This window comes from Hemicordylus capensis, chromosome 1 (genome assembly GCF_027244095.1).
Source record: "Hemicordylus capensis ecotype Gifberg chromosome 1, rHemCap1.1.pri, whole genome shotgun sequence".
Classification (NCBI taxonomy): Eukaryota; Metazoa; Chordata; class Lepidosauria; order Squamata; family Cordylidae; genus Hemicordylus; species Hemicordylus capensis.
In genome coordinates this window covers 240,689,397-241,189,731 of record NC_069657.1, presented here as the reverse complement: position 1 = coordinate 241,189,731, position 500,335 = coordinate 240,689,397, and the positions used below count along the sequence as shown (strand labels likewise).

Genomic DNA, 500,335 nt, shown 5'->3' with positions numbered 1-500,335 from the left:
ACTCCATTTAAGGGGTATAGCATCTCTGCTAACTTCAGTAAGGATCTTCCTAGATACTGTAATGCCAAGGAATCATCGCAACTCAGCTAAGAACATAAGAAGAGCCCTGCTGAATCAGGAACAAGGCCCATCTAGTCCAGCATCCTGTTTCACACAGTGCCCCACCAGATGCCTCTGGGAGCCCGCAAGCAAGAGGTACAGGTGAAACTCGGAAAATTAGAATATCGTGCAAAAGTCCATTAATTTCAGTAATGCAAATTAAAAGGTGAAACTGATATATGAGACAGACGCATTACATGCAAAGCGAGATAAGTCAAGCCTTAATTTGTTATAATTGTGATGATCATGGCGTACAGCTCATGAAAACCCCAAATCCACAATCCCAGAAAATTAGAATATTACATGGAACCAAGAAGACAAGGATTGTAGAATAGAACAATATCGGACCTCCAAAAAGTATACAGTGTACTGTGCTTGATTGGCCAGCAAACTCGCCTGACCTGACCCCATAAAGAATCTATGGGGCATTGCCAAGAGAAGGATGAGAGACATGAGACCAAACAATGCAGAAGAGCTGAAGGCCGCTAATGAAGCATCCTGGTCTTCCATAACACCTCATCAGTGCCACAGGCTGATAGCATCCATGCCACGCCGCATTGAGGCAGTAATTGCTGCAAAAGGGCCCCAAACCAAGTACTGAATACATATGCATGCTTATACTTTTCAGAGGTCCGCCATGATCATCACAATTATAACAAATTAAGGCTTGACTTATCTTGCTTTGCATGTAATGCGTCTGTCTCATATATCAGTTTCACCTTTTAATTTGCATTACTGAAATTAATGGACTTTTGCACGATATTCTAATTTTCCGAGTTTCACCTGTATGTGCATGCCCTCTCTCCTGCTGTTGCTCCCCTACCTCCAGCTACCTAGCTTGGAGGTTTAATCCCAGCAATGGCTTCCACTTTCTTGGCATCTGGGCTCACCCCAAGTTCATCCATATGGCATCCCTGATAGGTGAGCTCTGTCTGGCACAGAAGGCACTTGCTTTCATTCAACTTTAATCCAGTAGCTTTTATAGTCTCCAAGACTTTAGCAAGTCTCTCATCATGCTCGTCCTTGGTAACACCATAAACCATAATATCATCCATAAACACAGAAACCCCCTCCTGGTTTTCCAAAACCTTAGAACAGCTCTGGAGCACTAGAAATCCCCAAAGCTGTGATGAACATTGTTAGTTTGGCACAGGAAGGTTCCAACCGGATCTGCCAGAATCCCCTGGCTGCATCCAGCAATGAAAATACTCAGACACCTGCTAGGCGCGGAAGGGTCTCGTCCACTGTGGGGAGGATGTATTTTTCTCTTTTCACAGCTTTGTTCAGCTGTTTTAGGTCCACACATATACAGACTGTGCCATCTTCATTTGGTACCGGTACCTTTACTTGCACGCCAGTCACTACGTTCTCTGATTGATTGAATAACTCCACATCTAACCATTCTCTCTAATTCAGCTTTCACTTGTGAAGTAGTAGAACTGATATTGTTCTGGCTGTAGGGATGGCATAAGGAACTGCCCCGTCCTTGAGTCTTATCTGAATTGGTGCTGTCTTTAGGGTTCCTTCCTCATCATGAGGCTCTGTGGAAGGTTCTTCCAGGAGGCTTTCCAGGCCCATTGCAGTAGCTGTGTCCCAGCTCAGAAGACAGTTGGTTGGAGAGGAGAGCTGGTCTTGTGGTAGCAAGCATCGCTTGTCACCTTAGCTAAGCAAGGTCCACCCTGGTTGCATATGAATGGGAGACTTGATGTGTGAGCACTGTAAGATATTCCCCTTAGGGGATGGAGCTGCTCTGGGAAGAGCAGAAGGTTCCAAGATCCCTCCCTGGCATCTCCAAGATAGGGCTGAGGGAGATTCCTGCCTGCAACATTGGAGAAGCCGCTGCCAGTCTGTGAAGACAATGGACCTATGGTCTGACTCAGTATATGGCAGCTTCCTACGTCCCTATAAGAACAGAGCACATATATTTTGTATTCCTTGCCTCTGTATTGGGTAGTGGCTGTAAAATGCCCCATGTAATTTAGATTCTGCCCTCCAGGGCCAGTGAGGCATGTAGATGTCTGCTGGAGATGAGGTGGGTTGCAAAAACAAACAAACAAAAACAAAAAGACCGGATACAACTCCTGTTAGGCTCTATCCACTTTTTCTACACTATGCCTGATTTTATAGGCCTCTAACATGTCTACCCGCATTCATCCTTTTTCTAAACTAATAAGCCCCAGGGGTTGTAGCCTTGCCTCATAAGCAAAGTACACTAGGCCCTTGATCATCTGGGTTGCCCTCTTCTGCAACTTCTCGGATGCTGCTATCAAGGCATCTCATTGGGTTATCCTCATCACGTGCTCCTGGGCAGGACTATGTAAATTTCTAACAGAAAAGGTCCTATAGAGCCGGGCGGGGATAACCCCACCCCAGTTCTTATAGTCCTGCATTGCTCCTGGCAGGTTGTTGATCGTTGTCCCTCATGATAAGGTTTTTTTCCTAAATCTATTGTCTTAAGTGTCTTAAGTGTTGTGAGTTGTTTGTTTCCCTCGCGTTTCCTTCATCGTACTAAAAAACAACAACAAAGTTCCATTTGTTAGTGTGGGTCGGTGTTTCGTCTCCCCACCCACCCTAACTACCCTTGCCCCCTGTGTATGGAGCAAGCAGGAAGGGGTACTAAGTGTAGAAAAGGGTGCTTAAACGTGTTAGTTCCAGCGGGACGCGCTACAGCGCAGTTCCCCAGGACCGTTAGAATACCCGGTGCTCTGCCCCCAACTGCTGCTCGGCCCGCTGAGGGAAGCTCCCCGATCCTTCCTGTTTCTAGCTCGGCGGACTGGTCTCCATCCGAGGGGGCAGTGCGAGAGGCTGTTGCTGACTCGACGGACTGGTCTCCGTGTGAGCAGGCAGCGCGGGAGGCTCTCTGTTCGTTCGCGCCTCTGGGAGACGAGAACAAGAGCAAAACGGAGGGGAGTGAGTGCGCTGGCCGTCCGAAGCGCCTTACGCAGCGTTTCTAGCAGCAGAGGAGAAAGATCAAGCGCCCTTTAATTTGTTGACCACACGACTCAGATCAGGAACTCTGCGCCTGGTTCCAGACCTCCCCCCCATCGCAAGCAGAGATACGGGCGATTGCGGAGGGAAACAAAATGGAGGCCTGTTCGAGCGCAATGCAGTCCTCCCAAGATGGCGGCCGCGCAGAAGGAGCGGGAGAAAAGCCCGCCAAAACCCAGAACGCAACCCAGCAACCTTTGGTGAGGTCTGATCAGGGCATGGGGGTGCGGGGACTTCTAAGAGGGATACCCCTTCCTCCATCCCAAGACAGGTTCCCCCTGAGTGGCAGGCCTGGCTAAAGAATGCCATAGTGGATACCGTTTACCAACTAAAGCCGACTAAAAAATCTAGAAGATCCAAGAAGCGTAGGCGCCCTTCCTCCTCCTCTTCTGAAGAGTTCTCTGATTCTAGCTCCTCAGAGCAATTACCTAGAAAAGCAAAATCAAAAAGAAAGCATATAAAAAAATCCAAAAAACCTAGCAAAAAGCCTATTTCTATACATTCATCTGAACTCTCAGGGGAAGATTCGGGGGAACATACTGCTAAGGAGGTACGCCCTATAAAGCAGAGAAAAGTACCCAAACCATTGCCTCTTGAGGAAGAGGACGTAGCGGAGGCCCCAGTGGGGCTGGAAGGGGGCGGACAGGACCCGGATCAGGGCCCATGCCCTGATAGAGAGGAGGGGGAGTGGTCGGGAGCCGAGGAGTTCGAACACTCACAGAGGTCCCAACGCTTATTCTCCCCGGAGGACTTTAACCCCCTCATGACCAAGGTACTAAACACTATTGGTCTTCAACCTAAAAGTGCCATAGAACCTAGTCAGAATCCAAAAGGTGATATAGTTTTCCCCAGGGCCAGACCATGTGATATATTACTGCCTATGCCAGATTCTTTCATGGAGACCATTAAGGCGGAATGGGCAACGCCAGGCATTAATAAGAAGCCTCTTCCCTCCGCTACCCGCTTCTATTCATTCCAACAAGAACCGGCGGATATGCTGAAAACGCCCAGCACCGATGCCCCCATCTCACAGCTGGTCAGTGGCTCCCTGATACCCAGAGACGGTGAGGGATCGTTAAAGGACATGTCGGACAAAAAGGCGGAATCCGCTTCCAGGAGAGTTCACGATAATTCCTCCCTGGCCACGCAGTCCTCTGCCGCGGCTTCGATGGCCGCAAGAGCCAGTTTACTGTGGCTCAATGATCTGATAGATGACATTCCACCTGACCCCTCGCGCCTTAAGCAGCAGCTGGTTAAATTACAAAGAGCACAAGCCTTTGTGGCTGACACCACTCTGGATTCTATCCGTTATTCTTCAAGGGCCTCAGCGGCAGCCGTAGTGGGAAGGCGCCACTTGTGGCTAAAAGGCTGGCAAGCGGATCTTACTTCTAAAACAAACCTTTCCTTGCTACCATATGACGGCGATAAACTGTTCGGAGACTCGGCTCTCAAAGATGTACTAGTAGAATCAAAAGACAAGAAAAAGGCCATGCCAACTGCACCGAGAAAGGGAGACAAGCAATCTTTTAAGAGGCCTTTTCAGCCCTTTCGGACCTTTCGCTCCCCCTTTAGGGGGCGGGATAGAGATTTTAGGGGCTCCAGGGGTGCCTGGTCCCGCCAACGCTTCACTCCCAGGAGTTCCAATAACAGACAAGCTGCCAATCAGGGAAAGCAGCAAGGGAAGCAGCAATTCTGACTTGGGGGATCCCAACCTGGGGGGGGGGGCATCTGTTGAGATCCCTCCCCTTGTGGTCCCGGACAGTGAAGGACACCTGGGTCCTCAACCTGATCGAATCGGGTTACAGAATAGAATTGGACTCCCTTCCTCGACCATGATTCCTTCTTACTCCTCGCTCTCGCTGTTCTATCAAAGATGCAGAAGTTACAGCCGCCATCCAGCATCTTCTGGACATAGGGGCAATAGAGAGAGTCCCAGCGGGTCAGGAGGGGAGGGGAGTTTACTCTATTCTGTTCACCGTGCCCAAGAAGGACAGCTCCCGGAGGGCGGTGCTAGACTTAAAGCACCTAAACAAGTACGTGAGGGCACGGAAATTCCGGATGGAATCCCTTCGGTCAATCATGGAATCTCTCCAGCAAGGGGACCTGCTCTCTTCTATAGACTTAAAAGAAGTGTATCTACACATCCCAATCCATCCAGAGAGCAGGCGCTTCCTTCGCTTCAAGTACGCAGGAGCCGATTTTCAATACAAGGCCCTTCCATTCGGCCTGTCATCTGCCCCCAGAGTTTTCACCAAGGTACTGGCACCCGTCTTAGCCCACCTACACCTACGGGGGGTGCACATTTTCGGGTACCTGGATGACCTTCTTTTGAAATCCAACTCCCCAGAGTCTGCAAGGGCCGACCTGGAAGCGACCCTATCCACCCTGGAACATCACAGGTTTCTGATAAACAAATCCAAGAGCCAACTGACCCCCTCTCACAGGATTCAACACCTAGGGGTCGTCACCGCGGAATCATGGGAGCGTCATTTCCACAAACTCTACAGTCAAACTGATCCTACAGAAGCTAAGCTAGAATTAAATACCTCTGACCTTTCCTATTGGGGTCGTCATAGATACGCTGCAAGGTCGAATCTACCTTCCGAGGGACAGGATTCAAACCCTGATCTCAGAGACCCGACTGGCTTTTCTGTCATGGAAGTTTCCACTACTGTCTCTGGCGAGGCTATTGGGCCTGATGGTCTCTACCCTGGAAGTGGTCCCGTGGGCAAGGTTCCACCTCAGGGAGCTGCAGTGGTTCCTTCTATCCTTCCAGAAGTACATCTCGAGGAAGCGGAACATCATGGTCCACCTTCCATCCAAAGTCAGAATAGCGCTTCTGTGGTGGAGCTCCGCTCACAACTTGTCCCAAGGGAAGCGTTTCATCGAGTTTCCAAAATTGATAGTGACAACAGATGCCAGCAACAGGGGCTGGGGAGCCCACTGCCTCCAGTATTCAGTCCAAGGCAAATGGGACAAGGAGGAACAGACCCACTCAATAAATTGGCTGGAGCTCAGAGCCATAAGGCTCACGTTGCAACATCTTCATGCACTGGTCAGAGACAAAGACGTCCTGATAAAGACGGACAACACGACTGCAAAAGCCCACGTCAACTGGCAAGGGGGGACGCGTTCCAGGTCCCTATTCCAAGAATCGGTCATCCTGCTGTCGTGTGCGGAACGACACTTCAAATCGATTACTGCACACCACGTGAAGGGGGACCTGAATTCCATTGCAGACTGGCTGAGCAAGGAGGATCTGCTTCCGGGAGAATGGGCACTGAACAGCCAAGTGTTCGATCAGTTGGCACACAGGTGGGACCGCCCGGAGGTAGACCTGTTCGCGACCCCTCTCTATGCGAAACTGGAAAAATACATCACCAGGTTCCATTGCCGGACAGCGATGGGGACGGATGCTCTATCCCGCCAATGGCCCAGGGGCGTCCTGTATGCGTTTCCTCCAATACCTCTCCTAACACGAGTTCTGCGACAAATCAGGGTACAAAGGGCAGAGGTCATTTTGGTGGCTCCCTGTTGGCCAAGAAGACCATGGTTCGCAGAACTGATCTCCCTGGCCGTGGACCGCCCATGGCATCTACCAGTGACACCAGATCTGCTACTTCAGGGGCCAGTCCAGCATCCCAATCCGGCTTGGTTTCAACTAGCCACATGGAGACTGAGTGGCGACTGCTGACTGCACAAGGCATTCCGCAAAAGGTTACTGACACCATTCTGGCCTCTCGTCGTTCATCTACAAACCGGGCCTATCAGTATACATGGCGGATGTTTCTACGTTGGTCAAACAGACACCAAATCCCCAGGGGTCAAGCGACACTGAATCACCTTCTGCAATTCTTACAGGATGGACTTGATAAGGTCCTGAAGCCAAATATACTAAAGAGACAGGCAGCGTCTTTACTTCCAATGCTGTCAAAAGAAGGAGCTGCAGTTTCAACCCTCCAACCATTACTGAAAAGGTTTCTGCAGGGAGCAACGTTGCTGTCGCCACCTGTAGTTCATCGATTCCCTTCCTGGGATCTGAACCTTGTTCTGAGGGCATTACAACAGGCGCCCTTTGAACCTATCAGGTCGATCCCTCTGAGGCTGCTGTCTCTGAAGCTGGCCTTCCTGGTGGCGGTGACTTCAGCCAGACGGGTTTCCAAATTGAGGGAACTATCAGTGCACAAGTCATACTGTATAATCGCCCAAGATTCCATCCGACTCATCCCGGACCCGTTCATTCTCCCGAAGGTGCTTTCTGAGTTTCATATGGCACAGGACATTTTTCTTCCATCATTTTGCCCGCATCCTACTCACCCTCGTGAGAAGTTGTGGCATAAGCTGGACGTTCGACGGTGCTTGAAGCAATACATTAAAAGAACTGCGGAATTCCACAAGACGGACTCACTGTTTATATCATACCTGCCAACGTCCATGGGAGAGGTGGTGTCTTCCAGATCAATTGCCAGGTGGATCAGGGCGTGTATCTCACTAGCATACGAGACTCAAAAAGTGCGCCCACCGGATAACATCTGGGCCCACTCCACCAGGTCATCGGCTACATCAGCGGCCTTCGCCACCAATGCCCCCATTCAGGAAATATGTAAGGCAGCAGTGTGGAAGAGTCCCTCCACGTTTATAAAGCATTATAGGCTTGACCTGTATGCCTCCGCCCAGGTGGCATTTGGGAGGCGGGTTCTTCAGAGGGTACTTCCCCAGGAGTAGAGCAGCTGGTGGGTTCCCTCCCGGAGACATACTGCTTGGGTATGTCCCAATGAGATGCCTTGATAGCAGCAACCGAGAACGGAGCATTGGTCACTTACCGTGAAGGCTTCTTCTGGTTGCTGCTGTCAAGGCATCTCATCCCACCCTTCTAGTTTTTTACTGTCTATTCATAAATTGCTGCTGTTCTACTCCATGGGAATCATATTGTCTCATCTGTTTTTAATATGGGGACAGCTGGAATTGACAGGGGTATCATCCTTTCTGTTTTTTCCTGTACCATGTTTGGCGATTGTGTTGTTATTACTCTCTGTCTTCCGTAACTCGGCCTATAAGAACTGGGGTGGGGTTATCCCTGTCCGGCTCTATAGGACCTTTTCTGTTAGAAATTTACATAGTCCTGCCCAGGAGCACGTGACGAGGATAACCCAATGAGATGCCTTGACAGCAGCAACCAGAAGAAGCCTTCACGGTAAGTGACCAATGCTCCGTTTTCCAATTCTACAATGTCCTTTTTTAGATGTGGTGACCAGAATAGTACACAGTGCTCCAGGTGTGGCCGCACCATAGTTTTGTATAAGGGCATCCTCTATAATAAAACCCTTGAGTGTGATCCTGTGTCCTTTTCCGGCCTGTGTCTTTCTCGGCCGTTCTGGGCATGCGCAGAGCGCATGCCCAAAACGACCGAGAAAGATACGGCCGCAGGGACACGGCGGCCATGTTGGTTCACGGCAAGCGGCGAGGGGAAGCCGGCCGGGGAAGTGATGCCGGCTGGGAAAGCGATGGCGGTGCCGGGGAAGCGGTGCAGGGAAGCAGCAGGGAAGTGGTGCCGGGGAAGCGATGCTGGACGGGGAAGCGATGGCGGCGGCAAGTGGGGCCCAGGGCGGCGGCGGCCACAGTTGGTGGTTGCGGGGCCAGCCGTGGAGGTGAGTCAGCGGGCCTGGCCAGGCTGGGCCGCAAGGAGAAGGGAGCAGGCGAGAGCGGCTCAAAGGCAGACACCCGACTTAGCCCGGCAGCACTCAGTTTCCCAGCAGCAATACGGAGCAGGGAAGGCGGCCCGTTTCCCTCCTAGCGCCCGTTAATCTAACGGGCTGAAAATTCTTTAAGAAGAAGACTGGCCCCGCTGGCGGCGGCTGCGACGGGGACTGGGCCCGCTGGCAGCCCAAGGTGAGGCCAAAAGCAGCACCCCCCCCACTAGAGCCCGTTATTAAAACGGGCTTACAAATACTAGTTATAATAATATCAGTTTTATTTTTCAGTCCCCTTCCTAATAATCCCTAGCATGTAATTGGCCTTTTTCATAACTGCCACACATTGAGGACTCTTTCAATGAGCTGTCCACCATGATCCCAAGATCCCTCTCCTGGTCAGTCACCGGCAGCTCAGATCCCATCAACGTATACTTGAAGCTGAGGTTTTTCATCCCAATGTGCATCACTTTACACTTGCCAACACCGAACCACATTTGCCATTTTGTGGCCCACTCACCCAGTTTGGAGAGATCCTTTTGGAGTAGTTCCTCACAATCTGTTTTGGATTTCACTACCTGGAAGAGTTTGGTATCATCTGCAAATTTGGCCATCTCGCTGCTTCCCCCTGCTTCTAGATCATTTGTGAATAAATTAAAAAGCACCAGTCCCAGTACAGATCCCTGGGGACCCCACTTCTTATTTCCCTCCATTGTGAAAACTCTCCATTTATACCTACCCTCTGTTTCCTGTCCTTCAACCAGTTAGCAATCCACACATGTACTTGTCCCCTTATCCCATGACTGCTAGATTTCCTCAGGAATCTTTGATGAAGAACTTTGTCAAAAGCTTTTTGGAAGTCCAGGTATACTATGTCAGCTGGATCACCTTGATCCACACACTTGTTTACTCTCTCAAAGAACTCCAAAAAGTTCATGAGGGGAGATTAACCTTTGCGGAAGCCATGCTGGTTCAGCCCAGCAGGGCCTGTTCTTCTATGTGCTTTACAATTTTATCCTTGAGGATGCTTTCCATCAATTTGCCTGGAACAGATGTTAAGCTAAGCAGCCTGTAATTTCCAAGATCCACCATGGATCCCTTTTTGAAAACCAGTGTTACATTGGCTACTTTCTAGTCCTCCGGTACAGAGCCTGATTGCAGGGATGAGTTATATATTTTAGCAAGGAGGTTGGCAATTTTACATTTGAGTTCTTTGAGGACTCTTGGATGGATGCCATACAGTCTTGACGATTTGCTAGTTTTCAGTTTTTCCAGATAGTTTAGAACATCGTCACTTCCATCTGACTCAGTTCTTTAGCCTCCATCCCCCAAAAGCCTGGTTCAGGAACAAGTATATGCTCACTATCCTCTGCTGTGAAGATGGACACAAAGAACTTATTGAGCTTCTCTGCAAGCTCCATATCCTCCTTAATAATCCCTTTCACTCCCTCGTTGTCTAATGGTCCAACCGCCTCCCTGGCAGATTTCCTGCATTTGATGTATTTAAAGAAGTTTATGTTATTCCCCTTGATGCTTTTAGCTAAATATTCCTCAAACTTTCTTTTTGCCTCCCTTATTGACACCTTGCATTTCTTTTGCCTGAGTTTGTGTTTCTTTCTGTTCTCTTCATTTGGACAGACCTTACAATTTTGGAAGGAAGCCTTCTTCCCTTTTATGGCTTCCTTGACTTTGCCTGTTAGCCATGCTGGCATCTTCCTGTAGGGATGTGCATGGACCGGTTCGGAGGCCATTCTAAAGGCCTCCAGACCGGTCCGGACACGGGGTGGTTCGGTTCGGGAAGATAGGGTGGGGGGTTCCAATAAGGACGGGGAGGGCTTTACTTACCCCTCCCAACAACCGCGCCGTATTTTATTGAGCAATCGGGCGGCAGGATATCTCCCTGCCGCCCGCTTCATTCCCCGCTCGGCAGCTCCTCCTTTTGTATACAGAATCGGGCAGCAGGATATCTCCCTGCCGCCCCCTTCAAAACCCCGCTCGGCTGGCGGCCGCCCCCTTCAAACCCCTTGCCGCCCCCAAGACCCCTGCCGCCCCCTTCTTGCTAAATCCCTTCCCATTGCAAGAGGGCGGCAGGAGAACTCCCTGCTGTCCCCTTCCCCTTTGCTGGCTTGGCTGCAAATGGCTTCTTAGAAGCCATTTGCAGCCAAGCCGGCAAAGGGGATGGCAGGGAGTTCTCCTGCCGCCCGTTTTCTAAAAGGAACTGCTCCTTTTAGAAAATGGGTGGCAGGAGAACTCCCTGCCGCCCCCTTTTCCAGCTTGGCTGCAAATGGCTTCTAAGAAGCCCTTTGCGCGCACGCGCGCAAATGGCTTCTTAGAAGCCATTTGCAGCCAAGCCGGAAAAGGGGAAGGGGACGGCAGGGAGTTCTCCTGCCACCCTCTTGCAATGGGAAGGGATTTAGCAAGAGTAAAGGTTTTGAGTAAACTCCATGCATTCTGGAGCGAAGTGACTCTCCTGATTTTCCTTTTCAGCTTTCTTTTCACCATACTCCTCATTTTGGAGGAGTTTCCTCTTCTGAAATGCAAAGTCTCTGTGTTAGACTTCCTTGCTGATTTTCTCCATGCATGTATGCTGAATTTGATCGCACTATATCCTCTTTGATAGAGGAGAAACTTGAGTGGTGGATTCATCCCATGTGAGTGCCACAGCTTGGCTCACATTCCTGAGGAGAGTCAGTTTGACTGCTGGTCTTGAATACAAGATTCAGACTGCTTAGGATTTGCGAACAGGGGCCGGGGCTTGGCAAGCAGATAACAAGAGTTTAGTGGGATCCTCTGTGGGGAGGCACACAAGTAGTGTCCCTTCATCACAGGAGAGACATCTAGTGCAAGAATAAGGAGAGTACTACCCAACTTCTGTAATTTACTTGGAGGACAGCAGTAAAAACCATTAATTAGCTGTACCCATTACTTAGCTTCAAGCCACATGTACTCTAAATAGCCAATAAAACTAATTATGAAGATAGAATGCCAGCAGGGGAGGGGCTGCTTCCCAGTGTATTGCACAGAGTCATATATTATGAAGATCGCATGTATGACTATCTGCCTGAGGGGCAGAAGTCGTGGGTGTGTGCTCAGTGCAAAGAGCTCTTGGCTCTCAGGGAACACGTTTGTTCCCTTGAAGCCAAGGTGGCTGACCTGGGGAAACACAGGGAGGCAGAGAGGTGTGTGGATGAGACCCTCAGGGATGTGGTAGAGGCATCCCACTTCCAGGCTGATGGCACTTCTGCTGTCATGGAGGATGAGGGTCTCAGGGAAGGAGGACATCAGTCTGAGGAGGGAAACACTCTCTTAGCAGGGGCCCCTTCCTTGTGTGATGCGCCCATTTCCTCTCACACAGAGGATACTACTCCACCTGGTGGGGGACTCCTAGTAGTGGATGATTCAATCATTAGGGATATAGAGAGCTGGGTCTGTGACCCGCATGTAGACCACACTGCTACTTGCCTGCCTGGTGTTAAGGTTGAGGAGGTCATGCTGCATCTAGGTAGGCTGTTAGGCAGTGCTGGGGAGGAGTCAGCTGTTGTGGTGCACATTGGCACCAACCATGTTGGGAAATGCAGCCGGGAGTTCCTGGAAGCCAAATTTAGGCTACAAGGTAGCACACTGAAGTCCAGGACCCCCAGGGTAGTATTCTCTGAAGTGCTACCTGTTCCACACGCAGGGACAGAGAGACAGGCGGAGCTGAGGGGTCTCAATGAGTGGATGAGATGGTGGTTCTGGGAGGAGGGGTTTAGATTATTTAGGCACTGGGATACATTTGGGGGGAAGCAAAGCCTGTACAGAAGGGTTGAGCTCCACTTAAACCAAGATGGAACCAGACTGCTGGTGCTTAAAATCAAGAAGGTCAGAGAGCAGCTTTTAAAATAATGCCTGGGGGATTGCCGGGAGGGACTGGGTGGTATCTTCTTTGGCCAGGAAAATCCCCTAAAGTATGAGGGTGAACATGTTTCAGATAAATCTTCAACTGTCCACACATAGACTGGATAAGTTAATATTCAGTTAATGACAGAGAGGCCAAATTTCTAAATGTGCTAAATGACCGTGCCTTAGAACAGTTAGTTGTGGAACCAACCAGAGAGTTGGTGATTTTGGAGTGGTGCCCAGGACATGGTGCAAGATGTCAGAGTTGCAGAACCACTAGGTAGCCGTGACCATAGTGTGATCCAATTCAGCATATATGCAAGTGGAAAATTGTCAAGGAAGTCCAACACAGATGCATTGGATTTCAGAAGAGGAAACTTCTCAAAAATGAAGGGACTGGTAAGAAGGAAGGGAAAGTTGAAAGGGAAAGACAGGAGGGTCAAATCACTCCAGAAAGCATGGGACCTATTTAAAACCACAGTACTAGAAGCACAGTTGGAATGTATACCAAAAAGGAGGAAAGGTACCACCAAGTTCAGGAGGATGCCAGAGTGGCTAACAAGCAGAGTCAGGGAAGCTATAAAAGAGAATTCTTCCTTCAGAAAATGGAAGTCCTGCCCAAATGAAGATAACAGGAAGGAACATAAACTCTGGCAAAAGAAATGCAAGGACACAATAAGGGGTGTAAAGAGAGGTTTTTTGAGCATATACAGTAGCTAGAAGTGTCAAGGAGAATAACAAAAACGTATTTAAATAAATCAGAAGTAGAAAACCTGCCAGGGTGGTGGTTGGCCCCTTAGTTGATGAGGTGTGAAAGGGATTATTAAGGAGGATACAGAGATTGCAGAGAAGTTGAATGAGTTCTTTGCATCTGTCTTCACGGCAGAAGATACTGACTATATACCCTCTCTAGAATTGAGCTTTTCAGATTTAGTGGCTGAAGAACTGGGCCAATTTGAGGTAACAGAGGAAGATGTTCTAAACTTGAAAAGCTAAAAATTAACAAATTGCCAGGGCCAGATGGCATCCACCCAAGAGTTCTGAAGGAACTCAAATCTGAAATTGCCGATCTCCTAACAAAATATATAACTTGTCCCTAGAGTCAGGCTCGGTACCAGAGGACTGGAAAGTAGCCAATATAACTCCAATTTTCAAGAAGGGATCCGGGGGGAACTGGGAAATTACAGGCTGTTCAGCTTAACTTTGGTGACAGGTAAATTGATAGAAAGGATACTAGGACACAATTGTTAAACATATAGAAGAAAAGGCCTTGCTGAAAGAGAACCAGCATGGCTTCTGCAAGGGAAAGTCGTGCCTCACTAACGTTTTGGAGTTCTTTGAGAATGTCAACAGGCATGTGGATAAAAGTGATCCAGTTGACATAGTACACTTGGACTTCCAAAAAACCTTTGATAAAGTTCCCCAACAAAGGCTCTTGAGTAAACTTAGCAGTCATGGAATAAGAGGACAGGTTCATGTGTGGATTGGTAACTGGTTGAAGGACAGGAAACAGAGAGTAGGAATAAATGGAGAGTTTTCACAATGGAGGTAGGTAGGAAGTGGGGTCCCCCAGGGATAGGTACTGGGACCAGTGCTCTTTAACTTGTTCATAAACGATCTAGAAGTTGGGGTGACCAGCGAAGTGGCCAAATTTGCAGATGACACTAAAGAAATTAGGGTAGTGAAATCCACAATGGATTGTGAGGAACTCCAAAAAGATCTCTCCAAACTGGGTGAGTGGATGACAAAATCACAAATGCGGTTCAATGTAACCAAGTGTAAAGTGATGCATATTGGAGCAAAAAACACCAATTTCACATATACACTGATGGGATCTGAGCTGCCAGTGACTGACCAGGAGAGAGATCTTGAGGTCGTGGTGGATGGTTCATTGAAAGTGTCAACTCAGTGCGCAGGAGCTGTGAAAAAGGCTAATTCCATGCTAGGAATAATTAGGAAGGAGGTCGAAAATAAAAAATGCTAATATTATAATGCCCTTGTATAAATCTATGGTGTGGCCACATCTGAAGTATTGCGTGCAGCTTTGGTCATCGTATCTTAAGAAGGATATTGTAGAACTGGAAAAGGCGCAGAAGAAGGCAACCAAAATGATCAGGGTCCTGCAGCACCTTCCTTATGAGGCTAGGCTACAGCATCTGGGGCTCTTTACCTTGGAAAAGCGGAGACATGATTGAGGTTATAGAATTCTGCATGAAGTGGATAGAGATAATTTTTTCTCCCTCTCTCACAATGCTAGAACCAGGGGTCACCGCATGAAACTGAAGGTCGGGAAATTTAGGAGCGACAAGAGGAAGCACTTTTTCACGCAGCACACAATTAATCTGTGGGATTCTTTGCCATGGGATGTGGTGATGGCCACCAGCTTGGATAGCTTTAAAAGGGGCCTGGACAGATTCATGGTGGACAGGTCTATCAATGGCTACTAGGCTGGTGGCTATGGGCCATCTCCAACCTCAGAGGCACTATGCCTCTCAATACCAGTTTCAGGGGAGCAACAGCAGGAGAGAGGGCATGCACATACCTCTTGCTTGTGGGCTCCCAAGAAGCATCTGATGGGCCACTATGTGAAACATGATGCTAGACTAGATGGACCTTATGCCTGATCCAGCAGGGCTGTTCTTACTTTTTTAGGCAAGCAAAGGGTTAAAGGGAGCAAGAGGCAACTCCTTGAGCAGCTGGGAAGGCTGTGGAATAGCAATAGCAATTCCCACACACGTTCCCCCCCCGCCTCCCGACAGAGAGGAGACTTGGTTTTTCCGTCTTGCCTGCATCAGCGTTGCCAGGAGATCTGGTGAGTGTAAAGGGTATGCAGGGAGAGCAATGCAAGGGGGGTGTCGTGGGGCTAGGATGTGCCCAGGAGGTGAGCTCCGGAGTAGAGCGGAGTAGTGGAATAGCAGCTATTTGCCCCGCCCCCTTGCATCTGACATCCGACACAGGAGGCATGGATTGGGGCATGTGCGCTGGCCCAACGGGGGGGAAACCGGGGGGGGGGGGGCTGGCTGTACTATTCCTCCCAGCCACCTGTAAGCTCACTATGCCACTGCCTGGGCTGGCTGTTTCTTTTTCTTCCCCTCACAGGAGTGTTTTGACCTCCACAGCTGTTTAGCAATTTCCTGAAGCCCCAGTAAAGTTTCTTGACCCTGAATCTGGCCCATGACCAGTTCTAAATTCCTTATAATCTGCACTGCCCCTTCTAGGGTTAGGTTGCCTTCCATCTGCAGCTTCTGAGATAAGTCTTTATCCAAAATGCCCACAACTAATTTATCTGTAATAGATTTATTTATTTATTTATTTATTTATTTATTTATTTATATTTATATGTCGCCCTACTCCCAAAGGACTCAGGGCGGCTTACAACAATAACATATAACACAATTATATAAATACATCTTACATAATATCATAACCCCAATCCCATACAGTCAGGCCTGTAGCCTGAGCATGCGCAGAGTTGGGTGCCTAGAGTACTGGACTCCTGGGAGATTCCCGCAATACACTGTGTTCATCGCACGCTGCATTGTGGGATATCCAGAGGCAAGGATGAATTGTCCCAGTTTCTGGAGATCTGTGCTGCTCCAAGCAATGTGAATTGTGTGGGAGTACGATCAGCACTCCCACCACCAAGGATCATAGGCGGGGGGGGAGGGGAGGGGAGTACCACACAGCCTTCTCCCCCACCCACCCACATGATCGTGTGCATAGCCTTATTATCGTCTTCTTGCTCATGCCATCTGCATTTTGTTCGGTTTTGCCCATGACAAATCCTAGTTCGTGAGATGTCTCTTGTCCACACAAGTAGAAAATGACATTTTCCAGTCAGATTAGTCAGCCCACCATGAGAGGTTGTGGTGGCTTCATCCAGAATTAGAGATTCTCTTGAGGGTGGGCGTCATGGTTAGTGTGACCAGCTTTGTTGGCCAGAATATTGATCCCTCTCCCCCTCCATACATTAACTGAATGGATGGTTGGAATGTGAAAAGAGGTATTTCCTGTGGCTAAAAGCAGTCTCAGCTGGACCTGCAAGACCTAATTCTATGTTCTGCAGCTATCTAAGGTTTAGCACTGACAAAATGATTTATGCAGTCATGCTGCAGCATAGCCACTTGGAAATGCTTGTGATCACCACTTCAGTACTCCTGCAAGCAACAAATACCAAGCGATTCTTCCATTTTTAACATTCTTCTTTTAAATTACGATGTTAACATTGCATACTATTTGTAAATGTTGAAGAGTCACGGTAGAACTTTTGATTTTGAAAAATATTTAATAATTAATGCACCAGTTCAATAAGTATAATCTATTAACTGACATTGGTCATATGCTATTCTGCCCAATAGTTTTATGTTCTGATTGGTTGTTTGCTATTACATGAATGAGTTAATTTTAATCAAATCTAATTTAAAATTTGATCTCATCACGGGCAAATTTCTCATTTTTTTTAAAAAGGAAGCCTAGACAAGGAAAAAGTACAGTTTTGTTTTTAAAAGCATCTTATAGTTTAATGTGGAATTTAAGCTTTCCTTTCACATCACATCAGAAGGATGGCATTCCTTCTTCTTGACCTCTGCGTTAAAGGCACTATGTGCAAAGACATATATTTCTTAGGCTTTTAGTCATGGTATTTATGCCAAATTGGCATCATTGATGCCAAATTGGCATCATTTATACCAAATTGGCATCAAAAATGATGGGTGGAATGACAGAGAACATTTGGTTCTATGTGCTAGCCTTTCCCCTCTCTCTTTATGTTTGTTCCCTTCCATCCCATCTTCCCTCCTCTATCTCTTTCTTTGTACCTTGAGAAGTCCCCTCCTCCTCCTTCTCCACACTAGTTTTTTCTGGCCCTCTGCATCTTCGTTCTTCTTTCTTTCCTTCCATTCCATCTTTCCCAACACTTCTTCCTTCTCAGGATTCATTTTGGCTGTTGGTGACAAGTGTTGCTTTTGTGTGTCATGCTTGTTTTTGTTTTTCCCCATTGTGGGCAGCTGCATTTTCAACTGTGGTCTGGAGCAGGGATTCTCAATGTTGGGCCCCCAGATGTTCTTGGACGTCAACTCCCATAAACCCCAACCAAAGGCCACTGGGGCTGGGGATTATGGGAGCTGACGTCCAACAACATCTGGGGACCCAACTTGAGAACCCCTAGTCTGGAGTATTATGATGCAGTTTTCTAGATGGTCAGCAGATGTCATTGGTTCACATTAGCACTGGGAAAAGGAAAGGAGCTGGAAACTTGAAACACAAAATAGTAGAACTTTGCTGGCTATTTGCCTTTCCAGAGGCCTGGTTCTCCAATAAAAACAATGGCATTTTAATTCTGAAGTGACTGTTTTTCTTTAGGGTGAATGTAGCATATGCCAGGTCTGAATTTTCTAAACCTTTAAAAATCCTAGAAGTTGAAGGGAAGTATGAATTTTTGGAGTTTGAGCAACCAACCTACAACACACAATTGAAAATTATATACGTTAGATTAGTCCATTAAATTTTGCATGCACCAATTAACCAGTATATTCACCATTAAAAATTAATGCGCTGGGTTCCGTCCCACTGTTACTCTCTCCCTCCAGAAAGCTGGTTAGTGCTATTGCAATTATTTATTTTACATTTTTTTACATCTTATATCCCGCTCTTCCTCCAAGGAGCCCAGAGCGGTGTACTACATACTTGAGTTTCTCCTCACAACAATCCTGTGAAGTAGGTTAGGCTGAGAGAGAAGTGACTGGCCCAGAGTCGCCCAGCTAGTATCATGGCTAAATGGGAATTTGAACTCAGGTCTCCCCGGTCCTAGTCCAGCACTCTAGCCACTACACCATGCTGGCTCCCACTACATCATGCTGGCTCCAATTAGCCCCACACTGGGGCTGTGTGTGAGCAGTGTCAGCTGCTGCATGTGGGCACCAGTGTTCCCTCTAATGGGGATTCCCAGATGTTGTTGACTACAACTCCCATAATCCCCAAGCAAAGGCTATTGCAGCTGGGGATTCTGGGAGTTGTAGTCAACAACCTCTGGGAATCCCTGTTAGAGAGAACACTGGTGGGTACATTGTTACAATAAGGAAAGGAGTATGTGGTATCTTTTTACATATTTTTAAAGCTATTTAAGGATGGTAATTTCTCACCACAAATTATTGCAGCTCAAATAATATCCTGTCTGGAGGTGCATACAGAATGTTTATTTATATACTGAGATTGATATAGTTCTTTTTATCCCTAAAGCAGAGGGCAGTTAACAACACTCCTCAATCTCATTAATTTTCCTCAAGTCATGTTACTATTCTTCCTATGTTGCAGATGGGAACTCAGATGGGGAGCTACATATGCTCATGATCACCAAATGAGTCCAACCCTGACATGACATTTGAACCCAGGTCTCCCAGCCAGGACCATCCTAACTATGAAGAAACATGAAGCAACTGCTTGATGCAGCAAATTATAAAGCAGGTGTCATTGCCTCTCTTCAGTCTCTATCCTGTATATCATCTGAAATGGGGGGGGGGGGAGATCTCCATCATTTTGACTTTATTCTTCCAATGTGAAAAAGTCTCTTAAAAGAAGTACTAGTACTCTGAGCTTCAGTTGGCCATGGCTCCAGTGCTCTTTCCCTTTCATAACTGGCTTGCATCTAAAGCAATTCCATTAGCACTGGGAGCCTTTCACAGCCACTCTCCAGTTTCAGATAGATTTTCCCTGGCTTTATCTGGAGATGCCAGATAAAGAAGAATAGTAGAAAATAATGACCAACAATACTCTGACTCAATATAAGGTAGGGATGTGCGAACAGGTTCGATTTCGATATTGGACTGAAACACACACACACACGGCTTGGTTCAATATCGAGCCAAAACCCCACCCCCCGCCTGTTTTAGGGTAAAAACAGAAATATAAGTCACCGTGGCCGCTCCAGGGGGGCTTCTCCAAGGCCGGAGGGTGTCTCCAGAGGTTCCCCCGACAGCCTCTGTTAATGGCCAGATCACCTGGTTCGGGCAGTCTTCGGCCTGTTCCAGGCCTATCCTCCATTGCGGTGGCCATTTTGGAGGCTGCTGCACATGCCCAATGGCCTCTGCATGGCTAGGTCCATTTTAAAAATCACGAATTCCCCAAACCAAACCAATGGGGTTCGAGGTACACAAAACTGAACATGCCCGGTCCGGTTCGAGTCTGGTCCAGACTACAACCAAACTGGGCAACCCAGTTTTATGGACACCCCTATTATAAGGCAGCTTCAGGGGTTCAAATTTGGCCAGCTTCCAGCATTCCAAATTTGGAAATGGTGCTTGAGTGTGAGGTTTCTCACTTTATAAGGCAATTAATTTATATTTGTACACCACCCCAACCTTCTGTCTCTGGGCAGTTTATAGCAATATTAAACAAATAAGAGCTGAAAACAATTTAAACCCACAGGTCTAGTTAAAAAGCTTGGGTGAATAAATATGTCCTTAAATGCTTCTTTAAAAATTGTCAGAGATGGGGAGGCTCTTATTTCAGCAGGGAGCGCATTCCAGAGTTTGGGGGCAACAACAGAGAAGGCCTGTCCCTGTGTAGCCACCATTCGAGCTATTGGCATGCAACTGCAGACAAACGTCTCCAGATGATTTCAATGGGCGATGGGGCTCATAGTACTTTCACAACTAGTATAATGGTTAGAATGTATATGTCACTTTATTTTGTGTGTGTGTGTGTGTGTGTGTGTGTATTTGTATGTTTAAGTTTATGTTTATTGATTGATAGTATAAGTCACCACATTCATACATATATTTTGATAGGCCGATAGTTAAAACTGATTTGAGGAGAGAATCCTTGGCACTTGAGTGAGCATAAGTATAAATGCTTATCTTGGTGCAGAGCTTGGGCTACCGCTGTACATTCATAAAAATAGCTAACTATACATTTGAAATTACCTATAATTTCTGAGCCATTCACCCTACAAATTCAGAACACTTAACTGCTTAGGAGGATAGGATTGGAGGTGTGATAACCAAATACATGTCCAATAAGTAAGAAGAATGTTGCATGTTAGCTATTGTGCAGAGAAAGAATTGTAGTTCATGGCAGTGGCGGTAAAAAGGGATGCTGTTTAAGCATCATCAGGTTTTACGAGCAGTGCTTTCAGGGTCTCTGCATGCAATCTGACTTTTGCCTCTCATGATCAAACTAGTGATGAACGAATGTAGTACCACTAGGTGGCAGAATTGGCAAGTGAAATTCCAGAATATTAATTGTTTGGGGAACAAAGTAATAGGCAATTACAGGATAGTCCTAGTGTATTTTGAAGTTTATAAAAGAGAAAGTATCCATCTCTTTTTTAATAGGAATTTCCTTTCCCTTATTATGGGAAATGATCAGGCGGCTTCGGAAAAATGAAATTGAATGTAAAGAAACTAGAGCTGGGAATGTTGCTTGCCCTTTGACATCAGACTCCAGTTATGCTCATACAGCATAAGTCAGTAGTTCCCAACCTGGGAGCCACCAGATGTTGCTGAACTAGAACTCCCACCATTCCCAGCCACAATTGTACCTGTGGCTGATGGGAGTTGTAGTTCAGTGACATCTGGAGGCCTCCAGGTTGGGAACTACTGGCATAGGTAACATCAGGTGTGTGAAGATATAACAACTGGCCCAGTCTAGCAAATAACACATATGTAGTGTCTAATGGTAATTTTAACAAAGGTCAATAAAATACAGTTACTGTTGCTTCAAAATATTTCCTGCAGCACCTGTTGCTAATTCCGGTGGTATATTGAATGCAAAATTTGGTGAGGGCTTTTTTGTTTTTGTTTTGTGGTGTGTTTTGATGCTGATTCTCAATTTCCTTGGAAATTTGAATAGTTTATATAAGTGGGATAAAGGATCTTCTTGCATTATACATGCTTACTATAGACAGCTGGTTATTTAATTGTTTATTTACTGCAGTGCATTGCTATATTACCAAGTCAAGTTTACAACAAAATGAAACTAGATTAAACTGAACAATGTGGTGTAATTCCTCCCAAGCTCCATATGGAGGTGTTCAGGAGAAACTACATCCCCCAGGCACTCCTACGGTTCCCAGCCACTCTGCACAAGTACCCGGCTTTCCCTTTGTCACTCCCCGCCTACCCCCAGACACTAACAAGAATCACCACAGCTGCCCAGCTTTCCCTGTGCCAGGGCTGGGTAGCATTAAAGGGGCCCGTGATGGACTGCTTCCTTGTGGTGGGGGCCGGGAATTCTAGATGTGCATAGTCCTATCCTAGGCTACATCCTAATCTTTTCTGGGAATCAGAAAGAACCAGGGCTCTGATCATTCCACAAAACTGGCCATTGTTTTATTGTGAATATGATTACATGACAAATGCTCTTGCTCCTGCCTGCATTTAAATCTTGATGGAATGAGTTTGCACTAATGTGTTCAATATGAGAACATGGTGGCTGACATCCTGACTAACCAACCAAGGGCACAGCAAGAGCTGCATCCTCCCAGCAAAAGGCTGCATCCTCCCAGCAAAAATTCAGCCAAAGGCTTTTACCACTACCTCAGCATGTGCACCGGGGTGTGTGTGTATGTGTGTAGTGATTTCTCTTTGCTCTCTGCATTCAATAAATATGTCTTTAAGGGCTGTGCAACCCGCAGGGACATATTCTTAGATGTCATAGAGCACTTCCAGAAGTAGAAAAGATCAGCAAAAATTGCTCCCACACCCATTGAGGAAGTGGGAAAGCCTACAGCTGCATTAAGAGTAGCCTCTCACTACATCCTCGTTTGATTAGTCAGCTTAGAAGCTGGTAATTTGCAATTTATTTTGTTACTGGATGGATGAAAACTCCAACTGCCATAACCATTTTCTTTTTAAAAGGTGGCATATTTGCAAAGTGAAAATAACTCTTTCTGTTGTTGTTCTGCCCCTTTAGGCCTACCTATCGGGAATACTGCATTCACCCCTATGTCCGAAATAGTAGACTGGGAATGCAGATAGCATCTATATTTGAAATGCCAGCACCAGTGTAAACCTTTCCCATTTGATATGCCTTGGGTACTCTGCCCAGTCAAGAGACCTTGCAGTACTATCATATCTCTTGCTATACCAGCTGCCTCATGTTTTGATTTTGATTGATTAAGTGCCTTAAAGTCAAGCTGCCAGTGGTGTTGCAGTGGGTAGGGGTCACCATGAGTCACTCACCCTCCATGGTCAGCTCAGGGTAGCTGAACAGGTGGAGGTTGGCCTCGGTCTGAGGCTGAGAAGGTCCAGGAACAGGGAAATAGAATGACTTACTCTTGTCCTCCTCAAGTCTCAGACTGGGGGGGTGGGGGTGTCACACTTCCAAGGGGGTTTGAGGGGGATGGTGAGAATGATCTGGCTAGGCTAGTAGCAGCCGATGCAACCACTTCCTCCTCTCCTGCCACAAAAAGATCTTCTTCCCTAACAGGGCAGGACCTCCCCGCTAGTTCTACTTCAGTCATCACTAGCGGGTGCGCTGTGGGACAACCCTCCTCCCAAAAGGAGAGCCTGCATGCAATGGGGATGACTCAGGGTGTAGGTCCCTTTTGCCGTCACCCATGACCAGCATCACCACCACCACCCAATTGCCAATCTGCTCCTGGCTCTGTTTGCACTCTCCCGGACATCTTGGGTCTTTTTTTTAATTCAAGCCATAACTCTTGTTTTTGTGTGGGGCGGGGTGGTGGTAAAATAAGCACCTTTAAGGTGGATGTTTTATAAAGGGTATGAGGTGGCTATTTTAAAAAGGGTATGAGGCTACACACAGTGCTTTCTATAGTACTGTAGTGCAGACACAGAAGCTAGAAAAATTAAATCCCCCCAAATAAAGAAGCAGGCTTGGGGGGGGCTTTTTTTGGAGGGGAGTGAGCAACAATGGGGTAATTGGAAGAGAAAGGGGATTACTGTGGCCTCTCCTAGCTCACTCCTCCTTTCCTTCATTTGTAGGACCCCCTAGTACCTAAAATCTCTTCCTCAAAGTAGACCCTATTTAAATATGAACCCTAACCTGACCAGGGGAGGGGTGGGGTGGGAGGGGCTTGCCTTCTGCTGTCTTCTGCTGGAGACTGGCCAGGTGGGCTGAGAAGTCACCGGGACTCAACAGATGGGGGTAGAGTGGGCAGGCGGGCATCCACCCACCCAAATAAATAAATAAATAAACTTGGGGGGAAATACCCCCCCAAAATCAGCAGTGAAACAGGCATAGAAAGCCTGGGAGGCTGGGTACCAGAACACACCACCCTCCAAAGCAAAAAATAAAATTAAAAATTAAAAAGTGCAATTCAAGCACTGAACAGCAGCAAAGGTGCAGTTTGCAGCTGCAAAAGAAAAGTGGAGGAAACAGCACAAGACCCCAGTTATTAAAGCTACTGGAGACTGGCTACAAGCAAGAAGAAGAAGAAAATGCACAGAAGAAAACATTCAAAGCAGCACCCAGTTAAAGCCACTGGGCCAGGCAGGCACCACCACCAGGCTGCTCTCTGTGGCTGCTGCATTCTCTCTGACTGATCCTTCTTCCTCCTGGGCATTTTCTGGACTACGAGATTTTCAACAGTTAAAGCATTGCAAAGTATGACGGAATAGTTTAAAACTGAGAGTAAAGGGTTGTTCAATGCTTCATTGCAGGCTGGTGGCCATTCATATTTTCTGTACACTGCAACTGTTTTCAAAGTGTCCATATTATCCTTTAAATGCATTTAACTGTCCCTCCTCCTCCTCCATTTGGGCCAATGGAGTTGCGAGGAGGGTGTGACATAACAACATTTCTTTTTTAAAAAGAAATTCTCAGCTGCCTTGCACAAATCTGCCAGCAGGGGGAAGTGCTGTTCCAAAACAAAAATCAACTTTGTCTTGCATCATTCCAGCTTTGTGCAAGCAAAACCCAGGGGAAATTTTATTTCTTTAAAAAAGAGGGGGAGTGGGGTGCATGAGGAGATCCTGTGGAGTGACAAAACAAGGGAACTGCTTATTGGTGGGGAAGCGAAAGGGAATCCTGTGGTGAGCCAGGAAGGGAAACTGGAAGGGAAACTATTTTGCCTCCAGCAAAATAAATAAATAGGAGTGGGGAGGCAAGCGCTCCTCTAGTGAGGGCTGTGGGATTGCACAAAAGTAAACAATTCAGTCAAATGGACTTCCTCTTCAGTAAAAGTGCACAAGAAAGGGTTGGATTCAGAAATCTGCTCAGCTGCACTAGTATGAGTCTGGCCAAAGTAGCAAATTAAAAGGGGACTGCACAAAAGAACCCCGGTGGAAAAATAATAATAAAACACTCTGATCTCCTCTCTCCCCATCCATGTGGTTGGGCAGTAGCATAAGTGAAATTTGGAAGAACATCTCCCCAACACAAATCTCCTGGAGATAAGAGAGGACCCAGCGCCAGCCCTCTGAGAAGCCGATCATTTGGGAAGGGGAGAGCTGGGCAGAGGGCCGGGGAAGAGAGAGGGGCGAGCCAGGGCAAGCTTCTGCCTATGAGGGACTCCTTGCCAGAAAAGAAAAGTGGCTCCATAGAAAACAACAAATCGTCACACTGATTTTAAGCATCCAGACAAAACTACATTACAACGCACAAAGTACGGGTCAAGCCTCCTAAAATGGAAAAATACAGCTATTTTCCTGCAACACATTTGCAACATTATAGAGCTAAATTGCAGCAATAAAATCTGAAACAAGGCATCTGATATGTGAACGGCACCCTGCTGACAGCATAGGGACTGTGGTGTCACAACACAGGAAGTACAGAAGCACACTTCGCAGATAGGTTGTAGGGGTTAATTTGGAAAACGTTTCTTCTTCAAGAGAGGCACACTATAAGGCTCCAGTCCCAGTCCCCTTAAATACATTTTGAAACTCTCTCCTTTGGCCTCCTCCCTCCCTCCCCCCAGCCAATGGGGACACAGTTGCCCATGAATACATTTGATCTGTATAACAAGGCAACCAAAAAGCATGCAAGCCAATCAGAAGCCAGTGCCAGAAAACCAATCAGCAATGGAAAAACAGGCCTCCAAAATGGGAGTCGAAACCCTTGAAACATTGCAAGTCAAAACAAGGCTGTTTTGTTTCAAGCTTGAAACAGGCTCTATATTTGAAGGGTGTTTTGTTTCAGGTTCAAAACACTTGAAACGTTTTGCACATCCCTAATAAGATTTATTTGTGTGTATGAGGGAAGCAGCTATACAACAGGTTGCCAGTGGTGTGTATGGGGGGGGGAGAGATTTGCATAGGATGTCACCAATTGAGAGACTTCAAGGAAGTCCTTGAGGCTATTCACACGGTTTGCAAAAATCAGGCTAAGGGAACCTAGCCCAATTTTTACAGCCCATGAGAACCACCAGGCTCAGCTGCGAGCCCAGTGGTTCCTAAGCGGGTCACCCGCTTCTGTAGCTTGGTGCTTAAAGCGAGCACTTCGCAAACCCGGTTTTAGCAATTGTGAGTTGCCACGGCACCGCTCCGCAGCTACTCACAAGTAGACCTCCCAGAGCGTACTCGCACTGCGCATGCTGGAGCTTCCGGAGGCTGATCGGCCCCCGCTCCCCCCAGCACCCGCCAGCTCTGTGATGGAGCCAGCAGTTGTGTGAGCGGCTGCTTCGGCCGCCCAGAGCAGACTGTCTGCTCTTGTGCAGGGAGAGCAGGCTAAGCCCCCTCTCCCCGCTCACCCTCCCCAGGCGGGTCTCTGTGATCGTGAGACTCACCTCCTTGTCTCCCAACCTAGCCTACCTCATGTGGTTGCTGCATAAGGATAAAAGTGGGAGGCATCAAGTATGCTACCCTCAGCTGTTTGCAGGAAGGTAGGCTAAAAATTATATAAACACATATCATTCTGATGGCAGCCTGAACAGGGCAAATGAGAGAAGGGAGTAGTTTATGGGGGCCCCCAACCATTTAGGGCTTTACTAATTAGATTCTGCCACTTAGGGCAGAACCTTGAGATGTGTCCAGAAAAAGACTGGGCACCAGTATAGTCACTGGATAGAAGAGACTTCTGCAGGGGTGGGCAGTTCAGAAAGTGAGATGAAGCAGTCATCTCAAGTGGCATCTTTTACCAAGATGCCCACCCCCCCGATTGACCTGCCTCCTCTGCCACTCCCCATCCACCACCATTGGAGCAGCATTTTGCCAAGTGATGGCACCGTTACTGCTTTTATAAAATGAGAATATAGATTGTAGTTCCAGATTGTCAATATATTTATATTTTGGATTAATATTAATATAGATAAAGTCATAGAGTATATATCTGGGGTGTGAGGTTTTTTTTGGGGGGGGGGCTCTTTTTGTTCACTGGTTACTGCTCTGCAAACAGCTGCCCATAAACGGTGCTCTCTTGCTTCCTCCTGCTACTTAAAAGTATCCTCCTACTAAGGCCCTCACAAGGCTAGCACTGAAAAGAAGGAAGAGAAAGGAGAAATGATGTACAAAAGACATTCTACAGGGCATCCCCTGGAGGCTTTACAGACAGGGCTTCTACCCTGAATCTCCTTTGGGAGAAAGAGTGTGCATTCACACACCAACCAAACGTACCCCAAACTCCCAACGAGATCCTTGGACCCACTCCACACACAAGCCGGGCTTTGTCTTGCGAATTCTAGCTTATCTCGAGGTATTTCCGTTTTTTTTAAATGCTGGTTTTAAGCTAGTTTTTCTGAAAACTCCAAAGCAAATAGGGAGAGGCACTGACATAGAATCATTAGCATGATAAGAGGGATACTGTCTTTGAAATGCAGATGTAGCTCTTTAGTAATCTCTCCCCCATCCCAGTTGGCTAGAAGGAAAACACAGAGGCATGCCATGTGAACTTGTAAAAACAAAACCCGAGCAGAGGGGAGGGGCTGCTTCCCTCAATGCCGCAAGTGTGATTCAAGGTGGCTTCGCTCAACATTTACCCCGCAGCATGAAGCCACATACAAATAACTCCCTGGAGTTTTTCCAAATCATAATCGAATGCAGCTTTGCTATACTTAGGCCGTGGGTGGGGGCACATAGGAACATAGGAAGCTACCATATACTGAGTCAAACCATTAGTCCATCTAGCTCAGTATTGTCTATACAGACTGGCAGTGGCTTCTCCAAGGTTGCAGGCAGGAATCTCTCTCAGCCCTATCTTGGAGATGCCAGGAATGGAACATGGAACCTAGATGCTCATCCCAGAGTGGCTCCATCCCCTGAGGGGAATATCTTACGGTGCTCACACATGTAGTCTCTCTTTCTTATGCAACCAGGGTGGACCCTGCTTAGCAAAGGGGACAAGTCATGCTTGCTACTACAAGACCAGCTCTCCTCTCATATGCTGTTCATATGAGGGAACCATTTACAGTGACGTCAGGGTAGCAACAGAAGGTGTCATTCATAAAGCCAATGTCACTATTCTGCTTTGCTCCTGACAATTCACAGTTATTGTGCATTTTATTTATTTATTTATTTGACATATTTATATCGCACCCAAAACTTGCATCTCTGGGTGTCACGCCCTCGATCTCAGATAGCGAGGAGGAAGGGGAAGCTGACAGACTTTCAGCCAATGCAGGGGTGCCTGAGGGGCAGAGCCCAGCTGTCAGTTCCCAAGGGACGGCTGAGGAAGCTCCGGCTGATGTTTCAGAGCAGGCACAGCAGTCAGAGCAGGCACAGCAGTCTGAGGCAGCAGAGACAGCAACGGACAGACTAGAAGATGAGCTGTGCAGACAACCCCCACTGACTCCACAGCAACGGCGTGTCACAAGGCAGAGAGCACAGCTGGAAACTATCAGAAGGAGTAAATGCCTCTTGCAGAGGGCTGATAAGCCTTGAATCCCTGCCAGCTGAGAGTTATCAGCTTGGACTATAAAGCACATCAGCAGCTTTCTGTTAGCTGCTGGAAGACAACATTTGTCAACCCTTGTGTCGACAGCTTTCAGTCTGAGCCTGATATAAAGAACTATTCTGAACCACATTTCGTTTCTGCAGCCCAGTGTGTATTGTGGACTATCTTCCTGGACTTCCCTTCTGGGTGGCCAGATTGCTGACATTGGGTGGCTCACAATAAAATACAAACAACAACAAAATAAGGCTAAAACCACAATAATTCAAAATTTAAAACAATGTTAACTATCAAAACAGTATAAAATTAAAAGTCTGGGTGAACAAATGCATCCTTTAAAAGTTAGCACTTTGGTACAGTGTTCAAAACGGCTTAATGTAAGGCACTTCCTGTCGCAGTAAAACCATCCATCTGAGAAATTTCCTATACTCTGTGGAAAGGACAGCACAATCGGTTGATGCTCTGTAGAGCATCCTCTGTAGTCAACGGTGCTTTCATCATTTCCTCTTTCATTTCCTTCCCTTCATTCTAGCCTAGTGAGGAAGGTGAATACTGCGCTTGCAGGTGGAGGTGGGTGTTTTCACATCTCTAAATGCATTACTACTGAAGTGGTGGTGGCAACAAAAAGGAGGCACACAAGGGGCCAAGGCAGCATTTGATGCCTGGTCTCAGGTGTGTCAAGAATTTGGGCTACCACTGTGCCACACGACTGGCTATTTGTCATCTTTGTCATACCACTGCGCTTCTAGCAGTCCATTCCCATTAGGAGACGGTGGGTCATCCCCATTAGGAGGCAGTGGGTCATTTTATTCTGCACCAGCTAAAGCTTTGGAATTGGATAATGATTAGGTAAATTGATGTGTTATATTTCTTGGAATATAATATGGGTTTGAACATCTATGTCTTGTAAGGTGGGGATGGGGAACCTATCTTGGTCACTGCCATAATAGCTCATTTCTAAGCTAATTGTAGACAGACATTTTGCTACAAATGAGGTCCCCTAGTTCCACTGAACTCCAGAACCTAGTTCTACTGAACTCCAGAACCATGTTCCACCGCTACACACAAACACACATTAAACATGCTCGCTTTGTCATTGTTCATACAAAACAGCTGCAATGCAGACTGGCTACTGGCTGCTGTTAATGACTGTTTCAATTCCTGTTTCTTTTCTAACAGCTTCCTTTAGACGAACAAGTCTCAAAATGATCAAACAGAAGGAATTCTGTGGCTTGCCAAGTAGTGTTTCTGGCAGAAGGGACTGACTTCTTATAGTATAATTCAGCCTTGTAAAATGTATCTCACGTTACCCATACAAATTTTCCGTTGCCTGGCAGCAAAGCTTTGCAAAAGAAGCCCAGCAGACATTTGATTGGGCACCATGGGGTTTTGAAGAAAGCACCACAGTTATTTCTGCACTAGTATGAGAGTATTGGGTCTACGTTTGGACCAGTACTTCATTGTTTTTTGTTTGATTGTTTGATTTGTTTTCATTTGTTTTTATTCATGTGAACTACCTCTATAAAAACAAAATAAATAACCCATTAAAACAATTGTGTGTTTCAGTCTGCATTTGTCATTGATTCATTTCATTGCATAAATAAGTGGCTCTTCTTTCAGAAAACTGACTTAGGGGTGTAGCTGTAATTGAACGGGGGCTGTGGGATGTCCCTGGGCCCCTTGGGAGGGACCCCATCAGCTGGATGACAGCTTTCTTTTTGCTCTTCCCTTCCTGCTTCACCAAAGGAGGAGGAGGAGGGGGGAAGGAGCTAATTTTCACTTGTCCCAGGGCCCACTCCAACCTTGCTATACTCTGAACTGACAAGATGACTGGTACATTCAGCAGATTCAATGGTTACGTTTTTATGGGACTGTACCACTGGTGTGGGGGGGGGGGAACTAGGCAGAGTACTTCTGCTTGACATGCTTGTTTTTTCTGTGTGTAGAGAGTTATCTACATGAAAGAACATTCAGATGTGTGCTATTTCCTCAACTGTAAACTGCATTGGTATCATTCCAGAACATTCTAAGTCACTGGGTTCTAGTTCTGCATGTATAAATCCCTGCGAACTGGGTAGCGCGTCACCTTTCAAAGTGGTAATTCTCCTTATATTTAGCAGGGGGAGAGCAACTGGCCCTATTCAACCCCAGCAGTTTCCCTCCCTCCAGTGGCTGTTGCTGGGGATGTGCAAGATGGCTCTATTCGAACCATGGTTCAAATTGAACCGGCCTGGTTTGGCCAGTCTGAGTTTGAACTGGCTGCCAAGTCTGAACTGGCTGTCCGAACCAGTTTGGGGATATATTTGTAAAGGGACATTCCCTATGCTAAGGTGGGGGCAAGAGAAAGGGTACTTTGTAACTTATCCAAGGAGGCAGCAGGGGAGGTGGAGACATTGGTGGTGGCAGTGGCATAAAATATAAAGTCATGAACTGGCAAGTTTCCAGCCATTTTAAAAATAAGATGCTTTTAAACATTTCAGAATCGTTAAATTCAAATAATTTTAAATCCAATCCAATCAAGTCACCCCATTATAGCTAGCTAACCTTTTTTCTTGGTTCTCTCCCTGGTACTTTTTGTATAAAGGATCTCATATAGTAGGATTGGGCAAGACAGTAGGCTAGATTGACAGACAGCTTGCCTCAAAATAAGGCAGCTTCATAGAGGTTGGATTGGATGTTTGGATGTTCAAAGTTATGCAGCCAAGAGAAATGAGGTGCTAATGTCCAGTCTTAAGAACTCCAGTTGCAGGAAATAACAGAAGTAACTAAAGCTTAGAAGTGATGGAAAGGACTCTAATGGGCAGTTCAAGACACGTGCCAGCAAAGGAGTGACGAGCAGGTACTGTAGGTAAACTAGCTCAGAGATAAATACCTATCACCCCTCATTCTGTGGTGGAATGTGGCCTGGGCTACTGAAAAATGAATACCAAAAGTCATTAAGCACTGGTTAAATAATTACTGTACCACCACTAAATAAAACTTTGATGAGTGATCCGCAGATCCGTTCACTGTAAACTCAAGTAGAAACCTACTCATTGTATCTTTATTCCACCCACTGTACTTCACCTCCAGCTCAGTGACCCTCCAGTGACTGTTGCTGGTGTCTATCTTCTGTTTCTTTTGAGATTGTGAGCCCTTTGGGGACAGGGATCCATCTTATTAATTATAAATTATCTGTGTATACCACATTGGAAGCTTTCATTGAAAAGCAGTATATAAATATTTGTTGTTGTTGTTCATTACACAGTGAAGTTGTTGACCACACAGCGGCAGAATTCTGGACTGTACCACTTTAAACTACAGATGGGTGGAAGGGTCATATTTTTGAATGCTCCTCCACATAAAAGCTTCTTGAATATAGGGGAAGTTGCACATCAGGAAGTCGGGCCTTCCTTCCTCTTAATATGCTAGTTTATTCCATGAAAGACAATGTTTTGATTTGATTTGATATGAAATGAGAGAGCATTAAAAAATATTACCTACTTGCAATCTGAAGTGGTACAATCTATAATTCTACCACCTCTGTCAACCACCTCATTCTAAATGATGTGAAGATTAGCTCCTACTTCACTCATCAAATGATTTTTGAGGATTTTAAAGATACAGTATATGTAAGAGGTTGTTGATTTTTACCCACAATAGGTAAAACAGCAGAGCACTAAGGAATGAGCACACACTCCAGTTACAGAGTAGGTAGCAGAGGATGGTTTGGATATTGCAGCTATTTAGAGAAAACACATGGAGATCCTTGTATGACTAAACACTAAACATTTATTGGTTAAATACACTTAGATAGGAAAGACCTATATCTAATCTAAAGGACTACATCGTGGATAGGTAAGGAGAGAGAGAGAGAGAGATGTTTCCATCTGCTCTCTAGGAGGAAAGGAAGGATTGTGACTCAGCACAGGAAGTGCTGCAGAGTCAGTTCAGGGGTCATAGAGTAGGGACAGATAGGGAGACCCTGACTCACCGTCTCTACTCCCAATGCCCCTAGTGGTCATTAGGACAGTTGGTGCAAAAGGTCGATGCACTGGAAGTTCATCTCCAACAGTATAATCATTTCTACCTTACACCACGCAGGGCTGGATGGAGCTATGGGAGATGTCAACTGGACTCCTGTTCTCCCAGTAGCCTATTGCACATGCTGGGGAGAGAGGCCAAACAGAGCACTACTGAAGCCTTTGGGGATCATCAGCTCATGAGTGCTGTGCCCACATGGCTGTGGATTGTGTCCCCAAATGAATTAACAAGAAATTTCCTTATACTTTTAGCACAGATTGGCAGTATGCAAATAGATTGATTTCCTAATGGAGCCTGGGTAGCTAGGCTCAAATTATGTAACACGCCCTCAATATGAACTGCAAAATTACCCATGCACTTTCTGTATGCCTATATATTGATCTGTCTGTCTGCAACAATGGCACATTTCACCTTTCCTCAGCCAATTCACATGGCTGACACATTTTCTGTCTCTACATGCTGTTTATATATAATTCCATTTAAAGGAAATTGGTGCATCTGTTCTCTTTGGGGTAGTTTTGAGTTACTATTAGGAAAATATATATATTGTACCAAATATAGGAAACATGGATGTCTTGGGGTCAGTATGAGGTGGTATTATAGATGAACTGAGACTAACAACTGAAATATATATCTGCTCATTGGAAGGTTGGAACTGGCTGTGTTTCATTTGTGATACATCTGTTAAGTATGACCAAAGCACTAAGAAGAACTAAGAATCACCTGTTCACATCATCCTTGTGGTGCAGTAAGATGTGGGTTACATTATGTTGCTTGTGTTGCTCTTTGAATCTGCAAAGAAACAATATTTTACTGCCTTGTCATGAGCACAGCTCACAATAAAGCTCACAATCAGTGAATGTTTCTGCTCAGCAGGACTGTCCTTAGAGAGCCCTGGCAGGGTGTGAAAGCTCGGGCAAATCAGCTGGGGGGGGCGCCCTTCCAGTTGATTTTAATGGGGATTAAGAGAGCAGGGCCCAGGGTGGTCACCCTGTGTGCTGCCCTAAGGACAGCCCTGATGCTCATTTCACTACAATGGCGAAGCAATACTACTACTCCTATACTACTCCTATATGGATTCAAAGAATAACATGAGCATTGTAGGTGTAGCATATGTGATGAATGGGTTATGTGAATTGACCCAGTTCACAATAAAAGGTACACAATAATCTATATAAATTAAACTAGACTGCTTTCAGGGAGATAATGCCGCTACTCTGTAGATCAGCTTCTTGTGAAGATTTGGGGCATTTTCTAAAGCATACATGGACCATAAATCTTGCTGTGGAACCAATAATCCATTCCCCATGCTTTTTGTTGATCTGTCCCTAGACTTGGTATCTTCCATTAGTCCTGGAAATTGTGCAGCCTTCACCCCCACCCCCGCAATGGTTTGTTTGACTGAGTGTGCTTTAAACAAAACAGAACAAAACACTGAAGAGCAACTGCAGGAGATAGTCAAAATTGGGACTGCAGAGCACAGGAAGGGAAAATTTAACCCTTTGCAGGCAAGCTGTGGACCTGATGAAAATGCCCAATGAAGCTATATGTTCACAACTATTTGGCACCAATAGGAGCTTCTCTCAGAGATAAATAGCATCTTGAGGGGTATTGGTGTTGGGGGAGATTTCATCAGGACTGCAACATCAGGACTCTTCTTGCATACCATGGTCCCAATCAAAATTATCCCCCACCTTGCAGCTGCTATTTAGGTTATAAGAAAAACAGCTGCAAGACCAAACTATGAGCTGGGTCTCACAAACAGTGAGAACCGGTTTGGGGAGCTAAGCAGGGAGAGCGAGCTGGGGAGACTGAGGAGACCCCCAGAGCCGGGAGGCAGCTTTTCGCCTCCTCTCCAGGGGTCTACTCATGAGGAGCTGCACTGCAGTGACTCGCGATCAGAAAGCCCAGGTTAGCGGAGCGCTCGATCGGGAAGCCCAGGTTAGTGGAGCGCTCGCTCCGCTAACCCGGGCTTAGGGGAGGGCTACAAAAGCGGGTGACCCGCTTTGACTTAACAGGGCTTGGCTGCGAGCCTGGTGAATCTCACAATCGGTGGAAAGCTAAGCACCCTTACCTCACTTTCCACTGATCGTCAGAATAGCTCCATGAGTGCTCCCAGTTTGAGTGCTTCCAGTTATATCTAAATATTAAACAGCAGTTCAAGCTGCAGCTGGAATGCAATATAAATGATGATGCATCAACAGGTTTTCATGGGTTTAGTTGCTTTTGTTGCAACTGCCTCTAATAGTTGCCAGCTCCTGACCTGGTGAAAGCACCTGTCAGTTTGATACTCTAGCAAGAAACATTATGAAGGAGTCACAATTCCTGCCAATAATAATCACTGGACTCTTAATTGATCTACTTTGTTAATAGGTGACTATATAAACTTTTGTTTGAGGATAGGTTGGCGCTTTATTCATGTTCATTTGGACCTTATTAACCTTCCTGCTCCCTGCTTCTCTTTGGAAATGCATCTCCCTTGTAGAATCACAAACTTCAGCTATAGCCAGAATTCCAGGTGGCTGGATAGAAATGTTATTCAAATGAACCAAGAGGGGAGCCTGGGTCCATGTAATTTCCCCATCTGATTCAGGCAAAAATTAAATTTGGCAAGCTCTTAATATACCAAGAGGAGAGCCTCCTGGGCTGCATTATTATCTCAGAAATGCTAGTATACATCCAGTCAGTCCACTGACTTCAATGATATTACATCAATGCAGTTGATAATAGAACCTTCTCTGTTTGCTTTCAGTAATAATCCAACAGGAAGTAAAAATTGCTTAATGCAAAGCATGGAAAATTACATTTTTAAACAAGTCACATTATTTTTATTATGGAGAGGATATACTCTGGTTGGCAAGAAGAGTGACGATTTCTATAATAATTGTAATAAACAACAAGAACGACAAGCCTCATGGCACCCAAAGACTAACAAATTTATTTTGCAAAAAGAATTTGTGAACTACTGCCGACTTCATCAGATGGATTAAATGTTATTCTCATTTGTCAATTGGGTATTAGGCCAGGGGCAGGGGGAGGTAAACAGCGGGACCAAATGGCCCTGAAATGCAAGTAGTATAAGGCCCCCTCAGACATTATAAAATAACTCTAAATCAAGATGTGGAGGAGGGGATTGGAGCACACACCGGCTTAGACATCCTCCCAGCTGCTGATGTGGCCATGCCATCAACTCTTCTCACTTTTTGGAACTCTGGCTGGCCAGCATTCTAAGCCATGGGGAGGAACTTTCCCAAGTTCATCACTTGTCTGTGCAGAAAAGGCATGGAGGATTAGGGGGCAATACTAAGAAATGCACGCACACAGTAGGCAGGTGTTTTGCATCTGTTTCCCTCACAAACACAAAGTCACCTTATGTAGATTTAACTAAGAGTTTATTCAGAAACAACTCCTTTCCCCCCTTTTCCTCCCAGTTTCCTCCCAGTTTTAGGGCCAGATGCTCTCCCCAAGTCAAATAAAGAGAATCACCAATTTAAAAAGGTGCCTCTTTGTTCAGTTAGCAGGAGCCAGCGTGGTATAGTGGTTAGAGTGCTGGACTAGGACTGGGGAGACCTGAGTTCAAATCCCCATTCAGCCATGAGACTTGCTGGGTGACCCTGGGCCAGTCACTTCTCTCTCAGCCTAACCTACTTCACAGGGTTGTTGTGAGGAGAAACTTAAGTGTGTAGTAGTACACCACTCTGGGCTCCTTGGAGGAAGAACGGGACATAAAATGAAATAATAATAATAATAGTTATTATTATTATTATAAAGGTTGTCAATTCTTTATAATAATGATTGTTTGATCCCCCCCCCCGCACCCAATGCACAGCATTCATATAATAGGTGTCTTCAGTGGAATTCAGGCTTATCCCAGTCTGGCTGCTAATACAATATGAAGGTTTTGTATAGTTTCTCATGAAATGGCTAACCTGCAGGATTTGGATGTGGGACTGGTCAGCTACGAAACTGATTGGGTATCAGTGGGCAAGGAACAGTCTCCGGGGCCTCGTTCCTTGAATGACTGCCTGTGTTCCTCCTATTAAGGAGGGAATCATGTGCATATTATTATTCACATGTATAGCCTGCCCTTCATGGGCAGAACTACCATTAGGCAAGGGGGAGCCCCACTGCCTGGAGGGACTCCCCAGGGACACCTCACATGACTCCCCATTGCCCCCTACCCAGCCCCAAGGCCCCTCAGCCACTTGCCCGGTTTGTGCTCTCTCCTGCTTGTCCTCCTGGCCTGCAATGGAACTATGGAAGCAGCAGACAAGCTGCTAGGAGCTCCTTCTCCCGGCCTTGCAGCTGATTGGCGGGTGGGCGGAGCTTCCAGGGAGGCCTCCATGTAGGTCTTAGTGAAGCCTGAACTGGAGTAGGCCTGCAGGCCCCAAGCAAGCAAGCAAGGAAGGAAGCAAGCAAGGAAGGAGGCAGGCAGACAGACAGACAGACAGAGTGGCCCCTACAGTTCTCTGCAGCAGACTCTGCCACTCAGCCCAGCATTTGCCAGGTAGAATGTGAACTCCTTTTTGTGGTCCCCCTCGCCCCACATATAGGGATCTGCTTGCCATTGGGCTTTGATATGGAGTGGGGGAGACTGAGAAGTCTCTGAATATTTAATTTAAAACAGCTTGGAAAATTTGCTGGCTTTTAAAAAACCCATCCAAAAAGTCCTATAAGTGGCTTGTTTCATGGCAGAAAATTACAAAAACTTCTGGAACAAACAATATTATATTTATTTTATTCATTCATTTATAAATGCACTTATGTTCAAGTTGTTTTGCAACCCAGAAGGTCTGAGTGAGAACTGTGAAGCATGTGTTGTGCTTTTATTTTATTTTATTTTTCTTGTGTGTGAACTGCTCCCCAATAACTCACAGGACTTCAGGGTAAATCTGGCCAACATGTGAATGCAGCACCTCCATTCCAGAGGAGAAGTGTGTAAAAGGGCTTTAAAAGCCTCCTGTGAAAAACCTCCTGCAATCAAACTTGCCTGAATTTGTTCAGAATTCTGAGAAAACAGACATAGGCTCACACTGCATGGTTGAAAGTCTCCTTTGCTAATCTGCAGCGAGGGGCCCATTTTAATAATTAGCGTTGCTAGTGTGTTCTAGGCATTAAAAGTAGCACAAATATATAGTACTCAATGTGTATCACTATGTATTGTGAAGTGTGCGTGTGTGTATTCAGTGAAATGTATTTCCAGGCAGCATACTTATTTTGAAATATCAGACTTAAATCCTTGGGGGCCTGGGGTGTGCGGAGGCCCTGGAATTTGAGGGGGGCCCCATTTTAAAATCTCGTCTCTGGGCCCACTCCAAACTTGCTACGCCCCTGCTGCCCTTCCTCCAAGGGATATCCTCACAAGACTCCCGTACACAAGAGGCGGGAGTGTAGCTGTAATTGAGCAGATAGGTTCAAAGAACCCGGGGCCCCTAGCTCCTGAGGGCCACCCAGCTCCACCCTGCCCTATTTTATCTTCATTATCTCCCTCACTCCGAGGGGCCACCACCAGGGAGAGGGGCGAACATGGGTCCCCCTTCCCCTAGCTACACCCCTGCTGTGAGGGCAATGTACACAGGCTACTTCCTCTCATCCTCACAATCCAGGGAGGTAGGTTAGGCTGAGAGAGTGTGTGCCTGGCCCAAGACCACTCAGCTTCATGGCTGAGTAGAGATTTCAACTCAGGTCTCTCCAGTATCCTAGCCCAACATGCTAATCATCACACCACACTGGCTCTAAAAGGTGAGCTGCCACACTGGCTTCCTCAACTTTCTCAGCCTTAGGCCACAATTCTAAACACAATTCACTAGGGAGAAAGGCCCTTTGACTGCAGGGAGGCTGACTTCTGAGTAAACATGCCTAGGATTGCTCAGCAAGAGTCTTTATTCTAAGCGATGCAACACTTTTGGATAGGACCATCTTACCTTGATTTACTTTTTCATATTGCTCCTTAGTAGGTGGATTCTTCAGAAATCTTCCATGACTCATTTTGCTCCACTATCACCCAAAATAACAAGGTTCTTCTCCCCCCACACACGTTGAAATACAAAAAACAGAAAAGTCCATTGACTAATGGATGACTGGATGCTGACACCACTGTTTCCAAGGAAACCTGCCAGCTCGCGCAAGCTTCCAAAGACACGTTTTCAATCATAAGCATCAGATAGCACTTGGGAGCGTCTTCAGACATAACATATATGTCATATCAATTTGAAATGCATCTCTCTCTTATCTTGAGTTTCTTGCTCCATAACAACCTTTGAGAGAAGCTTCCAGCCAGGCCTTTGCCTTGCATGCATTTGACTTGGGAAAGGGGGAGAAAGGACTACAAGTCATGCTCTGGGTTACCCACTCTATGCTTACATGCTGGTTTTCCTGCTGGCTTCAAAACATTCCCAAGCAGTAAAGCACAAAACCACTTGTGGCAACAAGCACAGAAATATATCAGTTCTGCAAAAGGTATAGCCCTATTCAGACACTGAGGCTGTTCTCATGAGCAGCCAAGCCCAGGCTGGTCGTGAGAACCACTGGGATCCACGCTGATCCCGGCAGCACTGCAGTGGCAAACCTGCCTATGGAACCCACAGATTAGCTGTGGTTAAGGGCGTGAGCACACCCTTAACTTGAGCTAACAGCTCATGTGCAAATGCCAGCTACTCCCAGCCAGCACTGGCACAGCATCCCGGAAGCTGGGATGACGCACCCCAACCTCCACAGCTGCTGCCTGGAGCAGCAGAGGATCATCTAGGCACGTGATCCACATGCCCAGCAACGTCTTGGTAATCGTCTGTGGAGGAGGTAAGGTTATGCAGCCTTCCTCCCCTCCCACCCTCTCAAATGGTTGTGTGAGTGGGCCCATTAGGTTGCATGAGCATACAGGTGTCTGTACACAAGTACATATATTTGTGTGACTATATTCTGTATATGCTTTCATTTGAAAAGTGAACCTGGGTATGGTCCTCTTCAATTGCAGGGTACAGATCAGAAGTGTACTGCCGTATGTGCATTCAGCATAATGTGTAAATAGGGTTCATATATCTGTATGAATGCCTGGATATCTGGGAGTGCTGGTAGACATGTCAATGCAACCATTCATCTGCCTATTAGGATGAGAAGTAACTTTAAGCAGCAAATATCACACAGCTGGTGCTAATCTGGTCCTGCTGACAGAGTCTGACTTGGCAACTGGTGGCTAGGATTTGGGCCTGAAGGCGGTGAGTTTTGCGTGGATGCTCTTTGTGATGAGCTACCTGAGGCCGCAGAATGAAGGAATGGCAGTTTGTGTTGTTTTTCCCAGTTCCCGGCATAGTCTATCATCTTGGCAGTCTGTTGGTTCCTCCTAATCTGGCATGTTATAAAGATTTCAGGGTTAGACAGGGGGCATAGCAAGGTTGGAGCAGGCCCTGGGACAAATAATGAAGATGGACCCCCCCTTGTGCTGCCGACCCGCCTCCTTCTTCAGAGAGATTCAAGGGAGAGAGTAGAGAGTAAGTTTTCACCCAGCTGGCAGCCCCCCTCAGGGACACAAGGACATCTCTCCCCCCCCCCCCCCGCATTCAGTTGTAGTTACATCCCTGGAATTTGAGTTGGGTCACTGCTGGCAATTGTTTTGTTTTGGTTTAATTTTGGCTTTTTGGCATGTAGGAACATCCCATCCCTAGTGTACAGCCGCAGGCTTATCATCTCAGTAACAAGTGGGTCTTAGTTTGCCAGTGTAGAATCCAGAGGAAAGAGTTGTGGTATGCAAGGACAAGGCAGTGGAGTAGAATCAGGAATATTAATGGTTTATTGAAATAGCTATGGAAGCTCTTCATACACACGGGTAAAACCGGGGCTAAGGAAGCCCAGCCCAGTTTTGCATGCACGTGTATACTGCCGGGATCGGCACCATGGAGGCAAACCCACCTATGGAGCCACCCTCCAAAATGAGGTTAGGAGAGTGAGTGCTCTCCTCCTAACCCTGTTTCACTGATCGTCTGCCAGGGCTGTCAGGCTGAGGCAATCTTGGGGAGGGGAGGGGGGATCCCCATAATGCACCACACACTCACATGGTGCATTATTGGAGCTCCGTGGAACAGGGCAATGTGGGGTGATGCGTCCTGGCAGCCCGGCCCTCCAAGCTACCGGCAGTAGCTGGTAGTTATCTGGGCGGGCAATCCGCCCACCAAAGAGAAGCCTGATGCTCTTGTGCAGGGAGGTAAGATCTTTAGGGCTTTCTCCTCGCTAACCCTCTTGCCCTTTCTCAATGCTCATGAGAAAAGGCTCATTATTTACATACAGGAAAGTGCAGTCTGCTGTCAGTGCTCTTGCTGCTGGCTGTTTGTTAAGCCCTGCATCTACTCCAGGACTGGAATAAAAGTAACTGAAAGCCCATTCAAAAGCTGGCCTGGATCAAGGAATGGATTAAGCAAAAACACCACAGCCAGATTCTCTCAAGTGTTTTCATGTCCATCTGCCTGCCTCCATCCTCATTCTAGTCAGGCCCCACCCTCTTTGGGTCTGACTTTTTAGCTCAAACCCTGGCCTGCATCGAACACTGTCTTTGGTTTTACCCACATGCCCACCGGCCCCAGAGCTCTATTCAGCTCTGGCCCAAACCCGCCAAGACTCATACCAGCTCCCCTGTGTTCAGCTGCCTACAGCACTTGGAGCCCAAAGCTGAAAGTCTGTTCAGCCATAAACTTTCTGGGCATTCTTGGGCAAGCCATTGTTTTGACAGGAGTCCTCCCATCCCTAATGGGAGCCTTAGTGACCTACCTCACAGCATTGCTGCTCGCTGTGTGCAACAAGGATTGTGGAGTATCTGGATACACACTGTGCCATGGAAATGATTCATAAAACTGTAATATTACATTTCCCAGCTGAGCTCTCAAAGAGTACAATACCTGCGCCTGTGTTTTAAACATTGGCTGAAATAAACATCTGCTGAAACATTGTAATGTTCCGTGGGGGTGGGGGATGTGTTTGTATATGCAGACTAACTAACTGCCAGTTTGTGAAATCAAACAGCAGTTTTGCACATTTTCAGTACATACAATAGAAAATGCTTCAGTCTGTATTCCACTACAGGAGTGCCTTGCTTTAGCATGTGTCACTTAATACTCTCAGCATGGACCACTGCAATGACTGGTTTATTTTAAAATGCTAAGCATCTACAATCCTATACCTACTTGCCTGGCATTAAGCCCCATTGAACCCAGTGGAACCTGCCCTGCTAACTGGGCAAAGAGGCACCTTTTAAAAGTGGTGAGTCTCTTTATTTAGCAAGGGGAGAGCAACTGGCCCTATCCACCCCCAGCACAGTATCTCTCCACTGACCATTGCTGGTGTCTGTCTTCTGTTTCTTTTTTGATTGTGAGCCCTTTGAGGACAGGGATCTGTCTTATTTATTTACAATGTCTCTGTGTTAACTGATTTGGAAACTGTAGTAGTAGTTGTAGGCAATATTTATATGGTCAAAGATTTCTCAACACTTTCCCTAGCATTCATTAACCAAACAAGATTCTCAGATGCTTGAGCTATAAAACTTCTTCCAGAGATCCAACACAGGTGTCCTGTCTCAAATCTTCAGACAACAGGATAACTCCCACATATTCCACCCTGAGATTCTTGGAGGAAGGGCAAGATGCAAATATGATAAACAAACATACAATAAAAATAGCTGCTATTTAGGCACATTGTTGCAGTTCTGGTGATAGCACATTGTGCTCTGGATTGCATAGACCAATCTGCATGCATGTGGGTGTGTGCAGGTGGGGGCAACCTGTGAAGTGATCATCTCTTATGGGGTGAAGTAGCTTTCTGGTTCTCTCTGTGAATCATCCCTTGGGATGTTCCTTTCAAGGATCCTTCTGATTCATAAGTGTTTGTATACATTTTGCCTATTCACTCTCCCTTCACCAGCATATTTTTGGTGTTTTATGTTGCTATCCCATGCATAGGAGTAAATCCTATTGAACTCAGTGGGCCTAATGTCTAATTAAGGATTAACCATCATATACACTCATTCAGATGGTTGAGTGCCTACCTACCAGTTTGTATGCGAAATAGGATCACTCCAACATATGTTAGTTGCTACACACTTGTGGGACTTCCTCCTAACAAGCACACGATCACAAACAGGAGAGCCCACAGCTCCTGAACTTGGATACGACACTTCTCCTATACTGGTAGTGAGAACCAGCCTATAGAGCTGTACATGTGTGGGTTTTTTGTTTTAAATCTTCAAGTGGCCCCGGGAAATTCCAGGATCTTATGGAAGCTTGAGGGCACCAAGATATAAAAATGCTAGAATAACTCATTTCATTGACTAGAAAAGGCAAACTCTTATATTTGCTGCTACATTTTGGGAGGGGGTTTTTGGGGGGGGGCACTGCCACCATCCAATCATAGCTATAAAATTCTGGATCTCCCCATTGTTTTCTGTGGGTAACTCATTTCTGCCCTGGGGAAGAATACAGAAAATATCTAAAATGGTGGTTCCCTACCTGGGGGCCTCCAGATGTTGCTGAACTAATACTCCCATCATCCCCAGGTACAATTTATTGTATCAGGGGTTGATGGGAGTTATAGTTCAGCAACATCTGGAGGCCCCCAGGCTGGGAACCACTGATCTAAAAGAACTAGAAATCCAGCAGACTGTGTGAGTCTGTACATTAAGTCTGTGACTGAGAGCAAACGATACAAAGAATGTTGAAAGTTATATTTGGAAGGGAAACAAGTTGTTTGAGTAAGAACTAATATGCCTACTTTCCTTTCACTGTCCCTACAACTGGACTAAATTTGGTCCAGATTGGTTAGGCAGTTCACAAGTAGTCCACTTGCACCTCAAACATTCATGCGTCCACCATCTTGAATGGGATGACACTATCACAAACTGCATTTTTAATGTCCGTATGTGTCCCTACAAGCTGGCCCTATGTGTTCCTACACCTGTTGCAGATGTGGTTCAAATCGGTAGGCAGTTCACAAGTTAGCCCAATTGTGGCTCAGATATTCATGAAGCCACCTAATGGTGCAGCGGGGAAATGACTTGACTAGCAAGCCAGAGGTTGCCAGTTCGAATCCCCGTTGGTATGTTATATCGGGCAGCAGCAATATAGGAAGATGCTGAAAGGCATAATCTCATACTGTGCAGGAGGAGGCAATGATAAACCCCCTCCTGTATTCTACCAAAGATAACCACAGGGCTCTGTGGTCGCCAGAGTTGACACTGACTCGATGGCACACTTTACTTTACCATCTTGAATTGGAGGGGGGTGTAGACAACATCATCACAAATCACGCCATTGAGATGTCCCTTTGTGTCACTCAATAAAATTGTACCAAATTTGGTTCAAATTGGTTAGGTGGGCCACAAGATAGCCCTTTTGCACTTTAAACATTCATGCGTCTGCGATCTTGGATTGGGGTGGATGGCATCATTACAAACTATACCATTGAGGTGTCTCTATGTGTCACTAACTACAACTGTGCCAAATTTGGTTCAAATCAGCTAGACAGTCCACAGCCCACTTGCACCTCAAACAACCACTTGTCCGCCATCTTGAATCACAGTGGATGACATCATCACAAACTATGCCATTGAGATGTCCCTATGTGTCCCTACAACTTTACCCAATTTGGTTCATATTGGTCTAGCACTGCGAAGCTGATGAGGGTGGGGGACACACACACAAACACACAGACAGATGCATGCATAAAATGCTGGGTGATCTCATAAGCCTACCGGAAAGTAGGCTAAAAATGCAGGAAAATTGAGTCTAGGGGTAGGGAGAGGGCCTGCTCAAGATGAAATGAATAGTGGGCTTGTTCATACAATTGTTTGAATCTAGGCTTAATTGGGGGAGCGGAGGAAAGGTTGTGCTGTCAAGTCAGTGGTGCTATTCTTACGATCACAAAAATCGGGCTAGGAAAATTCTAGCCCGATTTTTGTGATCGTCAGAACCACCAGGCTCACAGCCGAGCCCGGTGGTTCTGGAGCGGCTAACCCGCTCCTGTAGCCCGCCCCTTAGCCCAGGTTTGCGGAGCGAGCACTCCACAAACCCGGGCTATCTGCTCGTGAGTAGCCACAGCGCGGCTCCATGCCGCAGCTACTCGTGAGTAGACCCCCGGCCGGGAGGCTTAAAAGCAGCCTCCCAGCTCGAGGGTCTCCCCAGTATACTGGGGCTTCCAGGGGCAGCGCGGCCCTCGAGCTCCCCAGCCCCCGCCGGCTCCGTCTCGGAGCCAGCCATCGTGTGGGCAGCTGATAAGGCCACCCAGGACTCCCTGCTCACTCGTGAGTGGGGAGAGCGGCCTTAACCCGCTCTTCCCGCTCACCCCTTAAAACCGGGTCTCCCTGATCGTGAGACCCGGTCCACTGCCAACTCTTGGCAACCACAAAGCCATGTGGTTTTCTTGGTAGAATACACAAGGGGTTTACCATTGCCTCCCCACTGCTTTATGAGATGATGCCTTTCAGCATCTTCCTATATCGCGATACAGGAGTTTCCTATAGTCTGGGAAACACACCAGCGGGGGGATTCAAACCAAAAGCCTCTTGCTCTCTAGGCAGGTTACTTCCCCACTGCGCCATTAGGTGGCTTAGGTTTAGTGTGGGTTACTGATATTAGTGTGATAGTGTGAACCCACGCCAAGGTAGTCTGTGACCCAAGATGAATCTGAGATTTCCAGCTTTGCATGGGTTCACACAACCTTGCGGATGTTCCCACATTATATATAGGTTCAAATTTTGTGATTCAGTTGATTTTGTGAACTGGACCAGTACATATCCTAGATACCATGTATCCTTGGTAGTAGGGTTGGGAAGATGCATGCCATGGAGGTTAAAGATCTCCCCTTCCTGTGCTATACAGGAATGTTTCAAACACCCTCTCACTGCTATATAGCAATAAAATGCTCAGGTTCAAAGCTGGCAACCAGCCAAGGGACTGGAGGAGACATAAGGTGCCCTTTTTCTCCTCCTCCTTCCTGAAACAACACCACCTCCATACACCCTGACCCTGGTCTGAACAGCACTACATGACTCCTATTCCAGGCTGCAAGTAGAACTGAACAGGCACATTCCTCTTAGAGGCTGAGGAAGTACTTGAATTATGGCAGTGGCGGGTGGAGGGTGGTCTTACTGAAATCTACAAGCCACACACACCTTTAGCTGCATATATATAGTTTGTTTGTTTGTTTGTTTCTATGCTGCCCTTCCAAAAATGGCTCAGGATAGTTTACACAGAGAAATAATAAATAAATAAGATGGCTCCCTGGCCCCAAAGGGCTCACAATCTAAAAAGAAACATCAGATAGACACCAGCAACAGTCACTGGAGTCCTGTGCTGGGGGTGGTCAGGGCCAGTTACTCTCCCCCTGCTAAATAAAGAGAATCACCACATTAAAAGGTGCCTCTTTGCCAAGTTAGCAGGGGTAACTTTGCCAAGTTAGCCCTTCTTCTAGTCCTCACAAGACACATATTCAGCTCTGTTCCTGTAGGGCACTGTACAAATTCACATATAGACACATTCTTGTATGTCTAATAACTGCTGGTCTATAACTGAAATAAATTCAATGCAATACATATAGAAATATTTGATTATGGGGAGGGGAGAAAAGGATACATTTAATGTGCTTGTAAGGCTCTAAGGGGGAGGAAGTGTGTTCCTGGCCTTTCTTGAACCCAGAATTACAGGATGGGAACAGACAAGGTCAGCGTCAGAGTAGGCCAGGGGAGGAGATTATTTCATCACCGCAGACCTCCTCCCAGCTTGCTGCATCCTCCAGGTTCTCTCTCCAGGGGAGCTTCCAACTTCCATGCTCAAGAGCAGCCCTCATCATCAGCTGCCTTGGCTTTAAATGCCCCAGTACGGAGCTGGCAGGGCTTGCAGCCTACTCTAAGCCCCACCCCTTCCTGGTCTCACTTCCTGCCATGCCCAACGTGGCTGCCCTACTGGAGCTGTTTCCTGTCTCGCCTGCTCAACCCCACCAGACCAGCATGGAACCATTTCACCCCTGCTCCCTTCAGGGGAAGACAGAAGCCCCAAAGGAGGGACACCATGCTCTCTGCTGGACTCCACAGGGCCATGCAGGCAACCAGGTAAGGCGGCATCCCGACAGTGCTAAAAGCAACCAGCTCCTACTCCTATTTAACTTAGGGGCTAGCAAACCTTTAGGCTGGTATTTGGAACCAAAGCAGTGGGCTGCTGGATTCAGCCCCTTCTCACTCAGATGAAATGCTGCCCTATTCCATTCCTCTGGACTGCTTTGGCAAATTTCACCAGCACTCCTCCTGATGTACTTCCTTCAGTTCCTCTACTTAGAGTGGCGGGAGGCAGAGCTGCATCAGTGTGGGATGTTTGAAAATTGCTGCTGGAAGAGGACTGAATTCTGCTTTTTGCCATCCAAGGAAAGGTGCAAGAACTTCTTGGAATCAAAGTCTTTTCTGGGGCTGCAGCCATTGCCACAACCTCCCAGATGACCCTGTGTTTTTTCAGGGAGAAAACACAAGCATTTCTTCCGGTATTGTGTTTTAAACAGACACTGTGTCACTGCATCTGTCTTCTCACTAGAAGTAAAGGACTAAGGAGGAGGGCTGGCAAAGTGGCTTGAAGCAGTTCAGTCTGAATCAAATCACTTTGCGAGTCCAAAGTTCTGAATTGAATCAGTGGCAGCCCTGAAGACTGAAGCAGTCCACAAATCTAATTGGAGCTGCTTCCCACAGCCCTAGTTGAACTGCTTCAAAAGAGCAGAACTAAATGTACATTTTCATGAGCTTTGCTTTTTGGTAATTATTACCCTCCTTTCCCCTCCAAAGAAACAAAAAATTATCCCCTGCAGCAATAGCCCTGTTGCTCTTTCTTTGGCTCCGTTTCTGAGAAGTGGAGTCCAGAAAGGGACATATTCTTCACTGCTTGGCTAATTCAACAGAGCATCACCCAGGGAAGGGATATCAGCTGAGATGACCCAGAATAGCAGTGGTGTATAGTGGATTTCTTTCACGACTCAAACTCTTATTAATAAGCGAAATGTCTGCACCATTTTGACTCCACACTGTGACAGGAATACCATTCACAGGGATTTGATCCTGTCTGTCCTCCTGCTCCTCCATTAATTCTATGTCAGAATTTTCAGGAATTTGGTCTTGGTTTTCCTGTCTTCTGTGGTGGGCTGGAATCCAGGATACGTGCCAAACTACCCTCAATTTTCTCTCCCCTTGAAATAATGCAGTTCAAGATTACATGGTCACTTTCTCCCCAGGCTCTCACCATTGTCACTTCATCAACCAATTATTCCTTGTTGGAAAGAATTAATTCTAGGATAATCTATCCGCTTGTTTATTCCTCCATGTGATGGAATTGTCAGATGAAATTGTCAGCAAGGCAGGTCAAGAATGTATTGGACCTCTTACTCTCAGCAGCTAGACTCTGAGCAGGTATCAGAATAGTTGAAGACCATTATTACCACTTTGGTTTACCACTTTGAATGTTTGGTAATCTCACTTAGGAGTGTTGTCGTCTGTGTTTTCTGCTTGGCCTGGTGGTCTCTAGTGCACTTTCACAGTGGCATCACTCTCCTTTGATTTCCACCCAGCCATTTTCGACTGGGCTTTCATGCTCAGATTCATGGGTTTCTGTGCAGGTGTTCTTTATGTATTATTTATGTGTTTGAAAATTCTTTACGTATCATGCAACTCAGGCGCCCTTTCTATTAGATCTGTTTCTTTTGAACAATTTTTACTCTATTACAATCATGAGTCTTTCCCCACCAAGTTTCAGTGGTGCCTATCAGTGTTGGAGATGCAAACACCAGAAGGCATTGAATCTCTACACCAGCAGTCCTATTAATCACTAGGGGATCCTCTCTGTCTACTCTCTGTCTCTGACCTGATTCCCCTTTGTTAGACTGATACTCTCAGGTTTCATCTCCCACCTGAGATGTCTGTCTTCTAGGGATGCACACAGAACCGATTTTGCCGGATTGGCTTGAATCCAGATCAGATTTGAGCTGGCCCAGTCCAAGTTTGGGCTCAGCCGAACTGGGTCTGGTCTAGTCCAGCCATCGAGCCAGCTCATGGGCCGTCTTGGGAATATTCTTGTACAGGGGAATCTGGTTAGGATCCACACAAAGATATAGTTTAAAGGTTAGCAAGGCTCCCACCAAGCATATTCTTTGTGGTCTGCATGAGATGCAACACATGTCTTGCCAGAAGTCCTTCATGTTAGTGTAGGGTGTGGTCCAGGAATCCCAACCTTTCCCAGTGACCTTTCCCTTTAGTAGCTAATTCTGAACACATTTATTTATTTATTTATACATACATACATACATACATACATTTTATATCCTACTCTTCCTCCAAGGAGCCCAGAGCAGTGTACTACATACGTAGGTTTCTCCTCACAACAACCCTGTGAAGTAGGTTAGACTGAGAGAGAAGTGACTGGCCCAGAGTCACCCAGCAAATATCATGGCTGAATGGGGATTTGAACTCGGGTCTCCCCGGTCCTAGTCCAGCACTCTAACCATTGCAGTAACCTAATCTGAATGTATGCAAAGCATGTGTAATAGTGGCCAGATCTTCATTCTCCAAGAAAGGGTGCAGCTGGACTAAAGTGTAGTGGCTAGAGTGCTGGATTAGAACTGGGGAGACACGAGTTCAAATCCCCATTCAGCCATGTTACTTGCTGGGTGACTCTGGGCCAGTCACTTCTCTCTCAGCCTAACCTACTTCACAGGGTTGTTGTGAGGAGAAACTTAAGTATGTAGTACACTGCTCTGGGCTCCTCGGAGGAAGAGCAGGATATAAAATGTAAAAAAAGAAAAAAGAACATGGGACTCAAGCAGCAATGTGAATCAAGGAGTACTCCCAAATGGCAAAACTGATTCTTTGAGGTGCAGGGAGGGTGCAACCCTGTCCCAAACAGCCTGTCTAAGCCCAGATCAGCCATTCCACCTGACCAATTGTACTTTTTGTCTTTTCTGTAAAAGACAAAACATTGTTCCTTTTTCCTGGAGCTAAGGGAATCTTGCTGTGCCAAAATTCCAGAATGCCTGTCAGCATTTAGATTCATTCGGAAAGAAATGTCCCTGAATATACAACTGCATTACGGCCACGGTGGCCAATACTTCTGGCAAGTATGTTACAAGCCAGTTAGAAAATTAGTTTTGTTGTATAAGGCTAATGGAGAGGAAAGGGGAGACTGCAGGAAGACGTGCTGTGGACTGAATTACCTCATACATTGGACTTGTGTCATGGCATACCCTTGCATTGGGGGAGCATTCTCACCAATAAGCAAGTGACTTTGACTTGAGCATAGAGCAGGGTCAGTGACTAGAGTCTGGCCTCCTCCTGAGTGTAAGCCTCCCCTGCCCCGCTCCATTGCTAACTAAGAGGAAAAGGAAGGTTGTTCTAGAAATGGAGTCCATCTATCTATATAATTCTCCTGGGTGTGCCTTGGAATGTGCGTCCCAGCGCCCAGCTGATTGGCTGGGCGGTGGATGGACCTGATCGGCTGAGGCACACCCAGGAGGATTGGTCGCCGTGGCAGCAGCAGGCCTGGCCACAGATGCAGTGGTGGGCCCAGCCCAGCCGCGGAGGCAAGGCCCAGGAGTGGGGGTGGGGGAGAAAGTAGGGGAGGCTGAAGTGGTGGGGCGGAGGAGAGGCGGCTGGGCCTGGAAGTGGAGACTGGGGCAGAAGGTGGGGTGGAAGAGGTAACTGCTGGCCCCGAAGAGCGCACAGATGCTCTGTGCAAGGCCGGCTAGTACTTTATTATTGTCTTTATTTTAAGCTGCCCAGAGCAGCAGTGCGCTGGAGGGGTGCAAATAAAATAATTATTTTAATTATTATAAATCAGTGATTCTCAAACTTGGGTCCTCAGGTGTTATTGGACTTCAACTCCCATAATCCCCAACCAAAGGCCACTGAGGCTGGGGATTATGGGAGTTGACGTCCAATAACACCTGAGGAACCAAGTTTGAGAATCCCTGCTATAAATGAATGACATAAGAAATGGTAATGGAAATTACTGGCATGCATCTTTGGAGGTGGTACCTTGCCTTGGCCCAACTGTCCCCTTCCCTTTTTAAAGTTGGCCCAGAAAAACTAGTTGCTGAACAAGGGCATAGTAAACACCTGATGCTACAGCAGATGAAAATAGCAGATGCCTCCTACTGGATACAGTTTAAGGCTGAAGTACTTCTAATACACAGCAAGATATCCAGGGGTGGACTTCAAGAAACAAAAGGCATTTCAAGATGTGGTGCACTGATGTACGTGACAACATATTGACATAAATGATTTTCCTTTTCTGTATTCTGATTCTGAAAATATCAAGCCTGTTGAAACTCTCTACCTGTGTTGGTCTACTGCCATCTCCATGGTGACTGCTTGTTGTATAGCAGTACCTTGAATGTTGATTCTCTTGCCATTTCTTCTTCTTCTGGTGCATTTTCTCTCTCTTAAAGACAAAGACATGAGATTGAATAACATACAGATGATAATCGATACCATGACTAAAAGGTTGCAGCCAAAGAATTGGCAAGTTAGTGTAACTCACTGTGTGAAATCCAGCTCCCCTCTTACCATTCTTTCTTGGACCTCCTTGCCCTGCTTCAGGCTGCTGGGTCATAATGATTCCTAAATGATTTCAACAAGTTTAAAGTTCATTGACATGCATCTCTAGTCACACGGGTATTGCTTTTCTGTCAAGTGACCCCCCAAAGACAGAGGGCTGCATCTAAACATAGTGACTACATGGGCAAGGAGGCTGATTGCATCAGTCTGATTTCCCCCAGGTTCAGCAGTCCCTTTCCTTCCTGGCCACAGCCCCCAGATATGTGGGACTGACTCACATGAGAAGAGCAATTCCCTTGCAGATAGAGGCAGGAGAGGGCATTGGGTAGTTTGTTAATAGGGGTGTGCATTTTGGAATTTTCTTGTTTCAATTTGTATCTGAATCGAAACACCCCTGTTTTGTTTTGTACCCAAATTTTCTGAATCCGAATCACCCCTGTTTTGTTTTGTAGCCGAATTTTCCGAATCCGAATCGATTTGGATTTTTAAAAAGGGTTCCAGAGCAAAAAGAGTGGGTGGTGGCTGTAGTGTCCAATGGGTTGAAGCTACCACCCAAATTTCAAAGGAATTGGGCAAAGGGCTGATTTTTTGTGATTTGTTGAAGTTGATGTGTCTTTACGATTTCTCCCATAGGGAATAATGGAGGTTTCCGCAGCCCCATAATTCCACTTGGGAGGGTACTGGGGTTGTTCGAGGGGTTGTGTCGTGCACATAGGGTACCAACCACGCCCATACCCACAAGCCCGTGGGGTACCGGGTTTTGTTGTTTTTGAGATGTTCAGTGTAGATTCTCTGGTAGCATATGGGATTTTCAGTGAAAAACAAGAATCCACTCTCATATGCTACCGGAGAATCTACACTCAGAACACCACAGAAACAACAGAACCCAGCACCCCATGGGTTAGCAACCCTTCCCCTGGCCAATGTAGGGTCAGTAAAGAGTGGCAAGAAGCAAAAGAGTCATGGGGAACAAGGAGGAAATTGTCAGCAGGTCAGCCCATGATCTAGGTCACCGATCAGAAGGCTGGAAGGGTGGGAAATTCAAAGAGATGTCAAACACAAAATGGAGACTCACTCAGAGATCACCACAAAATGGAGGTCCAAAACAACAAAACGTTTTGTAGCCGAGACATTTTGTTTTGTATACAAAACTTTTGAATTTGGAAAATGGGTGTTTTGTTTTGTCTACAAAACACCTGAAACAGGCTGTTTTGGGTACAAAACGTTTTGTATCCGAAACGTTTCGCACATCCCTATTTGTTAACTCCTAGGGTTTCCTGAAGTAGCTCTCCAGGCTTTCAGGCTTCCTTCTCCCTCCCTTTTCTTCCAGCCAGTACTTTCAGTCTGATTGGCTGACTGAGTGGGGGCATAGCCCTACCTTTTAAAATATCTCTCTGAGTGGTCAGGCTTTCTTTTAATTTCTCTCCAGTTTCTTCCCACACAGCAGCCTCTCTTGCAGCAAAATTCTCCTGGAATTCAGAGGATAAAACCCATTTTTTGGATGTGTATTTTTGTACAAGCTGCCTATTCTGTGACTGACTTAGTCTCCTCAAGTCACTATTTTATGCTGGTAGCTCTCAAGGTTCCAGCCAAAAAGAAAGTAGCTACCTTAAATTTGCCCATCCCTCCTCTAAAGTGCCCCCAAGATCAAATTCCAGCAGTGACAATTGTCTACTGATTGCCTTAAATTTACGATTGGGAAGGCCTAACTCAAGAAGGTGAGACAAGCCTGCACAGTGTAACTCACTGAGCTGGATGAGGCCCACCACTCATGCCTTACGACTTGTCAGGTGCTCTACAGCTCTGTATGCAGAGGCAGGCAGCCAAAGCAGGAGGTTTGTTGAATACACAGCAGATGGCTGCTGGATTATGCATTTGGCTTGGTGGGTCACAAGTTGTGAAAGTCTGAGTTAAGATCTGTGATTTCGGTTATGATGCTTGTGGCTGCATCAAAACCAACAAGTAGCCTTTGCAGGCCCAACTGTGAAGATGAGACAGAGAGAGATGTATCCTTCACTGTACCATAGTTATGGCCCTTTTTGTATGGCAGCCAGAATAACAGTTGCAAGAAAATTGAGGACGAAACACCAAAGCAAAAGTAAAAATCCTTCCAAGTCAACTATGAAGTCCAAGATATTATTGTTATTTAGATGCTGCTTTTCAACAAAAAGTTCTCAAACTGAACATAGCAAAAAGAATGAGTAGATGGTTGTCTCTCCCAAAGGGGTCATTCTAAAGAGAAAATATCATTATTTATTTATTATTTACATTTTATATCCCACTCTTCCTCCAAGAAGCCCAGAGCAGTGTACTACATAATTAAGTTTCTCCTCACAACAACCCTGTGAAGTAGGTTAGGCTGAGAGAGAAGTGACTGGCCCAGAGTCACCCAGCTAGTTTCATGGCTGAATGGCGATTTGAACTCAGGTCACCTTGGTCCTGGTCCAGCACTCTAACCACTACACCACGCTGGCTCTAAAGGAACTAAAGCAGCAAACTAAAGGAACTAAAGCAGCAGCAGTCACTGGAGAGTCACTGCTAATAGGGACAGATTATTTCCCCCCTACTAATGTAGAAAGCCGCTACTTTGGAAAGGTCCTTGGCCTAGCAACAATCCTATGCACACTTACCTAGGCAGTGCCATCCCTAGTGAGGTGTGGAGTTGGGGGTGAATCAGCATGTGTGGGGCCTCCTTAACATTTTATTTCTTTACAGAACCATACTGATTGATGACATACAGTGTAAATAGTGTGAGTGAGGTTTTTGGACATGTCCAACCAGCTTGGACATATAATGCATTTCTAAAGAAATAAAAATAAAAAGCACATGTGCTTCACAGTTCTCAGACCTTCTGGGTTGCAAATCAACTTGAACATAGTGCATTCATAAATAAATAATATATATTGTTTGCTCTAGAAGTTTTTGTAATTTTCTGCCATGAAAAAAACCCACTTATAGGACTTTTTGGAAGGGTTTTTAAAAAATACAGAAAATCAACAATTTGTCCAATCCACTTCTATTTAAATATACATATTCCCCCCACCCTGCCCTACATCTCTGCTCAAGGCCAAAGCCCTATGCCAAGTCATTCTAGGTGATCTAAAGGCTGGGGCTGAAAGCGGGGTGTTTTACCCTTTTTTATGAAGGTAAAGGGCAGATTCTTCCATATTGGAGTGGAATGATTGTCTAAGGCCAGGTAGTGGTGGTGATGGTGTGTTTGAGCTTCAGTTCCAGACATTTTTGTAATGTTCTGCCATGAAACAAGCCACTTGCAGGACTTTTTGAATGGGGTTTTTTAAATTAAAAAAAAATTAAAAACCAACTATTTGTCCACTCCACTTCAATTTAATGGTACATATTCCTCCCACACTGCCCTACATCTCTGCTCAATACCAAAGCCCCATGGCAAGCCAGTCCCTAAATATTCAAGGTGGGGGGATAACCACAAAAAGGAAATCACATCATATCTCCATTACTAAGGCAGGGCAGGGCAGGGCAGAGGGTCTGCAGAGAGCTCTGGTGCTGGACACTCTCTGCCTACCTGCCTGCCTGCTTCTTTCCTGAGCTTCAGGGAGGCCTGCATGGAGGCCTCTCTGGAAGCCCTGCCCACCCACCGAACAGCTGAGAGGTGGGGAGAGAGGGAACTCTAGCAGCTTGCCTGGGAGTCTTCCAAGCTGCACACAGACACAAAAGATCAGCTGCAGAGGGAGAGCTTAGTGGCTGGGACTGGGGGAGAGAGGAGGGCAGGCTGCACTGCAGTGTGCCAAGAGTGGGGCCTGTGCCAGCATGGGGCTTGCGGCAATTGCCCTGGTCGCCCCACCTTAAGGATGGCCCTGTACCTAGGAATAACCTTGCTTCTGAATGACAAAGTAAGTCACTACTGGAGATCTGTTTGTATTTTTGAGAATAATTAAAAGAGCCATAAATTTATTTTCTAAAAGTGTAACTCGCTTTTCATTTTAAAACCCCCAAAGTGGCTTACAAAAACAGATATGACAATACAAAAACCACAGATAAAAGTTGATGATACAAGTTTAGTATAAAGCATAGAGAAATAAGCGTCACAAACCCAGTTTTATACAGCATTAAAAGGATGCAACATGTTTTACTTGTGCATGTTTTATTTCTGTTATGTTTGATATTGTATTTCTCCAGAGTTTCTAGAAGTCAGAAAATACTTCTAATTCTTCAGTAGTTAGATCTGTCAGTGTTGGCACCCCTGGCCCAAGCGGCATCTTAGGTGTTCAGCAAATTTGAATGTACTGTTATAGCACTGCTTACTTGGTGATGCTCTTTCTAACACCTTTTTTGAAAATAAAAAGTGTGATGAAGCTGAGCTGTGCAGTGCAGTCTCTATGACACATTCAAATTAATCCTTGTGAACATTACTTAGAAACCTACTGGGGATTTCAGATTTCAGGTCCAGACTCTTGAGTGCTTGGTTTCTTGTATAAGGACCTACCTTGAAGATTAAATTGCTCTGACCCTCTGAAGCTACTCATGTGGTCACTCTTAATACAGAAGAGAGAGTGGATGCAAGGCATTTGTAATGCAAACTAGCATTTTGGCTGGGATGAGTTTTACATTTGCATTATAAAACCTAGTGAAGCAAGAGCAGCTAGGCAAAAAAGGGATAAACTTAGAGTTCCCAGTTCAAATCACTCCTCTGCCACAAACGTTCTGTAAGTCAAGGGTGAGCAACTCGAGGCTCAACTGTTAATTAACAGAGGCTCAACAGAGATGTAAGTTTGGGCGGGTCATAAATTTAATAAATAAATAAATAACTACAACTCCCATCATCTCCAGTAATGTCGCTTGGAATGATGGGAGTTGTAGTCCTTATTAAGTGCCGACATATCGGGCAGCAGCAATACAGGAAGATGCTGAAAGGCATCATCTCCTACTGCGCAGGAGGAGACAATGGTAAACTCCTCCTGTATTCTACCAAAGAAAAACCACAGGGCTCTGTGGTCGCCAGGAATCAACACCGACTTGATGGCACGCTTTACCTCTAGTCCTACAACAGCTAAACAGCCTTAGGTTGGCCACTCCTGATCAGCCACACTCTCTCAGCCGTCGCCCTCTACAATATAGTGATAACTAGCTGACCCTGCACAGGGCATCCAGTAGTGCACTTGCCTTTTGGTCTGTTGTGTGGCGTGCTGTAGTTTTGTCTTCTTTACTGCATTGTTGAGTTCTGTTTTCTCTGTAGTGGGTGCATGGCTCATTCATGGTTTTCTTGTCAGATAGATTGTGTTAGTGTCTATCCATTGACCGTGGTCCAGCGTCCACGGGTCTCTTATGTCATTCCTGTTTGCTGGTCGAAGTGAGTGTTGAAGGTGTTTTGCCCTTCCAGTGGCCAAAGTGAGTATTGGGGATATTTTTGTTTGTTTGTTTGTCTTGTCTTGATGGGGCTGGTTTTTTTTGGGGGGGGGTTGTTTTGTTTTGTTGATGTTGTTTGTCTGTGCTGCTCAGCCACCTAGTCTTGCAGTGTGTGCTCCAGGGTGTATATTTCTCTGTAGACGCAGTTCGTGCTCTCTTGCTTTGGTGATACCTCGGTGAGTGAGTACAATGACTGGACCCGAGATAGTCCTATGTATAGTCGTCCATGGCTGAAAACTGGTTCTTGTAGGCAGAGCCATATTTTATCAAAGGTTTGTCCTTGTGACTTGTTGGTCATGGCGAATGCAAGTCTGACTGGGAATTGTCTTCTCTTAAATTTGAAAGGCATATTTGTGTCCAGTGGTATAAGTGGGATACGTGGTATGAGCACTGTTTCTGTGTTTTCAGTGTCAATTATAACTTTTGCTTCTATTATGTTTTGTTGCAAGTGTGTTACCGTGAGACGTGTCCCATTGCACAGTCCGTTCATGGGTGCCAGATTTCTTAGTAGCATGATCACTGCTCCTGTTTTAATTGCAATTTGTGTGGTGGCATTCCTGTTGGGGTCAGGCTGTTGAGAAACTCTTCTGGATAAGCTAGGCGATCTTCTTCATGGTCGCTGACAATGCTATCTACACTGTCATAGCTTACTTCTTGGCCTGGTAGACACTCGAGTACTCGATTGTTGAGTTCCAGGGACATGTGGTTTGTGACTGTGAGAATGGCTCTCCCCTTGAGTTGCTGTGGTGTCACTGTTGTGAAGTCTGTGTCCCCATATAGTTGTTCCACGGGGTCCTGTATTGGTGGATAGCATTGTGCTGGTAGCATGATAGTTTCTCCGCTCTTACCTTCGCCCACATCCAGGAGCCATTGTGCAAACTCTTTCTCATTGTGTTGAATTTGCATGTTTTGGGTAAGCTGCAGTACCTGAATGTGTTTCCAAATGTGTTGTTTTTTTAGGCAGCTTGCTACAGTCAGAGATCTTGATCTTCTCATGATGACTGGCAGGATTTGCCGGAAATCTCCTCCCAGTAAGATGGTTTTTCGTCCAAATGCCTTGGAGGATTTTGTGAGGTCTTTGAGGAGCCGATCTACAGCCAGGAATGCGTGTGCATGTGTCATGGGTGCTTCATCCCATACTATTAATTTTGTGTTGGTGAGGTGTCTGGCTTCCATTGAATTTGGTTTTATATCGCAAGTGGAACTTGTGTTGAGGGTTAGTGGTATTTTGAACACGGAGTGTGCGGTTCTACCTCCAGGTAGTAAAGTTGCTGCTATTCCCGTTGAAGCAACAGCTGTAGCCTGGTGTCCTTTGGCTCAGATTGTGTGTAATAGTGTTGCATATAGAAATGTCTTTCCTGTTCCCGCTGGTCCATCTAGGACAGGGTTTCTCAACGTGTGGGTCTCCAGATGTTATTGGACTTCAACTCCCATAATCCCCAGCTCCAGTGGCCTTTGGCTGGGAATTATGGGAGTTGAAGTCCAATTACATCTGGGGACCCACACGTTGAGAATCCCTGATCTAAGAAGTAACATTTTGGAGTATCTGTTGATTGACCATATATCGCTTCAAGTATAGTTTTTGCAACTATTTGTTGTTCTCTGTTCAGTTTACTTGTATATCTTTCCGCTGCAGCTTGCTCTTCCAGAATATCAAAGGAATGCTGACTGTGAATCGCTGCTGGTAGATGGACATCTGGCAGATTTAGGCTCTTGAGGCTCAATCCGTAAGTCTTCAGAAGAGTTGCGATTTCTGAGAGTGCATATTGTGGGCCAGTGTCCTCTGAATATCTATGGACCAAATCTTCACATAGGGTCTGCTTGTGTTGTCTCCAAAGTTCAGGCACATCTGCCTCTCCAAAGGCACAGATTATTGCGAAGAGCATTCGTAGGGAGTGTGGCATTTGTGTCTGAGCCGCCTCAGTGAGTGTTTCATGCCAATTTCTATCCCCTTCCAGAAGTCCCAGGTCTCTGCATGTCTCTTGGAACCTTTCACAGAGTACCCTGTTGACAGTCCTAAGACTCTTGAATCCCATGGCACCCCTATTTCGGGTGAGTAGCATGCGCAGATAGAATCTTTCAGTATCCTTGATGCTCACTACCGGCATTCTTCAAATAACTCCTTCCCCTCCTCATTGCCGTCTTTTCCATTTTGTGTGGATCTTATCATAGACATAATGCTTTGGGATGTCTGTGTAAGTATAGTTGCATGCTTGTTTATCTTCCTGATTGCGTTGGAACCATGCAGTTAACATGGTGCGTCTTGTTGATACCATAGCAATAGCCTGCTCTTCTTGGCCTTTGTGATAGATCACTTGCTGTTGTTCTGGCAAATGAACTGGTAAGCGGATTATGGTGTGTGACTGTCATGGTGAACTCATTTATTGGCCATATGGCCTCTGGGGCACTAACATATCTTCCATCAAGAAATGTTGTGATTTCATCATGAGTAAGCACTCCTGTGTTTTTCTCCATTTCTAGTTTGACTGATGCGGCATCATGTCCTTTGTACACATATTTGTACAGGTACTTGATGCTCTTGACAGAGGCACACACTTCAACGTTGATATGTGCGTATTATACTTCTGTAAAGTCCAGTGATTATATGGCACAACTCAGAGATTATCCACGTCATATTTTCCGACTCTCTCCGGAAGTGTCGTCCGCCTTCCGTAGAGAGGGTATCCATTCACATTCTCCTCTGTGCTGTTCCTCAACTCCTTTGGATAGTGTTTGCAGCATGTACCTTCCTTCATGCAAGGTGCATGTGGATTTAGTGTGCCACAGGGTCCATGGATCATGCATTTGGTCACAATTTCATACAGTCTTGGGCTGGCATGCTTATCAGGTAGCTCTGCGCTTACATATTTGTCGATATCCTCTTTGGTGCATATTTTGGAAGCTGAATCTAACGTTAGCAGTATGTGAGCATGTGGCAAGCCTCGCTTTTGAAATTCAATGACATAGATGTATGCAATGACAGTCCCCAAAATGTGGCATTTTAAGATATCTTTCAGGAGTGCTGTTAATTTCATTTTAAAGACACGCACAATTACATCTGGTCTGTGTTCTGGTCTTTGATTGCCTTGCATAGCATTTCTTATCTCTGGCCAAGTTGGGTTGCAAGTGAAAGTCAGAAACAAATCTGGCCGTCCAAACCTTCTGACTATGGCCATGGCATCTTGATAATTTTGTTGCATGTACCTGGGGCTGCCTTGGAACGTAGATGGTAATATTATCATCTTGCCTGTTTTTAGGTTCTCTTGTTTGGCTCGAGTTTCCAGCGCATCTAAGAGTCCACGATATTGTTCCACTTGTAAGTCCTTCTGATTAAGTCGGAGGTAGTTTAAGCGAGCGCCTTCTGTTCTAACGTAAGCGTCAACCACATATTGTTGGAACAATTTTCCACTGCTGTGGAGGAGACTAAATCCTCTACACACTGAGAGCCGATATGCATAGTATTGCAGTCGTGTGACTTGCTCTCACTTTGCTGATCGTCTCCCTTCCACATGTTCTATTCCTCTATGCCAGGGTTTCTCAACGTGTGGGTCCCCAGATGTAATTGGACTTCAACTCCCATAATTCCCAACCAAAGGCCACTGGGGCTGCGGATTATGGGAGTTGAAGTCCAATAACATCTGGGGACCCACACGTTGAGAAACCCTGCTCTATGCCATCCACACTCACCATACGGAAAAAGTAAAGGGTACACCATTGGATCAGTGTTGCGGTTCATAGGAGAAATGGTCTGGCAATGGTTTCCAATTGGGTAAATGCATATATCTCGATTGCTCGGTGGTTCACCATCCTCACCTACGAATATTGCTGCCACTTCAGTTGTCAAAGTTGGTGCATTGTATCTTCTTAAGTCTAAGTCTGGCTCTTCCATGAAAACCATTCTCACCTTTGTTGTTGGTGCATTTTCAGTTAGCCTATGCATTTGTTCATAAGACTGAGCAAATGGGTTGATGTTTCTTAGCATGGCATCTAATCTCTCCATGACAGTTTTTAAGCAGCCTTCGTTGTTTTGCATGCATTGATTAGTTGCTTCTCCAGCATCGAATATATACAGTTGTCCATACCCTGCCTTGTTTTGTTCATTTGGGTGCAGTGGAGCAACCTTATGGTATATCTGTCCATGAATAGAGAAGCAGTAGGGTCCTTTGCCTGGAGGTGTATTGATTGCAGCTCCCATGGAAGCCAAAGCCAAAGCTGCATTGTATTCTCTGATATGCTCTTGATAATTTTTTTGCTTCTGGTGACTGTGTTAGTAGCAGTTCTTTGAGTAAGTCTGGGGCTTCCCTGAATTCTTTGAGTGTAACTTTGCTGTCATGACAGCATTTGGTGTATTTTCTTGCACAGTTGAGCTCATCCAACCAATAATAAAGTGCACCACAGTAATGGCAGCTTGCAGTCATAGTTCCGCAGTTATGTTCTTCCAGGGTATGTTGGAAGGTGGGGGCATCTGTGAGATGTTCTGTTAATCTGTGCTGTTCTTCAAGGGTGTCTTCATAATGGAAGTTGGTGGTGTCCATGGGATGTTCTGTTAATCTGTGTTGTTTAGCTTGCCTTTCTTTGCATAATCTTTGTTCTCTTGATCCCAAGTTCTCATTTTCCTTGTTTGGTTTCTGCGTTGTCTTTGTTGTGCAGTGTGTGAGTTTTCTTTATTCGCCTCTTGTGCATTCTCTGCTTGTTGATGTGTAGTTGTTCTTTGATTAGCCTGCTCCACAGCTATTTTTTCTAGTTTTCCTTCTCCCTGTGTTTTGTAATCAGCATTGTGTGTTGTTGTGGAAGGTAACTCTCCTTTATTCCATCTCTGGTTTTTCTTCTCTGCTCTCTTCTCTCTGTTACGTAGATTTCTTTCATTTTTTCTTCTCCTTGCTTCTTCAGCAGACTCATTTGCTCGTTTTGCTCTTCTACTGGTATTGTAGGCAATTTTTGAGGGTATGTTAGTCATCTCTTTAAAATGTTGCTGTGATGTGGTGCTTGAAGGCAGAAATGTTTCTCTTAACTTTGCTCTGCGAATTCTGTCACATTGATTTCTTTCTGTTTTTCTCTGTTTTGCTTCTTCTGCTGATTCATTCTTTCGCTTTTCTATGTGTTAGGCATTGAAAACAGCATTATATGTGCTTTGCGGCTGTTGCTGTTAGGGAGTAAAAGGTTATGTTTAGTCAAAAGGGCTGTGCCACCTCACTTCATTGCTCAGTAACATGCTGCATGGAGCTGCAATGCTGAGTCTCCCACCAGCCACTCATTCCTCTTGGATGCTTACAGAGCAGCAGGTGTGTTCATCCTTGAAACCTGTTGCACAGGCAACTTCTGTTTAGGACACCCACAGGCAACTGGCCTTTTCCCACAGCACCAATTGTGCCACAAATGTGCCAGAGTGAGAATGTGTGCAAGTTGACCATCTGCCCTTAAAGGCATGTGGCTTCTCCCCATCCTAAATGTTCAGCACATCTCTACTCTCCATATCCCTGGAAGGTTATTGCAAGCAAAGAAGCAGTGGAGTGATAGGTTGTCTTGGAACTTTGTGGAAGAAAATCAGGTTATATCTGGGATTAATTTCTGTGTCACTGCCCCTTGTGGCACTCACTGCAGCAGATTCAGAACAGTTTAGTGTATGATCCTGGTGATCATTACCTAGTGATGCCTAAGAACACCAGCCTGTAAAGGGTGGGGTAGGGTGTGTGTGTGGGGAGAGCAGACCTCCTACCAGGCATTTAGTGGTTCCAGTCTCCTGAGTGACACTCTGGCTATTCCGCAGCTTTTGACACTCTCCCTCAGTCTCCATCAACTCTAACTGTCCTTCAGTCTCCATTGCAAGCAAAGAAGCAGTGGAGTGATAGGTTGCCTTAGAACTCTGTGGAGAAAAATCAGGTTCTGTGTCCTTGTGGCACTCACTGCATCAGATCCAGAACAGTTTAGTGTATGATCCTGGTGATCATTACCTAGTGAGGCCTAATGGCAGGTGCTGTGTGACTTTTTGGGGGGGGGGTGTCCCAAGTCTAACCAAAAGAGGCAACAGAATGTGCAGAACTGACTGCTTTGAGTTAGACTTTGGGGATAAGCCCACTAACTTCCAAAGCCCCACACATTTGCTGCCTGTTCTCCTGTCTCCTCCCCACCACCCTGCACTGCTGCCAGCGGGTTCCCTACACTGCCAACCGCTCCTGGAGCGAGCTCCTCTATTGTGTGGTCAAACTGCTTCCCGCCCTTCCTTGCTTTCCCCTCTATAGCACATTAGCAGAAGAAGCCCCAGAACACCAGCCTTTAAAGTGGGTGGGGGAGATAGCAGACCTCCTACCAGGCATTTAGTGCTTCCAGTCTCCTGAGTGACACTCTGGCTATCCTGCAGCTTTGGGCACTCTCCCTCAGTCTCCATCAACACCTGTGTCGACCTGTCATCCTCCACCTGTCTTTCAGTCTCCATTTCAAGTGCTTCCCGCCCTTCCTTGCTTCCAGCCTGTAAAGGGTGGGGAGGAGGAGAGAGCAGACTCCTTGCCCCATTCTGAGGCGGCCAACCACCAGCCGCCCCCTTCTCTCGAACTCGCTGGCTCCCACCCGCACTCCCCTCCGGCTGCTGCCCTCAAACTCCCTCCTCTCAGCCAACCCCAGCCAGCACTCCCTCCCAATGGGTATAGCAGGCATGCGCCCTCCCGCACTCCTCTCCAGCTGCTGCCCTCAAACAGTCTCCTCTCAGCCGACCCCAGTCAGGACGGCTGCTTTCAAACTCTCTCCTCTCAGCTGACAAACTCCTTTCTGACGGTGGGGCTGCTGCCTTCAAACTCCCCCCTCAGCCAACCCCAGCCGGCAAACTCCTTCCCGATGGGCTGCTGCCTTCAAACTCCCTCCTCCCAGCTGACGGCAAACTCCTTCCCAATGGCAGGTGGGCACACTCCTCTCCAGCTGCTGCCTTCTCAGCCAATCACCTCCTTCCTACCACGTCCCTGCATGGCCCATCTACGAGAAATAAGTATAAGAGAAGATTCCCATCTATCTGACACGGCTATTGTAAGGAATGCAACGAGGCAGTGTCACTCTCAAAAAATGACAGATAGATGATGATTAAATCCAGCTAACCGCCTTAAAAAGGATCCTCTCGACTCTGATGATCTAACCCCAGGTTCGTCAGATAAGGCACACCCCAAGTGTGCCGCACAATCACAGAACGTGCTTTCCCTTTCCCTAAAAATCTTTTACGTAGGCGCGGACCAGGGAAAACTGGGGGTAGTGAAGGTCGGTGGGAGAAATGCCCACTTTTGTTGTCTAAGTCTTGAGCCTAACGCGGCAACAGCACCCACCACTGTTACAAGTCTACCCCGAAATGAAATCAACGTTCTGTCTTTGACCTGCGTCCCGGCGCCCAGCAACAATGCCCCCTGAAATGTTTTGTAGCTCCCTCCCCAACAAGCCCAGCCACACACACACACGCTCCTCGGCGTCTATGCGGCGGCCACTGAGCAGACTGGCGAGGCAGAGAGCGCAGCTCACCACAATGCAGTAGTGTCGGCGGTGCTGCGAAGGACTGGGCGGGGACTCAAGTGGGAAGGGGGCCGGGCTGGACCCGGCGCAGGGAAGAGGCGTGTCTGGGCCGCGGGCGGCGACGGTGCACAGGCAGGCAGCTGCTACCAGGCGACAGCGCAGGCGGTGGGTGAGCTCAGCGGCGGCAGGAGCGGCGGCAGCAGCAGCTTTTCTCTGCAGCTTCTCTTCTCTGCAGGTTGCTGGATCAGCAGCCGCAACATCAGGTAAGGGCTTCCTGTTCCTGACAGGTGCTCAGCAGTCGCACTAGCAGCAGCGCATCCTCAGGCAGGTGGCAGATCCCCGGCTCCTGGGAGCTGCCTGTCAGGCTCTCCGCCCTCGCCTGGCAAAAACCCAGACAAGGCTTTTTGCCTGCTTGTCTTTTCCCTCTGTAAAGATGCGTTTGGCCGCTTCATGTGCCCTGCCAGCTCGGGACAAATCTACTCCAAGCAGAGGTCTCTTCAGGTGAAGGCAGCCAGATGGTCGAATAAGATCTTTAGCAGACACTGTCTTTATGCATCTTACGGCTGTTACAGAAAGAAATGGTGTCGAACTTCTGTAGAGATACTTGCTCAGTGATCAGTGCCAGCTCCTTTGCTGGCACCCGAATGGAAAACTGACCCAGCGTTGGATAAAGCTATGAAGTGGGGAATCATAAAGAAAATACCTGTTAAGAACTGGTGGTAGACAAATGGCCGTACTAACAGCCAAAGTGTACCAGGCTAAACCAAGGGATTGGTTTCCTATTTAATTTTCAAACTGGAGGAAATTCCTTGTATTTTGGAGGGCACTTATCTGTGTCTGGCTGTAAAGGAAATAATAAAAGGTACCAATAGAACTGCTCCTGCTTTCTTACAGCTGCTCAATATATACAGTATATAGAATGGCAGCAGTTGGTTAGGTACCTCCTCTTCACCGAGATTATTTTTTGCTGGTGATTTGAACAGCAAGACGTGTTTCAAAAATATTTATTCCCCCTCCCCATTACCCCCGAAGAGGCACGATTCTGCGACACACCTTCTTCTTCCCATTCCACCTCGCCGCCTTCTTTTGTTTAAGGGTGGCAATTGCAAGAAAACGGGGAGGGGTGAAGGGAGGTAAGCAGATTTTCGACAAACCCCACGCCCCCCAACTGAGCGAGCCTCCTAAATGCTCAGCGAGGGCTTTGTCTACGATGAAGAATTTTGATCAGTTGAGAGGAAGGAACAGCTTTTGTCATACAAGTTTGATAACGTGGCCAGCATCTGTTTGTTCCCTATACTGAGAACCAAACATGCCTTGAAGGAGGCAGAATTCAAAGAGAACACGAGGGGCCCGGCGACCCCTTTTTGTCTCGAGAGAAGTGAAGCCTAGTTTTCCTTCCTTCATTCTAAGATATCAGGCAGCGTTTTTTAGTGTGGTGCAGGGACACAAAAGCCCTCAAGACTGTAACTCTACTCTTTAAGCTCCGGTAAAAGGATCTGGAAGACTGGAGCAGTAGCATTGTGCTAGGGGCAGGAATGAGGGCAACAGCCGAGTGAGGAGAGGACACTGAAGTAGGTATACACCCCACCCCAGTTTTTTGTTTTCTATTGAAGTAATCAGCCACGGGGAAAGGGCTGACAGCAAGCAAGGGGGCTTGAAACCAACCGCAGTGAGGCAGCGGAGAACAAAGCCTATTGATGTAAGCGAAACATTATGCAAAGTGATCCTTGCCTGAGCTGCCACAGGTAAATGGTACAAACAAAAACCTTTGCCAGTGCAGTCATCTGGCACAGCCTTTTTGTGCTTCAGCAGAAACAATCTTCGGAATGAAGGCTCACTGACTCACTTGCATACAGGTTTGGGACACTGATCACACCCTACCCTTTAATGAAGGCTGCTTTATGGGAGACAGGGTTTGGGGAGAGGAGGGTGTGTGTGCCTGTGTGGGTTGTAAGAGTCTTTTCCTCCATTCAGTTTCCTGGCAGAGCAGAGGTGCTCCTAGAATTCTCACAATCCCTTTTAAATAAAAGACCTCACACTTGCCCGCATATGGATGCCATTTACATGACCTGCTTTTTGCTCACGTTTTGTAAGGGCGATTTATTTCCGATCTGAGAAGCCTGCTTCGTCATTTATCTCACAATTTTTCTTCATGTAGATGATATTCTTTACTCCTTGCTGTATGTACATGCACCTCCCACTCCAAGTGTTGACACCCCAAGTGTTGGTGACGGAACATGCAAGAAAAATATCTGTCCTTTTGTTCCGTGGCTGTTAGTTATTCCACATAATAAGTCAATTTATTTCCCTTCCTCTATCCAGTTTCCTACATTCACTATTCCAAATGTATGAGCAGACCTGTTGTTTCCCCCCTGCACCTGTGCAGACTTGGGCTTCTGGTAGTGTCTAGACGACTATGGCGCGCTGTAATTCAGCGTATCCAGTGAGGGGGAGGGGCAGATCTCCATGGCAGGAGTGATTGGTTTTCTGTAGCTGCTCTCTGGTTTCTTTAACTGAAGACGTGATCCTAGCTTCTTGGCTCTTACTTGGGAAGCCATAGAGAATATGCTGAAAGAGCACTATCTGGGTGAAAGTGGTGCTGGCATTACTTCATAGGTCCCCATGAGACTGTTACTCTTCTTAAACAGTGGCGCTATGGGCGTCACCCTTCCCTGGTGTAAAATGGCAGCAGTGGGGCCCACATGTGGCATTGCTGAGCTCCTGTAGGGCTGAAGCGATGGCATTTCCCCCCTTCATTTGTGTTAGTTTCCAATGCTCTGACACAATTCCTTCTGGATTGTGTAAATGAACCCTTAAGTTTGCACCCAACTCACTATGGCGTAGATGCAAAGCCCACAGAAATAAGTAGAAAGATCTTCAGTGTGCTTTAGATCAAGATCTCAGGGAAATATGTTAAGCAGACTATTTGAATCTGTAATTGTTCTTGTTTCCATCACCTTTGAAGGAGGTTTCTGTGCAGTATGACCCATATGGATTGGGAGGAATAATGCATTGGCATGTAACTATCATGATATTGGGGGTGTGATATGACCTGGCAGCCATATAATGTACCCACCTACTCATGTAATCTATAGATTCTGTTAGAACCCCAATAATCTCTTCCGTCATTTTTGTATTATTGCAAAGGAAGTTTGTTACCTCCATGACTGCATGAAGATGGCTTCTAAGTAAATGTGGTTTATACTGTAGTCTGGCTCCATAAATTTTTCTCCACACTTGGGAATTAACTGTTCCAAAGTAAATATCTCAGACCCAGCACAAATTGATCATCAGTTATGCTTTGGCACCCATTGTGTTTATGCAGACTCTGTGAATCTGTTCAGGGTTGGCTCCAGAGGGGGAAGCAGGGGGAAGCATGCCCAAAAAAGTGGTTGCCCCTCCACCTGACCCCTATTCCTGTTTCAGACATCTAATATGTGTGACACAGCTTGCCCACCTAGAAATGCACATTGCCCCTTATGTGCCCCTCCTTCAGTCCCTCCCGTGCTACCACTGAATCTGTTTTATATAATTTATGCAATTAACTTACTTCTGCAGCCTTGGACATATGACATTTTATAACTGTGTTAATATATGCATAACTCCATGTTGAGCCAGCCATGGGATGCCTGCCTATGTCACTGAGCAATGAACGTTGGCCATAGTTTTTCATCATAGTGTGCATCCATCATGGTTCTCTGTGCCAAACAAGTTGCCGCATATGTTGTCCTTTTGCACACAGAAAGGACCCGCCCCCTCCAAGTTTCTAGCAGCAGTTATCTTTCCCTTTCTCCTCTCTTTCCTGCAACGACACTCATAGGCAGCAAACCTGTCATGTGTCAGATGAGAGTAACACACATAACACAGAGAGGCTAGATTTGCATCGGGCACAGCAGCCTGAATGGTTGGGATTGAATAGGGCTAGCTTCCCAAGCCATCTGCCTCAGCAGAGCAAAGGGCTTTTCTATAGAGGAGGAGAGGGTAGACTTAATCGCCAGCTGTGCTGCTTAAACTGAGGGGCAGTCTGTTAAAAGGAGATTTGACGTGACGTGTATAATTGCCTTTCAGATATCAGAAGAAAGAACTAATGTTTCTGCCACGCTGGTGTAGACTACCACCGCCCTGTGCCCCATGCCAGCCGATAAGCAGATTTGAAATTTTCCTTGACCCATTTTCCCCACCCCTGATTCATTGGACCGACAAACCAATAAGCTTTATGTTGTTGTTTTCTAGCTGCCTGTGATTTGCCCAGTGAGCTAGGGGCTTACAAATGGATGGCCAAAGATATCTGTCCCTGTTCCAGCAATGGATTTGCCCAATCAGCTTGGAGCTTACAAATGGCTAAGAACAGTGTACCAGCAACTCCAGTGTGATGGACTGAGAAGGTGCTGCCCCACCCTCCCTGGTCACACAAGCGTGTTTGCATTTGTATTAAGAGTCACCAGAGTCCAAGGAGACAGAATAGCACCTCCACATGTGACAGCTGACCGATAATCTTGTGTGTGTGTGTGTGTGTGTGTGTGTGAGAGAGAAAGTGTGTGTGTGTGTATGTGTGCGCGCGTGTGTGTATGAATATATAAATTTAGCTGTGGTGTTGATTTTGTTTTTGTTTTATTTTGTACATTTGCAAATTGTTGTAAATTTTTTTATTGTTGGCTGCTTTGCGCACCCTGTGACTGAAATGAAAAAGCAGGGTAGAAGTTTTGAAATAAATATAGCATTTGTTACATGCTAACAATGTTCTGCAGAGCACAGACTGTTGTGCCGGGGCCTACTTACTACAGGTGACTAGCTAGTTTTACATAGCCATTTGCCTAGTCACCTCTAAGAAGTAAGCATTTCCTCCAGATGAGGAGACTGGGAAATTTCACAAAAGTTGGCTTTTGTGCCCTAACCCCCATCCCTTTTAAACCACATAGGTACATGTGGGCAAGTAGACTAGTGAAAATTATTGTGGATTAGATGTTAATCTGAATGTATATGCAAGATTGCCATTGTGCTTGTAATCTAAGGCTACGTGATCCTTATTTCAAAGGAGGGTTCATAGCTCCTGGGATTTTGGTGCCCTTCACTGAATCCAAATAGATTTGCAAGCAGAGGTGGGGAAGGCACCAAAGAGCTAAAATAAAAAGCAAAACCTCAAACTCTTGACCAGAAATGATTTTTAAAAAATAACTTGATATACTCACTGAAGCTATTCTCACGATCAGCAAAAAGCGGGCTAAGGGAGCCTAGCCCGCTTTCTACTGATCATGGGAACCACCAGGCTTGCCTAATTCCCCCTCCCCTTAAATGAGGTTAACGAAGCGAGCGCTCCGTTAACCTCGGTTTTTTGCTCGTGTGCTACCACGGCATGCGGGGACACATGAGTAGTTCCGAGGCTGCAGCCAGCCTCCTGGCCTCGGGGGTCTCTCCAGAATGCCCCGTGTGCTCGCTCAGGGCATCCTGGAACTTCGGGGGGGCGGGCAGCCCCCGTTCCTGCAGCCCCCACCAGCTCTGTGATGGAGCTGGCAGTCATGTGGTTGGGCAATCCAGCCGCCCAGGGCTTGGAGGCTGCTTGTGTGCGGGGATTGTGGGGTAAGCCTGCTCTCCCTGCACAAACTCTCCTGGCACTTTGCACGTGTCGTGTGAAGCACCTCTCTGTGTTTCAAAAACAACCTTCAAGGCAAAAGAGCTTTGAGATATCTTACTCAGCAATCCCTAAGGATGATGCTAGACTATACTTCTAATCTATGGCATGACTGGCATTGTGGTAGCAAACATGACTTGTCCTCTTAGCTAAGCAGAGTCTGCCCTGATTGCCTTTGAATGGGAGACTACATGTGAGCACTGTAAGATATTCCCCTTAGGGGATGGAATCGCTCTGGGAAGAGCATCTAGGTTCCAAGTTCCCTCTCTGGCATCTCCAAGAGAGGGCTGAGAGAGAGATATTCCTGCCTGCAACCTTGGAGAAGTCACTGCCAGTCTGTGTACACAATACTGAGCTAGATAGACCAATGGTCTGACTCAGTATATGGCAGCTTCCTATGTTTCTGTGGTGATTAGGGATAGCATGCATGATTGTTCTGACACAAATAGCACATGGGGAGAGCACATGAACAATTTGTCATTTCTGAATACCAGTCAGATGTTTTGATTTTCCTCCTGCCCCTCCAAATTGACTTGGTCAGGAATGGAGTGTAATGTTCCTCCTCCCTGGCTTCCAAACTCCTCCTGACCCTGGCCCCTGAGTATTCTGCACCACTGGGTGGGTGAGGTCTAGAGATCTCAACCAATGACTGTATAATGGCAGCATGGATCCTTGGAGGCCCATAACAGGGTGCCGTTCCAGAGTAAGGACGCCCTGTACTGGCATTCCCACAGTGTGACCCCTTTCTCATGACTGAGTGAGAGGACTTAAGGATGGGTGGCAGGAAGGCAGCACCTTCCCTGCAGACAAGCAGCGTGAAGTTGCTGGGCATGCAAACTGCGCACCCAGACAGTCCGCAGCTGTCATGGGCGGCGCAGAGGTGTGGGGTCGGGAGGTCGGGGCACATTGTCCTGGCCCCTGGAAATCCCACAATGCACTGCATGAGTGTGTGGTGCATTGTGGGGATCCCTACAGCTTTGGGCAGGTGCCCATCAGTGTTTCAGCACTGACTGAAAGCAGCTGGTGCTGACACATGGTCAACTGAATGGAGTTAAGGGAGTGCTCACTCCCTTAACCTCCCTTATGAGCTTGGCTTCTTAGTTGGGTTTGCTGCCGAGGCGCCGCCAGGCTCCCGTTGGTCCCCACAGGCAACCCAGCCCGGGCTTAGCTGCCCCAGTCTGGTCTTGGATGCTCGTGAGAACAGCCTCTGTATGTCCTTTTCTTTGATTTGGGATGGAGGGAGAATATTTGCAACAGTAATGAGGTTTCCTGGCAATGGAGTTACAGTGCTTTTGTCTGCAAAGAACATACTGCTCTGTTTCTTTGTATGGGTCGGTGGCAAGAAAATATGTGGAATTTAAAATCTGTGGCATGCTGGTTGTGAAAAAGAGAATTGCCAGATTAAGGCTGCAAACCTGTACACATTTTCCTGGTGTGGGGGGAGGAGGCCCATTGAACACAGTGAGACGTGCATCTGAGTAAATATGCTTAGGGCTGCACTGTACATTTCTTTGGTTCTGTTGTAAATTTCAGGCTATTTGGATCTACTGAAGTCTATTAGTGTTTGCTTAAAATGTGTTCATTTTCCCCCTTTGTGCTGATACACCACGGTCTAACAGAGTCTAGTTTAGCTCTTTGTGACACTCTCTCTCTTTAAAAAAAAAAATGGCCACCTGAAGAGCACTAGAATTGTAGCTCAGGTAAATCCACTTCTGCTGTCAAAGGAGACCTGCTAATTACATCTGTCATCTGGTCCATTGATTTTATTATGGATTGATTTCCACTGATTTGCCCATAGTTGAACAACTGACATGTTTCAAGTCTCATTTACAACCTAAATAAAAATGTGAGCTGCTCTTCACTTCACTATGTCGTTCTGTCTATCGCCTGCTACTGTGTGATACATGCTTATCAAACTTACATGCTTGAGTCTTTCCTTCACGGCTCCATTTCAGACTGCAGATGGGGAATCACAGTTTTTGAAGCTCACCCATGAAGAGAGGGGGAAAAGCCCAAAGCCAAAACCTTCTTCAGATAGAGAACTAGCACAATGGAGGGAAGGTTCTAGCCTAGTCCTTTCCTTAATGTGCACAGTGAGTGTCCTATGTTCAGGAGAGAGTAATTTAAAAAGCAACAACAACAAAAGGGAATATTTAAAATTGTGGTCTCCCACTAGCAGTCTTAGCAGTGGTCCAGTCTTAACAGGATCCTAATATGTGACTTTGTTGAATGAGTAGAGATGCCTATAGTGTAGAAGGGACCAAAGGCCCTCTAATGCAACTCCTTGAGGCTGTTCTCATGTGCAATCAAGAGGCAGCCAAGCCTGGGCCTGGCTGCACATGAGAACTGCCAGCAGCTGTGCAGCTGCCTCTGGCGCCTTGGTAGCAAACCCATCCAAGAGGCCTGCCTGTTAGCCAAAGCTAAGGGCACGGTCAAGCCCTTAACCCAAGCTAAATGCTCGTGTGTCAGTGCTGCGTCGTGCTGATGCAGGAGCAGCCTCCTGGTCAGCACTGGGTAAATCAGCAAACTTCACCACTCGCTCACACGGTGAATTGTGGGATTTCCAAGGGCTGGGATGGCGCCTCCTGACCCCTGACCCTCTGTGCTTCCAGGGCAGCCATTGTTTGCCTGGGCACATGATAAAGACCAGTTGTCTGCAGGGGAGGTAAATTTCAGCAGCCTTCCTCCCCACACACCCGGTAGCCCTTCTCATTGATCATGAGAAAGGGCCCCTTGTCTAAAGGCAGGTCACAGCGCTTGAATTACAGGAGAGCTGGAGACAGCCTGGCCCTTCTAGCTTTTGTGAGGGACCTTACATACTGAGGCTGTTCACATGTGCATCAAAGACTTGGCTGTCTAAGCCCGATCTTTGCTGCAAAGGTGCCCTTAACCCAGACTATGAATCCCTATAACGCACTGCACACTCATGCAGTGCATTATGGGAGTCCTGAGTGCCTCCCAGCCCCCAAACCTCCATGCTGCCAGGAGTAGCAGTGGCAGGGAAATCATCTGCAGAGGAGGTAGGCATTTCAAGGCTTCTTCCACTTGCCCCTTTTGAGCCCCTTTCTCCCAATTGGGAGAAAGGGCTCACTGTGTTTTAGGAAAACACGGACCCACAATTGGTCTAAAATTAGGTGGAATCTGGGCGGGGGGCAGTTTCATGACGGGCCCTCTACCTCTTTCCCCATTATTTGAGTACTGAGACTCTATCTAACAGCCCTTCACCAACTGATCTCTGAAATCCTGGCCACAAGAACAACAAACACTGCTTGTTGTACCACAACAAGCAGAGAGCCAGCACACTGTTAGAGGTATCTTAAGAGCAAATGAGACCAAGCCACATGCTGCAGGGGGACACCACATGATAAAATGAAATCCCAGAAAAAGGAACAAGCCAAGGACCCCTGCACAGAGCTTCCGGAAGCATGTTGAAGCATGTTGAGCCATGGCCCCCTTCATCTGTGTCAATGTGTGAGGAGTAACAATCTGGGCACATGGTTTAGCATTCAGATGAATGCTTCACTAATGCAAATCAATGCAGTACAATGCAGGTCAATTCACATTGCATTGGTTATGAGAAGCAGCTTTGCAGTCCTAACATGGCACCTCCTCCCCAACTGGCAGAAGCTGGCAGATGGCTGAAGTGTGTTGTGGGGAAGGGGTCTGGCAGGTGCCTGTGCAGACTATTTAAAGCCCCTGCCTTATAGGCAGACTAGCCATGAATTGAGCTTCTGATGTCAGTCTTGCATGTTTTATTCACCAGTTCTATGGGTGGCCAAGGTAGTATGGAAGAAGATGAAAATGCTTGTTTCTGAACTCAGTTTGAGTCTGCACAGTTTCTGAGTGCACCTGTGCAACATTCACAAACTATCTTCTGTTGAAGTGTAGAGATGTTAAGAGGTCGCTTGTTCCTCGAAAGAAAGGCTCCTGGCCTTTTGCTGCATTGAAGATTTAAGGAGAACCTCATAGGATCAGCTCTACTGGCAATAATGCAATTAGTTCATAATAGTTTTCAACGTTAATTCCAAAAACATCCTCTCTCTAAGGGATTTATTTTATGTCCCTAAGAAGAAAACTGGAATGCTTGCCTTTCATCAGTCTGTGAAAATACCTAAAATTTCTGAGTAATATTATTCCAGCTGCTTACTAACCAAATTAATATGGGTAGCTTCTTGAAAAAAAATTGCAGATTTTTTTAATGTCACTATATTAAAAAAAGCCAAATGGCTTTTCTTTTTCTCCTAAAGAACCCTTCAGTTGTATAAGTGAACAATGTTTATAAATGAGCAACATTTGTTCATTTAAAGATATTATTGAAGCTATTGCTTTTTAAACCAATACTGATAAAAGTGAAGAACTGACATGTTTTTACGATACAGGGATCAGACTGGTGAATCTGTTCAAAGGAAGGAATCTGCAATGTAGCCTGCTCGCATGTAGGTTTTCTTGAAAGTAAGTCCTGCTGGCTGACAGGATGAGGGAAATTGTTTAAAGTAATCTCATTGAAATTAGACAATGCCTAACTTGTCCTCTTAATTTCGGTGGGACTACTTTGAGTACTTTCTCATTCTGTCAGTCACTGAGTTGTGTGGAAATTATTGCCTAGTGAATGTGCATTGTGTATTGCACATTCTCTTCAACATTGTTTATGAAACTGAGAAGCCACATTCTGGTTTTAGAATTACTTAGAGGGCCAAACCAGGGTTGATAAAAATAGATGGTGGTGTTGTTTTTAAAATAGATTTCTAAAATTTAAATTGGATTTTAAAAAAAAATTAAATTGATTTTTAAAAAATCATAAAGAACCTAGGCCAAAGATAGCATCATGAATATTAATCATAACTTCTAATTATAGTATATGAACATGTTAACAGTAGTATATGGGGATGAGAACAGACCTATTCTGCAGGTGTTGTACATGCAGCACACACACAGTTAAGCCCTTGCTCTCCCCCAAAGTGCAAAGACAAAGAAGGTCAATGAATGAAAAGAGGATTTGGGGGGAGGGAGCAGATTTGAGCAAGGAGGAGGAGTCTGGATATAAATGCAGAGGATGGGGAGGGGAATAGAAAGTGAAACCAAAATTGAATAGAATATATTCATGCAGTCCTGAGCAAATCTTTTCCCAGTGTATCCTCCATTGTAAGTGGGAAACACCTATCATGGCAGCAGGCCATAAGAGAGACCCCATTTGGGAATATTTTCATACCTGCCAACTTTTCAAAATGAAAAAAAGGTACAAAAAAGGGCAAAAAAAAATTAACACCCCCCCCGGGCAGACATTATCTCGGGGTGTGTGTGTGTGTGTGTATGTATGTGTATATATACATACATACACACACACACACACGCACGCATGCACATTGCCTGTCTGCACACACGCACGGACATTGCCTGTCTACACACACGCACGCACGAGCGGAAATCTGGCAAATTTCTTTTTTGAAGACCCACTGGGATATACACAGCACAATGAGACATTATGAAAGCACTTGACAATATAAACAAAGTGTAGCAAGAAGGGTCTCAGAGGACATTAGTTTCCTGCTTTTCCGCCAGCTATATAGTATTTAGAGTACCTGGCAATATAGATCGTTAAATAAGCAGCTAACAATAAAAATCAAATCAGTGGTGTAATGTAGTCATGCTAGCTGGGGATAAGCAATAACTTTTTATTCCCTTCTGTCTTTAGCCCCTTGGTATGCTGTTATCTGAACTTCATTGTGGCCTTGAAACTTTTATCATACTATTATATCATTGTTTGACACCATTATAGTATCAGTCCATGATAAATACAAGCTATGCTATACCACCATGGCAAAAAACATGATAAAACTGTGGGTTTTTTTAAAGTGGCAAATCAGAAAACCTGTTTCAAAAATTTCCAAAAACAAAGAAATATCTTTCTATCTGTATTTATATAGCCACTACAACAATAAAAGCAGCAATAAAATGGAATACCACAGTATTGGGGAGCTAAGTAAAAAAGCAAATCAGCATTTAGAAGACCTGGGGTAAGAAAAAGGTCTTTGCTTGGCAGTGAAAAGACATTTGGGTAGGCAACAGGCAAGCCATCCTGGGGAGAAAGTTCCATAATTGGGGCACCACAGTTGAAAAGGTCTGCTTTGGCACTCTGATCACTCACCTAACTGCAGCATAAAGTGCCATCAGTCAGATATATTATACTCCCATTACTCACAAGGGAATCCCTAGTATATGAAGCTATCCTCATGAGCAGCCTAACCCAGGCTTGGGCTGGCTGTAGCCTGAGTTAGGCTGCTCATGTGCAGAGTTGGGATCAGGCGCTATTCCTGCGCTGCCATGGTGCCCAACCCTACTTTAAAATCTGGCCATTAGCCAGGGTCAACCATATGAGTGCAGCCTTAGTCCCGTGGCCAAGATCGTGTGTTTGCTCAAGCTGCAGGCAGCCTGAGCAGACACAGAGACCGGCGTCCAGAGCACCTGTCTCACAGGGGCATCCCCCAGTGCACCATGATCATTGCACAGTGCACTGTGGGATATCTGGAGGCCAGGACACATCGTGCACTCCACACAGCTGCACTCCAAACAGCATATCCTTAAAATACCACACCTTTCCAACAGATTTTTTAAAATCTCTCTCTCTATTTAGCTAGTTATTCTCTCTCACACACAAGCACACATGCACACACACCACAACTGCAAAGAAAGGAATCTCAATTACACAAATAAAACAATAATAAATAAACAAGATACCTCTTTTGAAAGATACACTCTACTCTTATAAACGAAGTCAAATTTTGCAAAAAGGTATCCAACTGTCGCCTTTCTTCTTTGACCCTTATATACAGTAATTAGTTAATTCAACTGACACTCCATATTCACAGACTTAGGAACATAGGAAACTGCCATATACTGAGTCAGACCATTGGTCTATCTAGCTCAGTATTGCCTTCACAGACTGGCAGCAGCTTCTCCAAGGTTGCAGGCAGGAATCTCTCTCAGCCCTATCTTGGAGAAGCCAGGGAGGGAACTTGAAACCTTCTGCTCTTCCCAGAGCAGCTTCATCCCCTGAGGGGAATATCTTGCAGTGCTCACACATCATGTCTCCCATTCATATGCAACCAGGGCAGACCCTGCTTAGCTATGGGGACAAGTCATGCTTGCTACCACAAGACCAGCTCTCCTCTCCTTCATTCTTCATTCTGGCATTCATCCACAGGGGGGATATATTAAGGAAGGGAGCTGGTCTTGTGGTAGCAAACATGAATTGTGGTAAATTGTGGTAGCAAGCATGAATTGTGCCCTTTGCTAAGCAGGGTCTGCCCTGGTTTGCATTCGAATAGGAGATGACTTGTGTGAGCACATAAGACATTCCTCTTAGGGGATGAGGCCACTCTGAGCAAAACATCTGGAGGCAGAAGGTTCCAAGTTCCCTCTCTGGCATCTCCAAGAAAGGGCTGAGAGAGACTCCTGCCGGCAACCCTGGAGCAGCTGCTGCCAGCCTGTGTAGATAATACTGAGAGATAATACTGAGCTAGATGGACCAATGGCCTGATTTGGTATATAGCAGCTTCCTATGTTGCTATCTCTCAATCCAAGTTTTTGTGTGACTCCACGAGTAGATACTGACCTTCTCTAGGACAAGCCTCTGACCCGCTTGATAGTACACAGTTACTATAGGTCTATGGCTTCAACTTGGTAGTATTACACATTGAGAGAGATATGTACAAAGGATTGCATATACGGATCTCTCCCATGATCCTTTGTTGTCCTGTTCCAAAGAGTACTGTGACACATCACTAGATGTTACTGCATGGGGCCAGTGCTCTTTTAGCATGGAATCTTCATGCAACATCTGTTCTCATTATATGGTGCTCATGTCACATTGACTTAAAGTACTTACGCTGGCCAACTCTGGTCAAGTCTCCCTTTTGCCAGCTGTTCTGTATAAAGATGAAAGTTCAGTGCTTGTGTGGGAAGGTTCAGCTGGAGGATAGCCAATGACACACATGCTGTGTGGTAGCAACCCAAATAAAGGCATCTGTGTAATTTTACAGATAGGCTTTGGAATTATCTCAAAAATGGTAACCTATTGGTGCATAATTAAACATTCATATTTTTCTCCTTGTGGAGGATAGATATGAAGAGTGTCACTGTTTTGCATCAGGGAGAAGAAGATTGTTCCTATCTTACCATTTATATGTTTTCTATAAGTTATATTTATTTTATTTATTTATTCGATTTCTATACTGCCCTTCCAAAAATGGCTCAGGGCAGTTTACACAGAGAAATAACTAATAAATATGATGGATCCTTGTCCCCAAAGGGCTCACATTCTAAAAAGAAACATAAGATAGACACCAGCAACAGTCACTGGAAGTACTGTGCTGGGGGTGGAGAGGGCCAGTTACTCTCCCCCTGCTAAATAAAGAGAATCACCATGTTAAAAGATGCCTCTTTGCCAAGTTTGCAAGAGGTTACTAACTTTTAGGGGGTTATATAACTTTATATGTTTATATAAAACCTAAGTTATATGTTTTAGCTGCTTCCAATTTGTTTTTTGCATTTATTTCACAGTGCTGGTCTTATATTTTTAAGGCCCTAGTACAGCCTGGATCTGGGATGTCTTAGAGACTGGGTCCTTCCAATATAAGGCTACTTCGACACTCCATTCAACAACTGAAGCCCTGTTGGTTATTTCCCACTCCACTGTCCGAAGTTCAAGTGGCCGTGGTGGGGAAAGGGATGTGAGACGGAGCTTTTTCGTCTGCTGCACCTGGACTGTGGAATGTCATGGGAGGACCTTCGCTTTAGCAAGTGGTTAAAACGTAGCTTTTTAAAAAAGCTATAGATTTGAATCTCTTCGTTGCTCCTGACATTTCATTTTGGCTGTTTTAAAATTTTCTTGTTACTGTTTTTATATTATTAGCTACTTTTGAATTGAGCAGTTGACATGAGGAAAATTACTTAGAGTAGTCCCATTGGAACGAAAGGTCCTTTTTATTGGGACTACTTTGAGTAATTTTCCTCATGTCAGCCATTGTTTTTAAATTTTGTATTCTAAGCCACTTTGAGAACCTTTGGCAGAAAAGTGGGAAGTAAACCTTTTTAAAATAAATCAGTCTTCTGGTTGAATGGCCAACAGGCGTTCAGTCATAACCTCATAGACAATAACTTTGTGTGAGCACTGTAAGATATTCCCCTAAGGAGATGGAGCCACTCTGGGAAGAGCAGAAGGTTTCAGGTTCCCTCCATGGCATTTCCAAGATAGGGCTGAGAGAGATTCCTGCCTGCAGCCTTGGAGAAGCCGCTGCCAGTTTGTGAAGACAATACTGAGCTAGATAGAGCAATGATCTGACTCAGTATATGGCATCTTCCTATGTTCCTAACTTTGCCTTTTTAGCTTCTTAGCTAAGAATGCGCACTAAATTGGCCTCCAGTTGCACTAGCAGTTGCCAAACTAGTTCTCAGCAATTTTGTAATTTGCAGTTATTTTTCCTTTAAAAAATGCACATACACACATACATTATGTAAACATGTTTATGTATCTTTCATTAAGCTGCACTGAAAAATTGTGTTCCATGTTCTCTGACTTCAACATCAGTAGGCACATACTACAGTCAAAAGGCCTATGAAGTCATCTCGGGCCGAAGAGGCTGAAATGATGTGTGAGGCCTCTGCTGACCACATGTGCTGTCAAGGCTAGGGCTGTGGGATTGTTAGTACACAGACCATTTCCCTACATTATAATTTTACATGTTTTAAAAAATAAGTCTGTATCCCTTTCATTATATATGTAGATGTCACTTTTCTTTTTCAACAGAATAATTCAAGGTGGCTAACAAAAGAAATGCAAAATACAAATGGGTCAAAGCAGGACAGTGGAAGGAGCCTTGTTCTCCCTCCCTCTTTGGTTGTTCAGTGATGGAGTCTACAAGGGGAGTAATTCAGTGATGGAGTCTACAAGCGGAGGGACCAGGTGAAATGTGAGCCAGGCAGACCAATGGGACGATCCTCCTCCTCCTCCTCCTCCCTCTCTCTCTCTCTCTCTCTCTGAATTGAAGAGTAACTGGCTGCTGAGGAACCCTTACTTACAAAGATATATGGGGAAACATGCAGGGAGCATTGTGCCTAATGAGAGTAAAACTTGTTCTTATCTTCCAGTGTTTTGGCCCAATGAGTGTAAACATATTATTATTGACAAGCATTTGGCACTTTCTAATTTTTTTAAGGAGAGTTTAAGTTTAAAATGTTAAATTATTAAATTTAAGCAATATTAAACATAATAGACTACATATATTTAGGTTTTTTCCAGTTCACATTGTCCTACAATGGCCAGTTTTTGCCAGTTCACATTGTCCTACAATGGCCCACAGCGTACCCTTAGGCTCCCTAGCCACGAAATTTCTGGCTGCTGGCATGTGCACTGCCCTCCTTCCATCTGCCTGGGCCTCAGGACAGGGCTCCTAATAACTTCGTGCCTTTGAATAGATAACCAGTCTGTTCTCATTTTCTAGTTAGGTTTATAGCACATAGCAAGTGAAATTGGAAATTCAAAATTTTCACGGACACTCAGTTCTGATTTGTATGCTGCTGACTTTGGGACTCCTCTTCATGTGGTGAAAGATATGGCATTCCTCCCCGCACGCATGGGCATTCCTCTCCACAACACAGATATGGCATTCCTCCCCACAACCATGCAGGTGACCTCCAGCATGAAGCCAGCAATGGGACTCCATACTGCTAGCATAGGTAGGCAAGCAATTATATATTGCATAATCCACCGTGGTGCCCTGGTTAGAGTGCTGGACTAGGACCGGGGAGACCCGAGTTCAAATCCCCATTCAGCCATGAAACTAGCTGGGTGACTCTGGGCCAGTCCCTGCTCTCTCAGCCTAACCTACTTCACAGGGTTGTTGTGAGGAGAAACTCAAGTATGTAGTACACCGCTCTGGGCTCCTTGGAGGAAGAGCGGGACATAAAATGTAATATATATATTAGCCAGCTTGTTGAGCTAGGGTGGGGGTGCACAACTCAAATGCCCCAGTGGGCTGTAACCAACCATGACTTGAGCCCTATTCAGAAGTTAAACTAAAAGATGCTGTACTCATGTAGAGCATCTGAAACGGGGCTGGACGTCTTGCCTCATCACTCACCTCCGCAGTCAGCCACTCATGGTTAATGCAATGTTCATCTGAAGAGGTGAATGCCATATCCATGATGGCAGGTGCTTCCGTGATTGGGAGGCTGGCGCATCCCATTCTCCCAGTCAGGGAAGCACCCGCCATCATGGATACCATGTTAACATCTTCAGACAAACGCTGCAGTAGCCATGAGGAGCAGGCTGTGGGGGTGAGTGATGCGGCCAGACTGGGACACTTGACCCTGGTTTAGATGCTGCACACAAGGACAGCATTTTATTTGTTTAATAGCTGGATTTGGTGGGGGGGGGGCTAATGTTCAGTGCATTATTGAATTAAAAATATTAATGAAAGCAACCCTGACCCTGCAGAGCTCTCCCCGCCCAGTCAAGAAGCCCACAATTTTAGCTAAGGATACTGGCCGGAACATAGGCCCTATTGCTGTTCAATCACTGGAGCATCTGGAGTATGTTCTAGCCCCAAGCAAATGCCAAGTCCTCTCTCCTTAAACTGCTGTTGCTTTCAGGCTACAATCCTAGGCATGCTTACTTGGGAGTGAGCCTTACTGGGCACACTGTGGGATGTATTTCTGAGTAAACATGCATAGGGTGGTGCTGTAAGGCAGTGTCTGGAGAGGAGAGGGGCCCTCTGCCTTTCTGAGGCATTCTCTGCCTGTGCCCACCAGATGCTGCCACCACCACTGCTGTTCCAATTCGCTCCACTCCATCATTGCTGCTGCTGAACAAGCAGCAGCAACGGACTCGCTCACTCTTCAGTCCACCATCCCCACATGCATCTCAAGTGGTGATGGAGGGACAGGTGAGTAAGCAGCAGCAGTGGCAGGTGGACAGAGGGTGGGGAGGGGGGCAGAGGATTTGAATGGGGGGGGTTAAGACAAAGGGAAAGAGGGATGAGGGAAGGTGTCTGTGGACTCCAGCCCAGGTGAGGTGGTGGGTGGATAGGTGGGGGGAGGCAAAGCTGGACTCAAGTGGCCAACTGCATTGAGCTGCTGCTGCTTATCAGCAGGACAGGCCAAGAGCTCTTCATGGCTCTTGCTGTTGCTTCAGGATATTCCTTTCTACAGGCCAGCAAAAAAGCTGCTGCTAGTCAATGTAGACAGTACTGAACTAGATGGCCAATGGTTGACTCTATATAAGGCCACTTTCTATGTAAATGATTCTTGCCCCTTATGAGCATACGAAACTGTGTGACACTTAGTCCAATGAACTCTTTATTATCTACACAGTGACAGCAGCTCTCCAGGGTTTCAGACAGGGATCTTTTCTTACTTTACCTGGAGATATTGGGGATTGAACCTCGGACCTCTTGCATTCAGAATATGTGCTCTACTCCTGAGCTATCTAGCTCCATCCCCTTGAAAAAGAAGAGGAGGAAGATTGTGTTAATCAGACACTTTCATGTCTTGACATCAACATAGAACATATGCTTCATATGTGAGGTCATCTGAGGAGGGGAGAGTGGAGCCCACTCCTTCACCACATGAAGAGGAGCATTGGTGGTAGTAATACATGAACCGGGGAGCCGACTTTCATAGCCTAGTGGGGCTATGTGCACAGGATTGAGACTTCAGCAATATGGTTGATCAGGTATTAATATGTGAAAGTAAGATGTTTCCTCTATCAGGGTTCAAAATAGCCATCACAGGGTATGAGGATTTTCCCATTAGTTTTATTGTGGCTTCTGCTTTTTACTAAGGAGGATTTAATGGACGTTCAGAGCTATTTTAGGAAGAACGGAAACTACTGAGTGAGCACTGTGTAGATTATGGAAGAGCAAGAAAAGCAAAGTTGGATGAAATCCCACGGAGATGTGTGTGTGTGTGTGTGTGTGTGTGTGTATTCTTTTCTATATCATCTAGACTGAAAGCCAACCATATCCACTAGTGGCGAGATTTCTTCCATGAGAAGGGATGCCAGCTAGTAGAGAGATCTTCTAACTTTTAAACCATACAAGTTAGGGATCTTCTTAACAAGATATCAAAAGTACTATTTTTTCTTTCCAGAAACCATCTGTGACCTACTTATAAATGGCTCCATGTTGTATTTATGCAGATGATTTAATGCATGTTTGAGAGCAAAATTCTTCTGTTTCTTCCCCAGCTCACATTTCACACTGTCTGATTACAGCACCCCTTGATATTCTGCATTTATCAGTTCTTACACTTCTGTGGGATAGTCTATAGTCTTGATATTTCTCACCACCACCACCTGCCCCCCCCCCAACATATATGTTTCATTGCTAGAAGGCTTATTCCACTCCATTAATTTTGGAAACATAGGAAGCTGCCTTTATACCAAGTCAGCCCATTGGTCCATTTAGCTCAGTACAGTCTACACTGACTGACAGTGGCTCTCCAAAGTTTCATTTCCCAGCCCTACCTGGAGGGACTGAGCCTGGGGACCTCTGCATGCAAAGCAGATGGTCTATTTTTGCACATGTTTTTGTTAGTATTAGAAGACCTCATCAACAGGCTAGAGATAAATTTCCCATTGTTCTATGATCAGCACCATCCTACAATCTGTTTTGAACAATCCATTTTATAACTTTGTTTATACAAGTAGGCTATTACAATATTTGCTAATATCACCCACAACATATAAATTTGACACGTACTGATTCAGACCATTGCCCCTTCTGTCTACTCCAACTGGCAGCACCTCTTTTAAGTCTCAAGTAAAGATCTTTCCTAGCTGAGCTCTGAGAGCTACCTGAGATCTTTTTTGTTTTGTTTTAAGCTGGAGGTGCCAGGAATTGAACAATGGACCTTTGCTTGCAATGAAACATGTTCTGCCACTGAGCTATGGTAATAACCACTTTAATAGAATAGGTAGCACCCAGAGTGGTACTGATGCAATGTGTGCCGGTACAAGGTGGTTTCTCCACACCATCCTCTCTACTGAAGCTTCCTGAGCCCCATGGAAATCTGGCCCTGAGCATCAGGAATGATATGGGTTGTGGGGCAGGCTGGGCTGCAGCAGGAGGGGGAAGTTCTGGAAACTGCAAGGGGAACTACTGGAAGAGGCACTGCTCTGTTGGCAGTTTCCGAGATCCCCTTCCCTTGCAGCTCCTCACACTGCAACCCATGCTATTGCTGAAGGTCCCCCCACCAACCCACAACAATGGAATTTGTTGTTGTTGTTGTGGCTTAGGTATTGGAGATCCAGCTCCAGATGGCATTGACCTTTTGCATTCATGATAACCCTTATGACCACTAGAGGCATTGGGAGTAGAGATAGTCCATTAAGGTTTCTTTCTCTTTCCTGTTTATCTCTGCCTCTATGCCCCCGCAATTGATACAATGTACTCAGGAAATTTCTGGGAGTGACTTCCTCCTTCTTCCCAAAATGCTTCTATAAGTCTCTCTCTCTCTGACCACCATGTAGCTAGCAGCTAGGGTATAGGACTTTGCTATCATCATGTACTTCTAAATAAAGAAGATTAGTTTAACCTTAAATCACTTTCCATGCTTATCATTTGCTGTTGCCCCTGAGACCCTGTTAGCTCCTGCTTCAATGGGTTAGCTCCTGAAATACTCTGCTATATATATATATTAAAGGTAGAGTGTGCTGTCAAGTTGATTTCGATTCCTGGCACCCAGGGGCATAGCTATAATTGGGTGAACGGGTTCAAAGAACCCGAGCCGTGCCCAATCAGGAGCCACCATTTGCGGCCCTGACGCCCCCCGCATCTGATGTCAGACGTGGGGGTGGTTGTTTAGTTCCTGAGCGGGGGCCGTGAGGCCCCTTCGGGAGCTAAACAAAGGCTGGCGCTGCTTTCGCAGCGCCAGCCAGGAGCAGCTCTTCCCTGCAGGGAAGAGTTGCTCCTGGCTGGCACTGCGAATGCAGCGCCAGCCTAACTAGCTCCTGAAGGGGCCGCGCAGCCCCTTCAGGAGCTAAGACTGGTGCTGCGTTCGCAACGCAGCCCAGAAGCGGCTCTTCCCTGCAGGGAAGAGCCGCTCCTGGGCTGTGCTGCAAACGCAGCACCAGCCTTTGTCTAACTGCCATAGGGGCTGCGCGGCCCCTTCAGCAGTTAAGCTGCTTCTCCCGAACGGAGCCTCAAGGCTCCATTCGGGAGCCAGACCACGCCCCTGCGTCTGATGTCAGATGCAGGGGGCGGGGCTATCGGGGCACCCGCCGCGGCTGCACACGGGCCGCCGGCGGGCTAGCTACGCCCCTGCTGGCGCCCACAGAGCCCTGTGGTTTTCTTTTGGTAGAATACAGGAGGGGTTTACCATTGCCTCCTCCCATGCAGAATGAGATGATGCCTTTCAGCATCTTGCTATATTGCTGCTGCCCGATATAGGTGTTTCCCATAGTCTGGGAAACATACCAGCAGGGATTCAAACTGGCAACCTGCTGCTTGTTAGTCAAGCATTTCCCTCCTGTGCCACTTAAGGTAGCCTGCCCATAAACCTTTACAGGTTTGGGAGCCCCAGACTCAAACTTTAAATGTTACTTATCTCCAACATTAGGGAGCTTCAGTAGGGAGGAGGGGGTTGGCACGTTGCCTCAGTGGTGCACTCTGGATGCTACCCTTTGTATTTGGGCTCCATAATATCCTACTATCCCAAATGTTCAGGTTGCGGGGACATGTTTTAAAATAAATTAAAGACATTACTGGCTATATGTAGAAACCAGAAAAGATCTGGTACACGACTCTTTGTCATTGAATTGTGTCTATGGTTGGTAGGTCTATAAATGGTATTAAGTAGTTTTTTCACGTTTTCCAAATTCTATAGCTTGTGTTAAGCTCCACAGTGTATATGGTTTCATTCCCAATCCTATAACCAAAAGTGGGGGAAGTGCTTTAAATAATTTTACTTGCTTTTTTGGGCAATTCACGATGATCTTTATATGTCTTCTGTGTATATGTTTCTTCCCTTTATCTTGCCATTTGTATCTTAATTTTACTAAAACAATAAAAATTATTTTTAAAAAATAAAAATGTAAAAATGAAAATGAAAAAGTATAGCAGACTATTTTATTCCCCCCCCCCAGTTTTATATTTGATTTGATACTAGCAATGACAATTCTGATGATTGCTATTCACGTTTAAGTGTACAATGTGGATTTGAAGCTTTTTATTTCATAAATGGCATCTATTACAAATGGTTTAGGTTATATTTAAATACTGTCTCTTATCATCTACAGTGGCAGACAAGGGTAGGACCATAACTCAGGGGCAGAACACATGCTTTGTGTACAGAAGTTCCCAGGTGCCATCTCCATCCAAAAGGATCCCAGGTACTAGAGATGGGATGGAGCCTCATCCAGGACCTAGGAACATCCTTTGTATTCAATCCTTTGTACATATCACAATGTGTAGTACTACCAAGATGAAGTCATAGACCTATAGTAACTGTGTACTATCAAGCCTATCAGAGGCTTGCCCTAGAGAAGGTCAGCATCTGCTTGTGGAATCACACAAAAACTTGAAGACTGAGAGATAGGAACATAGGAAGTTGCCCTATACCAAGTCAGACCATAGGTCCATCTAGCTCAGTATTGTCTACACAGGCTGCAGCGACTTCTCCAAGGTTGCAGGCAGGAGTCTCTCTCAGCCCTCTCTTGGAGATGTCAAGGAGGGAACTTAGCAACTTCTGCATGCAGGTGATCTTTCCAGAGTGGCTCCATCCCCTAAGGGGAATAACTTAACAGTGCTTACACATGTTGTCTCCTATTCAAATGCAAACCAGGGCAGTCCCTCCTTAGCAAATGGCACAATTTGCTAACTCATGCACTGCCAGCACCCTAACCAGTGGTGCCTGACTCAGCCTCATGTGGAGAGGTTGCCACTGCTCCACTGGCCTCTGCACATGTGCAGTTGCTATTTGAGGGGTCAGCACAGCAAGTTTGCATGTGGTAATACATGAATGGGGTTACCGAGCAGTGCCAAAGTTTTGCCGTGCTGACCCTTCAAATGGCGTCCCACGAGTCCTATTCAGACGTTATGTTGTACCTGTGCTCGGATCATGTTTGTACATACATACAAGATTTTGTGTGAATGACTGTACCTGAGTTCATTTTTAAAGGAAACCTGGGTACATATCCCCTCAAATGAGGAATACAGACAGGAATACATACACTGCTGTCTACCTGTGTTTGAATAATTACACCTGTGTACAGATCTGTACGCATGCACACTGTACACAGCTTGTACAAGTGTTGAAGGTAATGCATGAATTGGGCTACTGAGCAGTACCAAAGATTTGTGTTGCTTATGGCTGCACGGAGATGTGCACGTGCAGAGGACTTTGGGAGAGAAATACTTTGGTGGCAAACACACATAATGACTGGTTATTGAAGTAAGCCAAAGTTTGTGGACTTCTGTCTGTGTGAAGCCCAATTCAGACCTGATGCTGTATGCGTGTACAGATGTCTGTACATCTGTTTGTGTGAAGACAGTGCCTGTGTTCATTTTTAAAGTGAACTGTGGTACCAGCCTGTCAAATGTGTGGTTCTAAAAAGTGTTCTGCTGTACCTGTGTTAGTGTAATGTTTGAATCTGTATCTGTGCACTTGATGTATGAGTGACATAATGTGTGAATAAGGTCTGAATTGCAGATCATTTGGGGAGATGATTCTTAGTTTAGGTTTCAAGTCTGTTAGGAATAGTGTTGTAAACTGAGTAAAGTTACTGTGAAGATTATTTTGATGTTGGACACCCACAGGGCATTTATGTTCTGGGGTGTCTTATGGGTCTTGATCCTATTATGTAGTCAGCCATCCATTACATATATTTATCTGCGATTCTGTTAAAAGTTGGATACTTGAATATAGGTTGGAGAGTTCCCACATTCTAAAGAGCCAAGCAGAATGGTGGCTGAGTCTATTCTGACAACAACCCCCTCCCCCATTTTCAATGTGTTCATAGACAAAGCAATCATGTGGAAAAGAAGGTCGAATAACCTATTTAAATAACTGTCCTTCACACAGTACAACCATAGTAGTAAAGAATTAAATGTATGAATTGTTTGTTAACAGATAGAATACAGATAACAGAAGTAATAAGAAATAATTTGAGGGAGCAGGAGCCAGTGCTGACACATGAGCAGTTCGATGCGGTTACGAGCGCAAGTTATGGGCACGTAATAAAATATGTTACAGGGGTTCTTCAACCAAAAATGGGGTTGAAAACCACTGATCTAGTGGAAGGAATCAACATGGGTCTGAACAAGAAGGGAAGGAAACAGCCGTCTTTCAGCCCTGGGCATGTTGGTGGTCAGCACACGTTCTAGGAAACCATAGAGGTGATGAGGAGGAGCAAGATAGCCTCTTGCTCTGACTGATGTGATATTTGACACTATCCACTCAACTGCAGTACTCACACACACTGCCTTAGACAAGGTGGGTGGCTTTCTTCATTGCTTGTTGCCTCAGAAATCAGATCTTTTCCCTCAGGGACTCCCTCAGAGAGACCACTAAATCCCTTGGCTTCGGTTTGCTACTTTTTGCTTTGAGTGAGCCTATTAATCCTTCAACCACTTTGCCTGTGTGGGCGCAGACAGTCTCAGCATGGTTACCCTTAAATATATATTTTTTCTTAGTAGGGCTGAAAGACCTACTGAACTAGATGGCATTACATACATTCTCAAAGCCAGTCATGTCACAGCATACAGAAACAACCTTCAGTTATTCAGGCAATTGTATGGGGTTTTTGTAATGCCACCTAGTGATCTAGCATATATCCATGGTAGTTACCATAAGGCAGAATTCTTACAGCCATGTTTTTCTGTTATGTGGAGCCTGAACTCAAGGGTCCACAAACGTCCCTCCTTTGGACAGATAGCCATCCCCCTTCTTAAGAACTCCACGAATACTTGTGTGAATCCAACATGACTCACTGACTGAAATGTATTCTAAACATGGAAGATGGTTGCCTAAATTGTTTGCCAGCTTTGGGAACTGTTGAAAAATCTGCTCATATTTCTGGTGACATTTATCACAGGGCAGTGGGGCATGTTTCTTAATACAAGGGAAGAGTGACTCAATGCAAAATCTGCTCTGCCTGAATATATAACACAGAAAGTGTTATTCCATTTATAAGTCATGTTTAAGGAGTGGGGGAAATTCAGAAGGGCCCCCAAATTGAACTGTAATTGATTTAGAGGAGGTGAGGGAATAAAGGAGTGAGAAACATCTGCTCCTTGATCTCCGGCAGGCACCATTCCCTGGGAATTTTGAAGATGCAAATTCTACTTCCACTGTTGAGTCAACACTGAAAATAAACACCAGTCGATGATCAAACAGGCATGCCAACAGCCAGTTTTTCAGATTTTTATTAAAAAAAACCTGTGTGTAAAGCTGCTTCCACTGCCTTTTAAGTAAATCCTGAGCCCATGTGTCCCCAAAGCTTTCCCATCCATTTCAGAATCAATGTATTATTTATTTGGATTTATAGATTCTGTTATTCCTAATGCTCAAAGTGACATCAATATTTCCATATCTCATTTAACCTCAAAGCAGGCCTGAGAGGTAGGAATCTTTCAACATTCCTGTTGTGCTGGAGCTGAGACATTTCTGTTTGAATCCCCATTCAGCCATGAAACTCACTGGGTGACTCTGGGCCAGTCGTGTATCTCTCAGCCTAACCTACCTCATAGGGTGGTTGTGAGGATAAAAATAACCATGGATAAAAATAACCTCTGAGCTCCTCGGAGGAAAAGCGGGATATAAATGTAAAAATAAATAAAATAAAATAAAAAATCTGCAGTGACTCTGGAATGTCTGTTCCAAAAAGACACCCAAGTTTGTAGTCAGGGGAACATGGAGTTGCAGCCATTCTTGAGTGTGGTGTAGAGGTTACAGTGCTGGACTAGGACTGGGGAGACCTGAGTTCAAATCCCCATTCAGCCATGAGACTTGCTGGGTGACTCTGGGCCAGTCACTTCTCTCTCAGCCTAACCTACTTCACAGGGTTGTTGTGAGGAGAAACTTAATTATGTAATACACCGCTCTGGGCTCCCTGGAGGAAGAGTGAGATATAAATGTGATAATAAATAAATAAATAAATAAATAAATAATGTGTTTCCAAATCTATATTTACCTCATTCACACATAACGTTTTTAGGATTCACCTAAAAAAATTCTGAAGTACACACCTAAACCCAAAGGGGCTCTCAATATATTTTAAAAGCATTACTCTTGGCGCTATAATTTATGTCTGCATCCTCTGTTATCTGCACTAAGAGCTGAAGCATTGAACAAGATGACCTCTACAAAAGGAAGAAGCTTCACCTACCAAACAGTTGTTCAGCTATATATTATTATTAAAATATTTATATACTGCTTTCAACCAAAAGTTATCCAAGCAATTTACATGCAAAAGGTATGAGAAAATGGTTCCTTGTCCCCAAAAGGGCTCACAGTCTGAAAGTCCAACAAACACAAGAAGAAAGCAGCAGGGGCCACTGGAGAGATCGTCTGCTGGGCTGAATTGGAACAGTTGCTATCTCCCTGTAAAATATGGGTGCCACCATTTTAAAAGGTGACTGTACCCAGTTAGTGGGAATAGATGCCTGAGGAATAAGATCACCCTCAGCAAGCTAGGACAAGGCAATCCTTGTTCTGTGACACAGCTGAAACTGACTGTTGTCTCTAAAACATATACTCCAGTAACTGAGCCATAGATAGGGATGTGCCCGAACCACAGTTCGAAGCACAATGCGAGCATTTATAGGGAAATTAAAAGGGGACTTTATGAAAAAGGAGAGCAGGTGCTTACCTGCTCTCTGCCACCCTGTGCAGCTTCCTGCTGGGGCAGTGTGCAAACCAAAAAGTCCAGCGCACTATCAGCACGCACATAGCATCTATACATGCGCGGACGCCATGTGCTTCATGACGCCACGAAGCTGGAAAGATAAACTCTTCTTTTTCTTAAAGTCCCCTTTTTAGCCTACTTTCCAGTAGGCTTATGAGATCACCCAGCTCTGTGTGTGTGTGTGTGTGTGTGTGTGTGTGTGTGTGTGTGTGTGTGTGTGTGCCGCATGTGTGCACCCACCCCATCAACTTAACAATGCCTGGACCAATATGAACCAAATCAGGTACAGTTGTAGGGACCCATAGGGACACCTCAGTGGCATGGTTCATGATGATGTCATGCACCCTAATTCAAGATGGCGGACACATAAACATTTGAGGCATAAGTGGGCTAACTTGTGAACCGCCTAACGAATTTGAACCAAATTTGCTACAGCTGTAGGGACACATAGGGATGCCTCAGTGGGGTAGTTTGTGATAATGTCATCCACCCCAAATCAAGACGGTGGACGTGTTAATGTTTGAGGTGCAAGTGGGGTAACCTGTGGGACATCTAACTGATATGAACCAGATCTGGTACATTTGTAGTGAGTGACACACACACGGACTCCTCAGTGGTGTAGTTTGTGATGATGTCATTCACCCTGATTCAAGATGGCAAAACATTTGAAGTGCAAGTGGGCTAATTTGTGAACTGCATAACCGATTTGAACCAACTTTGCTATAGCTATAGTGACGCACAGGGGCACCTCAATGGCATAGTTTGTAATGATGTCATCCACCCCAATCCAAGATGGTGGATGCATGAACGCTTGAGGTGCAAGTAGGCTAACGTGAACTGCATAACTGATTGGAACAAAATTTAGTCCAGTTGTAGTGATAGTGAAAGGAAGGTAGGCAGATTAATTCTTACTAGAACAACTTGTTAAAAACCCTAAGTGCTTGAACTGTGCTTCAAACTGCATTTTGGGTTCATCCGTAGCCATAGATACTATAATTTCTTCTTTAATCTAAAGAGCAGGAGTAGAATGCCTTTATTAGGACCAAGTGAAAGCCACCGAGTAGTAAGCTAGATTTTTGAGGTTCAAGAATTTTTCTGCAGCCTGGATGTTCCTCCCTTTTTTTTGTTTCAACATCCACATCCACCCTGAGGAGTTATTCTGTGTGTGAACCAGCTCACAGCTTTGTGACTTGCATTTAGTCCTAATCAGGGTTATGTTACTATGGCTGTCTAGAGATTTTTTTCTAACAGACCAATGTGTCTGCCTCTGAGTGTATGTGTGTGTAAGAATGTTATTCACCTAATTTAAGGTGGGGATCCACCATAAACATAGAAAAGCATGGGTGAGGCAGGGAAAAGATCTGAGTTGAAGATCTTCAGCGAAGCCTTGGATTTATATTAGTCAAATGTCTGCCCACTACAATTATACCTAGTAGTTACTATCTTATCACCTTTCAAAAATTACACTAATTTAATTTAATTAGAATTTAAAATTCTAATTTACTTTGTGATGTGTTATACGCTTGTGGTACAGCCCCCACCCCACCGCAAAACTTCACTCTGAATGAAAGTGGATCTGTTTTATGGTATAGTCAAAAAGTAATTAGGGACGCAATATCTTTCAAAGGCACATCCTCTTCATGTCAGATCAATCCTGAAATAGTGGCAGCAAAATATTGATTTCCTTCGCCTCTAACACAAGGCATGCCCGGCCCTTTCAAAGCAAGCCTGTTTATACTATGGAAATAGCTTCCTTCGAGTGGGTGAGTGCATTCACTTGGAGAGGCTAAGCCCCAAAGCACCTGGCAGACAGATGGCCAGCAGCATCTGACCCACACCTTTGTTCAGGATTTACTTTGACTGTCTCTGGATAATAGATTTAGAGGGTTGGGGTCACAAAGAATTAGAAAACTGTAGCTAGTTGCAATTAAACCAGAGTTATTTTTAGAGGACAAAGGAGTGACTGATAGGTCTGAGTTTGTACCACCTGAGCTTGAAACACTCTGGCTCAGAGATGATTACTGTGGTAGTAGGGCAGTACTGAGCAGAATATTCTGTGCACACAGTAACAATAGAGCCTCTAATGCTATACAGTGCAGATAAGCATAGCAGCAGGTGGGCAGAAGCCAATTGTCAGCTGCAGCTAGTAATAGTAAAGTGGAACTAGTGTTTCTCCTAGGGCAAATGAGATCATACACTTCCCTCTGAATATCTGTGTTCCAAAATCAGCCATTCTGTGTTGTTTATGTTATGCATTTTCATTTATCTCTGTACCACCTACTATCTCATATTGTATTTCCTCTTGAGATTTTCTGTAGTGTGTTTGTAGTCCTGTTGCCTGAGGAGGTGTTGCCACTGAATTGAACCAAGGTTTGTAGACAACTAAGAACCGCTTCACACTTTATACAGTCTGACAGGCACATGGTGGTATCTGCAGTGGCAAGCATGTAACATAGGAAGTAGAAACACATGATGAAAATCTAGTTTAATGTCTGCATCTGCATTAATAATAATATGAAGAATTTCTTTCGTCTGTATCCCTGCTAACTTGGAAAAGAGGCACCTTTTAACGTGGTGATTCTCTTTATTTAGCAGGGGGAGAGTAACTGGCCCTGACCACCCCCAGCACAGGACCTCCAGTGACTGTTGCTGGTGTCTATCTTATGTTTCTTTGTAGATTGTGAGTCCTTCGGGGACAAGGTTCCATCTTATTTGTTTGTTATTTCTCCGTGTAAACCACCCCGAGCCATTTTTGGAAGGGCGGTATAGAAATCGAATGAATGAATGAATGAATGAATTTGCTAAGAGCAACAACAGCCATTTTTTAATTCTTCAACCATTTTTTTTAAGCATGCAAAAATTGTAGGTAGCTAGATTGGTCCATTCAAGAAAATCTAGAAGCCACCATCAGATAATAAGGGTCTGCACACGAGCAGCCCTACCTGGGGTTCCCCAACTATGGAGTGCTGGGATCAGGCCTGATCCTGGCACTGTCCTGCTGGGTAGCCTGAGTTTTCTACCCAGGCTTATACTGAGGTAGAAGGGTGCAAGCACACTCTTCTATCCCAGTCCCTGTTCATATGAACGCTCAGGCTGCCTGCAGCGGGGAAATCCCCAGTGCATCGTGTTCCTTGTGCAATGCATTGTGGGATTTCTGGAGGCCCGGCTGCAGTGCAACTCGTGTGGGCACGTGAGCCGTGTGGCTGAAAAGGACAGCTGGATTGTCTGGGGGGAAGGTAGGTGCGATCCTGCCTTCTCCCCCGCCCCAGTCCCACACAATTAGGTTGTGTGAATGACTTTTCTATCTTTCATAGAACCAACCAAGATAATGTGGTTGTGAATAGCACATAAAGTTGTGAACAAAAGGTTTGCTGTTCACAACTTTCTTATTAATTGCTCCTTATGAAAGGTGTTGCCCAACGGCAGCTGTTGCATCCAGCCATTTTCCAACTCTTCATTTTTATCCTTTTGAAGTTTAACCTTCTTGCAACATAGAACTTTCTTTTAACATTTAGTACTTTGCCATATATATATATATATATATATATATATATATATATATATATACTTTCTCTTTATCCTCCTCATTTCTTCTTCTCTTGGGAAAAAAATGGTGAGCAACAAAAATGGAAAATGGCAAAAGTGCCACTGAAATAACCGCTTGCGTAACCCCTTATGACTGGGCATGGCCACCCACTAGCTCAGCAGTTTTCAGCCTTCGATCCCCAGATGATGTTGGACTACAACTCCCATCATCCCCAACGCAAGGTTGAGAACCCCTGCACTAGCTGAAGAACAACAGTGGAACTTCATTAGTCCTGTAAAGTGATGAGGGAAGGCCCTACAGTGCTAGAAGTAGAATCAAATTTAATTAGCACATATCTCTTTCTTCTTTTGTGTCAAGCCCCAATTTGGTGTTTTCATCTTGACTAAGTATTAATGGTTTAGGTTATGCTTATACAACCCACTCATTTACCTTAATGACTGAAACATCATCTTCAATGTTCAGGAAGGCTCCAGATCCATTTTGAAAGTGTTTCAAAAGCAATAATAAGTTATTGCCTTTAATAGGACCAACTAAAATTTCACAAAATAATGAGCGAGCTTTTCAGCTTTCCAAAGTTCTCCTTCATGCTGGATATTAAGAACATTAAAATAATTTTTAAAAAGAGGGTGGGAGTGGAGAGAGAAAAAGCTGGGCATGATAGAAAAGCCTCAGAGTTTGCAGTTTGCAGTGTCCTTAAGATGGAATGCTGGAGGTATTATGCAGACATAATTGGGTTAGACTATGATAAGTGCTAAACAGATTTCATGTTGTACCAAAGGCTGCTGGGACAAAGAAACAGCAGTGGCTGCCCACCTGCCCCCACTTTTTACAAGAGATGCCTTCATCTCTTACCTGTGGGCTTCCCAGAGGCATCTGGTGTGGGCCACTGTGGGAAACAGAATGCTGGACTAGATGGGCCTTGAGTCTGACCCAGCAGGGCTGTTCTTATGTACCACATAAACACCAGCAGGTATTTGGCTCTTCTCTCCAGCACTAAGTGGAACACCTAAGTCCCTTATAAGGAAGAGCAGAAGTAAAAAATATACATGGTAATCTATATAGCAAAAATGTATAACTTAAATTAATTAAAAGGTTAATTTTAGATGGTGTGCTAGGTAAAGAATCAGTATTGCATATCATCCCCATAAGCAAAGTGCCATCTTTAGGTGGTAAAATATTATCTTCTAGTTTTAGAATCCCTCTCTTGTATAACAGGGTGTATTTTTGTCATCAACCACTTGCCATGAGCATGTGAGATCACTTGGGCATGTCTGCACCCTCTAAAGTCTTCAGAGTCCAAGAGCATTGCCCTCTCTGTTCATGTGCAGAGTGGACTGTGGAATCCATTGCTGATTCTACAGTCCAGTGTATGAGTGGAACAGATCCATTCCTGTATCCACCAATATAGTTAGAAGTATAACCAATACAGTAAGGTTTGGCTTATTCTTACTCCCATAATGCACTATTGCAATATATGTGTACTATGACTCGCGTCCAGTCCCAGTTCCCTGAGAGTTGAGAAATTCTAGGGGCAGTGGTACTTGGGTTCCACATTCCCTTGGAGGAGAAACCACTGGGGGCTTATAGTCTCTGACATACAAAGAGAGTATGTCTTTATACAAAGTCTTTGTATAAAGACTTTGTATGTCAAATGTTTGATTTACTTACAAGTATATAAGTCACACATTGGATGGAGTTGAAAGTAGCAGAGCACTGTTAGAAACATGGCAAAACATTAGCCATTTTGGAAGGGCAGTATACAAATTAAATCAAGTCAATCAATCAATCAATCAATCAATAAAATTACATGGGTTTCCAGAGAATGCAATCCTTGCACCTCAAAGTGCTTCAACTCTCTGACCAGCTTCTGTACTCCATCTTCTTAAAATTCAGGCTGTATCTGTCCTTCACACCTGCTTGCCCGCACTTTTTTTTCATTGACAATAACACATGCCCTGGGACAGGGAAAGGAGATACCTTACCTTTTGCAATAACCTCTTCTGTCAGCTGTACAGGACAGCTTGCCAGACTTTCTTATCACTTCCCCTTCCAGGGTGAGAGCCATTAATGACAAGTGTCCTCCTGGGCTATCAGCCTAACAAAGAGATGATCAGCTAGCTTCATAACTGAATCTCGCGTCCATTGCTCTACATTTTGATGTGATAATTGAGTGTTGTGATGGTTCCCATGAAAAGAACACACTAGGGGTGTGCAATTCGGGATTTCGGGTGATTCGGCTCGGACCCGAACCGAATCACCCCTGTTCTGTTTTGTGCCCGAATCTGGGTCACCTGAATCACCCTTGATTCGGTTCGGATTCGGATTTAATCCGAATCTGAATCCGAATCGATTCGGGGGGGTAAAAAGGGGCCCAGGGGCAAAATTTTGGGGTGGGGTGGTAGTGCCCAATGGGTAGAGTCTACCACCCCAATTTCAGGGGGATTGGGCAAAATTCTGATTTTTGGTGAATTTTTAAAGTTTTAGCGACTTTGGGGCAGTTCAGGGGCATAGCATGGGATCTGGGCAAAAGGAGTGGGGTGGGGTGGTAGTGCCTAATGGGTGCAGGCTACCACCCCAATTTCAGGGGGATTGGGCAAAGGGCTGATTTTTGGTAAATTTCTGAAATTTTCATGGCTTTGGGGCAGATTGGGGCATATTGGGGCAGAAAGTGGAGCCTGGGGCAGAATAGTGGGGTGGGGTAGTAGTGCCTAATGGGTGGAGGCTACCACCCCAATTTCAGGGGGTTTGGACAAAGGGGTGATTTTTTGAGAATTTTTCAAGTTTTAGTGACTTTGGGGCAGTTTGGGGGCAGAAAGTGGATCTGCCCCAAAATAGTGGGGTGGGGTGGTAGCGCCTAATGGGTGGAGGCTACCACCCCAATTTCAGGGGGATTGGGCAGAGGGCTGATTTTTTGATAATTTTTGAAGTTTGGGTGTCTTTGGGGCAGATTGGGGGCAGAAAGTGGATCTGCCCCAAAGGAGTGGGGTGGGCTGGTAGATAGTGCCTAATGGGTGGAGGCTACCACCCATCCCCAATTTAAGAGTGATTGGGCAGAGGGGTGAATTTTGATGAATTTATTTGTATGAGGTTTGTCTTCATAAGGTGAAGTGTGCTAAATTGATTACTTCCTCATATTATTCATAGTAAAGGAAAGTGTGAAAAAGTGAAAGTGGGATCATGAGAGTTGTTTAATTGAAAAATAGCTCATTTGCTATGATAGAATGAGAATTCACACCTCAGAAAAAACTCCACCCATTAGGCACTACTACCCCACCCCACTATTCTGCCCCAGGCCCCACTTTCTGCCCCAATATGCCCCAATCTGCCCCAAAGCCATGAAAATTTCAGAAATTTACCAAAAATCAGCCCTTTGCCCAATCCCCCTGAAATTGGGGTGGTAGCCTGCACCCATTAGACACTACCACCCCACCCCACTCCTTTTGCCCAGATCCCATGCTATGCCCCCGAACTGCCCCAAAGTCACTAAAACATTAAAAATTCACCAAAAATCAACCGTGAACCAAATCACCCGAATTTTTCATGCCTGAAATTCGGGTGATTCGGCTCGTGCCCGAAAAATATCGGGGGACATCGGGGGTGATTCGGTTCGGCCCCGAATCACCCAAAATTGTTCATTTCGGGCACAGATCGTTCTGTGCCCGAAATTTTTTGCACATCCCTAGAACAAACATCCGTATTTGTGTGGAACACTTTTAGAATGGTTTTTAATTTTTTCAAAGAAAAAAAAGTACATGGAACTATGAGAAGGAACCCACGTACCTGTACATGTAGCCCTTTAAATGGAGCCAACTAACAGTGCAAGGCTACCTTTTCCTTTTCTGTCATTCATGAACTTAAAATAATTTCCATAAAGGTGAAATTGGCTAGACCAGGGGCTCTGGAGGTTGTGTCCCCAGATGGTGTTGGACTACAACTTGCATCACCCACAGGCACAATGACCAAACTATGTAGTGCAACATCTGGAGATGCACGTTTGAGCTATGTGATGGAAGATCACTTTAAGATCACTTTAAGCTATGTGATGGAATGGGCAGAAGGTAACTGTGTCTTGCCAGTTTCCAGTAGACTACGTGGCAACCACTGCTTGGTGGGATTCTTGCAAAGTTGCTGGGCTAGATGGACCTTGGTGGGATCTAGCAAAGCATTTGTTCTGCTCTCAGGCAAACACTGCATGCTCAAGCTCACTTAATATTGGTTACTTATGCATTATCTGCTAAGGAATACTGAATATGCATTAATAAATTTAAAACTATACTGAAATTTAAAACAAACTCTGGACCAGACAGGAATTCTACTTTAAAAAAGAAAAGAAGTAGACAATGCAACGCTGAAGCCATGGGACTTGTTGCATGGAACTAGAGAAAGTGGCTATAATTAAGAAAGGAAAAACTAACAGGCTCCCTGTCATGTCCCCACACCTGCCATTATATGTGTACAGTTATCAAGGTACTAATTCTAGAGGCCAATGCCTAAGTAACACTAAAGATGAACTAGGTCTTGCAGTTCTTCAGAAGTGCTCATCTGTACTCAGCCTTGTTATATCCCTTGAGAAATGTCTAGTTATGTGAGCCTCTTCTTGCACTGGAGAACTAGAACTTGGTTTGTTTTGTCTATACACTGACTTCTCTTAGGTCAAAAACTCATGGATGCTTGCTATTTTTGACTCTTCCTGAAAGAACTATTTATATTTCATTGGAGAGGTGGTGTGGAACTGGAGCTTGACTGTAAATTATTTTTTATAAAAAGGATTAAGACATTTCCTCTTAGATATGTGGGAATACTTTTGCTCTTGAGTGCGCATGTGTGTGTTGATATATTTTTAATGGCTGCAAAAGAGGAATAAATAGTGGTAGCCCCACCCCCAGATTCAAAGAGATTGAGCATGCATTATTGATTATATTAAAACAATAACAGGATCCTTTATGAACCAATGGAAATATTCTTGGATATTTAGATATTTATACAGTTCCTCACATTAGCTAAGACTTGATAGAACTCTTGTTAATTGCTGCCAGATTTCAAATAAGCAGATACTGCAAACACACAAAGCCCCCTTCAATTTGGAGCCCTGGATTTTTTTCAGTAATGGACACACACATCCTCTCTGTTTAAATCAACTGCAAACCCTTCTGGTACTGACAACTAAAAAAAAAAATTGCTTCTATTCTTAACATTCATCAGTTTCACAAACACATTCTGTATAACACCAGAGACTGATATCTAATTTTGTCTATTGATGGAAGGAAGAGATTTGCATTAATTTTATTGTAACAGTATTTGTATTGTTACTAAAACCTGGGGCACTTTAATCTTATAATATTGCAGTGTAATTAGGGTATAGTTGGAATCCTATACTTTGTTATTTAATTGAGTTGCATATCTCTTCCACGCCTTTCCCAGTATTTCATTTTTTCCCTTTTCTGTGTTGTTGCATTGTCCTATACTGTGATCAAGGGATCTCTCTTCCTCCCCCCCCCCCCCGCCCATGGCTGGTTGTCGCTAACAAGATTTAAGGTTTATTGTACAATCCCAAGATTTGTAGCTTTCCATTTAACTTTTTAAACGAGGCTTTTGCCTCTCATATGATTGCAAGTCTGAAAGCAGCACAGCGGTGCCTGCATCTTAAAACTGAAAGTTTGCTGACAGGGAAGGATCGTGAGCAAAATTGTAGCCTAGCATAATGGAAAAACACAATTGTATTGTTAAAGCCAATATTAATTAAAATTGTAGCTTTTATCCTGCCTTTCCACTCAGAGAGTGCCTTAGGCAGCTTACAACTAGAATAAAAATAAAATTAAACAAGAAAATTAACAAGAAAAACAGCAGGTTATTTAGTTGGCTCCTCCCCTGACTCCTGGCTGGTCACCCTAACCTCACCATAGCAGCAGTGGAAAAGTAGGGACAAGAAGACAAATACTTTCTCATGCTCCTGTCTCCCAGCTGCCATGAGCTTGTTATACTGCTTGCTAGTAACTTGCCTAGCAAGCAAGAAGTTGCCGGTTCAAATCCTCGCTGGTATGTTTCCCAGACTATGGGAAACACCTATATCGGGCTGCAACGTTATAGGAAGATGCTGAAAGGCATCATCTCATACTGCATGGGAGATGGCAATGGCAAACCCCTCCTGTATTCTACCAAAGACAACCACAGGGCTCTGTGGTTGCCAGGAGGTGACACCGACTCAATGGCGCAACTTTACTTTACTTTGGGGCAGGGTGGGTCAGGCCTGGTGTTTAGCCCTGGAAATGGCTGCTCTGCTCCATTATGAAGTAGGACACATGCGGCTTCCCCATGACTGACAGAGGAGGATCGTGGACAAAAAGAGGGTTGTATCAACCACACTGAAGACACTCAGAGGTAGAAATATTATTTTTAATAAAGCTGCTTCAAGCTAAATCTCTACACATTTTATACTGAAAAGAGGAAATTTCTCAGCAGCTAGATAAACACCAAAGCAGCATTCTAGTTTAGTTTACTACGTGTCCACAAATTATTGTCTTCAAATGTCAGCCAAGCTTGGAGACAGTAGATCTTGCATGAATAGTGAACAGCTCTGAATCAAGAGTGTGGGAAGCTGACTTGTGGGCGTACCCATAGGGCTTGGCAACTCAACTGAGTTTCTCATTCCTTTGTAAAGGCACGAGCTCACTCTCATGCGACACATCAATGTGCGAAGCTAGGTTTAAAAAAGTAATGTGATAATTAGAATACGTACATCTTCTCCTTCTTGGAAAAGATCTGTGAATTCAAGTAGGGCTTCTGGAGCCTTGCTATACATGGCTGTTTTGTCAAAAACAGACCTGAAAAATGAGAGAGCTGGTGTGGTGGTATTTGTTAGAGTGCTGGACTTACACTGGGAAAGCTCCCTGGCTGACCTTGAATCATACATAATCTCCGATTCTGTAACACTTCATAGGACTCTTGTGAACCCAAAACAGAAGTGTTTATATTTCTTATAAATACAATTTTAAAATAAATAGTAGTATTAGTTTATTTTCAGTGACCAGAAAAATACAGATACATAAAATTCATAAAGACATTAAAAAGAAAAAACCCTCAACTCAGATTATAATTATCTTCAGTAGATAGTAGTATTCGACCATTCAACTATATAACATGGTCTTATGAATTCTACTAGCAATTAGGCAGAACTTGGCAACTACATAAGAAATTTTGTCATCATGTTCCAATAAAAGATGGCATATAGAAATATCATCAGAACAGCCCAGAAGAGTTAATATGGGGTTATATACACACTGCAAATGTCCCTGTAAAAGCTACAATATAATAACACATGTGCTGTTGTTTTGATTGCTCCTGAGTCGCAGGGGCAGGATTTCTCTGCAAATGGAACTTTGTTAAATCTACCTTCGAGCACAGCAGTGTGCAAGATGTTGAACCGTGCCTGGGTAAAAACCCTGCGATACTTGGCTATCGTGATCTGGTTGAGGTATCTGGCAGGGCATGTACTCAAGATTTGGTTTCCTAACACTGCTTCTCCTGGGATAAGACCTTGATCAATCTTCTGTCCTACATCCAAGACTCTTTGACAGAGCACCAACCTGGCCTGGTCAAAGCTGATTGCTGTTAATGCTTGTGGTAACAGGCCATAAGTAAGCAACGTCTGCTTAAGTGAACGTTCCCATTTAGCAGTGAATTTGTCCACTAGCATCAGTGCTGGCAGCCCCAGGGGATAAAGATTTGACTTGAGCCAAGATGAAGTGCCAGATCTTAGATTCTACCCTGAGGAGCCCAGCCTCCAGCTGAAAGACTGCACTGGGGACTCCATTAGCTGTTTGGATTAACATCCTAAGGAATTTAGATTGTACTGCTTCTTATACTGGAACATTGGTATATGGGCTAAGTTGGGCACCATATAGCAGTTGGACCAGGGCTTTGGATTCAAACAGCCTTAATGCAGTGGGAATGAAACAGGCCCCTCTGGAGTAAAAAGGGAAAAAAAGAAAGCCAAAATGACTGATGTGGACTTCCGTGCATTTTGTAGCACATACTCAGTGGGCCTTACGACTTCCAGAGGACTGAAAGACTGTACCTAAATACTTGAAGCAACTGATTTGCTCAATCCTGCATCCATCGATAGACCGAGTCAGTGTTCTTGGGCACTTTGCAAATCTCATGATCTTGGTTTTGGTATAGTTGATCTGTAGGGCATGCTCCTTGCAGTAAAGAACAAGGGAGTTAAGTGCCCTTCTCAGACTGATTTGTGTTTGGGATAGAATTACAACATCATCTGCATAAAGGAGTATTGATACAGGTTTGGAGGCCAATTTTGGAGTGTGAAAATCAGAATTAGCTAAGAAGCCAACAAGATAATTTATATAAAAGTTATACAAGAGTGGTGCTAAATATAACCTTGTTTTATGCCTCTATTTAAAATAAATAAAATGGGGAAAACCCATCTGTTCTGCCCTGAGCTCCTTGGAGTTAGGACAGCAGACCCACATAATTAATACCAATCACCCATCTTTGGGATTCCCTCAGCAGAGTCATTCGATTGGCTCTCTTCCTTGGTTTCCTGTTGTCAATCAGATAAAAGAATTCTGTGTGCCTGAGGCTGCTGGAGACTGAGGGGGATACAGTCTTGGGGTAGTGTTGTTTTGGCTAAGATAGTAATCCGACTTTAATTTTAGTCATTTAAAAAATGTTATCTTGTTTTATATCATGGTCAACCCCATTATCTGCATTAGCAGAATGTAGAAAAGTGTGATATAAATGTTCTAAATCAATTAGTCTTATGAGGCAGAAGATTAAGTCTCAAAAGTACACCCAACAGGCTGGAAAACATCAATAAGAAAGGAGCAGTGCTTTAGTTCTTGTCATTTTCCAACACCATTCTGAGAGCATTTTCAGACAACAGGCTTTATCGTGGGTTTAGTGTGAGTTTGAATTCACCCCAAAAAAATTGATGCAAAAAGGGTTTTTTTAAAAACCCGGACATAAACTGGGCAATGTTCCAATGCCTAATGCAAAACCTGAATCGTGTATGGAGTGCTCCCCAATAGTTTGCAGGGACTTCAGGGTAAATCTGGCCAATATGTTAATGCACACCCACCATTCCAGAGGAGAAGTGAGCTAAAAGCTCCATCTGGAAATGCTCCTGATGTTTCACATCCAAAACAAATGACTTTTGCCTCTGGCAGTAGGGTGTTACAGTATTCACATTGCCTCTCATAAAATGAGACTTGAAGGAACTAGCATAGCTTTAGATACAAAACTGTGTCACTTGGAAATCGCACGGTGATCAGAAGTGAGAATTGTTCCTGTGTTGGACCTCAGCTAAAGAATATGGACAGCCTAGGCTTGTGTGTGCTTCCTCAGAAGTAAATCCAGTGGAATTGAATGAGGCTGACTGACAAGGAAGCCTGCATAAAACTGCAGCCTGAATGTGATAATTGCTTTCCTTGAGTTGAGTGGGCTCTTGCATCAAGCAGAGTGAACCTTAAAAACAGAAGGGCCAGGTACAAGTTCCCTCTCCCAACAGACATGTGGCTTCTAGTGAATCTATCTAAAAGTAATCCAAGCAAATGCTTGTCTGTCTAGCTCTGAAGAAACTCCAGTGATGAAGATTCTGCTATCTTTCTAGGAAGACCATTCAAGGGTCCCATCAATTTTACAATTAGAAAATTCTTTGCAGTCCATGTTAGAGTTGTGCATGAATGGCTCATGCATGGGTTGGCGGGGTGGGGAAGTGGTTTCCTTAAGGAGCTGGTAAGCAGGTCCTTAACTGCTCTGCTGCTGCCCTGCCACTTTTCTGCTGCTAGTGCTTGCCCTAGCAATAGCCACACTGGGCTGTGGTGCTGTTCCCTGCAGCCTCTGTGCGGTGTCGACACACACATGGCCAGCACACATGCATGCTGTCCATTTGCATGGTCAGCAAGGTTGCACAGCCGTTGCTAGGGCAAGCACCACTGGCGGGAAAGTAGCGGGGGTGGGGATGAGCAGGTAAGGAGCTCCTTACCTGCTTTTTGAGGGAACTGCTCCCCGCCCCACTGAGCTGGTTTGAACACCGGCGCCTGAGCCAGATTGGCAGTTCCTAGAGGAGGCGCTGAACTGGCTTGTGCACATCCCTAGTCCATGTTTAGGCTTCAGCTGGCAATCTGAACTTGTTATTTTTTGCCCATTTCTTCTCCAGACAAGGAGAACAGATGGATTCCTATCCTCCTTAGGGCAACCTTTTGTACATTTGAAGACTGATGAAAGGGTCCCCACCCATCAGTTCCCCTTCTTCAAATAAGGTAAATCTGTCTTATTTAGTCTTTCTTCATATAACATATTCTCAGTGATACCTTGAATTATCTCCCAGTGTGTTTCTGGGCCCAGTTCAAAGCACTGATTTAACCTTTAAAGTCCTAAATTGCTTGGGACCAAGTTACTTAGAAAGCAACTTGTCCCATGTGTCCTGCCACATGGGGTGAAGTGAGTGGCTACTAGGGAGAAGGTTTTTCTGGGTGGTGGCATCCCATCTATGGAATAGCCTCCCAAGTGAGGCTCACCTGGGTGCTTTCCAGACTGCAACCTTGAGCAAGCGAGGAAATGGTGTAAAATCCTACACTAACCAGTGTCCCCCTAACAGAAATTTCCAGACATTGTGGACTACAACTCCCATAATCCCCAGCCAAAGGCCATTGCAACTGGATGCTGCAACTGGATGCTGGATGCTGGGAGTTGCAACTGGATGCTGGGAGTTGTAGTGAACAACATCTGGGAATCCCTGTTAGAGGGAACACTGACACTAATCCTAACCAGCTTCAAAATGGGAATAAACCGATTGTGGCCATAGCTGTCTGAGTCTTTGAGGGGTGAGAGTGAGAGAAAGGAGGAGGAGAGGAAACAACCCCCACATGTGAAGCAAATTGGGGAGGGAGTTGTGGTGGGGGGAGAGGAGAAAAAACTCTATCTATCTATCTATCTATCTATCTATCTATCTATCTATCTATCTATCTATCTAAAGCTGAGAGGCAGAGACTTGGGGCGGGGGAGAGATGGCTCAAACTTGCAAAAAACCAACAACCCACAAACAAAACATCTAGTATTTTCTCACGCTCATACAATGCATTAAACTTGAAACACCAAGATAAGATACAATAACAGGCTGTGGCTGTGTGAACATTCCCATATGCAAGATGGTGTCAAAACCTAGATCGTACGAATGTACACCAAGCCTATATGTTGTGAAGCAATTTTAAGCTGCTATCTGGAAAGCACCCTGGTGTCTTTGTTCTTTTAGACACCATGCAATGCTGGATTTAGGAACAAGCTAAATAAACTACAACTTAGGGCCTCACATTATGAGGGACCTAGGAATACAGAAAACAACTAAATTTCAAGTTTTATATAATTGGTTGGAAAAATAAAGGAGAAAGGGGAAAACATAATTGAGAGTGTGTGCTTTATTACTGTGAAGGTGTTGAGGTAGTGTTGTTTTAAGAGATAACTACCTGGGCTGGGCACAGAGCATCTGCCCCTCCAGCTGGCCCACTAACCACCGCTATACCCCCCCACCACACTGGCATGCCCGGCTCTCTGGCAGGCCAACTGGCCACTCCCCCCACGCTTTCTGGCAGGCCAGCTGGCCGGCCCCTAACTCTCCCCCCCACCCCACACTTTCTGGCTTGCAGGCCAGCCAGAATAGCAGAAGCACCCAACCTACAGAGGAAAGGGCGGGAGAGCTGCACACCCGTCTCTGAGACAGCATGTGGGCATGCGCTAAGTGGAGAGCAAAGCCTTTGCAGTTGTTGCTGCTCCTCTCCATGCATGCCTTTGCCAGCAGGGCCAGGGAGACCTAGCAAGAGCCACGTGTGCCGCCTCCTCAGTCCCGGTGGGAAAGCAGCTTTGCCTCAGAGGTGACTGAGAGGGAGAGGCAGCACCTCAGCCATAGGCAGCACTGGCTGCAGGGCCCAGGGGGCATCCTTGTTACCCCCTCAGCTGCAAACAAGAGGAGCTAAAGCTAAAGGAGGATGGGGATGTGCCACAAGCACCAGGCATGTGTCGAGGTGTCCCTTGTGGGAGGCGGAGAGAATGGGAGGGAGTGTTGAAGTTAATACCTGAGAAATATTTGAGGTAACGTTGAAGCTGCAACAAGGAATCAATTGCTCCCAGGCACTGAACTCTTCTGGGCTGCCTCACTAGTCTCTATCTGCTGCTTGCCTCATGATTCTCACTCTCTCTTTGGGTGGGCACAGGACTCAGAGAGACAAAACACGTCACGTTGGTCATGTGCTCTGCACCATGGAATACGCAGGCACAGACATGGAAGCAGCTGCTGGGCAGAACAAGCAGCCGCGTATTCCATGACAGCTTAGTTTGCCCGGCCAGCGAGCAGCAGGCCGGGGACAAGAGGAGGGAGGACAACTCGGCCAGTGAGGTGCTGGAGAGGGCAAGGAAGGGGGACTGGCTGAGGGGCCTGGGGCCAATTGTCCTCCCTTGTCCAATGGACACTACACCCTTAAAAAGCGGAGATGGGGGCCCCTTAGCCCCTTGCCTTTTTCTTCTCTGCCCTCCCCCAACCTGCTGCAGAAGAACTAAAATAGACTTGTGGGCGGGTAGCATTCTTGGCAAGCCCTTTCTCTCAATCCTATGCAAATAATATCATACACTCTCCACACTTTGATCAGAAGCCAGCAGCTTGCCCCTGAGTCAGGGAAGGGAGAGGAGAGAGCAAAGAGCGAGCTATTTCCCAGCAAAGGCAGGGGCTCACAGGCCCAGGGATACCACTCCAATGGCTTTTTCAGTTTAGTAATGCTGAACTGTGTAATTCCTCTTGTGTTTTTGTACATTAGCGCCTCTGAAAATTTTAAAGAAATCATAATGTACTTTCAGTACAAAAGTATTTCTAATGCAAATAGGCTAATTGCAAGATTACTATTTTCTTAAATTATTTATTTATTTATTCAATTCGATTTGATTTGATTTGATTTATATACCACCCTTCCAAAATGGCTCAAGGCCAAAATTATTAGCTTTTCATTGCATCTTTGCCAAGTCTATATGAAAAAAGGAAACATTATGTCTAGTTTTTATTATTATTAATTTATCATATTTATATACCGCCATATCTATCTATCTATCTATCTATCTATCTATCTATCTATCTAGGCAGTGTAAACAATGTAAAACATAGCCAATATAAAACAGAATACACTTAAACTTTCACAGAATAAAAGCAGATAAAACAAATTCACAGAATAAAAGCAGTTAAAAAGTTTTAAATTAATTTCAAAAGCCTGAGAATACAAGTGTGTCTTGAAGGTTTTTTTAAAAAGCAACCAGAGAAGAAGATGCTCTTATTTTGACAGAGCATATTCCAAAGCCCTGGGGCAGCCACAGAGAAGACCGGGTTCTGAGTCGCCACCAAACAAACTGGTGGTAATTGCAACCAGACCTCAGCAGATGATCTTAATAGGTGTCACTGTTGGGGTTCATGACAAAGAAGACATGCTCTTAAGTACCCTGGACCCAAGCCATTGTGGGTTTGATAGGTAATAACCAGCACTTTGTATTTAGCTCAGAAAAATATAGGCAGCCAGTGCAGTTCTTTTAAAACTGGTGTTATATGGTCCCTTTGGGTTGTCCCAGAGACCAGTCTGGCTGCTGCATTCTTTACCAACTGTAGTTTCTGGACTTCATACAAAGGCAGCCCCATATAGAGTGCATTACAGTAGTCAAGCCTGGAGGTTACCAGCATATGTACCACTATGCTGTACATGGTCATTTACCTCCAGAAATGGACATAGCTGATTGTGAGGGCTTGGCCACAGCTGGGGGGGGGGGGGAGAGAGAGAGAGAGAGAGAGAGAGAGAGAACAGGAACAGGAACAGGAACAGGAACAGGAACAGGAACAGGAACAAATAATGAAAAGTTCAGTTAGTAAGAGTAGAAAATTCAAAATACAAAACAAGCTTGCTCTCTCTGCCAAGACCTAGCAGGTTCCAGTAGGACAAGCTCCCTCAATTGCTACCTTCCCTACCAGTTTCAGCTGCTGGTGTTTCAGCCTTCTGGCTCACACAACACTCAGCCTTCCTCCTCTTGGCCATTTAACTCTCCCTTTTTTCCAGTTCCAAAAGGATACCTTAACCAATCAGGGAGTTTCTTTCCTCAGGCAGTCAGAAACTTTTGTCTATGCCTGGAGACAACCAATCACAAACACTTTGTAACTTTCCCTCCAAAACTCTACAGCAGACTTGGCCGTTAGAGGATGCTACATTTTAACTCCTGCAGAGCTTGGAGGGAGCACAGAACAAACTGAAGAAAAACAAACCATAAAACATAATGAGAAGGAGTCATTCCTTTACACTGATGTATCAGCTGAAGGTGATAAAAAGTGCTCCTGGCCATTACCTCCGCCTGAGAAACCAGAGAGAGTTTGGGATCTAGGAGCACTCCCAAGATATGTATTTCTTTTTTTGTGGGGAGTGTAACCCCATCCAGTGCAGGCAGATATAAACCATCTCTCGGGTCCTGGCCCCCCAAAATCAGTACTTCCATCTTATTCGGATTCAATTTCAGTTTTTTATCCCTCTTCCAGCCCATTACTGCCTCCAGTCAGGCATTTAGAGACGTTATGCCATTTCAGGATGAAGTTGACATGGAGAAATAGATCAGGGTGTCATCTGCATATTGATAGCACCCTGCAGCAAACCTCCTGATGATCTCTCCCAACAGTTTCATGTAGATGTTAAAGAGCATTGGAGACAGTGTGGAGTCTTGTAGAACTCCATATAATAACACTTGCTTTGCAGAGCAACTGTCTCCAAGCAACATCATCTGGAATCTACCAGAGAGATAGGAACAGAACCATTGTAAAACAGTGCCACCCAATCCCACCTCCCTCAGGCACCCCAGAAGTATACCATGGTCAATTGTATTGAAAGCCACCAAGAGATCCAAAAGGATCAGCAGAGTCACACTCCTGTCAATATCTAGTTGGAGATATCCATCAGGCCAATCAAGGCAGTCTCAACCTATGCCCACTCAAAAGCCAGTTTGAAATGGGTCTAGATAATCTGTATCATCCAAAACTGCCTGGAGCTGAGAGGCAACCACCCACTGAATCACCTTGCCCAACCATGGAAGATTGGAAATGGGTCTGTAATTAGTTAATGGAGGGATCCAATGCAGGTTTTTAAAAGTAAGATTACAAAAGTACAATTACTAGATGAAATAAAACAAGTTGGGCAAGGGTCAAGAGAGCAGGTTGTAGGGTGCACAGTTCAAAGCAGTTTGTCCATATCCTACAGGAGTCACAAACTGAAAGTGATCCAATCTAATTCTATAAGAGGAGTTGCTGGACACCTTTGTAGTAGACCCTGAAATAACCATGGAATCTAGTTCAGCCTGAATACTTGAGATTTTATCCACAAAATCCTTTTTAATCCTTTTCGTTAGGTGCTTTTTTAAAAAAAAAAAATGCTATAGGGCCTCAAGCGTCACATAGCTTAGGGCCTCAGCATGTCTTAATCTGGCCCTGATGCCAGGTGAAGACCTTTCTGATCACTCAGGCTTTTAAAAACTGATTTTAAAAAGTTTTGTACTGTATTTTGTATTTCCTATTTTATATCATAATTTGTTCATTTTGTGTTATGTGTTTTAACTGGATGATTTTATTGTATTGTTGTGAGCCTCCCAGAGAATGATTGGTTATGGGATGACTAACAAATTAAGTTTGTTATTACTCCTCTTTGGGACTTTTTTGAAAATTGTGGAGACCGGAGGCCTATTCAAACATTACATTGTACATGTGTACAGGTGCCTGTACACATATACATATTTTAGTGTCAATTATATTCATGTGTTCACTTTAAAACTGAACTTGGGTACAGGCCCTCAAATGCAGGCTACAGATAGGAAGCATACTACCATACATGCTTGTTGAACATAACGTGAAGAACTATACGTGCGTACAGATCTGCACATGCATACACTGTACACAGATTGTTCATGTGTTGAACATAATATGTGAACAGGGTACACCAGCAGAGTGTGTACACCAGCAAAGTGTCACAATACACCAGCAAAAATCTGCTGTGAGAGTGGAGAGAGAGAAACTCTCTTAAGCCTGCTTCTTGCTTATACATTTTCTGATGAGGTTATAGTAGCAGTATTCTGAATGTCTATAAGAACTCATCCTACCTAAAAGTGTGCGGCTTGAGTTGCATTTGATTGCTTAGCAACCTTAGCATGTCTGCCAGCCTTCAGGTGGAGTGGGTTTGGAAGTAATTTGTGCTTCCTTATTCCAGTACAGACACCTGAACCTCTCTCAGCTTTAAATGACGGTCTTCATTCTCCCCTATTTCTAATGCTTGATTTTAAATAGAGATGAGAAAGACCAAAGCTCCTCAATTTTTAGCCCGGTGTTTACTCATTCTGTGCAATCCACGTCAGAATATGTCACAAGCAAAACACTGAAGTACGTTACTAACTATTAGTCCTGGAATGGAGGTCAGGAAGGAGTGGTAGAATCAGGAAGCTGAGAATTTTAACAGGCATTAGAGGGACGGAACCAGCTTGGATGGAGCAAATAGGCAGGGTGGCGGGCAGAGATCACAGGAGCAGGAACTGAGAGCATGGCAGTTAACTTCTTGCTCAGATAAATGGTAGAAGGTGGCCTGGAAGTATTTATAGAAAATACCTCTGTTTGATGGTCCTAAATTTCCCGGCAATCAATTTCATGGGATGACCCCTGGTTCTAGTGTTGTGTGAGAGGAAGAAGAATTTCTCTCTCTCCACTTTCTCCACACCATGCATGATTTTATAGACCTCTATCATGTCTTCCCGCAGTCGTCTTTTTTCTAAACTAAAAAGCCCCAGGTGTTGTAGCCTTGCCTCATAAGAAAGGTGCTCTAGACATTTAATCATCTTGGTTGCCCTCTTCTGCACCTTTTCCAGTTCTACAATGTCCTTTTTTAGATGTGGTGACCAGAATTGTATGCAGTACTCTAGGTGTGGCTGCACCATAGTTTTGTATAAGGGCATTATAATATTAGCCATTGTTTTTTTTAATCCCCTCCCTAATGCTCCCTAGCATGGAATTGGCCTTTTTCACAGCTGCTGCATATTGAGTCGACACTTTCAATGAGCTGTCCACCACGACCCAAGTTCGCTTTCCTGGTCAGTCACCGACAGCTCAGATCCCATCAGCATATACTTGAAGTTGGGGTTTTTTATCCCAATGTGCATCATTTTACACTTGCCAACATTGAACTGCATTTGCCATTTTGTTGCCCACTCACCCAGTTTGGAGATATCCTTTTGGAGTTCCTCAAAATCCGTTTTGGATTTCACTACCCAAAAGAGTTTGGTATCATCTGCAAATTTGGCCACCTCGCTGCTTACCCCTACTTCTAGATCATTTATGAATAAATTAAAAATCACCATTCCCAGTACAGATCCCTGCAGGACCTCACTTCTTACTTCCCTCCATTGTGAAAACTCTCCATATATCCCTACCCTCTGTTTCCTGTCTTTCAACCAGTTAGCAATCCACACGTGTACTTGTCCCCTTATCCCATGACTGCTAAGTTTTCTCAGGAGTCTTTGATGAGGAACTTTGTTGAAAGTTTTTTTGTATACTATGTAGGTATCCTATGTCAACTGGATCACCTTGATCCACACACATGTTGACACTCTCAAAGAACTCCAAAAGGTTCATAAAGGGAGATTTACCTTTGCGGAAGCCATGCTGGTTCTCTCCCAGCAGGGCCTGTTGTTCTGTGTGCTTTATAATTTTATCCTTGAGGATGCTTTCCATCAATTGGCCTGAAACTGACATTAAGTGAACTGGCCTGTAATTTCCCGGATCACCCCAGATCCCATTTTGATAATCGGTGTTACATTGGCTACTTTCCAGTCATAAGAACATAAGAACAGCCCTGCTGGATCAGGCCCAAGGCCCATCTAATCCAGCATCCTGTTTCGCACAGTGGCCCACCAGATGCCGCTGGAAGCCACGGGCAGGAGTTGAGGGCATGCCCTCTCTCCTACTGTTACTCCCCTGCAACTTCTATTCAGAAGTATCCTGCCTTTGAGGCTGGAGGTGGCCTATATCCCTCCGACTAGTAGCCGTTGATAGACCTCTCCTCCATGAAGTTATCCAAACCCCTTTGAAGCCATCCAGGTTGTTGGCTGTCACCACATCTCATGGCAGAGAATTCCACAAGTTGATTATGCGTTGTGTGAAAAAGCACTTCCGTTTGTTGGTCCTAGATTTCCCGGCAATCAATTTCATGGGATGACCCCTGGTTCTAGTGTTATGGGAGAGGAAGAAGAATTTCTCTCTATCCTCCAATACAGAGCCCGATTGCAGGGATAAGTTATATATTTTAGCAAGGAGGTTGGCAATTTCACATTTGAGTTCTTTGAGAACTCTTGGATGAATGCCATCTGGTCCAGGCAGTTTGCTAGTTTTCAGTTTTTCCAGATAGTTTAGAACATCATCTCTTGTCACTTCTATCTGACTCAGTTCTTTAACCTCCATCCCCAGAAATGAACAGGTATATGCTCAGTATCCTCTGCCGTCAGGGGCGTATCTAGGGTAGGGCAGGCAAGGCACATGCCCCGGGCGCCACTTGAAGGGGGGCGCAATTTTGTAAAATTAAAAAAAAATTAAAATGGCTACCGAAAACAAAATGGCCACTGTGCATGCTCAAATGGCCTCTGTGAGGCCCTAGGCCATGCCAGGCCTCACAGAGGCCATTTGAGCTTGCATGGCAGCCATTTTGTTTTCAGCGGAGATTATATATATATATAAATGGCCACCGCACATGCTCAAATGGTCCCTGTAAAGCCCTAGAGGCCAGCGAGGGGAGGAGGAACCTTTGCAGACCCACCCCACAGCCTTTAGGAAGCCCCCGAAGGGGCTATAGGTATTTTTAAAATTTTAATATAATATAAGTCACTGTACACATATTCAGTTTGGCACTATGTACAGAGAATCAGGGCTTGTGAATAATGAGCTGAAGCTTATGAGCTAGGATTGTATTCATTTGCTCTTACTTTGCATCTTGTGACAAGTGAGTTAAATGTGATGTCTTAATAATATGGCTATTAATGGTGAGTTTGTCTTTGATTCAGTGTGAAATCCATAATATTAAGGCCCACTGGGAGTTTCTTGCTCTCTTTCTCTCATTTTAACTGTCTTTCTGAAATATATTATAGATATATAAAATAGAATATATTCCAAGCTGTGACACAGTTTACTCTGCATATCCTTTAATTATTTTCAGAGTATCTGGGAAAAGCCAAATTCTCCATTTATTTTTAAAACTTATGTAATAGTGATGCTACAATGCATAGTAGAGAATTAGACAGGCACTTCTGTTTAGTTTTCCAAGTATACCTCCACATAGTATTTGGGTATTTCATGAGCCCCAGCATACTGAAATTTGTAGTTTTCCAGCACTTTTTGGTCTGGCTACACCCACAGCTAAATAGTTTTTGAAATATTAAAAGATTAACGAGCTTGACTTGTATTTTTGAGCTGATATTATGGTAAAGTTATCTGAAAGATGGGTGTCGGATGTTTGGACAGGGGGCGCAATTCCATTGCTTGCCCTAGGCGCTATTTTCCCTAGATACGCCTCTGTCTGCCGTGAAGACGGATGCAAAAAACTCATTGAGCTTTTCTGCAACCTCCATATCCTCCTTAATAATCCTTTTCACTCCCTCATTGTCTAATGGTCCAACAACCTCCCTGGCAAGTTTCCTGCATCTGATGTATTTAAAGAAGTTTTTGTTATTCCCCTTGATGCTTTTAGCTAAATGTTCTTCAAACTCTCTTTTCACCTCCCTTATTGTCACCTTGCACTTCTTTTGCCAGAAGTGCAAGGTGAAGTTTGTGTTCCTTTCTGTTCTCTTCATTTGGACAGGCCTTCCAATTTCAGAAGGAAGTCTTCTTCCCCATTATGGCTTCCTTGATGTTACTTGTTAGCCATGCTGGCATCCTCCTGGACTTAGTGGTCCCTTTGCTCCTTTTGGGTATACAATCTAACTGGGCTGCTAGTATTGCGGTAAACTCCATGCATTTTGGAGTGAAGTCACTCTCCTGATTTTCCTTTTCAGCCTTCTTTTCACCATACTCCTCGTTTTGGAGAAGTTTCCTCTTCTGAAATTCAAAGTGTCTGTGTTAGACTTCCTTGGTGATCCTCTTCCTGCGTGTATGCTGAATTTGATCGCACTATGGTCACTGTTCCCTAAAGCGTCGATGACACTGACATCACACACCAGGTCCTGAGTGAGTTCACGCAACAACTTTTTGTGTGAACACAATTCTCTTTTGTCTGTGGAAGGAGCTTCCAATAATGGAGTACCCCTTTGTTGAAAGTCTGGATGCTATTCAGTAGTATTCTGAATAACTATACGAACTCATCCTACCTAAAAGTCTGGATTGAGTTGTCATCTATTCACCATGTAGGTGACATTAGACACCATGCTAGTGCCATCAAGTCCAGCACAGCACATAGCTCTTGGTGATGGTCAGCCAAGCTGTGTGCTTCAGAGGGTGGTCAAAATATAAATGTTCTGCCATGTAAAATAAAGTAATATCTGTGGAATCGAGCTGAGACTGGGAGGCACATTTCCATTTGTTTTTATTAATCTGTATTTCTTACTCTGACAGATTTTAAATTAATATGAGCTTTTGAGCAGATGGCCATGCTTTAGAAATAGTCAAGTGTTGACAACTGATTAATGTTGTATGTATCTTGCATACCAGTCTGTTGTTCTCTAACAGCTGCCTGTTTTATGTTGACTAGAGATTAATTTAAGGGGAAATGTGTGGGAATTGCTGCGGGTCATATAGCCTTTGATTACTTCTGTGTCGTAGTTTGTTTTTTTAAAAAACTGAACAATGGCATCTTCACATGACTTCCGAATACAGAAGAGCCAGCAAAGACAATATCTTGGGATTTCATTTAATTTGGGTTTTGTGCTTCTGATTGTACTAGGCCAGCCAGCCAGCAAAAGGAATACCAGTTGTCAAATGAAAAAAATAAAGTACATCTCTATAAAATGTCAGCTGGTATATTGGAAAAGGTTTGGATATCCTAATCCTTGGCTTTTTCTTCTTCTCAGTAACCATCTTTCATTATTTTCCAGAGTCTCTTAGAAACATATAGAAGAGTTGAGCTTAATTCTCCTTGCTTGTGATCTCTGAGCTGTGACTCAGCACTTTCTCTTTGTTATGAGGCTGTGTGTGAAGGGGAACTAAAGATAATGCTCTTATGGAAAACACCAATAGCATTTCAAGGTGAATAATATTTTTCTTTGTTAAAGTTTTAAAGCTGCCTATCAAATAGATGTGGATTATCTCTCTCTGCTTCAGAACTATCTAGGCCTGGGTTTCTCAGAGTGGGTCTGCCTAAGGCGGCATGAGCTACTGAAAGAGGATCATGAACTTCTCCCGCCTGTTTCCACACCTATTTTGACAGTATTATTAGAGCTGGTCTATACAATATTTTTACCATGTGGTTCAGCATTTCTGTGGTGAAATGCTGAACATTTCACACGCCAGCCATACTGTGAACCGGAATTCAAGGCATTAGTTTGGGGCCATCATATAGAGACCTTCCCTGCTCCTGCTGGTTGTGACTACCTTTGGTGTGTGGGTTTAGGGTACAATTTTCTGTGACGGTCCCAGGTTTTGTGGTTAATTCTGGGAGGTAGGGCATTTGATGAGATGAAGATAAGATAACCATCCTTGTAAAAGTAACATGTAGACCAGTTCTGACTGAGCTAAGTGATAGAGTGCTATTTTGCTCTGTTTCCCCTCCATCCATTAATATTGTATGGCTAGATGCTGTGGCATGAATGTGATTTTGCTCCAACCATCTGTAGAGCTACATTGTGATGGGTCCAGTGGGGAACTGGTTTCCCTCGCTGAAGGTGCCTACTAAAATGAATAAATTTGGATTGTATTCATATGGGCATGGCTCAGGAAATCCACTAGTCTACTTGTCCTTGATGAGTAAAAATTGATGCCTGACAAGTGAAAAATGTCCTGACAAGTAATATACCAGCATAGCTTGAGGAAACATCTGACAAGTAAAATATTTTGTGTGGCTGGTGAACTGAGCCAACATTTTTTGACCCCCGTGTTATGAATGTAGATGAGCTGTCTATCAATTGTATACATACCATGTTTGTGTCAAATTACAGCAGGTTAACAGTTTGTGCAAATTAATGGGTTTGGATACTGCTACACACATTTGACTTTTTCTTGGAACTATTTAATTCAGTCAACTTAAAATTATGTGTTTTTAGTAAATAATAAATGTTGCTCAATAAATGTTGTTATAAATGAAATAATAAATGTTGCTCAATATTTACTTCCTTTACTTTATTTGAAAACCCACTTGTGAAATCTGGTAACACTAATCTAATAGTGAGCTCAAAAAGACCCATGTTGCCATCTCTCCCTGCCCTCTTTTATGTTTATTTTTTAATGGATTTGGCAGAGACCCTAGATTTAATGTAAAATATAAAATTATTTTAAGGATTATTATTGATAGTATGCCAGTTGAATAATATAGGGATGATGTCTGACACTGTAATGAGACCTGATAGCCTTCAAGCAATTATTCCTTCAAATAAAATATTCATACACTTCCCCCTTCAACTCAAATATCTCCTGAAGCTATGAATAAAAAGATAGGATGGTTAGCAGTTTAACACTCCCTTATATTAATTGCTGTATCAACATAAAGGAGCTATTATGAGACTTTTTACCATCTGGGGGTCATTTACTATGGACATACAATGATTTACTCACCCTATTTACATTCGTTGGGGTCTAATTTAAAACTACAGTTTTTCTGAAGGGTTATTTTAGACCCACATGAAAGGTTGCACAGTATGGAAAGGGTTACTAAGGTCTTTCACACAACAATTTGGGGTATTTTGCAGGAGGAAAGAACCCCAACCCTGATTCCCACCGATGATTAGAGCCTCCATTTGGTCACTTCACCACTCAGATGACTGCAGCAACTTCTTTGTCCATAAAGAGAAAAGGGGAACTAGGTCCTTCAAGTATCCCATGATGTACTGTGCTCCCAGTAAAGAGACAGGTCTTAGTACAGCATCAGCTATCCACGACTGGCCCCTCTAGCCACTGAACTCTGTGATAAACATGGCCTCCGGCAGCCGAGAACAATTTTAAACAGTGAATTCAACATAAAGTCAAACTCTAAGGTTATGCAGCTGCTGTTTTTGTCCTCTCTTAGTTAAAATCAAGGTTAAAAAGTTAGGCTGCTGCCTACATTTGAGTAGACTGAGTTGGAGGGCTTCGGCTTCCTGTGAGTTCTCAAGAGCAGCAAAAACTGGGTTTGCTGCCTTTTATCTTTATGTTGGTTGTGAGAATGAGCTCACGAATCAGTTGATCCAATTACTGTAGGAGAATACATAGAGTGTGGTGTTACAGTTTTGTAGGGGAGATGCAAAGATAGGAAGGGTTGAATGTACATAAATGCAGTTTTATCTCTTTAAAACAGTATTGGGAATGAGGATTAAGGGATGAGGCAAACGAAAACTCCCAGAAGCAGTAAAGTTTGAGGAAGGATTTGAAGGGAGACAGAGAGATGACAATACCTGTTCAGAGAAGGGGCAATAGGCTAGAATGGGTGGAGTCATGAGAAAGAGCACGAGACCTTTGGATGGTTGAGGAGCAGAGGTCATGAAGAAGGATATACAGTAGTCCCTCGACCTACGAACTACTCGACAACCAACGTTTTCGACTTACGAACGACAAAAAAGACCGGAAGTAGTTGGCGGTTTAGATTTGGCTTCCTCGACTTACGAATTTTTAGATGCGGTTTCCTCGACTTACGAATGTTTCCAGACCTCCGTGGGTGCGCTTTTCGACCTACGAAAATTTCGACTTACGAACGTCCGTTTGGAACGGATTAACTACGTAAGTCGAGGGACCACTGTAATGAGAAACAAGGGCCAAAATAGAGGGTGGTCTGAGACTATGGGGAACTTTAAAAGTAAGTTCAAGTAGATTGAGTTGGACACAGAAGGGGACGAGAAGCGATTTGAGGGGAGGTGTCACTGAGTAACAGGATTGGCAGCAATGTGTTTTTGGTTTTCCAGTTTACCTTACCTGTTTGTTTCTGCCAATTTTCTCCACTAAAGCTAGACAATAAAGAATTCGCTAAATCTGTACACATGAATGGGCACAAGTCTTTAGGCTATAAATAAAATAATCTACTTGTTACAAAATTCTCACAGAGTTTATCGGCCAATGGAAATTTTAGAGTGATTGAATGCCTTCTCTGGTATTCTGGTTGAATTGGGGCCGGCATTCATACAGCAGCTCTGTTCCCAATGTTTGCCCTCCAGCAACTGGTATTCAAGGAACACTGCATCTGAACTTTGAAGTTTCATGTTTCTCTCATGGTTCATATAATAATAATAATAATGGTTCATAACCATCGATAGACAATGAATTTGTCTAACTCTTTATTAAAAGTAGTGGCCTCAGCTAGTGGCCATCACTGCATCCTATGACTGAATTCCATATGTTATTACTTTTGTCTGTTCTGAATCTACTGCCAATACGTTTCATTGTGTGATCCCAAGTACTTGTTTTGGGAGAGAAGGATGAAAATTTCTCTTTGCCTGTGTCCTTAACCCTGTGCATAATGTTATAAGGCTCTGTCACCACCACCTCATTCCCTGTCCTAAAGTAAAGTTTCTCAAAGGTTTCAGCCTTTCCTCATCAGCAGGACTGTGCAACTTTGACCCTCCGGCTGTTTTTGGACTTCAGCTCCCATCATCTCCAGCCACAGTGGCCAATAGTCAAGGATTGTGGCAGTTGAAGTTCAACATCTGCAGGAGGACTGAAGTTGTGCAGCTTTGCTCACAGGGAAGGTATTCCAACCCCCTGATCACTTTGGTGGCCCTTTTCTATATCTCTTCCAGTTCTAGGATATCCTTTTTGAGATGGGGTGGCCACAATTGTACGCAGCATTAGAAATGCATTAGAAATGCAAGGGCACCATAGATATTTACAGAAAGGCATGATGATGCCAACCATTCTGTTTTCGGTCACTTTCCTAATTATTCCCAGTGTTGAGTTTGTCTCTTTCACTGCCTGCTTGCTGTCATGACACGCAATGCAATGTTGGCACTTACAACCTGCCAGGCCTGCTGTGCACATGAAAGGCATACTCAGCGGCAATTGCACAATAACTTCAAACAGTGCATAGGGACTTCTGCAGTGCTACTTCCATTAGTGTGATGCAAGTGCCTGCATACTGTTTCAAGTTGTTGCACAGCTACCTGCCTCCTTGGCACTGCTGGGGCTGCCTTTCATATGTGCAGCAGCCTTAATGAGTCGGAATCGCCAACTTTGCATCACATGTCATTTTGGCCACTGAGTTGAAGGAGCTAAACACAGAGGGCAGAATACAATTTGCAAGAGCTTTAGATCAAGCCATGGCAAGCTTTTGCTTCCATGTCACAGTGCATGGAATTCCAACATGTGGAATTCGGAATCAACTGTTTATTTTAGAATCAACTCTGAATCCCCTGCTATTCAGGTCAATATTTGTTTGTTAGGTAGAGACCATGAATTCATGGCCAAACCGGAGCTTGTCTCCTATAATATTATTGTTCTAATTCAGAGTAGCTTTAGAAAACAAACTCTGGAGATTCCAACATTCCATGTTATACGAGAACAAGTTGAATATCTAACTGATCATTAAGATGCATTCTACCTATGGAGAGTGAGGAAGGACTGCAAAATCAGACACAGGGGAAACAATCAAATGTTCTCATTGCAACATTTGTTGTATATTGTCCTGTAGTAAATATTATCTTTGTTCAGCTTAGAAGGCAAGGTAGTGGCAAGTGCAGTCAAATCTTAAGTAACATTCCTGGTGGTGATGTTGGGAGTTTGCTCCTGAATGAGCAAGTGTACCTTGAGCAGACTGGCCAGCTTGCATTCATGGTTTTCTCTGCCCAAAGGTTTCACAGTGGAGATGGTTGCATGTCTATTGATGAGCTGCTTACACTGTTGTTTAATGAAAGCAAAAAGCTACATCTGTAATTCTTTGTTGAATTAAGATGCTGGAGTTCTTAGTAGCAATTTTTAATTTGGACAGAAAATGAGACATATTCTCTTTTCAGTGACCTGCAGTTTACTGAAGTTTGTGTTGTGTGTACACACCAGGTTTCCTCTTTGTTTTCACTGGTACTTTATCCATCACTATTACAAGCCAGACTTGTGAGGAAAACAATGGGTGAAGGGTTGAGACTCACTGAGAAGCATTTTCTCTGAGACCAGTTCTCCCCTCCTCATGGTCTTTTTTATTTTTACTTTTAAAGAATATTTTATTATATGAAGTTACATTTTGAAGCTATTTCAAGTTATTACTATGAAGTTTTAAAGAATAAGTTACATGTTTTTATAATCAGCAACACTATAGCAACACTCACTATAGTCATTTAAACTAAAAAGGTCAATACTTGAAATTTAAAGATCCTGTTTGGAAGGGTGCAGAATTAAGCTCACATATCTCAGGGCACACGTTTTCTCACCCCAACTGAGATTTCAGGAAGATGTTTCAATTCTTTCCTCCTTACATATTTAGGGTGCCTTACAAATACTAACAGACCACTTTTCAACAAAAGTTCCCAAAGATAAGCAGCCAATCCCACCAATAGTCACAGATAAGCAGCCAATCCCACCAATAGTCACAGCCAATCCCACCAATAGTCAATAATTCCCAAAGTTCCCACATAGATAAAAATAAATAAATAAAATAAAATGGCTCCCTGTCCCCAAAGGGCTCACAATCCAAAGAAGAAACATAAGACAAACAGCCACTGAAGGGATGCTGTGCTGGGGCTGGATAGGGCCAGTTGCTCTCCCCCTGCTAAATAGAGATAATCACCTCTTTAAAAAGATGCCTCTTTGGTCAGTTAGCAGGGGATCATTAACCATTAGTGGATATCCCTACTCATACCATACACCGTACCATATCCCATTCCTCTCCTTCTCGGAAACCACCACATGAGGGACTCATGTTAGTAACAGAGGGAGTAGTTTATTATTTTTGTTGTTTACTCTTCTTACTTCTCTCTCTCTCTGAAATATATGTCCAATATGTATCCCATTGATTGTTCAGCACTCGTAGCCCTCTTGCACTGATTATCATCCCAATAACAAGATATGAGCATTACCTCAAATTCAGCTCAAGGCCTGTAGCCCAAACTTACCACAGGATGCAAAGTAAGAATACAATGCCAACCAATAGTGGCACCAGAAAAGAAAATTGAGGAGCAAAGTGCATGTATGAGTGTATGAGCTGTTTCCCACATATTATATTTCTGAAACAGATATGAGGTTGGGGTGGGGCAAGCCAGTTGTCGGGGTGTGTATGTGCTTCCCCCTATTGCCCCCCCTCAAGCCACCCTTGATGCCAGCTAGTTTTCATTGGTCTGAATAAGAGGAATCTTTTGTAAGCTCATATAGCACTTAAATCATTGTTCTATATTGCATTGCATTATCTCATTTTCAGTACACCTTTTCCTTTAAATATACAAAGCAACATGTTTCACACTGCATCTCTGTTAGTGCGTTAGAAAGGTTATCTAATGCAGCTAGGCAGTTTTTTGAACTGGGACTTCTCTTCCACTGATGTCATTTTCTGTCGGAGGAGAAGTTCCTTGGAGACACTACTCATTGTTTAGACTTTCTCAACGCCCCAAAGCTATTATGGTACAGGTTTTTCAACCCAGCCCTCACATAATGTGGAGAGAATCAATGCCTAAAGAATGTGGGTGGAGAAGACGGCGACAAGGGGGGTTCTTGAATCCTCTGCACAGTTGGCCAGTGTTTTCAAGAAGAATAAGGAAAAACACATACAGCACTGCTACTTATTAAATATGTTGTATTCAGTTTACACAGATTATTATGCATGTTGTTAATTCAAGTTAAGGAGAAATGGTCCTGGGGTTTCCTGCAACCTCAGCACACCTCAGTCAACCTATGTAAATTGATTTTTACTAGCAGTGTCAAGTGTACAAGAACCAGCTGGAGACATCATAAGCCATACTAGCATTTCCATTTAAGCAGCAAATTATAGCTCTTCCCCACTGAAGCTTGTCAGGGATTTGAAGCTGAAGCTCTTTGTTTCCAGAGATTTTAATTGCTCCAGTGCAAAGATTAAATTCTAAAATTAAGTCAGAGTTCTTTAGAGTCAGAGTTCTTTCTTTTTGAAAAACCACCACTACACAGGAAGTGATTCATAGGAATATTTATTTATTTATTTATTTATTTATTTCCCTTTTGAAAGTGAGGTGACTATTGGTGGGATTGGCTGCTGAATTTGTATCTCTGGTCTTGAACCTTTGAGACATCTCTCCAAGGCCTTGTTCCCTAGAAGTTCAATCAAGCTGGTTAAGATAATCAGAAGTGGGGGCGGGGGGTGGGTGGCGGCAGGGAACTGTGCCTTGATAGCTCCTCTTTTGATTATAGTAGTGTGAGGGTCAGCATTACTGCAGGTGCATGGCTACACATGGATGGAGACTGGGATCTGTAGGGGCTGACACAAATGAATTCTTTTCAGTACAAAACAACAACAACAAAAACCCACATGTGCAAATCTAAATGTTATGGTAAAATCTAACCTAGCTTTCCCCCGATAAGCTAGTTTTCCGTGTGCAGGATTTTTTTTTAATGGTGGCGCAATTCAAACATGTAAGATCCCACCTGCAGTCCTAAATGGTGCAGCCCAGACACAAGTTTACCATCTCAATGAGAAGTAGACCAGAGACAGCTATTTCTATGTCTTGTGGGGACTGTTTGGTAGGGATGTGTGTGAACCGGTTGGGTGCCATGGGGAGGGGGAGGGCGAGCAGGATCGTTAAGTAAAAGAGCAGGTCCTTACCTGCTCTCCACTGCCACATGTAGGTTTCTGCTGTGGTGGTGCCTGTCCCAAGTTCCCCCGCACGGCAGCACCAGCATGTACATGGTGTCTGCACATGCGTGGGTGCCATTTGCATTGTCAGCAACATAATGCTGACCATGGAAATGGCGCCCATGCATGCATGGATGCCATGTGTGTGCTGGCGCCGTGCAGGGCTACTTGGGACAGGCACCACCACAGCAGAAAGCTACATGTGGGGGCGGAGAGCATGTGCCCTCCTTTTTCTTAATGATCCCACTCGCCCTCCCCCTGCCCACGGCGCTGAACCGGTTCAAGGCTTGTCTGAACTGGTTCAGCACCAAACCAGTGCATGAACTTCAGTTCATGCACATCCCTACTGTTTGGTGTTGCTGTGCTTGCACACACAAAAATAAGGAAAATATCTTTACCATTGAAGAATACTGTGCTTAAATTTGGTTAATGATGAGTTTTCTTGGGAACTCATGTTTTGAAATAAATGCCCTTTTAATATTATAGGATCTTTGCACGATAGACATTTGTACAGCATTCACATCTGTCAATGTATTACCAAAAATGGTATCTGGGAAGAAGAGGCAACTTCTGTACTGTGGGTTCTTAATATGACAGATGATTGCATCTGCTTTGTCAATAATGCATTGTAAGATAATTAAATAAATAGTGCGAAGGAACTGGGGTGATAATACTAAATTGCGTAGCCTGCTGTCAGAAGCACTCTTATCCCCAGACTTCAGGGCCCAAGTCCAGGGCCTCCACACCCCCTGGGGCCCCCCAAACTGACTTTGCTTAAAAACTCCATCAGTCAAAGGAATCACTTTTCAAGTTGAGTTACAATGCACAATTTTCCTAGTTCAGATTGAAAGGATCACAACTCTTCCAGACATTCGCTAAACACAACTGTGCAATATGTCAATTGTTTAGACATCATATAATCCGCAGCCACTGATTTAGCAAGTTATTTTCTAATCAGTGTTTAGCACGTAATTCCATCTTTGCTTCCCCTAGGGGTGGTCCAACATTGTGCTACCTAAGGCAGAAGATAATATGATTACTCCCCCATCTGTGGATGGGTGCTCAGCATTCTCAGCTATGATGGCAAAGCATCAGTGACTGCATGGGAGCACATTCAGATTATGCCACCAAGCAAGGGTGGGGGCAGGGGGCATTTCTAGCTTGTTTCAGAGGGGAAAGAGGCACACCCCAGCAGGGCAAGGAGGGGGGAATGAGCAGCATTTCCCAGTGGGGTGAGGGAGGCTGGTGGCAGCAGGTGGCAGGGAGACCCATGGGGTGGTGCCAGTGGTCAAGTCAATGCATGCCACTTCCTGTGGTCTTCCTCTCATCCGCACTTCAGGCAAGTGCTTCGTGCAAGGATAACTCCTGGTTTCCCCATGGCTCGCTGCTCACTACTTCTTGTAGACCCTAACTCCTTTGGCTACTCTGTCATCTTGCCTAGAGCCACCTTGCCTTCTGGGTTCCATGGCATCCCTCCTTACCTCCTTAACTTGTTGGAAATTCTCTGTGGTGAGAGAATCTCTTTCTCATTATAGCAGAGGCACAGAGGCACAACACAGCAGAATTTGCTTAGGCATGCATGTATGCTGAGAGTAAAGTAACTTGGAGTAACTTGGAATAGTTTCAAATCGATATATAAGGCATTTATTAAGGAACTCCATTCTAGATAGGAAAGTGAGGAGTTAGGATCTCTAATCTATCTATCTAGCTGGATGCAGATGGATTCTGCATCTTCTCTGCACACATGGTGCAGGGAGAAGAGCTTGCCATGTTGCAAGGTAGAAGGGCAGGTAGGGAAGAGAGAGAGGAAGGAAGTTAATCCCTAAGAGTACCAATCTACATTTCAAAGGGATAGTGTCAGAGCAGTGGAGAAGGGGTGACCAATGTCTTGACCCTCTAGCCCTCTGACTCACTAGTCTACTGTCTGAGACAAGAGACAGTGCAAAGTCCTTTAACTTCCAACACTAACTCCTTTGGCTACTCTGTCACCTTGCCTAGAGCCACCTTGCCTTCTGGGTTCCATGGCATCCCTCCTTACCTCCTTAACTAACCGTCTCCCTGACCCCCTTCATGTTCTCTGGGGAATCTATACTGTAGACATAAAAACTGGTTGGTCATTCCCCTCTCTTAAGGAGCTGTAGTTTTGTGAAGGAATTAGAGATTTCTGCTAAACCCTGATAGCTGCTGGACAGAGACAAATAGTATTAAGTCAGTGGCACTTTCGTATTTAGCCGAGGGTGAATAGTTGCCCCTCTTCAACTCAGCACAACGTCCCTCCCAGTGGTTGTTGTGGGTGCCACTTTTGTGTTGTTTCTTAGAATGTGAGCCATTCTGAGATTGAGAACCATCTTTTCCTAATTTTTCTCATCCCTTCTGCTATGTAAGCCCCTATCTGAACTTGCTGAAGCGAAGTAGATTTAGGTTTTGTCTGTGCTTGGAGAACTCTATGCACAACACCATGCATGGTAGAAAGGTGGGGCACAAATGTAATAAAGCAATGTGTGTGGCAGGGAGGCAGTGTGATAAAGAGATGGGGCCCAGGAACAGCTCCCCTTACAGCCTGCCCTTCCCCTACTCTCTCAGTCTAACCCACCTCACAGGGTTGTTGGGAAGATAAGGGAATGACCTTATATGCTACCTTGAGCTCCTTGGAGGAAGGATGTAATAAAAAAAGTTATTAATTTTTCTCCTAACTTAGACTAGTTAGCTGCAGAGTTGGAATTGTAACTATTTTCTAGGTTTTTAAAAAGCTGCCTTGCAGTGGGACAAAGAGCATGAGTAGCCCAACCTGACTGCTATCAGCTCCTCAGGACCAAAGGCAGAGGGTCTTATGCAGTCTCTTTGCCAGAGATATTTAAAGTGCAATTACCAGGGATTTAATGTGGCATTATACACATGCAGTACCTATGCGCACCCCCTGAGCCCAGCTCAAGTGCTTCAGCTCTTTCAGAGCCCAGTGGAGGCATTGTCTGCTGAAATTTGCCAGACTCTTTCTTTGTTTTATAGGCACACAGGCTCTCACGAGTCCTTTCTTCTGAGGGCTGGGATTTTGTGCATGTAAGAATTTATTTATGTCTGAGAACTGACCTTGAAAAAGATATTCTACCTAAATTGTGTGTTAGAGCTTACTTTGAACACCCCCTTAAAGTTTCCCCTCAGTGTGATATCTTTTGGCAAAGAAGGGTGATCTAGCCAGAATCCTAGTGTTGAAAATGATTATACTTAATGGCTTGTTGCTATATCTAATTAAAGTGTTTGCTTACCAATTGGTAACAATCACGGAACATCAGCTACTGGCATTAGCTGGAATTGGAAATCCATTGTATAATGTATACATCTCAGCAAATGAAAGTCTGTAACTCAGAAGTTGTGGCTTTTTAAAAATCAGTGCTCTGTTGAGAGGCTCAGGCTGTAGCTCCCTCTGCCTAAGCATACAGATTATTATTATTATTATTATTATTATTATTATTATTATTAATTAATTAATTCAATTTCTATACTACCGTTCCAAAAATGGCTCAGGGTGCTACAGATGATCTCCTGATCTCTATATAATCATTACCTTCTTTCAATCCAGTTTGTGGTGGCACTGCTGGAAGGCCAGGCAAAATTTTCCCTCCCAGGGGTTGCCAACTGGCCAGGACAAAAAGAAGTGGGGGGCAGGGGAGCCTGGCTTGCTCCTGTCCCTTTAATAGAGGTATAGTCTTCAGAAATCAGCTGGTGAAGTTTTTCATGGCACGGTGCTAAACGGATCTGCTAATTGCTAGAGATCAAATTGCTGTTAAAGGCAGCTACAGGGTCTCCAACTCAAAAGCTGATAATCCTACCAAAGTCTGTTTAGTTTGTGACTAAGGTTTTTCAAGCCCAAAGCTGGCTGTAGGCCCAGGCAACATAGAAGTAGTGATGAGCCTGGACCGTTCAGGAGGCTATTCTACAGGCCTCCGGACCGGTCCAGACATGGGTGGTTCGGGTTTGGGTGATTCGGGGTGGGGGGTTCCTTTAAGAGCGGGGGGAGGGTTTACTTACCCCTCCCACCACTTTCCCCCTCCGGCGCCTGTAGTTCTGTTAGTAATTGTGGCAGCAGGATACCTCCCTGCCGCCCCTTCTCCTGTTTGGCTGGCAAAGGCTTCAATAAGCCTTTTGCGTGCGCGTTGCATGCATGCATCACGTCTCCGTGACATGCATGTGCGTGTGCGGCCTCCCAGAAGCTGCGGGCGAAGAGGGGGGAGGTGAACGCTTGCAGCCCAGCCAGCGGTGGCTGCTACTGCCACTGCTTCGTGCATGTGGTAACTCTTTTGCTGGTGTCCCAGTTCGCCACCATCCAGCCGGCTGGAACCTTGCCTTGTGCCCTCCCACCAGACTCCTCTCTTGCAACGAGAGCAGCCGAGTTTGAGCTGCCAACTAAAAATAAAGCAGCAGCGAGAAGAAGGCTGAATGTGGCTTCAGAGACGTGAAGCGTGCGTGCGCGTGCAAAAGGCTTATTGAAGCCTTTGCCAGCCAAACGGGAGAAGGGGCGGTAGGGAGGTATCCTGCCGCCCCAATTATTAACAGAACTACGGGCGCCGGAGGGGGAAAGCAGCGGGAGGGGTAAGTAAACCCTCTCCCCGCTCTTAAAGGAACCCCCCACCCCAGTGCCGGTTCCGTGCACACCCCTACATAGAAGGTGGTTACTATGTCAGTCCAGGGGTCTCTCTGTCCCTGCTGCCCCATCTAGCACATCAGTGCTGATACACGTACAGCACTGTGACAGTACAGTCATCCCTCGCCAATGGCTAGGGTTCCGTTCTAGCAAAACCTTGCCATTGGGAAATTCACAATTGCTGAGGCATTAAAGTCTATGGGAAACGGTGGGTTAGAGGAACTGCAACTTCAAAAAGACCTGAAAATAAAGGAAAAATGCCCCCCAAAATCACAAAAAAATCACAAAAAATCCGGTAATATTGCCAAGAGCCACTAAGAAGAATGAGCAGTCGAACCTCTCGAAATTTTTGAACCCCAAACAATCACTCAAAGGCATTTTAAATTGGCAAGGGAAAGCAAGGTCAGCAAGAGTCAACAAGAGGAATGAGGAGATCAAACCTCTGAACCCCTCCCAAATCACAGAACCCTCCCCAAAATCACTAAAAAACCTCACCAACCGTGGATACTTGGGTCGCAGTTGGCAAGACATGTCACAATTTCCCATGGTGACAGTGCGGTGTAGTGGTTAGAGTGCTGGACTAGGACTGGGAAGACCCGAGTTCAAATCCCCATTCAGCCATGAGACTTGCTGGGTGACTCTGGGCCAGTCACTTCTCTCTCAGCCTAACCTACTTCACAGGGTTGTTGTGAGGAGAAACTTAAATATGTAGTACACCATTCTGGGCTCCTTGGAGGAAGAGCGGGATATAAAATGTTAAAAAAAACACAAAAAACCAAAAAAAATCACATATACTCAAAACCGTGGTTGGTGATACCGTGGTTGGTGAAGGGTATCACGGGAAGACGGGGTAGTTGTGACTCCTGCTAACCGAACAGAGACGCACTTTTTAAAAGTGGCAATTCTCTTTATTTAAGAGGGGGAGAACAACTGGCTCTATCCATTCCCAGCATGGCATCTGTCCAGTAGCTGTTGCTGCTGTCTGTCTTATGGTTCTTTTTTTAGATTGTGAGCTCTTTGGGGACAGGGAGCCATTTTATTTATTTATATCTATGTAAACTGCTTTGGAAACTTTTGTTGAAAAGTGGTATATAGATATTCGCTGTGGTTATGAGAGCCGCTGTATGGATTCTGCTCGGCATAATGCCCCTCCAGTGACTGTTGCCAGTGCCTTCTCTGTGTGTTTTAGATGATGAGCCTTCTGCGGATAGAGAACCAGTTTCTTGTACCTTTTGCTATGTAAACTTCTGATAACTCTTTAAATTTAAAAATTATATTTTAAATAATTTAATCAAAAGAAGTACAACATCCCCAGCAATGTTCCCTCTAATAGGGATTGCAAAGTCCCATTTGTTTCAATGACTTGCAGCCTCATGCAGCTAGAACCTGGGCTCTGTGGTGACTGAGAGTGCAGATAGAATCCAGATTTTCAACATGTCGGTCCAATTCCTCAGCTGCACAGCAAACAATGCTGTCACAGAATACTTCCCAACAGCTGCTAGATCTTTCTGCAGAGTAAACTGTGTAGGGTTGCCAGCTTTTGTCTGTCCCTATATGCCTTTAAAAGCTGGGGACTTGAAGGTATTAAGTAGGTAAAGTGTCTCTCTTTCACTTTCTTCTGCTGATAGGAAAACTTCCCGTTTCTTCTTTATATTAAACTGCTTTTAAAGGCATAAGAAATGGGTCAGAAAAAAAATTGTTATGACCTCGAGAATATGCTTCCCACCTATCCCTATAAATGGAATCTTATTAATCATTCTGACCAAATTAAAAGAGGAGAGGAGTGGTATATATGAATATTTGTAAGAGGAGGAGGAGGAGGAGGAGGAGGAGAGGAGCAATGGACATATGACGATGAAGAGAGATTGAGGTTTGTGGCACAGAAAAAGGTTGAAAGAAAAACAAGTGTATAGAATTGCCAGGCTTCAACCTGGGGATCAGAGTTCCCTCTAACAGGAATATCCCATCCGTGCACATTTTGAAGATTTATTTTCACTTTAGGTTCTGTGCACTATGATCCTGAACATGTTTACTCAGAAGTAAATTCCACTGAGTTCAGTGAAATACACTCTCAAATAATATGTGTGTTTAGAATCTGTTTTCATATACAGTTAATAGTACAATCCTATCCCTGTGTTTACTTATAACTAATTCTGCTGAAGTAACTCCTACTTCCAAAATAAGTGTGAATAGGCTGAAGAGGTTCTAGCTGACAGGGCTGCTCTAATCTCAGCCACAGGCTTGTTGAGCAGCAGAGTGCAAGAGGAGTGGGCAGCAATTTTTGTTGCTCTCCTGTCCCTCCAAAAGTGCTTTTTGGCTTCTAGAATATGGCCCTGAGGGCTGCCCACGGGGCCATATTCTAGAGGCCAAAGAGCACTTTTGGATGGAAAGGACAGCAACAAAAATCACTCTCCCCTTGCTCTGTGCATGCACTCTGCTGCTTGACAAGCATTCAGCTGAACTAGGCACAGCCCTTGCTGCAAGGAGACAGCTCCTGTTCTGCTCTTCTAAACACTGCACTAGATAGCAGTCACAGAGAGCAGGTTTGGTTTTAAATAACTAGTCAGGATACCACCTGCATGTTCTTGCTTGTATTTTAGGGACTGTAAGGGCTAGACATATTTGTTTTTAAAATGGAAACCTGGCATTGGAGTGCACTAATGCTGCAAATGAGCACTGGGGACATGCCTGCAATCTGTGCAGTGCCCTGCTATCCAATATGGCAACCATAATGCAATGGCAAACACGAATCATACTGCCTTCATCTGCACACTGCCTTCCATTCTTCTGTGGAGGAAATGAGTCATGTTTGCCAAATTTTGAATTCTGGCTGGATTTGTTACATTTTACTTGCTAATTGTCTTTCCTCTTTGGATGCTGAAGGTGAGGCAGACGGAATGGTAACACCTTCTATTTTTCCTTCCACAGCCTAACCAGAGATGAAACATGTTAATCAGTCTGCATTTCCCTAAGGATAAATTGCAGATGTGGGCACAGTGCCCAGAGTAATAAAAACAGAACCAGTATTTTTTGTTATCATCTAAAGTCTGGGGAAACAACACTAAAAGCTTAAACAAAAAAATTGTGTCAATATGATTAAACCTCCCTTTTCTTCTCAACTCCAGAGCTCATACAAACACCATAATTATACTAGTTGTTCTCCCTTAACCAGTTATCTGGATGTTATCATTAAATACAATTTGCCTTGGAAGTAGCTCATTAAACATTCTGGCTCCTCCCTCTGCGGTGGTGAAATATGCATTTGGTGATTAGTTATTAAAATATTGGGTTGCTATTAATGTGTTCAGGTTTGAGGTTGAGTAAAGGAAGTTTGCAGTCACTGAATAAAAGGATTCGCCTTTAGAAAGGCCAAGTGTTTAGAGGGATGAGAATGTCCTAGTGGTTAAGAAACTAATTTAGCAAATAAGCGTGGGGTTAAAAAAGAAGAAGAAACAATTTCCCCCTCCTTCAGTGCCAGTTATCAGGCTTTGAAGACCGTGGCAAGCTGCTTCAGGGCTGAATGCAAGAAGCTTAACTTTGGAATAAGCCAGCAGCACAACTTAAGGTTCAGCCTAGAACAGGGGTTCCCAGTCTGTGGCGCTCCAGATGCTGCTGACCGACAACTCCCATAACCCCCAGGTACAATTTATTGGGTCTGGGGGTGATTGGAGCCGTAGCTCAGCAACATCTGGAGTACCACAGGTTGGGAACTCCCTGGTCTAGAACCCACTCTAGGGAAGGGTGGATTAGGTTAATATGTGGAGTAGGAGCACTGCAGGAAAGCAGCAGATAGAACCAGCAGCAGAGCAGGAGGGGCTGGTAAGGCAGGGATATCCTGAGCTTGCAACAGAGCAAGTGGCCAAGAAAGTACAGGACGGACTCTTGCTCTGGCAAGGAGCTAGAGGTGCCCCGGAGCCAATATAGCCAAATGCAGTTATATGTTTTAGGAACAAAGGAAGCTGCCATATACTGAGTCTGACCCTTGGTCAATCTAGCTCAGTATTGTCTACCCAGACTGGCAGCGGCTTCTCCAGGGTTGCAGGCAGGAATCTCTCTCAGCCCTATCTTGGAGATGCTGCAAGGGAGGAAACTTGGAACCTTCTGCTCTTCCCAGAGCAGTGGCTCCATCCCCTGAGGGGAATATCTTGCAGTGCTCACACATCAAGTCTCCCATTCATATGCAAACCAGGGCAGACCCTGCTTAGCTAAGGGGCATGTCATGCTTGCTACCACAAGACCAGCTCTCCTCTGTCTCAGTTGCAGAGCTGGGGCAAAGTTGGGTGTTGGTCTTAGAGTGCGTTTGTAGTTTTGCTCCAGCATTGTGAGGGCTGCTGCAGTGCTCTTCCTTCCTTTGCTGCTGGAGTAATGTGCTGTGTCGCATGGGAGGAGCCATTGTAGCTGCTCCTCATGCCAATGTTTCCTTCCTTTTTAGGAAGTGGATGCTGGCGTGGAGAGGAGCTCTCCCTTGGGCTCCTCTCACACACAGCCTCACTTCCCTCAGTTTATCCCAGTGAGGTGGGATTTAGTGCTTCTGCAGCTGCTTCTACCACAGTGTTTATTGCAACTTGCCCTTCCATACTTTATTGTACATCGTAGACAGGGGCAGCGCCACTTCCATGCTCTGTACAGGGCTTAGCACATCATTAACAATAAGTACATGTTTATTTGTAGTAGTAACACTTTGACTGGCATCCTAACACGGCACGCTAGCGCAAGGCTGTTGTGCTGAGGGTGAAGCTTGCATCCAAGACTAGGGTTGTGCTAGCGCCCATCTTTGCATTTGGGCAACAAGGCATGCAGTTTGCAATGCAACTCGTGTGTTTTGCAAGGAAAAGGACAACTTTGAAAATCCGTGAGATTTACACTGGCACAACTTTGTTGCGAAAGCACAGCATTGGGATGTCCACCTTTGTTTCCCCCAAGAAATTCACGCCATACTTCTCTGCAGAATATGAGGGTATGTGACACCTTGGAGATATATTAGTTATTTTCTTATTTAATAAGGAAGAATAATTAGGAAACATTTGATCTTTTTTCAGCAAGTAACAAAAAGTCTAAGAGTGACATACTTTAAATAGTTTGCTTCATTTAACGTTTTTTTGTGTGTGGTACACAGCATGTCTTTGAGCAGAGAGCTGGTCTTGTGGTAGCAAGCATGACTTGTCCCCTTAGCTAAGCAGGGTCCACACTGGTTGCATTTGAATGGGAGACTTGATGTGTGAGCACTATGAGATATTCCCCATAGGGGATGGAGCCACTCTGGGAAGAGCATGTAGATTCCAAGTTTCCTCCCTGGCAGCATCTCCAAGATAGGTCTGAGAGAGATTCCTGCCTGCAACCTTGGAGAAGCCGCAGCCAGTCTGTGAAGACAATACTGAGCTAGATAGACCAATGGTCTGACTCAGTATATGGCAGCTTCCTATGTTCTAATGAGCTTGAAATTTAATTCTGATAGAGCCAGTCTGCCCAGGTGATGTCATGCCTACATCCAAAGATGGGCTTCCAGGTCATGAAGTTTCTATTGCTGTTTGTGTGACATTTTACCTTTCACATACTGCTTATGAGACTGTCTCAGGTATGTAGTGCTTTGTCAACCTTCCATTGAACTCTGTATAGAATATTGGACTGATTTAGAAATGGTTTGCTATCTCACAGAATTGTCACAATAATAATGAAAAAAGGTGCTTGGTGCGTTGTAAGTCATTTAAGTATTTTTATTTATTTATTATTACATTTATATCCCACTCTCCCTCCAAGGAGTCCAGAGCTGAGTACATAGTTATTTTTATTCTCACAACAACCCTGTGAGGTAAGTTAGTACAGTAAAGTGTGCCATCAGTTGTCTTTGGTAGAGTACAGGATGGGTTTGCCATTGCCTCCTCCTGCGCAGTGTGAGATGATGGCTTTCAGCACCTTTTCTATACCACTGCTGCCTGATATAGGTGTTTCCCATAGTCTGGAAAGCATACTAGCGAGGATACGAACCGGCAGCCTCTGGCTTGCTGGTCAAGTCATTTCCCCACTGTGCCATTAGGTGGCTAATGAGGTAAGTTAAACTGAGACTGAGAGTTAAGTGACTAGCCCAGAGTCACTCAGTAAGTTCCATGGTTGAATGGGGTTTGAACTTGTCCTAGTCCAGCTTTCTAACGACTATACTACACTGGTTTGGGGGATGCTTGAAAGTTGTAGCTAGTGGCACAACTATTGTTGTTGTCTGGAAAATGAAAAGACAGAGGTTAGTCATCACTGATTGGAATTCTTCGACTTTTCTTACAACACTCACTTTCAAGTGCATTTAGGGAGGGAAAGCTTGGCATTACTTTTTCTTAGTTCATGGTTTTAATAATCTTCGCCCACATGAATAGCCAAAATTAGAGCAGGAAATGCAACTCGATGTGTACTCTCTTTGCCTCTAGCAATTTGGCTCTCCTTCCATTCAGCTTTCTCTCTGGTCCATGGCATTCACTCATTCTTTGGGTGTGTGTCTGGGTTGGATCAGCTTTTATACATGCTTGGGAGGTGAAGTGTGACAAAATACAGCACCCCTTGCCACATTAATTTAAAGATCAGTCTCATTTATCTACTGTATGTGTAAATGTTCTGGGACTGACTGGGATGAGATTAGTGGAACAAATTTACCCAGCAGTTGCAGAGGTGTCATTCAGACTCAACAGGCATTCACATCAGCTTTATCTAAATAATACTAATAACAATTTAGGGAGTTGTTGCTGGCCTTGCTCATGTAATAGGTATGGGAATATCCTTTATTGAACAAATGTGGAGCTATGTTGTGTGAGTGTGTTCAAAGTCAAACATTTTTGAAAAGGCCAGAGTGTATGCCATCTCATTCTTAAGGTGCCACATTTCTTTGAGGATTGGGCTGCAAATCGCCCTTGATCACGCTGTAATGTAATCCCATCAATTTCATTCTATTATATTTATTCAAACAGAATCTGGCTAATATGAGCTGCAAGCAAAGTTTTTGTAATATGTCCAGAATTGTTTTGCTGTCAGAGATAATAAAAGTTTTCCTGTGTATATAATAAAATATGCAAGATTTATGCATCTTGCTGGCCTCAATAAAAAGGCTGATTTAAAAAAGAATCTATAAAATTGCAGAGTATTAAAAGCATATGCGAATAGCTGAAAGTAGTGATGCATGCACAGATAACCAAGAACTTTAGACACCTGAAAACAAATTCCATATACAACTGTACAAAGTAACCTGGAATTTTTGATATCAAGTCCTGCCATAGGAGTCTCAGTGACAGTAGAGGGGAGGACTTTAAACCTTGCCACAGCAAATGCAAAATGATATTTTTGGACTGCTTCAAGATTTTAAATAGCTAACTGCCTCCAGGGGCAACTGAACCCTTTTGCTGCCTGTAGGCGGCCAAGGATTTTCCTTCCCCACTGCCAGCGAGGAGGGTAGGGGTGGCGAGGATGAAGCCCCCCTTTACTTCTAAACATAAAATTTTATATATAAGTTCTATCAGTTATCTGTGCATGGAGTTAAATTCCTGCTGCCATTTTGTGAACGGAGCCATTTTGTAGCTCATTTACTTGAAAAAACGCATGGAAATTTGTGGGCAAAAGCTTAGAAACGGATGGTTTCTGACTTCAGAGGGGGGGGCATTGTTGGATCACTGGAGGCCTGCAGAGCACAGTAGGACACTTCTATTTTGCCCTTTCAGCCCTTTGCTTTTGCATTTTTTGGACAATTTCCAGGCCTTCAGGAACCCTACCCCCACAATCATATTGCCCAAATGACTCAGTATTTGTGGTTTCCCTATCTGCTGTAATTGCAGAGAACAGAACCCTTGCAAATACTGAGGTTCTCCTGTACTTGCAATAATTTAGATTTTATGATATATTTATATACATTTCCAGAAAATGATATATATTAACTAGTTGGCAGAGTGTTGGGAAGATTCCTAGCACCCTTTTAAAAACTAAAGTTTATTGCTGCATAAACCTTTACAAGAAAGAGGGTTTTTTTTAGGGGAAATGATGTGCTGTGCTATGGAGAGTGATCGAAGTGGCTATGATCTATCAAGCCCGTTATGTGCATGCAAAAGCCAATGAGAGAGCAGCTGATGGAATAAAAGCTTATGCCATGATGAATTCAACAATCTTTAAGGTGCAAAAGTTTCTTTCTTGTTAATGGAACATAGGAACATAGGAAACTGCCATATACTGAGTCAGACCATTGGTCTATCTCACTCAGTATTGTCTTCACAGACTGGCAGCGGCTTCTCCAAGGTTACAGGCAGGAATCTCTCTCAGCCCTATCTTGGAGATGCCAGGGAGGGAACTTGGAACCTTGATGTTCTTCCCAGAGCGGCAGCTCCATCCCCTAAGGGGAATATCTTACAGTGCTCACACATCAAGTCTCCCATTCATATGCAACCAGGGTGGACCCTGTTTAGCTAAGGGGACAAGTCATGCTTGCTACCTCCAGATCAGCTCTCCTCTCCATAGGGAGGAGATAGATACACACACACACACACACACACACACACACACACAATGCATACATACATATACATAGAGATGCACACATGCATGTGCATTCTTATACTAGTACCTGAGACCTGTCATTGTTTCATAAAGTTAAGGCATAATATATTTACAGTAATATAGAATTAGACTGTGGACCTGTTTGGGCTTCTACCCAGGCTCAGTTAGAGAATGGGTTTTTGGTTTGTGCATTTGCACAGTCCTTTCCGTTTTCATTCACCTTATTGCAGGAAGAAGGTGACAAGTACACTGGGAGATCCCATGCTAGTCTGAGCATAGGACATCCAAAATCAGTCTCCTTCTATGAGAATAAGTTTGGGGGAAGAAGCATGCCACCTGGTTGCCTATTCTCCGTCCCAGGTAGGGTAGAATATTGAACCCATATAAATGGGATCACTCAGTAGGTCCCATGATTAGCTAAGCTGGACTTGTCCTGCAAGTTCACTGGATACACCCAGTATCCTCTTATGAATATCGATTGTCTCAGTGGTCAGATGGAATATCGTTTTCCTCCAGTAATGAACAGGAACAAACTATTCCCCCCAAATTACTCTGAAATAATAAAAAGAATTCTGCTAATTTCCCTGAAAGTGAGGGCCAGTTCATATAGCCGGTGGCCTCCTCACAGGATCACCACATGGTAAGGATTGTCAGCTCTGACCAAAGCTCTTCCTGGAGATTTTCTGCCAAGACTTTTTCCATGCTATCAAGCCTTTAAGAAATCAGAGATTGTTTTAGGAGTCACCCAGAGATAAATGCCAATATCTGGAGACTCCAGGACAATCCTGGAGGGTTGGCCACCCTACCGCACAGGAGAGTGTGCAACTGCTGGCAAACTCATGAAGACCCAACCTGCAAAATATGGATCTGCTGTGCTGGTCTGTGATCGTAATAAAGGAATTGAACGGAATGGTGTGGAGCTGCTGATAGTGTGAATTAGTGTTGATAGTCCCCCAAGCAGGTGTTGACAAGTGGCGGCTATGACTTGCACAGTCGCCCTGACTCTCTTTCAAGCTGCTAAACTATATAAATAAGATGTGGCTTCCATGTTGAGGTGCTAGTTCATACAGTCATTGCCTCCGTACAGCCCTAGCTGGGTCGTGAGCCTGTTGACAAGCTCCAGAAGACTATTTGAGGGCTCCCCCAGTTATGTGAACCAGCCCGTATATATCCTCCTTTTAAAATCAGCATTTGCCTGTCTTAGCTTCAGGACATATATTGAATTGGTAAAAATCAAGACATTCTGCCTGTATTATTTTAAGTGTGTTTAGCTATGGCACATCTGTGTCTGACCCACAAAAATGGAATGCCCCATGGTAAAAATAGCTGAATCCTCTTTAGCTAGCTATAGTTTTCTAGAGATGTTTATCCAAAGGGGGCATATTCTCTAGCTGTTATTGCCCCCCTCCTGATTTGAAGATCAGCAGAGTGACAGTGGCATAAACTAAATGGCAACTGGAACATTCTGCCTGGATGGGAAAGTATAACACCACCAGGAGTGCCAGACAGAGGGAAGATTTAGGCTGCGAGCAACTGCAGTCCTCATCACCAGGCACTCTGATTGTCCTCCTGACTCTCCTTCCGGTAATAGGAGCTGAAGGCACTGGATAATTATCCTCTGCACATCCAGCCTGAATGCATTTTGGGGACATGCTAACAATAGGAAGAATCAGTGGAATAGCACTGCCGCAGCCTCATGTAAGCATTAATTTGAGCAAAATATCACATCACTTTTGATTTAGAGAAACAGCTTTATGTCCCTTTCTGCTGAGTATTCAGAATTAAGTCCTACTTAGGAAGAGAGAGATACTTCCACATAGGTTATCTCTTGTGAGAGTTTCTGTAATCACCATGAAATGCACATTGATGTTTGTTCTGTGAAAGAGTGGGTTTTGTTGCTGATGCTGCTGTCCTTGAAGTGAGGAGACAAGCTGTGTCATGAACATCATTGATGACCTCTGAGAAATGTTGAATCCACTCTGTTAGGTTTCTTTCCTGTACATTGAGAGGAATTGCACTAGAACAAATATTTTATTTTATTTTATTTTATTTATTTAAAATATTTCTATACTGCCTAAAACTTGCATCTCTGGGCGGCTTACAATTAAACATTGAAAACATCAAATCAATTAACAATTAAAATCATTAAAAACATTAAAAACCCAGTATTAAAAAATTTAAAACTATAAATCTAATTAAAAGCCTGGGTGAATAAATAAGTCTTCAGTGCCTTTTTAAAAGTTTCCAGAGATGGGGAGGCTCTTATTTTAACAAGGAGCGCATTCCAAAGTCCAGGGGCAGCAATGGAGAAGGCCCGTTCCTGAGTAGCCACCAAATGAGTTGGCGGCAACCACAGACGAACCTCTCCCGATGATTTTAACAAGTGGTGGGGCTCATGGCGAAACAGATATCTGACTGTCACATTGGGATTTTATTGGGTGAAATTACAGTGCACTCGGGGCTGAAGCAGATGTTCACACACAAATGCATGTAACAAGCCTCTGAGGGGCCTTCTTCCTACCCCTGAAATAACAAGATCAGGAAGGGCATATGTGAAACAGAAAAATGGGGAGGGGAAGCTAAATCCTTCCCCTGCCTTCAGCGTCTCTGCTTTAAATGATCTCCCCAGTCACTTTCCCACTTCTGTTGTTGTCCATTTTTAAATATTCTGTTAAAACAAAAAACCCGAAGGCAGCTTACAAAATGGTAAAACAAATTGCATCATAAAATACAAATAAAAAACAATACAGACTAAAATGGCAGCACTAAAAAGAAGTATTTCAAAAATCCCTTACTGCTATAGTTCTTTCCAGAACATGTGATGTGTGAATTATGCACATTATGGAATTCACACTACAAGATTTGGCGATCACTACTATCTTAGATTACTTTAAAAAGGGATTAGATTAATTCACGCAGAATATGTGTATTAGTGACTATTGGCCATAATACTTAAATACCATAATACCTAATACCATAATACCTAAATGGAACTGCCATTATTAGGTGCAGTATATCCTTTAAAATCATGTGCTGGTCTCATCTTTGTGCCCTGTTTGTGAGCTTTCCAGTGCTATCTAGCTGGCCACTGATCAAAACAGAACAAAAATGAACTAGATTTTTATATTTGTAGGCATTTTGATACAGACTTTGACAAATTTCTTTGGATCTAGTAGCCAGCACAAAAATTCAGGAGCCAAGCAATGGACAATTGACAATATTACTGGACTCAGTGATGGACATAGTGTAGGAGGAAGGCAAATGGGATTCTCTCTATCCCCTTTGGACAGGGCCGTCCCTAGGGGGTGCGGGGCTGGGGGCAAATCAGCATGTGTGGGGCCTCCTTAACATTCCATATCATTACAGAATCATACTGATTGATGACATACAGTGTAAATAGTGTGAGTGAGGTTTTTGGACATGTCCAACCTGCTTGGACATATAATGCATTTCTAAAGAAATAATAAAAAGCACAAACACATGCTTCACTACTCTAGCATAGTGCATAAATGAATGAATGGATGGATGAATGAATGAATAAATAAATAAATAAATAAATGTTGTTTGTTTGTTCCAGAAGGTTTTGTAATTTTTTGCCATGAAACAAGCAACTTATAGGAGTTTTTGGATGGGTTTTTAAAAAATATAAAAACCCCAACGATTTTTCCAATCCACTTCCATTTAAATATACATATTACTCCCACTCTGCCCTACATCTCTGCTCAATACCAAAGCCCTATGCTAAGTCATTCTAGGGCAGGTGATCTAAAGGCTAGGGCAGAAGGGGGGGCATTTTACTCTTTTTTTATGAAGGCAAAGGGCAGATTCTTCCCCATGGGGGTGGAATGATGGTCTAAGTGGGGGCTTCAGTTCCAGATATTTTTGTAATTTTCTGCCATGAAGCAAGCCACTTATAGGACTTTTGGGATGGGGTTTTTTAGATTAAAAAACAACAACCAAAAATTTGTCCAATCCACTTCAATTTAAATATACATATTCCTCCCACCCTCCCCTATATCTCTGCTCAATACCAAAGCCCTATGGCAAGCAAATCACTAAATATTCCATGTGTGGGGGGGAGATAAGCAGGAAATCACATCATACCTCCATTAAAAAGCCTGGGCTTGGCTGGGCAGAGGGTCTGCAGAGAGCTCTGGTGCTCGACATTCTCTGCCTGCCTGCTTACTTCTTTCCTGAGCTTCAGGCTTCAGGGAGGCCTGCCTCTCTGGAAGCCCCGCCCACCCACTGAACAGCTGAGAGGCGGGGAGAGAAGAGCTCTAGCAGTTTGCCAGGGAGCCTTTCAAGCTGCGCATAGACACAAAAGATCGGCTCTGGCTGGGCTGTTGGAAAAGATAAGTGGCTGGGACTGGGGGGTGGGGGAGAAGAGGGCAGGCTGCACTGTAGTGTGTCCAGAGCTGGGCCTGTGCCAGCATGGAGCTTGGGGCAATTGCCCCAGTCGCCCCACCCTACGGATGGCCCTGCCTTTGGAAGTAACATACCTAGAACAGAAACAGCTAACTGAGCAAGGAGGATTATTTTTATTTAGCAGGGAGAGAGCATCTGGCCCTATCCATCCCCAGCACAGCATCCCTCCAGTGGTTGTTGCTGATGACTATCTTATGTTTTTCTTTTAGAGCCCTTTGGGGACAGGGAGCCATTTTATTTATCTATTTATATCTATGTCAACCGCTTTGGGAACTTTTGTTGAAAAGCGATATATGAATATTCAGTGTATTGATATTCATATAACAGGGCTGCCTGGGAGAAATAAATGTTTTATTACATAATTTTGAATATCTTCATCTAGGCAACATGGCCCTCTGTCGTCTGGGATTCATCAAGCCCTGTGATACAGTGTTAAAAAGACGGCAGGATTGTTTTGAGAGCATTTCCAGCAAATGTAATGGTGTAAAGTATCTAGAATTGAAGTGGCTGCATTACGGGTTTTAGTCTGAGCCCACTGAGTGCATGAGGCTCCCATTATTGGCCATGGCAGATGAACTTCTCTCTTCCCATATGGAACTTTCTCTTGCCTTTATTACTGAGAGTAATGTGTTTATGCAGGGCTACTAGGGTTGCCAGTTCTTGAAATAAAAAAATCCAGGCACTTGAGAATGGAGCCCAGCGGTTTGTAACTGGCTCAAGGACAGAGGTCTTTGCAAAAACTTTTCATTGGTCTGAGATATACAACTGAAGTAAGGTGTACTGGAGGGTGGAACCACCTTCCCCATTTTTCTGAAAAGGGGGAAGAAAAACAGAAAAACAGAATAAAAATCACCCTCAAACTGGCCAGGTCAATTTTTTTTAATTAGTTAGCAGCCCTAAGGTTTTCATGCGTGGACTTGCACAAGTCCAGCATCAGTCAGGATGCTGGCCACTGTTTCCTACTCTTGCCTCCTCACACCCATGGGGAAAATGCACTCAAAATGGATTTTGCAAGGATCATAGTAGCATCCTGCCTTTTGTAGGTCCCACCTCCATTTGAGGCACCTTTAGTGAGTATGTGCAAAAGAGCGTTTTCCCCCATTGTGGTACCTGGATGTCAAACTAAGTCACTGCCCTGAGAGATCCATTTGGCACCATCCCTAATCTTATTGTGTGGTCTCTTGAAAACATTTTTGTTGCTGCAGGCATTCAACATGACTGGAAAGTGATTGCCTTTTCTGCCTATATGTGATTGTTTTAATTTATTAGAACATTTTACTCCAACACTTCAGTGAAAGTGGGCATGTCTTCCTTAGGCTCTCTCACTGATCAAATCACAACTAATAGAGGAGTGAAACAAGGATGTGTATTGTCCACTTTACTTCCCAATTTTTTTCATTAATGATATAGTTCAATTCATGGGATCTGAGAAATATTTCTTTCTGGCAGTCAGAGTGAAAGAAGAAGAAGAATTTCCATCTTATTAAATGCAGATATAATGGTCCTCCTTTCCTATACCGAAATAGGACTTTGAAGTTTATTGGCCAATTTGGAATTAAACTGCCAAAATTATGAAGCAACAATTAATTATGAAAAGATTAAGGTGATAACTTTTGGAAGTAGCTCCAAAAATCATAAATGGCAGAAAGAACAGATTTTGATGTACATTATCTGCACATACTGTTCGCTCCCTCTGGATCTTGGCAACCTCATAAACCCTATTACACTCAAGGCAGGTCAAAGAGTGAGAGGAGTTCTTAAATTCTGGAACACTGCTGCAGGAAGACAAGTCCATCCTATTTTGAATCTAATAAAAGCAAAGATTCATCCCCAGTTATTTAATGGATCAGAGTAGAGATGTGCACAAATCAATTTTTTTGATTCAGTTTTTGCCCAGATTGAATCACCCCGATTTGTTTTGTTTCTAAATCTGTCCCCCCCACTGAATCACTCCAGATTCAATTTGGATTTGATTTGATTTGGATTGATTCAGATCATTTATAAAGGTCCTAGGGGCACCAGATTTGTGTGGTGGGTAGGTCCCCATGGGTGCCACCTACCACCCAAATTTCAAGTCTGTGGGGCACATGGTTGATTTTTAATGTACAGTTGTTTGTGAAAGGTTTGTTTGTTTTATAATTTGATTCCCATATAATCAATTGTTAATTTTATCCTTACTGTATACACATTGTGGTGACTTATAAAGCACTAAAACAGCTGATGCAGGTGAACCCCATTTTCCATGGGGGTTCCATTTTGCACTACAACCGCAGATAATGGAACCACGGATAATGGGACTTTGTAGCAATGGGAATGTTTTTTTGTTTTTGTTCCTGGAGGCTGGAAAATGGGCATAAAAGAGAGGCCAAAAATGTGAAAAATTGTGAAATAAAGTGACCTACCATGCTCTGTGGATCTCAAGTAGGGATGTGCATGAACTGGCAGATGGCCAGTTCAGTGTGGGGGGGTACCTTTTAAGGGGCAGGGAGGGTGCTCTTATACGCACTCCCCACGTTTCCTCTGCTGGTGCTGTGTCCAAAATTCCTGGTGCAGCATGCCCTCTTGCCACCCCAGTCAGTGTTTGCTTGTATGTTTGACATGCACACACGCACTGGCCACTTCCAGTCTGACGCTGACCAGGACGGCAAGAGGGCACACTGCTGCCCTGCGCCAGCAATTTTGGACACAGTGCCAGTGGGGGGAACGTGGTGTGGTGTGGTGTAAGAGCACCCTCCCTGCTCCTTAAAGGGAACCTCTCTGCCACCAAACCAACCAGACCACTGGTCTGGTTCGGAGATCTAGAAAAGGACCTCCAAAGAGGTTTGTGCACATCCCTAGTCTCCAGGTGTCCAGGAATGCCCCACCCCCAAATCAGTCCCCCATTTTTTGACAGAAAATTGCAGATTCCCCCCCCATAAATGAGCCGCAAAATGGCTCATTTTTTCAAAATGATGACACCATGGATACTGAAATTAACCCTTTAAACCCCCCCCATATGCAGAGGTCGGGTGCAGTGTTCCCTCTAACACAGATTCCCAGATGTTGTATTTCAACTCCCATAATCCCCAAGCACATCATGGGGATTATGGGATTTGCAGTTACAACATCTAGGAATCCCTGTTAGAGGGAACACTGGTTGGGTGTCAATTACCCAACCATGGATAAGTCGGATCTGTGGATAGCGAGATTTGCCTGTACTGGATTTTTAAATCTGCCAATCTGTTCATTTGCTCTAGTAGTTCTTGTTGTTAAAATTGTTGACAGATTTTAAATCTAATTTGTTAGCTTCCTTGAGTGCTTCTGTTGAATGAGAAAGATGGGATAAAAATCTACTTACAAATAAAAGCAAATACAATTATAAACTGTTGTGCAAAGTACAAGCACGGGGCTTCTTTTTTCCACTATGAACTCATTGGCATTTTGCCATAAACTATAACATGTGCATATTCTGTCACTGGACTGTAGACACCATACAAAAGACATTATTTGCTGTTGAAAATGTAAATTAGTGGTTTGAAGCACATAGAGCCGGGTCTCACGATCAGTGGAGCTGCGGGGAGAGTTAAGCCCACTCTCCCTGCAGACGATCAGGGCAGGAGCCCTGGGCGGCCGGATCGGCCGCCCACACAATTGCCGGCTTCGTGACGGAGCCATCGGGGGCTGGGGAGCGAGCGGGGCATACTGGGGAGACCCCCAGAGCTGGGAGGTGACTTTTGCCTTCCCTCCGGATGTCTACTCAGGAGTAACCGTGGTGCGGAGCCGTGCCGCAGCTACTCACGATCTGTAAAACCAGGTTTGCGGAGTGCTCGCTCCGCAAACCTGGTTTTAGGGTAGGGGTAGTTAGGTGGATTACCCACCTAGGAACCACTGGGCTCACAGCTGAGCCTGGTGGTTCACACAATGAGGCGAAATCGGGCTAGCAGAGGCTAGCCCGATTTCATCCCATGGTGCGAATAGCCTCGTATGCTATTATATCCCCCAAATCTTCACTTACTCATTTCTTTCATTTGTCCCCTTAACCCCATGAGGTAGGCCACTGTTCTATTTTATAACAGTAGGCTGAGAGATGGTGATATGTTCAAGGCAGACTGAGGAGTGCTTGTCTGCTACAATCAGACCAAAATCTATAATTATCCAAGATAGTGGTTTACAAACTTTGATGGGTAGTGTACCCCTTCCAAGATCTCAGAGAACTGCAAGTACCTTCAACTTAAATAAATAAATAAATAAATAAATAAATAAATAAAAATATGAAAGAGTCCTGCTGCAAAAACTTTTTAAAATCTTGCATTTTACGTAGAACAGAGAGGCTGGGCTACAGGGAACTATAGGGTACTCCAGTGAAAGCCCTCAGGTGCCTGGGATACACAAACCGCTGTTGGGAAATAGCCACATTGGTTTTATGGCAGTTTCCTAATCACATGTACAGGCAAACCTCATTATACGTGGCACCGGCATTTGCTGTTCTGCGTATGTATGGGCAGGCAATTGACACCCGAACTCTGTGTCCATGGTTAAAATATGGTTAATTTCCACATATGTCGTGGTGGCTGGAAATTACTTCCAAAGTGATTTCCATTTTGATGAAAGGAACCATGTTGTGGCTGATTTTTTGCCAACAAATTGAAGAATTGGGAGGGGGTGGGCATTGCTGGACATCTGAAGACCCAAAGAGCATGGTATGGTGCTTGGTTTCTCTTCTTTCTCATAGCTGTTTTTAGCCTTTTTTTAAGCCTCCAGGAACCTGACCCCTCATTCCCATTGCCTCAATGCCACAATCCATGGTTTTGTTATCCGCAGTTGTAGCTGGGAACAGAAACCCCACAGATAATGTGGTTCACCTGTATGTTGTGTATTTGGGTTCATGCACAAGAAAAATTGTGCATTTCTAGATATCCTGGATATTTTGCATGAATAGGAATGCTAGGCAAGCCAATAATCATAATCCACTTTATCTGTTATACTATTATTTTTAATTAGAAGGCTCTTCTTGCTATGCAAGATAATTGAACAGTTTATTCATATTAAAATTTATTTTTCTTATTAAATCCAGTAATTAAAAATTAAGCCTTCAGTATTAATACAGTATGAAAAGCCAAAAGTCACTTAACCTTTTGTTTAGACTTTAGATCTGTTACAAAAAATACTATGAATAAACAGCACAAATAATGGGGACATACACATGAATATGGTAAGCATTACTGTACATGGATGTTTATTACTTCCACTTTACTTCTGTAAGGCCTATATGATATGCTTCCCTGGGTCAAAAGTAGAATTTTATTTCAGGATACTTAGTGATGTAAAAGAATCATTTATTAAGCAAAACAGTGAGGCTGTTCACACGCACATGCAAAACTGGGCTAAGGGACCCCAGCCTGGTTATGCACGCCCATGTGCACCACTGGGATCGGGGCTGGTCCGGGTGGTACCATGGTGGTAAACTCGCCAATGAAGTCTCCCTTTTAAATGAGGTTAAGGGAGCAAGCGTTTCTTTAACCTCGTTTTCACAATCATCTGTCAGCCGCGGCTGCAAACAGCTACAGCTAGCAGACTCTGGGAGGGGAGGGGGGATCCCCATGATGTACTATTGATGTGCACAGACCGGTCCGGAGGCCATTCTACAGGCCTCCGGACCAGTCCGTTCTTGGGGCGGTTTGAGTTTTGCACGCTGCCGTGGGGGTTCCTTTAAGGGTGGGGAGAGGGTGTACTTACCCCTCCCACCACTTTTCCCCCACGGGCGTGCGTTTTTTAGGAAGCATTTGGAGCAGCAGGATACCTCCCTGCCGCCCCTTCCCCCTCTTGGCTGCAAAAGGCTTCAGAAAGCCTTTTGAGCATGCGCACGTTGCAGTTCAGAGCTGCCGGCAGTAGCCAGTGCCTGTCAGGGTGGGCAGTCCACCTGCCCAGGGAAAGAGGAATAGTCGTCTGCGGGGAGGTAAGCTCTTTAGGGCTTCCTCCCTGCAAACCCTGTAGCCCTTTCTCACTGCTTGTGAGAAAGGGCTCAGCATATTGAGCCTAGCATTTTAGAAGTTAAAAACTGATAGAATTGTATTTATTAGCATTGCCATTTTATTATTATTGAGCGGCTGGAATCCAAAGAACAACACAGCTAAGAGGTCTTTGTCTTTGTATTTCTCAAAGAAGTGACTGCTTACTAACCTTCTTTGAAATTGGGTGGCTGATGTCTTGACTAAGGAAGCACCAGTGCAACAGGAGAAGAACTGGTGCTTCTGAAGAGTTCCAGTCTAATATTGCACGTGTGTGTGTGTGTGCGCATGAGAGAGACAGACAGACAGAGGATGAATTTCAACAACCTCCTCTTCTCCTGGAAGCCCTCTGGGTCACCCAAAAATATGTGACTGTAAGCTGAGCAACGCTCAGAGACATATATATTTTGGGCTGGCACAGAGCACTGCCTGAGGAAGGGAAGGTTGCCAGAATTTGCCCCCACCACTGAGTCTGCAGTGGCGCTGGGTTAGTTGAACTTTTCAGAAACACCGCTGCTTCTCTTGTTGCTTTGTTAGGATATCAAGACAGTGAACTTTCAAAAGCAGTTTGTGATGTGGCAAGGCAGTCTGATGCTCAAAGGAAAAAAAAATTCCACTGTGCCTACTGTAACTAAAATTGCTGTTTGGATACCAGCCAGGATTTCTTGAAATGCCTGCAGTAACTGCACATGGTATGACAATCAAAATAGACCTATAAACCTGGGCTCAAGTTTACAGTCGTAGAAGGGGACTAGGGATAGAGGTAGCCACTGTACTCTAAGCAAGTCTGCTCCTGTACACGATGTTTCCTGCTCTGTATTAAGGCTAAGCAAAGCATTTACTGTCTGTAGGAGATGATGATAATGTCACATTCTGCCTTTAAAGAGGGGTGTTAATCATTAACAGCAAAAACGGTGTTTTCTGCTACCTTAAAAACAAACACATGTATTGTAACATAAGACCACAAAAATATCAGATACAATAAATTTGTTAGACTTCATGTTCAAGCTCCCACAACACTCTGTTGCGTACATATTCCATATTATGCGAGTTGGTAGCCACTGGGTTCAGTTTGACCAATAGGGTAACCAAAGGGAAAAACTGCTAACCACGAGCTTCCGAGGCTAAAGATGGGTATTGCTCTGAAGGAATTCCAGTGTTGCTTCAACATCTGTGGCAAATGCCCCAATTCCCCCACATCTTCCCCACCTTTTTGTGTCACATTCTCAGGGTCTGTTGTTGGTCCCCTGCTTCAATATATTTTGAGAGTTTTACATCTTAGCCATTTGCTTCTCAGCTCGATTTCCTTGGCTTGAATTCTTTATTGTGATTTCATTTTGGATTGCCAGTGAATTGCCTTTTTTTGGATTGCCTTTTTCCATTTTCCTCATGTGGGGGGGAAAACAACCACCCTTAAATTTCTCCCCTCTTGCCTTTCATGACATTTTTTGGCTCTGCTGCCGAACCACAATTACATCCTTTTGGGCTTGCTTCTGCCTTTTCTAATCTGTGGTATACATTTTTTTATTATCCTCTATTATAGCTTTTAAAATATTCTCCAAGCTTCTTGAAGGGATTTGACCCTCATAACTGTGCCCTTCAGCTGCCTTTTAACTAATCCTTTCATGTTTGAGAAATTCTCCCTTTTGAAATTAAATATGGTTGGATTTTCAGGGCAATTATCCATTCTCAAATATATATAATATATAAAAATAATCTCTCTTCCCATAACCAACAACAAGGAAACCCCTCTGTGTTCACAGATGGATTATCTCCTCTGTGCTTTAAGAGAATACCTGCTAAAAGTGATACTTTCCAAGAACAGTTTTTACAGCTTTCTTTAAGGCTAATGTGTATTGGATCAGCTCCTCTGATTCATTTAGTAAATGGTTATGACCAGAGAGAATTCACGAATTAATAGCTATATCAAGAAACATAGATTATATGGGTAAAACCTTATATTGGTGATTCTCTCTCTCTCTCTCTCTCTCTCTCTCTCTCTCTCTCTCTCTCTCTCTCATTCAAACTCCTTAAAACGGTGGTCAATATCTAGAATTAATATCTAGGATTAATTAATATCTAGAAGCATGCAGGTAGCAATGCTGCATGTGTGCTGGTGAGTAGTGTATGCACATTTGTGTCCATTTCGTCTTCCCTCTGAAGATGCTTTGACTTACAAAAATACATCCCTGAGGGCTGTGCTGCCCACAGGAACATATTTTCAGGAGTCACAGTTGGCTTCAAAGGGAAGAGAGATTGCAGAAAATGGCTTGTTTTCTGTAGTTCATGCTACATTACTTGCACACACACTTTGTTAGTCTGAATATCGGCCAGTGTCATTTGACTGCTTGATCATTGTCCCCCTTTTTTTTTTTTTTTTGGTCCATCTAAGATATTTCAGGAAAGTAAGTAATCCTTCAGTTGGGATTTGGCCTACAGCTATCAAGATGCCTTCCTTAAAGACATATTACACATGACATTAGTCATGTCATTGGTGTGTGTGTGTGTGTGTGTGTGTGTGTGTGTGTGTGTGTGTGTGTGTGGTCCCCCACCCCCAAGTGGAAATAGCCAATCCAGATCTGGCTGCAGAAAAGGGGGATTTTTGTTTAATGCCATGCTTTTTAAATGCCACTCGAGATGGCATCCACACATGCTCAGATGCCATTTCTGTGCTGACGCTGCCTGCGAGCTGCTGGGAGGAGCCCTGCAGCCGCATGCAGGCCATTTAATCCAACAGTGCCGTGCTGGGGCGGTGGAGGGTAGCACAGGGGGCATGGAGGGGCAGGTAAGATCTGCCTCCCTCCTTTTAAAGCACCCGCTTGCCCCCACCGAAATAATTCTGTGGGGGCAGCTCAAAGCATTTCGGCGCCTCGACATAGAGACGTCGAAATGCTTTGTGCACGTGTCCGTAGTATATATGTACAATGTAAGGTCTGAATAGGGCTGGAGGCAGTTAAATAATCAGTTGCTGAGACTGGAGAGTGACCAGTGCAATTCAAGCCCTTGGACAGGGTTCACGGAACTGCCTGCATTTTGCAGTTAATTAAACCAGCAAAAGGCTCTTAGGAGCTAATTTGATCACAGAGAAATTGAACTGGAAGAGCTGTAAAACTTCACATTGAGTGCTTTTACTCATGTTAGATTTGTGGCCTAATAAAACATTTATTTGTACTATCTCCACATGTAAAGAGGCATATGTTGTGGCTATGGACTTTCTTCATACCGATTCTTCAGAACACGGAAACCTAAGAAAACCACTTTTAAGGAAAATAAAATCTTATCTATGAATAGTGTTTAGGTAAACTACATTGCAAACTGCCTCTGTTGGATGTATCAAAGTCTGAAATAATTGTAACCATAAAATAAATGTTATACAAGTACTCACTATTGCATCTGATTCTAATTTTAAGTATGCAACTCTGAAATAAAAGTCAATCCTTTTTTAATTTATTTATTTTACATTTTATGTCCCGATCTTCCTCCAAGGAGCCAAGAGCAGTCTACTACATACTTAAGTTTCTCCTCACAACAACCCTGTGAAGTAGGTTAGGAGGAGAGAGAAGTGACTGGCCCAGAGTCACCCAGCACGTCTCATGGCTGAATGGAGATTTGAACTTGGGTCTCCCTGGTCCTAGTCCAGCACTCTAACCACTACACCATGCTGGCTCTCTCTAGTCCTTCTAAACAGCAGGACTAAAATGCAATATTCTATATAAATAAAATCAAATTTTAGTTTAGAGTGTTAGTTGAGGTGAGAGATTTTACTAGCATGGAACCAATGATAAATGTTCCTTTAACATTATATATCAGGGACCAAGATTTCCAGTTCTACAAGGCTGCATTTTCAAGAAAGGTAGAGCTCCAGCACTTCTTTTACAAAGTACTGGCCAACTCTTCCGTAGCTGTGCATACCACGGAATCAGTGTCTCACCGCGTAAGGAGAGTGACTCACCAGGGCTTGGAAAAGGCCCTTAGGAAATATCCTCCACTCATAAATTTTGTTGTTGCAACAAACCATTTTGTGATTCTCATCTGTATACACAGCAAGAAGCAAGCAGACTTGGGCTGCTTTTTGCTATTTATATTAAAAAGTACTGCACTGAGGATTATCTTTCTTTGATAGCCTCAGCCAAGTGGTCACATAATCTCCTTCGCTCTGATAAATTAAAAATTAGAAACGTAGCTGCCTTTGCATCTTCTTCTCCCCTCCAAATTCACATATAACTCATAATGTTAATGACTGATGTTTTGTGTAGGCAAGAAGATAAATGCAAGAAAGTAATATGGCAGGGTGTGTCTTTCAAAAACACCTGCCATTCAATTAGTACATTTGTTTTTTGTTTTTTTTAAGCCAACATACTTTAATTGTTTTGTAGTGAATCAGAAACACTGGCATTGACAGTATTTATTACAGCAAGACTCTTCTCAGTTTTGCAGTGGGTGTCGGCTTCAGGCTGACTGAGTCAATGTTGTGATTCTTAATAATTGCTGGAGCCTCTGAGATCACTGAAAAAACCAAAATTGATTATGTGACTAAATGGTGTATTTTCCTACTCTGTATTTTGCTTTTGAACCCAGAACCACATTATCTGGATTGTGCCAAATTCAAAGGGTTTTTTTTTAAACAATAAAGTTTCCATTCTTGAGAATATGAGTGAAAATATAGCAGTAGCATTGTGCAGCGACTCTGTTCTTGTGTTGGGGAAAGACCATAGTTTAGAGGTAGAGCCCATAATTGGAAAGAAGGAGGTCCAGATTCAGGAGTTTTGAACGTCATATTAATATTATGCTAACTGCAAAATTTGAGGTTTTCCTTCACAATTCCATTTTTGTTAAATAGTGAACTAGAACCTGACCAGAGAATTTGCATGAAATGATACCCTCTTGTTGGTAAAGTAGCACTGCAGACGAAGATTGGGGTCTTCGTGTTTGTTAGTTACAACATTCAGCTAGATGAAAATAGCATGAAAAGTTGGCACGTTGATACGAAGCATCTGTAGTGCCAGCATAAGGTTGGGATGTTCTTTTAGTATAGCTATATTTTCCCTTAATCGCTTATGTGCTGTCTCAGCAAAACTGAAAAGTGAATTGTATGAGCATTTTTAGTTTCTAACCTAAGATTTGCCTTCTTCTTCTTTTTTAGACTGTAAAAATCTGAGCTGAGGTATCCACTGGCAGACGGATCTACCAAAAGGTATACTTTTTTTGTTTTCTGGGTCTGAGCCCCACTCCTGCGCAATATAAATTACAGTTGAGGGGCCTAATTGATGGAAATGATCTCTCTGGCACATTTCCACATGATTCCCCCCCCCCCAATACATTCAGTTCTACATTCAGAAATGAGGATGTGGATATTGTTTAGTATTCCAGCATCTTGCTAAAATACATCCTTCCTGTATCTGGATGAGAAAGAAATACTGTGGTAAAGCCATTCCCTCATAACAAAAACATGTAAGTTCTCACAGAAGAGTAGTGTATTAGAATTTAGAGTAGAGATGAATTTGGAGAATTTTGCATTAATCTGTAGAAATAGAATGAATAATAGGCCATAACATAGGGTTATGGTAACGATGAATGAGAGAAGGTATAATGGTTTTCCACACTGACTCTTATGAATGGGGAGCATTCTCAAGCTAAATGCATAGGATAGATATTTTAGATTCCTATTTAACTTGTAACTAATCATCTGTCTGTTTCATATTACTAAGAGATGACTTATATTAAAAAAACCAAAAAATCTTGGGACATTCCTGCTTTACAGCAATAAAGTAAGGGATATCCAAAGCTTTCACACAACTTCAATGTGCATTTTTACTCCCCATAAGAATGCTGCTTCAGGCTTCCACACTGCTTCCTAATGTGATCTTAGCTTCTTCTGCACACACGCCAAGCAGGAACCTTGCACGATTTTCACAGTGCTGCCTGCCAGCCAGCTCCTGCATTCCAAGAAGAACACACACCCCTTTGCCAGTTGCCACAAAAGCAGTAGAGTAATGGAAAGGGACAAGTTTTTCTCAGAATGCAAGAGCTGATTCGCAGTCAGCGCTGTGAAAATCATGTGAGATCCATTCCTTGGTGTGTGTACAGAGTATAAGAACATGCTAGGAATTAGTGCAGAAGCCTGCTTGGTGTAAGTATGGGGAGTAAGATTGTTTTTAGAACTTTCATGAAAGCTTGTTATCCCTCCATTTATTGCTTTATTGAAGTGACATAGGAATGTGCCATTTCATGATGCATAGATAAATATGTTTTTAAATGTCTGCTCACGTAAAAAGAAGGTTTGGCCTAACTCTCTCCCCACGTTGCAAGGTTTGTTTTTGTGTGTGCATGTGGGGGAACAAAGATCTAGTTTCTCCTACCTGTATTTTGAAGTGACAATTTCAGGAGGTTGATACCATGAGCTTCTGAATTTGCACAAAACCAGAAAGAAAATGATGGCTAATGTGGGAGCGCCTTACTGAGAGTTGCATGTGTATTTAAATTAAATACTAAGCATGTTGTTGACTCAGCCTAATAGTGGGTGGGTGGTGGAATGGGTCAGAAACTTTAAAGAAAACAAAACTCTCACAATGATTTTGCTGATTTTTTTTTTAAACAGAAAGCTTTTGCTTTCAGAAAGACCTTATTTTACTGACAGCCTCAATTAAACACATGAAAAGGCTTGGCATGCTGAGCAAAATGCTGTAGCTGGTGCCCAAAACATAGCATGTCACTGTTACCATTTATCAAATTTTGGCATAGTCGCTGCCAAGAACATTTTCCACAAAAAGGAGCTGGCAGACATGTCTGTTAACTGCAAGAGGGGATTGATTTGCTCAGGGTCCTGACCTTTATTTGTCCAACTTTCTACTGAAGTTTATTTGAGAATATACTCCTAAGAATCAGAAGCACTACTAGCAAAGCAAATTTGTTGATCTCCGTTGAGTGTTTTGGCACAAACTCACTTTAACTCTAGTTATTTGAGTCATATTAAGGGAACTTTCAGGCATAGCTTTGAGGAGGGAGCTCTCACTTCCTTGGAATGAACTTGATTCCATTGTCACTAAAGAAGATGGTTGAGTGAAGCACTAACATGCTCTGTAAACAACTGCCCTGCACTCATTGCACCAGCTAGAAAGTTGGGGTGGCTTGAGTTTGGTTGAAATATTGAAGTACTTTGAAAAGTATGCTAATTTTCAGCTGACATGTTACAAGATTATAATTCTCCCATGGTCTCCTAAGGTCATAGTTTTCTCGTTGCTTTGAACCTGGCTTTCTTTTTTTACTGTAGTACTGGCTTTTAAAATGCTTCTGTAAAACATGGGTATGGGTTATGGATAAACATGATGATGGAGCAGACTCTCAGCTTTTACTTTTTTTTTTTTTTTTTGGCAGCTCAGTACCTATATGTCCTTCACTGGAGGAATTTTCTTCCATCCGTGGTACAGTGTCTAGTCCTATACAGTATGCCGTACACTTCTTAAAAAACAAACATTTACGGAAATTGAGAGTTAGTATTACATTCTTTTTTTTACAACCTCGTTATTCGCAGAACCGTTATCTGTGGTTCCAGATATCCGTGGGTGTCTAATTGACACCTGTTTTCATTATATGTGGATACTAAAGGGTTAAAACCCACATATACATAGTTTCTAGAGGGCTGGAAGTAATCGTGGAGGTAACCTCTTGTCACCATTTTGTGAGGAGGAGCCATTTTGTGGCTCATTTCTTTAAAAAGAAAAACCCACCCCCTTTTTGAGAGCATTCCTAAGCACATGGGAGCACAGTGCAGTAAACAGTTTACATTATTTTTTGCTTTTTGGGGGGGAGCTGTTTTTAACGGTTTCTTGTTTCCATTCTGGAACCTAACCCCCCTTTTCTCACAGGCATAATGCCTTGTTACTCACGGTAGTAGGCAAGGAATGGAACCCCCACAAGTAAGGAGCTTTGCCTATATTGTACAAATCTCTAATATAACAAAAGAGAGAAACCAAGCATGTTGTAGCTTGAGAAAGATAGTACCAATAGTTGGGTGTCACCTAGATTAGCCTAGCAAATCATTCCAAAGGGGCTGATAAGAACTTGTTAATATGAGTTAATGTAAGTAATAAATGGGTACCAGGTGAAGTAAAACTTTTCTGGTTTTTTTCCATCCCTTAGAAATTCTGAGTTGGTGCATAAGCTTTTCTGACAAAACAATAAGCCACAATCCTTGAGTTTATAGACCAGGCCAGTATAGACTTCTAGTGAAGGATGATCTCAGGTCTGGCAGTCACAATAAAGAAAGTGATAAAGTCCTTATGCAATAAATTCAGTGAAGAGCCCAGAAAAAAATTGCCAAGGGGGTATTGAGCACTTCTAAATGCCAATTTCAAACACGTTCAGCACTGATTTCAACGGAGGAAGTTGCTGTTTGAATACATCACACACGTTGAAATCCAAGCTTTTCTGGCACAAATGGCTTCCCAATCCACTATAAGTAGATAAAAACAAACAAACATCTGGTTTTCCTGTACTGAATGCATAACTCCACTTATGGCCTCTCAGCCACTGCTGCCATGGTTGCCTCAAGTGCTGTCTCTGTTCCTCCCTCCCTTCCCCTTGCTGAGATCAGTGTGATTACCTTCTCTGGGTGTGCGTGGGAGAGGTTGCTCTCTCTCATCCACCCCTGCCCACTTCTAGCCCTTTTCTGTCCCCCTCCTTCCCCTTCTCCTGCTGAGGCTGCCGCTGTAGGTGGTTTCCACATTCACGCACACGGCGCACGTGTATACAGCTCATGCTTCCTCTGGATTAAATAAAGTGCATGAGCTGATCAATCCTGCCACAACAAACCCTCTTGTTTAGAAAAGCTTGCCTTTGGGTCTGGCAGAAGAGGATGCTTCATAACTTTAGATATTGCCCTATACACTTTTGGTCTCACGTAGTGACTCGCATTCACTTCCCATTACAAATGGAAGAAAGAGCCTCTAATTTGACATCCCCTTCAGATTGCCTAACTTGTTTACACATAGAATGTGATTGTGGGAGGGGGATTCCACTGTGCATGCTGTGACTACTGCTATTTGGATACCAGCCAGGATTTATCCGGAACGGTATGACACTCTAAATAAACCCATAAACCTGTGCTCAGGCTTACAGTTATAGAAGTAGACTAGGGATAGTGGCAGACAGTGTACTCTAAGCAAGTCTGCTTTCTGCTTCATATTAATTCTGAGCACACCATTTTCTTCTGTAGGAGATGATAATATCATATTATACATTTAAAGAGGGATGTTAATTATTAGCAGCAAAAAACAAGTGTCTTGTGGCACCTTAAAAATGAACACATTTATTGTTCACAAAAAACATCACCTACAATAAATGGGTTAGACTTCATGTTCAAGCTGTCACAAGACTCTGTTGCATCCACATTCTAGAAGCCCTCTGTGTCCCCCATAAATATGTCCCTGGGACCTCAGGAGACAAAGAGGGCTTCCAGGAGAAGGGGAGGTCATCAAAATTTGCCGACTTCCTTAAGCCCCAGTGCTAGGTTAACCTGGAACTTGTCTGCAGCACCAGCACATTTCATGGAAAACCATTAGGTAGGATGTCGGCCAGTTTCACATTGATATTGAAGGAGTTACAGAAGTTTGTACCTGCACATAAAATACCATTTAGATTTTGAAATATCCTTTAGTTTAATATGCAAACTGCCTAAAGCATCTAATAATAAAGAATAAAAATATTTTTCACTTTGCAATCAGTTATATACTCTGAATACTGTAAACGTATCTTCAGATGCCAGCCTTGATTTTAAAACACACACACACACACACACACACACCCTTTCTGGCTGCACTTGTAAATATTCATGCATTAGTCCAGGTGTTCTTAGCCTTGGTTCCCCAGATGCTGTAAAAAGCAATTCCCATCATCCCCAGCCACAATGGCAGGATAATGGGATTTGTAGTCCAACAACTGGGGACCCAGGTTTGAGAACTTCTGAATTAGGAATTCTGTCTTTATAATGTGTATACAGAGCAATTTTGTTCAGCCTAATCCCTAATGCAACACCATTTTTAGTTTTTTATATTTTCAAAGGGAAAGCCAAGACTGGATTAAGAAACTGTTTCTAATGAGCTGGAGATGCTTTGGAGGCAAAAAGAATTAATGTGATGTTTAATTCATCTCCCAGATTCAGGGACTGTAATAGCCACACATTCCCATTGAACAGCCTCCTGCTATAGGGTGCTTGCTTCTTTGTAATATATATTAAAACCTCATAAATTGTTATTAACTTGACTTGGAAGCATCTCTTCTGCTCTGCTGAGGATATAAATAAATAAGCAGGAGCAATATAGCTGCTTGTTATCCTTGTTTTTAATATTCCTGTAGCATCTTCAGGCCTTGGAATGCGATTTGGCTCTTGCAATTCCTTAGGGGCACCTCAGATCAGACAAAAATCCCAAAAGAAAAAAGAAAACAGCCTCTGTTCTGTCTGCAGAGACAGAACGGAGGCAATGATATATTATATAATAGCATCTATGCACATGGTTCTTTACAAAGAATGAGAGGACAAGTCCCTGCCCTGAGAGTCTTACAATTTAGATATCGATATGCGAGAGAACAGAGAAAGGAGAGGGGGCATAATCAATGCCATGCTGCATAGTTTGTAATGATGTCATCCACCCTGATTCAAGATGGCAGACACATAAATGCTTGAGGCACAAGTAGGCTAACTTGGGGATGCCTAACCGATTTGAACCAAATTTGGTGCAGTTGTGAGTGACAGATAGAGGCGAGTCTCATGATCAGTGAGACCCGCCTTAAGGAGGTTTGCAGGGAGAGTGGGCTTAGCCCTCTCTCCCCGCAGACAATCCCCAGACAGCCCTGGGCGGCTGGATTGGCTGCCCACACAACCGCTGGCTCCATCACTGAGTCTGCAGGGGCTGCGGGGATCGGGTGCCGTGCGGCCCCCAGAAGTTCCAGGATGCCCCACACAAGCGTGGGGGGCATCCTGGAGAGACCCCCAGGGTGGGGAGGCTTGTTACAGCCTCCCAGCAGGGGTCTCCTCATGTGTTGCCATGGCACAAAGCCGTGCTGCGGCAATACACAATCAAATAGACGGGGTTAGCGGAGCGCTCGCTTCGCTAACCTCGTCTAAGGGGAGGGGGGATGAGGAGGGTTTGCTGCCGGGAGCCGCACGGCTCCCGTGGTAGCACACGATCCTCCAAAAGCAGGCAAGGCTCCCTTAGCCCACTTTTGGTGGATTGTGAGAATCTCCTCAGAGACCTCAATGATGTCGTTTGTGATGATGTCATCCACGCCAATTCAAGTTGGCAGACATGTGAGGCTGAAGTGGGCTAACTTTTGAGGATGGTAATTTTCAATTAAGATTAGTGCAAGGAAAGTAGATAGATTAGTCCTTAGCAGGACAGCTTGTTTTTTTAGTGCTCTTAAAGGTTTCTAGCAGAATTTCATCACAAAAACTACTCATGTAGAGCACTGATCAGCTCCAGATCGCTTTCACTGAGTTGGTACATTTCAAAATTCTTGATCGTATAGCAATTTAAGGAAGTCAACAGGGTGCATTTTGTCTGCAATCAATCACTAGCCTAAGAAAGGTCAGAAGTGTAAAAGCCATTGTGCTTTCTATTTTTCTTTATCACAACAATCTAAATGTGTTCTACAAGAGGGAGATCAGAGTTATGTAGATTAAGGAACACTCTTTTGAATTCTGGTTTATTCTGATGAGTGTTTCCTAAAAGTAAAATGGAACTACTTGCAACCAAGAAGTCTGAAATAAGGAGCAAATGATTCTGTAAGGCAGAACAGCCTCATTTTAACTTCTTTTAAAATCACATTTCTATCTTACTCTTCGTCCAAAAATGTAAGTGGCATAAATTGGGTTTTCCCAGTTTATCTTCACAACATTTCTGTGAAGTAGGTTCTATTGAGACACATTGGTTGACTCAAAGGCAGGGCTGCCTAGTGAATTTCATGACACCCTCTGCAGACTTGTATGTTTGGTGAGGAGGTCAAGATCATATCTGCTGGCCCTACCCAGACTTCTATGCATTCAGTGTTCTGTTTGCTTATGAGACCTATCTCTATCCATAATTTGGGATGGGGTATAGATTATTCATTTGGAGCCAGTATACCAAAGGGGTATATACATGTATGCTTCTGGGCAGCTGAAGCCTCAAACCTGTAGAGACCAAGCATGGTGAGAGGATGGGATCAACAGCACGAGTCCAACGTCCTCACCACCTGTGCAGGTCTATATGGTGTATCCGGTGTCCAACATTTTGTCCATTACCCCACATTGAGTTCCACAATGTGCATCAGTTGGTGGAATGACCTCTACACTTTGAATGTATTGTGTTAAAAGAATGACATCACTCTGGTAATAAAGCAACAAGAAATTCTTTAATTAGGGTTGCCAACCCTTCACGATTGGCCCAATGTCTCCAGGTCACTATTGAAAGAAATCCTGTAGAATTTAATGCTTCAGTATTGTGAAAAAAAAATTTGTGTGTGGTGGGGGGACTCTTCAGGAATAGTTTCTATCAGAGCTGGCAACCTTAGTCTTATATGCTTAAGTTTAGGCTTATTAAGACTGCAGGCTTTGATCAATTTAATCAATTAATCAGTCAATACAAGCTTTAACTGAGTTATTGGTGGGGATGGCTACTGAGACTGAGAATTATGGGTTTGCTTGTTTATTTTATGAACATTTTGATTTCTTGACAACCCTAATTTTTATCATGAAAAACATCAGGATTGGTAATGCAACAAGCATGTAGAATATTCTGTTTTCTTTTCAGTGGGATTCCATTGGGGCAGATAAAGGTCTAAAACACGTGTGCCAATTTAAAGTCACACTATGGATGCTGGTAAGAGATTCTTTTCAAGCATCAAGTCGTGAATAAAAGATAATTGATTTGCTGTACTTTTGGAACTGAAGTATCTATTGTAGCTGGAATCATTTTCCATAGAAAAGTACATTTTCTTTGCATCTTAATTTTTTTTATTTAAGATCTGAATATATGTAATACGCAACATTTTTTTAAAAGTATTGTACCAGAATATAGATTTTTAAATTAGCACTAATCATGTAAAGTGGAATCTGTAGTGTTAGCAGGAGAACAAATGACATTTTGTAGAAGCAGCCTGTTAGTTGGTTTCAGTGGCAACAACACCTTATTTGTTGTTACATTTGTACCCCAAGGAGCCCAGAGCAGCGTACATGGCTATATCAATCAATCAATCAATCAATCAATCAATCAATCAATCAATCGCTTTATTACAGTCACTGACCAGTACAGAAAAAGAAATACATGTCTATGTATGTCTATCCTCACAACAACTCTGTGAGTAGGTGAGGCTGAGAGATAAATGATTGGCCCAGGATCATCCAGTGAGTTTCATGGTTGAACAGGGATTTGAACTCAGATCTTCCCGGTCCTAGTGCAGCACTACACCATGCTAACTCCATCATGGCTCATATATCATGGCTGTTTCTGCCACCACAACTGAAGTGCCATACAATCCTTCTGTAAACATGCATATACCAGGGCCCTAAAGGCACCCCACAAAACTCGGGCGGCCGGGACACGATCATCTTGGATGCTGCTGTTGGACTGAAAGCTGCAGGGTCCCACTGCAAGGTTCAGCAGCAGCAAGGTTCTCAGCAGGATGTATCCTCTGCTGTATTATTGGTGAGAGAGGTTTACAGAAGGGAGGGTTTGGCAAGATGCAGATGCCAGCTGATGCTTATAAAAGGCATTACTTAGCCTTGCTTATAAAGTATTCAAGCTCTCTCCTTTTCTAGCTTCAGAACTTGAGGGCAAGGTGATTGCTCCAGCCCTTTTCCTAAACTGCAATGCCTTCCCAGGGATTGGGAAGCTACAAGATTCCAAATGTTGCTGAGACTTCTTGGTTTGCTGAGGTTTTGCCTCTCCTATTTCTTTGGATGCTGCTTTTGCTGAGCCAGTGTCCTGGTATGTTGGCAAAGCCTTCACATGGCCAGCTGTGCTCACTCACGGTTTACTCTGTGTGTGTGCCAGCAAAGTCATGCTGCTGAGGCTGCTGGGGGTAGGTCACAGGCCAGGGCTGAATGAAGGCTTGAGTAGGACTGCCCCTGCTAACTGAGCAAAGAGGCATCATTTTAGTGGTGATTCTCTTTATTGAGCAAGGGGAGAGTAACTGGCCCCAGTGGTGCACCTAGGTAATTTTGGAGCCTGGACCTGAAGGGCTTCGGGGGCCCCCCTTAAAAATTTTTTTTAACAAAAAAAGAAAAACGTGCATTTGTGGGGCCTCCAAATGTCCTGCCCCACTGCACCGATCTAAGCCGTTTTTGCCCCCATGTGTTCATCCAGGTGGTGGTGGTGAGCCGAGCAGGCCACCCCCATGGTGGTGGTGGTTGGTGGGCCTGTCCAGGCCTTACTGAGCACAGGTGAGATGCTCCAGCATTCCTGCATAGGGTGGGAATCCAGCATCGCAAGCCTGTGATGTCACAGGCTTGCAACATTCGATACTCACACCGTGCAGGGGTCTCAGTAAGGCCTAGATGGACAGACCCACCAGCCGATGCACCCACTGTCACCACCACAGGGGATGCCTGCTTGGCTCCCTCCCACCGCCCCCCCCCGGTTAGCAATTTTATTTGTTTACCTTATTTTTGTGTAAACCACTTTGGGAAATTTTGTTGAAAAGCAATATAAACATATTTGTTGTATTGTATTGGGCGGTGGCAGCAGGATCTGGAGCTGGTAGTCAGTGGAGTCAGGAGCGAGGTTGCAGGTGATGACCGGGAGCATGTGCTGGGGCATGAAGGTCTCTGCTGCTGGCTGAATCCAAATGCACAGGAGCTGGAGACAAAATCAGCAAGAGCTGCTGTTCCAGCAGTGAGCAGGCTAAACTGAGAGGCTTATAAAGTTGAGACTTGTAGAGCGGGTGATGAACCATTTGTTGCAGCTGGAGCTGCCTGATTGCTGTCTTCTGAGTAGGACTCTTCTTCACAAGGAGACCCTTTCCCTTGCTCATGAGTAGCTCTTGGTCTGAGTTCTTTCCTGGAAGCTATGCAAGCACTCCACCTGCATTCTCAGAGAGATTTGCAGGCCTTCTTCCATCATTGTTCAGGCTGATGGGAGGGCTTTTCCTGATTTGAGTCCTGTAAGGGCTTCGAGGGGACCCCTTCCCCACACCCATGATGGTCCAGATGTGGGAGTCTCTGACTCACAGGGAACAGGGATGCTCTCTGTTACAGCATCCCCTGGTTCCAAGGGCTTTAGGAGGGTCCCCGCTCCCTGCCCCATTGGTCTCCATGCTAACTAGGGATTTATTGGGCATGTCGAGGACGCTGGCTCGTCAATTCTAGCCCCCTTCTGACTGTGTTCAGACTTGCTGCTGAGGCACTCATCAAGAGCCGGATCCAGGGCTTCTTTGTTCAGACTTCTTTGTGTCCGACTCTGGTGATCCAGGGCCATTCCTGACAGCCAGAGAGCAAAGGAGGCGTCCCTATTTTCTAGTCCTGTGGTGCTTTCCCCACAAAGTTGAAGGTTTTATCTATCAGTGAGAAGAGGTACATCCCCTCTCACTGCTGGCACTGCCCATCCTGCTGACCCAAAGCCCAGCAGTGAGGTCACTTCAGGGAGGGCTAGCTGCTGGGCTGAGACAGCTGCTCTTGTCTGAACTAGATAATCTACTGCTGTGAGCCAGGTAAAGGGCACTGGTGGTAGTGGTGGTGGTGAGTTCCTTGGCCAGAGCCTGTGGCTGGCAGGCTACGTCCTCTACTACTACCACCACCACCACCACCTCCTCCTCCTCCTCCTGCAGCTGCTGCAAATAGTTTCCCTCCCCGGTTTGGGCCAGTGCAGTTTGCCTTAGCCTCTGTGCTTTTAATAGGCCTAGTTGCCTCCCTGATCCTGCCAGAGCCCAAACATACAAGCCCTTGGAGAGATAATTGTGTTTAGTGTGGCCACCAGATTGAGCCTTAAGCATAATGACAGGGTGAATTTGGAGGTTCATACTTGAGTTAAAAATCTAAGGTACTTAGAGGGAAGCAAGATGAAACTGGCTAATTTTTTGAAGTTGTACATGTCTGTACCTGTGTATGGTCTACTAAACAAGGCCCAACGGCTGCTGCAGTACCACTGCTGGGGTCTCAGTTGGATCTAGCACTGAATTGTCCCTCTGCTGATGCTAGGACCCTCACACCCAAATCTTGAGGTGGCCTCAGTACTACAGTTTATTGGATAACACAGGAGTTATAAAGTCAAAAACGAACGATAACCTTTCCCCTCCCCCACCCAAAATGCACCTTGATCCTCCATTGAGGGGATCTTTTAAAAGGAGAGGGTAGGCGATAAATTTTTTACAGTCCAACGTCCAATTTTGTGCTAATCTTAAATATGTCCACAATTCCCTGAAGAGGATTAAAATGTCACCTCTTAGCTCTTTGTTAGCCTACTTTCCTTAAGGAAAGTAACCTTATGAGATCACCTGGCTCTGTGTGTGTGTGTGTGTGTATGTCCTGCACTACCAACTTCGCAATGCCTGGACCAATATGAACCAAATTGGGTACAGTTATAGAGGCACCTCAGTGGCATAGTTTGTGATGATGTCATCTGCCCCAATTCAAGATGACGGACATGTGAACGTTTAAGGCTGAAGTGGGCTAACTTGTGAAGAGGGTAATTATCAATTAAAATTGTAGTGAAAGGAAGTAGGCAGATTAGTTCTTGCCAGAACAACTTCTTTTAAATACTGTAATGTATTTGCGGTGGTCGGCGGAAAGGGATAATAAAAACAATTGTGTTTTTTTCAGTCCACGTATCTAAATATCCTCACTTAAGATTCTAAACTACAGGCAACAGATTAATTTTTCTCCATAAGACCTCTAATTATACACTAGTACCCTTTGTGACACATCGTATATAATTAAAGGATGAGCTCCAGCCCTTAGAAATTTGCCATCTAAGATCCCTGCAAGTTTAAAAGTCCAGACATCAATAAGCAGACTGTTTCTTGAGCAGGGTGTAGCTGTGCATGTAGTATTTTACTTTATACCTATTTTATAATCATGGGGGGACACCCATGACTTTTTGGGACCATTTGGGACTTTGGGGGGGGGCATTGCTGGACGCCAGGAGACCCACAGAGCACAGCAGGGCACTTCATTTGCCCCATTTTTTTTAATTTGGGGGAGATATTATAGTGTTCAAAGCAGGAATGGAAACCCCATCCCAGCACATCACTCACCCTCCTACCTATGTTTTTCATAGTTACAGGTGTTCCGGAAGAGGCGAATGCCATAAACGTGATCACACCTGTTTCTGTGAACAGCAGGTTGGGGCACCCCAGCTTGCTGATCATGAAAACAGGTGCAATCTTGCTTACGGTGTTTACCTCTTCAGATAAATGCCAGTAACTGTGAAGAGCATGAGCGGGAGGGTGAATGACGCCTGGGGAACAGGACTTCAATTCCTGCTTTGCATGCTGTAATCATGTACAGTGCCCCTGGTGGCGCAGTGGTAAAACTGCTGCCCTGTAACCAGAAGGTTACAAGTTCGATCCTGACTAGGGGCTCAAGGCTGACTCAGCCTTCCATCCTTCCGAGGTCGGTAAAATGAGTACCCAGAATGTTGGGGGCAATATGCTAAATCATTGTAAACCGCTTAGAGAGCTTCCAGCTATAGAGCGGTATACAAATGTAAGTGCTATTGCTATTGCTATTGCTACAGTGTCTCCCCAGCAGTCTTAACAGGGCTTGTGTGTGCACATGCACACAATACATACAATGATTAACAGATTCAGCCCACAACTTCCCCCTTCATTCTTCAGGAGAGTTCACACAAATTCAGTTTAAATGTGTCAGACTCCTTCCCTCTCAGAAACACATAGCAATATCTGGTGAGAAACTAAAGAGTTTTGGAGTTTCCCTCAGAAGCAGAATGAGTTGTGACTGTCTTGAGGAAGTATTCTTCAAGCTGAGAAATTTCCCACTCTTTTTATTCAAGCCCCCTCCCCCCGCTGAGTTCCATTAGCTCTGCCTACCTGTTAACTGCCCTCTGAGATTGAGAACATTACACTCCATTTAATTACATGGGGTGAGATTGTTGGAGGGTCGGTTTTTTGTTTTTGTTTTGCCCCTTTAGGGTTTTGTTTGCTTCAGATATTTGTGAAATTGATGTATTTGCGGGTTACCTCAAATTTGCCAGTACAGTACTTCCCTCTTGCCTGTGGGTGCTCCTATCTATCTATCTATCTATCTATCTATCTATCTATCTATCTATCTATCTATAGTGCCCTTCCAAAAATGGCTCAGGGCGGTTTACATTAAAATAAAACTAAAATCAATTTACTGTTAAAATCGAAAACTGTAAAAATAACATAAAACCATTATTAAAACAAAACAGTTTTAAAAACCCTGGAAAACCAGGCCAAACTTTTACAGTTTTAAAACCCTGAAACCCTGAAAGTGATATGTCCATGAGGATCATAACATTTCCTGTTCTTTTGGAAATAGATATAAGATTAACTGGAAATGCCAGGGATTGAACCTGAGAGCTTCTACATGCAAAGCATATGTTCTGCCACTGAGCTTGAATATTCATCGCTTGAATATTGGGAGCTCTGCTACTGTAGGATTTAATTCTGTTTGTTACCCAGGGACCTATTCATGCTTTTAAATTGGAGGTAGTAAAGACCTCTGGCAGTTTCATGTGTGGAGATGTTGCCACATAAGGGGGTGGGTGGAAATGGTGCACAAATGAGCCCTAAGATAAAAGAATAGTAAGTTTCATAACTTTAACAATTAAAACTTTAGTCAAAAAACAGTTTGAGAAGGGCTTATATCAACCACTTGCCCTGTGTTTTTGCTTCCCCTCTGCAGGATAACTTCATTGATTTCAGTTTAAAAACAAAATGGTAGAGCTGGGAGCTCACTGAATCAGTTGTGTCTTGCAGCTGTGTAAAGTTGATAAGAGCCAATAGATGGTGCTGCAGATAATAGAATATATTGGGGGTGGGATGTGGGGTGTAGTGACTGGTTTACAGCACAATCACTGCAACAAGAGTATTATGAAATAACATAGCAGTTTCCATCGTACTAGACTTTCATATTTCCCTTAAGGAAAAACCCAGTACGATCTGAAACACATTGAGGTTACTGTGTTATATAATGCAATCATTTGCACCCTTTGATTTTAATTATCTCTGCTTTCCTTTGGCGTTCCTTTTGAAAGTATGAAAACCTTTTGGAACTAGCTCCACATTCAGTGTTATGTTTTGTGGTTTAACCCTTTGGAAAAAGGCATGGCACCTATTCAACATGGCTGTGTGTGTCCATTGAGGTCTTTTGTCATTCCATATGACTGAGATGGTTTTTCTCATATCCATCAGAATATCAGGGTCAGCACTTGCTGTGAATGTGGGTGTTTCCATTGTGCTGAAAAACCAAGGTCGCATGGAAGTATTCCTGTGTGTGAATCTGTCCATTCATGCCTAAACTCATGGCTCATTTCCAGTAAAAATACAGTATGGATTCCATTTGTAAATCCATGAGTAAATCTATGGGCCATCCCATAAAATGGATTACCAGGAAATTTTGGACCAACAAAAGGAAGTACTTTTTCACACATTGCATAATTAATCTATGGAATTCTCTGCCACGGGTTGTAGTGATGGCCACTAGCTTGAATGGCTTTAAGTGAAGTTTAGACAAATTCATGGAGGATAGGTCTATTAATGGCTACAGGTTGCCTCCAGGCACAGGTCGGATGAATACCAGTTGCGGGGGAGCAGCAGCAGGAGAGAGGGCATGCCTTCATCATCTCCTACTTGTGGGCTTCCTGGAGGCATCTGGCAGGACACTGTGAGAAATAGAATGCTGGACAGATGGGCCTTGGGCCTAATCCAGCAGAGCCTCTCTTATGTTCTTAGGGCTATGTACATAGACAGACCCTTTGTACACAGGGTCTGTCTAACCCAGCATCCTGTTTTCAGCAGTGGACAACCAGATGCAAACAGTGCATAAGTAGGATATTAAGGTAACATGTGTCTCCATTGATAAACCCCTCCTCCATGAACTTGTCTTGCCAGTGGTGTAGGGAGGGCATAGGCAGTCCGTGTTTGGGCCGCCTGCCCCATCCCCCCCCCCACCTAGCGGCAGCCTCCTGCACATGGTGCCAGTTCTCCCCCTCCCTGCACGCAGCGGTCTCCCTCTCTAAGCAGCCTGGGGTAGACTTCCCTTGCCACTTAGCTGGCTGCATGCATGACAGCCTTTTGAGTGGTCTGGCAAGGTAGCCGGATGCCGTGCCAGCCACTTAAGTGGCCATCACGCTTGCACAGCGAAAGCAGGGCAGCTTACCTTGGGCTGCTTGGTGAGCAGGGAGGCTGCAGCCATTGCATGGGGAGGGTGTCACCAGGTGCCCATGGCAGGGAGAGAGGGGTGTGGGAACGGGGGGGGGGGGGGCACCGGGTGCCCATCACAAACCCAGAAAGAGCTCCCAGAACAATGATAGTTCTGACCCTCTGACTTGTTCCTTTTTAAAAGCCACCTATGTCACTGACCATCACACTGTGTAACAGTGAATTCCATAATTATGCACTGTGTGAAAAAATAATGTATTTTGGCTGTCATAACCCTATTGCCAATTAATTTCATATAGTGCCCCCCCGAGTTTTCATGATTGTAAGAGAAGAAGAATTAATCCCTATCCATGTTCTCTACACCATGCACAATGTTATAAAATCATGTTTGCCCTTAGTCATTGTTTTTGGTGGGTTGTCTTTTTTTTAACAAAAGAACCCCAAACTCTTAGCCTTTCGGTATGGGGAAGGTGCTCCAGCCCATGAATCGTTGGATTGTCTTTCTAATTCCCGTTTGGGCTCTTTTATTTATTTATTTATTTATTTAACATATTTTTATGCCGCTCAAAACTTACTTCTCTGGGCGGTTTACAACAGAATAAAAAAAGAAAGTAAAACATTAGTTAGAACAAAAACGAAAACCTTTTTTGAAATGGCGTGACCAGAATTGTATGCAGTATTTCAAATGCAGCGTTTTCCCTCTCATGTGTTGGTCCTGCAAAGGTGCATAACATATGGAGGAGGCTAGTTTAACATTTTTAACCCCCTACATGTTGTGCCTTTGAACTTGCTTACACTGAAAACTGATTTGAAAACCTTTTTTGTTGAAAAGCAGTATGTAAATAGTAATGATAAATAATACTGTGTCTTCAGAAGTAAAAATGTATATGTGAAGGACAACAAATAAAGCAGGAGATTTACGCCAGAATGGGTCCTCCGTGCAGCACTGTTTTATAGTCTGTCTCACGTTTTTATATAATGTCCTCCTTCAGCACTGTTTTATAGTCTGTCTCACGTTTTTATATAATGCCTCGGAGCCTGCCGCAAAAGATATCAGAAGAGCTCCAATCTTATGCTTGTTACTGATTTTACTTTTATTGTTGAAAACAAGAGGCAAGCTTCCCTGTTAAACAATGAGGATTTTCACTGCATTTCTTTAAAAAGAAAAAAGGTTTAGTCCCATTATTGTTCTGAATATGAGAAACCACAATAAATAATGTGAGAACCAGTTTGACATATAGCAAATGGTACTATATCAGATTATTAAATTGAAATGCTTCTTCCTGGGTTTTCCCAGTGCTGACATTTTATTTCTTGAAGGGCAGAGGAATCAGTGCTAATGCAGTAACTATAGGCTCTAATTACACAGCATGCCCACCTCATGGGCTGCTTCTCCGTCTTGGGATTTATTAGCTGTCTTCACCTGCATCGAGAACAAGATGTAAAATACCTAGCAGTGTTAGCAGTGGCAGCATGTGTCAGAGGAGGCAATTCCACAGTTAAAATAATGGAGTGAGAGGTTCTTGTTTCATGTGTCCCCCCCCAATATTGTACAGCATGTCTAATCAATAGAAAGTCTCTCAATGGGATTGCTGTTACCATTTAAAACAAAGCAAAACAAACCTCTACTACACAAACTGGAGTAAGGTATACAAAGAAAGATGAAAATGAAATTATATAATAATAATAATAATAAATAATAATAATAATTAATAATATTACACCAGATATAACTGTAGTCGAGAAGAAAGAAAAACAAGTGAAAATAATCGACATAGCAATACCAGGGGATAGCAGAATAGAAGAAAAAGAAATAGAAACAATCACCAAATACAAAGATCTACAAATTGAAATTGAAAGGCTGTGGCAGAAGAAGACCAAAATAATCCCAGTGGTAATTGGCACCCTGGGTGCAGTCCCAAAAGACCTTGAAGAGCACCTCAACACCATAGGGGTCACAGAAATCACCATCAGCCAATTACAAAAAGCAGCTTTACTGGGAACAGCCTATATTCTGTGATGATATCTATAACAATTGACAATAAAATTCTGGCATCCCAGGTCCTTGGGAAGGACTCGATGTCTGGATAAAACAAACCAGTCAATAACACCTGTCTGACTGTGTAAACAAGAAATAATAATATAACTTTTACATTTATAGCCCGCTCTTCCTCCAAGGAGCCCAGAGCGGTACTACATACTTGAGTTCCTCCTCACAACAACCCTGTGAAGTAGGTTAGGCTGAGAGAGAAGTGACTGGCCCAGAGTCACCCAGCAAGTCTTATGGCTGAATGGGGATTTGAACTCGGGTCTCCCCGGTCCTAGTCCCGCACTCTAACCACTACACCACGCTGACTCCCTGTGTTAATAGAAATATGTGGGGTGCACAAGCATGCTAGAGGCATCCCCCTACAAGTGGTAAGTGATGTAAGGGCAGCTCATGCTGTGTATGTGTGCTGTGTATGTGAGAAGCTGTCCATACAAGAAGCTCAGTTGCAGCTGTGCTGATACACACCTTTTCTACCCTGTCATTACACAGAGAAAGCTTGTATGATATCTCTGTAGAGGGCCAACAGACTTTGTACATTCAAAGCTCTTGTTTATGCATGGTATAAATTGGCCCCTCCGCTTTTTCTTGCTTGCAGCCTAGGCCTAGTTCTTACATATGCCTGTCTGCCTGGTCTCTACCACTTCAAACAACAGGTGGGGCTCATGTGGCTGAATGCTTCTCCATACACAAAGTTCCACACACAAAGAAGTAGCAAGTTAGGGAGAAGGCTTGGCTAGAACTGTTCTGCCTTACACACTAGTTTTGTATATGCATCTTGGTTTCTTCTTCTTCTTTCTTTTAGTATGCAGGAGCATTGAGTCAGAATTCCCATCTGCAGCATGGAGTGGCACAGTTCAGGGTCAGGTTTATCATCTCAGTAAGAACTGGGCTTCACTGATAGCCTGTAACATACTGCACTGCTGGGCAGATTGCCTGGAGTGCCATTTCTGGTATCAGTTACTTGGGACGGGGAGTAGAGATTTTGCTGGGACAAACATTCAAAATTCTGCTCCTTGACATATTCAAGATGAAACTGCCAAAAAATAATAATAATGGCAGTGTATTTTAAGAACGCTTTGAAGCTGCTTTTTATGCCTCCCAATAATCAGCTGCTGCTGAGCCATATCACAGATCGCTTGAAACATGGTATGAGGAATGGGTGAGGAAACATGGTATGAGGAAACGCTTTTTCCCTAGTGCCCCTACAAACCTGACCTTCAAAAGCAGGGGTCCCATCCCTCCCGCATAGTGAGAACAGTTTATTACGTTAGAAGTTTTGAAGAAATTCTCCCTTTTATTCCATGGAGAATTAAACTGCCATTTTGAGCATTTTCATGTTTGTTTTACAGCTTGGATTAAAAAACAAACAATGCTTAATTTTCTTTAATGAGTTTTCTGTGTATGGAAGTGGAATCATAGGAACATAGGAAGCTGCCTTATTCCAAGTCAGACTCTTGGTCCATCTAGCTCAGTATTGTCTACACCGACTGGTAAGCAGTGGGCTGGTTAAGACGTAATGGAAAACAGTTGTTTCTTGCTTGAAGATGTAGCAAAAGAAAACAAAGCCCTATTTGGATTCAACAATATATCCAAACACCAACAGGGGAGTCCTGTTTAATATATCCAAACATCATTTATTTTGCATACATTTTATTGAAAAATGCAGATATATTTTTTGATTCAGCATCATTGCAATGTATGCAATTGTACAATCTTTTAAGTATATAGATTTATGATGATTGTATTAAAATATCAGTATATAATACTTGGATTCCCTGTTGATGTTTGAAGATGTAGTAGGCAGAAGCCTTGGACACATTCATGCACAGTTTAAAGCTTTGAGTTGTTGATAAACCACAGGTTGCTGCTACATTCCAACTCAGGTAGCTGGTTTATTCAAACCACAGTTAGGTAAAAAGATGAAACTGTAGTTTCAGATCCTTCTGGTTTATTGCCTGTGTTTTGAACAAACCACAGTTGCCCGAGCTCATGGAAAATTCTGGTTTACTAAAACCCAAACATGGAAGCTTTCAGCTGCATATGGAGGAGGAAACGGGAAGTGGAGCACATGACCCCAAGCCTTGCACCTGCTTGTCCTCATAACAGGAGACCATAGTTTCTTGTTGTATCTTAACTGAGCCAATGACTGGAAAATTCCGTATAGGTAAGCCAGCACTCTAGCCACATACTTGTAGTGCAATGCTTTAACTTCTTACGAAGTTTTGAACAGAATTTGTTTTTACCTTTTCCAAACTTGCTTTTCTCCTGGTCTTCAATTATGATTACCTTGGCAGCTAGTGCTTTCCTGTTTTTGAGGCAGTTCCCACAATCAGTGGGAGCTGCCCAAATGAGCTGCAGATAAGCAGTCAGTCTGCTCCGGGCGGCCGCAGTGGCCACCCACACAACTGCTGGCTCCGTCACGGAGCTCTCCTAGCCCGATTTTTGCTGGTCGTGAGAATAACCTCATTGTTTCCTTCACCCACAGAAGCAGGCTTTTCAAAAGCATCAATATTGTGTAAGATTCTTACGTGCCTGCTTGTGTGTCTTAAATATCTCCTAAGTCAGCATCTACTGAAGGGGGAAAATTATACTTGACCGTCCTTAGTGCATTTATACTATTCACCCCCACCCCCTTTCAGTTAGGAACTTTGGGTGTTTTTCAGATGCTAATATAAAGCCATCTGCTTCTTTAGCTGAGGCAAGCAACTAAGCCACGTGACCTCGGTTATTTCCATTGCCCTCTTTCTGAGAACTCAGCTTAAACCCTGAACAATTTATCAGCTGATTAAGATACATATTTTTTAACATTTTTCAAAATCCCACTTCAACCTACTTTCTCATATCTTGCATTACAGGATACACACCATTTATAAAAAGGAAACTAAACTTATTGGAGAATTTCTATTTTATTGTGTTAGATGTTGTTACATTTCTTAATAGATTTCTTCCTTACACAGATAAAAGTGCAGTTTCTCTTATGCAGATGAAGAAACTTAACCCTGCCTTTTTGAACGTACTATTAACAATTGTTGATAAGCTTGAATCTTTATCCGTATAGGGCCACTTCATACATAGCTTTTAGTTACTGGATGAAGTGTATGGATGGGGAGGGGGTCACATACATCTGTGCACGTAGACAGGTATGATGATCATACATATGTCTTTTACCTTGTGTATTAGTATTGGGATCCCCTAGAAAAATTTAGCCTTCTCAGCTTATGTACACATAGTAATATAAAGATGTATGTGAATATTTGTATATGATTACTATATGTACAGTTCCCCCCGCACCTATGTACATCTTTGTAGACAAAATATTGTGTGTAAAGTGGTGCTTATAGGATTACACGTGATGGCAAATTTGAATTGCAACTGCAGTTCATTTTATGGGATTAGAGTCTTGTGGAGGTTTAGGTCAAGCAAAACAAAGAGAAAAGAACCCACCCGTGACTAAGACGGAGATATATAAAAGTCATATATTACAAAAGACAATTAGAAATATGTATTAATAAGTAGAAAAATAGTAAGATAATTTCTTATTTCTTACAACTGTAAGAAAATTAATAATTGAACCAAACATGACAATTCAAATTGAAACATAAACAATAACATATATAATAATAATGGTGGTCAAGACATCTGGAGGAGATATTCCTGAAACAAGGCAAAAGGGGCTTGCTCAAGACCTAAATAAAGTAGGTAGGACTCTCAGCTGGCACAGGAAGATGATGTCTGAAACACGGCTGCCAAAAGAAATCGTAGATGATATGGTCTCAATTCAGTCCGTGCAGAAGTTGAAAGGTTTCATTCTACTGAGGCTACGCTGAGGCTACACTCGGCTGGACTTATTTTTGGAATCTGAAACCTTTCAACTTCAATATGAATTGTCATGTTTGGTTCAATTATTAATTTTCTTACAATTGTAAGAAATAAGAAATTATCTTACTATTTTTCTACTGATTATTAATACATATTTCTAATTGTCTTTTGCAATATATGACTTTTCTATATCTCTGTCTTAGTCACGGGTAGGTTCTTTCCTTTTTGTTTTGCTTGGTTGTATTCCTGTGATTGCCCTTGCTTTCGTTGAGGTTTAGGTCAGGCATATTGCTCTGGAACTATTATTCAAAGAAAGTACTTCCCATCTGCTATGAGAAAGAGATTTTGTACTACAAATGGCATGATTTCTTGGAATTAATACAAAATTAAATGATTTCTAGATTTTGAATTTTAGTCGCAGAAATTATTTAAGCAGCAATATCTGACCTATGTTAGAACTTGGTCTCCACTTCACTTTGCAGTTCACAGGGAATGGTCAGCTACACATATCTTCAAACCAGTTTCTCAGGTACCACCTTGGAGTTGGGAAGAGTTGGTGCATTCACTAGGGATCTATGGATGTGCACGAACCAGTTCAGAGGCCCTTTTACGGGCCTCCTAACCAGTTTGAAGGTCCAGCTGTTTGGATGGTTTGAAGGTGGGGGGTTCCCTTTAAGGAGCAAGGAGGGTGCTCTTCCCCACCCCATATTTCCCCCACTGGTAGTGTGTTGAAAAACGGCCCTGTGGGGCAGCAGCATACCTCCTTGCCGCCCCAGTGTGCGTTGAACCGGGAGTGCCCACTGCATGTGCACATATCGCGGGCATACACACTGAGCACTTTTGGTCCAGTGCTCACTGGGGCAGCAAGGAGGTATGCTGCCACCCCGCGGGACCATTTTTCAACACAGCGCCAGCGAGGGAAACACGGGGGGTGGGTAAGAGCACCCTCCCTGCTCCTTAAAGGTAACCCCCCACCGACTTCGAATCAGCCATTGCCAGTTCAGTGCACATCCCTAACATTCACTACAGGGCAAGCACCCTGTGCCGTTAATAGTTATGTGTATGGAAGGGAGAATGTTGGTGGACTTAGCAGTGTGATGGAAGCTGTTGTACTCGTCTAAATTATCTCTGCTCTGTATAGTTCCTAAAGGTATTAAAGGAGCCTGGTTCTGTATTGTATCTGGCACTGCTGAAACACGTGAATCTCAAACTTTGGGAATGTCATTTCACTCAGTGTTCACACTTCAAATTCTGGTTAGAATATTCCAAACATCACAATTTTCCCCAAGCAAGCTTATGTTAACAGAACTCTAATGCTCACTTTCACATATGATTGTTTTACATTAGATAATCCAGGGCATTTCTTCTCACTGAGTATTATAAATAAAAATATTATCTGAACTAAAAACAGAAAAGAGTTAGGAAAATGAAATAAATATTACCTATGTTGATGAGTTAGAATTTTGCTTTTTAATGTAACTCTTTTCTAGAATTACCTAGGAAAACAGTTTCTTAGCCTTTAGTTAAACAGCTTAAAAATACTTATTTTCCTTGGATAATTTTTAGACTGATAATTATACATTCCCTAGAAAGAGATTCAAGGAGAAGTAGCAGTATCCTTTAAAATTCACATTGTTCCTGTTTTTAGGTATATATTAAGAGCTGGGCTTTGCATTGTCAACTAATCCAGAGGACAGTGTGCTTGAACACTACAACCAGGTCAGTGTGTTTGAGTTTCTGTTGTAAGGATAAAAGACGATTAACATATAATTATTTTTAACACGTTGCGATACAGAAATCCTCAACTGTTGATAGGATTAGTGGCATGTAGTTGCTGGCCAGAAACAGACTTAAGGGTGGCTTTTTCTTTTCTTTCTTTCTTTTTTGCAAAATTGGATAATGGGAAAATGCAAACATTTCTAAGAGCTGTGCATGTGCTTTAGTGTTTAAAAAATGACAGCTGGGATTAGAGGACTCACCATGAGCAGCAAGGCTGATGGAATGAACTAAATCACATTGAAGTTATATGGCCAGACTTTTGGGGAAAGATGTATTGTGCTTGGGGGAGGGACTTAATCTTTTACTTTTTGTGTATTGGCATATATGTGCTTATAATTTAATTTAAAAGAGGAGTTGCTTTGTACATCATGCTTTTTTCAACTTGACTGTTGAAATAAAAAATGTTTTTGACTGATCTTGCAACTGCATCCCTTTTGGGAGGCTATTGAATTGGCTTTTGTGCGTGTTCTGAGAAATTCTTGACTGAACTACTGTAACCTTCTATATATGGGTCTCCCCTTGAAGTCACTTGGGAAAGGTCAGCTGTTCAGAATGAAGTAGCTCAGCTTTTTTCTGGAGCTAGAATCCCCTTTGGTATGTTTCCCAGACTATGGGAAACACTCATATCCGGCAGCAGCGATATAGGAAGATTCTGAAAGGCATCATCTCATACTAGGAGATGGCAAGGATTAACCCCTCCTGTATTCTACCAAAAACAACCACAGTGCTCTGTGGTCACCAGGAGTCGACACTGACTCAACAGCACACTTTACTTAGCTGCTAAGCATGCAGAATGTTTGTTCACAATTATTCCTGGTTGTTGCTTTACTTTCGAACTTAATTAAAAATCCTGGTTTGACTTTTAAATCCCTAAGCAGCATGGCTCTGGGATGAATAAGGGAATTCTACTAGTGAGAATAAAATTGCCATCTGCAGTATTAGGAACACAGCCTTTTCAGTGGTGACACTGGAGTTATGCACTTTTCCTCCTAGTGAGAGCTAATCCTATTGATCTGGTAGTTTTGAAAACCTTTATTTTTCACAAAGCCCTTTGTGACTAGGAAGTCTCTTGATTTTAATTTGCTGGCACTGCTTTTAAGTGTATTTGTTTTTATCAACCATATTGTTTTAAATGTGTGCTCATTTTGATGTGTTTGTTGTAAACTACTTTGAGTGTTTAGCTGAAAAGTGGGGTATGGTTAAGTAATAATAATAATAAAATAATCTTTAGGTGTATACATAAAAATGTACACTGTAAATGTGAGAAACAAATGTTTGAAAACACATACATCCTGCGGGTATTAAGGGAGTTGTGATTTGCGGCAACTCCTTGTTGAGTTTATTATGCTTTATAGCTGACCTGGGTCATGTGTGAAATGTTTTCCAAATAGCAAGTTATAGAGTTCCTCTTGCTTCATTATTTTTAATTATTTACTTTTTATTTAAAATATATCTATACCGCCCAAAACTTGCTTCTCTGTGTGGTTTACAATTAAAATCATTTAAAACATTAAAAACATTTACAATCTAGTTTTAAAACCCGAGTTTTAATTATTTAAAACTTATTAAGATCTTTGATCCATGGGAAATTTTCTTAAGCATTTTATCTATTTACTTATTTATATGCAAACTGCTTGAGAAACTTCTGTTGAAACGAGGTATATAAATATTAGTCGTTTTTGTATTAAAAGCATTATACATTAGAGCTAGTACATGAACAATATACCTTTTTGTAGTTTCTAGCCAATTCTATTTTATACATTCTGTAGATGATCTCTTTCTTAAGAGAGGACTGTTTCTCCTAATATTCTAAATAGTGTTACCTTCACAGAGATTTGGTTTTGAAAACTCATGTATTATTATTATTATTATTATTATTATTATTATTATTATTATTACATTTATATCCCGCTCTTCCTCCAAGGAGCCCAGAGCGGTGTACTACATACTTGAGTTTCTCTTTCACAACAACCCTGTGAAGTAGGTTAGGCTGAGAGAGAAGTGACTGGCCCAGAGTCACCCAGCTAATTTCATGGCTGAATGGGGATTTGAACTCAGGTCTCCCCGGACCTAGTCCAGCACTCTAACCACTAGAGATGTGCGAGCTGGCTCGACCGCAAGCCAGTTTGACATCGAACTGTTCCGGCTCGAGGGCTTGCCCTCAAGCCAACCCGGTCCTGGTTTGGCTCAACCTTGAGCCAAACCTCCCCTACCACTGGCTCTGGGCCAGTTCGGGGGTTCTAATGTAAAAATATTTTTTGTTAAGACTCACCGGATGCAGGGGGTGTCCTCTGGCAATTTTCCTACCCCAGCTGGTATCCCCCAGTCTCAAAACGGCCCAGTTTGGGTGGTTTTTGGCCTGTTCTGGGCCTCTGTGTACTGGCAGTGGCCATTTTTGAGGCTGCCGCACATGTGCAATGGCCATCTGTGTGACTGAGGCTGCGGCAGCGCACCCCAGAGGCGGTGAGTCCTTTTATATAACATTAGAACCCCCAAACCGGCTCAAATTCTATCTGAGCCAGGGGGTGTTTTAGGGGTGCACAAAACTGAACATGCCTGGTTCTGTTTGGGTCTGGTTTGGACTCAAACCAGGCTAACCAGTTTTGTGCACACCCCTAGTATGAAAGGAAATGACAAGTACCCTAATGAGATATCCTGACCTAAACTCAAAGGAAATAAACATAAGCCCTCTGCAGACTGTTCAACAGTATGCAATGAAGATGGAGGAGGACAGGGAAAATGAACTGTGACTACTGGCTCTGCCTCCAGCCTCCAAGCATTGGTGGGAACTTGGTGCAGAGGCTCTAATGCATAATGTGAAGGCTCTCAAATCATAATGTACCATCAGTTTTTGCAGGGATACAGACCACAGGTTCAGTACACCTGTATAGTTCCATCTTGCATGGGGCCATGTATGTGAAGTACAGTGTTGTCCATTTTCAAGATGATGGCACCCCAACATATCTGTGCAATGTGTTCTTGCTTCATTATTTGGTAGAAATCAATAATGTTACTTTTGAAAGTTCAGGGAGATTTGCTGGAGAATGGCCAACAGTGCAAGCATACATTTGTATTCTGTGAAAGCTCAGCCCATTCTAAGTCCTAAATCTGGGAATAATCTTGCTAGAATAAAGCACTTAAGCCCCATTCGGTTTAGTGGGAGACTTAAATTAATTACTTAATTGTGGACTCCGCCATTTGTTACCAATGTATGTAAATCTCTCTTCTTTTATCTTTGATTTCGACACATTACTTAAGCATGCTCAGCAGTTAAAGGCAGCAAGAAGTCACTTGCTCACAACTGACTTGTGTCCAAAGTATATTTTATTTATTTATTTATTTATTTATTTATTTAATCATATTTTTACACCGCCCAAAACTCACGTCTCTGGGAAGTTTACAACAAGATTAAAAAGTAAAACATTAATTAAAAACAAAAACGAAACAAAACAAAAATTTAAAAGCAAGAAATGTAAAACACAATTTAAAATTTTTAAAAACAATATTCTAAAAACAACAATCAAAACAATATCAGTTAAAAGCCTGGGTGAAGAAATGCATCTTTAAGGACTTTTTAAAGGATGTCAGAGATGGGGAGGCTCTTATTGCACTAGGAAGCGCATTCCAAAGCCTCGGGGCAGCAACGGAGAAGGCCCGTCCCTGAGTAGCCACCAGACAAGCCGGTGGCAAATGCAGACGGACCTCTCCAGCAGATCTCAGTGGGCGGTGGGGTTCATTACGAAGAAGCCATTCTCTTAAAAACCCAGGGCCCAAGCTGTTTAGGGCTTTATAGGTTATGACCAACACCTTGTATTTTGCCCGGAAACATATTGGCAACCAGTGTAATTCCTTCAATACGGGAGTAATATGGTCTCTCCTAGATGACCCAGAGACCAGCCTGGCTGCCTCATTCTGGACCAACTGTAGTTTCCAGACTACATACAAGGGCAGCCCCACATATAGCGCATTGCTGTAATCCAGTCTGGAGGTTACCAGCAGATATACCACTGTTTTGAGGTCGTCTAACTTAAGAAACGGACGCAGCTGGCGTATCAGCCGCAGCTGATAGAAGGCACTTCTGGCCACTGTCTCAACCTGGGACACCAAGGAGAGACTTGGATCCAGAAGCACCCCTAAACTGCCTACCTGTTCCTTCTTGAGAAGTGTGACCCCATCCAGAACAGGCAGATCAAACCCGTCTCTCGAGTTCCAACTCCGCACAATGAGTACCTCCGTCTTATCTGGATTCAGTCTCAGTTTGTTATCCCTCATCCAGCCCATTACTGCCTCCAGGCAGGCATTTAGGGAGGTTATGCCCTCTCCCGATGATGCTGACATGGAGAAATAGATTTGGATGTCATCAGCATACTGATAGCACCCTGCACCAAATCTCCTGATGATCTCTCCCAGCGGTTTCATGTAGATGTTAAACAACATCGGAGACAATACGGAGCCCTGAGGGACACCATACAAAAGTTCAGATTTTGAAGAACAGCAGTCTCCAAGGGACACCATCTGGAACCTGCCTGAGACGTAGGAGCGGAACCACTGCAAAGCAGTGCCTCCCACCCCCAACCCCCTCAGACGCTCCAGAAGGATACTATGGTCGATAGTATCGAAAGCCGCCGAGAGGTCCAGAAGGACCAACAGAGTCACACTTCCTCTGTCAATTCCCAGTTGGAGATCATCCATCAGGCCGACCAAGGCAGTCTCCACCCCATAGCCAGCTTATTATATTAGGCTTTAGATTACTAAAATTGCTGTATCTATACCACCTGGAATTTTGAAGAAGGTGGCATTTGTTGTTGTTATGCAGTAACATTTTTATGGTTCTTGCCTGGACTACAGCAGCAGAGTCAACATCTTTGGGAACAGAACTGAACAGAGCTCATTAAGTTTTTGTGGATGTTTGTTTAGTCAATAAAAATGATATCTTGGCATTTTCCCTTTAAAAACCCCACTTTGTTTCTTAGAAAATGATTAAAATGATGTTGCTGTGAATCATCCACTAGTGACATAAAATATTTGATATGACATTTTGCTTTTTTTAAAAAAAAGTTCTCTCCATTTCTCATATCCTGTTTATTTAGCACATTACTCCTTAGACATTTTTTTACTACTTATGTGCACATTATGGGCTGTTCACAAGTGCTGAACTTTTGTTGAACCTTTAAATACCTAAAGGGCAGAACTGGGAAAATCCCAGACATCTGGATTGTGAATACCTAAAAACTTAATATTAGCATCTGGAAATTCAAAATACTACTTGAACATATGAAGCTGACCCCAGAAATGACCCCCTGATGCCCAAAATTACCCCACACCCCCCCAGTTTTTTAAAAAAACCATCAAACCGCAGATACTTGGGTCATGGTTGGTGAGGGCGCTCACTATTTCCCAGTCTCAGATACTCAAATCCATGATTGGGAAAACCACAATAGGTGAGGGACGACTTTTATTCTGTAATGGCCACGCACTAGCCAGGCCATAAGCAGGCTAGCCCTTTATAGGGCTGTTGCCTATGCAATTGGGAGAAGCCACTCAACATTTGATGCTGTCCTCCAAGTATTGAAACATTTTCCAGTCTTTTGGAATGGTGTTAGAAATGGCTTTTGATTTCATTTTTTGCAGTTAGTCAAATGGTATGAAAATGGTAAGCTTGTCAAAAATTTGATAAATGAATGAAGAATAGCACATCTTTAAAAAAAATAAAAATCAGTACAGTAAGGGATAATTACCTACGGTATGGTTAAGTTACAATCATGTATTAATCATTTCTTCAACACTCTTATATCTGTTATTTGATGAATGCATGCTTTGTATTGAGGAGCTCTTTCTACATGCGACTCTTCAGGAGAGTGAAGAACTGAAAGTGCTAACTTTTCATTGTTGAGTGAATCAGAAAAACAAAGCATAGAACAGGAATATATTCACTGCAGTGTTTTCAGGAGCACAAGGAACATTAAGACGGATCAGGGAGCACCTTTTTTCAGGGACTTGTGTGGGTGGGAGTGTGACTGAATAAAAGACATGTTCCCGTATTGATGCTATCAGTCAGTTATCACTCATTCAATTGAAAGGCACAAATGGGCTATGAATGCGTACATGATGTGAAATAAGGTTTCTTTGAAGGAAGCCAGCTATTAGAAGAAACCATAGCTATAAGAAATAAGCTCAGATCCTCCCACCCATGTCTAAATTGAAGGATAGTCCTATATCACAGGGCTGGTTTGTGGTTTTTTAACCTCAGATTTCCCACCCCCTCCAAATTTTCATTTTGTAACATGAAGAAATCATGAGATAAGGAAAAACCCCAGCTTCCTTTTCTCCTCACACTTCTACTTTTTATTGAGGAAAGTCAGAAAGGGGAATGCTCATGTTTTGTGAGCATGTGACAGGCTCCAGGGGTTTATGTAAACCATAAAACATTGTAATGTGTGAATAAGAATTTCAAAAGATCTGCTTCTGGTTCTGCCATTGACACTTCTGCACAGCACTTTGAGTGTTAAGTTGCTCGCATTCGCCAGGAGTTAGACTCTGCAGCTGATGCAATGTCATTGGGAGGGGTGTCCAGAGTACTTTGTCCAGTTTTGCTGAAAGAGGTTCAATTATTGGTGTCCGAGAATGTGGACAAGGCATTTAGTCGAGTTTGGCCTACCACATGAATACTTGACCCTTGCCCTTCATGGCTTATTAAATCTAGTAGGGAGGGAATTTTTATCTGTGCCCAGCAGGTTCTAAATGCCTCATTGAGAGAGAGAGTGGTCCCAGCTTTGTTGAAGAAACCTATTTGACCACTCCTAAAGAAACCCAGTCTGGACCCAGAGGATGTAAACATATATAGACCTGTGGCCAATATTCCCTTCCTGGGCAAGATGCTTGAGCATGTAGTGGCTGACCAGTTCTAGACACTCTTGGAGGAAACGGATTATGTAGATCCATTTCAGTCAAGTTTCAGACCTGGCTTTGGAACAGAAACTGCTTTTGTCGCCCAGTGAGATGGCCTGTGTAGAGAGAGAGACAGGGGGAATGCAACCGTGTTAATTCTCTAAAACCTCTCACTGGCTTTCAATACCATTGACCATGGTATCCTTTTTGGGTGTGGGAGGCACTGCTTGGAGGTGGTTCTGCTCCTACCAGAAGAGCCAGCATAGCATAGTGGTTAGAGTGTTGGACTAGGACTGTGAAAACCCAAGTTTGAATCCCCATTCAACCATGAAACTCACTGGGTGACTCTGGGCCAGTCATATATCTCTTAGCCTAACCTATCTCACAAGATTGTTGTGAGGATAAAAATAGCCATGTACACTGCTCTGAGCTCCTCAGAGGAAGAGTGGGATATAAATATAATAAAATCAATCAATCAATCAATATCTCAAGGCCCATTTTCAACCCCTTGGCAATTATGCTTTGGGGTTCCACAGCGTTCCATTCTTTCCCCTCTGTTGTTTAACATCTACATGAAACCGCTGGGAGAAGTCATCTGGAGATGTGGACTGAGGTGATATTCAGTTATATCACTCTTTTTCATCAGATGCAAGTGAAGCGGTGACTGTCCTGAATCAGTGCTTGGATGCAGTATTGGACTGGACGGGGGTGAACAAGTTGAGACTCAATCCAGACAAGACTGAAGTACTGTTTTGTCTAGATGGTGACCATAATTGGTGCGCATTGATCCAGCTTTTTCACTAGAGGCTCAAGTGGCCTCTGTGGAAGCCTTTTATCAGCTTCGGCTGATACGCCAACCACAGCCTCCCCCATGAGGTTTGCCTGGCACCATCACTTTGTTCTTTTAGATGCCTGGTGAAGACCTTTTTCTTCACTCAGGCTTTTAAAAATTGATTTAAAAAACACACACCACTTTTTAAAATTGTTTTGTATCGTCATCATCATCATCATCATCATCATCTTGTGTGTGTTGTGTTCTGATGCTTTTTGTGTGTGTTTATTGGATGTTTGAATGTTATGTTGTGAGCCACCCAGAGAACAATTTGTTATGGGGCAGCTAACAAAGAAAATTAATTAATTAATTAATATATTGTTATTATTTTGTTCTGACTTCAGATGAATGGGATGATTTAAATGAAATTGCAGTATCTGTGAAGTAGTTTTCAGCAGAATTCAGGTTGAGATATTTAAGATAACATCATCTTCACCATGAGCCCCATTGCCCTTTGAGATCACCTCTGGAGAGGTCCATCTGCAGTTGCCACCACCTCATTTAGTGACCGCTCAGGGATGGGCCTTCTCTGTTGCCACCATGAGACTTTGGAATATGCTCCCTGCTGAAATAAGGGCCTCCCCCATCTCGGACAGCTTTTAAAAGGTCTTTAAAGACAAACTTATTCACCCAAGATTTTTAACTAGAATTCTGGTTTTAAATTGTTTTGATGTTTTTTGTTTTTAATTTGTTTTATGTTGCTGTAAAGTGCCCAGAGACTCAGGTTTCGGGCAGTGTACAAATATAAATAAATACTGATAAAGGAGGGCCAGAGGAAAGAAAGTTGCAGTAGTCAAGGCAGAAGATGACCAGAGAATGAGTGAGAGTTTTAGTTGAGGGGATAAAGAGGAAGAGGTGGGGTTTTGCAATGTGGTACAGACTTGGGAATAGATTGGATGTGGGGAACAAAAGAGATGGAGGAATCTAAGACAGAATGAAGGCTCTATGCCTGGGCAACAGAGAGAATGGTGATGGAAGGCAATTGAGGAGAGGAAGGATAAGCAGGCCAAGCTTTATTATGGCATAGTCTAATTAACAGCAGAGATTAAAATATCCCATATTGAAATTACGGAAGCTTATCTGGCATGGATGGACATAACTAAAGGGGGGGGGGGTCTCTAACTGCTGTAATGCTAATTCTTTAACACTGTATCATTCCCCCTCTCTCTCATTGTGCCAGGGATGCATTACATCCCACAGGGTTGTTTTCTTCTTCTTCTCATGTTAAGGCCCTCCCTCCAGTAACCCTGTCCATCACAATGATGGACATTTTGCTAATATGAAATAAAGCCTAGGAAGGACAGAGAGACATTCTGAGGACAGAGAGAAAGAGATGTATTACTTATTTGGCAATGTAATCTCAAAACGAAGGGTGAATTAATGCCTAGTCAATTTTTTAGCCTACTTTCCAGTAGGCTTATGAGATCACCTGGCATTCCGTGTGTGTCTGTCCATGTGTGTGTCCCACCCTATCAATTTCACAGTGCCTGGATCAATATGAACCAAATCGGGCACAGTTGTAGGGACACCACAAAGTCGCAATTTGTGATGCCATCCACCCTGATTCAAGATGGTGGACACGTGAATGTTTGAGGCGCAAGTGGGCTAACTTATAAACCAGCTAACCAATCTGAACTAAATTTGCTACACATGTAGTGAGTGACACATAGGGACACCTCAATGGTGTAGTTTGTAATAATGTCATCCACCCAGATTCAAGATGGCAGACACGTGAACATCAGAGGTGCAAGTGGGAACTGATTAGGGCAAAATTTGGTACAGTTGTAGGGACACCTCAAAAGCATAGTTTGTGATGATTTCATCCACCCCAATTCAAGATGGTGGACACATGGACATTTGAGGTGCAAGTGGGCTAATGTGTGAACTGCCTAACCGATTTGGACCAAATTTAGTCCATATAGGATTAGTGAAAGGAAAGTAGGCAGATTAGTTCTTACTAGAACAACTTGTACAAGAGCATTAGGACCCAGCATTGGTTCTGACTGTTTGGATGCAGTGCTAATACTGTTTGTAGTGTTAGCACTATTTCTATTAATATTTATTTGGTACCCAAAATATTCACTGTTAATGCTGTTACACAGTATAGTAACTTCCTGCTGTGAGTAATGAGCTCCTCCGCAGGTTCTTTGTTCACTGCTGATCTCCAAGTTTTAGGCATGTTTTTTTCAGTCAGTGAGAACTACAGAGGAATATTTCCCTTTAACTGATTCATTGGCTCCAAGAAAACTACCAGCATGTCCCTATTCAGTTCATTCAAGCTATTAAATAAATCTATTTCTGTCAATTTATGCTGCTTGCCTAACTCACCATTTGCTGTTTCTTTATATAAAATGATACTCTGATTGATACTGCATTCTGTAATAAAGTCAGCTTCAAATAGAAGGTTCCTAAAAGAAACACACACACACACACACCACACCACACACCCCGTACGGTATGAATGCCATAAGCAGCAGAAGCAGCAATTGTGTGTAGAATCCCTGGACTCGAAGGAAGACAAGAAAGATCTAGGACAAGGGTGCCCAAACTTGGCCCTCCAGCTGTTGTTGAACTACAAATACCATCATTCGCAGCCACCCTGATGCCCACCCCTGATCTAGGAAATGCTGCGCTTGTGGCTATGCATGTTGCTGGCCCAGCTTTAGCTCTGTCATTTCTGTAGTATCTCCCAAGCAGTCTCTTTTATAGTCCAAGAAGCCAGTCAAGCTTTAATCCAGGGCTGTACAACTTTGGCCCTCCAGCTGCTGTTGGACTGTAACTCCCACCTGACGATTGGCCACTGTGGCTGAGGATGATGGGAGTTGTAGTCCTATAACAACTGGAGGGCCAGAGTAGTACATCCCTGCTATAGTCTGATCCATCTTTGGCAGTTTGACCTTTCATGTGCTCATGCTTACAAGGAAATGGGGCATGAAGCAAGCAACAATCTTAATAGCCAGAGTAAACGCATCTGTTTAGAGCAGTAGTTTTCAAACTCCCTTTTCCACTACCCAGTTGAAGGCAATAATTTATTCTTTTAAGGGTGTTCATATTCTATTCCGGGCTCAGAACAGAATGCAAAACGTTCCGTGCACGTGTTCTGTCTAGTACAAATAAAGTGTGCAGTATCATTCAAAATATATTTCTTATACAGTTGTGGAAGAGAACCTTGTATCTTTCAGAATCAATTAATTTAAAATATGTTACTTATTTTGCTACACCTTTCATATTGGTAATTTTTTTGGAATTATGGTAGAATATGAAAGGTACTGTATAAGAAATATATTTGGGATCTTGATATCCAGGGATTGTATTCCATACTTTTTATTCATTTGTCTACTCTGTACCTTGTTTCTTTTCATATTCTACCATAATTATAAGGTACAGAGTAGACAAATGAATAAAACGTATGGTATACAATCCCTGGATATCAAGATCCCTGAAACAGTATGCTGTCTGGTGTCCCAGGTTGAGATCGTGGCCAGAGGTGCTTTCTGTCAGCTTCGGCTGATAGGCAGCTGCATCTATTTCTTCAATGACCTCAGAACAGTGGTACATATGCTGGTAACCTCCAGACCTGGCTATTGCAGTTTCGCTCTATGTGGGGCTGCCTTTGTACATAGTCCGGAAACTGCAGTTGGTACAGAAGTAGCCAGGTTGATATCTGGGCTATCTTGGAGAGACCATATTACTCCTATATGAAAAGAGCTACACTGGATCCTGATAAGTTTCCGGGCAAAATGCAAGGTGCTGGCTATAAACTATCAAGCCCTAAACAGCTTTGGCCCTGGGTATTTAAGAGAACGTATTCTTCACTATGAGCCCCACTGTTCGACTGCAGTTGCCACCAGCTCATCTGGGGGCTACATAGGGATGGGGCTTCTCTGTTGCCACCCTGAGACTCTGGAATGCAGCCCCAGGTGAGATAAGAGCCTCCCCATCTTTGATAACTTTAAAAAAGTCTCTAAAGACTTATTTTTTTCACCCAAATCTTTTAACTTTACTGTGGTTTTTAATTGTTTTAAGGTTTTCATTTTTAATGTGTTTTATGTTGTTGTAAACTGCCCAGAGATGGGAGTTTGGGATGGTCTACAAATTTGAATAAATAAATAAATGGTTGCACCACAGAATTTGCACTCTGAAGAACCATTAGACTTGAGAGCTTGAAGTTTTATCTGTACAACAACAAAAGTTTAGGACAGTTTTTAAAGTAGACTCAACTGTTCTCCATGGAAACCTTTTATTATCATTTCCTTCTTTCAGTTCAGACTGCTTAGAAACTCTCTGGAATCCTGTCTGTTACCTGATATATTAGATTTAATAACACTGAAGAAATTGTCACCTAGTGCCCAGTGTGCACCCATCAAAATAGTGAAAGGTGAATACTTATGACTATTTGCTTAATCCAGAATGCAAGATTTTTCAAGAACACTTTAAAAAACAACAACTGAGAGGTTCCTTTCTCTTACTTTAATGGATAAAAGCTGTGAGGAATAATACAGTAGTGAATAGCAAAGCCTGTGGTGCTGGTGTGTACATTTATTCTTCATAAAAATTTTCAGCACTGTACTTCCATTGATTTTGACTACAGTACTTAATTGGTTCTTCTGCCTGGTACAATGTGCCAAAGGCTTAGGAAAGCTGACCCACCCCATCCTATTAATCTGCTTTCTAGGTTCCCGGGGATAAAAGAGATACTTGTTTCCCCTCTAAGTGTGCTGGAAAACAGGCCTCATTAAATTAATTTCTTGGAATAAGGGATATCAGCGTGTTAAATGAGTTCTCTGTCCACATTTTCAAAGGGGTTGCGTAACATGGGTGCCTAGACAGTGCTAGAGGCTAGGGGAGTTAGCAACCGTTTCCTGAGCTTTACTTCCAGTCATTTACAAATCATAGGACCAGTTCAGGCATTTTGCTACACCAGGGCCAGGCAACAGTTGAAGCACTCTTTTTAGATATCTTATGAAACAAAATTATTAAAATTGGGAAAGTTGTAAATTTACGCAAACACTTCTCCCACACTGACAAAAACCCCCTGAAGAAAGGAGATGTTTCAGGAAGCTCCAAACTTCAGGTTAGTAGGTTCTTTTCCTTCCGCTTTTATTTTTGAGCCACACCATTATAGGACAGACAGTAGCAAGAAGGCCAAACTCTATTATTTAGTTAGAGAGAGTGCCCCTCCACTACCAAGCAGCAAATTTTAGGATACCTTTTAGATGCAACAATTATTTAGTTTTATTCATTTTTATCACAATAGTAGAGGTGGGGCACCATTTGGGTTTTCCTCATCCAGAACCACTGTGTAGGAATGTGCATGGGACCAGTTCAAAAGACCGGTGGTTTGGCCGGTTTGAGGGGTGGGGGTGGGGTTGTGTCTCTTTAAGGATGGGGAAGGGTGCTCTTACCCCTCCCTCTGCATTTCCCCCACTGGCGCTGCCTTTTTAAACGGTCTGGTGGCAGCTTACCTCCTTGCTGTCCTGGTGCCTCCTTGGACCGGATGTTGCAGCTGTGCCAGTGGGGAAAATGCGATGGGAGAGGTAAGAGCACCCTCCTCCATCCTTAAAGAGAGTCCACACACCGCCACTTTTGAACTGACAGGCGCCAGTTCCGTGCACACCACTACCAGCATGTCTTGGGCTATCTCCAACCGGAAAACCAACAGTGGCTGACATACAAACTAATCCTATGCCAGTGGCCAGTATTTTCTGTCACATGAGGGGGCCCTCCTTATCTATGAGGGTTCCTCCTTCCCTCTGCAGTCACCTGTACCTCCTGGAATTATTTATTTATTTATTTATTTATTTATTTGTTTATTTATTTATTTTTTACATTTTTTATCCCGCTCTTCCTCCAAGGAGCCCAGAGTGGTGTACTACATACTTAGGTTTTTCCTCACAACAGCCATGTGAAGTAGGTTAGGCTGAGAGAGAAGTGACTGGCCCAGAGTCATGCAACTAGTTTCATGGCTGAAGGGGATTTGAACTCAGGTCTCCCCGGTCCTAGTCCAGCACTCTAGCCACTACACCACACTGGCTTTCTGAATTATGTCCCCAAAGGCCCTCCAACTCACAAGGACATAGTTTTAGGAGGCAACAGGCAGCTGTAGAAGGAAGGTGAATCACCAAACATTGCAGACCCCACCCCCACACATCAGATAATCCTGGCATGTTGGCACAGGATTAGTCTTCATATCAACTACTAACTGCTATTAAGCAATAATACGGGGAAAAGAGACGTTAAAAAGCTTTATAATCAAGTTGGAGGTCTAGTAAACTAGTCCTGGAACCTCTCTGGTTACAAGCAGCATTTTCTTATTTAAATTAGGAAAGGATTTCCATGGCACTACTCTCAGTATGACAAGAAACTGCTAGTGCATCTATATTATATATAATGAAATGGTGTGTTGGGTGATGATTTAGAGTTGTGTCTCTGCAGTGGTGCTCAGTTAAAGAACTTGGAGACTGATTGCTTAAACTCCAGCTTTCATTCTGGTCAACTTGATCATCTGTCATGTGCTGTATTTAGTGCATGCTCCCTGCTGACTTAAATCTTCTGCCAGATTTCAATTTAAGAAGCTAGATTTTCTGGATTGTGAACAGACTTGCATTTAGCTCTGGAGATCTTGGCATTTGAGAGATAACTCAATTTAATTTGAAAGCAGCCCAGCAATAATAATAACAGATTATTTGTCCCAGTATGTGGCTGTTTGCCTTTCACAGATCCTATTCTGGCAGACATGCAGATGAAGAAATATCTTGCTAGCACTGAGTGTGCCATCTTTGAATAAGGATTCAAACCACTTGCCCTCTACAGTATACTTATATTTCACTCACATCTGTGAAAAAATGTACTTTTATTTCTTTCTATGGATGCTAAACAGAGATTCACTGCTAATACTGGGCATCTCTAAACCAAATTTGTCTGTAAAAAGAGACTATCTCCTCCTTTTTTGGTCAGAGTATTAAAGCAACTGTTGACACACCAAACACAACCTATCAGCCTGCCTCATGCCTGACACTCCCCAGGCAGAGACAGGTATTTTTTCACGTCACTGATGGGCCATCACTGATGCATGACTGGCCGGATTGCTAGATCCCAAAATTGTGTAGGCCTGATTAAGCCCATCTCCCCTACTTATACAGTGCTCTCTTCCTTGCTTTCTGCTACTGCCTGTCATGCTCCTATTATATTCACCCAAATTGACAGTGTTTTGAGAGACACAACTGCCATTTCCTTTACTGTTTCTTCAAACCTAACATCCCTGCCTTGATATGAAAATATGCTAGCATATGAGGCTTCCTCAAGTCAGTGTTGTCTACACTGTCTGGCAGTGGCTTTCTGGAGTTTTGGACAGAAGTCTTTCCCAGCCCTGGGAAATGCCAGGGATTGAACCAGGGAATTTCTGCATGCCAAACAGGGGGTCCCCATCTCCAGATATGGTGGACTTAATCCCTTCCTCTGACAGTGGTTTAAACACTTGGTTTTAGGAGAACTTGAACCAATGATTTTGAGAACTTGAAGAGGAGAGTGGATCATATTTGAGCCCACCCAAATTATTTTGCAGGCTTGAATCCACTGCACTTCAGCAGCATCTCTACACGTACAGTGTAACTGTGCCTTTCTATTTTATGCTGGAAAGCTACACTTCCCTTCATTCCTCCCTCTGCCGCTGCGCTGTCCTCCTTACCCCTCCCTCCACCTTTTAAAGTCATAACACAATTAGAGCGCCCTGGGACTCTTTATAATGCTGTCTGCAGAGTTTCCTCCTTTCTCTTAGATATGGTTTTGTTCCCAGTTGACCACATATGAATGTGTTTCTATTTTTTCAATGCATGTATGCCTCAACACAAACTTTCATTTAGAGAATGTTGGAAAGATGTTGCTTTAACTGATCCCGTGTCTAAAAGAATATACACATTTTTGGTTCCTGGGAGCACTGGTCTAGCATTTTCACGGAGCTTAGTAGGGTACTATATATGTACCGATGCAGAAAAAATGTTGGAGGCTGAGAAATGAAACACTAAACTACAAGTGGCTGATTAACCAAGTGCTGTTTCAGCCAGAGATATGAAGTCCTAAAAAACTGTGACAGTGAGCAGTGAGGGTTCATAAAATACTAGAGCAAAGTGAAGCAAGCCATGGAACCAATAACCAATTCATAGCTCTACATACTACTACAGTTGAGCACATGCCAATTGCTGCTGCCACCACCACTGAAAATTAATTTCTGTGTCTGTACCTAAATCACATAGGCCTGTTTGTACAGAAAGGATGTAGTTGGTGCTTAACAACAACATAATATATTTACAGCAGTAGTAGTATAATACATTTAATAGGGCCAACTGAAGATCACAAAGGATTGAGGTACTGAACCAGATTTGGAATATTACAGAACTCTTCCTCAGGCTGGATGTTAAACAAAAGAGCTGCACAGAGAAGAGCAAATGATGTGACTGGTAAAGGGCATGGTGGAGGCCCATCTGTAGTATGTGACCCTCTCAGAGGCAGAGAAAAAGGCTTTGAGACAGCATTGAATGAAGCACTGATTGCCAAGGATGGGCAGAGGGATGGAGCTGCTGCCCCTCTTCGCAATACTGGCCATGCCTCCCTGCCTCTGACATTGGCACAAGCTGTGTGGTAAGGGGGCATGCTGGCACACACCCATCTACAATAGGGTAGGGACCCGGGGCCACCAGAAGGAGCTTGCCCCCCTTGGAAAAGATTCCATAGACACCCATGGGTTTGTGTGTGAGAGAGTGAGTAGCAGTTGGGATCAGATGAGAGTGGAGAAAGAGAGAGAAGGATGTGTTTTGTTGTAGGTGGACTGAAATAGGCATGCCAGCAATATTTAACAGTTACTGAGGTCATTCACGCAATTCACACACAAAACCTGGGTAGCTTTTCTTCCTACCTTGCTTCCACACAATCACTTCTGCCCAGGTTTTCATCTTACCTTGCTTCTGTACAGCCAAAAATTGGGAGCACACACAGCTCTCAAACCCAGGTAGAACACAGTTTTTGATTGTGTGAATAACCTTATTAATTTTTCATACAGTATATTGTTTGAATCTGTTTTCATAACAACTTCATTTAACTGCTTCTGCTTTTACCAATCATTTTCATGATGCCATTTGTAGTATAAAGCACAGATAAGATCAAAAACTCGACTGCTTTTATAACATGACTGCTTTTGGGAAGAGGCAGAGACAGTCAAATCAAAATTTAAATTATTAAAATAAATTCAAACAATGTATGAATGAACACTCAACTTATTAATTGTCAGATATGTTTGGATTGCCCATTTCAGTCCACTTACAACATGATTGATTGATTGATTGATTGATTGCTGTCAAGTCAGTGTCGACTCCTAGCGACCACATAGATAGATTCTCTCTAGGATGATCTGTCTTCAACTTGGTCTTTAAGGTCTCTCAGTGGTGCATTCATTGCTGACGTAATCGAGTTCATCCACCTTGCTGCTGGTTGTCCTCGTCTTCTCTTTCCTTCAACTTTCCCCAGCATTATGAACTTCTCAAGGGAGCTGGATCTCCGCATAATGTGTCTGAAGTATACTAGTTTGTGCCTGGTCATTTGTGCCTCGAGTGAAAATTCTAGTTTGATTTGTTCTATGATCCATTTGTTTGTTTTCCTGGCTGTCCATGGTATCCTCAAAAGTCTTCTCCAGCACCAAAGTTCAAATGCGTCAAAACTTTTTCTATCTTGCTTCTTCAAAGTCCAGCTTTCACAGCCATAGAGTGTCATGGGGAAAACCATTGTCCGAACAATTCTAGGTATAGACACGTCATTGCATCTAAATATCTTTTCCAAGGCCTTCATTGCAACCCTACCAAGTGCTAGTCTGCTGGATATTTCTTGACTGCTGAATCTTTTATACTGTTGATGGTCAATCCAAAAAGGCAGAAGCTATCCACCACTTCACTGCCTTCATTATCAATTCTGAGGCTGGTTGCTGTATCCATTGTCATTAGTTTAGTCTTCTTTACATTTAGTTGTAGTCCCATTTTTTCACTGTGCTCCTTATAGCTTTCATTCCTAGAGCTGGCAGATCATCCGCATTCTCAGCTATCAGAGTAGTGTCATCAGTGTAGCACAGGTTATTGATGTTTCTTCCTCCAACTTTAAAACCACACTCTTCTTATCTCTCTCCCCGCCTCAGCTGATTCCAGCTGCCCCCACACATACCACCACCACCCCTGCTGCTGTCACTCAAACATCAACATTTTAAAGACTAAGCCAGGGCATGACAACTGTCTTAAGATGGTGATTCAAGAAGCTCTTTGTAGATGGTATATACTAACTTGTCCCATTGGATAGCTTCACTTGACTGCCAGCAAATCTGTAAGTGGGGAAAATGTTGGAGGTAGGTTGAAAACCAAGAGCGTGTACTCTTGGCAGGCATGTTGCCCAAACCCGCCCAAGTCTGGTTCCCAACATTCTGCATCTGACATTCTCCTGACTTCTCTCTGACTTTTATAAGCAAGATTTGAAGCTGGATGGAGAATGTCAGAACTGTGCTAAGGGCTGCTCGATTAATTGTCTTTGCTGGCAGCCCTACCACAGCGCAGAATTCTGGCCATCAGCTCTCAAGGTTCATGGCATCCACAGTCATTCTACCTTTAGCAAGACTGTACATGAATCCACTACAGGAATGGTTCTTGTCTGCTTTCCATTCAAATACAGGCCATGCCCCCCAAACCTTGAGGATCCTTACACAGATGCAACATTCAGTCTGGTGGTGGGCAGTACTCTCCAACTTGGAAGAGGGGTGCTCATTCATTTACAGCCCACCAGAAATCACACTGACAATGGGTAGCTTCAAATGACCACCAGCAAGTATGTAAGTGGGGAAAATATCCGGGATAGTTTGAGAACCAAGAGTGTGCACTCCTGGCAGACATGTTGCCTGAACTTGCCTCCAGTTCCTCTGGGGGGTACACTGTGACCCCCAGAGGAACTGTTCCAGAACTGTTTCTCCAGTTTCGGCTGGGGGGCACATTGCAAAAAATGGAGTGTGGCAGGTTTTTGGTCAAGCCTCGAACCGACCTACTTATCTAGAACTATTGGCCATTTGGAAAGCTATGCAAGCCTTTCTATAACTTCTCTCCAGAAAATCAGTACTCATCTTGATGGACAGCACGACGACAAAAGCTTATTTGAACTACCAGGGAGGTACTGGATCCAGGACCCTATCCCACCTTGCTATCCACATTTGGGAATGGTGCCTCCACTATAAGATCTGGCTCTCAGCAACCCATACAGTGGGAAAGCAGAATGGCCAGATTCTCTCAGTCGTTTAAACCAACACTCCCACGAAGAGACCCTTGACCCTTCAGTGGTCAGACAACTTTTCTGTTGTAGGGGCTGCCTGTGCATAGATGTATTTGCCACACTGGACAATAGGCAATGCATAGCCTTTTGCAGCAGGTCAGGATTTGAGACAGGCTCACTAGGAGATACTTTCCTGTTTCCATGGGCACAGACTTCCTGTACATGTTCCCTCCAATTCCACTGCTACCAACGGTACTCCAGAAGATTCAACTGGACAAAGCAAACTGCATAGTGGTCATGGCCATGGTGGCCACGTCAAACATGGTTTACCATGCTTCTGACCCCATCACACACTCTTTATATTCGTCTGCCCAAACAACCCAACCTACTCACCATAGAACAGGGAACGGTGTTCCATCCAGACATGGATACCCTCCATTTCATTGTTTGGCTAATTCTTCTGAGAGAATAGAGGACCAAGAGGTCCTGGAAGTAATCAGAGCCTCACATAAGCCATCCACAAAGGCTTTCTACATGGCAAAATGTACAGACGTTTTCGCTTCTGTAGGGGTCACTCCCACAGAAGGCCAAGTTGCATTCTTGCTCTCTTACCTGTTGCATTTAAAGAAGTGGAGGTTGTCTATTGATTCATTAAAAGTTGTTTGAGTGCCATCACAGCCTACACGAAACCAGTTCCTGTTTTTTTCCTTGGAACCTGTTAAACATTATTTCAAGGGTCTGATCCGCTTGTTCCCTCTGACTCCTAGATTAGCTCCTCTATGGGACTTAAAACTTCTTCTGACAGCTCTAATGAAGGAACCATTTTAAGCAATGTCCATGTATCCTTTAAAATACCTATAATTTAAAATGGTCTTCCTATTGGCCAACACATCAGCCCATAGAGTGTCAGAGTTAAGTTCTCTTCGAGCAGACCCTCCTTATCTATTTTTCCAGTCTGACAAAGTACTGCTTCAACTATAACAACAACAACAACAACAACAACTAGCTGGGCCGGAAGCAGAGCATCTACCAGCCCATTTCTCCTGCCCGCCCGTCCGCTCGCCCGCCAATTCCCAGAGGCTGGGCCGAAGACGCCACCTGTTTCCACCAGCTGGCCTGCCACCACCTGCTGCTCCTGGCAGCCGACCCAGCCCGCCACCTACTCCCGCTGGCCGGCCCACCAGTGGCCGGCAACCCTATTTTCTCTGCTGTCTCTGTGGCTAATCGGCAGCTGCTCGCAATCTCTCGTGAGAGCTGCCACACATGGGATTAGCGATGGATACGCCTAGGAGAAATAAATATATAGATAATAATTTAAAAATAAACTTTGTTAGGTGCCTCATAACAAATTGTCCTCTAGGCACCTTACAACACAACATTAAAACATGAGATAAACACACACATAAAATCCTAACAGACCAAAAGAAGGGGAGGGGAATAAAAAATACAATACAAAAACAATCAGTTACAATCACATCAAAAAATTTAAAAATAATAATAATAATAATAATAATAGTAGTAGTAGTAGTAGTAGTAGTAGTAGTAATAAAAAAATTGATTTCTATACCGCCCTTCCAAAAATGGCTCAGGGCGGTTTACAAAGAGAAATAACAAATAAGATGGCTCCCTGTCCCCAAAGGGCTCACATTCTAAAAAGAAACATAAGATAGACACCAGCAACAGTCACTGGAAGTACTGTGCTGGGGGGTGGACAGGGCCAGTTACTCTCCCCCTGCTAAATAAAAAGAATCACCACGGTAAAAGGTGCCTCTTTGCCCAGTTAGCAGGGGTAACTAAGTACCCCTTAGGGTACTTTGTAATTAAGTAATTAAGAAGCCTGAGTGAACAAAAAGGTCTTTACCTAGCTTCTAAAAGAACAAAGTTATGAAGCCAGGCAAACCTCATTGGGGAGGCTATTCCATAAACACCTCATTTGGCAGGGGCACCCAGAGGAGGGCCTCTGAAGAAAATCTTAAGGACTGGGTTGGGATATATAGGGCAAGGTGCTCTCTCAGGCCCCAAGCCATTTAGGGCTTTAAAGGTTAAAACCAGCATTTTGAATTGGGCCCGGAAATGGCCTCGAAGCCAGTGCAACTGACGAAGCACTGGCATCATATGCTCAAAACGTCAAGTCCCAGTTCATAATCTTGCAGCTCTATTTTGTATCAGCTGCACTTTCTGGACCATTTTACCCCCACGTACAATGCATTGCAGTAATCCAAGCGAGAGGTTACCAGAGTGTGAGTAACAATGGCCAAGCGATCTTGTAAGTAAGTTCACAGTTCACAGTTGGCGTATCAGCTGAAGTTGATAAAAGGTGCTCTGAGCCATAGAGGCCACTTGGGCCTCTAGTGACAGTGCTGGATCAATGAGCACCCCCAAGAGCTGGATCAATGCAAACATGCAAACCATGGTTTTGTCTGCTTTTTGCTTCCATTCTCTCAACACTCACAAGGTAATAAGTGTACCCCTGTATTCATGATACAGCAGCCTCTGAAGGCATATAGCTTATCAATTCATACATTACATAAAATCAAAGCCAACTTAAGCCATTGTTAGCAAATTTTGCAAATCCACTTCAAACTATGGTCAGTTTGACATCTGATCAGACAATGGTCTGTCAATTCAGACATTAAATCATTGTTAAGCTTCCTTAATGATGTCTGAATTAAGCTTACCTGTGCTGCTTTAAGCCTTATCTATGATACTTTGACAACTTTGTAGAATTGATTTGATGAGAGGTATTTATATTTGCAGAATCAAATATATGCCTATGTTCCATAGCAGCTAGTGCTAAACTGTGGCAGTGGTGTATAGGAGAACACTTATACCCCAGCAGCACATGGATGGGGTTTCTCTTTGTGAAATGGCAATTATCCATTATATTGTGGTTCAGCTGGTAAAATGGCATTCTGGCAGGTAACCAGGTTTTAAAAGCAGTCACTGATCAGAGCCAATCTGACAAAGAGTTGGCTCCATCACCTAGCCTCACCTTTGGTGTCAGTATCTTTGGAAATTTGGTCAAACCAAATTCTGACCACGCTCTGTTTTGCTACATGTATTTCTGATGCTGAAAACTTGGGACAAGGAAAAGCTAAAAGGCAAAGAAGGTTCATATTGCCCACCTTAGCAAACAGAGAGTTTCAGATGGGAATCCCCCCCTTTCTTCCCCCAGGTAGATAAAGTATCAACGAGCATTCCCAAGCTGCGAACCTGGTCCTTAATAAAATAGATACAATGTAAATGAGACTAATAAAGTTAAACAAATTAAGTTAAACAAATTTAAAGACTAGGCTAAAACCACAATTCAAGTTATATATATTTTTTAAGTTTCAAATTAAAAGTTATTTTAAAAGCTAAAAATTGAGAGCTATAAAAACAAGAGAACCTACCAGATACAAGCAGCAGATGTTGCTTGTAAAAGCATCTTTAAAAATAAGTTTTTTAAAAACCACTGAGGGAGGGAACATGGTGAAGCTCTTCAGGGAGGCGTTCCAAAGCCAAGGAGCCACAAACAAAAAGGCCCTGTCTGTAGTCCCCAACAACTGGGTATCTGTTAGTAGCAAGGCCATGAGCAGGGCCTGAGATGCTGAGTGGAGGGCCCTAAAGGTTCATATGGGCGAATGCAGTTCCACAGCTGTGTAGAGCTTTAAAGGTCAAGACCAGCACCTTGAATCTTGCCTGGAAGCAGACCATTAACCAATGAAGCTGCTGTAGGATGGGAGTGACCATGAGTGTCACACCCATCCTGTGGCAGCTTCATTGATCACCGGTCCAAGACCAGATTTACTCATGTGACTTGTGCCCACAACCATCCTTGCAGCAGCATTCTGGACCAGCTGAAGCTTCTGAACCGTCTTCAAGGGCAGCCCCACATAGAGTGCATTGTAGTAGTCCAATCTAGGTGTTATCAAAGCATGAGTGACTGAGGTCAGGACCAACTTCTCCAAGTAGGGTTGCAACTTGTGTACCAGCCATAGCTGGTAAAAGGCACTTCTGCACACTGCCACCATCTCCATGGACAGCATTGGGTTCAGAAACACTCCCAAGCTGCGGACTTTGTCTTTCAGAGGAAGAGTGACCCTGTCCAAGACCAGATTTATCTCACTACTCGAAGGATCAGTTCTGCCCAGAGCACTTCCATCTTATCTGGATTAAGTTTCAGCTTGTTTGCCCCATCCAGCCCAGAACAGCCTCCAAGCCCCGGTTCAGAGCATCCACTGCCTCCCTGGTGTCTGCTGACTTAAAAGATAGGTAGAGCTGGGTGTCATCAGCATATTGATGGCACTGCAGCCCACACCCACGGATGATCTCTCCCAGCCCACACCACAGCCCACATCCACAGATCCCTCTCCCATGTATGTGTTAAAAATCATAGGGGACAGAATAGATTCCCATGGCACCCTATAGGCCAAGGAGTGGAGCAGGCATTCCCCAGCACCATCTTCTGATTGCGACCCTCCAGGTAGGAGCAGAGGCACTGTATAACTGTGTTCCAAGTCCCAACCTGGAGAGACATCCCAGAAGGATACCAGTGTTGCCTTCAACCCTTAAACAGTGGTGCACTCAGGTGAATCTGGCACGCAGACCGCCCCCGCCGCAAGGCCCTCATGCTGTTGCGAGGTTGTCCTTGCTGCCGCAAGGCCCCGCCGCACCAAACTGTGGCCTTTCTGTAATTTTAGTCGCCATGTGCGTGGCTGGGGGGTGAGCCAAGCAGGCCTCTCATCCCCATCCCATGGCGGGAGTGGGCAAAGCGGCTGCTGGGCCCTTGAAAACTGTGAGGCGCGCCTGCGCAGTTCGAATAGATTGTTGCAAGCCTGTGACGTCATGGGCTTGCGATGATTGATTCGAACTGCCTTGCGATTTTCAAGGGCTGCTGGGCCGGATGGACAGGCCCAGCAGCCACTCTGCCCGCCCCTGCTGCTGCCACGGGGGTGGGTGTGGGTGAGAGGCCTGCTCGTCTCACCACCACCTCCCATGCACATGGTGGCTAAAATTACAGAAAAGCCGCTGTTCGGCACAGTGGGGCAGCGGTGGAGTGTGGCACGGGGTGGCAGCAGGAGGCATCCCCGGTCATTTGAAGGCCCACCCGGACCTTGGAGGCCACAGACCGGGGCCCCAAGGTCCAGGGGTAAGAGCAGGCGCTTAAAGTTAAAGTCTGCTCTTAAAGTTAGGAGAAGGAGAAATTTCAATATGAGAGCTATTGAAATAAGAATCTCTGTGTCCTGCTATATCTCACACATATGTACCAGTAAGTGTGTCATGTTGGCTCCATTGAGTATTATATCTTCCTCCAAGTGATTATGGCTCATAAGATTAATGTTTTCAGATGATAGACAGACCCATACGCACAAAGAACGGACTGTGTGTGTCTGAATGCTCTTTTATTTCTGCTTCTAAGTCTGGGACTTTTCAGTGCTTTTTTTAAATTTTAAAAAACCTGTCATTTTTATTTATTTCAGCAGTATATTAATTTAGACCAGTGAAAGGCCCCAGAAAGGGACAAAAATGTACTGCAGTTTCTTAACTAATCTGAGTGTTGAAAGAGGTAATGCAATTCCTGCTTTTTGTGGTAAATCATCCATCAAACCAGACCTGGTAAAACTGGAGGAACTGTACTTTATCAGTGAGGAATTTCCTGAATATTTGCACAAAACCTTAACAATAATTTTAATGAAAAGTAGTCAAATCTGTTCATTACTTCAATGAACAGCGTAAGCTTGTCTGTATGACTTCTTTTTTTAATGTTGGTTTTACTGACACGCTCTGAAGCTTGCCAAAAGGAAAGAGCTTCTGGATTCATTCAATATTTTCTCTCCCATTTCCTTTGCTATGCAAAGGAACAACACAGTCTACTTATTCAGCCCAACATATGGGCCTCAGAAAACTGCAGTAGCTTTTCCCAACAATGGATCTATGTGTTCATATACAGTAACATTCCAGGCAGCATGTTAATGTCAGCAGATCAGGAGCCACTTCCAGTGGCAGGACACCGGAAATATCCGGAAGAATCACAATTTGCCAAAAATGTTCAAGGCCAAAATACAATAAAGATTTGTTCCGTGAGCGTTGTTAGCTACTGAGAAGATCCAGGAACCACATGTCTAGCATCAGGCCCCAACCCCCATTAGTACTGATGTTGTGGCAGTGATGCTGTTGCATGGCTTATTTATGTACTAGTGCCTTTTTCATAACCAACCCCCTTCAGTTTCCCCCCACCCTCTTTGTGGCAACAAAGCCACTGCACGGTTTTGTTTTGTTTTCTTTTGTTTTCATTATACCTCTCTCTTCTGTCCTTGAGCACTGCTGCTGCTGATGCCTTTTCCTTTGCCATTCCGGTGGATTCCCTTCCACCCACCCCTCATTGTGGCAGCAAAGCCCCTGCATGATTTTTTTTTTTTTAAGATTTGCTTTATTTTTACCTCCCTTCTCCTCTGGGATCAACACTGCCACCTCTACCTCTTCACTTAGCCCAGCAGCATGTATTGCTGCTGGGCATACTTTGCTGGGTTGCTGGGCCACCAAAGAGAGCTCACAGCCCCAGCTACTCTGCCACATCCTTCTGGGCCACCAAGGGAGGCCACAGATTGCTTGGGCCGATGCACCAGGAGAGATTTGAGGGGATCCCCTACAATGCTCCGGGGACTTGCCTCAAGTCTGTCTGCACCATAATAGAAAGGGGCAGGGATGAACCAAGCACCTTCTCCCCATTTCTTCTTCTGCTCCCAGAATGAAAGAGGACTTAGGAAGACAGTGATCTCTTTGTCTCTCCCCATTTTCATTACAGACAGAGTTGGAGGATGGCAAGAGGCGGCAATGACACGGAGCGCCTGTTGGACTGAAATTAAATTTTCTATCCAGCGTGTGCACTCATCCATTACCTCCTCCTTTTTCACAACAAAGTTGGTGGTGGGGGCCAATGGAGATCTGGGGCACCCAGAAAAACATCCAGAGCACGTGCCCCACAGACTCAGGCTAGTAACTAATTGAAGCCTTATGCTCAGTTTCTCATTATGTTTGAGTGCTAGAGGGTGATGGGAGGAGAACTGTTGAACTTTTTCCACCCTAAACAAATGCTCTTATATTACGCTGGTGGTATGGGTGCTGCTACAGCATGGCATAGCATGAGGAGCTGCTCCATGCTGCAGCTTCTCTCCACACCAGCACAAGTCCTCCAGAAACTGAGCCAGTACTGGCATGCAGAAGAGCTTCAGCATGGGCTCTCCCTCCGTGGCAGAAGAGAGAAGTCCCAAAGTGCTGAAAAAGCTGTATATTGGGACAACTCAAAGGTTTTTGTTGATGACTCGCAGACCTTTGTACAGAGCAGAAGTGGACAACTAGAGTCTTTCTACCTGTTGAACTAGCATTCCCATCATCCCCAGCCACAATTTATTGTGACTGGGGATGATGGATATTGTAGTTCAGCAACAGTGGGAGATCCTCAGATTGGCTACCCTGGTTTAGAGCATCTTTTGAATTATCACAATATACAAGTTTTTCAGCAAGTGGGTCTTTTCCCTCTTCTCTTCTGGCATATTGGTGCTTGTTCCCCCACCGTTGTTTTACATTTCTTCCTACATATCTTCTCAGTTTGCTCTGGCAATGCTGTAGAAAACCATGCTACAATACCTCTCATGCAGCTGGTATAAAATGGGAGGAGGGTGGCCTTAAAACCATTCTGTACCAAATGCAGACAGTATGGCTGTCTGAAGTGGTAAGATTTTGGACTGAACCTGCTGAGACCACAGATGTGATGTCTTCTTTATTTGGTGCTTCCAAAGTAAAAGCTTGATGTGAGTGTTAAGACCTGGAGCTACCGGAACAGCATGTCTTTCTCAAGTACCATTAAATGACTTTCATCGTCCACAATTTACAAAACATTTATTAAAATAATTTAGGATGATATTCTATTGTGGCACATAGGTGTTATATATATAAAAATAAATTTTACTATGCTTTTTGTTACCACTATTCAGCCACATTTAAGATTTCTTTACTTCATGAGCTGAACTTCAGTGGGGGGCATTTTAAAATCTTGTCTCTGGGCCCACTACAACCTTGCTACGCCCCTGCTCCTCCATAAAATACTCTTTGTCCAAACAAAACTAAAACGTTAAGGGAAAGATTGCTAAAATTGTACTCCCTAACTCTTGGTTTTCTGTGTTCAGATGAGTCATTTTATAAGGGGGAACATTAGATCTTGTGATTCCCCCATCTGCAGTCAGTAGTGGTGCGATCCAGGAACAGTTTTACTACCTCTTCTACTGTTTATAGGAAAGGTTGTGCCGTCAAATTGGTATCGACTCCTGGCAGAGCCATGTGGTTTTCTTGGTTGAATACAGGAGTGGTTTACCATTGCCTTCCTCCTGTGCAATATGAGATGATGTCTTTCAGCATCTTCCTTTATTGCTGCTGCTCAATATCGGAGTTTCCCATGTTCTGGGAAACACACTAGCCACCTAATGGCGCAGCGGGGAAGCAACCTGACTGAAGAGCAGTAGGCTGTTGGTTCGAATCCCCGCTGGTCTGTTTCCCGGAATATGGGAAACTCCGCTATTGGGCAGCAGCGATATAGGAAGGTGCTGAAAGGCATCATCTCATACTGCGTGGGACAAGGCAATGGTAAACCCCTCCTGTATTCTACCAAGAAAACCACTTGGCTTTGTGGTCGCCAGGAGTCAACACCGACTCGATGGCACAATCTTTCCAATCTTTTCTACTGTTTATGCAGACTAGGCCTACTATATTTAGTACTGGGAGGCCTAGAGCATTGCAAGCAGAATGACTGGCTACCCAAATCCATATTCATGGTCATTATGAAGTTAATGAATGTGGTTCACCGTTTTCTTCCCTTCGTTTTGTGACTTGGTTCAGGACAATTTTTCTTCCTAGCTTGTTGTGAAGGGAAGGATTCTGGGTAGGAGGGTAGGGTGTTCTCCTCCTACCCAACTCACCATGAAGCTCCCAGCCTCTGGCCTCATTTTTAACTGACACATTGTCAACAAATGGGAAAGCAGCACACAACTCTTGAATCAGTGTGGGCGGCTTCTGCTACCCTGATGTCAATTGTATGAACTCCCCTGTGGTCCGTCTTCTAAATTTTTGGGCTGGCTCCTAGATACAAAGAAAATTCACCAAGGTCTGCCCTAATATGTTTAAATTTTGTTTATGAAATGTGAGAGCTACGATAGTGACTGTGAGACAGTGATGGTGTCCTTGGTTCAAATCTCACCTCTGCAATAATGAACTCGCTTGATGGTTTTGACAAGCCTCTCTTTCTCCCCTCCTCTGCAGTGTGGAGAAACTGATTCTGATTTTCTTTCAAGGGTTGTTTTAAGGATTACTGAGAAAGCACATGTGAAATGCTTTACACACTTTAAAAGCACAATATACATGATGTATTACTGTACTATTACATGCCATATAGTCACTCCATAGAGATGAAGTTAGATGTGCTGTTCTTTGAACTGAATACCTGTTCCTTACAGATTCATATTGTTTTTGTGACACATCAGTTACATTTTCTCACCTGTTCAGCACTTAAGGTTCTTCTGACACAAATAACCACCACTGGGAACGAAGAACTACAGATTTGTTTATGTATTTACACCTACAGCTGGGAGTCTGAAGCAGTTTTGGATTTCAGATTTTGCCCAGTGGAATTTGTGTTTCCATGGCAAAGTCCCTAAAAGAACTCAATGGGAGCCCATTCATGAGTCAACACTGAGAATCATGTTTATGTGCACCTAACAGGGAGCAGCAACAGGAAGTCACTAGCTCTTGTCCTTTCAGAGTATATTGGCCACTAAATTGCCAAGACAGAGGCAAGAAAGGTTTGCGGGGAAAACAACAACCATGACTATTTGTCTGCTTTCAGCGGTGGTGGTGGTGTTGTCTTAGTTCATTTCTTTCATCCCTTCCCTTGTCAGATGCTGACAAGGGATATACATAGCACATGCAGGTATGCTATTTTATTTGAGTAAAATTCTGTATTTGTTGCAGATGAGCACAATATACAATATAAAATATCATGTTCTAAAAAGCATGGACGTTGCAGTTTAAAGTAGTTATTTTAACTTCACACTATGGAAGTACTGAAGTCTTAATACAGCCTCATATATTAAGCTAGCTTTACAGCCTCATATATTAAGCTAACGGTTAGTGTGCCGTTGAGTCGGTGTCAACTCCTGGCGACCACAGAGCCCTGTGGTTGTCTTTGGTAGAATACAGGAGGGGTTTACCATTGCCTTCTCCCGTGCAGTAGGAGAGGATGCCTTTCGGCATATTCCTATATAGCTGCTGCCCCCTATAGGTGTTTCCCATAGTCTGGGAAACATATCAGCAGGGATTTGAATCGGCAACCTCTGGCTTGATAATCATGTCATTTCCCTGTTGTGCAATTAGGTGGCGACAGATTAGGTTACACACAGCTATATTTTGCCTTGGTACTTTAGGTGGATGTTGGACTGGGGATAGATATTTCCAGAGGTAGAGCTTTCCCAATCACTTGCTGGAGATGCACCTGATACTTTCTGCCTGATGCATCTCTACAAAGTACAGTGCTTCCCCAAAATGCCACCTGCTACAGTAAGTGTCCAGAGACATTCAAACAGGTCCACAGTCTATCTGCAACCACATGTTCCAGATACCCCCAATGGATTTCTGCCTGATGCATTGTACAGCATTCCACTAAGCACTAAGAGAATGAGCCAGCATATCTTGTAGTAGATCTGCCCTGCACCACACCCAGCAACGCTCACCCTTCTGTGGTTGGAGATCCCATTGGCACTGGCAGAGGCAACATTCTCCCAGGAGCAGAGGCGCTCTAACCCCCGAACCTTGGGGACCTGGTCCAGTCCTCCAGGGTTCCGAGGGGGGGCCTCATCCCCCAGCGGGGGCTGGAGTGAAACTGGGCCCGTCCATTTGGGCCAGCATCTTTTCCCAACTGCAAGGCACCCCTTCACAGTTGAGATCATTGCAAGCCCATGACATCATGGGCTTGCGACGATCTCTCAACTGTGCAGGCGCACTTTGCAGTTGGAAAAAGATGCTGGCTGAATGGATGCACCCAGCGTTGCTACAGCCCCCGTCACTGCCGCGGAGGGGAAGAGAAGGAAGGAGGACTGCTCCACTCCCACCCCTGCGGGGGAGGGGGGCTCACATGGGAGGGTCCTCTCGGCTGGGTTGTCTGGGTACCCAAATTATGTAGGTACATCCCTGACCAGGAGCAAAGGTTGAAGTCCAGTTTCATGGGTGAAAAGGCCCAATTCAGAGGTCACTGGGAGGGGTTCTTAGAATAGGATCAAATCGTCAGGTTCAAGTAGAAACAAGGAATCCAGGCATTCTAGATTCCAGCTGGCATAAGAGCTCAACAGACCCAGACTTGTTTGAGCAGTAGCTACCAGCAACTGGACCAGGAAAGGAAGTGACCTAAATTCAGTTAGGAAAGGGCCATGCCCTATTCCTGGAGATTGAGAGCAAGCAGTCCTTACTTGTGAGGAATCCAGCTGTTGTTCCTCCTACTAAGGAAACTCCTTTTGTGTGTGTGTTCTAGCTGTGAGGCGAGCACTCCTGTGCCATTTGTTGAGTTCCTCACGGGCATGGGTATGCTGCTGTGTTGTAGAGTACAAATGGGGGTCCCGACAGGTCCAGGGGGCTGTGGCCACACCCCTGTTCTTGACTGGATTTGGAGGGATGGGGCATGGGTGGCTGTGAAGCAAGGGATTTCCTCAGAAGGCCTGGTTGGAGTTGGAGGCAGTGGCTCCTTAGTGTCCTCCTCCTGGGAGGTAACTGGGGGGTCCTGGGAAGTCCCTGGGTCTTCTTCTGGGGGTTTCTCTGAGAGGAGTTCCAGAGCCTCTGCAGGCACTAGCATCCCCCAATCCTCACCCCCCAAGTGCACTACTGACTCTTGGGGCCCCTTGTCATCGGGCTCGGAAGATCCCTCTAGGTGGGTTCTGACATGATCTGGATTCTCACAGCATCCAACTGTGGTTCTCAGACAACCTGCACTGGATTCTAGAGGCATATTTTATTTATTTATTTATTTGTATTTATTTATTTGTCATATTTGTACACCGCTCCAAATGTCCACCTCTGGGCAGTTTACAGCAACATAAAGCAAAACCTTAAAACAATTTGAAACCACAGGTCTAGTTAAAAAGCTTGGGTGAAAAAATGTGTCTAAAGACTTCTTAAAAGTTGTCAGATATGGAAAAGCTCTTATTTCCATAAGGAGGAAGCACATTCTAGAGTCTCGGGACTGCAACAGAGAAGGCCCATCTCTTTGTAGCCACCAGATGACCTGGTGGCAACTGCAGATGAATCTCTCCAGATGATCTCAATGGACAGTGGAAATCCTGGTGAAGAAGACGTTCTCTTAAATACCCAAGGCCTAAGCTGTTTAGAGCTTTATAGGTTTTAGCTAGCACCTTGTATTTTGCCCAGAAACTTATTGGTATGGTAGCCAGTATAGTTTTTAATATAGGAGTAATATGGTCTCTCTGACCTGGAGAGTGGCTGCTGCATTCTGTACCAACTGCAGTTTCCTGAGCGCATTGCAGTAGTCATGTCTGGAGGTTTCCAGCATATGTACCCCTGTTCTGAGGTCGAGAAACGGATGCAGCTGGCACATCAGCCGAAGCTGACAGAAAGCACCTTTTACTACTAATACGATGATGGATATTTATATACCGTTCTTCAACCAAAGTTTTCAAAGCTGTTTACATGGAAAAATAAATAATACATAAAGAAGATGGTCCCCTATGCCCAAAGGGCTCACAATCTAAAAAGAAACATAAGGTAGACACCAGCATAAACATAAGGCAACTCCCACTGGGTGTTAGGGTAGTTGTTCTACTAGGCTGGGGTTGAGTAGTTGTTCTCCCCCTGCTAAATATAAGAGAATCACCACTTTAAAAGACGTGCCTTTTCTTTAGCCTTGGAAAGTTGTCTTATTTGAAACCAATTGATTTCACACCTTAGCCAGAAATGGAATTGGCAGCTAGAGGAATTGCAGAGAGCTGTATCAAATATTTGATACTTTCCAAGCATTTAAGGAACTTCTTTCAACTGTGTCATATGTCTGCATTAACAGTATGTCTACAAATGGAAGGGATTCCATAGCCATGACCATTTTGACAATTGATCTGTAGAATTCAGATGATCCAAAATTCAGATCATGGAACATCAAGATACAGTAATGACATATCTTCTTATTGCATTCAGGAGCAAGGCAATCAGAGGGCATCTCTGACTGAGGGACAGAATACAACACTAAGCAAAAAGGTCCACAACAGCCATCTCCCCCAATTAAAGCTAAGTCAACTAAGGGAGGGAGCATGTTTCACAAACATTATCAAGTCCACTTCAAAAATGTCTTGAAGTTTTGCTATTTGGGGAATGTATCAGCATGTGCAGAGGCAATCAGGTGACATTCCCAACTTCCTGTCCTGCATCGGAAGGCAAAGAAATGCAGTGAAACATAGGGCATGAAGCCAGGAAGAGTTGGAATATGGAGGTCCTCCCTCCCTACTCCATTTAGATGGAAAGCAAAGCAAGCTTGTGGATTGTCATCAGTCTAAAGCCCTATTCAGACATTATTTTGGTATGTCCATACAGAACTCTGTCACACATACTTGTTTTTATGTGAATGACTGTACATGTGTTCATTTTCAAAGTGAACCCGGGTACAGGTCCGCTCAAAGGCAGGGTACAGTTAGGAAGCATACTACTGTGCATTATGTGGAACATAATGTGTGGACATAATGTGTGAATAACTGTAAATGCATACACTGTACACAGTATGTATGTGTGTTGATCATAATGTGTAAAGATATGTATGGATAAGGGACAAAAGTTCACTGGGGGAGTGATAGATGAAGCTGCTGTACTTGTGAATTTCTGCTTGCTGATTTACTGTGATTGATTGATTGATTGATTGATTGATTAAGTGACGTCAAGTCGGTGTCGACTTTTAGCAACCACGTAGATAGATTCTCTCCAGGCTGATCTGTCTTTAATTTGGCCTTTAAGGTCTCTCAGTGGTGCATTCATTGCTGTCGTGATCGAGTCCATACACCTTGCTGCTGGTCGTCCTTTTCTTCTCTTCCCTTCAACTTTCCCCAGCATTATAGACTCAAGGGAGCAGGGTCTTTGCATAATATGTCCGAAGTATGCTAGTTTGAGCCTGGTCATTTGTTCCTCGAGTGAAAATTCTGGATTCTGGAAAATTTTGATTAACAGTAGTAGGTGGTATTTGGGGGGAGCACTGTGCTTTGTGGAGATGCACCAGATAGAATTGGGGAAGTTGCATCTGTTGAATTTCTTCCTGCACACATCTCTCCCCAGCCCAATTTCAAGCTGAAAGACCAAGGTGAAGTGTGAGTGCAAAGAGGCTAATCTGCAAAGCCAGCATAATATACAAGACTGTGCAAAGTCTTTGCTGCTTACATGGTGACCATATTGAGTTGTATTTTATTGCTTTTTTAGAGCATTAGTGGTCTACATATTCTAAACTGCCATCCTAAATCAAAGGCTTTCGATACCTTAATTTTGCAGCATTCTAGAGTATTTGAGCCACTTCACATATATTATCTACTTAAACATGCACAGGATTCTGTTCTGAGCTTAACACAAATTTAGCAAGAGGTTGTTGTCAGAAATAAACAATGAGGCTATTCCCCTGATCAGTGGAAAGCGGGCTAAGGGACCGTAGCCCGCTTTCCAGGGATCGTGAGAACCACCAGGCTCGCAGGTGAGCTTGGTGCTCCCAAGGTGGCCAGCCCGCCTAATTCCCCCTCCCCGTAAATGAAGTTTACCTCATTTGGTTGCTCATGTGTTGCTGTGGCGCATGGCAACACATGAGTAGACCCCTGACTGGGAGGCTGCAAGCAGCCTTCCGGGCTTGGGGGTCTCTCCAGGATGCCCCACGCACTTGCACGGGGCATCCTGGAACTTCCGTGGGCCATGCGGCCCCTGATCCCCACAGCCCCCGCCAGCTAAACCCACTCTTTCTGCAGACCCAGAAGAAGATCTTCTCACCAATCGTGAGAAGAGCTTCAATAATTGCGGTCCAATCTAATTCATCTATTAAAAAATTGAGAGTGATCCTTTAGAGAAATTCATGGAACATCAAAATCTATTAACCAAATATAGCCAGCTGTATAGAGTCAGCATAGCATTGTGGTTAGAGTGTTGGGCTAGGACTGGGAGGAGCCCCCATTCAACCATGATACTCACTGGGTGACTCTGGGCCAGTCATGTATCTCTCAGCCTAACCTACTTCACAAGGTTGTTGTGAGGATAAAAATAATCATGTGTAATCAGGAGTGTCTGTGAACTCCTCGGAGAAAGAGTGGAATATAAATGTATGTATGTATGAATGAATGAATGAATAAGAGTTCCATGTTCCTCTCAGATCTTGATTCTGGGGACATACAATGGGAAGAACATTTCAATAATCCTGCAGTGTACTCCACTCTGTTTTTAAGAGTTCGCCCCTAGATGCTCCAATAAAGTAAAAGTTAAAAACGAAAGAGATTCTTGGAGAGGAGTAGGTAAGAGCACTCTATCAGTATTAGAATAGTCATTTTTACAACAGCCCAGTAATGCACTTCACTAAAGAATCAACACAGTTTCTACTTCATTCGTGTTGAAAACCGACTTCCTATCTCTATCTCCCCAGATAGAAAATCAATGAGGAATTCAAAAAATATATAACTTAGTCCAGGGTACTAGTAGACAGGTGCATTGCAGATAGTTATCAATGCAACATAGGACAATTGGGAGCTGCCTTTATACCAAGTCTAGCCATTGGTCTGTCTAGTTCAGTATTGTCTACACTGACTGGGACTGGCTCTCCAAGGTTGCAGGCAGGAGCTTTCCTTTCCCAGCGCTGCCTGGAGATGCCAGGGAGCAAACCTGAGACCTTCTGCCTTCATGCTCTTCTACTGAGCTATGGCCCCATCCCCTAAGCATACCTTACAGCACATCCCAATGCAAACCAAGGCAGACCCTGTTTAGCAAAGGGGCAATTGACCACAAGACCAATTCTCTCCCCACAAACATGCATTAGCAATTTGAAATAAGAAATTATAGGTACCTCCTCCACAGTGGTATTTGATTGCCTAACGTTCATGTTGCTTTAATAATGTAGCATGGTTAATCACATTTATTAATGTCTGTTTATTTGTTTATTTCCCTGCTGTCTGCAAAGTACTACAAAAAGCAGTCAACAAAGGACACAGCCTCTGAATATACCCAGAATGCATTTGTCTTCTTGTAGGGGACAGTAGAGGACAGTGTACAACTAGCCTGCTACTTAGTAGTGTCTGTCGATGGCATAGAAATGAAGACACAAAGTACTAGATTGTAAAACCTGTCGACAGATGGAATAACTTCTGAGCATGCATAGAGTACATTTCTTTCATTCATATCATAGGCTCCTGCTTAAAGATTATGATTTTTGCTGTATGGTTTACAGAGCAGGAAGGGAGAGGTTCTTGGTATTCTTTCTTTTTAAACATTTACTGACAGATCCCATCTTCCTTGAAATACTCTGCATAACATCAAAGTTATATGAGCAGAGTTTTATGTGCTGGGTGAAGTGGAAATGGATTTATCCCCTCCACCTTTTAACAAGGTTCTTTCCCCCCCATTGGTTCTCTCACCATGTTTTTAAATGGATTGTTTCCATTATTTCCCTTACCCTCCACATTTTGAACAGGGATCTTTCCAATATTCCCCCTACCCCAACATTTTAAAACAAATCTTTCAATTATTCCCTACCTCATTACTCTACCCTTGTTAACAGTTGGACTTACTATAGAGTAACCATGCAAAGGACTGGACTATTAGGAAGTGTCTGGATACCCAAAAGCGGCTCAGCAAGCCAGCAATTCTGCTCTAAATAAGGGTCAAGATATACACACAGTTCAGCTGATCCACACACCTAAGGAGAAAGGCAGGTGGCAGCCATCTTTTATTGAGGGATAAGATTGCACTGGGAAGAATCAATTGAACCATTCGACATGTGCTGTGATGTGTGCCCTCAGTTGATTACCCTGTTATAATGGTGGTATCAAAAGCTCAACTCCACAGATTTTTTTCAAAGCAAAAAAAGAAGGCATTCCACTATGGACTTGAATTTTTGGTTATGTTTAAAGGCACGGGTGGGGGAGGAAGGAAATAAGAATATAGGTTACTGTTGGCCAGATATAGGTCACTAACAAGTAAAATCAGGTTCTTAGGGCTCAGTTTTCAAAATGCAATGTCTAGATAATTTTTCAACAGGTCTGCATGAAAAAATGAGATGCAATGGCACGTGTCACCTAGTTGCTCTTTGCCTGATTTCATGTCGATTGGACAGATGGTTTGGATATTATGCATAATGTACTATTCAGGGCTTATAATGGTGGAATTTAATTTTTACACCTCACCTTAATTGTACAGATACTACCATGACTGTGTAACTTGTAATGTAATCACTCATAATAATATATCTAGAGGTAGAGATCAGAAGTTTGCATCTTTTGTTTTTGAAAGCGTTGTTTGTAAGTATGTATGTATGTTTGAGTCCAAAGCTGCCTACTTCGCTTATTTCAAAGGAAGAATTTTGTTGCAGCTGCCTAGCAACTAAGCAACCAGACACAGAGCATGTCAGTAAACTGCTTATCAACCTCCTGAGCCATATCTTCTCTCATCTTGGAACAGGCAAAGTGGTTGGCCCTTAGTCAGTACTGAAATGTTCCCTTGGGCGAAAAGATTAAGGGATAACTTGGGCTCTCAGGGTTCCAGCTCAATTGCTTGTTGGGATTCTGAAACTAGTTGTGATATAGATGGGGCATTTTTGCTTAAGCTTCTGAGATTTTGTATAGATAGTCTTGTAGAAGTTTTAGGGATGTGCACGAAGCGTTTCGGCGCCTCTTTTTCGAGGTGCCGAAACACTTTGAGCTGCCCCAGCTGAATCATTTCAGCAGGGGCATGTGGGTCACTTTAACTAGAGGAAGGCATGTCTTATCTGCCCCTCTGTTGCTCCTCCACCGCCCCCGCGTGATGCTGTTCATATTAAGCAGCTGGGCTGTCTGTTTTTAAAAGCCACACTTCCCAGCTGCTTCTTGCTTGGAAACAAGAAGTTCCCTGTTCTCAGCAGCCCGTAGGCAGCCTCGGGAAGGAAACGGCATCTGAGCATGTGCGGACACTCTCCTGAGTGGTCAGCATGGCAGCCAGGGGAGGGGGGGCGGCAGCAGAGGAGCAACAGAGGGGCAGGTAAGGTTAGACCTGCCTTCCTCCTTTTAAAGTGACTGCTCTCCACCCCGCCCCCCGGATGTGCATGAAATGTTTCGAGCACATCCCTGATAGTTTAAAAAAACACACAGTTCTAAGACGAAGGTGCTGGTTGGCTTTGCAAATACATGGATTTCTTCAAATAGACAAAAGAGGAAAATTGCCAGACTTTTGTCAAGTTGTCAATGTTCTTGCAAGGCAGAGAGGAGAAAAATGTACATTTGTCTGTGGAGTTTACCTTGATTAATCTATTGGACAGTAAAGTGGGGAAGCAATTTTTCTAGATACATTGACTCATCTTCTGCAGCACTATGATGACAGAAAAAGGGCTCCGCCCTTACAGAGTAGCAGGAGCCTAGCTGCGTTGAAGCCTTGCTCTGAAGCCCAGCACGAGCTGAGAGGGAAGAGGACGTTATTTTTGTAAATCTTCCCTCCCTCCCTCCCTCCTTCCCTCAAAAAACCTGTTTTGTTGCCAGGAATACGTCCCCGAAGGTCATGCCAAGAAAAGGGCTTTTGGAGGGAGGGGAAAGAAGCTAAAATAGTTTCCCCCTCCATCCATGCTGGATTGTGAAAGATGTCCACCATTGTCTGTCAACTGCACTGAGAGAGGGCAGTACAGATTATGTTTGCCATAGCTGGGATTATTACACTATTAGTATTAACTTGGATAACAGCAAAAATAATTTAGAATTTAAAAAAAGACACACACTTCCAACCTTGAGCCATGAAATTAAGTATTAACATATGGAGAACTGGTGAATGCTGTTAAAATGTGCAAAGGCTCAGCCTTAAGCCTTTTTTCTAGCTCACTGCATGCTATCAGATGGCAAACACCTGCTCAGTGCCTGGATATTGGGGACATGCTGTCAAGAGATTTGTCTCCGGGTGGTGCCTTCCTTCTGTCAGTATCAGCTTCTAGTTTCTGTGGGGGTGATGCAAGTCGTCACTGATGGTGGCCGGGCAATGTGAAATCACACCCACCTTCACCTTTTGCTCCTCTGTCTATTGGATTTAATCATGACTCAACAATTCACTTTTTACTAATGAAATAGCAACAGTCTGAGTTGAAAGGGAGGGAAGAGGAAAGGAAAGACAAAAAGGAATCAGCAGTCCCATCTGCTAATAGGTTTTAAAAAACTTCCTTTAGCCATTCAAAAGGAGTGATTAATTGTTTTTGCTGTACTTCCCACGTGTTCTCTGACATTCAGTTGCGATCATTACACTGCGTTCCTATATTACAGGTTGCCTCTGAAGATCTTGTCTTTTTAAAAAAACAACAACACAGCATGAGTTAATGAAGCCTCACAACACCTTCAGAGATGGTTAAGTGCTAAAATCCCTGTTGTGCTAAAGTGAGGTGTGGAACCATTACAACTGGAGAGAAAAGAAACCATTAGTTCAGTTTCTCGGTTCTCTTCACATTTGTCTCTAATATTGACCCTTGCTCTCATAAAAATTCCACAAGGTGTCTTCCTCCTTCCTCCTTGGAGAGATAATTTCACAAGCCAAAACAGTCAGGAATATTCCTTTAATATGCAGCCAGAGAACTAACTAACTCTCTCTCTCTCTCTCTCTCTCTCTCTCGCACTCAGTTTCATCACTATAAGATTCAACTCATTATTTCATTTTCTCAACCACTCATTAACTTCTTTAAAGTGAAGGTGACTTTGAACATCACAACCAAGTGGTATCAGCAGATCTACAAATAATTCATGCTTCTGCTGTATGATGTAAAAGCTGAAGTGAATCAATGATGCATTTTCCCCTCTGTGAGAGCCGAACTCACGTGGAATTAACCATATCATTTGGGCTTGTATGGTGTTAAATATCAGTTTGGGGAGGGGAATAGGACTGGCACTTTTGTGGGAGTAGAATGAGGATTTACCTTTTCCTCCTGTCATGGTTCTGATCTGGGTCAGGTCCCCTATGGCTGCTCTTTCTCCTGAAGCAGGCGGAAGCTCCCAACACAGAGCTTGTAGGCCACATCTGGTCCACTAAGGCTTCCCTCTCTGATGGCAATTTCTGTTTGGTTTCTCCATAAGTCTTCCATGCTTCAGGAGGAGTGGGAAAGGAGTGAGTGGCTAGAGCAAGATTTAGATTGATTGGATGTGATTTGTGGGCCATTTGCTGCCCAGAAAAGCTCATATTACACAGATTATAATTATAGATGAACCCCGGTATCTGCAGGGGTTCCATTCTCCACTACAACCACAGATATCGGAACAGTGGATACGGAGCCATTGAGTCATGGGACTCAGGGGTTAGGTTCCTGGAGGCTCTGGAAACTGCAGGATATGGTGAAAAGGGGCCCTAAAAAAGTGGGGGGCGGGAATGTGCTCTACTGTGCTCTGCAGTTCTCCAGGTGTCCAGCAATGCCCCTCCCAAGTCCCAAATATGGCTTTTTTCTGCAAAAAAAAGTTTTAAAAAATTAAAACAAACGAGCCACAAGATGGCTCCTGTGCTCAAAATGGTGGCAGGAAATGACCTTGGAGGCAATTTCTAGCCTCTCTGAACCCACAGATATGCGGAATTAACCCTTTTTGACTGTTTTTTTTCTGCGTATGGCTAGGTCAGGAGTCAATTACCCGGCCACGGATATGTGAAACCAAGGCTATTGGATCCACGATTGGCGAGGTTCTCTTATAGTTGCATCAAAGTGGGAGAGTCGTACTGTGGATCTTATGAACTTCTGGCCTTGTGTTCAAGGATCATACCATAACTATTAGATCATTTTGAAGCAGAAATGCAGAAGATTTTCTGAAATCTTAAACTTTCATTGGTTGTATATAGCATTAAAAAAAATCTACGTAGTATTATTCATATATTTGCATCATCATCATCATCATCATCATTATTAATTTGATTTTTATACCACCCTTCCAAAAATGGCTCAGGGCGGTTTACACAGAAAAATAATAAATAAATAAGATGGATCCCTGTCCCCAGGGGCTTACAATCTAAAAAGAAACATCAGATAGACACCAGCAACAGTCACTGGAGGTATTATTATATGAATAATTCCTAAATAATGGCTGTATCTGTTAAGGAGTTCTAAATTATTGTTCACGACTCTCCTAATCAGGATTCCATAAATTCACATATGCACACCAACAACTAATGCTTCTCCCTCCTATGGTGAACCTTTGCATTTCCAGCAAAGGTCCAGCTGACAGGAAAGAAGCCACGCCTCTATGACTGCCCCACATTTCCCTTGGATAAAGGAAGAATGGCTTCTTTCTTGTGAGCTGGGTTTTTGCAGGAGGAATCAGCAACACCTCCCTAATGCTGTCAGCTCCTACAAAACCCCAGTGCATGGGAGAGAAAATGCACCTTTCTTTCTCTGAGAAGGAAAGGAGGATGGTTTATCTTCTTTCCCAGACGGCTTTTGTAAGGCTGTGTGTGCTTGTGCTGAGTCCAGATGTCTGTTGCAAAGTCGAATGCCCTTCCCTTCTCGGAGTTTTCTGTATGTGCTATAGGATTTAAAAGAGAAAGGGCTTGGTGGTTGGGTAATAAGTCAAACTGGAAATCCCTGGTCATTCATCTTATTCCATTTGTGCTGACCTGGGCTCTTTCAATAAGAGACATTTCATACAGTATTACCCTTAAGATCATAATCACAGATAACTCAGGTTGTCATCTATAAACCAGGTTTCTAGGCTCTATCATGCTCCATCATCACCAAGAAATAAGGATGGAACAAGCTTGGTTTTTCATTGCTGCCTCCCCTCCCTCCCCGAAATGAGAAAGAATCATGTTTTCTTGTCATTAGCTGGGATAATTCCTTGGGCCATATACCCAACAGTGAACTGTTAATAAGGGTGACTATATTATATTAGAAAATATTCCTAGAAATCTGTACTATTACAATTGTTATTACTGAAATAGTTATTATTGCAACCTTGCCTAGTTCTCCTTGTCACTGCCTTATATAACAGAGCTGCACCCTGCAAAGGCAAATCAGATTATTCTAGTGTCACTTACAGCAGCTGTACTCTGTACATTTAGGCTGTCACCCAACAAATCCATACATGATTTTTTCAAGGCAGCATTGTAATTATTTTGCTCTAAAATGTACAGAACTTGATAGTTTCATACCCAGCATTTAAAGGCTTGCAGCTATTCAATATTTATGACCAACAATACCTTTGAATCCCATATCAGTTTCCATGGGAGTTGGTGGAAAAGATCTACTAACTGGAGAAGCCTTCTGTTCAGTGTGGTGGAAATATCTCTAAATATCCTTCCAAAATATTAAGGCGCTATGCCAGGAATGCTCAATGGTCCGGTTGTCTTTTAGCATCTCTGCTGAGAAACGTATTGCTGTCTGCTGTAAAAACTCAGGGCTTTGGGCTGAATCTCTAACAGATATAAAATGGAAACCTGTCCTCGAAGAATGGCTGGTTAGCTGAAATCAATGTTTGTATAAAATTTAGCCTCCCCACCCCACCCCTCCAGTAACCAGCATACATAGATTGCATTGTGGCCTTCTTTGCCCCCTTCAGGTTGCTATATCACGAAGAATGCTAGCCACAACAGGCAAAATTCCCCGATTGCGGTCTAGAATCTCAACATAGCAGCTCTATGTTCCGTTAACTCCTTGCTCCACACAGTCCCTCACCTTGTCTTTCCTGCTTGCCTGTTCCCTTACTCCAAGAGCTTGCAGCTCTGATAAAGTTCTACTTTTGATGGGGCTGGAACTGGTTTAATCTGCACAAGGTCTTCATCATTACCCATCAGAACTTAGCATAGGCCACGAACTGCAATGAAAGTCTGCCAGCTGCTCCGCTGTATTTTATGAAAGCTGCAGTGTCGCTCACCCTGTTATGACATCAGTCTCTTAATCATTTATACAACCTTTAAAAGAATAAATGATATTTTAGATTTCAGTACAACAGAGCCCTTTCTTTAAAGCTACGAATGGAGAGGTAGTACAGTGTACAGGAACTCTGGGAGTGGAATAAAATATTTTAAGTGCTTGGGCTTGGCAACATGAACTCTTAACAAATAGGTCTATTACTTTGAAGTACAAGCGGTGACGTAGTGCTGTAAAGCAAAGTGCTGAAGCTGTGAAGGGTAGGCTTCCTTCTTTGGAAATTAGATAGCCTCCATCTAAAATGTAAGCTTATATTTCCTTCTGGCACTCCGATTAGAACTCCCTCTCTCCTAATGTAAAATAAATAGATTGTTTCTGAAGTTATCAGTACAATCCCCTTTTCGGTACATAATGATATGTAGGTTAAAATGGTCTTAATATTGTGCCAGCTCGAAGTCTTGAGGTTCCTCAATATGCTACCATCTGAATAACTTAGTGAATACAGCTGGGAAAGTTCCCAAATTTGTATACATAAAAAGTATTTGAAAGAACAAGGAGGCAAAATAAATTCTTACAAACCAATGGGCAGAAGGGGAAAGCAGAACATGAAGGATAGGATAACAAAAATAGCCATGACAAACTTTCCTAATTCTATCCTGATACTTCCCCTTGACCTCAGGAGGTGTTTAACTGTAGTTCTAGAGTACCGTACTCTGATCATTTCTTACTCCTGGTTCAGCCTCTTCAGCAGAAGCGTTGATGGCAACACTGCTGTCAGCACTTGAGCAGGCCTCAGAATCTTCACACACAGGACCCTGACAAGAGACTTCCCTCTTTATGTGGGTGATCCATGTGACAGTAATAACATTGGAATGTTTCTCCCATCTTTTCACATTGTTATGTTGACTGCCTTCAGGGCTCTGTGATGCTGATGTCCCTGTGTTCAACATGTTTAGACCTTCGTGTACATACCATTATCATAGCCTTCCTCTGTTGCATTCACTTTTCTACAATGACCTTCTGCATATAAGATTCCCCGTGGGCTGCCACTTCACACCTGTCTTAGTCTCATTCCCAATAAATGAATCATTCCGCCTCCTGCTCCCCCCATTCTCCTCATCTAATGCACCTTGCCCATTCTTGCTTCTGGGATCCTGTTCCTGTTGCCTTGCTTTCATAGTGCACAAGGCTTCAAACCATTGCTGTTCCTTAACAGTACAGGAGCGTTTCACAAAAATCACTCTGGAAAGAACCTCTTCCCTTTGCTGCTGCAGCTAGATCATTCAGGAATAAAGCTGGTCTTAATGAGATCTTGTAATGGAAAACACTGAGAGTCACCTGAACAGAGAGGTACAGATCCTCCCACTAAGCATATGAGGAATTCCCCTTTCATTTTATTGAACTCCCCCTTGTGAAATCTGAAAACCTTATCTCCCCACAAAAGTGTATTTACTCCCCCCTCAATCTAAGTGAGGAGTTGGTCTCAACCTTTCCCTCTCTCTCCACCCCGAGCCCTGAATAGTTTGTAATAACTGGTGAATATAGAGTCGTGATTTGAGTGCCATGCACTGTCCATGTTATCCTATATTCTAAGATGCCATTTGTAGCAGTAGGTGACCCATGCTATATCCATAGCATTGCCCATGCTATGGATGAAACAGTTGTATAACATTCAAGGTAAGAATGTTATCTTGTCTGTGAGAACTCTTCCCATCCCTCTTCTGCTTGTTATGTGAACACAGATGAGCAAACTACACACTATAAGCAAATACATGTAAGGAAAGCCCAGCAGCCAATTATAATAAATAGAAGCAATTTTGCGAGGGGAAGCTTTTGCACAGAGGGGTGGCGGGGAGGTTACCCAGTACCTTTCCTTTTTGCAGTCCCCCTACTTATTTGCTCTTATCACCATGGAGTTCCACTCAGATATTTATTTTGCAGATGTGTGACTTTATTTAAAATATTTATATCCCGCTTCTCCAGCACACCTAATTTATTGATTGATTAAGTGCCGTCAAGTCAGTATCAACTCTTAACTACCACATAGATAGATTCTCTCCAGGGTGATCCAGCACACTGCTGCTTGGAAAATACTTGGAAAATCAGCTTTGTGGAGAATGGGGAAGGAGGAATGGTGGTGGGGAAAAGAGCATGATTAAGTACTTCCTCCATCCCTTGCTACCTCTATGTGCAAAAATATCCCTCTCTAAACACCTTTCACTTACTAACACTGACTGTCAGGACTTTAGTATATGTGTTCAAGTGCGATGTGTAGTTTCTCCCTAGGAGAGGCATAGATGAGATTGATAACTGACATGGATCCCATTAAGGAACTCTGGGAATTAAAGCTTTATAAGAATACTGTAAATTTTACATTAGAGATCACCAGCTCTCTCAGATAACAATATACAAGTTCCCTTGCAGAAAACCTTCAAAAATTAAATCAGTCTAAACTTGTAATCTTGAAGTGACATTTAATCACAGACCAGGGCTTATTTTTCATGGTATATGGGAATAAACTCAAAGCACCAAAGTTGCGAAATCTATATTTATTTACAAATCTAATACCTTGTAAGAAGCAGCTAGAGTTCTTATGGTGAAACATGACAAGGGAATTAATAAAACATAATTATGTTTTCCAGTAAAATATAACACAAACTGAACTGACATGCAGCAGGACTATTTCATTATATCCTTTGATGTAAATGGCAGAAAACTGTGCTAAGCTTTGTCTCAGTTCAGGTTTTAATGACGGGGAAAATGGTATGGAAAAGAGCTTAGTCTGTATTTAAGTTAATAGAGCCATGTGTGCCTGTTATGTCAAAAGGTGAAGCAAAGCAGCAATGGACTGAGTAAGTATAGGAAACTTATAGCCAGGGATCTGTGCTCACTGCTGAATTATGACACTTCTTATGCAAATGAAACAAATTTGAATAAATTGTCTTATTTTGCATTTTCACTAGTTTTCATAATTTATTCTAGTTTTACTAATTATGGGGAAGAGCAAAGAGTTGTTATACAGAATACTGAATGTTGCTCCCCTCCCTTCAACCAAAGGGCAACCTGAATACTGAAATCTCACTAAGCTAAATTCTCAGCTTCAGCCAACCGTCTGAACTTTTTCTGCACTCCCATGTAGTTTTCTGCACTCCCATGTAATCAGCAACTGCCCTGTGAGTAGATTGGGGCGGGGGGAGAAGTACTGTCCTTTTTTAAGTGGCTTGCTGACAAACTGCTATTTCCTTTATCCCCACCCCTCATCTCTGTGCCATTCATCTCTGTGTTAGCAACTTTGCAGGAGGGGGTACCCCTCAGAGGAATGAATTTGACTCTGAGGCTTCTAGTTATTGGTCTCTGTTATAGCCTGATCTTAAAGAATTACCCTGTCAGGAAAATGAGGACTGAAAGCTTCCTGTGTTTTTGAGGGAATTTCATGCTTTGGTACGAGTAGGAAATGACTTAAGGAAAATGGTACTTGGAACAAAAAGGAAGCCACCATGTTGCAGAGTATGGGGAGATTTATACATTCCCTTTTTGTGGATGGTTCTACCCATGAATGGTATTTGTTTGGACCTATGCATTCTGAATAAGGCATTTGGGAGTTATTGCCCTGAGTAAACATACTGGTCTGAGTCAAAAATGTCTACTATAGATTATTTTCTTACCTCATGTAACTTAGCTGACCATATTGAGTGAATGGGGGTGATAAACCTTCTGAAATCTGGTAAGGCTGCAGGTAGTGATCTTATATCCCCCTGAACTAATTAAAGCCAACGCCGATTGGTGGGCACCTATTGTGGCCTCTCTATTAATATTTATAGATAAGTTGACGTATTTACCAAAAGATTGGGGTTTTGCAGTAATAGTTCCCATATTTTAAAAAGGCAACAAGGCAGATTCGGCTAATTAACACCCGATACGCTTACTGAGTATAATAAGTAAAGTGTATGCAAGTCACTTATGTGAGAAATTACAAGAGAAGTTGGACAATGAAAATATTTTAGTGGAGGAGCAAGTGGGATTTAGTGTTGGAAGATCTACTGTAGATCAAGTGCTGGTGTTACAGCATTTGGGAGAAAAGTATATTAGTTAAACCCAAGTCAACTCTCTTTGTGGCCTCTGTGGATTTCAGATGCGCTTTTGATTCAGTCTCCAGAGCGATACTATGGGAAAAGTTAAAGGCCTCTACTATAGACAAATTGCTGCTCTGACTAATATAAAAGCTGTATGAAAACACCACTCTGTTTGTTAGCCCACAAGGCCTTCTTTCTAGCCTGGTTAGAGTGCAGAAGAGAGTCAGGCAGGGATGCATCTTGGCTCATTTTAAAACAATTTTTATATTAATTCATTAGTAAAGTGGTTGGATGGAACAGACTTGCACCCCCGCAAATTGGATGGCAAAAGTATATCAATCTTGCTCTATGCCGATGATGTGACAATTATATCACAAACCCCTGTAGGGCTCCGGAAAGCACTCAGAATCCTTGTGCAATATTGTAGAGAAGACCATCTTCTGATAAACTATCAGAAGACTAACATTAGGACATAAGAACAGCCCTGCTGGATCAGACCCAAGGCCCATCTAGTCCAGCATTCTGTTTCGCACAGTGGCCCACCAGATGCCGTTGGAAGCCACAGGCAGGAGTTGAGGGCATGCCCTCCCTCCTGCTGTTACTCCTTTGCAACTGGTACTCAGAGGCATCCTGCCTTTGAGGCTAGAGGTGGCCTATAGCGCCTATAACTAAGATCATGGTCTTCACAAAAAGACCCATTGTATAACTGGAATATCAACAGTAATAAGATCAATCAAGTTAGATGCTTTAAATATCTGGGAGTTGTATTCCACAGATCAGCTAAGCTGAAGGCTCATATGGAACATGTATTGTCAGTGCAAAGAAGCATGGAAGCCATCTTAAGCTTTTTTTGTTCCCAGGGAGGTGAGTTCGTTCCAGCAGCTATAAGACTATTTGGAGATAAACCATTATCCCAACTGTTATAAGGGGCACAACTTGGCCCATACCCTAATTATACAGAACTTGAAAGGGTACATTCCAAATTTTTAAGAGCAATTTTGCAGGTTCCCAGGTGAATGTCGAACGCAGCCCTGCGGATAGAGACAGGGCTACAGAGAGTAGAAGCAAAAGCTTGGGTAATAATTCTCAGCTATTGGTTAAAGGTCCAGTTCGGCCCAGTAAGTTTAGCAGCATTAAGATTGGGTGATAAGTTTCAGTCAAAATGGAAGCAGACTCCATTGAGAAAACCTTTGAATTATGGTCTTTCTGTAGAGATGTTGACATCACTGGGATACAATCAGGCCAGATAAGTGATTAAACAGCATATATCTGAGGTTGAATTTCAGAAAGATTTAAATTTCTAATTATATTAAGGCTTGTATAGAGAGATCTAGAAGTGAACCATCTAATTAGTTTACCACCCTTGTAATTGCTAAACATGGAAAATCTTTCTCTAGAGAATGATTTAATGTTCTTCTACCTGTATTATTGAAAGGTGGTTTCATAATATTCCTTACAAAGAATGGATTTGCCCATGATCAGGTGAGATCGAAACCATCGGACATGTGATGCTTTATTGTCCCTTTTATAGAGAACTACGTAGCAGCCCTATTACACCACTTTTAATATACCTACCAGGATGTTCAGCAAAATTCTGTTTCCTTTCTTTTAGCAAACAGGAAGGCAGATGCAATTAGCCCACAATGTTGCTAATTTTTTGTGCCGCGACTATTAGAGTCTGCCAAGAGATTGTAAAAGGTTCTAAGCTGGAGTTTGTGAACCACCTAGAGCCTTTGGAGTCAGGCAGTATATTCAATCAATCAATCAATCAATCAAAGCATGTGGGAGTTTATCTAGTTTGATTTATGAAAGGTAAATGTGTTATATTAGTTTTATGTATGTGTTTATTATGGCCCTATGTTATTCTGATTTGGTCATGAACTGTAATAAACTTGAAGCTTGCCGTGACAAAACAACATGATTGAAAATGCCCCTGGTGCTTAGGATGGAACGCAGACCTTAATGCCAGTGCACAATTCTGAAACATCTGCATCAATGCAAATGTTAAGTGTTGAGTGATGTGGGTAGTTGGCTTTTGAGCTGGGCATTTTATTGACTATTTCCTCACCTAAGGCTCCTCTGGGTCAGTGTCTGGGTGAACCCCAACACCCCCATAAACTGGATTGTCTGCCAGCATTGCTTTATCAGCTGAACAGATTTTGTCTATGTATATGTAGTGTCTCCACCTTAATATAATACAAGCACGTGAAAAAAGAATTCTGGAATTGGGCGGGGATGGGGAGAGGATGTGCAAAAGAGACACTGTTGCAGAAACTGTGCATGTTCTTGGAACTGAAGAACCCAAGCATGAACAGAAAGACCAATGCTGGTTGCAGTGTCAATAGGCAGGGAGAGGCAGTGTATCAGTATTAGCAAGATGATGAAATCTGCTGACAACACAGTCTGGGAGGTTCAATCAAGTTCAAGGAAGTGAGCAGTCCAATTCACAAGGACTTGAATAGACACCCTGCCAAAATGAGATGGGAAGATTGCATGTTGTCTCTCTCTATAGAAACATAAGAAGGTGAGGGGAAGAAAAACAGGCCTTATTCAACTGAAATTTTCCAGAATGGTTTTTTAAGCTTTTGTTTTATTTGTTTATTTTCTTTTTCATACCTGCTGAGGTTGACTACACTTGCTGAAATTGTTCCTTGCTCTCCCCCCCCCCCCCGCTGCTCCTTTCTTCTAATGTGTGAACTTTTTTCTATACCAGTAACCATAGAGATGGCTAATAGTGATGGCTTCTGCCTTAACCTTCCTCACAGCAAACTATCTTTAGAGTGTTTCCCCCCACTGAATGCAGTACAGCATCCATTGTGTATGTGTTTCGGTGCCTGAAGATGTAGGTTTCCTTGAGAGGGGAAAATGGTATGCTGGGCGTCTTTCCCTTGGAATGTCAGAATATGCAACTAGTGTTGCCAAAATATGTTCAAGTGAGCACAACATCTGAAGCTATCTTCTACTGAATCATACCATTGGTCCATTGAATTTAGTGTTGTTAACAATGACTAGGGCTTCAGATAAAAGCCTTTCCCTGCCCTACCTAGGGATTGAATCTGCGTCTTTTGCCTGCAGTACAGCCTGCTCTATCCCTGAATTATTATTATTATTAGTAGTATTTGTGGAATATCCACCTTTCTGAGATTTGTGTAGCCATAATTTAAAATGTTTTTGTCTGGGAATACTTAATCTTCATGGAGTGGGGGGGGGGGGGGAGTTTAAATGTTTGGAGGTTGTAGGGTTTTTTCTTTTAGGAAGCAGTTCCAAATTTGAAATAATGTAAAAAAAAAAAAGCACATTTTAATACCACATAATCAGTGGTATAAAGGCCTTCAGTCAATGAACTATTATTTTTATTAGTAAAATATTTATATCCCACCCCTCCAGTGCAATACTGCTTGGGACAGCTCATAGCAGTAAAACAGTTAAGGTAATATAATATTTAACACAACAAATAAAACACAATGTAGAATAAAAACAATAAAAACAAACCCAATTAAAATTAAAAACCCACCGGGATGTAATAAAACACATTAAAAGGCCTCTCTGAACAAGTTGGTTTTAAGATCTTTTTAAAAAACCAAAACCCTAAAGGAGGGAGCATGATCAAGTTTTTCTGGGTGGGCATTCCAGAACCAAGGCGCCACAACCGAAAAGGCCCCGCCACTTGTCCCCACCAGCTGAATCTCAGTAAATGGTGGGGCTGCAAACAGAGCTCAAGATGATGAGTGAAGGGACCTGGCATATTCATATGGGCAAATGCAGTCCAACAGATACCCCAGTCCAAAGCCATGCAGTGCTTTAACAGTCAACATCAGCACTCTGAAACTAGCTCAAAAGCAAACTGGCAGCCAATGGAGCTGCCACAGGATGGGTGTAATACTTGAGAATCGACTAGCGCCCATTAGCATCCTTGTAGCAGCATTCTGGACCAGCTGAAGCTTCTGAACCATCCTAAAGAGCAGTCTTCAATTTTTTTCTGGGGGGAAAATGAGGTGCCAGGTATAACCATGCCCTTTAAAACACATGTTTACGACTTTTACATCGGCTCTGATGCAATCCCATGAGATATGCTATCTATGATGAAGAATTGTGGGGAAAGAGCTCTACTTATTCCTCAGTCTCTGTACAATTCAGTTCACATCCCTGGTTGTAGTAGTCTATGTGGTCCTGCCTTTTACTTCAAGGACAAACAGAATACAAAGATGGAAGGAAGGCTTCTGCACCTTGTATCTTTTAAAAATAAAACATGGCATACAATCATAGTCTAAACTAGACAAGATTGCTGTTTAAAAAACTGATTTAAATAATTTCAGCTATGGTAAGCACTTTGCTCCTGAGCAGCCTTGTCCCAGATATGTTACTCAAGTTAAATTTTCATAGTTAAATTCTGATGCTGAAAGGGAGAGTAGAAACTTCATATTGAAACTAAGTTTTTAAATGTCTCTCAGAATTTGAGTTAACCAAAGGAGAGCTGGGCATTTAGCTGAGTTCCTGTGTATGACTGGTTACAGCCCTCAGAGGTCTTGCAAATAATAAGCTGATTAATGTAATCACTTGCTTGCTATTGGATCTTTTTGGGTGCATTGCTGGACAGCTGGGGATACACAGAGCATGGTAGGGCATGCCCATTTTCTCCACAGTTTGTTTTTCATCCCATTTTTGCTACCCTTTTGCACCATTTTCCCCTTTCCCCCCTGCTGCCTCAGGAACCTAATGCCCCAATTCCCATTGCCCTAGTGCCCCATTATCTACGGTTTCACCGTCTGCACACACACACACACACCAGCATGGAACCCCCATGGATAATGGGGTTGTTATGCTCCTCATGGCTACATGAGAGGGTTGGTGGAGTCTAGACTGGCTCAGTTTGGCCTCAGAGTGGTTGTGGGAGGGGTGCTCTTATACCCCGTGAGGACTTGTTCACTCCACAATACCCTCAGGGGAAGGATGACGCCCTGTGCCTCAGACCAAGTCAAAGAGCTCTTACCAGGGTGAGCTTTCCTCAGGATCTAGCCACTCGTCATCAGCAGGCTGGCCTCTAAATACTCCCCAACAAATGGAGCAAATCTTACAAGTTCCCGGGTCCGGCCAAGATCTCAGACTGAAGTCTCACAAGACCTCCCCGGGCTCTCACAAGACACCTCTGATGTCCCGAGTAATGCCGATGTTTTCCAGTGTCATCTTGCTATTCACCCCGAGCGGCCAGGTTCAGTTGGGTTGGGCAGAGCAGCCCTTAAGGTCAGGGCTGCTCGGGGTTGCAAGCCCCGCAGCTTGGTTTTCGCGGAGGGCAGCCACTCAATCCCCATGGTGTTGAGCCTTTACCCGCCTGATTCCCCCACAGAGGTTCTCTTGTATACTAGTAAAATGGCTTGCAGTTTGTAAGCATATTAACAACTTAAGCCCTTGCGAAGTACTGTGAAGAGGAGGCGTTGTCCATCAATATTTTAAATATATATATAATGGTTTTCAGTAAGCGTAGGAGATCTTATAAATGGTCAATTAATGGTAGGAGCCTTCAGCAAGTCAAAACATATAAGTATCTGGGCCTCATATTCCATTTGAGGAATTCCTGGAGACCACATTGTGAGTTTGTGACTGCAAATCCTCAAAGATCTATTGCAGCTATAAATTAAAACAAAACACAACACAAAAAACTCTAAAGGTGCTCAGAACATCCCGGCAGTGCTAAGGGTATATCAGGTGAAACTTCAGGCTCAGATGCTGTATGGTGCCCAGATTTTTTAATCTGGGAACTTAAAATCTCTTGAAGTTGTTCAGTCAAGGTTCTTACGGGACATCTTCCAACTTCCCAGCTGCATCCCAAATGCAGCTTTGCATTTGGAAGCAGGTATTATTAGATTAATTGCCCAGGCCCGGCTGCAAGCGGTTTTATATTGGCTTAAACTTAACAGCTGCCCCCAAAGGTTAGGCTCACTAACTTTGGTGGATGATTTCTGTTCTACTTGGGGGAGGAATATATATGACACCCTGGGTAATTGGGGTCTCTCAGAGCAATATATATGATCGTTAAATTATGATCAGGCAAAAAAAAAAAAAATCATTACACAGGGGATAAGAGATAGAGAAAAGCAGAGTGACCTTAGCCTGATTTCTTCTAGATATTATTATCTTGGCTTCTCAAATTACCCGAGGCCAGCTGCATACCTTACACACTTGCCTACACCAAGGCTGAGGAGGGTCTTTTCTCAAGCCCGTTTTAATGTCCTCCCTTCAGCTGTTTTGGAGGATGGATTTTGAGGGACCCCCTTGGAGGAACGTTTGTGGCCATGTGGAACTGCTGAGGTGGAAACATTAACACATATTTTGTTTAACTGCTCTTTTTATGATATTGTTCATTCTAAGAGCCCCTGGTGGCACAGTGGTAAAACTGTCGCCCTGTAACCAGAAGGTTACAAGTTCGATCCTGACCAGGGGCTCAAGGTTGACTCAGCCTTCCATCCTTCCGAGGTCGGTAAAATGAGTACCCAGAATGTTGGGGGCAATATGCTAAAATCATTGTAAACTGCTTAGAGAGCTCTGGCTATAGAGCGGTATATAAATGTAAGTGCTATTGCTATTGCTATTCAGATCGATCCCTATAAAAAGAAACACTTCTATTGGTCTGAGGAACATTTTATTGTTTATTTTTTGGAAGATAAGCATGAAGAAGTCACCCATAGGATTGCTTGTTTTTGTCTGGAGGCATGTAAAATAAGGTGACTGCAAACCGGTTTTTAAATTTTTACTTATGTTACTGTATTGTTTTTTGCTGTAGTGCTTATTTGGTCGTTGACCGTAAATAAATGAAATGAATGAATGGATGAACAACTTATGTCACTGCGATTCTAGACTTTTTCTAACTCTATGAAGTTTCATGACCCATGCTCAATGAGTGAGTTTCCCCACATTTTCAGGAGGCATTAATATGTTTTTCCATGGTTTTTGATGTTTTCGTGGCCTTGGCAAGGTCTTGAACCTACATGCAAAAATGGCATGTTTCTGTCTTTTTGTGGTTTGGTCTGGGAGTTTCATGTTAGTCTGTGAGTGAGTCAGTGAGGGGTTGGAGTTTGCAAGCATCATAACTTCTTATCTTGGTGTGACTCTAGTCTTTTCCTAGTTCGATCAGGCCTCATTCCCCATGCTTTCCAATGGGAGAGCTTTTCTTGGTGTTTTTGGGAAAGTAATGCATTTTTCTGGGTTTGGGGGTTTTTGTGGTAGGCTGTGCAAGGTCTGGAACCGACCTGTAAATATGATATGTTTCTATCTGTTGTGGTTTGGTCTGGAAATTTCATATCAGTCAATCAGTCAGTCAGTGAGGCCAAGGCAGCTTTATATTAGATATATCTATGTTTAGCACTTTTGCTTCTAAAATAGAGGTAGCCATTGGTTTAGTTCCCTCTTTTGCTCCATAGCATCTGCTACAACTTAGCTTCATCTCCTGATTTGTTGATATTGTGCATTTCCTTGTGACAAGCCAGTGATATAGAGTGCAAGTAGGAAAGACAACTTACCCAGTTCCTGACACTGAGTATTAGAAGTTAGGGAATAGGAGGAGGCAACCAGACACAGCGACAGCTGTGTCTATGTTGGAATATTTAGTTTCTGCCTCACTTGAGAAAACACTTTTGCGGTGCGGTGCATTTTCATTCCAGAATAAACCCTTCTGAGTTCATTGGGACATATTCTCAAAAAAGGGTCTATGGAATGCTGACTAATTGGAGGTTAGCTGTCCCAATTTTTTCCTCTTGACTTCCTAAAGGGAGGAAAGTGCTGGGATGCCTAGCAGAAACATATCAGAAAATACTATTCCTAAACGTGTTGCCATAAGTTGACAGTTATTTGTCTGCATTTTTGAGCCTCAGTAGACACAGCTTCATGGGGTCTAATTCTGAAAGACAGGTGATGCAAGCATCCATTGCCCTTTGTCTTCCTCTCCACTTAAAAGGGGGAAAAAAATCAAAAATATTTGGCTAACCTGAGCTGTATACACAAACATAATCCCAAGTGTTTCATTGTAGGGGTGTGCACAAAACTGGGTTTTCCAGTTTGATTCAAATCCAACCCAGACTGGACTGGCTTGGTCTTGACCCCGCCCCCAGAACCAGGCCACTGGCTCAGTTTGAATTCGAACCGGTTCAGGCCTGGTTCAAAGCACCTACCACACGTGAAAAAGTGTTAAAAATTGTTACTTACAGTGGCTCTCCTGACCCCTGCTAGCCTCCCCCTGAGTGGCCAGGACCCAATTCATGACAGTTCAGGCCTTCTTTGGCCCATTTCGGGTCTCTGCACAAGCGTGGGGACCATTTGTTTGACCTCCATGCATATGTACTGGCCATTTGCATGACCCAGGTCAAAGAAGGTCAGAACCGGCACAAACTAGCACAAATCGGGCCCTGGACACTTGGGAGGAGGCCAGCGGGAGTCAGTGGAGCCACCGTCTCCCTCCCCGCCACTGTTGCTGTGAGTAACAATTTAAAAAACTTTTAAACTCACGCTAGGGGCTTCAAACCAGGCCCGAGTCGGGTTCAAGGTCGAACCTTCGAGCCAAGCCAGTTTGAGTTTAATCTGGCTCAACTTTGAGCCGGCTTGGACACCCCTAGTTCACTGGGACATTTAAAGCTTTGAAACTGTCAGTCAGCTAAGTTATTTTTATCTGCTTGGGTACAATGGCTGATATTCAGACTAATGTCGTGCTGGTACTAGGGGTGATTTCAGTCAATCTTCCCTTTGCTCTGAAGCCCACTGTGCCTACCAAAGTATGTCCCTGGCCTGAAGGTTACACAGCTCTTAGACACATTTTTTCAGAAGGCACAGTGGGCTTCAGGGTGAAGGAGAGTCAACAAATATCACCCCTCCCTGCTAGGACCAACACAGTGTTATTAGCATGAATGCTGCGTTAGTCTGGATGTCAGTCAGTCTTCCTTTGTTCAGTCTCCACTGGAGGGTAAGTGGCTAATCTAGTCTATTTGGCTGGGACTGTGGCAATGACATTTAGGTTATGACAGAAATTCCGTTGCAACCTTTACCTGTGGAATGACCTTTTTCCTAGCCATAATAATGCCTAAACGATTGTCTCATACGGTATATCTTCTGTTACAATCAGTTATACTTATTTCCAAACTTACCTAGGAAAATAAAAAGGGAAAATATATGCTGTCTAGTATGCACAGTTCTAAGAGGTGTGCTTTTCAGCAGTACATAATACTGTACAGAAAACATCTTTGGGATTGGGATTCATAAACTTACATTAAATTTACAGGGTTTTGTTGTCTATGTGTGCATTTGGCAGTGACACAAAAAGAAACCAGTTGATGATATTCCTGGGATTAGAGGCCTGATTCCTGAGGGCACATTTTGGTTGGTTGCAATTAAAATGCCTGTCAGGCATCTGATACCAGGAACCCTTTTGACAGACTGCTTGAGCGGAGGCAAGTGCAGCATCCTATTGTAAGTAAATGATGGCGGAGCTGGCTGCCTTGCCGTCATTCTGGAAAATTCTGTGGCCGGCGAGCTCCCTCTGTGTCTCCCACTCGGCCTCTTTTCCTTTTCACCACTGCGGGGACTTTATCTAATTTGCAGTTTTCCTCTTCCCCGACACACATACAGAAGCTACAAGCTGGTGGCTGGCAGACTGTGTCTGTCTGGAGATAGGCAGCAAGCTCACGGATACTAATGCTTTGGGAGAATGGTTGTGCTGCAGTTATTTAAGGATATGCTGTTGTGGTATTGCAGCACGGGAGCTGGTAATGATTTTTTCCTTTGTTTCAAACCGTCAGCTTTCTTTGAATGCCTTTTTAAAAATCTGCAGTATGTTGATGTTCAGGAGCCCTTCCTGCTGTAAATTAGGTACAGAATGAGCAAATGGATGGATTCAAGCTGTGAATATAAGGCATAGGGTGTGCAAATGTCTGTATTACATGGGATCGTTGTGTTTGTGGTTTTCTCCTTGTTCATTTTGCATGCAGTTGGGGGTGGAATTTGTAGATTATTTAGGGTTTGGGGGGTACAGAAGTATCCAATATATTAATTACTCTTTTTTGGGTGGTGGGGACTCATTTTGCAGATTCTCCAGCCTTTTCTTTCTAACGTGTCGTGATATACTCCTCTGGTTTGACTTGTTTGCAGTCAAAAGGTAAGGCACATTGCTTTTCTCACCTCTCCATACACATGGAGGGGAATGGGTATTTCATATGCAGGTGATTTTTTGCATGTGTTTTTTTCATTCCATTCTACTGTACAATGTTGTGGCTTTTCTTGGGCATGATGTCACAGCCATGGGGTGCCATTGTGGAAGTTCATTGTGATGGCTGCATTCTGAATAAGTACTTGAGGTGTGGAGACTCTCACTTAAGCCCAGTCATTTCAGCTACAGGAGTTTCCACAGAACTAATAACCTTGGCTTACCTAGATCACCTGTCAGAATTGCAGTAATAAAACAAAGACACCTAAATATTCTCAGCCCTTGCCTTCATTAAAGTTATAAAGAATAAAGGAAATCCTTCTGAAAATTGTTGGTTGAATTTCTGAATATATACGGGCTTAAATACATTGGCTTGTTTCACTATGTAAAGTCTGTCACAGACACAGTGCTGTAATTTTTTTTAGGCAGGGAAAAGGCTATTCTTTTCACACACACACACACACACACACACACACACACACACACACACACACACCTCCATGCATCTAGCAGAGACATGTATCCTCATCACAGATCTTTATGCACTGGGTTTATAAACATGCCAGGTATGTGAGGAAACTGCCTATGCCTTTTGTGTGGTTTTCTCTCTCCCCAACAAGCCACTCAGCTTATAAGAGGCTACGCCTACATATTGCCACAAAAGCTGCAGAACATTTTGTTGCTGAGACACATACGAATATACATATATTATTCTGCCCTCCACTCATTCTTTTCATTGCTGTAAACACTTTGCAACCATCTGCATGAGATACTGGAAAAGCATAGGAAGAAAAGGATTTTTTGGTATATGTGTATAATGCAGCATTCTATAACAAAGAATCTGGAAACTGTCCTCTTTGGTCTGGGTTTTGAATGGGGCCTAATCTGATCCATGTTCTCTAAATCTCTTTGACTGTAAAGAGCACTGAAGTTTGACAGCTTCTTTAGAAGACCATATGAACAATACCAACTGTCTAAGGCCACCTTAGTACAAGTACATTACTTGTACACCTAGGTTTTTTTAGGTGTAGTACATATATTCACATAAAGTGCAATTGTCAAGAAGTATATTTGTAAACTCTTACATCACACAGGTCTAATAATTGGAGCATCGAGATAGGTTGCCACTCCCTGTCAAGTGTGAACTCCATGGCAAAAACAGATATGCAGTAGGGATGTGCACAAAACCGGCTTGGCCTTTTTGGTTCGAATTCGAACCAGCTCCAAACCAGGGTGGGTAGGTTTGGTTTTGGTTTTGCTTGAACCCTTCCCCCCGGTTTGGTTTGAATTTGAACCTGATTCGAACCGTTCTGAAAAGGTTCTTCATAGCGTATAATGGGGACCCAAACCAGCCCATTACTCCCTATGTAGAGCATCTAGGGGCACAAAACCTGGGTGGGTAGTAGGCACCCAGGGATGCCAACGACCCACCAAACCCCAAAGCAATCAGACACTTCTGTGATTTTTAATGAATTTTTGAAGATTTTTCCCATTTTTGCATTCTTCCCATAGGAAATAATGGGGATTTAAGACAGCCCCATCCCCCCCCTTTGGGAGGTTCCAGGGCATGCCAAAGTGGGCCTGGGGGGCATAGTGAGTTTTACCACAACTCCCCCCAGGCAGCCCCAAGCTGGTGGGGTTCATGGTCCCCCAGCCCCAGGAATTTTTTCAGTTACTGTCCTTTTAACAAGTCTATCTCTATCAGAGTAGTTTTTCTGGTCTATATATATATTTGTGTGTGTGTGTGTGTGTGTGTGTGTGTGTGTGTGTGTGAGCAGAACCATACGAGAGGGAAGCGGGGGCACACAATAAAAACAATTCACAAATACATATATACACATTACACAAGTATATATACAAATCCATCTATACAGCAGCTGTACAGTAATATTTACACCACCACCAACTATCTTTCAACACAAACCAGACCAAAAACACTATCTACAGAAAGGAAAGGAAAAACCTCTACTACTGATAATATCGACCACCCACACACAACAGAAGAAACCTCCACGCACACACACACTCACACACACATATGCACACACAACACTTCTATCTACACACACACATATTTACACACACTGAAATATTTACAAATATGCATTTTGGCAATCCCGCTGCCCTCTCCCTGCAAGTCAACTATGTACAACAACAAGCAACAAAACACACTTCAAAATAGTTATACATCATCTACACAGTGCCACACTGGCACAAACTGCCTAGAGTCTGTGTGTGCCCACAGGCCCCCGAGTGATGTGGTCAGTTGGAACCAGGAGCTAGTTCAGCATCAGGTTACGCCGGGGGGGGGGGTGTATCCAGTTTTCAAGTCACAGCACTAGTGGGCATGCTGTGACTTGGCATGGCTGAAAGAGGAAGCAGGGAGAGTAGGGATGAGCGGAAGCTGCTGCCGGGCAGGTGACCGGTACCATGGGTCAACCATGGGCCAATCACTCACCCAGCTCAACTTCCAGCTCGGGGTAGCCCAGCAGGGGGAGATTAACCTTGAGGAAAACCAGCTGCTTGACCAAGCCAGGGTCCAATCGGGACCGAGCAGGTGTTACCACATCGGCAGCATGTGAAAACACCCTCTCGCTCTGGCCGCTGGTTGGTCCAGCCAGACTTGGCAGTTGGTTGCCCAGAACTGCACGCAGTCCATCTCGGGGTCTTCGTCCACAGGCTCCTCCAAGTACTGGGCAACACATTGCGCAGCACTGGTGGGCCTAGTAGGCCGAGCCTCCTGCAAACCGGGCAAGGCACCAAGGCACATCCGCTTAAACCTTTGGGCTGATTTAGTGGGAAGAACTGCCTGTTGTGTTGGTGCTGCTGCCTGGGATGCCGCGCTGCCAGACTGGGAAGAAGGGTGGGAGCTGAAGGGTCAGCGCCCGCACTGCTGCTGCTGGGTGTGGGTCACGCACGCTGGTGGGACACACCATCACCACCCTCCTGGTCTCTGCCAGTCCTAGTGACCTCCTCTTCCCTAACTCTATCAACCAGGAGGTCCCGCCACCTTGGCAAGTCATCGGCTCAAACGACATTGCCCTTTATGGTCGGGTTACAGAGACAAGCCAGGACATACTCCTCCCTGTCACCCAACTCATTGACCAGCCTGTTGACAACTCAGCCTTCCAGCCAAAGCATGCCCCTCTGGCATGGTCAGCGAAGTCTGGAGTTCACCCATCAGCTTCTCTAGGAAGAGAGCCACGGGCAAGGCCTGGCTCAGAGGAGTGGTGTCGCCACACAAGCTCTTTGTGGCAAACAGGAAGGGCTCGAGTGGCGACACCATCTTGGACATGAGCTTCCACTCTGCATTGGATAGGTCGCACATGCCCAAGGACCCGTTCCTCACCAGGTCATCAAGGGCCACCTCCTGCTCCAGCAGGTGCTGGAACAAGAGGAAGGTGGAGTTCCACTGGGTATCTACATCCATGGGGATGAGATGTTGTGGAAGCCCGTGGACACACTTCTGCTTGCAAAGCAGGTGCCTGGACTTCTCACTCTGGTGGAAGTTGGCTGTAATCTTGTGGGACTTCTCCACAAGCGCAGCGTAGCAGCAACAGCACCTACCATGGGGTGGCCATTTTTCTTGGACGTCTTTGCCTCCTTGAGGCCAAAGGCGTCCCTTACAGTCAGGTGGAGCATGTGTGCCATGCAGCGGATGTTCACACACTCCAAAACTGACTCTACCGTTGCCATGACGTTGGAGCCATTGTCTGTCACAATGAAGCCCCAGGAGAGGGGTGGCAACCACCTATCAACTCCTCAGTTTGGCAGACAAATACGGCTGCCACCACCTCCTTGGTGTGTTTGACATCCAAGGTCTCCACATGCAAGACAGCCCACCTGTGCTGAAATTCAGTGTGGGATGCGCTGGAGCCTGAGGCAGCACTGGAGGTCCCCCCTCTCTCCAGGCCACACCAGTGGGTGGTCAGGGCCAGGAAAGCAGCATGCATCCCACTCATACTGTTCCACAGATCAGTGGTGAAATGCACGCTGGTGCCAGCCGGTGCTGCATGCAGCATGGCTGACACAAGCTCCCTGCAACGCCTGTACAAGGAGGGGACCACGTTCCAGCTGAATGTGGTTCTTGAGTGGATGGTGTAGTTGGGCACTAGCAGCTGGAGTATCCAGCGGAAGCTGGAATTCTCGACCACCTGAAAAAGCTGGTTGTCAGTGGCCATCATCTCCCCTATGAGGCGGGTGAGGAGATGTGGGTCCACGTGACCAGGGCACTTCTTGCCTGACGACTGTGTTTACCGCTTGACTGGCAAGCGTGCCTTGCTTCATGGAAGCTGGTGCACTGCCCTTGACAGCGCTAGTCGCAGGCACACGAGTTACACTAGCACTGCCGTGGAGTCAAGGAGATCTGGGTGACACCATTGCATGTGTTGCAACATGAAGGTTGTCCCCAGATGCTTAGCATCCTTGCCCTGACTGACCTGTGTCCTGCGGTGGACACAGTGAGCAGCAGTTGGGGCATCTTGAGGGACCTCAAAATGCCGCCAAACATCACTGCTCTGGGTGGCCTCAGGCACCCTGGGCACAATCTTGGGCTTCTTGGGTGATGGCGAACCTAGAGGGGCTGCTGGTGCTTGCCCACTGCCGTCACCCACCCCCTTACACCCTTCGCAGAAGAACAAGGGCCCGGCTTCACTAGAGGAGGGGCTGCCCCTCCACTTCAGCAGCAGACCCTTCCCCCTCTGAGCCAGACTGGGAGGACCCAGCACTGGACTCCGCCACGACCTGGGCATCATCAGGGGGGCCCCACTGAGTGGCGAGAGGGGCGTTGGAAGGGCCAGAAGAGGGAGGGAAAATCTGGCTGCACTGCCAGCTGTCAAACCCCTCCCCTCCACCCCACCACGGAAAAAGTTTCCCTGGCAGGAGAACCCCCTGCACCGCCAGGCTCTGCACCGGGCACCAGCTTGGTGCAGACAATGGACCCGCCACTGGTCCAGGATCTGGCTTGGTGGCAGCAGACTCCTCCGGATAAGAGAGCCTTCACGCCACCACCTCACCTGGGCCAAAGAATTCACCAGTGGGGACCTCTGGGACCCCAGGATGGTGTCTTCTCTGCCCCCCACCCCGGCCTCCTGCACCAGCTTGGGGACCCCTCCCACCTCTGCCTGCCATCCTACTGTGAGCTTTTCTCGCCACATGGAGCCAGTGTGGTGTAGTGGTTAGAGTGCTGGACTAGGACTGGGGAGACCCGAGTTCAAATCCCCATTCAGCCATGATACTAGCTGGGTGACTCTGGGCCAGTCACTTCTCTCTCAGCCTAACCTACTTCATAGGGTTGTTGTGAGGAGAAACTCAGGTATGTAGTACACAACTCTGGGCTCCTGGGGGAAGAGCAGGATATAAATGTTAAATAAATAAAATAAAATAAAATAAAATAAAATAAAATAAAATAAAATGTGCTCAGACATTCCCGAAGACCCTGTGGCTTTTTAAAAAAATTGGGAAAATGTAAAAAAAATAAAATTAAAATGGAGGGGGATTTTTTTAAAAACCTATTTGTGGGGGGAAACTTTTTTTATTTTTAAAAAAAGCCTATTGGGGAACCTTTAAAAAAACAACTATTGGAGGGAACCTTTTTTTTTAAAAAAAGAAACCCTATTTAAAGAAAACCCCTTTTAAAACAAGCCTACCCACCCACTCCACCCTCTACAATACAATAAAATAAAAAATAATGTAATAAAATACACAATGGGAGGGGGGCAACTAAGGGAGAACCTGTAAAAACAAGAAACAACCTGTAAAAACAAGAAACAACTTGTAAAGAAAAAACACAGAAAATATACCTCCCCACATCCAAACACGAAAGGAGGCCCTATTTAAGGAGCACTAAAGGGGACAAAGGGGGCACCAAAAGAACATAATCACTTACCCCCTCGTTGTCCTGGTCATCTTCTGCCCCCACACTGGTCAGGAGAAAAAAGAAGGAATTCCAGACCAGTGGCAGGCTGGGACAGCACAGGCGGGCAGGCATGTACAGCCGGGGTGGGGGTAGGGCAGAATGAAAAGCTTTCCAGCTATGTCTTTCTCTAGTACCATTAAATGACTTGCATTATCCACAATTTACAAAACCTTTTAAAAATAATTTAAGATAATGTTCTATTGTGGCAAATAGGTGTTATATAAAAAAATTATAATATATAATTATATATATATATAATTTCTATGCCTTTTGTTACCACTATTCAGCCTCATTTTAGATTTCTTTGCTTCATGAGCTGAGCTTCAGTGTGGGGGGGGTGCATTTTAAAATCTTGTCTCTGGGCCTACTGGAACCTTGCTACACCCCTGGTTATGTTGCTAGGCCAGAGGCTTGGCTTTAAATAGGATTTGAAACTCCCTCCTTTGGGAGCCCCCACCTTTGCCCTCCCCCCGGCCAATAGGGTACCAGTTCTCAAGGACTGGCACATTGCAGAGCCAGAGAGCCAGACTCATCTGGCCAATCAGGGAAGCAAGAGCTCAGCCAATGAAATCAAGGAACACAAGTCACACAAAATGGAGGAAAACATCTAAAATGGCCTCTAGAACCTTCAAACAGGCTGGAACTGAACCTGGCTCGATCGGTTCAAACTCAGACCAGCATTGCCAATGCAATGCCCTGCTTGGTCCGAGTTCGAACCTTCGAACCGAAGTGGTTCGAATTCGAACGGTTTGCACATCCCTAATATGCGGCTATGTAATGTGTGAAATGACTCTCAGGAGCCTCTGTGTGTGTGCACACATGCACATGTGTGTGCATCATGTATTAAGGCCATACATGCTGTGTGCCTTCCTAAATCTCAGCCATTATACATTTCTTTTAAAAATGTGGTGGTCTCCCCCCACCCCCAATCAGCTATGCTTTTTGGATCAATTGGATAAATTGAAATAACAGACAGGTATCAGAAACACATTCTGTTACTTTTTAAAAGCTAATCTCCATTAGAGGTCCTCCAAGATACCTGTGATTGAACCTGGGCCCCTTTTACATGTGAAGTATGTGCTTTTCCATTGAGTTGTAGCCCTTCCCAACATAAAGTGTAAATATGAATAAAACATCAGGGAAAAGCTTATAAAGGGTCCAGTGCTGTCTAAAGGACTAACAAATTGTAGCATAAGCCTTCATAGACTACAGTCACCCATACCATTTTCCTCATGTTCCCAGAAATCTATGGTAAGCAAAGGCCTGTGGGTGTGAGGTGACTGACAAAAGTTGCATTGGGTGCATATTGATATGTTTCTGGGCAAAATACAGAGTGCTGGTGATTAATGCCCTGAAGAGCTTAGGACTGAGTTACCTAAGAGAACACTTCCCTTTGAATGATGCCCACCGCCTATTAAGGTGATCTGGAGAGGTCTGCCTACAGTTGCTGCTAGCTCATCTGATGGTGACTCAGGGTTGAGACTTCTCTTTGGCTGCTCCTGAGCTTAGAAATGCGCTTCCTGCAAAAATACAAGTTTTAACATCTTTGACACCCTCCAAGAAGGCCTTAAAATGCTTATCTTTGTTTTAGCCAAGGTTTGGAGTTGGTTCTTGATTTGTTTTTAATTGTTTTCATTGGTTAGATTGCATGAGATATTTTTTATTAGGCAGCATAGACATCTAATAAAATAAAAGTATCCCAGCGGAAAGACAACAGCAAATGATTTTCTTCATCTTTAGCAACCACAATTGTAGTAAGCTTCTCTTCACCACTTCTTGCTCCCTTCAGAAGCAGCTTTTTCCCTGTTTAAAAAGGGTCATCAGGCTCATTTTTACTCCTTTATTCATATTTACATGGGAAAACAGGGCATGTAACCTATGGGTCTTCCATAAATAGTGGGGCAGCTATTGTGCTGGAGGTAGCTGAAGATGTGTTGCCACGATCATGGAAAAATGATTGCGAGGAAACTGTGACTGTATTCCTAAAATCCTGGATTCACATTCTCCAGACAAATGTTTCCCCATTGATGACTGGGGGAAGCATGTGTCGGGGGCACACTGGGACATGGTTGACCCTGCTAGATCACAGGAAAAGCTACAGGCACAGAGGAAAGGAACAAAGTCATTCGTGGAGACTCCAAGCAGAGCAAGGACAAAGAATCAGAGAGCTTGCCAAGGAGCTCTAAGCAGGAACTATGAACCAGTCTGCCTGCCGCCTATTTCTTGTTAACAAGGGCTGGTAGGAGGCCAGAGCTTAAGGGAGCAAAGACACTCAGCCTCAGGTCCCTGCATTCTGGGGCATACTGACCTGAGAAATTCTGACCACATAGCATGGAGCCAGATTTTGACTGTGAGATTTCTACTGGTAGTACTATTACTATTAGTTAACATTCATACAATCTGTTTGCAAAGGTTTTTGCGAAATTCTGAATGTTTTCAAAGTGCTCTGCAAAGGGTTTTACATCTGCAAAGTGCTCTCCCATGCAAGTAGGTTTTTTTAATGACATAATTTTAAAGAGAGTCCCTGCCTTCAGAAAGCAAGCATGCCACAAATAGGGTTGCCTGACTCCAGCTTGAGGAACTTACCTTTTCGCTTAATAGCACTGATGCAACTGGAGAAGTTGCTGCTGCTACAATTCATGCCCTTTTCCTTGCTAAAGGCAGCTTCACTGTGATACACCACAAGCCAGTAAGCCAGTATCCTATAGGTAAAAAGTCAGGATGCATAAGTGCGCACTTCCAGTGGGTTTGATGTTTGAAGCTGCCCAAGTCCAGATCCTGCACTGCATTTCCGAGATATACTGATTTCTTCAAGCCAACTTCATACCTTGGCGACAGCTTCAGATGTCATGCTGGCAGGAAGTGCTCTATCACATGTGCTAACATTGTACCTTATGGCAGATTTTGTGAAGTCTCTCCTCCCTTATCTGCTGAAGCAAGCAAGACTTTAATTCTGCTCCAAAGAAGAAGAGAGTGAGCAGCAATGAGTCCTGGGAAGGAACAAGGTGGGAGGTGCACTGGCAGGAACCCTTCTCATGGAATTGGTGCTGTTAAGGGTTAAGGTAGGTTCACTAAGCTGCAACCTGTCCACCCTAGACAGACTGATAAAACATGCTTGGTTTCCTCCAAGAAACCTTCCTAGCTTTCTCTGTACAGGGAGGACTTTGGATGTGGGGAAACATTCAGACTTTGGATCCTCTGTCTGCAGTCTGAAGAGCAACAGTCCCTAGAGAGCAATACCACTTTATGATAGTTTGATATAGATTTCCCAGATCCAAGTTCAACTCCCTGTATTTTTGAAAGATTGATGCCTGGTTGCTGTTAGATGGTAGGGATGTGCACGGAACCAGCTGGCCCAGTTTGGTCTGGCTACCCTTAGAATCCCCCCGGTCCAGTCTTGGAGTGGTTGTGAAGTTTTGGGGGGATTTTTTTTACCTTTAGCCCCTTCGGGGGGCTTCCTGTGGGCCACAGGGGTCCAAGAAGGTTCCCCCTCCCCCGCCAGCCCCCATCATCACCCCTACAGCCTTTTTAAGAGCTTATTTCAGCCTCTGCATTTTTGCATGGTGGCCATTTTGACCACTGCCGTGCATGCACAAATGGTTTCTGCAAGGCCTGGCAAGGCCCAGGGCCTCACAGAGGCCATTAGCTCATGCACGGTGGCCATTTTTAATTTTTTTTTAAAAGAAATGACTGCTGTGCATGTGCAAATGGCCCCTGCGAGGCCCTGAGCCATGCCAGGCCTCTCAGAGGCCATTTGCACATGTGCGACAGCAGTCAAAATGGCCACCACGCAAAAATACAGAGACCCAAATGGGCCGGGATAAGCTCTAAAACAGGCCGCGGTGGTGGTTACCAAGGCCGGCGGGTGGAGGGTTGAACCTTAGTGGACCCCCTCCCCATGGCTTTTAGGAAGCCTCCTGAAGGGGCTAGAGATTAAAAAGACAATTTTAACAGGTGTTTTTTTTTAAAAAAAAAATGCGAACGGGGGGGGGGGGGGTCGGACCCGGTACGGACGGAACCCGGGGGGGGGGTTGGTTTGACCACAAACCCCAGAACCATCAAACCAAACCCTCGAACCAGCTCTCACCTCCCTATTAGACTGGCCTATCATTATGGTTTTGTCCTAAGGAAATGCCTACTCATAATCTTAATTTCACAAAAAAGCAAACATTCCTTAATGCTGAGCCTTTTTAAATGGAATATATCCAGCATATCTCCCTGAAAGGCGGGGAGTCATCAGTGGTGGAAGGGCTGCCCCCAGACTGAGGGGAGAAGCTGACATGAGGTGAAGGTGTAAAAGGACTGCAATTTGCAGTTTCTGGGTGAGGGACACACAGACTGGATATGCATGAGAGAAGCTGAAAGCTAGAAGTGCCTTATGGAGCTCTGGGACTCTGGAATAATATAGTGGACTTGCTGCCTGGCGGGAATGCATGATGCTTGCCTCCACCTGAAGTTCAGCTTGAATAGTTGTAAACAAACCAAATATTACAGAGGTATCCAAAGCCATCACTGATCTTTCCTTTACAGGATGCCAAAACTGAGGTAGCTCTGCCCTGGAACTTCCCACCGTTTGAGAGAGTAGTGTGGAACAATGTAATGGTTCACATTAGTTTTCAAGGATCATTGATAACTCTGTTGGTCCTTTTGGATCTCTTGGCGGCTTTCGATACTATTGACCATAGTATCCTTCTGGAATGTCTGAGAGTGTTGGGGGTGGGAGGCACTGTTTTACAGTGGTTCCGCTCCTACCTCTCAGATAGATTCCAGATGGTGTCAATTGGAGACTGTTGCCCTTCGAGATCTGAGCTTAAGTATGGCATCCCTCAAGGCTCCGTACTTTCTCCAGTGCTTTTAAACATCTACATGAAACCACTGGGAGAGATCATCAAGGGATTTAGAGCTGGGTGTTACCAGTACGCTGATGACACCCAGATCTACTTCTCCATGTCAACTTCTTCAGGAGTTTGCATATCCTCCCTAAATGCCTGCCTAGAAGCAGTAATGGGCTGGATGCGGGGGAATAAGCTGAAGCTGAATCCAGATAAGACTGAGGTATTTATTGGGCGGGGTCAGAACTCCAGAGATGATTTTGATCTACCTGTTCTAGATGGGGGTCACACTTCCCCAAAAGGAACAGGTTCGCAGTCTGGGAGTACTTCTGGATTCACACCTCTCCCTGGTTTCTCAGGTTGAGGCGGTGGCCAGGGGTGCTTTCTATCAGCTCCGGCTGATATGCCAGCTGGGCCTGTTCCTCAAGATCATTGACCTCAAAATTGTAGTACATCTGTTGGTAACCTCCAGACTGGACTTTTGTAATGCACTCTGCGTGGGGCTGGCTTTGTATGTAGTCCGGAAACTTCAGCTGGTTCAGAATGCGGCAGCCAGGTTGGTCTCTGGGTCATCTCGGAGAGACCATGTTACTCCTTTACTGAGGGAGTTACACTGGCTGCCAATAGGTTTCCGGACGAAATACAAAGTGCTAGTTATAACTTACAAAGCCCTAAACGGCTTAGGCCCTGGGTATCTAAGAGAGCGTCTTCTTCATTATAAGCCTCACCTCCCATTGAGGTAATCTGAGGAGATCCGTTTCCAGTTACGCCGACTTTTTGTTTGGTGGCTACACAGAGACGGGCCTTCTCGGTCACTGCCCCGAGATTGTGGAATGCACTCCCTGCTGAGATACGATCCTCCCCATCTCTGGCAATTTTTAAAAAACACCTGAAAACCCATCTCTTCACCCAAGCTTACTCAGCATCCTAAATTTTGGGGGTTTTAAAATCTGGTTTATTTTAAAATTTAAAACCCGATTTCAGGGGTTTTAATTACTGTAATGGTTTAATTGTTGTTTTAAAATGTTTTTAAATTGTTAGTTGTTATATTGTTTTTAATTTGTTTTAGCTCTTTACTGTTTTAGTGGTTTGTTTTAACTGTAAACCGCCCTGAGCCATTTTGGAAGGGTGGTATATAAATCAAATAAATAAATAAATATCCAGGGCCACTGCTAAATGTGAGCTTAGGAGTGCTTTGTTTTAGCTAATTATTATTACACATTCATTTTATGCAGACACTTTGATAATGCTTTCTCTCTTTTGCTTGTTTTTTAAAAAGTAGTGTGTTCTTAGCACTGTATATTATTAAGCTATTTATATACTGCCTTTCAACAAAAAGTTTGCAGAGAGACTTGCATAGGAAAAGGAACGGAGATTTTGTGTTAGAGCTCAGGAGGGATGGTTTTCTGCTTCTTGTCTTGATAATTTGAATGGAATAAAGGTGAAAGTAGTGGGCAGGTATGGCCACTAATGAGGCCAGATGTGGTGGTTGCCTCAGGTGACAGATTGACAGGACAGCAGTTGGCCGCCTCCACTGCCTGCTGCCTTGGGCCACCTCACCTAGCTTGCCATCCTCCCAAATTCACTTCCTCCTTCCAGTCTTCTGTGTCTGGATTTTGAAAAGCCAAGGGAAGAGAGCAAAGAGGTTTTGCTTCCACTCTCTTCACTTGGCTCTTCAAAATTCAGCAGAGGAGAGTGCCAGGTAAGATGAGGAGATGGGTGGGAGCAAGAGGGAGGGATGAGTAGTAGGGGAATATATATGTGAAGTGCTGTGTGCCAACAGGGTTGAGGTTGGGGTCTGGGGTTAGCTAAGCCCCCCTGAAGGAAAAGCGGGATGCAGAGGAGAAAGGCAGGCACTTCATGCAATGTCCATGGGAGAGATAAGGGCCAAACTACACATCGTCTTTAGAGGGCAGGCTTGAAGTAGAAATTGACCTTTTATTTTTAAAATTAGCTGCAGGGTCCCTCCCTGATCCAGTCTGGGAGGCATGCCGTATGGGAAGCGGGTGTTAACACTTTCCTCTGTTCCATTTTCATGCCCCAAATCCCACCCAATGCAGCATTGGGGACTTGGGCTAGTCCTGTATACAGGGATTGGTAAAGAAATAACAACGATGGTGTGGCTGGTTAACTCATCTTCACCCAACATGTCCCTAAGAACTGAGCAAAGAGGCACCAAGTAGTGATTCTCTTTATACTAAGTAGGGGAGAGCAACTGATTCTATTCAATCCAAGCAGAGCATCCTTCCACTGGCTGTTTCTGGTGTCCACCTCTGAGTTTCTTTTGAGACTGTGAGCCCCTTTGGGGAAAGGGAATCATATTTTCCATTTTTTCTTTTCTTTTTTTTGTATGAACCACTTTGAGAACTTTTTTGTTCTCACTTATTTGTCAATTTGCTGGAAACTGGTATATAAATAGTAGTGGTGGTAATGGTTGAATGTGTTGCATTCTGATACAGGGTTTACAAAAACCAGGAGGATGCGAGGATGGGATTCACTTTGTCATTGATCATTCTAGGCAGGGATGGTATAATAGAAAGGCAATGGCAAGAGAAGGAAAACGTGGAATAAACAGAGCTACTACTGATTCTTATTCTTATTAATGGATTCCCTTTTGAGATAAAGATGGAATTTATATACGGTCTTTGCTCAGTATTCAAAGAACATTCATTATCATGAGAATTCTTTCAATGACTCTTTAAGGTAGGTCGGTGTTATTGTTCTTATGTGACAGGTGAAAGGGTGAAGCTGAAACTGGCTCCAAAGGCCAGCTGGTGAGGGCTGAGATGAGATTTGAATGAGGGAACTCAAGCTAGTAGTTCAGACTTATAACAACTTTGCTCTACCAGCTGCTGGACTATAGAAACTATAGAGAATGCTCTATTCTCCCCACCAAGAAGATAGGGTTTTTTTCATGTTAATATTTATAACTATATTCATATTAATTTCCATCCATAATATAGCTTACAATTACAATTTAAAGAAGTAGCAAAAATTAACAAAACGAAACAATTAAAATATTTTAAATAATGTAATTAATTTGCAAAAAAGGGAGGATTTTAAACAGACATTTCCCCCATCCATATGTTTTTCAGCTTTGGTCTTCAGGTGCCTTCCTCATGTTTGTCATATCAAGCTGTAGGGGGAAAAATCTTTAGAAGTATTCCCCATTCTGTTTTTTTTCCACAGAGAGCAGTACAAAAATTGCTTTTGTGATAAATTTTGATATTGGGAAGCATGAAGCTTGAAAGGCATGAATTAGGAATGTACATGAAGTTCTCATCAGTTTGTCTGAGGCTGGGCACCTGTGATTTATCTTCTTCTTTTTCATTTTATCCTGTATCATCCGGAAGCAACAAGCTGAAACAGCAGTTTCTGGATGGGTTCATTAAAAGAGCTCCAAACTTGTGCTTCAAGGACTGCTTGTGTTTACTGGTTGGTCCTGATGACATCATGCAGGTTTTTGCTGCAGCACTGGCACAGGAGGTAGAAAAGTCTCCATTAGGCTTGGGGGACGGAGGGAGGGAGGGAGGGAAGGAGATCGATGATGAGGATGATGTCATACCTAGTAGATCCTAGTCCTACTGGACATTTTTTCTGTGTATGCAACTATCGAGATTATGAATAAAACATAATTAACAACAGTGTTATTCTTTATGTGGTACAGAAGCTGTCAGTTCTAGAAATGACAGATTTGAGCACAAACTGCTGATCTAGACCTGTTCTGTGTGTCAGCATCCATAGAGGGAAAGCTAATCAGAAGTAAAGCTATGCATCTAATCTCATAGTGATGAATTATATTCAGCAAACAGCTGGTTTCTTGGACAAATAGTTGGCATTTCGTGCCAGCATCCATAGAGGTGGATGAGTCAGAAGTAAAGGTACTTCAAATAGTGATTGACCACAGAACAGGAGGGAGAACTCCTTTGTTCCTGTTGTATGTTGCATCTTCTGTCTGCTAGAGGGAAAACTCAGTCTATATCTGAAGCCATTTTATTCTTGCTGCCAAAAGTAAAAGAAAGGAGTCATCAATTGGTTTATTTTGCTTGCATAGCTCCCTCACCCCATTCAGGGAAGATAGCCTCATCTCAGTGATTCTTACAAGCCCCTGAGATAAGGTACTGTTAATTCAGATTTGATAGACAGGAGACTGATTCTGGGAGCTAATGATTCTCTTTTCTTTTGCTCTGTAAAAGCTTTCAGCAGTTTTTGTTGTTGAAAAGTGTTATTTGAAGCAATGATAAATAGTAATAATTTTCAAAGACTACCCAGTGTGTCCATGGTTCAGCTTCGTGACCTAAGACTCCAATCACTGTCACCTCCAAGTTGAATAATGTGTGATGTTTAAACACATAATTTGAGCTTCTGTCTTTTCTTTGAAATCAAAGTAGCAGCTGCTGGGGTGGGGGGTGATTGGGATCATGGTGTGTAGGAAAGGGACATTTAACCCTTTATTCTAGTGCTGCAGTCTCAGTGAACGCTGTAATCCTCCCACCTCAAAGCTGCTGTTGGACCTGCAAGAAGCTGCAGTTGACTCCCATGGGAGCTTCTCTCCTAGGCTAATAGCAGCTGGGGAGGGGGCATTTTCATCAGGACTGCAATGTGAAGGGTTAAATACTCCATCCCAGCACATCATGGTCCTACTTCAGATTAGGCTTTCCTGTGGCTGCTGTTTTCATTTTATAAAGGATGGAAGCCCAAATGACCTGTTTAGTGTCACACTTTGACTCTTAGGGACATGTCTAAAGACATTCAGCTGAATTATTAGCCCATGGGTGAACTATAATGGAATTGACCACATCTACCTGGACCTCTTCCAAGCAGGTTTTCCCATTTATTGTGGATTCTTTTCCGCACATAACAAAACCCCATGTACTTTATTTGCCTTTTATTCTAGACAGTGTTCTTTTGAAATTCTGCACACACAAAAGCCCAGAACGGGGGGAGTTCACCAAACCAAACTTAACCCACCAGACATATATTGTGATTGGCCAGGTACATGACAGGCTAGTATTTCTAAATCCCATGGATGTTAAGCATGGTCCAAGGACATGGTCTCAGCACATGAAACAGGCACTTAACTGAAGCAAAAGATTGCCTAGGAACCCCATGTATGCTGCCTTAGTTTCATAATGGAAGAAAGATGGGATATAAATGCAACAAATAAATAAGCATGTACTTGTACTTAAATGTCTCCTATTAGTTCAACTAAAACATGCTTCACTTGGGCTTGATTCTTAGCAGGAAGCCCAGAAATTGATTGATTGATTGCCATCAAGCTGGTGTCGACTCTTAGCGACCACATAGATAGATTCTCTCCAGGCTGATCTGTCTTCAGCTTAGCCTTTACGGTCTCTCAGTGGTGCAGTCATTGCTGTCGTAATCGAGTCCATCCACCTTGCTGCTGGTCTTCCTCTTCTCTTTCCTTCAACTTTCCCCGGCATTATAGACTTCTCAAGGGAGCTGTATCTTCGTATAATGTTTCCAAAGTATGATTGTTTGAGCCTGGTCATTTGTGCCTGGTCATAGAAATAGCTTGGGAGAAAGCGAAGAACAGAAATCTATCTTCAAGCTGTACCTAGAATATATGTGACATAGCTGAAGTGGAAGAGAAATTCAGCATAGGCTTATTTGGTCTCATTTGCTTTAATTCTACCAGAATAATGTGGTCTATGAGCCATTTCTGTGACTTGAAAAACTGGAGTGTTTCCCTTTTCAAAAGGAAAAAGCCCTATGCCCTGTTTAGACCTTGTGTTGCACTTGTACAATGAGTGTACAGTGTACAGTTATCCCTCACCAACCGCAAGGTTTCCGTTATGGGAAAACCTCATGGTTGGCAAATTCGCGGTTGAAGATCAATTGAAATCAATGGCAAACGGGAGTAGGGGAGTCGCAGTCCTTAAAGGACTGCGAAATACAGTGAACAATGTGGGGGGAATCCCTCCAAATCCCCCCAAATCACCAGGAGTCAGTACGAGGAGTGAAGGGAACCCCTGAAAATTACTCCCAACCTCCCCAAATGGCCTTGACTCCAAAAATGACCCCCTGACCCAGGAGATTTCAAAAATCATGTGTGTGTGAGAGGGGGAAACACCACTGCAAAAAAATCTCACCAAACCATGGATACTCAAGTCGTGGTTGGCAAGACCTGCCACAATTTCCCGGTTGCAAATACTCAAAACCTCAATTGGGAAACCCGCAGTTGACGAGCGATGACTGTACTTGGGTACAGATCTGCATGCAGGTGCAGTTATTCACATGTTATGTTGAACTCAGGTACAGCAGTATATATTCTATCTCTACCATGCATTTGAAGGGATTCACTTTTAAAATGAACAGTCATTAACACAAAAACATATTCTTGTGCACAGATACCTGTATACTTGTACAACATAATGGGGCTGTTCACATGAGCAGCCCTACTTGAGCTTGCACAGCACTACCCAAGTAGGGCTGCTCATGTGGAGCTCCAGGATTGGTCATGATCCGGATGCTGCCCTGTCGGGTAGCCTGGATTTCCCCTCAGGGCTTTTCCTGAGGTAAAAGTGCATGCTCTTACCTCAGTCCCTGGTTGTGTGGCTGCACAGACTGCCTGCAGCCCCATTTGGGGGAAGGAGCGTCCTGTCCTCTAGTGTGTCCCTAATGTACCATGCTGCTCACACAGTTCATTATGGGATATCCAGAGGCTGCATGTCCTTCCTCCAGTCTGAGAATTGGTGCGCCACTCGCTAAAACACCAATTGGGTGGGTGTTTAAGCCATGGCAACGCTCTGGACAACCAACAGCTGTGTGTGGGGAAGGTAGGTAGGATCCTGCCTTCTCCTGAGCCCTCCCTGACCCCAGTATTATTGTCATGTGAATGACCTTAAAGTCTGAATAGGGCTCTAGTCGTTTATGTCAAATTTAACTAGCAAATCCAACAGAAGCTAATTCAACAGAAGTTGTTGAAGCAAATTCAACAGAAGCCTTTGGTAATTGCTGTTAAAAGAAAACAGGTATCTGTTTACTCCCCTTTTTCTTTGCATATTTGGTAGTTACTGCATTAATGCAGAGTGTGTAAAAGATTAAAAGCCACGTACTTTAATACATAGAGTGAAAGAATAAATGGTTCTTCACAAAAGCTGAGTCACTACAGAATAGGTAATGGAGTTATTTTCAGCATGCATGTGGTTAGTCAAGCTATGGGGTTTTTAGTAGTCCCTGCTTGAAATGACTCATATTTTCCTCCAATGGCTAATACCCCAATTTCAAATAAATTTGCTCCGAAGTCTCATTGATTCAAGAAAATATATTTTGGATCACAAATTATGGGTACAAACCAGCTGCTTGCCTTTTCACTATCAGAATAAAAACTCCTGGAATATGAATTCTTTTTAACTCATTATCGATTGCAAGGGTTCAAATGGCTAAACACTGGGAGGGCTCAACACTGCTGTGTTTGTGTGAATGGCATGCCAAAGCCTCTGACATAGCAATAATGGCCAAACTGATTGATTGGTGTTTTTTTAAAAGTTATGTGATTGTAGATAGAATGTAGAGACATTTGAGACAGTATTGGGGCCCATTTGGACATGGTGTGAAACCTCTATGGGTTATTTCGTAAACCCATAAATCATCCTGCAGATGGTCATCCAGCCATGGTTTTGCATCCTCTGGCTTCTGAGCAAAGGGATCCCTCCCTCTTCCTGGTCCACTGAGGCTGCATCCCAGCAAGCTCCTTACTGCTCACATTGCAAGACTGTGGGCAAGGCTTCAGGATGTCAGTAGAGTGGCAGCCATTGGCCACGATCTTCAAAGGGGTGTGCCCAGCATGCTTTTTTGTCATTGATCCCCCACCCTCGGCAGGGAAAGGACATTTTAACCCTTTCCTCACACCACTTGCACCACTGCCCTTGCAAAAACCCTGCAGCCATACAGTCTCACACAAGCACAATTACTGGTACTGGGGGATGGAGAGGGACACTAGTTTTCTGTTACTCCAGGGAGGGATCATGATTACTTCCTAGAAGGGAATATGTATATGAGGGCAGGCAAAGTATTTGGTCCATTGTGACCAAGGATGCTCTTGGACTGCTAAACTTGGGCCAGGCCGTCCAGGAAGCCCCAACACACTCCTGCTTCTGTCTCGGCTTGCTATCATGCCCCCACCTGAGGACACTGGAGGGGAGTGAGGGGCTTACTAGAAATTGGGGAGGTGCCTGAGGAGGAGCAGGCCTGTGATTTGAATGGGGAGGTAGTGGAGACAGGCCAGGGCGAGTGTTTGTCGCAGGAGGGGCCAGCAGGGCCTGGGGATCTTTGGAAAGAAGGGTCAGGATCTGAACCAGAGATTGAACGGCCACTATCTCCTAGAGGACGCAGGTGGGAAAGACATCAACAGATGGGAAAGATGTCAACAGCAGGTGAGGGAATTACGGAGAAGTAGTCGACTGACAAGAAGGCAGCAGGAGCTGGATTGAATCTATGGCAGCTGGCGGGGGTGGAGTGTTGATTAAGTACACGTGGCTGCTGACTATAAATTTGGCAGCCTGTGCCTTGAATAAACTGCTGGAAACAACACATCTAATCTGCTTTGAGCTTTGGTCGGAGAGCTTTGAGCTTTGTGACTCTGTAACTTGGGGCTTCTGAAGTTTTACTGGAAAGCCAGATACAGGGGCGTAACTATAATAGGGCAAGGGGAGACAGTTGTCTGGGGGCCCACTGCCTTGGGGCCCCTCCAGAGGCAAGTCACATGACTGACTCCACCTGCCCGGGGTTCCTTCAGCTGTATATTCATCCTCTGAAATTGATGTGAGTGTTGAGACCTGGAGCTACCAGAACAGCATGTCTTTCTCTAGTACCATTAAATGACTTGCAGCGTCCACAATTTACAAAACCTTTTAAAAAATAATTTAAGATGATGTTCTGTTGTGGCACATAGGTTCTATCTATCTATCTATCTATCTATCTATCTATCTATCTATCTATCTATCTATCTATCTATCTATCACTATGCTTTTTGTTACCACTCTTCAGCCTCATTTAAGATTTCTTTACTTCATGAGCTGAGCTTCAGTGAGGGGGGGCCCCATTTTAAAATCTTGTCTCTGGGCCCTCTCCCACCTTGCTACGCCCCTGATCAGATATGTACTGGGTCTATGGTGTTTTCACTCCTCGTTTCTGTATTCATGGTGAGACTGTTAAAATTTACCATTTATCACTAAAGCTTACCATTTATCAGTAAAGCTGAAACTTGAGCTACAATTCCAACTGGCTATAGCGTCATACATTTCTGGTCAGCTTCTTCAGTAGAGTGAGCTTATGACACATGCCAGCTGGGGATTAACCCTCTCATGAGAGGGCCAGACCACTGGGGAAAAGCAGAGGTACCGTGTGCTTCAGTTCTCTCTTGGACTACACTCTCATGAGGTGGGCCATCCAACTATAGGGCCCTCACTGATATAGGGCTCCCAGTATCTCTGGTTAATAATAGAACTCATACTCCCGACCTTCCCATTTCCACTCAACACTTACAGACTTCCGAGCAGTCCACTCCGCTCCATGTGTCCAAACACTTGCGGATGGGTAGAGATGGGAAAGACCGGGGATGCATCCCATGTCCACAGCCAAACGGGCCATCATTGCAGCTTATGCAAATTGGCCACTGTGGGGCAGGGCACCCATGGATTTCAGAAATCCCTGACAAGCCAAGTGGCCATGTGGGGCAAAAATAATACATGGATATGTGTTGCAGGGAGACCAGACTGTCAGAGGGGGTGCTTCACGGCACTCACTGGGACCAGGAAAGATGTTGCTGGGATACCATTTCCTAAGGTTTGCATGGATCTAGCAACTGGGCTGGGTGGTAATAGCCCTCCAGACTACATGCGTGTCGCTATGGCCAGGCACTCTTATGAGAGATCTGTCCTTGGGAGAAGGGAATAAACATCTGTTGCATGTTATATCTTCACACAAGGCTCTCAAGCTTGTCCCTTTTCCCCTTTGGACAGTTCCACTCACGAGGCATGGCCAAGACTGCATGCTTGCACCCCGGGGGAAGGGACTGGACCCCCTTCCCCTACAAACTGGTACAAAAGATAGAACAAAACCACTTTAAAAATCTAGGGGCTATCTTTTAACCCACATGTTGGTGGTAAACTTTCCTTTGCCAGCGCACATGGTACCGCACCAGTCTGGGGTACCTCCAAGTCGGTTGGCCAGGCTGAACATTTGGATACCTAAATCTAAATCTGTCTATCTATCTATCTATCTATCTATCTATCTATCTATCTATCTATCTATCTATGCATGCGTGTGGGCCCCCTCCCCCTCTCCTTCCCCTGCTGGAAGCTGTCAAAATGTTTTGTATATTAATTGCAAGTAAAGGTCCTGAATGATGGACAACACACCAAAGTATGTGTTGCAGGTTGCACAAGAAATGCAATCTAATGGACAGAGAGAGACACCAGATTTGTGGGGCTAGATGTTATCTCTTTCTGTATATGACCGGACATGGTCAGGGTTTCTGTGGGTTTATGTAAGGGATCGGCACATTGGTATTTCAATTCTGGCAAGTGATATGTATCACTCCCCTAGCATGTGTGCTGTTTGTTAGGAAACAACTGAGTTGCTCTGCTTCTGGTGTTACTGGGGCTTCATGTGTATGTCGATATATCTCTGCAGTCCTGAATTGCTGGAGATCTCTCCTGCTGTGCCTGACTTGTCATCTTATCTGCGGATGGACACGTGGGGGACATAAGGTTCAGTGGGAAGCAGGCTTTCTCCCATGTGGTTCCCTCCCTTTAAATGCTAGGAATGCAGCGTCCCTGTTGCCAGGCAACAGCAGGATGGATAGATAGATAGATAGATATCTTTATTTCGGTCACTGACCAGCAATAGGCAACAGCAGGAGGAATGCAGAGATGACAGAGGGTGAAGCAACAGCTCAGAGAGGTGACCAGTGAGATGCACAGTCAACATAGAGCTGATGCATTTCTGGGCTGGTCTGATCTGCCCTCTATAGTTTCAGGAGGAGCCCCCACTCAAAACCCAGGTTACAGTGGTGGTAGAATTTGGACAAAACAATGGCCCTTTGGAACCTGGGGTTTCTGCAGCGAAACTCACTAGAAGGCAGTGGCCCACATTCTCCACAGCTTTATAAGCTCCACCCTCACATGGAGCCAGGAGACTAGTGGCACTGAAGGCTTGCTGTGCAGTCCAATGTGTGGAGATGAGGATGCATTTTTATTCCCTTCCAGCCCTTTTCACTTCCACAGATATGTCCCTGAGGGCTGTAAGACCTTCATGGACATATTTGTGGAAGCAAAATGGGCTTTTGCAGGGAGGGGAGAGAAGTGAAAATTGCTTCCTTATCCTCCTCTCTGTGCACAGGGCTGTGTGGCAAGCCTGTAGCGCAGCTAGATTCCTGGCTCCCTGCAAAGGCAGATCTCTTGCTCCACTCTCAAACAGAAGAATGTGGGCCAGTGTTGTATAAAATTGAACAATTGAAATTAATGCCACAATCCAGCCAAAGTTAAACATTTATAAGTCATGTTGATTTTGAAGTGACAGAGTTGGGCATAGACAATTCTCCTGTTGAAATCAATGGAACTTATAAGTGCTCCTCAGCTTGCCTCATATTGCCTCAGAAATTATTCTGTTTCTTCCCCTTTCCACATTGGGAAGGAACCAGCTCATCTTATGAGCCTGTCTAAGAAGGCTCAGAAAATAACACCTCGGTCCAACCTGTCAACCCCCATTTCTTGGAAACATTCCCCTCTAATTTCTCAGAGAGAGAGAGAGAGAGAGAGAGATGTTTACTTACCTGTTCAGCAATGATAGTACTGTAGTAGAGAGTGGGGAGAAAAGATAGTTTTCCCCTCCCACACAATGTGGAGCAGCACTGGGTTCCCGCTTCCAAGGAAAATGTGGAGCAGCTTTGGGTTCCTTCCAAGGAAATCCTCTTTCCACGCCCCGCTTTCCTCCTGAAGTGCTGTCCTGCAAATAGCAACTTCAGGGGCATGTAGTCACACCGGGTGGTGATTTTGGTGGGACAGCAGCACAAGGTGGAAAGATAATCCCTCCTTCCCACAGTTTATTTATTGATTTATTTAAAACTAGTGTTTTCTAGCCCGTTGTAATAACGGGCGCTAGTAGGGGAGAGTTTTGCTGCCTCCTGCTGCCGTCTCTGCCTTCCCCGTAGCCCCCGCCCTCGCCCTCTCCCAGCCGGCCCCGCCGCCTCGCCGGGCCCCCGCCGCCGTTTTCCCTGGCCTTCCACTGCTGGGCCTGCCGCCTTCTCCGGGTGAGTCTGCGGCTCTGGCTGGGCCCGCCGCCGCCTTCTCCGCTCGCCTGGCCTTCCCCCGCCGCCTCTTCCGCTCGCCGTCCACCGCCTCCTGCAGGCTTCGCTTCTTCGGGGCGGCCACTTGCCTCGCCGGGCCACCGCCGCCGTCTTCCCTGGCCTTCCCCTGCCGGGCCCGCCGCCGCCGCCTCCTCCGCTTGCCTGGCTTCCCCCCGCCGCCTCCTCCACTCGCCGTCCACCGCCGCCTGCAGGCTTCGTTTTTTCGGGGCGGCCGCTTCTGGCTGCCCAAGATGGCCACCGGGTGCCGGTGGTCGTGTCTCCCTTGCCCTGTTCTGCGCCTGCGCTTCGCACAGGCGCAGAACAGGGCAGGGAGGCACGGACACACGCTTGGTGTCCGTCCACGGACGGACACCAAGCGTTTTATTAGAAAGGATACTTATATGCCACCATTTTTCATAAATGAATTCATGGTGGCTTACAATAAAATTCATTTAAAAACAGAGTAAAACCATCTGGAGGGTTTTCAAGGACAGGCCTAGATAAAGTGTGTTACAGTAGTCTAACTGTGAGGTGACAAGGTTATGGATCACCATGGCAAGGTCAGCTTGACCCAGGAAAGGACACAGCTGGCTCATAAGCTTAAGCTGGGAGAAAGTATCCCTGGCCACTGTTGCTACTTGAGTATCCAAGAGCAAAGCTGGATCCAGCTGCACTACCAAGCTGCGAACCTGCTCTTTCAGAGGAAGTGCAACCCCATCCAGAACAGGCTGTTGACCCACTCCCAGTCCAGCAGATCTCCTAACCAGGAGAACCTCTGTCTTCTCCGGATTTCATGTCAGCTTGTTGCCCCTCATCCAATTCAAAACTGCCTCCAGACATTAATTCAGGACCCTCACAGCCTCTCCAGCTAGGGATGGTTTTGAGATGTAAAGCTGGGTGTCATCTACATATTGTTGACACACCACCTCAAACCCTGGATAATCTCTGCAAGCGGTTTCATGTAGTTGTTAAAAAGCATGGGTGCTAAAATAGAATCCTGCAGGACACCATAAGCCAAAGGCCAAGGTCTCAAGCAGAAGTCCCTCAGCACCAGCTTCTGGAACCTCACTGACAGGAAAAAGCAGAACCACCACAAAACAGTGCCTGACTGTCCAAAAGGATACCATGGTTGATGGTATTGGAAGCCGCTGACTGGTCCAGCAGAATCAACTGGGAAGCACTCCCCCGTCAAGTTCCCAGTGTAGGTCATTCACTAGAGCGACCAAGGCTGTTTACATACCAAAACCAGGCCTAAAACTGCTGCTGCTACTGCTGCTGCTGCTAGTACAACTACTACAAATATTTATATATTGCTTTTCAACAAAAGTTCCCAAAGTGGACTTTTACATAGAGAAATAATTAATTTAAGCTAGATTGAAAAGGATCCAAATAATCAGTCTCCTCCAGGAAACCCTGGAGTTGGATCGCCACCTCACACTTTGCTCAACAACTCATCCAACTGGAGTTGGATCGCCACCACACACTTTGCTCAAACACCTGGCTCAAAAAAGGTAGAGTAGAAACTGGCTGATAACTATCCAATACTGTGGGATTTAGGGAGGGCTTCTTTAACAGAGAGCAGACAGCTGCCAGTTTTAGTTAGGCAGAATGGCACCACACCCTTTGCCAGTGAGGTGTTGCCTACCCTTTCCACCCACTCAGTCAGTCCTCTCCTAGCAGCTTTTATTAGCCAAGAAAGGCAAGGGTCCAGCATGCAGGTAGATTAATTCTATGGTCCAAGGAGCCTGTCCACATCCTCAGGTTGAACAGCTTGAAAAGAATCCATAACAGTAGGAGAAACAGATATTAATGGCACTTTGTTCCCTACTGCTAATGTAGAGTCACATGCTGGATATGAGCAATTTTATCAGCAAAATGCTTAAGAAATTGGTCACAGAGGGTTACAGATGGATCTTCCACCTGATTTTGTGATCCAAGATATATTAGACCACAAACTGCACAAAATAACTCCAGTGGAAGGCTTTCCGCAGACACAATGGTGGCAGAGAAATATGCTTTCTTTGCTGCCACAGAGTAGGCCTGATGCTGGGCTCTCACTTGTGTTTAGTCAGATTCAGCCCAAGTTTTTCTCCACTGTCACACCAATTGTCTCACCTGCCATTCGATTGCCTGTAATTTCATTGTAAACCAAGGAGCCAACTTGTCTCTGCGGCAGGCGAGAGAATGCTCAAGAGCGATTGTATTGATGGCCCGGAACATTTCCCCATTCCAGAAGTTGACCAGGGCCTCGGTAGAATTGCCAACCATATTGGTAGGATAATTCCCAGAGAAGTCAGGAATCCATCAGAATCCATCCAACGGTCAACCCATGAGCAGGCTAGTGATCTGGCTTTTCATCACCCTGAAGATATGCTTAATTTGTCTGAATTGAAAAAGTAAATTATTACATAATTTAAAATTATTTTAATCACTGTCAGTATATTGCATGATGTTTGGTACCTATTTTGCACACCTGCCCAGGCTTGATTGCCTCTATTGCCCCCTACACTCACCCCGCCTCCCAGTTACCCCCCCGGCACCTACCTCTTTTCCCCCTCCCCTTAAGTCTTTTAAGAAAGGATTGAGATTATCAACATGGATGCCTCTTGTCTATCTCTTTGTCATTCTGCCCTGAACCATGGCACTGAGGTTTCTTCATATGCTCTGCTCAGAAACATTCCTCAGTTTAGCCCAGTTCATGACATCCCGTAGGAGCTTTTTGTTAGTTTTAGCCTGTCAGACATAATATATACCCTGTGAATGATAACAAGAAAGGATTAGGCATGTCGTGCTCTGGAAAGTTTCAGGCTTATGTTTCAAGAAAAGCTTGCATTAAATTTACCACGTAACCACAGCAGGGACAGCAATGGCAGGGATTCTTTTATCTTAACAGAAGTATTCTTTAGATGTTCTCCCAGCTTGGTGAAAGCTACATCAGTGAGTAGCTCCTACACACCATGGATAATGTTTAAATGACCCAACTACTTGGGCAAGAGATGAGGACCCACACACTCATGAGGACCCACACGATCTGACCCTTCCTCTGTGGGAGCTATTTATAGATAACACAGCGGACACCTGGGATAACATCTAAAAGAAGACCAGAATCACTGGATGTAGCATGGATGGCAATCATTTACTTATACTGGAGGAAGTAGTAAAAGCATGCAGATGATCAATGGGATGATAACTAAAGCTGCTCCCTGCCCATAGTAACCACCGTGTCTGGGATGAGGAGCAATGACTCCTTCTCACTTGTGTCCTAGATTACAGCTCAAGTTTGTCATATTGTATAGGAGACACAAAGAACTGAGCCGGTTCCTACCTGCCTAGCCCCATGGCATGTATTTATTTATTCAATTCAGATAAATACTGTTGCTCAAGATCCTAGTTCTTGCTGATGTTGCAACCTGTCTGGACTGTGCCACTTTAGACTGTAGGTGAAGATTCATGTAACTTAATGAGGTCATTCACACAATCAAAAACTGTGTTCTACCTGGGTTTGGGAGCTCTGTGTGCTCCCAGTTTTCAGTTGTGTGGAAGCAAGGAAGGTTTCTTCCTACCTTGTTTCTCTATGAAAAACAAGGAAGGTTCCCTGCACTTACAAAACTAGCATGTCAAGAAGAAGGGCTGTGGCCTAGCATTTTCCTGGACATGCTAGTTTTTTATATGCAAGGAATTTAATATGGAGGAGCATTCAGTCAAATGAGCATCTGCCTTGCAATGTGAAGTGGAACAGTGCAGGCACAGATTTATAACCAGGAACAGTGCAGGCACAGATTTATAACCACAGTGAGAACGAGGTCATGAAGGAATGTGGCAAAATGTCACTTCAGTCTGCCCAAAGCTATTGGGATTTTGATTCCAGGTCTTCTGAAGTCTCAAGCCAACACTGTAACCACTAGGCCACATACTATAGTAGAACATGACCCATTTGTTTCTTCCAACATAAAAGAGATGAAAAATGTCCTTAATACAATATTGTTTCCGATCAGCTTATTTAGCAAAATGTGATATTTTAACTTTAAAGATGTACATTTTCCTGAGCAGTTCAGACTTTACAGTGGGAGCAGCTGGCTCTGACGTATTTCATCTGGTGGATCAGCCACTCCTATTGAAAAGATGGCAGTTATGTGCTTAAGGAGTTCAGAGTCTCACCCACCTGTGCTCACTCTGTCAAACTCCAGCCATAGTCATAGTCTGCACAGCTATGCAAGCAAGATGCATGAGAAACAATAAATTATAAGTTTTTCAAAATGATTTGAACTGACTTAAATTGATTCTTACAGGAAATCAATAAGCCTCAATGAAAACACATCCACTAGGGAGGAATTTAGGCCACTGGCACATGTATTGCTCTATTTCTATTGTAGCTTAATATAATAAAGGAGCTGTAAAGCAGTTTAGGAAATTAGATCTAAGCTTATATTTGTGTTCCTGTTTGTAATAATTGAGTTGGCAAAAGTGACGTCGACTGTCTTGTGTAGGCTTGATCAGCTTCAGCTTTCAGTGCAATTGATTGAAATCAAAATTAAGACAACAGCGAACATTTAAAAACCTGCTTGTATTGTATGTGACATGGCAATGGCAAGCTAATACACAGAGCAAATGTTTCCTTCTTAGCAGAAGCAAATGTCTTCATTTAAATAAGGTTGTGCACCAGATTTTTCCACGTGGCAATGTTTAAGGTGTATAGAGGGGTGAAGTTCAGGGGAGACATTTTTAATATGTAAAATATCCTTTGCTGCCTCCTCCTCCTCTGCCCCCTCCTCCTCCTCCTGCATTGTTAGCTGTCTGCAGTAGCTTCTTTTCCCAATCTTGCACTTAAGGAGGCAGGGGGAAGATAGAGGTTTCCTCTTGGGGTGATATCAGTAAATCAGAGATCCTGTAGCCAACTTGATAGCATCAAGTTGTTATGTAGCAAGTCAGATTTAGTTATGTGATTATGTCATGAAGCCAAATCAGAGTCGGGTCAGGAAGCATTGCAGCCACTCTGAATAGGCTTCCTCGTACACATAGGGCTGGTTCTCATGATCAAAGTGCCGCTGAAAGTTGGGTGGAGTTGGTGCACATGCTCCTGGTACTTGATTGTATGAGCAGTAAAAATGTTGAATGGAGGCCTGGGAAATGATTGTGTGTGATACATAATTGTAGTTGGTCAGCGCGGACAGCTGACCTCTTCCACCCTAGATCAAATCTAAGATCACCAATGTTGGCTGCCTGCTCTGGCCAGCTACAGGAAGTGATTGATGCCTTGAACACAATCACTTCCTGGTCCTCCATGTGACATTTTCACCATTTGAATGATTGAGTGTTGGGAGCGTGCATGCCTTTTCCTCCACTTGACTTTCAACAGCACGTCGATTATGAGAACCAGCCCATAATGCATAAAATTTGGCTATGTGTTGATTTCATAAAGCAAAATCTGAGTCAGGTTAATGCAAATTGAAATATGTTCACCATCGTTTGCTGTGCCTTCATCCCCAAAACAGTTTTCAAAATGTGGGGGTGGGTGGGAAATGTTGGAGGTAAACCTTTTCATAAAATACATCCCCCCCCATTTTAAATGAGCTGTGATTCTAATAACCCAAAATTGTAATTCCTGTGATCTGAGAATATAGCCTTGAGAACTTTGCAAAAAAGGAGAAAGAGGAATTGTCGTTAGGTGTTTGAATCACAGTATTGCTTGCTTTCTGGTTTCCAGAATCTTTGAATTAAAAATTGAACACAGTACCAAGTAGCTAGTACTATGTAGCTGAGGTCATATGTACTTTGCCATACCATCAGTTTCTTCAAGGTATGCCAAGGGACATCCTGTATAGAAATAGCAGACTCCAACCATTCATTCTTTCATTGCAGATTTCATTGTATTGGTGAGCTATCAAAGGTGTTGAGTTTCAAACTTTTGCCACATAGTGTTTACATGTTTTACTGTACTGTATAATCTATATGTCCTGTTGATATCTGAACATATGGTGAAGCCTGTGCAAAAGGATTTGAAGTGCCCTGCATTATGAAGGGCTGTATATAAATCATTTTTTTAATAGATCCCAGAACAGCTGCTTGCTGGGAAATTGACCCACCAAGATGATAACTGAATCAGCCAAGGTGGGTAATAAACATAGATTGTGGCTTGCTTCTAACATAATGATGGATCATGAGCTGTGATCAGAACCAGAGCTGTTGCTTGCTGCTCATTTTTTGTTTGTTGTTCTCTTACATAGCAGTATATCAAAGAGTCCTTCATAATTTGCTAGAAGTGCAAACTTTTGTATGCAGAAGTAGAATCAGGTGGGTAATGGATTTCAGGCCATTGCAATGGGGGAAAGGGGCAAAGGTGTCAGTGGCACCGAAACCTAGGCTAGGGACAGAGACAAAGAGCTCTGAAGCTAACTTGTGAAAAATCACCTGTCACTTACGGCTTGCACTTCCCCTGCCAGGGCAAGAAAATATGGAGTCACTTCCTGTTTTTAGTCATCTGTGCATTTAATTTGCTCTATATAAGTGACAAAACAAGAGCAAGAGTGGTTTCAGACAATAGAAATGGACTTCAAGCAGAAGAGGGAGTTGGGAGGAAGCACTGTAGAACTGTTGTCTTAAAAGCAAATTAGATTTCAAGTTGGGTACCTGGATGGGAGGACACTGGATAGGGTCTTACATTTGCTCAGAGGGCTGTGAAATGCTCTTGGCAGCCCTATAGGCTGTCATTTAAGGGAACTTGACCAAACTCCTGATTTACCTTTAGTCTCACATAATGTTCCTGAAAATGAAATGACTATGGTTTCTTTGTACAGAAACTTCCAAAATCTCTTGAAAATGGGGAAATGTGTCACAAATGTGTCTCCTTTTATTTGGAGACTCCAAATCTTTTATTCGGAGATTTCTTCATCCTGTTGCTGGTATACAGTATGTGTCCTAGTGATTGTGAAAGGCCTTCTGAAATTTTCTGTCTAAATTACTACTCTAGCCCACTGTTTCTCATATGATATAATAATACTGGCCTAACTTCAAGGATTGTTGTGAGGATTAGCACAAGCAATGCAATTAATAATGTATGTTATTACATTAATTTGAATTTTTAATTGCAGTTTAAATTACATAAATACTATATTTCCCTCAGGGGATGGAGCCACTCTGGGAAGAGCAGAAGGTTCCAAGTTCCCTCCCTGGTATCCCCAAGATTCCTGCCTGCAACCTTGGAGAAGCCGCTGCCAGTCTGTGTAGACCAGGGGTTCTCAACTTTGGGTCCCCAGTTGTTATTGGGCTTCAACTCCCATAATGCCCAACCAAAGGCCACTGGAGCTGGGGATTATGGGAGTTGAAGTCCAATAACATCTGTGGACCCAACATTGAGAATCCCTGGTGTAGACAATACTGAACTAGATGGATGAATGGTCTGACTCAGTATATGGTAGCTTCCTATGTTCCTGTGTAATACTCTTCTTTAAAATACTGTAAAATACAAAACATCCTCATCCACAGTTTTGGCACTCGCAGTTTCACGTATCTGAGATCAGGCAATATATACCCAACCTCGTTATCCATGGTGCACTTTGCATATCCACGGTTTTCAGCAGTGTAATTCTGCGATTACATGGTCGTACTCTTGGGTTGTGAGAGGAGTTTGGAGGAGGACAGTGGAGTGCTTTGGTCTGTGCTTCTAAAAGCCATTTATGGTAGCATTTGGCAGCATTTGGTATCCTTAGAGAGCCATTGGGAGCCTTCAGGAGCCATTGCTCTTGAGCTTTTGGAGGCTTTTTTGAGCCATTTCTGGGGAGCCTCTTGTAGCATTGTGCTACCTTCGAAAGATGCTAATTATCACTTTTACAAATATAATTTTAATTTTGATGAACTTTTATTTTTAATTACAAATTTCAAATTAAAAATTAATTTTAATCTTGATAATTACAGTACTGTATTATTTAATTTAAACTGCAATTAAAAACTCAATTTAAATTAAAAATTAAAAATTGATTTTTAATTATCCATTGAAAATGGATTCTTCTCTCACTCCTTGATTCTCACACACTGCTCTGTGTGTGTTTACTTGACTTGGATTTAATTTTTTGCTGCCTCTTTGTCCAACCTACCAACCAATCAGGCCAAGGTGCTTGTGCTGCTAAGAGCTGGAATTAAACAGTGGAGAAACCATAATCACGCATTACTGAAGAAGCTGGGAGGCATACTGGAGGAGCTAGAAAGTGGGAGAGCTGAGGTGGCCAAGGTACAGTGCTGTGCTCCATCCTTTTTTCTACTTTTACTCTGTCTTTTCAGTGATTTTTTTGGTCATTTTCCCGAGCTCCAGAACCTAACCCCCCAATTCCCATTGACTTAAGGTTTCATTATCCACAGTTTTGTTATCCACGGTTGTAGGCCAGAACAGAACCCCTGTGAATAATGAGGGCCATCTGTATTTATATTATTATGTTACAGTCAATCAGACATCATTATTTTGGTCTCCATAGAAAACAGGGTCCTTTATTTTGAGTGTTTCTTAATTCTTGCGGGAAGTATTCCAGAACTCAACTTCTAGTCGCCCCAAAGTGACTCAATAACTTTAAGATACCCCTTTTCCCATCTGAATTGTTGAAAAGTCAGAAAACTATCAAACCACTCTGAATCTCAACAATCTCTCCCCCACCCCACCCATGCTTATGAGGCAGGTAAGACAGGCGATAGGTTTCTTTTAAAAAATTTAGTTCATTCCCATCAGTGAGAGAGCAGTGGCTGCATTTTTTCAGTTTAAACAGACATGGTACATAGGTTTTTGTGCACATTTTTTAGCCTACTTTCTAGTAGGCTTATGAGATCACCCGACATTCTGTGTGTCCGTGTGTGTGTGTCCGTGTGTCACCCCCGCCATCAACTATGCAACATCTGGACCAATATGAACCAAATCAAGTACAGTTGTAGGGACACATAGGGACACCTCCAAGGCATAGTTTGTGATGATGTCATCCAAACTGATCCAAGATGGCGGACGAGTAAACTTTTGAGGCACAAGTGGGCTAACTTGTGAACCGCCTAGCTGATTTGAACCAAATTTTCTACAGCTGTAGGGACACATAGGGATGCCCTAATGGCATGGTGTGTGATGATGTCATCCACTCCAATTCAAGATGGCAGCCATGTGAACATCTGAGGCACAAGCAGGCTAATTTGTTTGACTGTCTAACCAATTTAAACCAAATTAGGTACAATTGTAGTGAGTGACACACAGGAACACTTCAATGGCATAGTTTGTGATGATGTCATCCACACCAATTCAAGATGGCAGATGCATAAACTTGTGAGGCACAAGTGGGCTAACTTGTAACTTAATTTATTTGAACCAAATTTGGTACAGCTGTACCAAAGCTGGACACATAGGGACACCTCGATGATGTAGTTTGTGATGATGTCATCTACCCCAATCCAAGATGGTGGTCACGTGAACGTCTGAGGTGCAAGCTGGCTAATTTGTGGACTGTCTAACCCATTTGAACCAAATTGGGTTACAGTTGAAGTGAGGTGTACCTATCTATCTATCTATCTATCTGATTTGATTTCTATACCACCCTTCCAAAAATGGCTCAGCGTGGTTCACACAGAGAAATAACAAATAAATAAGATAAACCTCAGTGGCATGAGGTGTAGACATCTCAATGGCAGATACCTCAATGGCATAGTTTGTGATGATGTCATCCACACCAATTCAAGATGGCAGACACGTAAACTTTTGAGGTGCAAGTGGCTAACTTGTGAACTGCTTAGCCAATTTGAACCAAATTGTGCTACAGCTGTAGGGACACATAGGGACACCTCAATGGCATAGATTGTGATGATGTCATCCAACCCAAATCAAGATGGTAGACATGTAAACTTTTAAGGCGCAAGTGCACTAATCTATGGACAGTCTAACTTATTTGAACCAAATTTGCTACAGCTGCATGGACACATAGGGATGCCCTAATGGTGTAGTTTGTGAAGATGTCATCCACCCCCATCCAAGATGTAGGATACATGAACATTTGAGGTGCAAGAGATCTAACTTGTGGACCTCAATTTGAACCAAATTTAGTCCGGTTGTAGAGACAGTGAAAAGAAAGTAGGATGATTAGTTCTTACTATAACAACTCATCTTAACTAAGATCATCTTCCTCCCAGCACTTCTGGGAAAGGTGCAGGTACTTCTGTTAATGGTAATCTTTCCAGGGACTGGAGGGCATTGAAAAGACTAAGATGCTCAAAAGCACCTGTGCCTTTCCTAGGACCAGGAGCGGCCAGTGCGGGTGCTTCTGGGGGGCAGCGAGAGGCATTTTTAAGCACAAATTAATAGGTGCTTACCTCTGCTCTGGCTGCAGCTGCAAACTACTCTAAGCAACAGCATGCTGCCTGGTACTCCCTGTGGCGGTGGATCGGTTCCTCCGCTCACCTGGACACTGGTGGGGGATGGGCGGAAGCCAGTTGAGTGGCGGAGCTGATCCACCGCTACAGGGAGTGCGCTGCTTGTAGTAGTTTGCAGCTGCAGCCGGAGTGGAGGTGAGCACCTATTAATTTGTGCTTAAAGGTGCCTCTTGCCACCTTCCCAACGGTGTCCACACTGGCCGCTCCTACCTAGGACTATTGGGAGGAAGATTTCTTAGGCTAAGAAAAAAATCCTCCTCACTGTATATGTTTTAGTTAAAGAAGCCACAGCTGCTGCTCCCTTAACTCCAGATGTAAACAGAAGTTAAAAGAAAGAATCTACCTGTCTCATCTACCCAGTAAGAATAGGCATCAGGGAGGGTGGGTTTGGCTCGCAACAATATTTCAGAGCTTCAATAACTCAGTTTTTACTTGAATCTGTGTCCCCCGCCCTCCACTCCCAATTGTTCTGCAAATTTGAAGCTTGTCAGGATTTCTCATCCTTAGTCCTTGTCTGCAGATTACCGCAGCCTGGAATGAGGTGGTGGAAATAAATGGCTTCGGTCACTGTGGGGCACTCAAGTGGACGGGTCCCCTGCCCTTAATGGTGGATATTGTGCGGTAGCATTTGAGGAAGAGGGTACATTATTTTTACTTATTTATTTATTTATGTATTTATTTATTCGATTTCTATACCACCCTTCCAAAAATGGCCCAGGGCGGTTTACACAGAGAAATAACAAGCAAATAAGATGGAGGAAGATGGCTGCTGAATGGTGATCAGCATCTTATATGTTGAACATGCTACTTCATGCATGTTGTATATCCAACCCTGTTTCCGCACAGGGCCTCCTCCCCCTTGACTGAAACTCACTGGCAGTGACCATTCACTGTACTACGGCTGCACCACTTGATAGCCATTACACTTGCAAGGCCACAAGGAAGGAAGGATCCTTGGATTCCTCACCAGTTCCTTTGCTGTCTAAGGTCTCTGACTTGCCCAAAATGTTCACACACATAACAAAATAATGGTTGGTGCGTGTGAACATTTAGGACACGTGACTCGAAACTCGGATGGTGTGCCAACTGTCACAAACATTTTCAGAGTGAATGTCCCCCAAATCTTTTCAAGAGCTTTTGGCAGCTTGTCTGTATCTCAACTGTCTGTTGCTTTTGGTGCATTTCCCCCCTCCCTCCTTTTTCTGGGAACAGTGATGATGTCATATAGCTAATCAGTTTTGATTACTGAGGGCAAACAGCCAATTTAGAGTGGGGACAATACTTCTTGCATCATGTTTCCCTCACTCTGAATGCACAAATGCGTTCACTCCCTTCCAAGCTCCCCCCTCCCACTTACCAAGGGCATTTTCATCAGGAATAGATGTGTTCCCAGAAAGCACCCCCTTGTTTTGGCTCATCTATCCAAAGCCACTTAGTATGCCAATAATGAGCAGTATTAACCATATGCTGAAGTGATGATGTAGAGCCAAAGTTGGATTGTTAGAGAATTTGCAAGTTCAAGGTATTACTACTAGAATATGCCACCACAAGAGTAAACAAAAATAATTAAACTGGAATGCTTTGCTGTTTGAACAAGACATGATTTAGCTTTCAACATTAGGGTGAATTTCTGGGCAGAAGCTGGGAGAAAACACTGTCAGCATTGTTTATACTTGAATCACTTTGATGAAATCTGCTTGACTGACAGTTAGGTGGTAAGAGTGTCGGTGCTAAAATCTCCCCTTTTCTGCAGTATGATTGTATTATTATATGAAAGTGCTGTGGGCATCTTGGCTCTTGAAACTGTCAGGAAAGCTACTTCAAAGGTTGTTTGTAGTTTATTCTTTATTCAGTAATGTTAAAAAGTGAAGCAGTATTGCCAGCGTGCCTGGATTTACTCGTTTGCTGGTATAAAAGATTGGCTGTTCATACTAAGTGCTGAATTAGGCTTTGTATATATAATTGCACCACAGGATTCCATTTTGAACGATCTTACAATTGTACTATTTACACACAGTGTCATTCACAAAGCTGAGAAGTAATTCTGAGTTGCAGTTCCTTGAAATACGACAAGGCATTTCTATATCACACATTTACATTGCTTTAATTTGGCTTTTAATTAACTCGTTTCAATTAATTTCCTAGTTCTGCCTGCTACTGGTTTTACTGTTTCCTGTTATTACTGTGATTGATACTATACATTTTAAATGTTTTATTCTTTTTAAAATTGGTCGCTACCTTGTGAGGACATTGCCCTAAAAGGTAGGATATAAATATATTAAATGAACACAATCAGATAACCTTTCTCTCTCTCTCTCTGGAATACCCTCAGAGGAGTAGCTCTGTGATGACTAGAGACTATAGATATCTAACAGAGATTTCTTAGCACCGTCATTATACTATGGTTTTTTTGAGTGAAGCAAGCAGGTGACAAAACTGGGCTCCTGATGGACTGCATTTGGCCTTTTTATGGAGGTTCATAAATTGATGCATAGTATGGCTAGAGATTTCTTCGTCTTTTCTCTTAAGACTAGATCGCAAGGTCATGCAAGGAAATTGATTGGCAGTAGCTTCCGGACAGATAAAAGGAAGTATTTTTTTCACACAACACTTATTCACTACCACAAGATGGAATAATAATAATAATAATAATAATAATAATAATAATAATAATAATAATACAACTTTATTTGTTAGCTGCCCCAAACAAATTGTTCTCTGGGTGGCTTACAACACAACATTAGAACATGAGATTAAAACACGCATGAGATTTTAAAAAGTGATTGAAATAGCTTCAATCACTTCTAAAAGGGGATTGGACAAATTCATAGTTGATCAACAGCTATTAGCCATGCTAGCTAAATAGAACCTTCATGTTCAGAGGCAGTATCTTAATCTGTGTCTGTAGCATATAGAGAGCCAGCGTGGTGTAGTGGCTAGAGTGCTGGACTAGGACCGGGGAGACCTGAGTTCAGATCCCCTTCAGCCATGATACTTGCTGGGTGACTCTGGGCCAGTCACTTCTCTCTCAGCCTAACCTATTTCACAGGGTTGTTGTGAAAGAGAAACTCAAGTATGTAGTACAGCGCTCTGGGCTCCTTGGAGGAAGAGCGGGATATAAATGTAAAAAGAATAAAATAAATAAAATAAAATAAAAATAAAATACATAATGAACGCCACTGAAGAAAGGTTGCAGGGTGGAAACAGCAAGAGAGGGCTATTGCCTCCGAGCCCCTACTAGAGGACTTACTCATAGGGATGTGCACGAACCCAGATTCCTGCACAGGTTCAGTGCCGAACCAGTTCAGGTGAGGTCCAAATCGGAACAGCACCACGGGGAGGGGAACAGTATCTTTTTTTAAAAAAAGAAGAGCAGGACTTGCTGTGGCAGCGCTTGGCCCAAGTACTCACATGTGGCAGCAGCACACGTTAATCTTATTATTAAAACTAATAGAGAATATAGGGAGGGGAAAAAGAATATCGGGAGGACAAGCTGGAGAGCTGAAGAGTCCATGTGAAGGAGTTCAAGTTGGTTGGTTGGTGCTGAAGAGAGTTCAAATGAAGGAGTTCAAGGAGTGCAAGTTGCTTTCACAGTCAGAGAGAATCAGAGCTGGTGCTGGAAAGAGAGCTGAGAAATCACTGGGAGAGTTGTGATTTTCTGGAACACTGAATCACTCCTAAAGGAGCTGAAGGAACAGTCTGGGATTGAACCCCCAGAACTGGGAAGGAAGAGCAGGACCTGAGGCTGAGCAAGGGACAAGGCAGGCTTGCTGCAGAAGCTGACTAGGGATGATTGGAAGGAGACTCTTGTTATGGACTCTGACTTAGGGCCCAATATTAGGGCAGGATCGATTGGATGTGGTTTTCTCATATTGTATTTGTTTCTTGTGCTCATATGGTTGCTGTTTTGTATTGCATTGTCTAAAAGAAAGACTATTTGGAATTGAACTGTTTTAAAGTAAAATTTCTCTTTTTCGAAGTTTGAAATTTGTAGCTGCTGTCTTTCCCCCCACCCCATGCTTAGAAGCCTTTCCACCTTACCCAACTTTGAATAAGACAGAGGTTTGGAAGGCTATATTAGTAGACCCAGCCAGAGAAAAAAAATACAAAAGGCTACTTGGTGGCAGCCATCTTGGAAAATGACTGCTGCTTTCCAGAAATTATTGTGGAAAGTACAGGTGGCCCTCATTATTCACAGGGGTTCAATTTCTGCCAATTTCCATGAATAACAAAATGGCGAATAAAGAAACCTTAACTGTATGGGGATTGGGGGGTTAGGTTTCTAAACACACGGAAGCGTGCTGAAAAATCACAAGAAAAAGCAGTGGGGAACAGAAATAAGCACACTACCTTGCTCTCCAGCAATGCCTCCCACAAACTTCCAAATCCTCAAATTTTTGTTCCTTTTTGAGATCCGCCCCCCCCCCCCCCCGCCGAAAGAGCCACAAAATGGCTCAGCTCTACAAAATGGCACCAGTAAATGACATCAAAAGTAATTTACGGCCACTCAATAACTGTGGATAGGTAAAAAATAATCCTATTTTCACCCCACAAGTAAAGAAACTGGGTTCCTATGACCCAACCATGGATACGCAAAACCTAGGGTTGCCAAATACGGGCTCTTATAGAGGACATGCAACTATTTTGGGGACCAAATAACCTTTTTGTATGTGATAGGAGGAACAGAGACTATTTGGGGGACCAAACACCTTTTTTTGTATTTGTTGTGGTCTTCTGGGGAGCAGCTGGAACATTTTGTTCACTCAGAACCCTTTGCTCTCATGAGTAGCTTCACTTCCTCTGTCCTCTTCCCCTTCCTACTGACCATCCATCCAGTGGGGAAGCCAGAGGGGAGGTTCGGCTTCAGAGGCAGGTTGCAGGGCCACGTGATGCAGGAGCACGGAGAGGTGGGCCCGGCAGGTGCAGCTTGCTTACTTCATGTTAGCTTTGCTAACTGAGTAAAAAAGCACAGTAAAGTGGTGAACCTCCTCTATTTATCGTGGAGAGAGCAACTAGCCCTATCCAACCCCAGCACAACATCCCTTCAGTGGCTGATGCTGGTGTTACCTTGCATTTCTTTTTAGATTTTGAGCCCTTTGGGGACAGGGGAGCATCTTATTTATTTTTCTTTGAAAACCTTCTGTTGAAAAGTGGTATATAAATGTTTATAGTCGTAGAGAACAGCAAGCGAGTGGGAGACCATGCAGGCACCGCTGCACCAGCCACAAAGAGGCTGGCTCGGTAGCTAGCGGGCTGCCCTGCTATGAGCCAAGAGGTGAAGTTGCTGGCCTGGCTGTGGAAAGCAGGCTGGGTGACCCATGTGGGAGAAGGACTGTGTGTGTGGTAAGCCTTACCAGGAGATGAATTTACGGTTAAGAAGCAGGGGCCTTGAGAACTCTGCAGCTAGATAGCAGACTGAGCAGACATACAGCTCACCTGGTCATCAGCTTCACAATGGTGATCTGGATTTATTCTCAAATTATCCAATTTTGTATCAGAATATGCATATATAATACCAATAAAGATATGCAAATTGCATTCAAAGTGGAGACTTTGAAAAGCATCCTCTACTTCCACTTTTTTTGTGATGGATATAAACTTTTTTCAACTGTGGACCTGCCAACCCTAGTGAAACTGCAGGTGCCGGGACCATGGGTAATGAGGGCTGCCTGTAATGATGATTGCAGGATAGATTGGTGGCAGCAAGGCATTAAAAAAAAAAAAGAATGAAAATAGTATACTGAATATGAAATTCTAGAGTGCCAAATTTTATATTAGATAGTTTGGTAACCATCTGTTCAAGATAGCTCCTTTCCAGACTTTGCACTGCTAGTATACCATGAGTGTTTTTCTCTTCTAGTGCAAGGGGTTTTCGGAGTTGTCCTCCCTTGTAGGTATAATTTGAGAATAAGATCGCTCTGTGAAAACTCATTACATCTTTCTTTAAACGTAAAACAACTTCATCATGGCAAAGTGGGACATATTAACAGTTTGATGTTAGTTGCTTGAAAGTTGAGGGGACTGTGCCAAATTATACTTTCGTTACTCTGAAGATGCAGGAGAGAGACAAGGGATGTTTGAATTGCCAGTTGCTGACAAAGGTAAAACATTTTTATGACAAGAGTGTCGGGGATCCCCCGACGGGCCTTGGGCCTCCACAAGAGATCGGGGCAGTACTCGGGAACCTACCAGTGAGGCCCCTCCCAGCCATGCAACCCTGGAGGTGGCTGCCTGCCCCAGCCAGAGAGCCTCTGCCTGTCTCCCCCTCCGCCAAGATACCGTGTTTCCCCGAAAATAAGACAGTGTCTTATATTAATTTTAGCCCCCCAAAATGCACTAGGACATATTAGCGGTACATCAGAAATTACTGCTAGGTCTTACTTTCGGGGAAACAGGGTAGTAGCGTGCCATCACTTGAATACTGTGAGTCATTGCAGGATCAGGGGCAACTCATACGAGATCTCGGCCTGAGTTCTCATGAGACTTGCTCCACCTGCCAACGGTTATATAAACCAGAGCTGGCCAGTGATGAGGGGCCAGTCCAGGAAGAGAGGTGCCAGGAAAAGGAGCTCTGTGACTTCCTTGGAGAGCTGGAGGCAGCAGTTTCCTGGGGCAGTCTGTGAAAGGAACAACAGATTGCCAGACAGTGGAATAGCACTCCCCCCAGTGGCCATAATTCTGAGGCTGTCTGGAACCCTCTACACAGGAGGCGGTGGGACCTTACAAAGAGGTTAAAAGAAAGCCCTGTAGTAAATGGCCAGGTTAACATTTTATAAAAGAGAAACAAGTTTGTCATTATCAAGGTTTCATTTTTAGAAAGAAGCAGACTCCAGAAAGGTGTCCTTTTTTTGAATTGTCAGACTGAAAAACACCATTCTGTTTGGCTTATTCATGCAATCATTTTGTGTGTGTGCAATAAACATGTAGTTGTTTCTCATTTCCAACACAGAAACTATATATCTTTTCCCAGCAACTATGTCATATTTTCCCAGCATCCTGGTTTGATTTAGACTTCTGTGTTGTAGACAAATGAGGTGGTTTTTCCCTGTATATTTAAATTCTGGTCTATTGACTGTAGTAACATGCATTTAGCACCCAGTCCACAGCACCACAGCATTTTGGTACAAGAAAATGCAGTTCTTTCTTCAAATAATGAACACCTTCATTTGTATCTGTGATACCATGATGAGTATTCACATCTCCCTAATGGATTTCTCTCTTGATATTGCTAGCAACAAGCTGCAGAACCTCTCCCACCCCAGACTCACAACAGTTTGAGACAATATGTGCGTTATAATTTTTTTTAACATTCTGTGAAACCCATGCATTAATGTAAAAAGTAATGGAGAAAGTGGGCAACCTTGTCTAGTTCCTTTTTGTATTTTACAATTATTTGATAGTTCCCCATTTATAATAATTTTAGCATATTTCTCTGAATATATTGTCTTAATGGCCCTAATAAAATTATTACCAACTCCCATTGCATCCAGTAGCCTCCACATAAATTGCCAGGAGACATTGTCAAATGCTTTCTCTGCATTCAGAAAAATCATAGCTCTCTGTTTATCATTGTGCTTTTGGAGAACAAAACTTGAAGGGCTTTTGGTTGTTGTTACTGTAGTCCAGAAGTTCTGAAATTTGGGGCCCCAGATGTTGAACTTCCATTATCCCCAACCACACTGGCCTTCAGCCACTGTGGCTGGGAATTATGGGAGTTGTAGTCCAACAACATCAGGGGACCCAAATTTGGGAAGCCCTGCTGTAGTGAATTTAACTACACATCTAATTCTGCCCCGCTGCTTATTAAACTTCAGCTGAAAAACAAAACAGCTAAACTTAAAGGCCCCATTCCAAAGAAATTTTTTCTCCACCAGGCCTCTGTTTCCTAGCACCACAAATGGAATGGAGGAAAGTCTCCTCCATTGCAACCAGACTTGGAGAAGGGTTGGATGAATGCCTTGGGTCTTAAATAAATAATAGTAATAATACATTTTCTAGACTGGGGCTAAAATTGACTGAGCATTATATACTTTTGACTATTTACCACTTTTACATTGCTATTTTTTTCTCTCTCCACAGTGCTTAAATACTTTTTTTCTTTTCTTTTTTTTTTAAAGGAGGCTGTGCACTCTACCTCCTTGGTGCTAGAGCAGAAACCTTAGATAGGTAAGTAGGTATCTCCATCCATCCTTTGGAGCCAGAATGTTGTTTTGGCTTCCAAATAATATTGTGAGATAGATTAGGCTGTAAGATTAGGCTGCCTGTGGCTACTCTTTGAGCATCATGGATTGCAGCAAGGATCGCATCTTGAATCTCTTACTTTTAAAGTCAGCATTCTGGCTACTGCTCTGCCTTGGCAGCAAAGCTGCCTCCCCTGCAACAAAGAATCCCCCCCCCCATATTTTGTAGGTGCTGTATGCAGCATATGGTGCTTATAAACGAATTGCAGGAATATCACATCAAGGCTGAGATGTGCCATATTTTGATTTTTCAGTTTGCATTCACAAAAAATAATGTGTTCTAAGGATCTCAAAGCAGAACAGAAACAAAAAGTCATCCCTTCAGCAGGAATTAAAGAAAGGCTAGATTACTATTTTCTAGCGACTGATCTGGCATACTTTTAAACCAGCTTAAAATGATCACGCAAAATAATGATTAATGAGCACATGAACGGAGGGGACATGGTTGTCAGCTGAACAGAAAACTATTGTGAATAAGTCAGGAAGTGTGGAAGAAGTTATTGTGAGTAAGTCAGGAAGTCTTGTGACAATGTTGTCTCTGCCACAGTCTTGACTCAGCTTTAGTGAGATTCTGAATTATTTGCACTCATCTAATAGCAAAATGGGGTGGGGGGAGATAGCTTGTGATGTGTTGTAGCCCAACAATATCTAGGGATCTGTGGCTAGGAAACCCTGATCTGAGAGATGAATACACTAGGTACATAAATGCATGGTATATAAATGCATGAACTAGGTATATAAATGCATGCATTGATTTACAGTGTTGGATAAAACATATTGACTATTGAATAATATGTAACCTAAACATATCATTAGCCTGATACAGAGCAGGAAGATCTAGCTGGATCAGGAGAGGAAGCATCATAAGGTGGTGGGCCCTGTAGAGGTGGTGGGCCTTGGCCCAAAGCTTGGGTCTGAACTGGAGCCATTGGGCTCCAGTACCTTTGGCTGGGTCATTTAGGGACAGCACACCTGAGCCAGGTTCCCCTGAGAAATTAGCTCCCTTAATACCAGGGGACTCTCCATAGCAGGGATGTGTCTCAGTATAAATTTACCAGCAAAGGCAGTGCACTAGATGTGAGTGGATGAAGGGGTGACAGAGTGGTAGACTCCAAGCCAGAGGACTAATCCTTTAAGAGACTTTACTCTTCTGAAAGAAATGAGAGCCTAGGACGGATTTTCTAGCCCCAAAGGGTTATAAGGCCTCAGTTGAACGTCAGACCTTGTCGCAGCAAGTTGCCAGCTTAAAGTTCTCTCTGAGGTCCTGCAGACTGCTATCTGCTACCTTGATAGACATAGTGGCTGACATACTGCACAAGGCTCCATCAACCTAGGAATGGAGTATTTGCACAGTTGTGCAAGAGCATTGTTGTGTAAGACTGCACAATTGCACAAATGCAGTTGCGTGATAGAGGGCCATTGGAACTAATGGTCCTCTATTGTGCAACTGTGTTGATGCAATTGTGCAATCTTGCACAAGAGCAGTCTTGCACAACTGTGGAAATGCTTTGTTGCTAGGTTGACGGAGCCTTGTGCAGTATGTCAGCCGCTGACTGACTGACCCTATCCCTCAGGTGCTTCTTGTGCTCTGTGGATAGGAAGTAAACTTGAATACACACACAGGCTTGCTCAACTTGTCTCTGGTCCGTTTTTATGTACAGAGTGACTGAGGATAGCCATATTGTAAAAGGTAATAACTAAACAGATGCAAGATCATTTTGTGCATTACAAACAAATTTAGACCTTGAGGCATTTTGTGCTTCCCCGGGGACTCATCTTCAGAAGAAATAAAAGAAGATTAGCGTGTTTGTGAAGAATCTGAAAGTTTAATTAACTATAAGGGGGTGAGATCCGGGGCAGGGATACAGTTTACCATAACAACTCTAAAAGAATGTATTAAATAGGAGTACTTTTCTTGAAGTGGCATAATTGCTTCTTTCAGAGTTCTATGATGCATCATAAATCCCAGAGAAGGGATTTTAAAAAGCTGAAGTGCTGCATATTTGACTTGCTGCATATTTGTACTGCAGAGTATTTGACTGTGACAGTGATAGCCTTTTGGCACAAAGCACTTAGGAACGCTTTAGTACTTACACTTGGGAATCAGGTTGTTGTTGTTTTAGTTATCCCAATCAAACCTGCCATAAGCTCAACTGGCCACATAACTGCTGCTTTCTATACACAGGGTTGAGCAAAAAACATCTTTTACTACTCAAGCTCAAGAACCAACTTTTCACTAGCATAAAAATGATCTGATTACCATTTAGCATGTGGTTGAGGGCAATCACATGACTGACTCAGCTCATGGCAGCCCATACAGGCTAGCTATACATCATGGTTTCAATGCAAATCAGCCATGAATCTATGATACAGTGGCCAAATTCAGAGGTTGGTAAACCCACGGTTTCAATTTTTAATTGAAAATCGCACCACGGAGGTTCTTCCAACCTCCAGTTCCAGGAGAGGGGAGCCCGTTTGTGCAAATTGAAGGTTCATCAAATTTGAATTTGGCGAGGCAAACCGCAGGTTGCTTTTGGCTCAAAACCGCGGTTTCACAAATTTGGATGTAATGGAGTTCCAACCTCTGCCCCGCTTAACTCCAGTTTCGTGTTTTTTCTGAATTTGGTCAGTGTGTCAAATGGCTCAACACATGAATTTTTTTCAGTATAGATTAACAATCATGCTGGTTTTAGCATAATAGGTGTCAAATCATCTTGAGGGTTCTACCACTACTAGAGATGAGGTTGGCATCCATGAGGAACAGGCCTTTTCAGTAGTAGCCCCTTAGTTTTTAGAATTCTTTCCATAAGATCTTCTGGGTCAATTGTTCCATTGGCCTTTTTAGACTTTTAAAACCAGGCTTTTTGTGCTGTAAGCTTAATAGTTGATGCCATCTCTTGCTTTTAAGTCATTTTATTTTATTGTTATATTGATGTGAATTGAGTGTTATTCTGTTTGTATATATGTTGCTAGCAGCTCTGGGGATTTGTTAGTCCAAAAGCAGGATGCAAATTGAAAGTAATTGTTCAATTCATTGTACCAAGAATCTTCATCAGGAAGAGGGAGTGAACTATTTCAAATAAGTATAACAACATCACCCCTTAGAAACTTGAGAAGGCAGTTGGTAGTGAAGAAAATAAACTATTCTCAGGTTCTGATTTCTCTGTCAAGCAATCCTTCAAGCAGCAAATCCAGGTCAGTAGGTTTATTTGCTGGCACCTCGTTTTCTCATTCTGCCTGTCTGCCTGCTGTGTTACTTCGAAAACGAGCTTGATGAAATAAACAAGAATTCTTCCCAAGAGTGGAGCAGACAGGCATTGTAGAGTAATGATAGGGTGCTCTTCCAAGTGCTCACCAAGCCAAAACACAGCTGTGGTTTCACAGAATAGTCTTGTCTGCTGTGAGAGCATCCCTGTGCATGAAGGTCTATTGTGGTGGAGGTGCTGCTGATTAATGAAACACACTATCTGCGGTAGTAGTGGTATGGACAAGCATTTACAGTCCTTGACTGTATTCCTAAAAATTGTAAGTTCAGCTGTAACTTGTTCTTTAAAACGGCTTTTGTATACCATGCTGAGACTTACTGGAATCTTTTGGTGCTTGTGAGGTGCAGTGGATAGAATGTTGGACTGGGAATACCTAGGTTCAAAATCACAGCCGAGGTATTGGCCTTGGAGAAGGAACTGATTCTCTTTGTGGCCTACCTCACAGGATAAAATGTGCAGCCCCTGAACTCCAAGAAGATTGTAATGATTTGCTCCTAACTGACATTCTCATGGCATTATGAATATGATATGATAGGTTTTAATCACTGCTTAATGACTCTCTTAGCTGCTGTGTGATGTAACTCTCCTTGGAAAAAATCAGCAAAATGTTCATATTTTTAGTGCAAGCTAAGAATTAGATGGATGTTAAAAAGCATCTTGTTTTTAGATTTGTGGGTGTTTCTGTGGCCATCTGTCAAAACAGCAATGCTGCCGAGAATGACTGGAAGACACTGGTCTGCTGGAAGTTTGGCATTTGTCCAACAGAGAATAAAATAAAATCAAACTATTTATCGTATGTGGGTGTGCCTTTCCCCCCTAAAACAACAACAGATGAACAGGAGCCAGTTCTCTGCCCAGAAGCAGATGCCTGGTGAGGTTCTCTTGAAACAGCTCAAGATATGTCTTGGGAAGAACTGTGCTCCCTTATGAAGTGCCTCGTGTGTATGCAGGCCTAGATGGGGCAGAAAGCTATTCTAGAATTCTGAGGCCAAGGCTTGGCAGTCTCATGGTACAATGAGATGATACAATTTCAGGTGTTCCATCACCCAGTGATTTCCATCATCCAGGCTGTATGTACATAGATAATCCCACAAAAGGGCATAGCTCAGGTTGCCAGTTCTAATTGGTCCAGGATGCGAGCATAGTTTGATCATCTGTAAGTGTTCATAAATAAACAGCCCCCCAAATTTGGAAAACCCACACCAATTACAAGGAGAGCCAAACACTAGCATGGAATTCCATAGTGCAATAAAATGTTATTGCTATGCAAGCTCTGGAAATGTCTAAACTTACAGTGTTTGCTTGAAGTTATAACTGTTTTTACGCAAATGATTTGTATGCAAACTCTATGATGATGGGGGAGGGGTAATATTCATGTAGTTATATGGGCCAATAAGTGGTGGTGGTTTGTTTAATGTGGCTACTTATTGATTACTAGCAAAATGCTAGTCTAGTCCCTGGCCTCATTCAAGAGGACTGTACAAACGTCGACCTTTCATTAGGCTTTTAATTTACTTTGTTTTTAGTCCCCTGTTTTACATTTAACTTGATTTTTTGTGTTTTAGCACGTTGGACCAAATATTTTTATATAACTGTTTATGCATTTGTTTACCGTTTTTGTGAGCTGCCTTCTGATGTATTGTACCCCAGAGGTAGGAGGAGACATAAAGTAATAAAGTAATAATTGCATGTCCGCTGGTTGCTGGCAGGAGCGGGCTGCTCTCCGCCTCCTTCGCCCACTTCCCATCCCTATAGAGAGAGCAGGGAACTGTTTTGAAGTGCGGGGCACTTGAAGTGCGGGGTGGGCTGTTCTGCGCCTCCTTCACCCACTTCCAAGCCCCAGAGAGAGAGAGAGAGAGCAAGGAACTGTTTTGAAGTGCGGGGCACTATCGGGTTTGTTGGAGAACGAAGAGAGAGCAGGGAGCTGCTCTGAAGTGTTCGTTGGAGATTCACATTGAGTTGTCCCTGCAGTGAGTCGGCCACGTTGAGGTGTCCCACAGTGAGTTGGCCACAGAGAGTTGTCCTAGACCCATTTGGTGTCATGTTTGAGTGAGTCAGTTTATCAATAGATTTTTTTTTTTAAAGGAATAACTTGTCTGTTCTAGGATATCAAAGTTCCATAACATTCTGTCTAGCTTGACTCATATCCTACATGATTCAATTTCTGCAAATATCTCCACATTGTAGGGTGAAGAAATTCCAGGTTAGCGACAGAGTTCTTTTTGCATCATTGTAGAGCCTATTAATTTTGCTGGCATGTACAAATAATTCACATACATTTGGGATTCTAGCCTAAATTTTCAGGCTTGGTGGCAAACAAAGCAGGGTGGCGGGGAAACATGGACACATGATTTTATTGGTCTCTAAAACCCTTAAAAGAATTTACAAGCAATTGTTACATCGTAAATTATAGCTAATAAAATAGCAGGTGGCACATCTTTCAAGGAGTGTGTTAAAATCATCCACCCTGACAGGATCAAAAAACAACCCTCAGATTCACCCTGCCTGAATGGCTACAAAGCAAACCAAGCTGTTATTTCAAAGAGATGTAATTTTAATGACAACTCCGCCATGCTGCACTCTCCGCAAAGCTTTTGAAAGTGCCCCAGCATTAATTACAAGTTTAGCATCTTCCCCAGCTCTTCATTTATATTATGTGGGCATAATTACAAAGAGCAAACATAATTCTGCAATGATTACAACAGACATTCTGGAAGTCTGTATGGCTGTGAACATGCTGCAGAGGGCAGAATATGGCCTCTAATACTAAATGTTGCAAATACTGTAGAATCTTGAGAGACAGGGCTAGGTCGATGGGAACATAGGAAGCTGTCATATCTTGAGTCATATCATTGGTTCATTTAGCTCAGTATTGTCTACCCAGACTGGCAGCAGCTTCTCCAAGGTTGCAGGCAGGAGTCCCTCTCAGCCCTATCTTGGAGATGCTGCCAGGGAGGGAACTTGGAACCTTCTGCTCTTCCCAGAGCAGCTCCATCCCCTGAGGGGAAGATCTTACAGTGCTCACACATCAAGTCTCCCTCTCATATGCAACCAGGGCAGACCTTGCTTAGCTAAGGGAACAAGTCATGCTTGCCACCACAAGACCAGCTCTCCTCTCCCATGTAGGTTTCTTTAAAAAAAAAAAAAAATTCTTCTCAGTGGTGGCAAATATCCTGAAAACATGCAAGCAGTTTCTTAGAAACTAAGGGGAGTGCCTCCCACTACCAAAAAAAGTCTTGCTATTTCATTCAACACTGAACCAATTCTCTTTCAGTGGTCCCTAGCCTTTATCCCACTGACTTCTATAGCTTCCCTCAATGTTATAGGAATTGGAGGAGTAATTTGCTGTCTTTAGAATGTTTGTTTTGAAGACTTTGTAACACATGAGGGTTTGCGTTTCCATAATCAACTATGTTCTCTGCAAAAGCAGAAACATTAATGCAGAGGTAAGTTAAAATACACACCAACAATTCCACTAACACTGTTGCAACATCTGCCAGATGTGATAGTTGAGGACCTAGTACAGCCACAGCTACACCAATCACAATCCCCACCTAGGCCTACCTGCGTCTGCTGTTTATTGGAAGGAAAAGGTTTTTGTTGCTTCTAAGGCCACAGTTGTGATCTGTATGTTTGGGGGTGGGTGGGGTGTCCCAGTTCAGTTACTATTGTAAAAAATAAGGAAAAAGGTGAACACACAAAGTCCTAAACATACACTTCCTATGACAAGTAGAGATCGTTACCAGCCCTACCTACCTGAGTAGGGCAGTGCTAGCCGAGGTGAGAAGAACTGAGATTGCTCTCATTCCTGGCGCTCCTCAATTTGGATAGTCCAGATCTGGAAGCTGGTAGTCCAAGTTTGACACCACCCCACCCAGTGGTCCCTATGAGACATTGTAGCTGAGAGCTGATGCTGCCAGGGTGCATTGTGGGAATATCTGGCAACCTCCTCCGCCTCCCGCTCACTGCTCTGAGTGCTGCAACACCACTCATGTGGGCATGCAAGCAGTGGAGCCCTCTGAGGGCTCAGATAGTGTAGGGGAAGGTCAGGCTCCTGCCTTCCCCCCAGCCCTCCCTGACAATCCTCCCCAGGCAACTGGGTCATGTGAATGACCTTGTAATTTGAACAAAGGTTTTCCAATGGCAGATATCTTAGAAATAGAAGAAACAATGAGAAAAATAGGCCAACATGATGACTAACATTGTGTACATACAGTCAGAAGAAAAATGTGCGAGCATCTCACCCCTTCCCCTCTGTACAACCCACAAATATGTTTATGATGTGCAGCTCTCATGGATATAATTGTGGGTTGCAGAGTGCTTCCAGGGGAAGAGGAGATCAGTGAAATTCCACCACTACCCCCATGTGCCTGTGCTGCAGAAATAGAGATACAGCCGCTGCATACATTCTGCTTCCGATTGCAAATGCACAGCATTAGTCAGGATGTTGGCTACAGAATGCAAACATGCATGATGTTTTAGATATGATTCTGGCAGAAATGGAGGTCTCCTTTCCTAGTGGATGTCTCCTTTCCAATATTCCTATTAAGGATGCTAATTTTAAAATGATGTCTTGCTTTGTTACAGTGCTTTAATAAATGGTGATGAAAATTAATTGTATTCCTAAATTTTATGGATTCCTGTCTCTCTTGGTCACAGTTATTAATTTATTGTATTTATTGTTCGATTTCTATACCACAATTCATTAAAATAATCTCAAAGTGGTTTACAATATAATTAAAACAATGCACAATGAAAATACAAACGTGCAAATATTAAATATAAATATAACATCTCTCTATATAAGTTTAAAAACCTATATAAAACAGTAATACACAAAACACAAAGCAGCAACAATAAAAGCAATACTTTCATTTAAAAGTCTGGGTGAAGAGTCATGTCTTTACTTGTTTCCTAAAAACTGCCATGGAGGCTAGGAGCGGATTCCAGCCAGGAGAGCATTCCAAAGCCTGGGGGAAATATTTGAGAAGGCCCTGCCCTTTGTGCTCAACAGCCAAGCCTCTCTCACCAACAGCATGTGGAGCAGAACCCCCTCCAATGAACTTGTCTAGCGGGCAGAAACCCTTGGGAGCAGGCGGTCGCTCAGGTATTCAGGGCCCAAACCGTTAAAGGCTTTAAAGGTCAAAAGCAGCACCTTGAATTGAACCCAGAAACAAATTAGTAGCCAGTGCAGCTCTTTCAGAATGGGTGTAATATGATCCCAACATGCAGCTCTGGATAAAATCCTAGCTGCCATATTTTGCACTAGCTGCAATTTCTGAATATTCTTCATGGGCAGCCCAAAGTAGAGTAGAGCAATAATCCAGCCATATTTGATGGCTACATCCATGCCTCTTGGATATAAACTTGGCAGTGGCAACAGTCATAATTCTTAAACCTCATGGCTGGGTCATGACCCAGGCCACGCAGTGGCCCATTGGGCAGCCATGGCGGCCTCTAAAATGGCCACCGACATGGAGAACAACCCTGGAACGAGCCAAAGACCGCCCAAACCAGGCTATTTGGAATTAAATGGAGGCTGGTGGGGGGAAGGGGAACCCTTGGAGGCTCCACTCCACAGCCACACAGAAGCCCCCAGACTAGGTGGCAGTGAGTTTAATTACATTTTTAAAAATTGATTTTAATTTTTTATTAATATTTTTTAAATAATTAATAATTAGTAAATTAATTAATTTTGTTATTATTACGAGCCCTGCTTAACTGAACCAGGTGTGTGTGTTCGGTGGTGACAAAACTGAACATGACCAGTCTGGTTCGGGTCCGGTCCATACCCGAACCGCATCAGGCAACCCAGTTTTGTGCACACTGCTATAGTCTACCCCAGGCTAGGGCAGCCTAGTCTGGGCTAGGCTGTGCATGTGGTGTGCCACAATCCATGCAGATCCTGGCGCTCCCATCCAGCCTAACCCTGTTTCCAAGCCTGGCTCTTAGCCGAGGTTGAGAGCAAGCACTCTCTTAATGCAACTGCCAAGCTCGTGTGTCTCCTCGGCTCCATAGAGCTGAGAAGACACAGATGGCCTTCTGACGGGGAAATCCCCCAAGGCACCTTGCTCACCACACAGTGCCTTGTCGGATATGTAGAGGCCAGGGAAACGAGTCCCAGCCTCTGTTGCTCCATGCTGTTCTTGGCAGCTCAGGTTGTGTGGGTGTGCGGCTTACATGCCAAGAGGCTCAGGAGCAATCGTCTGGGAGAAGGTGGGTTGAACCCTGCCTTCCTGCCCACATGCACCATCGTGTGAATGACCTCCATGAATGGTTTAAAGCAGGAGTTCTCAAACCTGGGTACCCAGATGTTGTTGAACTACAGCTCCCATCATATATGAACATAGGAAGCTGCCATATACTGAGTCAGACCATTGTCCATCTAGCTCAGTATTGTCTACACAGACTGACAGCGGCTTCTCCAAGGTTGCAGGCAGGAATCTCTCTCAGCCCTATCTTGGAGATGCCGGGGAGGGAACTTGGAACCTTCTGCTCTTCCCAGAGGAGCAGCTCCATCCCCTAAGGAGAATCTCTTACAGTGCTCACACTTCTAGTCTCCCATTCACATGCAACCAGGGTGGACCCTGCTTAGCTAAGGGGACAAGTCATGCTTGCTACCACAAGAACAGCTGTCCTCTCCTGCACAATATCAGAGCACAATGGCTGATGGCTGGGGATGCTTGGAGTTGTATTCTAACAGGGACCAAGTTTGAAAACCCCTGGCTTAAAGGACAAAGGAGGTTGCATGATCAATATTAGCCAAGCACATTTTGGAAAATCCTTCAATCAGAAGCCGCCCCACGTTAAAAGCTTAGTTTGGTTTATGTGAGTGCATTTGCTGTAATATATGAATTGTGTTTAATAAGGTTTTCAGACAGTTTTACTATGTTTCAAATCAGACCCGACCTTAGGGGAAGATCCACAAGTATTAATTTGTCGGTTTTATTTCTTATAAAACAAGTAGACCAGGGAAGCCTAGGCTTTTGCCTATTATCTGAATCGTTTAGAAGTGGCAGACTTTACCATGCTTTTGATTATATCTGTTTCTAAAAGCCATCTCTTCAGCAAATAACTGTTCATTTCACTACTTGCGCACATCCCCTGAGTGAAACCTTGTTGAATTATTTTTGCTGCAGTGGCGCATCAGAAGGCATGGCAGGACTGCTAGTGCTGAAGGCCCTCGGATTTCTCCCCTGTATTGATCTTCTGCTGAGCCAGAAGAAGCTTAATTAATTTGTTTTAAAATTCCTCTGCATCTCATGGATGGGTGCTACAAATCAATGTGGGCTGGAACCTCAATTCCATTCCACTCATTTTAATGCAGCTAATTACTGCATGGAGATGACAGGTGCCTTTTACCAAGGGGCTCTGCGGAAGGTTGGCTGTGGCCATTTGGCATGAGCTTGTTGTCATGAAGCGTCTAACCTTCTACTCCACTTGCCTTAACAAAACCTAACCATGTGATCATTTTGTGCCCATGAGAACTAAGCCTGAACTATAACAAGTGGGATCACTTGCTCCCTTCCACAGAAAACCCAGGTTTGTGTCACCAAGTGTACATTCAACAAGGAGCTGTAGCCAATCCTGGCCTCAGAAGCAGAGCTATAATAGGGCACACGGATCCCAAGAACCCATGCCCTCCTGCCTCCAGGGCCACCTCGCTCCTCTCTAGGTCTGCCTCTCTCACCTCCCCTAACCCGCTGACCAACCACTCTTGCCATTCTCAGAGGTGAGGGCAGGGCACTGGCATTTGAGCCCCCAGCGGGGAGGGGAGGGGAGTAAGAGGGGACACATGCACAATAATAATCCCCTTTACCAGGGAATCGACTGAGGGAGTGTGACTCTCTTGGTTGCTTTTTTAATCTCAGCGGCGTTGGATACCATCGACCATGGTATCCTTCTGGTTCACCTGAGGGAGTTGTGGATAGGAGGCACTGCTTTGCAATGGTTCCACTCTTATCTCTCAGGCAGATTCCAGATGGTGGAGCTTGGTGACAGTTGCTCTTCGAAATGGGAGCTATTATATGGAGTCCCTCAGGGCTCCATTCTGTCACCAATGCTTTTAAACATCTATATGAAATCGCTGGTTGAGGTCATCAGGAGATTTGGTGCAGGGTGTTATCAGTATGCTGATGACACCCAAATCTACTTCTCTATGTCAGTTTCATTGGGCAGTGGCATAACTTTCCTAAATGCCTACCTACAGGCAGTAAAGGGCTGGATGAGGGATAACCAATTGAAGCTGAATCCAAGCAAGACAGAGGTGTTGATTGTGAGGGATTGGAATTTGAGGGATGAGTTAGAGCTTCCTGTGCTGGATAGGGTTACACTCTCCCAGAAGAAACAGGTTCACAGTTTGGGAGTGCTCTTGGATACAGGCCTCACCCTGGTATCCCAGGTGGAGGCTATAGCCAGGAGCGCTTTCCATCTGCTTCGGCTGATTTGACAGCTGCACCCATTCCTTGAAGAAAACAATCTCAAAACAGTGGTGCATCAGCTGGTAACCTCCAGGCTTGACTATTGTATTGCACTCTACGTGGGGCTGCCTTTGTACGTAGTTCAGAAACTTCAGTTAGTTTAAAATGCGGCAGCCAGACTGGTCTCTGGGGTAACCCAGAGTGACCATATTATGCCTGTTCTCAAACAGTTTCATTGGCTGCCAATAGGTTTCCAGGCAAAATACAAAGTGCTTATTATAACATTTAAGTACAAAGTGCTGGTTATCACCTTTAGAGCCCTAAACAGCTTAGGTCTGAGTTACTTTAGAGAGCGCCTTTTTCTGTATGATCCCCACCACACATTGAGGTCATCTGGAGAGGTCCGTCTTCAGTTACCGCCAGCATGTCTGGTGGCGACTTGGAACCAGGCCTTCTCTGTAGCTGCTCCTGGCCTGTGGAATGCACTCCCGGCAGATATCCGTAGTTTGGGCTTGTTGTTGGCCTTCAAGAGAGCTCTAAAGACTTTCTTGTTTGGTCTGGCCTTCCACGGTTTTAAAATTGTTTTTAAGTATTCCTAATTGTTTTTAAGTATTCCTAAAATTGTTTTTAAGTGTTCCTAATTGGTTTTAAATCATTGGTTTTAAATCATTCTGAACTGCTTTAAATTTGTTTTTATATTGTTTTAACCGGCTTGTTTTAAATGGTGATTGTTCTTGTATTTTACATGTTGTGCACTACCCAGAGCCTTTGGATGGGGCAGTATAGAAATGTGTGTGTGTGTGTGTGTGTGTGTGTGAGAGAGAGAGAGAGAGAGAGAGAGAGAGAGAGAGAGAGAGAGAGAGAGAGAAACAGACAGACAGACAAAATTCTGGGGAAGGCAGTGCAAACCAGCAAAGCAACTGAACGGAAGGGAAGACATGAACCTGGGCATGTATGTGGCACAGGGAGGCTGTGCAGGAGAAAGAGAGAGAGAGGGGCGGGGAGAGAGAGCGCATCCTGAGGGAAGCGGTAGGGGAGAGGAAGTCCCGAGCAGTGGAGTTCTCTTCTCCCTGTGTGTGCTGCCCCTCCCTGGTAGGAGCAGGCCTGCTGTGGGTGCGGGGCCACCAGCAGAGGAACGCCCCACCACTAGGGTAGGGAGTATGACAATGTTGTGAGGTTGGGGGCGGGCTTGGCTGCCCTTTAGAATCCGGGCCACCTGACTCACTGAGGACCAAACTAGACAAGTTGTTTTAGATCCATGATCAGATCTCCTCTCTTTAAATTGTTAAAATGTTAGCTGTGTGTCTGGCAGGGGGATTGAATCAGGACTTTTGCACTGAGAGGGTTTAGCCCTCACCCCATGCCATTTTCTTGATTTAGGCCAGCTTCCTCAAATAAGAAAATGTGAAGACCTTTAGAGAGAAGAGAGAAACCACATCTTGCATTTGGGCCCTCGGTACTTGTGACTGCCACCTCCTGTTTGAGCCTTTCTGCTTACTAAAATGATCACCATAGGCCCTGCTCTAGGGCTTGCCGCCAACTGCGGCATGGCTGGCAGTGACATGTTTGTTTGTTTGTTATTTATTTGTCAAATTTGTACACCACCCCAAACTTTTGTCTCTGGGTGGTTAACAACAACATAAAACAAGTTAACATGGCCTTTTGGCAAATGGCCCCTAACGCCTTCCGTTTGGAGGCTTACATGATTCCCACACTGCAGGCCTTTTGGTGGATTGTTGAGAACTTTATAATGTATCAAGCATATACAGGGGTGCCGGTGGGAGGAAAACTTGACGAGCAACTCCTCACTTAAATTTGGGAGGGGAGAGATAAACATGTATTGGTGACTGAAGATATGGCTTGGGGGGGGCAGTGGCATAGGGAAGACATAGGTGGCCCTTTTCAGGCCGCAACCACCCCAACCCAGCGACAGCCCCTGTCTGAGTGGCTTCCCCCCTGACTGAACACCCCAGGGTAGGCTGCCCTGCCCCACCACTCCGCTGGCCTCCATTGGTGTGCAGCAGCCATCTGAATGGTCATCACAGCAGCCTAGTGCCATGCTGACCACTTGTCTGGCTGTTGCGCATGTGTGGCAGCTGGCTGAGTGACAGGGACAGGGCAGCCGGGCCCAGGCTGTTTGGTGAGGGAGGCTGCCTCTGGGTGTGTGTGCTGCAGCAGGGAGTGAAGGGGCGGCCCCAGGGAGAACTGGAGGTGGCCCCTGTGGCAGCTGTGCATGGGTTCTTTGAACTCATGCACACAATTACAGCTCTGCCCCTGTGTGAAGGGTTCAGTGGAATGAGGGCAGAGCTCCCCAAACACTTTGGGGGGATCTGCACCCTTGAGCAGAGGGTGAACAGAATTTGTTTTGGTTTTTTTCTGGCAGTAGCTATTGTTTGTGTTTGAGCAAACTGCTGCTGCTGTCTGCACTGTTGTGGTTGAAGGTTTTTATTATTGTTTTTACTATTTTACTGTAAGCTGCTTTTGAAGGCCTTGTTATGAAGTGGGGAAACAGCCCATAAATAAACAAATAGATACAACATGCAGGTTTCCAAACATGACTTTGTTTCATTCATTATTTTTTTTTAATTCTCCTAGGTGCACACTTGAATATTCGCTGTATGCACCTAAAAAGCATAAGTTATGAATCACTCCTCGTAGGAGGCCAACTTCAAAAGCCCAGTATATTTTAAATGCCAAACTAAGAGCTTCTTCCTTCTGGGAGACATAAAGCACACAATATTGTGAGGACTGTAGTCATTTCACAGGCTCTGGGAATTGCAGCAGCCACTGAAATAACTACAATCTCCACAGTACTTTGTGATTTGTTTAGGGCTTCTAGGAGCAAGATACTCTTCCTTTAGCCACAGACCTCCCCACCCCCACCCCCACCCCCCAAAATCACAACCCACTGGCTTCAGGACTTATTAAAAGAAGCCACCGTGCAGCCATTGTTTCCTCACTGCCACTGGGTTTGGGAGGGAAGTACCATGGAAAGAGCCTGCCCTGCCCTGCTTAGCCCTATAGCTGAAAAGCTTAAAGCAGGGAGTTAACACACCTTGAAGAGACCTTCTATTTCTCATCCACTGTTAGATTCAAGAGGTGAAGAATTGAAAAATTAGTGAATCAGTTTGTTGTGTCTCGCAGGGGACCATGATACAGTACTTCTACAACAAGCAGAAAACCTGAGTTTCTAGTGTGCATCGACTTATCTGTTGTCAGACAATCAAATGTTTGATAAAATAAACCCGGATGGCTGAAGCCAGACAACCATACCAAGAAAGGCAGTCCTCCCAAAACAAAGCTGGAGTCCATAGGCAAAATGACCCCAAAAGAAAGATTTTCAGACTATAATTCTGAGAACACACTAGCATTGTCATGGGGCACGATATTAATGTTAATATTGTTTAATAATAAAAATTGTATAATAAATGGCTTCCAAGTTGAAATGCAACACGTCTTCTTTTCTGCAGGAGCCTCAGACATTTCTTGGTTTTTTTACCAACGGAGCATAGGAACCTCTAACATTTCCTCCTCCATAAATAGGTAAGACAGTTTTGCCTACTAACTGGAGTACTAGTGGGAAATACTCCTCTGTACATCGTTTAACAAAAGGGGAGATTTGAAAGGCGGTGACCCTACATGTAAGTTTTGTTGGTCTTCATGTTTCTGTTGTCATCACATTGTAGCTTGAGCATCTACTTTCCTAGTCTCAGAACTGTCAGCAGGCCTGCATATTTTGAGATTATCCCACTATGAGCTCATTCCTAAACAGCTTGCTCATTGGTATCATCCTGCCGTTCGGTGAGGACAGTTCTACCTAACATTGGATGTTTTATACAATGTGTTGTGAAATAGTCCTCTGTAGAGACTCTGAAACAAACTCTTTGAGTACCCATTTTTGGATGGCCTTCAGAGATCAGATTCTAACTGGCTTGGACTAAACAAAATTAGAAATAAAAGCATGCAGGCTGTTCAATTTTCAGGCTGCTCTCAATCTTCATTCTTGAGTGGATGTTAGATTTGTAAAAGCTTATCCCTTGAGAAAGAGTTACAAAATGCACTGGGTCCTTTTTTCAATATATCAGCTATCTTGTTGGTTTTCCCCAAAATGTTCCATGCCCCAGGCATTCGGAAACTTCTGAAACCAGTGGAATGGTCTATCCCAAAAGGACTGCCACCCTTATGTGGTGATGCTTCCAAAAGAAGAATATCCATATGAAATAAAATGTACTCAGGAAAGTTAACTCAAGGGGTATACATTGCATTTTCAAAAGACATGTAACAGAAGGGTAATGCTAATATACACCAATGTTTTCCATGGGATAAGAATGTGTAAAAAAACAGATAACTGCTTTTAATTTGTGGAGTTTTACTGGAGCTAAGGGAGATATTTTTATTTACTTGGACTGAGGACATGGTTCTGTTTAGTCTGCTGAACAAATTATATCTCACTGTCTTACAAGATGAATGTTGACTCTGAACCTTCTCAGCCAATAACTATGGTTTCAGCAATATAATTTTGTCAAGTGTGTTTTCAGACAAGTTGAAAGTTATAGGACAAATATGTAGGATCAAGTTTAAGTTGGTCATGATTAAGCACCATTGAAATAAATGAGACAAGCTTGTCATGGCTAACTGAAGTCCCATTAATTTCAGTGGGGCAGTCATGACTTACGTAGTTTGTATCCTGCATGTTATTCATATGCTTTGTGGCAAAACTCAAGACCATAATTCCAAGAAGAGAGGTGCTGGGGCTGGAAATAGAGAAACTTTGGGGCTATTCACATGACCATGGTTGTGGGCGGGCGGGGCGGGGGGGAGCAGCGTTCAACCTACCTTCCTCCAAATGATTGTGTGCAGCCCCGGCAGCACGCAAGCCATGCACCCACACGACCTGCACTGCCAGAAGCAATGCAGATGACTATCTGTGCTGCTCCATCCTTTATATATCCCACAAGGCACCATGCAACAATAGCAGTGCCTTGGGAGAGTTCCTTGTCAGACAGACACTCTAGGCCCCTGTCTCTGTGTCTCCTTGGCTCCATGCAGCCAAGGAGACAAATCATCCTGGCAGCCAGGTTAAGGGAGCCCTTGATCCCTTAACCTCGGTTAAGAGCCGGGTTTAGGAGTGGGGTTGGGCTGGGCAGGAGCACCAGGATCCATGCAGATCCTGGCGCTCCACACGAGCAGCCTAGCCTAAGCTGGGCTTCTCTAGCCTGGGTTAGGCTGCTCATGAGAGCAGCCTCTTTATCTGCTGTGTGGAGGAAGATTTCATATGCTTAAAAATCTTGCTTGATTAAAATGTAAAGATGTTGTGTTCTAGACTATAACCTTTTCACTTTTAAAACGTGGAAAACATCATGAAGTATGGTGGCAAATTCTGAATAAAGATGAACCATTCAGAACAAAATTGGGCAGGTTCACATGGCAACAGATTATTCAAAATCTAGGACATTTCAGGTAAATCTTTTCAGGATAATAAGATGAATTATAACATCCTCTCATGGCATGGCAGTTTGACACAGTTAATATCTTTGGGGGAGTATTCTGGATTTATTTATTTATTGCTTAACTTGCACATCTATTGTGATGAAGGTTTTAACAGTCTGCAAAGTAGGAACCCTGACAGAAGGATATTTAGAAGGGGAAAAAATAGAACGAGAGACTAAGAATCAGCATGAGGGCCAGATATGCTCAACTTCATCCTGCATGGAGATCTGCTCTTCATAATCTGTTTAAACTTGATCATAAGCTCTTTGGGCCAGACATTTGGCTTTTAATTAGGTTTCATAAGGTGCATAGTTAATAAGCGCATCACCATGTGATCATTACAGTGTATGGCACATTTGTATACATTTAAAGCTCTCTCTGGCCTTGCCTAACCTTATCTTTCAGCCATTGTCTCCTGCTGCACATAAATTCCAACTGTATCACCCTCAGACACCTGGAGATTTCTCATTCTCAATCATTCTCCTGTGCTTCTCACAGGGACCATAGTTGGATGGGGCCTTAGTGACAGAGCATCTGCTTTGTACTCAGAAGGCCCCAGGTTCAATCCCTGGCATCCAAAGAGGGCTGGAAAAGACTCTTGCCTGAAACCTTGGAGAGCCACTGCCAGTCAGTGTAGACAACACTGAGCAGATGGACTAATGGCCTGACTCAGTATATGGCAGCTGCCTATGTTCCCTATGCCTAGAACTCCCTTCCTTATCATGTACATGATGCCAACCCTCTCTTCCTTCAAATCCCCCCTGAAAACAGTTTTTTGAGGCCTTTACTTAACTTCTTAATGCCCATTCTCAACTGTGTCCAAGGTTTTAGTATATATAACTGCATTTTCTCCATATTTATCCTCCTTGCCCCCTTGCCCCCCTTCCTGTCCCTTATCGTTTTCCCTATTGTCATTTTAGACTGTAAGCTTTTGGGGGCAGGGACCTGTCTGTTTTTGCCTACAAAGTTGTTTATGGTGCCATGTGCACCAGTGGCAGTGTACCAATGAGGAGAATAGGCATACTCTGCTGGGACAGAGAGCTTGAGCTGAAACCTGCTTTTGTTTTATTGCCCCCCACCAACAAAAAATGTTCCATATAGGAGCATAGGAAGCTGCCATATACTGAGTCAGACCATTGGTCAATCTAGCTCAGTATTGTCTTCACAGACTGGCAGCGGCTTCAACAAGGTTGCAGGCAGGAATCTCTCTCAGCCCTATGGTAGTTTGTTGGTTCAATAAAAAATATCTTGTTCTATATTTTAAAAAAAAATCTTGTCCTATCTTGGAGAAGCCAGGGAGGGAACTTGAAACCTTCTGCTCTTCCCAGAGCGGCTTCATCCCCTGAGGGGAATATCTTGCAGTGCTCACACATCAAGTTCATATACTGAACTGTCGCAGACTAGTAAGGGGAAAATAATCCTAGGAAGCAGACATTATTCATATTTTTGTTCTGTCTTTGTCACGAGATGTCTATCAGACCACTGGACATGATTTTGAATAAAATGCTGTTCTTTAGCAATATGAATAATTGATCAATTAAAACCATAATGAATCCCCTTTTGAAAAAAGAGATTCTAATACCTAATAAACGCCCTAACATTTCTGAAGTCTGAAATGGGGCAGGAAGAAAGGGAATGATTTACTTTATAATTTGAACTTTTCATTGTATTCTGCATGCTTGAGGATACTGTAAGACAGATATAAGGGCAACTGGACATAAATGTGATGTGGCATTCATGTCAGCCTTGCAACAGTGGATATGTTTATTTTGGGAAAATGTAGGTAACTGTCTTCTGTCACTGGAAGTTAAGTTATAAAGCAACAACATATCCTCTTGCCAACCTAACTTATTCTGATTTTGCTCCAGTTCGACTGTGTTGTGTGGATTTAGGCCTCTGATAGAATTACTGTACTGAAAATTGATTGGCAGATTGTCCTTGGTCAGGTGAGCAATGAGTCAGTTAATTGTGCACAGTCCCTTTAACTACAGTTCAGCCTCCAGAAATCCCCTTCCCTCTCTTCCCTCTTCTTCAGTTAGCAGAAACCCTGCTGCAGGCCTGTGTGTAGAGCCACCCAGGGAGTTGTATATAACCCTGTTTCATAAACTAGTAATGTTACCAGCACAGTAGAGACTGAATGAGTAATCAAGGTTCTGCAGACAATGCAGGCTGAACCGCTTCAGACTACAAGTGAGGGCTCACGTGACTGAATGCTACTTTACATATATCCCTGAACATAGAAGATTAACATGTCAAGGATAAGTCTGGGCTAGCTAAGATCATGCATGCTACCTAAGATCAAGAGTTTTGAGTTTTGTTTTGTGTGTGTGGATTTGTTTGTTTGTTTTGGTGTAGAGGACCACTCAATCATGTGAACCCCCACTTGCAGTCTGAAGTGATACAGTCCAGACACAGGTTTATCCCCGCAGTAAGATGTATACCTAGGTATGAGAGAATTTCTCTGCTAAATTATAATAGTTGCGTAGCAAAACATTCAGCATATGTTCATTCAGCTTCTGGTTCATATGTGCTAAGAAAAATTGCACCTGTTGAATGTGGATGCCACCATTAACACAAGAACAGCCCTGCTGGATCAGGCTCAAAGCCCATCTGGCCCAGCATCCTGTTTCACACAGTGGCCCACCAGATGCCTCTGGAGAGCCCACAGGCAAGAGCTGAGACATGCCTCCTCTCCTGCTGTTACTCTCCTGCAACTCGTGTTGAGAGGGATCCTGCCTCTGAGACTGGAGGTGGCCTTAGCCCTCAGACTAGTAGCCACAAGCTATTCTCACGAGCGAGCAAAACTGGGCTAAGGAAGCCCAGCTCGGTTTTACTCACTCATGAGAACCTCCAAGCTCGAGCGCAAGCCCAGTGTCTCCATGGCAGCAAGCCCGCCTAAGTGGCTGTCCCCTTAAACGAGGTTAATGGACACTCAGGGGGAGGAGGGGGGAGGAGGATCCCAGAAATGCATGGCGCACTTGTGCGGTACATTACTGGGACTCCGGGGCGGGGCACCTCAAAGCAGTGCTTCCCTGCACCCAACTCCCGGAGCTGCTGGGTGTGCTGCAGCCGGGCGCAGGAATACCAGACAAGCCACTGCTCATCTAGGCGGGTGATCCACCCACCCGGCGGTGGGTGAATAATCCTCTGTAGGGAGAGGGGTCGAACCCACTCTCCCTGCAAACCTCCTCTTGGTGCTTCACACTGCTTGTGTGAAGCGCCTCACTGAGAGACCTGTTCTCCATGAATTTATCTAAAACCTTCTTCAAGTTAACCAGGCTGTTGGCTGACACCACATCTTGTGGCAGAGAATTCCATAGGTTAATTATGCTTTGTGTGAAAAAGTACTTACTTTTGTCAGTCCTAAATTTCTTGGCAATCAGTTTTATGGGATGACCCCTGGTTCTAGTGTTATGTGAGAGGGAGAAAAATGTATCTCTATCAACTTTTTCCACACCATGCATAATTTCATAGACCTCTATCATATCTCCCCACAGTCATCTTTTTTCTAAAGTAAAAATCCCCAAGTGTTGTAGCCTTAACTCATAAGGAAGGTGCCCTAGGCTGCTGATCATCTTGGTTGCCCTCTTCTGCACTTTCCCAGTTCTACTATGTCCTTCTTAAGGTACAGTTACCAGAACAGTATGCAGTAATCCAAATGTGGCTGCAACATAGTTTTGTATAAGGGCATTATAATATTAGCAGTTTTATTTTCAGTCCCCTTTCTAATGCTTCCAAGCATGGAATTGGCCTTTCTCACAGCTACTGCACATTGAGTCGATATTTTCAAAGAGCTGTCCACCATGACCCCAAGATCCCTCTCTTGATCAGTCACTGACAGGTCAGATCCCATCAGCATATACTTGAAGTGGGGGGGGGGCTTGCCCCAATATGCATCACTTTGCACTTGCTAACACTGAACTGCATTTGCCATTTTGTTGCCCACTCCCCCAGTTTGGAGAGATCCTTTTGGAGTTCCTCACAATCTCTTTTGGATTTCCCTTCCCTAAAAAGTTTGGTGTCATCTGGAAATTTGGTCACCTTGCTGCATACCACAACTTCTAGATCATTTATGAATAAATTAAAAAGTACCATTCACAGTACAGATCCCTGGGGGACCCCACTTCTTACTTCTTTCTGTTTAGAGAACTATCCATTTATATCTTCCCTCTGTTTCCTGTCTAACTGTTTCCAGTTACCAATCCACACATGAACCTGTCCCCTTATCCCATGACTGCTATATTTTCTCAACAGTCTTTGATGAGGAACTTTGTCAAAAGCCTTTTGAAAATCCAGGTATTCTATGTCAACTGGATCACCTTTATCCACATACCTGTTGACACTCTAAACAAACTCCAAAAGCTTAGTGAGACAAGATTTACCTTTGCAGAGCCATGCTAGTTCTCCCTCAGCAGAGCCTTTCCTTCCATGTGCTTTACAATTTTATCTTTGCTTTCCATCAATTTGCCCGGCACAGACATTAAGCTAACCAGCCTGTAATTTCCCTGATCCCTCCTGGATCCTTTTTGGAAAATTGGTGTGACACTGACTACTTTCAGGTAAGAATCTGATTGTAGGGATAAGTTCTATATTTTTTCAAGGAGGTCGCCAATTTCCCATTTGAGTTCAAGGACTCTTGGGTGGATGCCATCTGGTCCTGGCGATTTGTTAATTTTAATTTTTTTCAGACACTCATCTCTTGTCACATCTATCTCACTCAGTTCTTTGGCCTTTGGCCCTGAGAAGCTTGGTTCAGGCAAAGGAATACTGTGTGCTCAGTATCCCCTGCCATGAAGACACATGCAAAGAACTCATTTAGCTTCTCTGTAATCTCCATATCCTCTTTAATAATCCCTTTCACTCCCTCATCATCTAACAGACCAACTGCCTCCTTGGTAGGTTTTCCTACTGCTGGTGTATTTAAAGATGTTTTTTTATTCCCTCAATGCTTTTAGCTAAATGTTTCTAAATCTCTGTTCTCACCTCCCTGATTGTCACCTTGCATTTCTTTTGCCAGAGTTTGTGTTCCTTTCTGTTCTCTTCATTTGGGCAGGCCTTCTCATTTCTGAAGGAAGTTTTCTTCCCCTTTATAGCTTCCTTGATTTTACTTGTTAGCCATGCTGGCATCCTTCTTGACTTGGTGGTCTCTTGTCTCCTTTTTGGTATACCATTCTTCCTTTAAATTTAGGCACTAGTAGTCTTAGACTGCAATGCTAGAATCAGCAGAAGTCACTTGCAAACTGTTTGTGTTCCCAAAGAAATAAGAAAATCAGCTATGATAAGGGCATTTTAACATTACAGAAGAAATATATACTGTTGGTGTTAGTAATTCTATAATTTTGCCACCTAGCTTATGGATATGAAAGTAGACAAACCAGGGGTGTAGCAAGGTTGGAGTGGGCCCAGAGACAAGATTTTAAAATGCCCCCTCCCTCACTGAAGCTCAGCTCATGAAGTAAAGAAATCTTAAATGAGGCTGAAAAGTGGTAACAAAAAGCATAGTAAAACACACACACACACACACACACACACACACACACACACACACACACACCACCTATGTGCCACAATAGAACACCATCCTAAATTACTTTTTAAAAGTTTTTGTAAATTGTGGATGATGCAAGTCATTGAATGGTACTAGAGAAAGACATGCTGTTCTGGTAGCTCCAGGTCTTAACACTCACATCAGTTTCAGAGGATGAATACAACTGAAGGAAGCCCGGGCGAGTGTGTGGCTGGGGGATTCAGTCATGTGACTTGCCTCTGGGGGGGGGCCCCAAGGCAGTGCGCCCCCAGACAACTGTCTCCCCTTGCCCTATTATAGTTATGCCCCTGAGACAAACTCAGTCTAAAAATAAAGCACACTGTTGGCACTAGGATTTAACTAGACATTGAACTATCTGTCTCTGTGAACTATCTGTGCTATGGGCTATTTGTTATTTCATATTTTAAAAAGCCAATTAATGACATTCCAATTTTGATGAAGTGAATAAATGAATCACACAAAAATGTAATACAGATGGATGCATAACATTCTTCCATCCTTCTATTTTGGTTGTGTGTTGGATAAGATTCAGAGAGACCTAGGGGTGTGCAATTCGGGTTTTCGGTGATTCGGTTCGGGACCCGAACCAAATCACCCCCGTTCTGTTCTGTGCCCGAATCTGGGCTACCCGAATCACCCCTGATTCGGTTCGGATTCGGATTAAATCTGAATCCAAATCAATTCGGGTATGAAAAATGGGTCCCAGGGGCAAAATAGTGGTGTGGGGTGGTAGTGCCCAATGGTTGGAGGCTACCACCCAAATTTCAGGGGAATTGGGCAAAGGGCTGATTTTTGGGGAATTTTTGAAGTTTTAGTGTCTTTGGGGCAGATCGGGGGCATAGCGTGGGATCTACGAAAAAAGAGTGGGGTGGGGTGGTAGTGCCTAATGGGTGGAGGCTACCACCCCAATTTCAGAGTGATTGGGCAGAGGGCTGATTTTTGGGGAATTGTTAAAGTTTACGCGTCTTTAAGGTTTTTCCTCATAGGATATGCATGGAGCTTTCAGCAGCCCCATAAGTGCACTTGGGGGGTGCTGGGGTGGCCCAGAGCGAGTGGTAGTGTAGTGCACATAGGGTGCCAACCACCCTCATGGGTTTCTAACCCATGGGGTACAGGGTGCTGTTGTTTCAGAGGTATTCTGAGTGTGGATTCTATGATAGCTAATGAGATTTTCAATGAAACACCATGAATCCACTCTAATTTGCTATCATAGAATCCACACTCAGAACACCTCTGAAACAACAGACCCCTGTACCCCATGGGTTAGAAACCCATGGGGGTGGTTGGCACCCTATGTGCACTACACTACCACTCGTTCTGGGCCACCCCAGCACCCCCCAAGTGCACTTGTGGGGCTGCTGAAAGCTCCATTATAACTTATTATGAGAAAAAACCTTAAAGTCTTAAAAATCAGCCCTCTGCCCAAATCCTTTGAAAAAATTCAGGTAGCTTCCTTGACCCTACCTGGCACTACCACCAACCCCACACTGCTCTAGGCCACCCCTTTGCCCCCCGCGTGAAGCTATACATTTGCTGACACCTCAATGCTTCTCTATGGGGAAAAACCTTAAAGTCGCGTAAACTTTAACAATTCCCCCAAAATCAGCCCTCTGCCCAAATGGTTTGAAAAAATTCAGGTAGCTTCCTTGACCCTAACTGGCACTACCACCAACCCCACACTGCTCTAGGCCACCCCTTTGCCCCCCACATGAAGCTATACATTTGCTGACACCTCAATGCTTCTCTATTGGGGGAAACCTTAAAGACGCATAAACAGCCCTCTGCCCAATCACTCTGAAATTGGGGTGGTAGCCTCCACCCATTAGGCACCACCCCCCCACCCCACTCTTTTTGCCCAGATCCCGCACTATGACCCCAAACTGCCCCAAAGACACTAAAACTTCAGAAATTCCCCAAAAATCAGCCCTTTGCCCAATTCCCCTGAAATTTGGGTGGTAGCCTCCATCCATTAGGCACTACCACCCCACCCCACTATTTTGCCCCTGGGACCCAAAATTCGAGCTGACGTCACATCAGACCTTTTTGCATTCAAATCAATGGAGGCAAAAAGGCGGGAAATTCAAAAAGATGTCAGCCCAAATTACCCAAATTTTTCGGGCCTGAATCAGGGGTGATTCGGCTTGGGCCAAAAAATATCGGGGGACATCGGGGGTGATTTGGTTCGGACCCGAATCACCCAAAATTGCTCATTTCGGGCACAGATCGATCTGTGCCCGAAATTTTTTGCACATCCCTAGGCAGTGCTGAATATTAAGGCTGTGCATCACCAAAATGATCATAATGGGATCAGATCTTGATTAAATGCATTGTGTTGATGATGCACATGAGGTAGCTTTCATTAACTTTATCTGATAGCACAAGGCACATTGGGCTCCCCTTTTAGTGCAGGAAAGTTTCTGCAGCAGCATCTTCAATCACCACTTTTCTTTCCTGGTAGGTGGCCCATAATGCTCTGAGAGATTTCCAGATCTTCTCTAGAACTGGTAATTGTAAGGCTGCATCTCAGATTGCTAGATACCTTGGACTGGATGGCATAAATGTATGCTGGTCAGGTGTCTAATCCATAAAAGGTCTTTATTGTTGAAGTAAAAGACAGAATGACCCAAAGGAATTTCTTGGTGTGGTTGGTCCAGGACCAGTGCCATAACATGAAGGGGGAGTATTACAATAAGGTAATAAGGCGGTCAAGAAGCATTTGTTCACCCAGGCTTTTAATTAGATACTCTTTTAATAGTTTGAAGGTTTTAAATACTTTTAGTGTTTTAAATTCTAAATTGTTATAATGTTTTAACCTTTTTATTTGTTGTTTGTATTGCTTTGTTGTAAACCATTCAGAGACTTGCATTTTGGGTGGTATACAAATATGTTAAATAAATAAATGAATAAATAAAATATTAAAAGGAAACAGACTAAACTATTGTCACTTCTTTCTCTTTTCAAACTAATTGTCATGTAACGTGCACATGAACTGTTAATCCATCAGTTACAACCCCAGATAAAGCTGAAGAACCAATATACTTCTTATACTCAGATTCTGTTCTTTATATAAAATACATATAAAATGCATTTTCACTAATACAGTGTTCCACATTTGATACTGCAGGCTAAAAACACAGGGCAAGATACTGCCTTGGAGTTGCAGTGTGTTAACTTAACCTGGTACTTCTTTTCAAACTCTCTTTTCTGACTTCATTCAGGCTAGTTTCTTCACATGCACTGAGATTAGAGATGTGCAAATTGATTAGAGCTTGAATGGATTTGAGCTTGAAATGGGTTGTTCCAAGTGTTTAAAGTTCAAAACAAAATGCCCTTAAAATAAAAGGCCTGTTTCGAGCTCGAAACAAAACAGCCCCATTTCACCTCAAAACATTTTGAGTGCCATTTTGACGCCTGTTTTTCTGAAGAGAGCAAGTCTACCAACTGGGGTTGGTGGGTAGACCCACCCTCAGCCCCAAATGTAGCGTGTCAGCACTACCCAGTGGACCAGTCCTACCCACAGGTAGGATTACCTGATTCAGGTAGGACTACCTGATGCAGGTAGTCCGGATGTAGCACGTTGGCCCACCTCAGAGGACTGGTCTACCCGCTGACCCCAATTGGTAGACCAGGTCTCCCCAGAAAAACAGGTCTCATAATAACGCTCAAAACACTCAAAACATTTCGAGTATTTCAAGGATGATTTGTTGAAACAGCCAGCTTTGGCTGCTGTTTTGACAAATTGATACGAGGATTTTGCTATTTGTTTCAAGCTCAAAATGAATAGCAAAATCCATTTTGTGCACATCCCTAATTGAGATGTGTCCTCAGAAATGGAGGTTCATAACTGAGCTATGGATATAACTCATTGATTTATTGATTTATTGATTGTTCGATTTCTATCCCGCTTTTCATTCAAATAATCCCAAAGTAATTTACAATATAATTAAAACAATGCACAACTAAAATACAAAAAGTACAGTTATTAAATACAAATATGAAAAGTTTAAAAGTTTTTAAACCTATATTAAAAAAGTAACACAAACACAAAGCAGCAGCAGTAAAAATGGTACTCTCAAATAAAATCCTGGATTAAGAGCCACATTTTTATCTGTTTTCTAAAAACTGTGATGGAGGCTGAGGAGTGGATCCAGCTGGGAGAGCATTCCAAAGCCTGGGGGCAGTGACAAGAAGACCATGTTCAACGGCCGAAACTCTCTCACAGTTGGCACATGGAGCAGAGCCCCCTCCAATGATCTTGTCAAGTGAGCAGAAACCCTTGGGAGCAGGTGGTCCTTCAGATATCCAGGGCCAAAACTGTTAAGGGCTTTAAACGTCAAAACCAGCACCTTGTATTCGATCCAGAAACAAATTGGTAGCCAGTGCAGCTTTCAAAATGAGTGTATATGATCCTTTCAGGCATTTCCAGATAAAATCCTAGCTGCTGCATTTTGCACTAGCTGCAGTTTCTGAATGTTCTTCAAGGGCAGCCCCACATAGAGCATCTTACAGTAATCCAGCTGTGATGCGGGTAAGGCATGGGTAAGTGCGGCTGCATCTGTTTTCTTGAGAAAGCTAGCACACTAACCAAAACTGTGCAAAAGCACCTCTGGCCAATTCCTCCACCTGAGCATCCAAAAGCAGAGCCAGGTCCAGCAGTACTCCCAAGCTGCACACTTGCTCTTTCAAGGGGAGTGCAACTCCATCCAGAACCAGTCAAATCCCTTCATCCCAATTGACTCTCATACTGTCCAACAGCACTTCTGTCTTGTCTGGATTCCATCTTAGTCTACTAGCCCACATCCTGCCCATCATGGTCTCCAGCTCCCATTTCAGGTCATCCATTGCCTCCCTAAGATCAGATGATAAGGAGAGATAGAGCTGAGTGTCATCTGCAGATTGCTGACAGTTCAATCCAAGTCCCTCTCCCAGTGGTTTCATGTAGATGTTGAACAACACAGGGGACAAAACTGAGCCCTGCGGTACCCCACAAGCCAGTGGCCAAGGAGCTGAGCAGTAGTTCCCAGAACCACCATCTGGACCCTTTCCCCAAGAAAGGACTGAAGCCACTTGAAAGCAGTGCTTCCAATCCCCAAACTCGAGAAGCGGCCCAGAAGGATACCATGGTCGATGGTATTGAATGCCACTGAGAGGTCCAGCAGAACCAACAGGGATGCACTCTCCCTGTCAAACTTCTGTTGTAGGTCATCCACTAGGGTGACCAAGGCAGTTTCAGTACTATATCCAGGATAGAATCCAGATTGAAAGGGATTTATATAACCCATATCATCCAAGACCCTTTGCAGCTGAAACGCCAACACATGCTTTATCAACTTGCCCAAAGGGGAGGTTAGAAACAGGTCTGTAATTGTTCAGGTTGAAGGGGTCAAGGGTAGTGGTCTCACCACTGCCTCCTTGAGTCATGATGGCATCCTGCCCTTCCTTAATGAAGCATTGCTTTTAGTCTCCAACCACCTGCCCATAACCTGCTTTGCAGATTTTATTAGTCATGAAAGGCAAGGGTCTAGAGCGCATGAAGTTGCCTGCACACTGCCCAGGATCTTGTCCACATCCTCAGGCTGCACCAGCTGAAAAGAATCCAGATGGTCCAGATGGTACCTAGGCACATCTGCTGGAAAGGACAAAATTCTGGAGTCCAGATCGGCACGGATGCAAGCAACTTTATCTGCAAAGTGGCATGCAAACTGGTCATAGTGGACTATAGATAGTTCCTCCGCCATTACACAGGGGGATGTGTGAAGCAATAACTTCGTTACACAAAAAAGCTCCACTGGCCTACACTGAATAGATGCAATGGAGGCAGAGAAAAAACGTTTCTTTGTCACCGCCCCCTCCCCCAAGTAGTCCCAAAAATGGGTTTTAGCCCGTGTTTGGTCAGATCCATGATTACTTTTCCTCATTGTTCCAGCCGTCATCTAAATTGTTTCATTTCCCTAACCTCCTCAGAAAACCAAGGAGTGGGACCAGGCTTCACCAAGCCAGAGAGGGCATACTTACTTCCAGGTAAATGTGTAGAGAACTGCAGCTTCAGGCAGCAAATCTAACCACATTTAGCTGGAAGTACATTTCACTGAAACCTAAAGGACTTTGTAATTTTTTGTCACAAAACAAGCCACTTACAGGACTTTTTTGATGGTTTTTTAATTTAAAAAAATATTTAAAACCAACAATTTGTCAGTCCACTTCAATTTAAATATAAATATTCCTCCCACATCTCTCTGCTCAAAACCAAAGCCCTATGCCCAGTCATTCCAGGTGATCTAAAGGCTTGGGCTGAAATGGGGTTGGTTTTTTTATGAAGGCAAAGAGCAGATTCTTCCATATCGGGGTGGAACTACTTTTTAAAAACTAGGGTTTTTTAAAAAAATTTTAAAAAATATTTAAAACCAGCAAATTCCTCAATCTCTGAATTAAATATTCAGAGTCATTTCAATCTGCCCTACACCCCCCCACCTTATATTAAAGCTCTATGGCAAGGAATACCTAAAAATCCAAGAGGGGGGTGACCACAAAAAGGAAATCACATCCTACCTTCATTACTAAGCTTGAGGAGTCAAAAGCTGGGCAGAGCTGTGGTGGGCAAGGACAGCCAGCGCTGGCCACCCTGCCTACCTCCTTCCTTCCTTGCTGCCTGCCTGCCGGCACTAGAGTTCCTGCTTCAGTGAGGCCTGCATGGAGGCCTCTCTGGAAGCCCCACCCACCCACCGAACAGCTGAGAGATGGAGACTGAAGGGGCTGCAGCCACTGGCAGGCTGCTTCACTCCCCTGGCCAGAGCAGGAGGGCTAGCAGGAGAGGGGGCCAGCAGGCAAGGCAAGAGGGACTGGCTAAGGGGCCTTGGGTGGCCCTCCAGCCCCTGTGGGCCTAGAGACATTTGTCTCCCCTTGCTCAAGGGAGCTTACGCCCCTTAGCTGAGAGAGACACCAGCCCATCCGACCAGGTCTCCATCACACTTACCAGGTCAGCATGCTCATCCGCAATCAAATCATGGATAACAGATATTTTACCATTAACCTGGCATTCAGCGGCAGCACTCTAGTCCTTAAGAGAGTATTTCCAGAGCTCCCTGGGGCTGCAGGATTGGGAGAAGAGCCAGGAAAAGGAATAGGCCTCATTTGTCTGGACCACTTTCCCCTGTAACAGCCTGCCCAACTCCCATCGCAGCTCTGCCCACTACCTGAGAAATTAACACCCCTAGACCCTCCCCAATCCTCCACTCTCCCAGACAGCCCAACTACCTTAGCCGCTATGTGGAGCTCGTATTTATATTGGTATGAGCACCAAGCCAAGACTCCCTTGAAACCACAGCCATGCAGCAAGTGCCCAGAGCCCAGGAATGTACACAACAATCCTGGGCCTAGTCATTATGTATGACAGCACATCAAATTTTATTGTTTGATACATTATGAAATGTAAACGTATAACTGACTTAGCTTCATTAAGAAAAATAATTACAAATACAGGTGGCCCTCGTTATTCTCAAGGGTTCCATTCTCACATATAGGCACAGATACCGAAACCATGAATAACAAAACCTTACCCCATGGAAATCTAGGGGTTAGTTTTCTAACCAAAAAGTGGGGGGTAAAAAAGCAGGTGGGGGCAGAAATAAGAGGAGAAATTGTAGTACCTTATTCTCCAGGTATCCAACTCTCCAGCCATACCCCCCAACACACACAAACACAAGCACCAAAATGGTCAAGTTTGGGTGAATATATATGTATTTAAAGTGGTGCTCTGCTGTAAAATGGAGGCCAGAAATTACATTGGAAGTCATTTTCAGGTCATTTCTGGCCATTAAAAAAACATGGATGGGTGAATTTTGCCTGTTTTTCTACCCATGGATAAAGAAACTGGGTCTCCAAGACTCAGCCACAGATACGCGAAACTGCAACCTGCAAGTCCACAGATAATGAGGGCCATCAGTATATCCAATGTAAGAGATGAAACAGAAAGATGCTGCAGTCAAAAGTACCTTTCATCTTTGTTTTGGTCAGTTAGGGAAATGGGTGTGTATGTTAAAATATAAACCATCAATGTTGTAGTGAACAAGACATTTTTATGTGGACTAATCTTCTGTTCATATTGAATCATGTCAGCATTATCCAGAAACACAATATTTACCCAAATTGGAGATGAGTCTGAATTTAAGACAACCCCCTTTAAAAGTAGAGGTTAAATACAGTTTATACCTATATTTACTCAAAAGGAACAGGACTATTAATTTAAGATGGCCTCTTGATTTCTAATATTTAAAAAAAAAAACTTGCAAAAAAGTGGATTCAGAGTGAATGTGAGTCCAAAGACCTTGGATTCAGGTCAATATGATATACAAAAACCTGCTACATCTGTTTAGCAGAGACAACAGTGGGATGAGTGTACACAACATGCCTTCCTCATGTTTCTTTTTAGATTGTAAATCCCTTCAGGACAGCGAGCCACTGACATTTTATTTCTTTTGTTATGTAATTTACTTGTAGAACTTTTAAAAACTGAAAAGTAGTATATACATATTAATAATAAATTATACAAATATAGTGTGGGGACTTGGATTGTTCTTTTGGATTTGTGCCTGTATAACTTAAGCCTGATTTGCAGTAGGTCATCACCCTCATTTATGGCTGTCCAAAATAATGACTCCACAAGCACTATCAATTATTCTGCTCCTTTTGGGAGTAGTTCTTAATTTAAACGTTGAATTAAACTTAAATTAAACCTGCAGTAGTGATTATGAAGGCCCCCTTTGCTAAGCAGGGTTTGCCTTGGTTTGCATCTGGAAGGGTGGATATATACAAGCACTGTCTGCTGTAAGGGCCGTAGCTCGTGGTAGAGCATTCTCTTGCAGGCAGACTGTCCCAGATTTTCTTCCTGCATCTCGAGGCAGGGCTGGGAAACACTCCTGCCTAAAATGTTGGAGAGCTGTTGCCAGTCAGGATAGACAATACTGACAATGGTCTGACTATAAGGCAACCTGCTACAGTATATTACTACCACTCATGCCTTTTCTTCTTCTCAGTACTTTCTGGCAAATCATGGGGTAAATATCCTATTAAACTGGTTGTATTGCTTTGTCCACTAGAATACTGTTAATTCATTTTCTAAACTAGAAGGTGAAAGGTAAACTAGAAGGTAAGATTGAAGGTGAAAAGTTCAAATATATCATGCTTCTGGGGATATTTTTAGATACATATAAAAGATACATGCATGCACACACCCAGGGAACCCTAAGTGTCTTTGAGAGCTGAAAAGCCCATTTGTGATTTTTAGAATAGCTCTTCATATCGACTGTTCTTTTCCAACGTGTGCACATATGTAGACTGTGCGACAGCTCTGCCTGAAAGGTGTTCTGACACTAGAAAATATGTCCAGACATTTCTGCCGCTTTGTACTGCAGAATGTTATGGTGATCGGGAAAATACTGCAATGCACCAAGGGTATACTAGCACTAGCTTTTACTTAAAGGTTAAAATAAGATATTCCCCTCCCCCTCTCCAGCTTGTAGGCGGTATTTTAATCAAGTTCTCATGGTAACAAACATAGCAATTTAAATTTGCTCGAACCAACAGAAAATTGTTCTTTTAAAAAATGTGCTTGAGGTGGGGGTGTTAAATCAATACAACTGCAGTGGTATTCATTATCGTAAGTCCTGTAATGCAGGAAAGATGCTATAAAGAGATTAAAAATGTTATATTAGTGAATTCAGAAAACAAAAGCACCAAAACTACTACCTAGCATATGATTCCCAACTGATGATTGCCACAACAGCTTATAAGTAGGGATAGTTCAAAGTTTCCACACACATCCCTCCACATTCTCCTCTTGATTTAGTGTTCTGATTTACCTTGCCCTAGTTGTGGAACTGCCTAGATGCATTTGTGTACTGCCATTCTTTCTGCTTGCATTTCCAAAATGTGTAACGAGCGTTGCAATGGTGACATGCATGTGTGATTTGACTTGTGCTGTTTGAAACTCCTTGACTGTACTTGAAGTTTTGATGTGAGCATCTCATGTAAAGCTTTGTGTAAGGAGTGCTTGTTCTGAAAGCTCACTATTCTGCTGTCCAGTGAAACATTTTATTTCTTTAAAATATTTCTCTGTACATAAGTGCTGATGTAAACATATGCCCCCTTCCCCATATGCTCTTGAGTGGCAAAGGGAACCAAGTGGGTGCTGTTGCCGCCCTTGGAATATGTGTGTGTCTTTATTGATTTATACTGACATTTCTATCCCACCTTTTGTGCCATGTTGGGAACTGAAGGCAACATAATGAGTTTCCCAGGCAGTCACACATCCAGGCATTGACCAGTTTTACACTGCACTGGCTTAGCTTCAACTAGATGGTTATATCATGAACCTCCAGACCATGCTCTGGGACTGTGTAGATTGTGTTGATCTATTGCCCTGAGAAAGAGATCTGTGGGCAGAAGCAGGCTTCCATGTGTGCATTACAGGTTGGATCAGGGACCCTGAAAGTAAACCAGAGGGGCATTTCAATGTATATCTGAGCACAGATGTTATCTATCCATACCGCGTTGATTTCAGTGTGAAGCACATTCAGATATGTAGTACACTGCTCTGGGCTCCTTGGAGGAATATTGGGATATAAAATGTACAACAACAACAACAACAACAATAATAATATGCATCCACATTCTGATGCATGTAGTCAAGGGCATTTTTCCCCGTTTTTCACTGGACCTAAATCAGGATGTGTCCAGCTGAGCAGAAGAAGCTGAGAAAAGCAGCAGGACCAGCAAGATGTAGACACTAAGACAATAAGAAAAGAGGCAAAGCCGAACACTGGGAAGAATTCCAAAATGAAAGGGAGAAAAATCCTTCCACCCCTGCTTATGAACTGCCTGGCCTTATGCTGCTGCTTTAGCTTGTGCTACTGCAACTGAAATGGCATCCCTTGCTAGATAAGTGGGCAAAGACATGCTTCATTATCCCCCACTCAATCCTTTTTTTAAAAAAGGATTCACCCTTGACTGGTTTGCAGCTTTGAACAAAAGGGTTGTTTACAAAAGGTATAAGTCTAAATTGCATCTCAAATGTCTTTCATTTCTTGTTAGCTTCTGAGGTCAGGGGGGAGGAGTAACCAAGATAAGAGCTCCAGTGATGTGAGTATTATTGTAGGTCCACAATATCTTGCTTTAATGAAGTCTAGGCCAGGGCTGGAATAGCAGGTGGACCAGATCAGGCATGACCTGACCTCTTTGCACTGGTAATGGGTGTGCAGGCTGGCCAATGGATTTGTGTCGCTTCCTTTGCCACCAGGTACTCATCATCATTCAACAAAAGCATCTCTGAGACCCCTATGTCATCACAGAGCCTAAGGGATAAGAACATAAGAACAGCCCTGCTGGATCAGGCCTGAAGCCTATCTAGTCCAGCGTTCTCTTTCACACAGTGTAAGGATGTGCAAACTGGCTCAAGGTTTGCCATCAAGGTTTCATCATCAAGCTGGGCCCGGTTCAGCCTGACCTCCAGCCGAACCAGCTCAGAGCTGGTTTGAGGGTTCTAAGTTTGTTTGTTTTTAAAAAATTTCTTTTACTTTAACACTCACCGCCAGGACCAGGTCAGCGGCAGCGACTACACAGCCGGGGAGGGGGGCCATCCCAGCGGCTACATGGCGATAAACCCACCAAAGTACCCTCCCTTCAAAATATGGTGAAGGGAGCAAGCATTCCCTTAACCTCATTTTTCTGCTTGTGTGTCAGTCATGACTGCTTGCAGCCATGGCTGGCCCACTCAGGGGGAGGGGGGAACCCAATAATGCACTACACACTTCCGCAATGTATTATTGGAGCTCCAGGGGTAGGGGGTGGCATGGCACGGCACTTCCCTGTAACCCGATCCTCGGAGCTGAAGAGGGAGCCGCCACTCATCTGGGTGGGCAGTCCACTCGCCCAGGAAAGGAGAGGAGATTGTCTGTGGGGAGGATGAGTGTAACCCACTCTCTCCACAGACCGCCCCAGATCTCTTCTCACCGATCTTGAAAAGAGCTCCAAAGTGTGATTCAGGAGATCAGATCGTGTTAAATGGGGCTCTGAAAATTAGTTCTAAAAGTTTCACACTATATATCAGCCGTTAATATTTTACCACAAAGTATCTAGGAATGTGCTTCTTCATGTCCATGTGCTTCTTCAGTTCAGAGCTACATAATAGAGTCAGAGCAGGGAGAGGGCAGCATGCCTGATCATCTTCTTAATATTTTATTTATGAAGTGGCTAAAATTAGTAGATGTACAAGAAATTTCAAAAGACAATTCCCTGCCTGTAGGCTCACAGTCTAATACTCACATGCCGAATAGGAAGGATGAGGAGAGGGGAAGGGGAGGAACCAAAAGGAAATACAAAAGAGTGGATTCTAAACAACAATAAGAGTGTATAGAAGGAAATACAGCACAGAACAAGCAAGTTTTAAAAGTGTTTTAATAAAGAAAAGATGGATATTAAAAGGCAGAGATTTCCAGGTCCAGGGGAAAGCCACAGCAAATGAATACAAGACAACACTGAGGAAATAGGAAGCCTGGGCACAAGCTTAAGTGGAGCAGAGGTAAAGAATAGGAGAGCTCATAAAGAGAAATCAAGAAGGAGACACAGAAGGGAGATCGATCATGAAGAGTCAGAGGAGGAGGAGAACTGAGGACAGAAATAAGAGGATAAAGATGAAAACTTGTGAGGCCAGTAAAAAAAGTTTATTAGCATAAACAAGAAGAGAAATAAGCAAATACTGGATGGGTCATGTTTGCTTTGCATCAGCAGAAAGTCTGCATAGTTCTCGCTGACAGAATTTTCTCACACTTGGGATTCTAGCTTTAGTTGCAGCAAATGTAGAGCCTTTTTATTTCAGTAGGTCTAATAGATAGAATGTGGTCTGGGGACCCATGAACATGGGGAAACGGTTAGGCTTGGGGTATGTTGGTATAGTAGTTAGAGTGTCAGACGAGGACTGGGAAGAACCAGGTTCAAGTCCACCCTCAACCATGAAACTCACTGAGTGTCCTTGTGCTGATCACTCTCTCAGCCTAATCTCCCTTACAGGGTTGTGTTGTGAGGATAAAATGGAGAGACCCTGAGTTCCTCGAAAGAACAGCATTGTTACAGTTAAGGAACTAAGCTGCTGTTATTTTGTCATACATTCTGATACCCTCTTCTGAATTTTGCTTAGAGTACGGCAGAGTAGCAAAGGACACACAGTTGTAAAAGTTGGAACAATTTAACTATTCAAGACTGTGGTAAAATCCGACTCATAAGGCTCTAAAAAGATACTTGCCAGGGTCATAGCAACTAGTCCTCCTTCTGCAGATTTTGAAAGTTGTATTAGAAGGAACATAGGAAGCTGCCATATACTGAGTCTAATCCTTGGTCCATCTAGCTCATTATTGTCTCCACAGACTGATAGCGGCTTCTCCAAGGTTGCAGGCAGGAATCTCTCTCAGCCCTATCTTGGAGATGCTGCCAGGGAGGGAACTTGAAACCTTCTGCTCTTCCCAGAGCGGCTTCATCCCCTGAGGGGAATATCTTGCAGTGCTCACACATCAAGTCTCCCATTCATATGCAACCAGGGCAGACCCTGCTTAGATAAGGGGACAAGTCATGCTTGCTACCATAAGACCAGCTCTCTTCTCTGTGTTGAAGTTGCAGGGCCAAGTTAGGAGAAGTGCCTTAAAGAAGTATCTTCGTATTTCCATAAACGAATCCTCAGCAAAGCTATGAACTTGCAAGTGTTGTTATTCTTTGGCTAAAAGAAAAGTAAAAACATACTAAACTGGTACTAAAACAACATAAATGAAGTGGATAAAGGTATTTCCCCTCAGAAGCTAAGTTTGTTTTTTTTTAAAAATTAAAAAGTAAAATCAATGATTATATCTTGTCTTACTTTATGCAGAATTGGCTTACTTTATGCAGAATTTTTTATTTTTATTTTTATTTGTAATATATTGGCCCTCCTGGATTGCCATACCAGAAAGTGCCCAAGTTCAGCTGTCAGACACTGTACTTTCAGTTTGTAGTTCAGGGCAGTGTTGCCTGCAAAGAGTTCCTGCCAGAAGTGAAGCTATGATTGAATGGGGGAGGGACACAAATGACCCTGGGCGCATGAGGGAGGGGGCCCCACTGGCTGGGAAGATGCCCACTTTTCACTGCCCCCTCCTGCCTCACTGACTGAGTGGCAAGCTGTTGGCTCCTGAATGGAGTCTGGAGTGTGTGTGATATTATCTGCATCGGAACAATAGAAAGGGCATCCCAACAGGGTTTTTGTTTTTCACCATGTCCATATAGTTATTCTGCAGCAAGCACACAAGGGAGCAGGGAGGAGAAGGCAGGGGCCCTGGGCAAAAATAGGGGGAAGAATTCACAAGGTGCTGGTAGAGTTACTCATTGTTTTTTTATTGGTATAGTGTCATAAAATTGTTTCAGTGTTGCCTTGCGCGTTTCGAGGCAGTGCTCTTCTTTATTTATTTATTTTTCCAAATCCAATTTTTATTAATTTTAACAGTAGTAATATTATCATTCATTGCAAATACACACAAAAAGGTGGACTTCCCGCACACATCTCTTCGTGAATCATCAACTATAAAATTTACCCTTGCTATAATAATAATTCAAAACATAAATTCAAACCCTTACAAACATAACTAGTCTACCCAACCTGCAGTTTTTTTTTACTAAATTTCAAACCCTGCTGTAAAGTCCATAGTAGGAAAGTAATTCTTTAAATACAACAAGAATGGTGCTCTTCTTTAGAGGCAATTATTGGGTAGATAAAATTAATCACAATGTTTGTTTTTCCGGAGTTATCACCCTGCACTCCCCAAGGGTATTTATGTCTCTTATTGCCTCTGAAGAAGAGTACTTCCTTGAAACGTGTTAGGCAACACTGAACCAATTTTATGATAGTATACCAATAAAAACATATTGAATAAATCTATCAGCACTTTGGGAGTTCTTCCCCCTTTTTAACTTCAGTTTGTTGGTGCTGTGTCATTTTTCTCTCCCTTCCCCCTCTTTTGCAGGAGACCCATAGGCCGACCTTCACTTCTTGTCCCAGGGCCCATTTCAACCTTGCTATGCCCCTGGCTCCTGCAGGGGGTTTTCTGCAGCCTCTTTTATTAGATAAAGTTGCCAGTTGGTTTCTTACCCTCTGTGTGGCCTCATCCTCATAATGCTTAATATTTCTACTTCCCTCATTTTGGTTAATATTAAAAACTAACAGTAAAAACTAACAGACAAACTTTGCCTCCTAAATCACTGCATTAATAATGAGAATTAATAATTGAGGCTGCAATCGTATGCATTTTTGTTTGGAAGTATTCCGCATTGCACTCAAAATTGCACTGCAAAAGTGCTATTGCTGCAATCAACACCAATGATATCCTTGTGCTTATTTCTATGTGTGATTTAGGAGGGGAAATGCCTACAATGCTGAAGAATTGAGTAGTTAATTTAGGCTTCTCTGAATGCAGTTGCTTCAGTGTCAAGGACTTAAGAACATAAGAACAGCCCTGTTGGACCAGGCGGAAGGCCCATCTAGTCCAGCATCCTGTTTCACAAGGTGGCCCACCAGATCCCTCTGGAGGGACCCACAGGCATACTTGCCAGTATGCCTTTTCTTGGTGGATACAAGAGTAGTGCACAGCTTCTTGACATTCTGACGGTTGATTTTTTTTTTTAAAAAAATCTGTTTGTTTTAGTACCAATCCACACAGTCCAACTGGGGGTAGTGAGTTTGTAGTTTGAGTGTGGTGAAGTGTTTGTGTGGTTGCTTTACCACAAACACAGCTTGCAATTAAATCCACATTTACTGTGTCATTGCACAACCATTTTCAGCTACTTTCAGCTTAAAATGGACATGGTATCTGCTGCACAAGTCTGCCTGTGCAATGCATTCTCAACCTCACTTTTTAAGCCACCCCTGGAGTCAAGTGGGGTTGGGTGAGGGCATGTGAAACTTATTCTGCAACATGATGAATCTGATTCTGAATATGAAGATTAAAATATCCCCAACTTGAATTGATGTCAGGGCCAACAGGGAACTCTGATTATCCACCACATTTCAAATCATACTTGCAGACCTTGGCCTACAACATGACTTTGAGCGCACTGCTAGCAGTTGCCATAGTTACAGTGAAGTAGTATCTTCCTTCTTAATATGGCAAAACATTTACTTTCCATAATATTCATGGGATAAAATGGCACACTTCTATGAATCCTACTTGCTATGTCTTTCTTTGATAACATCTTTATATATCTCTTTAATCAGCATAACATATATCTCTTTAATGATGATGCTTGATGATGATGATGATGATGATGATTTTACACGAGTTTGCCATGAAATGTACTAGGTTTTTGTTTTGAGATAAAGAGCTGTTTGTGTTTATTAACCGAGTAAGATTTAGCAATATGCCTACATTCATTTCTATGCATCTGCTTATTAGGCTGTGAGCTGATGATAGTAGATAGATAGTGATGATGAACATTACACCTTTATACCCAGAGCTTTCCATAAACTGTTTCTATAGTCCTACAGACATCTAGCAGTAACAATTAGCAAACTCTAAAGATTCCACCTCATTTCAGTTAACTGCTTGAGAAGCCAAAAGGACATTGCTGTCGAAAGATATAGGAAAGTGAGTGCATGATTACTGACCCAGTCATGTCAGACTGAAAATTTGAAGGAATCCCAACTGATAAGTGTTCTGCAGTCTGAATATAGCCTTTTCATTCAACTCAGCTTGCAGAGGGCATGAATAATCTCTCAAACAGAGACAATCCCTTGGGCCAGAGCGGAGGTCATTGATGGGGCAGACTGCTTTCTTTGAGTGAATAAGAAAATGCACAAGTCTTCATTCTAAGCCCTGCAGCATCCATTTTCATACATATACAATGAGTATACAGCATCTCATTAAGGATCCTCTCTTGCAAGTTGGAGCTCTGAATATGTAACCTAGGCCTTCTGAAGTTACTTTTTCGTCTAAATGTCCACCTCTCTCTTCACCTGCCTTTCTCTAGGCAAAAACCACTATTTCCCCCAGTGCCCCATAAAGTATTTCTGTTCATACTCCTATTCTTTTCACTGTTGCTTGTCATATGTGCAGCACAGAATTCATTGACACAGCAAGGGCAGATTTTCTGCAGCACATTTTGCTGCGGAGAGAGACCACCTTCTAGATTTGTGAAAACCTTTCGCAAACCAACATCATCTGCAGAATACTTGTTACTCCATATGCTAGTTTGAGTGACATAGAAATAAATAATTATGCAATGCTGTGTGTACCAGAACTATGGTTAGGAAGCTGCCTTGGCGCTCAGAGCTATCAGGAGCTAACTTCACAACAAGAGCTCTCTGCTTCTGTGATAGAAGTACTTGCATGGGGATTTTAATGGAAGTTGAATTTAGTAGTGATATCAGAACGAAAAATATTGTGTAGATCAGCAAGTGCCTATTTAATTCTACAAAACCCAGAGGGGGTGGATTTGTAACAAGCAGCAAACTCAGACTATATGTTTACTCCTATATTTAGTTACTACAGTGAATTATTAAACACTAGAAGTCCTGGCCAAACTCAACTGGGTCAACTCTCTTAAATAGATTTTGTAAAGGGCTTATTCATTAAACAGATGCTTGCATAGCACAACCAAATGTAAACATTAAAACTGTATTGTTACCATTGCAGAGAATTTTCACAATACCTAGAGGCAAATAGGAATTGCTATGAGTTGAACTTGTCTGATCTCATTGTGGGAACTTCCTCCAACCCAAATAATGATATTCATCCTGACTCCAAACCTGGGCTTGGAATATTCTGTATCAGATTGTCCCAGGAATGCTGAGACTTCAATAACCTTGAGACACTAGGGGATCTTCTCTCTGGGATACCTCAGGAAGCGGAGATTCCCATAGACCAAGAGGAGATTATGTGCCCACTGTCTCCCAATAATGTTTTCTTGCCAACATCCTTTGATATTGATGTCTCCTCTCTAGATTCCTTCCGTTTTGGGGATACAACCTTTGCAACTATGCCATTCCCAGAGACAGCAGGAGACACTTCAGAATGGCTGCCCCAGAGCATTGCGCCTTTAACTCAGAGCTGGTGTCCTCCAGGGAGGTGTGGCCTAGAACATACATTTCCTAGCATCTGTAATTTCAGCCCACTGTAGGATTCAATCCAGTGCTGAGCAACAATCCTGGTTACCTACTTTCTGGCGTTGCTGATTACCTTTGGTGCGGATTCCAACTCCCTTGATGCACTGTCCCAGGTCCTGATGCGAGACTAACACTGCATGCTTTGTAAAGAGTATTGGCTTTTTCTCAGCCAATCAGCAACCAGTCTCTGGCTGAAGGTACCCCACAGTTTTATCCATCACCATGGATAAGGAACAGGAGATTTCAGGGCTGTATCATTGCAGAAACTAGAGCAGCTATATGCTAGCTGCACTTGTTTCTGAATCCTCACAGTGCAGCAAGTGAAGTTACAGACAGATTAAACTGACCTGTGGTTAAATGAGTTGGCATCCCTCAAAATGAACACACCCTCAAGAGAAAATTACTAGCCAGGAAAAGGGCTATAGGAGCAGGAGTAATGGGGATGAGGCCATAGCTCTGTGGCGAAGCATCTGCTTTGTATGCAGAAGGTCCCAGTTCCAATCACTGGCATCTCCAGGTCAAGCTGGGAGAGACTTCTGCCTGAAACCCTGCTCACTCTGAAACCCTGCTTGCTCTAACTAGCACTGCTTCCAGTCAGAGTAAACAATACTGTGTTAGGTTAACCAATAGTCTGACTCACTATAAGGTAGCTTCATATGTTACGTTACCATCTGTACATGTGTGGCAGCTGTTTCATAAATCCCAAACTCTCATGATAATGATTCCAACAGCATTGGGGGTGGGGGATTGCTTAGGTTGTTCCCTTAGTATAGATAAAGCTCTATAGAGTAGCCAAAAATAACCAAAAGATGGGTCCCTGTGCTGAGGATCTTACAGTCTAAATTGGGGTAGGGTGAGAGAGATGAAGACAACAGAAGAAAGAACGGGAAGAACAGCAAGAGTAAAGAAAATGCAGTAACGTATACTTAGGCTTTGTTTCAATTGTGGGTTTGGACTATGGGGTTAACTTCAGGGGTGGATTTTGGCAGTTAAAATGACAGTTATTGATTGAGAATGGAATGAATAGAGCCCACAGTTCACTGTCAATATAGAGGGAGTACTGTTTTTTTGGTGTGTGTGTTTTTTTGCAAAGGATGTGTTCAGTTTTCCATTAGTATTGCTTTTGGCTAGTTTTATTTATTTTATTATTTATTTATTTAGTACATTTATATACTGCCCCATACAAAAAAGTCCCTGGGCGGTTCACAATATAAAACTATTAAAACATTAACATAATTAAGACCGTTTAAAATACAATAAAAACACTAAAACCTAAGCTTCAAAACTATAAACTAAAAATCCTGACTAAACAGGTATGTCTTTAGGTCCTTCTTTAAAACATTCATAGAAGGGAAGACTCTAATTTCATTAGGAAGCACGTTCCAGAGTCCTGGGGCAACTCTAGAAAAGGCTCAAGTCACCACCAACCGAACCTGTGGCAACCACAACTGGACCTCCCCAGATGATCTTAATAGGCAGTCTCCTCTCATCTAGACATGAGGAGAGGAAGAATACATATTGCTGTACCCAGAACTCTCTTGATTCTTGTGGTTCATGTTTTTTAATTGTGGAACTGAGAAGCAAGGATACATGATTCTGACCAGTGATTCTGACCATGGCAACTGGAGAACATTTACAGAATCCTTCTGTTTGATGTCACTCAAACAAGATGTATATATAATACATCAGCAAGGCAGTAAGACATTGATTTTAGTTTCCATTCCATTTCAATATGAATGGAAAGATCTTGTAGGGAAATTCTAATTCAGCATGTGAATTCAGTAAGACGCAGCATAGAGCCTATTTGAAGACAATACGTGCAGCAAGGAAGTGACTTTATTCTGCATGTATTGCGTCTGCAAGTGCTCATCCAGTAGAGCTGTTCTGGATTGTTAGGGGTTTAACTCAAGCCCCTTCTGTTTCAAAACTGTTTCCAGAAACAAAGTTTCAATGTGACACATTCAATTTGTTCTTTGCAGATAAAATATCTCACATTTGGGGTGATCTGGACTCCAGTATTTCTGCAGGACCAGTTAGGGAGGTGTCCAGCAATTCCTCTTGCAAGATTAGATTGGATCAGTTTCAGTTCATGACTCCTGAGGATGTGGACAAGCTGCTTGGAGTGGTACAGCTTACCACCTGTTCTTTGGATCCTTGCCCAACATGGCTGATTTCATCTTGTAGGGAGGTTGTTGGAGCTAGCCTAGTTGATATCATTAATACCTCACTAAGGGAGGGCAGGATGCCACCTTGTTTGAAGGAAGCAGTGGTTAGATCCCTTCTTAAGAAGCCCATTTTGAATCCCCTGGTGATGGATAATTATAGGCCAGTCTCCAACCTCCCATGGTTGGGTAAGATGATTCATTGGGTTTGGCTGACCAGATCCAAATGGTCTTGGAGGAAACGGATTATTTAGACTCATTTCAAACTGGCTTTAGGGTGGGCTATGAGGTTGTGACAGCCTTGGTCAGCCTGATAGATGACCTTCACCAGGGAACTGACAAAGGGAATGTAACTATGTTGGTTCTTTTGGATATCTCAGAGGCTTTCGTTACCATTGACCATGGTATCCTTCTGCATCACCTGAGGGATCTGGGGATAGGAGGCACTGTTTTACAGTGGTTCCATTCCTATGTCTTGGGTAGATTTCAGACGGTGGAGCTTGGTGACAGTTGCTCTTCAAAATGGGAGCTACTATATGGAGTCCCTCAGGGCTCCAAACTGTCACCAATGCTTTTTAACATCTCCATGAAACTGCTGGGTGAAGTCCTCAGGGGATTTGGTGCTGGGTGTTATCAATATGCTGACGACACCCAAATCTATTTCTCCTTGTCATCAATATCAGGAAATGTCATTAGCCCCTTAAATGCCTGCCTACAGGCAGTAATGGACTGGATGTGAGAGAATAAACTGAAGCTGAACCCCAGTGTGTGCCTAGTGCTGTCCTTCATCTAGAAGCAGGACTGCTTAAAGTAGAGGCCAGAGCATGGATTAATATCTTCGAATTCTGGCTAAAGCTGGTTTTCCACCCTGTAAGTTTAGCTCTAATTGTGCTAATTGATACCTACCACTCCAGGTGGGAAAGAGAGATGGAGGAAAGGCTGCATCATTATGGTTTCTCTCTTTCTGCATTGATAACTCTGGGGTATGAAAATGCCAGGGCCAACCTCAGGCAAAGGATATATGATATGAAGCATAAGGTTGACCAGGGCTCTATTTCTGTTGGTGTCCATTTGGGCAACCAAACTCTGAGCTTTAGCCCTGCTAGATATTTAAATTTGATAACTGTACCAAAATATTGCAGAGCATTGACACAGACATGATGCAATGCCTTGCAAACAACAGTCTTGGAAGGGAGATACCAAAAAATCCCGTCCAAATACATACTTGTCCCTGCAACTTGGGAAAGATTGAAACAACGGCACATGTGCTCTTTTATTGAAAATTTTACCAAGTTATATGGCATAAGCCCCTGGTGGTGCAGTGGTAAAACTGCCGCCCTGTAACCAGAAGGTTACAAGTTCGATCCTGACCAGGGGCTCAAGGTTGACTCAGCCTTCCATCCTTCCGAGGTTGGTAAAATGAGTACCCAGAATGTTGGGGGCAATATGCTAAAAAATCATTGTAAACCGCTTAGAGAGCTCCGGCTATAGAGTGGTATATAAATGTAAGTGCTATTGCTATTGCTAGTGCTATAAATATATATAACTTCTTTTATTAGCAGTCATCCCAAGTTGTACAGATTCTTTTTATCCCGATTGTCTTTTCACTGACCAGAATGATTCAAGATCTTATAATGTGGCTAAATTCTGTTTAATAGCCAGTAAAATTCACTAGGAGTTCATTAAGAATCATTTCTAATTTATCTATGTGTTTAATCACTGTATCATAACCTTGTTAGTTTATTTTGTTGGGCTTCTGTTTGTAAACTGTACTGGTCTGTAACTGTAATTAAGGATTGATTGATAGAGAGATAGATTGAACTAAAGCAGAATCCAAGTAAGATAGGAACATAGGAAGCTGCCATATACTGAGTCAGACCATAGGTCTATCTCACTCAGTATTGTCTACAACACCAGGGATTCTCAACGTTGGGTTCCCAGATGTTATTTGACTTCAACTCCCATAATCCCCAGCCCCAGTGGCCTCTGGTTGGGAATTATGGGAGTTGAAGTCCAATAACATCTGGGGACCCAACGTTAAGAATCCCTGGTCTACACAGACTGGCAGCGGCTTCTCCAAGGTTGCAGGCAGGAATCTCTCTCAGCCCTATCTTGGAGATGCCAGGGAGGGAACTTGGAACCTAGATGCTCTTCCCAGAGCGGCTCCATCCCCTAAGGGGAATATCTTACATTGCTCACACTTCTGGTTTCCCTTTCATATGCAACTGGGGCAGACCCTGCTTAGCTAAGGGGACAATTCATGCTTGCTACCACAAGGCCAGCTCCCTTCCTTGATGGAGGTGCTTATTTGGGGGGGGGTCATAATCTGCAAAACTGGATAGAACTTCCTGTTCTGGACGAGGTTATATTCTCCCAGAAAGAACAGGTTCATAGCTTGGGAGTGCTCTTGGACCTGGGTCTCACCCTGCTGCCTCAGGCTGAGGTTGAGGCTGTGGCCAGAAGTGCTTTTTACCAGCTGCAATAGATTCAACAACTCTGCCTGTTCCTTGAGATGAATGACCAGCAAACAGTGTTACACCAGCTTGTAACCTCTAGGTCAGATTACTGCAATGCACTTTATGTAGGGCTGCCTTTGTACATAGTTCAGAAACTTCAGTTAGTTCAAAAAGTGGCAGCCAGATTGGTCTCTGAGGTATCCCGGAGAGACCATATTATGGCTGTTCTTAAACAGTTGTGCTGGCTGCCGATATGTTTCTGGGCAAAGTACAAATAGCTGATTATTACCTTTAAAGCCCGGAAAGGCTTAGGTCCCGGTTACCTGAGAGAGTGCCTTTCTCTACAAGTCCGCAGTGTTCATTAAGATCATCAGGAGGGGTCCATCTTCGAGTGCCATTGGTTAATCTGGTGGCAACCTGGGATTGGGCCTTCTCAGTTGTCACCCCGAGGTTATGGAATGCACTCCCCATGGATATAAGAAGATTATCTTTTTTGGAGGCCTTTAGGAGAGACTCATCTCCTTAGAGACTCATCTTTTTAGCCTGGCTTTTAATGATATCTAGTTTTAATTTTAATTGGCTTTAAATGGGTTTTTTTTAAATTTTAATTGTTTTATTATGTGTTTTAGAAAGGGTGTTATATAAATTGAATGAACGGACAGACGGATGAATGAATGAATGAATGAACGAATGAATGAATAATAAAACCCAGTGTATATAAGAAATAAGTTGTTCTCTAGCATTTTAAAGGGTAATTTACTTTTCTTTATGTCTTTGACATAGTTCAGGTTCTATTATAATATAATTTAGGTATAGTAGTAAAACTGTTGACCTCACCCAGAGGTGCAAAGCCTTCTTTTTGAAAATCATAGCTAAGCAGGAGACAGGAAGCTTTGGAAGCAACTGATCTGTAAAAATCGATTTCACATATGCTTTCTACCAAATCACATTTTGGAGGTCCAAACCTCCCAGGAGCTTTCCTCCTCTCAAGGGGCACAGATAATCATATTCTGTAAGATACATCCTGCCTTCATAAACAGGATTGACTTGGGATCTTCTGTGTCCCACCTCTGTTCTGCCATTGCATCTCTCATTTGGTCATCTTGAGTCTGCTAGGCAGTTGCCAAGCAGCTGCAACTTCTACCCTCCTGACCCCAGGTCTTTCACCTTTTCTTCAGGCTTTTAATGATCAGGTGCCCCATATGAGAAGCTGACACATTGCAGTTACTATGTGCAAAAACTGCTTCTACTGGATCTACCAAGATCCAGTAGAAGCAGATTCTCACAGGGACAGTTAATCTATTGCTCCTGGGCTATAGAAGAGGAAGAGAAGCTACCACCATGACCACCATCACTGCACACAATGCCCTGTGATTGTCTTGGCCAACAGGCATAACATCTAGGGTTTAATAAGGAACCAAGGCATGTTTACTTTGGGAAGGCATGCTTATTTAGTTTGCCTACTGGGAAGAGGAATCATTCCCAGAGTATGCAAATCTTGGCTGTTTTCCAAATAGCTAAATTATTTCTCTGCCAGCCAGGATGATGATGCAGTACTGTGTGAACAGTTTCTTCTCTTCCTTCTGCTTTGCATTGTAGGACAAGCCAAAGGAGCAAAATAGTCCATGAGGCGTCTCATAATCAGTGAGACCCGCCAGAAGGGGTTCTGCAGGGAGAGCAGGCTTAGCCCACTCGGCCGCCCACACGACTGCCGGCTCCATCACAAAACCGGCAAGGGCTGCAGGGATCGGGGGCCAGGCGGCCCCCAGAAGTTCCAGGTTGCCCCGTGCAAGCGTGTGGGGCATGCTGGAGAGACTGAGGCTTCTTGCAGCCTCCCAGCCAGGGGTCTCTTCATGTGCTGCTGCGGCACGCAGCCACAAGCCTGCTGGTTCTCACGATGACTGGAAAGTGGGCTAAGCTCCCTTAGCCCACTTTCTAGTGATCATGAGAATACCCTCCATATCTGCTATCCTTCCCTTCCTTCTCTGCTTGTGCTAGGCATTTGTGCTACTCCCTTTGATGAGATTCAGAAACAAGAGGAGAAAGAATCCGTCATCAACACTAAGGCATATGTGAATCAGCTCGTACCCTAGTTTCTTAACAGAGGGTTCAAATGTTCTGGAAGAATGACAAAATAAATAGTGGCAAAGATCATTTAGGAGTAAACCTAACACACAGCTGGTTGAAGAACAGAAGGAAAAATGTTGGACACTTGGTGACTATTCCTCGTGTACTGGGACCACATTAATATGCTAGCCGATGTAAGTCAAGAAGTACAAAATGCTGAAAAAACATTTGTGTTAGAGCTTAAGAACATTTATCATCTGTGTTTAATGAAGAGATAAATAACCCTTGCCTTGGATATAATGACATTTATAATGACTTTTTTTTTGCTTTTTAAAATTTTTATTTAAAAAGAGTAATAGAATTTTAAAAAGTAATCAAAAACCCCACACTGTTCAAATGTTCTAGTGCTTTTCCAGATATCTTCTAGAAGATTCTGTTATTTATGTTAACAGACATAAGCCTGTTATTTACATGTTACAGTTACCACATTTGTCATGACTACATCAGAATGGGCAGGATTTATGGCTAACTTTTTTCAAAGGGCATCCCAAGTTGAAATCTAGTTGGGGTTCTGAGGAATCAAATGTAACCATGATCTAGTAAATAATTGTCTCTGTCTGAAATGGATCAGATGTGTAAGTCACTTCTGTGACATTAACAGGACACCCTGCTATTTGTCCTGGCGGTCTGAGCAAAGAGATTAATGAGTACTAGCTACATCATGCTCCCCCGGAAGCCAAGGGCAATTTCTCAGTGCCAGAAACAGAGTTCTCCTTTCACCTCTAGCGATTAGTATTTTTTTAAAAAATCTACATTGATGAACTTACTAGAAAAACATAAGTACTTTGCTAACATTGTATTACTTTACTGTTCAGTGAAAAAGGGACAAAATATAGCAGATACATATACATTTTATCTTCCATTAGCACATCAGTTGAATAAAAGTTGCAAATAAAACCTGTAACATATTTAAAAATAAAATAAAATTAATAAGCCAGTATAACTTCAGGCAGACTTTCAAGTGAGCAGAATTGGAGGCCTTCAAAACAAGACAAATATTTACTTAATATTTTACTGTTTAAAGTAGTTTGCTAGAATTTCCAGAATGATAAAAACTTGGCAATCTGTCCATGTACAATATCTCTATTTAACATTAAGGGAAATCCAATAAAAGATGAGATATCTTGGATGGATTGAATAAGATTTAAATAAGATGTAATACAAACAGATTTGTGCACTGGAAAAACCAGTTACAGAATCAGAATGCTGACTTTTTTCAGGTTTTGCAGAATTATAATGGGTGTATTATCCATTGGACAAACAGGGACAAATGTCCCTGGGCCCAGAGGGTCAGGGGGCCCCTAAGGGGCCCCCAAGCAGACCGACCCATCACTGCTTCTTATCTTTGCCCCGTGCGGCAGTGGGCACTGTGACTGGGCCAGGCCTCTCCAGCTGGCTGGCGTGCCTCTCTCTCTCGTGTGCCAACTGGCCAAACTGCATACCTGTGCAGTTCGACTATGGAAGTCGCATGTCTGTGATGTCATGGGCATGCAGCATCCATAGTCGAATTGTGAAGGTGCAGTTCGGCCGGCAAGAGAGAGAGAGGCAGGTATGCCAGCTGGCCGGAGAGGCCTGGCCCAGCCACAGCGCTCACCATCATCATGGGGCAAAGATAAGAAGTGGTGGCGGGGCAAGGGCAGGGGCGGCGGGGCAAGGGCGATGGTGGCAGCGGGGCAAGGGTGGCGGCATAGGGCAGGGTTGGTGGCTGGGGGAGATTGTGTTGCCCCACTCCTTGTGTCTGATGTCAGATGCAGGGGGCGTGGCTTGGGGCATGCACATGCTTCATGCACACGATGGGGAGACCCCTACGAAGATTTTGTCCCTGGGCCCCCAGGGGTCTCGCTATGCCCCTGAGAATTATGATTGTGTAAATAGATTTTGGAGTGGTATTTTAGATATGGAGGTTGTTCTCACAACCAGCCCTACCTGAGTAGGAAAGCTGTAGCCCGGGTAGGGCTGGTCATGAGAACTGCTGGGATCGGTCCTGATCCAGGCGCTCCGCAACTGGGTAGCCCGGTTTAAAAACCCGGGCTAAAAGTGAGTTAGCAGGACATGGGTACACCTCCTATCCCACTCCCTGGTCATGTGAACAGGCAAGAGCACCCGGCAACAGGGATATCCCCCAATGCATTGCACTCCTGGCTCAGTGGACTTCCTCCTCCAGTTCCCAGCTCTCTCAGCCACGCCACTCCTGTGGGTGCGTGATTGACACAGCCAGGGGTGCACAACTTACATGTCCCATTGGGCCAGAATCAACTATGATTTGGTGTATGGAGGCCGAGGTCAATTTTCAGCACATTAATTAGTGCATTTAAATTATTATTAGTAATATTAATGAAAGCAGTTTTAGTTACTTTTCAATCTCCACCCCCGTGCCCTGTTAAGGGACCCACAATATTTAACCACAGATACTGACGATAAAATAGGCCTTATCCCTACCAAGTCAGTGGGGTACCTGGAGTGCATGCCAACCCCAAACAAATGACAAGTCCTCTCCTCTTCCTAAATTCCTCTTGCTTCAGGCTGAAATCCTAGGCATGCTTATTGGGAGCCCCCAGTACACCGGTGTTCATGTGCCAGCCCTCCCTGACCCCAGATAAGTTGGTCGTGTGCACATTCTCCCAGTGTATCAGATGGCTGACTAGTGAATAAAGCTAGACCCCTTCATGCATGCATGCATTCAATGTATATACCACCCTTACTGAAGTGGCTCAGGGCAGTTTACATTAAAATAAAAAACACAGAATAAAACAATTAAAATCAAGAAACATTTAAAACAGATAACATCTAATTAAAATTAAAGTTAAAACTATATATCATTAAAAGCCAGGCTGAAGAGATGGGTCTCTTCAGTAGTTATAGTAGTAGTTTTAAATGTATCTGATACCTCACTTTGAGGAGGAGATAAATTGCTCCTTATGAGCTTATTTGTTCCTACCATATCGGTTCTGGCAAGATATTGGAGAAACAGAGGGGAGTTAACCATTTTGGAATGGTGGAGCAAAGTTTGGCAGCAGGACTTTGAATTACTAAACACTATAGAGGCCCTTTGTGCCTCTGCATGGTTATTGAGGATGTTGACCAATAAAAATAAAAAAGGTTTAAATCATACACACACTACATTTCATTAAAACTCCAGAATGTCTGGTGATAAGATTATATTAATGGTGTTTAAAATGTGATTTAATCTCCATTATGTGAATGCCATTGTATCCAATTTACTCTGTAAACATACAACTATGTTGCTTTCTATTCTGAAGGCCCACAAGAAAGGAAGTTCTGTTGAAATCAATAAGACTTTTCACATGACTTATTTAACATGGAATGACATAAATACTTCAGTAAAATTATTTTCCTTTAGATGAGGCCTTTCTCTTTCACATACTCTCATTGCCTTCTTTCTTACTCAGTGCTCAATCTAACCTTCCTTCCTATACCTCTGGTCCCACAAAAATATATTCCCCAGACCAATCCTATCTAAACAAAAACATGTACTGTATATAAAGCCCAATGGACGTTTCCACAGTTCTTTGCCAACTAACTCGGTCGAAATAAGAGTCTGATCCAAAAGGAGTTTAATTCAGCTGTTGGAATATTATTTGCAAGTAGCTCTCAATAGCCAAAAAGCACAGTTAGTTTGCTCAGCACTTAGCTACATGCCTTATCAATGAAGCTTGCAGCTGTTGGTAGATAAACCCCATACCTTGAGGATATTTTATGATGGCACTGCTTAAAGGAATGTCTCAACAGGGAGGGGAACCAAGGCCGCAAGCCAGATGTCTTAAGAATGTAAATGGGAAATATAACGCTTGGAAGCAAATCGGAACCTTTGAGGTTAAAGTAACACTTTGGCTTGTATGCGATGCGCAGGTTCGAAAGTTGTTTACTCAAAGGTATAAAAAGGGGGTGACCTGCCACACCGGGCAGGCGGGCACACCCCAATGCTTTTGCTAGCTCTGAAATAAAGCTTTGTGTGAAACTTGATACTGATGTCCGGTGAAATACCTAACCAAGAGACGAGTGGGATACAGGGAGTAATTTACCTTCTAACACAACCATGTTTAGGAGGACATATCATTTTCCTATTTCATTGGCCACCCAAATGCATCAACATATTTGATACATGTTTGAAAGAGTATAATTTTTGGAACAATAACTTCATTTTTTTGCTGTTTCAGGAACTCCATTTTGAAACAATGCAAAAAGGAACACTGATATGAATACAGGACAATGCTTTACTGAGGAACATACATTACTGAGATGTGTTCTTCAAAACTGTTGTATTCATAGGCTGTGGTTTTATTCACAATAGAAATTAATGGTACAGGTGTGTCTGTAATTGAGCCCAGGGTGGCATTCATTTGTTCCTTTATTCTCATTTCCATATAGTTTAAGAGATGAATTTGTGCTCAGAAATATATATAATATGGTAGAGTCATCCCCGACTTCAAAATGTAAATGGGGGAATAAAGAATATGAATGCTCAAAAATTCCCTACACAGATCTCAAAAATTCCCTACACAAAGAAAGCAGGAAAAGGCAGAGGGCAGATAAGAAGCTTCCTTGTGTATTACTTTTCTAAGTGTAGGGATTTTTGATTACATGGGAACAGAAATCAGAATACAATTGACCTCCTTCACATTCTAAAGTGGTACAGTCCTAGGATGGGCATACCACATATTTCTGAACATGCTATACCACAAATTTCTGAACATGTAATTTGACTCGAAAAACCTGGTTTTAATTAGATAGTAAGAACCTTCCAGTGGTTGAAAAGGTGGTGTCCCCCCCTTCATTGGGTAAACTTGCTACCAAATGAATCAAAATAATTATTAATACAAATATGTATATACTGCTTTTCAAGAAACAAGTTGTCCAAGTGGTTTACATAGCAAATAGGAAACGGGCTGTTTTAAGTGTTTCAGGTTTGAAACAAAACACTCTTCTAAATAAAGAGCTTGTTTTGAACTCAGAACAAAATAACCCCTTCATTTGAAATGTATCGATATTTCAGGCACCATTTTGGAGGCCTGTTTTTTCCTTGCTGGTTAGTTTTCTAACGCTGGCTTCTGATTGAATTGCAATCTCCTTGCTTCTTGGTTGGCTTGTTATCATACCAATAAGGTGTTGCCTTGGGCAATTGTGCTGCCACTGGCTGGGGGAAGGGAGGGGGGAAACATAAAGGAGGGAGTTTCAAAATGTATTCAAAGGGACTGAGAAGCAGAGAGGGCCCTTATAGTGTGCCTCTCTTGAAGAGGGCACATCAGGGAGGAGAAGGTAGGTTTTATTTTGGGTTTTATTTTCTCACCTCTGAGTATAATGTACTGTGCTATTGCTGCCATAACGATCTGGTTTTGCTGGATCACAGATTGACAAAGGCAGAACTTGTGTGCCTTCCTTCCTTGAGCTGTGGTTTTGATTGTTTGAGAGATAGTGTTGCGGCAAGAAATGGACAGTGGCAGCATGCTCTCTCTCTGTGTGTAATATTTCTTAGTGATTGCTTTGATGAGCTCCATGTCTGGCCTTGAGACTAATATGTGCTTCACTCACTAAGTGATCTGCTCTACAATCTCCACTGCAAAGTATATTCAGTCACAATATGGCTGAAGTTGCTCTAGTTGAGCTTATGGCTATTCTTGCTGCTAAGTAAAGGTGCTGCTGTGGCAGCTGTTGCAATGTTAGGAAGTAAGGAGCAGTGTTCCCTCTAACACAGGGATTCTCAAACTTGGGTCCTCAGGTGTTATTGGACTTCAACTCCCATAATCCCCAACCAAAGGCCACTGAGGCTGGGGATTATGGGAGTTGAAGTCCAATAACACCTGAGGACCCAAGTTTGAGAATCCCTGCTCTAACAGGAAATCCCAGATGCTGTTGACTACCACTCCCATAATTCCCAACTAAAGGCCATCACAGTTGGGGATTCTGGGAGTTGCAGCCCACTACATCTGGAATTCCCTGTTAGAGGGAATGCTAGTAAGGACTAGGAGTTATAATTGTGTTTGAAAGAGCAACTTGTGCCAATGATGTTACTGCAGAACAGGCACTGTGACTGGCTGTGCATGCTGGGTCAGTGATTCTTTTGTGGCCATTTTTGAACTGTGTTTGAAACTTGTGTTCTGTGTTGGGAGGGTCAGGTTCCCTTTTACTGTGTGCTTATGCAGCTTTTTTCAAGGCAGAGTTGCAAAATGCATTGTGAATTGCGATGCAAGCTGTGAGTGCAGCTTGTTCTGGCCATTTAAAAAACAACACACTCTAATATTGCCAGTTGTGATGGCAGCTCTAGTACTCCTGGTTCAGGGCTTTCAGGAAGCCAGGCAGAAGCCAGAGCAGGGAAGAGCTTCTAAAGGGAACTATTGCATATACTGGTAGTTTGCAAACAGGACAATTGGCTGGAGTTTGCAGGAAGATTCCTACCATTATAAAAGGGCAAATGTGTTTCTTACATGGTCCTACTCCACCCTTGTTTTTATCTTTTAATTCTTGTTTTTTATCTTTTAATTCTTTGTATGCTTACATGGGATCAAAAGATGAAAAATGAAATAAGAATGCATCAAATAAATAAATAAATAAATCCATCATGTTTGTCATGTTGCCTCAAGGAGGTTGTCATTTAATCATAAAACCTGTTGCATCTCAGAATCTTGTCCTATTAGGAAACTTGTGTGAGTGTGTATAATTTAATAACTGATATTTGCATTGTAAAATTTACTTGAGGAACTTTAGATATGAATAGATACATCAGTTTTGTCATTCGTCATCGATTAAACATCTGATTAAACATCGATTAAACATCTGATTAAACATTAATCTGCTGATTAAACATTTAAAAAACCACTGTTTGATATGGTAAATTTTTAGTGTCACTAATACTGCAAAAGCTTTTTTAAAAAGGGTTATACATATTTGTTATTCTCTTCCTCTGGCTTTCCCAAGGAAGACTGGGAATCCTAAATTCGGCTTGTGCCCGAAACGTTTCACAGACCATTATGAAGGCCTCTGAAACGTTTCGGCTCCAGGGGCCATTTCGGCGCATCGGCACTGGTGGGGGTAGTCCTTTAAGGGCGGGAGAGGGTGCACTCACTCCTCCCGCCACATTTCCCCCGCCAACGCTCCATTATTTCTAAGCCCCTTGGGGCGGCAGCGTTCCTCCCTGCCGTCCCGTTTTTGTCATCAGCCGGAAGTGGCCGGAAGTAGCAAGTTACTTCCGTCCGATGACGAAAACGGGGCGGCAGGGAGGAACGTTGCCGCCCCGAGGGGCTTAGAAATAACAGAGCATCGGTAGGGGAAATGCGGCAGGAGGAGTGAGTGCACCCTCCCCCGCCCTTAAAGGACTACTCCCATCGGTGCCGAAGCAACTTTGTGCACATTCCTATCCTAAATCTATTTTCACTAGCACAGGAACTGTAATTTGCAATTTGCAAACTCCATCACATGTCTTTGGCCCCAGTCCTGTGCACACTTATCTGGGAGATAGTCCCATGAAACACTGTGGGAGTTATTTCTGCATAAACATAGAAAGGATTGCAGTATTTATAAGTGTATTTAAGAGGATAAATTACAATGATGAAGAGAGGGAGAAATCAATAATGCTTGTAGTGGCCATTTAATAAAATGTTTAATAAGCACTAACATTTACTGCATATATAAAAGAAAAGAAAATGTGTTGCATGCAAGTATTCTTTCTAGATAACATATGTCCTTCCATAAACAGCTGTTTTGCCAAAAAGATAATGGGTTAGCTCACTACTTAAAAGACATCTAACTAAAAACGTAGGGGGGAATTCTTTTGTCCCTTGTGAGGTCCCTAATTTTAATTATTAAACAAAATCTCATCTTGAAAATCAAACATACATGCATGATTTAAATGGAACATACTATGTCCAACATAGAATGCAGATTCAACTTTAACAGAAGTGCCAGGCTGTAAAGAAATTAGATGTATTAGAGCATCTGGAAAGCGTGTTTGGCTATTGAGGACTCAGTGTGAGAGGAGGGGCAGGGGAGGCACTAGCCAAGTGAGTGAACAGAAGCTGCAGCCCTGATTCAAACTCAGAAGATCTTAATTAATCCCTTGATCCTCTATACATTCCTGCATAAAATCTACTAAGCAGGTTTTTGCACAGTGGGTAATGAGATAAATTTTATCCATCGAGACCGATTGCTGAATGTCACCTTTTGTCCTTCAACAGAGAGAGGGAGAGATTTGCTTAAAGCAAATTATATTTTCCGCTCTTCTTCCCTCCACATTTGCTGCTACTCCCCTACTCCTGAAGTTTCTGTTGTCCCATAATCTACTACTAAACCCTACACTTCTAACCAGAGGGACTCTATAACCTCTGACAAGTTGCTACTATGGTCCATTCCTTTCTTATCACTTACATAGCCAGTTCCATTTGGCCTCTAACCAATCTCTGTTTCTACATTCCTGTTTTCTGCCTCTCTGTTCCCAGTCAACACAGCTTACCTCTGCTTCTTCCCTACATGGTATCTGGGTGGATGGGTCTCAAGGCTCATAGTAGCTAGGCTGCAGCCCCTTACCTTCTGCAGCACCAGTGCTCTGTTCTAGCTCCAAGCTTGGGGGAATGAGCTCTGAGCTTCAGCAGCTCCATCTAGGTTGCAGTATCAACATGTTCCTGTTTTCCCATTCTCCTGAATGGGAAAATAGGGACGTGCTGGCAGGCATGTGAACATCCAGTCAGCTTGACCCCAAGAACCAATCCTGATGAGCAGTGTCTCAATCTGAGTGGCTTGTCACACCTAAGTGCCTTGTCTCTGCCCCTTATTGCAGTCTTAAATCTTGACTCGTGCCTATTTCATACCCTGCTTCTGTGACTGGCCCACTTGGACAGACTGCCAGGTCCTCTGAGTCTGAGTACCCAACTGCCTGGAGCGTGACCCTTTATGCAAACAGACACTGTCATTAGTCAAGAGAGCAATTAGTATATTTTTCCTACTGTCTTTTTCTCCTTTCCCTAGTTTGTTGAACTCCAGCCTGCTCAACTTAGGCCCCCAAGTTGTTTTTGAACGACTTCCATAATCCCCAGCCACAATGGCCAATAGCCAGGTATTATGGGAATTGTAGGCCAACATCTGCAGGAGGGCCGGACTTGAGCAGCCCTGGCTTAACTGAACTCTCTGTAAAGACTTTGTACAGTCTCATATGTTATTCTGCTTTAGAAATGTGGTTCCATGCACCCCAACCTTGCCTTGGTCTTTGACCCTTGAATATACTTGCAAGTAGACAGTGTATTCTTGCTCATGAGTAGCCCCTCAACCTTATGAATAGATTTCACCCTTCTTTGTGAGTAGGTTTACTCTTGAAAGAGACTGTAAGGTTTACTCCTAAGTAAAGTTGCTACTTTAAGGGTGCAGTCTACTCATGACAGTCAGACATAAACATGAATAAACCCTCAACATTACCTGTGACTAAGTGTAGGGTCTACTCATCAGTAATATTCCAAGATCTATATTGACAACTTACTGGTGAGTAAGAATAGGTCTGTTGATAACCAAGCATGCAAGATTTTCTCAGTAGCAAGGTGTGGGTCTACTCACAAGCAAGAGCATGGAGTGTAGTTGCAAATAAGGTGTGGGTGCATGCTGCCTCATTTCTAAGGCAATATAATATACGAGACTGCACAAAGTGTTTATAGCTTATATGGCACGGAAGTAAAGATGGTCACCTTAACTTGCAATTTCCTCATTTTTTAGAGCATGAGTGAAAATGGAAAGCATCCTAACTCTCATCTTAAACCAAGGTTTTTCGATGGTTGACTGGATATTCTTAAACCGCAATACAGATTCCTAACATCACTAAGCAATTTGACCTTGACTGTATCCAGGAATAGGCCTTTAAATGTTGCTGAAATGTCTTTCCCCACCACCACAACTCTGCCAAACAACACACAGAATATCTTTGGCTCTCTCCTGAAATCTGAAATGTTGCCGCCTGTTCTCAAGCTTGGTTGAAGAAACCCCAGCTATGGGTGGAAAGACAGGATGGCTCCGATTTCCCTTTCAGAAGTATAATTTAATTATTAGAAGGTGCCCATTTGAGGAACAAGTGAAAGAACCAAGGATAAATTCTCCAGGAGCACCTGTTCATGCTGGGATAATTGGAGCTTTCTTTTGGAAAGTGGTAAATCTTCTGACTAAACACAGGATTTTCTCTTGTTTTTCCCATCTCTGCAGAAGTGCAGTGATAGTAACGTGAGGCAGTGGGTGGCAGGATTAATTACGTTTATAATCAGACAGTTGATAAAAATGCAAATAATGTTTAGTTATTTAAGTAAAACCTTAATGTAGAATAGAAAAATCTGCTTTTGTTCATACTGTGCAAGGAATGCTTTACAGAAAGATTTAATTCCCTTTAAATTATTTCAGTATAATCCAAGCAAAGATGTTACAGGTTGTTGAGGCCTCCTAGGGAATAGTTCTGATGAGAAAAGGTCATTCTTGACTACAGGCAGCTTTTGGCTTAAGCACAGTTGTACTACAAAACATTAACAGCAACAGAATTCATGTCAGAAGAGGTACCCTCCTGTGGAGTTTTGCTTTAAATAAGAAAATGCAGGTGCTATCTTTCAGGAAAATTTAAAGGGGAAAAACTCCCTGTTGGTCTCTGTTACTAACCACTGCTGTTCTCTTTTTCCTCAACCACACTCTTGTGGATCTCAGCCTTGAGTATATTATTGCCAAGGTAACATCCCAGTTTCCCCCAGTGTCTAGATGTTCACAAATGTTCCTTTTGTCCTCCTTCCCCACTCCCTCAAGTTTCATTATCATCCTGCAAGCTTTGATACCCGCATAGGTTATAACAGGTTTAGCGCAGGGGTTGTCAAACCTGGGCCCCTAGATGTTGGACTTCAGCTTCCATAATCCCCAGCCACAATGGCATTTTGTGGGGTGTAAATATTTTAAATAATAATAAATAGTAAGGAGAGGGAGAAAGTGTGTGATCCTTTGACTAATGTTTGAAGGCCATATGTAGATCTGATCTATTGTCTGAGAGCTAAAAGTACTCGAGAAGCTTTGGCTTTTCTGGTTTGTATATTTTTATATAAAAGCATAGTTAATAGAGTCAGCCTATGTCTATATAGGTATCTATTCTGTAGGTCAACCATTTACACCTTTGATTGCCATCCTTCCTCTTTTATTAAATGGCAGACATTTTACACATGGGATTGCCCTTAAAAATGGTTTGGAAGCTTCAGCTGGTGGAAAATGTGGCCCCAAGGATGTTGGTGGGTGCTATGGGGCTAACACCAATTTTGTACCAGCTGCATTTGTAGTTAGTTTCCAGGCCCAATTTAAAGTACAATTGTTAAAGCCATTTACAACCCACATGACATGGAAACAAGTTAATGTGAGGCCCACCTTTGCCCAAATGAGCTGACCCCCAGGCCCTACATTCTGCATCCCAGGCCCTGCTCTTGTGCCTACCTCTGACACAGATTCAGTGGATGAGCACTACCAGCAGAGCCTTCTCACTGGTGGTGGTGCTGCATTTTTGAAACTTCCTCCTGGAAAGATTCAACGCCCACGCCTCTGTCGTTTTCTAGCAGGCATTTAAAACCCATTTGATTTGCAAGGCTTTTAATCACTTTTGCTGACTGTTTTGAATCTGTCTACTGTTACTATTTTTGTAGTTTCCATGCTGGGTTTGTTGTTAATTTTAAATGGATAGCCATTTTAGGAGGATATTGCCTTAGTATTTCCTATTTGCTAAGCTGTTTAGGCGAGTGGTAATGATCCCATGATTCTTGGGCCCTTGTCCAGTCTTAGCATTGTGTTAGCTACTTGGGATTGTACAAGAAAAGCAGAATATAAATATTTCAAGAAAATAAAGTGCTTCCATGGGAAACTATTCCGTGCTGCTGCAGAGTCCCTGCCCTCCCTTTATGTTCCAGTCCCTGCACAATCCATCCCCGTCTCCAAAACGTCTTTCTCCGCTGATGTTGCTCTTCTGGCCTCCCTCTTGCCCATTGTACCCAGTTTCCCACTGGAGCTCTCCCCATATTTATTCATGCCTGTTATGTCATTGTTCCAGCTGAGATGGAAGTTCCAGTCAGCCACATGGTTAACCAAGGCAGCTGCAGGCATTCAGGGTTAAGATCTGCTCTTCAAGCTGCCCCCAGCAGGGCACCTCTGCAAGCATATTTGTCATTTGCCCTATATTTCTTATGTGATTACACTTGGATAGAAATGACTGAAATTGATATATTTCAGAAGTAATCATATAGCAATAGCACTTACATTTATATACCGCTCTATAGCCGGAGCTTTCTAAGCGGTTTACAATGATTTTAGCATATTGCCCCCAACATTCTGGGTACTCATTTTACCGACCTCGGAAGGATGGAAGGCTGAGTCAACCTTGAGCCCCTGGTCAGGATCGAATTTGTAACCTTCTGGTTACAGGGCAGCAGTTTTACCACTGCGCCACCAGGGGCTCTATAAAGAAATATATTCTTTTGCAGTGAGAAAATATATTTCCCCAAATTTACTTTCGAGACAGTTTATTTCTGTGAACACTTTTCATCTAACAGGAAAAGAAGATGAAGACCCAAGATGCTTGGAAGTTGGATGGAGGAATCAATTAATATATCCATTTACATTTACCTGTGCTTCTGAATTTCTACCTTAGTTCTCTACATAACATCCAATTTTTTTGTATTTGTTGTATTTTTAGTCTTGAAATGATACAATTTTTGTATAGCAAAGTTCCATCAGATAATAGTCTGACTTCTTTCCTGCAGAAATGGAAATAGTGACTGACTTCAACAGCAGCCTAGTGATGACACAGAGGAGCTGTGTCCTCTCACTGGGTGGCCGCTCTTAATGCAGCCAGAGAGCTTCCTCACTTCTGCTACACCCGAACGTATGGGGGTCTTCCAAGAATATGTTCCTGAGGACTGCATGACCCTCAGCAACATAATTTCGGAACACACAGGCCATGTCCAGGGGCACTAAGGATCGCACAAAATTGCTCTCCCCTCACATGTGGAAACACAGTAGTAATGGGAAAGCTCTTCGCAGTGTGTCTGTATCACTTTGGATATCAAGCAACGGCAAATACTTTATTTATTATTTATTAAAACATTTTTATACCACCCAAAACCTACGTCTCTGGGCGGTTTACAACAGAATAAAAACAAAGTAAAACATTCATTAAGACAAAAATGGGGCGGGGCGGGGCGGGGGGGGACACATTACAACAATTTAAAAATTTTAAAATAACATTTTAAAACAGCATTAAAACTATTAAAACTTATAAATAAATGTTAAAATACTTATATACCGCTTTTCAACAAAAGTTTCCAAAGTGATTTACATAGAGAAATAATAAATAAGATGGCTCCCTATCCCCAACGGGCTCACAAGCTAAAAAGAAACATTAGATAGACACCAGCAACACTAACTGGAGGTACTGTGCTGGGGTTGGATAGGGCCAGTAAGTTTGTATTAATATGGACCTGTGCCACAATCCAACAAGGACAATCCCTTATTGAAGAGGGGTCTTGGCTCAATTGCAGATGCCTTACTTACACACGCTTTTATTCAATCTCTGGCATCATGTACTAAAAGGGTTCTCAGATAGTAGGGCTGAGAAAGACCCTACCTGAGACATTCGAGAACTTCCAGAAGACAAAGGAGGCGGGATCGGGCTAGAATCAATGGACTGGTGGTCTCAGTATATGGTAGCTTCATTTGCTGGACACAGTCCCACATGCACAAAAAGATGTGGCACAGTATAAAACATCAGCATCCATCAACTTGTGCTGTGTTTGAGATAATATGTACTGAATCTGTATTTGTACGCACAGATGCAAATACGCACATTTTTACAGCACTGATCTCTTTGGGTGTGAGGGGGAACTCAACTCATGTGCTCTCTTCAAACAGTCTAAGCTAATCATGCAACCATCCATTCAGTGGGCATTGCCATCCATGAGGATCAGAGGATCATGGCCTTAAAGTAGAATGTCGTAGTTAGTCGCTGCTAGAATAGAAAAGTGTTAAAGTCAGAATTCACAGTAACCATAGAAACTAATCATTTCAAGTAGAGTCATAGCAGTTTGGAAAAGAAACGTGTTTTGTTTTATTGGAAAAGGCAGGCTGAGCTTATGTACATCTTTTGAATTCATCATTTCAAAACGTGGCCCACAGCTGGGTTTTGCCTTCCCTTCTGCTGTGCACCTTCTCATTTTTTCAACCTGATATTGTTTAGAATAATATAACTACAAAGTTATTTATCAACTGATTATCTCTGCAGTTCATTAAAAGAATGAGTGTTTAGTGAAACATTTGTAATAATTACTACAGCTGGAAATGATTGGATCTGTCATTCTCTTAGCATATCAATCTGCGTTTGGGAGAATATTCTAGACAGGTAGTCATCTCATACAAAACATGGAGAGACATATTGTGATGTGATCTGGGTATTTCTCCAACATTCTGAAGTGGAAAAGTGTTTTACAAATAATAGAGATGAGAATGAATTAATCCACTTTCCTCTCAGTAACCCCTTATTGTACATATTGAGGCTATTTCTGTTCCTGTTTCTGGATGCTGTTGAAAAATACACTGCATATTGAGCATTTTAAAGATAAAACACTTCTGTAGCTTATATAGCAGAAAACCTTGCATTTGTGAACATTACTTTTGCCAAACAGGTTGAAAAACAGGAAGCAGAGACACTGAAAATTAATGTTTAAAAGAGTTGGGATCTGTTGTACTGGTGATAAACAATAATATTTAAATCAAAGTTATTGACATGAGAAGGGCTGTAGCTGTGGCAGAACATCGGTACTTGTGTGCATAAGGTCCCTGGTTCAACCCTTGATGTTTCCAGTTGGAAGAATCTCGGGTAAGACCTTGAAGAGCCATGGGTTGAATATAGAGCAGTGTTGTGTGTTCAGAAGGAATCTCTAGCTCACGGAGGTTTGACAAGGAAGTGTTTGACAGTTCATGCTGAGGTCCTGGCCATGTTCACCTCCTGAACCAGTTTGATTTCAATCACTGCTTCAGAGAGACTTTATTTATTAAAAAGGGGGGGAACAAGCAAGCAACTGTTCAGTCAGATATTCTGATGCGTGGGATCACAATTTATTTGATAACTTAGAATAGCAATGCCTCCTTTGCTGCATTATAAGTGTAGGGATGCAGGTGTATAGGTGTAGGAATCCAGATTTACTTCAGCGATTAGACAGAGGGGGAAGAACTGCAGGAATATCTCAGGTTTGGAAAGAGGCAGGGAGGGGGCCCTTACCTTCCCCGCCACTTTCCCCCACCAGCACACTCCCCAAAACTGCTGGTGAGGGGCTGCAACATACCCCCCCTGAGGTCCCAGTAAGCATCATACCAGAAGTGGCTGACACACATGTGCCACTAGCTGGGTGACTCTGGGCCAGTCACTTCTCTCTCAGCCTAACCTACTTCACAGGGTTGTTGTGAGGAGAAACTTAAGTATGTAGTACACCGCTCTGGGCTCCTTGGAGGAAGAGCGGGATATAAAAATGTAAAAATAAAATAAAATAAAATAAAATAAAATAAATAAATAAATAAATAAATAAATAAATAAGGTAAGGGCACCTTCCCTGCCCCTTAAAATAACCCCTCATCTGTACCGGCTTGAACGCCAGATTGCCGAACCAGTTCGGCACTCCATAAAAGGAGCATCGAACCGGTTCATGCACATCCCTACCTTTCAGGCCTCGTATTGTTGCCAATAATGTTTCTGTGGAGGTCCTCCTAGGTTTTCTGGCTTGCTGGATTCTATCCCTTCTTTAACCTACAGTGCTACTTCACCCCTAATCCACCCCTCCCTGTCCTTTCTGTAGCATTTGTATCCAGGAAGAACAGTGTCCCACTGGTTCTCACAATTCCACCAGGTTTCTGTTATGCCCACTGTATCTATATTTTCATTAACAACCAAGAACTCTGAGCACTTCTGCTTCGACACTCCAAGCACTTCTGGCATTGGTATATAAACACCTGGCGTTGGGACTACTTTGGTAAATACTGACTGCCTAATGACCTGATGAACATGGCTTCCCTTCTTTTCTCCCTTTATTCTAACAAAGCCTGGGTGGGCATTCCTTCTGACAGCAGTGAAGGATCCACTGGATTTCAGAGGCTGCTTCATTTGTTGTGGAGAAGCCAGTCAGGGAGCTGTGGAGAGGCTAGTGAAGTTCCTGTGTCCCTTCGCTATGTTGAACTTCCAGTTCCAGTAAATTGGTGACCAAGTGATGGAAGCACCAGACTGGTTTTAATAGAAGATGTAAAATTCATTCTGCATTTAAAATAAAAATTAAAGGTTTTATTGTATTCCTAAATATGCTATACTTCGTAATATTAGCCAGTGTGGTGCAGTGGATAGAATGTTGGGGACCTGGCAGGGAGACGACTTGTCAGGTTAACATCGTAGGGGGTGAAGTTGAGTCAGTCAAGGTAACCTACCGTATAGGGTTGTGTGAGGATCATATGGGATAGCCCATGTCTTGACTTTTAAGAGAGGAGCAGGATACACAGCTTTATTATTGTTGCTATGATGAAGCACTTGCTCCATTGTTGCACTGAAGTCAACTTTCAAACCTTCCAGGATTTTCTTGCCTCCTTCACACCCTAAGAGTGGCATGGTATCGTCATAAATTGCATGTGTCAGTATTTGCTTCTAGTCTTCTAAGGATTTAAGTTGTACTGTTAGGGAGATAGCTATCATGTCAGTTCCTATTTCAGCTCCTGTTCAGTTCATTAGTGGTATTTTCTTTGTTTCTTATTCCAGGAAAAACTGTAAAGGAGAATCAACATGGCTGATGATAGGAAGGACGAAGCTAAGGCACCGCATTGGACCTCAAGTCAGATAGCAGAGGCTTCATCACACTCACATTCCCCAGAGATCAAGGAGCAAAGTGGCACAGGTGAAGGACTGGTGAGAAGTGCCAATGGATTTCCATACAGAGAGGATGAAGATGGAGGATATGGTGCACGTGGGCAACAGAGCTCATATTCCAGAACCAAAGAGAATGGAATCAATGGAGAACTAGCTACAGGAGAGAAAGAAACTGCAGGTAAATGATCCAGAATCCATCCTTCTTTCCTTTGTCCTTTCAATCTTTGCTTTTAAAGTGGAGTGTACTGCAGGCATTGCTTCTCAAGTCATTAGCAACTTACTCACATGCATCAGGTTAAGGTGCAACAGAAAGTACAATCATGCACCCTGGAAGTGCGGCAGGCTTTTGCTGTGGAGGAAACTCTTGCAAAGCCTGGGAACAAGACCAGCTTCTAACAGTAGCGCGAGAGAAGCAGCAGGGGAGAGATTTCAGATCTGTTTGCATGCTGTAGGCTCCAGAGTTCCTTCTTTGGAAGCCAGCGTGGTGTAGTGGTTAGAGTGCTGGACTAGGACCGGGGAGATCCGAGTTCAAATCCCCATTCAGCCATAAGACTTGCTGGGTGACTCTAGGCCAGTCACTTCTCTCTCAGCTAACCTACTTAACAGGGTTGTTGTGAGGAGAAACTCAAGTATATAGTACACTGCTCTGGGCTTCTTGGAGGAAGAGCGGGATATAAATGTAAAAATCATCATCATCATCATCATCTTTGGAATTTTCAGTTTAAAAGGGCTTTCCAAAAATAGGGCTGGGAAAGGCAGAAACATTGGCTTAGATTGAGCAATATAAAACAGGTTCATATGTCCATACGTTATCCTCTATTCAAGGCATAGGCCTTGAAAGTGAAACCAAAGGCAGACACTGTCATAAATGATGTTTTTGCTGCTGTTCTACCCCCTACCCTCCAAATGAGCTCCTTAGCATCCAGCACTGGGGAGTTCAATCATTACAGTCATTCCATTGGATGGGATTGCTGAAACCACAGGCACTGCTTTTGAATTTGTAACAGAATTACATGGGAAATCATTAGATGAACTTGTGGCCTGCTGTGAGTGAAGTCAGGCCAGCTGCTTAATGTCAGTGCTTCTGAATCTGAAGTTTTAAAAATGTAAGACCTACACAAGTTCAATTTCCAAACTCACATATATTGTATATGCCCTATCAGTAGTTAATAGGAACAACGGAAGGCTGGGTCTACACATGCAGCAAATTGAAGTGGGAGTGAGGTGCTATAATGGACTGTTCCTCTTCAGTCTACAGCTGGGGGCTCCCATTTTTGAATGTTCTCCTCACGTAAAGCCTCCCTGCAAACAGGAAACTAGCACACTAGAGGAAAATATTCTTGAACAGCCCTTTGCCCACTGTGCTGGATTTCTGTTTGCAAGGTGTTTTTAGCATTTAATTTAAAAGTATTTTTTAAATGTTATTTCCCTCCTGAACTCTGTCATGGTACAATCCATTCTACTCCTTCTGGACTCTTATCAATTCAGTACTGCTGCATTGGCGGGGGGAAGACATTAATAAAACAGTAGAACCATTTATTTGAGGCTGGAAAGATACATTTACCCCTGGACTACTAGCTTGACTTTCTGTGTTCTGGGGTAAATAATGTATATTTTACTCATATACACAGTTATCAAACAGCTTCTTTTTGAATTATTATCTTCAAATAATTGTGTACACTCTGCAGAATTAAGAGGAAACAGATCCCCCAGGTTATAACACTTCAGGCTGTAAAGTGTGGAAAATAGGGCTTTCATGTTTCAATGTTTTCCCCATGATTAAAAAACCCTCTCTGCTCATAGAAGTCTAATGATAGGGGACAGGGTGGCCCTCTCTTTAATATGCCAGTTTGTAGATAAGAATAGGTTTTTCTGGAGGAATCATTCAAATGTGCAATTTTAATCCCCACTTTTGCAACCAGAAATGGTCCAGTTCAGAAAATGCTTTACCACTTGGTTTTTCTGATTGTATGAGCTGGGCTGGCCTTAGCTTCTGTGGGAGTATTCCAGAAATAAGGAGAGTTCATAGGAGGTGAGGTGATCCATGATAGGGCTAGCCAAGTCAATGGAGCTATTGTTTGTTTTAATGTGGCATGCATCTTTAACTTGCACGTGCATGACGCTGCAAGGTCAAAATGAAACTTTGCCAACTCCAAAACCCAAATTCTGTGAATTTATTGTGAGCAGGTTGAACTATGCCAATTACACACATTATGGAACCATTATTTGCCTGTCTGATCTAATGCATCAGTAACATTTATTTTATTAAATTAAAAATTCAATGCATCATCAACACAAGGGACAACATCTTATTTGCGATAGTACTTCCCACACATGATGAAGTGCTTTGTCAATTGCAGAATATTGCTTTAATAGAGGGAAAGAAAGAATATGACTCATGGTACATGGGTAGGTAAGGAGTGGGCAGGGAAAGTGAGGGTGCGTGTCTATAGACAGAGAAGGGGAGCTGTGAAGGGTAAGAGAACCAATCACCTTGGCCACTGGAGACTATGGATATGTCACTTGCATTAAAAATGTGCATGTATAGATGTATGTGTGCTTTATTGAAAATTACTGCTAATACTGGAAGCCAATACTCAGCGGAGAAGTTGCCTCTTTCCAGTTGAGCATTTGCTTTGGGGAGCCCATAAGCACCATCTCCCCACTGAGCTTTGGTGGGTATTCAGGCAATAGTTATGGCACTGTCATACCCACATGCACACTCACACCCATGAAGCCCTGTGCAACGTTGCCTGCAAATAAACTGTGTAAAGATTTTTGGATTAATATGACCACATAAAATTGAATTAGGCATTTGAGAAATGCTTTCTGTTGCTGAAGCAAGTTCACTTTTCTTTAGCAGAGCACATCATTTAAACCCCACTGCACTAAGCAATGGGAAATTGTCTTTCTCACATGAACAACTGCCCTAGGTGTATGCAGCCATGCATGCTAAGAGGATAATCTTAGCACCATTTACTAGCTGTTGATAGTGTTTTATGAAGAAACTATCCATAATTTCTCAGCAATCGGACAGTTTTAAATTTCCAGGGCTTAAAGTTATTTCATCAATTGATTGTGCTAGAAATACCACTCTTAAAAATAATATACTATTTTAGTTTTGAGGGAACTCTCCTTAGTATCTCTATAGAGGTCTGAAAAATAACAAAACAAAAAAACTCTTCTGCTGGGTACACATGGGTGAGGATCTTTTCAAATGGTCCTTTGCATTTCATTTATCATTGAAAACCTACTCCCATCCCTAGTATAAGGGTAAAGGCAGATATCACATTTAAAAGCAATGGGAGTGGTTAAAAGGTGCTTTCATTGTATTAATACAAGCATGCATTTTTCATTCCTGGAGCAAGATCTGGAACGGGTGGCGAGGAGCCATTTTGTAGGTTTTCAGAGTGGTTTGCTTTGAACTAGGGAAGAGTCTGCTTTGGGGAGGCATCTATTTGCTAACGTCCATTATATAATCAATGTACCAACCCTATCTAATCCCTGGAACAGTTTTACAACTGTTGTTAAAAAGGTTACAGTTGTTTTTGATAAAGTGAAAGTTGGGTATACATATGTATAAATATATGTATTCTGCTTTAAAATATTTTCATAACTTGGTGAACAGCCCACCTGGAACATGAGAAGAAGGGCAATACTTGATGGCTGAATCACCATTTGACTTGCTGGTATATTTGTGTGTACAGCAAATTGTGAAGTTTGGGTCATTCTGTGGGTGAAGAGCCCAATGTTAAGTCTCACTTTCTCCCTCAATTAACCAAGATAGAAGCATAAGGAAACATGTTCATACCTCTATCTTCTTAACCCTCAGCTGGTCAAAACATGTCCCAAAGTTAGGGATTTGCACAAAACTGATTTTGTGTTCTGTTTCGAACTCAAAATGAAATGCAAAACGGCTGAAACGTTTGGTCAAATCAGCATCCGAGCCAGCTGTTTCAACAAAACAATTTGAAAAGTTTCTAGTGTTTCAGCCATAGGATCCTATGGGGGTTTGGGGGAAAGGTTAAAAATTGTTTAAAATTGCCCGCTTACCCATTCCTTTTTGTGGGTTGGGTAGTAAGTAGCACCAAAAATGTCCAACCACACAACCCACTTTGGTATCCCTAGGAACTACCCATGGGGAACCATGGGATTTGTTTTTTCCCCCATAGTTCCCTATGGCCAGAACAAGTTGCACTCACAGAGTACACTGCATACAAGTTTTGCATTGCAATTTGTAATGCATTTCTCTTTGGTAGCATAGGAATAAATCACTAGCAGAATTAATTGGATCAACAGTGGTGATTTTGTATTGATCATACAAAAATGTCTGAACAGGTGGTGGTGGTTAGTTTAAGTTTCTTATTCAGTTCTTTTAGGGGTACAAAACTACCTCAACACCATCAAAAGTATTCACTGCAATTTACCAAAAATTAGAAATGTGGAAAATGAATCATCTCCAGGCAATTTACCTCATTAAGGCTGAGGGCTCACTAGAAGATGTAGAAGGTTGAAATCAAAGTTGTATAATTTCTTTCCCCACTTATCTGAGTCAAATTGACCCCAGTGAGGGAAAGATTAACTCATTCTATTGTATGTTTTCTTGGTATCATACTTTGCAACAGTACTTTAAGGCTTCAGTCCTAAGCACATTTCCTAGGGTGTTAGTCCTATTGAACTCAGTGGGCCATACTTCTTTGTGAACATGCTTAGGATTGTGCTACATGGTCAGGAGTGTAGCTATAACTGAATGGATGGGTTCACAGAACCCAGGCCCCCCAGCTTCTGAGGGCCCCCAGCTTCACCACTCCCTATTTTCTTGATTATTGCCCTCACTCCGAGGGGCCACCAGGGAGAGGGGTGAACATGGGCCCCCTCTCCCCTAGCTACGCCCCTGTACATGGTTATTAATATCACTTGCAGCAGTGAGATGAATTGTGTACTTGTTGGTGGGATTCCACAGAGGTGTGTTAATCCCCTTATATCTCATGCATATTGTTGTGTAGATACTCTTTAGAAGATCAATTGGGAGCCCTTCCAAAAAAAATGTTTTAACCTATTGCATGGTTTTTTGAATGACCCCAATAGTATCATCACTATTGCTAGAAACAAATGTATGAAAACATTTAAGCGAAATGTGTCATCCTCAAAACTGGCTCCATGATCATCCTAGGAGCTTAATTCTAGATCCCCTTAGTACCACTTTTATGGTAAACAATTTGAGAGCTGGGGTTTGCCTCCCTGTTGAATATACGCTTGGTGGTTGGCAATACCTGATTCCTTGCTGTGTGATGTGTGGAATGCCTTGGATGTGACCAAGACATTCAAGAGGCCAGAAAGTTATAGAATCACATTATGTCAGAAGAGGCCCTCAGACTGACCAGTTTGGTAGCAAGGCTACATTAAGGGCTTCCACTGCTGGTCTCTTTTCCATAATTTACTGTTACATTCCTTCTTGCAGTCTCAACTTCTTTCACCCTTACTCATCCCAGAACCTTCTTTCACATCTCATGCATCCATTTATCCTTCCTATAGCTTCTTGTCTCTTAGCAGTATCTAGCATTTCTGGAATTGTATTTGCAATATGTCTCCTTCATTTGTCTTCTCTCTCTCTCTCTCTCTCTCTCCCTGCACCCCCCCCCCCATCGTTTGACAAAGATTTTAAGCCTCCTGCAAGCAAAGAATCTCTTTCTAATTCTATTACAGCATCAAAAAGTAGTATCAGTATGCATAGTGCTTTAGAAATGTTTTCTTACTTGATCATTGTTTTAAAAAATATTGACTCTTCATTTGAGGCTAATAACATACCCAGATAAGGCAAGGGAACAGTGTGCAGGTCAGTATTTAGGAATAATCCATTTAAATCCTGCTATTCCATCTTAAATGGGTTTTGGATTGGATTGGCTGCTTATTCAATATATGTGGAAGAAACTGTGGTTTAAATCTTAAATTCTAATATTTCTGCACTACAATTTTGTAATGGCAATAAAAATATACAGCTAACCACAGAGTTAATACTGTAACCTAATAGCTGTAATCAACAAAACACATATAACCCATCACTGCATGTTTAGGTTTTCATAGCTATATCTCCCGCTGTGTTGTGCTTTCATTCTCTCTCTTAAGATTACTGCGTCTGACCTCACTTTTAAAACCTCCTGTCAGGGGTTTTATTGGTGTTGACAGATCTATATCTTAGTATGCTGGCACACTGTTGAAAGGTGCGGAAAGCAAAGGAAACTGAGGGTAATTTTAGTAAATATTTTGAATAGTTTTTCATTCTATTATCTTTTTAAAAATTATTTAATTATATGTATTTCTACCATCTTGTTGATAAAATATAATTATATCCAGGGGCGGGAGGCGTTAACCTTACAAGCACCATGTATGAAGATCTGGGAAGGGCTACAAGGGAGACAAGCACCCCCTCAAAGAAGGAGTGTACCCCAACCTGTCTTCCCACTATTGCTGCTGGTCCCTATGGTTACTTCAAAAGATGGGCAGTTTACATATTCAGAGTGCATTGCATTATCATCATATGTACACGCACACACAGCAGTTCTCCATTGCCTCACTTTTGTGTGTCATGGTGGAACTAGGGGGTGAGGAAGAAATAAACAGAGTTTACTTTTTTAAAGTAGGAGTGTTAATATTAACTATACCGCTAGTTCTCTAACACATGGCATAAAACCTGCCTCCCTGAAATGCATTTTGCTTTTTTTGTCCCACCCCCACAAATTTTTTTCTGGTTAACCACACTGAGACCTGATGTGTTAGAAATGTGGAGATCCAGTTTTAATGTCAAAATGCTTACAATAGGTTTGAGGGGTGGTAACATATCCAGCACTTCCCCTCGCTATACTGTTTGGCTGGGTCCATGTGGCTAACAGTACTAGAACTGATAGTGCAGTAAAGAAAGACACTAGCCCTGTTCAGATATTGGTCAAGCTCAATGGTGCTCATGGTTACAACTCCAAAGTTGGGAGAAAGTCTTGCCCTGGAGTTGCCACTCATCCCCTCCAGCGGGCCACTCACACAGTTACGGTGCTGTTTGTCTGAAAGGGGAAGAGATGTAACTGTGATGGCTGACACTTCCATGAGCAGCAACCTTGGGCAGTCCAGTTTGCCACTCAGAGAAGCACCCAGCCATCATGGTTATGGGGCTTCCCACTTCAGACAAATAGTGCCCTAACCGTGAGCAGGCATCTGGTGGGGGGGGGTGACAGCTCTGGGGTGGGACTTCTTCCTTGCGTCAGTGCTGTAACATCTGTGCTCGATAACACCTGATAACACCACTGTGCTCGATAACATCTGCATAGATCTCTTATTTATTCATTTATTATTTATTTATTACACTTTTATACCACCTCAGCTAGTGTCTCTGGGCGGTTCACAATGATAAAACAGTTAAAAATACATATAAAAACACATAACAATTACAAACTAACAATTTAAAAGTCAATCACAGAATTAAAAACCTATTAAAAAGCTGGAAAAGCCTGAGTGAAAAGATGGGTTTTTAAGTATTTTTTAAAAATTGTCAGAGATGGGGAGGATAGTATCTCAATAGGGAGCGCATTCCATAGTCCCGGGGCAGCAACTGAGAAGGCCCATCACCATGTGGCCACCAGACGAACTGGCGGCAACTGGAGACGGACCTCCACGGATGACCACAATGGATGGTGAGGCTCATAATGAAGAAGACGTTCTCTCAAATACCCGGGGCCTAAGCCGTTTAGGGCTTTATAAGTTATAACTAGCACTTTGTATTTTGCCCGGAAACCTATTGGCAGCCAGTGTAACTCCCTCAGTAAAGGAGTAACATGGTCTCTCCGAGATGACCCAGAGACCAACCTGGCTGCCTCATTCTGAACCAGCTGAAGTTTCCGGACTACGTACAAAGGCAGCCCCACGTAGAGCACATTACAAAAGTCAAGTCTGGAGGTTACCAACAAATGTACCACTGTTTTGAGGTCGTTCATCTCAAGAGATGGGCGCAACTGGCATATCAGCCGAAGCTGATAAAAAGCTTCCCTGGCCACCACCTCAACCTGAGAAACCAGGGAGAGGTGTGAATCCAGAAGTACTCCCAGACTGTGAACCTGTTCCTTTTGGGGAAGTGTGTCCCCATCTAGAACAGGAAGATCAAAATCATCTCTGGAGTTCTGACCCCGCACAATAAGTACCTCCGTCTTATCTGGATTCAGCTTAAGTTTATTCTCCCTCATCCAGCCCATTACTGCTTCCAAGCAGGCATTTAGGGAGGATATGCCAGCTCCTGAAGAAGTAGACATGGAGAAGTAGATCTGGGTGTCATCAGCATACTGGTAACACCCAGCTCCAAATCCCCTGATGATCTCTCCCAGCGGTTTCATGTAGATGTTAAAAAGCATTGGAGAAAGTACGGAGCCTTGAGGGACATCATACTTAAGCTCAGATCTCGAAGAGCAACAATCTCCAATCGACACCATCTGGAATCTATACGAGAGATATGTGCGGAACCACTGTAAAACAGTGCCTCCCACCCCCAACACCCTCAGACGTTTCAGAAGGATACTATGGTCGATAGTATCGAAAGCCGCCGAGAAATCCAAAAGGACCAACAGAGTCATACTTCCTCTGTCAATTCCCAGTTGGAGATCATCCATCAGGCTGACCAAGGCAGTCTCCACCCGATAGCCCGCCCGAAAACCAGTTTGAAATGGGTCTAGATAATCCATTTCCTACAAGACCGCCTGGAGCTGAGAGGCCACCACCCTCTCAATTACCTTGCCCAGCCATGGGAGGTTGGAAACAGGCCTATAATTGCTCAACTCTGAGGGAACTAACGCAGGCTTCTTTAGAAGAGGTCTAATAATTGCCTCTTTGAGACAAGGAGGCATCCTGCCCTCCCTCAGAGACGCATTGCCTTTAAAGGACTTGCTATTGAGATAAAGTGAAGTAAACCGGGCCCAAGATACAGCATTCTTTCATGATTTTTTTAAATGACTCTGCCTAAAAATGTGGAAGAAATTGCACTGCCATACAGCATTTCTAGATTTGGTTCAAAGGTGGTGGTTATGTATATATAACTGCTAAATTTCATACATACACACACACACACACACACACACACACACACACACTCTTCATATATATATATGAAGTGTGTGCGTGGGTGTGTGTGTGTGTGAGTGTGAGTGAGAGAGAGAGAGAAATTTAGCAGTGGATGTAAAAGGATAGCATTTGCTGTTCAAGATATGCAAGCCCTGTGGGGTATGCCAAACTAATAGTGCGGTTGTTTGGCTCCTTGTCCAAGACCCTTCTAGAAAGGTTCTTTCACCCCCTTCCCTGGCCTTTTTCTATGGTCAGGTTAAAATTGTGTTTATTTTTGATGCTATTTCCAGCCGGTTGATTTATTTTTAATCTTTGTAAAAAGAACAGTTCTTCTTTTTACTGCAGAAATTCTACTCTGTAATGGAGTTTCAATACTATTTTATTCTATCTTGATTGTATGTTTTTATTGTGGTCTTTTTATTCTACATTGTTTTGAATAATTTTGTTTTTAGCAAAATGACTCATAAATCTATAAATAAATAAAAGCAGCCCAAAGTAGAGGGGTGGGGAAAACGCAGAGAGGGCTTCTAGTAGCAGCAGTAGCTACTGGGGCAAGATGGCAAGAAACCCATATTTGCTGTTAAAGTCTCTGGAGAGTTTGTGGCAAGTTTCTTTCTCTCTCACTAACTTTAATTCACCATTGCATAGAAATCAGTGTAATGACCTCATCCATGACATTCACTAAATTAAGGATCTAAACAGAGATCCACTGTACTGAGATTGACAAATCGAGCCCCTAAAAACATGCAGGGAAATGCTGTGGCAAGAGACCACAATGGGAGCACAGTGGCATTATCACAACCCCACTCATGGAGCATCAGTACAGAGGAGGGATTAGCCTAGAGGGTAGGCATGATGGATGGCTAGGCTCTGTGGCATTTTGAGAGAGATAAGTGAGTGAGGGCTCCTGTTAGAAAAACGTAGGCAGTGATGGAGGCAGTAGCACTAGGTCTCAGTGTGACTAATAAAGAAATGTGGGAGGCTGCTGTGGAAAGGGAAACTGAATGTAAGGACAATGATGAGCTTCTGTAAGGAAATGTAAATCGGGGTTATTCCCCATTCAGCCGGACTCTTTATTATGTTAGGATAGGATATAACCTTATTGGTACCAGATCTGCACTAGCTCGAGTGCAGCAACTATGAGAAATGTGTGTGTGTGGGTTTTTCTTAATCATCTGTAAAGGCCTCTTAACATTGCTTTTCTTCCTGTCTAGAGGAACATTACAGCAATTATGCCATGTGAGACACTGCATGCACTTTTTATCTCCCTGTGTCTGGTCTCTGCAGTCCTTCCTTGTAGACAATTTAATATTCCTGCAGGCAGTGTTCAGAGATGGCGCTGCTGCTCAGTAGAAAATGTTCCTCAGCCAGGCGGAATGATTGCTTGTAACCACATATGCTGACTCTGCAGCATGCGAGTGATTCAGAGATACTGCTTGTTCTTATTTCAGTTGCCCCTAATTTTCAACAAGTGCCCTATCTAGCACTGTTGCAAATCAGTGAGAAGCTTCTCCATGATTCATAGTCAAGTTAAAAGGCATTGCTATTTCTTGAAAAGTATAGTCACGTTCTTGTGCTATGAAGTTTGGGAGTGTGAGCATTTTACTTCCAAAGCCTGCTCTTATTGCTTAAGAAATTTGAAGAGGCTACTGCGACTAAGCTGCATTCTTATATGGGTTCAAAAGCATGGCTCTTTCTTACTGGAATCACTTTGAATAGGACGCAAATGTTGATTCCCTCCTCCGCCCATTCCAGTCCATCTCCAAATCCCCTTCTCTGTTGCTCTCAGCTTACACATATGCAAGTGTGCACGCACGCACGCGCGCGCACACACACAGCAAGTACTGCTGATCTTGGCAGTGTTTTGTCCTGTTCTCACTGCATTGCAGCATTTCTCATCTGCACGTGGTGCTTGCCATCAGGAAACTGACATGAATTCTAACAGAATTTAACAGTGGTTTGTTTTTTAAAAAAATAAAAAGGGTAAAGTCTCACATTTAGGGGTGGACCTTAGACCAGGTCTTCTCAAAAGTAAGAAGCACATGTATCTAGGCTCCCCACTAGATACCTGTGCAGAGGATTGTGGTCTTCATTTCAGACATATATTTTGTGTTACAGCTGGTGACTTATTAAAGTACCAAATATAGGACAAGTAGAACACATAAGCAGTAGGAAGAACATAGGCCATATCTAAGCGCCTGTGGTTCCTATGTTTATTTCTGATCAGTAATTATTCTGTCAGAGCCCAAATTATAATTCTTATCCTGTTACTGATTAGTCCCTTGGGAATGAGCTGTTAATTAACTATTCTAATTTTGCTCCCCCTCCCCTGAAAATTCTGATAGTAATTACAGTATACATTGCACATTGTGCACCTTCCTGATTTAGATGCTGGCAAGCATACCATATGTGGTTATATTCTTGCCCCACATGTTGAAAATAACATCGCATTTCATTTTTGCAGTGGAACACATTAGATCTAAACTGGTCAGACATAATGAAATAGCTTTTAAAGGCCAATTTAATAATGGGGCATATGTGATACCTCCCACGTCTCAGCCTCTCTTTTCACTGCCATTGATACTTACAGCCTCTATTCAGAAGGGGAAACCTTTGCAGAAAATGGATGCTAGTATCCCCAGTGAGCCTGCATTTGCCTATTAACAGCTACAGAGGAATGACAAATACAGTATGAGTTTATTAGCTGCCAAAATGATCTGATTGCACCTATTTAGGAAGGAAATACTCCTAACAGCGAGCACCTGATGAGTATCTAGTTGGGAGATGATAATGCACACAGACTTCAATTACAAGTGAGTAAGTGGCACAGCAGGGAAATGCTTGACTGACAAGCAGAAGGTTGCCGGTTCGAATCCCCGCTGGTACTATATCGGGCAGCAGCGAAATAGGAAGATGCTGAAAGGCATCATCACACACTGTGAGGGAGACGGCAATAGTAAACCCCTCCTGTATTTTACCAAAGAGAACCACAGGGCTCTGGGGGCACCAGGAGTCAAAATCAACTCGACGGCACACTTTACCTTTACAGGTAGATTGACAAACAACAATCAGGAAACAAAAACATGAATTAGCCCAGACCTATGCAACTTTCACTTACTTTACAGCAGTTTTAGTTATCCACCAATTGTCATTAGATAGTTGTCAATCTCTGTAATGGAACACTTTTTAGCCTATTCATTTCTGCTACTCCATGTCTCTACTAATCTTCTACTTTCTGATGTCCAGACTCTCTGTTCTCTGTTCTGCCTTTTCTCCTCTCTCTCTGGTTTCTCTTCCTTTTATCACTGTCAACATGTCCCTATTTTCCCATTCTGGTGAATGGGAAAATAGCAACATGTTGGAGGCATGGCATGGCATGGCATGGCATGGCATGTAAGGGATATTCTCCTTATATTTTAATCTAGATTAAAACTCTAGTTTAAAACTACTTTTCTACAAAACAACAACCCTTTTTTCTTCAAACAAATTAACAGGAGAGGGGAGATTTTGAGGGGCTGATTTCTGTTTAAGGGAGAAGTAAGTGTGTGTGTGTGTGTGTGTGTGTTTGTGTGTGTGTGTGTGTGTGTGTGTGTGTGTGTGTGTGTGTTTGCCAGGGCTAGCTTTTGCCAGGGTTATTAGTTAAAATAGGAGGCTCTTTGGCATTTAGTTTTTGTTTCTCTCTTGCCTGGAAAGAGACAGATGGAGGAGCCTCCTAGGGCTTTAGTGAGTCACACCTGGTGGGAGGGGCCACATTCCTGTTGAGCCACATTCCTGTTCAGTTTGAAGGGCAATGGCCAGGCAACCTCTGTATAAAGGGCAACGGCCAAGGAATTTAGCATACAGAGCTTAGCAAACAGGGATTAGCAAACAGGGTCATTGGAGTTTTGCGTGAAGTTTAGTAGGGAAGTGTGCGGGAGAGCCTGAAATGAGCCCCCTTGATCACAAGGAGCCCAGTGGGAAGAGAAGGTAAGTACTACTCCCTCCCTCATATGCTTGGGAAAGAAGGTTTAAACTGTTAAATAGCTGACACTAGAGATAAGACCTAACTTTCAAGTAAACAATCTCCAAATACTCTAAAGAGCCAACAAAACCAGTTATGGAGATAGAAAGCCAGCAGGCGAAGTGGTGCTTCCCAGTGTATTGCACAGAGTATTGCATGTATGATTATTTGCTCCATGGGCAGAAGTCATTGGTGTGTGCTCAGTGCAAGGAACTCCTGGCTCTCAGGGAACAAGTTTGTTCCCTTGAGACCAAGGTGATCGATCTGGAGCAGCTTAGAGAGGTACATGGGCAAGACCTTCAGGGATGTGGTAGAGGCATCCCACTTCCAGGCTGATAGCTCCTCTGCTGTCAGGGAGAATGAAGATCTCGGGGAAGGAGGACATCAGTCTCAGGAAGAGGGAAATGATCCTTTAGGAGGACCCTTTCAGTGGATGATAAGCCCATATCCTCTAACACAGAGGATTCTCCTCCAGGGGGTGGAGGCCTCCTAATAGTGGACAATTCAATCATTAGGGGTATAGAGAGATGGGTATCTGATCTGTGTGTAGACCGTATGGTGACTTGCCTGCCTAGTGCGAAGGTTACGGACATAATGCGACATATAAATAGGTAGTGCTTGGGAGAAGCCAGCTGTTGTGCAGATCATCACCAACAATGTTGGGAAATGTAGTTGGGAGGTCCTGGAAACCAAATTTAGGTTGCTAGATAGCATATTGAAGTCCAGGACCCCCAAGATAGCATTCTCAGAAATACTACCAGTTCCACACACAGGGTCAGCAAGACAGGCAGAGCTGAGCAGTCTCAATATGTGGATGAGAAAGAGGTGCCAGGAGGAGGGGTTTAGATTTGTTAGGCACTGGGGCAAGCAAAGCCTGTACAAAAGGGATAGGCTCCATTGATCCAAGAAGGAACCACACTGCTGGTGCTTAAAATCAAAAAGATCATAGAGAAGCTTTAAAAATGATGCCTGGGGAATAGCTGACAGGAGCCGGGCAGTATCGAGTTCGGCAAATGCTATCCCTTAAGGTGTGAGGGTGTAAATGCTTCAGATAAACCAGAAGGGGACATAGTAGAACCACATAAAGAGCAGACAGAAGGCTGTGCCAGCTGGTCAAAGAGTCCAAAGAAAGATAGCATACACCAGGTAAGAGATCCAGTGTATAGGGGCTTATATGCCAATGCCAGAAAGTTATCTAACAGCCAAAAGAAAAATAGCACACAACAGGTAAGAGATTCAGCATATATGCCAATATATGTATAGTGCTTATATGCCAATGCCAGATGCCTCAGAGCCAAGATGGATGAGCTGGCATGCTTGGTTGCTAATGAAGAAATAGATATAGTAGGCATAACAGAAACATGATGGAACAATGAGAACCAGTGGGACACTGTTATCCCTGGATATAAACTCTAAAAAGGAAGTGTGGGACTAAGGACATGCTATTGCCCTCCGAATCAAAATGCTGACAGTTACTGGGAGTTGCAAAAGGAAATCAGGGAGGCATCAAGGAGAGGCAGAGTGGTAATAATAGGTGACTTCAATTACCAACACATAGAACGGGTAAATTCACAGTCAGGTAATGAGAAAGAGGCAAGATTTCTAGATATGCTGAATGACTGTGCCCTAGAACAGTTGGTCATGGAACCAACCAGAGAGAAGGTGAATCCTTAGTGGCATTCAGGACCTGGTGCAAGATGTCAGTGTCATGGAACCTTGAAGGAACAGTGACCACAGTGCGATAAAATTCAGCATACATGCGGGGACAGAATCAGCAAGGAAGTCTAACGCAGACACTTTGAACTTCAGAAGAGGAAACTTCTCTAAAATGAGTAGTTTGGTGAAAAGAAAACTTAAAGGGAAAATCAGGAAAGTCACTTCGCTTCAGAATGCATGGAGTTTACTTAAAACTACAATACTAGAATCGTACTTATAATGTATACCAAAAAGGAGGAAAGGATGCCAGCATGGCTAACAGAAACACAAACTCTGGCAAAAGAAATGCAAGGTGACAATAAGAGAGGCGAAAAGAGAGATTGTGGAACATTTAGCTAAAAGCATCAAGAGGGATAACAAAAACTTCTTTAAATACATTAAATACATACATAGAAGTAGGAAACCTGCCAGGGAGGCAGTTGGACTGTTAAATGATGAGGGAGTCAAAGGGATTATTAAGGAGAATATGGAGACTGTAGAGAAGCTAAACGAATTCTTTGCATCTGTCTTCATGGATGATACTGAGAGGATCATTTGAGTATACTGAGCATATACCTGTTCTTGAACCTGGCTTCTTGGGGATAGAGGCTAAAGAACTGAGACAGATAGAGGTGACAAGAGAAAGCATTCTAAACTGTCTGGAAAAATTAAAAATTAACAAATTGCCAGAGCAGATGGTATCCACCCAAGAGTCCTTAGAGAACTCACATGTGAAATTGCCAACCTCCTTGCAAAAATACATAACTTGTCCCTACAATCAGGCTCTGTACTGGTGGCATGATGCCTTTCAATATCAGTTGCAAGGGAACAACTTGTGTGGATAAATGTGATCCGGTTGACATAGTATACCTGGACTTCCAAAAAACGTTCAACAAAGTTCCTCATCAAAGACGGTTGAGAAAACATAGCAGTCTTGAGATAAGGCAACAAGTTCATCTGTGGATTGGTTGCTGGTTGTAGGACAGGAAACAGAGGGTAGGTATAAATTGACAGTTCTCTAAATTGAGGGAAGTGTGAAGTGAGGTCCCCCAGAGATCTGTACTGGAACCAGTGCTTTTTAATTTATTAATAAATGATCTAGGAGTTGAGATAAGCAACCAAGTCGCCAAATTTGCAGATGACACCAAACTATTTAGGGTTTGAAAGTATTTAGGGTTTGAGTTCTGAAGGAACTCAAATGTGAAATTGCCAATCTCCGAGCAAAAATATATAACTTGTCCCGGCAATCAGGCTCTATACCAGAGGACTGGAAAGTAGTCAATGTGACTCCAATTTTCAAGAAGGGATCCAGGGGGGATCCAGGAAATTACAGGCCGATCAGCTTAATTTCGGTGCCGGGTAAATTGATGGAAAACATACTTAAGGACAAAACTGTTAAGCATATAGAAAAACAGGCCTTGTTGAAGGAGAACCAGCATGGCTTCTGCAAGGGAAAGTCTTGCCTCACTAACCTTTTGGAGTTCTTCGAGAGTGTCAACAGGCATGTGGATAAAAGTGATCAAGTTGACATAGTATACTTTGACTTCCAAAAAGCTTCTGATAAAGTTCCCCACCAAAGGCTCTTGAGTAAAGTTAGCAGTCATGGAACAAGGAGACAGGTTCATGTGTCCATCGGTAACTGGTTGAATAACAGAAAACAGAGAGTAGGAATAAACAGAGAGTTTTCACAATGGAGGTAGGTAGGAAGTGGGGTCCCCCAGGGATCGGTACCGGGACAAGTGCTCTTTAACTTGTTCCTAAATGATCTAGAAGTTGGGGTGACCAGCGAAGTGGCCAAATTTGCAGATGACACTAAACAATTTAGGCTAGTGAAATCCACAACGGATTGTGAGGAACTAAAAAAAGATCTCTTCAAACTGGGGGACTGGGGGACAAAATGGCAGATTCTGTTCAATGTAAGCAAGTGTAAAGTGATGCACACTGGGGCAAAAACCACCAACTTCACATATACGCTGATGGAATCTGAGCTCTTGGTGACCGACCAGGAGAGAGATCTTGGGGTCATGGTTGACAGCTCATTGAAAATGTCATCTCAGTGCACTGCAGTTGTGAAAAAAGCTAATTCCATGACAGGAATCATTGGGGGGGGGGGGTTGAAAGTAAAAATGCTAATATTATAATGCCCTTATATAAATCTATGGTGCGGCCACATCTGGAGTACTGCGTACAGCTTTGGTTACCGTATTTTAAGAAGGATATTGTAGAACTGGAAAAGGTGCAGAAGAGGGCAACCAAAATTATCAGGGTCCTGGAGCACCTTCCTTATGAGGCTAGGCTACAGCATCTGGGACTCTTTACCTTGGAAAAGAGGTGACTAAGGGGAGACATGATCAAAGTGTATAAAATTATGCATGGAGTGGATAAGGTAGACAGAAAGAAATTTTTCTCCCTCACAACACTAGAATCAGGGGTCACCCCATGAAACTGAAGGTTGGGAAATTTAGGAGCAACAAGAGGAAATACTTCTTCACACAGTGCATAATTAATCTATGGAATTCCTTGCCATGGGATGTGGTGATGGCCACCAGGTTGGATGGCTTTAAAAGGGGCTTAGACTAATTCATGGAGGACAGGTCTATCAATGGCTACTAGTCTGATGGCTGTGGGCCACCCCCAGCCTCAGAGGCACAATGCCTCTCAATACCAGTTGCAGGGGAGCAACAGCAGGAGAGAGGGCATGCACATACCTCTTGCCTGTGAGTCTCCCAGAGGCATCTGGTGGGCCACTGTGTGAACAAGATACTGGACTAGATGGGCCTTGTGCCTGATCTAGCAGGGCTGTTCTTATGTTATGTTCTAAATCCAAAACAGATTGTGAGGAGCTCCAAAAGGATGTTTCCAAACTGTTTGTGGGCGACAAAACAGCAAATGCTGTTTAATTTAAACAAATGAAAAGTTATGACTACTGGGGCAACCTCCCCCCCCCCCCAAAAAAACCCAGCTACCACAAAAACTTCACATATATGTTGATAGGTTCTGAGCTGTCGGTGACTGACCAGGAGAAGGATCGTGGGGCCTTAGTGGACAGCTTGTTAAAAGTGTTGACTCAATGTGCACCAGCTGTGAAAAAGGCCAGTTCCATGCTAGGGATCATTAGGAAGAGGGTTGAAAAGAAAACTGCTAACATTACAATGCCTGTATACAAAACTATGGTGTGGCCACACTTGGAGTACTGCTTATAATTCTGGTCACCATACCCTAAGAAGGCTATTGTAGAACTGGAAAAAGTACAGAAGAGAGCAACCAAGATGATCAGAGGCCTAGAGCACCTTCCTTTTTACTTTAGAAAAAAGACAACAGGTCTATAAAGTCATGCATGATGTGGAGAAAGCTGATAAACAGAAATTTTTCTCCCTCTTGCATAACACTAGAACCAGGGGGTCATCCCATGAAACTGATTGCCAAGAAATTTAGGACCGACAAAAGGAAGTACTTTTTCCACACAATACATAATCAACTTGTGGAAATCTCTGCCAGAAACTATGGTGACAGCCAGTAACCTGGATGGCTTTAAGAGGGGTTTCGATAAACTCATGGAGGAGCAGTGCAGTCTATCAACAACTCCTAGACTGAGGGCTATAGGATGCCTCTGAATACCAGCTGCAGGGGATTAACAGCCGGGGAGTAACAGTAAGAGAGAGGGCATGCCTTCAGCTCTTGCCTGTGGGTTTCCCAGCGGCACCTGGTGGGCCACTGTGTGAAACAGGATGCTGGACTAGATGGGCCTTGGGCCTGATCCAGCAGGGCTGTTCTTATGTTCTTGGTTTGGCTTTCCTGAAAATTCTTCAGATTTTTTTCATGTGAAGGAACTCTAATGTGCTTAAAATCTTACTTTAGGTGAAATTTTGGAGGCAATCCTTTTCTATTCAATCTGTGAATTTGTACACTGTGGCAGCATTGTGTGGGAAGTTCTTCCTCACTGTGTTATCTCAGGCAACCGTGAAGAGTATGAATATTGCAATCATGTGGGTGGGGACCAAGCACATAGCTCTTTCTGTCAGTTGCTGGGCCTAGTTTCGAGAGGAAAACAGAATGTGAAATGGGAGGCACAAGTCCCTTGGATTGGGACCTGAGGAAGGGGAAATTCTGCACATAGTTGATTAGTTGGCATGCAGAATGCAAGTCGAAATGGAACTGGTAGTTAGATAAGCACAGCCAAAACTATGGCCCAGGTAAAGTTCTAGTCTGATCTGGAAACCTGACATAAACAGATCAGTGTAATCCAGTGAACCTTCTGGGTATGTAGTGTCACCCTGGAGCTTGAGAGCACATCATAAACCTAGAGAATCTTCTGCATGCAACCCCAGTTGACCCGATGCACACAGTGGCAAAGCATATATCTGAAGATTTTCAGTTTTCGCCCCTGTTCTCTTGATACTTTCTCATCCAATGGGCACTATGCTAATATGTAGGGATGGGCCCGGACCAGCCTGGAGGCCATTGAAAAGGCCTCCGGACCGGTCCGGAGCTGAGTGGTTCAGTCCGGGGCTGGGGGGTCGCTTTAAGAGCAGTGGGAGGGTTTACTTACTCCTCCAGCCGCTTTCCCGATCTGGCGCCGTAAATTTTAGAGTAATTGGGGTGGCAGGATACCTCCCTGCCACCCCTTCCCCGCTGCTCCTTGGCAAACTTCCCAAGAGTCCTTTGCGCGTGCACACGTGCACACATCAGAGACGTGAAGACGTGCACACGCGCAAAGGACTCTTGGGAAGTTTGCCGAGGAGCAGCGGGGAAGGGGTGGCAGGGAGGTATCCTGCCACCCCAATTACTCTAAAATTTACGGCGCCAGATCGGGAAAGCGGCAGGAGGGGTAAGTAAACCCTCCCGCCGCTCTTAAAGCAACCCCCCACCCCAGTGCCGGACCGCAGTGTGGCGGTTCCGTGCACACCCCTACTAATATGGTGCCTTCAAGGGAGAATGACCTTTGATGTAACTCCCCATTTGATGTAGCTGCACAGTGAGAAAGTGTGGTACTAGCTGTATATCTGAAATAGATTTGAGTAATTCCTCTGAACATTTATGGTTGGATCCAAACTATCTTCTGTGCTTCTGGCAGCTCTGTCCAAGAACAGATGGAGAGTTGGAAGGAGTGCTTCAACTCACATGAATGCAACTCTCATTCCATTCATGGAAGGAAATTCTATGAGAATGGCTGTAAGTTTGGATTCAACCCATTGGTCTTTATATAGGCTTGAGCATGAGCATCTTTATTTTACATTTGAGTGTACAATTGTTTATCCTCTGAGTGATACTTTTGCTTTCAATTTGTATAGGAACCGTCTCTATAGGAACTGTGAGATTCCATTTTTATCTCTTTTTCAGAACATCAGTTTATTGATAATACTATGACCGCCTTCACACATGATGGGAAACCGCAGGTCCAATGGATTGGGCCCTCATTTTCCCCATCCCCCCCACTTTGTGAACCATGGGGAATGCTCCCATTCCCCTCACTTCACTCCCAGACGATCTGATCTGGAGTCTGGAAGATGAGGGGTGGGGACTGATTGTGCAGGCTTCCTCCTTCTCATGAAGGACAGCCGTAGCAGCCAATTGGGGATGGAGAAAGGGAGGAGTTTCCTACCCTCAACTTCGGTTCCAAGCAGCGGCAGCCTTCAGATGACATGGAGCCACTTTCTAACTGGAGTTATCACTGCTGAAACCAAGGAGGAACTGAGGGTGACAATTGTGGTTTGTGGTCATTAACCTCAGGTCACTTTTCTTGTGGAACCACAGGTTCGCGCATTCGGACGACCACGAACCTGAACCTCTGGCATGGTTGCCTCCATTTCGTGTGATGGCCAAAGGCGGCCTATGTGTTTTATACCTTGGACCTTTAGAACTTATGGTTTTAAGATAAATTGACTTCTTCCACAGGTGGAGTCACAATAACAGATATACCCCCACTGGTTTCTGTTCTCCATTAGGCCTCTAAATTGAGTTTACCTTGATTCCCAGCCACTCCTGCTGAGAACATGAAGAAATGAGACTTCTCAGCATATTGAGGCTACAATCCTCAGAGCATGTACTACTGATTAGTATCAATGAAGTCCTGCAGAAGTCAATTGTGCTTTTCAAGAAATATTTCAGCCTTCTCAGTAGGAGGTCTGAAACCTTGTTTTGTTTCTCAAGCCCTAGATCTAGTTCTGATTTGCATATGCATGTCTCAGTCACTTGAAAGTCTCTTATGGTTGAACATATAAACAACTGCCTTTGCTGAAAAGTGTTATGTTGGGTACTGCCAGGCATTATGATGCACTGACTATGATATGCAATCTGTGCAAGACACCACCTGAGGTTGCAGTTATGAAGTGACGAATCTACACATGTGAACTTGGATGTATAGAATCTGAATTAATTGAGGAAACCAGTGAATTGATTATATTTTTCTTATACTGAGCACAGACAAAGGGAAAAGGAAATGAGGAGCTAAATACAATTTGAATACAGTTCATTCTGTTGCTGTAGCAACAAGTAAAGTAATGTGTTGCATTTAATATGCCAAAACTACACAAGCAATTATTCTTTCCCTGATCAAGCCTTTAACTCCTCCCAGGCTCTGATTTCATTTAATGGGGAAATAAATGCCTAGATAATTAGAGGTCCTTGATTCAGTTCTGGTTCATCTATAAATAATCAATAATATAAGCAATACAATGGGCATTATCTAGAATCTATAGAAGTGGACAGTTTTTAAAATTCTCAATAAACATGCAGTGAGCTGAGAATAATTTGAGACAGTGAACAAATTGTGTAGCTAATAAAGCACAGAATCCTTTGCTGGTTTCAATAAAAGTTTTTCAAATTGAATAGCAATCTTGAATCGACATTCTTGACTGAAGAGATCTGCTCTCAGGAATGACCACAGATGTAGCAATAGGGGTACTAGGCAGAAATCTCCATGAAGTGTTATTGAAACTCATTATTGCAACCGTATTTTAAATGTGTGAGATATTTATGAGATCTTCCTTGCATGCATGTACCCCTGCTAACTTGGCAAAGAGGCACCTTTTTACGTGGTGATTCTCTTTATTAAGCAGGGGGAGAGTAACTGGCCCTATCTACCCCCAGCATAGTATCTCCAGTGACTGTTGCTGGTGTCTATCTTATGTTTCTTTTTAGATTGTGAGCCCTTTGGGGACAGGGATCCATCTTATTTATTTGTTAGTTCTCTGTGTAAACCGCCCTGAGCCATTTTTGGAAGGGCGATATAGAAATCGAATGAATGAATGAATGTTTAAAAGTGCTGCAAATGTTAAAATCCCTCGGGGTGCAGACAGAGAGAAACCTGAGGAGCAACTCCTCACTTAATTTTTTGGTAGGATAGAGGTGAAAGACAATTTGGGGCATGGGGAAAAATATTTTGTGAATTTAAAATATCAGTTATTAGGCTTGGCAGGGGATCAGTAAAATGGCGGGGGTGGGTGGGTTGGGATCCTCAAATGCTTAGGGGGATATGCACCCCTGAACCCCACCACCACCATCTGAAAGAAAAATTGTTCCCAATTCATGTTGATCCAGACTCATGCAGTTCTGGACTGATCTGCATAGTGAGTCACAAATTTAGACTCTCCCCCACTTCCTTGCCAGTCCCTCCCCACAGGTAAAGAAAAATCCTTATTATTGCAAATCAGGATGGGAAACAGGACTGGGAGAGTGAGCCACCTTTGCAACACTGAAGATTTTCTCCTCTGCTATGAAGGGGGAAAGTGAGTGGGGAGGGTAAGTGGGCAAAAACTCTGAGTTTTGCAAGAAGGCCTTGCAAGGTTTTGTGAGCATTAGCAGCAAGGTGAAGTGCCTCACCTCAGGCAGTAGATTATTGAGGAACCTGCCTCCTGCTTTTAAAATGGGGGGGGGTGCACACAAAGGGAGCAGCATTCAGTGCCCCACCTCAGGCAAGCAGAGGCCCTGAGTCACCATGATGAGTATTTGCAAGGAACGTTTGCAAAACCCAGATGGGTTTTCAAGCCAAGCGGAGTGGTGTTCAGCCATCTAATTCTTTATATCACATGATGAGAAATGAAAGTGACAGGTGGCCAGTCCACCATGTTTCTCATCTACAACGATCACAAAACTGAAGCCTTGTCTTGTTTTCAAAGCTTATGAGCAGAAAAAAATAGTTTATTTCAATTATTTACCTTCAGCCTCACCATTTCACATTTTCATTTGTCTTATCCTTGAAATAATATGCCTGTTGACAAGGGAACATGGAAATGAATTTTACAGCTTTCAGCATAAAAGTAGGAAGTTGGGACTGAACTTTAAGACACTTTTAAAACATAACCCTTGTGGTGAAAGTGGATTTGCTTCAGTAACGTTTCCTTGATAAATATGGAACATTGCTTGTGTGCTTAATCAGAGTTTGAATGGCTAGATGGGAGAAATGGTTGCTGGTTTTTATTCATCGTTCAAAAGAGAGACATTCTCTGTATAATTCTGTTGCCTATTTTGAATGAATTTGACCTAAGAGATTTTATGTGTTTCCCTTGTCTCGCTATAGTGTTCCCTTGCCTCTTACTACCAGCCTTAGGCTGTTCTGAGGCTTATGTTCCCAGAGGAAGTTGGTATACTACTACAGCACTCTCTCTCTCTCTCGCTCCCTGCCAAAGTTTGCCACCATTTCTGAGCTTGCTTTTGATGAAACCGCCTATATGTTCCACAGGCACTGTTCCTTGAAGGTCACCAACCGTTGCCAATCCAGTCAAAGGAGCCCGTTGGGCAGCTGCATGTGCCTCCTTACCCATATCGTCTCTCTAATTAGATTCAGGGCAGCCTATGGCATAGAGCTTAATATATACCCATTCACAGAATATGAATTCATTCATACAAAATATGTTCTTAGACAAATAGGAGAGATTATCACTGAAATGCTGCAGAACAACAAGCTTCATAAACAAGCTTCTACTATTCCCCATCAGAATGCCAAGGGTTGCAGCTTTTCTCTTCAGAGTTGCCATGCCAACATTTCAGTGCAGTGTCTGAGGTTCTGTTTAAACTCCACTGAGAGAAAATAGGCAGCGTGGAGGTTATTTAGCATTCAGGAGCAGACCCACAGCAAACTGAACAGTCTCTCTATGAGTAGTCTGAGGAAGATTCCGTCTGTCAGACAAAGGATGGAAGGCATTATTTTTTCTCTCAACAGTAGCTGGACAAGGTTACGAGGAGAAGATTAAAAGACAGATAGAGCAGTAGATTCGTATCTATCTCTGCATCTGTCTACGACACAGAGAGTTCTCAATTTGTCTTTTTCAACCAAGAAGAACAAAACCATGTATAACTAACATAAAATACTTCAGACTGCTTGCATTTATCCCTGAAATGTAGGCAGACTGAATTTGTTTTAAAGGGCAGTGTCGTGAATTCTATTGCATATTTTAAGGTCCTCAAAGATGAGATACCTAAGAAAGAACAAAAGTCTGTGAAACAAAAGAAACAGTCCTCAGCACTGCTATTCAATGGTACTGTTGATCATGGAAGCACCCACCATCACAGATACAGAGTTCGTCTCTTCAGACGAATGCTAGCGGACCCATGAACAGCATGGAAAAAGCGGTGAGTGACGTGCTAGGGCAGGACTTTGGACCCACTTTTGGGGTGTGTAAGCATGTTTCTGATAACACCTGTATATAATAACATATTTAAATCTTGCAGTTCAGACACAGAAGTTCTAACAGATTGTCCCTTGCATTATCTTAGACCTAGCATTTCCCAAAGAGGAAAGTGTCTCACCTTTTAAATGATAATAATTTATTGAGTCCAATGTTATAACAAATTGTTAGTCACCATAGTTCGTTGGCCCACACTAATAACACATCTTATTTCCCCTTCATCTGGGGGAGGGGGTAGTCCTTCATCTAAACCACCCAGGGACCTTTTTGTATGGGGTGGTATTAAAATGTAATAAATAAATACATAATAAACTGTGGAAGGATAACAGGATTGATGCTTTAGCAATTTCTACCCAGTCCATGTTCAGGTTTAAAGCATAGCAGCTACTGAAGGAAGTGAAATGTAGCTTCAAAAAACAATTCCTTTGAAGTTAAACCCTCAATTTGGTCCCATATTCTGACTTTAGCAGAATTTAGTGTCAATATTACTCTGTCACAAGACATAAGTGGGGGAGTGGTGATGAAACATCTCTCTGTGGATGAATTGTCTGTGTTTGAGCCTGCATACTGTCCATGAGAGAGGACACATCCTGGTTCACTGTCCACCTATGTGCAGTAAAGAGAAATAATTGAGAGGGAAGTCATATCTGGGACATCTCCAGATGTGATGCCAGTGTAATAATGCACAGTTAGAGAAAGCAGCCAGTAGTTTTCTGCTCCAGATAAGTTCAGCATTGTAGTCATGCTTGTAAAGCAATTGGAGATGAAGTGTTTAATTTGGGGGCGGGGGAGGAAAAAAAGAACAATGCTTGTTCCTTTTCCTTCTGCTCTCTCAACCTTTCAAAATGCCATGTTTGGATGGTATATCGAACAGATCATGATATTTTTTTTAAAAAAAACTTTTTAGTTGATTTACAAACAGTCTGCAGGTATATAACTGTGTGAGTCGAAACAATGGCTGACATCCAGACTAACCCTAGGTCAACATATCAGGGTTTTCCATTGTTTCCCCCTTCCCGCTACACAGGGGCTTAGCTAGGAAAGAGGGGGCCGTGTTCATTCCTCTCTCTGACGCCCCCCCAGAGTGAGGGAGATAATGAAGAAAATAGGGACGGATGGAGCTAGATGGCCCTCAGGAGCTGGGGGCCCGTGTTCTTTGAACCCTTTTGCTCAATTATAGCTATACCCCTGCCGCTACAGGTGCCTGTGTCTCCTGAAACAATGTCCTCTGCAGCTGCAAGGGGATGGGGGATCACCAAATAACTTGCAGGGGGCGGGGCTTGTGCAAGGGAAAACTCTGGTGTGTGATTGAAGGCCTAGGATGAATGTCAGCCACTGTTGGCATTTCTTGTCTTATTTATTCCAGAAATCATATTTGTTTAGGAAGTTACTATGTTTCTGCTGTGCAACCAGCTGTGAGATCAATTGAAAAAGTGCACGATAGATCATCTTTTTGCCATGATAGCTTGGATCAGGAAAGTTGCTTTCACTCAGACGTAAATGCTGGGGTGGGTGGGGAGTGTAAAACAAACAAACAAAATACAGAAAGGAAAATCCTTCATAATTCCTTCTTTGTGATGAATCAATGCCAGTCCAGCAATCCATTGGGGACACATGGTACACATACTGCTGTCCAAAGTGCTGAATAACAATTTATAGTAATGTGGATTAATTTTGACAGGTAAAAATTCAAGGTTCCCCTATTAGAAAGAGCAGGTACATAGTCTGGGAGTACTTCTGGATCCAAACTTCTCCCTGATTTCTCAGGTTGAGGCAGTGGCCAGGAGTGCTCTCTATCAGCTTTGGCTGATTCACCAGCTATGCCCATTTCTGGAGATAAACAACCTTAAAACAGTGGTGCATATGCTGGTACCATCCAGACTTGACCACTGCAATGTGCTTTACATTGGGCTGCCGTTGTATGTAATTTGGAAACTGGAGTTAGTATAGAATGCAGCAGGTTGGTCTCCAGGGTTGCCCAAAGTGATCATATTACAACCATTTTAAAAGAACTACACGGGCTGCCAATAAGTTTCTGGGCGAAATACAAAGTGCTGGTTATTACCTATAAAGCCCTAAATGGCTTGGATCCGAGGTATTCAAGAGAGTGCCTTCTTCTTCATCAACCTAGACTAGAAGAGTGAGCACTGTAAGATACTCCCCTTAGGGGATGGAGCCGCGTGGGGAAGAGCAGAAGGTTTCAAGTTCCCTCCCTGGCATCTCCAAGACAGGGCTGAGAGTGATTCCTGCTTGCAATCTTGGAGAAGCTGCTGCCAGTCTGTGAAGACAATACTGAGCTAGATGGACCTGTGGTCTGACTCAGTATATGGCAACTTCCTGTGTTTCTTCCTAACCCCACCACCTGTTAAAGGACCTAAAAACATACCTGTTTAGTCAGGCTTTTAGTTTATAGTTTTAAAGCTTTGGTTTTAGAGGTTTGATTGTATTTTAAATTGTTTTAACTGTGTTGATGTTTTAATTGGTTTTATATTGTGAACTGCCCAGGGACTTATTTTGTATGGGGCGGTATATAAATGTACTGAATAAATAAATGAATAGACAAAATATTTAAAAATAAGTTGGCTAGCTGTTAACAAATTAATCAATTTAAATTAGCTTACATATCAAAATGTCAGTGTGTTGCCTTTTTGAAATAGTGAGGGAAGCACTGACAATTTATGCTTTAGTAAACAAAACAAACCATTATTTGTTAGACGGAAAGCCTAGCTTTAGTATTTTGTTTTATATTCCCTTGTATAAGAACACTGGCGGACATGCTGACTAATGAAGCATGCATGCAAGGAAGCTCTGCAGGGATGTACAAGGCGCCTATGCACTCCTTCCCAAGTCCTCCTATTCATGTGCTGTTGTGCCAGAGGGCTAAGACTTCCAGGTGTTCTGGAAGTGCTCTGTAAGATTGGAAGCATGTCCCTGAGGACATGCTTCCTACTTGTATCTGCTCCTACAGAGCACTTACAGAGTTCAAACTGCACTCAGAAGTCTTCGCTGTCTGGAGCCAATTGCACATGCATAGGAGGACTGGAGGAGTATTGCACAAGCTCCTGATGCGTCCCCACAGTGACTCCTTGCACGCACACATAGTTAGTCAGCATGTCAGCCACGGTTTCCTTGCAGGACATGTCAGTCACTGGTTTTTTTTAATTTGAAGAAATGTAGAATTTGAGCTAATGCTTTTTGAGGAATCACCAGTTCTGTGCAACTTGGTAGTAAATCTGCAGTAATTTAATTTACCAGTTTGCATGTTGTCCCAGTGCGATCCCTGGATTTCCAGAGCAATCCATAAGTTTGATAAAACACTAAATAGATCAGCTGGTTTTAAAAGCGGGAAGAATTGTTGCTCTTCAGGAATCCATCTTCCCAAAACTGTCTGCCCAAAGAACCCTCTACCCTGGTGGCGCAGTGGTAAAACTGCCGCCCTTTAACCAGAAGGTTACAAGTTCAATCCTGACCAGGGGCTCAAGGTTGACTCAGCCTTCCATCTTTCCGAGGTCGGTAAAATGAGTACCCAGAATGTTGGGGGGCAATATGCTAAATCATTGTAAAACCGCTTAGAGAGCTTCCAGCTATAGAGCGGTATATAAATGTAAGTGCTATTGCTATTGCTACTGTATCTCCACAGTGTTTTTATAAATTATTAGACAACATGGTTGTGTGGAAGAAGAAGATGTCTGCCTCAACACACCATCTAGCTTGTGAATTGGGAATTAATGCTCAGAGCAGATTAGTTGTGCAGCTGCTGCTGCATTGCAGGGCTAGTGGCTTTAGCAATGCCTGTCTGTCAGGAAGAGCCTTAAGGGGGAAAGGGCACTGTGCTACTGCATTTTCATGTCACTGTCTTCCTAATGGGATGTGTCAGATTTATGCTGCATTGACAGAAAATGATTGCCAGTTACTCTGCCAAAAGAATAACAATAGCCCAGGTTTGTGATACACTGTTCACTTTCCATTCTAAGCCTCTTGTAGTATAATCATTGTGTTGTCTATGTAGCTGAAGAATAGTTTACGGTCATACATGCTCTATTTAATTACCTTTCATTCCCCTGTTTTTAAATGAAACAAAAGATTAGCTTTTTTACATTGTTGCTTCTACAAACAAGATTAGCTCTGCTATGATCATTGCCTAATTTGTTCGTTAAATTTCAATGGGACTACTTTCAGTAACTTTTCTCATCATGTCCACCACTGATCTCTAGTAGCTCAACTATAGTTGTTTTCTTGATCAATCACACACTTTATCGAGACTGAAGCAAAAGTTGCATTTTCTCCTTTGTAAACTGTCAAAGATCTTTATATATAATTTGCTAAGGCATACCCGTGGCTAATCCCATGCGTGGCAGCTCTTGCGAGAGTTCGGAGAGCTGACGGATAGCAACGGGGACGAGTGGGGGGAAGAGAATGGCGGCAGCAGCCATCCTGCTGGTGAGCCGGGGAGATAGCAGCGGTGGGCAAACGACAGTGCTAGCAGGCACAAGGAGAAGGCGGGGGGCGGCCAGAGAAGGTGGGGGTGGGAGGGAGAAAATGGCAGCGGTGGCAACAATGGGAAGGGCGGGCAGAGGAGGGAATGGCAGTGAGGAGAACTAAAACGCACCAGCCAGGCCGGCTGGCGAGGGAAAGTGCTGGCTGGCCAGGCTAGCCACCGAGGGAGAGCAGACTGGGAGGGGGAGAATGGACTGGGGCTGCAGCGGGGAGGGGGAATTAAGATGGGGAGGAGAGACAGGGAAAGCTATGGGTGCAGCTGCTCTGTGCTGGACCATTCGCTTATTTTATTATTGTATCAGTCAATATAGCAAAAAAAAACCCCAAAAACCCAACTAATCGATTCTCTTCAAGTAAGCAAACTGTAAGAAATGTTTGAGGCTTTCCTCATGAGCAGCCATGCCTGGGCTTGGCTGCCTCTGAGAACCACCAAGAGGCCCGTGGCTTCTGGTGACACCTCAGCAGCAAACCTGCCTAGGAAGCCTGCCTCTTAAACGAGGTTAACGGAGTGAGCACTCCCATAACCCTGTCTACCAGACCATATGTAAACCATGCTGTAACACTGATGGGTACCTGCCTGTCGCTGGGCGGATCTCCAGGGGCTGGGACAACAAGTCGCCGCTTCAGAGTGATCCGCACTGCATGGAGTAGGGCTGATCATGGGGGAGCTCGGAGTGCGCTCCCACCAGGAAAACAACCATCGCCTGAGGGGGAAGGGAAGGCTGAGGAAGCCTTCCTACCACCTGCACACCTGGTAGATCCTGTGAATGGCCCCGTTGTTTTACATTGATACAATGAAAGTATTACCTTTGCAACTATCGTAATCTTTTTTAATCAGTAGAATAATTTTTATTTGTCTTTTTATTTGCTGTTAAATAAAAAGACAAATAAAACCGGGGGGAGGGGATAAATCTAAGATCCTCATCTTGAGATGTTCCTAAATCTATCCTTCATGCTCTATAATTTAATATCAGTGGAAAGCAAAGAAGAAAAATAAGAAGAAAAATATCACTTTTTCTAATCTAATTGGAGTTTTCACTTACTTGGAGCTGGGATAAGTAAATTTCCCCAAAGCAGGTAAATAAATAGATCTGCTAGGTTATCTCCTTTATCAGTGACTTGTTTTTCTCCTAGCAATTCTTATAGTATGTGATGGAAGGTCCTGCTGGATCACTTTCTGTTTCTAGGATGATTCTGCAACATGCCACAATTACTGAGAGATAACGGTTAAGCAATTGAGATTGGAATGAGTCAAGAGAGGGGATAAGGGCATCAGCAACTTGCTCCTTAGCTCCTATTCAGGTCTTTAGTAGCAGTGTGTTCATGGTTACAATGTCAACTGACAGCCCCTGCCCTAAGCCACCACGTAGCCCTGCCCCTCCCCCTCCCTCCATGACCATGAATGCAATGTTTGTTTGACACATGATCAGGGATAGTGGACCATGTTACTGTATGTATGGTTCTTGAACACCTGAATGGGACTTGTCTTACTTGTCTCTCCTTCCTTCCTTCCCTCCTTCAGTTTGAAGGAAGCATGTGGGGCTGGAGATGGTAATCACCTTGGCATTTGATATGGAAATTGGTAGTTGTTCCTACTCCTATAATGATTATCATTATTATTTAAATATATTAGTTGATTTTGTATATGGAATACCATTACAATATTTAGTATTAATAAATTCTGATAATTAAGAGAGATTAAATTTCTCCACCAGTTAACTGTGGTTCCCAAAAGTCAGTCCAAATAGAAGGTCTTACAGTTTCCAAATGAAGCCCAGAATTAGACTGTAATTTGGTACTAAATTTCCCAGTAGAACACCAGCATCCTCTACAGGAGACCTAAAGCAGCTAACAGTAACCAATTGCATTGATAACATTTGTGTCCTGCCTTTCCTCTATTTCAAGCCAGCTAACAAAGAGTTAGGGAAATAGTCATTGTTGATTTAAAAAAAACTTGTCTGTTGAAAAAACGAAATTGATCTTTGGACATTTTTAACCCCCATGTCATAGCTGTTTAACTCATGATATTTAAGTGATAGGAATTGTCTTTTGCATTTACTTATTATTATTATTTCTTGTTTACACAGTCAGACAGGTGTTATTGACTGGTTTGTTTTATCCAGACATCGAGTCCTTCCAAGGACCTGGGATGGCTGATTTTTATCATCAATACTGTTGGTTATTATAGATATTGTTGCAAAATATAGGCTGTTCCCAGTAAAGTTGCTTTTTGTAATTGGCTGATGGGGATTTCTGTGGCCCCTATGGTGTTAAGGTACTCTTCAAGTTGTTTTAGAATTGCACCTAGGTTGCCAATTACCACTGGGAATATTTGGGTTTTTTTCTGCCGCAGCCTTTCAATTTCAATTTGTAGATCTTTGTATTTTGATATTTTTTCTATTTCTTTTTCTTCTGTTCTGCTATCCCCTGGTATTGCAATGTTGATTATTTTAACATGTTTTTCTTTCTTCTCAACTACAGTAATATCTGGAGTATTGTGTGGCAGATGTTTGTCTGTTTGTAGTCGGAAGTCCCATAATATTTGTGCATCTTTGTTTTCTACTTCAACTTTTTCAATTTTATGGTCCCACCAATTTTTGGCTACAGGTAGCTTGTGTTTTTTGCAGATGTTCCAGTGTATCATCCCTGCTACCTTCTCATGCCTTTGTCTGTTCAATCTTTTTACAACAGCTGATTAGGTGGTCCACTGTTTCATCTGCTTCTTTACAAAGGCTGCACTTGCTGTTTGTTGTTGACTTTTCTACTTTTGCTCTTATTGCATTTGTTCTTAGTGCCTGTTCTTGTGCAGCCTGTATTAAACCCTCTGTTTCTTTCTTCAAGTTGCCATTCTTAAGCCATTGCCAGGTCTTGGTGATGTCTGATTTTCCACTTATATTGTGCAAATATTGGCCATGCAGGGGCTTCTTTTTCCATGTTTCTGCTCGGTTCTTGACTTGTTCTTTCTTGTAGGCCTGCCTTCTTTCATTGGTGTTGAATAGTTTCTCATTACTGACCATCTTAAGTGCATCTTCTTCACTGTCCTTTATATATTCTGCAAGGCCTCTTTTCTCCTCCTCTACTGTTTGATGGACTTGCAGCATTCCTCTTCCACCTGAGCTGCGAGGGAGGTATAGCCTATCGACATCATTGCGGGGGGGCAGAGCATGATTGATGGTCATGATTTTCCTGGTCTTACGATCTAGCGTCTCTAGCTCTGCCTGGGTCCAGTCTATTATTCCTGCAGTGTATCTGATAACCGGTATAGCCCAGGTGTTTATGGCGTGTATGGTGTTCCCACCATTGTGTTTGGACTTTAGGATTTTTCTAACTCTCCTGATGTATTCACTTCCAATTTTTCTTTTAACTTCAGTGTGTGCGATGTTATCAGCCTGGAGAATGCCCAGGTATTTGTAATGTTCTTTCTCTTCCAGGTTCTTGATGTTGCTTCCATTGGGCAGTTCTATTCCTTCTGTTTTTGTTATTTTCCCTCTGTTCATTATTAATGCAGCACACTTGTCTAGTCCAAACTCCATCGCTATATCGCTACTTCTTCTTCTTCTTATTATTATTATTATTGTTGTTGTTGTTACATTTATATCCCACTCTTCCTCCAAGGAGCCCAGAGCGGTGTACTACATACTTGAGTTACTTATGATGCCACTATAACAGGCCAATCTGCTAAGTCTGGTGCAAATGTCTGTATGCTGCAGATAGGACCTGTAGATATAATGCTCTAACTTTCTGCTGATCTAGAAAATCCTAGATCAGTGATTAAAAGCTTAATCATCCTGGCCAAATCTCCTCCTGTCTCTTCAATATCCCAGATTGTCTGTGTATGTTTGTCTCAGACCATTCATCTCTTGTTCTTCTCTCCTGCAGATTTGTAAATGTTTTATTTTCATCTTCCAAACTGCATTGTATGAGGCTCTTCTCATTTGCCTGTTTTCCTGTTACTGATCATTTTTCTACATCCTCCTCATCTCTCTCTCTCCTTCTCCCTCTCCCTTCTTCATCCCAATCTTGCTAAAGTAATCCTCTTTCCTTTCTTCCACAGCTTTCTGATTCATAGTCCCCAGTTTGTCACGCATGCAGCCTACCCTCGTTCAGCTTACACTCTTTGTGATTACAATTCCCCATTGTCTATTCTTGGCAGGATTTTGTTTCCTATTAGCTCTCTTTAGTATGTAGAGAGATATGTACATTTATCCATGGTTCCTATCATTGTCTCTAGCAGTTAGCATGTTTATTATTGTGACAGAATATGTCAATGCCAGACACAAAAGTGGCCAAATTTGAATTCCATCCTCTTGAGAATATAAATTGTGCTGATAATCAATATAGAACTATATTTCCTCTTTTATATATACATACATGATGGATTGTAGTCCAGCCTTAGCAGATGTGGAAGGAAGCTATCATACTTAGCAACTTTGACTGCACCTAAATACCGAAGGGTCTTTTCTAGGGTCCGCTTTAATGCCCTCCCATCGGCCCTTTTAGATGGCAAATAGAAAAACATACCTGCTCTGCAACGTCTCTGCCCTTGCAGATCAGCAGAGATTGAAACAGCTGGCCATATTATCCTCTGTTGCGTCTTTTATCATAATTCGGCGTATACAAAAGAATCTCCAGGTCGATCTGATGAATTTTATATACAGGTCCTTTTAGCAGACAAAAATTGTATATAATATAGCAAAATTCTGTATTTTAGCTTCTAGATCCTGTCAAGGAATTGTAGCTCCTTTCTAAAAGGGAAGTATACTGGAAAATCTGTGTTTGCCCTGCGTTATCTACATTAATTTTATTATTGTATTATTTTAGCTGTGTATACACTGATGCATTTTCCCCACCCTCCTTTTTATGGTCTTTGACTCTAATAAAAATGTTGGTTTGATTTGGAGGAGTAATTGGCAAATATGCCACCCCTTGTGGCATATTTAAGAGCAAAATGCTCTTAAAATGCAGGCTAGTGCATATTTCTTGGGCATTCATACACTGTATTGCTTTGTATTTTGGCAGAAAATCAGAACTAACAAGTATTGATTATTCTGATATTATTGAGGTTTCAGTTTTTTCCATGGTGAAGGGGAAAGGTCTTTGTTTATATGTGCATATTGATGAGTGGGGAATCATGATGTGTATGTCAGATTAAAATTACTGAATGCTTGGCAATAAAGCTGAGCTTAAAACTAAACCAACCTGGCCAGGGAGGTCTATCTGATGCTGACTCTCTAAAACACTAAAACCAAATGCAGAAGTCAAGGCTTTAGAAAGGCTTTAGAAATTATTATTAACTTATAATTACACACATTCCTAGGTGCAGCAATATGTTTACATGTATGGTGCTTCACAAGGATTTCTGAGTGTACACCAGCTAAACAGATGATTATTGGCAGTGTTGATAATCTGCTGAGAGCAGAAGGTGACCTGGATCCAGTCCTTCCATTCCCCAAAGAGAGCTGACCACATTGGTAATTTGCTGCAAGTAGCTACTGTTTTGTAATTTATCCTAGAACTCTACTATTGGTGTTGAAACTTGGACCCTGGCGGCAGCATCAGCTCTCAGTTGCAATATCTCATAGTGACCACTTTGTGTGTGAGGTGGTGATGTGTGTGTGTCTGTTAGGGTCATGGATAAAAGTGCTGGACTCCTCCCCTCTTGGTTCTTCCAGTGTTAGTCTCCATTTTGTCTCTCCAGAGATGGCTGTTAATTTTGGTCTTTCTCTTCAGCCATGAGCTACAGCTGAAATTAAGCTGCAGGCTTTCTCACATTTGTTTGTAACCTTCAATAATAAAGAACTGTCTCAGAACCTCTTGTTTTGCTGCTTTCTCACCAAACTGTTTTTCATTTGCTATTTGGGGACTTAATTGCCATTCTTCTCCTACATTTAGCAGTGAGGCTGTTCACACAAGCAGCCCCTACCCAGGCTTGCGCAACCTTACCTGGGTAGGGCTGCTTGTGTGAAGCACTGGGATTAAGGCCAGCCCCAGTGCTGCTCCCCTGGGTAGCCCAGGATTTTTACCTAACCATTCACCAGGGTAAAATGGTGGGAACACACCCTTTTACCCAGGTACAAGGTCATATGAGTGCTCGGGCTACACGAGTAGACACCGAACTGGGCGCCTAGAATTCCCAGCTCACGGTGGGATTGCTCAATGCACTGCGTTTGTCGCACAGAGCACTGTGGGATAGCGCGAGGCTGGGCCGCATTTTCCTAGCCTCCAGAATTCTGCATGGCTTGCAAAAGTGCCGGCTGTGTGGGTGCATGAGCCATGTGACCTGGGACCATGCCACATCATCTGGGGGAAGGTAGGTGCTATCCTGCCTTTCCGCCTCCCGCCCTCCCCGGTGTTCTCCAAGGTTGTGTGAATGACCTCTGCTTGCTTCAGATATATCTCCAGTAGTAGTTAATATATATGTACATAGATATGTATCTGTTATTTCTATGTAATCTGCCCATCATAATATACAATCAGGTTGCATTAACAGCAGATTAAAAAGACATAAAATCTCATTAAAATATGTATTACTAAACTAGAATACATTCTGATAATTGAAACATTACATTGATATTAAATTCCTTGGTTGGCTAATTCCAATCCCCAGTAGCCAGTCCAAATGAAAAATCTTACTGCTTCTGTGAATTAGGCTGTAATTTAGTCTTGGAATTAGGCTGTAATTTAGTGCTAAATTTCCCAATAGAACATCAGCAACCTCTAGAGGAGGTCCAAAACAGCTAACAGTAACCATTTATATTATTTATTTACTTGTTATGTTTGTATCCTGCCCATCCTCAGAAGATCTTGCAAGGATCTCAGAGGATGTTACACCATTTTGGGATGAGGATTTGAATCTAGGTTTTTCCAGTCCAAATTCAGTACTTTAGCTACTACACCAACTATATAACAAATATAAAACAATAGATTGAAGAGAGTCACGATTCAAGAACCTCTGCGACTCTGAACTATCATAGAATTGTTTGTTCATGTAAAATGCTTGCATCTCAGGGGCCACAACCTTGAAATAGCAGCCCACAAATCGTAATTGTATAAATAAGCCAGGGGTGCCTTTATCATGTGGTATAATAAGGTGATAGCCTCAGATGGTGAAAGCAGACCCCTGCTACTGGCTTCACTCCACCTGCCTGGTACTGGTCCCTGCCACCTCCCCTCCTCCTCTGCTGCTGGCCCTCTTCTCCTCTCCTGCTTCACCAGCCCCACATCTTGCTCCCTTGTGCCACCCATGTCCCTTCCCCTCCCCCATGTACTTTGCCTGCCTGTTGCATCTGGCTTCACTTACCAGTACCTCTGGCAATGGTGATGCCACTGCTCCAGTAGTAGGGATGGGCTCGCTCGCTCCTCTCTCTCATTGTCCCCAGCACCATACTCGAGAGAGCCCACCTCCACTCCTGGAGCAGTGGCATCACTGCCAACAGAGTGACTAGCAGATTGAAGCCAACCACCCAGGCAGAGCACACTGGAAGGGGGAGAGCCTAGTGAGGGGAAAGAGGGGAGAGAGGCGGCACCAGGGGTGGTGAGGCACGCAGAACGTACTCGAGGAGAGGGAGGCAGGCAGGAGAAAGAAGGGAGGGGAAGACAGGCAGGGGAAGAGTGTCAGTGGGCTCCAGACTAGGGGGCACAGCTGGTAGGGGCAGCACTTGTTTCAAGCGGAGAGAGGCATGCCACGGCAATAATCAGTTTTCCCGCCTAGATAGAAATAGTTGGCAAGTGAAGTTGGGGATAGGATAGAACTTGGCAATGAATAAAACACTAAAGGGTTTAAAATAGAGCTGAGCAAAAAATTCTTTTAAAGAAAATTTTGGCTTGCATACAGGGATGCTGGAAGGATGTGGTGGGGAGGAACAAAACTGAATAACACAGAGAGGACAGCTTACCACTGGTTGGTGGCATTTGGTATCTTGGTTCTTTAAAAAAAAACTTTTTCTGCTGTTCCTACGTGGATAGCAACAGCAGCCACAGCACTGGAAGCATTCTTTGTCCTCTTCTGGTTACATTTTTTTCAAGAACTCTCTATAATTGCTCTTCAGACCATTAATCCAGAGCCTAAACTTGCACTCCTGCTAATTTGGGTTCATATGGGAATTCTCCACAAAAAAGCTCATTGGGTTGGATCCCAACTATGACTTTTGTGAATGGAAGAAGTTCCATCATGCAAAGGGGGAGGGTCAGTTTTTGCCAACCCCCTTTCCCTTTTCAGCTCCATACGCCCTCCAAACCTCAGCTTCTGAGGGTCCACCAATAATCAGGAGCAGATTTTCAGGGAACATGGAGAGCTGGGGTTCAGCAAAAAAAAAAAATGCACCTTCCCCACTCTGCTTATGTGATGGAGCTTCTTTAGTTTTCCCAAGTCATTCTTATAATCCAGCCCATTATCCATATCTTGGTTCTTCTGAGTATGGAGATTGCACTGGACTGGGAAGGTGCTTGATCCATGTTTGTACAAAATTTGTACTTTCACTTAGCTCTCCTAGAGAAATTGGCTCACCAGATTCTGCTCTCCAGAACCTTGTCATCATGACCCATCTCTTTCTAAACCTCACATAGCCCATCAGTTTTTTGGAAAGACACATTTGGCTAAATGCATTTCAGTGTACTCATATCTTACTGTTTTCCTGATAACCTTCCACCATGATCATTTACTTGATAACCTACATTTATTTCCTTTGTGCTATGCATTTTTAGTTTTCTTTGTTCAAACTGTATATTTTTTTGTCCCCAGACCAGGCATGGCCTCTTTGATAATATCTGCTGATTTATTGTTTTATTCTCTATTTATTTTATCTTTACATGCTCTTGAAACAGTAAATAAAAAGAGTTTTTTTAAATAAATGAAGCTGGAAAAGTTGCAGAAAGGGGCAAGCAAAGTCTCTCCCCAAGTCCCATGAAGGGACACAAGAGCAGACTCCTTGTTTCTCTTCTGCTTGTTTAACGCCCAGCCCCGGCTGGCTGATTGCTCATGTCTGTGCACTCACACCAGGGCGATTTTCACACAGCAGGCTTTACTGTGAACTTACTGCAAGGCTTAACTTCGAATTTGGTTGCCCCAAAATACCAACACAAAAAGTGGGGTTTTTTTTAAACTCTGGATATATAAATCAGGCTACATTCTAATAAGCCATGAAAAACCTGAATTGTGTGTGAAATTCTCCCTGATAGCTCTCAGGGACTTCGGGGTAAATCTGGCCTATATGTGAACACACACTCTCTATTCTAGAGGAGATGTGAGCTAAAAGCCCTGTCTGAAAAATGACCAGGTTTCCGTGCAGCAGGAGGACAGCACACATGTCTGGCCCCTCATTAAGTTTTGAGTTTGGGAGGGACCAGGGGGTTATTTTGATCCCCAGTATACTTTTTGCATACTTAGAACCACTCCTACCCTGCCCCCTGCCTAGCCACATAAAATGAATCCTATATTTGCTAAGATAGGGAGTGATTAATTAGTAAGGTCATAAATACGATCTCTGAAATTGGTATTTAGGAATGCTTGAGGCAGTGGAGAAGGTGTGTTTGTACATGTTAATTAAAACCTTTTCACAACTGTATCAGCGCTATATAGATTGCAAATGAGTTTTAAAACTACTTTGAAGTTGCCTAGAGAGGTGAATTTTCTCAATAAGACTAACATTCTCATTAGAGCATGAGATGTGTACAAGGTACAGTAAGATGGGGCTGAGTGGGGGCTTCACGCAGACTGTAGAGGAGGATTATACCCTTTGATGACTGACCATCATCGGCACTAAACCCATTTATTTTGGATTATCATATAGGAGAGGATAATCACTTCACTTCAGTTGGGTGGGGGTGAGGAGAATAGAAAAGATACTGTTCACAGCAGCACAGTAGGAGCAAAGCCTAGTGCAGGAAGTGGGAGTATACCACCTTTGTACTGTGCCCCACCCCGTTCCCTGGTGTGCTGAATTCCTTAACTCAGAAGAGCATACCTCTGAGAATGATTGCCATATTCAGCTTCTGTTTTCTCTTTTTACATGGGTTTTGTTTGTTTTGTTTTTTGGTGAGAAGGCAATCACAGATACTAGTTGCATTGAAGCTGTAATTAAGCAGGAAATGTGATTAGAAAGGTCATTGAAAAGTGCAGACTTTAGCTTCTTGAAGCCAATCTTGGGCCACCCAAGAAAGTTCCTTCAAAAGAAGTCACTTTTACTTACTCTCATTGAGGTTAAGGCTATATCAGTAAACCAGAGGGGGAAAGCTCTCAAGTCCTTGATCACTTTTCCCTCTTGATCACACCTCCATAGCATGCTGTTAATTTGCCAGCAAGTGCTTATCTTTTAAGCCTCAAATTGGATAGATGTGAAGGTAAGAACAACATTGAGTTATTGGTCCTGGGGAAACTTTCCATTCATAGGTCACAGACAGGATAGTTTCCACAAGGTATATCACTACACCAGCTTTATTGATTGGGAAGCTGAGATATACAAGAACATTCCTCAGAGTTTGCTTGGAAAAATGATAGATGCACGAGGCATGCAGGATACTTGGCTTCAAATACTATAGATGAGGCATATATTATATTTCATGTTACAGTTGTAATAATGTTGTAATTACCAGCCATTTCTGTAAATCTAAATCCTCAACTTCTCCCTACCTCTCTTTCTTGACTATGATTGCAATTCTTTTGGAGCAAGAACTGAGCCACACCTATGTTCCCTACAGCACCAAACATAACATCAACCTGAAATAATTTAAGGCCACTGAAACTATCTTAATGATTTTCAAACCATACTCCTCGGGGTTGCTCTGGGATTTCAAGGGAACTTATCAAGGATTTTTCAGTGAGAAGATCTAAGGGGGCAGGCAAGCTTTTCTGAAAGCCAGATTGCCTGCTCCAATCTTCCTTGCATAAATGTGTGTATCTTCAGGGGAACTTTGGATATATTTTAAAGTACACTCTTAGTTATCATCATGGGTTGATCGTGATGTCTGGCAGTCCTGGCAAATAACACAGTCCAGCTGATTGTGTCACTGTAGAATCTATCTCAGAATTCTCTGCAAGAATTCCATGGCAGATGCTCTAGAGTTTCTTGGTAACCAATCTTCCCTCAAGGTAAAATGTTTGAAAACCATTGCCCTACTGATACTCCTGATTACCTATTACATTTTCACTCAGATGGTTAAAAGAACCTTGGAAAGCTATTGTCTTAGTTAACAAAAACTTCTATTGAATGTTATAACGTTTTTACCTTAAAGGTTATATCGGTGTAAATTCCATAAAGCAGACTTGCTTAGTTTTGGCCTTTATTATTGCGCAATAAAGTTTAGTGAAGGGCTACTATAGATTTTTCAAGTTGTTTATATGTGGCAAATAGTGATTTTCTTTCTGTCTTGCTTGAGAAATATATTTAGCATATGCACTTAACTAAGAGCTGAAAATTACTTATTCCTTTTATTGTCTAGATTCTACCTTGGCAGCTATTAATGTTGGTTGCCCAGGAAACTGCACTGTGCCCTGCTGTGAAGCTTGACAAAGAGCCTTCTGAAATTGTTTTTATTTCCTGATATCACAACTGTGAATGTAGCTAATTTGTTCATCACACCTCCTTCCCCTGTTTCTTGACTAAAATGTAGCTAAATTAGAGGGTCATATTTCTCTCTTTGTCCCAGCTGAAACATCCCACATGTAGGATTTGAGTGCTACTTTCAAGTTTTCACAATTTGATTCTCATTTTTAATCCACATCTGCAATTCGTATCTGGTGATGGCATGGACTGGTGTCAGACTTGTATATTCCATTTTCCCCCATGTCTAAAAATTTCCATAGATGCTGTATGAAAATTATAGGCATGTTTAGAGAACTTGTTTAAGACTGTGGAGGAAACTATTTTATTTGGTTGACCTGTGGATCATGTTCTTCTCCAAGATGGGATAATAGATACTTATACAGGTGGCCCTCGTTATTCGTGGTCGTTCCATTCTCACCTATAGATGTAAATGCTGGAACGGCAAATAACGAAACCTTGAGTCAATGGGAATTGGGAGGGTTAGGTTCCTAAACAAACAAACAAAAACCAGGGCCAAAAAAGCAAGGGGAGCAGAATAAGAGAAGAAAAGAACAGTACCTTATTTTCCAGCTCTCCAGCAATGCCTCCCCAACCCCGCCCCCCAAAAATGGCTCAATAATCACCAAATAGCTCTCTGCTGGAAAATGGCTCCTGGTAATGACATCAGAAGTCATTTCTGGGTTATTTCTGGCCTCTCAAAACCATGGATAGGCAAATTTCACCTATTTTTCTACCCACAGATAATGAAACTGAGTCTCTTGGGCCCAATATATGAAACCACAGATAGGAAGTCCATGAATAACGAGGCCCACCTGTATAGCCAAACCTACATACAGCAAAACCATCATATCAGCATGATGGTGTGGGCCACATTGAAATGCTTTAATGAGCATATCTTTTGGGTCAGAAAGACTACAGTGTGAAAAGCAGTCTTGGAAGAGCAATGGGGGAAGGGACTGCTTAACCCTTTCCCCCTGATGCTTTTGTCCACCAAAAAGTACTGTCAATTTGCATATTTCCTCATGGGGAAAAAGACAAAGGATCTTTGGAATCAGTTTTGTGTGGAGAAATGACTGAAGAGGAATGAGTTAAACACCCCCCTTCCCTCAAAGTTCCAACCTCCCACAAGCTAATGAGATCACACCTAGATGCTATTCAAAAGGTTTCCCTGTATTATCCCAGTACCAGACCCATAGCCAGCTGGTGGTATGGTGTGTGTACCTACCACACCAAAACATTCTCTTTCCTTCCCAGCCTCACTGACTGTTTTCACTGAACATTTTATAACCTTCCTCCCTGACTTCTGCAATCCCACCCCCCATCCACCCCAATTATTTTATTTTATTTTATTTTATTTTATTTTATTTTATTTTGAGGCTGGTTACAGGCCTGCCCAGTACCAATATGTTTCTTAGGTTCTCCATTCAGCTTCTCGTTATTTTTTTCCCTTTTGTAAAACAATAGATTAGCTGCTACCAAGCCTTGAGCTGAGTCAATGCAGCTGCTCTGACCTGAGTGTTTTGAGTTCTGCCCTGCCCACACACACACCCGCCCGTAGTTGTCTCATGTTTTCCCTCACTCCGTGATCAATGTACATATTTAGCAAACAGACAAGGAAATATTTTGAATCAATATCCTGTCAGTTTATGATCCACCTGAACTAGTGCAGCAGAGGTGGCTCACCAAATGGAAAGCCCATCCGAAGGTTGCTGTTTCCTTAGTCCCATCAAGCACGATCAAATGTGAACTGCCAGCATGTTCCAACAGACAGAATGCACACAGAATAAGCTTGGATCAGCATCCAATAACTTGTTATTTGCTTAATTCAGTTTTTGATGTTGTCATTCTAATGGCATCATGGTGTTAACAGTAATAGTAAATCATTGTGAAAACCCTATGTCAGAGCTTTTGAGCGCTTACCCCGCCTCACATTGAACTTGGTTGAGTTTCCTTTTGTTTGTTTGCTTGTTTAAAATCATTCGAATCCCTTGAACTTTAACTGAACCATAAGGCAACTGTGAAGAGTTTAATAGCTACCCTCCAAGGATTTGCCTTATCCACTGAATCTGCTATTTATAGGGCCCATTAGTACCAAAATGTCTGGGTTGTTTTTGTAGCAGTCATTAACAGTAGAAAGACTGTTTCTGCAGCATTGGCTGTTCCTTGGGTGTCGCCAAAAATATCCATCAAAAGAGTGCTAAAAACTCAACCTCGCTTGATAAAATCCCCAGAGGCAATTTGTTTTTATTTTATGGATGCCTTACATTAAATCTTCCATTATTAGTAAAGCGATTCTCTCCTCCCACCCCTTTGTGCTTTAATTTTTATCCTGCATGACCTAGGTCATAGATAGTCTCTGTCTGCTTCTTAGAACTGTGTGTGGCTGCAAGATCAAGGCCAAGATTTTGATGCAGAAACAAGGCTCAAAGGTCATAAGAACAGCCCTGCTGGATCAGGCTCAAGAAGGCCCATCTAGTCCAGCATCCTGTTTCGCACAGTGGCCCACCAGATGCTGCTGGAAGCCACAGGCAGGAGTTGAGGGCGTGCCCTCTCTCCTGCTGTTACTCCCTTGCAACTGGTACTCAGAGGCATCCTGCCTTTGAGGCTGAAGGTGGCCCACAGTCCTCTGACTGGTAGCCATTGATAGACCTCTCCTTCATGAAGCCATCCAAACCCCTTTTAAGGCCATCCAGGCTGTTGGCTGTCACCACATCCTGTGGCAGAGAATTCCACAAGTGAATCATGCATTGTGTGAAAAAGTACTTCTGTTTGTTGGTCCTAGACCTCCTGGCAATCAATTTCATGGAGTGACCCCTGGTTCTAGTGTTGTGTGAGAGGGAAAAGAATTTCTCTCTGTCTACTTTCTCCACACCATGCATGATTTTATAGACCTCTATCATGTCTCCCTGCAGTCATCTTTTTTCTAAACTAAAAAGCCCCAGGTGTTGTAGTCTTGCCTCATAAGAAAGGTGCTCTAGACCCCAATCATCTTGGTTGCCCTCCTCTGTACCTTTTCCAGCTCTACAATGTCCTCTTTAAGATGTGGTGACCAGAATTGTACACAGTACACCAAGTGTGGTTGCACCATAGTTTTGTATAAGGGCATTATAATGTTAGCCGTTTTATTTTCAATCCCCTTCCTAATGATCCCTAGCATGGAATTGGCCTTTTTCACAGCTGCCGCACATTGAGTAGACACTTTCAACGAGCTGTCCACTACGACCCCAAGATCCCTCTCCTGGTCAGTCACCGACAGCTCAGATCCCGTCAGCATATACTTGAAGTTGGGGTTTTTCGTCCCAATGTGCATCACTTTACACTTGCTAACATTGAACTGCATATGCCACTTTGTTCCCCACTCCCCCAGTCTGGAGAGATCCTTTTGGAGCTCCTCACAATCCGTTTTGGATTTCACTACCTGGAAGAGTTTGGTATCATCTAAAAATTTGGCCACCTCGCTGCTTACCCCTGCTTCTAGATCATGTATGAATAAATTAAAATGCACCGGTCCCAGTACAGATCCCTGGGGGACCCCACTTCTTACTTCCCTCCATTGTGAAAACTCTCCATTTATACCTACCCTCTGTTTCCTGTCTTTCAACCAGTTAGCAATCCACACATGTATTTGTCCCCTTATCCCATGACTGCTAAGTTTCCTCAGGAGTCTTTGATGAGGAACTTTGTCAAAAGCTTTTTGGAAGTCCAGGTATACTATGTCAACTGGATCACCTTGATCCACACACTTGTTGACACTCTCAAAGAACTCCAAAAGGTTGGTGAGGCAAGATTTACCTTTGCCGAAGCCATGCTGGCTCACTCCCAGCAGGGCCTGTTCTTCTAGGTGCTTTTCAATTTTATCCTTGAGGATGCTTTCCATCAATTTGCCTGGGACGGATGTTAGGCTAACCGGCCTGTGATTTCCTGGATCGCCCCTGGATCCCTTTTTCAAAATTGGTGTTACATTTCCTACTCTCCAGTCCTCTGCTATGGAGCCTGATTTCAGGGATAAGTTATATATTTTAGCAAGGAGGTTGGCAATTTCACATTTGAGTTCTTTGAGGACTCTTGGATGGATGCATCCGGCCCTGGTGATTTGTTAGCTTTCAGTTTTTCCAGACAGTTTAGAACATAATCTCTTGTCACTTCTATCTGACTCAGCTCTCTAGCCTCCATCCCTAAAAAGCCTGGTTCAGGAACAGGTATATACTCAGTATCCTCTGCCATGACGACAGACGCAAAGAACTCATTCAGCTTCTCTGCAACCTCCATATCCTCCTTAATAATCCCTTTCACTCCCTCATTGTCTAATGGTCCAACCGCCTCCCTGGTGGGTTTCCTGCTTCTGATGTATTTAAAGAAGTTTTTGTTATTCCCCTTGATACTTTTGGCTAAATGTTCCTCAAACTCTCCCCCCCACTTATTGTCACCTTGCATTTCTTTTGCCAGAGTTTGTGTTCCTTTCTGTTCTCTTCATTTGGGCAGGCCTTCCAATTTCGGAAGGAAGTCTTCTTCCCTTTTATGGCTTCCTTGACGGTACCCTAGCCATGCTGGCATCCTCCTGGACTTAGTGATACCTTTCCTCCTTTTGGGTATACAGTCTAACTGGGCTTCTAGTATTGTGGTTTTGAGTAAATTCCGTGCATTCTGGAGTGAAGTGACTCTCCTGATTTTCCCTTTCAGCTTTCTTTTCACCATACTCCTCATTTTTGAGAAGTTTCCTCTTCTGAAATTCAAAATGTCCATGTTAGACATCCTTGGTGATTCTCTCCCCGCATGTATGCTGAATTTGATCACACTATGGTCACTGTTCCCTAGCGGGTTGATGATACTGACATCCCGCACCAGGTCCTGGGTGCTACTCAGAATTAGGTCCAAGGTCGCCTTCTCTCTGGTTGGTTTCAAGACCAACTGTTCTAGAGCACAGTCATTTAGCGTATCTAGAAATTTGACCTATTTGTCATGACCTGACTGTGAATTTACCCAGTCTATGTATGGGTAATTGAAGTCACCCATAATTACAGCCCTGCCTCTCCTTGACGCCTCCCTGATTTCCTCCTGCAACTCCCAGTCACTGTCGGCGTTTTGATCAGGAGGGTGATAGCACGTCCCCAGTAGCACGTTCCCTTTCAGGCCTTGTACTGTCACCCACAGGGTTTCTGTGGAGGACTCCAGTCCACCTAGGTTTTCTAGCTTATTAGATTCTATCCCTTCTTTAACATACATTGCTACCCCTCCTCCAAGGCACCCTCCCTGTCCTTTCTATAGAGTTTATACCCAAGGATAACAGTGTCCCACTGGTTCTCCCTGTTCCACCATGTTTCTGTTATGCCCACTATATCTATTTATGCGTTAGCAACCAAGCACTCCAGCTCACCCATCTTGGCTCGGAGGCGTCTGGCATTGGCATATAAGCACTTATATGCTGAATCTCTCACCTGATGTATGTTATTCTTTTGACTCTTTGACCTGCTGGCACTGGCTCCCATCTGCTCTTTATGTGGCTCCGCTCTGTCCCCTTCTGTTTTATCTGAATTCTTTGCACCATCACACTTTAAAGGATGGATGGCTTTTGCCACATGGGATACTGCCCAGCTCCCATCGGCTGTTCCCCAGGCGTCATTTTAAAAGCTGTTCTGCAACCTTTTTTATTTTAAGTGCCAGCAGTCTGGTTCCATCTTGGTTCAAGTGCAGCTCGTCCCTTTTGTACAGGCCTTGTTTGCCCCAAAATGTATCCAAGTGCCTAACAAATCTAAACCCCTCCTCTCGGCACTAACGTCTCATCCACGTATTGAAACCCCTCAGCTATGCATGTCTCACTGTACCTGCGCGTCGAATAGGTAACATTTCTGAGAATGCTACCTTGGGGGTCCTGGACTTCAATACCCTACCTATCAGCCTAAATTTGGCTTTCAAGACCTCCCGACTACATTTCCGCACATCGTTGGTGCTGACGTGCACCACGACAGCTGTCTTCTTCCCAGCACTGCCTAAGAGCCTGTCTAGACGCTGCATGATGTCCGCAACCTTCGCACCAGGCAGGCAAGTCAACGTGCGGTCAACACGCAGGTCACAAACCCATCTCTCTATACCTCTAATGATCAAATCACCCACTACAAGGAGGCCCCCACTCCCCAGAGGAGTATCCCCTGTGTGAGAGACTATGGGCTCATCATCCATGGAAGGGGTCCCTTCTAAAGGAGTATTTTCCTCTTCCTCAGACCGATGTCCTCCGTGCCCAAGACCTTCATTCTCCCTGACAGCAGAGGAGCTACCAGCCCTGGAGTGCGATGCCTCTGTCACATCCCTGAAGGTCTCGTCCACATTCCTCTCTGTCTCTCTGAGCTTCTCCAGATCTGCCACCTTGGTCTCAAGGGATTGAATTTGTTCCCTGAGGGCCAGGAGTTCCTTGCACTGAGCACACACCCATGACTTCTGCCCATGGAGCAAATAGTAATGCATGTGGCACTCTGTGCAATACACTGGGAAGTGCCCCTTCCCCTGCTGACTGTCATGCACACGACCATTTCTGTGGGCGGGGAGAGTGCAGCAGAAAGGCAAGATTGAACGGACCTTCCCCGGAGATGATTCTAGTCAATGTGTGGGACACGCTGCTTGCATGCCCACATGATCCACACGGCTCCTGGCAGAACGGATTTCTGGAGGCCAGGAAAATGAGTCCCGGCTGCCAGGAATACCTATATGTACTGCACTGCTTGTGCGGTACACCGGCTCTGTGTCTGCTTGGGCTACGTGCAGGCCAAGCAAATACACAACTCCAAATCTGGGGTAAAGAGCGCACTTGTGATCCCATATTGTGATCTCCCACGCCCACGAACTCTGAGGTCACACAGAGTTCATTAGGTCACACACTGCTCTATATGTTGAATGGGGGGCGAAATTCCTATTCATTGCACTGAGACAGGCTAAAATCTTAAAAAACATATATTAAAAACCCATGAGCCCCACCATCTTGGGGCTGCTGGGGGGGAGTTGTGGCACAAGGTGCCTTGCCCCCAAACCCTCTTTAGTGCCCAGGACACACACACCCCAGTTGGGGCAGTTGGGGCTTCCTCAAATTCCCCTATGGGAAAATGCAAAAAATGTAAACATCTTTTAAAAATCATTAAATATTGTAGGAGTGTCCGGTTGCTTTGGGGATCAGTGGGTGGTAGGCACCTCTGGGTGCCTACCACCCACCCCAGTTTTGTGCCTCTAGGTTCTCTGCATAGAGGATAATCTGCTCCTTTGAGTCCCCATTATACCCTATGGGGGAAATGCAAAAAATTGAAAAATCTTTTTTTTTTAATCATTAAAAATCACAGGAGTGTCCAGTTGCTTTGGGATTTGGGTGGTAGTTGGCACCCATGGGTCCCTACCACTCCAACCCAGTTTTGGAGGCTCAAACCTTCAAACCCTTTGAACCCATTTCATACTGGCTTTAGAGCAGGCTATGGGATTGAGACGGTCTTGATCGGCCTGATAAAGGTTCCCCTTTATCAGGGGAATTGACAGAGGGAGTGCGACTCTGTTGATTCTTCTAGATCTCTTGGCAGCTTTCAATACCATCAACTATGGTATCCTTCTGGATCACCAGGGGGAGTTGGGGATAGGAGGCACTGCTTTGCAGTGGTTCCACTCCTATCTCTCAGGCAGATTCCAGATGGTGGAGCTTGGGGATGGTTGCTCTTCGAAATGGGAGCTATTATATGGAGTCCCTCAGGGTTCCATTCTGTCACCAATGCTTTTTATCACCTATATACAACCACTGGGTGAGGTCATAAGGAGATTTGGTGCAGGGTGTTACCAGTACGCTGATGACACCCAAATGTATTTCTCCTTATCATCATCAGGAAATGGCATTTATTCTAGAAATGAGTGCCTACAGGCAGTAATGGCCTGGATGAGGGACAACAAATTGAAGCTGAATACAAGCAAGATGGAGGTGCGCATTGTGGAGGATCTGAATTTGAGGGACGAGTTAGATTTTCCTGTGCTGGATGGGGTTACACTCCCCAAGAAGGAACAGGTATGCAGCTTGGGAGTGTTCTTGGATCCAGGCCTTTTCCTGGTATCCCAGGTGGATATGGAGGCTATGGCAGGAGCGCTTTCCATCAGCTTCAGCCGATTCGCCAGCTGTGTCTATTCCTTGAAGAGAACAATCTCAAAACAGAGGTGCATCAGCTGGTAACCTCCAGGCTTGACTATTTATTTATTTATTTATTTATTTATCTATCACATTTTCATCACTATTGCAATGCACTCTTCATGGGGCTGACTTTGTACGTAGTTCAGAAACTTCAGTTAGTTCAAAATGCTGCAGCCAGACTGGTCTCTGGGATAACCTAGAGAGACCATATTTTGCCTGTTTTAAACCAATTGCATTGGCTGCCAATATGTTTCCGGGCAAAATACAAAGTGCTGGTTATTACCTTTAAAGCCCTAAATGGCTTAGGTCTGGATTACCTTAGAGGGCACCTTCTTCTGTATGAGCCCCATCAGACGCTGAGGTCATTTGGAGAGGTCTCGCTCCAGTTACCACTGGTGCATCTGGTGTTGACTTGGAGCCAGGCTTTCTCTGTAGCTCTTCCTGGCCTATGGAATGCACTCCCAGCAGATATCCGTAGTCTGGGCTCATTGTGGGCCTTCAAGAGAGCCCTAAAGACTTACTTGTTTGGCCTGGTCTTCCAAGGTTTTAAAATTGTTTTTAAATGGCTCTGAACTGTTTTAGATTTGTTTTTATATTGTTATATTTAACCCATTTGTTTTAGTATTTTACCTGTTGTGCAGATACTGTTTTAACTTGTTTGTTTTAATTACTGTTTGTTGTAGTATTTTACCTGTTGTGCACCACTCAGAGCCTTTGGATGGGGCAGTATAGAAGTGTAATAAATAAATAAATAAATTACAAAATGACTCAATTTTTTTAAAAAAACCCAAAACGTCAACTTTCAGCTGATTTCCAGGCATTATGGGGGCATTGCGCGACACGGGGGGAGCAGCAAAGAATGGTAAGAAGCATTGTCCCCCCCCATACCCCAATTTGGCCAAAAGCCAGCATTTTTCTCCATTTTACTGGTGACCGGGAACTTAACTCCCAATTCCCTATTCACTCAATGCCTCGATATTCGCAGTTTCCATATCCGCAATACAACTGCGGAACAGAACCCCCATGGATATTGAGGTCCTCCTGTAGACACATACATATATACAGACATCTATATATGTACACACACACACACACACAAATGTTGCAGTTATGACGTAGGCTTGCATCCACTTTAATACGCATAAACATTCTTATTGAAATTAATGAGACAAGTTTACTTGTCCTATTAATTTCAGTGGGAGCACTCATGCATACCTTAGTCTGGTTGTAAGCCAGTGACTGGAGTAGCCTGCCCTATAACAGTAACATTTACATCTGTGTGAGCGCGCTCTCTCTCTCTCTCTCTCTCTCTCTCTCTCTCTCTCTCTCTCTCGTGCACCTGAGCTAAAGGTTTGTGACAGAAGAGGTACACTTGTTGAAAATGGTTGGGAACCCCTGATCTAAAAGATCCAAGAAAAAAATAATCTTCACCTGGTGCTAAATCAGTCTTGGCACCAGCAAGCCACCCTGGGGAGAGCATTCCAAAATCAGGGTACCACACTTGAGAAGGCCCTGTCTCAGATCATCTCCAAAGGCAAGGGGACCCAAATGAGGGGCTCCAAGAACCATTTTAATATCCAGGCAGTTTCATGTGGGTGATGGTGGGCCTTAAGGTGCCCAAGCAAAACCTTAAGCCATTTAGGGCTTCAAGAGTTAAAACCAGCGCTTTGAATTGTTGGTGGAAAGAGACTGGGAGCCAGTGCAGTTGCTTTAAGATTAGCAAGATAAGCAATTCCCCCAGTTATAGTCAGCAATTTTGCTGCTGTAGTCTTCAAAGGTAGCCCCAAGTACAATGAATGGCAGCAATCCAAACAAGATGTTTATATACAACCTGTCTTTCTGCTCACTCAAAGCAGCTTACAGTAACTATTGAATTACAAAATTAACAATGCATTCTAAACACATACTTGTTTGGTTTTTTTTTAATGGGGTACACTTGGGGTACAAATGTAATGGGGTACACTTGTCTTATTAGACATTTCTGGAAGATGAGTCATTCTGCTAGATTCAGCAAGTTCAGAAGCCAGCTCTTCAATGCATTCAAGGCTGGGACAGGGACTAAATTTTAATGATTTATTGTTATTTTTCTATAAAGAAGGTTCCTTTAATGGAAATGGAATCCCAGCGTCATCTTCGAAGGTGTGCATGGAGTGCTGGAAAATTTAGTATTTCCCAGCACTTCTCCATAGAGTTCAGTGGAGAAAGTGCAAGAGAGGACTATACTTCCTAGTGCTCCGTGCACGTCAGCTAAGATGGCATAGGGCTCAACAGGTCTCCATTTTTCTTAAAGGGACCCCTCAGCGCTGAAAAAAACACAACATGGAACAGAGGTCAGTTTAGTGGCAAATGGCTCTAACATTGAAGGGTGTTTGTTCTTGTTTTTGTTTTTGCCAAAGTGGCACCTAACTTGAGAAATGATGAAAATAACTGATTTAGAACAGCAGTCTTATACAGAAAATGCTAGCAATCTCTCCAGTATGCCTGAATTTTATAGGCAGTGATTTCCTTGTGCTTCAAAACCAGATGTATAAAATATATAATTTATCTGTGTAGATTCATTACTTCTCAAGTGCACCATCATCATATGGCCAAACATTTAAAATTGTGGAGTTCTCCATATATAGAGAACTCCATATATAGAGAAATATTTTATCTGAAGTGCAGGCAAGAATGGAAGCAATTCATATGTCAAATCAGAAATCCTATTAATTTAATCTGAAATCCTATTAATGTATTTCAGTCACAGGGCAATATCAAAACTGCAGGCAGTGACCTTCAAATAAGCTATCTCTTCACCTAAGGAATACAACTGAGGTGAAGGGAACTTGTGGGCGGGGGGGGGGGGCGGCGGCGGCGGGAAGAGGCTTGCCTGTTGCTTTTCTGCATCAGGCCTGAAAGCAAAACCACCATCACAAAGAAATGATCCGTGCCATTTGCTTTTCTTGTTAGCAACCCTATTTCAAAATCTGCCAGAACCTACTGCGTTTGACTTCTGGCTCTGCCTACAATGCCCCCGCCCGACTGCTATGCTCCACCTACCTCTGAACCTGCTTTGGGCTCCACCTCCAGAGTATTTCAGAAATTGGAAACTATTCTCTTCTGGGAACAGGGATAGTACTTTCCTGTCATATGATGCAGGAAGTAGATATGCAGTCTCTGTATTGGAGAATATTCATGTAATTTCACCATGGGAGTGAGGCCCCGGTTTTCCTGCAATACTACTAGGGTTGCCAAGTCCAGATGGTGAAAAAAGTCAAAATCCATCACCAAAGAAGTGGAAATAGAGGATGCTTTTCACCCTCACCCCCCCAAAAAGTATTCACTTTGCATGCAATTTGCATATCTTTATTGGTATTATATATTCATTTTCTGATACAAAATTGGATAATTTGAGAATAAATCCAGCTCACCATTGTGAAGCTGATGACCAGGTGAGCTGTATGTCTGCTCAGTCTGCTATCTAGCTGCAGAGTTCTCAAGGCCCCTGCTTCTTAACCGTAAATTCATCTCCTGGTAAGGTTTACCACACACACAGTCCTTCTCCCACGTGGGTCACCCAACCTGCTTTCCCCAGCTAGGCCAGCAACTTCACCTCTTGGCTCAAGGCAGGGCAGCCAGCTGGCTACCCAGGCAGCCTCTTTGTATGCTGGTGCAGCGGTGCCTGCATTTTCTCCCACTCAGTTGCTGTTCTCTACGACTATAAACATTTATATACCACTTTTCAACAGAAGGTTTTCAAAGATAAGATGCTCCCCTGTCCCCAAAGGACTCACAATCTAAAAAGAAGTGTGAGGTAACAGCAGCATCAGCCACTGAAGGGATGTTGTGCTGGGGTTGGATAGGGCTAGTTGCTCTCCCCATGATAAATAGAAGAGATTCACCACTTTAAACGGTGCCTTTTTACTCAGCAGGGGTATCTGCTAACTGGGTAAAGTTAGCTAACTTCTCACTGCCACCACATGAAGGAAGCAAGCTGCACCTGCCAGCCCACCCACCCTTGACCCCGCATCACGTGGCTCTGCAACCTGCCACTGAAGCAGAACCTCCCCTCTGGCTTCCCCATTGGATGGATGGTCTGTTCAATAGGAAGGGGAAGGAGGAGGCAGAGGAAGAGAAGCTGCCTATGAGAGCAAAGTGTTCTGAGAGAACAAAATGTTCCAGCTGCTCCCCAGAACTTCGGACACCACAACACATTCAAAAAAACTTGTTTGGCCCCCCCAAATAGTCACATGTCCTCTAGTTGTCAACCCTTGATACTACTCTACAACAATATTTAGTGACTGAAATCCAGACTAAGTACTACTTGGGAGTTACTCTAAAGGAAGGGCTATGATTGCTAGTAACTGAGATGCTGTGGTGAGTCTGGCTTTGCCAATTGCTTTTAAATGATCCACTGAAAAATATTTTGGAAAAAAGTAGCAGTCCTAAAACTGTTCTACCGCAATCCATGTTGAGTACAATAGAGCTAGTCTAGAGGGAGTAGTTTTAGAATTGCAGCCTTAGCCTGAAATCCTTGTTCACATGAGACTCCTTTAAAAATATTATTCCCTCTATCTCTCACATTAACATGCCTTTGTTTGTCTTGTTAATTCTACTACTGTCCCAGAAGAAGTGTCTGCAAGGATAGTCCAAGTAGTAACAGCTGAAGCTGTGGCAGTCCTGAAAGGGGAACAGGAAAAAGAAGCCCAGCACAAACATCAGCCAGCGCCATTACCTTTAGGTAAAGCAAGTCATCTCAGCTGTATTTTGTGTTAGAAACATCAAGCTTTGCACTGCAGCTGTGCCCTAGATTTTTTCATTCATTCATTCATTTTAAGAATTGAGAGCTGAAGGCTGACATATCTGCGTTGTCCAAGAGCAGGAGTCCTATCCATAAGATCACTTACTACAGTTGTGTTTCTTGCTGGGAAGTTACAAGGATTACCAGCTACACATTATGCAGCATGCTGCTTGTCATGCCCAATTTTTGATGGCCCTTGTTTAATGCTGGAGATGTGCATTTCAAAATCTACTACTTTTTCTTTTGAATAACTTCACCCTTCCCCTGCCATATTTTTTTAAAAAATACTATTAATTTATATTTTATAGAGGGTCTTTCACCCTGATTCAGTCACATTTTTATCAAGAGATGCAAAAGGGAGGAGGGGACCACTTTTGATAATGAAAGACTATCAAGGTATCGGGGTGTAGAGAATTCTTTGTTGGACAGAATAGAAAAAGTAGCTAAATTATTATTTATATGCAGAACCGAATTGTTATGCAGTAATGTGAGCATTATTTTTATTCAGAGGAGCAAATGGACTTAAACATGTGTTTAAGTACTTCCCTAAACTATATTCAAAAGAACTGAGCCCACACAGTAAAAGCTGAGCTGCACACCAGGAATCAAAATATACTACAAAATGTTAACTTCTGCTGCAGTACGATAGCTAATGTGAACCTTTGTATATGGAAAGCATTGTATAATATATTTATTATTATATATTATTATGTACAATGTATTTATTTGGGTTTGGTTCAAGTTTCGAACTATTAATATAAGCTTTAACAGTTACATGACTCTGCAGGTCTGTGGAAGAAGCGGCCAGCTCAGTAAAAACGAGATAAACGTTATTACAGTCTTTGACCAATACAGAAGCATGAAATGGGGTGGTGGGGGCACAAAATCAGGTCCTGGGTGAAAAAATACTTGTGCAGTTGTAAAAACATTTTCTGAAATCAGGTGCACTAGGGAACTAAGAACAACAGGCGCAATCCTTCCACAATCACATATTTTTAAACCTGTTCAGTGGAAGAAATCAAGCATATCCTTAAACTTCCCACTGAAATCAATGGGGGGAAATTGCTTAAAATTGACTGAGTAATGTCCAGTATTTTTAAGGGAAATGCTTAGGAAGCATTACATGGGCCTAGTTCCAGTTGAAGCCACAGTCCCTATCCTGTTTATGCACTTCTTGTATAGGACTTGGGTATTTGGAAGGAGGCTAGTGTGGAGAGCCTTTCCTTGGCTATTGGCTAGCCTCCAGTTATATTCCAAGGCTTGGAATTAAATATTTCCATATGAAAAGAAACTGTTCCAGGGGAAAATATTTTAAATAGTTTATACAAGTAATAAAATGTTAGTATAAAACGTTATTTCTTCAGATACCTGTAAGTGAATTCTTAAACATCGGGTTGGGCACCTCTATATGTTTGGGTTTTTTCCCCCCTGAATGATATACACAAATCTTTCATGCTTGGATGGTGTTCCTGCTTTTGGCTTGTGAATGAGGTTTTCTTCAAGGCATATAGGAATCATAATGTCAATCATTTAAACTGCAGGGATGTAAACAAACAAATAAAACACATATTATGTTCACTGGTAACTTTGATTAAAGAAAAAAACATTGTAAAACATGTGAATAGAATTGTGAGCCTAGTGCTGCATTTCAGTTTGTTATAAGATGATATGACTGAACTTAAAGTCTCTCAGATCCAGTTCACTATTGAAGTGTTATCAGATACTACAAGATCATAGTAATCCAGATCATCCACTTTGACACATCTTGGTATCAAAATAATTAATCACTGTGTCTCATTTCTGCTGTTCAATCTTTAGCAGTTGAAGAGACAGCTAACCTGCCTCCTTCCCCACCCCCGTCGCCAGCTTCAGAGCAGACTGGAACACTGGAAGAAGGTAAGCATTTGCTTGTGCACTGCAGGGTGTGTCTTTAAGGAGTGGAAACTACGAATCCTAGTGAGACAAATGGGAGGATGACACTGTCAGCTTCAATTTTAAAACATGAACATTCATCCGAATAGTAAGTTACCAGATACATATGATTATAGAACATAAGTGCTATCAGTATGTAGAGTGTGTAGTGTGTATGTCTGTATACATATGCATGTTGATATTTGGAAGTGTGGATTGACAGGAAAATATGAGTTTTGTCTGTTGTATTGGTGTTGAATAGCTAATGCCTAAAGGGTTGAGAGAGTGCTAGTGTACTTCTAAGCGCTCCAGAGGAATAAATATGCCTCTCATCACTGAAATTCTATGATGGGGAAAACTGCACCTATGCAACTGTTAAAGCATTGGTACCCTCAAAGTCTGTCCAGTGTGTCCAGCTGGAAAGGAATCCAAGGACGTCTTCTGGTTTTAGGAATGCCTGCTTGTGTCCTAATCGCTCTTACTTGAATATTCAGTGTGGCATCCCATGCTGGGAAGAGGTTCTATTGTTGAATTAATGTGTTTGTTCTGGGCTAGGCAAAACAAATAATATATAACTCAAAATCTAAAGCATCATAACATTAGAAAAAATGGAAAGAACATTATAATGAAATGCTTAAATCAACTCTGTTCAGTGATACAGTTACAAATAAAGGGGAACACACCTTTTCAAAATGTTCGGTATTCTATTTTACATTCTTATATTTTCATATATTTGGTGAATTTCTGCTAGACATGCAGCTATTAAAAGACAGGAGGCTGCCAGAGGAAAAAACTTGGCAAGCCTACCTGGAAATAAATATTGAGTAACACTCTAACTATATTCATTCAGATTTCTTTAGGGAAAAAACTAGTATTCCAGGATCAGCCAGCCTCCCCACCCCACCCCCACAAGTTCTACTGCATGAAGCATAAAGATACAAACCGTTATCATTATCATTCCTTTGTATACCTCCATGAGCCCATGTATTTTTGTGTCTTGGTCCATGAAGGCTGAGCTTGTTTTTAATCTGACAGAATTCAAACCTTCTGAAGAAAATTGATCTGTCTATATAGCATAGAACTCAGTAGCTCCAACAGCCTTTATTCACAACTTCCCTAAACTTGAACGTGTGCTTAAATCAAGAGCTTTTTATGAAAGTAAAGGATTTATTTGCATGTGGAAGCATGTCCTTGAGAACTGGATTGAAAACAGATGATATGTCAAAAGGGATCTAAAGGTGGGATTATCTCATCTCATTAATTATTATTTGTTATTTAACACTGTCATTGCAATGCCACCACAGCTCCATAGAGCTTAGATAGTTGCATTCCCATATGCCAACTTGGGACAACCCTACTTTCCTTTTAAGTATATTTGAGTCAAGCAACATTCAATACTATTTTCAAGCATTTCAGTGAAGGTTCTTTTTGCCTTTGAAATATTGTCATCTTAAATATAAATCAAAAAATTTTACAGTCTGTGGCCACGTTCAAATGTGGAGGCTTCAATCCTAATGTGTTCTTGTGCAAATGGAAGGCACTTCCATTTGGAAATCCTTGTCAGTCCCCCATTTCTACAATCCCACATACCATCCTGTTCCAGAGAGCCCTATGACCTGGAAAATTATTGGGGGCTGAAGTGAAAAGGATAAGGCAGCAAAGCACAGTTTCAGTCACAGAAGTTAGGACTCACCCAAGCCAGTATTAGGGAGTTTAAAGCTCATTGAAATCAAAGAAGGCTATAGTCATGGGAAAGAAGAAATGGATTCTGTGCATCAGCACATGCTCAGGTGGTTTCATATGACTTTGTATTCCTTATAGTGGCTGCAAATATCATGATATCGACGCTGAACATCTTAAACTTCCATCCTGTCCTATTCCCTCCTTGCTAATTGTTTTTGGTCCATGTAACCAGTATCCATGAAAAAAGCTCATCTGGGTTGAAGTAACCATCATGTTACTGGTTTGCAGATCTACTTCTTAAGAGTTGAGGACAAGTGGTGCTCTGTTAACATTTATATATTTGTGTATATTTTTTAAAAAATGTAAATAATTGTAGTGCAGAAGTATGAGCTGTACTGTAACCAGTAGTTTTAGATCTATTTTAGATTACTATAGACATGATCCATCCAAAGCTTAGCACTTTTAAGCTCCATTGATTTCAATGAAAGAGTTAAGCATGTGCTTGAATCTCTTTCAATGAAATCAGTGCAGTGTGCTGATGTGCTTACCTTTGACTAGATGTGTGATTGATCAAGGTATATATACTGTATATGTGTGGGAAATTGTAACTAGATACTTGCTTTTATATTTCACAGCCATTACTGTCCCAATTTACAGATTCATTATCTTGTAACCTTTGAGAATTTCATGGAAGTTATGCCTGCTTGACATGTGCATAAGACAATATGTAAAGTTAAAGCTAAGTTGCATGTTTAGAAAAAATGTATAATACAGCCCTCTTAAGGGCTCATTTCCGGAGTGGAGCAGGGATTGTATGTTTGAATGTTCACTGTATATTTATTTATCTATCTATCCATGCATCCATCTATCTATCTATACACGCTACATGAAGTTTCAGAGAGTTAGGAAGGAGAATGAAGTTTTCCCCTAGCAAGCCACCTTTCCACAAGCAAGCAGTTTATGTGATCCACCCAATCATTCTGAAGGGGTAAACCTCAGCAATGCTGTACTATTGTTTGTGGGTGTGGAAGTTGCAGCTTCAGTGAACTAATCTCTTCTAAGGTGAATTTCAGCCACGTCAAAACCATCGTTCTTTCCACTTCTGGAACTGACCCAGCTTGGGACCGAAACTGATGTTGTGTAAATTCATTAAATCAGGCCAAGTTGGAAATAAGGTCATGATCAGTTGGCTAAAATTGCTCTCCAAAAATCTACATGGAAAATAGTGATCCAACCCCTACTTAATATATTGATATACCGTATGTACTGAGTATACATTTTACCAGATTAATGGTAAAGTGGTCCAATTTAGGGCCTATTTTGTGATGAGACGTTACCTAAGGTGTTCACTTTGAACAAACTGAGCACTCTTTGCTTAAGGGTATTATTATTATTATTATCATTATTATTATTATTTATCGTCATCTTTTTCTGATGTGATCTTAACATTTTTGGTAACACACCAAAGTTCTTGATCAGGATTTATATTAAAATTTAAGATACCAGCATTCCCCTTGATTTAAAATTGGCGTTGAGTTGTCAGTCATTAACATTAGTGCTATTGTTTTTCTGTTGATTTCAGTTTCATGTAAAATAATAATTGACGACTCTCCAGGAATTTTGAAATCTTCAGATGCCAAATGTATTTAGTTGCCAACTAGTTGTTGGGTGTATTTAGTATTTCAAAGAGATGAAACATCTCCAGGTCATTGTGACTCAGTAGATCAAGTTGTTCCCAGTTCTGCAAATGGCAACTCACACTTTGTATTTCGGGGCGGGGGGTGGGTGGTATAATAGAAAGAATGGTGTTTATAGAAATCCACCAAAGGGTCACTTTTTGTGTAAGATTCTGAATCTATGATGTATATGTTTTTAATTCTGTACTGTATTTTAAGATATAATCTAGGCTGTCTGTTTGAAGGTTGGCCAAAAAATAAATAAATCATAATATTCTCTTTTGCAGCTGAACAACAATTCTAAAAAGGTTTTTTTAATGTAAATTCATCAAACAGGTGTATATAAGAAAGATGTTAGCACAATCCAGCCACTACAGTAGTAGAGTTGAGGACATGGTTAAATCTCTTCCACTGAAAGTAGAAAGGGCTCCATTTTGGGTGGATCCTGCCAATTCTCAGACATTCCATTGTGTAGTCCACCATTTACTGGTCGTCATGGAATTCCAGAGTAGTACGTGATGATATAGATGATGTGTATACATGTAAGTGTACATGATGATGGTACATGATGTGTTTCAAGTAGATTTAATGTTAGGTGTGTGTGTGTTTTTAAGGGGGAAGATGAGACAAAATATTCATTGAAAGCTCATCTCTTTTTCTATCTTGAAATATTTCATTTTCTTTGAAGTGAATTAGATCTCCATTTAGTAAAGAATTGAACTGCTTTTTTCTACGGCTGAATAAGGAGGACAACATGGAAATAAAGGATTCCAGAATTCCATTATGCTGTACACATAACTCTGACAATCCAACTTGCATTAATAAGATTTAAGAGTATATATTTTATATAGAATAGCATGTGTGTGTGTGTGTGTGTGCATGCACGCGTGCGCGTGCACACATGCACCATACATTGATATCTATAAAAGGAAATCAGTTAGCAAATGTTCAAACATTTATCAAGATTCACAGAGATGCTTTTCAATGGTGGTGCATGATATTGGAGCTAGGTATATTTAACAGCTTTGGACAAGCTTGTACAACTTTATGGATTATCAAGTTGTATGCAGTCTACCAGCCATGTATGGTGGCCCACTAGGGGTTTAGCGAAGCTCCTGTTTGTCCTGCAAAATGTGGCGTGGGCAGGACTTGTCAACTGGCAGCCATCCATACATGGCCAAAGGACTGCATTCAACTTGATAGGTCAGAAGTTGTGAAGACTTACCTTTGAATTTGCACTTGTCTTCATGAAGTGAAATTCTGGTTAGACAAAATTAAACTCCAAACTTCATGTGTGAAAGTGTTGTCTAGCTGTGTTCCTGCAGACTTATGTGTGCAACTAATATCAGTGGGAATTAAACTTATGTACTGCCTAGAGCCATTGGCGTCAGGTGGTATATTAAATAAATAAAATGTACTTAGCTATGAGAGTCACCTTACTGCCATAGAATTTAGATTGCTAAGAATCACAGCTTGCATTTTATTATTGCTTCTGTGCCTTATAACTCTGGATATAGTTTTGAAAATTGCATACAGTGGATGTGATACACAGGGGTATCACAGGGTTCCAATATTTACAGAGACCAATCTTAATAGAAGTTAGGCTCATTCCCATGTTCATTAACTGGGTAGTGCAAGTGTCTACCCACTTCCAGAAGCTGTACATGCTTGATCATCTGCAAGGATGAAACAAGGTAGGTGTCAGCCGTGATAGTCTGTGAGGCTCCCACTGGGTAGGAGGGCTTTTCCTTCTACCTCATTCAGCAGCTGGGTACAGCTTTTCCTTCTACCTCATTCCTTCTACCTCTGGCTTTTCCTTCTACCTCATTCAGCAGCTGGGTACAGCTGCTGAGTAGGATGGAGCCCTCCTACCCAGTTGAGGGCTAGCTGACAATCACTCCTGGCAATTCCTACCTTCTTTTTCCTCCTCACATATGATCAGAAAGCAGGAGCACACACAGTTCCCGGAACTGTGCTAAGGATTGTGTGAATAAACCTGTAGCTTTGTTGTTATCAGGGTTAGAGAATGCTATAGGCATGTGACAAGTAGGCACGTACAGAACACTCAGTTTTAAAATGAACAGTCCTTCTTTATATGTATCTTCAGGAGCACACACGGGCCAGTGGTTCAAACTGAATGCTTGCAGAAATCTTCACTGTGAAGGAAGTGAAACTGTTGCATTTTTCATGTCTACTTGACCTCCCTCATTACCTCCATTATATTCTCACATGTGCATCATTTTTTTAAAAAAAAAGTGCTATTGTTGTACAACTCAAATATCAGGATGAATTGGGATTGCAGATTGTTGGAATTTTGTGCAAAACAGATGAAGGTTAATTCTTGATTTACACAATTTGAGATCAATATTTCAGAGAGTGTGTTTTCTTTCTTTCTTTCTTTCTTTCTTTCTTTCTTTCTTTCTTTCTTTCTTTCTTTCTTTCTTTCTTTCTTTCTCTCTTATTTAAAAAAAACACCCATGAAATTTTCTTGGGCTTGGAATTTAATGGGGTACAGGTCAGTCTGCTAACAGCCTATCGTAAATTCCACTCCTTCCCTGCAGCATTTTGATGGTGGTAATTTTGTCAGCAGGTTGAATAGCCTAGAATAGGAGGAGGATTTCCTTCAGTCATCCTGTGGAAGAAATCACTATGTAGTAGACATGACAAAGGTGGATGTGGCCAACCATGCAGCAAACACAAATTAGAGAGAGAGAGAGAGAGAGAGAGAGAGAGAGAGAGAGAGAGAGAGAGAGGTTTGAGTCAAATCTCTATCAGACGAGAGAAGGTTTACTGCTGCCGATTTCATTGTTCTATTTTAATAACTAGCTTCACCTATATAAAAGAATGAGTGGGTCTGTTTGCACTGCTGTGGGAGGTAAGATACCTAATTTGATTTCATTGGAACTATTTTGTTTGTTGAAAATAATACAGCTAGATTTCATTTCAGGCTATGGAGTATTCCCTGAGCAATGTCTGATCCATTTCATCAGACAGAGCTGGGCACAGGAATGTATGCTGCCTTGTGCAGACAACTTACCTCTTTGTCTAGCATACACTTCATGAGAGCCAACCTGAAGAGTACACTGCTTTATGTATAAAAACAAGGTTAAAAATTCTGAAGAAAAAAAGGAAGACTTGGGGTACAATATCTTCTTTTATAAATTATGTCTTTGAGGAAGGATTTTGAAACCAGTGAGTGCTTTATAAAGTAAAAAGAGTTAAATGTTGAAAAAGAATTAACCCCGATTAGAAGTCACTTTGAAATATCCCCCAACAACAAATTGAGCCCCTAGAATTTAAAAATCCTTTGTTTAAAAATATTTATCTGCTAGGCTACTATTCTCAGGATGGCTGTGCCAGGATAGGATAGACCTAATTCATGACAAAGAGGCTTGCTTACAGCAGTTTCTTAGGAGCAGGCTATGTATATTTAGCATTAATTTTTATTTTCTTTAAATCAAAATACACTTACTAAAACAAACAAAAACCAATTGCATATTTCCCTCTAAAGATTAAAAAGAGTACACATTTACAGATTTTACAGCCATTTCATTCTTCAAGAATGATGTGATGTGATGGAGGTCTTAAGACATTTAAGGAAGAAAATTTAATTGCAAATGACCATACCACCTTTAAAAACAACAACTAATTAACACAGTATAAAGCCAGAAGGCCACAGATTAACATTTTGGTTATGCTAAATAATTTAGCTTCATGCCTATTTAGTCTCATTGGATGCTACTGTGCTGGGCATGCAAAAATGCACCAGTCCGTGGTGTGGTAACTTGAGGACTTGTAACATCCATTAAAGTAGGCCTCTCATGTGCTGATTATTCCTGCCACGAGTAGTCATACTTGTGCTCTGAGGTTCTCAGTACCTTCTTGGGAGGAACAAGAAGCCATGAATCTTGGTACCTGTCAAGCAGGATTGGAACCAATGAGGATGGAGTTGGCTCGACTAACACTTTTGTCCCCTCTACCTCCCTTGCTTGCCACTCAAGTGTGGCAGCTTTTAAAAAAGTGACCTTGTATATCCTTGTGGAGGATATAAAACATGCTACCTATGTGGTCCTGAAACTCTCCACTGGGGAACAAAAGCCATACTGACCTTTTTGGGGGTAGCGTAAAACTCCTCGAGGTCATTCACATAAGTGAAAACTGTGCTCTACCCAGGTTTGGGAGCTGTGTGTGCTCCCAATTTTCAGTTGTGTGGGTGCAAACAGGTAGGAGGAGAGGAAAACCTGGGTAGCTTTGCCTCCTACCTTGCTTCCACACAATCACTTCTCCTTCCTCCTACTTCGCAGTTTGCACCCTGAAAATTGGAAGCGCGCACAGCTCCCAAACCTGGGTAGAACAGTTTTCGCTTGTGTGAATATCCTCATCTACTGTACCTTGCTCAGTTAGCTGTCTAAGAAGTCATATGTCCAGCTCCATTCCTGCAGCCAACCTTCACCCAGGACTTTGTGGTTTTGCACAGTGAATACATAGGGTGGCTTGAAGTATTCTCTTCCATGCAGATGCTCATCCATGAGGAATCTGCTAATGTGTCCTGCATGTGGAATATATAACTATTCATTACTTTAAAATGTAACTTGTTAGTTCTCTTCATGGGACACAAGGAGGTGGGGGGAGGCTGAGATTTTTTTTTTTTTAAACCCTCTTAAAACAAAGCTGATACTCCTTAGGATTCAAATTTGGTCCAAACACTTTATTCCACACAAAAAGTTATGTGTATGGAATTTCAGAAGATGAACAGCTTTGAACGCAACAGCATCTTTCTCTGCTTTTTAATTGCTGTGTCAAGAATTGTATATACAGCCCAGGATACCATCCATTGCTCTTTGCAAAAGCCTTTGGCCAATAGAGTTGTTTATATCCTAATGTGAAATAATGAGCTTGTATTCAAAACTGAAATAAATTGTGGGGATGGTTAGTATGGAGAAAGTCATGTACATAGCTGTCATCTTCAGAGGTCTTGGCAGGACTGTAATTTGCCCAGGCCCACAGAGCTAAAGGATTTATGCAAGCTGTAATGGAATATCATGAACCCATTCCAATGACCAGAGCAGCCATATTTGATGTTCCCAGGTCTTCTCCTTTCCATATATAGCAGAGGATGATGGTTTAATTTTTAAATCAAAAGAAGCATATGGGTAATAGAAGCTGAACTGAAATTAAGCTGAGCTGCTGGAGAATATGCCTGAAGTGACAGAGCATGGGGAGGTAAGGCAAGGGTAAGGCCCCCACCCACACGCCTCTTTTCATATAAAGATTAGATCCCACCCAGCCCATTTTATACTTGAATGGGTAGACATGTGAACAGTCAAATATGGCTGACCTTAAGTAGTTGTGATAGCTTGGAAGATTTCCCCATGAGAGGGTAAACTCCCATTGAAATAGCCTGAAATTGCTGGCTGTTTGTTTTCTTAAGTTACAAGCAGTCAGGTACAGTCCACATCCTAGAACTTCACAATACTTTGGGTATTAGACTGCATTTTTGCTTACCGGAGGGAGATAAAGCGACAACCAAAAGTTGCAAACACGTCTTTAAAATAAAATAAAAGGACTACTCTTAAAGTCCTTAAATTGATTTCTGTAGATTTCTAAGAAAGAGGAAAATTGTTTTCTGTATTACTTTTGTTCCCTCCACTGCCAAATATCTTGCCTCTTCTGATCTGTTTTACTTTACGGTACAGTTTGTTTGTGGAACACTACTGCAAATTTCCTCTTAATTCATGCCTACAACTTTCATTCTACATCCATAAACAATTATATGTTTGGGACGAAGTACTTGTTATGGCTGCTTAATTCAGTTGCATCACTGAAATATCTGAACTTCTTTTATTCTTTGCAGTCTATATGTGAAAAAAATAATGAATGCATTACAGTTGAGAATGCATTACAGTTGAGTAAATACATACATTGTGTCTTTGAGCTTAGCATGGTAGGTTTCGTCCATCCCATAATGTTGCATCAGTGTCTACATGTTTATGCATGTTTCCAGTGCTGGCTCTATGTCTGTGTGGACCCCTCCACCAAGCATCATTGCTGGGGGGGGGGGTTGTTGGCAGTGGGGCAGCCATGCTGGCAGTTACCATCTTTGTTAACCAAGAATGTAATGCAGTCATCCCTGCCATTGCATCTAATGATGCAACAGTGGGAATGACCATATTGCATTATTGGTAAATAAATATGGCAGCTGCTAGCTGAGGAGTTGCTGAGGAGCACTCTGGTCCAGAACTTCCACGAAGGTAAGCCCTCACAGATATTTCGGGAAGGTTTGCCTTCACTGTGGGTGGGAGTGGCAGCATCTTGGAACACGCTTCATTAGCCACACTGCTGGCAGCCACTGTTGTTTTTCACCAGAATCTCAGGGGTCAATCACGGGCCCTTTGATGGTCCTGGGCCCTCAGCCAGTTCTCCAGTTGGCGAGCCCCGATGCAGGCCCTGCATGTTTCCATTCTGTCTTGTCTTGTGTCTTTCTGTCTGTCCTTGCAGTTTCTGTCTTTCCCCTGCAGTTTCTTCTGTGTGTCTGTTTGTAGATGAAGGAGCTGAGGATGAGGTGGGACCTCTTCGCAGCGGCTCATGGTATGGGCCAACTGCCACAGGGGAGAGGCGTAAGTTCCTCACCCCCTCCATTTCAGTGTCTGTGCCTGATGATGAGCCCTACAATTCAGATGAAGAGTATTATGAGCACCCTTTGTTCAGCTCAGAATGGACTGATGCTAGTACGCGTCCCTGTTCCACAATCCAGAGTGCAGAGGCCTTATTAGGCCATGACAAAGGTGAACAAAGCATGGTCCCTTTCTCTTCCTCCTCTCCTCCACATGACGTTCATTTCATCATTTCTTTCCAGGACTGCTAGGTCTTAGGATTTGACCAAACATTTCAGAGACTTAGCCTTCTTCACAGGGTCTCAAGGGAAATTAGTATAGGGTGGGGGTAGACTATTTTCTGCTTGGCTTGTCAGCTTTTGCTATTTACTCCACATTACCATATCCTTTAGGCTGTCCCCCCGACCCTCACCAAGCTCTATTCCCTGTCTGCCAGTCACTTCCCTGTAACTTCCAAGTTCTGCCCTCTGAGCCTCAAAAGAACTGACAACCCTCTTAGATTCTCATTTCTTTTTTCTGGAGGCAAAGGGGTTGGAAGAAAACAGGGAACCCCCTTTTTTCCTTTGGAAATTCAAGACCTCACAGACACACCAATTTCAGGGAGCAGCTTTTGAGGGCAACTCAGCTGTGAGGTAAAAGAGCTGTCTGCCAATAGAAATGCACATTCTACATAACAGTATGCTTAGGTGTACGCTAGAGAATACATCTGTACATTCAACACCCAGCAACTTTTTTTAATAAAGTGCTATGAATTATTCCTTTTGATAAGAGGGTCAGTGCTCTGTACAATATCAAATATCTAATGAGCATCATATTCCAGAGTTATGGCAATTGTTAATGCTGCAAACTATAAGATATCCATCCTTTGGGAAGATTAAAAGTTCCTGATCCCAGAGGCGAGGGGAGAGAGAGAGCAACTAGGACTAAGCAGTCCAAACATTGTACTTCACATGATACCTTAACAAGTCTTAAACAGCTCCCAGCATATTTGGTTGTATTGTAAACAAAATGGCATCTGAAGCGAGAATCAAAATATCCCTTCAGTGTTTTGCATTTCACTACTTGATTTCCATACTGAGTAGGATTATTTCTGTTACTGTGTTGCCCATGGCCAGCATCCAAAGAACTACTTTGGGAACATACAAGCACTTGGTCGTGCTCAGTGGGATTTCTGACATTTTTCTTCTCTGTACAACGGACACAAACATCTCCACCACATCACAAACTGCTTTTGAGAATCCCCTCTCCTGCCATTTTCACAGTGGCTTTCTATGGAGGAATTGAGGGGGCAGAGGGGATTAGTATGTAGAATTAGTGTGGTTCTTTGGATCCTAGCTTGTCATATTCTGAAATTGTTTCACAGACCTCTTTAAGGAAGTGTTGAGCAGTTGTAAAGTTAAACATGAATCCCTCCTTACTTTTCCATGTTTCCTCTCAACACGGCAATTTTGTTGTTGTTGTTATAGACAGATTGTTGAACTGATTGGGATGAGAGTAAACACCACTAGCTGAGATGTCATTCTCAGACTTAATCTTCACTTGCCTTTGGAGAGTGGGGCTAAAATAGCTGTGTTTTCCCCTTACCATGAGACTCTCTTGGACAAAGTTTGAGATAGTTGTATAAGGTCTGAATTAATTTCTGGTCTTCTGTACTCATCAAATATTAGAGGAACATGGGATGTGAACTGCAGCTAAATTATGGTGAAAATGTGCAAAATAATATTACAACTGAATATTCATCCCTATACAATATGACCATTGAAGAAAAAGAAAGATGTCAGAACCAAATTTATCAAGTACCCTTTTTACTGCTTATATTCTAAAGTTAAAAGAGGAATGGGAGCAGAGAGGGATTCAGTTCAACTTATTGCACCAGAGAATTTGCAGGATAACCTTTTAAAGAATTGACTGAATGTTTCACAAATATGTTTATTTGGCAGATATATTTGGTCTGAAAATGATAGCAGGATATAGTTATAATCAATCATCTACAGTAGGATCAGGGAGACAAATGTGAAAGTGAGGAATTTCAAAGACCTTTTCAGATCAAATTCTCAGATCAATCAGTTCTGTTTGTTAAATAAACTGGATAATCATATTTAAACTTATGTAGAGGAAAGGAATCTTTGGTAGTAAAGAGATATCTGCAGATATCTGCAAAACCAGATATCCACTAAGGTTTCAAATGTGTTGGCCTGCTTCCTTGAACCATTGGAAACAGGAAACATTCAGTCAGAACTAATATTTTGACAGAGGTGGACCTTTATGTACTAAAAAGGATGAAGTGCATAATTAGCCTTTGCCAGAACCTAGAGGCTTAGGGGCAGCAGAGTGGGAGGACAGTGTTTACCAGACGGCCCTGGTGGCAGCGCCAGATCAAATTTTCAGACGAAGGGCTGAATGCTATGACATGTGAGTATACTACAATGTGCCTCAAATAATGGTGTCATACAATACTCAATACACTGTATGACTACAATACCCAGGGTGCACTGCAACATACCCATACAAATTAGATTGTCTGGCACCTCAATCCAGAGCAGATTTTGGTTGGATGGATTTCACCCATTCTGTCTCATGATTCTTTCATGGATTGGTTGTGTTCTCTGTTCCTGTCTTTTGATTTTTATATGGATGCCTCTTTGAGAAATGGTGCACACACAGATTGCTCTTGCTGCAGTTTCCCCTTATATTCATGTGCATATTTTTCCATCAAGTAAACCATGCTCATAAGTGACTGTATACATCTGAAAAACCACAGAAATTGTTTCCCCAGCAATACAATGCTACAATGTTTATAATTGTCTCAACAATCCTTTTCCAGTGGTGACTGGTGCCCATTGGGGCTGATAGGGCAGAGTGCAAGGTAGCTAGTGTCAAGGAGTGCTGGGGGTGATAACAGCTGGGGGTAAGAGCAGGCAGAGCTAACAGTAGGTGGATCCAACCCTGAGATAATTTCAAAAGCAGTTGTGGGCAATCACCATCCTATGGCTTTCTTCAATCTTTAAAGTTGGTTTCTGGTCTCAACCAAAATCTCCAGTATTCACCCCAGTGCTTGGCCGCTTATTCTGCTGCTTGGTTGGCTGTGAGTAAAGGAATCATGCCATTAGACTGCACCTGCTACTTCAGAATTACACAAGGTATTTGGCTCACTAATTTCCTTTCCTCTCATAAATATGTGCACACACAGACACAGAGGTTTCTCCGTTTTCATATGTGCACATGCACACAGGCATACGTGTACATACAGATGATACATCTTCTTTCCCATACACTTTCTTATATTTCATTTTATTTCATACACAAACACACACCCTTCCAAGCTATGTAGATAGTCACTGACTAAACCACATTCCTGATAGCTAGCAATCCCTGCAAATACTACACAACACAAAAAGAAATACATTCATAATGGTTATTCTGCATGAAAGCAAAGATGTTTTGCTTTCTTTTGGGGAAAGTTGCAATTCTGTTGCATTTGTTTGTGTTTGCATTGTGTGTGTGCGTGCGTGTGTGTGTTTTAAAGGAAGCCTTGTTTCTCCCTTTCTCACAATATCAATGCTTCTGGGCTGCCATCCTATGTAGCTTAGGTTGCGTAGGATAGGTTGCAATCCTATTCTAGCCTACAGTTACTTGGGAGTAAGCCCAATTGAGTCAATTGAGGCTTTACTTGGTGTAAACTGTATAGAATTGGGCTGTGAGGCTGCAATTCTATGCAACATTTACTTGAGAGTAAGCCCCACTGAATTCTCTGTAACTTACTTCCAAGTGCATGCATAGGAGATTGTATCTCTCTCTCTCTCTCATCCAACCCACCTACACACACACACACCCCTCCTTCGCATGCAGTGTGACCCAAAGGCATCTGATGAAAGAAAGAAAATGTAAATGTCAGACAGAGAAGACATATTTCACCATCCCCTCCCTGTTCATCAAAACTATGTTATGAAGTAGAGAAGATAAAAATGAGCCTTGCCAAAGCTTGCATCAAAATCTTTCCCTTTTAGAAGAGGAGAAGGGTGGGGTGGGGGTGGATTCTGTAATAACTCTCTGCCTGCTTTTCTCTCCATATGCTTTGACTAGAACAGGATCCTGGGAGGTCAGATGACTGGGCTCAGCCTAGTCTGCTTGCTGCTGTCAGGTATTTTGACAATGCCCCTATAGAGCAACAAAAAAGGTGCATCCTGATTGTTTCTGGGGTACTAAGTATGTTCATTAGGTAGTGACTAAGTATGCTAATTACTGCAGTTTGGAGCATTGTAGGGGTGTATTTGAAAAACACCAGACCAGGGCCGTAGCAAGGTTGGAGTGGGCCCAGAGATAAGATTTTAAAATGGGCCCCTCACTGATATGCACACACAAACACACTTCACAATATTATTATTATTATTATTATTATTATTATTATTATTATTATTATTAATTTGATTTCTATACCACCCTTCCAAAAATGGCTCAGGGTGGTTTACACAGAGAAATAATAAATAAATAAATACATAAGATGGCTCCCTGTCCCCAAAGGGCTCACAATCTAAAAAGAAACATAAGATCGACAGCAGCAACAGTCACTGGAGGTACTGGATAAGGGCCAGTTACTCTCCCCCTGCCAAATATATAGTGCACTCACACTCACATCCCCATTATGAATATGGTGAAGATGTAGTTCACATTGAATCTATTTTTTTAACTCTCTGCTACTGCCGATCTCCAAAAGACTCAACATAATTCATAGGGGGTGCAACATGGACAGGCGGAGAGTCATGTGACGTGCCTCTGGGGGGCCCCTTGAGGCAGTGGGGCCCCTAGACTACTGTCTCCCCTTGCCTAATGGTAGTTACGCCCCTGCACCAGACAAGGAGCCAGAGGAAGCCCTCTGTTGGAAAGCACTGGAAGTGTCTACTCCTTCAAAAACCAAGAGAAGAGACAAGAGAGGGAAAGCAAGCAAACAAGAGAGAGAGGGAGCTTATTAAGGCGTCTTTCCTTTTAGAAGATTGAAATTGCATATGCAAATGAGCACAGCAGTTAAATTTAAAGCTCCTATACTGTCCTTCACATTATACACACAGGTCCCAGCTTTGGAGTTGCTCACTAATGCTCATCTACTTTCCCATTCTAAGTCATCTCCAGTGTGCTAATGCCTCAAAAGCTCCTGTTCGTGCATCTAGTTCCCCTTTCTAAATCCTCTGCTATAAAAATCTGCAATCACTGAAGAAATGTCTATAAGACTAATCGCCTGCTTTATTAACACAACTGAGTCAGACCATTAGTTCATCTAGGTCCGTATTGTCTTCACTGACTCTCCAGTATTTTGAAAGGGATCTTTCCCAGCTTTTCTGGGAAATGCCAGGGATTGAACCTGGGGCCATCTGCGTGCAAAGCAGGTGCTCTGCCACTGAGGTACAGCCCCTATCTGTAGCTGTAGTCTAAACATTTGTTATATTTTTAATATGTGTTATGAGTTCTCTAATCACATAGCATGTAACTCCCCCCCCATTGTTACTCTTTCAATGGTTGACATTTTAAACAGTTAATATTTTAAATTACAATCTTAATTTAATGTATGTTGCTTTGCAAAAAGGTACCATTTTCTTTTTAAAAATTAACTATTATTTTTAAGAGAAGTGTTAGAGAAATAGAAAAAGGCAAGTTTTGGATGCATGATGGCTGGAAATCAGAGCAACACCTGTGATACATTTAAAATTGAGTTAAGAATGTTTTATTGTTGTTAGAAATGTTAAGAATTGTATAAACAGCAGTGGAGAGAGTGAGAACTAAAAAGAAAGAAAGCAATATCTTGTAGGATTAGAACCTGCAGCTTGTGCTAACTAAAAGGCAATTATTTAAACTGCTGTGCTGTAGCACCACTATGATGAATATTTAGTTTATTCTTGTAGATTTCCTTGGGTGACAACTGATTAAAAATAACAAAAAGTAAGAAGCTGACACTAGATGAACTCTAGAAAGCTAGAAGATGAGCATTGCTGTGCAAACTAATAATCTGGGACATGTGTATTGATTTCCAGGATAGTAAAAGAGCTTCAGATATAACTACTGCACTCATGTGCCCAAACACTTTCCATTCATTAAAAAGAATGTTGATGTTGTGTGCCCACTGCATGATGGGGGGGGGATGCATGGTGTTTTCAGTGCACATGAAAATATGTGCACCTGTGTTGTATAGAAGTGGAAAGTTTATAGCAATGAAAAGAATGGAAAATTACAGCAAGAAAAAACTGTGTATGTACAGCAGTCTTTATAGATCCTGTTTATCCAAGCTGAAGGAATGGCAGAAGACTAATGCATCAGTTTTAATGCAGCTAATCGTAATCAGCTAATGTATCAAGCTAATGCAACCAGGGTACACTGGAACTACTAACTCTTGGAGGAAATTCAAAGGAGAGGGAATTCAGAAGCATCCCTGGAGCAGTCTGCTCACCTGCACAGCTGTGAGTTGGGCCCTCTGCTACCAGATTTGATAAAGTCCCTCTCTCCTGGGCCTGCCAAGCTAAGAAGCTAATATATGTATGGGTCATGACTTACTTTCCTTACGATGTGTGTCTGAATCCTTGCCCCCACCCCCATGAGCAAATGTGGGGAGGGTTTCACATCACTAATTCTAAGGTCTGTATTACATCCTTAATTCTGTGGTATGTATTTGTACAGTTCATTTGGTGTGTTTCTCAGCTAGTGATCATAAAGATGTGCATTTCCTCCCCGCCCCCATTTTTGCTGCTACTTCATATGGTGTCTGAGCATGTATGCCCTGACCCTGTGATTTGCTGTGGAAGTGGAGTCTTCAGTGTATATATAGAGCTTTATCACTTGCAAAAGCTACCCCATACACTTCAGTGGAGTGGACAGCCCTTCCCTTAGATCCCTTTTTCACAGCACAGAGCTATACCTCCACTGAAGTAAAGCTCTAGGTGACAGAAAGGGAAAGATGGCTAGTGTGTCATTCTGTTCAATCTGGATAGGTGTAGCCAAGTAAAGCCTGAAAGGAGCATGTCATTAATCACTATTCATAGGGTAAAATAAAATATGCTTTGTTTTGTAAGCCTAAACAGTCAAGTTATTCAAAATACCCCTCCCAAAACAAGGGACTGATTTGCCACCTAAAATCCAACAGTGAGGGAGTCAAGTAAGCCTCTTTTGGAAGGGAGTTATACAGTTTAGTTGACACTGCTGAGAAGGCCCTGCCCCACATTGCCAACCCCTGCACATCAGGTGATGGGGTTATGCAGCAGGGCCTTCAAAGATGGCTGAGGGCATGGGTGGGTTCATATGGGAGAAAACCATCCTCCAGGTGTTCTAGTCCCAGACCACTTAGGACTTAAAATGTCAAAACCAGCACTTTGAATTGGATCATGAATAGATTCTAAGCCAAATAAGTCGAGGCATAATCAGAACTATATGCCCCATGCATCTTACTCCAATTAGAACTTTGGCTGCCCCATTCTACCAGTTATTGTTTCTGAACACTTCTCAAAAGCAGCCCCATGTCAAGTGCAATGTATTTATATGAATATTGCATCTTTTTCAATACCATCTATTGCCACTACACATCTTCATTTCCGTAGATAACGTAGCTCAAACTTTGTTCTATGATCTTTTTCACTTTGGAAACAAACATTTTCAGCTCCCGCTTCCTTGTGGAAAAATCTTTGATTTATATATCTTGCCCCAGAAGCACGGACACCATTTAGACATCATGCTGCTATAGCTTGTGTGCTTCTTCCCACTCACCTTGGATTCATGCACTCCTTTCCTCTCCTTTCCCATGTCTGAACTGTTGTAACTATAGTTTTGCCAATTGAACTATAATACTGATATATAATTAACATTAGCCAAAGGGGAAACAGTGCAGAAACCCAGAGGACACTCCTCATCACCTAACCATGGTTTGGTGATCTGGCAGCATGATGTCTGAACCAGGCCACCGTTTTCAAGATAGAAAAAGACGTTCTTCAGCATTACAAATGACATTGTTAGCCATAGAAATTAGGTAGCCTTTTGTAAATTTAATGCAAGCTCACTCAACTTTCTAATGCTCGAAATGGGAACATGGCTCAAGTGATGTGAATATGTAACTTGTGTGCAGAGCTGAAAATGTTGCCTATTGCCAGCCTGGTTAATGTGTCTGCACCTTGTAATTGTCTGTTAGTCTTGATGTCGCCTCATTTTCCCATCCTTCCCCCCTGCCTGTCATCCTCCTCCCTCGCAAAAAAAAGAAGAGGAAGAAGAAGAAGAAGAAGAAACAGTTAAAAGTCCAGTGGCTGATGAACCCAAACCTGCAGTTGCCCTTGAGGAGGAACCTGAGAAAGTGAGTGGGCCTGCCGAGCCTTTGCAACAGGCAGAGAGCTCCAGGGAGGCCCATCAGGATTCCGTTCCCAAAGACGAAGTGGCACGCAATGGGGAAAAGGCCACTAGAGCCGACGAGGAGCCCTCAAAAGCAAAAATGCCTTCCTTGGGTGAGGAAGATGTGCCCTCCTTAGAGCAACCTGCATGCATTGGCTGCACACGAGCTGTTCTCAAGCTTTCTCGGCTCTGCTCCATTTGCTCTTCTTTCCATGTATTATCCTAATTCTTAATGCTCTTGTTATTATGCTTGATGAGTGCATAGCAGGCAAGCCCATTGTGCTCATCCTGTGTGACGACATGGTTTCCCACCACTGCAGCCAGTTCTTGACTCCCCCTCCCATTTTTTTCTTCCCATGATAACAGTATGCTATGCAGCCAAGCTGATATACCACAAAGCCTTCCCTCCCTCCCCATCGCAGATGTGTTTGCCAGTCACATTGCTGATCTGTGTATATTTTCTTTCTTTCTTTTTTGGTGCAGAGGTTCATCTGCTTTTCATTTCAAGAAATAAATGGATTAACCTTAACTATGACATACAGAGGCTTAAACTGTACAATTTTTTGTTTTGTTTTCAGTGTGCAGTGTATTTTTTGCTTATGCTTCCGTACATTCTAGCTCCCGAGGCTGTTGCTTCTTCTGTCATATCCTTGCCATTCATTGCAGTCCACTGTGACCCTACTTGGCATTGCAGAATTTTGAGTTATAATTGACTTTACCCTTCTTAAACGTTGATGACCCAAGCTGAAATCCAAGGGTGGTGGTGGGGCTCATTCACATGGATTCCAATGGTATCTTGGACACTATAACGAAGACAAAGATTGGACACTGGAGGTTAAATCTTATGTCACTAACTCAAGCAAATAACACTGAAACGTTTTATTGAGTGAGAGCAAAATATTTAGAAATTGGCCTTCTAATTGTATTATTTTTTAAACAACTAGACTGTGATCCAGAGGTGCAGAAGACAATAAATAACTCATGTTTCTCTGCACACAGCTGCGTAAACTCTAGTACAAATAACTGTGTAAGAATTCAGCCTAGCTCCTGTTTCAAGTGTATCTGTGGGAAGTATTAAAAGAGCTTAAAGTGTGTCTACATACATATAACAAGTGTTGCTTCTCTTCTGCAAAGAGAAGTCTTGCTTAATAATTTACTAGAATTATTTGAGGATGTTGGCAAATGTATAAGGCCAGCAATGAACAGGATGTCTTTTTTTTTTTTTTTAGTGTTAATAGGGTCCAGTTTAGATTAGGACCATGAAACTGGTTAGCCCTTTCCAATATGATAACTGTATGTTTATTCCAGAGAGCAAGTAGCAGCTATCAGGAGGAGATTTTGATGGGGGAAATGGCAAGGGGCTGATGAACTAAGCCCCCTTCTCCCACTCCCATTGTAATGATCTGTGTTATCCTGTTCCCCACCCATGACTGCTGTCACCATCTGGAAACACTGGTGGGGATTCATGGATACCCACATCACATTTAATTTGCCCCATAGTTGGGTAGTCATCTGGTAGATGCTAATGTATTTGAACTTCCAAAAGGGTTCTGTCAAAGTCTCTCACAAAACATTCCAAAAAGATTTAAAGCCATATTATAGGCTCTCTTATTAATTGTGGACCATTTGCATGTAGCAGAGGGTAGAAGTGACCATTTTCACAATGTGACCATTTTTCACAATGAAGGAAAGTAAATAGTCAGATCCCCCAAGAATCTGAATTGGGGCCAGTACAATTAAATTTATTTATAAATTTTCTGATGTTATGGGTGAAGAGTGAGGTAGTCACATTTTCAGATAGAATCTAATTATTCAAGATGGTAAATTACCAAGCCAATTCTGAAGAACTCCAAAAGGGTATATCCAAACTTAGTTAATGGGCAACAAATGACAGGTGAAATTCCGTGTAATTAAATGCAAAAGTGATGCACATTCAAAGAAGAAAAGACCTTCCCAATTCCCATATTCCAGGGTGAGGATCATACCGTGTTTCCCCGAAAATAAGACAGTGTCTTATAATAATTTTAGCCCCCAAAAATGCACTAGGGCAATTAGCGGTACATCAGAAATTACTGCTAGGTCTTACTTTCGGGGTAGGTCTTACTTTCGGGGAAACAGGGTAGTAGAAGGCTATTATAAATATTCACTTAGTGAGCCCTTTCTCATGATCACTGAGAAGGGCTTTAGGGCAGGTGGCGGGGAAGGCTGCTTAAACTTACCTTCCCTGCAGATGACCGCTCCTCCATTGCTGGGCATGGTCCTTGTGCACCCAGATGATCCTCCTCTGGCCTAGGCAGTGCGGAGGGTTGGGACGCATTGTCCCAGCCCCCGGAAATCCCACAATGCACAGGATGAGTGTTCAATGTATCGTGGGGATCCCTGCAGCGACGGGTGGGCGCCTGTCACCACTGCAGCACCGGCGAAAAGCAGCTGGCGATGCACACAGTTTAAAAATGGGGCGAACGGAGTGCTCACTCCCAAATGCCATTTAAAAGGCTGGCTCCACAGGCGGTTCTGTCATGGAAGAGCCGCACGGATCAGGTGTGATCCCGGAGGTTCTCATGTGCAGCCTAGCCCAGGCTTGGCTGGCTTAGCCTGTTCTTGGCTGCATGTGAGAACAACCTCAGTACGTTGCAACAGTGAAAAGAAAAACTGGGCAGAACTAAAATTTGGACTCTACTTTTTTAGTTTTGAAAATGCCTATGGACTACGTAGGGGGGATAATAGAGGTCTGCAAAATTAAGAACAAAATGTGAGAGTGAGTAGAAAGAAGTAATTTCTTTCTCTAAACACTTGGAGTAATCGAATGATGTCGACTGGTGAAAGGTTGACAAATTAAACAATTATAGTTCTTACAACACATAATTAATTTTAGTGTTGATACAAATGTGGTCCCCCATTTCCACTGCTCTATGAACAGATTAAAATGAGGGGGTCAGCTTTCTTTTATGCTGGGGACAAATATTCTTCAGAGGTTTGGGGGCAAGTGACCAGATTTAAAAGAATCCCAGGATGGGAGAGAATTAGCAACTATTTTTACTGGAAGCAGTGGTGAGACTGCTGTATTTCCCCCCATTATATCTTATGGTGCTGCAACAGCAATTGTAGCAGAGATCATCTTCCTGGCAGCTGGGTGCCATTTTCTTCCTCGGAATGCACCTGGGAATTATGCCATATCAGTTCTGATGTATTCTGGGTAGAGTCACAGTTCTTTCTACCCAGAATGCATGGGTAGAGTCCTGCCACCTCTGCCAGTAAAATGCAGTTGCCCTAAGCCTTCTCACCCTCTTATACTTTTGCATTTTGCTTGCCCCAATTTCCTTTTTTCAACTTTCTTCCTGCAGATCCTTTCCTATAGTAAATTGGGGAGAATCCCTCCCATGGCAAAATTAATCAAAGAAACAAATGTTTATTAACTTTTAATTAAGCACTCCTTAATTTATGGCTGTCACCTTAAATGGCGGAGCGGGGAAATGCCTGACTAACAAGCAGAAGGTTGTCAGTTAGAAACCCCGCTGGTGTTTCCCAGACTATAGGGAAGATGCAGCGATACTGAAAGATGCTGAAAGGCATCATCTCACACTGCGCAGGAAGAAGCAATGGTAAATCCCCTCCTGTATTCTACCAAAAGAAAACCACAGGGCTCTGTGGGTGCAAGGAGTCGAAATCGACTTGATGGCACACTTTACCTTTCACCCTTAATTTATGGCTAGAGCTGTCTTTAGGCAGCTAGAGCTATCTTTATCAGGCAGTATAGAAACATAATAAATAAATAAAATAAAATGTATGGCACTTGCTATCACAAGATGGCCACTAACTTGGTTGGCTTGTGCAAGAGAAGCAAATAAAAGAAAGGAAGGGATTCTTCTTCATGAAGAAGCCTTTTGTGTATTTTGACACTTTCTCTGGATCACAGTCCACAGTGTTTAACTAGTTTACCTCAGTGTTCTCACAATACGGTTACAGGTGAAACTCGGAAAATTAGAATATCATGCAAAAATCCATTAATTTCAGTAATGCAAATTAAAAGGTGAAACTGATATATGAGACAGACGCATTACATGCAAAGCGAGATAAATCAAGCCTTAATTTGTTATAATTGTGATGATCATGAGTACAGCTCATGAAAACCCCAAATCCACAATCCCAGAAAATTAGAATATTACATGGAACCAAGAAGACAAGGACTGTAGAATAGAACAATATCGGACCTCTGAAAAGTATAAGCATGCATATGTATTCAGTACTTGGTTTGGGCCCCTTTTGCAGCAATTACTGCCTCAATGCGGCGTGGCATGGATACTATCAGCCTGTGGCACTGATGAGGTGTTATGGAAGACCAGGATGCTTCATTAGCGGCCTTCAGCTCTTCTGCATTGTTTGGTCTCATGTCTCTCATCCTTCTCTTGGCAATGCCCCATAGATTCTCTATGGGGTCAGGTCAGGCGAGTTTGCTGGCCAATCAAGCACAGTACACTGTATACTTTTCAGAGGTCCAATATTGTTCTATTCTATAATCCTTGTCTTCTTGGTTCCATGTAATATTCTAATTTTCTGGGATTGTGGATTTGGGGTTTTCATGAGCTGTACGCCATGATCATCCCAATTATAACAAATTAAGGCTTGACTTTTCTGGCTTTGCATGTAATGCGTCTGTCTCATATATCAGTTTCACCTTTTAATTTGCATTACTGAAATTAATGGACTTTTGCACGATATTCTAATTTTCCGAGTTTCACCTGTACAATTAGTAATTCATTAATTACTAAACGTATTCATCCTGCCTTATCTGGTGAAATGAGATTATTTTTGAAATGGCAGTGTTACAGAATATATTGTTTATGGGGGGGGGGGGAACCAATGAAATATATTACAAGACAAATATGAGAATATTGCTGCTATTGTGATGTATTTTTCAGTTTTGTATTCAAATGTTTAGGACACTAACAATAATATTTACTTGTTTTGCAGCCCAGTCCTATGCATATTTATTAAGATGTGCATTTGTTCCCAAATAAGTGTGTGCAGGATTGCAGTGTTAATAATGCATAATTTTGAATTCCTTCAAAACAAATGAAAGCTAACTCTTGCTGTTTGCAGAGCTCCAACAAATATTCCCACTGGTGTACTTACGTATTTGAAATTCAAAATTTTGCCACGTTTTTTCAGAGCATGATTTCAGACCATGGACATTCAATACTGTAACATGATTCAGTAAATTGCATTGGGTAGGCCCAATAATTAAGCATTCTTACTCAGTACTCATATATTTAGTTATCCAATTTTTTTTTTAATTTCCATGATTTTTTAAAATCAGAAAATCTAAGACATGCCCACCTCCATCTTCATTGCCAAGCCCATGAGCCAGTGGCTGTCCCCATGGACCATAAGTCTGCTCCATGACTAACTGTTCCTTAGGCCTGTGCTAATAACTCCGCACAGCCCCCTTAGCACCGTGTGGAGGCAGCTGTTCCCACAGAAAAGTGTTGTACTTTACCCAGCACTGTTGGGGCTCCTTTAAGAGAATTGGAGCCCTTTCCATCTCTTATGCTCTTCCCAGTGCTCAGTGCACAACTTCCAAGGTGGCACTGGAGCTCGAGGGAGCTTCTCTTAAAGCTGCCTCCCCCACCCTCGCTGGGGGAAACACAGCATTGCATAGAGGCCAGCATGGCTCTTGCATTCCAGGATTTTTGCCAAAGTAGCTCCCATTTGAAAAATAGTGAATATCACAGATAAAAGGCTTTGGTTTTTCAGCAAAATGCTGGATGTTGAATTTGCACTGTTTTTGCTTGAAGCACCAGCAGGTTTTTCACATTTTATTCACGTATCAGCCAAAAAGTTCTCTAAGCAGCTTACATAGCAAAAAGATGAGAAAATGTTTCCCTTTCCCCCAAAGGCTCAGAATTTTAAAAGTATAATAAGTTAGACGCCAGACACAGCCGCTGGAAAGACACTGCGCTGGTGTTGGATAGGGACAGTTGCTCTCCCTTCTGAGAGACACTACGTTCACAGGTGTCTCTTTGCACAGTTAGCATTTTTCTTTTAAATATGGCTTTTAAAGAATGAGGAATTCTTTGTTCAGCTCACCTTGTTCAAGAGAACAGTTTCATGAAAGTAATCTGTATTTTTAACGTCTGACATTAAAAAGTAAATTACTTCTCATGGAAATGGCTATATAAGTGGCAATGTTACCATTACTTTGGTCCAGCTCAAATAAAAGAAATTATGTTATTAAATGGATTCAGAATATTGGATATATTTATTCTGCATATTTCAAGCAGATATACAATTATATCTAAATATGACTGAAATCTAGAATCCATGTCAATGTCATAACATGGTAATGCATACATAGATGAAGCTGGGTGTATACTATATACATTATACTAATAATTGTGAGGAAACTGACCTATGATAGACAGGTTCTCATTCAATCAAATCCAGGGATATGTGTGTAGCACACATTATTTATTTATTTATTTATTTGTTTGTTTGTTTGTTTGTTTGTTTATTTATTGTGCTGTACTTAGGAAGTTTTGTCTCTCTAAAGGAGAATAAAAAACAAGCTGTTTAAAATAGCTGCCTAAATAGGTATCCTTGTTGCATGTGGCCATATTTGTCATATCTGCCGAATGATGCTGTAAATTAGCCTGCTGCTGCCTGTAAATGCTTTAAGTAATCTGTTATAAAATACAGTCAAACAACTGCAGATTTACTTACAGCTTCGAAGATGGAAATCCGTGACCAGGAAGGTACAGGCCTTTTCGCAGCTGAGCCATTAGACACAAAGGAATCGGAGAAAGGAAGTAAGACTAGTGAGCAACTTATACACGATGCCTTAGTTTTACAGCCAGCAAAAATAGAGACTGTACAAAAAGCAGAATCACAGAGCAAAGAAGAAGAAAAAACTTTTCCAGATGTTGATCTATCTGGCGAGACTCATCTACATCACGAACAAAGAGATTTGTCAATGGAATCGCATAAGGAAAGGAAAGCAGATGAAGCTTCTGTTGAAGAGCTGCCCTTAAAGTCTAAAGATGATCTTATCAGTATTCCAAAAAGTGACTTTGCCTCTCCTGAAAGTATAGGTTCTTTTTCACCTTCAGAATCTACAATGGACTTTACAGGCACAGTTAAAAGTACCTCTTCTTCTGAAACTTTGTCAGCTGCTCTACATAAATCTGAGCCAGAAGATAGTAGCAAAACAACACAAATATCTACTGCTACAGAGATTGCCAAAGACTTTTCAAAAGTTCAAGAACCTGACAAAGGCCTAACAGAAAAACAGGAAGGAGAATGTGCAGTGGCAGCTACTCATGCCTCTAAACCTGTTACAGAGCAAACACCCACCCCTCTTTGGGAAGAAGAGAAAGATATGACAGAGGATGAAAGTGATGAAGAGAGATATTCCATGCCCAGTGGGCAAAAGCCAAAAGGATTCGATGATCAGACTTATGCAATGCATGACCAGGAAACAGCAATTTTACATAAAGAAATTCGAGAAAAAGAAACGAACTCTAAAAAGACATCTGATGCTCACAAAGCAGAAGAGGAGACAACTGGGGTTTCAACAATACTAGATATTAAAAAAGAGGGAAAACACAGCACTGAGACTTCTGCAGATGGATTCAACCAAGAATTAGATAAAGTTGCATTATCAACAATAGAGAAAACCCATCTTGAACCAAGTGAAAAATCTTTGCAAGGAAAAGATTCTGGAAAGGATGGAAAAGGAGAATTTTTTTCCGTTGGAGATTCAGTAACTCACAGTATGCAGCTAGAAGAGGATAAATCAGGAATGTCTAAGTATTTTGAGACATCTACTCTTAAAGATGAAGCTATCAAGAGTGATGTGCTACAACAAGGCAATGATTATTATGAACTGAGTGATACTAAAGAACAGGCCTGTGACCCTTACCATAAAGACTTCCTAGTGTTTCAAAAAGATGCTGAGGAATTTCAGCCAGAAGTGTACCAACACCCCAGTGTACCAACTCATGAAATAGGATATAGTACTCTTGCTCAGGGCTTCCGAGATGATGATGAAGCCGAGGAGCCTAGCTCTCCTACAGAAAGAATGTACACTATTGACCCAAATGTATATGGGGATAAGAGAGAACTCCATAGTAAAAATAAAGATGACTTAACTCTAAGCAGGAGCTTGGGACTTGGTGGCAGATCTGCCATAGAGCAGAGGAGTATGTCAATTAACCTGCCAATGTCCTGCTTGGACTCTATTGCACTAGGATTTAATTTTGGGCGTGCACATGACCTTTCACCTCTAGGTTCAGATATTCTAGATAATGCTAGTGGAGATGAAGGTGATGATTACTTGCCAGCCACCACCCCAGCAGCTGAAAAAGCCCCCTCTTTCCCAATGGAGAGCAGGGAAGAAGATGAGCAAACTGAGGAGTCAACAGTAAAAGAAGGGGGAGATATCCAGGTGGAGCCTTTATGCGAATCATCCTTCCTGGCTAAAGATTATTACAAAAATGGGACTGTAATGGCTCCTGACTTGCCAGAAATGTTAGATTTAGCTGGCACAAGATCAAGACTAGCATCTCTGGGTACAGATGCTGAGGTAGCACAAAGGAAGTCCATTCCATCAGAGGCTGTCGTTGAGGACAGTGGTGCAACCCAGCACCTTGTGGCCAACGAAAACCACATGACTCTAAAAGCTGACAGTCAGCTAGAAGATTTAGGTTATTGTGTTTTCAATAAGTACACGGTGCCAATGCCATCTCCCGTTCAGGACAGTGAGAATTTGGCAGGAGAAAGCTGTCCCTTTGATGAAAAGATTAGAAGAGGTGTCATTACAGACCTCTCTTTGATAGAAGTAAAGTTGGCAGCAGCTGAAAGATCCAAAGAAGAGAGAGATATCTATGATGACTCAGCCATTTTGGGCAAGGAGTTTGAACAGGAAAGAAAAGCTATTGATAAACTAGATACTGTGCTAGAAAAAAGTGAGGAACACATTGATTCTAAAGAAGCTGATTTGTCTGAGGACAGTGAACATGAAAAAACAAGACCTGATTTGACTTTAGAAAGTGTAGATGATAAAAATCTGGTTGGACTAGAAGATAAAGTCTCTTTGTTTACTGACAAAGAGGAAGAAGCTATTCATGTTGCAGAGATAGCCGAGTCAGACATTTCCTATAAACCAGACTATGATGCTATAAAGCATGATATGGATTCTGCTGCTCGGAAGGTTGAACAGGAGTATCAGAGTAAGTTAGTTCATATTAGTGAGTCTGTTTCAGAGCATGACTCAGAGGATCAAGAAAAGATACTTCCCACATTACTCCAAGAACCTAGTATCTGTACAAAACTTGAACCTAGTCATGTAAAAGATGCCACCAAATTGTCTGAGATGGAAGTTAAGGAAAAAGGGCCTAAACCTGACCTGGTGCATCAAGAAGCAGTAGATAAAGAAGAATCTTATGAGTCAAGTGGAGATAATGATCAAGCTCAGGAGGGTTTGCCTGGAGAAACTTCCAAACCCTGTGATGGCAAAATAGAACCAGAAATTTCATCTCTGTCTGAAGAGGAGACTGCATCACAATTGCTGGTGGAACAGCCAGCCAAAGAAACAGAAATACCTAAAGCTACTCAAGAAGAATCAGCTGAAGTCCAAATGGAGACCATACCACAGCCTAAGGAAGACAGTGTGGAATCTGTGGCATTAGTTGGCACTGTGAAAACTGAGGATTTGCCATCTGATTTATCATATGAGAAAGTAAGAGATGAGGAAGAACAGCAGGAGAAAGACAGTAAGCAAGAAGAACGACAACACGAGGAAGAACCAAAGCAAAGAGAAGAACTGGAGAAAGAGAGTAAGCTAGAAGAAAAGCATGAGGCAGCGGTTAAGCTGGAAGAAGAGGAGGTGGTTAGACTGGAAGAAGAGGAGGTAGTTAAGCTGGAAGAAGAGGAGGTGGTTAAGGTGGAAGAAGAGGAGGTGATTAAGCTGGAAGAAGAGGAGGAAATTAATCAAACAAACAAAGAAAGGGACTTGGAGAAACAGGAGGAGGAGGAGGAGGTGTGTAAAGCTATCCCTGGGGAAGTACCTGAACTCAAAGGAGTAATAGAGTCTGTTGTTACAATTGAGGATGACTTCATCACAGTAGTGCAGACAACAGTAGATGAAGGAGAAACTGCCTCCCATAGTGTGCGCTTTGCCGAAGCACCACAGGCTGAGACAGGAGAAGAAGACTTTCATCCTGAAGAGGAGGTGGAAATGGAAGTAGTAGCTGATGTTCAAGAAGAGACAAAAGAGAGTTCTCTAGAAGCTCCTGTTTCATTGGAGAGGGAAGATGTTCCATTAACTGATTTCAAGACAGAGACGTATGATGATTATAAAGATGAAACAACCATTGATGACTCCATCCTGGACACAGACAGCATATGGGTGGATACTCAAGGTGTGCCTTATCCTTTTTCATTTTTTCTTTCAAAAATAATTTCCTAATAATGAATAAATAATAATTACTCTTAGTGCATTCAGGAATGTTGTTAAAATAATGTCATATAAAGCCAATTGAAGTATTTTTTTAAAAAATTGAAATCCCACCAAAGCACGATTAACATTTTTACTAATCCTGTTTTTGTTATAATTTACTCTGATCCTGCAGATGATGATAGGAGCATCATGACAGAACAGTTAGAGACTGTTCCTAAAGAGGAGAAGGCAGAGAGAGAATTGCGGAGACCGTCTCTCGATAAGCATAAAAAAGAGAAACCTTTAAAAACTGGGAGAGGCAGGATTTCTACTCCTGAAAGAAAAATAGCTAAAAAGGAACCTAGCACAGTCTCCAGAGATGAAGTGAGAAGGAAAAAAGGTTCATGTAATACTTGCTCTCTTTTCCTTTCATGCCATACTGTGAGTTGTTCATCTGTTCTATGAGAAGAGTATTTTAGCAGTACTGTTGCACATTTTAAACAAAGGATACTCATTTGTGGTAATAGAAGGCATGCAATCTACACTGTGGTAATAGAAGGCATGCAGTCATCAATCCAGTTTTATGCTGGTGGTATTCTTTAATGGATCAGGTAAACATCGTATATGGCATTACATCTCTGTCTACTAGGATTCATTAATCCCCAAGAAAAAACATCAGCATAAAATTACATATATAGCTCAATAGTGCTCTGGGTAGCCACCCTGGCAATATTTCCATCTCATTAATGGCCAAATCAACCATTACACTATTCCTCTCCCTTTACAAGATGAGGAACTGAGTGAGAGACTTGGTAGCAGGTACCCAGCTGGTCTGTGGCTTCACTGGAATTTGAGCCTTGATTAGTGTCCAACACTGAACTGGACCGCACTGGCCAAACTTAAGTTAGACTTGGATCCGGAAGATCTATCACTGAGCAGAAAGACTCATTGTATATAACAATGTAACTGAGTATACACCTCCTGACATTATCTCAGAGGGTACCTGATGACATTGAGACTGTCTCAGAGGTCCCTGCAGTAAAAAAGACATGCCTGGCCAAATTACAATGTCACAAAATGGGGGCATGACTAGAGTGTGAAGGCTGGAGTAGAGGTGTTTCACCATGCCCCAGCATAATCCGATGCACTTTGAATAACATTTGTCCAGCCTGCAAGGAATATATATGTTGGAGGGTGGTGTGGCATCTGTCATACTGTGATGTGAAGGACCAGTTGCTGCCTGCAACCCCAACTACAAAGCCTTGGTAGGTGCAAGTCTGAACTGAATGGCTAACTTGGCATCAGCAACCAATATGTTATCATGTTAAAATATATATTTCCATTTCTTTCTTTTTTTATTTCTGATTGTATGCTCTTGTTTTCTTGTCTATAGCTGTGTATAAGAAAGCTGAACTTGCTAAAAAAGCTGAAGTTCAGGCTCACTCTCCCTCCAGGAAAATCATTTTAAAACCTGCTATCAAACATACTAGACCAACTCATCTCTCCTGTGTTAAGCGGAAGCAGACAGGTGACTGTGCTGTCTTGAATTTATGCAACGTGGCTGGCAAACATAGACATTACTATTGTTATTATTATGATTTGTAATATCATTGCTCTACTGGCTGCTCTAGTTATTTATTTTAATTTTTTTTCCTCCAAAACTTTTTCTGCTATCATGAATGATATTGCTCCTTTTTTTGATGGGTGGTTTTTTTAAAAAAATCATGCTCTTTTAATTTTGTTTTTTTAAACAGAGGCCATAATCATGTATGCCTTGTCATGCTTGGGCTTCCCAAGTTCCGTAGTTGTTTCTTGGCATTGTGGTTTGACAGTGGTGTTGTAGAATTATATCTATTTTGCTTTATTTCACTTTACATTTTTTGTTTGTTTTTATTTTTGCTCTGTTCTGGTGGGAAAGTGCTGATGGCTTCAAACCATGGTTTCCATTTTTTTCCCATCTATTTCCCTTTTTTCCTCTCATGCATAATAATAAGAAGCATTTCAGCTTGTGTCTATATTGTCTGCATTGGCTCTTTCAAATCTATTACTGTGTTTTATGTGTTAAAAGTGTTATGTATTAAAAGCACAAAACCTGCAGGGCAAATTCAGCGTTGTTATGAAGCCGAAAGAGAAGAACCCTCCAATCGGGAAAGAGGACATATTTGAACAAGAATAACTTTCCTGAATATTAATCTTTTTTGCAATGAAGATCCTGGAAAATACAGGAAGGAAAAATGTTCATGAATACCTCTGTCATCATTTAGAGGACCAGACTCTTGGGCTGTGGAGTGCGTTGCAGGCAAAGGGAATGAACACAGTCCACAAGGAACAACCCTGGTGCAAATCCCTCTGAATGAGAGTTGCAAAAGAGTCATTGGTTTAACACAACTCTCATAGTTAGGCTCACATGGGGAAAAGTGAAATGGAATGTGCCTGCATTCATTTTTTCTTACATACATGCACCCATTCCCTTTGTTGCATTCTCAAACCTGCAAGAGAGTGAAGAATAAATGCCAATCTCATTCTCTTAAAATAAATGTGAGCTACAGACAACTGCAGATTAAAAAATGCATCAGGTAGCTATGATCACCAGCTTTTTCCTACTGATTCAAGTAGGATTAGAGAACCTGTGCTGTCCATTTTTTGCACATTATATGTGCATTTTCACTCATTGGTTGTGCAGTTCATATGTCAGACTCTCCTGTGCTCAAGCACACATCCAATTAGTTTCTTGAAAGGAGGGGAAGGAAAGGCAAAGGGCAGCATAGCTATCCACACACAAAGGCCTGTGCTTACCCCACAACAAAACTAGGGGCTATTTACCCAACTGTGCGGGTGTGGGGGAAGGCAGGGTTCAATGTTCCTTCCCCCAGACAACCGCTCTAAGCCTCTGTGGCACGCAGGCCACGCGCCATGATCAGCACTACCAGGAGCAGCGCGGATGATTATCTTTGCTGCTACTGGCAAGTGGCAACATGGGTAAACAGAGGTCGGGGCTTGTCCCGGTCTCCAAGAACCCCACAGTGTGCCAAGCACAGTCACTGGAGGATTCCCCCAGGGGATGGGCGCTCTAGGCACCTATCTCTGTGTCCCCATGAGCGGCAAGCAGCTTGTGCTGACACACAATCGCAGGAGCCGTGTTAAGGGCACATTTGCGACCTTAACTTCGGTTAACAGCCAGGCTTTGGCACTGGTCTTAGTGCTGCAGTGCTGCAGGAATCCACGCAGATCCCAGCAGTTCTAATTCTTAAGTCTGGGCTTGGCTGCTTGTGAGATCAGCCTCCTAGTGTCTTCCCCCAACTCCATTACATAGGAGCTCTTCTCACGATCAGTGAGAAAAGCTCCGGGGCGGTCTGAGGGGAAGGCGAGTTTAACCTAACTTCCTCGCTGAAGATCCTCTTCCTTTCCCTGGGCAGGCAGATCTCCTTCCCTTCCCTGGGCGACAGCTTCCCCTGCAGCTCTGGGGTCGAGGTGCCAGGATGCACCACCATGCGTCGCACCTTCAGAGTTCCCATAGTGTACTATGCATGTGCACAGTGCATTATTGGGATCCCCCCCGCCCCGAGTGTGCCAGCCGTGGCTGGCTGACACACGATCAAAAAAATGAGGTTAAGAGGGTGCTCGCTCCGGTAACCTCATTTTAAAAGGAGGCTACTTAGGCAGGTTTGCACCTGATCCTGGCGGTTCACACGTGCATATAAAGCTGGGCTGGGCTCCTGTAGCCCTATTTTGGAAACATGTGTGAATAGCCACACTGGGTCAGGCTATTGTGTTCTCTCTGAGTCAGGACTTTTGGAAATGTTTCATAAAGACTACTGTGAGTTGGGGGAAGGCTTTAGTCTGATCATAGAGATAAATTCTAAGAGTTCTCTCTACTACAGTGTCTACTTCTTGGTGTCTACCTTTGTTACTACTGTCTCTGCTTGGTTATATTTTAGGAGATATTTCTAAGGCTCAGTTGAAACGTCATGCCAAAAAATGGTGAAATAACCTTAACTGTGGTTAGTGTAATGTCTGAACCAACAAGCTGTGGCCTGTGATTGGCTGGCAACCCAGAATCAGAATCATTGCTTTGAAGTGGGTTTGTAAACCATGTTTTATGTTAACTATCATTTGACGTGAGGTCTGAATTGACAGACCATTCTTATAGCCACTGCTCCACTAGGGATGTGCACGAACCAGGGTTCAAAATGCAGTTCGAGTTCTTTTTTGTGAAATTGGGGAGATAACTTTAAGAAAAAGGAGAACAGGTCCTTACATGTTCTCCGCAACCCCATGCAGCTTCCTGCTGGGGTGGCCCACATCCTAATAACCCCCTGCATGGCACCAGCACACACATGACATCTGTGCATGTGTGGACACCATGTGCATTCTGGTGCCATGCGAGGGTTTATTGGGATGCGCCCTAGGGATGTGCACAAACAGGTCCATGCACCTCTGGGAGGTGGGGGGGGGTTACCTTCAAGGAGCAAGGAGGGTGCCTTTACCTCCCCTCCCCACCGTGTTTCCCCTGCTGGTGTTGACTCCAAAAATGCTGGCATGGGGCTGCTGCATAGCTGCGGTTAGCAACATAGCGGAAGTGGCTGGTGCACGTGCATGGCATGCACCAGCTGGAAACCATAGAAACCATGGCTTGGATTCTCAACCATGGGTAGTGTAAAACCCTAATTTGATGTGATGTCTGAAATACGCCTCTGGTCCACCATAACTAGTGGAAACAACAGACTAAGTGCTAGGCCCACATTTTCTGAGCAAGTGTGTGGCTACTTTGTGTACAGAAAAGAACTACTCCATTTTCAAAATGGTGGTGATAAGACATTCAACAAGCAGTTGAATTTTTAGTGACCCACACAATTTTTGCCCCATAATTCAAGCACATCTAATATGCATTGATCAGCTATGCAGCCTCTTCCACCAATGTCTTTGATAAATCAACTTATAGAAGTTGTGACCTGTCCAGTACTGAGGCTTCTATTTCCAGTCACAATAAGAGCTGTCCGATGAAAATGTCACTGCTGTTATGACTTCAGATTGCCTGATTCCAAAAGCTGAAATAGAACCTGAAATAGAAAAATAGCCACTATTTTTCTCCATAAGAATAATTAATATATAATAACTATTATTATTATTTATTACTTTAAGGTGCAGCATTATTTAAAAGGACAATGATAGCCTTTTTACCTCTGCTCCATTCCCATTCTAGGTAGAATCACATGACTACTGCTTAAAACTTCACCATATGGTGGTGTTAACCATGGATAGCCTGTCATACAAAGTTTTTTGACCATGTAGTGAGCTGAGCCTTACCACACTCCTACAACCGCTCAGAAATCCAGAGAAGTTATAGTGCATGAGCTATCTGAGGTGGTGGGTGCCATCTGGGGATCCACATGCTGACAGTGATTTTTGACAAGTGCTACATCCCTAGAGATAGGAAAATAGGTGATAGCATCACAGTACTTCCAGCTTTCAGTGTGTTATCATGCTTTCATTGTCCTGACCATCAGGCCGGTAGTGGCCAGATTTGCAATTGTGTTTTCAAAGGGGTAGCTACACAAAAACTGCTATATTGGTGTTGTGAGATGGATAGGGAAATTGGCAGGAATGTTCTGCAAAGATTACTCCATGGGGAGAGTACAACAGTTTTTTCACTGTTCCCCTACCCTCACCCTATCCCTTTGTTCTGTGCAAAAAGGATTGCAATTTTACCGTAACCATTTGGGGTTAGGGATAAAGAAGGGGTGATAGGCAGTGTTCCCACATGTGTGCGCACACTCACAAGTTTTTTTGATGTCTGCTTAGCTAATTTTAGATCCTGCTCAGGTTGAATCAGGAATGCCCCATTCTGCACATTCGCACACACTGCCATGATACTGCAACCTAAAACAAAACTCATTCTGTGCACAGATGAAAAATATTAGAGAGAACACCGGCAGAAAGCTTGAAAGTGCAACAATGCCATCACCTATTTTCCATCTCTAGACAGGTTTATGTTGCCAAAAGCATTTGACCCCTGAGGTGGTACCAATGACCCAAATGTGTGGGCCTGGCTCATGAACCACTAGAATAATCAGGCTTTCCATGTTATTGGAGATGGTATACAGGGCCAGGCCAAACATTGTGTGTAAATCCGTAATAGGTTCTTGCAACATCTTTCTTGAATGCAAAACAGCTTCGGCTTGAGTAGAGGACAGGAATGGGAGGAGAGGAGTTGTTTAATCTTTTCTCTGCTAGCTGTTTGTCCACTCAAAATCACCCCTTGACTGCTTTCTCACCTGTGTGGGAAAATAGGGTGTAACAAATCAAGAAGGGGATGGGGACAGTGGTACTTCACAACAATTCACAAGAACAGCAGCTGCCAGGATTGGTATTTCCAGTGCATTCCAATCTTTAATCTTTCTCAAGGGAATATTAACTCCTTAATAAAACTCCAGAGCTGCATAGCAGTGACCTCTAACAAGTTGTCAGAGGTCACCATTTTGCAGTTTTATTGAGCTGTTTTTTGAAGGAATTGAATAGTCCCTTGAGAAAGATTTAAAATGTCCCTGTTTGAAAAAATTGGGGATCCTTATATCTCTTTCTTGCCAGAGAAAAGCAACCAGGGGGGATAATTTTGAGTGGACAGGCAGGGAAAAGGTTAAATAGCCTCCCTCCCTCCCCGATCCTCCACTAAATCTGGTGCCAATTGTAACTGTTTTCCATTTAAAAAACAAAACAAAACAGAACATGGACTTAGATGAACCCGTGTAGCTTGGCCCACATTAATGGATTAATGGAATTTTCACACTTGTCATAAAGTGGTTCTAGTTTCTGTTTGGTTTGTAATGCAGATATTAAACTCACTGCTAGCAAGAATGCTCATTAGCATTACATATGCCTCCTTAGCTTTCTCTTTCACCTGAATGTTTAGATGTCAATATAAATAGTAGCTGAAGTAACCTTCAGAGATGAAATTCTGATCTCAGTGCAAGGGAATGTGGGTCCCAGTACTGAAATAAAGAGCCGGGTCTCATGATCCGTGAGACCGGTTTTAGTGAGCTGAGCAGGTAGAGCGGGCTAAGCCCGCTCTCCCCTCTCACGATTTGGCAGGGAGCCCTGGGCAGTCAGATCGGCCGCCCACACGATTGCTGGCTCCATGACAGAACTGGCGGGGGCTGGGGAGCTCGGGGGATGCACGGCCCCCGGAAGCCCCAGTATGCTTTTCGCCTCCCCTCCGGGGGTCTACTCATGAGTAGCCATGGCTATTCACGATCAGGGAGCCCGGTTTTGCAGAGCACTCGCTCCGCAAACCCGGACTAAGGGGTGGGCTACTTAGGTGGGTTACCCGCCTAGGAACCACCGGGCTTGCAGCCTAGCCCTTTCCTAGCCCAATTTTCCCCGATCGTGGGAATAGCACCAAAATTTTACAAGTCATGCAGAAATGAGGATAATGAGGTTTCTTAGGTGTTCTGAGTGTAGAATCTATGATAGCAAATGAGATTTTCAATGAGACACCATGAATCCACTCTTATTTGCTATCATAGAATCTACACTCAGAACACCTAAGAAACAACAGAACCCTGTACCCCATGGGTTAGAAACCCATGGGGGTGGTTGGCAGCCTATGTGCACTACACCACCACTCGCTCTGGGCCACCCCAGCACCCCCCAAGTGCACTTACGGGGCTGCTGAAACCTCCATTATACCTTATGAGGAAAAACCTTAAAGATGCGTAAACTTCAACAATTCACCAAAAATCAGCCCTCTGCCCAAATCCTTTGAAAAAAATCTGGTAGCTTCTTTGCCCCTATCTTGCACCACCACCAACCCCACACCGCTCTGGGACACCCCTTTCCCCCCGACATGAAGCGATACACCCTCCATTATACCTAATGGGGGAAAACCTTAAAGACTCGTAAATTTCAACAATTCACCAAAAATCAGCCCTTTGCCCAATCACTCTGCAATTGGGGTGGTAGCCTCCACCAATTAGGCACTACCACCCCACCCCACTCTTCTGCCCCAGATCCCACGTTATGCCCCCAATCTGCCCCAAAGACACTAAAACTTCAGAAATTCACCAAAAATTAGCCTTCTGCCCAATCCCTCTGCAATTAAGGTGGTAGCCTCCACCCATTAGGCACTACCACCCCATCCCACTCTTTTGGCCCTGGGACCCGAAATTCAAGTAGACATCACATCAGACCTTTTTGCATTGAAGTCAATGGAAGGCAAAAAGGCGGGAAATTCAAATTGATGTCATTGCTCAAAATGGAGGGGGAAGAAGAAGGCATTTATTGGCCACAAAATGGAGGGCTGAAACAACAGATAATTCGGAGCCGAAACGGGGGTGTTTCGTTTCGGCTCCGAAAAATTTCGGGGGCCGAAATTTGTGATTTGATTCGGATCAGAATCACTCGAAATTGGCCGTTTTGGGTACAGATCGTTCTGTACCCAAAACGTTTCACACATCCCTAGTAGAAAGGCAACCTCACATAGAGTGCATTATAGTAGTCAGACCTGGAGGTCACCAGCATATGTACCACTGTTTTAAGGTCATTTACTTCCAGAAACATATAAAATGAGGCTGATAAATTTAAGGATTATAAAGACAAATAAAGCTGAAATGTGTTGAGCAATTAAAAGGCCCTAAGAACTGCACATAGCTGCACATAGGCTATCTCAGTGGGAGTATAGCCAAATGCCAATGGGGCATATTTGATGTCCCACTAGTTCTGGGAGAAAAACAGGCCCATAACCAGAAATTTTATGGTGAAGCATGTCTAAGGGCTCACCAGGCAGGGACAGAGAATTAATGAAGAGCATCCAAAATAGGTAGTAAGGTGTGCTTAAGGTTATTTAATGTATTAAATGAAGTGTAATATTGTGGCCCTGCAGAACAATGAATGTTCCCTTCAGTTACAAAGGCCCTTGAGTGGTGCCTTACCCTCAGAAATGGGAAGAGCAAAATCATTGTTAGCCCACCCTGGCATTTGGTGCCAAAGGCTGCTAACTGCAACCTTGCACTTTCTAGTTTCCAAGGAGGCACAGATATGCAGCCTAATTCTGGCTCAGTGCTAGAATTGTCAAGTGGCCTTATTTCTAAACCCTAGTTTTCAAATGGAGCTTGGAAGAAGGAGCTGAGAATTGCATATTCTGATGTCTTCAGAATGCACTCAGTTTCATACAAGATGTGCCCCATATTTTGGAAGATTTTCTGCAGGCAACCCTACTAATTGCATATCAGAGGCCAGGAACTGATAAAGCACACTTTCCTGGGAGTAAGCCCAGCTGAACACAATGGGCTTTCCATGCATAAATTACTCTTTAAGATTTATGTTTATACAGCTACAGTCTTAAGCATACTTACCTGGAGGTAAGTCCCATTGAGATCAGTGGGATTATCTTCTGGGTAAACACACTTTTGCTAGGGGTTATGAAGGATAATAATGGGGCATGTTTTAGAAAAAGCAAGCTTTTAGGGTCTACTTCACATGGTCGGGGATACCTACAGTTGCAGAAGCCATTGATTTTGGATTGTTATTCTTTCTTTATACACAAAGTGGCAGGGAGCAAGGGGAGAAGGCGGCAAAGTTTGAATAAAGCATGTTCAGTCATCAACTGAATATTGCTTTAATTTGTACTTAACTCTCTGATTGGTTGAAATGTAAGACTTTGCTTCCTTTGTGACATCACACCATTGATATCATAGGTCAAACAAGGGGCATCAGCTTAGGCTCTGAACTGGGACAAACATGTATTAGGTTTGTCTTCCTCATTTTAAATTTCATGGTGTGTGCCCCAGGATTAAACATGTTTCTTGCATGATTAAACTGTAGCCAAACTGCAAGGGACAGGGTGAAGCCATGATCCAGGTTTATTGTTCAGATGGAGGAATTGTTATGCTTTCAGGTAAGTCAGCAATAAAAGTGGTTTTTTTCACCCTCATTTCACAAAAGTGGATGACTGATACAAGAAGTGGAATATGTGTATTGGGAAATAAGCCAGCATAAACAGAATTAACAAAATATAAGACAGACAGCTCATGTTGAATGTATTCTACCAGATATTTACAGCTAGGACTGTTGTTTGTTTCCTCCTCCTCCTTGTTTGTGCTTCACAAATTATCAACTACTTGTGATGAGATTATTGAAGTGAAGGTCGTGAATCAGAGGGAGGAAGCCGCCATGTTGGCAAAAGAGCGTTAGAACTTTAGGTTTTGATAAACCAGGTATGCTGTGTTTGGCTGGGCCAATGGGAATCTGTCATGGATGCCCTCACAGATCTGGAATAGTTTCATGAATGGGAAACTCGTAAGAACTCTTGCTTCTAGAAGCACACCATGTTTGCTTCATAACCCATACTGTCAATTGTAATTTTACTCCTTCGGATTCCATGTTACACCTCTCAGCTAAAAATCAACATAATGATTTATTTTTCATCTGTAGATGCATGGGTATCTCATACTGGGCTGGTTCAGACGAATGCCAGCCTCAACACGCTATCAAGACAGGGTTGTGCCAAGTGTGCCCCTGCCCTGACATCACTGGAGGACATCGCAATGTGCTTTCGGGGCAGCATTTAATCACATCCGGAATACATTCATCTGAATTGCCCATCTACACTTCCTACAAAACCTTAGGTTTGGGAGTGCATGTAGAGGAGTGATTCAGATGAACATGCCCCTGATATCCCCTCATGATTAAAAGACCTCCTGATAGCACATTGATACACCTTCCAGGAACATCCTGCTTGTATTCTGTGTCTGATGCTTGTCCAGACTGGCCTGCTGTACAGTCTCTTCAAAAGGGTGGAAACTACGTCAGACATAGAGATCAGCTGGGAGTCCCATGCTGTACAATCTTTCATGGAGGGCAGAACTCAAGGGCCATGCTAAGCATACATTACTGGGTCTCTAGGTGCTGTTTTTTCAAGTGAGCAACTTTGATTCAAATCCCATGTTGGTGATGATACACTACCAAACAAACCTAGGTGGAGAAGTGGTAAATGCATATCTGACAGTGTCTGAAATCAAGGGCTATTATCACACACAGCCCAAATATTGCTCACCCCCACCCCCGCATTTTACCAAAAAAAGGGTAAAGGCTGATAGTTTGTCAAAATTGTGGTTGTTAATCGTTGCATGAGATCCAAGAGTCCCAAGTCACTTTTAAAAGCTCTGAATTTTGACATCCTTGGACAAAACAAAAGAATTTTTTTCCTGATTTGCAAGTTGGAATATATTTCTAATTAGCATTAGCTATTGGCCATAATGAATTCATTTGTTTCTTAAGATTGCCTATCACTTCATACTGAATATGGTACAAGTGACTCTGAGATTATTGTTTTAATCCATTAATTCTCTCCCCTCCCCCCCCCTTTTTAAAATATGTATCTAATAGCTGCTGGTGGCGAAACAAACCAAACTCCTGGGATGTTTAAGCAAGCAAAGGAAAAACTTTCAGTGAGTAACATTGTCGTCTTTATTATTTGTGTCTGCACATTTTTTTGTTTCAGATGTTTTTAAAGTCATCCCTTTAAGTAACATTTAGACTTCTTTTGCCATTTTTGAACAAATAATTATCTATTCTCAGCATCAGAATTAATAGTAGATTATTCCCTGTTGCACAGTGCAAAATTGATATATTGACAAATTATTCAGAAGCTTTTAAATGATACATTTGATTTTCAGTTCACCTAATCTGGTGTAATCACAGTGGCCGACATCCGGATGAATGCAGTGCCTGTCTAGTGGCACTGCTCACACATTTAGCAGAGGAGCAATATTTGTCAATCTCTCCTTCCCTTTGAAGCCCACTACAGCTTCCAAAAATATGTCCCAGAGGGTTTGTAGCCCTCAGGGACATATTTTGGGAAGTGCCAGAGGGCTTCAGAGGGAAAGGAGATTGCGAAAAATCACTCCTCGCTAATGCTCAGTGATGCTCTTCTAAAATGACTGGTTTTAGCCTTTGATTTTGATGCAGTCCAATCCCCACATTCCCTTTAAATGGAAGTACTTCAATTAAAAGCTGGTATAGTTCAGTATATTCTGATTGGAAACAGATTTGCCCAAGGACTTGTATCCTTGGACCAAGGTGTCCTTGTGCTTTTAAAAAATGTTAGGTGCTGCTGCTAAAGCCTAGATTTAAAAAAAAAAAGATGTGACAGACAAAAAACGTAGAGGTGAGCATGTGACAGATTTGCAAGAGAGAGAAGGGAACTGGGAGGAAGACCTGGCCCTTCCTTTTCTCTCTGCATTACCTCTCATTAGCTTGAAATATCTAGCCATGGCAAGAATTCGACTGCCCTGCCTTCTTCTTTTCAGAAGCATGTTCTAGGCAGCCTAAAGAAAAATAAAAGAAACAGCCAAAGCAAAAGGGAACGGGGTTGTGTGGGTGTGATGAGCAGGTGAAGAAGAGTGGATGGGGCTTGCTGATAGAACTGTTCAGATGGGGGAAGTATTGACTTACAACTTACTGCTCCCTCCTCCAAATGACACATCAACCATGCTCAGAAATCTGTAGCCATGGAGGAACTTCTTAAAAATCCCCTTGTTTTGAGAAAGAATCTGCCCTGAATCACATGAATTCTAAGTACATGCATGGTTGTGGCCTTATTTTTATTTGTGGTTCTCTCCACCATGGCTATTTTTGCTGATGTCTTTCCTCAATTCATATGTTTATCTTTCTGCATTGTGGAGAGCAGCATGCAAAAATGAAAAAAATGGGGTGTAAACTGCTAAATCACTTAAACACATCTACATATTTTGTTTCCAAGTTTCTGAATGACATTAAGAATCTGTACTGTATTGTTAAATGTTTAGAGTCAGGACCATGTTTGTGATAAACCATGTTTGTGATAAGCTCAGTGGAGCTCCACTGTTAAGGCTTTGGCTCCTTCTGTCATTGTCCTGCGCTGTTAAAAGAAAATGTATGTGATATTTGTGACAAATCCATTCCTTGATGCAGTCCAATATTTCAGAATACCCTGGCAAGGGACTGAAAGGGCAAGAGAACAGCTGGAAGAAAGGATAGCAGAATATTTTGTTACTGTATGACAAGAAGGGACCTGAAACATTAACTTCTGCATCTGTTAAGCCTTATTGTGCATTCCAGTTCTCATTTCCTAAGGGTCTCTGACCCTGTAACTGCTGCAACATTACCACGACAACATACACCTTGCAGCTTCATTGGCTTAAGCATCTATTCTTTTTTCATTACTCATCTATTGTTTTCTTCTTCAAAACCCTCAGCCACATCTCAAGGTCAGTGAAAAGAGGGGTAATTCCAGTGGGTGAATACTCAAAAAGCAGATGTTGCTAAACCTGGCTTGAGCATAAGAAGAATTTCTTCCTTGGAATAAAAGCTAGCAAGAGCAACTATTTATTGTTTACATGTCTGACCTGTTCATATATAAAAGCTGCATGTGATGGGGGTTTAATTTTTCTTTTTTTTGCAACACCTTTTTGTTGCAGATGGGGTCCATTTCCATCTTATTTCTCTGCCCTCCTTCACTACAGCACCTTTCTCCCAGCCTGGGGGTGAGCCAGGTGCATGCAGTAATGGAGCACAAAGAGATAAGAAGGGGGAGGGGCAATATTTAGCCCCCTCACCTGCACATACCTTTTGTTGTGGAATCTGGACCATTCCACCTTATAGATCCTCACATTTTAGGTGAATGGGTCAAATATAAGAAAAAACAAACGGCTGTTTCCCATTTTATGTCTAGTTACCCTTCTGTCTTCTGTATTTCACCCAGTGAAATTACATTTCTTCTTTTGTTCTGAGGTCACAGCTTTCTAGAAAGTGTTAAAGGGGAACTACACCATGCTTGGCAGATAAGAGCCAAGATGCCATCAGTTTAATGGATAGTTTTCAAAGAGAAAACCATTGCACTGATAATCTTGCCTACTATGCAGAGATACTACATTTAGGTGATAAGAAAACTCTCTCTTCATGATAGGTTTTCTCAGGAAGTCAGTGAGCCAGGTCTCACGATCAGTGAGACCTGGTTTGGGAAGGGAAGCGGGGAGAGCGGGCTAAGCCCGCTCTCCCTGCACATGAGCAGGACGGCCAGATCAGCTGCCCACCCGATTGCCGGCTCCGTGATGGAGCCGGCGGGGGCTGGGGAGTTAAAATCTCCAGTATGCCCTGCGTGAGCACACAGGCATACTGGAGAGACCCCCGGAGCTGGGAGGTGGCTTTCGCCTCCCCTCCGGGGCCTACTTGTGAGTAGCCATGGCACGGAGCCGCATCGCACCTACTCATGATAAGAAAAACCGGGTTTGCGGAGCGCTCACTCCGCAAACCCGGTTTAAGGGAAGGGGTACTTAGGCAGGTTAACCGCTGGGAGGCAACCGGGCTCAACTGCGAGCCCGGTGTCTCCCTCAATCATCCGAAATCAGGCTAGGCTCCCCGAGCCCGATTTCGGCTTGGGAATAGCCTCAGTGTCATCTATGATGGTTTATGGGGATTAGGCCTCAGGTTGCAATTCAGTGCACACTTACCTGAACGTAAGTCCCATTGAATTCAGTGGGACTTACTTTAGAGCAAATATGTATAGGATTGGGGTGTTCGTCAGTTAAAAAGTTTTCATCACCCCCACATTCAAAACCCCGAGGTTGTTTCCCATATCTATTTGACCTTTTTAATCCTGCCAGGGCATTGCTATAATTGAACAAGTGAGGGGAAGGGATATCCCTGGGCACCTGAGACCTTTGCTGTTGTCCTAGTGCCCACTCCGACCTTGCTATGCCCCTATAATCCTGCCTTGTAAAAAAAATGCCTTCTGCCTTCCTTCCCTGGTCTCTTACACTTGTCAAACCTTATCCTTATTCTTGCTATTACAGACTAACACAGCTACTCTTCTGAAATTTATTCCCATTGCAGAGTTTCAGGCAGCCAAGTTATTTTCTTATTTTAAATCTCCTGCACAATTTTATTTTCTGTTGCTTTCCCCACCCCCCACCCCCGGGCAAGAAGGCAACATGTATTAACAGTAATTGTTGCTTATTCAAGATTGCAGTTCTAGAATGCATTGGCTCTTTCACAAATATAAGTGTATTTTAAGTGTGTTCTTTGGGAAAGCATTTTTGCATCTATATAAATCAGGTAGGCTCCTTGGAGGCTACTTCTGAATTACAGTTATGACAATTATGGGTTGTTGTTGTTGTTTTTATGATAATCCTTTTATGTTATATTTTGTAACGTGAAAAATCCCCCCCCCCCAAATGGTACTAGTATCTTTGGGCTCCCTTAGTATTGTACGTTTAATTACAAATGCAAGTTCCTTGGAGCAAGGACAACTGCACCACCATCACCCGCTTTCAAAGCAGATGTCAGTCCTTAACAAATTACTGCTGCAGTGAATAACTGAATGATATTATTAACAGTGGGTAACACCCTGATATCCTAAATTTATCAGAGGAATTCCTGTTGAATTTTAGTCGTCCTTTAGAATAACTCCTGAGTAGTACTACTGAGTAATTTGGTCAAGATGTCAGCCGGTATTATTAAATAGTCTACTTGTGAACTCATCCACAATCAAATTTGAAGCCATGTTGTTGGCCTATTTCTGTCAGCTCCTATGAATGATAAAAACAGAAAACTGTTCTTTAAAAAGATATAGGCTGAGTTTACCTGGAGTGGTCAAACAGCAGGTCCGATATATGCCTGATAACCCTAGGAGTCCTGCTTTGGGAATTAGTGTAGCCATGTCATGATTCCTCACACTCACTAGCTAAAGGGCTGATGAAAACTGGGCTTTTAAAGCCTTCAGTCTGGTACTCAAGTTTTATGCAATAGATGGCTAGACCATGAATACTACCAGGGCACCAATTAAGAATATGTGATTAACTTGCAGACGTAGAGATGGCCACTGAGATAGGTGGCTTTAAAGCACGGCTAGAAATGTATGGATGTGATGTCTCTCAGTACGTGGCCACAATAACCAAGTTCAGTGGCAGTGTCCTTTGAATACCAGCTGCTGGGGGACACACTGTGGCCTTTATTACTTGCTTGTGGGCCCCTTGGAAGCATCTGACTGGCGGCTGCTGCTCTGATCCAGTAGGGATCCTCTTATGTTTTTCATTGACTTGAGCTTTAATGAGATCAGATTGTATGTCTAAATAATAAGATAATCCTAATCCTATCGATCTACAAAATGTTTCATATTGTTGAGGGAAACCTTGCTAGTTCCCTTTGGGGGGGAAATAGTTATCTGCTTGTGGTCAGAATCCACATGCCTTTTCAGTGTTTAGGTGCAAGCAACATTCTTTTTTTGGATCTGCTCCCTTTTCCTTCTAGTTTATTATACAGTGACAAAACATAGGGCTTTTCAAATTTAACGCCCAGACATGCCTCAGCTTGTCTCCTCAGTTCTCAGTGTTGTGCTTTCTAGCACGTGTGTCTGTGGTTTCTGCCGATGTACTATATATTAGAGAAGCTAAGAACTGCTGTTGAATTCTGTTGGCAGTCTGTAATGTGTTGAGGTACACACTTCTTCTCTGTCCCACTCCTGAAAGCTTGCAAGTCTCTCCTAAGGTCCTGGATTTTCACAAAGCAGGTCTACATGTTTAGACAGACTGCTTTAAAAACAGGTAGACTGCTTCTCCCTAGGACTTATATAATATACATGTAGTAAAACATCTCCTTAGAGAGAGGCCAAAAAATAATAGCTCTATAACATACTTTTCTTATTCTAGTATCTCTTTTGTTTTCAGAGAAAAAGACCTCTCACAACATTAGCTGCCATTTGAAATTATGTCTTCCATCAACATTATCATACGGAGTTGGGGAGGAGTAGGGCACAATCCACCCCATTTGGGTATAGATAAACTGGACCTGATAAATTGGGTCTCCATAAGGCCCTGCTCCCACTCCCTTCTGCTATGCATGCATAAGCATGTGCACACCAAGGGTGGAAGGGAAACCAGAGCTCATTTTAGCCGTATGCCAGGTGGGGCCAGCTGTATCCGTGCAGAGATGGATTGTGTCTAGTTTGTATTTGCAAAAACATGGCATATTTAAAATGACTAAAATGGATTTGGATGGGGAGGGAGAGAGAGAGAGAGAGATTAGATAGTTCATTTTAATGGGATTGTGCCAAGTTTTCAAAACAACAACTATTTATATACCGCTTTTCAACAAAAGTTTCCAAAGTGGTTTACACAGAGAATAAATAAAATGGATCCCTGTCCCCAAAGGGCTCACAATCTTAAAAAGTAATTCCATAAATTAAAAGTAAACATTCAAAGTTCTTAGCAGTTTGAGCCTTCTATTTGTGCAGAGGTTGCATAATTGAAAAGTAAATGTTCACAGTTATTACTAACACAGTTTTTATAATCTGGGACCTGGATAAGTGATTTCCTCCTGCTAACTGAGCAAAGAGGCACTTTTTAAAGTGGTGGTTGCTTTCACCCTGCAGGGGGAGAGCAACTGTCCCTCTCCAGTCCCATCACAGCATCCCTTCAGTAGTTGTTGCTGGTGTCCACCTTTTTTCCTTTTAGATTGTGAGCCTTTTGGGTCAGGAAAGCATCTTATTTATTATTTTTCTATGTAATTTTGAGAACTTTTGTTGAAAAGTGGTATGTAAATATTCATAGTAGTAGGATTATAGTAGAGGACTGCTTTGCATGGAGAAGCTCTCTACTTCAGTCCCCGGCGCCTCACATGCAAAAGCTCTTAGGTAGCAGGGCTGAGAAGACACTGACCTAAAACCTAGAGGCTATTCCCACGATCAGCCGAAATGGGGCTAGGGGAGCCTAGCCCAATTTCAGATGACCGGGGGAGCCACCGGACTCGCAGTCGAGCCCGGTTGCCTCCCAGCGGTTAACCCGCCTAAGTACCCTTTTCCTTAAACCCGGGTTTTCTGATCGTGAGTAGCCATGGCGTGGCTCCATGGCACGGCTACTCATGGGTAGACCCCCGGAGGGGAGGTGAAAAAGCCGCCTCCTAGCTCTGGGGGTCTCACACAGGGCATATTGGAGCTTCCGGGGGCCACACAGCTCCAAAACTCCCCAGCCCTCGCTGGCTCCGCCACGGAGCCGGCAATCATGTGGGTGGCCGATCTGGCCTCCCAGGGCTCCCGCCCTGCTCGTGTGCGGGGAGAGCAGGCTTAGCCCACCCTCCCCGCTTCCCTTCCCAAACCAGGTCTCACTGATCGTAAGACCCAGCTCCTAGATAGTTACTGCCACTCAGAGTAGAAAGCACTGAACGATGATGACGGCGAATATTTATATACCGCTTTTCAACAAAGATATAAATAAATTAATACATAGATTACATTATATAGATTACATTAATTACATAGATATAAATAAATAAATTTAATTTAATTTAATGGCTCCCAAAGGGCTCACACTCTAAAAAAGAAACATAAGATAGACAGCAGCAACAGCCAGTGGAAGGATGCTGTGCTGGAAAGGAACAGAACTAGATGGGATTACAGTCTTATTTATTACAAGGGAGCTTCATATGATTATGAACAACTATGAAGGGCCATGCCAGACATCTGAAAAAAGCTGCTAGATCATTATTAACTTTCCTTGTTTAAGCAATCCAACACCCTCACTTCCATGTGTGCCTTAGAATTTGCACACATGAGGATTTTTTTTAAAGTTTGATTTGTGGTCTCTTTTCCATACTGCATGCATTTTCTGTTTGCCTCATTGTTCACCTTCACGTTGTGTTCTGTTTGTTTTCTCATGATTAGACTTCTTCTTTGTCAAAGATTCCTGCCTCAAAGGTTAGAGCAAAGTCATTGCTTCCTCCACGACCCAGCTCAGCTTGCTCACTAACTGCTAAAAAAGCTACTTTGCTCGATACAGACAATTATTTTTCACGGCCCTCTTCAGCGGGCCCAAGAGACTGCTTGCCATATTCAAAAACAAATGCTCAGGTAAGGCAGGGGAGCTAGCATAGTGATAGATCAGAGGGAGACAAAGGCAGATTCCAGTATCTTCACTCTTTCTCTCTGTTGAATATGATTATTTCACATTGGCGTTGGAAGCTTCCCTTCTAATAGTGAAAAACCTGTCATTTCAGAAAATGGAACAGGATTGGATAGGCTTCAGGCTTGCAGGATTGACTTTGTTTTTTACTAGAAGAACCCTGAGGGTCACTAACCACAGCTAGATGCAAAATAGTAATTCAAGGGAGGTGGGCATACACTTGGGTTTACGCAACAGGTTGCCTCTGTGCACAATCTTAGCCCAGGAACTTGTTTTCAGTATCAAAATGGAGCTCACAGTCCTTTCATTTAAAAAAAAAGTCCACTCCTGGCTTTCTTACAAACTTTCTTGGTTACAGCTGCCTTGGGGAGTCAGTGGGGAAGGGTTGAGATTTTTGGATTAGAATAATGGAGAAACTTTGGCCCAAGTCTTATGTAACTGTTACACCATGGAAGCTATTTCCCCCATAGCTGGAAAATTGCTGCTTTAAAGAATTGGTTTAAATTTTGTTTTAAGATCAATTTATTATTTGATATGTCCTAAATGAGGATGCATACTGATTGTTTGATTAGCAGGTAGAGTCATAAATATTTGTAACTGAGGTATTAACTCTGAGTTAGCTGCAGAGATCAGGTAGTTACTAGATATAAAATAGGAGTAAGAATCACCTAGATGCATCAGTGAGTAACACCTGTGATGACTTGTCAGTACATGGCCCCCAGTATCAAGCCGTATTATAAGTACACAAACTATTGTGCTGTATGATCACTTATGAGGATGTTTCCCCCACAGTTTTCTTTACAAGGCAAATCAGCCTTTCATGTTTCCAGGAGGGTCATAAAAAGATTGTAAATTCAGTTTTGAAAGATTATGCATTCACATGAAATTCATATTTCATTTTAAAACAGGTCATTTTTTAAAAATGGAAACTTCTTATAACTGATTTAAAATTTAAAAATCTGTAGATTAAAATCATGGATTTTTAATATCCTCTACATATGAGTATGAAGTTTGCTGGAAAATATTCTAACAGTAATGGACAAAAATGCATCAAATCCCTTGTGGATTATATGTTTATATAATATATACAAGGACAGAAGCTAGATTAGCTTGTTCCTAATTGTTCCTAAAACAGGTGTGACAAAGATCCTGAGAAAAGCCAGTTTGCTGAGAGCTTGTTTCCGTGATAAATATGTTGTTCTGAGGCAATAGTTGCTTAACACATCAATCTTCTACTTACTTTCATGTTCAAGGGATGAATCAGAGGCTGATGAGTGTTGACAGTAATGAAAAATTTTGGATAAACAAGCTCACTTGGCCAACTGCTTAAGGAGAGCCCACTGCTATTGATCCCCAAAAGGTCAATATTAAGGTTAATTAAACTAAAACACAGATGGAAACAAGTTAAGCCTGCAGTGGCAAAAAGCCTGTTGAAAACCTTAGCCAGAGTAGTCTAATTTAAAATGTTACAGCTTTAATGCCGGACTAACCAGCCTTTCAAGGCATCGTGGAATGATCTATCTTGCTTCATATATTAAATCCCACAATGCCTTGAAAGGCTGGTTAGTCAGGCATTATTCAGGCATTAAAGCTGTAACGTATTTTACAGTTCTAAAACTTGAATTCAGGAGGAAACACAGTGGCTGTCATCCTGACTAACAAAGGACTTGTGGAAGGACACCATGCTAGCACAAAGCTGTTGCACTTTATTTGTACTAAATCTGGAGCTTGTGTTCCAGACTAGTGTTGCGCTGCTGCAAGCAGGTTTGCCCAACTTTGCCCAACTGTGTTACTTCTCATTTGTTTTAAATGAAACTATTGAGAAACTGGGCGATCAGAGGCACTCTTACCCCTGGACCTCAGGGCCAAAGTCCAGGGTCTCCACAGCCCTTGGGGCCCCCCAAATCCTCTTTAGTCTGTCCCGGGTAGTGTGGTCTCCCAGCCGAGCATGAGGATACTTAATTTGCAGGGGAGGGAGGGCCTCCAAAGGCCTTTAGGTCCAAGCCCCAAAATTACCGAAGTGCAACTCTGTGGGCAATTGCTCAAATCCATTTGTTTGTTTGTTTGTTTAGCACACCTATGTGATCTTCTTGTGCTAGTGCAACTTTGCTCATTGTGCAAGTACCTCCTTAGTCAGGATGTCAGCCAGTGTGTTGTCTTTCCTATTACATGACTCCAGACTAGAATGCAGCCCTTTCCCCTTACTTCCTTGGGCTTGAATATGGGCTAGAGACAGAGTGCCGAAGGTAGCATGAGAAAGGCATTGTTGTTCACAGTGTGTTCAGTCATTTTATTACCATAGACAGGTTTTTCTCTTTGTTTATTCAACTTCTTTATTAAGAGATTTTAACATATCATTATTTGTGGACTGCACTTTTCAGTTAAAATCATAATTATCATTTCAGTAGAGCGAGGATTTCGGGTTAAGATATGTCATTCATATACAGGGAGAGAGAGAGAAACTAGCTGCAGTCATTTTGTTTTCAGGTACAAAAATACTTGAAGCTGACACTGAAACAGTTATAGCCAAACCAAAGTTGAAGGTCCCTTTTTCACCAAATAGTCTCTTTTGCCTATGTCATCCCATTTTGAAGTTGTTGTCATGCCTTTTACTAATGACTTTGCTGTAAACAAAGTTAGATCAATGCTGGATTCCTTTGGGGAAGAAATCTCATCTTTTGATGCTTGGATTATTGAAAATTAAACTGTCCAGACTTGATCTGATCTTGCTTGCCCTGACATCGTTCAGAAGTCACAGCTAATGGGAACTTCTGGTGTAATCCTGTGAAATATATTCTGCTATATCTTGTTTAAAGCAAAAAATACCTTCTATTTATTCCTACTAGGATGGCATAACTAAGAGTCCAGAAAAACGTTCCTCTTTACCAAGACCTTCTTCTATTCTACCCACCCGAAGGGGCTTATCAGGAGACAGAGAACGAGATGAGAATTCTTTCTCCTTAAACAGCACTGTCTCCTCATCAGTACGGCGGACCACCCGTATGTAATTTGCCCCTTAACTCTGCTTTAGTATTCCTGACTCTACATGTTTTTTGTCTTGGGGATTATCTTTGTGTCAAACTTTGGACCATGAAGGTTGTCTGTCTGCATATAAGTAAGTTAACACTCAGAAGTACTATTGAAATTGAAATTATAAATACATAAATAAGCTAAGAAAATGGCAGCCAAGGTTTTGGCTATTAAGTTCCAACCCCAACTCTAGGTTCCCATCTGCCACTTTCAGTTCCATAATCCACAGCGTCCAGAATGCCCCCTACATGTCTGCTGTACTTCCTTGACACCAACACCATAGAACTAGGATCTTTAAGGCTGTGCTGGATATTTCCCTTCATTCTCACTTTATCATTGGCTGTCAATTTATTGCCTTTGCCCTCTTGTTTTATCCCTTAGGTCCCTGCTTCTCAGAAAGCAAATTATTCACGTGCATGTACACATTAAAAAAACAACACCAGCCCAAGCCACAGAAAAAATGGCGCACTGCCTAGGAATTCACTGGTGCAAGAAGTCATTGGCCAACATCCTGACTAATTATTATTACATTTATATCCCACTCTTCCTCCAAGGAGCCCAGAGCAGTGTACTACATACTTAAGTTTCTCTTTCACAACAACCCTGTGAAGTAGGTTAGGCTGAGAGAGAAGTGACTGGCCCAGAGTCACCCAGCTAGTATTATGGCTGAATGGGGATTTGAACTCGGGTCTCCCCAGTTCTGGTCCAGCACTCTAACCACTACACCACGGCATGCATTCAGCAGCTGTGGGGATGCATTGGGGCCGTCCCTGATACTTCCATCTAACTCTATTATGTACACTTTGTTCCACAGTGAAGTGAGTGGGCTTATTTCTTCTGGCGCAATCCTGGAGCTCTCTGTCACAATGAAACGCAATGTTTTTCCACTGTGACAGAGAACTTTGGAAGAGGAGGTAGACAGAGCAGCAGGGGTAGTCCCACTGGGTCCCTGTAGCTGCTACTCATGCTCCTACTTCATTAGTCAGGATGTCAGCCACTGGGTTTAAACCCTGGAAGCTGTCTTCAGATCCAGGGATGAGCCATGTAGTATGTGAATAAAAAGTGCCTCTGAGCATGTGGAGGGCATTTTCCTCACCATTGTACAATTAGCCATCTGCTCCCATGCCTGCACAGACACTTGCAATTACACAGACTGGCAGCAGTTTTTCCAAGGTTGCAGGCAGGAGTCTCTCTCAGCCCTGTCTTGGAGATGCCAGGGAGGGAACTTGGAACAAAGAAATAAAATAAGATGGTTATATTCCCTGGGCTCACAATCTAAAAGAAATGTAAGGCAGGCAACAGCCACTGGAAAGGTGCTGTGCTAAGCTAGATAGAGACAATTGCTCTCCCTCTGCTAAATATAAGAGAATCGCCATTTTAAAACGAGCCTCTTTGCTCATTTAGCAGAGGTCCAAAGGAGTTTTGCCTCTTTAAATAAAAGTATTTTGGCAAATCCGCCTGCATTAAATTTCTTTTTTCTATTATGCCTGACATAAGCTTGTATTTACTCTCACCCATAAATGTGAAGATTCAATTAATAATATGCCATCCTTTGATGTAATGGACTGTGTAGCATCTAGGTAGAGCGGACATTTGCCAGTATCCTCTTCCTTCTGCAGCCCACTTTGTCCCCCAAAATCTGCTCCTGAGAATCTCCCAACCCTCTGGGACATATTTGGGGGGGGGAGGCACAGAGGGCTGAAGAAGAAAGGGGGTTCCGCAAAAATCACCCCTCTCCGGAACAGTGGGAGAGTTCCGCTCACAATACTCTTAGTCTGATTGCTACCCAGTGAGGCTGTTCTTACAAACCAAGGAAAGCCAAGCCCGGTCTTTGCTGATTGTAAAAACCACTGGGAGCCACATGGCTTCTGGTGGCAGCAACTCCACAAAGAAGCCGCCCTCTTAAATAGGATTCAGAGAGCTAGCGCTCTTTTAGCCCCTTTTAAAAAAATTGTCTGCTTGCAGCCAGGGCTGGGAGATTGCGGGGCTGCTGGCCAATGTCGGGGGGGGGATCCCCATAATGCACCCTGCACTCGTGTGGTGCATTGCAGGAGTTCCAGGGAGCAGGGCAACCCTTCCCAGCCTCCAACTCTCTGCACTGCTGGGTGCTGCCGACAATCGTCTGGACGGGTGATCCGCCCACCCCGCAAAGACAGAGAGATAATCTGCGGGGAGGTAAGTGATAACAGCCTTACTCCCTGCTCTCCCTCAAGCACTTTCTCACTGATCGTGAGAAAGGACTCAGTGTCTCTAACTGTCAGCAGTAGACTTAGAAACTTTGCTGTGGAGCAGGAATCAGAGCTTGGTTTGTCCTGTAGCAAGGATATGTTATTGACCAATCTGGCATCTTAAATCACTTCCTCTGTTTCCCCCGCTGCAGATTACTTTGTCCTTTTAAGTCATAGCAGCCTCTGACGAATCAGATAAAGCATTAAGATCTGCCAGTATCTATACATATGAGCCCTCCCCCCAGCCCATTGTAGTGCACATGAACAGGCAGAATGTAGGAGGTGCAAAGCAGGATGCAGTTACTTCAAGATCAAGGCAAGAATCGGTTAGCAAAAAGAGGTGGCATTCAGGATACATGCTAACAGCTGGCAGCAGGGAGGGCCATTCTAAAGACCAAACAGTTTAACATTCAACTTGCCTCTTGAGCTTTTCCGAACTACTTTCTCTTCTCTTGCACCTCATCCCATTCTTTGGCTGGGTATCTTATCTCCTCTTTCCAGTTTTCCTACTTCTCATCCTTATGTCCATTGTGTGCTGAGTCTTACTGAGCTTATAAGCGTGTATGGTTATAATGCTTGTTCTTTACACACTGACTATTGTAGATGCTTGATACATATTATCATGGGTGCTGCTGCTTGGCCTAGATTTTTAAAAAGGAGAGCCAATGGTCTGCCTTCCAAGTATCTCCATTGGCACGGGATGCTGCTGGGTGTTCTAACCAGATACAAGTGCAAATCTAGTCTGTGCACATATGAATGACTTGTGGCTGGCCAGGCACGCTTCCCCTGCTAACTGGGCAAAGAAGATCTCTCAGAAGTGACATTTATCTTATATCAGGGATTCCCAAGCTGTGGTACTCCAGATGTTGTTGAACTGCAACTCCCATCACTCCCAGCTACAATTTATTGTGGCTGGGGATGATGGGAGTTGTAGTCCAGCAACATCTGGTTGGGAACCCTTGTCTTATATTAATCAAAGGGAGAGCAACTGGCCCTTTTCAGCCTGCATAGAGTCCCTCTAGCAGCTGTTGCTGGTGTGTTTCTTTTAAATTATGTGCCCTCTGGGGACAGAGAACCACCTCCTCCTTCTTTTTCTATGTAAAATGGTGTGAGGTTTTGTTTTGTGTTTTTGTTTGTTGGAAAACCAGTATATATGCTGAGATGTAATATATAAGAAGGAGAATGGTTTCACTTGTGCAAAACACGATGGGTTTGATTTAGAGATAACACTTGTTGAGCTGCCATCAGCTTCTGTAATTTAAGAGTATCATTAATGCAGCTGTATGTAAAAGTGGCATCATCCCTTTCAGAATTGTATCATATGTATGCATTTTCAAATCAATACAGCTGCACTTCCTTTTACTGATTTCTTCCTCATCCTGTGATCTGTAATCCATTTGGGAGTAAATTAATCTGTCTAATCTCATTGATTTTAAATTACCTTCCTTAAATCCTAATTGGGCCACTATGCACCACTCTTGGGAGGTTTCAAAAATGTTGTTGGTGTTCAATTTTTCACTTTAAAAAGCTGTAAGCAAATCTTTCTGTAAACTCTTTTTGATTAGATGCCAGGGCTTCATTAAAACATGCTGTCTGCACCCTAGTTTAAGTGTTACTCTATTTTCAATATAGGATCAGAGCCTATTCAAAGCCGAACAGGAAAGAGTGGCACATCAACTCCAACTACTCCAGGATCCACAGCCATCACTCCTGGGACCCCACCTAGCTATTCTTCCCGTACTCCAGGCACTCCTGGAACCCCTAGCTATTCCAGAACCCCTCACACTCCGGGTACCCCCAAATCTGCTATTCTTGTGCCCACTGAGAAGAAAGTTGCCATCATACGCACACCTCCAAAATCTCCAGGCACCCCAAAGCAACTACGGCTCATTAATCAGCCTCTGCCTGATCTCAAGAATGTTAGGTCCAAAATTGGATCCACGGAGAACATCAGATATCAGCCTAAAGGAGGACAGGTAAGGCTTTCGTTCATTCTCATAACAACTGACATTGTTTTATCAGGATAAGCACCAGCATTTGGATATAGGATGTCAGAGTTCAGACCATTAAGAGGCTCCTGTGCATTTAAGAGTTGCATAGGAGAGAGAATTGAACAAAGTATGACTTTTCCTGGCAACATGGTCCTGTTGGCATTTCTCCTTCTATGCAATTCTGGACGTGCCAGACTCACTTGCCTGACCTCAAATCCTGCAGGGGTCCTGAAATGGACTTGTCCTAATGCAAACTGCAAGCTAGAGAAAACCAGACCTCAAGACATTTTGCCTGGTCTCGAGAGAGGCTGGAGGAAGGACAAGTTGCATTGGCCGAGGAGCATCCAAAGGCACCCGGCCAGAACTTCCTCCCCCTTTTTCACAGACTTCCCAAAGAGGCTCTGCCATTGTTGTAATGGGTGTGAGGGAAGAAGGGTTTATCTGTTAGGTCCAGACATTATCACTGAAAGCAGCATACGACACTGCCTCCCATTAAAAACTTTCCTCCAATGGCCTCACAGAAAGAAATGAAGATGTAACATATGGAAGGAAGATAGAGCCAGGATTCAGTCCCTTCCTTTAAACCTTTTTTCTGAAAACCTGGTGTCAGTTCTGGGATCTTATAATTTAAACTTTGTTGCTGTTGCCGTTTGTATTTCTTTTAAGGGAATGGGGGGAACTGTCATAAACAAGAGTCCTGATATTTGTGGACTAGCAGCCTTTTTTAAAAAAAGTAATTTACTTGTGATGTATGTTGTTTCTTGTTAAATCATATAGAGCTTTTTGTCTTTTTATATATTCTACATGTCATCGAAATATTTTTGCAATATGGCTAAAACCAGATTAGAGGAGGAAGTATCTGATGCTTTTTCCATACAGAAGGCTGCATAAATGCTGAGTCAGGAAAATTGAATTAAATAACAAGTCAATGTTATATTAATTAAAGGTATATAGGTTGGTTCCTTCAAATACCGCACATGTAAAGTGCAATTAAGCCGGCAGAATATACCATCTCTTTGAAATAATTGAGTTTATTTAATTCTTTATTAGGTCATGCTTCTCTGATTTGTCCTGCTTCTCCTCAAATCTGTTCTGAGTGAGGGTTGCACATTCGTGCTTCTCTTCTGCTGCTGGGAAATAGTGCTGCTGCAACGTGTCCCCAGCAGCAGAGCACAACACACAGGTGCTAGCAGTGGACATGTAGGGAATAAAGGGATGTTGACCAACATGTGTAGTCTTACACTGACATTTTCTATCAGCCATGCTTCCTCGGGCATCTAAGGAACTGCTGGCACTCTTGCACAAGAGCGCAAGTGCACAAATACTTAACTGAGCACTCACACTTTGGGAATGCAACTTCCACTGAAAACAATGAAAGTTGTGTTCCCAAAGTGAAGAGGCACAACTTTAAAGATATGCACACGTACGCTCTTGTGCAAGGCTACTTGTGCATTTTTAGATGCCTGCAGCAGCATGGGCCCATTGAAGACACTGGTGTAATTATTATTATTTTTACATTTGACTGCACATGTTGGCCATTGTTGGCTGAAAAGAAGTGAGAATGGTTAGGATGACTTGTGGGTACAGTATGCATTCTTCCTGCCCAATTGTCTATCTCCCTTTGCTTCCAAAGTGACGGTGGGGGTGAGGGGTTTAATTGGGCTTAGAGATAGCACACATCTTTGGTACACTGTCTCTGAGTCCAGTTCCCTTCCCGCAACAATCCTTTCGGGCAGACACTTTCTTTCGCCACTGAAGTGATAGTGGGATTGGTTTAGAGCAGGCCTGCTCAACTTCGGCCCTCCTGCAGATGTTGGCCTACAACTTCCATAATCCTTGGCTATTGGCCCCTGTGGCTGGGGCTTATGGGAGTTGTAGTCCAAAAACAGCTGGGGTGCCTAAGTTGAGCAGGCCTGGTTTAGAGCCAATTGTGTCCTTTCTATAATTATGTCATTGTTGTTCATGTTTGCTTCCCCCACTTTTGTAAACAGCAAGCATAAGGGGACGTGATCCAGATGAGGACTGTGGCAGGGGGTTAGGGGGGATTTTACCCCGCTTACTGCCATGGTCCCAACTAGGGTCAGGGCCCCTGCATTTGCTTTTTGCCCTGGAAAATTTATTTATTTTATTTTATTTTATTTTATTAACACTTTTATACCGCCCTTCCAAAAGGCTCAGGGCGGTTTACATTAAAACTATTAAAACTATAAAAGGTTCCCATTTGAGCCAAGGAGGCAAATAAAGGAGACATTGGGAGGGGACCGGTAACAGATTTTAATCTCTGAAGCATGTGGAACAGTGAAAGGCATCTTCCAAATGCCCACTTAGCAAGCCCCAACTTACACAGCCCCACCACCCAAGCCATCTAGGGCTAGAGTTCAGTGGCAGAGAGACTGGCTTAGAAGTCATACTAGTTATCTCTTTGCCCAACATCTTTCGACCCTAAATGTTAAGTAGTAACAGTACCTATTGTATCAGGGTGGTGTGAAAGCATGGCTGTGTGTGGAACTGGGGAGCAGGAGAGATCAAAGGAATACAGAGATTTTACGTATCTTATTCATTGCGTCTGCCACCCAGATTCAGCTAGACAGACTGTAAGAGTTGTTTGACTGTGGCAGAGTTTGCTTTGTGCAGTGGTGGTGGGCTCTCCTTTGATACAGCTTGTAAAACAGAGGCTAGATATCAGTCTGTCAGGGATCCTGCTCTGTGCAGGGAGTTGGACTAGAAGAACCTCATAGTCCCTTCTAACTCTAAAACTATGTTGTTCTACTACACTGGAATTGGCTAGGAGAATTGGCCTTCATTTCTGTTGTAACTTGCAAAGTAGGAATTCACATTTTTCCAGACAAGCCCTGGGGATCTCATGTCAGATATGCAAATCTCACTTTACATATTACAGGAGCAACAGGAAAAATAGGATGCATAAATCAGTTAGTAACATCTGGACTTCTCTGATTTGTCTGAATCAGGTGTAGGTATTTCACGTATCTATCGCTCTTTGAAAACTGAGCCTTGCTTTTATCTGGGTTATTTTCTCCCCTTGTTTTGTTGTTCAGAATCGCAGGGTTAGCCTTTCCCAAAAGCAGGAATTTAATCGGTCCCTGGTCTCAACAGGGCTCAGTCATGCATCTATTTTCAGTGCTGGCACTTCCAAAAGTACAGAGTGCCTTTTTCACCCCACTGAGTAACTACAGATTAGGGCAAAGGGCTTCCAGATCAGAAGTCTTTGACAAACTTGAATCCTTTCTCTAGAAATTAAGCACTGCCTAAAAGGATGCAGTCGCCATCCACATCAAGGCACTGAACAGTGCTTTGGGCAGAAATTGGGCAATGCTTAATTTCTAGAGAAAGGCAATGCCTTGATGTGGATTCCACCCCCCACTCCAACTTATATCATTTCTGGCTGTGATTCTTCCAGCTACTGAAGTGAACTGCCTTCTGCTGTCTGCTTCTGTACTCAGTTTATGGCAACAAATAGAAGGCAGCTGGGGTTTCATAATGCGAGCTGAAATTGCCACGCTGAGAGTGATGACCATTGAAGGAGGGAGGAGCGGAAAACTCTGAGCAAGTAATGTAAGCAAATATGACAGGAAGATTACGAAAAGAGTATAGGTATGCTGCCCTAAAGTGTCATTTGGAGAGAGATGCTCTCCTTTCACCTGAGGCATGTGTTAACCCAGTAGCACAAAGTCCATTCTTAGCTTGCAGCTGTCTTGGAGAAGAGAGTAGCATTGTGACAGCACCAGGGTCTGGAGGTGTTTACACAGAGCAGCAGGAGGTGTTTGAATGTTAAATAAATCAAAACAGAAATGCAGGGTTGCATAGGTCTCATTAGAAACTCATCAGCTAACAAACCCATTTAAAGTCATCTCTTCTGGCGTTCTTACCCACCACCGCTTCTGCCAGGATTTTAAATTAACAATGGCTACCATGTGAAGGCAAAATATCATACTTCTGAAAATGTTTGCACATTAGAAGAGGGGGTCTCAGTCTTCTTGAGACTATTTATCCTTAATAGGAAGGAACTAAAAAGTCTCCAATCAGAGCTGGGACAAAACCAAGGCAGATGCACCAGATGTGGGCACACGCACATCGCAGGAGAAAGCAACGACTGAAGGTTACCTTAGGCTGTTTCCCCTTAGATCTCAATGAAGAATCCTGCCCACAGTAATTAGCTATAAACTTACAGCTTGTGGAGGAGAGAGACAAACCCATTTGTACTGCAAAATCTCCCACTTTATAGCCAAGCTGTACTATAAGCTGAAGCATACGGTCTTACCCTTACTGGGTTATAGCACTTCCGCCTGTAGGTTGTTTGAAGTTCCCTGCCCTATGAAAGTTGGCAAGTCAGAGGGTAGCATTCTAGCCTAGCCTTCACCCTGAGATGCTCACATTCTATGCACAGTTAACTTTTTTTCAATTCAAAGAACATGTAATCCCACCACTAGCATTCTGTAGTTGCACAACTCCGCAAGAGCCGCACCGCAGATTTCATCTGAGCATGACGCATGTGATTGAAACACAGCAGCCAAAAAATGGGATGGGAGAGACCAGGGAGTATCTTGCACTTTCCTGAGTCTCCTCGAGGAAACATGCTCCAAACTCTGAGACTTGTGGCATTGCAACCATGCAGTTGAGGCACAAATGCAACCATTTGGTGCCTCAAGAAGTTTTGAATTGGTTCTATACATAGCTAACAATGGAGCGGGTTATATTCCTAGCCCGGAGATAATTGTCTGTTTTTATTGTTGATGGGTTTTTTGGTAGAAATGTTCCATTTTTGGCAAAATGTAAAGGCTGTTTGCTCTTGGGTACGTCTGATGGGTTTCAGATGGAATCGAACATGCTATCCATCAGGAACAGAAAACACTGCAGGGAAGGGCATTCAGAAGTAACCTGGAGGCATTAATAATTTGCAAGATGGCCCAAGGAAAGCAAAGAGGAAAATATGCCAAGTATTATTTTCTCTTTTGGTGTTTTCTTTCCTGAATTGTGGCTATGGAAATGAATAGATGCATGTAAGCACACAGCTGTTTCCAAATTACAAAGAATAAAAAATTATTTCATCACTGAGATATGCTTATTTTCATTGGGCAGTGATGAGATCTTTGAGCTCCTGGATATCCCCTGGATATGATGGATCCCATTGTGCATGAGATGCTTCACACATTAACAGGAAAGCAGGAGACAACATATGTCACTGTCCTGTACTCTATCAAAATGGTGCGGTAAAAGGCCACTTTTCCCATGAAAGGGTAAAGACACAGAATTATCACCTCTACCATTTGGCCCATAGGGATGTGAATCACCCCAGTGTTTGATAATCTGTACAAATATGCTATACACACAATTAACTTCAAGACAGCTGAAATTTCCAAAGGTGGCTTTGTTATCTTGGGTTTTTTCAAAGACCTAGATACTTGTATTACTCACACTAGGGATGTGCACGAAACAGGTTTTATTTATGTATTTGACTTATTTATATATTTGTGTTTTGTTTTGAGCTTGAAACAAAATGCAAATTCCTGGAACATTTCATCAGAACAACTGGTTGAGCCTTCTGAGCATTCCGAGCGCCATTTTGGAGGGCTGTTTATCCAGGGAGAGCTGGTCTACCGATTGGGGCTGGCAAGTAGACCAGGCCTCCACCTGGTCATGTTGGCCTGCCTCAGAAGACTGGTCTACCAGTCTGAGTTGGAACATTCCAAGCTTGAAACATTTTGCTCAGAGCCAGCATGGTGTACTGATAAGAGTGCTGGACTCAGACCGGGGAGACCCGAGTTCAAATCCCCATTCAGCCATGAGACTTGCTGGGTGACTCTGAGCCAGTCACGTCTCTCTCAGCCTAACCTACTTCACAGGGTTGTTGTGAGGAGAAACTTAAGTATGTAATACACCGATCTGGGCTCCTTGGAGGAAGAGCGGGATATAAAATGTAAATGATAATAAATGTAAATAATAATAATAAATCACACTAATATATATATATTGCCAGATGTGGCTGAAAATATGTGCAAGGGTTTTGCCAATGTGAGAGTCCACCCAAGTTCTTTAAAAATCCAAGACAAGGAGCAGCGCTGAGACAAACTAGACGTTATGCTAAGCAGTGCAGTTACTGCTGAGAGTGGCAGCTGTGCATTCAGCATTCCCCTCCTCACTCCATTAAGTCTGAAAGAGCTTACTCATGTCCTAACTACACAGTCTTTTATGTTTCTCTCTTCATCCCTCCACCCTCCAAGCAATTGCAGGTTTCAGCCCCCTGCCACCACCCCAATGATATGGGGTGGCAGCAGGGAAATGTTTGATTTCTTTTGCTATGTAAATGGCTATGTGAACTTTTTGGATGAAAATCAGTATATACACATTCTAAATCAAATATATAAATAAAGACGGGATGTGAAAAGTCAGGGTGCCAATGCGATGTGAAGGAGATGGAGCTGTGTGGCTGCCAATTTCAGTAGCAGCTGGATGTTTCGTGTAACATCTCATTTGACCCTACAACATAATGTTTTCGATGGCTGGGGTCAGGACCCAAACTTAAACTTGGGTCCTAGATTTATGTATTTATTTACTTAAAATATATGTACCCTGCTCCTCCAGTACACTATTGCTTGGGGCGGCTCACAACATTAGTTCGGGGCAACAAACAACATTAAATGTGAGCCACTCCGCATCATTTGTTGTCCAGATTGTGTTGGACTACAACTCCCATCATCCCCACCCTTTGACCATTGTGATTGGGGATGATGAGAGTTGTAGTCCATGGGCTGGGTACTCCTGGCTTAGGTGATTCAAGAAAATCACTGGCTACTACTATATCTGATTGCCCTTGCTTTTCTTCAGGCCAGTTCATCCGTTTCTAGCTTACATTTGTCTAGAAGTCGGCCTCCAATTTGCAACTAACAATACTAATCCTTGGTATTTATGTAAGACATAGGAAGTGCTCACATCCTTCATATACTGTACATTGTTTCGTGATCCTTGCAGTTCTGTAAGGGAGGTCAGCATTGTATGACCTCTTACCTCATTGTACGGCTTCTTATTTTGTTATGGCAAATAGGAACCTGAGTTTGAAAACTGTGTTTGTTGCTGGGATGAGGTTTGAACTAGGGACTTCCCAGCTTGCTACACTATGTGAGCTCAAATCAGGCTTGATCCACCAGCTCACAGAATCCATTCAAATTCACCTTTTCATTATGACAGCAATTAGGGCTTACGCCTAGGGGTTCCATTCTAGGCAGGTGTCATGGCTCAGACTTCTGACTCAGAAGAGTCAGAGCAGGAGGATTTGCCTGCTAGTGAGGGCTCAGAGGCACAGCAACAGGATTTGGCAGGGAGACCAGACTCTGGAGCTGAGGATTCGCAACAGCTGCCAGACATGATTTCTGATGGGGAGGAGCCTGGGATTTCACCTGTCTTGAGAAGGCGTCTCAAGAGGCAAGCTCAGTGGCAGTCAAGCAGGCGCAGGAGATCACAAGAGAGGAAGCCGAAGTGCTGACTCAGGGAAGCTTGATTGGCTGCTGGTTCTCTTGAGCCATATATATTTAGCAGTCTCTCACTTGCTCAGATGCTGTTTGCAACTTTCGCTGGCAGCAGACAGTGTGCTATTGAAATTCCAGACTTTTCCGAGTTCCAGTTTGCCTTGTTTATGCTTTCCTGCTTTGTTCCGTTAATTCCTTGTTCTGGTATCTTTCGCTCCTTTCATTCCTTGCTTTGTGTTTTCTTTTCACTATCACTCAGTTATTGTTAGAGGGGGGTACCTAGTTCAGTTCAGGGGACTTAATTAGTTAACTATTTTCTTTGTGAGCCTTTTCTTTTCCTTCTTGCAGTTTCGCTGCTGCTTTCTGTTATCTCACAGTGGGAGTGCTGAAGGGGGTTGTGAATCCTGTTGGGTTAGCCAAGCTAACAGATTTACGACAGCAGCCTCCACTACAGTGCTGCTCCAGTTTTTAAAATGGCATATGGCCCTACTGTCATTTTGAAGACTAAACCTAAGTCCCATTGACTGTGTCATATCCTGTATACTTCAAAGAAAATTTGGAGTGAACAAGGATGGCAGAATTGGTCCCCTAAGGGAGTGTATTATCATTGAAAGTTATGCACACATATGCAGAGGAGAATAGCCCCTGAGGTGCATTTAAATTTTCATAAACCTTTCAATAGTTTGCATATATCAGCCTCATGACTCCAGTTGCATAAGATATAAGGATAGCATAACTGTGAGCAAAGAATCTTCTGAAAGAAAATACAGGAGAGAAAATACATTAAATTTTGCATGGGTTTCAAAAAGGATAACATGGTTTTAAACAGAAATGGGGACAAATAATAATGTTTAACGCTAGAGTGATGATTGCTTCCTTTATCTTATAATTCTTGTGCAGAGAGCCCACTGATTTTATGGGAAGTTTGCTTATGTGAGAGTTGCGTGTCAGGGTGTGCGTGAACCGAGGTTTGAGCACCGGTTCGGCCCCACTGGGTGGGGAGTGGGAGTTTTAGGAAAGAGGAGAGCAGGTCCTTATCTACTCTCTGCCACTCCATGCAGCTTCCTGCTGGGGCAGCACTCCTTCCAAGTAACCACGCGTGGCACCAGTGCACACATGGCGTCCACACATGCGCGGGTGCCATGTGTGTGCTGGTGCCGTGCGCGGATACTTGGGATGAGCACCACTCCAGCAGGAAGCTGCATGGGGTGATGGAGAGCAGGTAAGGACTACTGTCCTCTTTCCAAAAGCTCCCACTTCCCTCCCTGCAGTGCCAAACCAGTGCTTAAGTCTCGGTTCGTGCACACACCCTCAGTTGCTTGTGTCAAATAACTTGTCTTTCCTGTTAGTAAACATATCTATTTTAGTTTAAACCATACTCTTTTCTTCTTAGGAGAACTGGTATTGTTTTGGTTCATTTTGAATGAAGGGAAGTCAGGGTGCAGTTTATGGCCAGCGGTGAGAACGTTCATCACAGCTGTCTGTGAAAAGAGGCTGATAGTTACTTTCAAACAAAACTCCTTAAGCGAACACATTGTAGTAAGAGGCGGCAATCTCTCATAGCAGGAATACCATCAGTAGGTTTACCACTTGGCATCCAGCTTGTGATCCAACTGATTTCCTAGCTATACCAAATTGCCTTGGTTTTCAGAGCTAAATTTGTGCCTTCCCTGGTATCTAGCCTAACTGGGGGACCTATGAATTGGAATGGGGCTGCAGCTGTAGCTCAGTGGTATAGCACCTGCTTTGCATGCAGAAAGTCTTAAGTCTAATATAAAATGTAGATGATGATGATGATGATAATTCCTAGCATTTCCAGGTAGGGATGCAAAAAGACTGTGTTTGAGATGCTGTCTGTATAGGTAATAGGGATGTGCACGGAACTGGTTAACAGGAGAAGTGGGTCCTTTTTGCAGCTACACATGTGTTGGGCATTTGCATGGCAACGCTGACCAGGGCTGTAGGGAGGCACGTTGCACCCCCACGCACCCGCTTTTTTGTCAGAGTGCCGACTGGAAAAAAGCTGCAGGGTGGAAACTGGCAGGTAGGCAGTGCCTCCTCTGTCCCTTAAAGAACCACCACTACCCCGCCCTCAGAACTGGCTCGAACGTCGGTTGATAAACTAGTTCAACGCTCCTAGAATAGAGTGCTGAACAGTTCCCTGCACATCCCTGGTACATAATGCTGAGCTCGATGGACCAATAGTCTGTCCTGGTGTAAGCAGCTTCACACATTATGTGTGTGCACGTAGATACAGATATAGATATAGATATTCAATAGATTACAGATACACACACTCTCACACACACACACACACACACACACACACACACACACACACACATTCAATAGACTACAGTAGCCAATTTGAGCCTCAGACTCTCTCTGTGTAGAACTTTAGCATTGTATCTATTATCCGTTGGCAGTAGTTGCAGAAAGGATCCACTTTTCCTGTTATATTGCCATGTAGTTCTGAATTCAGTAAAGAATTATTATTTATGTCCCCCTTGTTACATTAGCATGATTAGGGACAGATTTGTACCACGGTTATGCTGAGTAGACTGCCTTGTCCTGTGCTCTCCCCAGTAGTGTTGAATGTGGCCCTCATGGCACAGCTCCTATCCCAAATAAATGATAATAGTCATAACTGCTGTTTTAATTCCATTGATGTGCTGAAATTGTTACCCAGTAATGTCCAAATTCTATAGAGAAGCCAACTGGAATTTCAGAAAAAGGATGCTGTTCTTTCTTTTGTATTCAGTTGGCCAATGGGTAACGTCAGGATTGCATCACAGGTTAGGCATGTGCATGAACCTGTTCAGAGGCCCTTTTACGGGCTTCCGAACAGGCTCGAACCCCAGGGCCAGTTCGAAGGCGGCAAGGGTAGCGCTTTAAGGGCTGGGGAGTGTGCACTCACCCCTCCCTCCACCTTCAAACCACAGAGGCATAGTTCCGTGCACATCTCTATCACAGGTTAAAGTTACCAGTCAGATGTATAATACATCATTTTAGCTATAAGGAAGAAACCAAGTGCACACAGAGTTAACAGCAAAGAGGGATCAAATACTAGAAAGCTCTTTCTGGAATTAGGGAAGGAGTTTAAGGATGGCAGGCTGGAATCAAATGGTTAGGAAGTACAGCATGCAGGCAGAAAGCACTGGGGAGAACTCAGAAAAACCTCATGGCCTAGGCATGTAGCCATCGAGATGTGACAATACAGAACATGAAGAGAGGAACCAGATAGGATATACAACTAAAGGTTAGGCCAGGAAACAGAATCAGAGAAGCAGGACAAGGAAACAGGAAGACTGAGGAGGCAGGAGAACTCCAAAGATCCAATGAGGAGTGGAGCACACAGAGATTCAGCTAGGCACATCTGGGGAGGGGAAAGGGTGGAATGCGGGAGACCCAAGATAAGGATCAAGAAGCAATGAGCATGCAACTCCAGACCATCAGCTGTGCAATACTGAAGCCTCTTGTTCTTTCCAAAAAGCCTTTTAATATTATTTGAGTAGTATATCATACTGCATGATGTATAAGGCTACAAGGACCACAGGTATAGTTTTCCAAGATTTGCAACATGAGAGCAGGTGGCAGGCAAAAGCCCCTGGTTGTTTAAACAAAGAACATTGCCCTAATGAAAATGAGGCAAGCCTGAATCATGGAGGTCAAGGTCCTTGGTTTCATTCAAACTCATCCATAGCATGCGAGTTCAAGGAGGTTCCCCATGTGTCTCATCTCATATCCACAAGGGACTTTATTTCTAAATTAGACTTTTGCAAGACCTTGCAGCAATCTGGACTTGCTATGCCCCCTGAATCAGCATTTGCAGGACAAATTCTTTCTCCCGGTCACTACTCAGAGGTGTTGCTGATTTCTCACTGCTAGGGACAGTCAGACAGGACATTCTGTCAGGGCTTCATATTATTCCGACTGACTTACATTTCTCTGGGACTCAGATCCAGGCTGCATGTCTGATGTTCAGCTAAATCATGTCTGGATTTTTATTTATTCAGTTAGTTATTAGAAAATAATCCAAACATCTGAAAACACATACCATATATACTCGAGTATAAGCCAAATTTTTCAGCACCCAAAATGTGCTGAAAAAATCAGCCTCGGCTTATACTCGAGTCATCTATCTGCCCGTGCTAAAATGTCCCCCTGTAATAAAGTACTGTACATACTGGTCACAATATACCCCACTGATGTCTCAATTAATGTAATTTTATTGGCATTTATTTTATTTATTGAAACTCACCAGTAGCTGCTGCATTTCCCACCCTAGGCTTATACTCGAGTCAATCAGTTTTTTGGTTTCTTAGGTAAAATTAGGTACCTCGGCTTATATTCGGATCGGCTTATACTCGAGTATATACGGTACCTAACTGAAGCTCAGAAACATAAAAATCTTCTGACATTTGCTGCTGATGTTCAAGTAAGCACCAGTTTAGTTTGATCTTACTATGACAAAGGACACCAAAATCTTAGGAACAATTTGCCAATGACTGTTGGAACAGTTAGTGGAGGTACAAAGGCCCATGGCTTCCCTCTTTCAGAGATCTTGGGCAAGTGGGCACATCATTCCATGAACTTTTGAATTACACATGACTGCTTAAGTAAGCGAGGCCATAGCATACCTGCCTGTATTAAAACTCTCTTTATTTGTATCAAATGAAAGCCTCGTCCACCCCAAGTTTTAGTTTATGAGACTTTTATTGTACTCCTGAACTGCATTAGCTTTGGCAGTGTAAACACCTGGAGATCTGGGCACAGTACCACTCAATGTTTATCTATGCATAAAAATTATGTTCTGTTGATAGTAGGAGGGGCAAATGTATCCATTTCAACTTTTCCATTTCAGCGTTTCAAACTGCGAATAATGATGTATTGATACAATGGGAATGGGGGGGGTAGGTTCCTGGAGGCGAAAACACCAGCTAAAAACGGCTAAAAATGGAACAAATAATTGAAAGAAAGTGTTGCACCATGCTCTGCAGGTCTCCAGCTGTCCAACAATGCCCCCCAATAGCTGCAATTCCTCCATTTTCAATGAAAAATTGTGGGAATTGTTTTCTTCAAAATAGAGTCACAAAATGGATCTGTATGACAAGATGGTGGCCAGAAATTACCTCGGAGGTCATTTCTAGCCAACTAGGAACTGCAGATACACATTTTAAAACACTTTTATTTACTGCGTATACCGAGGCTGGGTCAGTTGCCCAACCGTGCAGAACGTTTCAATATCAAGATGGGCTGTTTCTAGTATTTCAAGCTCAAAAATAGAACACCCTTTAAATAAAGGGCTTGTTTCGAGTCTGGAGCAGAACAACCCTGTTTGGTCAAAACATTTCAACCTTCCGAGCACCATTTTGGAGGCCTGTTTTTCCCTTGCTTATTGGTTTTCTGGCACTGGCTTCCTATTGGCTTGTGATCTCTTTGCTTCTTGGTTGGCTTGTTATACAAATCAAGTGTTGTCATGGGCAACTGTGCTCCTATTAGCTGGGGGGGGAGGGCGGAGGCAACACAAAAGGACAGAATTTCAAAATGCATTCAAAGGGGCTCTGAAGCAGAGAGAAAGCCCTTAGAGTGTGTTTCTCTTGAAGAGGATACATCAGGAGGAAGGATCAAGGAAGGTTTCATTTTGTGGGTTTTTCCTCTCAGCACTGAATATAATATGCTGTGCTGTTACTGCTATATGTATATGGCTTTGCTGGATCTCAGATTGACAAAGGCAGAACTTGGATGCCTGCCTTACTTGAGTTGTGATTTGGTTTGTTTGTGAGATAGTGTTGTGGCAAGAAATGGACAGTGGAAGCTCTCTCTGTGTGTAACATTTTGATCTTGGTTATTGCTGTGATGAGTTCCATGTCTGGTCTTGACACTAACTCACTCACAGCTCTGGTCTGCTTTGCAATCTGCACTGCAAGGCATACTCAGTCAAAATATGGCTAAATTTGCTCTAGTTGAGCTTATGGTTATGCTTGCTGCTAAGTAAAGCCACTGCTTTGGTAGCTGTTGCAATGCTAGGAAGTAATGTAAAGAGTCATAATGCTGTGTGAGAGAGCAACTTGTGCCAATGATCTTACTGTAGCACAGGCATTGTGGCTGGCAGTGGATTCTGAGTCAGTGATTCTTTTTTGGCCATTTTTGGACTGTTTGAAATGTGTGTTCAGTGTTGGGAGGGACAGATTCCCTTTTACTGTGTGTTTCTGGCGTGTTTTTCAAGGCATATACAAAAAACCCGATAGGTTGCAAAATGCATTACAAATTGCAATGCAAAACTTGTATTCAGTGTACTCTGTGAGTGCAGCTTGTTCTTGCCATAGGAAACAATGGGGAAACTCAAAACATCCCCTTGTTCCCCATGGGTAGTTCCTAGGGACACCAAAATGGGTTGTTTGGTAGGGCATGATAGGTGCTACCTACCACCCAACCCACAAAATAAATGGACAGGTGGGTGCTTTTTAACACATGTTAAACCTTTCCCCCAACCCCCCATAAGATCCCTATGAGGGTTTTGGGGAAAGGTTAAAAATTTGTTTAAAATTGTCCACTTGCCCGTTTCCTTTTTGGGTTGGGTGGTAGGTAGTACCCATCATGCCCTACCACACAACCCACTTGGGTGTCCCTAGGAACTACTCATGGGGAACAATGGGGTGTTTCATATTTCCTGATTGTTTCCTATGGCTGAAACACTTGAAACGTTTTGAGTTTGTTCCGTCAAAACAACCAGTCTGACCGACCAGTCTGATGGACTGTTCCAGCCATTTGTGTTTCATTTTGAGCTCCAAATAGAACGCAAAATCCATTTCGTGCACATCCCTACCTCCTTGAGGATAAGTGAGGTTGTGTGGGAAGGAATTCTGTACTTATGGAGGCATAGAAATTGATACAGGACAGAAACAGCCATAAAGGCCCCAGGATACTGGGCCAATACTGCCCTGCATTATTGTTTATTAATATTATCTATTGCTATGTATTTTGAAGAGTTTGTCTGGTTTTTTTGCAAAAGAAAGTCATACTTTGCGATTACGTACAGATACCAAATTTTGTATACACAATCCTGCTACTGAAATTAGCCGAATGAACTACTTTTTATGCTGGAATATGCTGGGGAAAGGGTTTAGATGCTTTTAAAAATTATTAAGAAGAAATTCTGAATATAATAATTTTTAACTGTTATTCTTCTCAGCAGATTTTTAACACTCAATAATCAGATCAATAATTCCAAAATGGCATCATGCCCAAGAGAAGCAAAATATATTTTTCTATTTCAAATTTACTACTATTCAGATTTACCATATATGGTAATTATTCAATAAAATGAATAATGTTTGAAGTTCATATCCTACAAATTTCAAGCCGTTCGTTTACTTCCTTTTTGCAAGCAGATTGATTAAAAAAACAAACCTTCTTATGACATATACAGGTGGCCCTTGAATAGCAGTTTCGCCTATTCACGAGCCACCTCCCTGTATTCCAATTTCGTGGTCATGGGGAATAGTTTAAATTATTTACAGTTTTCTACTTCCCTAATTAAATTGGCCTACAGCTTAAATAGCCACTCTCCCTGCTTCTTCGCTGGCACGTGGGGAGATGTAAAGAAGCGGCGCAAGAGGCACAGGCTGCTCCATCCACTCCCACCTCTTATGCTACTTCTTTAAACCTCCACACACATCAGCTGAGATGGCTATTTAAACCTCACCCTTCCCCACGCCTTTAATGTTGAAATAGCCACTCTCCGCGCACAGGCTGCTTCATCCATTCTTGCCATTTGTTGCGGATTGTTTAGCTAAGGAACCTAACCCAATTTGGGGGGTTAGGTCAAGCACTCCAATATTGTGGTTTCCATGAATGTTACCCCTGCGATGTTAGAGGGCTTCCTGGGTTTCACTTCTTGAACTTTCCTAGCAGCATAATCTACGCAAAATGACTTTGCCCAGTCAACGACTGGCCTCGCCTACTAGTTAGTGTATACTTTTAAGCTAAAGTGCCCCCTCTCAGTTGCAGCAGGCAGGACCCTGACTCCCAGGAATTGTGTAGACTAGGGGAGACATTTACAGTAAGTTAACCTGCTATTCCTTTTAGGTTAGGATTTTAAACAAGAAGATTGATTTTAGCGATATTCAATCCAGATGTGGTTCCAAGGATAACATCAAACATTCAGCAGGGGGAGGAAATGTAAGTAGAGATGGTACCTGACAAAGTATCCCAGCCGGTTTTGGTACCCCACTCTGCACAGCCTAGCCCTTTGTCTTCCTACTGAGCACTACTCTTCCCTTCTTCTAATGTCTCACATGTCACCTTGGTCTAGTGATGTGTCAGCATTGTGTGTTGAGTGGTGGGTATCCCCAACCTTCCTCACAGACAACAGCAAATTTCCTAGTCTCAGCCAGAAGGGAGGCATGACTATATCTTCACAATCAAAGCACTCTAGTCTGCAAGGCACCAAGGTAGTGAATGTTGCCATCAGTCCTAACGAAAGCCACAGTTATCCAAAGTTCCCACAAAATGAGGAACTATTAATAATGCCAATTAGGATTGCCAACACTGACTGAAATGTTCCTAGAGTTGTTTTTCAATATTTTTCACAACATCAAGCCAGGGAAATCTCCAAGTCTGCTTTTAGTAGTCACCTGGAGATACTGCTAGTCAAACTGCAGGACCTGTAATTGATACTGATTCCTGGAGACTTCAGGCCAGTTCTAGAACACTGGCAATTCTAAAGCCAATTAACGCTTGATTAAACTACTGGATTCTTTTTCAATTACTTGGAGCAATGGATTATTTTGCAGTGACTTGCAATGATTAGCAACATACACAGCGCATTTTAATAAGCTAGTAACCTTCCTTATAAGGTTGCATTCAAAACTATTGGAAGAAACGTAGTGAGGATGCATTAATACAACTACTTGATCTGCCAAAAGGTGATTTCACTTCACAATAAAAGGCATGTGGAATTGGATCATTGGAAGCATCTGACGTGTTGGGAATTGGAGACAAGTTGTGAATCAACAATCCCAATTTATGCTGGACCATTTTGGCAACCCAGTAGATCCCATTCAAAAGTGTTTGAGAAAAAGCACCTCATGGTGGGTCTAAAATGGTTGTGAATACACACTAAATCATGATTACTAAGCAATTTCAACTTCCCAACAGGAAATATAACAGTTTTTCCCTAAGGAACAAATCTGTTGGGGTTGGTTGTTTTTTTCTTTAATTACTGCTATGTTTTAACATTTACTGGACACAATCTGTTACATACTGGATACAAGAAAGCATTTTCTCCTCGAAAATGTAAGGGCAAGAGCTGAAGAGTGGGCTATGTTATCCTCTCTTCACTGAATTCTGTTAATTTAGATGCAGAGGTTTGTTTGTTTTTTACAGGAAAACAAAACAGAAGCTTTAAAAAAATATAAGTACTAAATTACATTATACCTGAGAAAAGTGGCATTCATTAAATTACGTATATGTAGGCAGAGGAACACAGGAAACAAAAACCCAGAGAAGATGGAACATGCTGCAAATCTTAAGTGAAAAGGGACAAAACAAAGTGTCACACACATCATTCACACACCCGCATACACACATACACGCACACATCAAGACAAGCTTTGTCTCATAAACACTTTAAAAAGAACTTCACTCACTTTGTCTTCCTGAATTAACTCTTCACTTTACTAACGAAAAAAGTTTAACATGATTCTATTTAACATGGTTCATTATTGAAATGGGAAGCTTGCTGTATTAATCTGGTGTTTCCCTCCCTTGTAGCATGATCTATATTCTACTAATAATCTCTTCTTTTTCAGTATTGTTCAAAATCTAAGTATATTTCCATTCTACTTTGCTTCCTTCCCTAAAATATATTTTGTATACTTCTAACAGGTTCAGATTGTAACCAAGAAGATAGACTTGAGTCATGTGACTTCCAAGTGTGGATCATTGAAGAACATCCGTCATAGGCCAGGTAATATGGGGATAATCTGGAGGAGAAATGGCATCCTACAAGGAGCCCTTGCACATGTAGTTTCCAAGGCACCTGACATCCATAGTAGGGACTCAGGGGCTCTGAGAAAACTACATTTCCCAGGATTCCTGGCAGCTGGTATTCTAGCATTGCTCCATTCAGGGTGCAAGGGAGGAAGGAGAGAAAGTCTCACAGAGAGGCTTCCAAAAAGACCAGTTTACCACCACTGCCAGGTAAGTGGGAAGGGAGGGGGCATTAAGGGGTTTGTGGAGGCTTCAGAGGATCAGGGAGAGGCAATTTAACTTTCTTGTACTCTGAATTATTGGAATCATGATAGAGTCCAAATTTGGTAACTGGGCTCAGAAAAAAGGAACCATTTTCTTCTCGGTGGGGGAATAGTTTGGTTTCCCAGGTTGAATACTGATTCAAGCCAGAAGGACTTTGCACTTCACTAGCTTCAATGTTGTACAAATGGCTTTTGTACAACAAAGACCAGCACATCAGCATTTTGTGTGGAAATGCCTCTAGATCAGGGATGTCAAACTGTGGCTCTCCAGCTGTTTTTGGACTACAACTCCCATAATCCCCAGCCACAGTGGCCAATAGCTAGGGATGATGGGAGTTGTAGGCCAACAGCTGCAGAAGGGCCATAGTTTGACATCCCTGCTCTAGAGGGTAGACCAAGCTCTGCTGGGAGATTGGCAATGGGAGTGGGGGAGTGAAGCAAGAACCATGCATGCTGTCCTGAGAACCTTGGAGCAAGGGTGGGATATAAAGAATCATGGGCAGGTTCCACACTAAGAGGCATTATTAAGCACCATTGAAATAAATAAGGCATAACTAACTTAAGTCCCATTAATTTCAATGGAATGTAATCATGCCCAATTTAGTCTCGATCATGCCCACTAATAATAAAAATTACCAGTGTTCATGCAACATTAATGGTGATCCCTGGGTAAGTATGTTCTGATGGCACAAGGACCTTAACCTAAGCTACTACCAATCCAGTGTTTCTCTGTGCTGGTACTTCAGGAAATATTGGGACAAGCTGAACATGTTATAATGGCTCTGTAGTAAGGCATAAGGCATTCTGTGTTAAATCCTATTCCTTAGAAAACTGAAATGATTTGTTCTATCAGTATACAGTTAGAAATGAAAAGCCTTTTGAATGAGGGATACAAGCTTTGCAAATTTCAGAGAAACCGATTGAAAAATGTCTGAGTTATAGCAGTTTCAGTACACATGTGTTTTAAAATTAGAGATGGAAGGTCTCCCCGCCCACCCCACCCCCTGCCCCCGTTTCCTGTCATGTTGTGTTCAATGGGGGAACATCTTTAAATGTATTTGTCTGAAGGTGTAAATGTTTTTAGATTTTGCTAGTTGGTGTATGCCCAGTTCCTTAAAAATTATGGACTGCATTCCATGCATTGATGGGATGCATTCCCAGCAATGCTAAGGACCCACCAGTACTGCTGCACAACTTCAAAGGCAGCACCAACATGGTAGCATTGAGGCTGCTGCAGAAAGAATTTAAAGCACTTCTATTGTTTCTAATACGATAGAAACTTTCACTTCTAAAGTTTATTTCCATTATTTCCAAGTGCCCGGAAGCTATTTATAGAATTTCTGCGGAAGTCTCAATGCTACACCTTCAGGGCTGCCCTTGAAGTTGCACAGCAGGCCCCTTACCTTGAGACTGGAGACGGCACAGAATCTGGCCCAATATCTGGTTGGCTAGTATATTGCCTGGGTATCTTTTCTTCAACTAGTCTCATTTTTGCACCTGCTGTATTATCGGAACCATCCATCATATGTCCTGCATCACCTGGGTGGGAGGAAGAGGTGTAGCAAAATTGTGACAAAGGACTGGGTATTTTGTTTGTTTGTTTGTTTGTTTTATCTACCATATGTATATAATGCCTGATATATGTATCTCAAGGTGGTGTACTTAGTCCAAGGGGTATATTAGTTTAAATGGGGCCAAATATGACAAGGCAAGTTGGGGGCAAAAACCTTTTGTAACTGTTACATTTCATAAGGAGTCTCATACATTTATGGTTCAACTATTCACTGTAAATTTTGTTGACATCTGCTTCCAAGCAAAGTTTTGATTTCCTGTTCAAAACTAATGGCAAGAGCTCCTATATTAAAGTTGACAAAGGCTCATATGCTTATGCCAGGTTTAATTTTTGCCAGTCTTCTGTGTATGTGCCTAATTTTAACTGAAAGCTATTTGCATAGTATTTCATATTATGGAATACACAGTGCCAGAAGGTTGCTCAACAGAAGAGTTTAGACGTTATTTATATTTGAAGTGTGTGATATGTGCATGTTGAAAAGTGGTCACAACAGACTACAGATATAGGACAGTTTTGCCTTTTTTCAGTCCAAATTTTTCATAATATGTAGGTGGGGGACGAGTGAAAATTGAGAGTGTGAAACTGGATTTTAAAGAAAAGGCCCATGCCAAGGTTGGTTCACTTGAAAATGCTCACCATGTACCTGGAGGAGGTAATATCAAGGTAAGACACCAGCCATCTATCTTATCTGCATATGGACAAATTATATGCCTAGACTATAAATTCTGAATAGATTGTCTCTGGCCTAGTTATTCTATTTCATGGATGCTGCACAAACCAGGGCTAACATGTTCAAACTTAAACTGCCAAGTCAATCACTGAAACAGCAGCCACGCAATTAGTTGCATGGAAACACTGCCGTGATTATGCTGGTGGGGATAGAAGTAGCACTTTTGTGTTATGTGGTTGAACTTGTAATACAAACGGAAATTGGTACTGGCAAGGATCCCACTACTAGCGTCTCCAGGTAATTTCAGATAGAGCTAGTGGTTGCTGCTGCTATCGCTGAACTGCCTTGTGGCTACAGTATTAATAAGTATCTGCTACTATATCCATGGAGGTAGCTAGCAAAGGGATCCAACAGCTGCTACTACTAGCCCATTTGGCCCAGGAGCTCTGGAGCTGAACAGGCAAGAGACCGCATCACCACTCACTGAAAGCAGCTGGCCGTTGGGCCCAGTGGATGCCATCTCCATTTGTCTGTTGACTTCAGAATTTCCTGGGGTGGAAAAGTTAGCATCAGTCTTGGATAACTTGTTGTTTTTGGATTACAACTCCCATTATCCCCTGCCATAGCAGTAGCAATGGGGAGGACCAGAAACTGAGAGGATCTTAGGTAGGCAAGACAGCAGTGCTTCTTGAGCACTGATGTTATGTTTGGGTGTTGTGGTCATCTGCATTGCATGCATAACAGAATGGGGGGCTTTGTGGGGGAATGTTCAGCAGGCCTTTGTCCCTGCTGCCATCTAGCTGGCCCAATACCCTCCCTCTCCCAGCCACCCAAAAGTTAGTGCATGCCGACTACCTTCAACTTGTGGGGCAGTCTCAGCAACTTGATTGCAGATTCAGCAGGGAAATACCTGGACATTGTGGGGTGGGGGGTGTTGTCAAAAACACCCATCCAAAGGCTCTGGGTGGTACACAACAAGTAAAAAACAAAAACACCAATTAAAACAAACTGCTTAAAACAATATAAAAACCAATTTAAAACAGTTCAGAGCCATTGAACCCCCCTTACAAATACTTAAGAACAATTTAAAAACCTTGGAAGGCTAGGCCAAACAAATAAGTTTTTAGGGCTCTCTTGAAGGACCTTTTAGGATTTCTTATCAAACCTAAAATTACTTTACTTAAAAACATAAGGAGCCCTTTCTCATGATCGAGTGAGTGGGCTGGAAGGTGGGCAGCGGGGAAGGCAGCAGAAGCTCTCCTTCCCCACAGATGATCCACGTGGAGTTACTGGCTGCGTGAATCATGCGCCCAGTTGGTCTATGGCTGCCATGGGCAGCACAGAGGTGCAAGGGTCAGGACGTGTCATCCCGGCCCCCATTAATCCTCCAATACACCCTGCAAATACACAGTGCATTGTGGGGAAACCCCCCCCCCCCGTGATGGGCAAGTGCCCGTCAGTGTTTCAGTGCCAGGTGAAAGCAGCCGGCACTGACACATGGTGAATTAAACAGGGTGCGCTCATTTGCTTAACCTCATTTAACAGCCTGGCTGCTTTGCCAGGGTTGCCACTGAGATGCCGCTGGGAGCCACGCAGCTCCCGGCAGTTCCCATGGGCAGTCAAGCCCAGACTTAGCTGCCCTGGCCCGGACTTGGCTGCTCATGAGAACCGACTCGAAATATGTTGGGCATAACTTAGCACATAAAATTATACTGCTGGGTTTATTTAGAAATTATAGAAGTATACATGCCTTAGTTTAACTCAAACAATAGTTATAAATTATTGCTTATAATTTCTATTTATTATTTTTGTTTGTTTGTTTGTTTGTTCGATTTCTGTACCACCCTTCAAAAAATGGCTCGAGGCAGTTTACACAGAGAAATAATTAAAAAAAATAAGATGGCTCCCTGTCCCCCAAGGGCTCACAATCCAAAAAGAAACACAAGACAGATACCAGCAACAGTCAGTGGAGGTATTGTGCTGGGGGTGGATAGGGCCAGTTTCTTTCCCCCTGCTAGATAAAGAGAATCACCACGTTAAAAGGTGCCTCTTTGCCAAGTTAGCAGGGGCAAACTAGTGTTAGATAGTGTTATAAATTCCATTTATAACTAGTGTTAGAAATGGAACTGCAAACTATTGCTAAGTTATCTCACTATACTTGTTCCTAAAGAGATTGTTATATAGATATCTAACTATACCTAACGTGTTCCTAAGTTATCTAGCTATGAAGTTCTTCCCATGATCAAGTGAGAAGCATTGCCCTCTTTTGCTGGGAGGAAGCCCGAAAGCTCACCTCCCTGCAGACGATCCTCCTCTGGACGGATTGCCCATCCAGATGAGCGGTGGCTTGTCTTTGCCATTCCTGCAGCCGGCCATTTCTTGGCCAGAAGCTCAGGGGGTTGGGTGCAGCCCTGCCCCCCCCGAGCCCCAGTAATGCACCGCACAAGTGCACAGTGCATTTCTGGGATCCCCCCCCGCTGAGTGTGCCTGCCACTGCTGTGAGCAGCCAGAGCTGACACACAATCACTTTAACGAGGTTAACAGAGCACTCACTTAAGGGGGTGGCTACATAGGTGTGCTTGCCGCCATGGAGCCCACTGGTTTTAACAAACGAGCAAAACCAGGCTGGGCTCCCTTTGCTCGCTCGTGAGAATAGCTTCCTTATCTTAGTTTTTGCCAGACTGGAAAATAGGGGTGGGGAGGAAATATTGAAACTATCAATATATAACTGCCCTGAGCCATTTCTGGAAGGGAGGTATAGAAATCAAATCAGATAAATATTATGGTAAATAATGGAATTATCTGGGCACAGAAATTATATGTACACCTTAACATTATCATACAGAAGAAGGAACTCATAATTTTTTTTAAAAGCCCTTTGAAAATAAACATTCCTATAATGTAATCAAGGTGTGGCCCAAAAATGCATATACAGTTACACTTCATAACAGTATATCATCACTCTTCACACTAAGGCTTCAGTCTTGTGCACAAGTCGTTAGGAGTGAACCTCACTGAACTAATTAGGACTTCTGATTCCAGACTCTAACTTTGAGATTGGTAAATTTCAAGAAATGGATGGTTGGCATTGAACTGACACAGCTTCTCAGCTCTTTCAGTTATTCGTTTACTTGATTGTATGTGTACATTTTCCAACATTCATCAGTTTATTCCACTAGATGGGGGAATCCTGAGGCAAGTGAGAACCGAAAGGAGTCTAGGCTGGATTGTACAAATGCTTCGCTGCCATATTGTGGGAGCAGTTTCTTAGTTTGGACGTACAGCTTTTCAAAATGTTGAGACTGTAGCAATCCAGAAAACTGTTGTAATTGCTAACATTACCACCTTTGAATTTTGGATCAAGGAATTTTAACGTGGTAATATATTGTTTCCACTTTCACTTTTGAGCTATCTACACTTTCCCATTATGTCTGCATCCAGGGAACTGCAGTTTGTTCAAAATATGGTTAGTTAAAGCAAACCAGGATCAAATGGTTATGTAGGGCCATCTAGGCCCCCACTGATTCCCCAGATCACCTGGCCTGGCTGAGTTGATTAGCAGCTTCTGGATATCATCAGGATGATGCTGCAGTGCCGAAAGGAGAAGGCCTCTAATTCTTTCTGTGCAGTTCCTGCTACCGGAAGTAAGGTGCCCGTGTCCAGGCTGCCTGAGGCCCTGGTACAAAAAGATGTGCACACACAAGAGAGGAGAGCTGGTCTTGTGGTAGCAAGCATGACTTGTCCCCATAGCTAAGCAGGGTCTGCCCTGGTTGCATATGAATGGGAGAATTGATGTCTGAGCACTGTGAGATATTCCCCTCAGGGGATGGAGCTGCTCTGGGAAGAGCATCTAGGTTCCAGGTTCCCTGGTATCTCCAAGATAGGGCTGAGAGAGATTCCTGCCTGCAAACTTGGAGAAGCCGCTGACAGTCTGTGAAGAAAATACTGAGCTAGATAGACCAATGGTCTGACTCAGTAGATGGCAGCTTCCTATGTTCACAAACACACCTACCACCTTACATACATAATACTGTGAACTTGATAGAAGTATTGTTATTAGTTGCCTAAAGCAAAATTTGAGGTGAATTTGGACTGTGAGAGTTCTGCTCAGGTGAACAACTGCAAACAATGTGAAAGAAATTAAAATCATGTGTTAAGATCAGCAAACATTTCTCACAGAGGGCTCACAGATCTCTGAATTGCCACTGAAATTCAGCTGAAGGGAAATTTGAGGTTAATTTGAATGGTTGTGTTTAGGCAAACATATGTAGGAAAACTGAAGAAAGTAAAAATTAGGTGTGCATTCACATATTGGCCAGATTTAACCTGAAGTCCCTGAGAGCTCTCAGGGAGCACTTCACACACTATTCAGGTTTTTCATTGCGCATTAGAGTGTAGCCCAAATTATATCCAGGGTAAAAAAAAACCCACTTTTGCAATGTTTTGGTGGGGGCAACTTCAAACTCGCAGTAAACCTGCAGTAAAGGCTCCTGGGGGGAGTGGGTACATAAGAACAGCCCTGCTGGATCAGGCCCAAGAAGGCCCATCTAGTCCTGCATCCTGTTTCGCACAGTGGCCCACCAGATGCCACTAGAAGCCTGGAGGCAGGAGTTGAGGGCATGCCCTCTCCCTTGCTGTTACTCCCCTGCTACTGGTACTCAGAGGCATCTTGCTTTTGAGGCTGGAGGTGACCCACAGCCCTCCAACTAGTAGCCGATGATAGACGTCTCCTCCATGAATTTATCCAAACCCCTCTTAAAGCCATCCAGGTTTTTGGCTGTCACCACATCTCGTAGCAGAGAATGTGGTAGCATATCTCCAAGGTACTTTTTAGATTTGACTGAATTCAAGATGAATTTAGAGACTCTTGCTCAGGCAGAACATTTGTAAGACCTTGTAAGTTCAAATAATTTTGGTAACATTGTTTGCAGTTTCTTTTACAAAAAAAAAAGTTGTTATTGAACATTTTAATTTTTATATACATTAAAATATTGAAAAACAAAATAATAAAATACACAAAGAGCAGGGTTTTAATCATCAGTCTTCAGAGAGAGAGTATCCTTCTAAAATATATACTGTACTTGGGTGTTTGTTTGTGTGTGTTATACATGGATACCATCGTTCAATAAAACTGTCTAAATTGGAAGTATCACAAGAAGATACTCTGGACTGATAATGACAGATTGTCCATTAGGGCTACACTCCACAGTTGTGCATATAATTGACTAATCGTTGGTAACCCTGAGTCTTTCAAATGGTGTGCAAGTTCCATTCTGGAGGACAGCTCTTCTTTCTGTATTCCCAACAAAGCTATCATTGGATCAGGTTGTATGTCAGAACCAGGTTTGCAATTTTTGCAAATATTTTCCCCAATATTTCTGGACTGATATGCAGGTCTGGCACATGTGGAATAGGGTTCTCCTTTCACAACACACCCTTCAGCAGCTAGGAAAAAGGTCCTTGTATATTTTGCTCAGTCATATAAGTGTTAGTTTCTGGCATGCTAGTGGCAACCTTTAAAGAATTTTCCCTTATGTTGGCAAACGCATTTTTGTGAGGCAGACTGTTACATATTACAGACCAAAGATTGTTAGGAATGACACACTCCACATCAGTAAGTCCCCTGCTAACTTGGCAAAGAGGCACCTTTTAACGTAGTGATTCTCTTTATTTAGCGGGGGAGAGTAACTGGCCCTATCCACCTCCAGCACAGTACTTCCAGTGACTGTTGCTGGTGTCTGTCTTGTGTTTCTTTTTGGATTGTGAGCCCTTTGGGGACAGGGTTCCATCTTATTTGTTAGTTATTTCTCTGTGGAAACTGCCCTGAGCCATTTTTGGAAGGGCAGTATAGAAATCTAATAATAATAATAATATGCAAAAATATTACGGGACTTCCGACTACAAACAGACAAACATCTGCCACACAATACACCAGATATAACTGTAGTCGAGAAGAAAGAAAAACAAGTTAAAATAATCGACATGGCAATACCAGGGGATAGCAGAATAGACGAAAAAGAAATGGAAAAAATCACAAAATACAAAGATCTACAAATTGAAATTGAAAGGCTGTGGCAGAAAAAGACCAAAATAATCCCAGTGGTCATTGGTGCCCTGGGTGCAGTTCCAAAAGACCTTGAAGAGCACCTCAATACCATAGAGGCCACAGAAATCACCATCAGCCAATTACAAAAAGCAACTTTACTGGGAACAGCCTCTATTCTGTGATGATATCTATAATAACCAACAGTATTGACAATAAAATTCAGCCATCCCAGGTCCTTGGGAAGGACTCAATGTCTGGATAAAACAAACCAGTCAATAACACCTGTCTGAATGTGTAAACAAGAAATAAAAAAATTTTGAAGTAGCACCTGCTTGGTAAAACAAGCAGGGTTCAAATCCTGTTAGGTCTAAGAGCCTGCACTTCCTCAGTTGGATTAGAGATGAATTGCTCTGTTGGGCAGGGACCTGAAACCCGCTCAAGCTTACAGCTCCCTTTTATTTTTATGGTAGCTGCTCTGCCTAACCATATTAAGTTAAGATTTCACCATGATTCCAATTGGCCACATCTTCTGATCACTGCAAGGGAGGAAGATGGTCTCTTCCCTTGTAGAGCGGCAGGAACCTAGCTGCATTTGAAACCTTGCACTGCAGCCCAGCACAAGCAGAGGGAGAAGATTCTCTCCCCTTCTTCCAAAAGCCCTTTTCGCTGACAAGAATATGTCCCTGAGGGTTGTGTGACTGCCACTCTGCAAGGGCAGAGCACCTCTTTGATACTCATAGTGCTGCAAACGTTGTCAGCCACCAATATTTATATACCAATTTTCAACAAACAGTTCACAGAGTGGTGAGTGGTTTATATAGCAAAAGGAATGAGAATTCTTCATTCTTGCTTTGTCAGTTTTAAAAGTGAGACAAAAATCATTGCAGTTTCTCAGGAGAATTTCACACATCCCTAAATGTTGCATTTTCTTTAGAAGCCTCCTTTCTTTTCACAGATTGACAGCCAGAAGCTAAACTTCCGAGAGCATGCCAAGGCCCGTGTGGATCATGGCGCTGAGATCATCACGCAGTCACCCGGCAGATCCAGCGTGGCTTCCCCACGGAGGCTCAGCAACGTCTCATCCTCTGGCAGCATCAACTTGCTTGAATCTCCTCAGCTTGCTACCCTTGCTGAAGATGTCACTGCAGCCCTAGCTAAACAGGGCTTATGAATTTGCTTTGTTTAGCAGTGTTTGAAGTAATAATATTTAGGCATGAGCTCTTGCCAGGAACGGGCTCTGAGCAAGTGTTAACGTTCATTCTTTACCATGTCTAAAATTAAGTCACATCCCAAGACTGTAGTAACCATAAAATAAAAACTGGGAAAAAGATATCTATAGATGCAGAAATTGGCCTGATTTCCATTTACAGCAGGAAGACACTGGCTTTTATGTGGGTACAATTGCAGTATATTACATTGGACAATTATTGTTGCTCTGCTCTGTCTTGCATGGAGTACTGTACTATTGATACAATGCATTTTTACCTTTCATGTGCCTGAAGGCCATCCACCACTTTTTGAAGAGCCTTGTTAAATACCTTGAGTTGCTCATTTTAACATTTGATTGATGGATGGAATTAAGGGACATCTCCCACTGTAATTTATTAACAGGTTAAATTAAACTGGAGTGTCTGAGTACCAGACAGAAGGGCAAATAGAAGATGTCAAAGCTTCAAAAAAAGGGAGTGGGGTGGGGTTATTTTATATAAATGGGTAGAAGAAAGAGTCGATTAAGTTATTAACGTTGTTGAACTTGGATAATTATGTCAGTGTATAGCTGATTCTGATAAATTATTTAACTAATAATTAAAGAAAGTAGTTGAAAAAAATAATATGAACTGTATTGGGGAAGTGGCATTTTTCTTTTTTTAAAGCAGCTACTGAAACTAAGCAATGGAATTGTGTCTGATTAGAATGTTGGTTAAGCAGCTTAGGTTTGTGTCTACACTACTGGTTTCACATCCTTTCCATCTGTTTGATACAGTATTATTATAGATATATATTTCTCTGTGGCCATTTGTGATACGCCCTCATACTTGAATACTGTATTCTACTTCTTTATTCACAGTATCTGTGTCTCTTGCACCCTTTGGTGTTGCAATTTTAGGTATGTAAAAGTAGATGTTAGCAGGGTTTTTATTTCCCTATTCAAAATTTTAAAAATACAAAAAAAAAAAAAAGACAAACCTTCTAGCATGATATTGCTTTCTGTAACATCTCAAAACTGTGACCCTGTTTTAATGCCAGATGCAAGTCTCTTCTGTGATACTAGAAAAATTGTTCTCCCCTTCCTTATTCCCTTTTTACTTCACCAAAACTGACTTTATAAAGTCCAGGTATTTGTAAAGAGGTCTCCCAAAAAGATGGTTTTGGATTCTAGATTTTAAAAATGAAATTAAAAAACGATTGTTTCATTCTAGATTAAAATAAATTTAAAAATCCTGCAGTAAGAGTGAAGTTTAAAGTTTTCTTTTTCTTTTGCTAAAGTTGAAAGTCCAAGAAATGGTGAGTTTAACAGAAATCATTGAATTTAATGGCATCTTTGCATAAATATGCTCAGGTGCCTCAGATAGGAGAATGATACTCTGGAGAGATACCTACATAATGAATGATGATTACCGCTAGCATAATTAATAAGTTCCCTGGACAGCATCACCAAGGTGATGGAACTGATACATAAATCTGCAGGAAGAATATGTTGCATATAAAAAGTATATGACAAGTGTGTATAAAAAGAAAGAATACAGGGACACCTAAACATTAAAACAAGTGGAGTCTATGGGATTTCCTTCCACCACTACTATATGGACTCTATATGGATACTGAAGGTGCTACGGTAATATGACTCATAAGTGGGCAATAGTCCACTCATGTTATGCACTCTAGCTTTGACTAGATGATAATTAAATTACCTATTACAACCTGCAGATTGATTGCTCTTTTCCTTATAAAATCACCTATATAATATATGCATGCTCTCAAATTGAGCTATACATGAATGATTCATTAAGATGGCTTTGTATGTTTAGAAGCTGTTTGAAAGGGGGCTGCCTCTTAAATATCTTAAATCATGTGTGTATTCAAGATTGATCCACTGATACTTACACATAAATAATTTTTAAAAATCAGTGCTATGAATAACCAAGAGTCCTGTGGCACCTTAAAAACTAGCATATTTATCATGGCATACATTTTTGTGGACTAGATCCCACTTCATCAGAATCACAGATCTACTCCATCAGTATTCCAGTACTGTTCCATAATAGCATGGAGTTCCATAGAATTCGCATCTTAAATTTTATAAACCAGCTTCCTAAATTGCATTGGCTTTTATTTGTAAATAGATGGGTACAGGCAAATCTTAGCACAATCAAAATGATTGTGAGGATGAATGCTCCTTACTGAATATAAAAGCCTACATACTCCAAAATGTTACATCTTAAAAGCTGTCTCATCATATGGCCTAATATGGTTTATAATGAAGGCACATAGCAAGGAAAAGGTTAGTTTAGAATCTAAAGTGCATCAGGAGGATTATTCTGCCCTGTGATTGCTGTGACATTGCTTAGAATTATCATGTGATGTACAAACATACTAAGAACGTAAGAAGAGCCCTGCTGGCTTAGACCAAGGGTCCATACCGTCCAGCATCCTGTGGAACTCCTAGCCACTGCTCCAGAAACATTTTTAAAGAAGCAAAAGAGCAGTATTTTTTAAAGAAATATCGTAGCTCTGACTTTATGCCATCGGTTCGTGCAGATTAGCCTCTCAGTGTCGTTATGTTATTTTCCAATATTAGAGTGTGAGAGAGAGCCCAAGGTACTACTGAACCTCACATGGACCGATGCCGAGTGCCAGCCAGTCGGAACAGTGTTTAATCTGTGACTATTTTGTATTCCGCTTTTTGAAATATAAACACATTCTAGATGGTGAAGTTAAGTTATTGAGTATATGTGTCAAAAGCTGCCAAATCATTAATTTCATGCTGCAGTTTTATCTTTCTCATCTTCAGGCTAAGTCCTTGTAATCAATAATCGTCCTTCCATAGAAAGCGTTTCAGAACCTGATGGAATCATACAAACTGATGGGGCAGCAGGATATCATGTTATAAAATAAGAAATGCACACACTATGTTACAAGGCTCTAGATTTTCATTGGGGATGGGGGTGGGGAAAGGTCAACAAAATCTTAACCTGCCCAACATAGGCATGATTTAAACACCAATGGCACAATCCAGTGCAAAGTTCGCTTGCACAAGCACCATTGAAATAAATAAGAGTTATGCAAGAACAGTGCTGTTCCTCTTTTTAGCAGGAGACCTTCCCAGTGGATTATGCCCTATTTAAATGCTTCGAAAGCATGTATTTGTCATTCTGTTGATCTGGCACAATAACCACAAGCTCTCAGATAAGCTGAGCTAACTAAAATAAATGTCACCTTCAACATCATTGGAGAGGCAAGATACAAACCCATTAAATAAATAATGCACTTGTTGCAATTTACAGATTACCAATATGAATTAAAGTATTTAGAACCAAAGTAAATCATCCATAAATTCTCCAATTTATCTTTTGGAGAAAGGCAGGACTCCTGTTTCTTTCTACCTGATTAGACTCTGCTTTTGTGTAATCCTTGTAGACATGAAGGGACTGAAAAAAGATAGGCAGACCTTTGCCACCAACAAGAGTCCAAACCAAGCTGCTAATTATGAGGACGTAATCCCTTGTTTTACTGGGATATTATACCTAGAACATGGTATTGGACACCAAGCACTATGCTCATGCACAGCTGCAACAGTTCTCTTCATTATAGCTGTTTGCAATTCTAAGACGGCTTAGTGTATGTCCCATAAGGATCCAAAATGTCATGATAAACATGAAACAGGCATCCCTGTAGCACTGGACTCAAAAGTCCCTTCCAAAAGACATTGTGCAAATCACCTTTGTAATACAAGACATCGCAGCAGACCAAATATCAGCCTAAGCCAAACCTGCAATGTTTAACCTGCAATTTCTGATCCACCAGACCAAACACAGCACATCAGAATACAAATATGATGAATATTTATATACCGCTTTTCAACAGAAGTTCCCAAAGCAGTTTACATAGTTATAAATAAATGTCTAAAAGGGCTCCCTGTTCCCAAAAGGCTCACAATCTTAAAAAGAAATGTAAGATAGCCACCACCAACAGCCACTGGAGGGATGCTGTGGTGGGGCTGGATAGGGCCAGTTGCTCTCCCCCTGCTAAATAAAAAGAATCACCACTTCTAAAAGGTGCCTTTTTGCTCAGTTAGCAGGGGACTCAATAAACCTGTTTTTGCTGCCTCCTTGAGACTAGCAAAACAAGGAGATTGCCCAGCCCATAAAAGACCACCAGGCAGAGCTGGCAGTGTTCAGTTTGGTGTCACAAATTAGGCAGGCCTAGCCAAATCTTAAATTAGAGCTTGTTCACTACTAACTGCTTAGTCAAGCAAATTCCCTTATAAGTAGAATAATAGTTCTTGCAGATCTGGTAAGATTAGGCCCAACAGCCATTTCAACTTTAGCAAAAAGAAATCTAAAATCAACTATATACTGGATACCCCCACCACCACCTTATTATTTTTATTTTTATTTTTATTTTAAAGAAATACAATAGGCCATTACAAAGTTTGTGGAGTCATTTCCTTTCCTGATAATTCTAGAGCCTGTTATCATAAAAGAGCATTTCTTGAATGGCTGGTGGTAGGTAGTTCATGTTTTTCAATCCAATTTGCAATTGTATTTGTTGCTGTATAGTGATTGTTTTGCAAAATAAAATCGCTTGTCATCTAATTGCTTGCACTCCATCTCTTTTATTTGTGCTGGGTTTTACACACATGCACATGCACCAGTGTCTGGTATTATTTCTTTCCATAGGTGCTACTGAGATTATTCAAGCAAAATTATAAACCAGATTCCCATGGTTGCTGGGGGATGAGTAGGAATTATCCTTCTGTTAAGTAGGCAGATTTCCTGCTTATGTAACTGGCTGCAGGTTTTAGAGGGTCTGTGTGCTTTGTAGTGCAGTTTTGCTTTTCAGAACCCGGCAAACTAGTTTAGCGGTATGCTAGGGCAGATCTACTCAACCTGTGACTGACAAAGCTTGAATGCAGCCCACAAGCCATGGATGAGGTTTGATCAACCTTCCTGAGACAGGGTCGCTGGCATTTCCATAACCCCAGAGAGGCAGGAACAGGACCCAGGAGTAAAGGAAAAATCAGGCATCTGTCAACAGGTACTCACAATAAGGAATTCTGTTCTGCCCAGGCCTCTGGAGAGTCAGGGACCAATTATATGTGCATGCAAGTGTGTATACAAAAAGCATGCTTCAACGGGAATTGCCTCTCTTTTTTCGTCAAAAACAGCTGGGGGAGGGGCTTTAGTTCATGACTTGGGGACAGATTGACTCTCTTCTGTAACCCATTTCCCCCCTTTATTACCCCCTGAAGCAGCAATTTGCCCCTGCTTCAGGGGAAATGGGTGGGGGGGAAGTGAGCCCCTCCTCCTTAGATGCACTGGTCCTGACCAGGTTCATCTCCCCGTACAACTGTCTATGCCCCCCTGCCAAAAAAAGAAAAGAAAGGAGCTTCTGAAGAGAAGCATGTGACCAGCACACACATTTGTGTACATGTGTAGACTGGCCCATTGCCAAGCATATCAGCAGTTAATCGATCAATCTCTTTATTTTGGTCAGCGACCAGCATGAGATTAAAACAAATGTAAAAGAGAGGACAATCAAACTTCTATTGCAAACAATTAACACCAGATACATTTCAAAAAGTCCTCCTCAGCATAGATCAGGATACTAAAAATACTACTAAAATATTTGGAGATAAAAGAGGCAGCAGTATTTCCTACTGATGAGGCTATTACACAAAATCAAAACTCAACCAGTTGCCTTCTTGACTCCTAAATCTGAGGGGGGTCAAACAATTCAGGAGCTCTGGAAAAAATTGTCATTAAATTTACAGCTGATATAAAGGTGATACCAGTACCTGCGTGCCCACCTGCAGCTAGCCACATTATGGCTACAAGTTGCTCTGGCAGCAGTTAATCAGTGGATGATAAAGAGGAATGGGAAGAAAGGGGGTGTAGCAAAGAGGAGGGGGCTCAAAAACAGTTGCCAGCAGCAAAACCAAACCCTACCCAGCATTCCACAACACTTGTATGCTTGTAACACTTCTATAATTCCACTAGAAAGCCTCCCTCCGTTTTGCTGACAGTTCTTCTTTGCTTGAATGACTTGTATTCGTTTACTTGGCAGTTTACTCCTGAAGTACAACAAAATGCTTAATAATGTTTCATACAATGTGTAATCTTGCAATAGATATTACCTATTGTGGAACGGCTGCAACTCAAGCATATCATCCGCATTTAGTACCTTGATGGCAGGGAAGCAGTGCACAGGCGTTTGGGGTTAAAACAAGAAGAAAGAATGAACTTGCATATATCCTCGATCTGGTCATGCCATTTACAAGAAAAAAAGAATGTGTCCATCTTTGTTTGTTGCACTAGTGTAGCATTCGGCTGGATGTCAGCCATCTGTCTGATTCAGAAAGGCAACTTAGGTAGAGATGTGCACTCCCAGGAGATCGTTCTAAGGGCAGGGAAGGCGCTGCCTACCTGCCAGTCCTGCCCCACCAATTCCCCCCTGCTGGCATTCCTCCAAAAAGCGGGTGCGCGGGGCCCCTTGCAGCCACAATCAGCATCGCCCTGCAAGCCCCTTGCAGCTGGGATCAGCATCACCACACAAATGGCCACACATGCATGCCGGCCATTTGTGTGGCAAGCTGTAAGGAGGTATGTTGCAGCCCTGCACACCCGCTATTTGGAGGAGCACTGGCAGGAGAAAACCAGGGTGGGGGCTGGCAGGTAGGCTGTGCATTCCCTGGCCCTTAAAGTGACCCCTACCCCATCCGAACTGGCTCGGACACTAGTTGTTGGAACCAGTTCGGCGCTCCTAGAATGGAGCACCAAAAATGGTTCCGTGTACATCCCTAACTTAGAGTCTTGGTGGGGGGAACTCAAGAATAAAAACTGTATTGTATGTGTGCACACTAACAAATCTCATAACGGAGTGCTTTTTGTTGGGAATTCTCTCTGGTAAGAGAAACCCCTTTTCATTATAGCAAAGTGCACAGAGGCATAACACAGTGGAATTTGGTTAGGCATGCGTGTATGCTGAGAGTAAAATAACTTGGAGCCAGTTCATAGTTTCAAATCAATATATGTGGTATTAGAGAACTCCATTCTGGATAGGAAAGTGAGGAGTTAGGATCTCTAATCTATCTATCTAGCTGGATGCAGATGGATTCTGCATCTCTGTACACATGGTGCAGGGAGAGGAGCTTGCATGTTGCAAGGCAGAATGAACAGGAAGAGAAGGGAAGAGGAAGTGCAAAGCAGGAAGGAAGGAAGTCCCTAAGATTAGCAATCTACATTCCAAAGGGATAGTGTCAGAGCAGTAGAGAAAGGATGACCAGTGTCTTGACCCTCTAGCCCTCTGACTCACTAGTCTGGCCTCCTATAGCAATAGCAATAGCAATAGCACTTACATTTATATACCGCTTTATAGCCGGAGCTCTCTAAGCGGTTTACAATGATTTAGCATATTGCCCCCAACATTCTGGGTACTCATTTTACCGACCTCGGAAGGATGGAAGGCTGAGTCAACCTTGAGCCCCTGGACAGGATCGAACTTGTAACCTTCTGGTTACAGGGCGGCAGTTTTACCACTGCGCCACCAGGGGCCCATGTCATTGAGACAAGAGACAGTGCAAAGTCCTTCACTTCCAACACTTTTAAAGGTTTTTGTTTTGTTTAAATAGGGACTGTGATTTGCCAGGGGCACTTGAACTGAGGGCACAAGGGAATCTGGCCCAAATAAGTAAGGTCTTCTGAGATAGAGGAACTGAAGGAACCCAGATCTACAAGAAGAGAAGGCAGGAAGGCAGCGAAGAAGAAGTGTCTCCAATGCAGGGCTTGGAGTAATCTCTTGCAGATGTGCTTGATAGCTAAATTAGTGATGTAATTGAATTGTCACCTAATAGACTGAAGTGGCACTTCACCTGGCTTACTTAAGGGCCAAACTGGATGGGATGCAAGGAATTCTTTATCAAAATCTCCTGTGGAAGTTTGGGTTTGGGGGAGACATTTTGCTTCAGAGCAGGCATATATGATGTTTTTAATGAGTTCTTTGGGGATAAAATCTCTCATATTTGAGCTGACTTAGATTCAGACCCCCACAGTTACTGCAGCATCTGATGCAGAGGTGTCCAGCAACTCCTCTGTGGTTAAGCGGGATCAGTTCCAGTCTGTGACTCCTGGGGATGTGGACAAGCTGCTCGGAGTGGTGTGCCTTCCACCTGTTCTCTTGACCCTTGCAAGGGGTTGTCGTAGAAGGCCTGGTAGGTATTATAAATGCTTTTCTGAGGGAGGGCAGGATACCCCTTTAAGGTGGCAATTATTCGACCTCCTCTAAAGAAGCCTGCATTGGATCCCTCAAAGTTAAGGAACTATAGGCCTGTCTCCAACCTTCTGTGGGTGGGCAAGCTAATTGAGAGGGTGGTGGCCTCTCAACTCCAGGCAGTCTTGGAGGAAATTGAGTATCTAGGTCCATTTCAAACTGGCTTTGGGGCAGGCTATGGGGTATAGACTGCCTTGATCAGCCTGATGGATGGTCTCTCATTAGGAATTGACAGAGGGAGTGTGACTCTTGGTCCTTTCGGATCTGTCAGCAGCTTTTGATACTATCATAGTATCCTTCTAGAGCATCTGAGGGGGTTGGGGATGGAAGGCACTGCTCTGCTGTGGTTCCGCTCCTACCTATCGGGCAGATTCCAGATGGTGTCCCTTGGACACTGTTGCTCTTCAAAATCTGAACTTTTATATGGTGTCCCCCAAGGCTCCATAACGTGTCCAAAGCTTCTTAACATCTACATGAAACCGGTGGGAGAGATCATCAGGAGATTTAGTGCAGGATGTTATCAGTATGCTGATGGTATCCAAATCTATTTTTCCATGTCAACATCATCAGGAGAAGGTATAACCTCCCTAAATGCCTGCCTGGAGGCAGTGCAGGATTGGAACTCAGGAGACCATTTTGAACTACCAGTTCTGGATGGGGTCACACTTCCCCAGAAGGAACAGTATGCAGTCTGGGGGTGCTTCTGCATCCAAACCTCTCCCTGGTGTCCCAGGTGGAGGGGGTGTTTTCTACCACCAGCCAGAGGTGTTTTCTATCAGTTTCAGCTGACATACCAGCTGCTGCATCTGTTTCTTGAGATAAACTATTTCAGAGCAGTGGTGCATATGCTGGTATCCTCCAGACTTGACTTCTGCCATGTGCTCTATGTGTGGCTGCCTTTGTTCATGTCTGGAAACTGCAGTTGGTAAAGAATGCGTCATCTCACAAAGACCATATTACTCCTATATTAAAAGAGCTACACTGGCTACCAATAAGTTTCCAGACAAAATACAAGGTGCTGCTAGTTATAAACTATAATGCTCTAAACGGTTTAGGCCCTGGGTATTTAAGAGAACGTCTTCTTCGCTGTGAGCTCCACCGCCCATTGAGATCATCCAGAGAGGTTTGTCTGCAGTTGCCACCAGCTCATCTGGTGGCTACGCCAGGCCAGTCCTTCTCCGTTGCTGCCCCGCGACTCTAGGATGCGCTCCCTGCTGAACTAAGAGCCGCCCCTTCACTGGCAACTTTTTAAAAGTCTTAATGACTTGTATTTTCACTCAAGTTTTTAAGCTTGAATGTGGTTTGGAGGGGTGGACGAACAGTGCTATGGGAGAGGCTGCTGTACATTTACTGTACCATTTCCTGCAAAAGGAACAGCTTCCGGCAGGGTGAGGTGGGGGAAGGCATACAGGAAAGAGTTAAGAACCGCCTATCCAGTGCTGCTTCCCCAATCAAATTAGCAGCCCCACACAACTGCTTTAATGTTTGTTTTAAAAAGAAAGCCCCTATATCAGTGGTATACCACCCAAGTGGTTCTTTTACTGGGTCAGCGAGTCAAAAATATCACCAGTGGAGAAGTTTAAAAAGGCTTTATTTGCTCTGCAGAGCAAAGGTTCCGGTCGGCTAGCGCTCAAGTTCCAGAACCCCGACTATCAGTTACAGCAGACTTTTATACATTACAAGTCACATTATAAGACACGTAGGCAGGTAACATCCTGATAAGCCCACCTGATAACAGTGACATTCTATCCATATCTGTTTCTTGTGTAAGTTTCTTTCTTCCTGTTTGCGTAGCAGTTTCAGCTTAAGCAACCAACCCCCTTATATGGCTTTATGCAGCTGTACCCTTCCTCAGGTTCAGCCTAGGGTTAAACATGGAGTTAGTATGGCTAAGCTACCTTTAATTATTTTGGTTATATCAGCAGGAGCCAGTCCAGTCCACGTCTAGCAGAGCACCATGCATGAAGTGTTCTGTCTAGGGACTAAGTACAAGTTTTACAAGTATTTAGGAACACAGGAACATAGGCAGCTGCCATATACTGAGTCAGACCATTGGTCCATCGAGCTCAGTATTGTCTACACAGACTGGTAGTGGCTCTCCAAGGTTACAGGCAGGAGTCTCTCTCTGGCCTATTTTGGAGATGCCAGGGAGGGAACTTGAAACCTTCTGCTCTTCCCAGAGCAGCTCCATCCCCTGAGGGAAATATCTTACAATGCTCACAAGTAATCTCCCATTCAAATGCAAACTAGGGTGGACCCTGCTTAGCAACTGAGACAATTCATGCTTGCTGCCCCAAGACCAGCTCTCTTTCCCACTCTCTATGCTACAACTCTTGTTTTGTAAATTTAAAATAGACAATTTGACTTGCATTTGTATTTAGACCCCCCCCCCCAAAAAAAGATTAGTGGCAAAAAGCAATGGGAAATTTTCCATGTAAAGCTGTTCTATGAAGGACTGTGCTATCATTAATGCAGTGCTTTTTAATATAGCAGCATCTTTATCTTATTATTCTCCACAGCTTTTCTAAAAGATAAACCTCATTTTGCAAATGAGATTTTCAAAACAAACAAACTTGCACAAACGCAGGCAAAGTGAGGCCTAGATTGACTCTCACTGAGCTGGTAAGCAGGTTGTCTAGAATGTACCACTTCAGACTTGTGTGGGGGTTATTATGTCTGCTCTTCCATACAAAATTAATTGCCCCCACATAGAAAATGAGATGTCAAGTAAAAGCATTCTAGTCTAACTTTCTCCCTGCCCTATTGGTTTTCCATGTGTAGCTATGCTTGTGGGGAGCAAAAATATCACAGGAGCCCGCAACTTCAGTCTGGAGTGGTTCAGCCCAGGTTTATTACCTCAGTGAGAATGAGATATTTATCTCTCACATGTACGTTCCTTCTTTTGCCCCAGTCACAAATCCAATGAGTCCTCAGTGCTGTCAGAGTAACAAGAGAATATTGCTCTATTGTACAACAATCATATCTAGAGGGAGAATACCTGATCTTTAATATCAGAAAGAAGGTGTCTAGGTTCAAGCTTACCTGAACATTTTGCTCTCCCTTCCTGTATCCCCAAGTGTCTGTGTGTGGGGTGGTTCTTCTGATTATTCATTAGAGCTGTCTGCTCTGACTGAAGATGGAGGGTCCCCTACCCACCATATTTTTTTCCAATATCAAGCCATTAAAATCTGCAGGATTGCTTTCAATAGTCATCTGAAGATAACTGCTGATTCCTGGAGACTCCAGGCTAATCCTGGAGGGTTACTCACTGCTGAGTGAACTGCATTCTACACAGATCCAGAGGCACTCTTCTTTATTGTTGCAATGCTAATTGCTAGGCAAAAAGTTTGATAACAATATTAAACATCACTTTATTATTATTTTTAAAACATATACATGTGCTCTTCTTGATTGTTGCTGTGCTAGTTCCTGGATAACAGCCCTGATAATATTATATATTGAGATCATTCACACAGTCAAAAACTGTGTTCTACCCAGGTTTGGAAGTGGTGTGTGCTCCCAATTTTCAGTTGTGTGGAAGCAAGGTAAGAGGAAAACCTGGGTAGAAGTGATTGTGTGGAAGTATGGAAGGAGGAAATGCTCCTCAGGTTTTCCTCTTACCTTGCTTCCACACAACTGAAAATTAGGAGCACACACAGCTCCCAAACCTCGATAGAACACAGTTTTTTGATTGTGTGAATGGTTTCATTGTTTCATTATTAGTTTTAAAACACAGATGCATGCACACACACACTCAAAGAACCTGCTGGTTTAGTCAGCAAACTATCTATATCCTTGCAGTACAATCTACATCAAGGGACTGTTGTCACATACGCCACTAGAAGTCGGTTTGGGAGAAGCCAGTTTGGGAGGAGCTTAATGTTCCAGCCTGACATGTCAAGACATTCATGGAGCAGTTCTTTTTCAAGGTTGCTAATCTGAAATGCAGGGCAGAACCACACATTACTTAGCAAACACATGTCCTTAAACCCACTTTTGCCAAGGGAAGAGAATATGAAGTACACGGGGTGGGAGGGCAGGGAGAGGGAAAGTGTAGGGGAGAATCAGCAGTAATGGTGAGGTGATCCCAACAAATGCACCCCCCTCCCCTCGGCCTTTTTTTCAGGCTTGGAGTGAACTAGGTTTAAAAGATGGTTTAAACAGCTGAGGGGTGCATTTTTAAGCACTCAGCAGCCTATAGGTTCCCTCAAAATGCCCTCCTGCCCCACATTAGCATTGTTATGAGGTAAAGACTGGCAAGTGAAATGAAAAAAAGAAGCCCTTGGGAAGTCCTGTCTTTGCCTTCTAATTTGCAGTTCCACCCTCAGTGTTTCACCCTTAGGCTTCTGCCTGGAATTTAAAAATGTAAGAAAAGCCATTACCAGTTGTAGCACAGCTTTCAGTGAGCAAAATAAATCAAAACATATTTAATCAAATACATCCCTGTTCCAGCTAGAGATGTGCAAGGTGCTGGGGTGGTGGTGTATAAATAGCCTCAGGAGCCCTATCCTTCACTATCCTACATCAGCACTTGGACCAGTGAAGATACTCACAAAATTCTATGACACATATAAACTGGTCTCAGGGATAGAATATACTTGCCTTGGCTGGGGAGGAAGGAGCTTTAAGACTCTCCTGAAATATCAAAGATAATGATAGAACCAGAATACAAAAGCTGCTGGGAAATCCTACCTACATCTCTCTCCAATTGCAGTATAACAGTGAGAATGCTAAAAGGCAGAGAAAAACGTGCACTTCTGTTCCCAGAGAGCACCTCTGCTCAGCTGTCAGGGTGAGAGAGCAGGGGGAGATAGCTAATGTAGACGATGGATCGGGTCTCACGATAAGTGAGACCTGGTTTTTACTGGTGAGCGGGAAGAGCGGGCTTAGCGTCATGAGCAGGCAGGGAGCCCTGGGCGGCCGGATTGGCCGCCCACACGATGGCCAGCTCCATGACGGAGCCGGCGGGGGTGGGGGGAGCGGAAGCCCCAGTATGCGCAGGGCATACTGGGGAGACTCCTGGAGCCAGGAGGCGGCTTTTCACCTCCCGGCAGGGGCTCTACTCATGAGTAGGCATGGCGCGAAGCCGCGCTGCGGCTACTCACGAGCCTAAAAAGCAGGTTTGCTGGAGCGCTTGCTCCGCAAACCTGCTTTTTAGCAGGGGTTCTCGAGCAGGTTACCCGCTCCAGAACCACTGCAAGTTGCAAGCCCGGTGTTCTTACAACCAACAAAAATCGGACTAGGCTCTCCTAGCCCGATTTTTGTTGGTCGTGAGAATTGCCCCCATGTGTTATGGTTTAACTTTCCTCTTAAACCAAAGGGGTTTTGATCCTAGATCAAGGAAGTAGTGCTGAGTAAAGTAGCCCATCTTTATCTGATCCACTTGTAATCAGCAGTGCAATCAAAATTTCCATTTCCACCATCTTAGTTCTCTGCACTATTAGCATTACTGTTTCTCAAGGCTTTTCTTGCCCTCCCCCCACCACTTTGCTTCATTATTTTCCTTTGTTTTTCATCCGATGCAAAAACAAAAATTCCTATTTGAAAACTGTATAAAAAGAGTCCTATGGAAGATTGAAGTGTGGAGTAAACAGAATGTGTGCTCTTACTGCATTTGATCTCAAAATGACTGTTGCCATAAGTTTCAGTTCTCTGCTGATGTCCCCCAGAAGCGCTTCTTTCCCTGTATTTAGTGAATTCCATTTTTAACCTGCTCAGCTCTTGGATGGGGAAATGAGGTCCATAGCATAATCTGAAGGTGCATGATGCAGCAACCTTGTAGATCAGGGGCTGGTTGGCAGAACCAGTGAAGCTGAGGAGGATCAGCTGCCTTCTGGAGCCTCCCTTCTGGGAAGCTTTCCTCCTCTAAGAAAAATCGATTCTGTTTTAAAAGATTGTGAGCCTCTTCAGAGTGTTAATTTTTTAATGCTATAGGCCCCTCTGAACATTTTGGAAAGAGAAGGATATAAAACTAACAAATAAATACATAAATAGCATACCTGGACTCTGGAAAGGTGGGATATAAATGTAATAAACAAATGAGATACAAAAACAAATACTATACTGCTTCTACACAGAACAACCCTTCCTCCCAAAGCCTCTCATTTTCATGTATTTTTGAAGGTGGAATGGATTCTAGGTTTCACAACATTTCAAATTAAAAACCCAAGTCCACTGACCTTTTTCTTGAATACTACTAGATGGTTCTGTGTATCTCTACAAATAAACTCCATTTGGGTGCAAATTATATATAAACAAATTTTGCATACGGTTATTTAACCGCTAAACTAATTTCAGAGTCTAGCCAGAAGCGTCAGAGAGATCTGAGCTGTATTCAGAATCTTTTGGCAAGTAAGGCAAATTTGGCATGCATTTCTCTTGAAAACACTGCCTAAGTGTTTGTTAAAACTGGAAGGACTTTGAGGGCAGCTGCTGCAATAAATAACTGGGAAATTGTGAGCTATGAAAAAAGGACATTGGTAATAGTAGTGACTTTTATAATCTTCATCATATATTATACCTGTCCACCTCTACAGTGTTCTATATGTGGAACCTTGGTCATCTTTTCTAATTCTTTATTCACACCTCTATTGGCACCTCTATTCTCACCTTTATTCCACCTCGACAGTGTTCTCTATATGTGGAACCTTGGTCATCTTTTCTAATTCTTTATTCACTGCACATATCTGAGTATACGTTATGCTACAAATTATGAATGTCCTGATTATTTACTGGGGCGGGAACAGGAAGCAGTCATAAAACACAGCATGAAATGGGTATCATAGCAACTGCACATCACTTCATTCTGATTCCAGTTCTGATGTATGTCTTACCCCTAAAGCAGCAACAGAGAGAAATCTCTGCTGGTGTGCGTAGAGGTCTAATGAAGCCATTTTTCCTTTTAAAACAAAGATCTTTCCCCCTAGTGATTAATTATGTGTCAGGCTGAATTCTCTCTCTTTCTATTTTTGGACATTAAAAATGGGAAGGAGGAAGAGATAATAGTTGAAAAATTGGTTCTGGTGCAAAAAGCTGGTACGAGCCCAAGACCATTCTTACAGCCAGCACCATTTTCTTGCTGTTATCTGAGTATACTCAGTTGGTAGCTGTTAGTAGCCTCTCTGCTCTGCATCTTCCAATTAAAAGCTGAGCTAGACGTTACACTTTCTATGAGATTAGCACCCCACAGCAACTTTCCCATGCCTAAGATGTGCTGTTTAGACTAACTCACAGCATGTATGAGTTGGAGCTATTGCATTTCCTCGCCCCATTGGTGAATATAGCTGTCATGGATGCAGGCCCCTCCCTCACCAATATGCACTGTCTTACTATCCCCACTTTTTTTAAAAAAATGTCTTTTCCCCGCTCCATTTGGGGGGAAGATTTTCCCTCCAGCAAAAAACATTGGAGCCAAGAGAAAAGTAAGCACCGCACTCAACCACTTTCATTATCTGGAGGACAGTAAAAAGGCCGGTTCCAAACATCACCCCCCACATGAATGATGAACAACATAACCCATATGGGGAATGGCTTGGCAGCTACAATATGGAAATCAGCAATGGGGCAAGCACACTTTTTTCCAGACTTTAATACACATGTAACCTCTAACCCCCATAAGGAAACCCATGTACATTAATGTAACGGAATACAAAAAACAGCTTTGTATTCCCTGAAATTATCCATTGGATGCTATGACCTCATCACAAGCTGTGCTTATAAACAGATATTTGAAGGATGAGACATAATTCTATGTATCCCACAACTATCTCCACTCTGTTCTCCTCTCCTGGATGATCTCACTGTACAGCTGAAGTAAGACAGAATCACCATGATAGATATGAACACCAATACTAAACAAAGCTGCCTAGGGGGGCCTTGTTAGGACAAAAGGCAGATACATTTTTAAAGATTGTTGTTGACATTTTAAAAAATAACAACCCAGAGAGCATACAATTACTACATTATGTTGTAGAACTTTCCTTTCACAGTCTAGTAACTCACACACACACACATTTGCCTCACCAGAGGGCTAGTCAAACATTACATTCTACGTATGTGCAGGTATACAGGTTTTTGTGTGGATTACTGTACATGGGTTGAATGGGTAAACGAACAAATGACTGTTTATTATTTATTTATTTATTTATTTACACAGTCAGACAGGTGTGATTATTATTATTATTTATTTACACAGACAGGTGTTACTGACTGGTTTGTTTTATCCAGACATCGAGTCCTTCCCAAGGACCTGGGATGGCTGAATTTTATCATCAATACTGTTGGTTATTATAGATATCGTCGCAGAATATAGGCTGTTCCCAGTAAAGCTGCTTTTTGTAATTGGCTGATGGGGATTTCTGTGGCCCCTATGGTGTTGAGGTGCTCTTCAAGGTCTTTTGGAACTGTAGCCAGGGCACCAATTACCACTGGGATTATTTTGGTCTTTTTCTGCCACAGCCTTTCAATTTCAATTTGTAGATCTTTGTATTTGGTGATTTTTTCTATTTCTTTTTCTTCTATTCTGCTATCCCCTGGTATTGCTATGTCGATTATTTTAACTTGTTTTTCTTTCTTCTCGACTACAGTTATATCTGGTGTATTGTGTGGCAGATGTTTGTCTGTTTGTAGTCGGAAGTCCCATAATATTTTTACATCTTCATTTTCTTCAACTTTTTCAATGTTATGGTCCCACCAATTTTTGGCTACAGGTAGCTTGTCTTTTTTGCAGATGTTCCAGTGTATCGTCCCTGCTACCTTGTCATGCCTTTGTTTGTAGTCAGTCTGTGCAATCTTTTTACAGCAGCTGATTAGGTGGTCCACTGTTTCATCTGGTTCTTTACAAAGGGGGCACTTGCTGTTTGTGGTGGATTTTTCGACTTTTGCTCTTATTGCATTTGTTCTTAGTGCCTGTTCTTGTGCAGCCAGTATTAAACCCTCTGTTTCTTTCTTCAAGTTGCCATTCTTAAGCCATTGCCAGGTCTTGGTGATGTCTGATTTTCCACTTATATTGTGCAAATATTGACCATACAGTGGCTTATTTTTCCATTTTTCTGCTCGGTTCTTGACTTGTTCTTTCTTGTAGGCCTGCTTTGTTTCATTGGTATTGAATAGTTTCTCGTTATTGACCATTTGAAGTGCATCTTCTTAACTGCCCTTGATATATTCTTCAAGGCCTCTTTTCTCCTCCTCTACTGTTTGATGGACTTGCAGATTCCTCTTCCACCTGAGTTGCGAGGGAGGTATAGCCTATCGACATCACTGCGGGGGTGCAGAGCATGATTGATGGTCATAATTTTCCTGGACTTACGATCTAGCGTCTCTAGCTCTGCCTGGGTCCAGTCTATTATTCCTGCAGTGTATCTGATAACAGGTATAGCCCAAGTGTTTATGGCTTGTATGGTGTTCCCGCCATTGAGTTTGGACTTGAGGATTTTTCTAACTCTCCTGATATATTCACTTCCTATTTTTCTTTTAACTTCAGTGTGTGCAATGTTATCAGCCTGGAGAATGCCCAAGTATTTGTAAGGTTCTTTCTTTTCCAGGTTCTTGATCTTGCTTCCATTGGCCAGTTCTATTCCTTCTGTTTTTCTTATTTTTCCTCTGTTCAGCACACTTGTCAAGTCCAAACTCCATTGCTATATCGCTACTGAATACACGGACAGTGTTTAGCAGTAATTCGATTTCTGACTGGGACTTTCCATAGAACTTCAGATCGTCTACGTAGAGCAGATGGTTTATTTTACTTGATGTTTTCGATGTTTGGTATCCGAGGCCTGTTCTGTTTAGTATTTGTGAAAGTGGGGTCATGGCGATTACAAACAACAGAGGGAATAGTGAGTCCCCTTGGAAAATGCCTCTTCTAATGCTAACCTGTCCAAGTGTCTCGCCATTGATTGTTAACTGTGTACTCCACAAGCTCATTGCTTTTTAAAAAATAAATATCTGAATGTTTTTGCTGACACCAGTTGTTTCTAAACATTTTAGTATCCATGTGTGAGGCAATGAGTCGAAGGCTTTCTTGTAGTCAATCCATGCAACACTTAGATTTGTTTTTCTTCTCTTGCAATTTTCTAAAATCATTTTGTCAGTCAGCAGCTGGTCTTTTGTGCCTCTGGTGTTTGGGCAATTTCCTTTCTGTTCTATTATTAATTCTTGTTTACACAGTCAGACAGGTGTTATTGACTGGTTTGTTTTATCCAGACATCGAGTCCTTCCCAAGGACCTGGGATGGCTGAATTTTATTGTCAGTTGTTATAGATATCGTCGCAGAATATAGGCTGTTCTCAGTAAAGCTGCTTTTTGTAATTGGCTGATGGTGATTTCTGTGGCCCCTATGGTGTTGAGGTGCTCTTCAAGGTCTTTTGGAACTGTAGCCAGGGCACCAATGACCACTGGGATTATTTGGGTCTTTTTCTGCCACAGCCTTTCAATTTCAATTTGTAGATCTTTGTATTTGGTGATTTTTTTCTATTTCTTTTTCTTCTATTCTGCTATCCCCTGGTATTGCTATGTCAATTATTTTGACTTGTTTTTCTTTCTTCTCGACTACAGTTATATCTGGTGTATTGTGTGGCAGATGTTTGTCTGTTTGTAGTCGGAAGTCCCATAATATTTTTACATCTTCATTTTCTTCAACTTTTTCAATGTTATGGTCCCACCCATTTTTGGCTACAGGTAGCTTGTCTTTTTTGCAGATGTTCCAGTGTATCATCTCTGCTACCTTGTCATGCCTTTGTTTGTAGTCAGTCTGTGCAATCTTTTTACAGCAGCTGATTAGGTGGTCCACTGTTTCATCTGGTTCTTTACAAAGGCGGCACTTGCTGTTTGTGGTGGATTTTTCGACTTTTGCTCTTATTGCATTTGTTCTTAGTGCCTGTTCTTGCTCAGCCAGTATTAAACCCTCTGTTTCTTTCTTCAAGTTGCCATTCTTCAGCCATTGCCAGGTCTTGGTGATGTCTGATTTTCCACTTATATTGTGCAAATATTGACCATGCAGGGGCTTATTTTTCCATTTTTCTGCTCGGTTCTTGACTTGTTCTTTCTTGTAGGCCTGCTTTCTTTCATTGGTGTTGAATAATAATGATAATTATTATTATTACTACTACTACTACTACTACTACTACTACTACTACTACTACTGTTTATTAAGGTCATAGACCAGCAAAAACTACATATACAAAAACACAACACAATCCTACATTCAAAACTACAGATCTATCTATCTATATAAAAGGCTTAGGTTGTATGTGGCAAGCCCCACCCATGCAGCCCTAAGCACATGCATGGCAAGAAAGAGCTGGGCAGCATGATGGCGGCAGCCAAAGTGGGTGGCTTGCGGGTGTCTGGGGGAGCAGAGGAGCCTGATGGGGCAGACGAGGAGGAGGAGGACGACGAAGAGCATGAGGAGCAGCAGGAGGGAGGCCCATGATGGAGGCAGCTCAGAGGGGGAAAGCTTGGGGGCATCTGGGGAAGTGGAGGAGCCCAACAGGATGGCTGGAGCTACCACCGGAGATGAGGAGGAGCAAGAGGGTGGTGGAGGAGGGAGGCCCGAGCAGGAGGAGGAGGAGGAGGTACAGAGAAGGAAAGCAGTGGTGCTGCTGCCACCACGCTGGAGGGCAGGGTGGTCTCCGAGGTGAGGGGGCTGTGGCGGGGGCGAGGAGAGCAACCCACTCGCAGAATGCTCTGCATCAGTTAAGCTAGTCATACAAAATCATTTGATATAATCAGTAACCATAATACAGACAATGCTTCACCATTTGGATTATGCCATTTTAATCAACTCCGTACAAGGTACAGGGTAGCAACTCTGTCAGAAATAGATGGATCCTGGTCTGATAGGAGGATAAATAAGTAAAACTTAGACCTGCCTGTCATTTTAGCGAAAACTAGCTTAAACCGTGCACAGCATCTGTGTGCTAGTACTTGATTACTCCCCTCACCCCCCATCACAGTGATCTCTCCACCCTCACCTGAGCCACACTCCTGCTCCTCCGCCTCCATCTGGTTGCTTCCATCCCCCTCACCCCTCTTTGTCATGCCTCCATCCCTTTACTCCATCCCCCTCATCCCTCTTGGTCGCAGCTGCAGCGTCACTGCCTCCTATTGGTCATGTACGGGATTAGCCATGGGTACGCCTCAGAGAATTATATATATAGATGGGTGAAATAAAAGTGGAACAAAAATCTCAATAGAAATCTCAACAGAAAGAACAATACAAAGGAACATGCCCCACAGTTTCCACCTCTCCCACTTCACAGGGGAAATTTCATAATTACTTTCACAGGGGCAGATATACTCATTACATTAAATACTCTAATATCTTCCCTCAAGCAGAGCTGATGTTGGAAAATTAAAATACACCAATATAAATGCCACCCAATGATTAAAGCCTGTAAGAGTAAGCAGGTATCTCGCTGGGGTAAAGTGGGGCCTAGAACCCCCCAAGGATAGAATAGGTATGAACCAAACACAAATCTTTTTGCAGTTCGGTATCCCAAATACATTGTTTAATGATCAATCTAGCTTTATAATAGTCCAAGGATATTAGAAAACTGGTGGGTAAACATATATGTCAGAAATTTTTCCAACAAGGATCGCCACCTAACAGTTTGAAAACCGTCAACCAGGGATAATGGGGCCATATAAACTGAGGAAAATATTAATTTAAGCCAAAAGTTAAAGACATGAAGCCTAGCCCAAATTTCTATTGTAAGTAGGCCCAATTCCAGGGGCGCAAAGCTGCATTAAAGACACAGCAGGGAACTGAAGCTAGCTCTCAAAAATTTAGATTGAATAACTTCAAGGCGGCCATACTTATGATAAGCACACAACTGTGATAGCATGCAAAGTAGCGAGGTAATTCTCTCCTATATTTACAAGATCATTTCCCCCCAAAGGTTTAACAGTTGTTTCATAATTTACTTCTTCATCGTCTGTCAGAGGGAGCTGTGTTTGATTTCTTATCCTATCAGTGGTTATCATCTATTGTGCTGGACCCTCCAAGGTGTTTTGATATTAACTACTTTATGTACACTGTAGGTTTTGCGGGCAGACATATTGTATTTTATTTTTAGGTATGTCCCCTTCATGGTTTTTTCTAAGCTTACCTTTTCCCCATCCATCCATATGGTTTATTATTTAAGGTCCCCTAGAACTGGGGCAGCTGGCCCCGCTTCCTTCCTCATTGGTTTCCTTGAATTTCTTAGAAGTTTATCACCTACACAATTGTTCAGCAACAGCATCTCTCTCATATTACTGTTTCCGTTTTCCTTCGGTTTCGGCAATCTTATCAGTCACTAAATCCATTTCTTTTACATTGTCTGTCAAAGAACTTCCTCAGCAATATCGTTGTTGTCATTGTCGTGGTAATTCTTTTCCTTTCCAAAGGAAAGGATGGCATTACAAAACAGCAATTGAAACATGGTGTTGTGTCTTTTCACAGTAATTCTGTTCAGAAAAGTACTCACTTCTGCTTCAGAGACAGCAGAGCATATTGAATGCTTCTCAAACTCTAGCAATAGTTTGAAAGGGGAACATTGTCCTTTGCATCTTTGTACTGAGAGGAAATAATATGGAATAAATGAAATCATCCCTGTTATTTATTTGCTTCTTCACCATTGTGTTCTACAGTAACACAGGCTTCATCACCCATGGCAGAGCAGGGGACACATCCTGGCTCCGTGTGTGTCCACACCATGTTCTACCAAGCATGCAAAGACTTCATTGTTATTCATAAATGTGTCATCACTCATTCCCAACAGGGGACTTTCCAGATGGCACCTTGAAATTGCTCCAATACGTATAGGCTTGCTGTCCATTACTATGTTCTGGGGTTTGGCACCATCTTGCATCTGGGAACAGTAGGGTGCCGTTCGCACAGCCGCAGCCTGTTTCGGATCTTATCTTGACATCTCAGGCTTAGCACATTGTATGTGCATTGTGAGATAGTAGCTGGTTTTCTGAGTTTTGAGAACAGTTTAGAGGCTTGCTGGGATTACTCAGAAGTAAATGATTTGATTCAATGGGCTTGCTCCTAGGTAAGAGTGCATAGGATTGCAGCTGTAGAAGTATGGCTTGCTTTTAGAGGGGGTGTGTGTGTGTCAAGCTCCGATGTTTTTTTTCTTTGCTCGAGTCTGCTGCCCTTACGTAAATTCACTGGGGGGGGGAGGGAGAAACAAGGGAAAGCTGCCAGTCACCCACTCCCTCCTTGTCTTCTCCCTCGGGGAAGTGCCCTGTGAGCAAATTCAGGAATGGGGGTTGCTTCCTCTCCTCCTTTCCCTCTCTCCCCTTAAAGCCTCAGCGAGAAAGGAAGTATGTATGTATGTATGTATGTATGTATGTATTTATTTATTTATTATTTTATTTGTATACCTCCCTTCCAAAATGGCTCAGGGCGGTTTACAATTAAAAACAAACTACTAAAACAATAAAGAGCTGAAACAAAAATTAAAAACAATATAACAACAGTTAACAATTTAAAAATATTTTAAAACAAGAATCAAACAATTGCAGTAATTAAAAACCCCGAAACTGGGTTAAAATATTAAAACTGATTTTAAAACCCTGGAAAGCCAGGCCAAACAAATACATTTTAAGGGCTCTCCTGAAGGCTAATAGAGAATTCAAATTACGGATTTCCGCAGGGAGCGCATTCCACAGCCCCAGAGCAGCTATAGAGAAGGCCTGCCTCTGAGTCGCCACCAGACGAGCTGGTGGTAATTGGAGACGGACCTCCTCAGATGACCTTAATGTGAGGTGGGGATCACGCAGAAGAAGGCGCTCTCTGAGGTAACTCGGGCCTAAGCCATTCAGGGCTTTAAAGTTAATAACCAGCACTTTGTATTTTGCCTGGAAACATATCGGCAGCCAGTGTAATTGTTTCAAAATAGGTGTAATATGGTCTCTCCTGGTTACCCCTGAGACCAATCTGGCGGCTGCATTCTGAACTAAGTGAAGTTTCTGAACTACGGACAAAGGCAGCCCCACGCAGAGCGCATTGCAATAGTCAAGCCGGGAGGTTACCAGCTAGTACACCACTGTTTTGAGGTCATCCTCCTCAAGGAATGGGCACAGCTGTCGAATCAGCCAAAGCTGATAGAAAGCACTCCTGGCCATGGCCTCCACCTGAGATACCAGGGTGAGGCCTGGGTCCAGGAGTACTCCCCAAGCTGCACACCTGCTCCTTCTGGGGGAAGTGTAACCCCATCCAGCACAATAGTGTGAAATCCAAAGCAGCTAACTCTAACTGGCTTCAAAACATTAGGGCTAGCGGTCGGGTTTTACCCCACTTCCTCCCGTGCAGTCTGGAAAACACCCAGGAGGCTCATCACTTCAATGATGATGCAATTGTTTGTTAGTAGCAAAAGAGTCTTTCTGAGCTTGGCAGAAGCGAGGGCATGATTTGGATTCACAAAGCCAGTGTGCACCTCCTGCTATTCCAAGGGCTGTGCTACACATAAGCCACAGTGTATAGTGTTATTAAAGGCGTTTTCTCTGGATTTTACATGGTTTCCTTTTAAACATGGTTTACCCTTTGATTGTTCTGTTGGCATTTTCTACTAATTCATTTCTTTAAGGGAGGTTGGGAAATATGGACCTTGTCTCAACGCCTAGTGCACTGCAGAAGCCAATGCTAAGCTATTAATGGAAAACAAAGGGGACACAGAATGCATAGATTTTCTCATTTTTCCAAGCATCATATACTTCAAGACATTACCTCATTGCTGACTTCAAGTCCCTGATTCTTCAGAATATGGTTGGAACAACCAAAACACTAGATAATTTTCAGTAATGTTTCTAGCAGTTGCTTGGATGATTTGTTTTTAAGTGGATGTGGCCCTGTGAGGGTCCATCCTACCTCAGGGTACCTTTGCTGCCACCACTCAGAACAAATTAGGTGGAATACGAGACAACCTCTCACTTCTCCCCCCTCTTGTTTGTGTAGTCGCATGCGGCTCTATCTCCAGGTGAAGTGGGAGAGGAATAAATAACAGGATTTATAGTTTAACAACAGTCCTTTGATTTATCGTTTAACAAAAGTTCTTTAAGTGTGATAGTTACAAGTTATAGAGGTGCATAAGCATAGTGGTTTCAACATGCTGCCATAGCTTGCAGAGATATGTTAATGGTCTTTCTCCATTCTAGGGTTCCAGTGCCTTGTTTGTTTACAGAGTTTCTGCTCAGCCTCCCTTCCGAGGACTTTTGGGTCTTCTCCTGAACAGGCACTGGCTTTCCAGGGGAGAACAGATTCACTCCTAAGCCCCACTTCTCTCTACACCAGAGAAATAGATAGTTCAGGATAGTCAGCCTGAGCTTTCCCTCTAGGTAAGTAGCCATCCTCACTGAGCTCCAAGAAAAGGCAGTTGCTGGAGATTAGCAATTCAAAGTGTCCACACTAGATCTCACTGGATCTCCTGGAACAGACTTAACTCTCTAGTTGCAGTACACGCAGCTCAAAATACTGGGCTCCCATAACCTGTTGGGAATTCTCTCTGGTAGAGAAACCCTTTTTCATTATAGCAGAGTGCACAGAGGCACAACACAGCGGATTTAGTTTGGCATGCGTGTATGCTGAGAGTAAAGTAACTTGGAGCCAGTTCATAGTTTCAAATCAATATATATGGCATTTATTAAAGAACTCCATTCTAGATAGGAAAGTTAGGATCTCTAATCTTTCTATCTAGCTGGATGCAGATGGATTCTGCATCTCTGCACACATGGTGCAGGGAAGAGGAGCTTGCTTGCATGTTGCAAGGTAGTAGGAACAGGAAGAGAAGGGAGGAAGGAAGTGCAAAGCAGGAAGGAAGGAAGGAAGTCCCTAAGATTAGCAATCTACATTCCAAAGGGATAGTGTCAGAGCAATAGAGAAGGGATGACCAATGTCTTGACCCTCTAGCCCTCTAACTCACTAGTCTGTCCTCCTATGTCACTGAGACAAGAGACAGTGCAAAGTCCTTCACTTCCAACATTTCCTTGGCAGAGACACCAGCTTGGCGTAGAGCAGAGTAGTTCTGCCTTATGACTCTGGCCCTGCAAGAATATACGAGTGAATGATTTACATGTCAGGCTACAGATACTGAGTTTGTGCATACTACCTCTGGCCGCTGCTCAGGAGGACAACGGGAAGGCAGGAGCTTGTCTGCCTTCCCAGGCAGACAAGCAGCAGCCATCTTTGCCTCTACCATGTTGCGCGCACACACACACAAGCAGCAGCACAATGGAGGACAAAGCTGTGACCAGAAGGAGAAAGTCCTCCCGCATCCCAGAGTTGCCTGAGCCAGCATTGCAGTGGCTGCTCTCATTCCTCCCCTCTGGCTCGCTGCCCAAGATGGCGGCAGGGTGGAGGGAAGCCCTTCTGCCCGGTTATGATTGCCCAGATGATCACCTGCTGAGTTAGAATGAACCCACAGTTCATTCTGATTGGTAAAAAGCCTTGGCTGGAGCAGCTGGGGGCGGAGGGCTCCCAGCGCTCCAAATAACATGAGCCGCTCATGAATACCCCTACTGTATAGTTATCTAACACATTCATGAAT

At 43.3% G+C, this 500,335-nt stretch overlaps 1 protein-coding gene, 2 long non-coding RNA genes and 1 pseudogene across 27 annotated transcripts; 1 reads left to right on the top strand and 3 right to left on the bottom strand.

Annotated features, from left to right (window-relative positions):
• Positions 1-16,029: 16,029 nt before the first annotated feature.
• On the bottom strand, positions 16,030-36,499 carry LOC128339537 (uncharacterized). The gene is made up of 4 exons (XR_008313078.1): positions 36,392-36,499; positions 35,609-35,729; positions 33,186-33,254; positions 16,030-18,113 (listed from the first exon to the last, which is right to left on the bottom strand). It is a non-coding gene; the product is annotated as an uncharacterized LOC128339537 (long non-coding RNA).
• Positions 36,500-50,468: 13,969 nt separating this feature from the next.
• LOC128339538 (uncharacterized) lies at positions 50,469-54,571 on the bottom strand. Its single transcript, XR_008313079.1, has 3 exons — positions 52,766-54,571; positions 52,397-52,487; positions 50,469-51,081 (listed from the first exon to the last, which is right to left on the bottom strand). It is a non-coding gene; the product is annotated as an uncharacterized LOC128339538 (long non-coding RNA).
• A 91-nt stretch (positions 54,572-54,662) lies between these two features.
• Positions 54,663-59,910, bottom strand: LOC128333655 (uncharacterized; annotated as a pseudogene).
• A 4,046-nt stretch (positions 59,911-63,956) lies between these two features.
• Positions 63,957-479,131, top strand: LOC128339534 (microtubule-associated protein 2-like). Of its 25 annotated transcripts, XM_053283636.1 has the most exons (22): positions 63,957-64,148; positions 114,061-114,232; positions 115,096-115,246; positions 151,636-151,686; positions 174,344-174,414; positions 230,718-230,786; positions 287,679-287,751; positions 336,947-337,232; positions 390,261-390,374; positions 392,253-392,330; positions 410,547-410,786; positions 417,396-421,091; positions 421,302-421,508; positions 422,502-422,636; positions 432,491-432,552; positions 439,800-439,985; positions 442,884-443,037; positions 446,928-447,271; positions 462,859-462,951; positions 464,659-464,740; positions 467,150-467,262; positions 474,271-479,131. In XM_053283636.1, the coding sequence occupies exons 8-22, from the start codon at positions 336,971-336,973 to the stop codon at positions 474,484-474,486; spliced, it is 5,982 nt and encodes a 1,993-aa protein (XP_053139611.1). In that variant the 5' UTR covers positions 63,957-64,148; positions 114,061-114,232; positions 115,096-115,246; positions 151,636-151,686; positions 174,344-174,414; positions 230,718-230,786; positions 287,679-287,751; positions 336,947-336,970; the 3' UTR covers positions 474,487-479,131. The 25 variants fall into 25 exon arrangements, with proteins under 25 accessions (XP_053139611.1, XP_053139613.1, XP_053139607.1 ...); XM_053283638.1 differs by lacking the exon at positions 174,344-174,414; XM_053283632.1 differs by lacking the exons at positions 114,061-114,232; positions 115,096-115,246; positions 174,344-174,414 and adding an exon at positions 272,400-272,448.
• The last annotated feature ends 21,204 nt before the right edge of the window (positions 479,132-500,335 follow it).

What these genes read in the sequence shown, in the direction of transcription:
- LOC128339534 (XM_053283640.1), top strand. Translation starts at nt 336,971, where the DNA reads ATGGCTGATGATAGGAAGGACGAAGCTAAGGCACCGCATTGGACCTCA. An exon ending in GACTGGAACACTGGAAGAAG is followed by an intron (nt 392,331 to 410,546) that starts GTAAGCATTTGC and finishes CGCAAAAAAAAG; the next exon opens with AAGAGGAAGAAGAAGAAGAA. An exon ending in GAACATCCGTCATAGGCCAG is followed by an intron (nt 464,741 to 467,149) that starts GTAATATGGGGA and finishes CATAATATGTAG; the next exon opens with GTGGGGGACGAGTGAAAATT.